This window comes from Schistocerca piceifrons, chromosome 4 (assembly GCF_021461385.2).
Source record: "Schistocerca piceifrons isolate TAMUIC-IGC-003096 chromosome 4, iqSchPice1.1, whole genome shotgun sequence".
Lineage (NCBI taxonomy): Eukaryota > Metazoa > Arthropoda > Insecta > Orthoptera > Acrididae > Schistocerca > Schistocerca piceifrons.
Genome location: NC_060141.1, coordinates 53,468,199 through 54,044,914, shown reverse-complemented (window position 1 = coordinate 54,044,914; position 576,716 = coordinate 53,468,199). Strand labels below are relative to the sequence as shown.

Below are 576,716 nucleotides of genomic sequence, written 5' to 3'. Positions count from 1 at the left end.
GTGCTTCAATCGTATCTAAAGTTGCTCGATTCAAATCATCACGTGATAAATCTCTTCTTGTGCGTCGAAAATGATCTACATGTTGATCTCTGTTGTTCGCTCGACGATTTCGCATTGCCAACCGAGCCGTTTCACGGGCTGCCTCACTTTGCTCTTGTGATTGAGAAACACGAAGTCGAGCCATACTAACGCGCGCTCTTCACGGGCAATTTGTTGTTCTTCTTCAGTCCTTTCACTCCCAATGTTTTGTACCCTTCTTGCATTACGGCTATGTCGAGAAATATTCGATGGTCGCAGCATTGTTAATGATGATTCAAAGAAAATACAAATTATTTCTTTAAATTTGTAATTAATGATATATACTTATACTTAACCATACACGTTTAGCTGTCATTTGCGTTTTGTTATTGCATGTCAGATGCGTTTTTGTTATACCACGTTTTATAGCGGTCGAACGGGATAAAAAGTATCCTATATCCGCCTCCTGGTTCTGAGCTACCTCTCCACCAATTTACAGCAAAATCGGTCCAGCCTTTCTTGAGTTAAAAACAGTGTAACTAACACGACTTTCTTTTGTATATATAGATAACTCATTTTTCAAGTATTCGTCAATTTTTCATTATTTTTAAGATGTATTCTGCTATTCGGGGCGGAGACAAATCCAACAAATCAAAAACCATGAAAATTTTTATTCGTCAATTTTTCATTATTTTTAAGATGTATTCTGCTATTCGGGGCGGAGACAAATCCAACAAATCAAAAACCATGAAAATTGGTCCAGCAGATCTCGAGTTATAAGTGTTGTAACAAACCCGACTTTGTTTTATATATATAGATAAACCAAAACTGCGAGTATGGTTTGTTTATTTGAAATTAGTTCTGAAACAGTCCCGATTGCAAGGCACTCTTATTAAAAGGTGACCGGTTTCGATCGTTAAATAATTATCTTCAGACCTTCATCCATCAGACTTAATCTTATTTGGCTGAAGGTTATCACATAATGATCGAAATCGGTCACCTTTTAATAAACATGCTTTGCGATCTTAGACAGTTTCATAATTAATATCATTGGGGGGGGGGGGGGGGGAAATAACTGATGATGGTCGAAGTAGAGAGGATATAAAATGTATACTGGCAATGGCAAGGAAAGCGTTTCTGAAGAAGAGAAATTTGTTAACATCGAGTATAGATTTAAGTGTCAGGAAGTCGTTTCTGAAAGTATTTTTATGGAGTGTAGCGATGTATGGAAGTGAAACATGGACGATAAATAGTTTGGACAAGAAGAGAATAGAAGCTTTCGAAATGTGGTGCTGCAGAAGAATGCTGAAGATTAGATGGGTAGATCACATAACTAACGAGGAGGTATTGAATAGAATTGGAGAGAAGAGAAATTTGTGGCACAATTTGAATAGAAGAAGGGATAGGTTGGTAGGGCATATTCTGAGGCATCAAGGGATCAGCAATTTGGTATTGGAGGGCAGCGTGGAGGGTAAAAATCGTAGAGGGAGACCAAGAGGTAAATACACTAAACAGATTCAGAAAGATGTAGGTTGTAGTAGGTACTGGCAGATGAAGAAGCTTGCACAGGATAGAGTAGCATGGAGAGCTGCATCAAACCATTCTCTGGACTAAAGACCACAACAACAACAACAACAACAACATTGTGATCGCTGACTTCCTCCAACAACGTTTTCAAAAATAGTGTGTGTTTATTATTATTCGGTGCAGAAACAATAACGCGAGTACGGTACACTGAAGTATCTCACTGCCTCAGTGATGCCATCATCACCCGTGGCAGAAACAGTACAGCGCCATTTTGTAAACATGTACCTCTGTTGCTCTCAAAGCTGAACCTGTTGCTTTATTCTAGCGATATGTGACGACATCCCCACGGCATCAAACAAGACAGAATTACATCGTGTCTTGTAGATGAAATTAGGTTTGATGCAGTTTTAAGCTATGCTTCAGTTCAATTAATGCAGATAATTCAGTGCATACATATAACATTGAGAGTCACTGTTCCCATGCAAATCGTATTTATAACATTTTGACTGAACAGGGCTGAAAGTGGATGTCTGGGCTAAAAATAAACCGAAACAAAAATCACCAGGAAAGTGTAAAATTATAAATCAGTCAGAATGTTGTCGTGCTGAAAATCAAACGATTCCGTTTGATCATAGAATTACGGAACTGAAATTGAATTTACAGGGGAGGTATTGCAATGGTTCAAATGGCTCTGAGCACTATGGGACTCAACTGCTGAGGTCATTAGTCCCCTAGAACTTAGAACTAGTTAAACCTAACTAACCTAAGGACATCACAAACATCCACGCCCGAGGCAGGATTCGAACCTGCGACCGTAGCGGGCCTGCGGTTCCAGACTGTAGCGCCTGTAACCGCACGGCCACTTCGGCCGGCTATTGCAAAAATTATCGATGCATACTTATGGATGCTTAAATTAATCAGTGGTCACTAAAATATCGCCTTTTAAGTAAATCAAGTTAGCAGAAGCGAGATATTTTGTTCTCTTCCTTTCTACCGAAATCCAACTGAATCAGAAAGTTTCTCTAAAACAAAGTGTCAAAAAATCAGGATTACCACTGCTCTCATAGCAAGCTTTACAAGGTTAGTATATTGAAGTCATTTCTACAAAACCTATTGTCTCACTGTGAATGAGACGTGGTGCTGACTTCGAATACACTTCAGTACAACTAATGTTAATTTTTAAAAGACAAACGAAATACGATAACTTGAACGATTTCAAGAAAATTCATAAAGTAAATAAAAGTAAGCAAACCCGATTTGGAGAGGGACGGAAAATTTCGATCAATTTTAAGTAATAGCCGACAGTTTCTGTTATGTTAAATCACAGCCAGCTTTTCTTCTTCCTGAAACGTTTCTGCTTATGCAGGTGGCTCGCAGAGCCTCTTCCAAGCTTCTCTTTTCTCCTACAGTCCCATTGTTTGGTTCACATCATCCTTCACCTGGTCTCCACCTGGCTCGTTGCCTTCTATTTGGTCTTCTTCCAGATTCTGTCCATCATAGAGCTCTTCTTGGAAGTCTTTATTGTCGGATTCTTTTAAAATAGCCAGATCATTTAAGCCTATTCCTCTCCATACTTTCTTTTAGGGGACTACTCTGAAGGGCGTTTCGTACTGTCTCATTCCTTATCCCGCCTATTCTCGTCTTACCGAGGACCCTCCTGAACCAACCGATTCCATATTCTGCTAACAGTCATTGGATCCCGACCAACGCGAGCAGCAATGTCGCGATACGATAAACCGCAGTCGCGATAGGCTACAATCCGACCTTTACCAAAGTTGGAAACGTTATGGTACGCATTTCTCCTCCTTACACGAGGCATCACAACAACGTTTCACCAGGCAACGCCGGTCAACTGCTGTTTGTGTATGAGAAATCGGTTGGAAACTTTTCTCATGTCAGCACGTTGTAGGTGTCACCGGCGGAGCGAACGTCGTGTGAATGCTCTGAAAAGCTAATCATTTGCATATCACAGCATCTTCTTCCTGTCGGTTAAATTTCGCGTCTGTAGCACGTCCTCTTCGTGGTGTAGCAGTTTTAATGGCCAGTAGTGTATTTCTATATCTACTACGTTGGAAAATATAGAGCTCTGAAAACGAATGAAACGCTTATAGTTGCTCTGTATTTTGGAAGGAAATAGAAGACTGGCGCACGGCGCTCTTGCGTGGTTATGCAAGAAATTTGTGAAAGGTAGCCTACGCGTTTCAGCTTGTTACTTTCAGACACTTGTGTTCGTTGAACGGTGTAGACGGTGTTAATGTTGTTCCCAGACCACTGAGAACGTATTTATCTTTCATGAGCATAGCACGATTCCCACAGTTAGTGGTAGCTGCAATCTAGAGGCGATGTCTGGCAGGTTGCGTTTAGCTGCAGGTCCACCATGTATCACGGTTAACCGCAGTACTTGCTGAGTTGCATGCAAAGCTCGCTAGCAGATATCGCAGCGATCGCAGAACTACAGGTTCGCTTGACGGTAACCTTAGTTTCCGAGTCTTTCGCCGCTGTACCTTTGTTAACGTCCGGAAATGCCAGCTTTACAACTCATGAGCGGAGAAGTGGAGACAGCCGTCCTAAGTGAAACACGACTATTTACGGACCGAACTAATAGCACTCTCTAAAGTAAAACGCTACATACTTTACGACCAGAACACCTTCCACTCTTGCTTTTCTTTCTTTTCTGGTAGATATCCGTTTCGTATAATTTACAGCCGGCTCATTGTGTATTCATAGATTTCGTCGCGCCACTGACAAAATATATGGAAGCATATTTCAGTGGTCGGGTTTTGAGCACCGTTCGGAGAGGGGCCGTTTGTCTCGTGGCACCCATAAATCCGCGGGGAAACGTCCAATCAGCGGCCCGTATTCGCGGCTGCCGGCCGTAGGCGTGAGCCGGCGGAGCGGCGGCGCGGGCGGCCTATCTCTCAGGAGCAGCTTCTCACCAGGGCTGTCTAGGCTGGACGGCGCACGTATACAGCAGTAGTAGACGCACACGGACTTTTACCGAAATCGTAATTAGATTTTCTTCCGCTACACATTTTGAGTAATTACATTTCCACTATCTTTCGTGAAATAAAACCATTGTATCCTTGTACCTAGATCAATCATTCCAGTACATCTGCATGACCATTTACTTATGTACGTCCTGAAACTTTTTGGCCTGATGCGGAGATGGCAGGAAAAAAAAGACTAAAAGTTTTGTAAAATAATACCCTTCAGATATCGCCCTATGATGCCAGTGTAAGTTTAGTAGCTTGTCGGTAGCTTCGCGTTTCTCAATAACAGATGAAACTTTCAGGCATTGTTACACAGCAAAGGAGAAGGGCCAGTCGAAATAATGGATGAAAAACATTGTAGCAGTACTAAATAAGGTAAAAAAGTTCCATCGGCGTGAATAAGTAATGACTACCGATTCTTGGCAGTATCTAGGTGGATTAGTGACCGACTAAATACACGACTGCATAACGATTACTGAAAATTACTGTATTTCGCATATCGAAGAATGCCAGTAAAGGTAATCATTCGCATCTTGCTATCTTTTACCATGATAGCACACCCTGACATCTCATCTCTTACGACTGCTAAAAAGATCTGAAAGGCTTGTAGGGATGTTGCAGGGCAGGTCGTACTGAGATAAAAATTTTAAGAAAAAATCCCATACGTTGCACCGATTCCGAGTTATTTAGCACTGAAATTAGCCAATCGGGGAGTCACATTCAAGCGGCCTGCCAGGCTGTTGCCCAACGATTGCTTCATCTGGTTATCTGAAACTTGAATTTGCACGCGCGACGACTTCAATGCTAAATAACTCGGAAACGGCGCAAAGTATCGAACTTCTTTCTGAACATTTATGTCTCAATACAACCTGCCCTGCGACATCCCTACTGGCGTTTCAGACATTTTCCGACGTCCTGTATACGTAATTTATTTATTCGAGCAACCCTTTCAGAGGGTATGATAAATCAACTTTGGGATTGCTCCTTTGCAAGTAACTTTCGTTGCTCGCAGGCTTGGTTCATCAATCAGAAGTATTGTTTTTTTTCTTCCTAGGTTCAGTTTCTTTCTTTTGTACATTATTTCTTTCCTGAAGTCCTGCCCTTTGTGTTGCTTGTCTAGCAAGTAGTCTGTTACGTATTATGTCCGTTCTAAATCCTGTGCTTTTCATATCTGTGTCAATTTCGGTGAACCATGTGGGTTTGTATTTGTAGCTCTTTAGTAATTTGAAAATTTGCTTGTTTACTCTTATTATCCATTCGGTAGATGTTGCTATTAAACTGTAGCCATCTTTTCCTCAATATATCAGTTAGCTTTTCCATTTTCGAATACAGCTCTCCGTTTGATGTTCATTTGTGTCCAACAGTGGTATTCGTTCTAGGACCCAGTATTTTCCTTAGATTCTTCTTTCTGTTTCTTCCAGTTTTTCAAGATCCTCAAATCTTCTTTGTTTCTACTACATACAGTGTTTCAGGCCTTACCACTGTTAGTTTCGTGTTCCAGGAAAATACTTTTTCTTGTATATGTTGTTTGCCATTTGGAATACCCTTTTCGTTTTATGTATTCTATTATCTGTGGCTATCTTTCCTTTTGTGTTGCTTGTTATCCATTCGCCTGGGTATTTAACACAGCTTGTTTTGGATATTATGCTGTTATGAATTTTAAGATTTGGAGGGCCATCATCTATAGTCGTCATGAAATGTGTTTTTCAAATGATATTTTTAGCCCTATTTTGTTTCTGTAGTGGATCATGATAATCCATAATGTTGAATAACTAGAGGCAGACATGAGATACAGCAGAAAGTTTCAGATACAAGGTGGCAAAGAGGATCACGCCCTACTATTAATCGCCGTGATCTTGAACGTGATTCTCAAGGTGATTTTGAGGCTAAAGTAATTTTTTGAAATGGGAACCCTAATATTTAATTTAAGATTGAAAAGAGTGGGAGACTATGTATAAATTGATATGTTATTCAAGAACATGACAAGGTTCAGTGAAGGTCAAAGAAGCAAATATGTTTTTAGTTCTAGTAGGAATAGAGGAGGGATATAGCAAAATACATTGTTAGATACAAACCGGAAGGGGCATTCTGAGGAATGAGAGGTGAGGAGATTAACTCAAAGACTTGTACATTAATGATCTACGTTTCATATGTTTTTGTTCTCGTATCTCTTCTCTATCCCAGTTATTCTCCATTATGCATTAAAATGGCTCACACTATGGTCAGAAACAGCCTGAAAAGCTTGTAAGGGTGTTTCAGGGTACGTTGCGCTAAGAAATAATGGTTTTTAAAAAATTCGATATGCTGCGCCGTTTCCAAGTTAATTACCATTGAAGTTAGGCAATCAGACCACTGAGCGCGCAAATTCAAGGGGCCGGACAGATAAAATTTGAGTCAGTTGCTCTCATAGCGTAGGAGACTGCTACGACACTGCTCAGTCTGTGGCCCGGATTCCATCACATTATCGCCCAATGTCCAATCTTCGTATCACCCTCTTGTTCGGTTTTAGGAAGCCAAACGAGAAACGCGTTTGGTGACACTGTCTGTGGCAGTGAGTCTTGAATTTACACGCACAACGATCTGGCTAGCTAACTTTAACACTTACGTATTTGTTTTGAAGCTTGAAGAAATGAGTGAGTGGGTAAAGATTCGAGTCAGATGTTTAACTTTCATAGTTGGATATTTTGACTTGACTGAAGCTATTAATAAAATGGAAAATTATTGTGTCTAATGTTTGATTTAAAAAGGTAACTACACGGAAAAATAAAAAAGAGATCCTCAGATCCTCTATTTTCTTTTGAGCTCGAACTTTTTGATCATCTCTGTCAGTAATACTTTATGCTAAAATGTAAACTTTCACGGCCGGAAATATCACGTCCATTATAATTATCCGGGCTGTTATGCCGTGGTCGGTTGATGAATTCTGTGGTGATTCCCAACGCTTCGTCTCCGACTGCAGGAGACATCTTCAAGGGGGTCCGTAGCTCGATGGAAGGTCCAACACACCCACTGGCTCGCTACTGGTCAGTAGCGAGCCAGTGGGTGTGTTGGACCTTCCATCGAGCTACGGACCCCCTTGAAGATGTCTCCTGCAGTCGGAGACGAAGCGTTGGGAATCACCACAGAATTCATCAACCGACCACGGCATAACAGCCCGGATAATTATAATGGACAAGTAATACTTTAAAAAACGATGATTCAGGTACTCAGTTAAATCATTGTCATCCCTGCTTTGAAGGAAAGAACGCATAGATCGATAACTATTCAATAATCAGCCTGAGAAATTACGCTTCTAAATTTCTGACTAGATTGTTCTACATGGGACAGAAATAAACTGAAGAGGTTGTGAATGAACGCCAGTTTACTTTCAGCGAGGACAAAAGAGAAATAGGTTCCAGCTTGAGTTTATTGATACACTGTCCAGAACTCAAATTATTGTTTGCCAATAAAAAATCTCATCGGAACTTGTCCTCTTAGAGGCTGGCTTCTGTTACCTACATCGTTTAGGATTTACGATACCAATCCCGTTCACTGGAAACCCGCCAATGCTTCAAATTCAGACATGTGTTCGAATAACCCGGCTGTCATAGCGCTCCATTGGATTTCTTTGATTCCCATGGTTTGGAAGAAAAACACTATTTGATCAAAAGTATCCGGACACCCCCAAAAACATATGTTTTTCATATTAGGTGCATTGAGCTGACACCTACTGCCAGGTACTCCATACCAGCGACCTCAGTAGTCATTAGACGTCGTGGGAGAGCAGAATGGGGCGCTCCGCGTAACTCACGGACTTCGAAAGTGATCAGATGATTGGGTGTCACTTATATCATACGTCTGTACGCAAGATTTCCATACTCCTAAACATCCCTAGATCCACTGTTTCCGATGTGATAGTTAAGCGGAAACGTGAAGGGACACGTACATCACAAAAGCGTACAGGCCGACATCGTCTGTTGACTGACAGAGACCACCGACAGTTGAAGAGGGTCGTAATACGTAACAGGCAGACATCTATACAGACCATCAAACAGGAATTCCATACTGCATCAGGATCCACTGCAAGTACTATGAAAGTTAGGCGGGAGGTGAGAACACTTGGATTTCGTGGTCGAGCGGCTGCTCATAAGCCATACACCACGCCGGTAAATGCCAAACGACGCCTCGCTTGGCGTAAGAGAGCGTAGACATTGGACGATTGAACAGTGGAAAAACGTTGTGTGTAGTGACGAATGACGGTACACAATGTGGCAATTCGATGGCAGGGTGTGGGTATGGCAAATGCCAAAAATGGCTCTGAGCACTATGGGACTCAACTGCTGAGGTCATCAGTCCCCTAGAACTTAGAACTAGTTAAACCTAACTAACCTAAGGACATCACAAACATCCAAGCCCGAGGCAGGATTCGAACCTGCGACCGTAGCGGTCTTGCGGTTCCAGACTGCAGCGCCTTTAACCGCACGGCCACTTCGGCCGGCCTGGCAAATGCCCTGTGAACGTCATCTGCCAGCGTGTGTAGTGCCAACAGTAAAATTCGGAGGCAGTGGTGTTATGGTGCGGTCGTGTTTTTCATGAACGGGACTTGCACCCCTTGTTGTTTTGCGTGGCACTATCACAGCACAGGCCTACATTGATGTTTTAAGGACCTTCTTGCTTCCCACTGTTGAAGAGCAATTCGGGTATGGCGATTGCATCTGTCAACGCGATCGAGCAGTTCATAATGCACTGCCTGTGGTGGTTACACGACAATAACATCCCTGTAATGGACAGGCCTGCACAGAGTCCTGACCTGAATCCTATAGAACACCTTTGGGATGTTTTGGGACGCCGACTTCGTGGCAGGCCTCACTGACCGACATCGATACCTCTCCTCAGTGCAGCACTCCGTGAAAAAAATGGTTCAAGAGGCTCTGAGCACTATGTGACTTAACATCTGAGGTCATCAGAACTGGGAGCTACTTAAACCTAACTAAAGAACACCACACACATCCATGCCCGTGGGAGGATTCGAACCTGCGACCGTAGCAGTCACGTGGTACCGGACTGAAGCGCCTATAACCGCTCGGCACACCGGGGCCGGCTCACTCCGTGAAGAATGGGCTCCATTCCCCAAAGAAACCTTCCAGCACCTGATTGAATGTATGCCTGCGAGAGTGGAAGCTGTCATCAAGGCTAAGGGTAGGCAAACACCGTATTGAATTCCAGCATTACCGATGGAGTGCGCCACGAATTTGTAAGTCATTTCCAACCAGATGTCCGCATTCTTTTGATCACATAGTGTATGTATTTTAACTTGACATACTCCCGATCCTTTAGCAACCACTACGTTTTCAGCAAGAAATCATCCTGAATTTCACTCCTGTCTTCACTGCAAAATGTCATAATTGGCGTGGATCCGTTTTCAGCAAACGTTCCCCGTCGGGTCTCAGCTAATTAGCTTTCCGAAACTCTTCTCCCCGATGCTCACTTTCCGGCGACCAGATCTTGTAGTAATTACTCTGATCGATTTCACCAATGAGGACTGGTGGTTAAAAAGTTTTTGTTGTGCAAATTCTTCTCTGTAGACGTTGTTGTTGGCACGCCGTGCAGGTCGTTCACCACAGTAACAATGTGTAAAGTCTCTGCGCCCACCGTTATAACACATCGTTATGTTCATTATCTCAACGTAATAGCAACGAAAGCTTTCCACGTACCACGATCAGCATCTGTGAATCCAGATCTCAGTTAATTCTCCTGTACTATCAGAATTACCTAAGGATACTTTCTTTTTCTAGAGCTTTTCTGTAAATGCTTTCATCATCCCTCCTTTCGTCAGTAATTAATCGCCGTTAATACTGACGATTTGTCTGACACTTGTTTCTTTCTTGACCAGAGTTATTTAACTGTTCGTAATTAATGCATTCTTTTATCACGCTGCCCCATTCCATGAGCTTCTCATTGCTTGTAAGTATAGAAAAAACTATTCTCTTGCGCCTGTTCCAATTATACGAGTATGTTTCTTTAAATTGTTCTACAAAGTTGATGGTCGTTACGTGACGGTTAAATCTATTCTAATTGCCAAAGTCTGATATAACTATCGTCCGCGGCGCTTTTGGTGGGGATAAACACTTCTTCTAGCTTTCATCACGACATTAGTATCTTACCGTAATGTGATCTTATCACTGTCCCGAATCCGCAAAACCATATTTCACTCTGCGTTCTTCCAACTCATTTAGCCTTTGCTCAAAACCATGAGAATGATTTCGGCAAGACTGCTACCACCTTCATAAAAATGTCTCTGTCGGTTTGTCAGAAACTTTTGGTTTCAGAAAATTCGCAGCCATAACCTTTGGCCTGACTTTCTAATTTCGTAACAACTTTTTCAATATAATCCTCATCTTTTACGATCTTGCCTTGAGTTCTGCTACTTGACATAAATTCTTTTCTGTAAACCGCGGGATTCCTCTCGAATTCTACAATATTCGTTTCAGACGTCTTCGATAGTGAATCTTTAAGCTCGAGAATGATTTGTTTGAGTTACTCCACACTTTGCAGAAGTTGTAGCAAGACATCATTACTACCCTTACTGATTGTCACTTCGCGGTAGCTAACTGATATTGCCGTTTTAATTATTGATTGTGCTAATTGTTTACTTAATGCAGACATATACTTTGTTCCAATATTTCGCAATAAGTTTAGTTTTTTTTTTTTCAGTGACTGCTTGTATCAGTGACCTGTTCCTCTACATTGCTAATTGTTCTCGTCTAACTCATCCATGACACCTAATTACAGTTGAGCATTATCAAAATCATTGATTGTTCCCTGTTCCTGTCCACTTTCCTAATGATATCCGCACGTCTCTCCTACTCACCACTGATTCGATCTTCTTTCTACACGACGCACAGCCATGCTTATGCTGCTATGATCACAGTTTTATTGCGTCTGTTGATGGGTGAAGTGAATCTAACCGCGTCGACCCATGTTGTGAGCTATTCAAAGTTTCGACAGCGGTGAAATTGACTCAGAAGACTGGGAATGACTGGATTTGTTATGTCAGTGATCATCAAACTACGGGATCATGAGAATTAGTAGTTTTTGCATCGTATTTATTGTTCCTCCACATTTTGAGAAATACTGACAGTATCCTGTTCAAGTGCAACATGTACTATAAGACCATTACTGAACTGGTACAACGCGCTTCAGTAAAAATTAAAAGGTTTCTGTCAACAATATTCTGCCCTACTCACGGTTAAATGAGTAGCACTCGTTGTGATCTTTGACAATACTCAGTTTTTTAGCGAAACTGCAGTGTGTTACCTGATAGATTCAACAATTTCGGCTTTAATATACGACAGTTAAGCAAAGAGATGACAGTTTATGCAAAAAGATGACTACCTTATCCTCCCATCCCGTCACGAAGTTGATTGTGCTGCTACCACAGTAGCGTAGCACAAAACTTAAAACCACCAGCGTTTCATCGCAAACAATAAATATTAGAGAACATATACGTACAACCCTCACATCAGGAATCTCAAACTGAAATTTGTTAGTAGATACGTTTTTTGTATCTGCTGTAAATTATTGAAAATATGTGTTCCTGAATAATGGACGCCTTTCTGGACCAAAGTAAGTGCATTTAAATCTTGGTGAAAATTATTCTAATTTCTAGTATTGTTTCCGTGAACTGAACTGAGCTCTTGGTTTGAAAATGAAGTATACTATTGATGACAACCTCTACTGACTAATAAATGTATTGGGAATCAGTAGTTAATATCCTTAGTTCCTTGAACAGGCCTCTGCGGAACATTGCTATGTTCACACCACAAATGATTCGTCCACAAATAACTCGTATTACACGTTTTGGACTCGAAGAACTTTAGCTTAACTTGACGAGTTACCTCAAAAAATATCCCGTGTGGTATTATGGAATGAAAGTAAGTGAAGTGTGTTACCTTTCTTATATTTGTATATTACCTACATCTGACAACATTCAAAATGCAAATAAAGATTTGTGTAGTCGCTTCAGCAACCCTCTGGTGTGCTCTTCCCAGCTAAATTTATCATGAACATGTAATCCCAAGAATTCAATACTGTCACTTCTGCTGTCTGTCAAATATCTTAGTTACAAGAAAGAAATTAGGGTTCCGTATTGGTTGTTTTTTATATCCATTTTTTTTATTTTGTATACTATCACGCTTGGTCTGTTATACATGTCTAAGTAATTGCATATGTAACAGGAAAATGTAATTAGATTTCAAGGTAGAGGCCGACAATTTGTTATACTCACCAGCATAAAACCAAAATAATAAGACCGCTTAAATATTTAACAGGTTAAACACGTAAGTTTTTGGTCACAGTGATGTAATTTAATGGGCGGTGCGTGGTTGGCTTGATATACGGGTAAGAAAGGTAAGTAGGCAGTCGCTGAAGAGTCATACAATGAAATAGTTTGCCACACTCTCAGACGTGAGAGTTGTATGCATGATATCCGGTCCTGAACCAACAGTAGCACATAGACAAGTCATTATAGTAGTGTAAGAGAGCAATAAGCTGCGTGCAGCGACACCTTGTGGCAAACACGTCAGGTACAAGCCTTGCAGACAGGTACGCTCACTGTGGAATCTTGCTTTCTAACAAGGAACCCCTTGACTGCGAGGTCGCAAAAGGCCAATGATGTTTACAGCATTCGACGCCCCACAAATTGTCTAGCATGCAAATCACAATACTGGCTGCTAATGGTAGCAGTGGGCGGGACTGGAGGTATACAATGGTGAGCACAGGTTGAGGTTTCGGAGCGTAGTTGAACTACTTCGTCGATGGTAACTCACAATAGACCTACAGTGCCAGTAGTGTTGATACAAAGCAGAGCAATGGTAACGATAAACAAAGCGAACAGTTTCCGAAGTTGACATTTCGTCGCCCGCATCTCGTGGTCGTGCGGTAGCGTTCTCGCTTCCCACGCCCGGGTTCCCGGGTTCGATTCCCGGCGGGGTCAGGGATTTTCTCTGCCTCGTGATGGCTGGGTGTTGTGTGCTGTCCTTAGGTTAGTTAGGTTTAAGTAGTTCTAAGTTCTAGGGGACTTATGACCACAGCAGTTGAGTCCCATAGTGCTCAGAGCCATTTTTTTTTTTTTTTTTTGACATTTCGTCAGAAAGGAAACCAACGAATTTCGCGTAGTCAGAAAGAAGTTGCAGATGAAGTATTAGTGTTTCTGCAACGCGAGTTAGTCGACTGTGTGGTGTCGTATACGCTCGTTCAAAAATGGCTCTGAGCACTATGGGACTTAACAGCTGTGGTCATCAGTCCCCTAGAACTTAGAACTACTTAAACCTAACTAACCTAAGGACATCACACACATCCATGCCCGAGGCAGCATTCGAACCTGCGACCGTAGCAGTCGCGCGGTTCCGGACTGCGCGCCTAGAACCGCGAGACTACCGCGGCCGGCTATACGCTCGTCTCTGTGGGCAGCGTACATGAGAAGTGCAATGATGACGATACGTGTGTAACAAGTGAAAGTGTAAATGGAACATGTCTGGAGCCATGTAGTTCATCATCCTTGTCGGACAGGGAGCCACAAACCACGTCTCCAGTGAAACGTAGTGAAGGAACGATAGTTGTCCGATGAGCGGGTACTGAAAATAAATTACCTATATGGAAGATCATGCGCAACATAGCAAAAAAAAATTATGAACCTAATTCGAATAAGTACGCAGCAATATGTCCGTGTAGTGCACAAGAGAAACTACGGATATTCAAGGAAGGACAAGGTGCACTTGTTACAAATACTGCAGTTTGCGCCTTTCAAGGATGCCCGATACAACTCACAGGATATGCATGATAATGACCCACTACGTTATGCATATCAAATTACGTGTGGCAGAGATTACAGTGATTGCAAAGAGAACTAGTTCATGGTTGCATAACTTCAAGCAGTGCTACAGAACTAGAAGTGAGATAACGAAATTTCAGATAAAGCCTCAACTTGACGATGTATAGGAAACTGCGGAATCGGTACGAAAATTTGTAGATGAGATAAACAAACTTACCTGATCAGTCAGTAAATAACTTGTTTTGAGTTACGACCAATCGAGATTTGAAGATGAAATGCTTATGAAATGAACGCTGGAATTAGAGGTACCAATGTAGTTGTATCGATCAACTAACATCAGTGCCTTAACGCATTCGTATACAATTATGCCGACTGTAAAGTGGCTGGAAAGTTATTTATTGTGCTGTGAGAAGCTGGAGTTACTCTGTTCCCTATGTTGTGCGTGATATTGTAAGAGCAGTAGGGAATATTTGCGTCACAGCAAGCAATAGTTGGGAAATGAGCGTAAGAGAACTACAGCTATGGTATGACCACTGCTTTTGGCCAATAGTGGGTCAAAATGCGAGTAACTTGCGTTTCCTTATTTCCTGGTCTGCATTTAAAATCATATTGCTTTAGAGCAAACTACCCCTCCTGAAAGTGTGTGACATTGCAGTTCGTACCGTGTTTAACCACTGGACAAATTCAGCCTCTCGATGTTAGCTTTTTCCTGCCTATAAAACATGTTAAGGCACTATCTGTAGCTTCGTGTTAATGGGTAGCCAGTCTTATGATAAGCTCCAGGACAGATTCTTTTACATTCGGTTGTATGCCATCGTATTTCATCAGTTCAAATCACTCCGTTACACTAACGTGATGCATACTTTAAAAGTGGATACCTAACTGAATGTCTTACACGGTTTGTAGCTGCCAAGGCATTCACCTTCGATCTTGAACGTGCGAACCTTTGTGATCACTGTGGCGCGCCATTTTTCATTCGGTGTCCATGGTGCAAATTACTAATTTGTTTTGAACATTTCTTGAGTGTTGACGATATCCATTTTCTGAAGTGTAATACAAACATCGCACAGAACGGTGATCTCTGCACTTCACGGAAACTCATTTACTGTCGCCCTCCTGATGCACTCGGTGAGTCATTAGCCGATGATATATTTCTTGTCATCATTGTTAAGACGACACTTTCAAATGAGCCTTAGTAAAGATGGGATTTTCGACCTCGCACTCAAGGGGTTCCTTGTAAGACATTAGCATGATGATAGGAAGAGACGGAAGAATTATTTTCTCTTCATTTCACGTTCAAGGATCATAAGTGGCGCTATCGAAATATAAACTTTTACAACAATACCAGTTCAACAATTGTGTCTGGACGACAACATGATCCGGCTGCAAACCCGTGAAGAATTGCCATACACTGTTTACAACGACAAAAATGAAGCAAGATCATGTACAGATTCACACCTTCCTTCTTAAAACACAGCCATTAGGAACATTAAGTTAAAATGGTAAATAATGAAATCACGCGTACTCAATTTTCGTGACAGCTTAGTTTGACATATCACGTAGTATAGGTACACGTCTGCGCTCATGTGCAAGCACTCTTTTTTAACACAGCCGTAGAGTGAACCTCAGGATAAAAGTATCAAACTACAAAGTTAAAAATATATAAAACTTAAAAAAATATAAAATACAAAAAGATCAAACATGTAAGACTGACATCATTTGGCTAGAGATATCGCTTTGAATAGCCGTTGCGTAAATTCTGCAGATAAACAAAATTATTTCAAAACGGTTTTTTCTGTTTGGATATATATCTTCATCAGCGTACCTGTTATTCTCATTCATGAGATTCTTCTCATTTTCGCTCACCTTTAAACAATGTCCTTCACAGGTCAGGATCCCTGGAAAGTTTCTGTTATTATCACTGAAAGACAAAGAAAACGTTTTTCTTGTTGCCAAAGTTGTTAACATCTTGCTGGAGAAAATTAGTCCTGGCGTATGATAGCTCAGAAAGTTCTTAATAGTACTCACAAGTCAGTACCTAAGTAAAATGCGGTTCAGCCAGTAAGGAGCCAAGTTAGAGCAGAAACATTTGTTCAGTATCAGACGTGAAATTTCTAAGAGTCATATACCAGATGGAATCTATTGTGAAGAAAAGGTAACTGTAATTATTGGTCAGGGAATTCGCCTGATAATGGACCCCAGTGGCAATCGCTTATATAATGCTTAAACAGTCATAAACTGACTTAATTTGAGGGCAGTTGTCTGCTCTTTGCCGAACACCTACAAACGGGTTTGTTTCCTTGTCGTGATCGATTCCTCATCATGTTCTCGCTTGCTACAACCGTCACTAACTCACGAAGAGATCGCTGCGATTAATTGTGAAATTCAAGCCGTTGCAACAATATGGACTAGGATCTCTAGCGCAAACTGACGCATTTGCTCTTATTCATCATACCTGGAAGCCTGAATTGTAAACACGAAAAGAAAAAGAGTAAGTGTTTCGTTTTGTTATGAGCTGTTTACAGCCGACGAAGGCAAATTGGTGCTAACTTACTTATGAAAACGTTGTAGAAGCCGTGGATGTGTGACGAGGGACGAAATCTCTGCTTTGAATAAACGCTGAATATACAGCATTGATCAGAACAGGAACTGCCAATAAAAGGCCCGCTTCAGCGATAACTCTGTATAATAACAGTGGTGTTGAGATTCACTCCAGTGGATCACTCAGCATAGGAAAATGAGAGATGCTCTTGTTTTTATAGACACATCACCAGCTAATGGAAAGTGGGCAACAGGGTCGAACGTCATAAACGCTTCGGACTTTATGAGGCTTCATTCCCGAGTCGCTTCCATTAGCACTTTCCTTCCGTGCGAGTATACAGCTTTGAAACGAGCTTGCGGCCCACTCACTCACAAAAGACGGCCGAACGTGGGTTGCTTCCAGTGTAAACATATCGGTACGATTACCATTATCCAGCACTTCTAGGTACACTGAAAGTGTACACAGGAGACAATTTCTCAGTCTGTAACATAGATGGCTAAATGTCAACGAAGTTTTGTCTTTGTTTTGTCGACGTATTTCGCGCCATTGACGTAAAACAAGTATCAGCTTAATGTATCTGGCTGGCTCTGAGCACTATGGGACTTAACATCTATGGTCATTAGTCCCCGAGAACTTAGAACTACTTAAATCTAACTAACCTAAGGACATCACACAACACCCAGCCATCACGAGGCAGAGAAAATCCCTGACCCCGCCGGGAATCGAACCCGGGAACCCGGGCAGCTTAATGTATGAATCACACTAGGCACACGGTTTTTATCAATAGTTGCACTGTTTCTGGGAGGGGGGAGGCCTGCTGGAGTCACACGTGGTCGTCCCAAAATAACATTGACAGAAATATCGATAAAGTGCTAAATATTCGACGTTCTGTGAAACGGCGTATCATATGAAAGCGTGCGGTAACTCTTACTGAAATATTCACTGCGATAAAACTTTATGGAAGTTGATCACCGCATTTATTTAACGCTAAATAACTGAAACTACCTCCGCGGTCAGGCTGTGACGATGAAGCGCTTCTGAGAGTGCTCCAGTTATCCTCTGAGTACGGTGTATTTGGACAGGGTACGGAGGTGCATGGGGTCGCAACAACTTCCTCTTAAACGTATTCAGCTTCTACATCTTGGAGACGATACATATCAATCAAGTATCCACTAAATAGGCCTCACCAGGATGAGTGCACTCATGTCAAGCTCTCTCACTGACGAAAAATCCTTGGCAGTACCGGAGATCAAACCCAGGTCCTCACCTGGCAACCACAAACACCCGACCAATCAGCTACGAAGACGGATGAATTTCAGCCAAAATCAACACGAAAATTCAATTTTTCAGCTATTGTAGATAAGAAAAACTGGCTTAGTACGTAGATCAGTTACTGTGATTCAGCCGGCAGAAGTGGCCGCGCGGTTCTAGGCGCTGCAGTCTGGAACCGCGAGACCGCTACGGTCGCAGGTTCGAATCCTGCCTCGGGCATTGATGTCCTTAGGTTAGTTAGGTTTAACTAGTTCCAAGTTCTAGGGGACTAATGACCTCAGAAGTTGAGTCCCATAGTGCTCAGAGCCATTTGAACCATTTTTACTGTGATTCAGAAATAGCTGTGCCACTTCATCCTTGAAATGGTGTGCATTTAGAGCAGATGATGAAATCCGGTAACACTACAACAAAACAGGGTGAAATTGGATTCACCTTTCGGAAAAGTTAAGGCCAGCGTTTTCTGCTATAGCCGGCAGGAGTGGCCGTGCGGTTCTAGGCGCTACGGTCTGGAACCGAGCGACCCCTACGGTCGCAGGTTCGAATCCTGCCCTGGGCATGGATGTGAATGTTGTCCTTAGGTTAGTTAGGTTTAAGTAATTCTAAGTTCTAGGGGACTGATGACCACAGATGTTAAGTCCCATAGTGCTCAGAGCCATTTGAACCATTTCACTAATGGATCACCTGGATGAAACAAAACGCGACAAGAGACATGAATCAGCGAAAGAAAAATGTCTTTGGGGATAAGAAAATTGACGGATGTCAAGTACGAATTGTTATAACATATAAACTATTTATTATGTTTATTGTACTGCGACTTCGAATTATTCCTACGCCTAAAGGAATATGTGGCTCGAAAACGTTTAGATCTCAACGGCAACCGTAAATGGTGATTTTGCAGGCCTTCCAAAATCATACTTCAAGGGTTGTATCTGATAACGCTTTGGAGAGAGTCTTTCGACCACATAGAGACTATACGCTAAATAACAAGTGGATTGTGGACCCTGAAAGGTGTAATCCACTAAATTACACGGCCATATCATTAACGTCGGTATGCAGCAGGACGAACATTATGAATTACCTCGAAGAAAACTGCGTATTGAGGCACAGTGAACACGGATTTAGAAAACATCGTACTTGTGAAACAGAACTAGCGCTTTACTCTCACGAAGATTTGAGGCTATTGATTGATTCCGTATTTCTGGATTTCCAGAAGGCTATTGACACTGTACCACACAAGCGGCTTGTAGTGAAATTGCGCGCTTATGGAATATCGTCTCAGTTATGGGATTGGATTCGTGATTTCCTGTCAGAGAGGTCACAATACGTAATAACTGACGGAAAGTCGTCGGGTAAAACAGAAGTGATTCCTGGCGGTCCCCAAGGTGGTGTTATTGGCCATTTGCTGTTCCTAATCTACATTAACGATGTGGGAGTCAATCCGTGCACCCTTCTTAGGTTGTTTGTAGATGATGCTGTCGTTTATCGACTAGTAAAATCATCAGAAAATCAAAACTAATTGCAAAACGGAAAACATACGTAATGTCGTGGGAAGGTTAACCAAATACTGTATTTCATTGGCAGGGCACTTAGAAAATGTAACAGATCTAGTAAAGAGATTGCCTACACTACTCTTGCCCGTCCTCTTTTAGAATACTGCTGGTCGGTGTGGGATACTTACCAGATAGAATTGACGGAGTACTTCGAAAAAGTTGAAAGAAGGACAGTATGTTTTGTATTGGGCAAAATATGGGAGAGAGTGTCACTGAAATGATAGAGGAATTGGTGTGGACAACATTGAAACAAAGGAGTTTTTCGTTGCGGCGATGTCTTCTCACGAAATTTCAATCACCAACTTTGTCCTGCCCGCATCTCGTGGTCGTGCGGTAGCGTTCTCGCTTCCCACGCCCGGATTCCCGGGTTCGATTCCCGGCGGGGTCAGGGATTTTCTCTGCCTCGTGATGGCTGGGTGTTGTGTGCTGTCCTTAGGTTAGTTAGGTTTAAGTAGTTCTAAGTTCTAGGGGACTTATGACCACAGCAGTTGAGTCCCATAGTGCTCAGAGCCATTTGAGCCATTTTTGAGCCATTTGTCCTCCAGATGCGAAAATATTTTTTTGACGCAGACCTACATAGGGAGGAACGATCATCATACTTAAATAAGGGAAATCAGAGCTCGCACGGTTAAGATATGGGGGTAGGTATTTTCAGCTCGCTATACGAGATTAGAATAATAGAAAATTGTGAGGGTGGTTCGATGAACACTGTGCCAGGCATTGAAATGTGATTTACAGAGTATTCATGTCGATGTAGATGAAGGAAGTTTGATATTACCACTCCGAAAACTTTTCGTCTTTTTCTCGTTGCGTAGAGAAATTATCGTGCATAATGTTAGTGGAAATGCAGACAGTTCGTTCCGTTCTGTACGCTCTATATGAAGTACCATCAGTACACTGGAAGAAAATATGGAGAGCGTCTTTATCACTGAGGATGCAAGTGCGGCGAAATGATTTTGGATACAGTCTATAATACGTCTAGTTTAGGAAGAAATTTTAATCGTCAAAACCTAGCCTGCATAGAGAGCAAAGTCACCACCTTCCTTAGGCGACACATCTCTGTACAGTAATTCAGTTAGTAAGTGGATGGCACACTGTTTGTATGAGCTGGATTTCAGATACAAATTTTAAGCTCTGTGTGTCAACTTTAGTTTCGCGGGGTGGGGAAGAAGAAGGAGGAGGAGGGGGGAGAGAGGGGGGTGTGGAGCTAAATATTAAATTTTTCAGCAGCATAAGAAAGCATTTCACGGTTGAGTATGAGTCGCCAGCTAACGCGCATTCCTTAGTAATGTAAGCAGGTTCGTTACCCTCGCGTCGACAGTTTTACCGACGGATTAACACGAATTCATCTCTAACAATGATAGAGGTACCAGGTAACTGCTTTTGTAGCTGTGGCGAATATGGTGGTGGTGGTTAGTGTTTAACGTCCCGTCGACAACGAGGTCATTAGAGACGGAGCGCAAGCTCGGGTTAGGGAAGGATAGGGAAGGAAATCGGCCGTGCCCTTTCAAAGGAACCATCCCGGCATTTGCCTGAAACGATTTTAGGAAAACCACGGAAAACCTAAATCAGGATGGCCGGAGACGGGATTGAACCGTCGTCCTCCCGAATGCGAGTCCAGTGTGCTAACCACTGCGCCACCTCGCTCGGTGTGGCGAATATGTACAGTTTCCCAACACACTAGGTAGGGTTGTTAGAGGATTCTGAGATTTTCCATTGGCCGTTATGTACTGCTTTTCAGGTGACATCCAGTGGTGAATACGCGCTGTTCGGTCACGTGTACTCAAGTGGCGCAGCCAGACACGGCGTCTATGAATGACAGCGACGACTCCTGTTGCACAGATCTGTTTCCTCGTCCCTTTTGTCTTAACAGGGAACCAGGAAGTTTCCTAGCGGACACGTCTAATTCGAGAGCGCTGAAGTATAATGCTGTTGACGAAGAGGGCAACAACGCGGCAGTGGCTCAGAAAGGCCCCAACACACGCACACACTACGTTTCCCCGGCTTTCGGCGTGCCGCAGAGCCGCGTATGCATAATACCCCAAAGAGGTTTTGTGCCCACTTCACACACAGCTTATCCGTCTCCTCCGGGAAAGCAAGCCACACAAAAAATGGCTCTGAGCACTACGGGACTCAACTGCTGAGGTCATTAGTCCCCTAGAACTTAGAACTAGTTAAACCTAACTAACCTAAGGACATCACAAACATCCATGCCCGAGGCAGGATTCGAACCTGCGACCGTAGCGGTCTTGCGGTTCCAGACTGCAGCGCCTTTAACCGCACGGCCACTTTTTTTTTTTTTTTTTTTTTTTTTTTTTTTTTTTTTTTTTTTTGTGTACCGAGTGCCGGTAAAGCTGGCGCCCTTTTTTTTTTGTTTTTGTATTCTTTATTATTGAACAAACGGAGAGTACATATATATATACACAAAGCAAAAGTTCTTCAAGGTACCAGTTAAACATATACAAATGAGTGTTAGGTAAACAAATTATTAGAATAACATGAAATACAACAAATTAGAACATATCCTGTTTTCTTTTTTTTTTGTTTTTTTTTGTTTTGTTTTTGTTTAAAAATTGTATTGAACAAACTAAAAGTACATATATATTCACTATGCAAAAGTTCTTCAAGGTACCATTTAAAAATATACAAATGACTGTTAGTTAAAAAAAAAAAAATTAAATACAACAAAATATAACATATTCTGTCTTCTTCCTAAAAAAAAAAAAAAAAAAAAAAAAAAAAAAAAAAAAAAAAAAAATTGTGTTTGTTTTTGGTCGATGCATGAGAACGTGGATAAGGGTGTTGCATCATGTGACAGGTAGGCATGGTACACCCCAACTTTGAGGGGGGTCAAGGAAGACGCTGCGGAGATAACCGGCAAAAGTTTGTCGGTAAGATGGTTTTCGGGTGAGGGTGCTATGCGCGGTCACAACTTTGTACCAGAAGTCAAGGACTGTATGCGGACCACTCCGAAAGAGATATTCTAAAGCCTGTCCTCGAAACCAGATTAGGGTATGGTGCTTAGCAAGAGGGTAGTGAAATGTCTGGGGCAACAACAGGAAATCCGGGGTTACCGTCGTTGGCGGGGCACGGAGGTAAAAGCCCACGATTCGTTGGATGAGGAGCCATACGTTTTGTTTCAGGGGGCACGTAAGACGGTGCTCGTCGGTGTTTTCGAGCTGACAGTCAGGGCAGAGTGGGGAGGTGGCCAGTCCTATGCGATAAAGTCGACTATTAGTCGGGAATTTTCCATAGACTAAAACATACCAGAGTGCAGACACAGACGACGGTAAAAAGGGTGCATGCACACACCCCCAAACCGTGCGCCAGTGAATGTCAGGATGCTGTAGCACCATGGGGTCGCAAGGGTTGGACAGCATAAACAAACGATAATAATCTTTTGTACGGGGAGGACGGGTGACTGGAAGATCGGCCCGAACGTAGCTGAGTTCTATGAAACAATTCGCGACGTAGTACAATAATGGAGAAATAGGTGCCACATTGATCGGTGGATCGAGAGAAGCTGGTCGGAGGATATCTAAGAGACTGCGTGTTAAGGACGGGACCGGCCCCTGCCAGTGCCGCAACAGAGTGTGGACAAAGAGTGCAGAAGAGCGTGCCCGCACGTTGACGAGTCCGAGGCCACCTTTTGCAGGAGGCAGTGATAGAGTGTTGTAGCGGACTTTGAAAAGTGCCCCTGCTGACACGAAATATCCAAAGGCTGATTGGATGCGGCGGCCAAGGTGTAACGGCATTGGGAGGATCTGGGCGACGTGTACCAGTTTAGGGGCGACATAGATGTTGACATAGGACACACGTTGGAGTTGGTTTAAGTTACGGTGCACTTGACCGCGAACATGGTGCCGAATCGACTGCAAAAGCCGCCGGTAAGCCAGGGCCACTGTGCGGTGTGTGGAGCTCGTAAATTCGATACCCAAGTAACGAAGGGTGGCACGAACTGGGAGTGGGGTCGGCACCATAGCCGGGAGGCCGCGCCCAATGTGCATCATAGTCGATTTACTGACATTAAGAATGCTACCAGAAAGACGTCCATACTGGTGAATCCATTGGATGGCGTCATTGAGTTCCGTGGAGGAGCAGGTGAGAAAGAGGAGATCGTCCGCATAAGCCCTACAGTGAAAGGTGTGGTCACGCAAAGTGAGGCCCTGCAGTCTAGAGGTAAGTCCAGTGATGAGGGGCTCAAGTGCAATGGCATATAGTAAAGTAGACATAGGGCATCCTTGACGCACAGAGCGGCGTATAGGAATCGGTCCTACAAGCCTGCCATTGACTTGTACCATCGAGACCGCGGGAAGGAGTAACCGGCGAATGGCATCGACAAAAAGCAAAGGGAACCCCATACGTGTCGCCACCATGAGGAGGAATGGGTGTCGAACGCGATCAAAGGCACTCGTGAAATCGACGGATACCAGTGCTGCACGAAGGCGACAAACCGACGCCAGTGCAATGAGGTCACGGCATTCTCCTAGGGCTGTTTGTAAGGTGGCCCCACAACCACGTGCAGTCTGCTCAGGTGAAAGGACCGTAGGTAAGACGGTGCGTAGGCGCGCTGCTAAGAGGCGTGCATAGATTTTATAGTCTGCATTCAGTAGTGTAAGGGGGCGATATGCAGAGACATGAGACCCTCCCTTCGGTTTAGGCACAGGTAGAAGAATGCCAGTGACGAATTCAGGTGGAATTGGGAAGGACGGAGTAAAGAGTTCCTGAATCATTTCCGTCCAGCGAGGAAGCATTAACGTGGTGAACGCCCGGTAAAATTCCACTGGGAGACCATCTGGTCCGGGTGATTTGTTCTTGGCCCCTTTGTTGATCGCATCTACCACCTCTTCTGCGGTGATTGCAGACATCATGGACGTTGACTCCGCTACGGTGAGAGTCCGATCAGGGGAAGGACGGAGATCATCAGGAATGGGCGTCGCCATCGGTTCATCATCATAAAATTGGCGATAATGTTCAGCAAAGGCGGACACGACCGCCGCCTGTGTTGTGTGGTGAACACCATCGGAGGTCGTGATGTTGGGGACGAAAAGCCGACGTCGACGACTATGGTCGGATGCGGCATGGATTGTGGATGGGGTTTCGTCGTGGAGGAGGTCTTGTCGTCGGGAACGCACCACGACACCATGCAGTCGTGCACGTTGAAGAGAGAGGAGACGAGCTTTAGTACGTTGTCGTTCCCTGTGGGTGTCAGGTGATGGAGGGAGCGCATCGAGCTCACGGAGGACGGCGTAGTGAAAATTTGTGGTGTCTCGATGCCATGCTGCTGCTTCCTTGCCACATTGTATGAAGGCCTTTCTGATCGCAGGTTTGGCACATTTGAGCCACCAATGGAACGTGGATGTGTACTGCGCAAGGCGTCTTTCGCAAGACGCCCATGTAGTGGCAATACATTGTCGGCAGTGTGGATCATTAACGAGGGAGGTATTAAGCTTCCAGTAACCTCTGCTGCGCCACACTGACTGAGGTGGCAGAGCCAGGGAGCAAATGACGGCGCAGTGGTCCGAAAATGCAAGTGGCCATCGTTCAGCTTGGGCGACTTCATTGCCGAGGTGAGCAGAGACATAAAACCGGTCCAGTCTGCTCGCAGAATGTGCTGTATAATGGGTAAAACCGGGGGTATTGCCATGAATTTTCTCCCAAACGTCCACTAGATGAAAATCTTCGATTAAGGTGAGCAGCGCCGGGCATGGCGAATAACCAGGTACTTGGTCCTGCGGATGGAGGACACAGTTGAAATCGCCTCCCATGACAAGGCGATCATAGCGTCCAGAAAACAGGGGCGCCACGTCATGTCCGAAGAAAGTGGACCGCTGCCGACGGTTCGTGGAGCCAGACGGAGCGTAGATATTGATGACGCGCGTGTCGAAGATGGTAACAGCCATGCCTCTTCCACAGGGAAGGATTGTCGTGTCCGTGAGTGGGATTCCTTCGCGTATGTAGAAAGCCACTCCACGCCCTGATTGATCACATGTGGACGTGTATGAGTCGTAGCCGTAGACTGGTGGTAGTGTGGCAACGCGTACTTCCTGAAGAAGGGCAACGTCGACGTCAGAGGCCCGAAGCATGTCACATAGGAGTTGCAGCTTGGGTGCAGTGCCGATCATGTTGATGTTCAGTGTGGCAAACCGGTATGTTTGTTTCAGTGGTGGTGGACGCGCATCTACCATCACCAAGGGAAGTAAGAGGAGGGCACCGACAGGAAGTCCCGTCCCATCAGCTGCAATGCCTCGCTTTTGATGTTAACAGGTAGCCTCGTCCGGCGGAGGTAACTCATCCGGAGGAGGGGGCGTACCTTCCTCAATGTCGTCGGCCCATGCTCCTGTGCCGTGGGTCTGTCCAATGTCCATGGGAATTGCGTCGTGGTGAGAGAGATCTGGAGTTGTCGGCGGGGAGACAGGCGTCTCAACCGGCGCACCGATTGTTACATTGTGCGTGGCGACCTCCATAGTGGTCCCGTCCTGCGAAACGTCTTGTTCATCGTGAAAGTTGTCCGCCGACCTCTGCGTGGAAATGTCGGCTGCTTGGGTGTCGTCTTCGTCGTCGCGGGTGGCAACGCTCTGAGAGCCCGTGGGTGAACGGCGACGGCGTTTGCGCCTACGTGGCGAGCGTTGTTTGCGCACGTGTTCCTCAGTGTCGGACGACGGCAAGGAGGAGCGTCGACCTGGTTCGAAGGCGTCGGTGGGTACAATGAAATTGTCAAACAGGTGTTGTGAAGATGTACTGGTCTCCTCAGCATCCGGTGCGGGAGCCTGTTCGGCGGCAAGGTTGTCAGGTGGGACGTCTGTACCGTCCGTTGGTGACTGGGACGGTGGGACGTGCCGATCGGAAGGACCGGGCGACGGACTGGACGAAACTGTAGACGTGGCAAGAGCCGCTGCGTAAGTGACCGGTAGGGCGGTCATCGTGGGTGTGACGGACGCTTCCGACAACGGGAGCTGCGCGACACGTCGTTGAATGCATTCAGACCGTAGGTGACCTTCTTTCCCGCAACCGGAACAGGTCCGAGGTTGGCCGTCGTACATTATAATGGCACGGCAGCCTCCGATACGTAGATAGGAAGGCACGTGTTTCTGCAACTCGATGCGGACCTGTCTAACACCGTTTAAAACTGGATAGGTCTGAAATTGGACCCATCGTTCGGCAACATGTTCCAGAACGTTGCCATAGGGACGGAGCGCCTCGATGACGACGTCTGCAGGTAGTTCGAACGGCAGTTCGAAGATCCTTATCGTCCGTGTGCCGAGACCTGCGTGATCGACGGTAACGGGTCCGACGTTGCCGTCGGAATGACAGAAGCGCAGTCCACGTTTTGCCTCTTGAAGCACCTTGTCGCACGCCGCATCGTTGATCATTTTGACGTAGACGGTACTGCTAACTATGGACAAGTGGATACCAATTAGATCCGTTGGTGGTATTTTAACTTCATCGCGTATAAACCGATCTACCTCCAGGGCCTTGGGTCGGGCGAAGTCGGAACAAAAGTTGAAACGTAATGTCTTCTTCCGATAGTTGTGCGCCATGGTGGTCTAGAAGGAAAACGGCACTTACAGCGGCCGAAGTAAACACAAACACACCGTGCGCGCCTCGCCCGCAGCGCTCTGGCGCGTGACCGCCTCGCAGCACTGCCGGCGGTAGGGTCGGCCGGCCAAGCCACACATATTCTCGTTTGCTGCACCCGTTACACCTGACCAACTGCGTACTGCTGTAGTTATTTAACAAAGATGGAGACACCAACGGGTTGAGTATTATGAGAATTAGTATTCTAACGAAAATTATCGATATACACTGTTAAACGCCTGTTTCGATGGCCAACTTGCAGCACAGCTGTTTTATAAAAGTTATTGTTCAGCTTTCCTTTTGTCTTAAGCGTACTGTAAATTGAAAATTTCTTTCCCTGGGACGCATAGTAACAACATTTTCTCATATTCAGGTTAGATATTTAATCAAAAATTACGGGCATTATTATTCAGTGTGATCTATCCTCACGGGCAATTTAATCAGGGACACATTTCGCTTTCAGCTATGTCGGCGGACCGATTCGATGAGATACCGAAATTCTTGAGGATCTTAACTTTAACTTTTGCGCTAGTCAAAACAATAGTAAATGTTTTTCTTTCCCAGACGTAAATCAGTGGTCTCGAGAGTTTTAATACCTGTAGTATTAACATCGGTTTCTTTTTTCAGCAACATAAATGTTCTGATAAATCTCCATAAATATTTCAGAACTACAGTCAATATTCATTAATAGTATCCGTCTCCAGTAGGTAATGACGGAATCAGTAATCATTTAATGCCTGTCTCTTAACAGACTCACCTAGATTATTGAAATTTCTTGCATGGATTGCTAGCATGGAAATGACTTAGTTCCAAATGACAAGTATAATCTACTTCATTTTCTGTTATTATTTGAATTACAATGGGTACACACTTCTTACTTACATTCCGCATTGCCACTCTTGAGATGCTATCATAAGCTTGTTTAAAGTCGATATAAAGTCGGTCTATGTTAATTTGATGTTCGTAACATCTTTCAAGTATTATGCGCAATATGAATACTTGGTCAGTTGTTGACTTATTTCTTCTAAAGCCACTCTGATAGTTTCCAACTCTCTCTTCCACATAAGGAGTAAGCCTGTTGGTTAGTTGTTAGGAAATGGCTCTGTGCAATGCAAATGAAGACTAGAGTTGCCAAGAAGAAGCCATTTTCAACTTTTGCAGTTAGGGAAACAGAGGCTGGCATGGGCCAGACTGCACGTAAAAAGGGCAAACGAACAGTGGAGAATTGTGATATTTTCAGACGTAAGCCAATTTTCCATGATGAGCGACAGACCACATCTAGTCAGGTGTGAGCTCAATGGAAGGACCCCGACTACATTGCGCGAACCATGAAACATGCTCCATCGCTAATGGTGTGGGGAGTAATGACTTGTCAAAGTGTAGGAATGCTGTACTTCGTTTAGGGACCACTGGACAGTCATCACTACGAAGTAATGGTTCGACGCCCTCTGGTGTTCGCTGCACGTGATGCTTTCCCGGATTTTCACTGGATTTTCCAACAGAATTTGGCTCTATGCCACACATAAAAAAGGTGAGTTTTGGTTATTTTGTTTTTGTAATACAATTTCCAAAGTTCCTGCTGTGACATATCGTCTAAAACCATCATTTCAGATTCGTTCCGACACTACTGAATTAGGTATCACAGAACTTTTGTGGCCAAGCATTTCGGCGGATCTGGTTGCGATTGGGGTTCATAAGAAGAAGCCTGCAACAGAATAGGAGCCGAAACTTCCTGGCAGATTAAAACAGTGTGCTGGACCGAGACTCGAACTCGGGACCTTTGCCTTTTGCGGGTAGTTTCACATCAGCGCTCATCCGCTGCACAGTGAAAATGTCATTCTGGAAACCTCCCCCAGGCTGTGGCTAAGCCATGTCTCCGCAATATCCTTTCTTTCAGGAGTGCTAGTTCTGCAAGGTTCGTAGGAGAGCTTCTGTAAAGTCTGGAAGGAGGACGGGGCGCGAGTCGTGCTTGGGTAGCTCAGCGGTAGAGCACTTGCCCGCGAAAGGCAAAGGTCCCGAGTTCGAGTCTCGGTCCGGCACACAGTTTTAATCTGCCAGGAAGTTTCGTCTCAGCGCACACTCCGCTGCAGAGTGAAAATGTCATTCCAGAATAGGAGCTGTTGGAAGCGAGTGTGAAAGTGTTCCACCGCGAATCTGACATCAAAACTATTAGAAAATTGATCGGCTTCATGCCTGACAGAGTGAAGGCTGTTGTCAGGGCTAAGAGGAGATCAACAAAATATTATAATCATTTAAAGTATGACTACCGAATAATAGACTTATGATACACAATATTTTACACTGTGACCAAATTGAATAGATATTTCATCAAAATATCTTAGATATCATCAGTGCTATGGCATGTCACAGCACAGATATGTACATACTGTTGATATATTTTCTTGAATTGAAATATCAGAAATAGTCTTGTCCTTCATTATAAAGTTCCTTCTCACTTGTAGATTATCCTTCTTCTCAAATAGCGAGCATAATTCGTTCCAGAATCTTACTCGTAGTGCGAAACACTCGATCTGCGTTCCATGCGCAAAAAGTATTAAAAGTTTTATTTTATTCGTGCTGTTCATTCTTATTATTCACGATACATAGCTAATTCTTTTTTACTAGCAACCTATCTATAGTCATTTGTTCCTGCCGGCACTCAACACTTGGCGAAAATTCGACCCAGCTTATCGTCAAGTAAATTTGTAGCTTTATTGGGGTAATGATGTTCTTTGTACGATGGAACCGGTTCCCATGCTTTCAGCATTTCTCGCACTGCGCGAGAAGATTGCTGCTTTGCTGTTACTGCCTCCTCCTCCTCCTTCTCCTCCTCCTCCTCCCCCTCCCCGGAAGAACTCCTCTTCACAACTTCCTGCTGTGAAACACACTGCAGCTCCACAAGCACTTCGGTGGTTATTTCTTGGCTTGATCTTCAACAAGCTCATTAATCTCGTTGTTATCCACTTCTAGTCCCATCCTCTTGACCAAAGACACAATCTCGTTGACTACAGGCTCCACAGGTACTGACTCGAATGCCTCAGAGTTACATCCGACAACGCATTCTGGCCAAACCTTCTTCCAAGCAGAAGTGAGAATTCTCCCGCTAGCCCGTTCCTACACCTTTTCAATCATCTTGATGCAGGCAACGATATTAAAATGATATTTCCAAAGTTCTCTAAGAAGGAGATTGCTAGCTTAGTCAACTCAAAGGAATGCTCGAAGAGTGCTTTAGAGGAGACCTTCTTACAGAAATAATCTGCTGGTCCTAGGTTGGAGGAACGGAGTGGTGTTGGGAGTCAGAAACTGGATCTTGATGAACTGAAATTCTTCAAGGAGATGATCTTGAAAACCTGGAGAATGGGGAGGAGCATTGTTCATAATAAGCAAGACATGGAGTGACAGATTTATCTCAAGTAATTTTTTTTCACAAACACTTCATTGTGAAGTAATAGGCACCAGAAGAGGCACCAATGTTAGCACTGAATAGGGGATAATGGAGGAATTTTATAAGAGGGACTATGCTCCAGACTGAACGCTGAAAGGCATAATCAGTCTTAAATGATGATGATGATGATGATGATGATGATGATGATGATGATGAGCCGGCCGGGGTGGCCGAGCGGTTCTAGGCGCTACAGTCTGGAACCGCACGACCGCTACGGTCGCAGGTTTGAATCCTGCTTCGGGCATGGATGTGTGTGATGTCCTTAGGTTAGTCAGGTTTAAGTAGTTCCAAGTTCTAGGGGACTTATGACCTCAGCAGTTGAGTCCCACAGTGCTCAGAGCCATTTGAACCATTTTTTTGATGATGATGATGATGAACACTTCATTGATCCGACCACATAAAAGATTACGTGTCACCCAAGCCTTGTTATTGGATATGCACATCACATTTAACCTGCTCTTCTGGAATTTACGGTTCTTGGAGGCTCGTTAAACTTCTGAATGGTAAACAAGCAGCGGTTTCATTTTCAAGTCACCGCTTGCATTGCACAGAATATCAGTGTGAGGCAGTCTCATGATTAAACTTATCCATTACGGATATTTTAGAGCCTGTGACTCTTAATTGAATGTAAATACATAGAACCGCAACTAGTCACTTTTTGAGTAGTTATTTATTATTCCATGGACAGCTTTTCGAAGCTTTTCAGGTTCATCTTCAGACTGATTTCTGGAAGTTACATCACTATTTCTAGCACGATGCTGGGTGTTGGCTTACGACAGTATAGGCGGCTTTTTTCGCTAGTGTCCATCTGATTCCATTTTGATGGCCAGTTGTTACATCACTTCACTTTTACACAACCTGTATTCGCTGCCACAGTGTAAATGGATGTTTTATGTACTTACAGGTCTTTCATTGGCATGTGACCGGGAAATGCACTCTCCTCTGCTGTTATAAAGGTGCGCTTGGGCATCTTTTTACAGAACAGACCCGTCTCGTCACACATAAAAACCTGTTGCGGCAGATAACCCTCACAATCTACGAGCACCTTGAAGTTGCTGATGAAGTTCTCTGCTGCCTTTGTGTCGGAGCTGGCTGCTTCACCGTGCCTCACAACGGTGTGGGTGCGGGCTCTTCTCTTAAACTCCTCGAAGCACGCACGGTTTTCCTTGAACACTTCTTCGGCCGCTGTTGTTTCTGGCGTCTTCTTAACGAGGTCGGCTAAAATCATTCTCGCCTTCTCACAAATGATGGTCTCGTCAGTAGTGTCACCCTGCACTTGCCTTTCATTTATCCATATAAGGAGCAACCTTTCGACATCGTCAAGAACATGAAACCGTTGTTTAGATACTCTTGTTACTCCCTTTGAGCCATCTACCTCATTAATCTTGTCCTTGTTCTTGAGGATAGTTCAAATAGGTGATGTAGACCGATTGTATGTGCGTTTGTCAATGATTTTACGTTTCACTGTGTGAACACATGTTTAGAAAAACGTGTGATCACAAGCTGCACTAAGATCGTAGCAGAAAGAGCGCTAAACCCAGACTGCAGTACGTATTAAAGATATTGTTCATATGCCGCTGCCGGCATCGAAACGTGTTCATATTGCTGAACGTTTCTCCCGCCACGCGCGAATGGCTGGTGACGTCACACTAAATGCTCGTCACTCGTTATGCGAAACATCTCTCGTTATGGGAGTAATTTTTTTACAATTTGTTTCGCTCGTTATGAGAAATTTGCGTTATGGGAGGTGCTCGCGGTAAGCAAGTTTCCATTGTATTTAAAATTTCAAACACGAATAAGTTTTTAGAGGTTCTGTTCCAAAATTCTCAAAATTCTGTAGGGAGTTGCAATGCTTAAGAATAGTAACGTACATGTACAGTGATGCATATAGCAACTAGCAGCCGAATCCAAACCGAATCCAATCACATAGAGACGGAAAACTGTGGCTGGGGAGTTTAATTTATAACATATGTAGAAGGAGAATGCACGCATTTTTCCAACTATGGTGCAGGGTAACAGTAGCACAGTCATAGACAATATTTTTATTCATTCTTCATTACTAGATGGGCATTCTGTTAGTAAAGGGTGAATGGCCTTTCAGACCATGATGCACAAATTTTAACACTAAAAGGCTTTTGTACTCAAACTAATGTCATATTTAATTACAAACTATGTAGGAAAGTTAATCCAACAGCAATAGAGAGTTTTTTAAAACTTGTCAAGGAATAAGAGTGGCAAGATGCTTATAGCGCCGATAATATAGATGATAAATACAATGCTTTCCATAACACATTTCTCATGATCTTTGAGAGTTGCTTTCCACTAGAACATCCTAAACGAGGCACTAGCAGTAATGGACAGCCCGGTTGGCTGACTACTGGGATAAGGATACCATGTAGAACAAAGCGGGAATTATATCAATATGTTAGAAGTAGTCACAATCAGGCTACAGTAGCCCATTGAAAACAATATTGTAAGGTGCTTAAAAATGTTATTAGGAAGGCAAAGAGTGCGGGGTATGCAAATAGAATAGCTAATTCACAGGATAAAATTAAAGCCATATGGTCAGTTGTGAAGGAAGTGTCTGGTCAGCAGCACAAGGTCGATGATATAAAGTCAGTTCCAGTAATAATATTTCTTTTACTGATAAATCAGATATATGTACAGTATTTAACAATCATTTTCTGAGCATTGCTGGTGAATTAAATAAAAATTTAGTTTCTACAGGAAATCATATAAATTTCGTAGCAAATGCCTTTCCGAGATTGATGTCTGAAATACTCCTCTGTGATACGACAAGAGGGAGATTGAGTCAATAATTAAATCACTGAAGCCTAAGGACTCTCATGGTTATGATGGAGTGTCTCGCAGAATATTAAAGTACTGTGCTGCAAAAAATAGGCGAACCAACGGATCCCCGATCCGTGACTTTTACAAGGGCCATTGCGCAGCAACAAAACGCAGAACGGTAGCAAGAACAGGGTCGGCAGCTGTGGCTGTAGCTACACGGCGAAAATCAATCGGAAACGATTCGACCACGTCATCCGTTTCCGAATCAACGAACATGCAAGCAAGTTCGGAGGAATCGAATGCTCTTTCCTCAGCAACAGGCAAACGGGACAACGCATCGGCGTTTCCGTGCTTAGCAGTGGACCGATACAAGATATCGTAGCGGTACTGCGAGAGGAAAATAGACCAGCGAATGAATTTCTGCGCTGTGCGTGGAGGTACAGGCTTGTTCGGATGAAAAAGAGATGTCAAAGGTTTGTGGTCTGTGATGATGGTAAAGTGACGACCATACAAGAAATGATGAAACTTTGTAACACCAAATACGAGAGCCAATGCTTCTTTCTCGATCTGTGAATAATTTCTTTGCGCAGACGAGAGCAATTTGGACGCAAAGGCAATAGGGCGATCGTGCGATCCATCTTTGTACACAAGCACAGCACCGATCCCGAAATCCGATGCATCCACCATCAACAAAAGGGGTTTCTGGGGATCGAATGGCGTAAGGCAAGTATTGGAAAGCAACGCCGATTTCAACTGGCGAAAGGCGCGTTCGCATTCCGTCGTCCAGACCAACGGAACACCTTTACGGCGTAAGCGATGAAGCGGAGCTGAAATGGAAGAGGCGTGTGGGATATAACGGTGATAATAATTAATTTTTCCCAGCACACTCTGTAGCTGCTTCAAATTCTGCGGCGAAGGCAAGTCTTGTATGGCACGGAGGTGCTCGGGACTAGGATGTATGCCTTGGGCATTGAGTACATGTCCCAAGTAGGGCACGTCACGAGCAAAAAACACACATTTGTCCTTCCGCAAGCGAAGACCATTGTGTCGCAAGACCTGAAATAACGTTCTGAGATTGGCTAAATGTTCATCTTCCGTCTTTCCGGAGATCACAATATCGTCCACATAGTTTGCTGCAGTAGGGACCGACGCACAAACAGTTTGTAGATACTGCTGAAACAATGCAGGGGCGGATGCACACCCGAATGGCAGTCGTTTGAATCGATACAAACCAAGATGCGTGTTAACCACCAAAACGCGCTGGGATTCTTCGTCCACCGGTATTTGCAAGTACGCATCTGCTAGGTCCAACTTCGAAAAATATTTACTTGTGCACAGTTTGTCAAAAAGATCTTCCGGGCAGCGTAGAGGAAAAGTTTCAATCACTAGTTGTGGATTCACTGTTGCCTTGAAGTCCACACAAAGTCTCAATTGTCCCGAAGGTTTTGGCAAAATTACTAAGGGTGATGCCCAGAGAGAAGCCTGCACACGTTCAATTACACCTTGTGATTCCAAATCGTGTCATGTTTTTGTGACCTCATCACGCAATGCGTGGGGAACATTGCGCGCTCTGAAAAAATTCGGTTGCGCGTTTACTTTCAGTTCCAAATGTGCTTTATGGTTCTTACCTCAACCAAGGCCCAGTGAAAAAAGTCTGCAAATTCTTCACATAGACGAGAAACACTGTCTGAAGGCACAGTCTGGTTCACTGATAGGACCTTATTTACTATAGACAAGTTAAACAACTGAAATAAATCGAAACCAAACAAGTTCACTGCAGAAGAAGAACGAAGGACGTAAAATGACACAAGTTTTGTGTGTCCTTTGTATGTTGCAAGAATGCTGCACTGTCCTAACACAGGGATATCTTGACCTGAATAACTAGATAACTTAACATTTGTGGCACACAACGGAGGTGTGCCCAGTTGTTTGTACGTGTCTTGATTGATCAGTGAAACTGCAGCTCCGGTATCAAGCTGGAATGGTATCGCTTTGCCATTAATGTCCAAGTCTACAAAAAGTTTATTGTCCTGCTGCCGACAAGAGCGACTGTCTCGCGCAACATGAACTGACACTGGTACAGCATCACTTGCGACTTGACAGGATTTCCGGCGATGTCGGCGCACACTATTTGTGGGACGAACACAGTCACTGTTAGAGAGAGTGGCACTGGGTGGAGTGGAATGAACTACATGAATTTCCATGGGCGAAGTTTCACGAGCCTGAGTATCCGTGGTTCGAATTCGACGCAAAGCAAAGGGCCTGGAATGGTTGTGAGTGTCCGATCTGAGCTTTTTCTCTACGGTCACAGGTTCGAATCCTGCCTCGGGCATGGATGTGTGTGGTGTCCTTAGGTTAGTTAGGTTTAAGTAATTCTAAGTTCTAGGGGACTGATGACCACAGAAGTTAAGTCCCATAGTGCTCACAGCCTTTTTTTTTTGAGCTTTTTCTGGCAAACACTCTGAACATGTCCTTTTTTATTACAGAAAAAGCAAATAGCCTGGCGTGACGGGCAATTCTCACGCGAATGTCTAGTAGCACACCGCGGGCATGATTTTAGCACTGCATTTGCTTGCCTGCGCGGCACACGTGGCTGAGAGCCTGGCGGCAGCGGCGCGTCCGGGAGCGAGGGCTGTTTACTGCTCCGTGCAGCTCGCCCGGCGGGCCGGGAAACCTGACACACGGCTGGTGAAGTTTCAAATGATTCCTGAGAAAAGTCAAGAGTGTCCTGCCAATCCAATATGTCCATCACTTGTTGAAGGGAGGGATTGACTAGTTTCAAAATCTGTTCCCATATATGAACATCAGAAAAGTTCTGTGCAATTGCATCACATACCATAGTATCTGAATAAGGGAGTCCACATTGACACTCAAAAGCACAATCCCTAGTAAGGCCTTGCAAGGTTGCAACCCACTCCTGATTAGTCTGACCTGCCGTACGTTTTGTACGAAAGAAGGTATACCTTTTTGCAACTACATTGACTGATACTTTGACATATTCATCTAATGCAGACAAAATTTCGTCGTAGGACAGAGTTGCTACGTCGCGTCAGGGAAATAATTTGACTATCACACGGTACGTTTGGACGGCGACCAACACTAACAAGAAAGGCTGCCACTCGTTACCTTGAATTCTGTAGGCGGCCAGATGGAATCCAAATTGGCATGACCACTCCGTCCAGCTTTCCAGTGCAGCATCAAAAGGTCGAAAAGTTGGTGCAACAGCGTGTTGTGGCTGCATTAGCGGTGGAGCGGCGGCTGCTGCATCGGTTTTCATTGCCCGTTGACCCTGGATGAGCTGTCCAAGGGCATCCAGTAAGGCCTGCGTCTGCTGATTCTGTAAGCGATAAAATTCGGACAGTACATCTGGAGATTGTGGAGAAGCCATTACACAAGTAAATCAGGGCAATATCGATAAGAACGCGGTTGTGCCTCGTCGCCAATGTTTTGGTTGGCAGGAGAGCCAACACCGTGTTACTAGGAGGAGGCCGAAAGGCACGCGTTTTAGCTCACGCAGGCTGGCGTGAGGTCTGGAACAGGACAAGGAAATTAGAATTTAGAAAAACGGATGTAGCTGGTGGAATACTTAACTTTAATCCATTAATGGTGAACGTCGGTCTGACGGTACATGATTCACAAGATCAATAGTAACTGATAATGGCGCCTTGCTAGGTCGTAGAAAATGACGTAGTTGAAGGCTATGTTAAACTATCGTCTCGGCAAATGAGAGCGTATTTTGTCAGTGAACCATCACTAGCAAAGTCGGTTGTACAACTGGGGCGAGTGCTAGGAAGTCTCTCTAGACCTGCCGTGTGGCGGCACTCGGTCTGCAATCACTGATAGTGGCGACGTATACTACCGGACCGCGGCCGATTTAAAGGCTACCACCTAGCAAGTGTGGTGTTTGGCGGTGACACCACATGTTGATCGCACAATATTGCTCCAGAAGTTGGACCATTACGGAATAAGGGGAGTAGCTCACATTTGGTTCACCTCTTACTTTAGCAACAGGCAGCAAGAGGTCATTATTCACAATGTTGATAACGGCTGTGATGTGGGATCTTAGTGGGGTACTGTCAAGTAGGGGGTGCCCCAGGGATCAGTGTTGGGGCCACTCCTGTTCCTTATTTATATAAATGATATGCCCTCTAGTATTATGGGTAACTCTAAAATATTTCTGTTTGCTGATGACACTAACTTGGTAGTAAAGGATGTGTGTTGCAACATTGACTCGGTTTCAGATAGTGCAGTACATGACCTCAGTTCATGGCTTGTAGAAAGTAAACTAACGTTAAATCACAGTAAGACTCAGTTTTGACAGTTTCTAACACACAATTCAACAAAACCTGACGTTTTAATCTCACAGAACGGGCATATGATTTGTGAAACTGAACAGTTCAAACTTCTAGGTGTTCAGATAGATAGTAAGCTGTCGTGGAAAGTCCACATTCAGGATCTTGTTCAAAGACTTAATACTGCCATTTTTACTATTCGAACGGTATCAAAAGTGATTCTTCGACACGTAAATTAGTCTACTTTGCTTATTTTCATTCACTTATGTCGTATGATATTATGTTTTGGGGTAACTCTTCCCATTCTAGAAGAATATTTTTGGCTCAGAAACGAGCGGTTCGGGCAGTAAGTGGTGTGAGTTCACGAAGCTCTTGTCGACCTCTGTTCACGAGTCTGGGTATTTTGACATTGGCCTCTCTCAATATGTATATTCCTTATTGTCGTTTCTTGTTACCAATATTAGTTTATTGCCAAGAATAAGCAGCTTTCACTCGGTTAAGACTCGGCAGAAATCAAACCTCCATTTGGATCGGACTTCCTTAACTCTTGTGCAAAAAGGTGTTCAGATACTGCTGCATCCATTTTCAATAAGCTGCCACTCGAATTCAAAAATCTTAGCTGTAATCCACGCGCTTTCAAATCGAAACTGAAGAGTTTCCTCATGGGTCACTCCTATTCTGTCGAGGAGTTCCTTGAAAAATTAAGCTGATTCTTATTGTATTGCTGATAGCGTTTACTTAAAGTTATGTACTGACTTTTTTTTCAGGTTCATTAACATTTATTTTTATCTGTTATTACTTTTATGTTGTAAGTTCATGTACTGACACGTTCCATGACCTTGAAGGTCTGTTCCTCAATTTGGTCCTACGGAACTTGACGTGTAAACAAATAAATAAATAACAGATTGCGGTACCGGTAAGAATTTCGTGTGCTTCAGTGTCCTGGTGCAAGTCTTCCAATTCGACATCACTCTTGCGGATTGCTTCTCCCTACCCAGATATACAACCAGGACAAGACTATCTACAGTTGGGCGTGAAATTGGAAACACGTTTCGTCTCTAGCGAATCACCACCCTCTTTGAGAGGTGTTTGCTAGGCTGAAAGGAGAGATAGAAGTCCGTGGTCCCACCAGAATTCAATCCCGCGACCTTACGGTTGTCAGGCACGCGTTAGATAACCAAGCTCGGTTTGTGCCCAAGTTTCATTGCTGGGTCAAAATCCTTACAGTAGGTTCTCAGATTAGTTCACACATACAGACCGATTCCTGAATGCGGACTACAGATACGATATTTTACAAATGCAGTACTTATTTGTAGTGAAGGACACTAAAATAATCGAGGCTGTTGTATTACAACGCAGTCAGTAGAAGAAAACGCACATAGATCATTTATCACACCTTTGTGATGGTGTTTCACGTTTAGAAATGCACTTAAATATTACAAATATTATTATTAATCAGAGTCATTCGCACACACTAAAACCGACGCCATTTCACCACGCAACTCAAGAGCCACAAATGGCAGATTGATGACGTGGTAGCAATCCGAAACAGACGGCTGCAAGATGTAAAGCCCCATAAATACATCCCTCAAGATTTTGTGGCGACTATCGACCATAAGGGCATTAACTCCGTTGTTTGACTTACATTCTCTTTGATCGATGTTTTATGCTTCACTTCTGTTCGCTGGTTTTCACATGTTTGCTAACTGTGTTATTGCCTCGAGTGAATAAAAGTGTTCTATGATTAATCGAGTTTTGGTGATTTCTGACTCCCTCATCATATGACTAATGGACGGAATTTGCCTCAATCTAGTTGTCAAACCGGCGCCCTGTGGTTTATAAAATTCTTTTTCATGTATTGCAAGATTTTGACTTCATAAGCATTGCTGATCACTGTCGGCAACTGCACAATAATTTTATTTGACGAAGGAGTCAGGTACAGCCAACAGCTGCGAATGGTAAGTATTTATTCTTTACCGGTTTCGAAAATACATTCTCATTCGCTATTGGTGTTAACGTTTAATATCTTCAGAAAAAGGATAACTTATTTATATCGAAATCCGGTACAGAATTAATACTTACCATCTGCAACTGCTGACAGTATCTGACTCCTTCGTCGAATGAAAAATAAATTGGAAGAATCGGAACAGGCGCCCGAGGAGTTGACCGATCACCTCAGGGGCGAAACTTGGTACAAGAGCTGATAAATTAGTCGTTGTGGGATGAAGGGACATGATAGGGATGATGTTGTCTTGTCTGTCTTCCGATGCTGACAACTCAAAGGCAAGCGTGTCTCGTACCAAACATCTGCTATGGTACAGTTCCAAACGGAAGTAACATAGACTTACAAATGCGCGTAATAGAGACGGTTAGCTTGAAATAGGATACATCTTTGTAGCAAGGATTATGAAATAAAGTTAAGACAGTGGTACTACTGTGCAACTAGTAGAAGCAAAGTCATATCATAAACATTTAGTAAACTTCTTTGATCACGTCTAACGTTGCACAATCCATTTCAAAGTAAGTAAAATTTTCAGACGAATCATGTTTTATGCTCCATCAGCATGAAATGTCTGAGCCGGCCGCAGTGGCCGAACGGTTCTAGGCGCTTCAGTCTGGAACCGCGCGACCGCTACGGTCGCTGGTTCGATTCCTGCCTCGGGTAGGTTAGGTTTAAGTAGTTCTGAGTTCTAGGGGACTGATGACCTCAGATGTTAAATCCAATAGTGCTCAGAGCCATTTGAACCATTTGAAACTTCTGAAAGCAAACACTCTGTAACAATCATCGGAAAGATCGAGGACGGAGGGGGAAAGATTATGGTCTGTAGAATGTTTTCGCAGCTTTCCCTGGACTATCTCATCATTCTTGAAGGCAGAATGGATCGACGCAAGTGTGCATCTATTTTTGGAGAGCATTTCCATCCCTACATGCAGTTTGATTTTCTGCAGCACGATGCCATCTACCAGCAGGATAATGCAACGTGTCACACAGCTTGCAGTCTACGTGCTGGTTCAGAGAGCACCACGATGAGTTTACCGTACTCCTCTGGTCACCAAACACCCCGAATTTAAACCCAACCGAGGATCTGACGGACCATCGCTTTCGCGCTGTTTGTGAAATGGGTCCTCAACCATGAAAGCTGGCCACAGCAGTGCGGTCGCACGGCCCCCACATCCCTGTCGCTGCCTACCAGAGCCTGACTGGGTCTCTTGCTGTTATTCAAACTTTTGACAGATGGTCACTTTAATACGACTGGACAGTGTATATTGACACGAACATTAAAATTAGTAGCATAAAATGCAAGACCTGCAAATCAAGACCAGTTGTTACGACGCTTTTACTTAACTTGCAGATGTTTATAGTACATGGAGTACAAATGTTAACGTCAGCTAGATATACAGGGTTATTACAAATGATTGAAGCGATTTCACAGCTCTACAATAACTTTATTATTTGAGATATTTTCACAATGCTTTGTACACACATACAAAAACTCAAAAAGTTTTTTTAGGCATTCACAAATGTTCGATATGTGCCCCTTTAGTGATTCGGCAGACATCAAGCCGATAATCAAGTTCCTCCCACACTCGGCGCAGCATGTCCCCATCAATGAGTTCGAAAGCATCGTTGATGCGAGCTCGCAGTTCTGGCACGTTTCTTGGTAGAGGAGGTTTAAACACTGAATCTTCCACATAACCCCACAGAAAGAAATCGCATGGGGTTAAGTCGGGAGAGCGTGGAGGCCATGACATGAATTGTTGATCGTGATCTCCACCACGACCGATCCATCGGTTTTCCAATCTCCTGTTTAAGAAATGCTTCTGCTTTAGCCTTTTCCGTAAGATTTTCCAAACCGTCGGCTGTGGTACGTTTAGCTCCCTGCTTGCTTTATTCGTCGAATTCCGCGACTACGCGTGAAACTTGCCCGCACGCGTTCAACCGTTTCTTCGCTCACTGCAGGCCGACCCGTTGATTTCCCCTTACAGAGGCATCCAGAAGATTTAAACTGCGCATACCATCGCCGAATGGAGTTAGCAGTTGGTGGATCTTTGTTGAACTTGGTCCTGAAGTGTCGTTGCACTGTTATGACTGACTGATGTGAGTGCATTTCAAGCACGACATGCGCTTTCTCGACTCCTGTCGCCATTTTGTCTCACTGCGCTCTCGAGCGCTCCGGCGGTAGAAACCTGAAGTGCGACTTCAGCCAAACAAAACTTTATGAGTTTTTCTACGTATCTGTAGTGCGTCGTGACCATATGTCAATGAATGGAGCTACAGTGAATTTATGAAATCGCTTCAATCATTTGTAATAGCCCTGTATAGTTATAGTAAAATATAGTAAATTTAGCATGCATCCCCATGAAGGATCTCTTGAATATACTAGTCTGATTATAAACACAATGTGTGTCAGTTTCGATTCGAATGCACCGGTTATAGTTTGCCCATCATGATCGCCAAATATTAAGTATTTAGGTACTCCTTCCAGTTATTTATGGCTGAACATTCGTAGAAACATAGTTTCTGAAATTACTGGAGAATCGATATGATAGAATTCAGTCTGCACCGTTTATCACAATGTCTGTCTTTCCAGGAAGAATATTTACTAACTTCGGGAAGGAGTCTGTGAATATTTCTCACAACTAATATGAAATATGGCAATCAATTGTACAGTCGTTTCGTGGCACCCTAATGTGAAAAGAACCGAGTGCTGCAGCTCATTCAGAAGCATCCAATCAGATTCATGTTAGGGATTTGGCGCCGTCGCTTTACGATAGAGAATACCTTCATGTCTGAAATGGAAAATTCAACCTCCACATTTATTATACAGCGTAAGTAGCAGAAAAGCGTCTAGTATAACTCGATAAGAACTAATGCCAAAAAATCTGGATGGAAAAAAGTCAGGTCCATTCCATGTCACCAACATCCAGTAGCAGGAATAAGCCAGTAACGCAAACCTCGTTTATGGGTTCATGGTATTAGAACTTTTGACGTGATTCATCAATACGCCCGTCAATTATTGTACGGTCCAATGCGGATTTGTATTGCCCTTCTAAAGTGGTAGCAACTGTACTGTCGCCTGAGGTACCTCATGTACACATCTCGATTTATTGTGTGGGATCAGCCTTTATTCGAGTTGCCGGCATAAAAGCTAGTGAAAGCTAAACTGTGACTACAAATACTTCTTAATCAGACTTTAAAATCTGACGAAGTACTGATACAACCAACAGAACTTGATAACAGAATGTACTGTAGAATAATCATACGTTAGAAAAGAATCTGTTTAATTTCATATGCTTACAAAATTCCTCAACTATTTTAGCACTTCAGTGTCTAGTATTTTGCGGCTGTCGTTTTGAATTACAAGGAAGGACTAATTCCTGTTTGTGCCACCGGTAAATAAAGCCAGAAAATGCTGTTTAAATCGATGTAACGCATGTACGCTTCTCGAATGGCTGTCGGAATATGAATGTGAATATAATAGCCTATTAAAAGTCACTGAAGCAGCTTAATAGCTGTAGATACATTACATATCTTCGACAGCGACTCATCTGTTCAGAATAATCTCTTCGTAATCCACTCAGTTTCGGAGATGGATCCTTGTAAATTTCATCCTTTCCACTGATATTTTGTATATCTTCTGGCCAACCTCTGCGTGAGGATTTCCTCTTTACAATGACCAAATTTATCGGCATCAGTGAAGTAGGTTCACTGTTTGGACAGTTTCTGGTGACTGTAATCTCGAAAAATGATTAGACCCGGAGCGCGTTTCTTCATATATCTTTTCATACAAAAGGAACTATTGTTCTAGACTGTCTATAAACGCATATAGCCTTTTCCACGTTAAACGAAACATCAGATATAATCGTTTTGAAACTTATCTTCGATTTGAGTAGTTATAAGACAAGCTATAAAGGGGCAATATGTGGTTACTGCACTGTACGAACTGGTAAGTATTCGGCTTCAACGTACAACTCCTTGAGGAATGATGAAAATATTGGCTTCTCAAATAGACTGAAGTTAAAATTTTCAAAGAGAAATGTCCGATAAACAGAATGAACTGGTGACATTTACCTTCAACCTGTATGTGTTTCTCAATGAATGTTCGTTTTTCACCTATTACATCCAAAGCCAATATACAATTCCCCAAATGAAATAAATAATGTAATAGCATGAACAGAAAGAGTGGGAAGAGAAAATTTAGAAACCATCCAGTACGCTGATGATATGGCTGTGCTAGCAGAAACGGAGAAAGAGGTCCAGGAAACAATGGAGAATACTGTGAGTGTGGATGAAGAGTTTGGAATGAAAGTGAACATTGACAAGACGAAAGCGATGAGAATCAGAAAAGAAGACGACAGGGTTAATATGTCATTAAGTGGAATAGTATTAGAACAGGTTCAGTCATTCCAGTCTTTGGGAAGCTTGATGACTTCTAGCGCAAGTTGTACAGAGGAAGTGAGACGCTGGTGCTTCGTGGAACAGAGAGCTTTCGAGAGAGTAAAAGGTTTGCTGACAGCCGGAAGCACCCCATTTACACTAAGGAAGAGGCTGGCCAAATGTTTTAGGATGCAGTGTGACGTCTTAAGTTTGTCAACCGTTGACTGTCAGGCACAAAGAACAAAAATATCTAGAAAGTTTTGAAATGTTATTGTGGAGAAAAGTGGAGCAAGTGAAACAGCTCGACAAAATGAGAAATATTGAGGCTCTGAGCAGGGTAGGAGAGGAGAGGACATTCATGAGGATGATACAGAAGATGAAAATATCTTGGATGGGACATATATTACGGAGCATCTATCTACTACAGGGAATCAGGAAGGAAAAATTAGAAGGAAAAAGAACGAGAGGAAGAAGAAGAATTGAAATGCCCACAAATGTGAAAAGAGGAAGAAGTGGCAATGAAACGAAGGAGGATTCTTAGGACAGAGAGACACTGAGAACGTCTAGTTGATTCTTGTCTGAGGACAGATTTACTGAAAGAAGGAATAGGGGCGTAAGTAAAACACTTGTGTTTGGCGCACAGATAGCTAGAAAAATGTTAAAACGTCTGAAGCAGTTCTTAAATTGAATAAGCTCGTACATGTGCTTTCTATAAATGTTCAATCGTGACTTCTGTTCACGTGTTTCTGCTTGACAGAAAATTGTGGGAAACTATAACGGTTTGTCAGCCACAGCGATAAATTACGTCTCACTTCCATGAATTTATGATGACAAGTAGCCTATTAACGGAAGAAACGGATGAGTATCAAAGACATGGAAAGTGGCAAAACTCGAAGAGTCTTGCTGCCCGTATTGATGAATCAGAAAGCGCAGAGTTCTAAATTTCCGAGTATGCTGCAGTCAGCACATACACAGAGCTAATGGACTATGGCGGCGCCTGCTAACGTCGGAATTTAGAACCCGTCCTGGTTGATCTCACTCCTATTATACAAAAGGATTATGTACTTTCATGTCGTCTTAATCTTAAAATGCACATTAAAAGTTACCCAAGGTACCGATATTTTTTCCTACCTGTTAGTGATCTCCTACAAGAGGCAAACAAAATGCATTTACTTTTTTCAGAGAAAAAACCTGCACTACGAATGAATAAGAACGTAAATAGGTAAACGTATTTTAATGAAAATTATTTCAGCTGTGAAAAAAGTCTGAGTTATTGGACGAGAAAAATAATTTTCATTGTTATTTGGCACTTAGCAAGAAAAGATACAAATGATAAAGGAAAATGCCGTTGTTTACTGCGTTCTACATATCGTCTGATGCGTTTGCAAGTACTATCTTCTCGAGCAAATACACGTATGTGTTCTGATATTTTTGGATGACATATTTCCTATTCTTTAAGTTCTCACGAGTGTAGAGAATTTACCACACGACTTTTGTCAAGCTGCTTTGGTCACTGATAAACACTACTGTCACTGTCTGGACAGCAGACAGCTATCACAACACCGGCTATTTTTGCACTGGCGTGTAAAGGAAAATTCCCACTCAAAACAGGCGAGATACTGGAATAAAACGCCAGGGGCGCTGCAATAGACGCTCTTGTCTCGAGCAGCCAACCGACAAGAAAGTCGATAGTGTAAAAGGGGCTTTACGGCAGCGTGGGTTTTCTTGCTGGGGCTGCGCCTCTACTTTTTTTTTTTTTTAAGTCATCGGCCTTCTGACTGGTTTGATGCGGCCCGCCACGAATTCCTCTCCTGTGTCAACCTCTTCATCTCAGAGTAGCACTTGCAACCTACGTCCTCAATTATTTGTTGGTTGTATTCATATCTCTATCTTTCTCCACGGTTTTTGCCCTCTAGTACCATGGAAGTCATTCCCCAATGTCTTAACAGATACCCTATCATCCTCTTCCTTGTCTGTGTCTTCCACAAAGTCCTTTCCTCTCCGATTCTGTGCAGGACGTTCTCAGAATTTTCAGCATCTCTCTATATCACCACACCTCAAATGCTTCGATTCTCTTCTATTCCCGTTTTCCCACAGCCCATGTTTCCCTGCCGTTTAATGCTGTTCTCCAAACGTACATTCTCAGCATTTTCTTTCTCAAATTAAGGTTCAAAATGGTTCAAATGGCTCTGAGCACTATGGGACTTAACCTCTGATGTCATCAGTCCCCTAGAACTCAGAACTACTTAAACCTAACTAACCTAATGACATCACACACATCCATGCCCGAGGCAGGATTCGAACCTGCAACCGTAGCGGTCGCGCAGTTCCAGACTGTAGCGCCTAGAACCGCTCGATCACTCTGGCCGGCTCAAATTAAGGCCTATGTTTGATACCAGTAGACTTCTCTTCGCCACAAACGATCTTTTTGTCAGTACTAGCCTGCTCTTGTGTCTCCTTACTCCGTCCGTCATTGATTATTTTGCTGCTCAGGCAGTAGAACTTCTGAACTTCATCTAATGTTAAGTTTCCCGCTGTTCTCACTTATGCCACATCTCGTTAGTTTCGTCTTTCTTTGATTTACTCTCGATTCATATAATGTACTAATTAGACTGTTCATTCCGTTCAACAGATCATCTATTGCTTTTTCACTTTCTTTCAGGATACCAATGTCATCAGTGAATCGTATCTCTCGTATATCCTTTCACCCTTAATTTTAATCCGACTCCTGAATAATTCTTTTATTTTCACCATTGCTTCTTCGATGTACAAATTGAATAGTAGGGGCGAAAGACTACACCCCTGTCTTACACCATTTTCTCCGAGCACTTCGTTCATGGTCGTATTACTATTCCCTCTTTGGCTCTTGCAAATATTGTATATTAGCCGTCTCTTCCTATAGCGTACCCTCTTTCTCAGAATTTCGAACATCTTGCACCATTTTACAGTGTAAAAACGCTATTTGCGGGTCGACAAATCGTATGAACGTGTCTTGATTTTTCTTTAGTCTTGCTTTCATTATCAACTGTAACGTCAGAATGGCCGCTCTGGTGCCTTTACCTTCCTAAAGCGAAATTGATTGTCACATGACACATTCTCAATAGTCTTTTACTTTCTTCTGTAAATTATTCCTGTCAGTAACTTGGATACATGAGCGGGTAATCTCATTATGGGCTAATTCTCGCGCATATCAGCCTCTTGGAGTCTTCGCAATTGTGTGGATAATATTTTTTCGGAAGTCATACGGTAAGCCGCCATACTCATACATTCTACACATCAACATGAATAGTCGTTTTGTTGCCACTTCCCCCAATGATTTTAGAAATTCTGATGTAGTTTTATCTATTCCTTCTGCCTTATTTTATCGTTAAGTCCTCCAAACCTCTCTTAAATTCTGATTCTAATACTGGATCCCCTATCTCTTCTAAATCGACTCCTGTTTCTTCTTCTATCAGAACAACCTAAACTTCAACGCACTCTTCCCACCTATCCGCTTTCTTCTCTGCATTTAGCAGTGAAATTCCCGTTGGACTCTTAATGTTAACACCCTTGATTTTAATTTCACGGAAGGTTATTTTGACTTTCCGATATGCTGAGTCCGTCCTTCCGACAATCATTTCTTTGTCGATTTCTTCACATTTTTCATGCAGCCATTTAGTCTTAGCTTCCTTGCACTTCCTATTTATTTCATTCTTTAGTGTTTTGCGTTTCTATATTCCTGAATTTCCCTGCACATATTTCTACTTCCTTCTTTCATCGATCAGCTGAAGCATTTATTGTGCTACCCATAGTTTCTTCTCAGTTACCTTCTTTGTACCTGTGCTTTTCTGTCCAACTTCCGGGATTGCCATTTTTAGATATGTCCATCCCTCTTCAACCACCTGCCTATTGAGCTATTCTTTATTGCTGTATCAACAGCTTTAGAGAACTTCAAGCGTATCTTGCCATTCCTAAGTGCTTCCGTATCCCACTTGTTTGCTTATTGATTCTTCCTGACTAATCTTTAACATCAACCTACTCTTCATTACTACTACATTGTGATCTGAGTTCGTATCTGCTCCTGGGTACGCCTTACTATTCAGTATCTCATTTCGGAATCCCTGTCTGACCATGATAAAATCTAACTGAAATCTTCCCGTATCACCCGGCCTTTTTACAAGTGTAACTCCTCCTCTTGTGATTCTTGATTCGCTATTGCGAGTTGAAATTTCTTACAGAACTCAATTAGTCTATCTACTCTCTCATTCCTCGTCCGAAGCCCATATTCTTCTGTAACCTTTTCCTCTGCTCCTTCGGCTACAGCTGCATTTCATTCCCCCGTGACAATTTGATTTTCATCTCCGTTTACGTATTATATCACCCTTTCAATATCCTCATATGCTTCCTCTATCTCTTCATGTTCAGCTTATGACGTCGGCATATAAATCTGAACTATCGTTGTCGGTGTTGGTTTGCTGTCGATTCTGATCAGAACAACCCTGTCACTGAACTGTTCACAGTAACACACTCTCTGACTTACCTTCATATTCATGACGAATCCTACTCCTGTTACACCATTTGCTGCTGCTGTTGATATTACCCTGTACTCATCTGACCAGAAATCCTTGTCTTCTTTGCACTTCACTTCACTGACCCCTACTATATCTTGATTGAGCCTTTTACATTTCCCTTTTCAGATTTTCTAGCTTCCCTACCACGTTCAATTTTGTGTCATTCCACGCCCCGACTCGTAGAACGTTATCCTTCCGTTGATTATTCAATCTTTTTTTTGTGGTCGCCTCTCCTTTGGTAGTCCTCTCCCGGAGAGCCGATTGAGGGACTATTCCGGAACCTTTTGCCAATGGGGAGTTCATAATGACACTTTTTCAAGTACAGGCCACACGTCCTTGGGTACACGTTGTGTGTCTTCAACGCAGTTGTTTCAGCTGCCTTCGGCATCCTCATGTCATTGACCATTGCTGCTTCTTCCGCTTCTAGGGGCAGTTTCCCACCCCAAGGTCATCTTTGACAAAGCCGTTGGCAGAATAAGTATGACTTCTTATGCCGGAAGTCTTCGGCCGCCATTATTAATCAAAATGTAAGGGGTGGCGGTTTTCCAATCCGGGACAGAGTACGTTTTGATTATGAATCAAAGACGCTACCCTTTTTTTAAATCTCATTTTATTCGTTACTGGCCGTTGCACTTGTTCGGGTCGGACGTCCCATGACACCCGTTCAAGATCATCACTCATTCGTTCACATGCCTTTTTTGCATTATAGAGGCCGGCTAACCCTCTCACCGAAAAGGCTGAACTATCGTGCCGGCATCCGGCTCGCTTGGCGAAGCTTGGCGTAATATTGTTTACAGCATTTGCACATCTTTAATGTGCATTTTATCTACGTTGAAGCCAAAAGTTCATTATTCAGTGAAGTGGTTATTTTCGAAGTACTTTGTACAGAATTGGTTTCCATTAGCCTGTCTGAACAACTATACTCTTATTTATTAAATGTTTTCGGCACATTCCAATGCATTCTGAATCCCTGTTGTTTCATTCTTTCTTTTGTGGTAGTCCAATGTGCCATGTGTTTCAGGCATGGACGATTGTAGGTACTCTTGTATCGATAACTATGTCTAAGATTGAACTGAAAATAGCTTATTATTTTATTCACATTCCTGTGACATTGATAAATTCTATTACTTAGGTACTATTGTATGCTTGCTGCAACCTGCATCTAATTACGGCACGTTGTCTATCTTCGGCAACAATAATGTTCAGTGTGAGCCACAGTTCCAATCAACAAACATATTTTAGGAGGTGCCTGCAGCCCCGGTATTGCCGCATTGGGCTTTCACCTGTTCCGTGTATTAAACTCACAGGACATCACTTCTTAACAAACGCTGAGGTGGGGCAAACTGTACGACAATTCCTTGCATCGCAGGCACTGCGTTTTACCAGAGTGTATTCTTCAAACCGATTGCACGCTACGACAAATGTCTCAGTCCAGATGAATAGTTTTTTGATGCCGTAGTGTATTTATTTTTGGCAATAAAGTTTCCGCTTGAGAAACAATGACTAAACTTACTTGCGGAACGTCTTTCATCAACTTATGAGTAAACATGAAATGGAGATAAAAACGGTTCCTGTGTTGGCAGATGCCGGTGCGCTTTCCCTGAAGCGGCGCTATCTTGACGGCAGTGACGCGGCTGGTATTCACACGTCGGCCTGCCCTTCACCTGTCACAGACACAACCATGGTGGCGGTGGCCGATCATTTGTCGGCGGCGTGGCTCGTGAGATTCCACCGCCGAACGGTTCTCATCATGCCGCCGCGTCAAGCAAGATTACTCCCCACTGAATCTGAAAATGATTGCTCACCACAAGAGATTAGCGGATGTGAATGAAACGCAGAGACGGCTTCCCGGAAGGCGCAGGCGTGAGGAATGACTCGCGTGCTCCTGTTGCGCCAGTTTAGATGCGCCAGGCGGCTGTGTCCGCTTCTCCATCTTGGTTCAAATGGCTCTGAGCACTATGGGACTTAACATCTGAGGTCATCAGTCCCCTAGAACTTAGAACTACTTAAACCCAACTAACCTAAGGACATCACACACATCCATGCCCGAGGCAGGATTCGAACCTGCGACCGTAGCGGTCGCGAGGTTCCAGAGTGTAGCGCCTAGAACCGCTCGGCCACACAGGCCGGCTTCTCCATCTTTCTCCCCACTCCTAATTTCATGCTGATCCAGTGAAGAGCACCTCTGGCACCATATGACGCAGACATTTTGTGAGCTCAGTCTGGAGACTGCGACCGTAAGGGTGGTATCGCAATATGCACTTGGTGTGGATCACGAAATATAAAGCAATCTCTCTCAACAACTCGCCGGAAATCAAAGTTCTAAACTGTGCTCAAGTTCTTCATCAGCTCGGTGCTCGAACGTGTTGCAGTACGAAAAGATTTACCGACGCATTACATAACACAATCACTTCAATGGACCCACGTAAACGTGGTTGGACTTACACATTTGGCTACGTTTCGTCTGTGGGACGCCAAGTCACATTCGACGCAATGTACCCAACGTTCCACAAAAGTACCGGGTGATCAAAAATTCAGTATAAATTTGGAAACTTAATAAACCACGGAATAACGTAGATAGAGAGGTAAAAATTGACACACATGCTTGGAATGACATGGGGTTTTATTAGAACAAAAAAAAACAAAGTTCACAAAATGTCCGACAGATGCGCGTCATTTGGTGATGATCGTGTGCTCAGCCGCCACTTTCGTTATGTTTGGCCTCCCAGGTCCCCAAACCTCAGTCCGTGCGATTATTGGCTTTGGGGTTACTTGAAGTCGCAAGTGTATCGTGATCGACCAACATCTCTAGGGATGCTGAAAGACGACATCCGACGCCAATGCCTCACCATAACTCCGGACATGCTTTACAGTGCTGTTCACAACTTTATTCGTCGACTACAGGTATTGTTGAGGAATGATGGTGGATATATTGAGCATTTCCTGTGAAGAACATCATCTTTGCTTTGTCTTACTTTGTTATGCTAATTATCGCTATTCTGATCAGATGAAGCGCTATCTGTCGGACATTTTTTGAACTTTTGTATTTTTTCGGTTCTAATAAAACCCCATGTCATTCCAAGCATGTGTGTCAATTTGTACGTCGCTATCTACATTATTCCGTGATGTATTCAGTTTTCAAATTTATACTGGCTTCTTGATCACCCGGTATTTAATATAAATGCAGGCGGCATTTCCTATGTAAAATTCACGTAAGTTTCAAAAATTCGAGTTTATTTCCAATAAGAACACAAAAAAATCCAAAGTCACAGTTCACAATAGTTTAATTTCAGAGCCTGAGCGAGTTTCTCAAGATCTTGGAGACGAATGAATAAACCACGATTAACTGCGTGAGCTATCTTTAGGAAACCGCTAAACTTCCACAGTATTTCAAATCAAATTCTACAATAGCTACACACTGAAATCTCGTACCACACACAACCCGAAAAATAACAAGTCCATCAGATGCCGGAAAATACCGATGGGCGAAAGTAGGAACTCTGAATAATTCACACACGCCAGCTATCGGCTATTTCATCGCTCATCAGCTAAAACTTTCTCGAAAGACAGACTAACACAGCCTGACCGCCTCCAACGGCATTCAAACATAGTCTCACCACCAAGTTGCCGCTGTTCACGTCAGGAAACCTCGATCGAGCACCACTGACGTCAGTTAAACTACTGAACGTGAAAAATGCTGAAATTCTTAAGTTTAACGCTTTATACACATTTGATACATCATACCACACTGAAATCTTCCGAGAAATATTATGCTGTTATCAGTTTTCTTTTATCTGCCATAGTTTATTTATAAACTGTCATTTCTATGGTTTTCTTCTGTTTTCGGATCTATAAGTGTGATGCTTAACAAAGAGTTTAAATTATACATTAAATAGTTTCATGTATGTCTAAAGTTTACATTACTGCCGCTTCTTTTAAAGTTTCTCTGTTTATTTAGTAAGAAAAGTTGTTTTTAATTGCACGAAATCCACTTTTTGGCCTCTCATTTAAATATGTGAATAATTTTGGTAAATCTACTAGTCCGACACAGTTCTACGAGATGTATGCGTAGGCACCTCGTTTGTTGTAATCGCATAATGCTTTACCGAGATATTCACTTTTACAGTTCAGGAATTATTTATAACATTTAACTCACAATTAAAGCGTAATCATCCGTCTTTCCCGTTACAAATGGGCCTACTGTCTGCTCAGTGACACATACGGTTCAATTTTTATTAATTATGGGGTAAGCTTTGATTTTGCACTGGACATGAAAAGCTGCTTTGAGAAATGAGCAGCCATTGTGCTGCCCAGCGGTCGGGTTTTCCCGGTCACGCGGGCACCTTAGCGGCCGGTGGAGGTCCAGAGACAACCCCATCTGTGGAGCATAGTGTGAAACGCCCTGCACGTGGTCCTGTCAAGCTGATTTCAGCTGTCGCACGAATATGACCCGATCTTAGCTGACACCTCTGCGGCCGCTGTCGAGTATTTGTGACTGAATGAAGTTCGAAAATGGCTCTGAGCACTATGGGACTTAACTTCTGAGGTCATGAGTCCCCTAGAACTTTGAACTAAGTAAACCTAACTAACCGAAGGACATTACACACTGAATGTAGTGTCTCTTCGCTTATGCAGCAGACTGGCCCATTAAAAGATGAATGACGTGTCGTGCGCATTTAAGTGGAGACTTTAAAAAATGCTTGAGTAGTTACAATTACGCCACTATGGACGTCATAGCAAGCAATTCCTGACACCTATTTATGTCAACAATATTTGGCGTTTCAGAACAGTTACCCGTAAAACAGACTCAGACAGTTATGTCTCATAATTATAAATCATCACAATTAGTTTGTGATGGAATTTTGCTGGTTAGTTTATTTATAGTTTATTTATGTTTATTTAATTACTTAGTTAAAAACAGCTTTCCGTACACCGTGATATGCGTGTAAAAACATTTAATTGCGAAAATGATGTTTCGTAAGTACAGCCTGTCGTTAATGGCATATTTGTGTGCCTTTGTTTCAAATGACGTGTATGTCGATTATGAAATCTTTATGGTCTTAAAATTGGAGTGAATCTCTGTGGTGCACAAACATGTTATACTTGAAACACAGACGTAATCTGATATAGACGTATACATTATATGACACTGATGATAGGCTATATGGCCGAATAACGGTGGGGCAGTTCAATATTTTTATGTGCGGCTTATGGTGTACGGCACAGTGGCTTTTAACGAATATCCAGGCTGCTAAAAGCCAAACAGTGGCTGTTTCCCGTGGGGACTCTTTAGTTCAGGGCACACAGCACAGGGGTGCAGGCACTGCCCATGCACTCCAACTGCGGGCCACGTTTACGCTGCAGGCGCGCTGCTGGCTGCGGGCAGCCTACCGCATCTCGCCGCTCGCCGGTTGCCTTGCGTTTATCGTGCAACCTCGCTACGCGCCGGACCGCAATAGCGAAAAGCGGAAAATGCACTTCTCCGATTTTCACGTCGTAAAATCTCTTTGCGGCATATAAGACTACGCCACGTCGTATTATGAGCTTTTTTTTTTTCTTTCTTAAAAGGATTTACTTATCCCGTGAAACAAGAACAACGCTACTTTTCGTGTCGGTTGATTTCTTCCTTAACGTTTTTCGATCGATTTTGAAGAAGGTATACGGTTAAAAAACCTGATTTTTGTACACATGTCAGTATAGCATCTAAGCTTCTTAATATACCTGTTACCTTTTCATAATTCGTAGTAGTCATTGTGAAAAGACGCTATTTGCCAACTACGTGTACTTGATTTACAAACCTTGTAGTGAGAAAGTTAAAACACTCACTATCAGATACGTTTTAGACTATACATTGTTCAGACGTGAAACACCAAAAAGTACAAAAACGTTTTTGAAATGGTAGTGACACTGATATCGGTCTCCGTTCACAAGGAAACGCGAGTTACTGAGCATCGTCAACGCCGCGACTGCAATCCTAAGGCGTTCAGACGCATTTCAGCTGGCTTAGTGTAATGCCAAACAAGGCAGGATGGGGAAAAAATGAATTACAAGTCATCAACGTAGGTCTAGTATCGGTCCCTAGCGTTATTTCAATGATCCATCTCTAGAAAAGTCCGTATATACGTGGATTTCTTATCTCGGAGACGCCCTACTATACTGTACAATCATCTGCTACAGTGTGGAATTGGAAATTTGTGGTAAGGTCTTAGGGGACCAAACTGCTGAGGTTATCGGTCCCTAACCTTACCCACTACTTAATGTAACTTAAACTAACTGACGCTGAGGACAACACACACACCCATGCCCCAGGGAGGACTCGAACCTGCGACGGGGGGAGACGCGAGGGCCGTGAGAAGACGCCTAAGACTGAGGCTAACCAGCGCGGCTGCTACAGTCTGGCAATGGGTCACGCTTTGCATTATAAAAGAAAATCAAATATTTGTTAGAATATGCATTTCTTATTTGGAACTGGAAGATGACACTTAGCTGTGGATGGACTGTAATAAAACCTTACAACATCCTACTCAATTTCTTTTCAGTTGCAGATGAAAAACGCCTGATGCTGAAAAATATCGTTACATTGACAGATGTTTCTATGTCTAAGTTTGCTGGACACTTTCACTCACTCCATGACTGAGTGAAATACACTACTGGCCATTAAAATAGCTACACCAAGAATAATTGCAGATGATAAACGGGTATTCATTGGACAAATATATTATACTAGAACCTGACATTACATTTTCACGCAATTTGGGTGCATAGATCCTGAGTAATCAGTACCCAGAACAACCACCTCTGGCCGTAATAACAGCATTGATACGCCTGGGCATTGAGTCAAACAGAGCTTGGATGGCGTGTACAGGTACAGCTGCCCATGCAGCTTCAACACGTAACCACAGTTCATCACGAGTAGTTTCTGGCGTATTGTGACGAGCCAGTTCAAAAAATGGTTCAAATGGCTCTGAGCACTATGGGACTCAACTGCTGTGGTCATCAGTCCCCTAGAACTGAGAACTACTTAAACCTAACTAACCTAAGGACATCACATACACCCATGCCCGAGGCAGGATTCGAACCTGCGACCGTAGCAACAGCGCAGCTCCGGACTGGAGCGCCTAAAACCGCACGGCCACCGCGGCCGGCGACGAGCCAGTTGCTCGGCCACCATTGACCAGAAGTTTTCAGTTGGTGAGAGATCAGGAGAATGTGCTGGCCAGGACAACAGTCGAACATTTTCTGTATCCAGAAAGGCCCGTACAGGACCTGCAACATGCGGTCGTGCATTATCCTGCTGAAATGTAGGGTTTCGAAGGAATCGAATGAAGGGCAGAGCCACGGGTCGTAACACATCTGAAATGTAACGTCCACTGTTCACAGTGCCGTCATTGTGAACAAAAGGTGACCGAGACGTGTAACCAATGGCACCCCATACCATCACTCCGGGTGATATGCCAGTATGGCGATGACGAATACACGCTTCCAAAGTGCTTTCACCGCGATGTCGCCAAACACGGATGCGACCATCATGATGCTGTAAACATAACCTGGATTCATCCGAGAAAATGACGTTTTGCCAATCGTGCACCCAGGGTCATCGCCAAGTACACCATAACAGGCGCTCCTGTCTGTGATGCAGCGTCAAGGGTAACCGCAGGCATGGTCTCCGAGCTGATAGTCCATGCTGCTGGAAATGTCGTCGAACTGTTCGTGCAGTTGGTTGTTGCCTTGCAAACGTCCCCATCTGTTGACTCAGGGATCGAGACGGGGCTGCACGATCCGTTACAGCTATAGCCATGCGTATAAGATACCTGTCAACTAGACTGCTAGTGATACGAGGCCGTTGGGATCCAGCACGGCATTCCGTATTACCCTCCTGAACCCACCGATTCCATATTCTGCTTACAGTCATTGGATATCGAACAACGCGAGCAGCAGTGTCGCGATACGATAAACCGCAATCGCGATAGGCTACAATCCGACCGTTATCAAAGTCGGAAACGTGATGGTACGCATTTCTCCTCCTTACACGAGGCATCACAACAGCGTTTCACCAGGCAACACCGGTCAACTGCTGTTTGTGTATGAGAAACCGGTTGTAAACTTTCCTCGTGTCAACACGTTGTAGGTGTCGCCACCGGCGCCAGCCTTCTGTGAATGCTCTGAAAACCTAATAATTTGCATATCACAGCATCTTCTTCCTGTCGGTTAAATTTCGCGTCTGTAGCACGTCGTCTTCATGGTTTAGCAATTTTAATGGCCAGCAGTGTACAAAATGAGAGTAGTTCACGACTTTGTTCAGTCGAGTCCGGTTACGCAGGAGCAGTTTACGGACTACACAGACGGAGAGAGGCGCCTCACATCAGAGGAGGCCGCGCGGTTTCTCCTGCTACCGCCGCACCATCTTCCCCTGACTGTCGGCCCGCGGTTGCGTTGCGGGCCCGCCGGCTGCCGTACCGCTGTCACTCGAATCGGCGGACCGTCGCCGCGAGCGGTAAATCACCCGCGGGTCGGGTCAGCGCGCCATCCATCACGCGGCGCACACATGGAGGACACGTGTGTGCAGTGCGGCCACCTTGCGCGGGGGCGGCTAGCGCCATCCGCGGCCGCCGAGCCGGGCGGGTGTATCGCCATATTTCATCCCTGCGCTCGCGCTGTGCTGAGGGGACGGCTCGTTAAAGGCGTTTCGCCCTTTCGGCCGAGTGGAAAGAGCTGAACAGAAGAGGTCCCGAGGTTTCAGCTTTACGGGAGTCGGCAATGCGGCGTGTTTCCGGGGCGCCCCAAAGGTTGCCACGTCGGTCGAATAATTACGAGGGCTATTCGGAAAATAAGGCGCGAAATGGAAACCACAGTGAAAATTCGATGAACCTTTGCACAGCTGTGTTGGGCAGAGTCTCTAGTACGCCAGTCGATAGCGTCAAGTCGTTCTTAGCGCACAGTGAGCGCATAAAGATGCGTAGAACAATAGTGGCTCCCGCCAAGAACGAGGGCCTGGTGTGAGATTTCGCCTGATGTCATGCAGCCCACATAACATAGCTGTCATGCGTTTCCTTCTGGATGACAATTCTTGGCCACACTCGGCAGGGACGATGAAGACGCTCCCTCAGCGTTTTCGATGGGAAGTGTTTGATCACCCACAACAGAGCCCGTAACTGACTCTCCCTGAGTTACATCTCTGCTCGTATGAACTTCTAGCTACGAAGACAGCGCTCTGGCACAGACAGCGAGCTGTAGACCAGAGTAGAGAATATGCAGGAAGCACAAGCGGCTTCCTTTTATGACGAGGGTATTGGAAAGTTGGTACAACGCTACGTTGTTGTTGTTGTTGTTGTGGTCTTCAGTCCTGAGACTGGTTTGATGCAGCTCTCCATGCTACCCTATCCTGTGCAAGCTTCTTCATCTCTCAGTACTTACTGCAACCTTCATCCTTCTGAATCTTGTATTCATCTCTTGGTCTCCCTCTACGATTTTTACCCTCCACACTGCCCTCCAATACTAAATTGGTGATCCCTTGATGCCTCAGAATATGCCCTACCAACAGATTCCTTCTTCTAGTCAAGTTGTGCCACAAATTTCTCTTCTCTCCAATTCTATTCAATACCTCCTCATTAGTTATGTGATCTACCCATCTAATCTTCAGCGTTCTTCCGTAGCACCACATTTGGAAAGCTTCTATTCTCTTCTTGTCCAAACTATTTATCGTCCATGTTTCACTTCCATACATGGCTACACTCCATACAAATACTTTCAGAAACGACTTCCTGACACTTAAATCTATACTCGATGTTAACAAATTTCTCTTCTTCAGAAACGCTTTCCTTACCATTGCCAGTCTACATTTTATATCCTCTCTACTTCGACCATCATCAGTTATTTTGCTCCCCAAATAGCAAAACTCCTTTATTACTTTAAGTGTCTCATTTCCTAATCTAATTCCCGCAGCATCACCCGATTTAATTCGACTACATTCCATTATCCTTGTTTTGCTTTTGTTGATGTTCATCTTATATCCTCCTTTCAAGACACTATCCATTCCGTTCAACTGCTCTTCCAAGTCCTTTGCTGTCTCTGACAGAATTACAATGTCATCGGCGAACCTCAAAGTTTTTATTTCTTCTCCATGGATTTTAATTCCAACTCCAAATTTTTCTTTTGTTTCCTTTACTGCTTGCTCAATATACAGATTGAATAACATCGGGGAGAGGCTACAACCCTGTCTCACTCCCTTCCCAACCACTGCTTCCATTTCATGCCCCTCGACTCTTATAACTGCCATCTGATTTCTGTACAAATTGTAAATAGCCTTTCGCTCCCTGTATTTTACCCCTGCCACCTTTAGAATTTGAAAGAGAGTATTCCTGTCAACATTGTCAAAAGCTTTCTCTAAGTCTACAAATGCTAGAAACGTTGGTTTGCCTTTCCTTAATCTTTCTAAGATAAGTCGTAGGGTCAGTATTGCCTCGCGTGTTCCAATATGCTACAACGCTGCGACAAATGTCTAAATCGGAGCGGCGACTATGCTACAACGCTGCGACAAATGTCTAAATCGGAGCGGCGACTATGCAGGAAAGTAGCTGGAAGGCGTAGCTAACTGTTGCAAATGAAACACTTTTTATTTTCACAGTGGTTTGCATTTTGCGTCCGATCGGACCCTATTTTCTGCATATTCGTCGTAGTTTTGTTCACCGTGGACATCTAAATACACTGTTGCTATTAGCTGGTCAAGGCAGCGACCGAAGACTTTGAAAGGTGATCTTCTTCCTCCGATGGTCTGGATCTGATGAGTATGAACCAGGATGCTTGTATCAATATTTTCGACCAAGTGCTGCCCTTTCTTCTTTATCTTCATGCTCAGTATGCTGTGGACGCTCATACCTACTAAGATGGCAATAGTTGTATCCACAGCACTGTACGCATACGTTTCTGGTTTGAGGAACACTCAGGGACACTCGCGACTCCACTGGCCCGCTAAATCAACCGACGTTAATCCCATAAAAATGTGCGGCACAGTTTGGAACAGTAGCTGAAGTATGACAGTCGACTTTCTGAACCAGTTAGAAGGTCTGTGGGATCTAATGGCTTCAGATATATTGGGCATACATGAATAAAGTTGTGGAACTCTTCTCGTCATCGAGTTGAGGCCATTGTATAATTTCAGGTGATGTTTGAGCCGTTCAGGGGATGATTAATTTTTTCGTCCAACGTGCAAATTTAAACATGACGTTTCTTGAACGAATAGATGAATATCTATGTAAATCGTACCCCGGCTACTTTTCTTAGTGAGTGCGACTTCTGGTGGTTGCTGGGCATGAGTGAAAGTGACCTGAGGGGATACCTGTTGAATCCCTTCAGCATACCACGAAACACGCTTGTCAAGATACAATGTGCGCAGTCCAAGAAACAAGATGGCTCCTTCAAAAGACAGAGCTTTTACAGAGCATATTTCTCACAGTGCACTGTCTCTTGACAAAGTATAATCTAGGCGCCGTGTATACAGCTCGCTGACTAAAAGTGAGAACAACAGTGTGAAATCACGCTCTCCGTAGCTCCCTCATAAATCCTGGGAAATACGTTCCAGGAGGGGGATTCAAATGGTTCAAATGGCTCTAAACACTATGGGTCTTAACATTTGAGGTCATCAGTCTTCTAGACGTGGAACTACTCAAACCTAACTAACCTAAGGACATCACAAACATCCATGCCCGAGGCAGGATTCGAACCTGCGACCGTAGCAGCCACGTGGTTCCGGACCAGGAGGGGGAGATAACCTTTTCGGATCCCCGCTCTTAACAGAACTCACTGGTCTCTTTGTAGCACAGCTGAATGTCAGAATATCAGAAAGGAGCTGTTGTGTTTGGACATGCCTGTTGCCACACAGTGAATGAAGTGGCCCGATTTGTTGACCATCAGCGCGCACTTTACACGTTTCTGTAAGGAGCATGTAACACTGCGGAAGAACAGTGGTCGTAAAAAGGACAAACGACAGGAACCAGGCAAATGTCACGTCGTGTCAGTAACAGTGGGTTTTAAATGCGACAGAAATTTCTGCTGTCAGCAGAGAAAATCCCTGACCCCGCCGGGAATCGAACCCGGGAACCCGGGCGTGGGAAGCGAGAATGCTACCGCACGACCACGAGATGCGGGCAGGCTGGCGGCCTAAATCAACCGATTTTAATCCCCAGTTCATCTGGAAGACAGTTTTAATCTACCCGAAAATTTCATATCAGCGCACACTCCACAGCAGAGCGAAAATTTCATTCTGGGTGTAAAGGACCATTTTGCAACAGAAAGTAAAGTATAGCGGTCAACTTCTTTAAAAATTGATAACTCTGTTGGGTCTCATCATCAATGAGTGGCTTCAAATGGATATGGCATACCTTAAAAAAAACTTGTGAACCCTCTTCGTCGCCGAATTGAGGCCCTCAGCTACGGAGAGTGTCATACGAGTTAGGGCGAGGTCTTCTGGCGGACTGATTAGTTTTTTGGCCAGTGCGAAATCTAAACAGGTTTCTTGAACGAATACATGAATGAGTACGGAAGTCGGATCTTTGAGCCACCATGGAAAAGGCGGCGTTCCCCCGCGACTTCCCTCACTACGTACGACTTCCGGCGGTAGCTGGGTGAACCATCAATTAGGCCGGTTCACAAACAACAACTCAAGTACACATGTTATTCCAAAACGTTAGCGCGGAAGCAGGGGCCAGGAGGTGCTGGTGAAATAACACACACTGCTAGAGATACCTTTTTATTTTAAAAGACTTTCTCAATAATAAATTCTTAAGTATGGCATTTTAAAAAAAAATCAAAAACAATTGCCAACAGCTGACAAATTTTCTTTATGAAAAGGAGATTGCAAGGTATGACGTTAACAACTTCCCAATAGAACAATTCCTTAAAAACCCTTTAAGTAACTAGTTTGTAATGAGGTTAAAATAGTTAATTGGCGACTCCATGGAGTGTCCTGTGCACCACGACCATATAATGGGTATACTTGGAAGGAGAGACAGCATTGGTTGTATTTTTTTTTTTTTTATTAAACGCAAAATCGATTTTCGGTCACTTAGTGACCATCTTCAGTGCTGTAATATATAATTTAAATTGGTAGGCACTGGTGTCAACAAGCTTACAGCGATAACTATTTATGTGATCGCTGTAAGCTTGTTGACACCAGTGCCTACCAATTTAAACTATACAGGGTGATTCAAAAAGAATACCACAAATTTAGGAATTTAAAACTCTGCAACGTCAAAAGGCAGAGCTAAGCACTATCTGTCGGCGAATTAAGGGAGCTATAAAGTTTCATTTAGTTGTACATTTGTTCGCTTGAGGCGCTGTTGACTAGGCGTCAGCGTCAGTTGATGCTAAGATGGCGACCGCTCAACAGAAAGCTTTTTGTGTTATTGAGTACGGCAGAAGTGAGTCGACGACAGTTGTTCAGCGTGCATTTCGAACGAAGTATGGTGTTAAACCTCCTGATAGGTGGTGTATTAAACGTTGGTATAAACAGTTTACAGAGAATGGGTGTTTGTGCAAAGGGAAAAGTTCTGGACGGCCGAGAACGAGTGATGAAAATGTAGCACGCATCCAGCAAGCATTTGTTCGCAGCCCAGGAAAATCGACTCGCAGAGCTAGCAGAGAGCTGCAAATGCCACAATCAACTGTATGGAGAGTCCTACGAAAAAGGTTAGTTATGAAACCTTATCGTCTGAAATTGGTTCAAGCACTGTCTGCAGCTGATAAGATTAAAAGAATCGATTTCTGTGATTTTATCCTTGCTCAAATGGAAACAGATGAATCGTTTCAAAGATTGTGTTTAGTGATGAAGCAACTTTCCACACTAACGGGAAAGTCAACCGTCACAATGTCTGTATATGGGGCACTGAGAATCCGCGGGAAACAACTCAGTATGAACGTGACTCGCCTAAGGTGAGCGTTTTCTGTGCCATTTCAGCCAATAAAGTTTTTGGTCCCTTTTTCTTCGAAGGTGCTACTGTAACTGGACTACAGTATCTGGAGATGTTAGAGAATTGGCTGTTCCCTCAGCTCGAACAAGAAGCACAACAAATCATATTTCAGCAGGATGGAGCGCCACCACATTGGCACTTATCTGTCCGTAACTACCTGAACGTCAACTACCCGAGGCGATGGATCGGTCGCCAGGCAGCCCGTGACAGAGCACTTCATCACTGGCCTCCAAGAAGCCCTGATCTTACCCCCTGCGATTTTTTCTTATGGGGGTATGTTAAGGATATGGTGTTTCGGCCACCTCTCCCAGCCACCATTGATGATTTGAAACGAGAAATAACAGCAGCTATCCAAACTGTTACGCCTGATATGCTACAGAGAGTGTGGAACGAGTTGGAGTATCGGGTTGATATTGCTCGAGTGTCTGGAGGGGGCCATATTGAACATCTCTGAACTTGTTTTTGAGTGAAAAAAACCTTTTTAAATAATCTTTGTAATGATGTACAACAGAAGGTTATATTATGTTTCTTTCATTAAATACACATTTTTAAAGTTGTGGTATTCTTTTTGAATCACCCTGTATATTACAGCACTGAAGATGGTCACTAAGTGACCGAAAATCGATTTTGCATTCAATAAAACAAAAAAATAGGACCAATGCTGTCTCTCCTTCCAAGTTAAAATAGTTGTCTCTTGCCAATTAAATAACTTATATTACACCTGTCAGTTGTTGCAAGATAAATGTGAATAAGCCAGCACACAAACCTTCACATTGAAGGCAGTTCCCAGAAAAAATTTCCTTAGCTCGGTGAGGGAGTGACACGTCTAAAGAGGCCCAGATCACAATAGTCCGAATAGTTATTGGTGGTGCACAGGGCCACAGCAGACCAGCCCCAAAACTTGCATTAAAAACCAGAAGATGTAGCAAGGGCGGCGCCTGTACAGACTCTGAACCACAGAGACACACGACACCGACCCTAAATCACCCAATCACGGTGTGAATCAAACGGCCCGACCAAGAAGCAATTACCACATTCCCGCGGAGAGGTAAACGAAAACTGTGGTGGGAAGACCCCAACAAAACCACTGGTGAAGAAACTCATACACTTCACTATAACTTGAAAAACCCCTTATAGAAACAGTACTCAACTTCTCACACTCCACCACAGCGCCGGGAACGCATTGCACTTCCAAATGCTCGTCAGAGCCAACCGCTGCCACTGGTTTTTAACGGCCGATAAGAAGACATACGGTCCCACGCCCTGATCTCCTGCACCGCAGCCTCTAAGCTTCATAAGCCACGGACATGCGGGTAAGGCAGACTTAGCCCCTGATAGCCAAGAGGTCGCCAAAGCACGTGGCGAGCAGTTGACGACCCCCAACAACAGGGTCCCGCTCGCGCCACCACCTCTCTCTGTCACCTCCCAGTACGTACTGCCTACATCGTCTCGCGACCGTACACATGCTCCGCCTCCCGCCAGAGGGCGGTAGCGATCCAAACAGCGCGCCAAAGCGAAAGCGCCACCGCAAAAACTAGACGCGAAGCGAAAGCACTCCGCCTGGCGCGCTTTTCAAAAAGCCGGACACAACTACCTTTCACGCGCTCTGCAAAAGATCCCTGAGGGTTATATGGGTTAGCGGTTATATGTTTAACACCATTCCCAAAACAAAAGGCCTTAAACTTCACAGAAACAAAGGCGGGTGCATTATCACTGACCAGACTCTTAGGTGGACCGAAACCAGAGAAGATGTTGGTGAGATGCGAGATAGTGACCTCGGTAGTAACGTTCCGACTACGAACTATCCACGTAAACTACACTATTGTATAGATTTGTGTGTGACTACTTGAAATGGGGTTAACAAAAAATATTAAGTACACGTCGCTACTTCTGAAATGTAAGAGATCCACATCAAGTCAGACTTGCAGAGGACATCGATGGTTATACAAAGAATGGTTGCACGAATGAACTGGCGAGAGGGTCTGACAGTAATATTCAAAAATCTCAACTAGCGCGCACTCGAAGAAAGGCGCAGTAAACCTCGAGATAACTTGCTTATAAAACTCCACGAACAGTCTCTCAGATCAGAAACAACAGATATTCTTCAGCCGCGCCCTATTCGTCCCTTAGGTAGCGTAGGGTCCAATCTAGGCCGATAAAATTTCGCGCAGGGGAGTGCAAGCTGTCACTCTTTCAACGCCACATCCACAAGTGGAACAGAAAATAATCTCAATATGAGGCTGTGATAAAATTATACTCAACTCTGCCCTATTTTCAAAAAACAGAGGTCGATTGCGATAATTCGATCTACTGGCAATGGATTGCTTCCAAAGGAACGCCTTTTAGTAACGTAAAGTTAATTTCCAAGTAAGAAAAGCTGGTTCTTGTGTAACGTAACAGACACTTAGGCTGCTACAAAAAATTGCTTCGCGATCATCTGCATTGTATTTACTTCTTATTTCGTGGTGTGATTAAAGTTTCCACATTTGGTTACTATTCTAGAAATTATTTGCAGCATTCCTAACATGTACTGGTCAGAACCAACTCTTATTTGCCGTGACATAAAAGGTTTTGTCCAGGAAGCTACAAATCCCGAAATTGAGGCATTGCTAAATTTACATTATTAAAACAAATGAAAAGTGCTAGTTTGCTTTTTTCCTACAGTATTAATTTATTGTGTTAACCGGTTTTAGGCTTACAAAACCATCTTCACACATTTACTATTGTCGCCAAATAAGTGAAAATGTTTGTAAACGGCATTGGAAAAGAAGTTACACATCTAGGTTGAAGCATAAACGCACAGTAAATAACATCTTTGACAGTGTGGTGGTGATGCAATGTAAAAAGTAAAAAGTTGAACAAAAAATAAATATAAAGGGAGTAAACAAGAAAAAACTTTAACACAAAACTGGAAAAGCATGCTTACATAACAATTTATATTAATATGCAAAACTATTATAATAAAATGAAATAAGTACTTGAGAAGACTACTTCAGGAGGTATAAAAGATGGGCAGTGATACATAAACCAATTAAAAGAAAGAATTATAAATTGTAACTACAAAATATATGAAGAACTTACGCACTACCAGTAAGTAGAAATGAATAAATGCAGGGAAATGGAGGAATGTGAGGGGATATACAGTAAATGCCATCTTTGAGTGTGAGGTGGTACTGCATTTTGAAAAGTAAAAAGTTGAAGAATATTCGAATGTAAAACGAGCAAGTAGGAAAAACATTAACACTATACTTAAAAACTGTGTCTGTATAACAGTTTGCATTAAATAAATGAAGCAAATAAAATAAAACAGTACTTGACTAGTCAGCTTCAAATTCAACTTCTCATTACTTCGGTCTTTCTTCAATTTACTCTCAGTTTTTATTCTGTACTCATCAGATTATTCGTTCCATTCAGCAGATCAGTAATTCTTTTTCACTTTCTCTCAGGATAGTAATGTCATGAAAGAAGAATCGTATATTGATATTCTTTTACCTCAAATTTTAATTCCACTCCTGGTTCTTCCTTATATTTCCATCATTGCTTCTTCAGTGTTCGGGTTGAACGGTAGCGGCGAAAGACTACATCCCTGTCTTACACCCTTCTTAATCCGAGCACTTTGTTCTTGGTCGTCTACTCTTGTTATCCACTCTTGGCTCTTGTACATATTGTGTATAACCCATCTCTCTTTATAGCTTACCCCTATTTACTCAGAATTTCGAATATTTTCCACCATTTTATATTGTCAAACGCTTTTTCCAGGTTGACACATTCTAAGAACGTAACCTAGTTTTTCTTCAGTCCCGCTTCCATTATCAACCACAACGTCAGAATTGCCTCTCTGGTGCCTTTACCTTCCCTAATGCCAAGCAGATAGTCATCTAACACTTTATCAATTTTCTTTTACATTCTTCTGTATATTATTCTCATCAGCAACTTTGGATGCATGAGCTGTTAAGCTGATTGTGCGGCAATTCTCGTACTTGTCAGCTCTTGCTGTCTTCGGAATTGTATTGATGCTATTTTTCCGAAAGTCAGATAATATGTCGCCAGACTCATACATTTCACACACTAACGTGAATAGTCGTTTTGTTGCCACTCACCCCAGTCATTTTCAAATTCTGATGGAATGTTAACTGTCCCTTCTGCCTTATTTGCTCTTAAGTCCTCCAAAGCTCTCTTAATTTCTGATTCTAATACTGGATCCCCTATCTCTTCTAAATCACTCATGCTCCTTCTTCTATCACATGAGACAAATTTCTTCCTCGTAGAAGCCATCAATAACTCTTTCGACCTATTCGATCTCTTCTCTGCATTTAACAGTTGGATTCCAGCGGCACTCTTAATGTTACCATCTTTTCTTTTAATTTCATCGAAGGTTGTTTCGACTTTTCTATATGCTGAGTCATTCCTTTCAACAATCACTTCTTCTTTTTCGATTTCTTCACATTTTTCGTGCAGCCATTTCGTCTTAGCTTCCCTGCACGTCCTATTTATTTCATTCCTCAGCGACTTGTATTTATGTATTCCTGAATTTCCCTGAACGTTCTTGTACTTCCTTTCATCGATCAGGTGAAGCATTTCTTCTGTTACCCACAGTTTCTTCACAGTCACCTTCTTTGTACCTGTATTTTTCTTTCCAACTTCTCTGATTGTCCTTTTCAGAGATGTCCATTCCTCTTGAACTGTACTGCCTACTGCGCTATTCCTTATTGCTGTATCTATCGCTTTAGGCAACTTCAAGCGTATCTCGTCATTCCATAGTACTTTCGTATCCAACGCTGCTTGTTGATTCTTCCTGAGTAATCTCTTAAACTTCAGACTACTCTTCATCAGTATTACATTGTGATCTGAGATTATATCTGCTCCTGGATGCACCTTTTAATTCAGTATCTAATTTCGGAATCTCAGTCTGACCATGATGTAATCTAACTGAAATCTTCCCGTATCACCCGGCCTTATCCATATACACTTTCTCCTCTGGTGATTCTTGAACAGAGTATTCGATATTACTAGCTGCAATTTCTTACAGAACTCAATTGGTCTTCTCCTCTCTCATTCTTTGTCCCAAACCCATATTTTCCTGTAACCGTTTCTTCTGCTGCTTCTCCTACAACTGCATTCCAGTCCCCAATGACAACTAGATTTTCGTCTCCTTTTACGTATTGTATTACCCTTTCAATATCCTCATACACTTTCTTATCTCTTTAGCTTCAGCTTGCGATGTCGTATGTGTTACTGCCTATTCTGATAAGAAGTACCCTACCACTGAACTCTTCATAGTAACACACTCTCTACCCTGTTATACCATTTTCTGCTGCTGTTGACGTTACCCCGTGCTCATCTGACCACAGATTCTTGTCTTCTTTCCATTTTACTTACAGACCCCTCCTATACCTGTGTTGTGCCTTAGCACTTCCCTTTTTAGAGTTTCTAGCTTCCGTACAACGTTCAAGTTTCTGACATTCCACGCCCCGACTCGTAGAACGCTATCCTTTCCTACGTTATTAAATCTTTTCAACTTACGTTGTTCCTGATTGTAATTCCTTGGTATAGTCGAATTGACAGGCTTTAAATTCGTGTGATTTATCGTGTAACCTTTTTTTTTTTTAATTCTTATGGATGACCTCACATTTTTTCTTGCTCCTTCTCCTAGCATTTAAGGCAGTGTTCATATTTCCTGTCCTTTTCCTATCCGTTTTCCTTTGTTTTTATTTTATTAACTTTCCTTAGCAGACGCTTTCTGTCAGTTTGCGTGTTCATATCACTTTCTGATTTGATTGTGTCTTTCTTTTTCCTTCTGGAATTTATGATTTCTCTAATAATTCAAGATACGTTTTTAAAAACGAATTAAAAAACACCATTTTACTTTCTGCACATACCGAGCTTTCAGCTTCATCGGATGAGGAGATCTCTAATCGACAGTTCACTTATGCACACTTACAGCAAATAAAGCGAAAGGCGTGGTGTCACCGCCAGACACCACACTTGCTAGGTGGTAGCCTTTAAATCGGTCGCGGTCCGGTAGTATACGTCGGACCCGCGTGTCGCCACTGTCAGTGATTGCAGACCGAGCGCCGCCACACGGCAGGTCTAGAGAGACTTCCTAGCACTTGCCCCAGTTGTACAGCCGACTTTGCTAGCGATGATTCACTGACAAATTACGTTCTCATTTGCCGAGACGATAGTTAGCATAGCCTTCAGCTACGTCATTTGCTACGACCTAGCAAGGCGCCATTATCATTTGCTATTTATCTTGTGATGCATGTACCGTCAGACCGATGTTCACCAATTATGGATTAAAGTTAAGTATTCCAGAAGCTACGTACTTTTTTTACTAGACTCAACTCCTTTAACTGTTCCAGACCTCACGCCAGCCTGCGTGAGCTTAAACGCGTGCCTTTCGGCTATCTCATAGTGGCTTGGCTGTCTTGCCAAGTCACAACAAAAGGTAATTTTACAGCCAGAAAAATAGCTTTGTGCCTGTCTTCACTAAACAACTGTTTCTGACCATTCTGACGAAGCAGATCGCTTGAAGCCTATGCTTACGTGTTGCAAGCAAAGATTACGAGGAACAGATAAAGGTCATTCATACAGTCCGAAGGGAAAACATCGATTCTTCCTAGCTAGCAAGTATAGGCTCATATATCTACTTTTATTTTTCAAGCTTGTGCTTCACCTATAGTCATAAGGCCAAAACAACACCATTAACTGATTTTACATCCAAACAGTACATTTCTAACATGGGTTCCTCATCAAAATTTCATCTAGGAAGTCCCCTCTACAACCGCTAGAAGCCTGTAAAAGGAATTTTGAATCATCTTGTATATTCCAGAATGAGATTTTCACTTTGCAGCGGAGTGTGTGCTGATATGAAACTTCCTGGCAGGTTAAAACTGTGTGCCGGACCGAGACTCGAACTCGGGACCTTTGCCTTTCGTGTCAAGTGTTCTACCAACCTTTTTTTTTTTTTTTTTTTTTTTTATTGAACAAACGGAGAGTACATATATATATACACAAAGCAAAAGTTCTTCAAGGTACCAGTTAAACATATACAAATGAGTGTTAGGTAAACAAATTATTAGAATAACATGAAATACAACGAATTAGAACATATCCTGTTTTCCTCTTTTTTTTGTTTTTGTTTTTGTTTAAAAATTTGTATTGAACAAACTAAAAGTACATATATATTAACTATGCAAGAGTTCTTCAAGGTACCATTTAAAAATATACAAATGACTGTTAGTTAAACAAAAAAAATATTAAAAAGGAAAAACATTAAATACAACAAAATATAACATATTCTGTCTTCTTCCTTTTTTAAAAAAAAAAAAAAAAAAATTGTGTTTGTTTTTGGTCGATGCATGAGAACGTGGATAAGGGTGTTGCATCATGTGACAGGTAGGCATGGTACACCCCAACTTTGAGAGGGGTCAAGGAAGACGCTTCGGAGATAACAGGCAAAAGTTTGTCGGTAAGATGGTTTTCGGGTGAGGGTGCTATGCGCGGTCACAGCTTTGTACCAGAAGTCAAGAACTGTATGCGGACCACTCCGAAAGAGATATTCTAAAACCTGTCCTCGAAACCAGATTAGGGTATGGTGCTTAGCAAGAGGGTAGTGAAATGTCTGGGGCAACAACAGGAAATCCGGGGTTACCGTCGTTGGCGGGGCACGGAGGTAAAAGCCCACGATTCGTTGGATGAGGAGCCATACGTTTTGTTTCAGGGGGCACGTAAGACGGTGCTCGTCGGTGTCTTCGAACTGACAGTCAGGGCAGAGTGGGGAGGTGGCCAGTCCTATGCGATAAAGTCGACTATTAGTCGGGAATTTTCCATAGACTAAAACATACCAGAGTGCAGACACAGACGACGGTAAAAAGGGTGCATGCACACACCCCCAAACCGTGCGCCAGTTAATGTCAGGATGCTGTAGCACCATGGGGTCGCAAGGGTTGGACAGCATAAACAAACGATAATAATCTTTTGTACGGGGAGGACGGGTGACTGGAAGATCGGCCCGAACGTAGCTGAGTTCTATGAAACAATTGGCGACGTAGTACAATAATGGAGAAATAGGTGCCACATTGATCGGTGGATCGAGAGAAGCTGGTCGGAGGATATCTAAGAGACTGCGTGTTAAAGACGGGACCGGCCCCTGCCAGTGCCGCAACAGAGTGTGGACAAAGAGTGCAGAAGAGCGTGCCCGCACGTTGATGAGTCCGAGGCCACCTTTGGCAGGAGGCAGTGTTAGAGTGTTGTAGCGGACTTTGAAAAGTGCCCCTGCTGACACGAAATATCCAAAGGCTGATTGGATGCGACGGCCAAGGAGTAACGGCATTGGGAGGATCTGGGCGACGTGTACCAGTTTAGGGGCGACATAGATGTTGACATAGGACACACGTTGGAGTTGGTTTAAGTTACGGTGCACTTGACCGCGAACATGGTGCCGAATCGACTGCAAAAGCCGCCGGTAAGCCAGGGCCACCGTGCGGTGTGTGGAGCTCGTAAATTCGATACCCAAGTAACGAAGCGTGGCACTAACCGGGAGTGGGGTCGGCACCATAGCCGGGAGGCCGCGCCCAATGTGCATCATAGTCGATTTACGGACATTAAGAATGCTACCAGAAAGACGTCCATACTGGTGGATCCATTGGATGGCGTCATTGAGTTCCGTGGAGGAGCAGGTGAGAAAGAGGAGATCGTCCGCATAAGCCCTACAGTGAAAGGTGTGGTCACGCAAAGTGAGGCCCTGCAGTCTAGAGGTAAGTCCAGTGATGAGGGGCTCAAGTGCAATGGCATATAGTAAAGTAGACATAGGGCATCCTTGACGCACAGAGCGGCGTATAGGAATCGGTCCTACAAGCCTCCCATTGACTTGTACCATCGAGACCGCGGGAAGGAGTAACCGGCGAATGGCATCGACAAAAAGCAATGGGAACCCCATACGTGTCGCCACCATGAGGAGGAATGGGTGTCGAACGCGATCAAAGGCACTCGTGAAATCGACGGATACCAGTGCTGCACGAAGGCGACAAACCGACGCCAGTGCAATGAGGTCACGGCATTCTCCTAGGGCTGTTTGTAAGGTGGCCCCACAACCACGTGCAGTCTGCTCAGGTGAAAGGACCGTAGGTAAGACGGTGCGTATGCGCGCTGCTAAGAGGCGTGCATAGATTTTATAGTCTGCATTCAGTAGTGTAAGGGGGCGATATGCAGAGACATGAGAACCTCCCTTCGGTTTAGGCACAGGTAGAAGAATACCAGTGACGAATTCAGGTGGAATTGGGAAGGACGGAGTAAAGAGTTCCTGAATCATTTCCGTCCAGCGAGGAAGCATTAACGTGGTGAACGCCCGGTAAAACTCCACTGGGAGACCATCTGGTCCGGGTGATTTGTTCTGGGCCCCTTTGTTGATCGCATCTACCACCTCTTCTGCGGTGATTGCAGACATCATGGACGTTGACTCCGCTACGGTGAGGGTCCGATCAGGGGAAGGACGGAGATCATCAGGAACGGGCGTCGCCATCGGTTCATCATCATAAAATTGGCGATAATGATCAGCAAAGGCGGACACGACCGCCGCCTGTGTTGTGTGGTGAACACCATCGGAGGTCGTGATGTTGGGGACGAAAAGCCGACGTCGACGACTATGGTCGGATGCGGCATGGATTGTGGATGGGGTTTCGTCGGGAACGCACCACGACACCATGCAGTCGTGCACGTTGAAGAGAGAGGAGACGAGCTTTAGTACGTTGTCGTTCCCTGTGGGTGTCAGGTGATGGAGGGAGCGCATCGAGCTCACGGAGGACGGCGTAGTGAAAATTTGTGGTGTCTCGATGCCATGCTGCTGCTTCCTTGCCACATTGTATGAAGGCCTCTCTGATCGCAGGTTTGGCACATTTGAGCCACCAATGGAACGTGGATGTGTACTGCGGAAGGCGTCTTTCGCAAGACGCCCATGTAGTGGCAATACATTGTCGGCAGTGTGGATCATTAAGGAGGGAGGTATTAAGCTTCCAGTAACCTCTGCTGCGCCACACTGACTGAGGTGGCAGAGCCAGGGAGCAAATGACGGCGCAATGGTCCGAAAATGCAAGGGGCCATCGTTCAGCTTGGGCGACTTCATTGCCGAGGTGAGCAGAGACATAAAACCGGTCCAGTCTGCTCGCAGAATGTGCTGTATAATGGGTAAAACCGGGGGTATTGCCATGAATTTTCTCCCAAACGTCCACTAGATGAAAATCTTCGATTAAGGTGAGCAGCGCCGGGCATGGCGAATAACCAGGTACTTGGTCCTGTGGATGGAGGACACAGTTGAAATCGCCTCCCATGATAAGGCGATCATAGCGTCCAGAAAACAGGGGCGCCACGTCATGTCCGAAGAAAGTGGACCGCTGCCGACGGTTCGTGGAGCCAGACGGAGCGTAGATATTGATGACGCGCGTGTCGAAGATGGTAACAGCCATGCCTCTTCCACAGGGAGGGATTGTCGTGTCCGTGAGTGGGATTCCTTCGCGTATGTAGAAAGCCACTCCACGCCCTGATTGATAACATGTGGACGTGTATGAGTCGTAGCCGTAGACTGGTGGTAGTGTGGCAACGCGTACTTCCTGAAGAAGGGCGACGTCGACGTCAGAGGCCCGAAGCATGTCACATAGGAGTTGCAGCTTGGGTGCAGTGCCGATCATGTTGATGTTCAGTGTGGCAAACCGGTATGTTTGTTTCAGTGGTGGTGGACGCGCATCTACCATCACCAAGGGAAGTAAGAGGAGTGCACCGACAGGAAGTCCCGTCCCATCAGCTGCAATGCCTCGCTTTTGATGTTAACAGGTAGCCTCGTCCGGCGGAGGTAACTCATCCGGAGGAGGGGGCGTACCTTCCTCAATGTCGTCCGCCCATGCTCCTGTGCCGTGGGTCTGTCCAATGTCCATGGGAATTGCGTCGTGGTGAGAGAGATCTGGAGTTGTCGGCGGGGAGACAGGCGTCTCAACCGGCGCACCGATCGTTACATTGTGCGTGGCGACCTCCATAGTGGTCCCGTCCTGCGAAACGTCTTGTTCATCGTGAAAGTTGTCCGCCGACCTCTGCGTGGAAATGTCGGCTGCTTGGGTGTCGTCTTCGTCGTCGCGGGTGGCAACGCTCTGAGAGCCCGTGGGTGAACGGCGACGGCGTTTGCGCCTACGTGGCGAGCGTTGTTTGCGCACGTGTTCCTCAGTGTCGGACGACGGCAAGGAGGAGCGTCGACCTGGTTCGAAGGCGTCGGTGGGTACAATGAAATTGTCAAACAGGTGTTGTGAAGATGTACTGGTCTCCTCAGCGTCCGGTGCGGGAGCCTGTTCGGCGGCAATGTTGTCAGGTGGGACGTCTGTACCGTCCGTTGGTGACTGGGACGGTGGGACGTGCCGATCGGAAGGACCGGGCGACGGACTGGACGAAACTGTAGACGTGGCAAGAGCCGCTGCGTAAGTGACCGGTAGGGCGGTCATCGTGGGTGTGACGGACGCTTCCGACAACGGGAGCTGCGCGACACGTCGTTGAATGCATTCAGACCGTAGGTGACCTTCTTTCCCGCAACCGGAACAGGTCCGAGGTTGGCCGTCGTACATTATAATGGCACGGCAGCCTCCGATACGCAGATAGGAAGGCACGTGTTTCTGCAACTCGATGCGGACCTGTCTAACACCGTTTAAAACTGGATAGGTCTGAAATTGGACCCATCGTTCGGCAAAATGTTCCAGAACGTTGCCATAGGGACGGAGCGCCTCGATGACGACGTCTGCAGGTAGTTCGAACGGCAGCTCGAAGATCCTTATCGTCCGTGTGCCGAGACCTGCGTGATCGACGGTAACGGGTCCGACGTTGCCGTCGGAATGACAGAAGCGCAGTCCACGTTTTGCCTCTTGAAGCACCTTGTCGCACGCCGCATCGTTGATCATTTTGACGTAGACGATACTGCTAACTATGGACAAGTGGATACCAATTAGATCCGTTGGTGGTATTTTAACTTCATCGCGTATAAATCGTTCTACCTCCAGGGCCTTGGGTCGGGCGAAGTCGGAACAAAAGTTGAAACGTAATGTCTTCTTCCGATAGTTGTGCGCCATGGTGGTCTAGAAGGAAAACGGCACTTACAGCGGCCGAAGTAAACACAAACACGCCGTGCGCGCCTCGCCCGCAGCGCTCTGGCGCGTGACCGCCTCGCAGCACTGCCGGCGGCAGACTGGTCCAACTGAGCTACCTAAGCACGACTCACGCCCCCTCCTCACAGCTGTACTTCTGTCAGTACCTCGTCTCCTACCTTCCAAACTTTACGGAAGCTCTCCTGCGAACCTTGCAGAACTACTGGCAGAAGTAAAGCTGTGAGGAGGTGGCGTGAGTCGTGGTTGGGTAGCTCAATTGGTAGAGCACTTGCCCGCGAAAGGCAAAGGTCCCGAGTTCGAGTCTCGGTCCGGCACACAGTTTTAATCTGCCAGGTAGTTTCATCTTGTATATTGTTATAGATTCGGTCGCACCATTGCTCTTTCATTTACACAGATTAATTTCAGAAATCTATATTCCTACAAGTTAATTTGTTGTAATTACAAAAGAAATTCTTTGATTATTCAGAACTTCGTTACAATTAGCTGACTGAAAACAGACAGACGATATCTTCAACGATTTCGGAAATACTTGTAGTAAACGGTGGAGGTGATTAAGTGGCCGTTTTCATCGGTTGGGAAGAGTCCTCGCCTCGTGATCTACTTTCATAATCACTGCAGAGAGGAGTGGGGCGAGGGGGCAGCTTTACGGGCGGACAAGTGTGGTGTCGGCAGAGATCCCCCGCGGCAGCCAAACGCTGCCGGTGGCCCGGCAGAGCATAGCTCAGCTCAGCACGGCGCGGCGTGCTGCCTCGTTGCGTTGCGTTCCGTTCCGTTCCGTTCTGTTTGCCGCCGGTAAATATTTGAGCTGCGGCCTGCGGCTGGACCGCAACCCCCGCCCCCGCCCCCGCCCCTGCCGCAGTGCGGCCGTCTAATACGTTTCGTTCGGCCGTGCTCTCTCAACCCTAAGCGCAGCGTCAATATTTATATACGGTCGGCTAATGAGAGAGCGACACACCGCAATTGACAGAGTGCGCCAGCCGGATCACCGATGATTCGCTGCGCAAAATTGTTGTTTGCCGTGTGCGTTACGTTACTGCGCTAAGCCCGCCCGTTCGCTGCCGCCAGTGTTTACCAATGCGCTCGGGCTAAAGAGATACGAGGCGGTAGGGGGATGGGGGTGGCAGGAAAAAATGTTAAAAAAAAAGGAGAGTGAATACGGGACTCAGACCTATATGTGTGCCTCCGTTTCGCGCGATCTGTGAGCTGTACTAATGGATTTTGAGATGTGATATGCGGTCGTGTGTTGAAACCGTTCACGAGGAATGAAAGGCCGCTCTCAAAATGGGGTGAATGCGAGCCCACCCGCTGCACATCTTTTACACGATGAAAGCTCTGCATCAGCCAATTGATGTATGCTGCACTCGGTGAAACCGTACGCGGCCGCTCGGCTTCCTACATTTGCTAGATACAGCCATCCACTCCGTGCGTCGGAATAAACGCGTTTATTTTGCTGCTCTTGCTTTGTTTTCGAATATTTGTTGACCTGAACGCCCGAATTCCTATCGAAAATGCGGATCTTTCACAACACAAAAGACAGATGTGCAGGATATGAGAACTCGACTCAAAGCTGTAAAATAACAAATAGAAGTAAAGATCTAGAGTGATGTTGGTTATAGTAAACTGTGGGTGACCTTTCATTGAGGCGTAACATATTTCACATGACAATATCTTTAGGAACATTCGTATGCAAGCTTACAGTTACAGCGTTCTAACCAAAAATCTCGTTTTCATGAATACCAAATACCAATCAAGCGCAGGTGCGATGGGAAAGTGCGTGGCCTGGAACATACAGTTTTCAACCACACGTCATTTCATGAGACATATTTGAAAGTAATTTCGCATTTTTCCTAGACACAATCCCACATCACGAAATTTCAATGACAACCAAAACGGACCTAAAATTTGATAAATTGCATGGGGGCTTAATTATTTAAAGAATGCAAATAATTTTTATTTTTGTCGCTGTCTGTCCGGTTACGCAGTCTCGTAACCGGTTGGCCCTCCCTGGTATTTGTACGCAATCTGACTGCATAGAACAACAAAGAATGAAACGAAATTTCCGTTAACACAATTAATTAATTAAGTCCCCAGCAACTATAAAACCTACGAAACAACAAAGCACAAGAGTAACTGTTCTGTGTGTGGAAGTGTGATTCAACGCACACATCTGGCACGGTTCTTCCTCAATAAGACAAAATATTTTAAATACCATTTATACTGAAGTAATTTAAAAAAATAAACAAATACTACAATTACATATAGAAACCAGAAATACAGTCTAATACAAGAACACGAGCCAGATGCTTTGTTGACTGGACCTTTGACCAAGAGGCATTATTGTTTAAGACATTGAAATAATAAGAAAAAGGAATATTTTTTTTTTACCTTCATATATATTGACGAAAAGCACACTCTGATCATTACAGCATCCCCAATCCAAGAACATCTGGTGTCTAGCCCATCAAAACAATACTACAAGTTCTGAACAAGCACTCACTACCGCAACTTCTCAACTACGACTCGCTACTGCCACATCTCAACAAGCACTGCCTACTGCTACTTCTCAATAAGCACTCTCCACCACGACTCCTCGACAAGCACTGCCAGTGGAGGCGGCGAAATAAAACTCTTTGGCGCGATCTCTGGCGCTGTGGCTCAGTGTAGCCACCTTTCAAAATTCATATCAAAAGTATATACCACTCATACCAGTAGTAGTACAAACTCACATTTATGTTACAATAGATTTAAATATACTTACTGTCACTGTCAATTATCTCCTCACTATGTACGCTAAAAAAAAATAAAGAATAAAAAAAAGAAAGAAAGAAAGAAACACACCCGTGCGGTCACGTAGCACGATCTACATGCCGAGTGTTGCTTTGCACGCTGTGACGGTTACAATACACTACATTCATAGAAGTACCTATGTGTACCACTAGATGTCTCTGTCTTGCAGTAGCATTGGTGGTTTGATGCGAAAGGCAGTGCTGCTTTACAAAAAGGTTAATGAACTAGTGGTTTCTCCGTCGACCGTAACTGGTAAGCGTCCCACACCACACAGCAATACTCCAAAAGAGGATGGACAAGCGTAGTGCTGACAGTGTCTTTTAATAGATCTGTTCCACCTCCTGTTTACTCCACCAATAAAACGCAGTCTTTGATTCATCTTCCCCATGAAATGATAGTATGGCATTTATGGGCCGGGATATCCCCTTCGGGGTTCGGCCGCCGTATTGCAAGTCTTTTTAGTTGACGCCACTTCAGCGACTTGCGTGTCACTGATGATGAAAATGATGATAGACACACAACACCCAGTCCCCTGGCGGGAATCGAACCCGGGTCCCCTTGCGTGATAGGCGGTAACGCTACCGCTGTGCTACTGAGGCGGACTTCCGCATAATTTTTTTTATGGTTCCATCTTAAGGTGTTTCTATTTGTAGTCCCTAGGAATTCAGTTAACCGATCGCTTCTACGTTAGTGTAACTCATCCTGTAACCGACATTTAATGGAAATTGGAGAATCGTTCAGGATCAATCGTTACTTTTGGCGCTAACATGAACGTTTCTGATTAGTTACGAACAAGAACTGCTCGAGGTGGGAACCAACATGTTCGATGCGCTAATAGCCTCTGTGCACTAAGTACCGTTAAACATATTCAGAAACATTGGGGGACTGCGAACCATTTATGCCATACTTATTATAACGCTTACTACCATGTCTGCCTCCTACTAGACACGAGACTGATGGGTGTACATTGTTCGTGGTACCATGTCTTTCTAGAATTGTACGAGAGTACAGTGAATCATCTCTGACTCCTACGCAGGGTACTCCTGGGTATACATGTTGTCTTCCTACTATAGAAGAGACTCGTGGGTGCACAGTGAACCATTTCCCCTGCGTTCATCACAAGCCGTGCTATCATGACTCCCTCCCACTATACACGGAACTCTTGGACGTACGGTCGTGATGGTACTACATTTCCCTGCTACTACAAAGGGGACTCGTAAAAAAGACTCCCCACGATTGTGTAATACAAAGAGAACGAATGCTTTTAAAATATAGTGTGACAAAAGAAAGCACAAGATTAGATGAATTGATCTGATAACCATTAAAGAGGCATTAAATGTCATGGGAAGAAAACCTGCACAACTCGGTAAAAACAAGGAGTTCTAAGATATGTTCAGTTGGTAAGATGGGGTAAAAATTGTAGATGGAGACCAAGGTTTTAATGCAATGATCACGTACAAATGGATGTACAGGGCGGTTAAAGTTAATCGCTTCTTAAACCAGTGTAGATAGAATTTTTTTTTATCCGATGGGTACCCAGCTTTATAGGAATGATGTTCAGGCTCTGCGCTGCAGGAATTGCGTTATTGGTAGTGCTAGTGTCATTACTTGCCCTTAGACGCCAGTACACACAACGCAGGGTTGAAATACAAGCATCAGTTATATGGTAGTTGCAAACAGTCAGCATGAGTCTGGACAAGGTGAGCAGTCTGTACTCGTAAAGGTGTTTTATCAAAACAATAGCAACAGTGCTGCTGGTATTCGCGAATATCGACGCATTAAAGGAATAACAGAGAGGTCTTCTTTCCGCACTGGGATTGAGGTTTAATAAACTTGCGATTTGGGAATTGCTCCTGAGGCGACCGACAGCCAACTGCGGCACAAATTGTTGAAGAAGTTAGTGTTGCCATGGCTGAGAATGCTGGACGAAAATTAAAACAATTTGGAATATTATTAAAAGAGAAACAGGTCAACCAAGAGCACAGGAAGACAGTATTACCATCAAATTGAATGAAAACTTTACGAACAAAAAGTCAGAAGTTGAAAATATTTTTAATAATCATTTTCTAAATTTTGTGGATATAGTAGGATCCAGGTGTTCATTATAAGATGCTAGGCTGTTAATGGAAGAGGCCATACCTACGCAATTTGATACAATTGAAATCTCACCCACTTCTCCCTCTGAAATTAGGAAAATAATAAACTTGCTTAAAAGCAAAAACTCACATGGAATTGATGGCATTTCCAGCAAAATACTAAAAGCTTGTTCTCAACAGATAAGTAAGATTCTCAGCCACCTGTGTAATAGCTCTCTGGAACAGGGCATTTTCCCTGATAGACTGAAATATGCTATTGTTATACCTTTGCATAAAAAGGGGGATAGATCTGATGTCAACAATTACCGTCCAATCTCCCTTCTAACAGCTTTATCCAAAATTTTTGAGAAAGTAAGGTATTCAAGAGTAGCTTCACGTATCAGTAAAAATGAAGTACTAACATAATGTCAGTTTGGTTTCCAGAAAGGTTTTTCAACAGAAAATGCCATATATGCTTTCACCAATCAAATTTTGAATGATCTGAATAACCGAACACCACCCATTGGGATTTTTTGTGATCTCTCAAAGGCTTTTGATTGTGTAAATCATGAAATTCTGCTAGACAAGCTCAAGTATTGTGGCATGAGTGGGACAGTGCACAAATGGTTTAATTCGTACCTAACTGGAAGAGTGCAGAAAGTTGAAATAAGTAGTTCTCATAATATGCAAAGATCAGCACATTCAACAAACCGGGGAACTATCAAGAATGGGGTTCCACAAGGGTCAGTCTTGGGACCTTTGTTGTTCTTAATATATATTAATGACTTGCCATTCTATATTTATGAAGAGGCAAAGTTAGTTCTCTTTGCTGATGATTCAAGTATAGTAATCACACCTGACAAACAAGAATTAACTGATGAAATTGTCAATACTGTCTTTCAGAAAATTACTAAGTGGTTCCTTGTAAATGGACTCTCACTGAATTTTGATAAGTCACAGTACATACAGTTCCGTACAGTGAATGGTATGACGCCATTAATAAATATAGACCTTAATCAGAAGCATATAGCTAAGGTAGAATATTCCAAATTTTTAGGTGTGTCCATTGATGTGCGATTAAATTGGAAGAAACACATTGATGATCTGCTGAAACGTTTGAGTTCAGCTACTTATGCAATAATTGTCATTGCAAATTTTGGTGATAAACATCTTAGTAAATCCATCTTTCACTCATTGCTTTCATATGGCATCATATTTTGGGGTAATTCATCACTGAGGAATAAAGTATTTATTGCACAAAAGCGTGTAATCAGAATAATAGCTGGAGTCCAGCCAAGATCATCCTGCAGACATTTATTTAAAGATCTAGGGATATTCACAGTAGCTTCTCAGTATATATACTCTCTTATGAAATTTGTTATTAACAACCAAACCCAATTCAAAAGTAATAGCAGTGTGCATAACGACAATACTAGGAGAAAGGATGATCTTCACTATTCAAGATTAAATCTAACTTTGGCACAGAAAGGGGTGAATTATACAGGCACTAAAGTCTTTGGTCACTTACCAAATAGTATCAAAAGTCTGACAGATAACCAACAAGTATTTAAGAATAAATTAAAAGGATTTCTGAATGACAACTCCTACTCCATAGAGGAATTTTTAGATATAAATTAAGAAAAAAAAGAAAAAACGAAAAACATTTAAAAAAATAAAAAATAAAATAAAAACACAAAAAAATTAAAAAATGTTATATTAACTTAAGTATGTTGTTAAATTACCTTAATTATGTCATGTATTGGAAAATTTGACTCGTTCAACATCATTACGAAATATCGTATTCATGATCCATGGAACTAGTATTAATCTAATCTAATCTAATCTGCCATCTTCAAGCAGTGCAAGTGCTCTGTCATGATAGCTGGACATTCCATGATCCACCATTGTTTTGGGCAGCAGTAGAGCAATCTCTAGTGCAGCTCAACGCTGTCGTGGATGCAAATGGTCGTCACACTGAGCAACATTTGTAACTGGAATGTAAACATGGTGCGCTATTAACAAAGGCTATCCTCATGTCGAAATTAAAATGTGTTTCTTTCAATGGTTTACTCCTTACCTCTCTCCAGCATGTACTTACAAATGTTTCTGCAAAGTTTCGTTGTCGTACGATGACTCGTGTGTCATGGACACTCTCTCAAATACTGAAAATTTAATTATAAGTACCCTTTGGATTGCAGCTGCCACACAGAGATGTAAATAAGTACAAGACCTAGACAAGTGTGGAGTGACTCATCATATCACTCTTTAGAGACTACAACACAACGTGATTGAGGGTTACAAAGTCGTGTGCCTATCCAGGATTCGAATATAATTTGACCCCTCAGACGTCTTTGTATGACGTAATACAGGACGCGCTGCCCGGGAAATGAAGGGCTTCGAATCCCGGTTTGGCACACAATTTTGACTTTGCTCGTACAATCATGGCAACAGATACTCATCTGAGACAAAAGGAATTAAGTTGTCAACACCGCTTATGTCACATCACAAGAACAAATCTGAGGAAAACAAATCTTTGGATGACGACTACAAAACATGTAGTCCACTTAGATCTACCCATCTTTCTCCGATTGCTGCGTCGTCATGGTCCCAGATAGCAACTGCAAAAGCTGCTTGCGCACCATTCTATTCAAATCACTTTTATTCTCCAGCGTTCAAAGGCACATATTCCATGAACTACATCACGACTTCTTGCAGGAAAATCAGCTACCTCTGAAACTGAAGGATGGGCGGGGGGACGGGGGGCAGGGGGCGGGGACGAAATAGGTAAGATCTAATCGCAACACCAAATCCTAGGGACGGTTTGGTACGTGTGTTCATATCGTCGTAAATGTGACTGTTCCAACAACAGGAAACAGCTCCCTTCTGAAATGTATGGGTGGATATAATTCGCCTCGAAACTTGGGAACGTGCACACAATAATGGTGGAAAAATTTACAGAAACTGTAATGATCCGTACGATCTGTCAGCAGTAAAGATAGAGTTGCTTCATATACAGACCACCAGACAGTATTAAAGGGCACATTCGTGTTGTGTACAGCAGCTCAAGCTAATGGAGTCTGATTCTCGTCAAACTACATATCCTCCTTATTTCAGAACAATAAATTCTTAGGACCAGAAGATATGTTAGTGGAACTAGAAGAGAAATTAAAGAAGACCAAATGGTAAGTATAATAGGATTATCAGAAGTATATAGAGGAATTCAAAAGCAAATAGATTTAAAATCAGGACAAAAGGTTTCCTACAGATGAACTGAGCACCAAAGATATTCTTATGAGCGATTTATTCAATCAAAAAATTAAAAACGGTGGTATAGATATTACGGCAATCGCAGTCGTAATAAGAAATGAAGCCTATACACCAAAGTGGTGACTTACCGGTGAGCAGGTAAAGGTATATATCAAGAGTTACTGAAACTAGTAAATGGAAGTAAGTCTCTCAGTTAGACAATGAAGAAGAATTTGGAAAATTTCAGGTGTGATACCGGAAATGACAGAAGCCATATACTGTAATGGGTAGTAGAGAGTTGTGACTACTAATCTGCACAGCTACCATAAAACAGCGTCCTCTGACTCGCTTCCTTCGCTCAGGCATTACGTATTAGTGAGTGAGAGGAGCTGACTTGTTTAGTGACCAGTTGGATGCAACAAAAACTGTTGCTCGTGATAAAACAGCGAGTGTTACGGGGAAGTGGAACTGTTTGCGCAAGAGCTTAAGACTGGGAGTATTCCAGCCAAACCTCCAGAGGTTAGTGGCAAAACGGCGCGATACGGGCCCTGTAGCGAGTATAAACCATAACGATCCGAAAAGAGTTCGAAGACCGGAAAATATTGTTCGAATGAAGGAATCACTGCAACGAAGTCCGACGAAATCTCATCACAGTTTATTTGTCCAAGTGGGAATTACGAGGTCGTCGTGTCAAAATATATTCAAGAACGACCTGTATCCGTATCGTTACAAATTTGGTGTTGTGTATGAGAGTTCTACCGGTGGTTTCTGAGTGAAGTGGAGTCGGGACCTTCAGATCATCAGATTTTCATTTCTTCATATAAGACGTGGTTCAGCCTGTCAGGCTATGTTAACTCACAGAACATACGCCATTACGCATCAGTACTTTGAAGATCTGTTGCTTAATCTCAAGTTTGGTGTTTGGTGTGCAATGTCTGTGATCCTTATCGTAACGCGACATTCTTTTCCACTAAACCGATATGTTCAAAACCTCTTTAATCCATATGTGGATCAATTCGAGCAAGTAGAAGGACTTTATGGATGTTTTCGGCAAGACGGAGCGCCAGCACATACCGCCTTGACAACCTCGTAAAAAGTGCATGAAGAAATCGGTGAGCAGAGGACAATTAATAGAGGCAATGCATTCTCCTAGCCATCACCTGATTTCACCTCCTCATATTTTTACTTGTGGGTCAATCTGAAACGTTAGGTGTACTCAAATAACCCTCGCAAACTGGAAGAGCTACAGCAGAACATTGAAATCCCTACTGCTGATACACCTCTGGTAGAGCTGCTACCCGCATCACACACTTTGATAAAGAGAGCACAGATCTGCAAGGACGTCAACGGTGGCCATTTCCAGCAGCTTCGCTAATGCTCATTAACAAAAGTCCATCACGCGTCTATTGTAAATACACTGACGGAAAAAAATCGCAACACCAAGGAGAAGTTCCGCGGCATAAACTAAAGTTGGCAGGCGTGTTTCTACCTCTGAAAGATGAAGTCTGTTAAAATTTCACCCCAGTCCCATAAGAGTAGTGCTAGGAGCGCTGCTATAAGGGTGGAAATCAGGTTTGCTTTGAATACACGCCGTAATAGTCTCGAGCATTAGTTATCTGCGAGACTGGACATGGTGAGTTGATGTTAGCCAAGAATGCGACGAAGGCGTCTTTAACGACACATCACGGAGTTTGAAGGAGGTCGTGTAATGGCGTTACGAGAAGTTGGATGTTCCTTCTGCGATATTGCAGGAAGACTTCGCAGGAATATAGCCGCTGTGTGTGACTGCTGGCAGCGGTTATCACGGGAATTGTAACATCCCCTTAGAAAAATTTGTAAACGACAGTGCTGGTAAACCTCATACGTTATTTGATTTTCAAACGGCTGAGCAAAACTGAACGTACTCTGACATTTCTCTCTTTAGTTATTCTCATCATCACTAAACTGACACACAATACTTTCTTTGGCGCAACGCAATCTGACTTTCAATAATCTCTACAAAAGAATGGCCCTGACTAACAATAACCTATACCTTTCATGAATCACTTACCTCACAAAAAAATCTTCATTGCTCAAACTACTGCAATACAGCGTGCACCAATACTGCCAGCTCAATAAAGATTCTAACTACGCAAGGTACTAACTACTGATAGGCATAGTCAGAAAATGAAAGATTTTGATAGAGAACAGACAATGTATTTACCTTAATAATGTTCAAAAGTCATCAGTTCATGACATCCAGTCTTACAATTTTCCTTTTTCTGACGGACACACGTCCAGATCGTCCGCTCTCAAAATTCTGCCATCTCTCTCCCCACATCCACCACTGCTGTCTCTCCCCCCACATCCACCACTGTTGGTGGTTGGCGGCTCACCTCCAACTGCGCAACGCTACGCGCTGTTCACATCCAACTTCCCAACACTACAATAGCGAATATTCCAACAATGCCAACCAGCCACAGACTGCACACAGCACAGTCAGTGAATTTCATACAGAGCGCTACGTGGCGTTACCAACATAAAAACCTAAACAGCCTAGTTACAGAATGTACGGTCGCATGAAGATCGAGCTCCGAACAGCCACGGGGGTGGAGGGGGGGGGGGGAGATTATCGTGTTCGGGGCATGGTGCATCGTTCTGCATCTGCAATAGCGTTTTGAGCAGAAGACGGGAAGAAGGTGACACAAAGAACAGTTACAAATCGGTTACGTCAAGGACAGCCCCGAGCCAGTTGTCCTGATGCGTGTATTCCACTAACACAAACCACCACCATTTACGACTTCAATGGCGTCAAACGAGAGCTCATTGTACGTCAGGGAGGGAGCTTGTGTTTCTTGATGAAAGCTGGTTCCGCCGCGGTGCCAGTGATGGCAGTACGTTTCTAAGGAGGAGGTCAGCTAAGGGCCTGCAGCGAACGTGTCTGCGTGCTAGACTCACTGGACCTACACCCGCAGTTACTGTCCAGGGTGCGATTTCATATGACAGCAAGAGCACTCTCGTGGTTATTCCGCAGACTCTGAATGCAAATTTCTATGTCTAGTCTGGTGATTCGACTGTTGTGCTGCTATTCATGAACAGATTTCCATGGGGTATTTTCTAAAAGGACGACGCCCGCCCAGGTATCGCTGTTGTAACCCAACATGCTCTACACAGGGTCGATATTTTGCTTTGGCCTGCACGATCACCTGATTTGTCTCCAATCGAGCACATATGGGACCTCATCGGAAGACAAATCCAGCGTCAGCCATAAACAGCATTGACCGTCCCTGTGTTGACTGACCAAGTGCAACAGGCGTAGAACTCTGTCCCACAAACTGACACACAGCACCTCTACAACACAACGCATGCATGTGAACCGTGAAAATTTACTTTCAAAATCTTTTCTTTAAAAAAAAAATTACGTCATTTACTAGCGATTCATCAAGAACATTAACACACTATGTGAGCGTGGAAGTTGTTGTCAAGGAGTAACTGATGGAAACAAATTAAATTTTATTCATAAAAGCCTTTTCAAAAATAGATTTAAAATTTATAAGCAGAAAAGCACCCTCTAAATATCTATTTACAATTTAACAAATGTGAATTTTATTCCTAAAAGCTTTTTCAAAACAGATTTAAAATTATAAGCAGAAAAGCACCCTCGAAATATCAAGTTGTAATTATTCAGAGGAAGATTTTTTTTTTTTTTTTTTTTTTTTTTTTTTTTTTTTTTTTTTTTTTTTTTTTTAAAGTAGGAGCCTTCGTGCTGAGAAGCTTCCGCTCCCTTTCCACACGGCCGTAGTCACGGCCGCTCACAACGACCTCTGAAAACTACACTGGTGCAAATCTGCAACACACCAGATTACTTTAAACTAAAAACTTTAACAACTCACACAAACACATTAACTATGCACCCTGTAAGAGGGATGGAAATTGATCAAACACTCACACTAAGAAATTATTTTCTACCAAAAAAGCAATTTGTTTTTAAAAGGGCTGTTACGGTGGAAGGGTGGCAACTTTATAAAAGTGACTATTTAAATAAAACCCATGAAATTCAGACTTACATAAAATGTACAACATGCTCAGCATTACACATATACCGCCTCGCAAGATGATAGGCAAGGTAAAACATTTCAGGAATTCGGCCTTTACCTTAATTCTAGAAATTCGTTAACACCGAATCCGACAAGCATGACGTATGGCAGACCGACGGACAGACAGACAGACAGACAGACAGACACTAACTGCATAACAAATGCGGACGAGAGGCTGACCAAGAAAGGAATTAGAATTTAACAAGAGTAAATCAAACAATATATCACCAATCACTTAACGTCTAATAAACTGCGATTTCTCGAGAAGACCTGGCGCAGCACCCCCAAATCGCTCTCCCGAACCGTCCGCTGCCAGCCGCTTCAACGGACGCAGGAAGGCGCGCCGATCTCCCGTCTCACGGCGTCGCAGCTCGCCCCGGCCAGACCGATGTCCTGGGTTGACTCCTGTTGCTCTCGTGTTGGACGCGAAGCCACTACGCCTCGCTATACGTCGCGGCCCACTGGACTCACGAGGTGACCTCACATGCGCCGACGAGCGACCGACCAACCGCCAATGACCATTGCCTGAGCAAACTCGAGCAGACTGGCGGCCTAACACATACTAGCGCTCCGGACGACCGACCGACACTAACAGCCTCACCAAAGCGGACGAGAGACAGACCGAGACTAAGTTGGCTGACCAACTGACCAGACTCGCCAAGGCTGACAGACTGCCCTGGCTGACCAACCGCCTCCGACTGACTGACCTTAACGTACGGCAGACCGACAGACAGACAGACACTGACTGCCCGACACTGAGCCGGCTGACCAACTGACTAGACTCAGACTGACAGACCGACCCTTTGGCGAGTTTTTTTTTCTTTATTGATTTTCAATTCCCCCCCGAAGGGGGGCGGGCTGGAAGCAGCTTAGTACGCTGCTCTACAGCCTACAGATTAAAAAAAAAACGGAAGAAGAAAAGAAACAAGAAAAACAGGCGATAAAACGGTGACTAAGTGTAAAATGGCGGAAAATGCGGAAAGTTAAAACATAAGGCAAAGGGGTTGGCAATGTTAATAAAAGACACAGGAAGCAGACAAGTAACATAGTAGACACACAATTAAAAAACATGTCGACAGTCTGATTTCTGTTCGAAAGAAAGAAAAAAATCACACCCAGCGATAGTATGATGGCCGTTCGCAACACTTCCCAAAAGACACAACATGGAACACTCACTGTAGAACACTGCACGAAAATGGCAGCACAAAGATGACAGCCCACATCTCGTGGTCGTGCGGTAGCGTTCTCGCTTCCCACGCCCGGGTTCCCGGGTTCGATTCCTGGCGGGGTCAGGGATTTTCTCTGCCTCGTGATGGCTGGGTGTTGTGTGATGTCCTTAGGTTAGTTAGGTTTAAGTAGTTCTAAGTTCTAGGGGACTGATGACCATAGATGTTGTCCCATAGTGCTCAGAGCCATTTTTGAACAAAGATGACACTCCCGAGCCAAAGGAAAGGGGGGGGGGAACCAAGGAGGGAGAGGACTCATAAGGGGGGAGAAGGGCAGGGCAGATGCGAGAGGGAATGAGAAAAGGCAGAGGAGGGAAATGCAAAAGGACTCAGGGGAGAGAAGGGGGCAGAGAGAGGGAAGGTGGGGAAAAAAGAAGATGGAAGGGGGGGAGAGGGAGCCCAGGAAAAGGACAGATGAAGGAGGGGGAGTGAGGATCAGAGTTGATAGGAGGGATAAATGGAGGGAGAGAGGGCATCATCCAGGAGGGGGAGTTGGTGGAAGCCACCTTGGGAAAGGAGATGAAGGGTGTAGAGAAGGGGGGTAGGGGGGACACAACAGTGAAGAAGTGGCAGGGAGTGGGGATGGGAGAGGAGAGGAGCAACCAGGGGGTGAGGGGGACCAAGGCGGCGGGAGGTGTAGAGGATGCGGATATGTTCGAGGAATAGGAGCAGATGGGGGAAAGGAATGAGGTCATAGAGGATCCGCGTGGGGGACGGGAGGTGTATACGGAAGGCGAGGCGGAGTGCATGACGCTCAAGGATGAAGGGACTTATAGAATTGAGGGGGGACAGATATCCAGGCAGAATTGGCATAACAGAGGATGGGATGGATTCAGGATTTGTAGGTGTGGAGGATGACAGAGGGGTGCAACCACCATGTCCGGCCAGAGAGGAGTTTGAGGAGTTGGAGGCGGTTGTGGGCTTTGGATTGGATGGAGCGGAGATGAGGGATCCAGGTGAGGTGACGGTCAATGGTGAGGCCAAGGTAGGTGAGGGTGGGGGTGAGGCGGACAGGACAGGCGCAGACAGTTAGGAAGAAATCCAGGAGCCGGAAGGAGCGAGTGGTACGACCTATGATGATTGCCTGGGTCTTGGAAGGATTGATTTTCAGGAGCCATTGGTTACACCATGCAGCAAAAAAGTCAAGGTGATTCTGGAGAAGGCGTTGGGACCGTTGGAGGGTAGGAGCGAGGGCGAGGAATGCGGTGTCATCGGCATATTGCAAGAGGTGTACTGGAGGGGGTGTCGGGGCATATCTGCCGTGTACAGGAGGTAGAGGAGAGGGGAGAGGACTGAGCCCTGGGGCACACGTGCAGAGGGGTAGAATTGGCATTGGGAATTGGCATTGTGGATGGTAACATAGGAGGGGCGGCGGGAGAGGAAGGAGGCCATCAGACGGATGTAGCTGATAGGAAGGGCGTAGGTTTGGAGTTTAAACAGGAGACCGGGATGCCAGACACGGTTGTAGGCCTTTTCGAGGTCGAGGGAGACAAAAATGTCTTTGGCGAGGTTATAGCGCCCCTTAAATGCACGTGAACCGGCAACCATTTCCCTTTTCCAACAGAGGGAGACACCAAAGCTGCGATTGCCACAGCGGCGCCACCGCCAGAAACGGAGGGCGACTGCTTCACACTACGCGCTGCGGCGCGCTCTTCAAAACAGCAAATTCTACCACGGTTCAGCATGTTTGCATGCTTTTATTCAACATTCTGGCGGTTATACTGGTTATTACTGCCAGCGTTTTATATTTGCTATGGATTACCCCCCGCTTACATTAACCTGTGATCTTGCAATGCTAATCACTTACATATGTTACATACAGAAATTTACTATCGTAATTTCATTACTCTACGTTAACTATTCTTTGGTGTTGCATCTTTTTTCCATCAGTGCATTTTCCGGGCCAGTTGTATTTTGCCAACCTTATATAATCTGTCCCCTTTTACGTGCTGCGTGGGACGAGCCCAATTAAAAATTAACTCACCAGCAGGATGCTGAGGAGGCAGATGCACCAAAGTAACGTCTCTGTTACGCCTACACTGCCCAGGTTACGTGACAGATCCATTCGAACAGAATGAAATGACAAATCTTAAAGAAAAAAAAGTAGAATCGTATTTAATTAAAGCTTCACGTTAGTTGCCCACCCTCCAGCTGCGCTAAAAGAACGTTAAAACACGAGACAGAGTTTTGATTACTCGTATGAGATATGTCCAGCGATATTTCTGTACGCTGCGGAAGGTTTCTTCCTCTAAATAAATATTTAGGCGAATAGAATGGAGCTGCCAGGCGCGGCATTAAGAGAACAGATTGCAGAGCGCGGCCGCCAAAAGCCGTTACCGCTGAGAGATTGCGCGCTGCGCATCTCGTCTGTGAAAACAATAACTCGGCGACTATGAAACATAACTTAGCGAGCGTACGGCCGGGCCCGTGCAATTAACATCGCGGCCCTGTTAATGGGCGGCCCGCCGCGGGGGCTGACGCGCACCGTCGTCAATATATCTCACTTAGGCCTCAGTATTTCACCACACGCCCACCGCCGTCCGGGGCGCCATAACCTTCCAGCCCCGTGGCCGTCTCGCTGAGGAAACTTTACAGCGCGGCGTTAAGGCACGCGGCGTCAACCTGGGGCGTACAATAAGCTGCGGAGCTGATGTTGCGCAGGTGAGAACTCGACAAAATAAACAGAATTGTGTGGCCTCCATGACAGGACCCTGTGCGACCATCCTTGATGATGTGCGCACCAGGCAACTTTCACGTTGTTGGTTGGCGAAGGGGATTTGGAGCAGGTAGGGTGCAAATGAAATAATCGTGTAGGAGCTTCACTTACAATGTTAAAATAAAAAAAAAAAAACTTCATCTACATCTACATAATTACTCTGTAATGCACATTTAAGTGCTTGGCAGAGGGTTCATCAAACCACAATCATACTATCTCCCTACCATTCCACTCCAGAACAGCGTGCAGCAAAAACGAACTCCTAAACCTTTCTGTTCGAGCTCTAATTTCTCTTACTTTATTTTGATGACCATTTCTGCCTATGTAGGTTAGGCTCAACAAAATATTTTCGCATTCGGAAGAGAAAGTTGGTGACTGAAATTTCGTAAACAGATCTCGCCGCGACGAAAAACGTCTTTGCTTTAAGGAGCTCCGGAATGCCCTATACTTGCAATGTTAAAATAACGCTTATAAATTACATCTTTCCTCACAAAGTATTTGAGGTAGGAAGTTGAACTTTTTACAGATTATTTATTGGAATATGGGATACAACTTAACACAGGGATTTTACAAAATTTTAGTTCAGTTATTAAAGATGATTTTTTTCAATTGTAATGAAAATTCACAACATTTTTTTGCAATTTTTTATTTATATATTCAAAAACATACAGTTTTTTGGAAAAAGGCTGTGTTAAATTATGCAGAAAGTACTGTGTAACATTTACTGAAAGTTTGAAACAAATATGTTTGGAAGATCCTTAGAAAACATGTAATTAGTATGAGAAAATAAAAGTTTTGGGAATCGAGCGACAAAGATTGGATTAACTTTTTAGTGCATTCCAGGTCCATAGGATGGATTATCTTCATCCTCTGCAAACTCCTCCTCCAGCTTCCTCTTGTTCCTCCTCCTGTTTACTCTTGCTTGTATTTCTACACTCTTTACAGCCCTGTCTGCAGCCCGAAGGCGTTCCTTGTCTAAAGCAAGCATCGCTCGTTGTTGTGTTCGTAGATTTTGCTACCATTTTCTTCAGTTGCAGTTACTGCAACACTGTTCTAAAAGGTGGTCATGTATGAACACTTATCACATTTCAGTTGTATTTCACTAGCAAGTCCTACGTGCTTTATTTTGGAGAGTTCCAGACCAACTTCACTACAATGAATACATCTTACACAGTTTGAAAAAATTCCTTTGAGAACCGACATATCAAATATTTCATTCACATCCGATTCGCCCATAAAACATTCATAGTTTTCACTCATTGAACCAAGCTTCTTCTGTGAAGTATTTTCTTTCCCACTTTGTTTGCTATGGGCGGGTGTACTTGAGAGGTTAGGTTCACTCACTTGGTTATCGTCTTTATTGTTTACAGTAATAACACATACCTTTGGCTTTCCAACATTTCTCCTTTTCTTAAAAGCCTTCAGAGGATTTCTAATAACTTTACTTTTCCTCATTATTAACTTCAACAAAACAGAGACTCAAGAAACAGAATTAATTACGAATATTTTCGAGATAACGACAGAGTAAATAAACATGAAACAATCGACAATCACACCAGCGATATATATTGAACCATCACAGGTTAGCCACAACACATACTTTATCTCACATCACTAAAATGTACCTGATGAACACGGACGTTAATAATAACACCATTTGACAGCAGTTTAACAGCGCCACAGTGGGTCACGCCCATGTAGAACACATTTCAAAAAAAATTTAAAAATATTTGTAGTCTTCGGAATTGAATAAATTATATATCTATTAAAAGGTAATAGTCTGCAGGTTCAGAAAACGCAAAAAAGTAAAAATTGAACTTTTCATGATTTTGAGCCTTTCCGGAGCCCCTTAATGACCTCCATCCCAACTCGCGTATCATATCTGCCACATTCTCTCCCCTATTACGTGATAATACAAAACGAGCTGCCTTTTTTTGCATTCTTTCGATGTGCTCCGTCAATCCCACCTGGTAAGGATCCCACACCGCGCAGCAATACTCCATCAGAGGACGAACGAGTGTAGTGTAAGTTGTCTCTTTAGTGGACTTGTTGCATCTTCTAAGTGTCCTGCCAATGAAACGCAACCTTTGGCTCGCCTTCCCCACAATATTACCTATGTGGTCTTTCCAACTGAAGTTGTTCGTAATTTTAACACCCAGGTACTTAGTTGAATTGACAGCCTTGAGAATTGTACTATATATCGAGTAATCGAATTCCAACGGATTTCTTTTGGAACTCATGTGGATCACCTCACACTTTTCGTTATTTAGCGTCAACTGCCACCTGCCACCTGCCACACCATACAGCAATCTTTTCTAAATCGCTTTGCAACTGATACTGGTCTTCGGATGACCTTACTAGACGGTAAATTACACCATCATCTGCGAACAACCTAAGAGAACTGCTCAGGTTGTCACCCAGGTCATTTATATAGATCAGGAACAGAGAGAGGTCCCAGGACGCTTCCCTGGGGAACACCTGATATCACTTCAGTTTTACTCGATGATTTGCCGTCTATTACTACGAACTGCGACATTCCTGACAGGAAATCACGAATCCAGTTGCACAACTGAGACGATACCACATAGGCCCTCAGCTTCATTAGAAGTCGCTTGTGAGGAACGGTGTCAAAAGCTTTCCGGAAATCTAGAAATACGGAATCAACTTGAGATCCCCTGTCGATAGCGGACATTACTTCGTACGAATAAAGAGCTAGCTGCGTTGCTCAAGAACGATGTTTTCTGAAACCATGCTGATTACGTATCAATAGATCGTTCCCTTCGAGGTGATTCATAATGTTTGAATACAGTATATACTCCAAAACCCTACTGTAAACCGACGTCAATGATATAGGTCTGTAGTTCGATGGATTACTCCTACTACCCTTCTTAAACACTGGTGCGACCTGCGCAATTTTCCAATCTGCAGATACAGATCTATCGGTGAGCGAGCGGTTGTATATAATTGCTAAGTAGGGAGCTATTGTATCAGCGTAATCTGAAAGGAAAGTAATCGGTATACAATCTGGACCTGAAGACTTGCCCGTATCAAGCGATTTGAGTTGCTTCGCAACCCCTAAGGTATCTACTTCTAAGAAACTCATGCTAGCAGCTGTTCATGTTTCAAATTCTGGAATATTCCATTCGTCTTCCCTGGTGAAGGAATTTCGGAAAACTGCGTTCAATAACTCCGCTTTAGCGGCACAGTCGTCGGTAACAGTACCATCGGCACTGCGCAGCGAAGGTATTGACTGCGTCTTGCCGCTTGTGTACTTTACATACGACCAGAATTTCTTCTGATTTTCTACCAAATTTCGAGACAATGTTTCGTTGTGGAACCTATTAAAGGCATCTCGCTCAAAAGAGGAAACGCCGCTGGACCTGATGGGATACCAGTTGGATTTTACACAGAGTACGCTAAGGAACTTGCCCCCCTTCTTGCAGCGGTGTACCGTAGGTCTCTAGAAGAGTGTAGCGCTCGAAAGGATTGGAAAAGGGTACAGGTCATCCCCGTTTGCAAGAAGGGAGTCGAACAGATGTGCAAGACTATAGACCTATATTTCTAACGTCGATCAGTTGTAGAAGTTTGGAATACGTATTATGTTCGAGTATAATGACTTTTCTGGATACTAGAAATTTACTCTGTAGGAATCAGCATGTGTTTCGAAAAAGACGATCGTGTGAAACCCAGCTCGCCACGAGACTCAGAGGACCATAGACACGGGTTCCCAGGTAGATGCTGTGTTTCTTGACTTCCGCAAGGCATTTGATACGGTTCCCCAGATTCGTTTAATGAACAAAGTAAGAGCATATGGACTATCAGACTAATTGTGTGATTGGATTGAAGAGTTCCTAGATAACAAAACGCAGCATGTCATTCTCAATGGAGAGAAGTCTTCCGAAGTAAGAGTGATTTCAGGTGCGCCGCAGGAGAGTGTCGTAGGACCGTTGCTATTCACAATATACATAAATGACCTTGTGGATGACATCGGAAGTTCACTGAGGGTTTTGAGGATGATGCTGTAGTATATCGAGAGGTTTTAACAATTGAAAAATGTACTGAAATGCAGGGGGATCTACTGAAATGCAGTATGCAACGAATTGACTGATAGTGCAGGGAATGGCAATTGAATCTCAATGTAGACAAGTGTAATGTGCTACGAATACAAAGAAAGAAAGATCCCTTATCATTTAGCTACAATATAGCAGGTCAGCAACTGGAAGCAGTTAATTCCATACATTATCTGGGAGTACGCATTAGGAGTGATTTAAAATGAAATGACCATACAAAATTAATCGTCGGTAATGCAGATGCCAGACTGAGATTCATTGGAAGAATCCTAAGAAAATCCAGTCCGAAAACAAAGCAAGTAGGTTACAGTACACTTGTTCGCCCACTGCTTGAATACTGCTCACCGGTGTGGGATCCGTACCAGATAGGGTTGATAGAAGAGATAGAGAAGATCCGACGGAGAGCAGCACGCTTCGTTACAGGATCATTTAGTAATCTCGAAAGCGTTACGGAGATGACAGATAAACTCCAGTGGAAGAACCTGCAGGAGAGACGCTCAGTAGCTCGGTACGGGCTTTTGTTGAAGTTCCCATAACATCCCTTCACCGAGGAGTCAAGCAGTATATTGCTCCCTCCTAGGCATATCTCGCGAAGAGACCATGAGGATAAAATCAAAGAGATTAGAGCCCACACAGAGGCATACCGACAATCTTTCTTTCCACGAACAATACGAGACTGGAATAGAAGGGAGAACCGACAGAGGTACTCAAAGTACCCTCCGCCACACACCGTCAGGTGGCTTGCGGAGTATGGATGTAGATGTAGGTACTAGCGTCTCCAGAATTGCGAAGCCACGATGCTAGAGAAGAGTTCTACAGATTCTGTTCCTATTTACCACGTGTATACCCTGGATATAAAGGGAAAGGTTGGAACTGGCGACAGAATGTTGGAAATCTGATAAAGCATATCTTAGGAATATTTTTGGTTGTAGTAAATCGTCTATTGTCGCAGTATTTTGCTACACTGTTAGCTGAGTGCTCAGCATTGCCCAGGTACGTATTTATTCCAAGCTTCTATTAGCCCATCTCCCTCTTCCTCGCCTCTCCGTTCACTTTCTCCTCTCCTTTTATCTCCTCGTAACCCTCTCAAACCCCATCACCTCCTCCCCCACTCTCCATCCACCTCCTCCACACACATCTCCTCCTCTCTCTGTCTACTCCTCTTCCCCATTCTGGCTGTTCATATACTTCTCCTCCTCCTCCTCCTTCTCCTCATTTCTCTGCCCATCTCCTTTTCTTCCTTCTTTCTCTCCCTTTCCTACTCTTCCCTTTACACCTAACTAACCTAAGGACAACACACACATCCATGCCCGAGGCAGGATTCGAACCTGCGACCGTAGCAGCCGCGTGTTTCCGGACTGAAGCGCATAGAGCAGCTTGACCACAGCGGCCGGCTTACCCTTGGTTTTGCCCGTGTACGTGAATTTCAAATATATTTCACATGTTTCGCTCCTGTTTCTACACATAGTTCACCTATACCCTACATAATTTCGCCTTGTAGTTTCGGTTTCATGCTTCTCAATTTTCATGACATCACATCTCCCTAAACTACGTGTCGTACTATGAGATTATTTTGCAGGTACATTCAGTGACATAGGTGAATACGGACCACGAAATATGTTGCGAACAGAGTTAGCAGAAAAGCATAAATAAATTTAGATATCGTGCATATTGCGGCAGTTTTTCGGGCATCTAAGTGTTTATGACACCATATCTCTATTTATCGGACAATAACATATTTTTTCAGTTACATTCAGTGATGTATGCGAATACCGTCTGCAAATGAGTCGTGAGTACAACTAGTACTAAAGAAGTAATAGAGTAGAACATCGCATCTGATGCGGAAGTACTAGTACATGAACATCGAAAATCGAGTAAGGGATAAACGTTTCTCGTTCCGTCATGCTGTAAGGGTTTCCAGCGAGAAGAAATTTCGTAAAGGATTGAAATTATGTACAGAGTTTGTTGCAAGTCACAAAGTGCTCTCATTTTCAGATAATGGATGAATCAAGTCTCGGTATTCGAGCGTCTTGGCCTACACTTCTGTTCCACCCCCGCCCCTACACCTCTGGTAGGTAGGCAGTTCTCACCCTACAGCGGCTCTTTCCAAACAGTAAGTGATATGTGGACCATGTTTGGTTGAAATCGGTCGAGTGGTTTAGGGAAAGATGTGCAACATAAATACATACATATTTGATACGTACAGCCATATTCATACGTAATAAGTATGGATTTTAATCCATCGCCATTGAAACTTCATTTCCAAAGAAGACAGTGACGTTTCTTGGACGTTACGTTACGACCAACATGTAACGTGCAAAAGCTCAATGTAGTCCTTGAAAATGGAACTGTAGCTCTGAAGTACGTTGGACTAGTACAGAAAAATAAAAGACAAGGCATTAATAATAAAAATGTGCCTAACCTTAGAGTCACGGACGCTCCTTGATGAAATGTCTCTTAGTAAAGTTTATGTTGTTACAGTTTATAGTGTGGCAGCCGGGTTGTCCATGAAACTATCAACGTCAAACTTATTAATCCGTAGTAAGACAGATATAAGAATACAGCGTCTGTTACAAACTAGCAGAAAACTGTTATGCCATTAGTAAGATATATTGACTGAGGTAACGCAATTAAGGTATTGCTCTAGTAACCGCAGGAAAGGGATTGGTCTGTCAATGACAGACCGTTCTTCATAGTTACGTAATATAACGTAGGATTCCTCTAACGTTCAATATCAAACAAACAAACCAGAGAGAATAAGGTTTGCTCGTCACAAGTTGTGATTACTGCAAATATGTAAAGGGCAGTCAAATGAAAACTCGACAGACGGAAAAGTAAGTAAATTGTTCATTATTTCAAAAGTAATCACCATAACAGTTAACACGAGGTGTGGCTAGAAAAAAACAGGACTAGTACTGGTGAAACAATAAAACGAATGCAATAAGGCTGAAAGTCGCGTGGCCTGTCACGTGACTCTCGCTCCGCCTACTGCTCGAGTTTCATCTGCCTCCTGCACTCAATCTGCCCGTGGCGTCTGTTTTAAGTAGTTGACGTTTTGTCTGTGCGTCGGAAAATGTTGAGTGTACAGAAAGAGCAGCGTGTTAACATCAAATTTTGTTTCAACCTAGGAAAATCTGCAAGTGAAACGTTTGTAATGTTACAACAAGTGTACGGCGATGATTGTTTATCGCGAACACAAGTGTTTGAGTGGTTTAAACGATTTAAAGATGGCCGCGAAGACACCAGTGATGACACTCGCACTGGCAGACCATTGTCAGCAAAAACTGATGCAAACATTGAAAAAATCGGTAAACTTGTTCGACAAGATCGCCGTTTAACAATCAGAGCAGTGTCTGAGTTAACAGGAGTTGACAAGGAAAGTGTTAGGCAGATTCTTCATGAAAGTTTCAACATGAACAAAGTGTGTTCAAAAATGGTTTCAAAGTGTCTCACAATTGAACAGAAGGAACGCCGAAGAATGATTTGTTCTGACATCCTGGAAAACATTGAAAGTGATCCCACCTTCTTACAAAATGTTATTACTTGCGATGAATCGTGGTTTTTTACTTACGATCCCGAAACTAAACGCCAATCGATGCATTGGAAAACTCCTGCTTCTCCACGACAAAAAAAAGCACGAATGTCAAAATCGAAATTCAAGGCAATGATGATTGTTTTTTTTTTGACATCAAAGGGATTGTGCACATTGATTGGGTACCAGAGGGACAAACAGTGAATCAGCATTACTACATTAGCGTCCTGGCTACCCTACGTGGGCGAGTGCGGAGAAAACGGAACGATTTGTGGAGAAAAAAGTCATGGATCCTTCACCAAGACAATGCCCCAGCTCACAGTGCGTTGTCAGTGAAGACGTTTTTGGCGAAACACAACATTCCCATCTTAGATCATCCACCCTACTCACCTGATTTGGCCCCCTGTGACTTTTTTCTTTTCCCTAAAGTCAAGTCAGCTTTGAAAGGAACTAGATTTGAGACTGTTCAAGCAGTAAAAGAAAAAGCGACGAAAGTAATGTATGGACTTACCGAAAACGATCTGCAGCACTGCTATGAACAGTGGAAAATTCGTATGTAGCGGTGTAGAGACCGAGGAGGAGAGTACATTGAAGGAGATAACATGAAATTGTAAATAATTGTAAGTAAATATTTTTTCCAGCATCAGTCCGGTTTTTTTCTAGCCGCACCTCGTAAATTGATCCCAAGGTGAGACCAGACAGCCAGTGCCATCATGGAAAAATGTTTGCGGTTGCCTACGGAACCATGAATGTACCCAGGCGCGCACTTCTTCATCTGAAGCAAATCGACGGCCACACTTCAGCTCTGCAAAAACGTGGAAATCGCTTGGGGAGAGATCGGGGCTGTACGGCGGATGTGTAAGGACTACCAAGTCAAACTTCGGCAGCTTAGTCAAAACAACAGCCAAGCCGCCTCCGGGAATATCATGATGACCTTTTCCTATGACTGCTGGGGCCGACTGCTCACTTCTGGAACACGGCGCTGCAATCAACGCACATCGGTACGTGGATACTTTGCAAAAATTAAAGCGCCCCATAAAGTCCTAACACCGTAGAATGCTGACGGATGGCATCATTCTGTTGCAGAATACTGTCAGCTTGTGTGTTGCAAAGGCTACAGAAGTTTCGCTGGGAAGCCGTTTCACATCTGCCATACAATTCCATATTTCCGGTGCTCTGTAGAATGACCGGCGTGGTCGTGGATTTGCTTCGGACGGAGAGATTTAATTATTTATTTATTTATTTATTGTTCCGTGGGACCAAATTAAGGAGAAGTCTCCATGGTCATGGAACGAGTCAATACATGAAATTATAACACGATATTAGAAACAGATAAAATGAAATATAAAAAAACATATTCAGGTGACAAGTCGTAAATTTAAATAAAGAAAATCAACAATGTAACACTGGAATTTGCTTAATTTTTTAGCTCTTCCAGGAGCTCCTCGACAGAATAGAAGGAGTGAGCCATGAGGAAACTCTTCAGTTTAGACTTAAAGGTGTTTGGGGTACTGCTAAGATTTTTGAGTTCTTGTCGTAGCTTATTGAAAATGGATGCAGCAGAATACTGCACTCCTTTCTGCACAAGAGTCAAGGAAGTGCATTCCACATGCAGATTGGATTTCTGCCTAGTATTAACTGAGTGAAAGCTGCTAACTCTTGGGAATAGGCTAATATTGCTAACAACAAACGACATTAAAGAAAATATATACTGTGAGGGCAATGTCAGAATTCCCAGACTATTGAATAGGGGTCGACAAGAGGTTCTCGAACTTACACCACATATAGCTCGAACAGCCCTTTTTGAGCCAAAAATACCCTTTTTGAATCAGAAGAATTACCCCAAAAAATAATACCATACGACATAAGCGTATGGAAATATGCGAAGTAGACTACTTTTCGTGTTGAACTGTCACTTATTTCAGATACTGTTCTAATGGTAAATAAAGCAGCATTTAGTTTCTGAACAAGATCCTGAACATGGGCTTTCCACAACAGCTTACTATCTATCCGAACTCCTAGGAACTTGAACTGTTCCGTCTCGCTTATAATATGCCCATTTTGTCTGATCAAAATATCGGTTCTTGTTGAATTGTGAGTTAGAAACTGTAAAAACTGAGTCTTACTGTGATTTAGCATCAAATTATTTTCCACAAGCCACGAACTTATTTCATGAACTACGTTATTTGATACTGTTTCAATATTACACACAAGATCCTTCACTATCAAGCTGGTGTCATCAGCAAACGGAACTATTTTTGAATCACCTGTAATACTAGAAGGCATATCATTTAAATAAATAAGAAACAGCAGTGGTCCCAGCACCGACCCTTGGGGAACGCCCCACTTAACAGTGCCCCATTGGGACTTAACATCACTACCACTCTCAATATTGCGGAGAATTACCTTCTGCTTTCTGTTCTTAAGGTAAGAGGCGAACCAATTGTAAGCTACTCCCCTTACTCCATAATGGTCCATCTTCTGCAGTAATATTTTGTGGTCAACACAGTCAAAAGCCTTTGTTAAATCAAAGAAAACACCTAGCGTTCGCAACCTTTTATTTAATCCGTCCAAAACCTCACAGAGAAAAGAGAATATAGCATTTTCAGTTGTTAAACCATTTCTAAAACCAAACTGTACATTTGACTGCAAATTATGTGAATTTAAATGCTCCAGTAACCTTGTATATACAACCTTCTCGATAACTTTAGCAAACACCGATGGCATAGAAATAGGTCTATAATTGTCAACATTATCCATGTCTCCCTTTTTATAAAGTGGCTTCACTACCGAGTACTTTAATCGGTCAGGAAACCGACCACTCCTAAAGGAAAAGTTACAGATATGGCTAAGTACTGGGCTAACATACATAGAACAATACTTCAGTATTCTGCTAGATACCCCGTCATATCCATGAGAGTTCTTGGTCTTTAGTGATTTAATTATTGACTCAATCTCCCTCTTGTCAGTATCATGGAGGAGCATTTCAGGTAACAGTCTCGGAACACTTTTTTCTACGAGCGCTATATGATTCCCTGTTGGGACTACGTTTCTATTTAGTTCACCGGCTATTTTCAGAAAGTGATTATTAAATACTGTACATATATGCGACTTATCAGTAACACGGACGGTTTTAATTTTATCCTGAGACTTAGCTATTCTATCTGCATACCACATACTTTTTGCCTTCCTAATAACATTCTTAAGCACCTTACAAAACTGTTTGTAATGGGCTGCTGCATTTAGATTTTGACTGTTTCTAACGTTTTGATATAACTGCCACTTTGTTCTACAAGATATTCTTATCCCTCTAGTCAGCCACCCAGGCTGCCTGTTTGTGCTAGTACCCTGTTCTGAACGTTCTAACGGAAGGCAACTTTCAAAGAGCACGAGAAAAGTCTTGAGAAAAGCATTATATTTATCGTCTACTGTATCAGCGCTATAAACATCTTTCCACTCTTGTTCCTTGATAAGGTTTACAAAGGTCTCTACAGCAACTGGATCAGCTTTCCTAAACAGCTGATGACTATATTTAACACGTGTTGCAGCACAAAAATCTTTTAGAGTTAAAATTTGTGCATCATGATCTGATGCACGCCTGCGTACGCTCATCGATTTGTAGGCAACCGGAAGCATTTTACATTAAGGCCCTGACCGTGTTGTCTCACAGTGGGAAAAATGCATTAACAGTTACATCGTTTATTTTTGAAATAATGAACAGTCTACTTACTTCGTTTCTGTCTCATTTTCGTTTGATTGTGATTTATATTTCTTTGCAGCACTTTCCTGCCAGCTGCTGACGAATTTTGAGCTACGAACCGATAGCGGCTACCCGACCGAGGCGTCAAATTGCGTTATTTCCGGAAAGGCAGATTTCATTTTCCTGTGGTGCGCTCTCGGTTTTAGGTTTTTCCATGTTTTCCAAAATCCACAGAGGCTAGTGGCGAGTGCTTCCGTCAATAAGGCAATCAAGCGAGGTATAGTGCCACCTGTAATGACATCGTGTAGAGTGGGTGTTAAATTCAAGCCTTCCTTCGCTTCTTTTCTAAGTGGCCGAGCGGTTCTAGGCGCTACAGTCTGGAACCGCGCGACCGCTACGGTCGCAGGTTCGAATCCTGCCTCGGGCATGGATGTGTGTGATGTCCTTAGGTTAGTTAGGTTTAAGTAGCTCTAAGTTCCAGGGGACTGATGACCTCAGATGTTAAGTCCCATAGTGCTCAGAGCCATTTTTTTTCTTTTCTAATCGTACGATAATAAACGCAACATTCACGACAGCTGGCCATTTCCCTTCATTCAGATGCTTTTACTTAATCATCAGCTTATGTTTTTGTTGAAGAAGTACGGTGCTTTCTAATATAACTTTCAGCAGTCGTAGATAATTATTTACAGTGTTCAACGATTATCTAAAGTCGCTTTTGAAGAATAAAACCTGCATGAGGCGAAAATTAGTATCAGAATGAAATCCATGCGGTCGGCAGTAGATTGTAAAATGTGTTCTTCATAATTTGTGACAAAAAAACCGCCGCTCCACAACACGACAAATTCACGCTGTGCTCGTACACTCGTGCAGAGAAGTCTGCAAAGCACTCTTATTTCAAATGGGTGCAGATCAACCAACGTGGCGGTGGCTTGCAATAGATCCCAGACCGTCATCTCTAGCTCTGTCGTGGAACAATTTGCCGCCATCTGTCTCCAGTTGGGTTCAATGTGTCTGTCCAATACATGCACCTACTGACAATGGGAAACTTATTTTAAGCTCGATCACTTGCGCTTAAAAATGTTTCTTGTTACCTCGGGAGCTTTTTTTTCTCCTTTAATAGAAAATGCAACTATTTATTTGTTCTTTCTCTTTGTTTCTCATTCTCTACAGCGTCATGCTGAAGTTGTACGTTTCTAATATGGCTTTCTACCTCAAAAGCAATCAAGCTAGACCCCTTTACCACCTTTGCTCGAAGAGGTTACGATAAGCCTCTAAATCGTCAATACAATTATTTTTGAGGGTGCAGCAATTCCATATCCAGTCTGCAAAATTTTACGGAAAACGTTACGAGAAAATAAGGCTGAAACTTTTGATCGCGAGTTTGACAGATAATGATTTTAAATTCTTCACGGGAGTAGTACGATTAAACACAGCCTCTTTCTAAATATTCGTCGTCGTCTCCTTCTTCTTCCTGGCCTTAACCGATGTCCGGTCTGGTGGCCGTGCGGTTCTAGGCACTTCAGTCCGGAACCGCGTGACTGCTACGGTCGCAGGTTCGAATCCTGCCTCGGGCATGGATGTGTGTGATGTCCTTAGGTTAGTTAGGTTTAAGTAGTTCTAAGCTCTAGGGGACTGATGACCTCAGATGTTGAGTCCCATAGTGCTCAGAGCCATTTGAACCATTTGAACCTTAACCGATGACTCTAAGGACTCGGTAAGTTTTTTCATATTTAACGTTGTTAGTGGTAGTGGTTGCCGCAAGATGTCTCCACTTCCCGACAGGACGCAATTTGGATGCCCCATCGGTCTGCCTCTGGTGGTATCACATGTGCAAGTGTCAGGAAGTTTTCTCGGGGTTTGCGAGTCGTGTAACTGAGAGAGGATCTAGATATCAGCCCCGTATTCACTTAGTAGGATGTGGGACACTGCCTAAAAGCCACATCCAGGCTGATCGGCACACCAACCGCTTTAATTCGCCGGACGAATTCGCTCCAAAGCCGGTGCCCCTCCCCGTGTCTTGGAAGAGGGCTGTTAAACGTGCTCAGATATTCGGGCAGGTACCCTCTTTTTAAATGCCGCTTTCAGTCCATTAGAACGGTTAGAGGACGTGATTATACAATGTTTCTAACAGTAAAACGTTTTATGCTTCAGGAACAACCAAATCGGTCACGTACTCTCCACTCTTGTGTCTGCTGCCAGACTGAATGTAATAGATACACGAAACGTACGGTATTCATGAATACCTTTGTTCACTGGCTGTCTTTTCTCGATTAACGTTTCACATGTTGGAAAAAAGAAAGAAACAAATAAAGGAAGAAAGAGAAGGAAAAAGATTGGGATTTAGCGTCCCATTGACAACGGGATCGTTAAACAGCGATCAGTCTCGAGTTGGGGGAGGGTAGGAGAGGAAGCCAACCATGTCCTTTCCAAAGGAACCATCCCGGCGATTAAAATCAAAACGACTGTATGCAGATACTAAGGAAGATCAGCACTTTGTTCCAGTCGAGTGTGACGTTAACGGAGCAAAAGCTGGAAAAGAACAAGAATGTGACAAGGAATACTCGTCCTTCCATTCCGGCAACCCCACTCACAAAAACCATAGTATAAGTTTTGTAAATAAAAACCGCCTTTTCTTGCTGCACTGTATTTTATTCCTCCCAGATCCATTTCGTCCTTTTTACTTTAAGGCGTCATCAGTGGGGTCTAGAATGATATAGTTTTGTATGATTCTAGCTCCACTGATGATGCCTTAAAATGAAAAAGGCGAAAGCTATATGTTTGTGTTTGTGTGTGTCTGTTCAAATTGGTCTAAGCACTATGGGACTTAACATCTGATGTCATCAGTCCCCTAGACGTAGAACTACTTAAACCTAACTAACCTAAGGACATCACACACATCCATGCCAGAGGCAGGATTCGAACCTGCGACCGTAGCAGCCGTGTGGTTCCGGACTGAAGCGTCTAGAACCGCTCGACCACAGCGGCTGGCCTGTGTGTCTGTGTGATGTCTGATCTTCTTGACATGTCCGAAAGAACAGACAACATTTTTGATCCAGCAGCCTCTATCTCTTCAGTGCAGATGACACCAGTCGCGCACTCTTATCGGAACCAGCGAAATGCCGCGAGTAATGAGGGTAATGGGCAAGGGGCACTTCGTTAGTAGTGTATAAGGTGACAATTTAGGTCTGACCGGGAGCGTGCGAGGGTAGTCAGTGCAGCTGCGATGACCAACGTGTCCGAGTAAGCCTAGTAAGCCGGCGACCCGGGTTCGAATCCAATTCCGGCACAAATTTCCAACTTTCCCCGTTGATTTAAATAAACACCCCTTCACCGCCAATGTCTATAATTTCTATTTGTACGGTAAATATAAATATTTAAATCTGGGAGATCCAATAGAAATCTAATCCCTCTTCATTCTGAGTGAGAGTACAATGCGCAAACCACTGCACCAGCATGCACAGTCATGTGAATGTTGCCCTACAACAACAGCCTTTGATGTTGCCCATTATGTCCACATTAGTTGGCTGGTTGTAGTGAGTCGTTGGTAACAATGACTTCCAGTCTGAAAGTACTGAGGAAGCGTAGGACGGAAAGCACAGTCTGTTTAACACGCAGTTTAAATTAGGAATAATCATGGTAACTATGAACATAATGAAACGCTAAGAGAATGATCAAAGAAATCAGCTACAGTTGTGATACAAGCACTGACAGAAGTCTGGTAATTATCAAATACAAACTGAAAGGTTCCCCTAGGACTTCGTAAGGACTACGACCCTGGTTCTATGCCCTGAAACGTTACTCCTTTATATCAGATCTGGCCCCTATGTAAGTAAAACTAATCTGACTGTGATAACATAACTTTCGTAATGGCAAGGAATTTCGCAGTGGAATAAAAAAAGGTGTTAAACGGAACAACAAGTTTACTGTTACCAGTCAACGTTTACTGGTAAAAGTAAACTTGTTGTTTCATTTAATGTTAATAACAGTCACGATAAAGCCTAACGTAAAATGTTCGCCTTTAAAATTAATCTGCCCAGTCAGGCAATCAAGGATATTTTCGAATACAAAAACAGTGCATAAAAGGTCGCAATGACGACACAACACATACACTTCAATAGGAATTGTCTCAACAAACGGTGACTGGTAACAGTAAACTTGTTGTTTCATTTAATGCCAATAACAGTCACGGTAAAGCCTAACCTAAAATGTTCGCATTTAAAAAAAAAAGTGTGTTAACCGGTGTTAACAAAGACAAACTGAAAGTAATATTCTGACCGTAGACCTCATGCATCTATTAACTACGAATATCAATAAACTGCACTCTATAGACACAATTTGGGAAGTGTAGATGTTTTTGTCTCTGGACCCTACATGAGTGGAGACCGAGATTAGATGGCATAGGGGGCTAGTTCACATACATCTTCTATTTCCCGCCACCGTCGAGCTAGAGCCCTGTCATCGTACTAGTGGAGAGTGTACCATCCACCGTAATTTCAGTGTGCTTGGAAACGTCATTGAAAAAGGACCCTTGTCTCATCGTTTCTCTGACTGGTGACGAAATTATTATTATTATTTTTTTTCCTTGATGAACCTGTACATTGAACAGAGGTGTTACTAATGGCGGTTTCCGGAAGAGTGACTAACTGTGGTTCCATGCATGCACCATAACCTTTTGAGTCTGATGTCTGAGATTGTGTGGTATCCTTTAGGTTTCTGATACCCCCTGGGGCTATTTGTCATAGTTAGGCACAGCGGCCAGTTGGCATAGCTATGACAAATTGTCCCGCACCAATGCCAACTAACTCATCCATAATAGTTAGTTAAAAAAGAAACAATTGCTATAAAAATGAATAAGTACACATCACCCCAGAAGAAATTCACCATTGACAGCTATCCAACCGTCAATGGTCTACCGCTATTCAGACATACCCATCCAAGTTAAAATCGCATCTGAAAAGACCATTAAGAAGAAAAAGCCATGTACAGTCAAGAATGGCAACGTGGCTAGGATTGACAACGCGAAGACGAAAAAAAAAAATTCCAGAAAACGTCGCTTTGAATTTTCTTCCACGGACTCTGATGGTGCTGTGGCGTACATCAGATCTGCCGAAACTGACGACAGCTCGGCCTTCCTTAACGACGGTTCAGAGGATGAAGAGCCCTTCCACAGTCAAGAGTTTTCACCCGCAGCCTCCTGACAAGACGATAGCGGGGATTCTCGGTCGGCAATTCCCAACAACATTGGTCGGACAAGACCAATAACGAGCCCTCCACAATCTCAAGGGTCCCCTGACCACCCTGAACGCCATGTAATTGACTACTTTTGTGAATTACCATGCTCGCCAATACCCTGGGAAGACCGTAGAAACCTATGACAACGAGACTCAGTGTCGACCATGGTCAGAAGGGAAAAAAACTAGAGATAAACAGACGAGGATGATTCAATTTAACATCTTATATTACTGCATTTCCGTAGCTAGCGATATGACAATAGTAACAAGCATTCATGCACACAGCCTACATTACTTTACACGCACAAAATGACACTGTTATTAATATAAATTTATACCGTGCAGTTATTGAAAGTCTGATACGTGACTATAATGGCCTTAAGAAATATTGTCATAAATATTTCGTCCAGCGAAATAAGATAATTTTACAGCCAAATAGTATTACTTCATCAAACTTGTTTTTTCACTTCGAAGCGACAACTTATATTGTTTTATGGTGACACGTTTTAAAACAAATTATTAAGAAAAAGGTAATTTCGTCGTAATCACATTTTGCATGGTTAAAATCAAACAAGTTCAACAGAAGTCATTTGGACGCTGCACTTTGCAAAAGTGCTACAAGTCAGTTGATCATGACATGTACATTTCGGAACCAACAAAAATAAGGTATTATAGATCTTAAAAATGGTAGACAATTGGTGTCGTCCACCCTCACCGTAAATGATTTCCTTGTCACTTTTGTTGATTTAAAATAAAATAAGAGCCACCTTAATTGAGCTGCCCTGCTGTACTCTTACCGCTGGAACCACGGGAAATAGGTTTACCCACTGAGGATAGCCGATAAATACGAGGCACTGCACTTAAGGAACCTGATCCAAGAACAGAAACACAAGCACCGTAAGGTGACTGTCACGTTGGGCAGGTGTTCATCATAACGTCTACCTCTTAGCAGACGACAAATAAAGCAGCGATCTACGTTACTGCGGATCAATTCAAACCTATTTGTTTAGCCAAGTCTTCCTCTCTCTCTTGTGAAGTGCTTTTGCAAAGAACGGGTCGCTCTTTGGAAAGCTGGACTATCTCTGGCTTACACAAATGACAGTTGAGACCAGTTTGCGATAATGCATCATAATTCTTAAAACTAATACGGCGTGGCGTCATAGGTACTTCTGCACTGGTCTATGCGACGAACGAAAAGAGAACACAATTTGATGGGATACGAACGAGGCAGACTCAGTCTGCAAACGAGTGGGGACGTCAGCGTGCGATCCGCCGTCCGTTAATTACGAGCGGGATTCAATAAGAATGCAATACATTTTTTTCTGCAAGGAGATCGGGTTTGAAACTTTCTGGCAGATTAAAACTGTGTGTCGGACAGAGACTCGAACTCTGGACCTTTGCCTTTCACGGGCAAGTGCTCTACCATGTGAGCTACCCAAGCACGACTCACGCCCCGTCCTCACAGCTTTACTTCTGCCAGTACCTCGTCACCTACCTTCCAAACTTCACAGAAGCTCTCCTGCGAACCTTGCAGAACTAGCACCCCTGAAAGAAAGGATATTGCGGAGACATGGCTTAGCCGCAGCCTCGGGGATGTTTCGAGAATGAGATTTTCACTCTGCAGCGGAGTGTGCGCTGATATGAAACTTCCTGGCAAATTAAAACTGTGTGCCGGACCGAGAGTCGAACTCGGGACCTTTGCCTCTCGCGCGCAAATGTACCACTCTAGAGCACTTGCCCGCGAATGAGATTTTCACTCTGCAGCGGAGTGTGTGCTGATATGAAACTTCCTGGCAGATTAAGACAGAGTGCCGGACCGAGACTCGAACTCGGGACCGTTGCCTTTCGCGGGCAAGTGCTCTACCACTCTACAGCACTCTATCGCACTTCCTCGAGAAAGGAAAAGGTCCCGAGTTCGAGTCTCGGTCCGGCACACAGTTTTAATCTGCCAGGAAGTTTCATATCAGCGCGCACTCCGCTGCAGAGCGAAAATCTCATTCCAGATTGGGTGTGTTCAGGATTCGAACTCATCATATTACTCCCTAATCTTTTGTCTAGAAGACATTTTTCAACGTAATCTCCGTTCAGTGCAACAGTCGACCGCGACCTCACTGGGACGGCATCTATGCCTGCATGGCACCGCTCTACTGGTCGACGTCGGAGCCAGCGTCTTGTTGTGTCAACAATTGCCCTGTCATCACGTACTGCTTCCCGCGGAGTGCATGCTTCAATGGGCCAAACATATGGAAGTCGGAAGGAGCGAGATCCAGGTTGTAGGGTGGATGAGTAAAAACAGGCCAATGAAGTTTTGGGAGCTCTTGGGCGCGCGGATTTGTGCGAAGTCTTGCATCGTCACCGAGAAGGAGAAGTTCGTTTGCGTTTTTGTGGCGAGTGAAGTTGTTTCTTGAATTTCCTGATGGCAACTCAAGACACGTCAGATTTTATCGTTGGACCATGAGGGAGGACATCAAATAGAATAACTCCTTTAGAGACCCAGAAGACCATCGGCATGACGTTCCCGGCTCAGGGTGCGACTTTGAACTTTTTCTTTGGAGGAGAGATGATGTGGCTGCGTTGTATAGATCGCCGTTTTGTTTCCGGTTCGAAGTGATGAGCCCACGTTTCATTACCTATGACGATATTCGGCAAAAGACTGTCGCGATCAGCCTCGTAACGCGCAAGCAGTTCCGCAAAGATGATGTTTCGTTGTTCTTTGTGACCCTCAGTTAGGTAGTGAGGCACCCAACGGGCACACACTTTTGAGTACCTCAACAGGTGGGCCGGCTGGAGTGGCCGAGCGGTTGTAGGCGCTTCAGTCTGGAACCGCGCGATCGCTACGGTCACAGGTTCGAATCCTGCCTCGGGCATGGGTGTGTGTGATGTCTTTAGGTTAGTTAGGTTTAAGTATTTCTAAGTTCTATGGGACTGATGACCTCGGCAGTTAAGTCCCATAGTGCTCCGAGCCATTTGAACCATTTCAACAGGTGGACGAGTGTGTCAGCAGTACCAACAGACAAGTCCAGCTGAACAGCGAGGTGTCTGATTCTGATCCATTGATCACCTCGAATAAGAGTATCTACACATTCCAGCAACGCACGAGTCACAACTGTGTGAGGCTGACCGGCACGCGAGAGATCGAACAGGTTTGGTTCAAAATGGTTCAAATGGCTGTAAGCACTGTGAGACTTACACTATTGGCCATTAAAATTGCTACACCAAGCAGAAATGCAGATGATAAACGGGTATTCATTGGACAAATATATTATACTAGAACTGACATATGATTACATTTTCAGGCAATTTGGGTGTATAGATCCTGAGAAATCAGTACCCAGAAGAACCACCTCTGGCCGTAATAACGGCCTTGATACGCCAGGGCATTGAGTCAAACAGAGCTTGGATGGCGTGTACAGGTACAGCTGCCCATGCAGCTTCAACACGGTACCACAGTTCATCAAGAGTAGTGACTGGCGTATTGTGACGAGCCAGTTGCTCGGCCACCATTGACCAGAAGTTTCCAATTGGTGAGAGATCTGGAGAATGTTCAGCAGTCGAACTTTTTCTGAATCCAGAAAGACCGTACAGGACCTGCAACATTCGGTCGTGCATTATCCTGCTGTAATGTAGGGTTTCGCAGGAATCGAATGAAGGGTAGAGCCACGGGTCGTGACACATCTGAAATGTAACGTCCACTGTTCAAAGTGCCGTCAATGCGAACAAGAGGTGACCGAGATGTGTAACCAATGGCACCCCATACCCTCACGCCCGGTGATACGCCAGTATGGCGATGACGAGTACACGCTTCCAATGTGCGTTCACCGCGATGTCGCCAAACACGGATGCGACCATCATGATGCTGTAAACAGAACCTGAATTAATCCGAAAAAGTGACGTTTTGCCATTCGTCCACCCATATTGGTCGTTGAGTACACCATCGCAGGCGCTGCTGTCTGTGATGCAGCGTCAAGGATAACCGCAGCCATGGTCTCGGAGCTGATAGTCCACGCTGCTGCAAACGTCGTCGAACTGTTCGTGCAGATGGTTGTTGTCTTGCAAACGTCCCTATCTGTTGACTCAGGGATCGAGACGTGGCTGCACGATCCGTCATAGCCATGCGGATAAGATGCTTGTCGACGCGACTGCTAGTGATACGAGGCCGTTGGGATCCAGCACGGCGTTCCGTATTACCTTCCTCAACCCACAGATTCCATATTCTGCTAACAGTCACTGGATCTCGACCAACGCGAGCAGCAATGTCGCGATACGATAAACCGCAGTCGCGATATGCTACAATCCGCCCTTTATCAAAGTCGGAAACGTGATGGTACGCATTTCGCCTCCTTAGACGAGGTACCACAAGAACGTTTCACCAGGCAACGCCGGTCAACCTCTGTTTGTGTATGAGAAATCGGTTGGAAGCTTTCCTCATGTCAGCACGTTGTAGATGTCGCCACCGGTGCCAAACTTGTGTGAATGCTCTGAGAAGCTAATCCTTTGCATATCACAGCATCTTTCTCCTGTCGGTTAAATTTCGCGTCTGTAGCACGTCATCTTCATGGTTTAGCAATATTAATGGTCAGCAGTGTAACATCTGAGGTCATCAGTCCCCTAGACTTAAAACTACTTAAACCTAACGGACATCACACACATCCATGCCCGAAGCAGAATTCGAACCTGCAACCGTAGCATCAGCGCGGTTCCGGACTGACGCGCCTAGAACCGCGCGGCCACAGCGGCCGGGAACAGGTTTGCACGACCTTGTTAAGATGATGACAGACGTCTCGCTCAACGACTCAAAGTGCTTTTGTTCACTGTCAGATGTCCTTCCTAGGAATACCTGCGGTGCTCTAGTTTTCCATCAAAAGAAAATCAATGACAGCTTTCTGCTTGGGACGTACCTCCTTTACAGAAACCGTTTTGAAAGTTACATACAGCGCCACTGCCTGCTGGAACTTGGTAAAACTGTAGAGGCTGAAGTGGGAATATTCCACGATGTTCCACAATAAACTCTGCATTTTTCGACCGAAATTGGCCGAGAAAAATATGTGTTGTATCGCTTATTGAACACCTCAAGTTTTTTCTGTGAGGTCCAGCTAACCATAAATGAAAATAATCTGTTAAATCTGTTTCAGTGTTCAGTTGTATTTGTCGTGATATGATTTAAATTAAATATGGGAGTTCGTAGATTTGTTGGCAAAATCATGTGTGGCAGGCTATGGGAATTTCAGTTGCTTTATTTTTACTGACCCTTTCTTCCAGTTTAGTGTTGTCCCCAATGCCGTCACTCGCTCGCTCGGCGCCTCCTCGCTGCCCAGCCTCGTGGTACCCGAGGTCACAGTGCACCTTTACGAGTAGTTCCTCCTGACGGCGGGCACTTGTTAGCCTGAAATCGGCGATGAATGTAAAAACAAAAGCCTTGCAACTGAAGCGGTGATTTACATGTATATAGGCGCAAGGTTCCTTGATTGCTGCACCACTGCATTTTAACTCGATTCTGGTGTAGCTTAGAGTAGCACTAAAACGCACGTGGCGGTCAGAGTACATTGAAGCTGTCAGCGTGCTTCCCTAGTGAAATTTGTACCAAGCTATTCGAGATAAATATGTTATATGTTCTGGAGATTTGTAAAATAAATGTGTGTGAGCCTCCAGCAGCAGTATCAATTTCGCTTTTTAAGTTGTCTAACAATTGTGGAGAGCAAATTAAAAAAAAGTTTCAAAGTGAAAAATCAGACATTTCTTAGGAGAATGAAAGTAGAATGCATCTCTATTTGTACGCAATTGATTTCTATTCAAAAAATTGATTAGGCATTCTAGACCACAGAATAATAATGCTCATCGCATAACCGCAGAAAACAATGACCCAAATAAGAAAATAAATACGTTATTAACAACGCTCTAATTGGCATACCAGGAAATGACTAGTTTTAAGTGCCAGCAAGAAAGTTTTACAAATTTATTGATGCAAGGAAGAAAACACTAAAAATTTTCTGATAATAATGTTATTGTTTACACAAATGAAACCATTTCTTATTGCGAACAGAACTAGGTTCGTCTTCAGACTACTGTTCAAGTTGGTGTCATATTGTTGTTGTTTACTTATGGCTGTTTCTGTTCCGACAACTAATGTAAATAACAAGAAGGCAAGCTACTCCCATGCTCATCAGACCTGCAAATTTCTTATCCGCATCCGCAAATCTCTCACGCGCATCCGCGGATATTAAGATAACGTATACCAGTTTAACCCGTAAGGTTCACAGGAGATCTGACGGCAGGCTTTCGCCACATCCCAACGTTAGTATGCTGAACACGGACGGAGCGAGATGGGTCACTGTTAACACACTAGTCTCTCATTCGAGAGAACGATGGTTCTAATCCTGGGCAGTTTTTACTTTTTTTTCTGCAGCCGAACTTGGTAATTATTCAATCTCCATAGAGCAATATAGAGGCCGTAGTGAGCACTTCTTAATACAACGTAGCGTGTCATATTGTTGAAACGATCCTTAAGTTACAAATTTTTGTCGTAATCAATGAAGTTGTGTGAAATTCTCTGCGGAAAATTTCCTCGAAATTAGGAAGTAAAATCGAGTCATGTTCCAAATTGCCGTCGCAACATGTGTACCGTTAAATATTATCTAATGCACGTTAATTCGCCGTAATGTTAAATAATGTTAAGATGCTACACCTCTGAACACAATAAGCTCTTCAAAAGAACCACTGATGGTATCTCTTATTTTATACTGAACATTACCTATGTAGTGTGGGATACACGGACAGGAGTCAAGATAATGTTTGCAGTGTATGGTGTGACCTCGAACAGCGGTCAGTTGGCCTTGTGGCATCTCTCGGCAGTTGCGCAGGTCGCCCCCATTCATGCTAAGGAAACAGGAATGACAGAAGAAAGGCAGCTGCCGGTATGTGTAAGAGTTGTGGAAAATCATAAACATCGCCATGTCGCTTCTTTACTCCTTATAGATGTAAACAACGAATCTACCGTCTCTCGAATACACCAGTTATGAGTTAATATAGCAGCATCACGTCCCAAATGGTTAGTAATAAATGAATGAGACAGTAATAATCGTTATTATCGATGGACTGTAATGGAAAAGTGGAGTATCTTGAATTTTTCACTCTCCTTTAACCTTTGAATACACACGCTTGTACCCTCATCGGCGAAGGCTGTTATCCGCAATGACAATATTGCTGCGGATATCCGCTTGCTATCAGACCTCTAATGATCGTCATACACAATGCCTGACGAACAAGTGAAGCCTCCAGAGGTGGAACAGGATGTGAAACGAAACTCCATGGCATGAGAGGGTGCACTGTGATGTTATAGGAATAGAAAAGCAACTGGAATCACTCAACAGAGGAAAGTCCACCGGACCTGACGGGATACCAATTCCATTCTACACAGAGTACGCGAAAGAACTTGCCCCCCTTCTAACAGCCGTGTACCGCAAGTCTCTAGAGGAACGGAAGGCTCCAAATGGTTGGAAAACAGCACAGGTAGTCCCAGTCTTCAAGAAGGGTCGTCGAGCAGATGCGCAAAACTATAGACCTATATCTCTTACGTCGATCTGTTGTAGAATTTTAGAACATGTTTTTTGCTCGAGTATCATGTCGTTTTTGGAAACCCAGAATCTACTCAGTAGCAATCAACATGGATTCCAGAAACAGCGATCGTGTGAGACCCAACTCACTTTATTTGTTCATGAGACCCAGAAAATATTAGATACAGGCTCCCAGGTAGATGCTATTTTTCTTGACTTCCGGAAGGCGTTCGATACAGTTCCGCACTATCGCATGATAAACAAAGTAAGAGCCTACGGAATATCAGACCAGCTGTGTGGCTGGATTGAAGAATTTTTAGCAAACTGACCACAGCATGTTGTTCTCAATGGAGAGACGTATACAGACGTTAAAGTAACCTCTGGCGTGCCACAGGGGAATGTTATGGGACCATTGCTTTTCACAATATATATAAATGACCTAGTAGATAGTATCGGAAGTTCGATGCGGCTTTTCGCGGATGATGCTGTAGTATACAGAGAAGTTGCAGCATTAGAAAATTGGAGCGAAATGCAGGAAGATCTGCAGCGGATAGGCATTTGGTGCAAGGAGTGGCAACTGACCCTTAACATAGACAAATGTAATATATTGCGAATACATAGAAAGAAGGATCCTTTATTGTATGATTATATGATAGCGGAACAAACACTGGTAGCAGTTACTTCTGTAAAATATCTGGGAGTATGCGTGCGGAACGATTTGAAGTGGAATGATCATATAAAATTAATTGTTGGTAAGGCGGGTACCAGGTTGAGATTCATTGGGAGAGTCCTTAGAAAATGTAGTCCATCAACAAAGGAGGTGGCTTACAAAACACTCGTTCGACCTATACTTGAGTATTCCTCATCATTGTGGGATCCGTGCCAGATCGGGTTGACGGAGGAGATAGAGAAGATCCAAAGAAGAGCGGCGCGTTTCGTCACAGGTTTATTTGGTAACCGGGATAGCGTTACGGAGATGTTTAACAAACTCAAGTGGCAGACTCTGCAAGAGAGGCGCTCTGCATCGCGGTGTAGCTTGCTCGCCAGGTTTCGAGAGGGTGCGTTTCTGGCTGAGGTATCGAATATATTGCTTCCCCTACTTATACCTCCCGAGGAGATCACGAATGTAAAATTAGAGAGATTAGAGCGCGCACGGAGGCTTTCAGACAGTCGTTCTTCCCGCGAACCATACGCGACTGGAACAGGAAAGGGAGGTAATGACAGTGGCACGTAAAGTGCCCTCCGCCACACACCGTTGGGTGGCTTGCGGAGTATAAATGTAGATGTAGATGTATTTAAATGATTACAATATCGACTCAAATTTACAAAGAACTGGCACGTATGAGTTCCCTTATCAGTATGAGGCCACATCCCAAAGATGTTCGGGCTCACATGCGGTTCGTCTTCGTCGAAATCTCTCAGCTCAAACTCGTCTAGGGTTTGAACCGTACGTGTTACATTACACGCCCTAAATTAGAGACTTGTTGACCCTTTGGTTAACATGTCTGGCTGATAGCAAGTTTGCGAAGTTGTATGAAACAAAGTTAATGTAACATATAATAACAGTAATAATAACATCGGGAACTAAAATAACGATCCATAAATGATGTAGGCCAAACAGTTGCGATTTGGTTAGAATAATGTTTATTCGTAATGAAAACTAATAGCGAAAGTGGTCGTATTTAGAATTACTATTACACTCGAGCGCATAACCATTTGACACAGTTCGATCATTCACAGTCTCATCGCGAAACAAAAGTCCAATAATCCACCTCGATATTTACACAAAAAAACCTTAGAGTTCACACCAGGCGCGCGGCTGTTCATCGCTCAGAGACTAAGTCCCGCCATACCACACAACGCGAAATTTTCTGAGTCGATTCACTTCCTAGTTGCCTAAAGACCGACCGTCTGCTTTCGCGTCTGCTTTCGCGTCTGCATCCGAACTGTACGCTTTGGTGTCTCCAGCCGAAGTGTCCGCTTTCGCGTCTGCACCAGCACTGTACCCTTTGGTGTCTGGGACAGAACTGTGCACCTCGGTGTCTCCAGCCGAACTGTCCCTCTGGCCTTCCTCGGCCGCGCTTCCCACGCGCCGAAGAAACTCACTGACTGGTGCAGTTCCCTTTCCTGAAGCCGTCCATCTGTTTGGCTACAGCTTATTCTACATTATTTTACATTTTAACATATTTAAATAATCAAAGCCTGACGACTTTCACGTTCTAAATAAAGTAACAATAATATCCATTACATAATAAACGTTAAATTCTTTTACATAAAACCAGTACAATTTCCTTCTTAGCTTTGAATGCCTCGGCCAGTAGACTTGCACCAGTATGGTTTCAGGCAAATAGATAAAGAACAAAAGTAACTATTATGCACTAAACTTTAAAACAAATATTCTATTACCTAATGGTTCAATAAGGTGTCATGCTGTCATCTTTCAATGTGTTTTGTGTGGAGGAAATGATGATCTCATGCTTAACTGTAAATACTGATAAATTTACTATATCTTTTAAACGAATAAAGTTACAGAGTTGATATTTACAACGTTTGTCATTTTAATGATGCGCTTGTACATGCAATGTCGGCCGTTAAGATCGACCACAACGTTCAAATTTTAGCATTCAGACCTTTGCTACAAAACTTGTTAATTTCACTTTAACAGTAAATCCTAAACTATTATAGATATAAACAATATTCAAGTTTTATTGGGATTAACATGAAAATTTATGAAGGATGGTAGATTAAAATTACTGCAGTTTCGTTCCCTGAATTACTACAGAATTAAATAGTTTTCATAAATGTTTCCCTTTATGACCGATCTTAGGTCCGCCATATTTAACACTGCTAAATCTCTCTGGCCACAAACGCCTTCTACCGGGTTTCCCTATGACGACTGTTCTCGTTTGTCTCACTCGCGCACTACAGTGCTTAGGCTCAAGAGACAATAAATGCCTGTAGGTTTCCCAAACTCGTTGTGAATCTGTGCCCTTTGTGGCACACGGTCTTGGACGACAGGGTTCGTTTCACAGTTCCTTTCGGCAATATGAGGGAGCAGTGCTTATTAACTCTCAAACCCCTCTGGCCTGGATTCACGCACTGATTCGGTTGCGAAGGTTGTCATCAAGCCGTTGTATCTCCTCCACTGAGACAAGTTGGCCAGCAGCTGTTGTAGCTGCTCCTTCACGTCCCGGACGCTCGCACTGCTCCCAGACACGTTATGTCGGTGACACATCTGGCGACCCTGCTCACCATGTGGGTACCTCACTAACGCCCACACAATTCATAGAGACACGTTTCACGCATAGACGAGCATTGTGCAGTTGGAAAATGCCACCAATACTGTCCCACGTGAGGTAACACACGAGGACGCAAGATGTCCGCAATGTACCGTCAGAGATCCCTCAGTTGCTACCAGCCGCGACCTGCAATCATACCCGATGCCTCACCATATCATGACACCCAGGACTAATGTCGCTGTGCCTCTCCTAAACATCGGAAGAGTGGGACCTCTCCCTCGGGTTGTGCAGAATCGTGATTCATCGCTGAACGCCATTTATCAGCAGTACATGCTTCCCGGTCACCACACCATTCGAAACGCATTCGTTTGCGTTGCTGTGTTAACTGCAGCCTACATTGTTGTTGTTATGCTCTTCAGTCCTGAGACTGGTTTGATGCAGCTCTCCATGCTACTCTATCCTGTGCAAGCTTCTTCATCTCCCAGTACCTACTGCAGCCTACATCCTTCTGAATCTGCTTAGTGTATTCATCTCTTGGTCTCCCTCTACGATTTTTACCCTCCACACTGCCCTCCAATACTAAACTGGTGATCCCTCGATGCCTCAGAACATGTCCTACCAACCGATCCCTTCTTCTAGTCACGTTCTGCCACAAACTCCTCTTCTCCCCAATTCTATTCAATACCTCCTCATTGGTTATGTGATCTACCCATCTAATCTTCAGCATTCTTCTGTAGCACCACATTTCGAAAGCTTCTATTCTCCTCTTGTCTAAACTATTTCTCGTCCACGTTTCACTTCCATACATGGCTGCACTCCATACAAATACTTTCAGAAACGACTTCCTGACTCTTAAATCTATACTCGATGTTAACAAATTTTTCTTCTTCAGAAACGCTTTCCTTGCCACTGCCAGTCAACATTTTATATCCTCTCTACTTCGACCATCGTCAGTTATTTTGTTCCCCAAATAGCAAAACTCCTTTACTACTTTAAGTGTCTCATTTCCTAATCTAATTCCCTCAGCATCACCCGACTTAATTCGACTACATTTGTAAGTGGGCTGTTTAGGTTTTCTTATTGGTAACGCCACGTAGCGCTCTGTGTGAGAATCACTGGCTGTGCTGTGTGCAGTCTGTGTCTAGTTTGCATTGTTGTCTGCCATTGTAGTGTTGGGCAGCGGCAGCTGGATGTGAACAGCGCGTAGCGTTGCGCAGTTGGAGGTGAGCCGCCAGCAGTGGTGGATGTGGGGAGAGAGATGGCGGAGTTTTGAAATTTGTCATGAACTGCTATATATATTATGACTATTAAGGTAAATACATTGTTTGTTCTCTATTAAAATCTTTCATTTGCTAACTATGCCTATTAGTAGTTAGTGCCTTCCGTAGTTTGAGTCTTTTATTTAGCTGGCAGTAGTGGCGCTCGCTGTACTGCAGTAGTTCGAGTAACGAAGATTTTTGTGAGGTAAGTGATTTGTGAAAGGTATTGGTTAATGTTAGTCAGGGCCATTCTTTTGTAGGGATTTTTGAAAGTCAGATTGCGTTGCGCTAAAAATATTGTGTGTCAGTTTAAGGACAGTCGTGTAGAAATTGTTCAAAGGGGACGTTTCACATTCCATTATCCTCGTTTTGCTTTTGTTGATGTTCATCTTATACCCTCCTTTCAAGACACTGTCCACTCCGTTCAACTGCTCTTCCGAGTCCTTTGCTGTCTCTGACAGAATTACAATGTCATCGGCGAACCTCAAAGTTTTTATTTCTTCTCCATGGACTTTAATACCTACTCCGAACTTTTCTTTTGTTTCCTTTATTGCTTGCTCAATATACAGATTGAATAACATCGGAGATAGGCTACAACCCTGTCTCACTCCCTTCCAAACCGCTGCTTCCCTTCCATGCCCCTCGACTCTTATAACTGCCATCTGGTTTCTGTACAAATTGTAAATAGCCTTTCGCTCCCTGTATTTTACCCCTGCCACCTTCAGAATTTGAAAGAGTGTATTCCAATCAACATTGTCAAAAGCTGTCTCTAAGTCTATAAAAGCTAGAAACGTAGGTTTGCCTTTTCTTAATCTTTCTTCTAAGATAAGTCGTAGGGTCAGTATTGCCTCACGTGTTCCACCATTTCTACGGAATCCAAACTGATCTTCCCCGAGGTCGGCTTCTATCAGTTTATCCATATGGGATGGTAATTCTCTAGTCCGGCTGCTGTCAATCTCTGATGGACGGTGCGTGATGACATAGAATGTTGCAATGAGCCCATTACTAGTTCCCGGATGGCAGGAGCAGATGTGAATAGGTTATGGTGTGCCTGATACACAGTGCGGGAGTTACTCCCTTTTGGTGGGCAGAAGTGGTCAATTGGCACCTAGACGTGTTGTATGTCCGCCCTCACGCTGCCACGCAGTTCAATATCGGGCCCCTATGGCATCCGATGCACGATTCGACCAGCTGACCAAACGGAAGTCCACAATCAGACCCTTTTCCAACCCTGTCAGAAGCTTATAACGCTGTCTCACACGAGTATGCGATATCTCCGTGTCTCCCATGATTATGACTCAACATCTGACCCTGTTCACTCCCTTTGTGTACCGTGCCAAGTCTGGTAAGAACATTACATACGAACAACGTTAATGCATTCTAGTTGCCGTTCTAGCTTTTACAGAGAATTACGACTCATGCCATTTATGTACCCAGTGATGGTGTGTACGTGTATAAATGTCACACTGACATCCGACCATGTCTTTTTGATGCTTCATATTTTGTTTTTCTCAGGCAGTATATTTGCTCTTATCAGACCATTCTGATTTAACTCATTGTTTACCATTAAACATTCATTACAATTTTATCGTTTTCAACATATCTACAATCAGTTATATTCCAATTAACAGAAATACAAGTATTTTCAGCAAGTTATGTTTTACATCGTCTTTAATGTATATTTTTCACAAGGAAAGCAATGGCTCGGAAGGGATTGTTATGTCTCTCTCTCTCTCTCTCTCTCTCTCTCTCTCGCTCTCTCTCTCTCTCTCTCACTCTCTCCCTCTCTTTTTGTGGTATTTAATCTTTAGTCTGTAGTCTGTCAGAGTCCAACAACACATTTCTCGGATATACATTTACTACAACACGGGTATCTCACTGTGCTACACGACGCATACTTCCTTGATGTTGCCTACGTCCGGCCGTTGGGACGAGCGGTTCTAGGCGTTTCAGTCCGGAACTGCGTTACTGCTGCGGTTGCAGGTTCGAATCCTGCATCGGGCATGGATGTGTGTGATGTCCTTAGGTTAGTTAGGTTTAAGTAGTTGTCAGTCCCATAGTGCTCAGAGACATTTGAACCATTTTTTGTTGCCTACGGAGATGTATAGGGTGATTCATCTGCCCCTGCCGATGTCGTTGCATGCAACCCCTCATGACAATAATTTTGTTGAGTCGTTCGTCCCGGAGATGTGAAGCACATTGTCAAAATTTCGCAGAATAACTGGTACAGTATACAAAGAGACCTCAGACCTATTGCACAAATTTTGTTTATGAAACTACTTCAGCGCATTAATGCAGTGAGTCACATATTCATCTTTTCATTGGGTTACTTACCAGAAACTTCCCATTTCGATATATCCTGTCAATTTCTTTGTTTCCGAAGGCGAAATACACTTTGAAAGGCAACGTCTCTGACCCATTTACGAAAGTTCAAAACCTGTGTGACTGCACCGCTAATTATACAAATGAAGATTGAATACACTTGAATAAGTATGGCAGAAGTAACGTATATCTTGGTCCAAAAATACTGTGTCACTGATGGCCAGTCCTCACTTGTATTTTTAACATTATTACTCTGTTTGTTAACAGTCGCTCAAAACCCTGAGAGGTATTACGTGGCTGTAGCCTTTCTGGATATCGTTTCTGATAAAGGCATAGCGCAAGATGCATAAAGCGACGTTGGTAGGGACGACTGAATTACCCTGTATATGCTGCCCCAGCAACCCGTTTAGTCTGTCGAATGTGCGCTTTGTAACAGCTGATGCTTCCTGCTTTATTTGCTCTTGTTGTTGCCAATCAAATTGATATTCCTACAAGCTCGGCAGGGATAGAAACGCTAAAATCATTCTGTCATTTTCTGCCTTCTGCATTAATTTGGTTGAAGATAATGCTGGGAGTCTTTATAACCGTACCAAGAAAATGCTAGATCTACGTAATGTGGTGCTACCATTTCACTTTCGTTGTCACTCTAGGAGGTTACTGACTTCTTATCACCTGGTAATTCATTCAGTACAGTACGTCAGTGGCCAGGCCAGCAGTACGCCGATTTCCATTCGTGAGGGGATGATTCGACTCTTAGTTTCCAATGACTGAAGACTGACATTACACATGATTATCTTGTTTAGTACGAAAGCTGACTCGTAGTAACGACTTTGGGTACGCAAAACGTGATTTTAAAGACGCGTCAATACTTACCATCTACAAAATTCAAACTGATTGAACTCTACAATCACAAACAAGAACCAACTTACAGACAGCGGACTGCTACAGAAGCTCGAGCTGCGCAGTCAGTCTCAACGCAGAAAAGGCGCCAAATGTGTGTTTTTCAACCTCGAATGTAGGAAGTGACGGCTAGTGGTCAGTAGCTAATAGTAAATTATATGGTTCCGCATTCACACCGTGAGTAGGCTGGATAGTCGACGTGTAAATGATGGTGTTGCACAGTACCGCAGGCAAAAAAAGGAGTAAAGGAAAAACTGACATATCCATTTAGAATCTGATGTGCCATGTACTACACAGTGCAAAGTTTATTGGACAGCACCAGATGTGGAGCAGGAGGAAATTGGTGTTTAACGTCCTGTCGGCAACGAGGTCATTAGAGACAGAGCCGAAGCTCGGATCAGGGAAGGATAAGGAAGGAAATAGGCTGTACCTGGGTTTGAACCGTCGTCCTCCCGTATGCGAGTCCAGTGTGCTAACGACTGTACCACCTCGCTCGGTCCACCAGATGGGCACTTTAAATTTTTCCGTGTAAACAGAAGCGAATCTATGATGATTCTAGTATCTTGGGAGGCCCTTCCATTCACCTGCGCCGCTGCGCATTCATTGTATTCAGCAGGACAGTCTGCTTGCTCGCGAAACGTGTGACTCACCAGAGTCCAACATTCATGTGTCGTTAAAAGTACACTGCGGCATTGACTGGGCGGAATGCACACGTCTAACAACACACGATTGATGTCAAGCGTACTGATTGAGTGGCGCTGGTAGAGACAGTGGTCATAAGTTATATCTTGATTGGTTGGTTGATTTTGGGGGAGGGGACCGAACAGCGAGGTCATCGGTCCCATAGGATTAGGGAAGAATGGGGAAGGAAGTCGGCCGTGACTTTACAAAGGAACCATCCCGGCATTTACCTCAAGCGATTTAGGGAAATCACGGAAAACCTCAATCATGATGGCCGGACGCCGATTTGAGCCGTCGCTCTCCCGAGTGGGAGTCCAGCGCGCCACCTTGCTCGGTGATACGTCTTAAATCAACACATTTTATAGTAACTCAAGAGTAAATATTTCAGTATTCACGAAACCTCAATAAAAAATCCTGTTTTATGTGTAAATACCCAGGAAAGTAAGTTCTTTTTGCCGATACCTGGTATACGTCTCTGCACATTTGTTTGCGTAACATTTATGACCTATCTTGGTTTGTAAACGTACGAGGCGTGTTTTTTAAGTAAGTACCGTTTTGAAATTAAAAAAAGACGTGCTAAGATATCGCAATAATTTTTCTTTTTACATGAAAGCCTGTACCTTAATCTACGCACTGACGCCGTTACAGTCTGATTCTTCCTTGTTTCCGTTGTGTACTGAGTGTTTAAAATGCCTCCGATAATCGTGAGTCCCGCCGACTGTGAAGTACGGGCTGTTATAAGATTTCTCAGTGCTAAAGGCCTAAAAGCGATCGATATTCATCGTGAGATCTGTACAGTTTACGGAGAATACATTATGAGTGATGGAATGGTAAGAAAGTGGGAGAGAGCATTTAAAGATGGCCGCACAAACATGCATGACATGCATGATGTACAAATGAGTGGGCGTCCTTCGGTCGTTAATGGAAGTTTGGTGCAGGAAGCGGACAATAAGGTGAGAGAAAACAGACGGTTTACTATTTCCTCCTTGCGGGATGACTTTCCTAATGTTTGTCGTAGTGTTTTGCATGGCATTGTGACCGAGCGCTTGAATTACCGAAAATTGTGCGCACGTTGGGTACCGAAAATGTTGACGGATGTGCACAAAACCAAACGTTTAGACAGTGCATTGACTTCCCTTGAGCGGTACCACAACGACGGTGATGATTTCTTAAGCCAAATTGTTATGGGCCGTGAAACATGGGTGGCCTACGTCACACCACAATCAAAGCAACAGTCCATGGAAGTTGAGCAAGGGCACCGTTTTGCTGCAAGACAATGCCCGTCCGTATGTGGCGAATCAGACCAAAGATCTCATTACATCTTTTCGATGGGAAACTCTAGATCATCCTCCGTACAGCCCCGATCTGGCGCCCAGTGACTACCATCTGCACCTGCACTTGAAGGAACACCTGCGCGGTCAGCGTCTTCAAGACGATGACGAAGTCAAAACAGTGGTGATGCAGTGGTTAACAAGTCAGGCGGCAGACTTCTATGAGGAGGGTATTCAAAAACTGGTACAACGTTATGAGAAGTGCCTCAATATTGACGGAAATTATGTAGAAAAGTAGATTAAGGTACAGGCTTTCATGTAAAAATAAAATTATTGAGATATCTTAGCACGTCTGTTTTTAATTTCAAAACGGTACTTACTTAAAAAAACGCGCCTCGTATTCGGACTCGAGTGCTAAAGCGATCGCCGTATTTCGCAAGTGACACGAAACTTACGAAACTTACTGCACGATACACGCTTCCTTTCATTTCGCTTCGAAAAGGACGAGTACTGTGAGAGGAAGACAGAGACAGAGAGAGGGAGAAAGAGAGAGAGAGAGAGAGAGAGAGAGAGAGAGAGCGCTTTCTGTGGTCCGTAGCGGCTCACGTTTTCTCCGCGGGAGGACTTTTGCACCTCAGGGGAGCAGAAGTAGACACCTGCGTAGGCGCTGCGCTGCCGGCAATAAATCCGGCACAGCGGCAACAAAGAATTTTCGACTGCAATTAATTGAGAGAGTGTTCCGCCAGCGGGGTGGGGGTGCGGCGGGGGTGTTTTATGGCGGTCGTGAGCCGGCGCTTTAATGGATAAGCCGCCGCCGCTTCGTTGCTCTCGGCCGGTCGGCAGCGGCAGCCGCGCACGAAAAACAAAATGCGGCGGGAATTACATATCGCGTGTGCGCCGGGCTCTTACCTCAGCCGCGGCGGCGCTCTCCTCGAATTTGTGTGTGAGTACCTCGGAGGTCCATCCGGCAGAGAGCGTCGGCAACGCCGAGTGCAGGCAATGACGGAATTAGCGATGTCACGGTCCGTCATAGCTCTCTCCACTTCACCACATCGCCGGTGTTGGCGCGTTTCGACTGGTGCGAATTTTTTCAGCACTTTATATTCTGACGCTCTTCTGCAAGCTGTAGGGTCGGTCCACGAAGCAAAAATTTCCCCTGATGATAGTGCTCGCAACGACGGTCAGCGGAGATTTCCTTCTACTAGTCAATTTTCTTCCGGTAACAGCACTGACAGCTTCAATGCCAGAAAAGGAGAACAGCGCATCCAACGTGCACATTCTAGAATCAGAAGTTAATTTATCCTCCCAAGATAGCTACTTTTCGACACACACTCGGCTAGCCGCCTGTGTTAGTACGCCGCTTCTGGGATTCGGTGAGATTCTCCGACAACCAGATCGAATCCACCTAGTGGATTAACGACGAGGTCATGTGTGCCAGCCTGCCTGCATGTAGGCTTTACATCTACATTTATACTCCGCAAGCCACCCAACGGTGTGTGACGGAGGGCACATTACGTGCCACTGTCATAACCTCCCTTTCCTGTTCCACTCGCGTACGGTTCACGGGAAGAACGACTGCCGGAAAGCCTCCGTGCGCGCTCGAATCTCTCTAATTTTACATTCGTGACCTCCTCGGGAGGTATAAGTACGGGGAAGCAATATATTCGATATCTCATCCAGAATCGCACCCTCTCGAAACCTGGACGGCAAGCTACACCGCGATGCAGAGCGCCTATCTTGCAGAATCTGCCACTTGAGGTTGCTAAACATCTCCGTAACGCAATCACGGTTACCAAATAACCCTGTGACGAAACGCGCCGCTCTTCTTTGGATCTTCTCTATCTCCTCAGTCAACCCGACCTGGTACGGATCCCACACTGATGAGCAATACTCAAGTATAGGTCGAACGAGTGTTTTGTAAGCCACCTCCTTTGTTGATGGACTACATTTTCTAAGGACTCTCCCAATGAATCTCAACCTGGTACCCGCCTTACCAACAATTAATTTTATATGATCATTCCACTTCAAATCGTTCCGTACGCATACTCCCAGATATTTTACAGCAGTAACTGCTACCAGTGTTTGTTCCGCTATCATATAATCATACAATAAAGGATCCTTCTTTCTATGTATTCGCAATAGATTACATTTGTCTATGTTAAGGGTCAGTTGTCACTTCCTGCACCAAATGCCTATCCGCTGCAGATCTTCCTGCATTTCACTCCAATTTTCTAATGCTGCAACTTCTCTGTATACTACAGCATCATCCGCGAAAAGCCGCATCGAACTTCCGGCATTATCTACTAGGTCATTTATATATATTGTGAAAAGCAATGGTCCCATAACACTCCCCTGTGGCACGCCAGAGGTTACTTTAACGTCTGTATACGTCTCTCCATTGAGAACAACATGCTGTGGTCAGTTTGCTAAAAATTCTTCAATCCAGCCACACAGCTGGTCTGATATTCCGTAGGCTCTTACTTTGTTTATCAGGCGACAGTGCGGAACTGTATCGAACGCCTTCCGGAAGTCAAGGAAAATGGCATCTACCTGGGAGCCTGTAGCTGATAATATCTGGGTCTCATGAACAAGTAAAGCGAGTTTGGTCTCTCACGATCGGTGTTTCTGGAATCCATGTTGATTCCTACAGAGTACCTTCTGGGTTTCCAGAAATGACATGATACGCGAGCAAAGAACATGTTCTAAAACTCTACAACAGATCGATGTCAGAGATATAGGTCTATAGTTTTGCGCATCTGCTCGACGACCCTTCTTGAAAACTGGAACTACCTGTGTTCTTTTCCAATCATTTGGAACCTTCCGTTCCTCTGGAGACTTGCGGTACACGGCTGTTAGAAGGGGGGCCAGTTCTTTAAGTAGTATCCCACGCGCGGCTGGTCCAGTACCAGGCTAGTACCCACATCTCGCCTCACACGATTAGCAGACTTTTCGAAAACGTTCTCGCAGTTTCACACGGACAACGTTGGTTGGTTGGTTGATTAATTTGGGGGAAGGTCATCGGTCCTATCGAATTAGGGAAGTATGGGGAAGGAAGTCGTCCGTGCCCTTTCAATGGAACCACCCTTCCATATGCCTGAAGCGATTTAGGAAAATCACGGAAAACCGTAATCGGGATGGCCGGACGCGGGTTTCAAAAGTCGTCCACCCGAATGCGAGGGATATCATATGGCGAAACAAGCTCTGTATCATTGTGAGAGATGCAGAGACGAGCCACTGTACCTGGACTTACCTCATTTCACTACGCCAGAGTCACGTCATCGTAACGCGCCTGTGCTTAACTGACAAAGGACTGCCATTAATAAAATATTCCGGGCTATTATGCTGTGGTCGAACGGATTTCACTTTGAAACTCGACGTTTCGTCCCCACCTGCGGAGGATATTTTCAAGGCGGACTGTAGCTTTGTTGAATGCCCGATTCACACCCTGGCTCGCTACTGAATAAGACATTCAACAAAGCTACGATCTCCTTGAAAATATCCTCCGCTGATGGGGACGAAACGTCGAGTTTTAAAGCGATATCCCTTCGACTACGGCACACTAGAAAGGAATATTTTATTAATTGTGACAATTCTGGCCGTAAACGTTTACATTTTACAATTAGACAAGGACTGCACCGTAATCTAAGAGTGAATTAAAAATTAAAATAACTTTCCCAAACTTTGCAAGTGTATGCTTCTGTATATTAGTGCCAACATCGTGAAGTTATAGAATGATAAAATGAACATGTTTCGCTAAATACATTATTTTATGAAAAAAATAAGTGGTGCTAAACAATGGAGCTGGAACGCTGAAAACTGTTCAGAATGTGCAAATGTATGTCATAATTAAAAATTACAAACCTCAACTTCATCAGAGCAATACTTTGGTTAAAATCGGCGCTTTTACGAAAAATATAAGCCGCTAAATGTTAGACTCAAAAGATGAAAATTCTTATGTAACATCAGTTACACGTGAAAACTTTATATATGTGATACAGTAGGTTATCTCTATTAATTTTCAAGTTACCTACCAAAAACTAAATTTGGAACGTAAACGTCTTTATCCGTAATAAGTTATATATCATTTGTATTTGTTATACAAATTTCTAATTACAGCACTCGATTACAATGATGAAATAACAAAGCTGTATAAAGTTTCAAGGCTTAATTGTAAATAACAGTCATTACAAGGAATCTTAAAGGGGCAGTTCAAAGGTCATGTTCTACTGTCAGTTTCCATTCTAAAAATTCTAGCCAGAAAAGTTTAAATGCAGTAGAGTTTAAAATTTTTCAGTAACTACAGCGAACGTAACTTGCATAATTCCCTTCTCTTGCTTTAATTTTGGACACCATTTTTTTCTATTCAAATTGCGTAAGGAAAAGATAAGCCTGAGTAAAGGTTGTCAGTGTATGAATCCTCAATTTTCGGAATATAGTAAATAAAAGTTTTTATTGATTCGTTTCATTTTCTGCACTGCTTAAAGCTCGTTAATCATTTAATCTTCATAAAAATAAAACAAAGGAATAGTTGAATCAGTAGATGTGACCATGCATTGCACTCCACATGGCTCAGAGTATTTTTTTTTTTAAATTATTTTATCACGTTCCTGGATACAATATATTTATGCAGTTGCAATGGCAACGTGATGTAAGTTGTCTGTTGCGTGCAGGAGCATTGGAGTATAATTGTTAGGAGACGTAAGAGAATATTTTTTTAAAAAAAATCACCACCAGATTCTAGAGAATTGATTTTTCATGAGTTACGGGAAGAGTAATTAATTTATGTTTTTGTTCTCTATCAGAATACTGAGACGTCCCATAGTTGGAGGTCCCAGAAAGTGTTTGAATACTGACATGTCCGAGTAAGGGTTTTCATAATCTAAGTTGTACGGCTACGTATCAGATTTTATGATAAAGATGACTCAGTTTCACTACATTGCGTTGCAGATTTTAGAGAAAAAGCACAGGCAACGATAATATTGTCAGAGATAGAACTTTAAACATTTCTGTACGTCTTTCACCACGCGAAAATAAAAATCATTACAATTTTTGATAGAAAAACACTGCCACTCAGAATCTACAGGAAAAGATCTCAGATGGCACATAGGCCGTCAATGAAACGATCACCTGCTCTGAGGCGTTGATTTACACACATTTCGCAATGGGAAACGACAGTTTGCTGTGCAAGTTGCAACAGAACGATGTTCTCGACAATCTTACACATTGCTGACACAACCTCTGACGATTCACTCTGAGGGCATCACGAGGTGCAACCCCATTGACCTTGACCGTGATTGCACCCCTTTGGAGTGGAGGGCGACCACAGCTTTTGTTCTGGTGTACGATGGGGCAGCACTAGCGACGGTTCATAGCGATTCGGCGAAATTTGAACGTGACCCGAAGCAGCAAATGGTGTTCATGCCTTTTCTTCGCTTCAGTTTCGCGTCCTCCCGTGGCCTCATCACAGTGAGTACGATATTGACAGGCGCCTGAATAAAAGACCAAAGAGTCACTCCAATATGCCCAGTTTGGCAACACCCTCAGTGCCAGCCGCACACCTCTGACGTGCTTTTGAAGAAAGTCCCCGTGCAGAGACATGGTTCAAATGTCTCTGAGCAGTATGGAACTGAACATCTGAGGTCATCAGTCCCCTAGAACTTAGAACTACAGGGTGATTCAAAAAGAATACCACAACTATAAAAATGTGTATTTAATGAAAGAAACATAATATAACCTTCTGTTATACATCATTACAAAGAGTATTTAAAAAGGTTTTTTTTTCGCTCAAAAACAAGTTCAGAGATGTTCAGTATGGCCCCCTCCAGACACACGAGCAATATCAACCCGATACTCCAACTCGTTCCACACTCTCTGTAGCATATCAGGCGTAACAGTTTGGATAGCTGCTGTTATTTCTCGTTTGAAATCATCAATGGTGGCTGGGAGAGGTGGCCGAAACACCATATCCTTAACATACCCCCATAAGAAAAAATCACAGGGGGTAAGATCAGGGCTTCTTGGAGGCCAGTGATGACGTGCTCTGTCACGGGCTGCCTGGCGGCCGATCCTTCGCCTCGGGTAGTTGACGTTCAGGTAGTTACGGACAGATAAGTGCCAATGTGGTGGCGCTCCATCCTGCTGAAATATGAATTGTTGTGCTTCTTGTTCGAGCTGAGGGAACAGCCAATTCTCTAACATCTCCAGATACTGTAGTCCAGTTACAAGACCCGGGCCGCCGCCCACAACCAGGTGACGGGCAATATATTACCTATCCTCGATTCAATTCTCTTCCTTCCTTCTTTCTAAATATTTAATTTCGTTTTGTTTATTAATATCTCACTTGATTTTGTATTAGTTATAAGTTTTTCTAATGCTGCACAAAAAAAGATATCAAATGGATGTAAACAAATAGCGCCCGCCTCCACGTGGCGGGACACGGGCAACGGTGTGAGTGGGGACGGGAGCCGGTGTGGTGTTACTTTCAGTCACTGCGGACCCCGGACCCAGTCACAGCGGCTAAGTGGCAACATACGACCCACCATAAGAAATTAGACGGTGGGTCATAAAATATAAGCAGCTAGTGAAAAAAAAAAAAAAGAAAGTGAAGTCCAGTTACAGTAGCACCTTCGAAGAAAAAGGGACCAAAAACTTTATTGGCTGAAATGGCACAGAAAACGTTCACCTTAGGCGAGTCACGTTCATACTGAGTTGTTTCCCGCGGATTCTCAGTGCCCCATATACAGACATTGTGACGGTTGACTTTCCCGTTAGTGTGGAAAGTTGCTTCATCACTAAACACAATCTTTGAAACGAAAGATTCATCTGTTTCCATTTGAGCAAGGATAAAATCACAGAACTCGATTCTTTTAACCTTATCAGCTGCAGATAGTGCTTGAACCAATTTCAGACGATAAGGTTTCATAACTAACCTTTTCCGTAGGACTCTCCATACAGTTGATTGTGGAATTTGCAGCTATCTGCTAGCTCTGCGAGTCGATTTTCCTGGGCTGCGAACAAATGCTTGCTGGATGCGTGCTACATTTTCTCGGCCGTCCAGAACTTTTCCCTTTGCACAAACACCCATTCTCTGTAAACTGTTTATACCAACGTTTAATACACCACCTATCAGGAGGTTTAACACCATACTTCGTTCGAAATACACGCTGAACAACTGTCGTCGATTCACTTCTGCCGTACTCAATAACACAAAAAGCTTTCTGTTTAGCGGTCGCCATCTTAGCATCAACTGACGCTGACGCCTAGTCAACAGCGCCTCAAGCGAACAAATGTACAACTAAATGAAAATTTATAGCTCCCTGAATTCGCCGACAGATAGTGCTTAGCTCTGCCTTTTGTCGTTGCAGAGTTTTAAATTCCTAAAGTTGTGGTATTCTTTTTGAATCACCCTGTACATAAACCTAACTAACCTAAGGACATCACACACATCCATGCCCGAGGCAGGATTCGAACCTGCGACTGTAGCGGTCGCGTGGTTCCAGACTGGAGCAGTTACGTGCATTGACCGATGACTGTGTGCCGGAGAGTTACGCCACGCTGTCGACGTCGTATCAGCTACGTATCTCTGATGTAGCGGCTGCTGGCAGCACGCGAAATCCGAAGGGCGTCGAAAGTGTTGCCTGTCATGGCTCCGTACAAGGAAATTTTTAAAGTGCTCAACAAAGGTGCAGGAGTGTCACCGAGGAAGTTGCCGGAGTGGGGTGGAGTCTTTGGGGGAGTCTTAGGCGGTTTTTTTTTTTCCATGCGCACGTCAATGTCACACTCCCACGTGGTCATGCCATAGGATGGCGCGAAACACGACGGCTGAAGAAGTATAAACAATCTTTCCGCTACGGATCACGTTCGTATTTCATCGTATGGTTTTGTCGGTCCCTAGTGGTTCCGCTCTGTATGCTGGAACAAAAACTGCGGTCGCGCTGCGCTCCAAGGGGCCAGATTACTTTCAGTGGAGCTACAGCCCCATGATGTCAGTGCAGAAGAGTTGGAGATACAGGGGTGTTAGCAATGTCAAATTTTGTCAAGAACGTCGTTCTATTACACCTTGCTCTGTGCTGCCAATAGTGTGTAAATGAACGCGTCATTGACACTCGCTGCATCACACGAGGTCTTTTTGAGTCTGTTTTCAGCACCAGTAAGTCCGAAACGTTTGCTTCGGCTACCCATAAGAAACCCGCGATATTTGTGACCCAACAACCTTCCCGTTGTGTGACACGTGCACGGTGGCGTTCGGCAGAATTGTGGTGAAACTTGGTGCCAATGTGGCATCGTAAGCCCACCTCTCTCCCAACATGAACGTCGGACCGCTGCGCTTCTTACCGCACATGTCGACACCTTACTGTTTGAAGAGTTACAGGGCGCGACAGCGATGTCGCAGGGTGCCACGCTTCCTCACTGTTACAGAGGGCTGTTGTAGGCACGTTCGAGCCAAATTTAGAACTTCTTTAATCATCTTGCAACGTGTAGAACTGGCGTCGAAAATACTTCGTGCGCCTTAAGATGGGCAACAAAACTTGCAAAATCTCCTCCGATGAGGATATTGTAAACTGTGAGGCGGGTCCTAAATCGTGTCTCGATAGCTCAGAAGTGACAAAAGTTGTGGGCTAGCGATATGCACACGCAGAGATGGCGGTAGTATCGCGTACACAAAGTATAAAACAGTAGTGCATTGGCGGAGATGTCATCTGTACTCAGGCGATACACGTGAAAAGGTTTCCGAAGTGGTTAATGGCCGCACGACTGGAACTAACAGACTCTGAAAGCGAAATGGTAGTTCGAGGTAGACGCATGGAACATTCGATTTCGGAAATCGTTAGGGAATTCAGTATTCCGAGATCCACAATGTCAAGCGTGTGTCGAGAATACCAAATTCTAGGCACTACCTCTCACCACGGACAACATAGTGGCCGACGGCCGCCACTGAAGGACCGAGAGAGGCGGTGTTTGGGTAGAGTTGTCAGTGCTAACAAGAAGCACCACAACGCAACGTACGTGCGACGAACGTATAAGAGGAGTGCGGCGAAACGCAGCGTTAATGGGCTATAGCAGCAGATGACAGATGCGAGTGCCTTTATTAACAGACGACTTCGCCTGCATACCGAGCGTGGTGGCGCAGTGGTTAGACACTGGACTCGCATTCGGGAGGACGACGGTTCAATCCCGCGTCCGGCCATCCTGATTTAGGTTTTCCGTGATTTCCCTAAATCGCTCCAGGCAAATGCCGGGATGGTTCCTTTGAAAGGGCACGGCCGACTTCCTTCCCCATCCTTCCCTAACCCGATGAGACCGATGACCTCGTTGTCTGGTCTCCTTCCCCAAAACAACCCAACCCAACTTCGCCTGCAGCGTCTCTTGTGGGTTCATGAACATACCCGCTGCACCCTAGACGACTAGAAAATTGTGTTCTGGTCGCATGAGTCCCTGTTTCAGTTGGTAAGAGCTGATGGAACGTTTGCAGTGTGGCGGGGACCCTTCGAAGCCATAGACCCAAAATGTCAACATGGAACTGTGCAAGCTGATGGTGGCTCCGTAACACTGCGGGCTGCGTTTACAGAGAAGGGACTGGGTCTTCTGGTCCAGCTGAACTGATCATTGATTGTAAATTATTATGTTCGCCTACTTGTGGACCAAGGTACGATGGATTTTTTTGTGTATGACAATGTGCCATGTCACTGGACCACAATTATTCGTGATTGGTTTGTCGAACATTTTGGACAATGATTTGGGCGCCCAGATAGTCCGACATGAATCCCATTGAACATTTATACGACGTATTCGAGAGGTCAGCTCACCCGCCAGGGAAGTCGAGACCGCTAACGCGCACCTCCCTGGACTGGGGTAGGAGCGCCAGCTCTGGATCGAATCCGCCCGCCGGATTAACGACGAGGGCCGGTGTGCTGGCCAGCCTGGATGTGATTCTTAGGCGGTTTTCCACATCCCGCTATGTGAATACCGGGCTGCTCCCCACGTCCCGCCTCAGTTACACGGCTCGCATGCATCTGAACACGTTCGCACTCTTCCATGGATTACACTAGACGCAGACAGTTGGGGTACACTAAAGGGTATGGAGTGGCTACAGGAAGGGCATCTGGCCACCCCTTGAAATTAACAGGTCACTTCCGATTAACCAGTATACCCCGCCAGTCGGGATTAATGCTTGGAAAGAGAGAATCGAGAGGTCAGCTCGTGCACAAAATCCTGCACCGGCAACGCTTTCGCGATTAAGTGCGGCTTTTTGCCAGCATGGCTCAATACTTCTGCACAGGAGTTCCAGCGGCTTGTTGAGTCCACTCCAGGTCGGGTTGCTGCACTAAGCCGGGCACAAGGAGGTCCACCACGACATTACGACGTACGTCACAACTTTCGTCACCTTAGTGTAGGATCACTACCAGCGAATCTCAATATTTCGCACTCCGTACAGTTTTTATCAGCCTGGACGCTTCATCCACAATTCATTATTTCATTGATAAATATTCCATCAAGACTTCAGGCTGAGATTGCAGAATGCAAAATAATGGTTCAAATGGCTCTGAGCACTATGGGACTCAACTGCTGAGGTCATTAGTCCCCTAGAACTTAGAACTACTTAAACCTAACTAACCTAAGGACATCACAAACATCCATGCCCGAGGCAGGATTCGAACCTGTGACCGTAGCGGTCTTGCGGTTCCAGACTGCAGCGCCTTTAACCGCACGGCCACTTCGGCCGGCTGCAGAATGCACCTTGGGTATAATACCTCGCAGTGAAATTGCGTGCTTATGGAATATCGTCTCAGTTATGTGACTGGATTTGTGATTTCCTGTCACAGGTCGTAGTAATTGATGGAAAGTCATCGAGTAAAACAGAAGTGATTTCTGGCGTGTTATAGGCCCTTTCCTGTTCCTTATCTATATAAACGATTTTGGAGACAATCTGAGCAGCTGTCTTAGGTTGTTTGCAGATGACGCTGTCGTTTATCGACTAATAAAGTCATCAGAAGACCAAAACAAACTGCAAAACGATTTAGAAGAGACATCTGAATGGTGCGAAAAGTGGCAGATGACCTAAATAACGAAAAGTGTGAGGTCATCCATATGAGTGCTAAAAGGAACTCGTTAAACTTCGGTTACACAATAAATCAGTCTAATCTAAAATCAGTAAATTCAACTAAATACCTACGTATTACAATAACGAACAACTTAAATCGGAAAGAACACATAGAAAATGTTGTGGGCAAGGCTAACCAGAGACTGCGTTTTATTGGCAGGACCCTTAGAAAATGTAACAGAGCTACTAAAGAGACTGCCTACACTACGCTTGTCCATCCTCTTTTAGAATACTGCTGCGCGGTGTGGGATCTTACCAGATAGGACTGATGGAGTACATCAAAAAAGTTCAAAGAAAGGCAGCACGTTTTGTATTATCGCGAAATATGGGAGAGAGTGCCACAGAAATGATACAGGATTTGGGATGGACATCATTAAAAGAAAGGCGTTTTTCGTTGCGACGGAATCTTCTCACGAAACTCCAATCACCAACTTTCTCCTTAGAATGTGAAAATATTTTGTTGACACCGACCTACATAGGGAGAAACGGTCACAAAGATAAGGGAAATCGGAGCTCATACGGAAAGATACAGCTGTTCATTCTTTCCGGACGCTATACAAGATTGGAATAATAGAAAATTGTGAAGGTGGTTCGATGAATCCTCTGCTAGGCACTTAAATGTGATTTGCAGAGTATCCATGTAGATGTAGATATATAATGTAGATGTATAATGACTCTCTAAGATTGTTAAAACTTGTCACGGATCACCACGTTTATGGCCATTACATTTACACCTACAAGACTGCTCTGGTACTCACAATTAAGTGCCTGACGGAGTTCACCGAACCACCTTCAGACTATTTCTCTACCATTCCACTCTCGAAATACGTGTAGGAAAAACGAACACTTAAATCCTATGGTGCAAGCTCTGATTTCTCTTACTTTATGACGACGATCTTTTCTCCCTATGTAAGTGGGCGCCAACAAAATATTTTCAGATTCGGAGGAGAAAGTTCGTGACTGAAATTTCGTGAAAATATCTCACCATAACGATGCATGCCTTGGTTTAATGATTGCTATCCCAACGCGCGTATCATATCCGTGACACTTTCTCATCACAAAATGAGCTGTCCTTCTCTGACTTTTTATGATGTTCCTCGTCAGTACTATCTGATACGGATCCCATACCGCACAGCAGTTCTCCAGAAGCAAGCGTAGTGGAGACAGTCTGTTTAGTAGACCTGTTGCATCTTCTAAGTGTTCTGCCAATAAAACGCAGTCTACGTTTCGCTTTCCCCACAACATTATCTATGTGATCGTCCCAATTTAAGTCACTCGTAACTGTAATACCTAAGTATTTAGTTATATTCCAGGTGTATATTTGTGTGATTTATAGTGTAACAGCAGTTTAACAGATTCCTTTTAGCACTCATATGATCTCACATTTTTCGTTATTTGTCGTTAACAGTCACCTTTCGCACCACACAGATATCTAAATCATATTGCAATTGGTTTTGATAATCTGAAGACTTTATAAGGCGGTAAATCACAGGATTATCTGCAAACAGTTTAAGAGAACTGCTCAGTTTATCCTCTAAATCGTATACATAGATCGGGAACAGCAGAGGACACTTTGTTGAGGAAGTCCAGACATCTTTTCTATTTTACTCGATGACTTTACGTCAATGACATCGAATTGTGATCTTTCTGACAGGAAATCACGAATCCAGTCACACAAATGAGAAGATACTCCATAGCAAGTAAATGCACTAGAAGTCACTTGTGGAGGAACGGCGTCAAAAACCTTCTAGAAATCTAGAAATATACAATCGGTTTCAGGTCCCTTGTCAATAGCAATCATTACTTTGTGTGACTAACGAGCTAGTTATGTTCCACAAGAAAGGTAATAGATAGTTTGCTTCAAAGTAATTCATAATGTTCGAACATAGTATGGTTTCCAAAACCGCACTGCAAATAGTTGTCACCGATATGTGTGAACTACTCCTGTTACCTTTATTGAATATTAATGTGACATGTGCAACTTTCTTTAAGTACGGATCTTACGTCGAGCGAGTTTCCGTATCTGAATGCTAAGTATGAAACTATTGTATGAACACGCTCTGCAAAGAGCGTAATTGGTATACATTATGTGCTGGAAGACTAGCCATTATTCACTGATTTAACCTGCTTCACTCACAGAGAATATCTACTTCTAATATACTCATGCTGGCAGGTGATTCGAATTCTGGAGTATTTACTCAATCCTCCATGGTTCGAGATGACTGGGTGTTTGTGTTGTCCTCATCATTTCATCATCATTCATGACAGTGGCGAGATTGGGCTCAGCCAAGGTTGGGAATTTGTACGGGCGCTGATAACCGCGCAGTTGAGCGCCCCACAAGCAAAACATCATCATCATCATCATCATCATCCTCCATGGTGAAAGAATTTTTGAAAACTATGTTCAGTAACTCCTCTTTAGTGGCGTTGTCATAGTATTGATTGCGTCTTACCACTGACGAAATATACGAACAACCAGAATCTCTTTGTGTTTTTGTGCCAGATTCCGACACAGTGTTTCATTGTTGAAACTTGAAAGCATCTTCGCATTGAAGTCCGCCCTAAATTTTGAGCTACAGTAAAACATGGCTTATCTTAATAATTTTGCTTTCTATTAATTTGGTATACTTTTTTCATTGCTTCTGCAACAGTCTTCTTGCATGTTTTGTGTACCAATGGGAGATCAGTTCCGTCTCTTATTAATTTATTTGCTATGAATGTCTCCATAGCTGTCAATACCGCTTCTTTGAATTTAAGCCGCATGTTGTTTACATTTATATAGTTAGATCGGTAGGAATGGAGGCTGTCTTTTAGGAAGCCATCAAGCGAATTTTTACCTGCTTTTTCAAATAGAAATATTTTGGATTTACTTCAAGTGGATATGAATATTAAGTTATTCAGTCTCGCTGCAGCGACCTTATGTTCAGTAAACCCCGCATCTGTTCCTAATTTCCTCAGTATTATCTTTTGCTAAGAGGTCAAGTATGTATTCGAAACCATTTAAACTTCGAATGGACCCCTGAACTAAATGATCAAACTAATTTTGAGGAAACGCATTTAGTGTACACCGGATTTAAATATGTATATTCCCATGATACCGAGGGCACATTGAAGTCACCAGCAACTATAACTGTATGAGTAGTGTACCCACTTGAAATGAGACTCAAGCTTTCTTTGACCAGTTCGGCAGTTGTATCATTTTGGTTGGGTGGTCGTTTGTCAAGTACAACTTCTAGCCATACTAACACAGAGGAACTTCAATTTCTCTTCAAGACGGCCGGTTGTCAAGAGCAACTTCTAGCCATACGAACACACAGGAACTTCCTGCTTCAATTTCACTTCAAGACAAATTACTTCTAACAGCAATAAACACTCCACCATCAACTGTATTAAAACTAACCTATCTGAAGACCCTTAAATCCTTACTAAAAATTTCTGTTGAATTTATCTCCAGTTCTATCCAGCTTTCATTACCTATAATGGTGTAAATTCAGTGCTTTCTATTAGCGCTTGGAACTCAGGCACTTTCACAGATGCGGTTTACAACTACAATACCTATTGTTTCTAGGTCTATCCTCGTCCTTTGTTTGCTCCTCACCCTTTGAGATGGAAGCCCCTTCTGCATTTTCCCCAAGACTCTGTAACCTAAAAATACCGCCCAGTCCACTGCACACAGCCCAAGCTACCCGTGTATCTACCTGCTGTGTGTAAATGACCCAAAACCTGCTAAGCCAAACCTCCAACCCCACCGCTCTACGGCGCAAGTTAAGGAACCTTCAGCCCACATAGTTGCAGAATCGTCTGAGCCTCTGATTCGGACCCTCCACTCGGCTCTGTGTGCTGGGGCCACTGCTGTTTCTTATTTATGTAAATGATATGCCTTCTAGTATTACAGGTGATTCAAAAATATTTCTGTTTGCTGATGACACCACCTTGGTAGTGAAGGATCTTGTGTGTAATATTGAAACATTATCAAATAATGCAGTTCATGATATAAGTTCGTGGCTTGTGGAAAATAATTTGATGCTAAATCACAGTAAGACTCAGTTTTTACAGTTTCTAACCCACAATTCAACAAGAACTGACATTTTAATCAGACAGAATGGGCATGTTATAAGCGAGACGGAACAGTTCAAGTTCCTAGGCGTACGGATAGATAGTAAGCTGTTGTGGAAAGCCCATGTTCAGGATCTTGTTCAGAAACTAAATGCCGCTTTATTTACCATTAGAACAGTATCTGAAATAAGTGACATTTCAACACGAAAAGTAGTATACTTCGCATATTTTCATACGCTTATGTCATATGGTATTATTTTTTGGGGTAATTCTTCTGATTCAAAAAGGGTATTTTTGGCTCAAAAACGGGCTGTTCGAGCTATGTATGGTGTAAGTTCGAAAACCTCTTGTCGACCCCTATTCAATAGTCTGGGAATTTTGACATTGACCTCACAGTATGTATTTTCTTTAATGTCGTTTGTTGTTAGCAATATTAGCTTATTCCCAAGAGTTAGCAGCTTTCACTCAGTTAATACTAGGCAGAAATCAAATCTGCATGTGGAATGCACTTCCTTGACTCTTGTGCAGAAAGGAGTGCAGTATTCTGCTGCATCCATTTTCAATAAGCTACCACAAGAACTCAAAAATCTTAGCAGTAGCCCAAACACTTTTAAGTCTAAACTGAAGAGTTTCCTCATGGCTCACTCCTTCTATTCTGTCGAGGAGCTCCTGGAAGAGCTAAAAAATTAAGCAAATTCCAGGGTTACATTCTTGATTTTCTTTATTTAAACTAACGACTTGTCGCCTGAATATGTTTCTTATATTTCATTTTATCTGTTTCTACAATCGTGTTATAATTTCATGTATTGACTCGTTCCATGACCATGGAGACTTCTCCTAAATGTGGTCCCACGGAACAATAAATAAATAAATAAATAAAAGTAAAGATTACGGCTCTGTCCCTGAAAAGCTTACGCCTCGGACGTCGTTATTAAACTACTTACAGCAATGAATATTTAACGAAGAGCAATGTATCTCAATGTACGCCTTCCAAGAGGTAACTAAATTAAATAATGAATTAACTGAAATTGCTGCCTTGATTGCTACTGCTTCCGACTACTCCACAAAAAAACTAGCTAACCTGAAAATTTTCCGTCTCGTTGAGCGTGACAGCGTTGGGGATTGAACATGTCTCAGCCAGATAATGTTGTAAAATAAGGAACACGGGGAAGGCTACAATCACGCAACAGAAAATTTGGAAATTTGTGGTAAGTTCCTAACGGACCAAACTGCTGAGGTCACCGGTTTACACACTACTTAATCTAACTTAAAGCCGCCAGAGACCTCACGGCTACTCCGCGCGGCACCACGCAACAGAAAGTCAGAAACTTAATAGAGTATGTAAAGATATTGATCATTAAACACAATAGAATGTGAGTCAGCCTTTACAGATTAGGATGATGTAAATCTACAAGTCCGGATTGTCCGTTGTATTCCCAACCCTCCAGGGGAGTAAGAGTTTATAATAAGAGTATTATTAAAGATGAATAAAAGGTTCGTCCAGCGCGTAGAGCGTCCTTATTAGTAAAAAAGTAGTGAAACCAACTTAAGCAGATGATGAGAGATTTGTTGAATAAGAGAGAAACGAGATTCGAAAGCTGAGCACGGCGCGCGCGGCGCCTCTTACCCAAGCACTGTGTGATGTGCAGTCAGTTCACACACCACAGACAGCGAAATTTCGACAACCACGATAGTCTAGTGCAGCTCGCTGTACCGCGACCGGATTTTTACCGATGGTTTTATATGCAACTGACTCGAAAATCATGTAGACAGGTACCTGCTAAGCAAGTGTGGCGGCAACTTCTATGCTAATTCTTAAGAGCGATCTCAAAACCAAACTGCGCGAACTAAAAAATGCCTCAGAGTGGGCGCAGAGAGAGTGTCTCTGTCAGCTTTATTGTCTCGGTAAAGACACTCCACAGTGTCTCCGCAGGTAAAAAGCAGTTTACGCAACCAACTTTATAGAGGAGGCTGCGCTGACCCCTATTGCAGCTTTTTAGGCGATATGCCGGGGCAGATTTCCTGGCTCTTGATGATCATACTGCAGATGCGCAACTTGGACACTCCAGAAAAAAATTCCTGTGTCACAGCGCGCTTGTGGAACCATTTCGGCTCGTTTCTTCAACTATTTACTCGCCTTGGAGCTTTCCTGAGCAATATGTTTGGTGGGTATTAAAATTACTTTGACGCTACCCTCTAATGGTTCTATACCTAAACAACTCATCACCAGATACGAAATAACCAATGAAATGGATATTGTAGTGGAAATTTGCATATTAAATTTTCCGACTCATTCAATATTCACGCAAAGTAACCACTATTGCAGTCATCAGATTTGTAATGAGTCTGTGTTTGGTTTCATTCTTAATCGAATACTTAGGTACACTTTTATCATGAGGGCTGGACGAAACAGTCGCTTAGTGATCTCCACTTGTCTGGGAAACACTGAGGAAAAGTCTCAGATTTCCTAGCACAATCACTGTTTTGGCAGCTGGTATCAAATACACTGCAAGACAAAAAGAAAAGAAAACGACCCACCACGAAGGAATTATCCAAATGGGGCGGAAATTGGTAGACGCCATTTACATGAACAGACAAACGCTGATGTACGCTAGCTGCCGTCCATACTCTTTAATTATGCTGCTTACCTTATGGTATATCATTTCACACACTTAATTATATAATTCCGGCACGCCATTGTATGTTGTCTTCGTCTCATCCCATTTTATACAGTCCTGACTGCACTCCACTATCTCTCAGCACACTCTTACAAATCTTTCACTTCCGTCAAGTTGCCTGCTAGGGTAGCTAAAATTTACGTGTGTAGCACTCTGGTGACTTACGCGCTTGTGAGTCTTCCGAGTTGTATGTCGTCGTCCAGGAAACTTTCCCGTTCCTAATGTTTCGTCCAGAGTTGCGTTGGACATCTTCCGAACTACTCCTGGATCCATTCAGCCTTGCCGACTGACGGGTTGAAGGTCTGAGAGCTCTCAGACGTCTGACGTTCCGCGCAGAACTACGCTGGACATCTTCAGAGCTACTCCTGGTTCCGACCAGCCTTGCCGACTGACGGGTCTAAGGTCTGAAAGCTCACAGACATCTGATCTGGCAAGGCTCAGCGGAGCAAGGAGTGCAACCCTGAAGATGGCCAGCGCAGCGCTGGACGAAACATTAAGAACGGAAAAATTTCCTTAACCACGATAACACAACGCGGAAGATTCACCAGCAGCAAAGACATCTGGTCGTGAAAGCATTGTACGAGGTGCACTCAAGTTCTAAGACCTCCGATTCTTTTTCTAATTAACTACTCACCCGAAATCGATGAAACTGGCGCTACTTCTCGACGTAATCGCCCTGCGGACGTACACATTTTTCACAACGCTGACGCCATGATTCCATGGCAGCGGCGAAGGCTTCTTTAGGAGTCTGTTTTGACCACTGGAAAATCGCTGAGGCAATAGAAGCACAGCTGATGAATGTGCGGCCACAGAGAGTGTCTTTCATTGTTGGAAAAAGCCAAAAGTCACTAGGAGCCAGGTCAGGTGAGTAGGGAGCATGAGGAATCACTTCAAAGTTGTTATCACGAAGAAACTGTTGCGTAACGTTAGCACGATGTGCGGGTGCGTTGTCTTGGTGAAACAGCACATGCACAGCACTTCCCAGACGTTTTTGTTGCAGTGCAGGAAGGAATTTGTTCTTCAAAACATTTTCGTAGGATGCACCTGTTACCGCAGTGCCCTTTGGAACGCAATGGGTAAGGATTACGCCCTCGCTGTCCCAGAACATGGACACCACCATTTTTTCAGCACTGGCGGTTACCCGAAATTTTTTTGGTGGCGGTGAATCTGTGTGCTTCCATTGAGCTGACTGGCGCTTTGTTCCTGGATTGAAAAATGGCATCCACGTCTCATCCATTGTCACAACCGACGAAAAGAAAGTCCCATTCATGCTGTCGTTGTGCGTCAACATTGCTTGGCAACATGCCACACGGGCAGCCATGTGGTCGTCCGTCAACATTCGTGGCACCCACCTGGATGACACTTTTCGCATTTTCAGGTCGTCATGCAGGATTGTGTGCACAGAACCCACAGAAATGCCAACTCTGGAGGCGATCTGTTCAACAGTCATTCGGCAATCCCCCAAAACAATTCTCTCCACTTTCTCGATCATGTCGTCAGACCGGCTTGTGCGAGCCCAAGGTTGTTTCGGTTTGTTGTCACACGATGTTCTGCCTTCATTAAACTGTCGCACCCACGAACGCACTTTCGACACATCCATAACTCCATCACCACGTGTCTCCTTCAACTGTTGATGAATTTCAATTGGTTTCACATCACGCAAATTCAGAAAACGAATGATTGCACGCTGTTCAAGTAAGGAAAACGTCGCCATTTTAAGTATTTAAAACAGTTCTCATTCTCGCCGCTGGCGGTAAAATTCCATCTGCCGTGCGGTGTTGCCATCTCTGGGACGTATTGACAATGAACGCGGCCTCATTTTAAAACAATGCACATGTTTCTATCTCTTTCCAGTCAGGAGAAAAAAAATCGGAGGCCTTAGAACTTGGATGCACCTCGTATGACTCTGCTGACTTACTTTCTGACCATCCAATTTACTGTGCAATGCCCACTCCGGTGTTTTGTGACTGATGCGAGGTAATTCGTGTCGTAATTTGCGGTTCTCAACTTCCACTAAGAGATGAGGACTCTTAGGTAAACGAAGACTAAGAGTTGGGCCAGCAGCGAGTAGAGCTGAGCAGACGGATGCTCGGGCACTTTTTCGAAAGAGACGGGCGCATGTGTCCCTTGACGGGCGGCCATACGTCGGCTCCGGGGCATTTCAAATGAAGACAGAGCTTTAACAATGATGACGACGTGGTAGCGGCGGCGTTGATGACGGCGCGGCAAGAAGAGGCGCCTGGTCTGGCACCGGCGCGGCCGCTGCTGGCGGCAGCTGAAGGCGACACGCGTTATTTAGCCGCGGGGCGATACGTCACGCCGCCCCGCCCGGGAGTTTGCCCTCAAGTGAGCCGCGCCAATAATAAACAAGCGCAGCAGGTGGCGCGCTATACGTCTGGCGCGCCGGTGCCCGCGCCTTATTAATTCCCCCTTCACTGCTCTTAGCGCCCGGCTGCGGGCACACGTTGTTGCTTAAGAGCCAAGCAACCTCCCGGGATTTGGCCGTAAGAAAAAGAGGCGGATACGATAGGATAAGCGAGATAATGGGCACAAAAGCCCCAGGGATCAAGGAAATAAAGGCATGCATTGATAGCGGATGGTTGGTTGGTTGGTTGGTTGATTTGGTGGAAGGAACCAAAATCAACAAGCTCATCGATCTCAACGGATTAGGGAAGGATGGGGAAGGAAGGCATGCCTCATGATGACTGGGTGTTGTGTGATGTCCTTAGGTTAGTTAGGTTTAAGTAGTATGAGGTATTAAGCGAAATTAGTGACTTGATTCAAGATTTTTTGGTAGGGAAGACACGGCGTGCAATCTTGAATAGAGAGTCATTGTCAGACGTAGAAGTCAGTTCTAGGGGACTGATGACCATAGATGTTAAGTCCCATAGTGCTCAGAGCCATTTGAACCTTTTTTTTTGAAGGAAGGCACCCGTGCCCTTTCAAACGAACCATCCTGGCATTTGCCTGAAGCGATTTAGGGTTGGATGTTTGGGTTGATTTCGAGGGAAGAGACCAAACTGCGAAGTCATCGGTCTCATCAGATTAGGGAAGGATGGGGAAGGAAGTCGGCCGTGCCCTTTCAAACAAACCATCCTGGCATTTGCCTGAAGCGATTTAGGGTTGGATGTTTGGGTTGATTTCGGGGGAAGAGACCAAACTGCGAGGTCATCAGTCTCATCAGATTAGGGAAGGATGGGGAAGGAAGTCGGCCGTGCCCTTTCAAACGAACCATCCTGGCATTTGCCTGAAGCGATTTAGGGTTGGATGTTTGGGTTGATTTCGGGGGAAGAGACCAAACTGCGAGGTCATCGGTCTCATCAGATTAGGGAATGATGGGGAAGGAAGTCGGCCGTGCCCTTTCAAAGGCACCATCCCGACATTTGCCTGAAGCGATATAGGGAAATCACGGAAAACCTAAATCAGGATGGCCGGACGCGGGATTGAACCGTCGTCCTCCCGAATGCGATTTAGGGAAATCGCGGAAAACCTATAGCAGGATGGCTGGACGTGGGTTCCAACCATGGTCCTCCCTAATGCGAGGCCAGTGTGCTAACCACTGCGCCATCTCGGTCGGTGACAGCGAATGGCAAGAAATCTAGCACTGGGTGGAAAACAGGGGGGAGAATCTACGAGTTCTTCCTGAACATAAAAAGAGGCAAAGGCTGTCATTCTTCCTTCCGACCAAGGGAAGTATGAATTAACTGTCACGACATGATCCACGTCTCAACCATTTACTGAAAATACGACAGCTCACCACAGACACTTGAGAATTTCGAGCAGTGTGCAACCTGGGCCATGTCTTCTGACTATCCTTCGTAAAAAAGCCTTACCCAGTAGTTGAAAGAAAACACGGGTCACGGTGCGTTTACTAGAAGAATAGCAGAAGTGAGTCACAAAACTGCCGTCCAGTGTTCTTGACACTGATTTGTTGTAGAATTTTAGAACGTACCCTGAGCTGAAACTATATGAGATATTTTAGTACTTTCAACATTGCAGCCCAGTCAGCAATCGTGATGATCTAATATATAAGAAACTATCAGCCTCGATAATGAAACCAACCTCTACCTATGTTTCAGCCCAAGTAATTGAGCCTTCTTCAGAAGATATACCTGATTCTATAATATGTCTAAGAGGGCGTGGTCTCATAATAAGACTAAAACAGCGTGAATAGTTTTAGTCATATTTTAAAAATGCGGTAAATAGGTACTAAGTCACCACCAAGGTTAAACTCCGACGAGCGCCTCGTCTCCATGGATGCCTTGAGGTGGGCCTCGGGAGCTCACATCAAACTGATAGTTTCTTATATATTCTGTGAGATACCTCGAACAAAATGACATTCTCCATGACAATCAGCACGGATTCCGAAAACAACGTTCTTGCGAAACTCAACTCACATCCTTCGCACATTACACACTGAAAGCTTTGCTTCAAATGGTTCAAATGGCTCTGAGCACTATGGGACTCAACTTCTGATGTCATCAGTCCCCTAGAACCTAGAACTGCTTAAACCTAACTAGGTAAGGACATCACACACATCCATACCCGAGGCAGGATTCGAACCTGCGACCGTAGCGGTCGCGCCGTTCCAGACTTTAGAAAGCTTTGGATTAATGCAGTCAGGTAAACGCAGCATTACTTCATTTTCTAAAAGCATTTGACGCAGTACCACATCTCTGCTTGTTATCAAAAGTACAGCAGTATGAGGTATTAAGCGAAATTAGTGACTTGATTCGAGATTTTTTGGTAGGGAAAACACGGCATGCGATCTTGAATAGAGAGTCATTGGCAGGCGTAGAAGCCAGTTCAAGTGCGCCCCAGGGAAGTCTGTTTATACCCTTTTTGTTCATACTGAACATTAATGATCTTGTAGACAATATTACAATTAAGCTCAGACTTTCTGTAGACGAAGCAGTTATCTATAATGAAGTACTGTCTGAAAGAAGCTGTATAAATGTCCAGTCAGATCTTAGTAAGATTTCAAAGTGGTGCATAGATGGAAAATTGTTTTAAATGGTCAAAAGTGTAAAATTGTGTACTTCACAAAACGAAAAAAACAGTATGTTAGCAGATCTGAATATGATATAGAGTGACTGAAACACTCATCTAATTAAAAATGCGCAACTCAGACTGAAGAATAAACGAGAATTATTTCAAATATCAATACTGTTGCTGATCCTCTTAGGCCGAATATGTCAGTTGTAGTGAAATCTAGTTTTGTTCCGATATCAAGTATGGTAGTGTGGTGCTGTGTGGTGTATTGTAGTCTAGAATCATCGATTACGGTAGACCAGTAGCATGGGCCTTCTGGCCGGCCGAAGTGGCCGTGCGGTTAAAGGCGCTGCAGTCTGGAACCGCAAGACCGCTACGGTCGCAGGTTCGAATCCTGCCTCGGGCATGGATGTTTGTGATGTCCTTAGGTTAGTTAGGTTTAACTAGTTCTAAGTTCTAGGGGACTAATGACCTCAGCAGTTGAGTCCCATAGTGCTCAGAGCCATTTGAACCATTTGAACCTTCTGGATTCTGAAGAAGCTTATATCAGTGCACCCCGAGTGGACAAAGGTCAGCATGTAAATTTTATAAGCATCCTATTTTTGAGTCAGTACTTTCTGTAGATTTATTTCCCTTCAACACCATAATGTATAGTTATACTAATTCATTGTTATATTTATAAACAGTGTATCCAAATGATGTTGTGACAAACATTGAGGGGTTGTAAAGGGTGTGATGAGGAACAAATGTAGGATAGGAACGCATGTGCAGAGGCGTCATCTGACGACTCTGTAGACCGTCGAAGTTACAGGTGTCAGCACCTGTGACTAGGCCAGCCCTCTCGCAGCAAAACTGACTTCGTACGCTGATGGGCCTCAGGCGTCACGTCTCGGAATGCCGTTTGTTATTCAGTGATTTGACTGACTGCCACGACCGCCTGTGGAGAAAATGGACCTAGCTGCTGCGTGAAAAGGCCTTGTCTCCTACGAATGCGTTCCCGTGTTGCCTCTGCGGATAATGGTTTCGGACATGGGTTTCCATCCACAGTTTATTTATTCCCGGAACGCGCTGAAATCTCCAATGTTTTTCGCTTTACAGAAGTACAATGAGCTGCGGATGGAAACCCATGTCCGAAACCATCGTCCACCAAGGTATCAGAGTATCGCATTCACAGGAAACAGGGCCTGTGTATGTGGCAGCTAGCTCCATTATTTGCTCCACAGGCGATCGTCGTAGTCAGTCGCGATCTCTGAACAACAAACAACACCGCGAGACGTTCCGTCTATTGTCTGTCAGGAAACGAAGTCGCGTACGCTGCCGCAGGGATGGCCGAGTGGCGCAAGCCGGCGCCTGGAACTTCGACGCTCTGTACTTACATACATACACTAATTCTTGTTCCATAGGTCACGAATACGACATTTCTAATGATGTGGAACGTGTCACTTTAACATACATTTTCTTTACACAAAACAATTAATTAATTAATTAATTTTTTTACAGTTACTACTTCATATCTAAGAATTCATCTGCTGAGTAGAAAGAGTTATCATTCAGAAATTCTTTTAATTTGCTTTTAAATGTTGGATGGCTATCTGTTACACTTTTAATACTATTTGGCAAATGGCCAAAGATTTTTGTGGCAGCATAATTTACCCCTTTCTGCGCCAAAGTGAGATTTAATCCAGAATAGTGAATATCATCCTTTCTTCTAGTGTTGTAGCTATGCACTTCGCTGTTATTTTTGAATTGGGATGGGTTATTAATGATAAATTTCAAAAGTGAATACATGTATTGCGAAGGTACTGTGAATATCACGAGTTCCTTAAATAAATGTCTGCAAGGTGATCTTGGGTGGGCTCCGGCTATTATTCTGATTACACGCTTTTGTGCAATGAATACTTTCTCTCTTAATGACGAATTGCCCCAAAATATGATGCCATATGAAAGCAGTGAATGAAAATAGGCGTAGTAGGCTAATTTACTGATATGTTTATCACCAAAATTTTCGATAACTCTAATAGCATAAGTAGCTGAACCTAATCGTTTCAGCAGATCATCAATGTGTTTCTTCCAATTCAATTTCTCATCAACGCACACACCAACAAATTTTGAGTATTTTGCCTTTGCAACAGACTTCCGTTCTATATTTATCAGTGGTGTTATGCCATTTACCGTACAGAATTGTATAAACTGTGTTTTCTCAAAATTTTAATGTCAGTCCATTTGCAGAGAACTACTCAAAAATTTTCTGAAAGACGTTATTTGGAATTTCCTCAGCTGATTCTTGCTTCTTGGGTGTGATTACTATACTCGTAACATCAGCAAAAAGAACTAGCTTTGCATCTTCATGAATATACAGTAGCAACTCGTTAATATATATTTAGACCAATAAGGGACCCAAGACTGAACCCTGTGGGAACCAGTCTTGATACTCCCGAATTGGAGGGCTCTGCTGATTTTTGCAGACTATCTGTACTTTTAATTTCAACCTTCTGCATTCTTCCCGTTAAGTATGGATTAAACCATTTGTGCGCTGTCCCACTCATATCACAATACTTAAGCTTATCTAGAAGATTTTCATGATTCACGCCATCAAAAACTTCGTTGGTCGACGTTTCTCGTCATGGGTTTCCACCCTCAATTTTTCTCCGCAAGTAAGTCTCTATAATCCATCGAAGCTCGTCAGATCTTTTTGGGACACCCTATATATACCAATTATGCGCAATTAATGTCTTTTCTTGCATTTAGATGACAGACAAAAATAAAGTAGCAAAGAAACAAATAATGATCTCCAAAGTCAGAAGTCTGGAGGCTGAACAATGACACGAGTATAAGAGACATCCCGAACGTTGTCTACTTGCCAATGAAAATACAAGACTTAATGGGAAAAATTACATTATGTCTGTGGTGAACCATGATCGCAATGCGCACTGAAGGAAATATGCGTCACATCACAGACATCAAACTGATGTTCCAGTATTTTCATGGGATATGTCGACTAAAGTTTCATCCTAATGAGCCTTTTCTGTGTAGGGAAAGGCTCCTACAAATGAAGAATGGGATGAGTACATCATGACTTGAGTTTGTCTAACATTGCTGGAGCTTTAAAGGTGCAGATGGTAGCACAGCATGTCCAAAAGGCGTGCATGTGTTCTTTATCTCCATCTCTGGTGTTTTGAGAAATGTCTAAGCATTGGCATAAGAGACATGAGAGCGCCATACCGACAGATTGTATACACAGTTGGCTATTGTACAATCACTGCAGTACGAGTACTGACGAAGTGGGCTTGAGACATAAAGAGCAGCAAACAGTGTGGTCATGGGTCCTTCCACGAAGATTAACCTAGGAGAAAATTGAAAAATTTGTCGACTGACTCCGACGAATAGGCAGGTGATAACAGCTGAAAACCAAGCAGAGACTACAGGCAGTTTTTCCACCGCGAACCGTCTAGAACATACTAGTGGAAGATGAATCGTGATCTCGAAATGTCTTGTGACTTTTACGGCTTCCAGCCCATCACATCCACCACACACGGACACACCGTACAAAAGTAGAATAAGTCGGAGCACTGACTGGCATTTTGTGCTGTTGAGCAACAAACGTTACTTCTGTCTGTGGCGGTCGCATCATCCCGAATACGATCGGGTGAAAGGTCGCAGGAAGGAGAAATTAACGAGACCCATACCTCTGGAACTCTTGGAATCACGGTGTGTGACGCTATTCGATATTGCGACGGGACTGATTTCATAAATGTTGAAGGTGGACTGTGAGCCGTGGCTGGCTCATGCTATGCGTTGAATTAAACCTTGGTTGCTATTCTGTGTTTAGTCTCCCGCGGTAATCGCGACTATGCTGTTATCCTCTCTCTCCGCGAGTGGCAGCAGCGGTGCGCATCGATAGTCGCACCTTTACTATCTTTGGCCTGGCGCTTTTAGTTTTCGCCTGTGGTGTGTGCGACCAGTTGAGCGGTTGGCGTGGTGGAGCAGCGAGAATCCATGGCGTGAGTTTTGGATGGGGCCGTTGGCTGCGTCCTCGCGCGGTCTGAGTTTGTGGTGCTGTTCCCATTGCTACGAGGTCCGTAGCCCACCGGTCCTCGACACGAAAGTTGAGTTTTGACTTAATCTACCAGCAAGTCACGACTGTTCACATTGTGTCGCCTGGATTTCGTTGTCGGCTGTTGGATCATTCCCGCGAGCAACAACGTGTGTTTTCAAGGAGGCAAATTTTGGCCTCCCTCCGGTGGAGTTTAACTGTACTTGGTTATTTTGAATTGAAGTGCACCAGCGGAGTCTTCTGCCTTGTGGCCGTTAACGTTCCGGTTACCTGCCCTGGCCGTTGACGTAAATTCAGGCAGTGTATTTTCCTCATCGTGTTGTCGCTGTCCAGCACGGTGTGTAGTTTGACAGCTCAATGTATAATTGGTAGTGGGCGCCAATACTTCGTACGTTTTTCCTCTGAAGTCCCTGTCGTGTGCTGGTCGGGTGGAGCGGAAGTTATCTTCCGTGGATCTGTTGACAGTTTGTCGGTTGGGTTGTCGTCGGATCGAGGACTGTTGGGTCGACTGCCTGTCTCACGTAAGCGAGCGTTAGTGTTCGAGTTCCTGGCCGACCCTCGGAAACTTCTGAGCGCCGTTGGGTGTACTGCCTTTTCCTATTTGTTCTTGTTGTTTGTATTTGTATGGCTTCTAGCCGATTTTTAAATTAAGGTTGTTTTGCCCTTAATGCGTAAGATTGTTTGGGCCTTCAGCCTATACAAAGAACTGTGTTAAGGTAAAGCCTTTGGCCTTTTAAAAATGTATTTTGAGTTTGCGTCTTAAGAGATGGGCCTTCAGCCGATTCTTTTTAATTAACGTTGTTTTGCTCTTAAGGTGTGAGATTGTTTGAGCCTTCAGCCTAATTGAAAGAACTGATTTGCCTTTTAAATTTCTGATTTTGGTTTGAGTTTTAAGTTATTGGCGTTCAGCCGATTTTAAATTAAAGTGGCCTGCCCTTAAGGCATGAGATTGTATGGCGTATTCAGTCGGTTACTAAGTTCCAAAAATTAATTCTGTGTTTTTTTTTAATTTTCCTGGCTCTTGTAATGTTTAGTCAAATAAATAAAATTGTATGTTCGAGTGTAACTGACGTCGGCTTATTTTGGTCCCTTTCCACTACTTGAACTACCTGTCCCGTCGTGCGGGTTTAGCAGCGAGTCTCAGACTGACCGTTCGCCGCTTCGTCACCGGAATGGTAAGCCCTGTTGTCATACCCTTCACAAAGAGCGTAACAAATGTCGTTAAAATTTTAAAAAAAGAAAAACATGGTACTTCTGTCTGCTGCGGCAAGTACAACATCAACAGAATTTATCTCAATGAATAGCGCGAAAAAAAGTCAAATATAACATAGCCTTCTCAGTTTTATCTTTATAATTGTGGACTTCAAGTTTGACCTTCTTATGTCCCTGACTGAAAAGTTAGTAAAAACAGTGCGCAGTGCAAATTTTTGTAACTGTTTATATTGGATGATCTTGATGACATTTGACTACTTTTTTGAACTGAACGTATTTGCACATGTAAGATAAGTGTCGTTCCTGAGCCATGCGAACCATTTAGGTATATACCAATTATTATGAAGCGTCGTAAATCCTGTATCGTAATTCAATTGTTCTTTGGTTACCTTACGATGACTTGAAATAATCTGTGCGATTTAAACCTAAGAAAAATCGATGGTCATATTATTTATCATTCTCTTTCTGATTTCCCTTTAGTTTTGACACCGACTATTCCTCGGACATATCATCTCCTTATTGCACCATACTTCATTTCATTTATTCGAGAATAAACTTGTTCGCAGCACTATATTCACACGTTAAGCCTCTCGTCATTTTCTTACATTGTTTTTCCTCTACCAGTTATCCATTCTTAACGCTCCTAATCTGTCCTACAGCCTCCTCTGACGTCAATCTGCCGCCAAACTTTCCAGTGTGTTCAATACCCGTCTCCGCCGTCCTCCGCCCATCTAGAGTGGCCGGCCGCTGTGGCCGAGCGGTTCTAGGCGCTTCAGTCCAGAACCACGCTGCTGCTACAGTCGCAGGTTCGAATCCTACCTCGGGCATGGATGTGCGTGATGTCCTTAGGTTAGTTAGGTTTAAGTAGTTCTAAGTCTAGGGGACTGATGACCCCAGATGTTAAGTCCCACAGCGCTTAGAGCCATTTAAACCATATGGCGTGGCCTCAGGATGTTCATACGTACGTAGGACGCTTACGTGGCGTATTGACTACACCCAAGCCGCTTGTCACGTAATACACGATGTGTGTCCATTTCATACTAACTGTGCCTTCTGTGTTTATAGTTGTTAGTACTTATCGTTTTTTGATGGTGCCTAATCCAATCTCAACTTCTACATAATTTGGAGTTTTGAGTTCAGGTTTGTTATATCTACTGAGACATCAGAGTTTAATGGAGATACTGGTCTGTTTAAACCGCATTCCTGCAGAATAACGCAAGACACCACATTGTAGTTCACACCACAAACCCTTGACTGACCTTTCTGGCCCCCTGATGTGCGACATGAAATCAATGTTTAATCATTTAAAGCTCGTTATATGGTCATGCCCACAAAGTTTCATTAATATTGGACTGGTGATGGTAAAACTTCCTATTTCTGTCACGTATATTTCTTTTAGACATAGTCACGGAACATGTAATTAAACGTGATAGGTTTTCCCCATGTGTTGGCTATCTTCAGCATCTGTGGTGGGAAAATCAGAACAAAAGAAGACACCAAAATCTTCCAAAATTTTGCCAGTTCTACCTAAAAGCGATATGTATATTTATTTTACGCCACGTTTCGCTTTTTCTGGTGCACTAACGCAATTCTCACGTACTTAGCTTTAACTCGTCTCTGGCGTGAAATGATACACTCATGACCACTGCCCATCTCGAGGGCGGATGTTGCCTGGTGCCTTTGCAGGCAAGTGGCGCAGCAAGGAAAATATGCAGGGCAGGGTATTAAAGGTATAAGTGCAGATTATATGATCATTGCTCTCATAATATGTACCCACGTCAGTGTATTAGTTGTTTTTCCTCTGTGTCGAACATTCTTCTCGCAAACACGTCACATAATTTATTACCTGATTTTTCTGCACATTCCAAACTGCACCACTAAGTAGACTACATCTCTCGGTACAGACTTACCGTTCTGCGTCCACGTTTAAACACCTGACGTTCTGCATATAACTGCATGTATTAACCAACTAAAAAACATGATACAGCTAATGGCTATAATTATTAGTCTGCAAATAAGTAAATACTGATATAATGTTGTTCAGTCCACACTCCTCAATCACCAATAAAAATGTTTCCACTTGTAGCTGTAACACCTTGTATAAGCAGAACAAAAATCAAATGGGGAAATGCAGTGACGTAAGCGACTCTGACAGAGGACAAGTTGTTACGGGCAGGCGGCTCGGAACGAGTGTCTCACAAACGGCGAAGCTGGTCGCCTGTTTGCGTGCTATGGTCGTAAGCTTTTACGAAAAGTGGTACGGCCTTACAACAACGAGTTATGCAGCAAGGGCTTGAACGTCCATGTGGAGGTTGGAGACTTGCCCATTCTGTAAAGTAGGATAGGGCTACGTAAACATGATTGTGGACCACCTGCATCCTTTCAAGCTTGTTGTCTTCCCGACGGCGATGGCATGCTCCGCCAGGACAACTGTGCATGTCACAAGACCAGAATCGTGCTTTAGTTGTTTGAGAAACATGACAGTGAACTCACGTTGATGTCTTGCCCACAAAAGTGGGCAAATCTGCACGGGATGGAACACATCTGAGGCGATACCGAGTGTGCTGTCAAACATCACATTAGATGAATTTAAACAATGTTTTGAAAATCAAATAAAGGATTAGACGCTTGTATTTGTGCAAGTGGAAGCTTTTTCCATTAAATGTGAATAAGTAAGTTAAAAAGTAAGTTCGGTTTCCTTTTCGTACCCCCTCGTATATATTGGTGACTTCATTAACGTTTAAAAACTCCAAAGTGATGTAGATTTGCCAAGTAATTTGGTATGACACATGGGGCCGCAAATGTGGGGAGACACCCCAAAAGTGGATGACAAATATTGAACACGTGATTTCACCAGGTAATGCACCTCGCCGTACATAGAGCGGTTGGGTTTGTCAGTTCTACCCTCGTCGGTACGGGGCAGTGCTACACATAGGTCCACTAGGGTACTTTGTTTTCGTCGTTTCATTATCCGATGTGACAGGGCAGTGCTCGCGATTGTGGTAATACGAGACTACGGTGGATCGGTTTACACTAGAGCGAACACAGAGTGCAGCCTAGCGGAGTGATGTATAGCACTGCCCCCTACCAGCTAGAGCAGGATCGACAAGACGAACCGCTGCAGGTGGGGCTAGGTACGTCAGCTGGTGACGTCACATGTTCAAAATTTGTCATCCACTCTTGGGGTATTTCCTGTCATTTGTAGCCCTGTGTGTCTTACATTAAATTATTTGTCTCAGCGTCATCTACGTTGCTTTCGGGGCTTTTAAACGTTAACAAGAATCACCCTTGGTAGTAAACTGTCGATTATTCGTGGACAAATTATTTGCTTCGCAGGTTATCCACGACTTAACTGCCCCGTCTTTTCTCTTTTTTTCTGAGATTTCGCCTTTAATTCGGAACTGATCGCGGGTGAGCGATAAGCTCACGTCACAGCGCGAGTGTAGTAATCAGTGTGTTTCTCAACACTGCACGCGCTGGACTGTAGTTGCATAAAATCAGCATTGGTTTCCGTTAGTACCGAACAATATCTAAAAAATGAAAACGCATGCAGCAGAGACTGGAAATAAAACACAAAATCGAAGACAGGGCTGCGATACGACATCTGGCATTGATCTGCAATGCGACTGAAACTACAGCCGTGATATTCGAAAAAACAAAGACAAAATAATTCATTCTGCTAGCAATTCTGACTCATCTAAAGGTTTCTGAAAGCGGAAAGCTATGAAAATGCCTACATACGCAGAACTGTTACAAGCCATATTGGAATGGTTTCAACAAAGAAGAGCAAAGGGCACATAATTATCTGGACCAACAGCCGCGAAACAGGCCTAGTTTTTCTGAAAATTCTTGGAGACTGAAGGAGATTTTAATGCATCTTCTGGCTGGTTAACAAGATTCTAACAGCGTCACGGTATCCGGGAGATTACCATCCAAGGAGAAAATGTAAGTGTGGATAATAAAGCTGCTTCTGAATTTTGTATTCATTTCCAGGAGTTTATTGCACAAGAAAGTTTGTAACTGTGGCAAATGTACAATTCGGACGAAACCGCGTTGTTTTGGAATCGTCTACCAACAAGGGCAGTAGTCTTCGAGACAGAGCGTACTATGTTGTTGTTGTTGTGATCTTCAGTCCTGAGACTGGTTTGATGCAGCTCTCCATGCTACTCTATCATGTGCAAGCTTCTTCATCTCCCAGTACCTACTGCAACCTACATCCTTCTGAATCTGCTTAGTGTATTCATCTCTTGGTCTCGCTCTACGATTTTTACCCTCCACGCTGCCCTCCAATACTAAATTGGCGATCCCTTGATGCCTCAGAACATGTCCTACCAACCGATCCCTTCTTCTGGTCAAGTTGTGCTACAAACTTCTCTTCTCCCCAATCCTATTCAATACTTCCTCATTAGTTATGTGATCTACCCATCTAATCTTCAGCATTCTTCTGTAGCACCACATTTCGAAAGCTTCTATTCTCTTCTTGTCCAAAGTATTTACCGTCCATGTTTCACTTCCATACGTGGCTACACTCCATACAAATACTTTCAGAAATGACTTCCTGACACTTAAATCTATACTCGATGTTAACAAATTTCTCTTCTTCAGAAACGCTTTCCTTGCCATTGCCAGTCTACATTTGATATCCTCTCTACTTCGACCATCATCAGTTATTTTGCTCCCCAAATAGCAAAACTCCTTTACTACTTTAAGTGTCTTATTTCCTAATCTATTTCCCTCAGCATCACCCGACTTAATTCGACTACATTCCATTATCCTCGTTTTGCTTTTGTTGATGTTCATCTTATATCCTCCCTTCAAGACACCATCCATTCCGTTCAACTGCTCTTCCAAGTCCTTTGCTGTCTCTGACAGAATTACAATGTCATCGGCGAACATCACTTGTACACTTGGTTATAAATCAAGCAAGGAAGAGATAACTATATTGTATGATGCTAATGGTACGGCATCATATAAAATTAAGCTTCTTGTATTAGGTAAAGCTAAATAACCGCGCTGTTTCAAAGCAAAATAAATCCACAGTTTACTTGTCCATTTTTCATCGGAAAGGAGCCTGGACTGACTGCAGAATATTTAAAACATGGTTCCGTAACTGCTTTGTACCACCTGTTCCAGAACATTTAACGTTGAAGGGTCTACCTGCAAGCCCCGTATTGTTACCGGACAATGTACCATAGGACTCCGAACGAAAATGTTCTGAAATCGTATGCCGATATGATATTCGTAAAATATTCATGCCCTTATGTGACAGCCTTATTCAGGACGGATCAGGGTGTCATTGCTGCCATGAAGAAATGTCACAGAGGAAGTCGGCTACAGAAGCTTACCGGTGAGGGCAGCAAGTTTCAAGCGTTTTGGAAACAACTGTACTAGGCGTAATTTATAAAGCCCCAAGGCGTGGTGTAAGGTAAAAAAGCAACTGCAGCCATGTCACGAAAACATTAATCCTAAACTTGGTGAAATCAGTAATTTCTGATGATGATGAAGAAGACTGCTCATGGGCTGTGTTACCTGCCGTTTTGGAAAGTACTCCAGGCTGTGACAATGAAAATATAATTCTCAGTAGTTTTGACATCGACCGCACAGAACTAGACCATGAGATGTTGAGCGACAAGTGCTATTACTCAGTGATTACAAGAGAAATCGGAGGAGGTGAGAGACAGTGACAAAGATGTCAACACAGCTCTAATTCCAGAAATCGTATTGTCATGTTATGCATCACCCCTTCAATAGACCAAAGGGTTACTGGACTACTTGGAACAGCAAGAAGATGCTCCCCTTTCTTACACGTTGGTGATGTGTAAAATTCTCAGTGTGATATGTAAAAGACAAGCCACCCCAGTGAGATAGAAAACAATTCAAGACTATTTCGTTTCATGAAATTGGATTCTACTGTATCCTTTCTATGTACCATATTTTCTCACATACTATGCTGACTAAATTGGAATTTATTGTAAATATTAATCATTTTCATTGCGTCTTCGTAATTAATTTTTGTTTTCGAGCAACCCGAATACATTACTGTGTACTTTTACCTGTTGATTATCCATGAATTCGATTTTCCGCCATTTTCAAGGCCCAATAACCGCAGATATACGTATTCGTGTCACCTGATTAAATTACTGATACAGTGTTCAACCAAGCGTAAACAATTCTGAGCAATGTTGATTATAAAGAAAATTTTATTACACACAAAATTGTATATTATGTGATGCACACTATCTATCAAGACATGTGCAGTGTTAAAGAAGTGCTTCAATCTGAAATCGCGAGACCGCTACGGTCGCTGGTTCGAATCCTGCATCGGGCATGTATGTGTGTGACGTCCTTAGGTTAGTTAGGTTTAAGCAGTTCTAAATTATAGGGGACTGATAACCTCGGATGTTAAGCCCCATAGTGCTCAGAGCCATTTGAACCATTTTTGTTAACGAAGTCGTCTATCTGTTGAGAATGCATGCAAGAGTTTTACTACAATGTCGTTGGTAGTACAGACTTCAAATGTCCTGAATGAAAATCATCTTCAGTGGATGCTCGACAACGGTTGAATTCAACAATCCACGTTTAACGGTCAAAAAAGTGGAGGATGAATTCTCGTATGTCGAATGTCAAATCTCCTTAGGCTTGTTCTCCTTAAAAGTCGTGTCACAGCATGTAAATCTACACACACACACACACACAAGCGCGCGCGCGAAGTCTTTTTGTTCCGTGGCACGTTTTCATCTGTACTTTGTAGCATCCCCCATTAAGACCAAAACACTAAACATCTATTGTAATACAACTATGTAATCCATGAGTTATTGTTTTCTTATTCTTAATTGTATCTTTTTACGTATTTCGATATGGTGAACTCTAAAAAAAATGGTTCAAATGGCTCTGAGCACTATGGGACTTAACTGCTGAGGTCATCAGTCCCCTAGAACTGACAACTACTTAAACCTAACTAACCTAAGGACATCACACACATCCATGCCCAAGGCAGGATTCGAACCTGCGACCGTAGCGGTCGCGCGTTTCCAGACTGTAGCGCCTAGAACCGCTCAGCCACCCCGGCAATCTTAAAAGCTGTAAGGAAGCTGTCTTTGTATATCTGATGGGTGTTGTTTGTATAGTTTCGTTATTTGTTGACTTTCAACCACAAAGAGAAACAAATTACTTAGCTATGCCGCAACACTCAAACAGTCTTCATCTGCGTAGTACTTCTCGCCGCATTTGATGACGTTGTTCAGCGTCTTTGTCCATGCTGCCTATAGGATGATGGACATTTACAATGATGATCTAGTTCTCGTCGAGTCTGAGAATTTTTTAAGTTGCCTGTGAAGTCTGCCAACGTTTGAAGAGTGTGGAAGTGTGTAATGTGAGTGATGTACTTGACATCATGGACTCATCTAGCGAAATTGCCTGCGAATTGTACTACTTACTACTATTACCAATCACTCCAGTCATGTCACAATTTATTTTAAATTTAACATAATGTTATAAGTTTTAAGGTGTTTTACAATAAGGACGTTTTTCAGTGCATATCATGTTGACTGAGAAGTGATAGTTATCTCCTGTCATCTTGTTAATGTAGGCATTTCACAGAAAAATAACTCTGACATAAATTTTGTATGAAACTTTAACAATAGAACTTTATTGCTTCGCTAAGAAAGATTAGCCACCTCCATTCGAATATCATGATATATTCATTTAACAGTTATTAATAAACTAGATGTGATAAATACTTACGATTATGATCATAGTGGGATGTAGCCTTTTTGCAAGAGAAGAATGTTCGTAGTGTCGTAAAATTATCCACAGCGTTAAGAGGGAAAGGTGATAGGAAATTTCTTGCATAAACCATGTTTCAAAATTTACATTATAATTATTTCCTTTGACAAATTATTTAACAAAAAGATATGAAAAATCCCAAGTGAATAGGCCCTAAATAATAGTAACTGCAATAGTATGCACATATAAAATCAGTGTTAGGTTTGTGAGGTAGACCTATTCCAACTGGCGCCGGTTCTATCATTTTCATATCACTCAAGGAATCTATTATACATGAAGACACGTTCTTCATCCGAATTTACATGGAGTAATGTCATTAAATTAAATAGACAGTTATAAAAATCCGTAAGTTGTTTCTTCCGATATTTACACATGAATGCACGGCGTTCACAATTTCACCAAGTGTCCATAAATTCGTTGCCTTTTTTTCTCGAACATCTGTAATCCAATGGGTCTTCTTTGTTCACTGTTGCACATAAACCATTTTCGTCGGGAGGATCGTGGAAAGAAAACTACACACACTCATTTATGTATCACAATAGACTGAATTTCATAGTAATCCCAAACGAATTGTTTTATAAAGTAATCGAAAACATCACAACAAAGTATAAATTACTCTTGGCGTCAACATGAAATTTCTCTTGTGACTTTTATTATTTAGACGTTCTAAATTGCATTCTTATTTTGGGTAATTTAATGAAGGTGCACTACCGGATACATCTTGGATATCTAGATGTTATCTTCAGTAAATTAACACAAATTTTACAGTAGATTGACATCAATGAAATTTCGTAACTATTCCTTGCACAATATTCTCTCGTTCAGGATTACTATAAAACCAATTTCTCAGTTGATAACAATTAATAAATAAGGTGAACGCACACGTGTGCTACACAATATTATTACGGAAGCCTGTTCGTTCGTGTAACATCAATATTTCGTAGTTAAATGTCTTCAACATCTTTCTTCTTCGTATTAAAGCTTAATGTCTCGGCGCCTGGACTGTCAGTGGGTACTTCAGGATGACAGTTGTTCGTCGCACAGTCTTGGATTCTCCAGTCCGATCATCAAAACGAAGGCTTACAACCGGCCTTCAAACCAGAAAAGAGCTGGAATGATAATGTTGTTAATACGTGTTAAGACTAACTATAGTCTTCTCCCTTCTTCACAGCGTCTGAAAGATTCTGCAGATATTCCGCACAACCGGATTCCACTGATGGGTTTCCGGAACGAACTATTTCTTGTCAACGATATTTTGTTCCGCTAGGTGCAAAGGTGTGGCCACGGATACTGATACCCTCAATGCTTGCTTCACGTAGTATTTGCGCCTCAAACCGCAATTTCATCACCCGGCTGTTGAGGCCGGACATCACTCAATTGTCTGGTATTGCAATACTTCCTGGTACAGCAATGGATGAATCACGATCAGCAAACTTTCCGTTGCTGAGTCAGTGCGGGATGTGTTGAAGATGATTTGGCCTCGAGGCGGATAATGAGGTGATGAATCTGGATTTTATTAATGCGTAAGTTAAATCTTTTTACGCGATCAGTACCAGTCTCTTCATGTAGATACGATGAGCTGCCACTGGTTAGCTGCAGGTCTCTCGAAGAAGTTGGGCCCATTTTTCTTTGGCGGACACCGGACACTGTTACGATTGTCGACAGAATGTGCATCTTGCTTCTTATAGTTCGTTCGAGAGCTATCGACTGTCGGTTAAAACTAGATTAAGACTGATGGACTGCTTAGTTTCACCACCGCATCCTCTGTTTCAGAGCCGAAGAGAGATGCCCCTGTCGGTGACGTGACGTCACTGCGCGGAGTGCTGCCGAGTGTCGCCTGGCAACGCTCGGTCAGTCTTGAAACACGTCCGGTGTGGTCCGGGGGTGGCGCCGGACGGCCTAGGAGCACTCTAGCGGCGAGGGGCTGGTGCCCAGCATGAAGGGCGGGCTGATAGGCCCCTGACGGTGGTAGTCGGCCGCCGCGGCCGCAGCCGCCGCTGCCTGGTAGGCGTCCAGGCCAGAGTCGCCGCCGCCGCACTTGTCACCACCGCCTCCTTTGCCCTCCTGCTTCAGCACCATGCGACGCCACTTTGCTCTCGCGTTCTGGAACCACACCTGCAACAAGTCAACAACCGTGAATCACTCATGTGTCAGGGCCAGCTGCTGCTGCTGCTCATGATGCTGTGTGGGGGCAGGAAGGTTACATTCTATGACCAACACACACACACACGAAAATTTCACTGTAGTTCCTTCTCTAGATTGTCGCACAGATGACAAAATGGTAGATACAGAAATAGATGACAGAGGGATAGAAAAACAATTAAAATCGCTCAAAAGAGGAAAGGCCGCTGGACCTGATGGGATACTAGTTCGATTTTACACAGACTAGAGTACGCCACGGAACTTGCCCCCCCCCCCCCTTCTTGCAGCGGTGTACCGTAGGTCTCTAGAAGAGCGTAGCGTTCCGAAGGATTGGAAAAGGGCACAAGTCATCCCCGTTTTCAAGAAGGGACGTCGAACAGATGTGCAGAACTATAGACCTATATCTCTAACGTCGATCAGTTGTAGAATTTTGGAACACGTATTATGTTCGAGTATAATGACTTTCGTAAAATGAAGAACAAACCGCCTTCAGTCACAAGTTGCGTTGATTTACTGCACTATGCATTTCGAGCCCTGGAGGCTACACAAGGAAAAATATTCCGAAAACTTGTTGAATGAACAAATAGAGTTTAACAGCCACAATTTTTTCTACACCTTTAAAAATTTATTTTTCCTGAGGAATCAAATCTATAATAGTACAAGCAACTGAAAACCTACAACATAGTGCCAAATAATTATTTTAATAATACCTATGTACTACTAACACTATATCATATTATCTTCTGTGAAACAAGAAAATCGATTATATTTAGAAGTAGAACATCTGTATGAACGAGAGTCTTTGGCATGTTTACGTTCTGCTACTACAATGTGGGAAAAATGTGTGACTATGTATATATCCCAGTATGTACTGTAAAATTAAAGATGTGTATTGTGTATACCAACAGAAGCAGATATCTACAATATACCATGTTGTAACACAAAAATGTAATATCAACAGGCAAACAACTAAATAACCTGACGTAAATCACTAAAAAACACCTGAAGATGAGCCTCCAGGGCTCGAAATGCATAGTGCAGTAAATAAACGCTACTTGTGACTGAAGGCGGTTTGTTCTTCATTTTACGAAAGTAAAACAGTCGCGGACGAAACACTGAAAAACAATGGACAAAATTAAGGTATAATGACTTTTCTGGAGACTAGGAATCTACTCTGTAGGAATCAGCATGGGTTTCGAAAAAGACTATCGTGTGAAACCCAGCTCGCGCTATTCGCCCACGAGACTCAGACGGCCATAGACACGGGTTCCCAGCTAGATGCCGTGTTTCTTGACTTCCGCAAGGCGTTCGATACAGTTCTCCACAGTCGTTTAATGAACAAAGTAATAGCATATGGACTGTCAGACCAATTGTGTGATTGGATTGAAGAGTTCCTAGATAACAAAACGCAGCATGTCATTCTCAATGGAGAGAAGTCTTCCGAAGTAAGAGTGATTTCAGGTGTGCCGCAGGGGAGTGCTGTAGGACCGTTGCTATTCACAATATACATAAATGAGCTTGTGGGTAACATCGGAAGTTCACTGAGGCTTTTTGCGGATGATGCTGTAGTATACCGAGAGGCTATAACAACGGAAAATTGTACTGAAATGCAGGAGGATATGCAACGAATTGACGCATGGTGCAGGGAATGGCAATTGAATCTCAATGTAGACAAGTGTAACGTGCTGCGAATACATAGAAAGAAAGATCCTTTATCTTTTAGTTGCAATATAGCAAGTCAACAACTGGAAGCAGTTAATTCCATAAATTATCTGGGAGTAGGCATTAGGAGTGATTTAAAATGGAATGACCATACAAAATTAATCGTCGGTAACGCAGATGCCAAGACTGAGATTCATTGGAAGAATCCTAAGGAAATGCAACCCGAAAACAAAGGAAGTAGGTCACAGTACACTTGTTCGCCCACTGCTTGAATACTGCTCGCCAGTGTGGGATCTGTACCAGATAGGGTTGATAGAAGAGAGGCGTTACGGAAATGACAGATAAACCCCAGTGGAAGACTCTGCAGGAGAGACGCTCAGTAGCTCGGTAGGGGCTTTTGTTGAAGTTTCGAGAACATACCTTCACCGAGGAGTCGAGCAGTATATTGCTCCCTCCTGCGTGTATCTCGCGAAGAGACCATGAGGATAAAATCAGAGAGATTAGACTCCACACAGAGCCATACCGACAATCTTTATTTCCACGAACAATACGAGACTGGAATAGAAGGGAGAAATGATAGAGGAACTCAAGGTACCCTCCGCCACACACCGTCAGGTGGCTTTCGGGGTATGGACGTAGATGTAGAAAGCGCGTGCGCCGAAATATTTGTCTATGACAACGGACAACACTGTTCTGCACTGGAAATACACTGAAGAGCCAAAGAAACTCGTACACCTGCCTAATATCGGGTAGTGCCCCCCGAGATCATGCAGAAGTGCCGCTACACGACGTGGCATGAACTCGACTAATGTCTCAAGTAGTGCTGGAGGGAACTGACACCATGAATCTTGCAGGGCTGTCCGTAAGAGTGCGAGCGATGGAGATCTCTTCTGAACAGTACGTTGCAAGGCATCTCAGATATGCTCAATAATAAAATTACCAAATAAGCAGCAACCAGTCCAAAATCTTGTTTTATTTATTCACTTTTGCTAATCGATTTCAACTGATTAACTGCTTTCAAAGAGTAGTAATACTGTCTTAAGCACAGGTCAAACATTAAGCGATCACTTTATGTTTGACCTGTGCTTAAGACAGTATTACTACTCGTTGAAAGCACCGGTGATGGCTGTTAATCAGTTGAAATCGATTTGCAAAAGTGAATAAATAAAACAAGATTTTGGGACTGGTTGCTGCTTATTTGGTAATTTTATGGTTTACGGTCGCTGCACAATTTGGAACCACATGGAGCCCACCATTTATTTGCTCAATAATGTTCGTCTCTGGGCAGTTCGGTGAACAGCGGAAGTGTTGAAACTCAGAAGAGTGTTCCTGGAGCCACTCTGTTATTCTGGACGTATGAGGTGTCGCCTTGTCCTGCTGGAATTGCGGAAGTCCGTCGGAATACATAATGGACATGAATGGATGCAGGTGATCAGACAGGGTGCCTACGTAAGTGTCACCTGTCAGAATCGTATCTAGACGTATCAGGGGTCCCAAATCACTTCAACTGCACACGTCCGACACAGAGCCGCCAGTGGCTTGAAGAGTGCCCTGCCATCATCCAGGGTCGACGCATTCATGAGCTTGTCTCCATACCCGTACACTCCCATCCGCTCGATACAATCTGATACGAAACTCGTCCGACCAGTCAGCATGTTCCCACCCATCAACAGTCCACACCTTAGTCTGCTCTCTTGTATCTTTTTCCCTCTGGGTCCCACTTTCACAGCTCCTCTAACAAATTCATTTCTAATCCTGTGCTTCCTAGTTACCCCACACATCCACTTCAGCATCCTCATTTCCACCGCTTCCATCTTCCTTTCCTGGGCTACTGTGATTGGTCATGTCTCTGCCCCGTATATCATAGCAGGCCTTACCACCGACTTGTACACTTTCCCTTTCAACCCAATGCTCACCTTCTTGTCACACAACACTCCACTCATTTTCCTCCAGTTGTTCCAACCGCAATTTATCCGGTGTTGTATCACGCTTTCCAGTCCTCCTTCCCTCTGTATGTACGACACCACGTATTTAAATTTGCAAACCGATTTCAGCTCGTCATCCTGGATCTTGCAAGACTTCATCTGCACATCCTTCAGTGCTAAATATTCTGACTCAGCTCTCCCAAGAGACCCCACTCTTTTGTTACTGTTTCTCTACTGAAAATATGCTCCGCCTCCTTCTTTAATGGGAGATCTGCCTCTCGTGGTCATTACATAGAGATATTTACTAAGACGTTATCTGTTCTTGGGCCGGCCGGAGTGGCCGTGCGGTTCTAGGCGCTACAGTCTGGAGCCGAGCGACCGCTACGGTCGCAGGTTCGAATCCTGCCTCGGGCATGGATGTATGTGATGTCCTTAGGTTAGTTGGGTTTAATTAGTTCTAGGCGACTGATGACCTCAGAAGTTAAGTCGCATAGTGCTCAGAGCCATTTGAACCGGTATCTGTTCTTTCGGACATGCCAGAAAGAACAGATACCATCGGTGACCAAGCAGCTCGTTAGAATGAATTTACAGTGAAATGAACACGCTTAGCTGCTTACAGGTGTTGACATACGTCGACGGGGACAGATGAAAATGTGTGCCCCGACCGGGACTCGAACCCGGTATCTCCTGCTTACATGGCAGACGCTCTATCCATCTGAACTACCGAATGCACAAACAAAGCCCGAACTCTTACGGGAATCGGCAACGCGCCGCGAGTAATGAGTATAATGGGCGGGGGCACTACGAATGTAGTGTGGGACAATACGTTGAAAATTTTCTCTGCCTCGTGATGACTGGGTGTTGTGTGCTGTCCTCAGGTTAGTTAGGTTTAAGTAGTTCTAAGTTCTAGGGGACTGATGGCCACAGATGTTAAGTCCCATAGTGCTCAGAGCCAATACGTTGAAAATGTGGGATTCGCGGGAAGCGTGCCAGAGATAAATCCCTGCAGTCGCGCTATCCTCTATGTCCTCGGTAGCTCGCCGGCACGGTAGCTCAGCGTGTTTGGTCAGAGAGCCGGTTGGCCTCTGTAATAAAAAACAAAACTGAGTGGAAGGATCAACCACCGAACTTGAACAGGATGTCTTGCGACGTCCGCAACGACCAAACACAACGATCAATAACGAACAAAATGAAAAAAAAAAAATGGATAGAGCGTCTGCCATGTAAGCAGGAGATCCCGGGTTCGAGTCCCGGTCGGGGCACACATTTTCATCATTCCCCGTCGACATATGTCAACGCCTGTAAGCAGGTAAGGGTGTCCATTTCATTGTAAATTACATAGAGATCTCCGGTCACTTTCGATCAGATAGTGTACGTCTCGTGTCACTGTTTCTGCCTGCTGGCGAACCACGCTGAAAACGCGCCCGCGTTCAGATCGCGTACGGGAACGGCTCTTCTCGTATTCTTACGGTTTCTGGGCGTTTCCAAGCATGCTCCCACTGGTGCGGCGCAGTGTGAGAAGCAGGTGGCGTGTCCATCTGCGGACAGCGCCGTATTTCTGTGGACAAGGTAGTTTGCGGCCGGGGCCCGCGCCGGCCGGAAGTGCTGCGTGCCTGCGCTGCAATTAGCGGAAATAGACGCCCGTGGCGGCGGCGGCGGCGGCGCCCATCCGTCACCGGCCGCCCTCGTTTGTCCGCGCCGCAGCCGCCGCCGCGGGCGTCGTGCCAGGCACGCGCAGGCGACAACAGCCGCCGGCCGCCAGACGGGAATTACACGCGTTCGACAAAGTAGTGTAAACACCCGCCCGATGCCGAGTGAGGCCACCTTCGGCATCCCCAACAGCCTCAACATTCCGAGGGATCGGCGCATACGAGATGTCCTCGAGGCCTGTAGTCTGAAGGGACAAAATTATAGGGACGGCAGAAGGTCCTTAAGTAAGCTCGCCGGCCAAAAAAACTCATCACCCCAGTGCGCGCGTACAGATGATTCGTTACGCCTTATGGCGCAGCGATCCAGTCACGTGCTGAATCGCGCGCGCGCTGCCTCTAAGTAAAGGCCGGTTCCCACTAGGGCTGCCGCGCGTCAAAACCGCGCGTCAGCGGCGTGGTTGCCATGGAAACGGCGTCAGCGGCAAGGCGCGGCGGGCTCTGCGTCGCGGTTTGACCATGTCGAACCGCTTCCGCTGCCGCGTGACGCGCTCCAGGTGCGCGCCGCCAATCACAGAACGCGCTCAGCGTGACGTCAGGTACGGACCCCCGGGCCACACGAACTTACGCCGAAGCGCTGGCGCGGCCGCGGCGGCAGCTATGAAATACTTATCATCCGATTCCAAGGAAACTATTCGGTAGAACAATTTGATTCTTCGACATGTTACAGCCTGGTATCTTCTCTCGATAAAGGACCGAATTTCTTTTCGTTATTCGTCGTGGTTACTTGCTGTATCGCATTTACGTAAACCTTTACACGAAATTTTAATGAGTGTGCAGAGGTAAAAACGCATTGCGTGGACTTTGCGTACAGTTCATTTTAGGTAATACATTATTGCGTATGAAATTTAGTCAACATATCGAAATTGTTTTTAAAGGTGAGATCAGATCGATAGCTATCACCGTTCTCGAGATATTGAATGATATGTCGGCGGACGGGCTGTGCCGTGACCGCGCGCGGGTTGCTCGCGGCGCGACCGGTACTTCGTCCTGCTCGTCGTAAACCGTGTGGTTGTATCAACCGCAAATTTCGTAAACGGTTCAAGAAATCGAAACGTGTTTTTTTTTTTTTTTTTTTTGCAAACGATAACTTGTGAAAAGTCATGTATTTCGTCGCATGATAAATATCCTAAATCTGTTTATCTACTGAGATATGAAAGTAACTACAGTTTTTCAGAAGGGATAGATGAATTGTTTTAAACAGCATTTAATAGCATGTGGAATGAGAAGTTAAACCAAAACTAATTTGCTGGTATGTCATAAAATGTAATTTACTAAATATCTACAGCTATTGATTATTTCCTTTGATAAGTAACAAACTTTTTTTTCTTTATCCAGTGAACTTTACTGATTCAAGCGCGTTTCGCCTTTTACTTTAAGGCATCTTCGGTGGAATCTAGAATGATTCAGTTTTGTTTTGATATGTGATACTTGCAGATTATAAAACAGTTCACATCTTCTTTTACGTGAATGACTGATTACTTACAGTGAATCGAGTTTTTGGCGGACAGATACGTTTCGCCTCACCTGGTCACATGCTGGAGGTTGAACTAAAACTTAGATTATGGAACATAAGCACATTTTCATGTTCGCTCTTTTTTCTTCTGTCACTAGCTGTAGACGTTTTACCGAAAACTCTGATTTGAAGTCGTAACTACAGTGTGTTCACCTCATGTCCCTTCCTGTCTGGTTTGTTTATGTACATGTTGCCAATCTGCAGAATGATATGCTGAAAACTAATGTTTGTTTATTTTTGTTCTCTTTATATCTGTATGTATGTGTGGCTAGCCAGTGATAATTATAGAAAGTTGAAAGTAAATCCAGTAGTTGTCAGACAGTGGTTGAAAGATTTGGTGTTCAGCTGATTTCAGTTTTGGTTTAAATGTTTTGTGGAGGAGTGCATGGAAGAGTAAACTCACTGCTTACAGTAATAGATAAAATAGTACAATAGCATTTCAACAGATGATTATTATCAGAATACTATCACCCAACCCCTTTGTCCTCACTCTTTGACGCCCCATAATACGTCCTGTCAACTAACCCCTATTGTTGTCAAGGTTGTACCGTAATTTCCTCTTCCTCCTCTATTTAATTCCGTACTTCTTCTTTAGTCACACGATCCTCGTATCTAATCTTCAGCATTCTTATTGATCACCACGTTTTGAAAGCGTCCATTGTCTTCTTGACAGAACTGTTCATCGCCCACATTTCACTTACATACAAGGCTGCACACCACACAAATACCTTTGTAAAATAGTATCCAATCATTAGAATTTATATTCGATGTGAACAAATTTTCTTTTTTAGAACGCTTTTCTTGCTATTCACTGACTTCATTTTATATCCTCTCTACTTCTGCCTTCTCAATTACTGCTTCCCTTTCAAGTCATTGAAGTCCTAGAAATGCAGTTTGGTTTCAGTACAAGTTGTAGATAATCTTGTGGCCCTGTGTTTTATCGATGACATCTCCAGAGCTTCAAAGAATGTTTTAATGAAGATTGTCAAAATCTCTCTCTTAACATGCAAATGCTATAAACACAGTTTCGCAGTTCTTCAGTGTGTCTACTTAGCTAAGTGGTAGGATCAGTATTGCCTTGCGTGTTCAGACATCTCACAGGAATCTAACATTGTGCTTATGTTAGTTTGTACAACCCCTCCCCCTCTCCTCTCTGCATATTCCTTCCACTTTCTAGCCTTCTCTTATTTGCTTAGTTCTGACTTGCCAAATGAGTTCTTGACAGTTGCTTCTCCTTTGAGCAAAGTTTTCTTTGTTCTTTCTCAGTTTCATTCCCTTATGTTCTCCAAGTGCAAAATCGCGTTGCAATTTTGGACTTTCTGTCAACGTCATGTTTAGGCATTTCTATTTCCTATGGCCTACTTTATTTGCTGCATTTTTATATTTTTCCCTCGTATCAAGTTTAATATATCACGTTTTATCTAACGATTTCTGCTGTACCTTCTTCCCATTCACATACTCTGCTGCACTGACCACTTTTTCTCTCAAAGATATCCATTCGTATTCTAGCGGATTCCTTCCTCTGTTTCAGTCAGTCGTTGCATTATGGTAACTTAAGATTATCGAATAACTGTGGGTCTTGACTTATTCAAGTTCCGTTTCCTTAATTTGCCACCGTTTACTGTCTCTTTAGTTGTAAACCGCAGCTCGTAACCAATAAATTATTGTATGTTTGCGTCTGCACCAGGAAATGTCTTATAATTTAAAATCTGGTTTCGAAAACTTTGTTCCAAATATGTATTATTCTTTCATGATTCTTAAGCAAGGTGCTGGCAATGATTACATTATGCTCTGTGCGAAATTCTATCTGGTGGCTTCCACTTTCATCCCTTCCCCCCAAGCCTTTGTGTTCTTACTGTTTCCCTGTACCTGCTACCATATCACATTTTAAATTTTTGTCTCGCTTAACTATCTGAATAATCTCTTTTGTTGTACATTGTTTCAATGTGTTAGGAGATAGTGAACAATCATGAACGGTAGTTATCAAATCTGTTTATGCTGAAATGAGAAAACACGAATAATGAAATATGTGAAAGAGTACATTTGTACAGAAAGTGAAAACATGGTATGTCTCCACCCAACTTCGTCTTTCCTTCATGTAAGTGTAAGATACAGTTATTCAAACACACCGGTCGTTTCGGTGGGTCTCGCCCCGTACCTCAGTGGCTGTCCGTCATTGGCTACCGCTAGCGTCTGCCGCTTCCAGATGGGAACGCCAATTCCGCGAGCCGCCGCGTCAACGCGGAAAACACTTGCCGCTGCCGTTGCCGCACGACGCGCTGCCGCGCTCTAGTGGGAACCGGCCTTAAAGCGTAAGACAGCAGCGATGAGTGGCACATTTACGTTTCAAGCGGCCGCTGTACGTAAACGTGGGTAAGTGTAAGGACGTGACAGTGTGGAAAAAAGGGGCAATCGTATGAATTTGCTGGATTTGTTGGGGTTTCACGGCGGGCTGCTTTACGTATCTAAAGTTCAAATGGTTCAAATGGCTCAGAGAACTATGGGACTTAACATCTGAGGTCATCAGTCCCCTAGACTTAGAACTACTTAAACCTAACTAACGTAAGGACATCACACACATCCATGCCCGAGGCAGGATTCGAGCCTGCGACCGTAGCAGTCGCGCAGTTCCGGACTGAAGCGCCTACAACCGCTCGGTCACAGCGGCCGGCCGTATCTAAGGCTGTGGTATAACACACATGACCACAAAATGCGGCGTCAGAATTGTGATCGGGGAAAGCTGCTGACTGAGAAAAACCTGGGAAGCTTCTGAATCAAAACCGCTTCCCAGGCCGACAGGAAGGGCTCTAGGCAGTGAATGAAGACCCATCTCAACCGGTCGGCGAGAGATCAATCGAAGGAAACTGCACGCAGTGAATGCGTCTGGATTCCGTCACCCTGCAAGAGGCCATTGCTCATACGGGCACATACAGACAACAGCGAAGTTCAGTCGGCTGGGTTTCTCAATACTCCCCCACCCTCGACTGGCCTGCAAAATCACCTGACTGGAACCCCGTAGGAAATATGTTGCAACAGCTGGTAAAACGTCGACATCAGCATCCCCGCGACCAGATCCTTAGCGGGTGGTTTAACCTGGATGCGACGTACCTGCAAAACCTTGAGAATTAACTTCCTAACCGAATCCAGGTGGTCATCGAGTCAAGGGGCGGAACTACACAGTATTTACGATGCTTGTAATCATTTCTAGCGGTGACTAATCCTTTATGCGGTGAGCTTATTTTGAGATGTGTGGTCATAAATGTATATGTCAGGTGGTACGAGCTTTTGAACGAGCAATGCGTGTCAGTTACAAATATATTTTGAAAATTCGGCTTGAACAAAACACAATTTCTTGCCATCCTCTCTCCGCTCATGCATCTCTAAATGGTTCAAATGGCTCTGAGCACTATGGGACTTAACATCTGAGGTCATCAGTCCCCTAGACTTAGAACTACTTAATCCTAGCTAACCTAAGGACATCATACACATCCATGCCCGAGGCAGTATTCGAACCTGTGATCGCAGAAGCAGCGCGGTTCCTGACTGAAGCGCCTAGAAGCGCTCGGTCACAGCGGTCGGCTCATGCATCTCTCGGTGGTATAGCATTCTTATTTTACTTTACAGCATCTGGTGTAGTAAAATATCGGTATAACATCGGTGATGCAGACGTGGTGAAGTAAAAAGTAGTCACATACTCAGGGAACAGAACGTAGGCAAGCAGATGTAGGAATCATGCTTCAACTTTCGGCGCAAGGTGGCACGAGAGATGGTTTGCCACTGCCTTCCTCTGACCTGTTATGAATTGTGAACTGTCTATCTGTGTCGTGTGGATGACTGCCATGAGTACTTACACACTGTACCATTAGGTTTGAGTAGTTTGGAGCGAACCAAGAGAGAGTGCGTAATTTGATCCCGGGACATAGGCTACTCGTCTGGAATGGCACCAAGTTGGCCGTCGACCTTAACGACCCCATCCAACACACACATGCCCTCACTTCGTAAGACACCGGGGCGAGGTATGGAATTTAATACAGGACACTAGTGCAAAGACTGGTGACCGGGAACTTTACGCCACCACCTCTCCCCCCATTGTCGGTCAAATCATGAGAGCCAAAAACTTTCCACCGCGAAGATTCGAACCAGCGTACCCCCGAGTCGAGCGCCACAGCACAAGCGTGAGTTAGCGATCAAGACTTTTTAAGTGGGTAATATGTGTGGTGAAGAGAGAAAGAAAAGAAACTATGTTTCACTCAACAGTAAATACTCAAGGGATATTTTTTTATGATAAAAGATGTACATGGTGAGCTAACGTAAAGAAAAGCCACGTCTAGTAGAGTGCGTGTGAAGCCAGTCTCTAATCGCTTGTGATTCATGTACAGATTTACAAGAAACTGCGTCGGTAAAGTAACTGAGAACTGGCCAAGTTTTTCGACACAACAGACTTAGAATATGCGCTGCAGGACCGTACAAGAGAAGAATCATCAATCAGCACCCGACAGATTGCCAGTGAAGGACACACTTAGAAGGCTACTGATGGAGCGTTAGTTATAAACCTACCATAAACAACGTCTCCAAGTACTGGAGTCAAATAATTTTCGAACCCAATGTTAAATTACGTAAATAGTTTATCCAGTGCAGCACTGCAGTCCATAAAATCCTACAGCTTGTATTGTTCATAGAACTCCACAGTAATCGCCATAAATGTTTAGGTAATCCATAAATCTGGATGGATAGACGGATATCTGAACCACACTCCGACGAAATTAGAATTCAGTGTGTTAAAATTCACAAGAGGTGTTTGTAAAGTGTAACGGCTTTTAAATGGTGCTTCCAATACGGACAACGATGATCCGGTACTGTTCAAAACAGGCGATGTTTCACGTCGTGGAAGACGTATTGCTTCATTCTAACGACCATGAGGCTAACCTTTGAGATTTGCAACCTTGTTACCGGCAGTATGTTACGCTGGAAAAAGTAATTAACTCTCTGCAGGCACGACTCCAGCACTACTAAGAAAACTTTGCTACTCATATGTCTTTCCAGTTACAACTGCATGATGTGACAGGACACAGAGTGAACAGAGAGTATTAACGAGATCGCCGTTTGTCGTGTTTCTTCATATTTTTCGCGGTGTAGTAAATGACTAGCTAGAACAGCAAAACACACCATAACCAGTCACTGAGATTTATATTTATCTGTGACAACGGGTGTAAGGTGTCACCCTTCCATTTTAATGCGACATAGTATATCAGATGTTTACAATAATCGTATCCGCCAAAGAGTAAAGTGGAAAAAACGAACAACAGTACATAACTGTTGTAAAATACGGTCACGCAATATGGTTCACAAATATGCTTGGTTGCAGAATAATGCACTAGTCTTGAGATTTGTGGCATGAGATTAATAGCAATTCAGTTTTTATACAAATCACCATGTCTGCATTTTCCAGACGGGTTTGAGCACGCATTTAGATCAATAAATTGCTGGATTCCCGGCCTCAATATAAAATACGCTAAAGCATATGAAGTGCAAAAAAACTAGTAAACTGTCAGTATGATTGATTGGTGTTTATATTAGAAAGAAACCTGTTTTTACTTCTTCTAACAATTTTTTTCAGTATTACGCTCACAGCTTCAGAGTAATGATATCGTCGTTACGGATTTCAGACTACCATGTCCCAATGACAGAGATAGCAGACACTTTATAAAGAATATTCTCTATTACAATATATTTTGCTTTCGAGGTGCCCAGAACTCATAAATCCTTGAAAAATGTCAGGACCTGCTGACAAATAATTCTTTATTTACTTGCGGGTTCACTCTGAATATTATCTTGAGACATCTTAACGTTATTTATAAAGTCTTTCACTGCAATAATAATACCATGGTGTCACACATAAAATAAGCCCTAAATCGACTCGTTAACTTGGTCTACTGTAGTAATCCGGTTCCATCCTCTCGTCTGGTACGGAAGCATTCTACATACTGGCGATTACAAATGATTTCCGTTTACAAGTGGAACGTGATTATAGCGATGGACGAAGATGACAGTTGAAGCAGTATGGCTTTTATGTTATTTGGCGCCACAGTATTAATTTTGCGATGTGGAATGTTGTAATAGCTATATATCGAAGATAATCTGAAAACCGAAACCGATTGGGGACAAAGAATAATTCGTCAAGCGCACTTGGTAGTTGATATAAGATGCTTTCGCCACACCAGGGAAAGAGGTCAGTCTCGAAAGCGACATTCGACAACAAATATTGTCACAGTTTTGTTTAAAGGTATACGTACGTACACAATCGCGTCCTAGACTGAGAAACAGCATTAAAGGATACTCGTATATCAAACTCCGGTAGGCTCCACATTGTTAGTTTATCAAAGTGTGGGGGTTGATAAAAATACGGAAAGACCGAAAATACACATTGCCAAGCCTAAAACGGTGTAGGGAAACCATTGGGATTCAAAACAGATTCCAGTCGACTTAGAATGAATAAATAGGGATCCTGTATGGTTTTCAAGGGAATGTTACACCATTCTTCGTGAAAAACAGTGTTAATCTCAGGCAACGGTAATGTTGAAGGACAGCAATGACGCACCCTCTCCAACGTAGACCACAAAGCCTTAATATCAGTGATATCTAGTGACTATGATGCCCAGGGGAGAAGCGACAGTTTATCTTCGTACTCACAAACCAGTCAGGATGAGAGCTGTATGAACAGGGGACGTGATGTCTTGGAACACAGCATCGCCACTGGGGAATAAACACTGTACTATGGGAGAGGAGGGGTGCCTGATCAACCAAAATGGCCACATAACACTCGGCAGTAACGCCCACCAAGTACCGCGACATGGCTGTCCAAATCGTCACCGAACCTGCGCCATGTTTCGCTCTTGAGACGTAAACTCGGCCAGAAGCTGCTGGCTGTGGTACAAAACTTATCTGAACAAACGACATTCTACCATTCCCTCCATACTCTATTTTTTACGGCTTCGGCACCGCTTTTTCCAGTTGTCGACATTTGCATGACTGAAAGGTTCTGGAATTTCAGAACGGCCTGCAGGTTCCTCTCGTGTTGTTTTGGTGCTGACAGGGTTCGCGAGAGCGACATTCAGAGTTTTGCTATTGAAAGGTATGTGCTAAGGTCTGATCAGGGTAGATCCAGAAAATAAAGTCGATAGTTGCCAACCGCAAGGTGGAATGAGTATAATATCTTTGAGTAGGAGGATCTTAATGATGGTTAAGAGAGCCGGGCGGGCGCAGTAAAAAACAAGATTGGTCGCAGCTAGGTGCCCGGAGGAAGCAGACGTGTGGTGACAGCTTTAAGGTAGGATTCGCGCTGCGCAGTTTACACTGAGAAAACGTTAGCACGTTAATGGGAGAAGCTATATAATGATTTCAAAATGGTTTTTGTTACATAATGTTCAGAGTTAGGATTTGTATGTCCAAGGTTTGACGCAGTAAGCGTTTTGTAAAATTTTTTGTAAGAGTGATTCGTGCTACAAAAATATTGGAAATGGTAGTATCTGTGTAGGACTTACATTTTTAACTATATATATATATATATATATATATATATATATATATATATATATATATATATATATATATATATGTACTGAGATTAACATTGTGTTTAAATCTAACAGCCTGAATCATAATCCACATCCTTTGCTTGTACTGAATATGAAAATGAGTAGTAAAGTTACCCACCAATGAAAGAACTAAAGAAAATCAGGCCTCTGTGCAATATATATGTGCACTTCATGGTTTGAAATCGATTTTTGTATAACTAAAGTTATCAGAGCAAAGTTATTTCAAATAACAAATTTTATGCCATTTCACAGCTGGCATTATTCAAGGCAAGATATAATTTCATTATGTAAACATCAGGGCCAAAAGCTAATTTTTCAGTACCATCTTAATGCCATTGCACAAACGGCATTGCCGGCCGGGTTGGCCGAGCGGTTCTGGGCGCTACAGTCTGAAACCGCGCTACCGCTACGGTCGCAGGTTCGAATCCTGCCTCGGGCATGGATGTGTGTGATGTCCTTAGGTTAGTTAGGTTTAAGTAGTTCTAAGTTCTAGGGGACTGATGACTATAAACGTTAAGTCCCACAGTGCTCAGAGCCATTTGAACGATTTTGAGCAAACGGCATTATTCTCTTAAACTTGATTGCTGAGTCAAATATATGTTTCATTACTGGCAAAACGGAGGAGTTGCAGAGACAAGTTCGCGGACGCAGTCAGATGCAGGTTTGTTGAATAATTAATTTGGAACAATTTTATCTTTGATACTTTCACTAATTAAAAAGGAAACAATTTTGGTTAGATACTGTCACTATTAAAGATTATTTTATCTACGATACTTTCACTATGACTTTCGTAGTTGTTCTTGTATTTTACGTCACGAAGTTCTTCAATGACCTTCCGTCACGACTACTACACAGACCGTTTTACCCCCGTTCTGACTTTAGCGGGTGCTGTTTTTCCGCTTTGCTGTATGAAGCATGAATCTTCGATACATAAAATTAAAATTTAAAACAGTCTTGATCGCAATATTGTTAACATATTTTTTATTGGAGTCAGTGACCGGTTTCGACTGTATGGAAGAGTCATCTTCAGACAGCAGATTCACGAACGTCGAGGGTCGACGGAACTCATTTAGCATTGTCCATCCACCGCTCCGGAGTCTGAAGATGACTCTTTCATAGAGTTGAAACCGGTCACTGACTCCAATAAAAAAAAATATTTTAACAATATTGCGCTCAAGACTGTTTTAAATTTTAATTTTAACTACTTTCAAGATTGCTGAATATGTTTTCAAAAATTTCAAAAAAAAAATCTTCGATGCGATGCCTGTTGAAAGACCGTACACTACAACTACCTGGTTCACGAAAGCATCCACCCTACGAATACGAACAATCTGCCCACGTTCGACTTCACTTACACGCGACATAATGCACTTACACAGAGTCCTGTTGTGACCACAACTGACAGTTGCAAGGTACTGAGAGTATTGCACAAGTGCCGTTCATGGTTCAAAAATGGTTCAAATGGCTCTGAGCACTATGGGACTTAACTTCTGAGGTCATCAGTCCCCAAGAACTTAGAACTACTTAAACCTAACTAACCTAAGGACATCACACACATCCATGCCCGAGGCAGGATTCGAACCAGCGACCGTAGCAGCAGCGCGGTTCCGGACTGAAGCGCCTAGAACCGCACAGCCACCGCGGCCGGCCGTTCATGGTCGAACACAACAATAGAACTTGCAAGCTTGTATAGCATCCGCGTCTACGTTCAAGCGCGCATTTATCGTGGTACTGCCATCTTTTTGTCCAAGCGACAGCGAGCTCCTACCAGTAGTAAAACAGAACTCTGCACCACGTCTTTTCGGACTGATCGTCCACGACTACCGTTATGGAACGTATTAGCAGTGAAGTTTCGGAACAGCGGCCACAGAAAACTACGATATACGGGGGGAAGACGTATGATAAACTGCTGTTTAGCCTTCACCGATTACTTGCTGTCTCGGGATATTTCATTGCGGCAGCTCCCGAACGTCGCGCTGTTATTTACCGGCGACGGCGCCGTTTCTCTTCGTCTCCTTGCCTCTTTTTCCTTCGTCCCTTCCAGCTCCGCGCCCTCTGCGAGGCGAGTGCGGGTCGGAACCGGCCGAGGAGCGGAAAGAAGGAGCCAGGGCGCGCCTCAAAGGCGGGTGAAATATGCGCGCCGGCGGCTGTTTTTGTGCGTGCGCCGCCTGCGGCGTGTCACTGATTATCCGCAGGCCGCGCGCGCGAGCGTGTGAGTGTGGGTGTGAGTGAGTGTGTGTGACACACGCGACGGCGAGATCAGACGGCGGGCGCGAGGCGCGGGCCGCCGCCCGTATAAACGGCGCTGCGCCCCATTGCGCCGCGGCGCTGCCCGCCTGCGGGCGTCGCGCCAGACGCCGACGCCGACGGCGACGTCCCAGGAGCTGCGGCCGTGGCCGGGGCTGAGGGCCCAATTACGCGACGCCCACGCGCCGACGCCTGACGCCGACCGGCTGCGGCTGCAGGGCCGAAGCGGGCTCTGCCGGCAAACTTGCCGTGCCTGTTTGGGGCTGCTGGCAGACTGTTTGGGTACAGCTTGACTCGCTGCAGGGCCGATGCCGTGTTTCCCTGAGCCGTGTCAGATGTTCAGGTAGACTAAAAGAAACAGAGAATCTTCCGACGTTTCTGACTGACATACCTTTGGATCACCGACCACGAACCACAGACCTATTTATCTGTTCCGCGAACAGATAGGGTAGTAGCATAGCTATCAGAGCGTTATCTTTGTCAAGCATTTAATAAGGAATGCTCACAGCCTGAAGGCTCACTTCGTACACGCCAGAGTAGCCGAGAGCGCTAATACGCTGCTCCCTGGACTCGGGTAGGCGCGCCGGCCCCGGATCGAATCCGCCAGGCGGATTAACGACGAGGGCCGGTATGCCGGCCAGCCTGGATGAGGTTTTTAGGCGGTTTTCCACATCCCGCTATGTGAATACCGGGCTGGTCCACAAGTTCCGCCTCAGTTCAAAAATGGTTCAATTGGCTCTGAGCACTATGGGACTCAACTGCTGAGGTCATTAGTCCCCTAGAATTTAGAACTAGTTAAACCTAACTAACCTAAGGACATCACAAACATCCATGCCCGAGGCAGGATTCGAACCTGCGACCGTAGCGGTCTTGCGGTTCCAGACTGCAGCGCCTTTAACCGCACGGCCACTTCGGCCTGCTCCGCCTCAGTTAGACGACTCACAGACATCTGAAAATGTTCGCACTCTTTCATGACTTACACTAGACGCACACAGCTGGGGTTCACTACTTCCGTTCCGGGGGTTTGGGGTGGCGGCAGGAAGGGCATCCGGCCACCCTCTGCCATTAACACTGCCAAATCCGTAATAACAAAGCCGTTCCCGCGTTGGAGCGGGACAAATGCCCGAGAAAGAAAGAAACAGCCAGAAGGTTCACTTTGGCGCAAACGCGTGAAGCAAGCAGGCAACCAAGCCACGGTTACGCGCTCGTGCTCCGTACAGCCAACTCAGGTTGAAAGAGGTAAAAAATTGTCGCCTTCCGAGAACCGTGTTGGTCCTTTCGGAGAACTGCCATAAAACTTGACCGAGCTGCGTCAGCAACGATGCTGGTATAAGTGATCACATGAACATTCTCACAGCCGCAAATGATGTTGTGGTCATCCAAACAGCACAGTCCATGCAGCACTTGTCAACAAGAACTGTTGCAAACCGGTTGTTAGCAATGGGACTAGTGGCACGCACACGTCCACCCCATCTCCCACTCACGCCGCAGCATCAATGTGCTCGCCAGGTCTTCAGTGACGAAAGCAGGTTCTGCCTGCAAGTGACGGTCGTTTGCTCGTACGACCTAGACCTGGTGAGCGTTATCCCATAGCGTGCATTCGTCCAAGACACTCCGTTGTAACTTTTCGCACCCCAGCCCATTAGCCTTGCGGTGCGGAAAGTTACACATATTCCCCACCTTTGGTTTTCCTGGAGGAGACGCAAACCACCACTCGGAACATACAGAATGTTGTTAGACCCGTTCTTTTGCCGTCCTTGCGACAGGAGGATGATGCCTTGTTCCAACAAGATAATACTCGACCACACAGTTTCCATGGGACCAAACGGGACTCTACAACACGTGTAGCAATTTCCCTAGCCATCACAATCTCCGGAGTTGTCTCCAATCGATAAGATCAAACGAAAAGTCACTCGTACGACTTGTCGGCCATCAACTGCGTGGACAGGTCGAGTAGATGTGGAATAACGTACCCCAGGCCAGGTTTCGCCATCTGTACGAACGACTGGATTCCAGAGTCTGAGCCTGCACTGCCGCCCTTGGAGGCTACACCAAGTACCACTATGGGAGTTTCAGGATGGGTCGATACCTGATATTTCGGAACTTCTTGTGCTGTTGATCTGTAAATGTAATCATTTCATGTACTCCATATGCACTGTTGCAACAATAAATCTTGAGTGAATAGGAAACCTCTAACAAGGTGTGCTAACTTTTTGTCCGGCGGTGTATGACACTGGCGAAAAATCATTAGACTGCACGTGATCATTCCTACTCCAAAGAAGGCATTTGAAGGCAGGTGTGTTACCGAACCATTAGGCTTCAGAAAGAGACATTAGTTTAACAATAATCTATTTATAATACGACAGATTGTAACAACAACAACGTTATACTATTGTACGTATAATAATTTTTGCTTCTGTTTTTCGATAAATTAGTATAATCTATGTTCTGATTTCATTTCTTTTTTGTTTCATGCCATTATGTTAAAGGAACTGTAAACAATTTTCGATGTGAGTATTAATGTTTATGTCAAATTGCAAGCAATATTATAACAAAATGGAAATTTAAGAAATGTTGAAACTGTTGTAAGATGTTAAAGTTGTAATTGTGCGCCTGGTCCATACATAGGCAATGTATTAGGATATGTAGAATGCAAAACCTTTGGTGAATACCCTGTCTGTAGGGGAGCGGTAAAAGGTGGATGGCAGGCGAGCGCGGGAAAATGCACACAGGGCGGCACGGCATAACGGGCTCAGCAGTCGTAGTCGGAGTTGGGCATCGGTCTGAGAAACACGCTCTGGATCGAGGAGGCTCTCCTGGAAAACGTGATTTCATTGAGCCTCGGATGTGCCGTTTCCGACGAATATACAGCATGGCTATATTCCATAGGCACTAAATGGAAAAGTATTGCGACGCTATGAAGAAGTAAAGTGCCGATACATCAAGAGCCATAACTGTGATTGTATGTGTGCTCTGCGCCTCGCCATCTCGCCGCCCGCCAACCGCCGCATCGATACGAACAGGTTGAAACTTTTAGTACTGTATTCGTGCGGGCCAGTGTTACTTTTGTTCCTGACTGTTCAATAACAACTTAACTTTTACCAGAACTGTCCTATCATTTAATTATCCTCATCACTAACCTAGACAGGGTCCTTTCCACATGTTGTGCAATCCGAGTGTCCCGAGATGAAGATTTAAAGTTTATGTTAATAATAATTACCTGCAGACCTATCTATGTTACAATGATGTTTAAAGAACTTTGTTGTTAATGAATATATAGGCAAATAATATAGGTCTGATGAAGTTGGAAGATAATGTTGAAATTGGTTTAGTAATTAAGTTTAGTCAATTTGAGACAAAAATAATGGTAGTTAAATAAGCAAGAAATAAGACAAAAAGAGTAGTAACTCATATATTGGAAATCTTGAGTGCTTAATGCTTTCAATAGTTAATAGTTTCAATACAGTGATCATAACAGTTTCAGGGTCCCCCCCCCCCCCTTTTTCTTTTCTATACATTTGAATTCTGAAGTGTACTGAACTGATTTGACCAGCAAAGTTAAAGTCAATATAAAACCAAAATTTATCAGTGTTTTACCTTTTTCAAAATTGACATTGTATGGGTGTTTCGAAAGTGCTATTTCTAGGGTAGCTTATGCCCGATTTTAATCAGATCAATAGACTGTACGAAGTTTGTAGTAAACATTATAGTGTATTGTTGTGTATTTATGGCTTGTTCATATTAGTACAGAAAGTGAAATTATTAGTTCAGTAGATTTTCTGGTTCTAAAATTTACCATATTATGCAGTGTTATTACGTGGTGTTTTGCATACACGTACTTCAACTTGTACTGGGAAGAAACTCAATTAATGCCTAATTAGGCTGGCGACCGTTTTATTAACAAATTGGTAGCATCTGCTGTGTTGTTTCTTGTCCGTCCTAACGTGTAGTTGCACTTCAGACTTGCTTGACGTATCATTGTTGTTACTGAGTGGGTGAAAGTCTGATTTTGCCTCCATTCTGGTGCACGCGGTCAACATATATATCAAAATCCTTTCTTATGAGGTGATGCCCGTCAACTTACCATAGTACAGGCTTTAATAAGTACAGGCTTTAATAAGTATCGTGCGCAGTAGCGTAGTGTTACAAGATCACTGAAAAACGTCGGAAATTTGACTTAGAATCGCCTTTAGTCTATTTTTTATTGAATGGAAGAAAGCCTTGATAAGGTAAAAGGAACCCTTTTGTGAAAAATACTGGCAATGAAAAGGTTTTCCTGTATACCTTTTTAATACGATAAAAGTCTTAATGTACATACTAAAATAATTGTAAGTTCAAATGTTTAAAAGTCGGATCTAATTTTAAGTAACCAAGGTGTTCGACAAGCATATAGTCCGTCACCCACTTTATTTAATGTATTATACTGACGACCTGGTTATGAATTCCGAAGATGAAGTATAGAAATTAAAATAGGGTCTAGCGTACCTTTAAATACTCTCTTACATGCAGATGACCAGATCTTATCCACAACGCAATCCACTACAGCTCAACTACAACTGCAAATAAGACGAAGAACTTTCAAAGGGAAGAATGCAGCCAGATCTAAAATAATGATAGTGAGAAAATTTTAGAACAAGTATCCTACTTCGGCCATGTAGGATGTGAAATTAGTTTTAAGTGTGACAAGGACATTGCGAATAAGATTACTAAATATCAAGATGTCTGCGAAGCAACTGAAAGAACTTTAAGAAGAAATATAATGAAGGCAACATTAATGAAATTTTATCAAGTTATGGCTGTACCTACTCTCGTATATGTACCCGAATCATGGACGGCAACAAAATAAGAAAAATCATGTGTACTGGCAGCAGAGGCGAAGTTGACGAGGTATGTAAGGAACTGTGATAAAATGGATGGAGTAAGGAATGAAACGATAAGATCAGATTTAGAAATATTTTCAGCTAATGACAAGAGAGCATAGAAGAGAATGAAATGGAAGGATCGTATTGGTAGAAGATAGACTGCAAAAAAGGTAATGAATTATCGGCCAACTGGAAAGAGAGAACTAAGTAGACCTCGTAAGAGATGGCTGGATGACACCGACCGGAACACGTGACAATACCTAGTCCATGGAAGGAGATGATGACGATCAGTTTAATCTTTTCATCAACAGTCTTCTTTTTCAGTGAAAACCACTAATGCACCGCTTTTTTAATAAAGGTTGTAGTCAGAAGAAACAATATTATAATATTACCCGACTTTCTGTTTTCAAATGTTGGGATGGAGGGCACATACACAATAATCCATTGTTACCTCAGAGGATTTCGGAAGAATACTGCTCAAAATCTACAAGACTTACAGCAAACATACACCCATCAGTGGTCAGAGTATCTAACCAAGTTCTCAGCTAACACTAGGGTGTTCAATACGGGCACCTTTTGTGACACGACAAACGTTAATACATGCCTAAAAGAACAGACACCATCCAGATTCTGCACGTGTTGTACATTGTATGTAAACTGAAGATGGAGAGGGCAACAAAGGAAAGGAAATGGAGGGGATCACTGCTGGCGGCCGGGTCGCGACATTACGCGGAATCAGCGGCGGCGAGTGAAACTGAGTACTGGACTGGGATTCGAACCCGGGATCTACTGCTTACCAGCCACGTGCGTTAACCACTGCGTCATCCGGGACAACTGCACGGACTATCTCGACTCGCCTCGCGGTCGATCCATATTTCCATCGATCGCCACCTACCTGCAGCCCCTGTCCATTTCGTCCATGTTCGCTCTCTTATTCCCACAGATGGTCGGACGCATTTGTGTATTCACACTGAAGAAAGTGGGTCCATTGCCCAGCTAGGCCAATCAAATAATATGAATGCATACTGTCTGTTCTTTGCGACCTCCTGAGGGAATCTCAGAGAGCGAACATGGAGGAAATGGGAAGGGGCTGCGGATAGATAGATATTCTGCTCACACATAATGCACACCAGTGGCAAGACGCAATCAATACCTTCACTGAGCGATAATAACGATGAAGTCACTGATGACAGTGCCACTAAAGCCCAGCTATTAAACACGGTTTTCCGAAACTCCTTCACCAAAGAAGACGAAGTAAATATTCCTGAAATCCAATCAAGAACAACTGCCAAGATGAGAAACATAGAAGTAGATATCCTCGGTGTAACGAAGCAGCTTAAATCACTTAATAAAGGCAAGGCCTCCGGTCCAGATTGTATACCAGTCAGGTTCTTCTCAGAGTATGCTGATAAAATAGATCCATATTTAGCAATTACATACAACCACTCGCTCACAGAAAAATACGTACCTAAAGACCGGAAAATTGCTCAAGTCACACCAATACTCAAAAAGGGAAGTAGGAGTAATCCGCTGAATTACAGGCCCATATCACTAACGTCGATTTGCAGTAGGGTTTTGGAACATATACCCTATTCGAACATTATGAAATACCTCGAAAAAAAAGATTTATTGACACATAGTCAGCACGGTTTCAGAAAATATCGTTCTTTTGAAACACAACTAGCTCTTTATACTCATGAAGTAATAAGTGCTATCGACAGGGGATGTCAAATTGATTTCATATTTTTTGATTTCCAGAAGGCTTTCGGCACCGTTCCTCACTGGCATCTTCTAACCAAACTGCGTGCCTACGGAATAACGTCTCAGTTGTGCGACTGGATTAGTGAAAGGTCACAGTTCGTAGTAACAGACGTAAAGTCGTCGAGTAAAACAGAAGTAATATCCGGCGTTCCCCAAGGAAGTGTTATATGCCCTCTATTGTTCGTGATCTATATTAACGACATAGGAGACAATGTGAGTAGCCGTCTTAGTTGTTTGCAGATGATCAAAAGAACTTGCAAAATGATTTAGTTAAGATATCTGTATGGTGCGAAAAGTGGCAATTGACCATGAATAAGGAAAAGTGTGAAGTTATTCACATGAGTACTAAATTTCGATTAAACGATAAGTCACACCAATCTGTAGGCTGTAAATTCAACTAAATAGTTACGGATTACAATTACAAATAACCTAAATTGGAACGATCATATAGATAATATTGTGGGTAGAGCAAACCAAACACTGTGATTCATTGGCAGAACACTTAGAAGGTGCAACAGGTCTACTAAAGAGACTGCTTACACCACGCTTGTCCGCCCTATTCTGGAGTATTGCTGTGCGGTGTGGGATCCACATCAGGTGGGACTGACGGATGAGATCGAAAAAGTACAAAGAAGGGCAGGTCGCTTTGTATTATCGCGAAATAGGGGAGATAGTGCCACAGACATGGTACGTGAATTGGAGTTGCAATCATTAAAACAAAGGCGTTTTTCGTTGCGACGCGATCTTCTCATGAAATTTCAGTGAGCAGTTTTCTCCTCCGATTGCGAAAACATTCTGTTGGCACCCACCTATATCAGGAGAAATGATCATCACGACAGAAGAGAAATCAGGGCTCGCACAGAAATATTTAAGTGCTTGTTTTTCCCGCGTGCCGTTCGAGAGTGGAACGGTAGAGAGACAGCAATAAAGTGGTTCATTGAACCCTCTGCCAGGCACTTTATTGTGAATAACAGAGTAATCACGTAGATGTAGATGTAGACAGGTGCCGCTCGATGGGCGTGTGGATCGGACATGTCCGATAGGACTTGTGGATCTGACTCGTCAAACATTTATATAGCGTATCAGTTCTTCATTATCAGACGGCATCTAAATGCAAACTGACTCACTGTACGTACCGAAGTATTAGATGAGGAAGAAGACTGGATGGCAGTACTATACAGGATTAATGAAAATATTTTTATGTTCTGAAATACAGAAGTACTGCTAGAATATGCTGATACAATGCGATTTTTAAATGACAAATAAAATTAAAAAAGTGGATTCCAGTATCAGATTCTGAGTCCATTACAAAAATGCTCGCAACATCTCACAAAGTATTTACGGTTTTGCTGCCATACAAACATAACTAACATCGCCACCCTGTTCCCACACTGTTGTTGATTTCATCCAGCAACAGCTTACGACTGTTAGCTATACGTTTCTCAAACCACTGCTGACAGCGTAGAGAAGGACAGTAGAAATAAACGAAAGAAAAAGAAGGATCAGTTCCAAAAAGCTGATCCTTGTTTTGCTTCAGAGAAGGGTTCTCTGGCCACTTTCATACAGTATCTACCTTCCTCTCACGTCGTTCCACATTACTGCAGGACGAAGTACGCTTGCTCCTCCACTCCTGCCAGTAACACAGCGGCGGAAGCTTTTCAAGGCACCATCACGCCGGGCCAAATGTACAGTGAAGAGAAACTTTATACGAAGAGGTCTCGTCCCCGGTCGGCCCAAACGACAGCTGTTATTTGTATACGTGTGCATTAGCAACCTCTAGCGGCTGAGGTCCTCTCCACACTCGTTTTTCTGTCAAAAAAAAAAAGAGCGAGGAAAACATTCGTACAAGAGGCAGGAAGAAATAAAAATGAAGGAGCGAAGCGGCGAGCGGCGGCGTATTATTTGTGGGGGCCGGAGCACTTAGCACAGTTTTACGGCGCCTCTTGCCGGCCGCCGGGCCGGCTCCTTATCATTAAGGAAGGCCGTGCCGTCCGGTGCCCCTCCGCCTTCACTTATCGGGCGCATGCCCACCCAACCGCGAGACTTTAATGGCGACATTATCCCTCGCGACGGCGGACCAGCCGGTGACGAAACCCCGGTCGCCCCGCGGCGCGCGCTTTATACCCCCTTTTACTGTCGGCGCTTTCTCCAGAAATCAAACGAGCTGAAATGAAAAGAAAGGGGAGCCGGCCGCGAACGAGCCGAGCCCCAGCGCTTTGTCCGAACCGTGTCTCGTTTCGCCGACTGAGACACTTTTTTTATTCCTCTCTTCGTCTCTTTTGCAGTTACGTATACTGCATCAGTTACTACAAACAAACGATTCGCGCTACCATCATAGCCTCGTCGTATGTCGGCAGCGTGTTGTCCGTAAGGTGAGGCACTCGTCACCGGGCGATATGCAGGCGGCCAGCCGCGTACGCTATTCTTGTCTCTGCCAACGCGACGACGATTTACGCACTGACGAACTTGAATAAAATCGCTCCACATTCTCAGACGGCATATTCCCAACCTTCACTGTTGTTTTCAGATACGGTACCAGAGCAGCAGTTAAATGACTAAGCCAAAGTCATAACATCGATTCTACGGCACAAAGTTCGTCGCAAAGACGATAGGATTCCAGATTTAACACTTCCATCTTCAGGTAAAAGGCTCTGCGCGCTTATTTTCATAAACCTACCCCACACTTACAATGGAGCACTTAATGGAGGACAAACTACCTGGCATTTCTACATTTACATCTACATGGATGCTCTGCAAATCACACTTAACTGCCTGGCACAGGGTTTATCAAACCACCTCCACAGTATTCTCTACTATTCCAATCTCGTACAGAGCGAGGAAAAAACGAACACCTACGTCTTTCCGTGCAAGCTCTGGATAATCTTACTTTATGATAATGATAGTTTCTCCCTATGAAAGCCGTCAACAAACTGAGGAGAAAGTTGGTGACTGAAATTTCGTGAGAAGATCCGCCGCAACGGGAAATGCCTTTCTTTTGATGACGTTCACACCAAATTCTGTAACATGTCAGTGACACTCTCTCACCTATTTCTCGATAATACAAAACGTGCAGCTCCACTTTGAACTTTCTCGATGAACCCTGTTAATGTTAGACCGAGCGAGGTGGCGCAGTGGTTAGCACACTGTACTCGCATTCGGGAGGAAGACGGTTTAATCCCGCGTCCGGCCATCCTGATTTAGGTTTTCCGTGATTTCCCTAAATCGCTCCAGGCAAATGCCGGGGTGGTTCCTTTGAAAGGGCACGGCCGACTTCCTTCCCCGTTCTTCCCTAATCCGACGAGACAGATGACCTCGCTGTTTGGCCTCTTCCCCCAAAACAATCCAATCCAATCTAGGGGACTGATGACCTCAGATGTTAAGTCCCATAGTGCTCAGAGCCATTTGAGCCTGTTAATTCCTAGGCACTTAGCTGAATTTTCGGTCTTTAGATTTGACTGATTAGCCCTGTTACCGAATTGAACGTCCTATGTGCTCCTCGTCGGCATTGCAACTGACATTGCAAGTTATTTAATTTCAACTGTTCATACCAGCAGGAGCCAGAAATGGCAAAGAAGCCGGATCGCGAATACGCAAAATGGAGAGCGAAAAGAGAGGTTTATACGGGAGGAAGGAAGACTTAAAAAACAAAAACAGTGAGCAAGCGCCAAATTGCGGATCCAGCGGGCTGAGGTTCGAGCCACATGTGTTCGTAGATTTCTTTATAGTTTTCTTTTGTCACTTCTCTCACCTCTGGTAATGTTAATGTGAAATGCACCGTTCGTCGGAGTCCGCGATAAACTGTAGGCCCCCTATGGCTGGGTAAGTCAGATCGAAAACCGAAGTAAATTACAGGCATACCATGTCCAATAAAAGGAGCAGCATTGATGTGTACAAAATAACCTTCGGGATGATGGCAGTTTTACTTTCAAGTGTGCATTAAATCAGTTATATTTACAGTAGCTATAAAGACTACGTTTCATTAAGTGACTTGTTGCAACTGTTTGTCGATATAAATTAACCATCTGTTATAGTTGTTATTCACAATATGTACTAGGCTGAGTCATGAACATGACTATGAGTATGTAGCACAATACTATGAGAACAGGTGGACTGCTTAGAGAGGATTACCTACTTGTTAATGGCGCGCTTACGGCAGTTTGGCGCTTATGCAGGGAAGGAAACAACAAAGATCAGGTTTAACGCCCCGACGACGAGCACTTATGGAGCACCACCTCCCTACTAAAGGAGACCTTACAGAGGGCCACTGGATTTACAGAGCGGAGCATTACAATGGGAAGACACTGTATTCGCTTTCGTGAGGGTGTCGGTCCAAATCCCCGTCCGGCCATCTACGTTTAGGTTTTCCGTGGTTTCCCTGAATTACTTAAGGCCACTACAGGAATGGTTCCTTTGGTAGGGCGCCGGCCGAAGTGGCCGTGCGGTTAAAGGCGCTGCAGTCTGGAACCGCAAGACCGCTACGGTCGCAGATTCGAATCCTGCCTCGGGCATGGATGTTTGTGACGTCCTTAGGTTAGTTAGGTTTAACTAGTTCTAAGTTCTAGGGGACTAATGACCTCAGCAGTTGAGTCCCATAGTGCTCAGAGCCATTTAAACCATTTTCGTAGGGCACCGTCGGTTGTCTTCCCCGTACCTCCATAATCCGAGTTAATGGCCGGCGTCTAATGACACTGAAGTTGACAAGACGTTATACCATTATCTCCTTTCCCTAACTGCCGATGGAACGACTGAAGAGAGAGACGTCTTTTGCGAATCAGCGTTTGCAGAGGGTCTTGCCGATAGAATGCGTGCAGTTGACCACCTACTTGCAGGTGGAGCTGTTACAGAGGATCTCGTATTTACCGAAAGAGCGATTACACAGGATCCTCTGTTGGCCAAATTCATGACTTCTATAATGAGGCACAGACAATGTCTGTGATTGTTAGTTTCGGTTGTTTGCTGACTTAATATTCCTAAGAGAGACTTATTTGAAAACGGAGCACGCACAACTAGATGTCTGTGATGTGCCAGCTCAAACAGAGGCAACAGCGTCTTCCCACACGTACTTGTTAATTTCTTTGCGAGGTCATTTACGAATGTCTAAGTACTGCAGGTAATGTAAATGTAAACATTAAGTCAGCAAACAACCGAAACTAACAATCATAGGCATTTTGTGTGCCTCATTATAGAAGCCATGAATGCTAAACTCAAGAGGAACTAACGCTGTAGCTATATTCATTCAATACTTATCCGACATGAATTACGTAAAGACTAATTATTAATTTAGTTTATTTCCTCCCCCCGCCACCTACGGCTGGAGTATTTACCGCCTCAATATCTTGTGGAATGAGCCACTCCGCCCGCCAGTGCTATATTAATAATATGTTATTTTTTCCACTATGATATGGTGTACCCATCACGGATAAACATTTTCGTGCAATTAAGCTAACGATTGCATCAATCCTCCAGGATAGCAAAAACATTAATGGACCGCTTCCGGGATTCGGGAGGCGAGCTTGCTCAGGATCGAATTCGCCTCACGGATTAACTATGAGGACCAGTGAGCCGACCATCTTGGATGTCGTTTTTAGGCGCTTTCCCGCATCCAACTTTTAAATACATGGCTGGTCTCCACGTCTTGTTAAAGCTAATAGGAAACGTTCTCACAACTGAACATGCGATCTGCACCAGACGCAGGCAGATGGGCTACACAGATCCCATCCCAGAAGTGGGGGGGGCGGGGGGGGGGGGGGGAGTGGTGACGGCAGGAAGGTCACCAGCCCATCAGCTGTCACTTAACACTGCCACAACCCCTATGACAATGCCGACCCCTTAGAGAAAATGGGGCAAAGTACAGAAGAAGAAGAAGAAGAAGAGAAGGAAGGAAGCTTAGAGGTTGAAGTCCTGTCGACAACGAGGTAGGTCATTAGAGACGGAGCACAAGCTCGGTTTGTTTCAAACATGGGAAGGAAATCGGCCGCGCCCTTTCAAAGAAACCATCCCGGCATTTGCCTGGAGTACAATTACTCTCTACCAAAACTAGAAGTCGGTCTTTTTGGTACAGTACATAAGTGACGTAATAAATGGCAGGATTACCGGTATTATTGGTAGCAGAGAGAAACAGGGAGCAGACGACTTCTGTTTGTTTTACACATAATCAGAACCGCACACCGTTCAGTGTTGGTCCACAGTGTGTTTTATATCCTTACAAAAAATAAACTGAATTTTATAACTAATAAAAATTAGTACATGTAACTTCTGCGCTTTTATGTAACCAAAGCAATTATGTTTGATGAAAGTATAGTTTACATTAACAAATATAAAAAAGTCTTCATCAAGATTAAAGGCAAGAGTTTTGTATTATTTCTGATAAGTGCAAAACTTTATTCTTACAACACAGACATGTTTTATTTAAGCTCGACGAAGTACCGAAACCATCTTTGATATATTTTTGTGTTTATTTTTATTTTTATCTTTCTTCGAGAAAACTGCGTTTTCTAGTTTATATGATAAATCTCTCTTTTTTTCTCTGCAACGTCCCCGCATTTCACGTTACAAATCAACGCTTTTCGAATAAAATCTGAATTAATTATTGACAATTTCAATTTTGCTATAATTACGGTTTATATGTAACTATGTAGAACAAAAATTTTTCGTAGCTTATGTGGCTCTTTATTTATCCTCACACCGTTTCTAGATGGTTTACCACTTCCCGTTTCTTGGGGAATCTAGTAAGACAGTGATCGCACAGGCAAACAAAGCGTTCGAAATGAGGTAACCCCCGATAGATATGCAACACATCTAACATACAGATAGTGCGGCTACGATCTTAACGGACCGAAGCTACTACTCTAACTTGGAGCGATTTAGGTAAGCCACAAAAAATCTAAATCTAGATGCTCAGATTTGGATTTGAACTGTCGTCCTCCTGAATGCCAGCACTACCTGCTCAGGAAGAAAGGGAAGAGGAGGAAGAAGAAGAAGAAGAAGAAGAAGAAGAAGAAGAAGAAGAAGGAGAAGAGGAAGAGGAAAAGAATAAGACTAAGGATTGCACTGAACCTTCGATGACTACAGTAATTTAAGAAATTGAGTCTGCCTTGATGCAAAACACCTTGTTATTCGTTATTTCTATATTCTCACAAACTACCACGCGAACAGCAAGATGTCGTAATATTCTGGATCAGAAACAAAGTGCGAAAGTTCTGTTTTTCTGTGTATAAAAGCAGCTACATATCATCCAACGAGCACCACATGATGTTCGACAAGTAAAAAACGGCAACAGAAAGAGAAAAAAAGCGCACAGAAAATTGTAGCAAACGGTGACAATAATTGCTTAAAACATGCTGTAACATACAATAAATAAGATTTTAAAAAAACACACACTGATGATGGTGATACTTGTCGCCGTAACTAGTTTAGGAGAATAAAGAAATAAACGAATAACAAGGTGTTTTGCATCAAGGCGGACTCAATTTATGATATTACTGTTTTTCTATGCAAACACGGACCAAATGGAAGAGTTCCAAGATAAAATTATTGTCTTCGATGACTAATATGCTTATGTCACTCACCATACTAAGTACTTTTGAATGTGTAGTATCTGCATGAACATGGAAAATGAAACACGAGAGACGTGGCGAATTCAGAGAACACAGAATTACGCTTATCTAGATCACTAGAAAATTTTCGGCAAATTCAGGTGCAGGAGCGAGAAAATTAAGAGAAAAAATATTTCATGCCTAGAAGGAGCTAATTATGATAGGCATTGCTAAATAAAAAAAAAAAAGATAGGAAGATTACGGTATGACATCCAGTACATGATGTCATTAGAGACGTAGTACTTGCTAGGCTCAGAAGAATAGGGAAGTAAATAGGCCATCTTCTGTGTCAAAAGACCTATTCCGGCATTTCCCTCAAGCAACGTAAGGAAACCAGAGGAGAACTACATCTGAAGGATCGAATAGCCGTCTATAGGCAAGTATTCAAGCATGCACGTGCTCCGTTAACTCACTCCCATTGTGTCGGTCCGTTCGGGAAGCAGATACTGGGGAGCAGGACCTGGGGGAGGGGATGTCAAGGGTCACGGAGGGCGAGAGGGCTTGCGCAGCGTCCTTAGCCGCAATTTCTTGTGTGCCACACATTTAACACAGTGTTCCTAGTTCGTTAATCGTTATCTGTTACATGACAGTTGTTAAACCGGACTGCCTATTTTTTCACTGCCCGCGCTGTTTTCGGCGCGTCTTACGATTCGGCTTTCTCGTTAGGACCGGCAGGCCTTTCTTCCATCGCTACTGTGCGTCTTGTTTTTGGCGCAGCGCGGCGCTTGTTTCGTAGGCAGCTCTGCTACGCGGGCGGCCCATTCGGGTCCTAACAAAGTAGCAGCTTTTTCGGAGACATTTTTCGGAAGGCTGATAACGGTTGTTTATGGTCCAAGCTGGCGATACAAAGACGCCTGTTATTCATAAGGCTACTTGACGTCAGAAACTGAAACACACTACCTCGAAAAGAGGAAAAGAAACGGAAAACACACTAGTAAGGATTACGAGCTTCTTGTGTTATTCTATAGGTATTCGACTGCTGTAGTCGCGCCATTTCTGACACTGGTGTGTCGAGACAAAATTCATGACGACGTACTCAAATCTCTGTGGGATTACGCAGTGCGAAACATATCGAGTAAAACTGGAAAGGTGTTCGTGGAAAAGTCTACCTGGTAATAACCTAAAGCTTCCAAACTACTTTTGATAAATTCTTTTTGCACATACTAAGTTCGTCAACAGTACTAATCAGTGCTCGTGGTTATTTAAAACCTATCCAGTCAGCAAGATATTAACTTTTGGAGATTAATAGCACACATGTTAAAAGAATTACTAACATTAAGATATGTGAGCACAAAATAAGCAATCTCGCATATGCGAATGACCAGATGTACTGCGGCGTGTACGACATTCATTACGCCAAAGATTGCAATTGTGTGCAGATGTAATGCGGCGTGTACGACATTCATTACGCCAGAGATTGCAATTGTGTGCAGCAAATGATTGCCACCACATTGAACATCTATTGGCGTGACGTGTCGGGACACACACTATTCCACTCCGTAATTGGAAACGGAAACCACGTGTGTACGTGTACCTCACCCCTCATGGTAATGTACATGTGCGTCAGTGAAAAAGACCAATAGAAAGGTGTTATCATGTGGACGTAATGTGCTGTTCCAGTCTCTTCTGTACCTAAGCTCCATCACCGTTCTCTTTGGATCCCTACGTAATTCTGTGCTCTCCGATACACACGATCGAACAGCGGAGGAGTGGTACTCAAGCGTCAACTTTATGTTACAGTATCTCCGGATGTAATTAACATTTTACAGTGCAACAAACGGCACTGGTTACGTATTTGTTTATATGTTCAGATCTGCTAACAAAACTAACGGGGTTCCATTTTTAAAAAAACGTAGATTTGTGTTAAAAAACATACTTCCGTGCATTTTTTTATGGTTTGTATTAACCAATTACACTAGCCCCTCTCCTCACGTTCGGTCTGTGGAATCGATTCGTCAGTATTTGATTTGGCTTACGAAATATATCCAGCGGTAATGTTAGGTGACTCACCCTGTATACCGTGGGAAGAGGATGAAGCAGACGACAAAATCGTCATGTTTTAGCAGATGATGTGACTTTTGTGTGAATCGTATAGCCCTTGCTCGCAAGGCGAATGTCAGGAGCACAGACATAGTCAACTCACCTGCAGCACCCTCTTGGGCAGCCCCGTCTTCTGCGACAGCTGCTTCAGGTCCTTGGCGTCGGGATTGTGGTTGATGGCGAAGTAGGACTTCATGGTTCGCAGCTGGTGGTGCTTGAAGGAAGTGCGCATGCGCTTGGTGCGCTGCTGGCCGTTCACCACCCCGGGCGTGCCCGGCCCGCGGCCGAACGGCGTGTCCAGGTAGTCCGCGTTCAGGTCTGCAACCGCGGGAACACAACAAGGTCAGCGCGCGGATACCGTGCGCAAAGAACGGCACGTTTTTGACATAAGTGGCGCTTGCCCACGAAATACACTAAGGCAAACTACATTTAACAAACACTAAGAGCTGCTGGTGAAGTAAATCCCTACTCATTACTACACTACTGGCCATTAAAATTGCTACACCAAGAAGAAATGCAGATGATAAACGGGTATTCATCGGACAAATGTATTATACCAGAACTGACATGTGATTACATTTTCACGCAATTTGGGTGCATAGATTCTGAGAAATCAGTACCCAGAACAGCCACCTCTGGCCGTAATAACGGCCTTGATACGCCTGGGCATTGAGTCAAACAGAGCTTGGATGGCGTGTACAGGTATAGCTCCCCATGCAGCTTCAACACGATACCACAGTTCATCAAGAGTAGTGACTGGCGTATTTTGACGAGCCAGTTGCTCGGCCACCATTGACCAGATATTTTCAATTGGTGAGAGGTCTGGAGAATGTGCTGGCCAGGGCAGCAGTCGAATATTTTCTGTATCCAGAAAGGCCCGTACAGGACCTGCAACATACGGTTGTGCATTATCCTGCTGAAATGTAGGGTTTCGCAGGGATCGAATGAAGGGTGGAGCCATGGGTCGTAACACATGTCAAATGTAACGTCCACTGTTCAAAGTGCCGTCAATGCGAACAAGAGGTGACCGAGACGTGTAACCAATGGCACCCCATACTATCACGCCAGGTGATATGCCAGTATGGCGATGACGAATACACACTTCCAATGTGTGTTCACCGCGATGTCGCCAAACACGGATGCGACCATCATGATGCTGTAAACAGGACCTGGATTCATCCGAAAAAATGATGTTTTGCCATTCGTGCACCCAGGTTCGTCGTCGAGTACACCACCGCAGGCGCTCCAGTCTGTGATGCAGCGTCAAGGGTAACCTCAGCCATGGTCTTCGAGCTGATAGTCCATGCTGCTGCAAACTTCGTCGAACTGTTCGTGCAGATGGTTGTTGTCTTGCAAACGTCCCCATCTGTTGACTCAGGGATCGAGACGTGGCTGCACGATCCGTTACAGCCATGCGGATAAGATGCCTGTCATCTCGACTGCTAGTGATACGAGGCCGTTGGGATCCAGCACGGCGTTCCGTATTACCCTCCTGAACCCACCGATTCCATATTCTGCTAACAGTGATTGGATCTCGACCAACGCGAGCAGCAATGTCGTGATACGATAAACCGCAATCGCCATAGGCTACAATCCGACTTTTATCAAAGTCGGAAACGTGATGGTACGCATTTCTCCTCCTTACACGAGGGATCACAACAACGTTTCACCAGGCAACGCCGGTCAACTGCTGTTTGTGTATGAGAAAGCAGTTCGAAACTTTCCTCATGTCAGCACGTTGTAGGTGTCGCCACCGGCACCAACCTTGTGTGAATGCTCTGAAAAGCTAATCATTTGCATATCGCAGCATCTTCTTCCTGTCGGTTAAATTTCGCGTCTGTAGCACGCCATCTTCGTAGTATAGCAATTTTAATGGCCAGTAGCGTAGTTTCGATCAACAAAGCATCATCAAGTAACACCTAATCATCTATATCAGGTTGTATGGTAGCCATCCTTAAACAGCGCAAAATAAATACATAAAATAAAAGGTCATAGTGCGTCATTAAATATACCATCAACAGCAAAATTCACTTATAGAATTAAACAATGGAAAATCTAGGATGGAATAATGACAATATTATGAAAAGGACAGACTGCTATTGATCGTATAGTGGAGATGAGTCGCAGACAGGCAGAACAAAAAGACTACTAAACATGTAAATTTTCTGTCAGAAGGCTTTCTTACGAAATAAACAACATACACACATACATTCACATAAATGCAGCTCACACACAGTCTTTTTGTTATGCCTGTCCGCGAATCAACATCTCCTTTTCATAATATTGTCACTAATAACATTAACCACTTTAAGAACACTTTATTCAGGTTCCTTTATCTGTGTGGAGTCCTCTCTTGTTCAAACGACTCGCTTCAAATACAGGATGGGCCAAACTAAAACTGGCCCAGAAAATATTTCATGCATTTCAACCCAGCTTACGGCATCTGCCTTGGGATAATATACTGTTAGCTGGTTTGCCAATCTAAAAGTGCTTTCCGGGCCAGTTTAGTTTTGCCGATTCTGTATATGCTACAAAGCAACACGTGCACAAAATATAGAGAAAACGACCTTCGCTTATTTTTGTTATAAATGTATTTCTGTTCACCTGGTTTATTCAACCAATAAGCATTTAGAGCCCTGGGACTGTATTTCATGCAGCAAAAGTATAATAATTTTAAATAAATCTTAACCTACGCAGTAATACCCTTCTCATTAGGAGTACTGTTTGATACTGTCCTTGTAAATATTCCTGTCCACTTGACTTGAGAATTCTTGCCACCAATACGAGAAAAAGAAATCAAATGGCTCTGAGCACTATGCGACTTAACTTCTGAGGTCATCAGTCGCCTAGAACTTAGAACTAATTAAACCTAACTAACGGAAGGACATCACACACATCCATGCCCGAGGCAGGATTCGAACCTGCGACCGGAGCGGTCACTCGGCTCCAGACTGTAGCGCCCAGAACCGCACGGCCACTCCGGCCGGCTAAAAAGAAATCACCCATGGTATTCTGCCCCTAGGAACTTCCGTTTGTATTGTCGCAATAGTGCTACAGCTGTGAATCGCTGTTTATATGGGTGCTAATCATTCATCCAGTGCATCCATGGACCAAGTAGTATTGTTCCCTACATGATGTAGCTGCTGGTGCAACGATTTTCTAAATATTTTTCCCTGATTCCATTCCTCTTACTTTTGTCATTCCAGGTAAACACTGCTACAGTTATTAGCATCTTTAGGCATAGACAAACGATCGAGCCTGCTACATTAAGCATGTAATTACCCGTGCTATGCCACCAAACTGAAACGCAACAAATCGATGAGCAATAATCTAGTTCGTGAGCAGAGGAGTTCTTAATCAATGTAATTGCCTGTCTCTGTCTTTACTTTACTTTTAGTAGAATTCTCTTCAAAAACTTCCTGTTTAAAAATTTTCAACCGGACTTGCGGAGTCCGCAGAGTGAAGTATTTCAACCCAATGCAAGCCAGTGGGTCATATGAAGGCGATAATGCCTTCCTGACATGCTGCTGCTTCCCCTCAGCCTATGAGCTCTGTGTTCTGGTCGCTGAGAAAATTATCATGGCTTCACACTGTAACTACAATCCTGACAACGAGCACGAAGCTTTACGGTGAAGGTACAGGTGCAAATGGCTACTGAACTTCATGCTGCTACTCAAATACGTGAGCCTAAATGTCTGCTAATAAAGACATGTCTGTTGCGTAACAGTAAAAATAGGAGAAACGTCGCTAAAGGATGTCAAATTTGAGGATGAAATAGAATTAAATGAAAGAATGATTTGACATAAGAACATCTAAAAATATGGTATTTGCATGTATACGCGAACAGATTTGAAGTTGCAGAGTTACGAGTATCTTTCGTATGAATTCTACGGTGTTTCCTTGAATAATGTAATGCATGGTTTATGCTCCTCTTCCTCTCACACCTGAACAAGTGTTTCATCTTTAGAGACCTCACAACAGACGAGATATAGAAGCATGGAACAGCTATCATAGAGACTTTAGTTCAGAAAAGCGGTAGGTATTTCTTCCATTCGTTATTAGCAAACGCATATGTCTTCATAAGTACCTGAAATTGAATTACTTTTCGATTTTTTACATGATATTTAATGTGATTTACCATATGGAGAACATTTTTGACAAAACTGTATGCGGAATCGGGCACGAGCACTCACGCATGTGTTATTAGGAGGTGCTCCTGTAAAGCCACAGTTTGTTACTGACTCTTTACGGGCTAGATCCCGGGTTCAAAATCCATTTCATAGTAAAGTTTTTATCTGGTCACCAAGGATGGAACAACATCTGCCTCATTTCTAGCCTTGATGGTTTGGTGAATACGCTCTACGCCTTTACTGGTCCCCTGGGAATTTTATTCATGCAGCATAGTGGAAGAGACTCTACTTAAATCACAAGGCGTCGAGACGAGACAGCATTACGCAGCAATTTTAGTTTCGGTCCATGAGGATGATCAGGCACGTCACTCCAGAAATGGGTGGCTATTCTATACGGCTCACAGTTCTACTGGCCACAATCCGTCAGAAGCATTATGGAAACGCGTCTTTCAGAAAATTAAATAAACTACGAGGTGCATTCAAGTTCTAAGGCCTCCGATTTTTTTTCTAATTAACTACTGACCCGAAATCGATGAAACTGGCGTTACTTCTCAACGTAATCGCCCTGCAGACGTACACATTTTTCACAACGCTGACGCCATGATTCCATGGCAGCGGCGAAGGCTTCTTTAGGAGTCTGTTTTGACCACTGGAAAATCGCTGAGGCAATAGCAGCACGGCTGGTGAATGTGCGGCCACGGAGAGTGTCTTTCATTGTTGGAAAAAGCCAAAAGACACTAGGAGCCAGGTCAGGTGAATAGGGAGCATGAGGAATCACTTCAAAGTTGTTATCACGAAGAAACTGTTGCGTAACGTTAGCTCGATGTGCGGGTGCCTTGTGTTGGTGAAACAGCAAACGCGCGGCCCTTCCCGGACGTTTTTGTTGCAGTGCAGGAAGGAATTTGTTCTTCAAAACATTTTCGTAGGATGCACCTGTTACCGTAGTGCCCTTTGGAACGCAATGGGTAAGGATTACGCCCTCGCTGTCCCAGAACATGGACACCATCATTTTTTCAGCACTGGCGGTTACCGGAAATTTTTTTGGTGGCGGTGAATCTGTGTGCTTCCATTGAGCTGATTGGCGCTTTGTTTCTGGATTGAAAAATGGCATCCACGTCTCAACCATTGTCACAACCGACGAAAAGAAAGTCCCATTCGTGCTGTCGTTGCGCGTCAACATTGCTTGGCAACACGCCACACAGGCAGCCGTGTGGTCGTCCGTCAACATTTGTGGCACCCATCTGGATGACACTTTTCGCATTTTCAGGTCGTCATGCAGGATTGTGTGCACAGAACCCACAGAAATGCCAACTCTGGAGGCGATCTGTTCAACAGTCATTCGGCGATCCCCCAAAACAATTCTCTCCACTTTCTCGATCATGTCGTCAGATTGGCTTGTGCGAGCCCGAGGTTGTTTCGGTTTGTTGTCACACAATGTTCTGCCTTCATTAAACTGTCGCACCCACGAACGCACTTTCGACACATCCATAACTCCATCACCACGGTCTCCTTCAACTGTTGATGAATTTCAATTGGTTTCACACCACGCAAATTCAGAAAACGAATGATTGCACGCTGTTCAAGTAAGGACAACGTCGCCAATTTAAGTATTTGAAACAGTTCTCATTCTCGCCGCTGGCGGTAAAATTCCATCTGCCGTACGGTGCTGCCATCTCTGGGACGTATTGACAATGAACGCGGCCTCATTTTAAAACAATGCGCATGTTTCTATCTCTTTCCAGTCCGGAGAAAAAAAATCGGAGGCCTTAGAACTTGAATGCACCTCGTAAATCACACTAAACCAAAGTGCGTGTGACCTGCTTCCTACAAGACACCGACCTGCAAACTGACCGATACATGGTCCTGTGCTCAAGGAGTTACTGAACGGCAGAGTTGAAGGTGTCTGTGATCTGCACACCGCTTCCCCAACCACTAATGTGTGCTTTCAGAAGAGGCCCACTATAATTTTTTTTTAACAGCTAAAAAGTTACTCTTGGAAGACTGAATGGACTCCTTTCCACTCCTCCAATCGAGGAAAAATTGGTTAGTGGTATTAAGAGCACAATACAAGTATCCATGGTGTTGTCAGATATGCTGACCTTCCAGTCACGTATACCAGATAAAGAAAATTAGCAAGGGTGGGAATCGACCCAAACCGTCACCCTCACTGGCTTCCTTCTACCAGAGTGACCTGCGAGGCACGAAGGCAGCGGACATAGCTCAGATCTGGCACACGGGGTGGCTCGACATCAGCGAACACTTCGCTAATTAGCGACGGTTTAGGTCCGGACTGCAGATGTATTTCATTACAGAAGTTTCACGACACATTTATTTCGCATACGAAACTTAGAAATGCTCTCAGTTAGCTACTGAAATGTGAGGAGGAAGCGGAGTTATTTAGATCCCTCGGGGCGCCACTGTAAGTTGTGCAGCAGATGTTGAGCAACAAGAGTTGTGACTACACGCCTATTAAATTAAGTTGAGCGTTGTTCAGCTACGGGGCGCCTTGGGCAACTCCGAGGCGTCGGGCCCACGGGAACCAGCGGAGTCCTTTGATCCGTGATGTGTGTGAAACAAGTGTCGCAGCTGTATCCGCATGGGACCCGCTTCCATCTCAGCTGACTTGTTTTCGGCGCGCGCCCTCGCGACAGCGCGAATGAAGACGGAGCATGCGCCGGTCTGGAAATGTGCCATCAAATCGATGTTTACTCACTTCTCTCCCTTCGCGGCTTCACGATTTAACTGCTCTCTCCGGCAGAGCTGCGCCCAAGCTTCGCGCCACTGCTCCTGAGGAATACTGAGGTCGCAACTTTTGAAATGACAGCATTTTCGCCATGAACTGGAGTTAACAATACATACTACACTTTGTAACACCACGCCATGTTTATCTGTCTGTATGTTAAGGCTGATTTCAGTTGGTACTGTAGGGATTTTGATTCGGTTTTCATTAATAGATAAGACTCATTCACAAGGAAGATTTTGTGTGGCCGAGCGATTCTAGGCGCTTCAGTCCGGAACCGCACTGCTGCTACGGTCGCACGTTCGAATTCTGCATCGGGCATAGATGTGTGTGATGTCCTTGGGTTAGTTAGGTTTAAGTAGTTCTGAGTCTAGGGGACTGATGACTTCAGATGTTAAGTCCCGTAGTGCTTGGAGCCATTTTGAACCACTTCAAATGAGTACTGATCAGCGGATACAAAATTTCTACACACGGTCGTTGCGTGGCGATGTTACAAATTTTCAGACATGATTGAGGAAGGGTAAATTTAAGTTAAGTGGGCGCTGGTTTGGGAACAGCCGAGCCGGAAGTTACAAGCAAAATCATTCTGATCCCTCTGACACTGGCACATATGTGCCGGTACTGTTGTTCTTAATATTGTAGGCTAGGATACTATCAGAGGTGATTTAGTATGCACCAAAACCAGAAAAAAATCTCTAGTATACAAGGGCTCTAAAATGTATACTTTGATATGAGCTAAAATGGTTCAAATGGCTCTAAGCACTATGGGACTTAACGTCTGAGTTCATCAGTCTCCTAGACTTAGAACTACGTAAACCTATCCAACCTAAGGACATCACACACATCCATGCCCGAGGCAGGATTCGAACTTGCGACCGTAGCAACAGCGCGGTTCCGGACTGAAGCGCCTAGAAGAGCTCGGCCACAGCGGCCGCCTTTGTTATGAACACTTGTTCATGTTCGATACTGTATAAAAAATCTCTCGTACTGCATGCTCTTTGCTTTCTGTATTCTGGAAGAAGGTAGCACGTAGGAAAAAATGTCTACTAAACATGAGCTCATAAACGCATACTTTAAAAGCTATAAGCACTCGTTCATTCCCATTGTTGCAACAACGTAGAGTACATAGAACTTGATCAGTAGTGGTGATGTGAAGAATAGTAGCCAAGATGTGTACGTGCACAGCCCTCAAGGTGTGTGGTTTAGAGCCGATGTTGACTAGACATTTTCATTCTTGAAACTTCCTGGCAGATTAAAAATATGTGCCGAACCGCCACTCGAACTCGGGACCATTGCCTTTCGCGGGCAAGTGCTCTACCATCTGAGCTAGCCAAGCACGACCGACGACAGCTTAAATTCCTCCAGTACCTCGTTTCCTACCTTCCAAACTTCACAGAAGCTCTCCTACATACCTTGCAGAACTAGCACTCCTGGAATAAAGTATACTGCGGAGACATGGCTAAGCCACAGCCTGGGGGATGTTTTCAGAATGAGAATATTTTTGTGCACTGCAGGAGTTGACGCTGTGTTACTGACGAGTTGATTGCCGAAAGTGCAAACGTTATCTGACTGAAGGTGGCCACGATTGCCCGAAACTAGTAATGACATAAAATATTTTCTTAAAAGTATATGTGGCTCCTTGTAAATTAATTGATATTTGGCCGAAAGAATAAATAAAGCCGGAAATATGGCGTAAATTTAGTGAAAAAACTGGATGTCACCCGTTGGGATTTTTTGTGATCTCTCAAAAGGCTTTTGATTGTGTAAATCATGGAATATTTCTAAATAAGCTCAAGTACTGTGGTGCGAATGGGACAGTGCTCAAATGGTTTAAATCATACCTAACTGGAAGAGTGCAGAAAGTTGAAGTAAGCAGTTCACATAATATGCAAAAAACTGGTGATTTCTCAAACTGGGGAACAATCAACAATGGGGTGCCGCAAGGTTCGGTCTTGGTTCAAATGGCTCTGAGCACTATGGGACTTAACATCTATGGTCATCAGTCCCCTAGAACTTAGTACTACTTAAACCTAACTAACCTAATGACATCACACAACACCCAGTCATCATGAGGCAGAGAAAATCCCTGACCCCGCCGGGAATCGAACCTGGGAACCCAGGAGCGGGAGGTCTTGGGTCATCTTCTGTTCTTTATATATATTAATGACTTGCCATTCTATATTCACGAAGAAGCAAAGCTGGTACTTTTTGCCGATGATAGAAGTATAGCTATCACACCAAACAGATAAGAATTAACTGGTGAAATTGTAAACAATGTTTTTCAGAAAATCATTAAGTGGTTCTCTGCAAATGGGCTCTCATGAAACTTTGACAAAACACAGTACATACAGTGCGACACAATAAATGAAATGACACCATTAATAAATATAGACTTCGATCGGAAATCGGTAGCTAAGGTAGAATATTCAAAATTTCTAGGTGTATGCATTGAAGAGGGGTTGAACTGGAAAAAACACACTAAAGATCTGCTGAAACATTTGCAATTACAATGAAATGAACACCCTTGGCTGCTTACAGGCGTTGACATACGTCAACGGGGACAGATGAAAATGTGTGCCCCGACCGGGACTCGAACCCGGGATCTTACATGGCAGACGCTCCATCCGACAGAGGCCAACCTGCAATAAAAAACTGAGTGGAAGGATCAACAAAAACGAATTTGAACGGATGTCATGTGACGTCCGCAACGACCAAACACATCGATCAACAACGAACAAATTGAAAAAAAAAAGAAAAAAAAGATGGATAGAGCGTCTGTCATGTAAGCAGGAGATTCCGGGTTCGAGTCCCGGTCGGGGCACACATTTTCATCTGTCCCCGTTGACGTATGCCAACGCTTGTAAGGAGCTAAGGGTGTTCATTCCATTGTAATTTCATTCTAATGAGCTGCACGGTCACCGATGGTATCTGTTCTTTCGGACATGTCCGAAAGAACAGATACCACCTTAGTACATAAAACATTTGAGTTCAGCTACTTGTGCTATTAGGGTCATTGCAAATTTTGGCGACATACATCTGAGTAAATTAGCTTACCACTCCTATTTTCATTCTCTGCTTTCCTATGGCATCATATTCTGGGGTAACTCATTGCACAAAAGCGTGTAATCAGAATAATTGCTGGAGCTCATCCAAGATCATCCTGCAGACACTTATTTAAAGAGCTAGGGATCTTCACTGTAGCTTCACAATACATATATTCACTTAGGAAATTTGTTATTAACAATCCGAACGAATTCAAAATTAATAGCAGTTTACATGGCCACAACACTAGGGGAAAGGATGATCTTCACTACTCGAGGTTAAATCTAACTTTGGGCCGACCGGTGTGGCCGTGCCGTTCTAGGCTCTTGAGTCTGGAACCGCGTGACCGCTACGGTGGCAGGTTCGAATGCTGCCTCGGGCATGGATGTGTGTGATGTCCTTAGGTTAGTTAGGGCTCAGAAAGGGGTAAATTCTGCTGCCACAAAAGTCTTTGGTCACTTACCTAATAGCATCAAAAGCCTGACAGATAGCCATATAGCATGTAAAAGGAAATTAAAAGAATTTCTTAATGGCAACTCCTTCTACTCATTAGATGAATTTTTGGATATAGTAAGTGGGTAATTTCCCCGACCCCCACAAAAAAATTAAAATGTTAAGTATCATGTAATATTTTGCATTTGTAGCGAAATGCAGGAAGATCTGCAGCGGATAGGCACTTGGTGCAGGGAGTGGCAACTGACCCTTAACATAGACAAATGTAATGTATTGCGAATACAGAGAAAGAAAGATCCTTTATCGTATGATTATATGATAGCGGAACAAACACTGGTAGCAGTTACTTCTGTAAAATATCTGGGAGTATGTGTGCGGAACGATTTGAAGTGGAACGATCATATGAAATTAATTGTTGGTAAGGCGGGTACCAGGTTGAGATTCATTGGGAGAGTCCTTAGAAAATGTAGTCCATCAACAAAGGAGGTGGCTTACAAAACACTCGTTCGACCTACACTTGAGTATTGCTCATCAGTGTGGGATCCGTACCAGATCGGGTTGACGGAGGAGATAGAGAAGATCCAAAGAAGAGCGGCGCGTTTCGTCACGGGGTTATTTGGTAACCGTGATAGCGCTACGGAGATGTTTAACAAACTCAAGTGGCAGACTCTGCAAGAGAGGCGCTCTGCATCGCGGTGTAGCTTGCTCGCCAGGTTTCGAGAGGGTGCGTTTCTGGATGAGGTATCGAATATATTGCTTCCCCCTACTTATACCTCCCGAGGAGATCACGAATGTAAAATTAGAGAGATTAGAGCGCGCACGGAGGCTTTCAGACAGTCGTTCTTCCCGCGAACCATACGCGACTGGAACAGGAAAGGGAGGTAATGACAGTGGGAGGTAAAGTGCCCTCCGCCACACACCGTTGGGTGGCTTGCGGAGTATAAATGTAGATGTAGATGTAGACACCTTTTATTAACCTGACACATTCCACATCATTACGAAGAGTCGTATTCATGATCTATGGAACAAGTACTAATCTAATCTAAAATTCAGGAAGATCAATGCTATTTCAGCACCTGAACTCTCTCTCTCTCTTTCTGCCTCTTTCTAACAAAGGCACGAGAAGGGCGATATGAAGTCCCAGCTGCCAATTTCATGCCGCTCTGCAGGGAACGGCTATCGACCGTGGCTATGGAAGCCCGAGGGGAGCTGCGGGTCAGGTCTCGTGCCGGCTTCTGGAAGCGGCGACGTCGCCCGCCGGGACACAAGTCGGCCGCACCGCGCGGCAGGGATTACCGGGCGCGCTGTCAGCGGCAGGGGCAGCGGCTGGGCGGGGGCTGGCGACGCCGCGCCGCGCCGGATACCGGCTAATTGGGCGCCGCGGCGGCCGGCGGATCAGCGCGACGCAAGCCGCTTTGCCGGCGCCGCGCGCTGATTGGTTCCGCTGTCAGGCGGATTAGGCGGGCGTCGCCAGGGGCGGCTGCAGGCTGCGGGCTGCAGGCTACATGCGCGCCGCCGGAAGCTCCACTCTCTTCCGGCCCCTGACCTGCCGGCGGGCTGCAGCGCGCAGAGCAGCTTCCGCGCCCTTCTGGGCCGCCAATGCGAACGAAGTACGTGACGAGACTCCAAAAAAGTACTCTAATCTTTCGCAGAAAAGACATTCTGCCAAAGTGGACCACAGTGGCCACTTTGTAAACAAAATTCTGTTATTGTATTTTCGACTTAGTGTCTCGCAAATGGCTTCATTAATAGTGCCGACTTCTTAACAAGTCAATTGTGTACTTGCGGGCGTTTATGCGCAATATTTAAACGGTCAACCCAGACCACTTCTTCACGGGCTGCGACTTAAGCCTCCCTCTGTGCCCGCAGCCTGGGCTTCTAACAAACTGTGAGGTTTTTTTAGTTTTAGGGCGCACAACTACAATGGTCATTAGCGGCCAGACTAAGTTATGAATGCACTGCGAGGTACAAGGTTGAAACAGCAACTAAAAAGGACAACACTATAAAAGGCACATTAACAGGCAAGGGATTAAAAGAAAACAGCATAATCAAATGTCCTTAGACAGGTTTGTCAAGTGAATAAAACGAAGAACGCGAGCAGCTGCTCCTAGGTCATCCGCTAAAATGTCATCCAGAGTACTTGACAGGCCAAGATCAATGCGCAGTGTATTAAAATTCTGACAGGACGTTAAAATGTGGCGTACCGTCAGCAATCGCCCACACGGGTACAACGGCGCCGGCTCAGCCGTCAGCAGATGGCCATGGCTGAACCGGCAGTGTCCAATCCGTAACCGGGCCAAAACGACCCCCTCCCGCCGAGAAGGGCGTGAAGAGGTCGTCCAAGCCGTAGGAAGAGGTTTCAAAGCCCGAAGCTTGTTTTCAGTAAGTGTAGACCAATCGGCATGCCACAAAGATAAAATGCGCTGACAAATGACCCTGCTAAAATCAGATGAAGGCACACAACAAGAAGCTGTCCGAGGCTGGACGGCCGCAGCCTTGGCCACGGCATCTGCAGCTTCGTTCCCAGGGATACCGACATGACCAGGAACCCACATAAAGGTAACCGCAGAACCGTCGTTCGCCAGCTGCTGAAGAGAGCGTTGGATCCGATGCACGAATGGGTGAACCGGATACGGATCACGGAGGCTCTGCATGGCGCTCAGGGAATCAGAGCAGATGACATAAGCAGAATGTCGGCGGCGGCGGATGTAAAGAACAGCCAGATAGAGGGCAAATAGCTGTGAAGACCGCACAATGGCCGTGGAGCCGGTATTTGAAACTGTGTGCCCCAACAATAAAAGAACACCCGACACCGTCATTGGTCTTAGATCCATCTGTATAAATGAAGAACGTATTAATGAACTTCGAACGAAGTTCGACAAACCGCGAGCGGTATACCGAAGTTGGGGTAACCTCCTTTGGGAGCGACCTGAGGTCAAGGTGAACGCGAACCTGAGCCTGGAACCAAGGTGGCGTTTGGCTCTCGCTCACTCTATAGGTTGACCTCTTGCCCCCTGTTCTCGGCTGAGTTTCACTGCCGATGCTCATTACGCCCTTTGACGGTCTCGTTTTCCAAAGACTAGGACTACTTGATGTGACTTTTCAGGCTTTCCCGACGGATCTGTTGTCAACACGCTTCTCGAGTTTTCTGTCGGATCGTGCTGTGTAAATACAGTACCACCATATTTCATCGATGTAACCGTTCCATCTTCAGGTGGTAGTGGTGGGCGCGCCTTGCAGCGGTGACACCAGCAGCTGCAGCTACCACCAACTGAAGCTGTTGCATCGATTAAATATTGTGAGATTTACACAATACGATCGCCGGACGCTGTGGCCGAGCGGTTCTAGGAGCTTCAGTTTGGAACCGCGCGACCGCTACGGTCGCAGGTTCGAATCCTGCCTCGGGCATGGATGTGTGTGATGTCCTTAGGTTAGTTAGGTTTAAGTAGTTCTAAGTTCTAGGGGACTGATAACATCAGAAGTTAAGTCCCATAGTGCTCAGAGCCATTTGAACCTTTTCAACGATCCGGCGAAAAACCCGAGAAGTGCATTTGCTAGGACTACCTCGTAGTGTTAAAAGACGATCCAAATCTCCGCAAGCCGGTTGTGTACCGCATTTCGTGCGGTAGTGGCATGTCTTACGTGGGGCGGATGATCAGGACAGACGAGAAGAGGCAAGGAATAACAGCGTCACACCCGACTAAACCAGCCAAGGAAATCAGCAGTCTCCGAGCCCTGTCTCGAATACACTATCAGTCCAAAATGTCTGAGACTGGTGTTATTCTCTGCTTGTACCCAACGCCAGCACAGCAACCACGGTGGCAGCTTGAAGTAACAATTGTAAGCAGTATATTTGCATTCCACCAGTCACATGTGTGCAGGCGGTGTTCAAAATGGCTCTGAGCACTATGGGACTCAACATCTATGGTCATCAGTCCCCTAGAACTTAGAACTACTTAAACCTAACTAACCTAAGGACATCACACAACACCCAGTCATCACGAGGCAGAGAAAATCCCTGACCCCGCCGGGAATCGAACCCGGGACCCCGGGCGCGGGAAGCGAGAACGCTACCTCACGACCACGAGCTGCGGACGAAGGCGGTGTTAAGTAGTGGACGTGCGACCGCAGTATGTCAACGTTATGGTGTCACAAACCGCAGTATACCGACATTTCTAAACCAAGTGTTCAAGACATTCTCGACACCCAATACCTACCATCGGATCGCCACATTGTGTACCGTGATTCATCACTCCACACAACGTTTTTTCATTGTGCAATCGTCCAATGTTTACACTCCTTACGCCAATCGAAGCATCGTTTGGCATTTACCGGCGTGATGTGTGCAGCCCCTCGACCATCCAAGTTTTCTCACCTCCCGCCTAATTTTCATAGTACTTGCAGTGAATTCTAATGCAGTTTGGAAATACTGTGTGATGGTGTGGATAGATGTCTGCCTATTACACATTACGACCCTCTTCAACTATTGGCGATCTCTGTCAGTCAACAGACGAGGTCAACCTGTACGCTTTTGTGCTGTACACGTCCCTTTACGTTTCCACTTCACTATCACATCGGAAACAGTAGACCTAGGGATGTTTAGGAATGTGGAAATCTCGCGTACAGACGTATGACACAAGTGACACCCAATCACCTGACCACGTTCGAAGTCCGTGAGTTCCGCGGAGCGCCCCATTCTGCTCTCTCACCATGTCTAATGACTACTGAGGTCGCTGATATAGAGTACCTGGCAGTAGTTGGCAGCACAATGCACGTAATATGAAAAATGTATGTTTTTGGGGTTGTCCGGATACTTTTGATCATATAGTGTAGCTTCTCAGCGTTGACGTTTGAGATGTAGAACGAAGACTTAAAACCCTTCTTTAGCAGTTTTGCACGTGGCATCAGTGTAATAATATGATGAGTAAGAAAGTGTTTCATTCGTAATATTTGACAGTAGATATACGAGCCATATATACCTGTTGCTAGATTCTGTCGAAATGAATGTGCGGTATGCATTGCATCCAATTATTTATTTTAATAAACTTTCATTGCTATATTGTGAACCTACATAGTTAATTCAACACTGAAAATTGGAATGATTTGATGCTTGATACAGTTCAATGCGGCTGGGTGTTATACAAGGCCAATCCGAATAGAAGGATTCCTCGTTCATCCAGCTGCTGTAGACTCCTTCCTTCCCAGATTTTTCAGGTATACACACACACACACACACACACACAAATATATATATATATATATATATATATATATATATATATATATTACTGGGGCGGGGGCAGTTAGGGGCCAACGACGAGGTTATCAGCGAAATTAGTAGAAACGAAATGTTTAAAACGTAGAAAATGAGAGAAAAGAGATAAAAGTTATCTGAGAATAAATCACTCTCACTTTCCCCAAATCTCACCCATGATCAGCCGCGCAATCACACTAACTCACATCATGAAAGATACGGCGTTGGGTCGCTGCGTCTTGATGTTGATGACAGCCCGTTGGTATGTTATTGTTGTTGTTAATTTAGTGATCGGCCTGGTCGCCAACATTCACTATGGTTTTCTTTTCTTTTTTATTAAGGCTGTGTTCGATTTTATGTTGCCGATTGATGAGAGTTGACAGAAAGCAGAACAATCGCATCCCGAACGCTTTCCACGCCGATACCGTCTGTCCCACTTTCACTGATAATGTCTCATCGTTTCGGATGACGAGACACGTGTCATCTGCCTCTACAGTTACGCCGTAAAATGTATTCTCCGTAGTAGTGGCTCACGTTTCATCGAGCGTGCAGATGCAATTGTAGTCCATGGACCTGCACGACATTATGTATTCTTTTATGTCGAGTTATGTTCCATTTTTTACACAATTTCACAAGAAAAAAAGGCTCCGCATGCATCGCTCGAAACAGTAGTGCCAAGTTAACAGTCCTACAGAAAACAATTCTATACTTTTGCACTCATTAGAAAAAAATTAGCAATGCACATATTAGTAAATTTGTGAAATAAACAACATGCTTTACTATAGTCTGAGAATACGGTACATCGGCATGGTACCTACGCTAGCAGACATGTAAATAAACTGTAAGATATCGCTTTGCCTGTTCCGTTGTCACGTACTTAGGCAAGGTCACAACACTAGGTAACATGCAACGGGGAAACTTCAGGATCTTCAATAAACATTTATTTTCCACGACATTCGTTTATCTGGGTGATATAGCTTATATAACATCGACTTCCACGCAGTTACATCCCTAAGACCACAGACATTTCATAGCCTGAGTTTTTCGAGTTACTAAGACGCAGGATGCAGTCTTCACATATGATCAGCTGAAAACTGGGTAGAATCTTGTTACTGTGTTTAGACTCTGCCGTGTTTGTACCCTAATACAAATATTCTCATCACGATCACTTATTTCAGTATTTTCATGATATCTCTGTTAGCTCACCAATACCACCACATAAACAGAAATTTGGTGTTTCTTACACGTCGATAGCAATAGAATCGCCAAAGAACTGGATCTAAATCGATTTCAAAAATGCCCGTGGAAAGCAGTTTATAACTTCAATACTTATCTCTACATTCTACAACAATACAAAGTTGTAGTGTTAAGTCTGCGTGAATTAAGTAGCACGTTTCTAGGACCACAAGTAGAAAACACTGTCAGCTGATTAACGTTTTAATACAAGAGTACACGAAACTCAGGACAGAAATGTTGCTGATCAGATTCCTCCCTCTCTATTCCCTGTTTCATACTGTGAATTCCAGAGCGATGTAATTTCATAGATTATTCAGAAAGTGTTGGCTACAGCTACATTGTTTCTTTAATGCTACTAGGAACTTTTACAAGAATTTAGAAAGCGTAGATGATGAGTTGTCTGGAAGACGGACGTCTAGCGTGAAGAACACATCGCAGAGCAGATCTCACGTGCACGTCCGACCGAACCCGTCCGTTGCACTGCGCTTTAAAGCGCTGGGCCGTAAGGAACGGAGTATCTTCCGCCTCCTTTCGCTTGTGTTCTCATCTTTCAAATAGTTGATACGTGATTATGTAACATTAATGTATAAGCCATTCAAGCTGCTGGTCGGATAAGTCGTCAATTTTGCATAAATTGTCTTTGATAACGCATCGTGTTTGCGTACGTCATAATAAAATTCCAGAGATAACGCCAACGATATTCGAATAAGTGATAGTTTTGCACGTGTATTAAAACAGGGACAAACAGGCGTGTTGGCACACTCGGAGTGAAGGTACTAACATTACAGTCTTTGCTGTGTTTAACGACCCATGGACGGCGTCACTGGAGACGAAGCACAGGTGTCGGATTGGTAGAGGATGGACAAGGAAAGAGTTCCTGTCGTTTTCAAAGGGCTTGAACTATGTAGAGACGCCACACGAAACCTATATCTGGATGGACGGAGCGGGTTTGAAACGTAGTCCCCCCGAATTCGAGTCTGCTGCCTTACCACGGTGCCAGCTCGCTCAGTAAGGTCTTGTACAAGGTATCTTACTCGGATTCGATTACTGGCTAATTCAGCGATTTGTGTGGAAACGTACATTGTAACATGGAATAGTAACCGAAGCGAACTTTTATTCACATACCCAAATCGCAGTACCACACGCAAAACGTTTTTGAGTGCCAATAAAAGCCACAGTAGAGATCGCAAACAAACTTGTTTTTGACTCGCAATATGACTTCCCGGGAGTCACAGAACCACTACGTTGTAATTTCCCTTGTTTCATCTGTCCACCGACCTCACAGAGAATACTTGTTATTCTATCAGGTTCTTGACGTCGGATATCACCGAAAATCCATATATAATGCAAAGCCAAGAAAACAGTTGCCATTGAAATGTTGAAGATTAAGTTTTATTCGAAGCATGGTATTTTCCTGATTGCCAAGCGAAAGTTGCCACTTTAATGTTTACATTCTTAGAATTGGAGATTGAGCTACGCGTTATAAATACATATACATTTCTTGGGGTTTGAGTACACCATCGCATAATAGTGCGCATCTGAAATCGATATTCGCTAAAGGACCACAAAGGGTAAATCTGATATGTTGCAATTCAAATGGACACATACATACCGATAGCTTCCCGCCCACTATTCGCGAACAGTAGTAGGAAGGTAGGAGAAGCATCGTCCTCCACTTGCGGAATCTTAGTGCAGATTAAGGTACGGAATCCTCACTCCATTCTAATATATCAGAAAAATATTGTATATGTGTAAAAATTCGGTTATTACTTTATTTCCTTTCGAGCAGAAGGACGTTGTTTGGAATTTAACGTCTATTTAAGACAAAACTCGATCGAAGAAAATGACGAAGAAGTGTCTTGTCTGTTTTTAACATTATGTACTGTGGAACACTTTAAATGATAGCGCAAATTCACGGAAAAGAAACGAAATCAGGATGACGAGATTCGGACTTGAAGTTACCTCCAGTGGCGTATGAGTCCACTGCTTAGCCACTGTACCAGGACGCGCAGTGCAAGGTGCTGCCATTATAGTTCCTGGGTTTAGAAGGTCGAAACGTTTAGCTGAAATAAGCTTTCCTATTGAAAGTTTACTCCCAGCAGTCGCTGTTTATTTATTTCTACAACGCGTTGCGGAGGTTTAAACCCCCCACCCACCTGGAGGATTTATGATGTGTTATTATGGCATGTATGGGTTGTATTACAACGTCGAGGTAACGTGTACCTGTCAGATCTCTTGGTATGGTGTGGTACGAGTTGCCTTCCTCTGAGATGACGAATGGCTAATTCAGCGAATTGTATGGAAACGTAAACTAAACGTAAATTGTAACGTGCAACAATAACCGAGTTGAACTTTTATGCACATATCCAAAACACAATATCGCATGTAAAACTTAGCTGAGTGCAATAAAAACCACAGCAGAGAACGCAAACAAAATTGTTTTTGTTTGGTAATACGGCTTCCCGGAATCACAGAACCACGAATCTGTAAATTCAGTTGCTCCCATTGCTCCCCAACATAGAGGTGACATTTATCATTCAACGAGTCTCCTGACGCCAGCTATAAGGAAGAATTCTTGTACAACGCAATGCCGAAAAAATTCGCCACTGAATTGATGATTTCAGCTTTAGTCTAAACATAGTTTTTTTCCCTGGCTGCCAAGTGAAAGTTGCCAATTTAATGTTAACGTACTTCGTCGTGGAGATGGAGTTATTTAATGTTAATACAGATATGTCTCGTGGTTTGAGTATCCCATCGCAAAGTAGTGACCACCTGATATCGATGTTGGCTAAAAGACCACGAATTGCAGCTGGTATAGAACTTTTAAGTGTTACAGGGTTTAGGTTAGCATCTCACTATTGTAGATCAGAAATGGAGAAAGGAGGAGTTGCCACATTCATCAGGAACTGTCATAAATTTAAGAACATAGACATTCATAAATTTTGCCTAGAACAGCATATGGAAGCATGTGCAACAGAATTAGATTTTCACAAAAAATCTTTCATAATATTAAGTGTATATCGAGCACCTGCAGGTAACTTTAATCTGTTTGTAAACCACCTTGAAGCTGTACTGGCCCATTTAACAACCAAAAACAAAGAAATAGTGGTTGCTGGTGATTTCAATGTAGATTTCCTTAAAGACTCTCCCAATAAGAACCTATTTGAGTTAGTAACACTATCATTCAACTTAATTCCCACAGTAAAGTTCCCCACTAGGATAACCACTTGCTCACAAACAGCCATTGATAATATCTTTATAGAAAAGTCAAATGAACAAAATTATATTACAAAACCAATAGTCAATGGCCTCTCAGACCATGACATGCAGTTCCTTCTGTTAAATGTTAATACTGAACAGGATATAAAATCTGTTAAATCTGAGCTCAAGAGGGTAATCAGTAAGCCAAAAATTGATTATTTTAGGACACTCCTCAGAGACATTCACTGGACTGATGTTTACAGTGCTCATGGCATGAATGAAAAATATAACATTTTTGCTAATAAAGTGCTTACCTTATTTGAACACTGCTTTCCCCCAAAACTTACCAAGGTTAGAGCAAAGTCTACAAAGAAGCCATGGATTACTCGAGGAATAGGGGTATCTTGTAAAACAAAAAGAAAACTGTATCTGTCAATCCGAAACATTTCCAATGTTGATGCTATAGCACATTATAAGAAATACTGCAAAATATTAAAGACTGTAATACGGATGTCAAAGCAAATATATTACAAGGAAAAGATAGTCATATCAGATAACAAAATAAAGACAATATGGGATATAGTGAAGGAGGAGACCGGTAGAACCAGACATGAAGAGGAACAAATAGCATTAAGAGTAAATGATGCATTGGTGACAGATGTGTATAGTGTTGCAGAACTTTTTAACAAACATTTTATAACTGTTACTGAAAAGATGGGGTTGTCAGGTTCGGTAGATGCTGCTATGGATTACCTTAGACCAGACATTTCAAGTAACTTCCATAATATGAATTTGACCCTCACTACCCCAACAGAAATAATGTCCATCATAAAATCTTTAAAATCAAAAACATCTAGTGGGTATGATGAAATATCAACAAAGTTAATTAAAGAATGTGACTCTGAGCTAAGTAACATATTAAGCTATCTGTGTAACCAGTCGTTTATCAGTGGAATATTTCCCGAATGGCTGAAATATGCTGAAGTTAAGCCACTGTTTAAGAAGGGAGATAAAGAAATAGCATCAAATTTCCGTCCAATTTCACTGTTGCCAGCATTCTCAAAAATTTTCGAAAAAGTAATGTACAGTCGTCTTTATAACCATCTTATCTCAAATAACATACTGTCAAAGTCACAGTTTGGATTTCTAAAAGGTTCTGATATTGAGAAGGCTATCTACACTTACAGTGAAAATGTACTTAATTCATTAGACAAAAAATTGCAGGCAACTGGTATATTTTGTGATCTGTCAAAGGCATTTGACTGTGTAAATCACAATATCCTTTTAAGTAAACTAGAATATTATAGTGTAACAGGAAATGCTGCAAAATGGTTCAAATCTTATATCTCTGGCAGGAAACAAAGGGTGTTATTAGGAAAGAGACATGTATCAAGCTATCAGGCATCATCCAACTGGGAACTAATTACATGTGGGGTCCCACAAGGTTCCATTTTGGGGCCCTTACTTTTTCTTGTGTATATCAATGACCTTTCATCAGTAACATTACCAGATGCCAAGTTTGTTTTGTTTGCTGATGATACAAACATTGCAATAAATAGCAAATCAAGTGTAGTCTTAGAAAGATCAGCCAATAAAATATTTGTAGACATTAATCACTGGTTCCTAGCCAATTCTTTGTCACTAAACTTTGAAAAAACACACTACATGCAGTTCAGAACTTGTAAGGGGTGTCCCAAGAGTATATGTCTAACATATGATGACAAGAAGATAGAAGAAGTGGACGGTGTTAAATTCTTGGGATTACAGCTTGATAATAAATTCAACTGGGAGGAGCACACCACAGAACTGCTGAAGCGTCTTAACAAATCTCTGTTTGCAATGCGAATTTTGTCAGACATAGGGGATATAAAAATGAAAAAGCTGGCATACTATGCTTACTTTCATTCCATAATGTCATATGGGATTATTTTCTGGGGTAATTCATCAAGCCAAGCTAAAGTTTTCCGGGCACAAAAACGTGCAGTAAGAATTATATGTGGTGTGAACTCAAGAACATCCTGCAGAAGCCTGTTTAGGGAACTAGGGATACTAACTACAGCTTCCCAATATATTTATTCCTTAATGAAATTTGTCATTAAAAACATATCACTTTTTCAAACCAACAGCTCAATTCATGGAATCAATACTAGAAATAAGAATAATCTTCACAAGGATTTAAAGTCACTTAGTATTGTACAAAAAGGTGTGCATTATTCAGGAACACACATTTTCAATAACTTGCCAGCAGCCATAAAAAGCTTAACAACCAATGAAATTCAGTTTAAGAGAAGCCTAAAGGATTTATTGGTGGCCAACTCCTTCTACTCCATTGATGAATTTCTGAGTAAAACCAACTGATTTGTATATAAGTACAACATAACTTCTGCACAATTTCAGTGCAGTAATGTGTTCACTGAAAATTTGTGTGTGTGTGTGTGTGTGTGTGTGTGTGTGTGTGTGTGTGTGTGTGTAAGTATAATCTAACTTCTGCACCATTTCAGTGCAGTAATGTGTTCATTGTAAATAAGTATTACAGTAGTTGTATTACATGTTTCTTACCTTATAAATAAATATAAAACTTTTTTATTTTAAATTCAGTGCAATAGTATTTGTAAAATGACTCTTAGTGTCCATTAAAAAATGACGATCATTCCACTTGGGACCTGTGGAATGGTACATTAGCTTATTTGTTTTAGTTTAAATATTTGTCATGTATTGTTGTTTTTCTGACATGTTCCACATCCTGGAGGACCTCCTCACTACGGATCAATTGGAATGAAAGTAAATCTAATCTAATCTAATCATGCGGAGATTTGCCGGTAGTTTACCACGCACCAGTCGTGAATGGAACAAGAACCGTGGGGATCATAATTGGTACCGGATGTGTCATTTGTCACTTGCATAATGTAAGTGTCGATATAGATACATTTCTCCCTTTTAAAATATCGGTGAAATATTTCATTTGCGAGAGTAAAACGTCGATATACATAAATCTTTCCATTCTAAAATATAGGTGAAATATTTTATTCGTGAGAAAATTCGATTTTTACTTCCTGCCCTTTCACCGTCTTATGGTTCGAATGGAAGGAGGCTGTCTGGGATTTAACGTCGCATATATTGCAGACAGAAAGCCAACTCGGTTGAAGGAAAATGACAGTAAGTGCCCTGGCCTTTTTTAAGAGTCCATCCTGTTCAAAAAAAAAAAAATGGTTGAAATGGCTCTGAGCACTATGGGACTAAACTTCTAAGGTCATCAGTCCCCTAGAACTTAGAACTACTTAAACCTAACTAACCTAAGGACATCACACACATCCATGCCCGAGGCAGGATTCGAACCTGCGACCGTAGCGCTCACGCGGTTCCAGACTGTGGCGCCTTTAACCGCTTGGCCACACCGGCCGGCAGTCCATCCTGTCATAGACATCTGATAATGTGAAACCATGCAAAAGAAAGTTAAACTGCACGACGAGAGCGAGATTTCAATGTACCTCACGTAGAAAGTGAGTTCAGTGCCTTAGCCACTGTACCACATTGTTCAGTATTCAGTGAAAGTTACTGTCATCATCATAGTCTCTGGGTTCATGTAAGTGAGGCTCTCCATTCGAATAAAACATCAAGTTTACTGTTACAAGTCACTATTTATTTATTTCCAGAACGCGTTTCGGACGTTTAAAACTCCATCATGAGGTGGATTTATCTAGATTAGGATGTATGTATTGTGCTACGTCTTCGGGCTAACCTGTGGCACAGTCTACTAGAGAGAAAAAAAAGAACACTGTTATTTCTCTCTAGACAGTGTCACAGGCTACCACAAAGTCGTAAAACAGCGTGAACGTACCATATTAATCCATCTAAACCCACCTGATGATTGAGAATTAAACATCCGAAACGGGTTCTGGAAGCAAATAAATAGTGGCTGGTAGCAAAAAACTTACTGATTTGATCCATATCGATAACAATCATAGAAAAAGCGTAAACCAAAAGTTTTCGAGTTAAACGCTTTCCTAGAATTTGCTTCGACAGTATGGCACACAACGGAATGCTCAGCTCGAAGAGAACAGAAAAATGAAAGTCGAATGGTTCAAATGGCTCCGAGCATTATGGCACTTAACATCTGAGGTCGTCAGTCCCCTAGAATTTACAACTACTTAAACCCAACTAACCTAAGGACATCACACACATCCATGCCCGAGACAGGATTCGAACCTGGGACTGTAGCGGTCGCGCGGTTCCAGACTGAAGCACCTAGAACCGCTCGGCCACTGCGGCCGGCTAATGAAAGTCAACATCTCTGCATAGTCTGGAATGGTATCAGGGTTTCTACTGTAGAGGCAAGCTGTCCTTGATTACTTTTTTCAACGAGAGGTGCTTTCGATGCCTTCGCGTTATAAACCACATGGAAAGCTCTGCCGACCCCAAAAGGGTCAGCGCACCTTCTACCGCCTGCCGAAAGCCCCCGCGATGATCATTACACACACGTCGAGAACTGCGGGAAGAGCAGGAAGGCTCGGCCGCACACGCTGCCGGCGAGTGATGGGTTCTATGACCAACTGCTGCAGTGGAATCTGACCGAGAGGCCGATATAAATAAACAGGGTCGGGCCCCGGGTTATCGGGGCGACGGCCAGCGCCTTGCACCGCGGCGGCGCCGGGCGAGCAGTTCCTGCCTGGAGATGCCGGCGGCGTTCTGAACCCGCCGCATCCCGAGTCTGGCGATGCCCATCCGTCCCACTCCGGACACGATCAGAACTGTTCACCCGTTCATCCCTGGGATCCGGGTGAAAAGCTCTCGCGTTTCCAGCAGGGTGGCAACGATGAGACGCCTCGACATATTCGCAAGTGTCACAGCCATCATCTTCTCGCGAGGAATAGATGATGAACAAGACACTTGTTGGAACGTCGCGGTGTCTCAACACTACCACCCAAGCAAATACCGTATTCTGTAATGGTCACGACAGTATCTACATCTCCACAGGTACTCCGCGAGTCACCGTACGGTGCGTGGCAGAGGGTACTGTGTACCATTACTAGTCATTTCACTTCCTGTTCCACTCGCAAACACAATGAGGGAAAACGACTGTCTCCATATGGGCCCTAATTTCTCGTATCTTGTCTTAGTGATCCTTACACGCAGTCTATGTTGGCGGCAGTAGAATCGTTCAACAGTCAGGTTCAAACGCCGGTTCTCTAAATGTTTTGAATATTGTTTCTCGAAATGAACGTCGCCTTCCCTCCAGGATTTCGAATTTGAGTTCCCGTAGCATCTCCGTAACACGAGTTGTTCGAACTACCCGTAAGAAATCTGGCAGCCCTCCTGTGAATTGCTTCGATGTTTTCCTTCAATTCGACCTGATACGGATCACAAACACAATTCAAGAATAGGTCGCAACAACGTCCTATATGCGGTCTCCTTTGCAGATGAACCGCTCTTTCCTAAAATTCTCCCAATAAATCGAAGTCGACCATTCGCCTTCACTGCCACAATCTGAATCTGAAATGCCAGTCCTCCTTCCAACACTGTACCGAACTATGCGTGTTCCGCGTCTGTGACCGACAATGCATCCATGTCTTAATGTAGACATGAAATTAAAAGCTAAGGAGAAAAGTAGTGCTGTCATGAAACCTAACTTAAACCTAACTAACCTAAGGACATCACACAAATCCATGTCCAAGGCAGGATTCGAACCTGCGACGCAGCGGTCGCGCGGTTCCAAACTGTAGCGCCTAGAACCGCTCGGCCACGCCGGCCGGCAGTAATGTGACAAGCCCGAATCGATTTCCTCAATTAAACATTGCATTAAGGATCAATAACTTAATCCAGAGCTCTCGTGAAACTTCCGATGATTATGGGTTGACCTCAGAGCTGCCTCCAGCCTTTCTGATAGCAGCGACACGATGCTGATATTGTCCAAGAAGCTCTACCTCCTTATTAATGGCATATCTGCCCCGAAGGCGCACGTGGCTTGTGAGCAACCAGTGTATGCCACAGTGGCCGAGAGGCTCTAGGCGCTTCAGTCTGGAACCGCGCGACCGCTACTGTCGCAGGTTCGAATCCTGCCTCGGGCATAATGTGTATAGTGTCCTTAGGTTAGTTAGGTTTAATTAGTTAGGTTTAAGTAGTTCTACGTTCTAGGGGACTGATGACCTCAGATGTTAAGTCCCATAGTGCTTAGAGCCATTTGAACCATTTTTTGTAACATAACGTAAGGAACACATCTTCCACATCTGATTATGATTTACATAATTGCTAACTTTGTCTTATTTTACCTTACGACTCGGTAGTTTTATTATATTAAAAATGGGTATCTCATTATCAACAGGAAATCTTCAACCTTTCGTCACGTTAAAGCTCTGGCGGTGTGAAAACTTGGTTATTTATTCAAGTGCAGGAAAGAAAAACACTGCAGTGGAACGTATTACATTCTCTCTACTGCATATTAAAGTGTTCACTCATTTCATTGTGAGGTTAATTTTCAGATCTCCGAGGGTTTCGCAGGACTTACAGAAGTCTTACAAATAGGGAAGGTTTAGTATGAAGAAAGCTGCTTTTGATTAACCTACAACTGTGCGTAGTGGCCTGGTCAGAAGGAATTCCCAGAAATTCTATGTATAAATCCACATTATCAGAATCATTGCAAAGTGTGTAACAGTGGGTAATTTTTACTGTCCCATTCCTTCTGTCTGTGCATGTTCCATTCGCGAACACAACGGAGCAGCGTGCCAGCTCTGACCTTCTTTATTTTATCTGCTCTGTACGGGGTCGATTAGTATTGAGGTCGAAAAATTCGTTGTTTCTGTCCTGAAAGCTGGTTCTTGGTGTTTTCTAAGCAAATTCTGGCGAGATGTGAGTGTGCTATCGAAGTGCATAAAGTGAGCATCAAGGCCGAAAACCGCTGCACGTTTCTCTTACGTTATAGTAAAATAAACAATTACTGTTTCTACACAGCATTTCATCTACTTCTTTGTTATAATACTTCGAATAGTAATCAGTCTTCTCACTGGTTTGATGCGACCCGCCAAGAATTTATCTCCTGTGCCAACCTCTTCATCCCCGAGTAGTACTTGCATTCTGCGTCCTCAATTATTTTGCTGCATGTATTCCAATGACTGTCTTCCTCTACTCATTTTGCCCTCTACAGCTGCCTGTATTACCACGGAAGATGTTCCCTGATGTCTTAACAGATGTCCTATCATCCTTTCCCTTCTCCTCATCAGTGTTTTCCACAGATTCCTCTCCGATTCTGCGCAGAACCTTGAACTGCTATCGTGATATTTGAGAAAGGGCGCTCTTTTATGGGCTCTGACGTCCCTTCACCATCGCATTATGTATTACCCAGGAGCAAAATGGACACCTGCTGTCAATCTCAGGAGGTCAAGACTAAAGTATGTGACACGAAATTATAACTGACACGTGTAGGTATGCTCTTGTAAGACAGTAATAATATAACAGGTGCAGGTCGCAGGTTCGAATCCTGCCTCGGGCATGGATGTGTGTGATGTCCTTAGGGTAGTTAGGTTTAAGTAGTACTAAGTTTTAGGAGACTGATGACCTCAGATGTTAAGTCCCATAGTGCTCAGAGCCATTTTAGGCCATTTTTTGTATTCCAGCTGCCGTTGTTATAACAACAATAACTCAAATAAGATGAAAATTATCCGAAGAAAGGTACTGTACAATCCTTTTTTTCTGAATACCTAGACGTATGTTGACTACGTCTCTAGTTACTAATCGTATTGAAAATTTTTGAAACTGTAGAAGACATAATTTGAAGTATTAAGGGAATGAAAATCGAACTTATCTTATCTGACGCCTAGAGCACGGTTTTTGCGGAATTTGTAAACTACGAAAAAAGGTTGACGGTGCGAGGAATAAATACTGGATTATGGATACGTCAGGTTCTGCTGATATTGAAGTGAAGAGAGACTTTGGCGGGCAGCGTCACTGCCTGCTACTGGCACAGAAGCGATTAAGTCGGACGTATCGAGCAGACTGGCAACACAACGAAATTATCCGGCACACGCTTTAGCCTGAATCGTCCCTCAAATCCGCAACACACAACACAAACACACGCTCGACGCACGGGAGCGGCGAAATCCCCGGTGGCAACAAACTCTATTCACTCGATCGCAATTTGTTCGGAGCTTACGGCCGACCGACAAACCGTCCGCGCCAGACCGACGGCAGACCAGATCGGATTTCGGGAATTAATCACAGATTACAGGGACGGGCGGCCCGCCAGATCGCTCCACTGCCGTGTGTATGAAAGCGGGCGCAAGGGCCGCGGCGTTGCAGCGGGACAGGTTGGCAGCATTGTGCCACGCTGCGGCGGCGCGCGGCCGAAAGTCGGGGGGCGTCCACTGTACATATTTGCACGTTTTTGCTGCCGTTCGCTTTGTTACGCCAGCGCACGGCGCACTACTCGTGTGGCTGGCGGAGGGGTTGTGACACGGGGTGGGTTGGGGGCGGCGGGGGTGCTCAGGAAAGCGCAATTGTATTCATCGGCAGTTGGCTTAGCAGCTCTAATTGATGGGGCAGCCGTCAAGAGGCCGCTAATCCAGGGCGCAGGGCGGCGCGGCCGAGCCGACACACCGCACAAAGCGACGCCGGCGGGCGGGCGTGCGTGCGTGCGCGAGCGCGTGCGAGAGCGCTGTTCCCTTGTTTGCGTACACGTCACGGGCTCGTGATTCGGTCAGCGAAACCGGAGCTCCCGACAGCCCATCAGCTGTACTAGTGGGGCACCGGCGCCACACCACTGTTGTCATGAAACTGGAGGACGTCCACACGAGCAGTCTGTCAACTGTACTGAACATGGGACAAGCGGTTGGTTATTTGGCACATTCGGCTAAGCAAAAGCTGGCCCACCCTCCTTAAATCAACCACTCACAGAGGAACTGCTTCAAAACATCACAGCACTGAAACTTCCTGGCAGGTTAAAACTGTGTGCCGGACCGAGTCTCGAACTCGGGACCTTTGCCTTTCGCGGGCAAGTGCTCTACCATCTGAGCTACCCTAGCACGACTCACGTTCCGTCCTCACAGCTTTACTTCCGCCAGTATCTCGTCTCCTACCTTCCAAACTTCACAGAAGCTCTCCTGCGAAACTTGCAGAACTAACACTCCTGGAAAAAAGGATACTGGCGGAAGTAAAGCTGTGAGGACGGGGCGTGAGTCGTGCTTGACTAGCTCAGGTGGTAGAGCACTTGCCCACGAAAGGCAAAAGTCCCGAGTTCGAGTCTCGGTCCGGCACACAGTTTTAATCTGCCAGGGAGTTTCATATCAGCGCACACTCTGCTGCAGAGTGATAATCTCATTCTGCATCACAGCACTGTTTCTTATACCGAAGATTCGAATCTCACTCAATGGGACAGATCCTAACAGTTTCATTAGCCCCCCCCCCCACCCCCTCCTTTCGCCGGTCGGAGTGGCCGAGCGGTTCTAGGCGCTACAGTATGGAACCGCGCAACCGAGGTTCGAATCCTGCCTCGGGGATGGATGTGTCTGATGTCCTTAGGTTAGTTAGCTTTAAGTAGTTCTAAGTTCTAGGGGACTGATGACCTCAGAAGTTAAGTCCCATAGTGCTCAGAGCCATTTGAACCCCCTCCTTTCCCCAATCAGTACTTCTACTACGGTGTGCCGCAAAACAGGGCAGGTGAGGGTAAAGCCCCGCGTGAAGTAAGAACACCCACCGAGTTTTTCAGCTGACTGCCATCAATTCAACAGTTGACCTCCAGGTGTTAGGTCTATTTTATCGCACCTCATTGTTCCATGAAAGTTCGTCTCGGCAGGTCGCTCCAGAGGTAAAATGAGGTAAGTCTGCTTTTTGCTACTCACTTCTAACTTTTCTCAAAAATGGTTCAAATGGCTCTGAGCGCTATAGGACTTAACATCTGAGTTCATCAGTCCGCTAGAACTTAGAACTACTTAAACCTAACTAACCTAAGGACATCACACACATCCATGCCCGAGGCAGGATTCGAACCTGCGACCGTAGCGGTCTCGCGGTTCCAGACTGTAGCGCCTAGAACCATTCGGCCACCACGGCCGGCTGTGGTATCACATTGTCACGCTGAAAGAGAAGGTCCTCCATCTGTGGACGAACTCTTCGAATTCGAAACTCGATTACAACACATTGTTTCTCACACGCCTACATAGCTATCAGTCCAGTGGTAGGATTTGCTTATTTTATTTTATTTGCCGCCATTTACAGACGACCTACCGTTTACTTACAAAGACGGGTCGTATTTTCACTGTACTAAATTGTACATATACAAGATATGAAGCGCATTTAATCTGATCTCATTTTAACGAAGTTTTACGATCTTGCAGCTTTCAGTAGTTGTAAACTCGAAACTTATTAGGAAACGGGAAAACTTAGAATTAATCATTTGTGTAGGAAAAAAATTAGGAAGATAGGAAAGAGTTTCATTTTATAGAAGGGCACCAACGATGTTCTGTGTGTGTGTGGGGGGGGGGGGGGGGGGGGGGGGGGGGCGGGGGGAGAGTTCCTCAGAAAGACACTGATCTTCTACCTCCTGGGCAGAGTTCGCCCGATCAACTTCTACTCGCTATCCAAAAAGTGTTCATCATACAGATTGTAAGAGGAATGTAGAAACAGAGCACAGTAGTCGCTGCTATCGCTGGTATGTACAACAATCTGACGTAGATGTAGGATCGCGCCATCTGAGGGCGAGAGGCTCCCTCAACAATTCTCTGTGTGTATCGCCATGAGACGGCGTGATCCTGCATGTAAGACAGGTTACTGTACTTAACAGCAACTGTTGTGCTCCATTTCATTTCTCTTGCAATCTATATTATGATTAAATGGTTCAAATGGCTCTAAGCACTATGGGACTAAACATCTGAGGTCATCAGTCCTCTAGACTTAGAACTACTTAAACCTAGCTAACCTAAGGACAGCACACACAGCCATGCCCGAGGCAGGATTCGAACCTACGACCGTAGCAGCAGTTCCGGACTGAACCGCCTAGAACCGCTCGGCCACAGCAGCCGGCCATCTACATTCTGAACATGTGTTTTCATGGCACTTGGGTGACCATACTTTTAGTCTTTTAGTCCATATTCTGTGTTTGTCTGTCTTCGCATGTGCCTCTGTTGCCCGATCTGCCACCGCTACTACTGTCATCTGCCTCGCTAGTATTTTCTGTAGAACCGTTTATAGCTTTAGTTCATTGCCGCCTCTACTCCCGCCGAAGCAAGTACTCTTTATTCAGCGCTGTACATATTCCGTCTGCACATTCCTTGAGACTGGTACACAAGATCTGATTTCTAAGTGTGTTTCTTGTGTGATCTCGCTAGACGCCTTTTCTCTGTCTGACGAACGCCCAGCACAAACGTACGTGTGTGCCCCTCCCCCCCCCCCCCCCCTCTCTCTCTCTCTCTCTCTCTCTCTCTCTCTCTCTCTCTCTCTCTCTCTCTCTCTCCCCACACAAGTACCGTCAGCCCCTCAACCAAGATTTATATGCAGCAAGCAAATGAGTGGGGGTATATCGCAGGTGAAGGTGGTAGGATATCAGAACGTTTCTATTGGTAGTTGTGCTGTTCTGTGCCTTCAGTCATTCACTTTGCAGTTGTGAGGTTTGACCCTGTCTCGCGGGTCAAAGTGAGGCTGGCGAGCCTTAGTTAGAGTGATTGATAGTGTAGTAAAGAAGACAACTAATCCAGCTCCACCAATAAACATTTCCAGTTAAATCCCTGGACAAGGTCGCGAGTGTGACGCAACGCAGTCGCCGAGGCACGGACGAAAGGAACGTGTCAACACTTTCTTGAAATAGCAAAATAGTTTTGAAAGTTACTATGCGAAAGAGAGAGAAATGACCGCTTTCACTGATAAAATAATTAACAAACGCTATTGCGACGGCTCTCGGCCGCAACGCGGTGGAAATTTCTCCAGCGTGGGACGAAGCGCGTAGCGGCATGTAGCAGGCAACACGCAAACGCCCTGTGCCAATTCTCTAGCCTCTCGGCTGTTGGGCGGTGCACAATCACTAAAACTACAGCGAGCCGGCGAGCGCCGAGCGGCCGCCGAAAGAAAGACCGATGAACGGTCAGTTGTCACAGCCGACTGCCACCGACGGTGACAGCGGCCGAGGTCAGAAAAAGCGCCGTCCGGTACCCGCGGTAGTTCGGCAGCGCCGCCTGGAGTCCCAAAAGGCGCCAGCAGTTCGAGAAGAGCCACGTGTACATTCTAACGTGTGATTTTTTCGATATCGAGAACATAATTTCACAGCGACTGCTCCAAAAATTAATGTCTGATTACGTGTAAAACTGTGTCGATGATGACGTAATGCAGATGAAAATGACGGTGGTAATTTTAACACTATTTTTGTTGCAAATGGGTCAAATTCGAAGTATATTTTATGACAATAATCTGCTGCAGTGGCTGTCACAACGGTAGTTTGTCCCTTTTTTATAGCGCACAGTCACAAGTTTATAGTATAAGCCGTCAGACGCACAACTCTGGGTTATTGTATGACAAAAGTAAATTTTAAGTGTAAGCCAAAGATGTCCGTTTAACGGATCGGATTGTAGTTCCTTCGACATCTGCCTCAGCATTTCTACATCTGTCTCTGTCCTCCACTAGCCACTGCACGGTGTGTGGCGGTTGGTACTTGCATTACCTTTCCCCTTCTCATGTTCCTGGCGTGAACGAGCTGGAAGAACGGCTGGTAACCCTGCCTAGGAGTCCGAATTTCTCTAACTTTACTTTCATGGCCATATCGCAAGATACACGTAGAACGAAGCAATATATTGGTGGACTCTTCCAGAAACGCGCACCCTCGGAACTTTCTCATCGAAGCGCGCCGTGATGCAGAATGCCTCTACTGCATTGTCTACCACCGAAGTTGGCTCAGCATTTCCTTAATGCTTCCGGGCATAGTAAATAAACCTGGAAGGAAAAGAGCTGTTCTCATATGTATCTTCTCTGTTTCCTCTACCAATAGTATCCGGTATGAAGCCCAGGCTGACAAGCAATATTCAGGTTTACAGATCTCATGTCATCAATTGTCCGCCCCGATGGATGAGTGGTCAGCGTGACGGATTGCCGTCCTAGGGGACCGGGTTCGATCCCCGGTTGGGTCGAGAATTTTCCCCGCTCAGGGACAGGGTGTTGTGTTGTCTTCACGATCATTTCATCCCCATCCGGCGCGCAGGTCGTCAAATGTGGCGTCGAATGTAATAAGACCTGCGCCAAGGCGGCCGGACCTGCCCCGAAAGGGGCCTCCCGGCCAATGACGCCAAACGCTCATTTCCATCTCATCAATTGACAATATTCAGTTACTGGGTGAACGAGGATATTTTTTAAGCTACCTCATTTGCAGGACTACATTTCCTCGGGATTCTTCCAGTAAATCGGAGTTTGGCATCTGCCCTACCTGCATTTAGTTTTATATGATGCTTCTGCTTTGTCGCTCCGTAGACATACTCCAGGACTTATATGAATGTGAGTCCTTCCAGTGATCGTTCTGCAATCGCATAACCACACAGTAATGAGATTTTCTGGCTGTTATCCGGAATACGGTAAATTCAATGTTGAGGATCAGCTGCTACTCCTGCACGAAGCGTCTGTGTTGCTGCTCTTCTTGCACTTCCTTAAAATTGCCTACCGTTCCGACTTCACTGTGTACAACGGCTTTACCCACGAAAAGCCTCATGCAAATTCCGACGCCATCCACTAAGTTTTTTAATATATATATTTATTTATTGTTATGTGCGATTAGACCCTGTTGGGTCACGCAAAGCTTCTTGATTCTTTTTCCTTTTTTTCCACGCTGCTCTCATTTTTTATGCATGGGCTCCCTTCCTTTCCTGTTCATTTTGTTCCTGCTTCCTTCGGAGCTTCGTTCTCTGAATTAACTTCCCGTATGTCAACTTTCTGCTTAAATAGCTTTCTCTCCAAAATACCTGAGTAATGTATTTAAGAATTTTGTGCATAGGTCTTGTTTTGGGAAGCCTAGTGGATATATAAATATATACTGTCGAAACTAACGGTCCAGTAACATTCTCTTGCCTTGGGGTACCAAGTTCTACTCAGCAGAAACGGGAAGTAGTGAAAGACAAGATACGAGAAAATGAATATTCTAATTCAACCAATGGCAGTCGGTGCACCTGATTATTCATCATCCAAAGAGATCATTTTAGCAATGATAACGACAAAAGAAGTTAGTAACTAGGTGGCGCGAGAAGAAGAATGTAAGATGACGGTTCTTTCTCCGAACTGCTATCAGATTCTAATTCACCTATCCTTACAAGAGAGTTGTTGCTCTAGAATAGTAACTGAAACAGTTTTGGGGTGGTAGAAACATTTTGCTCGAAATTTGTTTAATGTTATGTTTCAGAAACTTGCGTTTCAGTCCGAATACAAAGAAGAGAGAAACAAAGAATAGCCGGCCGCTGTGGCCGAGAGGTTCTAGGCGCTTCAGTCCAGAACCGCGCTGGTGCTACGGTCGCTGGTTCGAATCCTGCCTCGGGCATGGATGTGTGTGATGTCCTTAGGTTATTTACGTTTAAGTAGTTCTAAGTTCTAGGGGACTGACGACCTCAGATGTTAAGTCCCATAGTGCTTAGAGCCATTTGAACCATTTGAAGAGAGAGGATAGCGTACAGAAATATGAGGAAATGGACACTGAGTAGAACAAGAATTATGCTCCATTAACGTTAATCTCCGATGTAAAGAGTGATTTGAGGTGTTTTACAGACGTAAAGCCCTGTGAATCCATTTGCAATCGCCTTGTTTCCTTATTTCGGATTCCTACCAGTTTCAGCAATACTTTCCTGTGCTAACTTAGAAGCTGTTACAGATAAAGGGTACAGTCGGTACCAAGCAGATAAACAGATGAAACTTCCTGGCAGATTAAAACTGTGTGCCGGACCGAGACTCGAACTCGGGACCTTTGCCTTTCGCGGGCAAGTGCTCTACCGACTGAGCTACCCAAGCACGACTCACGCCCCGTCCTCACAGCTTTACTTCTGCCAGTACCTCGTCTCATACTTTCCAAACTTTACAGAAGCTCTCCTGCGAACCTTGCAGAACTAGCACTCCTGAAAGAAAGGATATTGCGGAGACATGGCTTAGCCACAGCCTGGGGGATGTTCCTTTCTTTCAGGAGTGCTAGTTCTGCAAGGAAGGTAGGAGACGAGATACTGGCAGAAGTAAAGCTGTGAGTACCGGGCGTGAGTCGTGCTTCGGTAGCTCAGATGGTAGACCACTTGCCCGCGAAAGGCAAAGATCCCGAGTTCGAGTCTCGGTCGGGCACACAGTTTTAATCTGCCAGGAAGTTTCATATCAGCGCACACTCCGCTGCAGAGTGAACATCTCATTCTGGAGTTTCGAATTCTTACAGTTGGTCCACACGCGGAGCACTCTCCCCTTCATTATGACAACGCCGGGCCACACACGGGCGCGGTGTCATCTGCCTTGGGTTCGCTGTCATCGATCATCCTCTTTGAAGTCCCGGCTATGCCCAATCCGATTTTCATCTGTTTCCAAAACTTAAAGAACGGCTTCGAGTACTACACTATGACAGTGATGAAGCGGTGCATGTGGAGGAGAGTTTGTAGCACCGTCAACAAAGTTACTCTACAGTGACGCTATCAGGTCTCTCGCTGGGAGGAATGTGATCGTCGTCAGAGTAGAATTTTAACTAAGTTTGTTTTCTTCAAAATCTTTTAAAGATTTTAACCTAAAGAAGCATTATCTTTTAGCACGCCGTCGTAAGAACACTGTGCCTTGAAGTTTAGCAGTGATAGCTTCAGTCTGGAACCGCGTGACCACTACGGTCGCAGGTTCAAATCCTGCCTCGGGCATGGATGTGTGTGATGTTCTTAGGATAGTTATGTTTAAGTAGTTCTAACTTCTATTTTTTTTTCTTTTTTGGCTGTGATATGCAGATGACTCTGCAATAAAAGCGGGTTGTTGTGCCTTAAATGTACTTTATGTTGATGAAGGAGAGAGTAAAACCCTATACCCACACACATCCTGCTCCTCTCGAATAGCCCCAAGACGGCCCGCGGGTTTAATTTCCGGATGGATCACAAATACTGCCTTATGCACTCACTCACCAGGCAAGCGTTTGCAACTGTTATTTCATTCTACAAGAGTTCTGCACTTATGAGGTATACGAATAGTATCTGAATAATGCCTCAAATATTTATTGTATATTATTTCTCTGCACATTATTCCCAACCCAGGTCAAGTTCGAACCTGGACACGATGGTTTTCTCGTGTCATGACAACAAACTGTTTTAGTCCGTTACCTTGTTTTCTGTTGAAGAGAGTATATTTCAACTAGTTTCGAATGCGAAGTTCTTTCCTCCAAATAGCGGCAAATGCGAGATCCACGACGCAGTCATTCGTCCGAAAAAAGAAAGCGAAAGCGTTTCGAAGAGCAGGCTAGTTTCTGCATTTCAAAACTCAGTTTGCAGATAGAGAAATTCGTACTTTACAGGCGAAACTTGGACGCCGTCGTCATGGAAGGTGCGAAACACCAACAGTCACTCGAATTAATGCTCGTGATTTGTCACACTCCTGTCAGATCCGGAATGTTTGCGACCTATTGACAAGAACTGAAATTATTTTTTCGTACAAATGAAAGAAAACAAACGTTTTCAAACCTGAAAAACTAGGTATGAGTGCGTGAGAAGATAAAATGCAGTTATTTTATGGCTAGCAAATTACTTAAAACCGGTTTAAGATGATGTGCTCTTCTTTTTGAGCCATATGATTGACTGTTGTTCAATTGACAACTAATCTACCTTATGAAGAGCCAGTAATGGTAACTGGCCACTGTACGTTTTCGTTATTATTCCAGCTAAATATTCTGAGTTTACATTATCAGTTACTGACCTTGTGTAACTAGAAATAGTTTCGGTATGATTGCCGTAGCTCTGCGACGTCTATGCGTAAGACAAGTAATTTAATTTAGCTAGTTCATTTGAGGAGAGATTCTATATAGTTTTGTATCGTCAAATATTTCCTTCTATCGCATAGAATATGCGCATAAAAAGAAAAACAGATATTTTACAACTGGATTTTGATATAAGGGAGAACGAATACCCGATGATCGAGAATCGTATCTGGAAACAAATGGAGGGAGTAAAATGAAATATTTAGAAAGACATAACGAGTTTTCTCCAGAATATTTTACTTCGTATGAATGACTGAATTAGTCACTGCTAGAAGTTGGAAATCGCTGCACTGTGTTTATGTCGATGCCAGACAAATCTTAGGACTAAAACGCGATGTAGAGAAGAAAGTAATGTATCCCATCCCACATTTTGATACGACTCAGCTTCGTCCATAAAACTTAATATTGTAAACGCATAAAAAATAATTTCTTAGATTTTAGTTACAAGACATCACTTCGTTCAGCGTACTTTTAGTAAACCTACTTCTCTGTTTTCACTAAACGTCAGATTTCCTCGGTCGCCTCATACCACTCAATACCTCAGCGTGCCGTTTAGTTGTTACAAAATAAACGATGAACGGATGAACGTCGGTTCGGTTTCGTCAACAAGGCCACGAGATAAGCCTTCGATTACGCTCATCTAACAATCTCCAGAGTGGTATACAAGTAAAATGGCAGTTGGGTGATGCAGAAATGAATAATACCACTAGTGTTGTCTGCCTCCATACACTCCTGCCATGGCTTACTCCGGTAACGGGTAATGCTGAGTCCCATATTGGCCCCCAGTTTCTGCTTCCGACTCTCCAAAGAGAAATTCTATGCTATGAAGTACGTAGCCGCCCCTTTCTAAAGCTACACTTGATCTGTTTGCCTCGTGCTACTCACAACGAAGACTACAATTGCTAAATACCTTATGTCTAAGCTAACGTGAAAATCAATGTTACATGTTACACGCACACCCGAAGCGCACGATACAGACGGACGAGCCTGAATGATGCCATTGCATAGTGTGTGTCTCCTTGGTACGTCGCATAGCCCGCAACCTACCTTCTTAGGTGCACCTCAGTATAGTGCTTCGTCCCCAAAAACATCTGTGTCAAGGGTAACTTACACTTCGCATTTCCGTTTCTTTGTATCTCACCACAGGGTAAATGTGAAATATCATGAATTTCTGAATCAGACTGTGGCAGGGATCCAGAATACACACTGTGCAAGGCAAGAGTGACTGATTCATGGAATGCTGTTTGTAAATAGCACTTGAAAACGAGTGTAGCGGTCATGGATTGGTGGCATAACGCTGTTAACACATCCTCGAAAACGCATCGGTGACACCTTGTCGCTGGCTGTATTAGTGTTTGGTCCTGATCGGCCACAGAGGGCCACAAATAAATCCATATCGCCCAGAACTCATTCAGTCTGCTGGATAAACTCATATCTCAGGACGACTTAGCAATGCGAAGGCAGTTCTACACTAAAGCGTAAAGAAACTGGTATAGGAATGCCTATTGAAATACAGATATATGTAAACAGGCATAATATGGCTCTGCCGGCCGCTGTGGACGAGCGGGTCTAGGCGGTTCAGTCCGGAACCAGGCGGCTGCTACGGTCGCAGGTTCGAATCCTGCCTCGGGCCTGGATATGTGTAATGTCCTTAGGTTAGTTAGGTTTACGTAGTTCTAAGTCTAGGGGACTGATGACTTCAGATGTTAAGTCCCACAGTGGTTAGAGCCATTTGAACCAAGAATACGGCTCTGCCGTCGGCACGTCTGTATAAGACAAGTGTCTGGCACAGTTGTTAGATACATTACTGAAACTACAGTGACAGGTTATCATGATTTAAGTGAGTCTGAACGTTGTGTTACAGTCGGCGCTAGAGCGATGGGACGCAGCATCTCCGAGGTACCAATGAAGTGGTGATTTTCCCGTACTACCATTTCGCGAGTGTACCGTGAATATCATTAATCTGGTAGAACATCAAACCTCCGACATGGTTGCCGCCGGAAAAAGATCCTGCAAGAACGGGTCCAACGGCTACTGAAGAGAATCGGTCAACGTGACAGATTTGCTACCCTTCCGCAGATTGCTGCAGGTTTCAATGCGTTAGCGTGCGAATCATTCAACGAAACATCATCGGTATGGGCTTTCGGAGCCGAAGGGCCACTCGTGTACCCTTGATGACTGCACAACTCAAAGCTTTACGCCTCGCCTGAGGCCTTCAACACCGAAATTGCACTATTGACGATTGGAAACATGTTGCCTGGTCGAACGAGTCTCGTTTCAAATTGTATCGAGTGGTTGACGAGTGCGGCTATGATGACAACCTCTTGAAACCATGGACCCTGCATGTCAGCAGGGGACTGTCCAAGCTGCTAGAGGCTTTGTAATGGTGTGGGGCGTGTGTAGTTGGAGTGATAGGGGGCCCCTGATACGTCTAGATACGACTCTGACAGGTGACACGTACGTAAGCGTCTCGTCTGATCACCTGCATCCATTCATGTCAATTGTGCATTCCGACGGACTTGGGCAATTCCAGCAGGACAATGCGACACCCCACAAGTCCAGAGTTGGTACAGAGTGGTTCCAGGAACACTCTTCTGAGATTAAACACTTCCTCTGACCAGAAAACTCCCAAGACACGAACGTTATTGAGCTTATCTGGGATGCATTGCAACGTGCTGTTCAGAAGAGATCCCCACCCCCTCGTACTCTTACGGATTTATGGACAGTAACGCAGGATTCATGGCGTCAGTTCCCTCCAGCACTACTTCAGACAACAATCGAGTCCACGCCACATCATGTTGCGGCAGTTCTGTGGGCTCGCGGGTGACCTTACACGTTATCAGCCAAATGTATCAGTTTCTTTCGCTCTTCAGTGTATATAAACTCTAAGGTACCTCTGTCAACTACCCAGAGTGCGCCAGAGTGCTTCACTAGGCCAGTCGCGAATTCAAGAGCGTTGGGAGAGAGGGGAAGGGGTTCATTTACTTTTACGTGCAACGATTTCCAAATTTCTCAGCTAACTTTCGGCGAATAAAATGGTGGGAAATCTAAGTGTCTCGAGAATGGCAAGTATTTCCAGAAATTACAACTCTTTGATCCGGGACACTTGGCCAATTGCTTGCTTGCGTTCATGTAGATAGGTTTGTGGCGCACAGACAATTTTCCGGCCAGGAAAATTTTGCCGTTAACAGGTTTTCTGTATCTGCTCTCTACAACGATTCCGAGCTGAGTCCACAGATAGAACTACACGAAGCTGACTACAATTACATAGTAAGGAAGTAACTCCCAGATTAAAAAAAGAAAACAAAAACGTAGAAAGACAAACTTCCCGAAGGAAGGTGGAAACTACTGGAAGGAACAGTACTTCCCCCTTAGCCATTAGTCTGCTGAGGTGTGTTCACAGTAATTATGATAAGTCTAATAGTGAGAACGAAAAACACCCAACGAAAGTGCTTTAATAACAAAATTCGAAAAATTCTGAGGAAGTACAGAGTGTGGCGCTCTCGGTTCAAAAAAGGATGCGGATGCGTAAATGTCGACAGGCAAAAGTTAGTCGAAATTCATGCGTCTGCAAATCGATGCGACAGTCACACAGCTTCCGTCGTCATTTAGCGAAAGATATCGCGAGAATCTAAGAAAATTCTCATTATACATAAAATCGCTAAGCGGTTTGAAGGCTTCTATCCAGTCATTTGTTGACCAGTCTGCTGTGGCAATACTAGACAGTCCTACAGGATTCATGGCGTCAGTTTGAAAGGTCTCTGTTCGATTTCTTTCATGTTAATTTTTTAAAACTGTTGTCATTTACGACATACATTCCACTTGTAAATTTACTGTGGTGTTTCTGACTATCTGGAAGGAGACTGAGCAGTGGAACGTGTTACTTTTACACATAATCAAGAACGATCTGTCACACTACTACACTTTAAAACACAGTTTATATGTTATTCATGTCACACAGTCTCATACAAAACCTACATCCGCTTTCTTTTATGTACTGTATATGATAAGATACTGTCATAGCCCTTCCCTTCTGTGTGAAAGGATGAATGAGGAAATGTATTTCTACTTGCATGCTCGATGGTAGCAGACAAGCCTGTCTGCTAGAGAACAGTAGGACCAACGTCGGAACAGGTAGCTACGCTTTCTAGAAGCAAAGAGGTTTCTATTCTTAGTATGGTCCTGTCTGTTCCTTGTCATGTTGGTATAGGAAGCTGCCTCTCTGGTCACTTCCGTTATGTATCTGGAAGCACCCTTGGTAGGGGCCCACGGCAGTCTGTCCGCGGCGAGCGTCTGAAGTGGTAAGATCTCCGGCTAAGCGCGTCTCTGCTAAGTCCGTAGGACAATGGATTTCTTAAGTTCAGCCTAACTGAAAATTAATCACCTTTATTTCAGGTTTAGATCTAAAATATCTAATGTTATCTTAAATTGCAACGCAGTGTAATTCGAGTGTGAAGTTCAGAATATCTTCCAGTAGTTGCTTTGTCACTACTTTGTGAGTAAAGTGGAACCACGTGTTGAGGATCCGTAACTCTAACTAAGATCATCAGTCTTAAATGCGAATGTGCGTGAGATTATAACGTCTCGTCTTGACAATATTTTTCAATATAGCAACTTTTCTTTATGTTCAACCCACGTGGGGTGTACTCTGAGAGACCAGTACCACGTGCTTATACATTTGTTTGACCCATCAGGTTAATAGTAAGACGATAGTAACCAGTTCGAGGTTTTTCTTTTGTAATTTGTGTTTCGATGTAATTTATTTTAATTATCAAAATTATTGTGGAGTTACACTCTTTGTGTAAACCAAGTTGACCACGTGAAGCATGTGGTGTAATCATCAAAGTAGCCCTCAGCTATTCTTTTCAGGAAGATTTCACAGAGAGTTAGTATGAATTTAGTATACCAGTGTGTGGTAATTTCATGACGGACAGGATTGCGCTACCAACGTAACTTCTTTGGGTGAAAATTGAATCGGTTGGTTGTGGTTAATTTCCTCTTGCATATGTTTCAACGTTATTCGTGTGTTATTTTATGAATGCAGTGTTGTATGCAGTCTGCCAATCTTGGCTCCATATTTGATGTGTTCCGTAAGACTACAAACTCACATTTTCACAATCCTAAATGAGGCACCAGTTTATTTATGAATCAAGTTTAATACGCCGAAATTTTAACGGAACAATGATCAATGTTAAAATAAATGTACAAATATAAACTGATTTATTTCTTTTCATTTAAATTGTCTTTATATATATATATATTACCGGTTATCGTAAGATGAGTACTAAAAGATTATAATTAATGTTAGTCTGGTTGGGAATTTGGTAAGGTAGACATACCTGGTGAAACAGTTGCTAACTAATGCAAGGTAACTTCCCCAGATAGCTCACAGCTTTTAACCCGCTTTTATTGTCTTCAATATCAGCACCGCTTTCAGAACAAATTAATGCATCAACATTACAATTTCCATCCAGCACTACTTCAGACATTAGACTAGCCTATGCCACGTCGTGTTGCGGCACTTCTGCGTGCTCGAAGGGCCCTACACGGTATTGGGCAGGTGAACCAGTTTCTATGGCTCTTCAGTGAAGATGTGTTATGACCACAACGGCCACGAGCCGTTACCCGCCATCTTGTGTCGTATCCGTCGCAATCGACTGTGGACACGGGCTCGGCAGCGGATCGGCGGACGTGTCCCGAGGTGGGAGCTCGCTCGGCTACGCCGCCTACGCCGTTGACGGGGGAGGCTGCCCGCCACAGATAGCATCTGCGGCCGCGAGTGAGAACGCCGCCCGTGGATATCGGGAGGGTCAAGAGCGGGGCCCGGCCCCTGGTAATATACCTTTATAAAGCTCCATTCCGGGACAGGCAGTATAACGTTTATTGCGCGGGCAGTAAACTCGGGATAGCATCGGGTCGGCCGCGGAGCAAAGTGGACGCGAGGCCGTACAGCCGGCGCCCGGCCATCCCCCGCACCCATACCCGATTTTTTTTTTACGACCAAACGTCCGAGCACTCTCGTTCCTCCCTCGCGTCCTCCTTTCTCTCATTGTCTTTTAGTTTCTCCCGTTTCTACAGACTGCGGTATTCGCCGGTGTAAAAGCCCTTGTAAAGATAAGAAGAGTTCTCTACGTACTGACACCTATAGTACAACCTTGCCTTCGAGTAGCGACGAGATAAGAGATGTTTGTCCAGACGCATTTGCTACCTAATAATTAAACCAGCAGCACTGGCAGCAAGAACATTTCGTTATTGTGTATCTCTAAGACTAGGATGTCGCAAGTTGGAGTACAAAAACTTAGAAATTCCAATGCTTTTAGGAAAATGTTCCTGACGGTATCAGACTGCTATCATTCAACATATAAACGATACGTTACCTCTAGTGTGAAAGGTAAGTCTGATACGTTAATTTTGGGTATCAATTTTGTGAACGAATAATAACATAAATAAAAAAAAGTCGGACGACGTAATCAGTCATTAAAGTTCCTTTCTTATGAAGCGTTTCGGAGGATTCGTTGAATCGTCTTGTGCTAGTTCCAACCTTTAGTTCAGGTGTTTTACTCCTGAGAAACGAACGACTTCGAAAAATCTAGAACTCTTTAAGTTTATCACATTCTACATATTTTCCATCGTCAGTTTCCCAGGAACAGTGCACCTGAACTAAACACCGTAACTATCACATGATGACAAAGCTTAAGAAAAAAAATGGTTCAAATGGCTCTGAGCACTATGGGACTTAACTTCTGAGGTCATCAGTCCCCTAGAATTTAGAACTACTTAAACCTAAGGACATCACACACATCCATGCCCGAGGCAGGATTCGAACCTGCGACCGTAGCGGTCTCGCGGTTCCAGACTGTAGCGCCTAGAACCGCACGGCCACCCCGGCCGACAAGCTTAATAAAAGAGCTACAAACAACAAATTAAAAATTAATGACTAGTAAGTTGTATTGTTATTTATAGTTTACGCTGACAGTCACAGACAGCTTGCGGAAGTAGTGTATCTGCAAATAATAACAACTTCTTCCTCAAGTTATAGAAAAACTTACACTGGAGTCCATTTATCTATGGTTAGCACTTTGTACGACTTAGGTAAATACTCTGGCGCAATGTCCTGTCATACCTTCACACCCTTCGAAAGAAAAGAGAAACGGATGTCGCAGTACAATCTCTTCTACTACAGCTGTAAAACACCGTCTGCTCTCTCAATCCTCCGTCAAATTCTACCGAATCAGGAAACAGCAGTAATACATCACTACTAACCTGCATTTCGAGAAATTATATGAATTATGTCCAGCTATATTAAACCTCTAAATTATTAAATTTTATGAATCAGAATTTCTTAACATATCCACACGGGATCGCTAGCAAAGGGAGCGGTCTGTGCCGCATTCGTCAAGCGATTGTAGTGACTTTGGTCCACTATTTTCTTTCCCCAGCACTTTGATCTTGTGGAGGATACTTGAGACTGTAAAACATTTATTGGTGAGTTTCTGTTGTTATCTATGGGCTAAGAATGAAATGAACGGGTACGGTGAAACGAGAGAAAACTATGAGCATCTTGGGGTTTTAGCGGTGCAATAACTCCTCTATAAAATTGCAGGTGTGCAGACGCATAAATTCCGCTTCTTCTTCTAATATTTCGGCTGTATATCGTTCAGCGATCTTTCGATTCACTCTGAAGATGGCAGAACAGCCGAAATATTAGAAGAAGAAGCGGATTTTTTTGCGGCTGCATACCCAAAATTTAATGGAGAGAGAAAATGAGTTTGAAGTTCAAACCCTTGCAAAGAGTATTGTATTTCATGCCCTCCACCCCAAATGGCACTGTGCTTGACCATGGAAAGGAAGCGAAGAAGTTCATATGCCTTCCTCATCAATGTCGTTAGAGATTAACAACCAGTTTAGTTAGGAAATGTATCGCAGATTTGTAGAAAGCCCAAAAAAATGAGATGCCTAGAAACGTACACAGAGCAGCTTGCAAGTGAGCATGCGACCAAGCGGAACGTTGCTACTTCATCACCAATTCAACAAAGACGCAGTAAAAGGCAGTCACTTGGTAAAAGATTCATTGCACTATTTGCGTATAATGTTTCATTACGAGTTCGCTGTTCACCAGATTTCGTACTGTCTGCACAGTAGTGGTCTTTTGCACCAAATGCGTCATGTTCTCCCTGCTGTCAGTCTTTTGTTCATTATCCGTCATCTTATGAAGGATTTATGAGAACTCTGTATCGATTCTTGACAGAAGTTGGGTGTCTGTAAACTTGGGCAAAGAGATAGTTATTTTAATCAAACATTACACTGAGACTTTATGGACTATAACTGAAGATACCAATCAACGTCTACACTGGCTTAAGGTGAGACTTAACTCTGTATTACAGTGTCGGCGGAGTTATTCTTAGATTGGAAGGTTACCTGACCTTTTTTTTTTTCACAATTAAAATTTTGTAGCGTGGTTGGTATTGGCACTTAATGGTGAGGTAATACTGACAGCCTACATTCTGTGAGGCGCTCAGTCCTATTATTCCTACTAGCTATAACGAAATTTTCATGTACGCCAACCATCACCTGCACAATCGGTCGCGCATTGCCCCATGCTCCGGTTTATACCAACCACTCAGAGGATAGTTCATTTAACTTAAAGAATACAGGATTTCTTTATAATTGGACGGTATGGCATGCCGGCAATCGTAACTTTTTATGAATAATTTACAAATGTATCAAAATGAATGTTGCAATACAATATATTTCATCACCATCCGACTTTGGCGAGGTAGTCTTGCGATGGCAAGGAGAAAGTTCCACGGCTTTGATATGAAAGACTAAGTTTGAAGGGAAAAAATTGCAATTAACATGCGTCATAATGGAGTTATCGCAAATGAAATCCGTTCAACATGTTACTAGTGAACAGACACCATGATGTAATGCAATTCCCGAAATTTCACCACTCACGCACGTATATCTCCTTCAGACTCAAAGTGTGAGAACAGCTGGAGGACAAAGGGTTCCAAAGCTTGTGAACAGGCCGTATGTTTCAACAATTTCTACTTAAAATTCCGCTGCCAAAGCACCTCCAGTAACATTACTATTGTCGTGATGAAAGATTTTCTTTTCCTTTTTTTTTAAATCTAAGCTGCTTCTCGCTTATTTTTACAGCACTTTGGTCCAGAACACTAGACTAGTGTTCATTAGCTGTCTTGTTATCTTTTTGTAGCTCATGAACTAAAAGAACTTCTTTTACATCCCAAAAAGCAATAGCCATAACCATCGTTCTAGATGTGTCTTGCGTTTTTGTGCTCGGCCATCCGATTCCAGGCTCCATTCAAATTTTTCGTTGCTCTTTCGTTTCTGCGAGAAGTGGATGAACCACGTATTATGAACAGTAGCAAATTAATACAAAAAATCTATTGCATTCGTCACGAACTACGCTTTTATCGCTCAGAAATTTGTTTTCACATATGCGTTTAGTTCCTCATTCACCAAGCGCAATACCCATGTTGCAGACACACTTGTAGTCGATTATTCATTTAAAATGCACCTACCTATTCTGACACGATTACAGACTCAGCTGTTTCATATGCCTTTAACCAAAACCAGCCTAATAACACACTGGCAAGTTTCTAGATGATTTCCATTTACAGTTGCCATTTTTAGGTACGTTCCCGAGTATAATGATTAAGAGATGCGCAACAACTTTTCATTTCAACCGCTCGTTCCTTAGTCAATGACAATGAGGTGATTTGACATTAGGAACTCTCAGCAAAGGTAGATGAATGTGCGTTGATGATAAACCGTTCAAAACAATAACGTTTTGATTGTTCAGTATTTCTGTTTATTAATTTAAAAAAAAGCACACACAAAACGACTACCTTAAAAATCCGTTTGGCAAAATTATTTCATAGATAATGTTGACACTTTAGTTAAGTTACTTCACGACTTGCAATCTCTGTACCAGAGGATTTATCGTTGACAAATAGTGGCAATAAATAAGCACAGCAAATCTTATCGGCTCCCACCCTTCACATTCGCGGGGAAGAATGAGCGATGCAATTGACACTGCTACAAGATGTTAACACGACGGGAGCGGGCGTTTCGAGCCGAATTGTGAGGGTGACAAGCAAGTAGGGCAGTCGATCCGGCGGAAAGTTGTCGCCAGTGTCGCCTCCAGCTCCAGCTGCGGAACACGGCGACTGGAAAAAGCCCGCTCGGGGCGCTTCTTGCAGGGAGGTCGGGGGCCTTCCCACGAGACACGAGGCTCTTCTTGCCCCTCCCTCCCCACAGTGACTCTGCTTGCGACTCTGGCCAACCACGTCTCCCTTTTGCCTTTTTCTTCAGTCCTTTACTGCAGCACACAATTTACAGTGGACGCACTGAGCTAAGACACCGTGTGCCGGCTCTTACACCAGTGACCGTACGGTGATCCCGGGACATTTTAGAGCCTGAAAATCCGTGGCTTCCTCGTTGACAGGCACTAGCTAGTCAGCGAGCGTGACTGCAAAGTGAAAATAATGTCCGACCCGTGTCTAGGCGTGTTCACATGCATCGTTCTGAAATATTCTACACTGGCCTCGAATCTTCTTCACCTGTGTGTAAATGAAGAATTACAAATATCTATTTCTTCTACAGAATAAACCCGACATCACTAATTGGGGGTTTCCGGAGTAGTATAACGCTCTTGCCAATACTGACAGATAAACAAGACTCCTTCTTTTGACAATTTCTACAAAAACCTCTCACGTTCACTTGAATCACATCATTATTTTAAATGTTTTCTTTCGACTTTCACGAGCAATGCTCTTACACAGTGAGCTGTCGGAGGAGTCCTTACGATTCACTTCCCGTTGTCGCTTTCATGTTAACGGGGGCGATGGTGACGCGACATCCACGACCGATATCACCTGCTGGAGAGCGCTAGTAAACAGGTCTGAATAAGAAAATACTGAATTAATACGCTGATACTCTCAGAGATATCCAACCATCATCGAATACACTACAACCTGATCGCCATAACAAAACTCAAAATGTGCAAAAAAAAAGGAGAAGGAGCTAAACTCCTGTAGACAACAAGACCACTAGAGACGGTAAAAATTTACAGGTGTTGCACCAAGTCAACCTCACCTGCGCTCTAAACCACGCGCACGCCGCAAAGGAACGAAAAATCAGGAAGACTAAACTGTCTCTCATAATCGTCAGCGAGCACAGTGCAGACTGAGTCAGGAGAAAAGGTATACTTTGAGAGGTGATACTATTAGCGATTATGAACAAAGAACTTCTTATGAACATATACCCTATTGCGAATGGTTTCCGAGATAAAACACATTTAATGCACATTGTTATTTATTTCCTTCACTATTCAAACATTGTAACCGTTTACAGCGTACCACAGGAAGTTGAGACGACCAATTTGATACAGAACACTTGTGATCTAACAAGTCGCGAAACTACCTCTAATTTTGCTACAGAAACTACCTAAGCCACAGCGTATGCACGTTGCGTGAGATTTTCAACGTTCTCGCGCTCTCTTCGCGCAGACTAATAGTAAGTACTAGAGAAAACATGACTAGGACCTTTTCACTAAAAAATTTTGTAATGCGACACGATTTGGCTGGAGGGTGCGGTTCTCTAGTTATTCAAGGAAAACGAAGAAAAGTGATATTAAATGTGTTCCACCTCGCAGGCCATTAGCAGAAGGCCGTATGTCCGATCAGGTCTCTTGGTAAGAATCACTAACACTATCGGCCCTCAACCCTTGTGCCTTTTCTCCTGAATCACCCTGTATACAGCACAGGGACGACTTCAAGTTGCGAGCAAATCCTTAAACCTTTGTTTAGAAGTTGTGCAGCCTTCTGAAGTATACGCGCACAATAACCTCGTTCAACAGTTCATGGTTCTTGTCAGAAAATATGTACTCTCGAATGTAAACTGCAGACATTTCTGGCGAGCTCCTTCAATTCCCTATGGTAATATTTCAGGTTTACTTAACGAACGGATGGAATACACGGTACTGCTCCACATACATTAGTATTTAATTTCCTTTTAAATCTGTTACTATAATTATATCTAACACAAGGGTTGTGAATGTAAGCACAGAATGCATACTTGTTTACTCGATCCAGCCATACTGATTTGGGTGTCGCATTCCTTTTGCAAACCAATACTGGAAAATACTGGAGCTGTTCCAATTCGCCATGACTGACACATTCGCCTCCCTCATCAATTACTACATGATATTCTGTGCAGCCCAGGATGTCCTATCATTTACATTTGCGTACATATTTCAATACTTCCACGTTTCCACAACTGTGTTTTTAGAATGGTGTATCCACAGTGTGTGTTTACTGTCAGCAGCAGTGCCGACTACCGTGATTCTTCCGTCTTGGATGACTGGATAGATACCTAGGCATTCTTCTAAAATACCTTTCTCCACTTAGAGACACATTCTTTACCTTTACTTGTTGAAAACCACTATCAGTTTACTGGGGAAGGTAGTATGCATCACACCTGGTTAGTAGGTCCTGGTAGTTTTGTCTCGTGATGGATAACGGTGATAATGTCGGGTGGGTAGAATAAAACTGGGGCAGAAAATATTTCAGGCACCTTGAGGTAGGTAATCCAACTTAACATCATCTGCCCTCACCCGTCGTCAAAGGGCTACCGAATACTAAACCATGCCCAGCATCGGCGGGAAGCGTCAGCGAATATTTTGTCTCTAACAAAATGTGTTCCCCATGACATTGTCTATCAACCCGCCAGGTTAGCCGAGAGCGCTAATTCGCTGCTTCCTGAACTCGGGTAGGTGCGCCAGCTCCGGTTCGAATCCGCCCAGCGGATTACCGACCTCGGTCGGTGTGCCGGGCAGCCTGGATGTGGTTTTTAGGCGGTTTTCCACATCCCACTAGGTGAATGCCGGGCTGGTCCCCACGTTCAGCCTCAGTTACACGACTCGCAGACATCTGCACACGTTCGCACTATTCCGTGAATTACACTAGACGCAGACAGCAGGGGTACACTAATTCCGTCCCGGGGGGTACGGGGTGGCGGCATCCGGAAGGGCATCCGGCCACCCCTTTCCACTAACCTAACAATGCCGACCCTGCGCCAGCGCGGGACATGGCACCAGTGATAGAAAGAAAGAAAGATGACATTCTCTATCACCCCCAGACGTTTGATACCAATGCTTCCAAAAGCCCTTTATATTCAGTACACTGTGTGGCTGGTACAGTTGGAAGTACTGGTATGAAACACGCTTATCGTGACCAGGAAGCACCAAAGTGGTTCCTCAGGCTTCCAGCGGGCCTCTGAGGCGGCAGAGGCTCTCTGGAAATCGGGGTCCAGGCGGATTCCTTTCCGCAGAGGCGACAGTGCAGAACTGAAAGCCGCGCCGCGGTGCGCGTGTGGGCGGCGGGCCCGGTAGGAGCCACGGAGCGCGTCGCTCACCACCCCCTGTTGCCTCTCGGCGGCCGCTGCCGCTGCCGGCCGGAGAAAACCTCGGCGAAACCGCGACGCTCCGGCGGTGCCCGAGCACCGTGCGCCGCCGCCATACGCCCGCTCTCTCGGGAGCGCTCCGCGCGCATGTAAGACTCTGGCATACATGCACTACACACACACGTATACACACAAAAGATACTCTGAAGCGCCAAAGAAACTGGTACTGGCATGCGTATTCAAATATGGAGATATGTAAACAGGCAGAATACGACACTGCGGTCGGCAACGCCTGTATAAGACAAGTGTCTGGCGCAGTTGTTACATCAGATCTGCTAGAGTGGCAGGTTATCAAGATGTAACCGCGTTTCAACATAGTGTAATAGTCGGCGCACGAGAGATGGGACACAAAAATGGCTCAAATCGCTCTGAGCACTATGGGACTTAACATCTGAGGTCATCAGTCCCCTAGAACTTAGAACTACTTAAATCTAACTAACCTAAGGACGTCACACACATCCATGCCCGAGGCAGGATTCGAACCTGCGACCGTATCGGTGGCGCGGTTCCAGACTGAAGCACCTAGAACCGCTCGGCCACACCGAGATGGGACAGAGCACCTCCGAGGCAGCGATAAAGTGGGGATTTTCCCGTAGGACCATTTTACGAGTGTACCGCGATTATCAGTAACAAACATCAGATCACCGACATCGCTGCGGCCGGAAAAAGATCCTGCAAGAACGAGACCAACGACCAATTAAGAGAATCGTGACAGCTAAAGAGAATCGTGACAGAAGTGCCACCCTTCCGCAGACTGTTGCAGCTTTCAGTGCTGGGCCATCACCAAGTGTCAGCGGGCGAACCATTCATCGAAGCGTCATCGATATGGGCTTTCGCAGCCGAAAGCCGACTCGTGTATCCTTGACGACTGCACGTCACAAAGCCTTAAGTCTCGTCTGGGCCCGTCAAGACAGTTGATGACTGGAAACACGATGCCTAGTCGGACAAGTCCCATTTCAAATTGTATCGAGCGGTTGGACGCGTTCGGGTATGGAGACATGCTCATGAATCCTTGTACTGTTAAAGCTGGTGGACGCTCCGTATTGGTGTGAAGCGTGTGCGGTTGGAGTGATTTGGGACCGCTCATATGTCTAGATATCACACTGACATGTGACACGTACGTAACGATCCTTTCTGATCACTTGAATCCGTTAATGTCCATTGTGCATTCTGATGGTCTTGGGCAATTCCAGCAGGACAATGCGACACCCCAGACGTCAAGAATTGCTACAGAGTGGCTCCAGGAACGCTCTTCTAATTTTAAACACTTCCGCTGGCCACCAAACTCCCCAGACATGAACATTATTCATATCTGGCATGCCTTGCAACGTGCTGTTCAGAAGAGCTCCACCCCCCCGTACTCTTACGGATTTACGGACAGCCCTGCAGGATTCATGGCATCAATTCCCTCCAGAACTACTTCAGACGTTAGTCGAGTCCATGCCACGTAACGGCACTTATGCGTGCTCGCAAGGCTCCTATACGAAATTAGGCAGGTGTAACAGTTTCTTTTGCTCTTCCGTGTAAGAAAATGTTCAAATGTGTGTGCTCCTGCTGAGGTCATCCGTCCCTAGACTTACACATTACTTAAACTAACTTATGCTAAGAACAACACACACAGCTATGGCCGAGGGAGGGCTCGACCCTCCGGCGGGATCAGTGTAAGAGAATAAATTGAAGAAAATGTGAAACATTTTATCAGATTCAGTCTGGCAATAATCAGTTTCTCTTCATAAACATCGAAGTGTTTTTTCACAATTAATTTTTTCCTTTCTTCTTTTTCTCCTTCCTTAGCCTATCATCTGAGCTGTAACACTTATTTTTGACTGCTCATACTCACAAACAGCCACTCTGTTCTAGCACAGCCGAAGTGGACGCAGCTCGACAGTACAGACTGTCAAAGATAAGCGTTCCGGGTTAATGCCGCCAGAACTGCCAATGCAGTTCGTCGCCCCGGAGGCAACAGATGACGCCAAATTTTTTAATCTTATTTTTCCAAGGCCTCCAGCAGGCCAGCAATGTGGCCAAAAGATGACGCCAAGGTCTCGACGGTCGACAGCGCCGAGGGAGTCTCCACAACACGCCGCCTATCTCACAATGACCCGAAGCTGCTGGTACTCAACTAACTGTCCGATAATCACCTCGCTGCGCGCCGCACACTGCGTCGAAGGACACGCATTTCTTAAAGATATACTGTAATACGTCTATCGTATCTAAATGTATGGTGTTACCGGTATTAGAAATAATGTAGGATTTTGTTACAGGAACTACTGGTACTTACGATATTGGGGCTTAAAAGATACCGCAGGTTTGAGTTTTACGCAAAAGAGTTTTACGCAAGAGATCCCGAAGAGCTGCTTCCGTCGCCTTAGATACTACGCTCAATAATCTCGCGAATTAGCGACATGTTCAACACTGTTCACACTCGAAAGCCTTCGAGTTGATGAAAGGTTTACTTTTACTAATTATCATATTTATTTTCATTTATTTCACTCCAACTGTTTCTCTGTTGTGCAACCTATTGCTTTCTTAATCTCTAGTGCGGGCACAAATAAGACTTCCTGGCTTCTTAGAAGCCATGTGCCACAAGCTCTTGCAGATACTACTCGTTATAAAGCGTTTCTGTTTGAAATCATGTTCTGCCGAGAACTTAAATTCTTGATGTGAAGTTGCTTTCCTTGGTAACATTCAAAGCATTGGAAGAGGAAAGTGGCGTAACAATTGGAAAAGAAAGGATAATGATATTAAATATGCAGTTGATCAAACAGTACTGGCTGGGCAGGAGGGAAGGACTACAATTGATGACGAAGAGTATCGTGAAAATGGGAAAAGCGTATGCAATGAGGATAAATGTAAGAAAGACCAAACTAGTGAGATTTACAGAAATTAAGTTCTGTCTGTCATTTATCACTGGAAGGCGCCACTTCGGCACAAGAAAAACTTTTTAGACACTTGGGAAGCTTGATGGTAGAAAAAAGGGAGCCGTTCGAAGTAGAATATCTGTGGGCAAAAGCGCTTTCGAAAAAGTGGAAGGAAGGTTTATTGACAGCAAAAAAAATCCGAATGAATCAAAAAAGTATTTCGCCAAGCCCGTTTGAGTGTAGTACTGTATGTCAGCGAGTAGTGAACAGTCAAAAACAATAAATACTTGGAGAGTTTTGAAGTATGGTTATGTTGACAATAGTGTTGACAGTGAAACCGACCGATAGAACGATGAACGAAGGAGGACTTCTAGGAACTAGAGAAAAAAGAAAACTAATGAGAATCATAAACATGAGGAAGACATCTCTGATGGGACGTATAATATTCTGCGAGGTAATTTCCTGAAATGGAGAGTCACTGAAGCAAAAATCACAGGGAGACACGAGAGTTGAAGCAAAAAGTTTGAAATGCTGGATGACGTGAAAAATGGACAAAGTTATTAGGAGAGTAAGGAAGTTGCAGAGGAAAGAGGAAGGAGGCGAGCGCCCACTCGGTACCTGTCGTAAAAGGTTAAAGTCGTATGGCATGATTGCCTGCGAGATCCCGAAGGGCTGCTTCCGTCGCCTTACTTGAGATGTTTTTCCTATATTTTCCGCACGCCGACTCCTTTCTTTCTTGAAGCGTGAAAGTTGTGTGTTGAAGTCCAGCTGACTGGAAAGGGTGTATGTGGTATGGTGTCACGTTTGCGTTGGATGAGGACGATGAGGCAAGAGAGAGGGTGTAACACGGTGCTGGCACGTAACTTTCTCCTCTCGAACAGCACGAAGCTTTTCGTTACCATCCAACGGTTGAATCACCATCCACAGTGCCACGTGCCCAAACTTCAGGAACACCGCGGTGAGGTCTGGAATTCAATCCAGGACTATGGCGCAGCCCGGTGGTCTGGAACTTTGCGTCACCACCTCCCATCCCCCTCTGATGAGTTACCTGTCGTATGATGGATATAACAAAGAAGAAGAAGAACAAGAAATAGTCACTTATCGTTGCCGCCGCAGAAACTTTGAAGTACAGCTGTCTTCCAACGGTTTGGACCCAGTTATTTCAGTTTTGATTGACATAACGCAAAACAATTTAGGTTATTGATATTAACGCTCTAGCGCAATGTTAAAAACTTTTCACACGAAAAATGTTGGTAACCGCGTAACAAAAAGTGTCTGTGCTGCGAAATCCCGGCTCGTTGAGCAAAACCGGTAGCTCGTCTGTAATTTTAAAAAACAAACACAAGTGAGTTGCGCAAAGCTCTCATCGTGAGACATTTCTTGTGTACGTATTCTTCCGTGGGTGAACATTTCGAAGCTGTCACTCAGTGGAGTGGGGCAAGGTAGAGACGCGAGTGCAGCGACTGCTTTGTGGGACGAATGAGTATCTACTGGCAACGTCGAGAAACCAGGGTTCAGCAAGGACTGACCGTTCTTAGTTTTTCTTCTTCGCTGGTCTCTATATTAACCAAGTATGACTTGAGCATGAAACTAACGTACCAATTTCGCGGTCTTTCAGCCCCTGACGATGATGATAGCCACCGAAAGCTTGGAATTTTATTCGAAACTGACCGGCAAGTTAAATGAGAACTTTTTATCCAATAAATCCATCGCGAAATATTTCACAGCCATGTTAATAGCCAAACATAAAACCTGCAAGTATTGCCATTTTGTGGTGGCTGTTAGCTGTGATGTAAAATAAAACGCAATCAGTCGAGAATGCACTGAAAAGCTGTGAGAAATACTGTGATGAAGTATCTTCATTGTAGAAGAATGTTAAAATTTTAGATGAAGTTCAGCTGTAATTAAATCTGTTTCCACTTCAGAATGAATTCTAACCTCTGTTCTTACGACACATTGAAATAAAGACACTGCAGTAAATATGGCTCCTTACAGGTACCACAGATTGACAACTACTGACAGATCCTTAATCATTCCAGAACACAGTGACACGTGTAGTTCCACGAAATAGCGGAAAACACACACACACACACACACACACACACACACACACACACACATCCCCACTAGTTCAAAGAATAGAGCAGTAGTTCATATACCTCGCGAAATGCCCATGAGTGTAACATTAGGGAAACCTTAGATGGTACAGAAATGCTAACCTACAGTTGTTTCTTCCTCATACTATACGCAAATGAAAGAGGGAAAGGAGGCGTACTAAAGTGGCATGGAGAGTACAGACGCAGATGTAGAAGTAGTCGCCGGCTGCTGTGGCCGAGCGGTTCTAGGCGCTTCAGTCCGGTACCGCGCTGCTGCTACGGTCGCAGGTTCGAATCCCGCCTCAGGCATGGATATGTGTGATGTCCTTAGGTTAGTTAGGTTTAAGTAGTTCTAAGTCTAGGGGACTGATGACCTCAGATGTTGAGTCCCAAATGCTCAGACCCATTTGAACCATTTTAGAAGTAGTCAGCGATAAATGATGGCATTTACTAATTCCGTTGTTGACTTTTAGACACAAAACGACTATAAGATTTTTCTACGATGAAGCTTACAGGTTAACTCAATATATATTATACAAACTGGATGTACATATATTTTATACATGTATCTATATATGTATACAAGTGTATATGTATGTATGTTCCATATCTGCAGCTTAACCACTTAACCGATTTCAATCGAACTTCATATCACTTATTGTCTGAAACCATACAATGAGAGCAACTGTGGCGTCATGTAATTTATGACTTCCTTATGACTCAAATGGCTCTGAGTACTATGGGACTTGACTTCTGAGGTCATCAGTCCCCTAGAACTTAGAACTACTTAAACCTAACTAACCTAAGGACATCACACACATCCATGCCCGAGGCAGGATTCGAACCTGCGACCGTAGCGGTCGCGTGGTTCCAGACTGAAGCGCCTAGAACCGCTCGGCTACCCCGGCCGGCTATGAATTCCTTACTATTAACTCTATTCGCATCACTTTTCTCTGTGAGTCTCCACATATACCGCTGAATACACCTAGAAAAAAATATATCATTGCACGATATATAGATTAGGAAATATAGCGTCAGATACTGAGATGCATAAAAAACTGCAGCATCGTGTATGATGTTTTAATTCATTACTTGTTTACTACTAATTCTATTCACAACACATTTCGCAAACGTTATCTACATACACCGCTGGATGCATCTGCAAAATTATGTCACTGTACAGGACATAGTTCAGGAGATATATCATAATTAATATAAAGTAGTGTGAAAATGAAACTTCACAGCAAAATTCGGTAGAGATGCAGGTGAGCTTTATGTACATATATGTGTATAATATGTTAAATATGTATGAAATAAGTCTGACTTGTGCATATGTGAGCAAAACCATGGATAAAAAGCTCATTCTACACACCTAGAGGCGTTTGACCAAAACTGGTACACATACTCGAATAAGTTACAATCTAGAAATAAAATACTGTGGTGGTAAGAACCACCAGACTCCTATAGGGGGAGGGGGAGGGAGAAAGAAAAACGAGAAGATGGACAGATAGAAAGGGGGTTGGAGGAGATGAGCACAGACGTAGATGATGCACAGAGAGGGTGGAGATGAGGAGATGGGCAGAGAAAGAATAGAGGAGGAGGTCACACAGACAGAGGAGAAGATGGACAGAGATATGAGGGACGAAGAGATTGATAGAGGGGAGGGGGAAATTAATAGACAGAGGGGAAGGAGGAAGTGGACAGACAAAGGAAAGCGGAGGAGATGAACAGGGGGAGGAGGTGATTAGATGGTTCAAATGGCTCTGAGCACTTTGGGACTTAACTGCTGTGGTCATCAGTCCCCTAGAACTTAGAACTACTTAAACCTAACTAACCTAAGGACATCACACACATCCATGCCCGAGGCAGGATTCGAACCTGCGACCGATGCGGTCACGCGGTTCCAGACTGAAGCGCCTAGAACCGCACGGCCACATCGGCCGGCAGGTAATTAGAGTGGAGGAGGAGATGGGAGAGGAGAAGATGGACAAAAAGAGGTGAATGTGGAGATGGAATTAGAGGGGGGAGAGAAGGAGATGGACGGAGGGGAAGGAGCAGACGGACAGAGGAGGGAGGAGCAGACTGACTGATGGGGAGGGAGAAGAACATTGCTGGAGAAGATGGAGAGTGGGGTTGGAGGATCTCTACATACAGAGAGGGGCGAAGAGATGGACAGGGATAGCGTAAAGGAGCAGACGGGACTAATTAAAGATTAGAATAAATACGTACCCGGGCAACATGGGGTACTTCGCTAATGCTAGACTAAAGCGCGCAGTGTGTGTTGGAGCAAACAGAGCGTAAGCAGCCGTGGACAGTGTGAGGCGCCGTTAAACCACCATTTGCCTGCCGGCGTCGCGTCTGACACGGCAGGCGGAAGCAGTGTTTTAGCGTCCTGCGTCACAGTGGCCTGGTGATGCTGCACGTTCCACACAAAGGCGCGCAGCGGGTGGCATTATGCCGTAACAAAGACGCGGTCTCACTGCGCGGCGACACACAGGCGCTGGTTTTGTTACACGGCCGGAAAACGGGCGGACATTTGAAAATCACTGCGCGCTTCTTCTTGTCGCAGATTCCCTCCTGCTCTCGTGCCCCGGTCTACGGGCTCTTCTTTACAATGCTACCGCCCGCCCACCAACATGACTCGGGACGGTTTGAGTGTACTTTTGAGTCCTTTTTAACACTAAGAGCGATAGCTGTTCAGCTGCTTTGTGAGCAACGTATCTAACGGATTTGCTGCGGTCGGTTCCAAGTTGCTAACCAATAACATTTTACTCCAAGCACACATTTTGACTCTATTTCTCTATTACCATACGCCCGATTGGTTTTTTTTTAATTTCTCGTCTAATCGGGTTACACTATATGATCAAAAATATCCGGACACATATTAGTGGACATTAGCAATGGTTTGTCCACTCTTCGCCCTCGTGACGCCTTGAACTCAGCTGCGGACATTTTAAGTAAAGCGTCTGAATGTCTACGGAGGAACGACAGCCAAGTCTTCCCCAACAACCGAAACCAGAGAATGTAATACTGTTGGATGCCGGGACTGGAGCAAAATCGACGCCCTCACTCATCCCTAAGCTGCACGACTGAGTTCAGGTCGCAACTCTGGGCAGGCCAGTACATTTCAGGAATGTTATTGTGCACACATTACCTAACACACGCTGCTTTATGAATGGGTGCATTATCATGCCGAGTCCGAACTGTTCCTCTACTGTACACTGTACATAATGCTGCACGATGGGTTCATATCCTTTCGCATTTAGCGGCTTCTCAAGTGCAAGAAGAGTAACTCACCCTAACCACGAAAATCACCCTCAAACTGTAACACTAACTCCTCCCTAGTTCACCGTTGGCACTACACATGACAGCAGGTAACGATCTCCAAGTGTTCTCCAAACCGAAAGCCCTCTGTAGGACTTCCACTGGGTATAACGTGATTCATCACTCCAAATCACTCTTATCGAGTAATCCATTGCCCAGTGGCGCCGCTATTTGCACTAACTCAAGCGTAGCTCAGCACTGCTAGCAGAAATACACTCCTGGAAATGGAAAAAAGAACACATTGACACCGGTGTGTCAGACCCACCATACTTGCTCCGGACACTGCGAGAGGGCTGTACAAGCAATGATCACACGCACGGCACAGCGGACACACCAGGAACCGCGGTGTTGGCCGTCGAATGGCGCTAGCTGCGCAGCATTTGTGCACCGCCGCCGTCAGTGTCAGCCAGTTTGCCGTGGCATACGGAGCTCCATCGCAGTCTTTAACACTGGTAGCATGCCGCGACAGCGTGGACGTGAACCGTATGTGCAGTTGACGGACTTTGAGCGAGGGCGTATAGTGGGCATGCGGGAGGCCGGGTGGACGTACCGCCGAATTGCTCAACACGTGGGGCGTGAGGTCTCCACAGTACATCGATGTTGTCGCCAGTGGTCGGCGGAAGGTGCACGTGCCCGTCGACCTGGGACCGGACCGCAGCGACGCACGGATGCACGCCAAGACCGTAGGATCCTACGCAGTGCCGTAGGGGACCGCACCGCCACTTCCCAGCAAATTAGGGACACTGTTGCTCCTGGGGTATCGGCGAGGACCATTCGCAACCGTCTCCATGAAGCTGGGCTACGGTCCCGCACACCGTTAGGCCGTCTTCCGCTCACGCCCCAACATCGTGCAGCCCGCCTCCAGTGGTGTCGCGACAGGCGTGAATGGAGGGACGAATGGAGACGTGTCGTCTTCAGCGATGAGAGTCGCTTCTGCCTTGGTGCCAATGATGGTCGTATGCGTGTTTGGCGCCGTGCAGGTGAGCGCCACAATCAGGACTGCATACGACCGAGGCACACAGGGCCAACACCCGGCATCATGGTGTGGGGAGCGATCTCCTACACTGGCCGTACACCACTGGTGATCGTCGAGGGGACACTGAATAGTGCACGGTACATCCAAACCGTCATCGAACCCATCGTTCTACCATTCCTAGACCGGCAAGGGAACTTGCTGTTCTAACAGGACAATGCACGTCCGCATGTATCCCATGCCACCCATCGTGCTCTAGAAGGTGTAAGTCAACTACCCTGGCCAGCAAGATCTCCGGATCTGTCCCCCATTGAGCATGTTTGGGACTGGATGAAGCGTCGTCTCACGCGGTCTGCACGTCCAGCACGAACGCTGGTCCAACTGAGGCGCCAGGTGGAAATGGCGTGGCAAGCCGTTCCACAGGACTACATCCAGCATCTCTACGATCGTCTCCATGGGAGAATAGCAGCCTGCATTGCTGCGAAAGGTGGATATACACTGTACTAGTGCCGACATTGTGCATGCTCTGTTGCCTGTGTCTATGTGCCTGTGGTTCTGTCAGTGTGATCATGTGATGTATCTGACCCCAGGAATGTGTCAATAAAGTTTCCCCTTCCTGGGACAATGAATTCACGGTGTTCTTATTTCAGTTTCCAGGAGTGTATATGGCCTGTAAGGACCCACTCGACAACTGTACGCCATTCCTTATAACTCGCTAACCCCAGTCATTGTGCTACCTGGAATGCTGGAAACACACTGGAAGTCCTTCCGCTGATTTCACATAAATGTCTTATTTCCACCCTCCACAATGCTCCGCAGTCCTTGTCCAGCTTCACATAAGAGTTCTACCTGGTCCTGATTCATCACCAACAGTCGACTTGAGCAGCTTTACAAGGGCTGAAATGTACCTGATGGATTCGTTACTGTGATGGCATTCGATGACTAGACCTCGTTCGAAGTCACTTCCCTTTCCTGATCGATCCATTCTGCCGTTAGCAATTCTCTACTGACAATACAATAGGCCTACTCCACGTCTCCTCCTATACTGGCGGGTCTGCCTCTCATTGCATCTCGTGGTAAACTTCGCATTATACAGGGGTGTTCGCATAGTTTTGGTCAGATAGTGCACGTCTTCTACGCTGTCGCAACAGGAGTAACCTGTGAAACTTCCTGGCAGATTATAACTGTGTGCCGGACCGAGACTCGAACTCGGGACCTTTGCCTTTCGCGGGCAAGTGCTCTGCCAACTGAGCTACCCAAGCACGACTCACGGCCCGTCCTCACAGCTTTACTTCTGCCAGTACCTCGTCTCCTACCTTCCAAACTTTACAGAAGCTCTCCTGCGAACCTTGCAGAACTGGCACTCCTTTCTTTCAGGTACTGGCAGAAGTAAAGCTGTGAGGACGGGGCATGAGTCGTGCTTGGGTAGCTCAGTTGGTAAAGCACTTGCCCGCGAAAGGCAAAGGTCCCGATTTCGAGTCTCGGTCTTGCATACAGTTTTAATCTGCCAGGAAGTTTCATGTCGGCGAACACTCCGCTGCAGAGTGAAAATCTCATTCTGGAAACTTCACTGTTGTTGTCGGGCAGTGTAGCTGTGGAGCGTCCGCTAGGCGAGGACCGAGGCAAAGGAGCGAGCCCTGAGCCCCGAGTCCTTAGGGCAGACGGGGTTCCTGGCCAGGGCTCTGCGGGGAGCCGGCGAGATAGCGCGCGCCGTGAAGCATTGGCTGCGATAGTGGCGGCACCCGGCAGCGAGCGGCGAGGAAGAAGCCGCCAGCCAGCTAGCAAGGAGCAGGGCAGCACCCCGCGGCCGGCCGCTATCTTATCCCGCGCCGTCGAGGACTATTCCTTACGCCGCCCGCGCCCTATCTCGACAACGGCGATAATATTTTGACTGAGGAGGCGCCTTTGTTTTTTAGCCTCGCGCAGTGGCCGCTTTTGTGCCCAACCTTCTCCACTCTGATAAATTTGTAAGCGCCTTATCTCCCAGTAAATAATGTTGATTTGTATCACGATACAGCTACTGAAACCCTATATCACGGAGCGTTTTTTGTTACGCCCGTATGTCTGAGTGTTAAGAAGGAAGACAAGCCTAGCACAAGGTGACTGCTGCATTAGCTCCTGTCTCGCTTCCCGCCTCATGCATTCTGTTCATCTGGTGTGCTTTACACTGCATAACAGGGCTTACACAAGACGTAGGAGGCCTTTTGATGTAATAATTTCTCGTGATTACTATCTTCTGTATGTTTTTTTCTGTGTCTCTGCGTGTCGACTGCGACAGAAAACTAGGTTCCCCACAGGATCACAGAGGAAAAGACTTGCTCATATATGCTAATCGAATTATAACGGGACAAGACCAGCAGGCGTGATGGACCGTTGTCCAAATCGAACGGCTGAGAGCCCCGTCATTGTGAAACCATGTGGGCATACAAATCGTGTAAGGTCCACGTTACAGTAACTATGGGAAGTCGTGGCCACAGAACGCTTTGTAGAATTCCCCGCTCAGTCTCTGCAAACATACAACTACCACAATTGTATTTCTCATATCAAACAACGTACTGGACGAAACTGAACAGCTGACGCTGTGCAGTTAACACAATCCCCACATTTCACATAATAAAACCACTGTACCAACGTATTCCGACGGTCCCATTCCAGTTTTCACAGACATACAACTGCCGCAACTGCATTTCTCATATCAAACTACGTACCGGACGACAATGAATAGCTGTCAGATCACCGATGTTCAGCGCTGTCTGACTTAGCTAGCACCTCGATGGGTGACGGTTCGGGTCCGCAGAACGCTGTCGGCCCCTCCACATCCGCATCTAGTGACGCGTATCGTGAGGATGACGCGGTGGTCGGTCGGTACCCCTAGGTATTCCGAGTGAAGCAAAGCAAGCGCTGTATCATGTGTGAGATATAGAAGTGAACGAGTGCGCCGGAACTTACCCCAGTTCACTGCGTGCAGTGCTACGACACCTTACCGCGTCTGCGCGTAGAGCACAAGTATTGCATCACAATTAAGTATAATATTAAAAGTCAAAATTTACGTTTAAGACTTTGTTATCATATATTTTATTGTAATAACGTTTCAAATATCAAGTCTTTATGTATCTACACTTGATAGTTTCCGTAAAAATGCCGTTTTAAGAAAAAAACAATTGGCGCTAAATAATAAAGCTAGAAACCCAGAATTTGGTCAGAATGTGCCTACGGAGCTCATAAATAAGTGGTGCAAGTTTCAAAGCTAAAGAACGAAAATTACGGTCGGAATTCACGTTAATACGAAAAATGAAGGGCGCTAAAAACTGGACTTCGAAACGTAATTATTTGTTTTATGCTTCAGTTCACCCTAAAAATCGTAACTAAGAGACCACGTTAAGCTACCTCTTATAGTTTTTGAGTAATCAAGTGAAAACCAAATTTGTATCTAAAATATACCGAATTGTAGTAGATTAAGTACCTGGTATTTTAATGATAGAAAATTTTGGTTAAAGCAGATGATAAAACCTACTAAATAATAGAGCTATAACAAATTTTAGAGTTGTAGTATTAATAACATTCAATACAAGTTCTAGTGAAGGTATGGTTCAGAGATCTACCGTTAGTTCCACTATAAAAATTCTAGAAGGCAATGTTCTTATTCAAGCGAGCTGAAACTTTTTCTGTGCTTTCAAAACATCTTACCTAAATACATGTAAAAATTAAGAAGGTTCTAAATTAATTCACAGCCATGTTATTAAAGATCGTGTGTCCCAGAAAGTGGTCGTTCTGAGGATGCTGCCGTGTGCTAAGGCAGTAGACAACAGATGTTCCCTCGGCCATCCGCTGCGGACCCTATGTAAATACAGCCCGAGAGGCAGAAAGAAGGTTCACTTCGCACTCAACCATTGTAAGAATCATGTCTGTTAAACGTAGGATAGCGCTCTGCCTCTGATGACGTCAGAGACGGACTGTGACAAATCGCGTATTTCCAGTCATAACGGATAGTGAACTAGCGAGGACTGTACACCGTCCTGGGTCGCTTAGAATTCGCTGAAGTAACTGTTTGTGTGCCGTGCGTGATAATTACAAATCCGCGTGGAAAGTGCTGAATGTTACTTCCACTTTTGTGGCGGGCATTTATGCTGAACGTTTGTGTGACTATTAGTAGTCAGGGCGAAAAACAAGTTGGTAAGAACGTACCGTAGAGGTCGCCTCTGAACTGCTAGTTGTGCTGTTAGAATAGAAAGATTTACTGTCAATTAAACATAGTGAATTTCAAAGTGTTGTACGTGAGAGACTTTACTTATGTGTGAACAAGAACTTTATACTTTCATTCAAAATAATAGTCCTGATCCCGCTAACTACAAGGAGAATAGAAACATTTCTTTCAGTGGACTGGACGAAACTGTGGCCGTACAGACAGGAAACTAAGGTTGTATGTTCTCCATAGCATTCTGGCTGCCACAAAATTAGTTGTCAGGCTTCGCCTGAGAAAGACGTACTGCATGCAACCAACCAACGTATTATTTAACCCCGCCGCCCCACACGAGTCCTGTTTAGATGGAGTTTAATACGGTGGTTGGTTGGTACTGTGGGGTCTTCCGAGGCCTGTTCAGACAGAGTTTACTTGTCGCTCGTTTCTCGCTTTGCTGTCATATTTTTGTCCAGCCCTCGTATATCGTATCAGGAAAGTAATCGAGTTCTGGATCTGTTTGTCAGCGGGGCAGTGACTACGTTTAAAACGACTGTGCAAAATTGGCTGCTTTCTCAGCAACTTCCTAACATGTTGGTTGTAGAAAGGTGGATCCTTTCCCTCCCCTATACTTTTGCTAGGCACATACTTCTCTAGCACGTGGTGGGTGGTGGACGATACCTTTAAATTCTGACCGAAGATGCTCGATATCTTTGTGTCCCGCGGTGACTGCTTGAAGCTGACTGTGAAGATAGTCACTAATGTCACTTTTATTTGCTTTTCCAAACAAGAAAACTCTAAGCTGTTTTTTTTTTTTTTTTTTTTCCAAACAAGAAAACTCTACGCTGTTTTTTTTTTTTTTTAACTTGCACTGACATAGAAGTCCCATAATGCTCAGAGCCTTTTGAACCATTTTTGAAGCGCCTAGAACTGCTCGTCCACTGCGGCCGGCAATATGTTCCCATCTCGAGTTGGTTCAAATGGTTCAAACGGCTCTGAGCACTATGCGACTTAGCTTCTGAGGTCGTCAGTCGCCTAGAACTTAGAACTAATTAAACCTAACTAACCCAAGGACATCACACACATCCATGCCCGAGGCAGGATTCGATCCTGCGACCGTAGCGGTCGATCGGTTCCAGACTGTAGCGCCTAGAACCGCACGGCCACTCCGGCCGGCTTCTCTAGTTGGTTTTCTAACAAATTGCTCAAGGTTGTTTGCTAAGAGCGCTCCTAGAATAACTTCACACGAGGCTTTGTTTCTGCCGCCTACGATAAACGTGTGATTTTCCCAGTCAGTGGATGCCACATTAAAGTCTCCACCTATAACTAATGGTCAAATTGGATATTTATTTCGTATGTACTCAAGACTTTCCCTGAAACGTTCTGCAACGTTTGCTGCGGATGCTGGTGGTCTATAACAACATGGTCATGGTCTATAACGACATACAATGGTCAATCCTTGTCTGATTGACAGCTTTATCCAGACTATTTCACAGTCCGACACAGTATCCATCTCAACTGCGTTTAAACAGCTTTTAACTGCAATGAACACACCACCTCCCATAGCATCAGTACTATCCTTCCTAAACATTGTACCATCCGAGTTCCAAATTTCACTGCTTTTTATGTCTGGTTTCAACCAGCTTTCGGTACCTAATACAATATTGGCAGTGCTACTGGTTCAAATGGCTCTGAGCACTATGGAACTTAACATCTGAGGTCATCAGTCCCCTAGAACTTAGAACTACTTAAGGGGCTCCGGAACGCCCTATACTTGCAATGATAAAATAACGCTTATAAATTACATCTTTCCTCACAAAGTATTTGAGGTAGGAAGTTGAACTTTTTACAGATTATTTATTGGAATATGGGCTACAACTTAACACAGGGATTTTACAAAATTTTAGTTCAGTTATTAAAGATGATTTTTTTTCAATTGTAATGAAAATTCACAACATTTTTTTGCAATTTTTTATTTATATATTCAAAAATATACAGCTTTTTGGAAAAAGGCTGTGTTAAATTATGCAGAAGGTACTGTGTAACATTTACTGAAAGTTTGAAACAAATATGTTTGGAAGATCCTTAGAAAACATGTAATTAGTATGAGAAAATAAAAGTTTTGGGAATCGAGCGACAAAGATTGGATTAACTTTTTAGTGCATTCCAGGTCCATAGGATGGATTATCTTCATCCTCTGCAAACTCCTCCTCCAGCTTCCTCTTGTTCCTCCTCCTGTTTACTCTTGCTTGTATTTCTAGACTCTTTACAGCCCTGTCTGCAGCCCGAAGGCGTTCCTTGTCTAAAGCAAGCATCGCTTGTTGTTGTGTTCGTAGATTTTGCTACCATTTTCTTCAGTTGCAGTTACTGCAACACTGTTCCAAAAGGTGGTCATGTATGAACACTTATCACATTTCAGTTGTATTTCACTAGCAAGTCCTACGTGCTTTATTATGGAGAGTTCCAGACCAACTTCACTACAATGAATACATCTTACACAGTTTGAAAAAATTCCTTTGAGAACCGACATATCAAATATTTCATTCACATCCGATTCGCCCATAAAACATTCATAGTTTTCACTCATTGAACCAAGCTTCTTCTGTGAAGTATTTTCTTTCCCACTCTGACTGCTATGGGCAGGTGTACTTGAGAGGTTAGGTTCACTCACTTGGTTATCGTCTTTATTGTTTACAGTAATAACACATACTTTTGGCTTCCCAACATTTCTCCTTTTCTTAAAAGTCTTCAGAGGATTTCTAATAACTTTACTTTTACTCATTATTATACTTCAACAAAACAGAGACTCAAGAAACAGAATTAATTACGAATATTTTCGAGATATCGACAGAGTAAATAAACATGAAACAATCGACAATCACACCAGCGATATATATTGAACCACCACAGGTTAGCCACAACACATACTTTATCTCACATCACTAAAATGTACCTGATGAACACGGACGTTAATAATAACACCATTTGACAGCAGTTTAACAGCGCCACAGTGGGTCACGCCCATGTAGAACACATTTCAAAAAAAATTTAAAAATAGTTGTAGTCTTCGGAATTGAATAAATTATATATCTACTAAAAGGTAATAGTCTGCAGATTCAGAAAACGCAAAAAAGTAAAAATTGAACTTTTCATGATTTTGAGCCTTTCCGGAGCCCCTTAAACCTAACTAACCTAAGGACATCACACACATCCATACCCGAGGCAGGATTCGAACCTGCGACCGTAGCGGTCGCGCGGTTCCGGACTGAAGCGCCTAGAACCGCTCGGCCACAGCGGCCGGCGGCAGTGTTACTGTTTAATTCGGAGATTAAATCGGGGATCTTGCTACAGGTTAGCAGTGTGATGTTTTCCGTGCCTGAGGATGATCGCTTAAGATCGAAACTGGGAGCTGAAAGAAAGTGATTCGTGTTTCCTGCAGACGGTGTTGTTGACAATACTTCGCTGAAGTCTCTCGGTGTCTATGCGCAGCACCGGGGACGTACAGAACACGGCTGAGGGGCTGTGGTCGGCAAGTCGCGCGTGTGCTGGCCGCTTTTTCCCGCCACGCTACGCCACCTGGGGGCAGACACGTCCTGCGCTGCGGTGGCGGTGCCCGCCCCACGTGTTGACAAAACACGCCACCCTGATTGCCCCGGCAGCGCCACACGCACCGCTTCTGCGGCCGCGTCGCGGTTTCCGTCTTTCCTTTTTTCTTTCCTCCCCGCCCGCCGAAAGTAGTTTACCGGGATGATAGTCTCACTCACCGGCATGTTTTGCTGCAGCTGGAAGGATCTGTTTCCACCGCAGTGCTTGCGGATAGCCCAATTGAAGACGTCAAAACGGATGTAAAACAAAAAGAAACCGGCGAGTAGAAGCCAAAGAGTACTAAACAAACACGCGCTGCGACTCGTGGAGACAAGCAGCGCAGACTCCCGCGCTACGATTGGATGACGCCCTGCACTTCACATCAAGCTGTGTCGCGGAGTTAGCTTACTCTCTTTATCACTCGGAGAACTTAAGTTTCTTTGCTTCAGAGAACATAACCGTAAATTCTGACGAGCTCGCGTTTGGCGTGATTGAACTACACCACATTGTACTTTGCAATCAAAAACGAGTAGTAAGAATTATCACAAAGACCAGTTTCTTTCGTCATTCACTCGAACCAACTTCATTCTCAGTTTCATTAAACGATATACTGGGTGTTTCAGAAGTGGTGGTCAATACTCAGAGATATGACAGGAATGATCATTCGAAACAAACAAGTCAATCAAACAAGGGCTCTAAAATTCATACCGTAAGAGCTATGAGGAATTCTTGATCTTCGGTGCTGTGAAACAAACCTTTTCTACTACAAGCTCTTTGCTTTCCATATCTACATCTACCTCTACATCATACTCCGCAAGCCACCGAATGGTGTGTGGCAGAGGGTGCTTTCGGTACCACTATCTAATCCCTCGAACTCCGTTCCAATCGCGAATAGTGCGTGGGAAGAATGATTGTCGGTAAGCCTCTGTATTGGCTCTAATTTCTCGAATGTTTTCCTCATGTTCAATATGCGAGATGTATGTGAGAGGAAATAATACCGACTACTCCTGAAAAGTACTGTCCCGAAATTTCAATAGTAAATCTCTCGGTGATGCACAATGCCTCTCTTGTAACGTCTGTCAGCGGAGTTTGTTTAGCATCTCCGTAACGCTCCCTCGCCAGCTAAACGATCTTCGTTGGATATTCTCCATCTCCTCTATCAGTCCTACCTGATAGGGATTCCAGATAGATGAACAATACTTACAATATGCTCTAAAATGCATACCTTAAGAGCTATGAGCACTTGATCATTTTCGCTACTTTGAAAAACAAGTCTTCTAATGAACAAGCGCTCATAACTTTTAAGGTATGCATTTTGGGCCCCATGTTCACTGGACACTTCCTTCTTGTTTTGGTCCATACCAACACTTCCCAAAATACGAAAATCGAAGACCTTGCAGCAGAATAGATTTATTTCACAGTATCGAAAATCAAGAACTGCTCATAGCTCGTAAGATATGCCTTTTAGATCCCATGTTAAATTGACTTTTTTGTTCTGAATTATCATTTCTGTCAAATCCCTGGATACTGACCATCACTTCTGAAACACCGTGTATAGAAAAAACTACTGTTGTACCTGCGTGAGTTGCGAACTACCACGACACGTTTCAAAGACCATTTATACATTACAGGTAGATGTAATCAGACACTTAATGAAATACTGATCAAGTTTTTCACTAATACTTTCGAGTATTTCAGGCTCAACTTAAGGGGTACAGATATTCTTAATACATCTTACTAGGCACTAACCGTCCCTTAATGAAGAAAGATGGAAAAAAACATTTAATGTAGCGTATTGTGTCGTAGTTATTATACAGTTAAGTCTAAACTTACGTCTACTTACTTAGTGAAATAGATGGAGCCTGAAATGGCTTCAAACTAATATTTTAACCTTTAACGGCATTTTTGTAAGTGGCTGATACTATTTGTTTACAAATATCGATAATAGGTAAGCTTAAATTATTTCTGCCTTCTACGACGGGAGTAAAACCGACTACTGTTGCTGCTTTTCGGGTTTTATTGGGCGATGTTATCGATATATTCTCATGGAGCGTGTGTGAATGTCCTGCCCAAAATGGAGCAAGTGACATTAAGTAGGCACATCACACCATCGAACTCTTCTGGAGCGTCGGCCGCTGTGGCCGAGCGGTTCATCTACATCTACATCTTCATTTACACTCCGCAAGCCACCCAACGGTGTGTGGCGGAGGGCATTTTACGTGCCACTGTCATTACCTCCCTTTTTTGTTCCAGTTGCGTATGGTTCGCGGGAAGAACGACTGCCGGAAAGCCTCCGTGCGCGCTCTAATCTCTCTAATTTTACATTCGTGATCTCCTTGGGAGGTATAAGTAGGGGGAAGCAATAAATTCGACGCATCATCCAGAAACCCACCCTCTCGAAACCTGGACAGCAAGCTACACCGTGATGTAGAGCGCCTCTCTTGCAGAGTCTGCCACTTGAGGTTGCTAAACATCTCCGTAACGCTATCACGCTTACCAAATAACCCTGTGAAGAAACGCACCGCTCTTCTTTGGATCTTCTCTATCTCCTCCGTCAATCCGATCTGGTACGGATCCCACACTGATGAGCAATACTCAAGTATAGTTCGAACGAGTCTAGGCGCTTCACTCTGGAACCGCGCGACCGCGACGGTCGCAGGTTCGAATCATCCCTCGGGCATGGATGTGTGTGATGTACTTAGGTTAGTTACGTTTAAGTAGTTCTAAGTTCTAGGGGACTGATGACCTCAGATGTTAGTTCCCATAGTGCTCAGAGCCATTTGAATCATTTGAACCTTCTGGGGCAGAATTATCGTGGGACGAGCGAACGAGAACCGTCTCGGACTACGAACAAGAGTAACTCTACAAAAAATTTTCCGCATACAACGGTACACAGACGTTGAGCAAGATTCCATGAAAAAATCTTGATAGCGACTGAATTTCCACAGAAAAATGCAAGGATTTCAGCAAAAAGATATTTTCTTGAAAATGAAATACCTTCACATTTACCGAGTGCGTCACCACATCGCCCTTGACGTCTATTATCATTCTTTCATTGCCGATCTTAACTAATGCAGTCTAGTTATGCTGCTGTTTCCGTGATAATTGATGTGCTGAATTAATAAGAATTTTCACTCTACAGCAGAGAAAAGAATCTCCGACGAGTCGAAGTGTAGCAAGGACAGCGAGTTAATGTCTGCTATACCTGGCACTGGGACATTAATGCTTCTGATCGTTTTGCGAGGAGTACTTCCCGCTCTAGACTCATTTCACCTGTTGTGGAGGTTCAGTCGGTTTACAAGTTTTGCTGTTATTTCACTGCGTCCACATGCAGCTAGGACATTACAGACGCAGCGTGAAATTTATAGGAGACAGATTAGGATGCAATGAGCGACGACCTTCTTTAAAGGGGAGTCCAGGCATTCGCTACTATTATTTGGCAAACTTCCGCAGTGCAACACTACGATTGGGATTCTCTAACCACTCTTCCATAATTGCAATTCTGTGTCTCCACTGTGTACAATTTCATCCCGAGATCCGTCATTTGCACCACAGCAGCACACCTGCACTACTGGCCATTAAAATTGATACACCAAGAAGATGACGTGCTACAGACACAAAATTTAACCGACAGGAAGAGGATGCTGTGATATGCAAATGATTAGCTTTTCAGAGCATTCACACAAGATTGGCGCCGGTGGCGACACCTACAACGTGCTGACATGAGGAAAGTTTCCAACCAATTTCTCATACATAAACAGCAGTTGACCAGCGTTGCCTGGTGAAACGTTGTTGTGATGCCTCGTGTAAGGAGGAGAAATACGTACCATCACTTTCCGACTTTGATAAAGGTCGGATTGCAGCGTATCGCGATTGCGGTTTATCGTATCGCGACACTGCTGCTCGTGTTGGTCGAGATCCAATGACTTTTAGCGGAATATGGAATCGGTGGGTTCAGGAGGGTAATACGCAACGCCGTGCTGGATCCCAACGGCCCCGTATCACTAGCAGTCGAGATGACAGGCATCTTATCCGCATGGCTGTAACGGATCGTGCAGCCACGTCTCGATCCCTGAGTCAACAGATGGGGACGTTTGCAGGACAATAACCATCTGCACGAACAGTTCGACGACATTTGCAGCAGCATGGACTATCAGCTCGGAGACCATGGCTGCGGTTACCCTTGACGCTGCATCACAGACAGGAGCGCCTGCGATGGTGTACTCAACGACGAACCTGGGTGCACGAATAGCAAAACGTCATTTTTTCGGATGAATCCAGGTTCTGTTTACAGCATCATGATGGTCGCATCCCTGTTTGGCGGCATCATCGCGGTGAACGCACATTGGAATCGTGTATTCGTCATCGCCATACTGGCGTATCACCCGACGTGATGGTATGGGGTGCCATTGATTACACGTCTCGGTCACCTCTTGTTCGCATTGACGGCACTTTGAACAGTGGACGTTACATTTCAGATGTGTTACGACCCGTGGCTCTACCCTTCATTCGATCCCTGCGAAACCCTACATTTCAGCAGGATAATGCACAACCGCATGTTGCAGGTCCTGTACGGGCCTTTCTGAATACAGAAAATGTTCGACTGCTGCCCCGGCCAGCACATTCTGCAGATCTCTCACCAACTGAAAACGTCTGGTCAATGGTGGCCGAGCAACCGGCTCGTCACAATACGCCAGGCACTACTCTTGAACTGTGGTATCGTGTTGAAGCTGTATGGGCAGCTGTACCTGTACACGCCATCCAAGCTCTGTTTGACTCAATTCCCAGGCGTATCAAGGCCGTTATTACGGCCAGAGGTGGTTGTTCTGGGTACTGATTTCTCAGGATCTATGCACCCAAATTGCGTGAAAATGTAATCACAAGTCAGTTCTAGTATAATATATTTGTCCAATGAATACCTGTTTATCATCTGAATTTCTACTTGGTGTAGCAATTTTAGTGGCCAGTAGTGTATGCTTCACTGCAGCAAAAGCTACGTTCTGCGTGTGAGCTGCAGAAGGAACTCAGTCAAAGTCATTGAAGACCACTTCTAGCGACCCACGCGTCTCTACTAACAGCTTCCATCAACGACAAAAACAGCGACAAACCACGAAGTCCAAAGCTGCCGATTGACACTTAACCAGTACTCCATGGGCTCCGCGTTTGGAAGCGAGTTCAAAACTGCGATCGAACCTCGATCTAGAGCGTTTCGCAACTCTCAGCGCAGCGCTGCGTTGGCCCAGAAGTTTTATCTGTGAATAGCCGCGACCTTGCGCGTGACCACTCACCACGAATGGGACTCACAAGTCACAAAACGTCAAGCTGCACATCCCTCGTTCTTCCTATAGTCTGTCTCCGGAGACGCTTCGAGATTTGAATGCTCCTGCCCCAGTGTCAGGGAGGACACACAAAATACCTCACACCTCTGTATTTGTCAGAAAGAGGAACAAAGGGGAGGAAGGTTTATCTGTTTAGCAAGAGTAATAGAAGGCAGATTTCAGACTACCGAACAGATCAAAACGAAAATTTCTGTTCCGACACTGACAATGTTGAGTGTTTATGGAAAAAGTTCAAGGCAATCGTAAAATGCGTTTTAGACAGGTACGTGCCGAGTAAAACTGTGAGGGACGGGAAAAACCCAGCGTGGTACAACAACAAAGTTAGGAAACTACTGCGAAAGCAAAGAGAGCTTCACTGCAAGTTTAAACGCAGCCAAAACCTCTCAGACAAACAGAAGCTAAGCGATGTCAAAGTTAGCGTAAGGAGGGCTATGCGTGAAGCGTTCATTGAATTCGAAAGTGAAATTCTATGTACCGACTAGACAGAAAATCCTAGGAAGTTCTGGTCTTACGTTAAATCAGTAAGTGGCTCGAAACAGCATATCCAGACACTACGGGATGATGATGGCATTGAAACAGAGGATGACACGCGTAAAGCTGAAATACTAAACACCTTTTTCCAAAGCTGTTTCACAGAGGAAGACCGCACTGCAGTTCCATCTCTAAATCCTCGTACAAACGAAAAAATGGCTGACATCGAAATAAGTGTCCAAGGAATAGAAAAGCATCTGGAATCACTCAATAGAGGAAAGTCCACTGGACCTGACGGGATACCAATTCGATTCTACACAGAGTACGCGAAAGAACTTGCCCCCCTTCTAACAGCCGTGTACCGCAAGTCTCTAGAGGAACGGAAGGTTCCAAATGATTGGAAAAGAGCACAGATAGTCCCAGTCTTCAAGAAGGGTCGTCGAGCAGATGCGCAAAACTATAGACCTATATCTCTTACGTCGATCTCTTGTAGAATTTTAGAACATGTTTTTTGCTCGCGTATCATGTCATTTCTGGAAACCCAGAATCTACTATGTAGGAATCAACATGGATTCCGGAAACAGCGATCGTGTGAGACCCAACTCGCCTTATTTGTTCATGAGACCCAGAAAATATTAGATACAGGCTCCCAGGTAGATGCTATTTTTCTTGACTTCCGGAAGGCGTTCGATACAGTTCCGCACTGTCGCCTGATAAACAAAGTAAGAGCCTACGGAATATCAGACCGGCTGTGTGGCTGGATTGAAGAGTTTTTAGCAAACAGAACACAGCATGTTGTTATCAATGGAGAGACGTCTATAGACGTTAAAGTAACCTCTGGCGTGCCACAGGGGAGTGTTATGGGACCATTGCTTTTCACAATATATATAAATGACTTAGTAGATAGTGTCGGAAGTTCCATGCGGCTTTTCGCTGATGATGCTGTAGTATACAGAGAAGTTGCAGCATTAGAAAATTGTAGCGAAATGCAGGAAGATCTGCAGCGGATAGGCACTTGGTGCAGGGAGTGGCAACTGACCCTTAACATAGACAAATGTAATGTATTGCGAATACATAGAAAGAAGGATCTTTTATTGTATGATTATATGATAACGGAACAAACACTGGTAGCAGTTACTTCTGTAAAATATCTGGGAGTATGTGTGCGGAACGATTTTAAGTGGAGAGTGCTTAGAAAATGTAGTCCATCAACAAAGGAGGTGGCTTACAAAACACTCGTTCGACCTATACTTGAGTATTGCTCATCAGTGTGGGATCCGTACCAGATCGGTCTGACGGAGGAGATAGAGAAGATCCAAAGAAGAGCGGCGCGTTTCGTCACAGGGTTATTTGGTAACCTTGATAGCGTTACGGAGATGTTTAATAAACTCAAGCGGCAGACTCTGCAAGAGAGGCGCTCTGCATCACGGTGTAGCTTGCTCGCCAGGTTTCGAGAGGGTGCGTTTCTGGATGAAGTATCGAATATATTGCTTCCCCCTACTTATACCTCCCGAGGAGATCACGAATGTAAAATTAGAGAGATTAGAGCGCGCACGGAGGCTTTCAGACAGTCGTTCTTCCCGCGAACCATACGCGACTGGAACAGGAAAGGGAGGTAATGACAGTGGCACGTAAAGTGCCCTCCGCCACACACCGTTGGGTGGCTTGCGGAGTATCAATGTAGATGTAGATGTAGAACTACATTTTACACTTTTACCAGGCACAACTGTCAATGAGACTTGTAGAGGTAAGAAAGGCAAACCTATCTTTATAGCATTTGTAGACTTAGAGAAGGTTTCGACAATGTTGACTGGAGTGCTCTCTTTCAAATTCTGAAGATAGCATGGGTAAAATACAGGAAGCGAAAGGCTAAATAACTGGTACAGGAACCAGACGGCAGTTATAAGAGGTGAGGGGGATGAAAAGGAAGTAGTGATTGAGAAGGGAGTGGAACAGGGCTGTAGCATATCCCCGATGTCATTTAATGTGTACACTGAGCAAGCAGTAAAAGGAAACCAAAGAAAAATTTGGAGTAGGAATTAAAGTTCAGGGAGAAGAAATGAAAACTTTCAGAGACAGCAAATGGCTTGGAAGGGCAAATAAACGGAATGAGCAGCATCTTGAATGGGGCACGTAAGGTGAACATCAACGAAAACAACGAAAGGATAATGGAGTGTAGTCGAATTAAACAAGGCGATGCTGAGGGAATTAGTTTAGAAAACGAGGTACTTGAAGTAGTGGATAGGTTTTGCTATTCGGCCAGCAAAATAATCAATAATGCTCGAAGTAGAAAGAATATAAAATGTAGACTTGTAATGGCAAGAAAAGCGTTTTAGAAGAAGAGAAATTTATTAACATCGAATATAGATTTAAGTGTTAGGAAGTCTTTTCTGAAGGTTTTTGTCCAGAGTGTAGCCACACATGGAAGTGAAATATAGACGATAAACAGTTTAGAGAAGGAGGGAACAGAGCCTTCTGAAACGTGGTGCTGCAGAACTGATGAGAAGGTACTGAATGAAATAAGGGAGACAAGAAATTTGTGGCACACCTTGACTAGAAGAACGGATCGTGTAGTGGACCACATTCCGAGACACTGAGGGATCACTAATTTAGTACTGGAGGAAAGTGTTGGGGAGACCAAGAGACGAATACAGTCAGCAGATTCAGAAGGATGTAGGTCGCTATTCGGAGATGAAGAGGGTTGTACAGGATAGAGTAGCATGGAGGACTACATCAGACCAGTAACGCCAACAGTCAATCTTCCCGCTCAAGATAACCAAACAAAAAGCCTGCTATCATCACATTATGAGTGATTATTGGGAAGAGCTTCGTGAGTGTGCGTGACTGATAATATAAGCCGAATTAAGGAGATCCCATTTCAGCTGTAACTGTTCCTGATGTCCTGGAGATGTGTGGGCATTTGAACTAAATTTGCTGTACGTTTCAACTGACCTGCTCGTAGAGCGTAAAGCGCAGCGCCATAGCTTGCTGGTCAGGGAGGTGGGACGGACCTGGATCGAATCCGGGGGGAAGCAGGGGGGGGGGGGAGGGAGATTAATGATGGCGGTATCGTGTACGGGTCTACATGAGTATGGTTTTTTGGCGGTTTCCCAAGCTCGTTTGGACAGGCACTAGGCTGCTGCTCAACTTTCTCAGAGAACACAACACGCAAACAGTTGCAATACGATAACTCAGACGTCAAGATTTTACACGATTCACTGAGAGAGGGAGCACAGGGCATCCCTCCCTTTGGTTACCTCGACATCTGTGGCGTCAGATAAAACGAAGACCCGTACTAGACGGCATAAACGCTAAGGAAAAGAACGAAGATAGATTTGCTTCAGATTTCAGACTGGCCTTTGCGATGTGCAATCCTTTCTACAATATACGCGCCAGTAGTTACAGCATCTTGGAACTCGTATTGCACAGGGCGGTTCCCTGTTACCGTGCCTCCTCGAGATGTCTTTGACCTGTAGAAATCACTGCAGTCAAACGAGGAACAATACGTATTTTGAAGAAATCCACTGGCAGAAAATGGGGATCAAACACTACTGTTCTCAGAACGATTGACATGGCCCCTGTACTTTTCCACTGCAGAGTACGCCTTCCCAGAGTGGACTGGATTTGTCCATACGTGAAAAGTGAATGTCATCCTGAATGGAATATAATGTTTGATTTCGAGTTACGGATGCTCCAGCTGGCCGAGACAAAAAGACTGGTGCCTTTCAATATGCCATGAAGGTCGGTACTTGGCTGCGGTCCAAACAGTAATCCGGTTTCAAAAATTTCATGCGAGAAGGAAGCTGATAACTCCATTGGAATGAATGCGTAGCAGCCACTCCCTCCAACTCACATCGCACTGGTTTCAAGGACTGTCGTTTCAGAGAAAGGAATCAAGGACACGTCAATCACTTGCTGTTTTGCTGCAGTTTCTCCGAAGCTCAGCGCAACAGCTTACTGCAAAAACTGAGCCGTGGGGGCTCGATTTGCTGGCCTACCCACCTCTGGAACCGCTGTCGATAGTCAACTTCTGGGTTGTGAACGGCACGTGACGGAAGGAGGAGGCTGGAGCAGCAGTGCCTGGCTGCGGGGTTGGGTTGGGCCGATTTGGGTTTAACAACGCATGTACCCAGCCGGATCGCCGAGCCACTTGTCGAATGTTGGATAGCCGCTAAGGAAGGCGACGAAGGTCGTGCTCTGGTGATGGGGACCTCCTTCTATTATTTGAAAAGGAGTTAAAAGGATATTTGACGGCGGGGAGAGTGTACTGCTTAAGCTCACCTTAACTAGTGTTTCTTAAGGCGTATGTATTTGTTGTGTACGCCATATCCATTCAATTATCTCTGTCAATCTCAGCAAGTTTCCGCTGATCTGACTGAAAGCCTTGTGAAGGCGTACGGCTTTAACTATTTATTTTATCTAAGGTTCCGAGTTGTACGTATCTTGCTGAAGCGAGTCCCATCATCTGCGAGTGTATATTCTGTTTTTGTTTGAGGATGCTGCCTCGCGTGTGATTTATGTTCACAGCTGATTGCAAAACAAGCGAGTCTACCTTGGTGTTTGCAACCGTGACTTCTGGGGCGTTACTTTGGCGACATCCTGCCCAGCGCCCGAGGGGTAAGTTATTGCTGCGTGAACGCTTTGCCGCGTCGTCTGTCATACTAAGCAAAAGTTGAGAGGTTGTCTTATTCCTTGGAGCTATACCTGGGTTGCGCGACTGCCACCCGGGTAGTAGGCCGTGGAGTTTAGCGGGATTAACTCATGAGCTTTTGTAAATTACTGAACGATTCAAATTTCATTCTTACTGTCCATAAACTCAGAGACTTTGTGTTTATTGAACAATGTTTCCTTTTGCTTATATTGGTAAATTTCAGTAGTTTGTCACTTTATGTCACTATAGTTCTGATGGTTTTCATGTTGTTATTAATCTGGAATTTTAGTTGATGAGTATGTTATTCTTAAATAAATATTAATTTGGTGAAAACGACGAACTATCTGATGGGTCTCCCTTCGACGTGTTGATGTCTGATCCTTACCTATCCTGAACCTGTTACCTGGGTTTGAAAAACGCTGTGAAACTGACGATGATCCTTCCAACAAATGCTCCTGATTCGTTAAGGGGTGACACAGTCACCTTGAAGACAACAGCACAGCTAACTATTGCTTTACAATATGTGGAAATTAAAACGGCCTATGATCGCAAATTTTTGCCATCACTGACTATTTTGACATGCACATATTGCTCCAGAGTTATGTAAAGACTGACTGAGGTGGCGAAGTGGTTAGCACACTGGAGTCGCATTCGGGAGGACGATGATTCAGGCCCGCGTCTGGCCATCCACATTTAGGTTTTCCGTGATTTCCCTAAATCGCTTCAGGAAAATGCCGGGGTGGATCCTTTGAATGGGCACGGCCGACTTCTTTCTCTATCCTTCCCTAACCCCAGCTTGTGCTCTGTCTCTAATGACCGCGTTGCCGACGGGACGTTAAACACTAATCTCGTCCATTTATGTCAAGAAGATCCTCAAACGTACAAAGCTCCTTTTGTTATAACGTGTGTGTATGAAATTTGGTATTATACTTGTTGTTGCACAATCACTATAATCTCCAGTTGTATCCTTCCCAATCTATCTTGAGGTCTCTCTTTTATATTCTGTTTTATTTGTGTTCATCAACAGTCGCCGCCCCCATAATGCCGTCCCTTACAGACGAAATTTTCATATATCTTTAGCTGATATGTAAGATTTATTAGTTGTAACTATTGAACCTGCGTGTAAATTTTCAAATAATATTAATGCATTGTACAAAGTATTATAATTATTATTTATCTGTATATATAATTTTATATTTGTACCAAGCTGTTGGCAGTACAGTTCAATAAACCAAAGCAAAAAATTTATAAAATGGCTTTATGAAGGCTGCATCCATGAATAAACTGTATAGAGTAGCTAGTTTCTCTCTTCCATGTATTCGACTATCAGGAATGGATGATATGGGAGACTTGAAATACAGCTTCCATGAAAACGACGTAACACACCGTGCTGAGACCAAATTTCCAGTAAGATTAAAATCGAGAACAAGCTTCTTGAAAAGTCTGGATAAAGAACTTTCGGAATGGTACTCACTATAAGAAGTTGAGCCAAGAGATAGCCAGTTAGAGTGTGATGAAACTTTCAGCACTCTCAACAGGCTACGAACAGGTGCTGCAGCAGTAAAGAGAAACTCATAAAAAACGGTGTCTACGACTGTGACGAAGTGCAGGACATTAGGCAGACATCACGTTGCCCTGCCAGTCCTTACAAGCGCAGCCCCGAAGAACTAAGGCTGGGAACGAACGCAGCTACTGACATCGCCCAATGTCGGACCGAAAATTTTTAAAAATGACTAGGACTCGAGGCTGACCTGAAAGACATACGGGCACGAAAACGTAAAGAAAAGAAAAGAAGGTAAGTGTTAATATAATAGGAGGGCTGAATTAAAAGTATTGCCTACACCTTTGTTAATTGGGTTTGGATGGGAATATTTTAATAAATCAAACTCAGAAATAATCCTAAGAATATGATGTTTAATTACCAATAGTCACTTTTGCACATAATCACCAGCCACTCGGATACATTTCTGCCAAAGATGAACAAGTTTTCTGAAGCCGTCACGGAAGAAGTCGACACTCGGATTCGTCAACCACAGTCTCACAGTTCTCTCAACGTCTTCATCAGAAACATAATTATGTCCCCGCAGCATCGTCTTTCATTTTCGGGAACAGATGGAAGTCAAGCGGTGCTAAATCTGGACTGTATGGAGGACGCCATACGGTGGTGAGATTCAATCTCTGAAGTTCTGCTGTGGTGGCCGATAGCCAAGCAAAGCAATAATGTGACCCACATGTCCTTGTCAAATGCCGATTGTGCTTGCAATTTCCCTCTGAGTGACACGACGATAGTCCTGAAACAATCTGTCAACATTCTGCTTGTGAAACTCGGTGGTTGTTGTCACAGGACGTCCAACTCCTTGTTTATCACGCAGGTCAGATGTTCCAGCCTCAACACCATTAAACTTACTCGCCCAACGACGCACAGTGCTCACATCAACACAATCACCATAGGCTGCTTTCATTCTCGGATGAATCTCCTTTGGAGTGACATCTTCTGCTGTCAAGAATTCAATGACTGCACGTTGCTTAAATCGCATTGGCCGACCGATTGCGGAGGGTCCCATACTTTACACTGCAACAACACAACCGTTCAATACTAAGGTTTCCCGCCAACTGGAGCTGTCAAGAAAAGGCTACGGAACAAGCCAGTACCTGCCGCCTACCTATGCTGCCAAATGTTGAAGTATTACGAAGGTGAAGGCATTACTTTTCAGTCAACCCTTGTACAATGAACAGACAAAGAAACTGGTACACCTGCCTAATATTGTGTAGGGCTCCGCAAGCACGCAGAAGGGCCGCAACACGACGTGGCGCGGACTCGACTAATGTCTGAAGTAGTGCTGTGAAGAAAGCATGAATACTGCAGGGCTGTTCATAAATCCGTGAGAGTACGATGAGGTGGGGATCTCTTCTGAACAGCACTTTGCGAGGCATCCTAGATATTGCTGAATAATGTTCACACCTGTAGAGTTTGATGTCCAGCTGAAGTGTTTAAGCACAGAAGAGTGTTCCTGGAGCCACTCTGTACTATTTCTGGACGTGTGGGGTGTCGCATTGTCCTGCGGGAATTGCACAAGTCCGTCGGAATGCACAATGGACGTGAATGGATGCAGGTGATCAGACAGGATGCTCACGCACGTGTTACCTATCAGAGTACTATCTGGACGCATCAAGGGTCCGATATCACTCCAACTGCAAACGCCCCACTCCATTACTGTGGTGTCACCGCCAGACACCGCACTTGCTAGGTGCTAGCCTTTAAATCGGCCGCGGTCCGTTAGTATACGTCGGACCCGCGTGTCGCCACTATCAGTGATTGCAGACCGAGCGCCGCCACACGGCAGGTCTAGAGAGACTTCCTAGCACTCGCCCCAGTTGTACAGCCGACTTTGCTAGCGATGGTTCACTGCTTACGAACGTTCTCATTTGCCGCGACGACAGTTTAGCATAGCCTTCAGCTAGGTCATTTGCTACGACCTAGCAAGGCGCCATTATCACTATTGATATTGAATCATGTACCGTCAAGACCGACGTTCATCACTAGTGGAATAAAGTTAAGTATTCCACCAGCTACGTCCGTTTTTCTAAATTCTAATTTCCTTGTCCTGGTCCAGACCTCACGCCAGCCTGCGTGAGCTAAAACGCGTGCATTTCGGCCTCCTCTAGTAACACGGTGTTGGCTCTCCTGCCAACCACAACAATTACAGAGCCTTCACCAGCTTCAACAGTCCCCTGCTGACGTGCAGAGTCCATGAATTGATGAAGTTGTCTCCATACCCGTATACATCCATCCGCTCAATACAGTCTGAAACGAGACTCATCCGATCAGGCAATAAGTTTCGAGTCATCAACAGTCCAATGAGGGATCGATGGACGTAGGCGAGGCATAAAGCTTTGTGTCGTGCAGTCATCAAGGGTACAGGAGTGAGCCTTCGGCTACAAAAGCCCATTTCGATGATGTTTCGCTGAATGGTTCACACGCTCACACTTGTTGATGGCACTTCTGTCACGTTGAACGATTATCTTCAGTCGTCGTTGGTCCCGTTGTAGCAGGATCATTTTCCGGCCACATCGATGTTGGAGATTTGGCGTCTTAAGGGATTCCTGATATTCACGGTACACTCGTGAAATGGTCGTATTGGAAAATCCCCAGTTCATCGCTACCTCGGGGATGCTGTGTCCCATCGTTCGTCCGCCGACTATAATACCACCTTCAAACTCACTTAAATCCTGACAACCTGTCACTGTAGCAGCAGCAACCGATCTAACACCTGCGCCAGACACTTGTCTTGCAAAGACGTTGCTGACCGCAGCGCAGTATTCTGTCTGTTTACATACCTCTGTATTTGAATACGCTTGCCTATACGAGTTGATCTGGCGCTTCAGTGTAGTTACGTTAAATGTCGCCCATCCCCGAATGAAGCCACGGGAGAAGTGTTTTTGTCAGAGGCAGCCATGTTGGCTGTTTTGTTTGTTATAGTAGCTTCAACTAGCTGATACCACATAAGCTTCCTTTACCACCCATATATTTTTTATTTGCTGTTGCTGGTATACAAGCTGTGTGAAATTCTCAGAAGTAAAGATGGATGAAAAAATACAAATGTAATGTATTGCGAATACATAGAAAGAAGGATCCTTTATTGTATGATTATATGATAGCGGAACAAACAGTGGTAGCAGTTACTTCTGTAAAATATCTGGGAGTATGCGTGCGGAACGATTTGAAGTGGAATGATCATATAAAATTAATTGTTGGTAAGGCGGGTACCAGGTTGAGATTCATTGGGAGAGTGCTTAGAAAATGTAGTCCATCAACAAAGGAGGTGGCTTACAAAACACTCGTTCGACCTATGCTTGAGTATTGCTCATCAGTGTGGGATCCGTACCAGGTCGGGTTGACGGAGGAGATAGAGAAGATCCAAAGAAGAGCGGCGCGTTTCGTCACTGGGTTATTTGGTAACCGTGATAGCGTTACGGAGATGTTTAATAAACTCAAGTGGCAGACTCTGCAAGAGAGGCGCTCTGCATCGCGGTGTAGCTTGCTGTCCAGGTTTCGAGAGGGTGCGTTTCTGGATGAGGTATCGAATATATTGCTTCCCCCTACTTATACCTCCCGAGGAGATCACGAATGTAAAATTAGAGAGATTAGAGCGCGCACGGAGGCTTTCAGACAGTCGTTCTTCCCGCGAACCATACGCGACTGGAACAGGAAAGGGAGGTAATGACAGTGGCACGTAAAGTGCCCTCCGCCACACACCGTTGGGTGGCTTGCGGAGTATCAATGTAGATGTAGATGTAGATGAAGCGCCCGTGGCCGGCACAGTCGCCTCGGCGGTATGAAGAGTCAAGCGCCACTCCAGGCTGTGGGTCGCCGCGTTCCGTGCCAGCGGCTTCCTTCCTTTCCGGCCTGCCGAGCACGGCGGGACTTCTTGCCGGCCGCTGGACAAACACTGCGGACGGAGGGCGCCTGCCGTGTTTGTCTGCCGCCCCGCCACCACACGCGTCACGCTGGACGCGTGTGCGGCCGACAGCGCCCCCCCCCCCCCCCCCCCCCCCCCCGCTCGCTTTTTCGGGCTGCGTCACCCTCGGGCGCGCACAACGCGGGCAGCCCTCACCGCTGCCGGTGTATCCACTTCCGGTAAGAAGCCCGCGCAAGAACTCCCCCGACCGAGAAGTGTATGGCGGTATGACGAGGCATGCCGTGTGAAACTGACATCTCTCAACAGGGTGCACCTTTCGAGCCTAATATGTGAAGCGCTCCCTCTCTCCGAGCCTCGGAGTCTCTGTGGCATCACGACCGCTGTATGAACCCACCACCCCCATCGGGATGTAGGTACGTGAGACAAATTACGTGACATGCTGCTCCGTGGATTCAGCTGGTAACGTTCATTGGCGGCGCCCCACTATTTATCTACACTGCTACATCACCAAATCAGTCTCTTGGCCCTTTCAGAGCCGGCCGATTTGGCCGAGCGGTTCTAGGCGCTTCAGTCTGGAACCGCGCGACCGCTACGGTCGCAGGTTCAAATCTTGCCTCGGCCATGGATGTGTGTGATGTCCTCAGGTTAGTTCTAGGGGACTGACGACCTCAGATGTCAAGTCCCATAGTGCTCCGAGCCATTTGAACCATTTTGAACCCTTTCAGACGCTCTGGCTACACCAACTTCCCTTATGTACTTTTCCCCAATGGAAACCCGAATTTTCAACCTTTTCATCACGTTGAAGTGCTGCCAACTGTTGGGCACCACAATGAAAAGTCAAGATAGCAGTGCGCAGCAGCTCCGACCACCAGAATACATGGATGTGGTTGGTCCGCTACATTCCACTGTATAACTGAATACTGTGGCAGAACTAAAGCTGTGAGGACGGGGCGTGAGTCGTGCTTGGGTAGCTCAGTTGGTAGAGCACTTGCCTGCGAAAGGCAAACGTCCCGAGTTCGAGTCTCGGTCCGGCACACCCTTTTAATCTGCCATGAAGTTTCGTACCAGCGCACACTCCGCTGCAGAGTGAAAATCTCATTCTGGAAACATCCCCCAGGCTGTGGTTAAGCCATGTCTCCGCAACATCCTTTATCCTTTCTTTCAGGAGTGCTAATTCTGCAAGGTTCGCAGGAGAGCTTCTGTAAAATTTGGAAGGTTGGAAACGAGGTACTAGCAGAACTAAAGCTGTGAGAACTGGGCGTGAGTCGTGCTTGGGTAGCTCAGATGGTAGAGCTCTTGCCCACGAAAGGCAAAGGTCCGGAGTTCCAGTCTCGGTCCAAAACACAGTTTTAATCTGCCAGGAAATTTCACTGTTATTGTTATTTAACATGGTAATTATTGAATGATCATTTTACTATTTATTACAATGAATATTTCGTAATTAGTTATTTTAGACCATAAAGTTATTTTACACCATAAAATGTACAAAGTATGTTTTGAAAACGAGTTCATATTTTCGTATAAATCTTGCATCTAGAATCATTTTATAAAATCACCTACGAGCGTTACAACATTAAGAAAAAATTTCCTTCCTCCAGAAAAGATTCAGGCCCGAAAGCGTTAAAAAAGGATCGCCAGCCTCGCTTTAACCGCTCGGACAGGTTTATACTCTACAAACCGAAAGCGCTGAAGCTATCTGAACACTTACAGGAAAAATTGGTTGATACGACGAGTGGAAATATCCCCTGCTTAACGGTTCACCACACTGCCTTCAATTGGCGACTAGGAATTGCCGTTGACAATTAACGTACCAAGAAACAGGAATGCAATTCAAAGTCAACACAGAAAGTTTCACTCAAAAACACTCTGCCGTCACAACACGTCCTCAGTTGCGGCAGTTTTAAAAGTCGCGCCAACAGAGTTGGGGCTGCTACAGTGCGACTCCCTGCCAGCGCGGCGTGCGAGAACGCCTGGACACGTCCGGGAGAAGAGGGTGTACGACCGAGCGAGTAACATCGGAGGGAACTAAGGAGTACCGCTGAGCATCTGCACAGGCCGGATTTGAAGCAGGCCAGGGTAGCCGTGGTCTCAACGGTGGCCAATAAGAAGAGTGTGCTGTTCGGTCAGTGGAAGTACAGCACACGCGGGGCTCATTCCTATACAGTCTGTTGGTGCCAGGTACTGGAAAGCGCGTAGCAGGACAGCGTCTTGAGCCGCGCGTGTGTGTGTGTGTGTGTGTGTGTGTGTGTGTGTGTGTGTGTGTGTGCTTGTGTTAGTTGTCACACAGTGCTTCCCTCACTTTTGGTGCAACTTGTAGTTAACTCTCTCCCGTACATGGTCAGTATTGTGTGTATAGAGAAGACCAGACAGTATCACAGGTGTGTACACAAGTTCTTAGTCTATGTTCAAATGGTTCAAATGGCTCTGAGCACTATGGGACTTAACTTCTGAGGTCATCAGTCCCCTATAACTTAGAACCACTTAAACCTAACTAACCTAAGGATATCACACACATCCATGCCCGAGGCAGGATTCGTATCTGCGACGTAACGGTCGCGCGGTTCCAAACTGTAGCGCCCAGAACCGCTCGGCGACTCCGGCCGGCTCTTAGTCTATGCAAGGGTGACTACTACCTTTTATTGCATGACTGAGTACTTGTATTTTAATCATTTCAGCTAGTTGCGCAATAGTCCTCAGTGAACGACCTGGTAATGTTACTATGCCCTTTTACCAAATGACATAAAAAACTTAAGTAAAGCATATTTGCCTGCATATTTTGGCGCTTTTCTACTAATGTTAGTATCATTACTGCAATGCTTTCCTTTGAAAATCAGTGAACTCGCGAGGGACTCCAGTCCGCACCAACAATGGAGGGTAAAGTATTGAGAATGCTAGCCACTCGTGCTGTTGTCAAAAAAGCGTACGCATGAGAATCCATGGCAGAAGCCAACAGGAAATTTGTCAAAGTCTTAACAATTAAAGCTTTATGGTTAGTTATGTATGGAGTGTAGCCATGTATGGAAGTGAAACATGGACAATAAATAGTTTGGAGAAGAAGAGAATAGACTAATGACCTCAACAGTTGAGTGCCATAGTGCTCAGAGCCAGAGCCAAGAAGAGAATAGAAGCTTTCGAAATGTGGTGCTACAGAGGAATGTTGACGATTAGATGGGTAGATCACACAGCTAATATGCCCGCATCTCGTGGTCGTGCGGTAGCGTTCTCGCTTCCCACGCCCGGGTTCCCGGGTTCGATTCCCGGCGGGGTCAGGGATTTTCTCTGCCTCGTGATGGCTGGGTGTTGTGTGATGTCCTTAGGTTAGTTAGGTTTAAGTAGTTCTAAGTTCTAGGGGACTGATGACCATGGATGTTAAGTTCCATAGTGCTCAGAGCCATTTGGACCATTTGAACATAGCTAATGAGAAGGTATTGAACAGAATTGGGGAGGAGTTTGTGGTACAACTTGACAATAAGAAGGGACTGGTTGGAAGGGCATGTTCTGAGGCATCAAGGGATCACAAATTTAGCATTGGAGGGTAGCGTGGAGGGTAAAAATCGTAGAGGGAGACCAAGAGATGAATACACTAAGCAGATTCAGAAGGGTGTACGTTGCAGTAAGTACTGGGAGGTGAAGAAGCTTGCACAGGATAGGGTAGCACGGAGAGCTGCATCAAACCAGTCTCTGGACTGAAGACCACAACAACAACAACATCGTAGGTTCACGGGCCTCGTGTTAACTGGCTCTCTGGTTCAGTGCAGGACTACATGGGTCGAGTGAGCGTTCACAAAGTGTTGCAGCAGGAGCAGCAATAGCAGCACATAGCAGGTAGCGGGTATACTCACCGAGACTGGCGGTCATGTGCTCGAGCTCTTTGGTCTTGCGCTTCCGCGGCCGGCCCTTCTGGCGCGCCGTCGTCGCGCCGCCGCCCCCGCCGCCGTTGAAGAAGCCGAGCTTGCTGGGGTCGTGGACGGGGGGCGGCGCCGCCGCGGGCGGCGTCGGGACGGACAGGGGCGGCGGCCCGGCCAGGCCGTGCGGGTGGTGCGCGTGCGGGTGGGGGTGGACGTGCGGGTGCGTGTGCGTGTGCGTGTGCGGGTGAGCGTGGCCGTGGTGGTGCGGGTGGGGGTGGGGGTGCGCGTGCGGGAGGAACTCGGGCGACGGGAAGGGCGGCTGCTGCGTCGGCGGCGGGGGCGGGGGCGGCGGTGGCGGCGGCGGCGGAGGGGCCGGGCAGGCGGGCGGCGCGAAGTGCGGGGGCGGCGCCGGCAGCGGGCCGGGGGCGGGCGCGGGGGCGGGCGGCGCCTCGCAGCGCAGCTCGTAGTGCAGCCGGCAGAAGACGGCCGCGTCGCGCATCCCGTAGTGGTCGCCCTTGGTGAGCAGCGCGTCGCAAGCGGCGCACTTGAAGCAGTGCACGTGAAAGACCAGGTCCCGGGCGCGCAGCACCAGCTCCGTGGGCAGGATGGCCGCGTGGCAGCGCGCGCACCGCCGCACGCCGAACAGCCTGCCGGCAGAGAGGGGCGCACACTCAGCGCGGCCTCGTACCAATAGTAAACTAGACAGCTACGACAGCAAAACAGTCACAGATTTAAAAACAATGTCAGGAACAAATCGGAAAAAAGACAGGGAACGTACACAAGGCAGTAGCATGACCGAAACATACTGTGAACGAACCCACAACACTGTGCAGTGGCGCACTGCTTGTGTACATTGTAGAGACTATACAATAACAAATGTTCAAGTGTGAGTAGGACTCGGGCTCCGAGGGTTATGTATAAATTTTATTATGTACATAGGCTGTTCGGAATTCCATTAACAGACTTCTCGGACCTGTAGTGTAGAGGACAAGGGGCTATTTTTAGGGAATACGGTGCGAAATTGTGATTTAGTGTGTTTCGGTGCGCCAGCCTCACGGCAAACGGCGGACGAAGGCTGGCCGGTGCGTTATGCAGGTGGCACAGCTTTGCAATAGTGTCGGTATGTGTGTACGTGCGCGGCAGCCATCAGGACGCAGCATTAGCAGAGTTACGCAGGCGCAGGCCGCGTGTGGCGCGGTTGCGTTAGCCAACTCATCGAGAACCTTCTAATAAACACGCCACCGCGTAACTGGCGGATTCAGGAGCTGTCTGCACTATTTAAGGGCATCAGAGGTGGGCGTCGACATTCGGTTCGACCGGCGTCATCCTCATCAGTGACGCTGTCTCCGAGGACCGGTCGGCGGGGGGTGTTGCCCACTGCTGCACCGGCGACTCCCGGCGTCGTCACGAGCCGCCGCGTCTGCGAGCTGGGCCGCACCTTGTGCCGCTAGCCTCCGACCACCTGCACAGCCGCTGACCGAGCTCGGCGTCGCGTTCCCCGGGCTGCGTGCATCAGCACGTCTCCAAGACGACAAGAGTGGTGGGGCTGAGCTACCGAAAATGTATTGGGAGAACCAACAATAAAGAGGAATATTGCCAAAAACAGCCACCTTCTTCTACCCAGCCACGCCCTACAACCCCGACCACGTCACCCGCTCCGGTCATCCCATTACAGTAGAGATGAGTGAGTATGTAATATGTTCAATAGGAACCTATGTCTGGAAACGTACCGTGGAAAAGGAAATTCTAGGATCGTTAGGGCATCCACTTCTGCTGAAGGAAAGAGAAAAGTCTCAACAGTTGCTTGTCCTGGTTTGCAGTAGGATAGACAGGATCATGTGCCACTGAATGTCCGTCAGTAAATGTGGTTCCAGCGTGACGATGCACCATCTCACTTCTCACGTGCGGTTTGGATGCATCTCAACAGACCATACGGTGAAAGATGGACAGGCAGAAGTGGTCCAACCGCGTGGCCGCCGTAGTCGCCGGGTTTACCTGCTGTGGACTACTACTTGTGTGTACGCTAAGTTTACAAGCTCCTGTAGAGATAGAGGAACATCTGCTGGCACGATTTTTGGCCGCTACACTAGAAAATGAAGAGACACCACGTGCGATGAAGAGTACCAGAACGCGCTTCATAGGTACAATGTCTGTGACAGCATTGGTAATCACCATATTGAGCCGCTGTTGTAATGCATAAGTACTGTTCCGTACGTACAGTATGCTGGGTTCTTTTGTGATTTTCAATAATGTAAACACGTGATGTTCAAGTGTTAATAAAAACAAATGTGATTACTTCATAAAGGGATGTTGCGTAATCTTTCCTTTCGAACTGTTACCAAATAATTGTGCTGCGTCTCGCCGTTCTTCAAGCAGAAGTGGAGTAGTTAAACATCTGGACGGAAGCCGTCGTAGGACGGAAATGGTACCTTTCCGGAGATGGATTCCTACTAAAAATATTATATACTCACTCCCCTCTACAAGTGCTAGAAGCTGGTAACGGGAATTTCCGAACACTGTGTATAGACAGTTAATCCATCCCGGGAATGAAGAGCCTATGCTTGTTATCGACTTTGATACTGGCAAGACATCGGTCCAGGAAATTCTAAGACTTTCGAGGACTAAAGTCGGATAACGAATGACAAAAGAATTATTTGTTTCGTGTGATATAATTACAAATCAACAATTTACTGATTATTTCCTTTACTTGTACTGTAAAACCTTGCTTCTTGCAAAATTCCATGATTCTAGGTCATCTGGAAGTACCCTATAGGTTTTGATGACTTGAGTTTGCTAGTATCAAAATACATGTCATAAATGGCCTAACTTTTTATTACATTGACTTAGAATCTTCAGTTGTTTACTCCGCCAAGGAACGCAGACCTTAATGTGTGGCACTCGGACGAACAGCCCTCTCCCGCCTTACATACAAGAGAGAGAGAGAGAGAGAGAGAGAGAGAGAGCAGTGATTGTCCACTTCGCAGTACTGTATAAGAAAATTTAACACGCCCGTTTATTGTAAAAATACACACACAAATGTGGAACTGATTTTTAACAACCACTCTAACCGAGGTACACAACTTATAACCACACAAAAAAGATGTTTATGTAGCCGTTGTGTGTTCGTCCCTGTATTACTTGACCACAGTATTATTGGACTTGGGATTAGGGCGTTTCGTTCGGCTTGTCGTCGGTCAGAGGGTAATCGGGGTTGACAGTATACACACAACTGATCTGCAAGCACTAACCGGGTGATACCTTTTCCTTATTCACATTTCTTTACTGCAACGTTACAGCGTGTTTCCAGTAATGGCCAAGTGCAGTTATAACGTAACTGAGTTATACATGTGCATCTGTTTTGTTTTCATGTTCGACCTGGCGTCTCATGTGAACTTTGTTTAGGGACTGGATTGTGAATCAATTCCGTTAGTTGCGACAAAGGGCTTTTCTTCATTTACTTGTAATCCGATGAACCTCCTGCCAAACACTTAATTGTGAATTGCAACTTGCGTGTCGGAATCGATTACGTTTCCCGCTATTCCTCTAGCCCATTTCGTGAATAATACGCTACATGTTTAAGTAGATGAATATATATTACGCTCCTAAAAGCTGATGCTGACGTAGTGTGATTGTTTTACCTAACACTGATCATGCCAGTCCAATAATAAAAAATAATAAAGTCAGAAAGTTATCCTATATCCATATGGTGCGATTTGCTCCATTTAAGTACCTAAGGTTATATTTTAAAAATGACTCAAGTTAGTTTACGCATCCTTCAGCGGCAACGCGATTCTTTTCGTAATGTTAATAAAATATATTCAACGGAAACATAGGTAAACATAATGAAAATAACACACAAAAGTTACATATATAAATTAATAATTGTAATCTTCGACTATTGCTACTCTGTAAAGTGATTTAAGCCCACTATTTTCAGTTTTACCCCAGCTACGTACTTTCTTAAACTTGCTATACTTCAAATGTATGCAGTTACAAAATAGCGGCACGACTGACAGACACGCTGAACTTCAACATCATAAACAGAATCTCGTGCCCCCATTATAAAGCTACATATACACTCCCCAAGCCACAGTAGGGAGTACGAGCGCTATCTAAATGTTTGGTATTTAACACGTAAGACGTGCACAACGAACGTTAAAGATTTCGTCTACCAAGATTCGAAAGATCTATCTCCGAGTCGAACTCTATCACACAAGGGTAACTCCTTGGGCAGTGGATACCACGAAACATAATTTCGGCCGCAGAAGTCATATGTGAGAGATGATCTTGACAGCGTCACTAGAGTACGTCAACATGTTTGAGTACAAATGGGCGGGGGGAGGGTGTGGGAGCGGGTTGTCGGGTAACACAAGGAGCACACATTGAAGGACTGTAGACTGACAAGAAAAATATGTACGAGATTCACGTATTAAGTGAGAGAAAAATGACTGATTATATGACTCTGCACTCCCCCGAAACTCTCTTATACGCATGACGTATACGCCAAGTGTACGAAGGTGACATCGTTCATCGAATACAGGTTCTGTAAATTCGTCCAACAGGATTTCATGATACCTACATTGTGTTTCTTCCAAGGATTTCCATTTAAATTCCACGAGTATTTGTGTTACTCCGAACTGTAACTACCCTGGCAGCGCGTTTTTAGATTCGTTCGATTTTTGTTGTGTCATGACTGCTTGATAATTTCTCCAAATATATACTAAGATGGTATCTGTTCTCTCGGACATGTCCGAGAGAACAGATACCATCTATATATATATAAGGCTCACCGGCCACTTTACCATATTCTTCTTCTGTGCGAATGCACAGTGCCCGAACTCTTACGGGAATCGGCAACGCACCGCGAGTAAGGAGTATAATGGGCGGGGGCACTACGAATGTAGTGCGGGACAATACGTTGAAAATGTGGGTTTCGCGGGAGGCGTGCCAGAGATAAATCCCTGCAGTCACGCTATCCTCTGTGTCCTCGGTGGGTCAGATGGATCGAGCGTCTGCCATGTAAGCAGGAGATCCCGGGTTCGAGTCCCGGTTGGGGCACACATTTTCATCTGTCCCCGTTGACGTATGTCAACGCCTGCAAAGCAGTTAAGGGTGTTCATTTCATTTTAATTACTCCAAAAACTGAAACAATACAGCTGACCGCACTAGAGTCTTATTTGCGATTTCCTTTACAAAGCATTTCAGTTTCCCAGAAGGTTTGCCACAAATACGTTAACCATTCTCCTTCCCTAATACTGCTTTTAGGTGACTGTGCCAATTCAAATCCTGTCTTACTGTTAATATCACCCCGAAATAGTCTGATTCCAAGTGGTTCTTCTTCTTCGAACTCAAATGGCTCTGAGCACTATAGGACTTTACATCTGAGGTCATCAGTTCCCTAGAACTTAGAACTACTTAAACCTAACTAACCTAAGGACATCACACACATCCATGCCAGAAGAAGGATTCGAACCTGCGACCGTAGCGGTCGCGCGGTTCCAGACTGCAGCGCCTAGAACCGCTCGGCCACACCGGCCGGCTCTTTTCCTTCGCTGCAGACATTTTTATTAAGCTTCGAAACTGCTGCAAAAGTCATGTGGTCTAATTTCCAATCTCCATCGTTACTTTTTTATGAAGGTGGTCACTGATATTGTATCCCTTCATTAGGAAATATTACGTTCGCACGTCAGTCGTAAACGCGCTGTCAACAGCTGGTTACACGGCAAAGAGAAAGCATGAAAGAGCTGCTCCGACGCGGAGTGGCTCGGCGTCGGGCTGTCAGATTAGAATGAGAAGTGAAAAGGGAGGCGGGGGAAACGGCCAGCCGCAACCGCCAGCCTGTGTTTCGTCAGGCGGGTAGCAAGTAGCCGGCACCCTGCAGAGCGGCCGGCGGCCAGCAGGTAGGCTGCGATCGCAGCACGCCGCCGCCACTGCCACCGCCGCGATTTAGAGCAGCTGTCTGCCGGCTCGAGACTGCATTTGCATACGTCCGTCCTATCGGCCGCCATCTGCCTCGTAAACCTGCGGCTGCTGTCCACTGGCCGATCTAGGAGCCAGGACCCCCGCGTACCGCAGTTTCCGCACACCTGTCGCCTTGCTGTCGGACACTGCTCACTTTCGGCCTGCTCAAAGTCCGATTTAAAGTAGTCGCAATCTGACAGGCAGCGAGCTGGCCTGCTGCCGCCAGGAATACACCAATGGCAGCCCGGTATTGTCTGTACCGACTTTACTGCCACTGGCTGGCTGGCTGGTTGGGGGAAGAGACCAAACAGCGAGGTTATCGGTCTCATAGGGTTAGGGAAGGATGAGGAAGGAAGTCGGCCGTGCCCTTTCAAAGGAACCATCCCGGCATTTGCCTGGAGCGATTTAGGGAAATCACGGAAAACCTAAATCAGGATGGCCGGACGTTCACAGAAATTCTGTGTTGATGACGTGATTGCACAATTGCGTGCAAATTCTCGTCAGCCTACACATGTTGATTGTGAATCGAGGAAGTACAGTACATACTGACGAAACTAAAATGAGCTCCAACATGGAAATTAAGCGTTTCCGGACACTTGTCCACATAACATCTTTTCTTTATTTGTGTGTGAGGAATGTTTCCTGTTATTATGACTTTTGAACACTACTAAGGTAAATACATTGTTTGTTCTTTATCAAAATCTTCCATTTGCTAACTATGCCTATCAGTAGTTAGTGCCTTCAGTAGTTAGAGTCTTCTACTTAGCTGGCAGTATTGGCGCTCGCTGTACTGCAGTAGTTCGAGCAACGAAGATTTTTGTGAGGTAAGTGATTCATGAAAAGCATAGGTTATTGTTAGTCAGAGCCATTCTTTTGTAGGGATTGTTGAAAGTCAGATTGCGTTGCGCTAAAAATATTGTGTGTCAGTTTAGTGATGATCAGAATAAGTAAAGAGAGAGTAATGTCTGAGTACGTTCAGTTTTGCTCAGCTGTTTAAAAATCAAATAACGTAACGGGTTTATCAGCACAGTAGTTCACTGATTTTTCTAAGTGGACGTTTCAGAATGATTACAGGCATTACAAACGGCTGTAACTTCAAGGCGATACATCGATTATAATTTTAAAAAATTTAAAACAAAGTTCATTTTTTCCCATACCTTTTATAAGTGGTCTATACCGTCCATATGACTTCTCTTGATTACACGGACAACATCAAAACGATAATGCCTTCCACACCATACAGTCTGAAGTATGTAAGGAGCGATAGAGGGCGAGCGCCTTAGAAATGCGTATTTTAATGTCTAGAACTGTTTTCAACAAAGAAGGCAAATACTCAAGGTCCTTCTGATAACCCCACAGAAAGTAAACAATGGGTTTCAGGACCGAGGATCTCGGTGACCAAGAGCAGAATACAGAGCTTTCGTGTCCACTACAACCGATTTCACATTTCTGGAGATGTTGGTTTAAAATTGTGCCAGCTTCCATACTCGATCTTGTTGAAATATTTAACCCGTGGAATCGGTATCAAGCTGTGGCTTGTACATGTCCACTCACTGTCTTGCTATTCAGTACGCTAGCGCAATGGTCAAAATTTTTATGAAGTATCGCTATGTATTAAATAGTTATAACCGTTTGTAATCGCTATCTTAATTTAGAACTGCTCTGTGTTTCAAATGAAGGCACAGCACAACATTCACAAATGCTCTGAAAGAATGTTTTGCATGCCTAGTTTAGGGTACTTCATAATCCTGTCAAAATAATATACAGAAATGTTCCTGACATCCTAACTTATGAAGTGAATTTTGTGTTTTTTATGCGTCGCATTGTTGGTCCTGGTAAGATTTCGTGATTAATTGCATTGGGAATCTCTCTATTTTCGTATGAGAATCTCCCCAGGAAACAAACACAATGTCTGAAAATGAAATATCGGTCTTGATTTACAAATAATAAGCAAAGACAAAGCCTTGGCTGACAGTTAAAAGAACACAAACAGACGTCCTGATAAGCGTATTATGGGCATTTTTCGACGTCGTAACAGTCGCCTCACCGTTAGACGGTTCACGTCAACACTGTTTCACATCTGAAAGACAACAAAACGCGAAAGATAAAGAACAGTGTGTACTGCTTTCGAGACATTTATGTTTTCTACTCTATATTTGTAATCCAAATAAATGTTTGTTCTAAGCTTTTCCTTTGCTTTTAACTCACTGCAATAGGTGAAATTTCTCGTGTGATATTCGTCAAGGGCATGGAGTGTGAATTTTGCTCTGGGTCCTATATGCAGCTTCGACCGCGGGTACTTTAATGTTGAAACTAGATTTGGATTTTTTACAAGACGAATTATCTTCCAAAACTTCTCATTCTTCTCTTTTAATTACCTTTGTCAGCTTGAAGGGACATTCATTCTTTAGGCTGCGTTTTCATGCTGAAACAAACATCGCCTCAGGGCCTCATTCAGACGTCTGCGCTTACAATATTCGAAAACGTAGCTTTAGTGATTGTGATGGCAGGGTCCATACAGCCACAGTAACTCACAGAGACTGATGTTCCCAGCTGGCCAAACGTGGCATACGCTAGAACGTTTTATTTCAGTTTTGACTTCAACATAGCTGCTCTAAATTCTGACCATTGCTATTTAGCAACGTAACTTTCCGATTTATCATAATTTCATTCCGATGAAGACACCCTTAGTAGGCATCGAAACCTAGGACAATGTACCTACCAGTTATGTGCAACCGGTTGGCTGTGTAATCCTATGTTGGACCTCACAGAGTACTTATCTCAGGCGGTACGATACAACGTAATGTAGAGTAAGGGAGCTCATCTTTTTTACGATCCATACATTATTAAATACAATGTCAAAAATAGTTCTTTTGTTTGTACTCATAGAAGCGCATGTCTACGCTGTTTGCAGCAAAGATAAAGATGCAAAACGGGGAGAAATTCTCAGGGACGACCCTGTTGGGTGAGCATATGCTTATGTTATCAATGAAGTGATCATCCGTTGTCTAACCTTAGTGTCTTTCCACACATGTTTACAAGTGTTGCACTACGTAGGATCGCTTTCCACGTAGAAACTCAGGCTTCCGTAGAAACTACGTGGGACGTACAGATAGGAAAGGAATATCTCCGTATTACACACGGCGCTCGTCAGAAGTTGAAAAGTGGCGTGTCTGCTTGCAAACGCATAACATTCTGTGAACTAAGCACCCGCTTGTAGAAGTGAAGGATCAATAACCGAAGCTCTACTTGAGGGCGGAGGAACGAAGACTGGAGTTTACCCTGCTATCGTCGGCAGCCTTATGCGAAACGGAGCACAAACTCCGATACGATGAGGATGGTGGAGGACTTCCATCGGTACCTTTCCAAAGATAGCACCCTGGCTTAAGCCTCGAAAGAGCGGATAAACTTGTACTGCATGGTCGGATGGAAATTTGAAGCTCGCTGCCTACGAATGTGAGCCCATGGCGTTACCAGAGCGCAGTCAGACTCGGTTCCGTGAATACCATCACACTTACAAGGCTCTTGCAGCGCGTGTGTTATGGTTTCTTACGTCTGCCTCCTCCCAGAAGCGTGGCGCGACAACCAACAGAAAGCGTCGACAGGCAATGGACGACAACTCACTGATAACTAATGAAGCTGTTAGCCACGAGTGAATAAACAAGCTCCGGAATGACGGCTGGTTGATGCGGCACTCTTTTCTGGAAAGAGGGTCCGTTATCAACGTCACCACAGGGATAATGAATCACGCTAACCAGTGATAAATTCATAATTTTTTTTCTGCAGCCATCTTGACCTCAGCCGTGGGGCGCAATATTTCCGGCCTCCTAAGGAAGGGCTAGTAGGTGAGCTATGCGTCATTTTAATGTGTTGCCGCTATCTGAACGCACAAATGTAAGAGTGCGGCGCTTCGCAATCAAACGTATAGTCGTTGCCATTTTCGAAATGAGAAACCTAGCTACAGTTCATTAATAAGAGCATCCAAACTCTGCGTTTGAACAATTTGAAGCTTTCCTTGTCTCCGTAAGATATATTTCATGTAAACTCCATTTACTGAAAGAAATGTAATTTACCCACATTATAAAATTACGTCCCTCTACGTAACCTTTTGGCTGCGTTCACGTTACGTGCCAGAACGGCTCTGTACTGTATTTTCAACGGAAGAAACAAATTAAAGTATTTCGTTCGGGCCGTTGAGTTTTCCCCGTGTTAAGTCGGGTGAAGCCTGAGCCCTATTCCCGACAAATGCCAATTTGAGAATTAAACATCCTTAATTCGACTCAGTTTTACGTTTCTACGCTCGCACGCAAACGTCGGTGTGCCCATTCAGGAAATTTTCAAGAGGTAAAGAGCGTTAAGAACCTAGGTCGCATAAATTGAATGATTTAGAGGTCCCCATGTGATTTATTTGCAGAGTTCAGGAGGAGGATTTCTTTTACCATTGTCTCCGCTAAGTAGTACTATATAGCACGACGGTACAAAAACTGCCAACAGTAGTTTCCACCTTACGATACATATCTTCACATCCTTGGGCTGCAGCCACTCAGAATCACGTCAACTGACGGCTCTAACACGCGTATAAAATGCATTTCGTGAGGGTGAATTTTTAGCAGTTCTACTATTGTTTTCTTATTTACAATCTCTCAAAACTATTCGCATTCGTTTTAGACTAATAAAAAGTCAATATAATGAGTAAAATTAAGATAATAACACGTACGCACAGAACAGAAAAGATAATTTCTGTTCTTTTTTCCTTAATTGTAGGTCATATCTGATAGCATGCTCCCACGTGCTTCTACCAGCATCCTGTCGACGTTAAAGAACTTCGCAAGGAAGCAGGAAACGGAAATTGAGGATTCGACATTCCGCTAAGGTATTAAAAAATGTGGAGGCTGAAGTGCTCTTTGTGCACCCAAACCGTAAGAACTCTTTGGAAGCAGAGTTTGCGGAGAAAATAAAATGTCTGAGGTAGTTCTGCTTCACGGAAGAGGAGGAAAGTTTGAAAGTTAAACAGGGTGGAGGGGAACTTGCAGCGATAGCTTCCTCAAGTAAAATGCGCAAGAGAGAACATCGGGTAAAAACAGACATTTTTTTTCTAACTCGTTACTTCTGCGTCGGTTAGAAGACGGCATTTTCCGTGAAATATTTTCTTTTTTTAATTTTTTTTTTCGCAATCGATTTCATACTTCGATTAAACTTGGTAATCAGCCTGAATAAAGCGAAAAACAACGCAATGTCTGGTGACATAGTTTCCCAGTTACGTAGTTCTGTGCGTATCATGGAGTCCAGGCTACTGCTGGCTGAATTAATCGAAAGCTCTTTAAGCAGGAGTGATTTTAACAAACAAATACTCGACAGTGAAAGCAACCGTTTAACCAGAAGTGAGCCAGAAGAAGTATCATAAATATTTAAGGGTTGGTCGTAAGTTAATATGGAAGTTAAGAGTTGCGAAGAAGTATACGTCTCCATCGATTTCATTATTGGATTTTATGTAGTGGGGAAATGGCGTACGTACGTTTCAGGTGCTGACTAAGAAATTCACTGACTGATATGAAGAGCTGTGGTATTGTTCTGATGCCACTGATCTCGCAGGAGATGGAAAAATGATCATTTACGTTGACAAACCTCTGATTCCATACCTAAGAATAAATACAGAAAGAGGACATCACGAACTATCTTTCTTCTTCTTCTTCTTCTTCTTCTTCTTCTTCTCCGTCTTTCGTTCTGGCGAGTTGTGGGCCACGTTATTTCGACCGTGTCTTTCTTTTACCTTTAATACGCATCCACAACACACTCATTCGTTTTCTGCGGGCCTGCTTTCTTTCTGTCTTGTCAGTTTTCTACTTTGCGTTTTCTCTGAAATGCTAGTTTATTCCAAGTTCCTTCTCGAATAGGTCATGGTGTTGGATGACTTCATTCGTGTTCCCTACTACTTGGAGACTCCGCTCAACCTCTGTGAAACAGGTGCTATTGATATTTTTGTGTAGATAATAGGTAAGAATAAACTTGCTCACTACATTCTGGCTCATTCGCGCTGTGTGTCCATAGAAGTTAATCCTATTAGCTTGGCGTCGACCACCTTTCCACTTGCCAGTACAATTCGCCGTTGTGCCGTCTTATAAACTCAGTTTTCTCTTTTACTGGGACTAAGATCTTCCTTAAAGTATTTCTTTCCTTGGCTTCTAACTTCTCGTTCCGACCTTTCCTATTCAACGTGAGGCATTGTGCAGCGCTTTTCTTTATTTGTGTGTGAGGAATGTTTCCTGAGCGTTTGGCCGTAACTTTCTGTAACACCCTGTATAGTCTGCGGCTGCGAGGTCGGCTTCAGTTCACCACCAGTAATGGAGGGTGAAGCTTCGACAATGCCAGCCACTCGTGCTGGCGAAACGTGAGAAAAATCATCAGACGAACATCGGCCGAAGAACACGAGGCAGAAGCCAACAGACAGTTTGTCAACAAGTGGCCACGAAAGCCATAACAATTTTGCAGTGTCTGAGTTATCGACATTTCTTTCGTTGTTTTTCCGTGATTTACGGAAACAGTGAGACTTTTGTTAGTAAAAAGCACATTTTATTACGTTTCTCTCACTTCTGACAAGTTGTAAACAAACTCTTTCGGCTTCCTGTATTTCCTGGCTGTGTTCTAGAGAAGGGTGTGGCACTGTGGACGATTTACGGTCACCGTGTCTTCCTGCCGTAAAGCACGTCGGGGAACTGGCCTCGGGGAAGCGCGTCAGTTGACAATAAAAAGTAACGTTACATATGGCGACAGCCGAGTCGTCGCCGACAGCGGCGAGTTACGTCTGACGCACGCCGTCTGCTTATGACGAGTGACAGCCGCGACAATTAATTTAGTCAACAACGCGGAAAATACCGTCCCCGGGGCCAGCGCCGGGCCCGGCCGCGGGCACTTGTTGAAGTCTGAATTAGGCGAGAATCCCGGCGCCGTAAAGCCGGGCAGTTGATGGGCCGTCAGGGGCCGCGCACGCGCAGATAGCCATCAGCGGCGCCCGTAATGGCCGCTCTAAATTACGCCGCGCCAGTCGTCGTCACCGCGGATCAAATTACTCGCGCGGTGGCGGGGGGGAGAGCAACCGCCGCAAAAACACCACCGGCGGAAAATTAAATCGCAATTGTCTCTGTACGCGAGAGCAATTAGACGAGTACTTTACTTCCTTTTTTTGCGTCTAACGAACGCGGGAGCAGGTTGTTCTTATCCCGTTGGGTAAGCTCGTCAGAAGTCGTGGGTCGCGACGTCACAGCGACGCCGCACGATAGCGTCTGGTGAGTGCTACTGCCGGGGGCGGAGTACAGGAACACGGCAGAGCAGCGGGCGTTCAATTAAGATCGTCCACACGTGCATTTTATCTGCACAAGGGACCGCGCAGCTGGAGATGCAGATAAGTCGCCGCGTAAGGTCTGCGAAACTACTATATTACAACTGAGTGAAGAGGGAACATGCAGTTGCGGCGCTGAAGAAAATGACTTTACTGTACTGTGCAACGACGCAAAGAGGTTAAATGAGATTGTACTTTGTCTCTCCTGCAGATTACACAATTCAAATACTGATCTGTGATTAGGCTTTTTTTTTCAGTTTCTAAGTTCTTTCGGCTGTGGCTATACAGGGTGCTCCATTGATAGTGCCCGGGCCAAATATCTCACGAAATATGCTCCAAACGAAATAACTACAAAGAATGAAACTCGTCTAGCTTGAAGGGGAAACCAGATGGCGCTATGGTTGGCCCGCTAGATGGCGCTGCCATAGGTCAAACGGATATCACCTGCGTTTTCTTAAATAGGAACCCCCATTTTTTATTACATATTCTTGTAGTACGTAAAGAAATATGAATGTTTTAGTTGGACAACTTTTTTCGCTTTGTGATAGATGGCGGTAATAGTCACAAACGTATAAGTACGAGGTATCAGGTAACATTCCGCCAGTGCGGACGGTATTTGCTTCGTGATACATTACTCGTGTTAAAATGGACCGTCTACCAATTGCAGAAAAGGCCGATATCGTGTTGATGTACGGCTATTGTGATCAAAATGCCCAAGGGGCGTGTGCTATATATGCTGCTCGGTATTCTGGACGACATCAGCCAAGTGTCCGGACCGTTCGTCGGATAGTTACGTTATTTAACGAAACAGGAAGTGTTCAGCCACATGTGAAACGTCAACCACGACCTGCAACAAATGATGATGCCAAAGCAGGTGTCTTAGCTGCTGTCGCAGCTAATCCGCACATCAGTAGCAGACAAATTGCGCGAGAATCGGGAATCTCAAAAACGTCGGTGTTGAGAATGCTACATCAACATCGATTGCATCCGTACCATGTTTCTATGCACCAGGAATTGCATGGCGACGACATTGAACGTCGTGTACAGTTCTGCCACTGGGCACAAGAGAAATTACGGGACGATGACAGATTTTTTGCACGCCTTCTATTTAGCGACGAAGCGTCATTCACCAACAGCGGTAACGTAAACCGGCATAATATGCACTATTGGGCAACTGAAAATCCACGATGGCTGCGACAAGTGGAACATCAGCGACCTTGGCGGGTTAATGTATGGTGCGGCATTATGGGAGGAAGGATAATTGGGCCCCATGTTATCGATGGCAATCTAAATGGTGCAATGTATGCTGATTTCCTACGTAATGTTCTACCGATGTTACTACAAGATGTTCCACTGCATGACAGAATGGCGATGTACTTCCAGCGTGATGAGATTTCTCGTCTGTACAGATTCTTTGAGCGCCCTTTACTCTCTCCAGCGTTTGCACCCATCAGATAAAGTAACCCAGACTATCCAGGACGGCCTCCTCCAACTACAGCGGCTGGGGAAGGAGGTGTCTTTCTGCCGGGTATTGGGCACATGGGAATTCTGGGGAATGAAAAGGCTGATCGAGCAGCTAAGGAGGCGTGTCGTGACCGTCTGGTCTTTCAGTGTCCTATCCCCCTGCATGCCCTCACCTCACTGTTGCGGTATAAAGTCCTGTGTCGCTGGGGACATGAGTGGCTAGAGGTGACCGACAACAAGCTCCGTGCCGGCAAGCCCACAACTCGGCCGTGGCGTACTTCCATCCAGCCACGTCGACGTGGTTTATTCATACGACAGTGTAACAGAAATGCTTGTAGAACGTGAATCAGCGTTACAGGAGAAAAGGCGACGTTGTTCTCGCAGTTCATTGGATAAATTTAGGGAATATTTATCAGACAAAGACTGTGCGATCATCCTGCTGCCGTCATCGGTTATCATGAGAATAAGGTTATGGCGCACACAGACCGCCATGTTTTCCTCGCACAATATACAAAAACGAGGGAGCGCAAAAATGTAATGCCTCCGAGTTATTTATTTGAAAACTCCAGACGCATTTTAAATAAAACCAATGTTATTAACATTCTACATCTTCCTTTTTCATGCCTTCTGCCGCGAGAGGGATTCGTATTGTAGAATTTAACATGGCGGTTTGTTGGTTGGTTGGTTGGGGGGGGGGGGGGGGGTTAACCAAACAACGACGTCATCGGTCGTAATGGATTAGGGAAGAATAGGGAAGGAAGTCGCCCGTGCCCTTTCAAAGGAACCATGCCGGCATTTGCCTGAAATGAATTACGGAAATCGCGAAAAATCTAAATTGGGATGCCAGAATGAAATTTTCACTCTGCAGCGGAGCGTGCGCTGATATGAAACTTCCTAGCAGATTAAAACTGTGTGCCTGACGGAGACTCGAACTCTGCACCTTTACCTTTCGTGGGCAAGTGCTCTACCAACCGAGCTACCCAAGCACGACTCACGACCCGTCCTCGCAGCTTTAGTTCCACCCGTACCTCGTCTCCTACCTTCCAGACTTCACAGAAGCTCTCCCACGAAACTTGCCGAACTAACACTCCTGGAAGAAAGGATATTGCGGAGAATGGCCGGACGCGTCCTCCCGAATGCGAGGCCAGCGGTTTGTAGCATAACTAAGTCGGTGATTGAGAAACAGCGTACTGCAATCGAGTTAAGAGTTCGAACAGTTCGTACACGCATCGAGTGCTCTCTTCCTAAACATGGTAATGCCAGACCACACACGCTTTGGACACATAGTCCCGACTTGGCCATATCCGATATTTCTGTGCCTCCAAGACTTAGAACACCTTCGACGTCTTCACTTTGAAAGCGATGAATCGGTGCACGCAGATGTGAAGTTCTGGCTCTGTGAACAGACTCAAACATTCTACAGTGACGGTATCAACAAAATAGGGTGTCAGGGAAAAATGAGTTCTTCAGTAGGATAATTTTGTTGAAAAACAAGTATGCAGGCATGAAGAATAGAGACGTAGGATGTTAATGACTTTTGTCTTATTGAAAAAAAATTTACGAGTTTTCACATAAAGAAATTCGGAGGCTTTACTTCTCAGCATGTCTTGGTAGACTGAGGCCTAGCACGACAGTCCAGAAAGTGTTGACACTGTACTGTGTTAATGAAAAAAGAAACACGTTAACACAGTAGTTTTAATGCTTCAGGTGTTACACAGTATGCCTCCCCTCACATAAGTACAAAGCTCAGAATGTCCACACGAATGTGAAATTTTTTCAAAAGTATTTATTTTGGATGTCGTTTAACTCACGCTTCATATCGGCTTGAATGTCGGCTATGTCGTCACAGCGTTGACGCTTCATATAAATTTCCGCACTTCGTCGTTTTACGATAGATTCATATTGAAAATACGAAGTCTCGTCACGGAATATATTTTTTCCCCAGGCTTTTCCACGTTGTCCATTGCACTAAAGTCGCGCGAGGCATCTAGGCGTCATTGTTTTTCTTCGGGATTCAAGGCTGCTGAATAAATGTTTAAGGAGAGCAAACATCTAAGGTAACCAGTCTCCTACTCACACCAAGGGATGGAATAAGTGTACTCTGTCTATGTATAGGCTAAATTCTGTGTGCTATGTTGAGAAAGTATACTAATTGTGTAGCGTGTATTTGAAGCGAGTCGTCGAACATGGGAGCTATCGCAGTATTCACCTAGCGGTACGAGCAAAACGGTCTAAAACCACTTCCAGGCTGCCCGGCACGCCAATACCTCGCCGTTAATTCGCCGGAAGGATTCGATCCGGAGCTGGCATACCTCCCCGTCCCAAAAGCGGTGGCGTTAACACGCGCGGCTACCCAGGCGGGTGGGAGACTGTGCGGGGAAAACTTTGCACGCATTTTTCTCTTCTTCAAAACATTCTTGAACAATTAATTTAGAGACTTTGCTGCACTGTGAATTGCGACAGAACAACTTTGACATGTCACGGTCGCACGTGTACTACTTAACACTGGCTGATCAGAAGTGACTGGTGCAAGGGACCCCTGTTGTTTACAGGTGTTAATTCTCAAAAATGTTCAAATGTGTGTGAAATCTTATGGGACTTAACTGCTAGGGTCATCAGTCCCTAAGCTTACACACTACTTAATCTAAATTATCCTAAGGACAAACACACACACCCATGCCCAAGGGAGGACTCGAACCTCCGCCGGGACCAGCCGCACAGTCCAGGACTGCAGCGCCTCAGACCGTGTTAATTCTAGCTGCCGTTGTAGTTACTGCGCTGAAGTCAGTTATACGCCAGGAATAAAATCAGTCTGGGAAAGTTTTGGACAGACGCTGTTAAATCGCTAGTTTTGGTGCGAATTACCCTCCGCCAGGCACTGTGCATTCGCTTGCGTAATGAATTGAAATCGTCTTATTAGCGCTGTTGAACAACAGACTACCGTATATCGTCCAATTAGAAAGCTAAATTCACTGTAGTAGGTTTCAGTCAGCAGAAAAAGTTATGATGGTGTGAATGCTGGTAGCTACTTCCAACATTTGTTGCCCAGTCTACAAGCAGAAGTACATTGTTCTGACAACGATTAGACTTTCTCCGATAAAATTGCGCGCGGCGATCTGCAATGTATCGCGCCGATGACCTTACAAGGCGAACGGCGCTCCACTTTCCCTGAGTTACGGGTCACGAAGTCCGTTATAACATCTACCGGCGATGTAAAAGACGGTGTCAGCCGCTCTCGCATTTCAGAAACACGCGTACAGCGCCGTGAAAGGCCGCAAGCGGGAAGGAGAGGGAAATGTAAAGCAAAATAAAACGTATTAACGTCAGAGGAGAGAGAAAATAAGGCCGGATAATGGTTTTACGGCGGCAGTAACTTATCGGGCGGGCTGACAGCAGATGGCCCGGTCGGCTGCGGCGCCGGCAGTAGGGCGAGATAACATCGGCACACACGCGGCGGCGCGCCGAGGCGCGGACTCGTACTTCACAGGCGCGCGACCGCCGCCGTGCGTGTCGGTCACGTGCTCACACGAGCCCGCCGCACACACACCACATACGCGTCAATAAACCCTCAGGTGAGAGCGACTCAGGTGTCACCCAGCCCCAATGAACTGGTCGCCAGGCAGCTCGAAACGAGACAGGTACCGCACTCTTTCCTCCAGCAGTTGGAAAGCTCACCGCACTCGGTTTGCAGGTCAGAGGCTACGAACATGGTCGGAAACCGCACATCACGTTATTTCCACGTCTTTTTACACTAAAGCGCCATGCGTATTCGAATACAGAGAAATCTAAAGAGGCAGAATACGGCACTGCCACGGCACCCCTATATAAGACAACAAGTTTCTGGCGCAGTTTCGGCATACTCTACACCTCCCGCCGCCTTGATCCCCCTCATCCCCTGGTTGCGCCTCTCCAACCCCCGCCCTCTGCCACACCTTCACTGTTGTGTCCCCCCTACCCTCCATCTCTCCACCCTTCATATCCTTTCCCAAGGTGGTTTCCGTCAACTCCCCCTCCCGGATGATGCCCTCCCTCCCTCCATTTATCGTCCTATCAACTCTGATCCTCACATCCCCCTCCCTTCCCCCGTCCTTTTCCTGGGCTCCCTCCCCCCCTTCCATCCTGTTTTTTCCCTGTCTACCCTCTCTCTCTGCCTCCCTTCTCTCCCCCGAGTCCTTTTGCATTTCCCTCCTCTGACTTTCCCCATTCCCTCTCGCGTCTGCCCTGCCCCCTCCCCCCCCCCCTTATGAGTCTTCACCCTCCGTCGGTCCCCCCCCCCCTCCCATTTTGTCTTTCCTCTCTTCCCCCCTTTCTTCCTCTCATCTGTCCAGGTCCCCCCCCCCCCCCCAATCTGCCCTTGGCTGTGGTGTGTTATCTTCGTGCCGACTTTATAGTGCAGTGTTTCCAATGATTATTAAGTGTTATGCGTCTTTTCCGAAATGTTGCGAACGGACATCATACTGTCGCTGGGTGTGATTTTTATATCTCTTGCGAACAGAAACCAGACTGTCGCCATGTTTTTTAATTGTCTGTCTACTATTTTACCTGTCTGCTTCCTGTTTCTTTTATTAGCACCCTTTGTTTTGTTTTATGTTTTTTTTATTTTCCACATTTTTCCGCCGATTTACAAGTCACCGTTTTATCGTCTGCTTTTATTGTTTCTTACCTTCTTATGTTTTAAAAATTCTGTAGGCTGAAGAGCAGCGTATTAGGCTGCTGAAAGCCCGCCACCTTGGGGGGGGGATCGAAATTCAATAAAGGAAAAGAAATGGCGCTGTTGTTATATCGGTTACTGCTGCTAAAATGGCAGGGTTATCAAGATTTAAGTGAGTTTGAACGGGGTGTTACAGTCGGTGCACGAGCGATGGGAGCCATCTCCGAGGTAGCGATGAAGTGAGGATTTTCCCGTACGACCATTTCACGAGTGCACCTTGAATATCAGGAATCCGTTGAAAAATCAAATCTCCTATATCGCTGCGGCCGGAAAAACATCCTGCAAGAACGGGACCAACGACGGCAGAAGAGAATCATGCAACATTACACAAGTGCAATCCTTCCGCAGACTGCTGCAGATTTCAATGCTTTGCCATCAACAAGAGTCAGCGTGTGAACCATTCAACGAAACATCATCGATATGGGCTTTCGGAACCTTGGCGACTGCACGACACAAAGCTTTACGCCTCGCCTGGTCCCTTCAACATCGATACTGCATTGTTGATGACTGGAAACATGTCGTCTGGTCGGACAAGTTTCGTTTCAAATTGTATCGAGCGGATGGAATTGTACGGGTATGGAGACAACCTCATGAATCAACAGACCCTGCATGTCACGAGGGAACTGTTCAAGCTGATGGAGCCTCTGTAATCGTGGGGCGTGTGCAGTCAGAGTGATATGGGACCCCTAATAGGTCTAGACACGACGCTGACAGGTGACACGTAAGCATCCCGACTGATCACCTGCATCCATTCTTGTCCATTGTGCATTTCGACGGACTTGGGCAATTCCAGCAGGACAATGCCACACCCCACACGGCCAGAATTGCTACAGAGTGGCTCCAGGAACACTCTTCTGATTTTAAACACCTCCGCTGGCCACCAAACTCTACAAACATGAACATTATTGAGAACATCTGGGATGCCTTGCAACGTGCTGTGCAGAAAAGATGTCCACCCTCTTACGGATTTATGGCCAGTCCTGCACGATTCATGGTATCACTTAGCTCCATGACTACTTCAGACATTAATCGAGTCCATGCCACGTCGTGTTGTGGCACTTCTGCGCGCTCGCGGATGTCATACACGATATTAGGCAGGTGTACCAGTTCCTTTGGCTCTTCAGTATATATTTTATTGTAAATGAAGAATTTACAATAACTACAATAAACCATTTCCTATTTTATTATTATTATCGTCCCTGGCATGTATGGCATGCAGTGGCAAGTGATATTAAGAGCATAGAAGAGACAGCAACAAAATTGTCACAGAACAGTGCTCCAGACTGGCGTCTAGAGGTATGTACGCTCCCAATGAGGTGGTATACTCTGTCCTTCCACCGATGTTCAGCTGCTTTATCCCGCCAGTAAGAGGGGCATGTACAGCTCAATGCCGACTACAAACTACGGTGCAACTTGTCATTTTCCAGAATAACAAAAAACGTTGTGTGGCGCGATGGAAAAGATGTCCTAGGACTGACCAATAGTTGAACGCTGGATTGCTGGATTTCTATTGGGACTCATATCCACTGAATCAACGAGCCACATGACTATCCGGCACACTCTCTGTCATCTCAAAAGTAACTCAACAATACACTGCTCTCAACACAAACCATTTTATTCATATTTTCTAGCCTCAGACCACACGGGACATAAAGGGTTATTTGCAAGTACCTCTGGGGTTTCAGAAGACAGCTGTGCGAAAACTACAAGGCGTACAGAAAATGAGCACATTTCAGTGTATATCGCTACTCTCCGAATTTTTAACTGAAGGTGCTAAGTATTGGCACTGTTAGTGGCGCGTGAGACGTCTATACGTGGGAATGCAATGGTTTTAAATCGTTAACCAGGGGAAAGGGCGCGACAGTAGTCCGCTTTTCACTTGGTTGCCTACCTGCAGACGGGAACAAGTTCAATGCGCAAATAAGGGCCACGTGATTTACTACTTGTTTTGATACGCCGGCTCGCTAGTGCAATTACATCAGAAATTTATCCTGTGGCATAACACTTTACGATGACTACAGATGTTACGACGGTCGCAGAAACCAAAACCAGTCACTTTGTAATTGGCCTGAGAACGGGATGGCCAAGAACTATTATACCGGAAACGCCACTGATGTATCTATGTTTCCCCTAAAAAATTACTTGTGTTTCGTATACGTTCCATCTAAGGATCTGACCCTTATACATGTCTGTCCTTAGCGTCGGGTGACAGTCATGTTTCTGTGTGCTCTATATTACTGTAATGGATGCTTGCGTAGAGTAATTTTGCATTTGTGATTTGGAAGATTACAGAAGTGAAGACAGATTGTGAAAGCTGATGCCGTTTCATAGTGAACTCTTAGAAAAAACCACCAAGAAGAGTGGCGAGCTTATTGCCTAGAAACCGACGTTTTTATTTTGTAATATGTTGCAAGGATGTCTGTTGCTGAATAACGGACGTGGGTACACGCGGAGGCGGCTCAGGTTAATCAACCTGTCATCAAACACGATTCTTTGTCTTACGTTTATTAGAATACTCTCGCATACGATGATTGCTGATTTAGTTAATTTAACATTGAGACCTGGTGGCCGAGCGGTTCTAGGCGCTTCTGTCTGGAACCGCGCGACCGCTACGGTCGCAGGTTCGAATCCTGCCTCGGGCATGGATGTGTGTGATGTCCTTAGGTTAGTAAGGTTTAAGTAGTTATAAGTTCTAGGGGACTGATGACCTGAGATGTTAAGTCCTATAGTGCTCAGAGCCATTTGAACCATTTAACATTGAGACGTAAGTCAAGCAGCGAAACATGTAATACAGCCGCTTCAGGATTAAACTTTTCAGTGAACAACAATAATTAACAGAACTGGTAAGTTACAATAACACTATCACTGTCGCAAAATAAGGTATCCAAAGTGAATACTCTAGTAAATACTTCTGTCTAAAGTAACATAATTGTAATAAAGAATATTAAACGAACAGCAGCAAATCGTCAGATGAACCTAAGAAGAAATAAGGCAACCTACGATTGTTTCTATTACGCTGCTGCATTAAAGCGTTACACCTTCTCACACCAATCATAATAATTTTCCCCAACACCGATTACAAAAAAATGGTTCAAATGGCTCTGAGCACTATGGGACTCAACTGCTGAGGTCATTAGTCCCCTAGAACTTAGAACTAGTTAAACCTAACTAACCTAAGGACATCACAAACATCCATGCCCGAGGCAGGATTCGAACCTGCGACCGTAGCGGTCTTGCGGTTCCAGACTGCAGCACCTTTAACCGCACGGCCACCTCGGCCGGCACACCGATTACAATTCGGATGAATTTAGAAACTGACGCAATTAAAAGGCAATCGTCCTCGATATCCAGAAAGTGGAACTGAAACGAAAATTATAGTTACATTTTGAAGATTTTTGTCGTTGTGTTCTTGGCGAGAAATAAAATATACCAAACTTATGTGTCCAACGAAGTTTACAGTCCAACTTATTTTGTTCAAAAGAACCAAAGATCGACTTAAGTTCGGAGTGAAACACTCGAAGCAAACTGCGCTGCTACCAAAGTTCATAAACTTTATAATCTATAGTCGGGCAGAAAGTTAAACTGATATTTCTATGTGAAATATGAGTTGAAAAGATGATATCACTGGTTGGACGAGACAGCCGTTACATGTAGCGACTATAAAGTTGTCCGATGTAATGGCCAGCGCCAACTGAATTCGTACTCCGGTGGAAAACGGAGACGCGTTGAGTGTCTGCCAAATGTGTCCGCTATTTTCTGTGTTGAAGTATATACAACAGCAGAAGAAAAATAAAAGAGAGTGAAAGAGAGGGCGAGAGTGAGGGGAAGGGGAGGGGAGAGGGAAAGGGGGGAGGGTGAGAAAACGACTGGTGCTGTTGAAAAGTGTAGCAGCAAGGAAGACCAATATGCGCCGTCAGACGTCATGCTTGGCTCACGCTATGGAATGGTGTTGGGAATTTATGGGTGCGCCGCTATAATTTCACTTCACCGTTTTCAGATATTTGTTGTTCGGTGCCTCTCGTGGCCCGTCCGCTATGTTTTTATTTTTCGTCGGTGAGACCGGTCGCTAACTGAATGACTGGCGGGACGGTCTGCCTTCCAAGGGGCAGCAGGCACTGTGCCTTCCACACACACAGCCAGCCCAAAGAGCTAACTGAGGATCGTGGTTACCACTGTAACAACCGGTTTCCGGTTACAATAGTTTTTTCAGCGCTAGTTTAACCGGACCATTAAAACCGCTCAAAACAAACGGTTTCTAAAATAACTCATTTTCGGTTCTTTATTCCTATTCTTTCCCGTATTAAACGTAGAAATCGAACAAAGATTGAAAATTTTTGACTCCATCAGTTTTAAGATATACAGATCCAAAATATTAAAATAAATAGGCACATAAAAGGAAACTTAGTCCGTCCATCGTCCGCTGCTTTTCTCGAAAATTGGTAAGTGGTTGACTACTAAAAAAAAAAATCATCAGTATTCTCCTATTGATCCTACTCTTTTGAGACTCTGCTCAAAATTCATGTTGTAATCTAAGATCATGCCACTATTTGGACGATACAAATAGTCAGTCTTAAAGAGTCAAAACTGAGGATGAAGAACTTTATATTTCGTATAAATTTATCTGTTTTCAATGACTACAAGCAGTTAAACATATATTACAGAAACATAGGCAGCAGAACAGCTGCTTTCTCTTTTTATTGTAAACTTAGAATCAAATGTTGGTTTTTAAGTTTTCTCGTAAAATTATGAACAAGTTAGCTGTGGCTCCTCCCGTTTGTAATCTTTTACAGTAAGTGGAGCATTGTAATTGGGTTGGGGTTGGGTTGTTTGGGGAAGGAGACCAGACAGCGAGGTCATCGGTCCCATCGGATTAGGGAGGGATGGGGAAGGAAGTCGGCCGTGCCCTTTCAAAGGAACCATCCCGGCATTTACCTGGAGCGATTTAGGGAAATCACGGAAACCCTAAATCAGGATGGCCGGACGCGGGATTGAACCTTCGTCCTCCCGAATGCGAGTCCAGTGTCTAACCACTACGCCACATCGCTCGGTGCATTGTAATTCATTGATAAAACTTCCAGACTACAGATGGTGCCATTCTGTAATACAACTGATGTCCGACGATGACAGTGAGAAGCTATAATATGGACCAGATGGGGCAAGTCTTACACACTGAGTGTACACATGTACCGTCTAATGTGACACACCACATGGTAACAGGTACATTAATGTCTCAGCAGTGCTGTATCAATTCTTATGTCATGTGTTTGTTGCTCGTTTCTGTCAGCAATGTTATTGAAATAGAACTGATCGACTTTCCCATTTTCTATGACAGTGCAATAATTGAAACAACTCAAATTTTAAGAATATAAATTACTCGTTTTTTTAAAAAAAGTTTATTTAAAAGCGAAACATTCTAGCACTGCTGCTATGGCTAATTGATAATTCGGTTTTCTTGCCCAGTTATCACCAAAAAATAAAAATTCCTGTTATATCCGAGCGCAAACCACTACCGAAAAATACCGGTTATTTAGAGCGAAAACACCGGTATCGTTTTTAACCGATTGATTTTTCTTATCCCTAGGGCTAAGTCCGACTGCTGCCTTGTTAATTCAGTGAAGGCGAGGATAGCAGCGCAAGTGGTTGTAGGGAAACAAACCGCCACGTCGAATTATCCCTCCAAACTGTTCGAAATGACCGACTCACGTCTGTGTTCAGCAGAACTATGAAGTGGACAATGAAAATGATCCACTACAGTTAGCCCTCAATATAAAGAAGTCAACGTATCGCCCATGAATAGGCGGAAATATGTGTGATGGCAACACTGCCGAATAGTCACTGTAAACAATCAGACGCATTAAGAATGTAAGGATGCAAACGGAACGATTTAAAATCGAATGAGTGTACAATAGAATCATAAGGATGACAGATACTAAACTGCGACTGATTACAAAGCGTCCTCAGAAAGTATCTCATCCAAATACAGTGCCAGCCAGACGTTAGAAAACACCCGTTAAGCATCACAGTATGATTTACTGAAAAAATTCTGAGAGCATCCGTCCCTACAAGACTGAACTAGAATGTTGCTGCAAACCTTAGTTTCCATCGCAGTTGTCGCAATCGTATGAATTGAATAATCTCGCTTTTAGGTAGAGAGATTTGGACATTATACAATTTAAAATCATGAGCGATTCGTAGAGGCCTAGTGAAATTACTGCCTAGTTTCACTTGCCAGAGTAAAACTGCGCCCTTGTCACAGCCCCATGTTAGTATCGTTCTGTTAGCAGTGTTGATTTTCTTCCATTTCGTAAAATTAATTGCTCTCTGTGAAATGGTCGTTATACTCAAGGACTCTCTAACTTATTTTCTGTTAACTCAAGTTCTGTGCAATTTTTACATTATCCTGGTACAAAAATGACTGAGTATCTTAATTTTTAAGCATTATCTTTTCCTTGCATCACTGTAGGGCTTGAGAGAACACTTAAGTCGCACGGAAGTCGAGACAGCTCGGCAGGAAATGAAGTATGAGAAGTTAGATGTTAGTGGCCCTTCGAGATCTAGGTCAGCAGATACGGTCGGCAGGAAATAATCAATTGAGCGATAAGGCTTCTACTACATTGTTAGACGGACGTTGTTGAATTCTTTCGTTCACTATCGATATATTCTGCTTTGCTTCCCATTCATGCTACTCATAAGCACCTAATCTGTTAGCACTGTTTAACGTTAACTGGACGATGTTGCAACTTTTTTAAGTTTTTGACATCATTTCTAGCAACATGAAGTCGTAAGTACAATTAGTTTTATTGGATATAGTGCGTGTTCGACTCATGTGCGAGATTTTGTGTTACATTGTGAGAGCGGTGCAGAACTGATCAGAAATATGTCAGATAAGTGCGATGCTTCATAGAAAGCAAAGTATCGTATGTTAGCCGAAATTAATACTTACAAGAAATGGTTACATATTCACGACTTATCTTTCTCAAGTTTTTATTTTACTGTCTTACCTCGCTATACCGGAGAACTGAGCCTTGAACGCTGTAGTTTGGAATTCTGTTCTGGGAAATCGAATTGCTAAAACACACCATTCATTCATTCTAATATCCATATATTTTGTGGACATTTGTGGAATAGGTGGCATTTAATACTGGGATTCAAATTCCCGTCCTGACATCCGGATTGACCGTTTCCCCAAATGGCTTAACTCGAATGCCAGGATGGTTCGTTTGAACAGAACACGGTAGCTCACTGACCGTATCCAGTCCGATGTTGCGTTCTGTCTCTAAAGACTTAGTCGACTAGACGACAAACGCTCATGTCCCACTTTCTTCTTATCTGCTGCCGTTCTTGCGAGCTTTAGTCCGAATATTGGTTTGATGCAGCTCTCTACGGTTGTCTGTCCTATGCAAACCTCTCAACCTCTACTTAACTACTGCAATCTACATACATTTAAATCTGCATGTTGTACTGAACCCTTAGCCCCCTCTAATATTTTTAACCCTCACATTTCCTTCAGCTACCAAACCAACTATTGCTTGATACTTCAGGATGTGTTCTATCAATCATCTTCTGCCCGAAATTAATTTTTTTCATAACATCTCCAGTGCTACTTCAGTGATTTTTCGATCTACTTATCTAATCTTCAGAATTCTTCGGCAGCAAAGCATTTCAAAAGCTTTAGTTCTATTCTTGTCTAAACTGTATTGTCCACGTTTCAGTTCCGTACAAGGCTACACTCTAGACAAAATACTCCCAGAAAACACTTCCTGACACTGAAATTTATATTCGATGTTAAGAAATTTCTTTCCTTTTCAGAAACGCTTTTCTTGCTGTTGAAAACCTGCGTTTTCTATCCTCTGTGCTTCGGTCATCGTTAGTTACCTTGCTGCCCAGACACCAACAGCTGGTCTCCTACTTTTAGTGTCACGTTCCCTAATCCAGTTCGCTCAGCATCAAGATTTAATTCGATTCCATTCTATTACCCTTGTTTTCCTTTGGTTTGTGTTCATCTTATAATCTCCTTTCCCAGACGCTATCCATTCCGTTTACCCGATCTTCCAATTCCTTTGCCGTCTCAGAGGCACTTCCAATGTTACAGGTGACGTATCAACGTTCGATATCACACTTGTTGGGGTTGCAGATATCGACCGCGGTCCGTAATAGATATCGCTGGACCCGCGAGTCGCGACTAGCGCCGCTCCGCGGCTCGTGACAAGTATCTAGCCAGCTCTCGTCCACTCTTGCTCGGGACGTCAACTAGCAATGTAGCATAGCCTTCAGCTAATAGGAAGCAACCTCTAACAAGGCGCTTAGTCAAGTATGGCGCAAGTGATGCCTCTCTAGATATCAGTTTGTATTTATATGGATGCAGCATATGAAGAAGCCTGCAACACAAGTTAAATACAATATATATTATTTTTTACCAACGACTACTAATTATTTCAGTCGTTGCAGATACAGACTGTGCAGCCAGCTCCTTACCGACTTCACTGCCAAACATGTTTCTATTAAGCATTGGCCACCTGTCCTCATAACAACTGACGACGAGAATAATAACAACAGGAAAACTTCAAAGCTTTCATTTCTTCTCCCCACTACGTAATTCCCACCCCAAATTTCTCCTTGATTTCCTTTAGTGCTTGCTCTATGTACGGATCGAATAACACAGGCAGAGGCCACAACTCTGTTCCACTCCCTTCTCAACAGCTGTATTCCTTTCATGTCCTTCAGCTCTTACCGTTATCCCATTACATGCGTGTGCTGTGTGTGTGTGTGTGTGTGTGTGTGTGTGTGTGTGTGTGTGTGTGTTTTTGAATTGTTTCACAAGCTGCGACATTGTCGCGAAGAAACAGTGACCCGTATATGTAATAAGTTTCCTTTAATTTACCTCTATGGTCACAAACTTTTTGTTAACAGATTACCGGTTTCGGTCTATAGTGACTATCATCAGATCTGCAGCAAAAATGTGAAAAACATAAATACACTCGCAAACTGTCTAAAACTTGTCTATGTATTCAAATGGTTAAAATGGCTCTGAGCACTATGGGACTTAACTTCTGAGGTCATCAGTCCCCTACAACTTAGAACTACTTAAACCTAACTAACCTAGTAACGACACATACATCCATGCCCGAGGCAGGATTCGAACCTGCGACCGTAGCGGTCGCTCTGTTCCAGACTGTAGCGCCTAGAACCGCTCGGCCACTCCGGCCGGATGTCTATGTATTATTCTTAAGTTGTAGACAGTTGGCGAGTGTATTTATGTTTTTCCCATTTTTGCTGCAGATCTGATGATGGTCATTAAAGACCGAAACCGGTAATCTGCTAACAAAACGTTTGTGACCATAGACATAAATTAAAGGAAACTTTTTTGAATTATGTTGTCTCGTAGGAAGGAAGGAAAGTTGTAATTTAATGTCCTGCAGGTGACAAAGATGGCCGGTTGGAGCTTCTCCCAAATGTGAGTCTAACGTTACCTCATATGCAGTTACATGTAGCAAGCTTGTAGTACAATACTCTTGGCTGCATTGGGTCTCGATAGAGGAGAACTTGACTGCCCACTGCGTGCAGACGAAGCACCGTTCCGTCTGTTGTGGACTGGAGGTGACTGTCAGTCCTTCGCGGTTGTGTGCCGCTCTATAACGCTCTACAAAGTTGGGAACCGATCTGCACGACTGGAAACAGAACGGCCGGAAAGCGCGCCCCGCTGGAGTAGAGTGACTGGAGAAGGCGCGCGGGGCGTTATCTCGTGCATCATGCGCGGGCTGCGGTTCCCAGACCGTGTCTCCGTCAGCGCTGGCATGGGACCGCTCCCTCCCCGTGCGACCTCTCCAGAGCCGAACCCACGAGCGTGCTCGCAGGCCCAGTGACGGCTCTCACCAGCACATCAAACACACAGAGGTAGTAATGTGGAAAATGTTAAGCCGGCCGCGGTGGCCGTGCGGTTCTAGGCGCTCCAGTCCGGAGCCGCGCTGCTGCTACGGTCGCAGGTTCGAATCCTGCCTCGGGCGTGGATGTGTGTGATATCCTTAGGTTAGCTAGGTTTAAGTAGTTCTAAGTTCTAGGGGACTGATGACCACAGCAGTTGAGTCCCATAGTGCTCAGAGCCATTTGGAAAATGTTAAGCGGAGCGGAGCACGGCGCGACAGCAGGTATCTACGCTGCTGGAGCGACACTAACATGTCAAGTAGGAGAGGAACATACTTGGTCCTGTGTCACAGTACATTCCCGCACTTCTCACAACTACAACAATGCGTGACTCAGAAGCAGGGTAGGTTCCCTTTCACTTAATGGTATTAAGTAGTTGAGTGTCATTGAGTTAAAAGAGATTATTTTGCACCTTCACAGAGAGTGTGATTGCGAACCACTCACCCGAACATTTTCGTTTTAGGATGCCGCCGCGCGGGATTAGCCGAGCGGTCTATGGCGCTGCAGTCATGGACTGTGCGGCTGGTCCCGGCGGAGGTTCGAGTCCTCCCTCGGACATGGATGTGTGTGTGTTTGTCCTTAGGATAATTTAGGTTAAGTAGTGTGTAAGCTTAGGGACTGATGACCTTAGAAGTTAAATCCCATAAGATTTCACACACATTTGAACATTTTTTTAGGATTACTATCTCTCAGTGGCCACAGTATTAAACCGGTTAAATAAAGAGAAAACAATTTCATTTGAAGGTGACTGCAGGTGTGGACGCCCTGCCACCCAGAAATGTCGAATATGCACACAGCGTGTACCCTTCGCAAATACGTTATAGTGAGCTGCATGTGAATCCTGCGTAAGACATGATGAACCGACGAATGTTGAACGAGCGCAGTAACTCACAGGATGTCCCTCTCACTTGAATGACTCTACTGTGCACTTTTCTCTAATGCTACGGTGTGTGGCGAAAACTAATATGAGGAAAAGAGGAGAAGAAGGAAAGAATTGGAAGCCGCGCGGGATTAGACGAGCGGTCTGAGGTGCTGCAGCCATGGACTGAGCGTATGGTCCCGGCGGAGTCCTCCCTAGGGCATGGGTGTGTGTGTTTGTCCTTAGGATAATTTAGGTTAAGTAATGTGTAAGCTTAGGGACTGATGACCTTAGCAGTTAAGTCCCATAAGATTTCACACACATTTGAACAAAGAATTGGAAAAGATTGGAGGGGAGGTTAAGCGCAAATCTCCGTCTAGACACTTCGATTTACATTTTCCATCATTTTCCTAAATTACATAAACAAAATTTTGAATATACTTTCTGAAAAGGGTCAACGACTTACACCCTGCCTCATCCATGTACAACTGATCTAGTTCTCGTCACTGATAAGAACGACGTCGACGTGATGTTAAAACCTAAACCTCTCTAATTCATTCCTACTCTTCTCTGTCCAAAAGCGTTAGCTGCAAACAGTTGAGAGAATTCTTTTCACTTGCAAGCTCATGAAAAGAGTTATATTATCACTATATACAATAAATCTTTTATGAGATCTGTGACCTTCTGCCCATGAATGGAAGACACACTGGTCTTACTCATCATCTCATCTCACCATTACGCGTTTCGGCACAACCCCATCATCAGCTCTGTCAAATTCGTATACAGTACCCTGTCGCATCTTACTACATTCCAGAAGATCATCAGTGCCAAAACTAATGGACACTGATGGTCTTTCGGAATGTAGTAGGGGGCGAAAGGGTACTATATATGGTTTTGACAGATCTGATGATGAGGTTGTACCGAAAAGCATTATAATAAGATGATAAACAAAAACAATGCGACACGCGGCCACAGTGGGAAAAAGCACATGTAACATGGACACCAGAGATGTATAAGACAAATAGTCAAACATTCAGCAGGACAGAAGCTCAGGGTATGCATTTCTACCCACGGAATAGGACGTCTGGACTTCCATAAATGGCATAGTCAGTGTAAATGTATACATCAGCAATCTTGAAAGGAAGCTTATCACCACATTAAGAAATGTTTCCAGTTGCATTCACCAAGTCGATTCTGCTCCTTGCCAGAAAGCACTGAAAGGGAAGTCCTGTGATTAACTTCTGTATGAAACATTAGGCAGGTGATGTTTCAACTTAATAGTTACGCGTTTTTACATTTCTGTTAAAACCTTTCCTAAGACAAAATGGAGTTCAAACGGTAGCATTCCGTCTTCAGGCCACAAGTGGCTCATCGGGACCATCCGAACGCCGTGTCATCCTCAGAGGAGGATGCGGATAGGAGGGGCATGTGGTCAGCACACCGCTCTCCCGGTCGTTATGATGGTTTTCTTTGACCGCAGCCGCTACTATTCGGTCGAGTAGCTCCTCAGTTGCTATCACGAGGCTGAGTGCACCCCGAAAAATGGCAACAGTTCATAGCGGCCCGGATGGTCACCCATCCAAGCGCCGGCCACGTCCGAGAGCGCTTAACTTCGGTGATCTGACGGGAACCGGTGTATCCGTTGCCAGTTCAAACGGTAGAATGACCTGGAAAGAGCCTCAATTTGAATCGTATTGAGAACTGTTGAAAGGTTACAGGAAAGTGTGTCACGAAAAATAAGTCACCGAATAAACGTGAACTGTTGGAGACACTTGTGCATGTGTGGTTTCATGAACTGAGTGAGGAATAGTTAACTTATTAAAGTGTCTCAATGCCTACAGGATGCTAAGCGGTCATTAAGGCACATGGAGGACCGATTGACCGACTGAATGGCAACAACTGATAGGGATGACGTAACTATTTGTATACAAACACTAAAAATTGTCATTGTTATGTCGTAAAATTAAAATTCAGTGTTTCTTACGAGATTAACACTTACAGTTAAAAAAAAAAAAATTCAGATCACACGATACATGCACTTCCACCCGTTCCTTAAGAAAGTGTTACAATGTAAATGACAACTCATTTTAGATAAACAAATCAAGAGAATAAAAAAGAAATGATACAAATTGCCGGCCGGTGTTGCCGAGCGGTTCTAGGTGCTTCTGTCTGGAACCGCGCGACCGCTACGGTCGCAGGTTCGAATCCTGCCTCGGCCATGGATGTGTGTGATGTCCTTAGGTTGGTTAAGTTTAAGTAGTTCTAAGTTCTAGGGGACTGATGACATCAGATGTTAAGTCCCATAGTGCTCAGAGCCATTTTTTTGATACAAATTATTGTGCATAACATTTCGTTCCTGCAGGAAGAGAGCGAAATCAAGCCATTTTACCTAAAATATTCCACGATTATAACGAAAGTATTATGGAAGGTGATGCAATAAATAATTCAACCACTGTACGATTACAGCTAATAACCGAAAGACACTGCTACAAGACCACAGGATACATGCATCTCTCTCCTCGCAGCTGTCGAAACCGGAAGCCACGGTCACGGTGAGACTGGTTACAGCGGCTAGAGTTTCACCGTTTGCAGGCAAGCCCTCCGCAGCAACTGATACAACAGTACGTCGAAACCATTAACTGCCGCTATTATGCCATCTCTTTGTGTGTTTCCAGACCACAAGCGAGTGCTCCCATTTTTTTGCGGTTTCACTGCCGGGGCAAACCCCTTCACCTCCCACCTCCGGACGGGCACCACTCCGGTAGCAAGTGCTCCTCGACGGACGCTAAATGAACCGAACTCGATACACTTCTGTATCGGATCTCCCCTCGCTCCGAGCGGGTCGCGGAAGAAACGAGGGGGCGTGTCGGCGGGGAAAGGAGCGAGATTACGCCGAGTAGGCGAAGTGATGTAAAAACGGCGGGCCGCCGCGACTGGTTCGCAAGGGCGTGTTTTTGTTGGCGGCGGCGGCGCTACAGACAGGAAAAGCTGCCCCCGGGGCGAGGAAACAGAGGCTCGCGGCGGCCGGGGGGCGGTCTGCCCCCTGCGGGCAGGGGTGGCCTCTCAAAGCTGGCAGGCCGAGGGTGAGGGAGGGGGTGCGGCCGGACGGCGCTCCCCCGCGGCGCTTTTGTAGCTGCCGAATTGTTGCCACAAAGCGCATACCTCTCTTTGCATTTTAACGTACATTTTTATTGAGGTCTGCTACACAGCGGCGACGACGCACTCGGCACACGTGTGTTCTGTAGCTGAAGCGATCCGGCCTCGCGCGCACTGTGCAGCCGGAGAATAGGCGGAGAAGTCTGTATGGGAGAGCGCAGCGACCGCGCCAGGGAATTCATACGTTTCCAATTCCTGCAACAGTCGCCACTGTTAGCTTTTTTTAAAGTTCTCCTCTATAGTATTTACTTGTGTCCTGTGAATATCACTGTACGATGACTAGGTTTTTACTGTACCGGTGCCATACAGTACAGCTTACTTGTTTCCACTCACGGACGGCGACTTATTTAGTGCCATAAATTTTATGGTTCTTTACCTTCTAACAACCCTACCACAACAAAGGTCAAAAATTAATTATGATTGTAGTGTTGCTCACGCTGCTAAATATTGCATTTTCGGGCAACAACAAAGTTATATTATGTGGCAGATACCATTTGAGCACAATTAATGAAGTCATTTCCTGAAATAATGGATAAACTAGGCACTCACCTTTTCGTGTTTCCCACGCTGGTCTCGTTGTAAGCTCATGGCTCAATCGTCGAAAATCTAGGTAGTGATAATTCCAAGCTCGGATGCAAAGTGGTTCAAAAATGGTTCAAATGGCTCTGAGCACTATGGGACTTAACATCTGAGGTCATCAGTCCCCTAGAACTTAGAACTACTTAAACCTAACTAATCTAAGGACATCACACACATCCATGCCCGAGGCAGGATTCGAACCTGCGACCGTAGCGGTCACGCGGTTCCAAACTGTAGCGCCTAGAACCGCACGGCCACTCCGGCCGGCGATGCATAGTGGCCTAGGTGTTATTCTGCGATATTCAAAAGTTTTATAGATGTGTTTCATAAACGATTCTTGAAGATTAAACTCTTGCAAGTGAGGACAATGGTGATGTAAACAAAAATAATCAGCACTCCGAATTTAAGTTACACTTCTTTTTTATTACTTTTGTTGCAACATCACTTCACAACGTAAAACATACTTGAAAATATCTTCCTCACTGTTAAAGTTCACATTTCATAAACTGACTACAACTTGCGTCTTTTCAACATGACGACCAAGACGTGACACTCTAATAACCGCTTACGCGCCAAAAATTCAGAGTTACAAGTACGTCAAAGATCATAGTGACAAAAGAAAGAATACACATAAGAATAATATCATTGCAATATAAACATATCGATGTATGAAAGTACCTCTACATTAATGAAATCAAATCTGAATGTTGTCACAGAAATATGCTAATTATTTTACAGAAACACAGTAGAATATTGCTGGTATCGAGAGGTTGAGGTGATGTGCCGTAATGGTTACGTAGTTCAAGTACCATTACAACCTATACTAAAGAGCAGGACACCTATTTTAAAACAATCATGGCGCAAGGTACATACTGATTCGTGGTTCATTTTACAATTATGTCTTCTTTTCGGTTTTTTATAAGAATTCTTTAACTTTTACTAAACGACAAGTAAGGGAAGAACTCGGCTAACACTGGGGTAAAGAGCAAATCATGAGGGGTTGCCAAAACAAAACCAGAATCTTCTAACTGCGAATATTAGCTGTAAGATTTGTAACATAAGTAGATACGTACAGTGCAAGCCGCTTTCGTCAATCCACTAAGAGGTCATTTCACGATCACTGACTGCGAACTGGAGGTAAAAAGCGACGCAGTCACGTACTGTCTGTAAGCAAACAGCCCCAAACGGCACGCAAGGCAGAATTCTAGAGTTCTACTGAAATACAGTAGCCTCGGATGAACGAACCAGCCAGCCGCTGTGGCCGAGCGGTTCTAGGCGCTACTGTCTGGAGCCGCGCGACCTCTATGGTCGTGGCATGGATGTGTGTGATGTCCTTAGGTTAGTTAGGTTTAAGTAGTTCTAAGTTCTAGGGGACTGATGTCCTCAGAAGTTAAGTCCCATAGTGCTCAGAGCCATTTGAACCATTTTTTGAACGAACCATAGCAGTTGCCTTTACAAGTGTCAACCAGACACATTTAACTGTGCACTAAGGAGGACTTGCAAAGCTCGCCATCGCATATCCCTGGGCTATGGTTATTGGTTTCCACCGTACATATGTCTACCTTTTACGTACGTCTCTGTGTCACTTACACTGTGACGACTACTTGAACCTAAAGTTTCGGTTAAAGCAGTAGAAACCGGCACTTCCGTGGTTCGTGATCAGAAGTTCCATATGTCACTGCGCCGTTCCAAAGTTACAGCCTGGGATGGCCATTTGCTCTGTTAAGCCTCATTTGTGATTTTATAAAGCAGTTCCTGTGCTCTTCTGCATGTTCATTGCTAACACGGGGAGAAGCAATAAAAAGCAGACCAATAAACCTAACCACTCATTTTCCCTTTCATCACCATATCTACCCACTTTACCCTGACATCCAAGTCATTCTGTACTGTCTCCGCCCACAGAGATCTAAAAATCTCGGCTTGGCCCCATCACCGTTCCTCTCCTGTCTCTCGTGTAGCAAGAAACGGATGACCAAAAATCTCGAGTCAATTCTGATCAGAGAGTGAGCTAATAAAGCTAAGTAGATCGCGGCCAACGTCGGGTTACGAGAATGGCGGTTCATTTTAAGAATAAAGAAGTCAAGAAAGGAAGAAGCTGTATTTTCCAGTATTCGTAGAGCGGCCTTGCAGAAACTTCTTCCCCTGTGTTTCAGTGGACTACACTACTTTGTCCAATGTCGAATTTACATAAGGTTATTTCCTAAATGCCTGAGGGACAAACTTATTTTCTGAAGAAAGAGGCAAAGGACCCTCCGCACAAAGTAAAAATATGAACTTGAGAATGGTGGAACCTGAGAGTGTGGGAGAATGCGTCAACAGCCAGAGTAGTTCGTCTCTGCTCCCTCAGCTTCTTCTGTTTGTGTGCATCTCAGACAAAGTAAAGGCGAATGATGTTGAGTATGTCCGTATACACAGAGCTCAGACCGGTATAACGAACAGCCATTCCGTCCGCAACAGCGAATCACTGTGACACGCCATTGTTAGGCAAATGACCTCCACAACTTCAAACCGGCAGTACCAGCATGCGGTCACACATGCAAAGATGCGGGTTCCTCGGCGTCTATTCAAAGGCTTTAGAATATTCCAGTGTAATAATGTGTCATTCTATGTACGCTACACGGAGAACAAGGAAAAAAAAAACCAGAAACACACGCTCCACATGCGGGCAGACAAGGAGATGTTCATTCACCCCCACTTGTGCCAACTATAGATGCGGCTAGAAATTATGTATTTCCTTCCTTTCATGTTTAAGTTCTGGTTACATGAGATTGAGTTAGGTGCATTTTGCAGTAATAGATACATCTTTTTGCGATGCGTCAACAGCATTTCTGAAAGTGACACAGAAGATCTGGTGTTGAACTGTTTCCTGCTCAGAAAAAAAATGGTCATTCTTCATCACCGACACAGCATGATAAAACTGTGCGACAGCTTCATCGCTTCTGAGAGAAAATACGTCGTCCGCCTCTTGGATACAATGCTTCGGTAAGGCTTCACATATGAAGACTTAAGATTACTCTACCAACTACCTTCCTTAAGGGGCAGCCAAATATAAACAAAACCGATGGAAAAAGTAAGAAACTGTTTATTATTACAAAAGTAATTCCACAGTGACACAAGACGATCAATGCTTTAATGGAGCCGACCGCTGTGGCCGAGCGTTTCTAGGTGCTTCAGTCCGGAACCACGCAGCTGCTACGGTCGCAGGTTCGAATCCTGTCTCGGGCATGGAGATGTGTGTGATGTCCTTAGGTTAGTTAGGTTTAAGTAGTTCTAAGTCTAGGGGACTGATGACCTCTGATGTTAAGTCCCATAGTGCTTAGAGCCATTTGCACCATCTGAACCTTAATGGAAAATTGTTTACAATTACCTGCGGAACCATGATTGTGCCCATGCGTGGACCTCTTCATCCAAAACAAATCGACGGCCATTTACCTTCATGGCTCCAAAAACATGGAAATCGCACGAGGAGAGATCAGAACTGTACGGAGGACGTGTAAAGGCTTTCCACTGAAACATCTGTAGTGTAGTCGAAGCGATCTTGGCAATACACAGGAGGGCATCCCTAGGGATTTGAATCTGATGGCGCGCTTCAATTGTGGTGCCGTGTTCCAGACAGTCAATCAGTGGCGTGCACTTTGAGTCAAAGAAAATGGCCATGGCTTTCCCGGAGATGGTTTGCACAACTCTGAATTTTTTTTTGGGGTGGTAGGGGGGAGAGGGGGTGAACCTGATTGCTCTTCTATTCATAATGATGGCACCATGCTTCATCTCCATCAACAATGTGGCACAAGAAACGATATTCTTCACTGTGATACCGTGCCAGGTTCTGCTAGGTGTGTATTCAACTTCTGCTCTTCCGTCAGCCTGTGGGGAACTCTACTGTGCTCGGATTTATTTTCCAGAACTTCGGTTGCTCTGTCAAGATGGCGTGAGCGGTACCATGAATAACGACTGCCCCTTACACATCCACGTATAGAACATTATGAACGCTCATCCGATTGGCAAACTTGTAGGTGGCGCAACAACAGCTATGATTATTCACCTTGGGTATTATTAACCGCTTCAGCTGTATTTGGTCCTCAACAACAGCTATGATTATTCACCTTGGGTATTATTAACCGCTTCAGCTGTATTTGGTCCTCTATTACCAGTACTGACGCAATAATAAAGGACCAAATACAGCTGAAGCGGTTATTAATACCCAAGATGCCCAATTAACAGCAGAACTAGAACAGCAGCATTTCGCCTATTCGCTGGTTCTACGATCATTTTTCGCACGATCATGGGAGTAGGTTTCACCACTGACCAGTCTCACAGCCCAACACTATTTTTATAGGTTACGAGCATTTGGTGCGTACGTCCACACCTGAGCCTAATTACAATCAAGGTTTGTCAGATATGGTTAATATAAGGTCGTTTTAAAGACCAGGATATCAACTGAATATGTTATTACATTTGACAGCCTACTGCATCGTGTTTCTGATTTTCTGGCATGAAAAAATCATTGAAAACACTGTAGAAGTGATCAGCAGTACGAGTGGTGTGTTTGCAACGTTCGTAGTGCCACATGAGCAACCGTAGGTCTTAGGATGGCGCAGTGAATATCTCCCATAGCACAATCACTGTCTGTCAGAGTGCACCCCATGGTTTATGGGCTGAGCAACAGTATTCTGGCGATACCGAAGGTGTTATGTAACCGATGGCATGACCGACATGGCCGGGGAACATTTTTGCATTATACTTCTGTCTAGTGAGAGACTTCTCGCAAAATATGTGAGCACAGTTCCTACTTGTCTGCTGGAATGACTGATTTACTACTCTGGCGGTGGTTAGTGTGTTATAAACAACTGTGTCTTCGAAACAGTACCCCGTTTCAGTATCGTTACAGACAGCAAGCAAATGAAATGCTAGTTAAGAGTTTAACGTCACGTCTATGTTGAAGGCTTCAGAAACCGTGAATTTAAATTTGGCAGGCACTACGACGACGTGGGCTATGAATTTTGTAAGAAACCATTTCAGAATTTATCTCAAGCGGTTCACAGAAACTACAGAAAATCCAAACGTAGTTGGTATGGCTGGTATTTAAACCACACTGTTATTGAACATCGGTATCGTAACTACTGCGTCACCTCGTCTGAGAAAGAGAAGGTAGAATTTGACGTCTTGTCGCCGTCGTGGCAACACGGAGCACCAAATCAGATCACGCAGTGCTGAGATGGAAGCGGCAGGATCTGTTGAAAGAAGTATTTCGGTTGGCATTCGCCTGGGTACTTCTAAGACAAGACTGACACCAGTCCAGATTCAGCATACAGCTTTAAACACAATTAAATTTAAATGAAGGACGGTGATTTAAACTCTACACCTCCAGAATACGAACTTATGTCTTGTGTTACCTGTTTCACTGCATCGACTGCTGTGTCATTAGAGATGGCATGCTGCGAAAGCTTTACAGACAGATCACGAGATTTGATTTGATTTATTGCAAATTTCGAGAAGTGTTGTCTTATATTTTATAACAGGCCATTCATTTTACAGCTTTTCACGTTGATTAAAAAACATATTCCATATTACAAACAGCAGTTACTGTTTTCAGCAATTACAATGGCAGTAATAATAAATTAAAAATACATTAGGAATTGAAAGATATAAAGATAGATGATACGAAAGTCTTGGATAGTAAGAGAGAGAGAGAGAGAGAGAGAGAGAGAGAGAAATGTTTATCTATCTGAACCAGCCTGGTCTGAAAGTCTCGGAACTATTTCGAGCGTTGCAGACCCGTTTCGCACGAAACTGCTGCTGCTGATTAAGGGTTTGAAAAGACTAAACGTCTGCCGTCATTAGTGTATTGTTTCACTTACAACGCCCCCCCCCCCCCCTCCCCCCGCGTTCTCTCTACCAGGAACTCAATTGTCTACGTCTAGTTTTGCCCAATGTGAAAGTGTGAGAACGTTTTGTAAATATTTCCGTTGCGTGTATCGGAAGCTGGAAGTGGGTACCAGCCCGGTATTCCCTTAGTCGAATATGGGACAGCGCTTAAGCCGGCCGGAGTGGCCGAGCGGTTCTAGCCGCTACAGTCTGGAACCGCGCGGCCGCTACGGTCACAGGTTCGAATCTTGCCTCGAGCATGGATGTGTGTGCTGTCCTTAGGTTACTTAGGTTTAAGTAGTTCTAAGTTCTAAGGGATTGATGACCTCAGAAGTAAGTCCCATAGTGCTCAGAGCCATTTTTTTTGACAGCGCTTAAAAACCACATCCAGCTGGTCGGCTCACCAGGAGCGGAATGGATTCGGGTCAGGCTCGCCCCCCCCCCCCCCCTATCCCAGTAGCTGCGCGTTTATGCGCTCGGCTATCCCGACGGGTTCTAAAATACTCTTATAGCCATTATATACAGTTATTTAGAACAATAATGTGGACACAAAATTATGATGGATGCAACCTAATCCGACTCGTCGCACGACCAGTCACAAGATCAAATCACCCCGTCGCGCAATGGGAGAGCGGAGGGCGAAACGACACAGTAGCCCGAAAGCCAGTTCTAGTGGTGAATGCAAAACGATTACTAAGGATGCAATTGGTAAGATGGCTCCATAGAAAAATAAACCAAAGACGAAAACAAACTGCAAGAGGTGTACCAGGAGATTAAGAAAGATACTGTCCCGTTTATGACTGGATTATTCAGCAGTGACCCCCTGTGGCTTGAATTACTGCTCGAAAGACCTCAGCGCTAGGAACACACACACACACACACACACACACACACACACACACACACACACACACAGAAAGGCGATGTGGTGGCATCCGTGTCAGTCTCCACGACTCCCCCAACGCGGGCCGCAATTTTACGTCGAGGAAAAAAAAGAAAGAGACAAAAATTGTCCGGCCGGCACTTGTCATATCTGGACATCAGGTAAATTGTGTCGCGAGCAGTTATCGTATGACAGCTGAAACAAGAGCCCGGCGAGCGGCCGGAGATGCTTGTCTGTCCGGCGGCGCGGAGTGGCGACCCTGCCAGGATAGCGCGCGAGCGGCCGGCGCATCGCGGAACCGCCGCGGCCGTGCATATTCATACCCGTCGGCAGGATTTGTGAGAGGCGCGCGGCGCTGTATCGCGTTACCTGGCTCGAGACCCGCCCGCGCCCGCGCCTGCGCCCGCCCTAGCTGCGCCAGCGCCACCTACGTGCGGGCACGCTGCGCCGCGATGAGCGACGGCCTGCGGGCCCCGCGGGGAGTCCCCGTGGCCCGCGGCAGCTCCCACACAGATAAGCCGGCGGGCTGGGCAGTCCGTGACACTGCGATAAGGGTGATCCGACCGCAAGCACGCAAAGCTCGGAGCTGGTGTTCCGTCACAGGGCACGCAGCATTCCACTGTCGGGCCGTGATTCGTTCCGTCACCCAATCCAGCCGATCGTCAATGAACGGAGAAGCAAACATCAAACAGCGATGTATACATTTGTATGATGAGTAATCAAGATTACTTCGCAAACTCAAGATGTTTTCATGAAACATGGTGACAGTGTACACGGCTACCCTATATGTTCAACCGTCAATGTGATACAATTGTCCCAACGACGAATAATTAGAGATCTCACAAGGAATCTGAGTTCGCAAGAGGTCAAAGATGTTTATGGCATTCGATTTCCCATATATTGTCTATCACCCAACGACAATATTGGCTGAGGGGGAGTGGAGATATGCAATTGTCATTTTTAAAAAAACGTTCAAATGTGTGTGAAATCTTATGGGACTTAACTGCTAAGGTCATCAGTCCCTAAGCTTACATGCTAATTAACCTAAATTATCCTAAGGACAAACACACACACCCATGCCCGAGGGAGGACTCGAACCTCCGCCGGGACCAGCCGCACAGTCCATGACTGCAGCGCCTCAGACCGCTCGGCTAATCCCGCGCGGCGCAATTGTTATAACCAGGAATAACGCAATAAACACATTGCATCGCCAAAGAAACTGGTATAGGCATGCGTATTTAAATACAGATTTGTAAAATAAAAATGGCTCTGAGTACTATGGGACTCAGTCCCCTAGAACTTAGAGCTACTTAAACCTAACTAACCTAAGGACAACAGGATTCGAACCTGCGACCGGACTGAAGCGCCTAGAACCGCTCGTCCACCGCGGCCGGCACAGATTTGTAGACAGGTACGGCGCTTCGGTCGTAAACGCCTACAGAAGACAACAAGAGTCTGGCACAGTTGTCAGAACGGTTACTGCTGCTAAAATGGCAGGTTATCAAGATTAAAGTCAGTTTGGACGTTGTGTTATCGTGGGCGCACGAGCGATGGGACACCGCATCTCCGAGGTAGCGATGAACTGGGGATTTTCCATTACGACCATTTCACGAGTGTACTGTGAATATGAGGAATCCGGTAAGACGCCAAATCTCCGACATCAATGCGGCCGGAAAATGATCCTGTTACAACGGGACCAACGACGACTGAAGAGAATCGTTCAACGTGACAGAAATGCAGCCCTTCTGCAGATTGCTGCAGATTTCAGTCCAGGCCCACCAACAAGTGTCAGCGTGCGAACCATTCAACGAAATATCATCGATTTGGGCTTTAGGAGCCGAAGGCCCACTCGTGTACCCCTGATGACAGCACGACACAAAGGTTTACGCCTCGCCTGCGCCCGTCGACACCGACTTGAGACATGTTGCCTGGTCGGACGAGTCTCGTTTCAAATTGTATCGAGCGGATGGACGTGTAAAGGTATGGCTATGGTTCAAATGGCTCTGAGCATTATGGGACTCAACTGCTGTGGTCATCAGTCCCTTAGAACTTAGAACTACTTAAACCTAACTAACCTAAGGACATCACACACATCCATGCCCGAGGCAGGATTCGAACCTGCGACCGTAGCAGTCGCACGGTTCCGGACAGCGCGGCTAGAACCGCGAGACCACCGCGGTCGGCGTAAAGGTATGGAGACAACCTCAAGAATTCATAGAGCCCTCATGTCAGCAGGGAACTGTTCAGGCTGGTGGAGGCTCTGCAGTTGTGTGGGGCGTGTGCAGTTGGAGTCATATGGGACCCTTGATACGACTGTGACAGGTGACACGTACATAAGCACCCTGCCCGATCACCTGCATCCATTCATATCCATTGTGCATTCCATCGGACTAGCGCAATTCCAGCAGGACAATGCGACACCTAACAAGTCCAGAACTGCTACACAGTGGCTCCAGAAACACTCTTCTGACCTTTTTTTCCAATAGTGAAGTCACAGTCACAGTATATAACATTTTTCTTATCAAAATTTCAATTATATTATATTCACACTCCTTACTACAATTATGTCTTAATATAGAAACACTCTTCTGAGTTAAAATACTTTCGCTGGCCACCAAATACCCCAGGTATGAACATATTGAGCATATCTGGGATGCCTTGCAACGTGCTGTTCAGAAGAGATCTCCACCCGCTTGTACTCTTACTGATTTATCGACAGCCGCGAAGGATTCGTGTTGCCAATTCCCTCCAGCATTACTTCATACATTAGTCGAGTCCATTCCACGTTGTCTTGTGGCACTTTTGCGTGCTATCTGGGGCCCTACATGATATTAGGCTGGTGTACCAGTTTCTTTCGCTCTTCAGTGTATACCACCGTTCTACTGTTGATTGTCACAGCACTCGTACAAAATATTTTTAATATCAAACGACAAGCTGTTTAAGAATTTATTGACATTATATAAGCAGAATTCCGGCGAAAATCACAAGTCGGTGACGTACTAAGAGTAGGGAACGTCGAAGTCCAAGTTCCAGTACAGCATTCGGATTCTAAGTCCAGAGCGCAGTCAGATCAACATCGATCAGCAAGTCCACGCAGCGTGCACTCCCTAGTTGTGGAGTAAGAACACAGCAGGATGAGAACTGGATTGTAGACGTCTGGAACAGCAGTACGTAAGGCTCCGTAGTTAACGGAGCCGACGGCTGGACTCGCTGCATATTCTGGGCGGCCAGTCGCTGAGTGTTATGGGTGGGCAAGGGCTGTCAATTGAACCACGCGTGCGCAGCTCACGGAGAAGTGCGGCCAACGATCCGTTTCATGGCCGCGCATAATGGAGCGCGACGCTGCTCTGAGCGGAGACATAGTAGTGCTGGACACTACACCAATATTGAGCACAGCACGAGGTTACGGAGCGTAGTTGAACTACTTAGTCGACGAGTAACGCAGCAATGCTGCAGTGCTGCAGTGCTAGTGGTGTTGATACAAAAAAATGGTTCAAATGGCTCTGAGCACTATGGGACTTAACATCTATGGTAATCAGTCCCCTAGAACTTAGAACTACGTAAACCTAACTAACCTAAGGGCATCACACAACACCCAGTCATCACGAGGCAGAGAAAATCCCTGACCCCGGTGTTGATACAAAGCAGAGCAATGACGATAGACAAAGCAAACATCGCGTCATATCTATGACAACGGCTGCCGAATTTGACAGTACGTCAGAAAGGAACAAAAAGGAATTTCGCAGAGTGAGAAAGAAGTGGCGGATAAAATGTTAGAGTTTCTGCAAGATGCGTATACAGTCGACTAAGCGGACAGTATACATGAGGAGTACAATGATGCTTAACATGTGAAAGTGGTAACGAAACAGGTGTCGAATATTGTAGTTCATCCTCCTTGCCGGACAGGGAGCCACAAATCACGTCTCCTGTGAAAAGTAGTTAAGAACGGTCGTTGTCCAAGGCGCGACTACTAAAAATAGTTACATACATGGAACGTCATTATCAGTATAGTAAAAAAGAAGTTATGAACAGATTTCAAAGAAGTCCACCGCAATATGACCGTGTGGTGCATTAGGAAAACTACAAATATTCAACGGAGGAAAAGGCGCACTTGTTACAAAAAATTATGACTGCTCTTTTCAAGGATGTCCGATAGAATTTACAGGATGTGCATCATAGTGAGCTATTATGTTACGCACATCATTCTACAGCGATTTCAAGAGAAGAAGTGGAAGAATCTCTAACCGTAAACGATGCTGCAGTATTGGACGACGTAAGAAAACGAAATTTCAAACAAAGCGTCGACTTAATGATCCACAGCAAGCTGCGAAATCGGCCAGAAAATTTGGAGATGAGATAAACAAACTTATCCCATCGTTCAGTAAGGAAACTGTTTTCAATTCAGATCAATCGGAATTTGAAGAGCGAATGCATATGGAATTTCAGATAGCAAGAGAGTTGTATCAAAATCAACTAACATCAATGCCTTACCGCATTTCTATACAATTTCGCCGATTAGTTAGCTGGATGATAAACTGGCTGGAATGTTATTTATTGTGCTGCGAAAATGTTGGAGGCGCTGTGCAGCCGACGATTCTTTCTCGCGTGCCTTATCTTGCAGGGGCAATGGGGACATTTACGTCACAGCATGCAAGAGTGAGAGAGTGGGCGTAAGAGAACTACAACTATGGTATGAGTGCTGCCTTTGGTTAATACCTGGTCAGAACAACTTTTGGTCAGCTTATAAAAACCATACTCCTTTAGAGCAAACGATCTCTCCTGAAAAGTGTGTGACATTACACTTCATGCCACCGGGAACGACTGGACAAATTCAGCCTCTGGATATTTGTTTCTTCCGTGCCGTGCCAGTATCACGATAAGCACCACGACAGACTGTTTAAAATTCAGTTGCATGCCGTCACATTCCGTCTGTTTTCATCATCCAGTTACACCAACGTGATCTGTATGCCGTCTTTAAGAATGGATACATAGCTGAACATTCTGCACGGTTTGTAACTCCGAATGAGTTCGCCTTCGATCTTGAAGGTGCAAACTTTTGTGATCACTGTGACGCGCTGTATCTCATTCAATGTTCATGATGCAAGTTAACGGTTTGTTTTGAAAATTTTTTGAAGGTTTATGATGTCCATTTTGTGAAGTGTAATACGTACATTCTGTAGAAGATTAATCTCTGTACCTCCCCGACACTCGCTTCCAGCCGCCCTCATGATGCACATGGTCAGTCATTAGCAGCTAATATCTTTCCTGTCATAACTGTTAACACAACACTTTGAAATGGGCCTTACTAAAGATTCAACTTTCGACCTCGCACTCATGGGTTCCTTGTCAGTTGCAGATGTATGCAGTTTCGATGTTCAGGAAACGTCCTATCTTGAAAACTAACTAATCATCATTCTTGAAAAGCCTGCCACGAATTGGCGTTATGCGCGCAAATCGAAGCTACCCACCATAAACGGTGTCACCAAACGTGTTGGTCGTCTGATTTCATAACACCGAACACGAGAGTTATAAAAAAAATTGGACATGGGACGGTAGCAAGGATCGAACCCGAGCCAATGGTTGAGCAGCCTCGTGAGCTACCGTCTACGGTGTGAGAATAACTACATTAATTGTACTGGCAGGTTGCTTAAATCCGCGCATGTATCGACCTGACTGGCTAACTTCAGGCTAAATCGGAAGCGGGGCAACTTATCGAATTTTTTCTTAACAATTATTTCTCAGCGAAACATACGCTGCCACACCCTTCGAAGCTTTTCAGACTGTCTGTGACCAATCGACTGTCTGTGACCAACCTCTGCAAAGTGATCAGTCCTTCCACGCCTATCTGAGTTCAAAAATGGTTCAAATGGCTCTGAGCAATATGGGACTTAACATCTGAAGTCATCATTCCCCCTAGAACTTAGAACTACTTAAACCTAACTAACCTAAGGACATCACACACATCCATGTCCGAGGCAGGATTCGAACCTGCGACCGTAGCGGCCGCGCGGTTCCAGACTGAAGCGCCTTGAACCGCTCGGCCACACCGGCCGGCCTTATCTGAGTTAGCGCGGACGCTTCATGGCTGTACTAACGATACCTCCCCGTTATAAACGACATTCTGTCTTCTGTTTGCTGGGACATTTGCAGGACCATACGACATTCGTTCCGTAGGCGCGTACTTTGCTTGATATTCATTTCTGATTAAACTTAGATCAAGAAACGATTGATTAAATAGCAATGCTCAGCGTTCCGTGATAGGAAAAAAATTCAGAAATTTCACTCTGTAATTTTGACTTCGCCTTGCTAGTATTTGTAATGTCCTCATATCAGTGAGACGTGTGTGTGTGTGTGTGTGTGTGTGTGTGTGTGTGTGTGTGTGTGTTTTAGAGCAAAGGGGAAGGGGTGATTTACGTTAATTATTTGAACAACTAGTACACTATACGAGCTAATTACTGACGCCATTACTCGCCTATGTATCGCGACAGTAAGCGTCATGCTTAGGCGCTGTAGAAAAACAACACTGAATTTTATGGGCAGTAAACATGCAGATTGAGATGCCTAGTTACGTCTACGGTGCAACTGTTAACACGCCATTGTTTTATTACCACCTACTAAGCTTATCGAGCACACATGACACGTCCGACAGCCTCATGACGTCACAGATACAAACTTATTGTCGCAAGGATATGGACATAACGGGCTGTTGCTAGTATTGCGACTTTGCGACTGGTACCTCCTTTCACGACTATAACACGTATGTTATGACATTGATGATACTGAAGTGCCATACTCCTTGACAGGGCGTAGGGGAACGGTGCGGGAGACCCTCACCGCCGTACTAGACAAGGTCCTAGTGGAGGTGGTTTGCCATTGCCTTCCTCCGACCATAATGAGAATGAATGATGATGATGAAGACAACACAAACAACATCCAGTCGTCTCGAGTCAGGTGAAAATCCCTGACTCCGCTGGGAAGCGAACTCGGGACCCCGTGCTCGGGAAGCGAGAATGCTACCGCGAGACGACGAGTGGTTATTCTGCCATATTTCGGTGTATGGTTACCACTGAATGAAAGGGCTACTTTTTTTTCTTTTTTTCTCAAAATCTCACTGGGATGATCGCACGAAACTGGAAAGTAAGCAGATATGTAGCTTAAGATGAAACAGTCACATTATTAAATACTTTACGACGAACTGTGTTCTCTAAGCTGCAACTCCAACTGACGAGAACGTTCTAGCAAAGCTACCTGCGTAACGAAGTGTGAATGTCTTTAGCCTTTGGAATTAACCCTGCGGACAGTTTTTAATGGTCACTTCTTTGTGATTTTCAATCAGTCATGAGGCTGGAGGCTGGGAATGCTTGCACGGCACAGCACCAGTAGTAAGTACCCACTGCAGTGGACTGTGCCCATTTGTAGCCTCAGACAGCCGGCCGAGGTGGCCGAGCGGTTCTAGGCTCTACCGTCTGGAACCGCGCGACCGCTACGGTCGCAGGTTCGAATCCTGCCTCGGGCATGGATGTGTGTGATGTCCTTAGGTTAGTTAGGTTTAAGTAGTTGTAAGTTCTAGGGGACTGATGACCTTAGCAGTTAAGTTCCATAGTGCTCAGAGCCATTATAACCATTTTTTTGCAGCCTCATGTCCGAGTGGAAACGACAAAGAAGTGACTATTAACAGCTGTTCACTGTAGTGGACGGTATGCACCACAGGAGTCATCTAAGAAGTATACTGTCACGTCATAACTCCGGTAAGTGTGTACGTTACACACTGAACGATATTAGTCTTTGCTGCAAATGCATTCCTCATGCTAAATTCCGACCGCCGGGAGGATTCCTACTATCCTTATTTATACTCCGCAAACCACTTTATCGAGTATACCGCTAGATACTTCTGGTGCCATTATCAATTCAACCTTTAGGCCTATCTGTTCCGTTTACGAACGATGTCTGGAGATGAACGATTGGCGGCAAGCCTTCGTGTGAGCTCAAATTCCTCTTATTTTACCGTTGTGATCATTTCGCGAGATGTTTGCGGGAGGTAGTATTACCTAGCTCAGTGCCTCTTGGAAAGCAAGTTCGTGCAATTTTAGCAGTAAAAGCCGTGACGCGTAATGCCTCCGCAGTAGTCTCTGCCACTGGACGTTTAATGACCATTTCTGCAACGCTCTCGTGCCTGCTAAATGAAACCATGACTACATTAGCCTCTCTTCTTTACATTTTCTCTATTAAGATTAGCGTCTTCAGGTCGTGTTCTACTACATGAGCTATCAAGATACTTCTCACAGTGCTTCAACACACAACCAAACATATAATGTGTGTACTAATCGCTTTTGTCTTGAACTATAATTTGAAGCATTTATGAATAGCTGCCTGTTAGGAGAAACAGAGCTGCCAACTCAGTATTCTGAGTAAATGTACCTTGCCGGGGACAACGCAATAGGAGGATGAAGGGTCAATTAAGAATGAATGCAGCTGTGGTGAGAATGACGGTCTTGAACCTTCAGAATTACGCAGGATGTTGTTTCATCAATCAGGCTAACGAAATCTCACTTCGTTTCCAGGAATTTTAACTCCAAGGAATCCAAATATATCTTACTAGCTGTTAGCCATGCCTGTGCTCTCGTACCAGTGGTTTTACTATGATGAATGATGAAGAGTGAGCTAGCAAAAAAATGGCTCTGAGCACTATGGGACTTAACTTCTGAGGTCATCAGTCCCCTAGAACTTAGAACTACTTAAACCTAACTAACCTAAGGGCATCACACACATCCATGCCCGAGGCAGGATTCGAACCTGCGACCGTAGCGGTCGCGCGGTTCCAGACTGTAGCGCCTAGAACCGCACGGCCACTCCGGCCGGCAGTGAGCTAACAGTTTCTAAATATATGGGTAGTCTGGGTATGTAGACCTATGTGTGTATGTCTAAATGTATAACTGCCGGTTTATATGTACACAGTGATTGTGTTTCTATTATTCTGCCATATGCTGAATGTTCCTAAAATGACTAATCGATGATTAACATAATCAACTAGTAGATCATAATCAAATGCAGCCTCACTAAAAGTCTACAGTGTTCGTGTAGATACACGTCCCTTTGTTGTAATGAGCCTGCAAGCGGCTTAGAAGCTGGAAGAGGCGCGTGACCTCAGAGTTTAAAACTGCGACGGGCTTCTGACTTCTCCAATGTATGTCTAGCTCTTATAGCCGCATAACGTTCTGCACCTAATATCATATTGCTCCGAGATCTGTTGGGTTCTAGGAGCTTTTGCAGCTCGAGCCGTCTTACAACTATGCCCTAAATCAGACATGTTTGCGAGGCATACAGTAAAATAAATAACATTAATAATATGTTTCTTAAGTCTTTCCAGACACAGTAGTCTTAAATATGGCTTAACGGCGAATTTTATTATTGTTTCTCCACAATATTTCACCGTAAAAGTGTCTAGCTTCTCAAGGCGGTTTAGTGTAGCAATTCTTTTTAAAATTTCGGAAACCGTACGCACGAGTAAACATTGGATTCGCAATGTCACCGAATACTGTAATCGATAAACAGCAATGTATATCAAATTTAAAAGTATCGATAATACTTATTACTTTCTTGCTTTCTAAAGTAGCCTATGTTCTTCGTCAGTGTTCAAGCTACAACCTTAATAACTTTCATAAAAATCGATTCAGCGGTTTGGTCGCGTAAATGTAACAGATTTACTTTGCCATTGATAATATTAGTATGAAAATAAGCATTAGTCAAGAATATTTTTACAATTTTCCTTCTTCGTGTCACAAATAATTCAAAATGCCAGAGCATATAACTGGCAGTAAAGACAAGCGAAAATAACGCATCGTCTTTCCGGAAAGCAGCTGCCAGAGTTCATTATTTCATATATATACAAAATTTATGATAATCAAGTGCAAATGTGTTGACCTGTAGTCAATTTTTTGTCAGTTTATTCTTATTCGCTTTTGTTCTTTATTTTCGTCAGTTCCCGGATTAGCTGTTTGAGAAGAGATGAAAACAACGATTTGCAATTCATTTCAAAAGAATATAGAGTTTTAATATTGACTTTGATTTACTTCGTCGAGAAAATAAACTACCTCTTGCAAGCAAAGCTAGCTGCATAGTTTCTGCAATTCTGACATACTCGTAAATATCGCCGTGCCTTTCAGCAAAAACCTTTTTCTAAAAAAACTTAATAAAAAAAGGTTACATTAAGCGAACTGCGTTCTTGACTCTTGAAGTTATTTACGATTGTTCTTTCACCTACGAAGTCGAAAGACAGGTGCACTTAACTTTACAACGAGTGCTTCATTTCAGTCCAGGAACCGTATCTGAAGCGAAGCCGTGTTTCTTCAGGACGGAATCGCGGGTACTTCGCTCCGTGCACAAAGTGTGTTTAACGACTCAAGAACAGCCCTGGCCCACAGCACACGAATTGCGTTCCGCAATTAGCGGGTATTTAAATCAGAGTCTGCAGATTTACTGCTTCGCAACCGGTTCTTAAAGTCAGCCCTACTTCTTTGTATCACTTCTTCGCTTTATCAGATCGAAAATCCAGTAAACTGCTATAAAATGTCTGACTTTAAAGATTTCTCACCAGCAAGAAATCATTAGGGACACGTGAAATCTCTACCGCACAGGGCTAATACGTGCCGCTTGAATGTATCATAGAGGTTTCAAAACAAATGGCACACACATTACAGTTAAGCAGAAAAAGGCAGGTATGAGGTAGATAGATTTCACGTTCCGCCTATCAGAACTATTGCTTTCGGAAAATGACAAGTGATAGAAGCTGTTGGCTACTGATGTTGAGATCCTTCGTTTCCCAGTAATCTATGATTTTTCCGCGGTAGGAAGTTCTGGCATTGTTATACTGACTGAGAAACTACGACATTAACCATGCAACCTGCGGCAACTCGAAAGGCTTCCAACTGGCTGTAAGTTATACCACCTTCCTTTTCATTTCTTTTTTTTTTTTTCGCGGCAATCAATGGCACGTAATATCAGATTGAACCTGAAATTACTTGAACTGCCATAATAATGAGTAACTTACTTTTTGAAGTCCTCTCGTAGTTTGGAGAGAAAGATTACACATGTCAAGCAACGTGCCATGGAAGTCGTATATTTTAGATGAAAAAAGTAAAGCTGTCATGAAACCGGAGATTGGCTTGAACAACACAGTGTCTCTCTGTGCATGGTCCTGTTTGAGGTGGTTTGACGTTTCGTTTCTCCGACCTTTGGACGAATTTATCCAGCCATTTATAGGGGTACCTGCACTCCGAAACAGAGTGCAACTCGGCGTTTTTCAAACCAATAATTCTTGCCAGAGGTGAAAAATATCCTAAGTGAGAGATAAAAATCTTAGTGCTGACCAGAGAACGAATTCGAGACTTTTGGATTCCGACTGCGACACACCGAGCCACACATACACATTCACATATTGCATACATCCCCATAAAATTACTGCAAATGAACGTACTTAGCCCCACAAGTCTTCTCGAGATAGATTCCTGAGAGTACGAACAAGTGGCAGCAGCTGAGACTGGTACTGACATTTTGTCTGTGCTCCGACAATCGAACGGTCAGTGTGTCTTGACAGCAGCAGGGAGGATCCGGGTTCTAACTCCGACATCACAAAAAAAATTCCTCTCGAGGGAAATTTGGAACTGAAGGCAGCTGAAGAGCTAGCTTGAAAACGAAGCAGTAGCTATGATCACGCGAAGTCCCAATCCTTCTGTAAACAAGTGATTAAGTAGCAACTGTTTTTCCAATATATTTACTTCTTTACGAATCTTATCGTAAACATGCACTAAGGACGGCAAAAAATACTGCTTTTGTAAATGTAAAGCTATGAATAATTCCACAATTTTAAACATGGCTGAGCAGTAACCGTAAAACAAATTTTCAATTATGAAGTATACAGCCAACCTGTTTCATACGTTTAATGTGAAAACTCTGATCAGGTTTCGATAACACGAAGAGTATCTTCTTCAGAAAAAAGTCACATAAATTACTTGACGTTTACGTTAAACTTATGCAATCAGTAGTCTGTATACTTCATATACTGTAAAGCTATGAATAATAATAATGATCTTCAATACTTACGACTAGACTTTAGTATAGAAAGGAGCAAGATATCCACCCATAAAAGTGTCCGATTGTCTCCTAGTAAGACACGACAGAAAGTCCTTCAAAATCAAATAGAAACAATTTTTATTTGACAGTTATCCCTATTTTATACAGGATATGTGGATATTCATTGCTCTTGTAGAGCAGCCGATACTTTCCACATAAGTGACAATTTATGAATAATATCCTCAGCTTCTGGCAACATATGACACGCTAAGGGAAACAACAGCGAACGCTGTAATGACAGATTTTCTCCTAGGTACAGATTATGACGGTAATGAAAATGAAGGTGAGATTTGCAAGACATTTGGCCCGGGGAAAGCATGCAGATTGATCCAGGAAGTTCTTTGACGCATTCCAGGAGTAAAAAAAAAACCCTACAAGACGACACTAGAGAACATGCAGAACCAGCATGGATGTGTATCGCTAATGCACGCACGAGTCTAGACGAGACATCCTCATCGTTAATTCTCGAGGGTACATGAGGCAAAGGAGGTCGGGCTTGAGATGTGGAACTTTAATGCACGGCAGTAATCAAACACACAAGAACGGCAGTGTGTTGCTGAAATTTGCCATACTAAATCCGTAAACAGTAACTGAAACAAAACAAAAAAAGTCTTTAATTCATCTTAAATCACCTCATAGTGTGTCTTTTTATTTATTAAGGATGCCTCACAGTCTAAGATTTTTCTACAGGCTCAGCGTATAAGTTTGACGAATACTGGCATGCGTGAACATATTTTTTGTTCTATAAGGTTGTTTTAATATGACTTATTATCTATTTTTGGCAAGTTTGCTTTGCATCGCACTACTGGTGGAAGATTGCTTTACTCTGTTTGAGACAATATCTACCATAATACGGTTTTTTTTCTGCAGAGTTGCTGCTAAAGTCGTATCTGATGAAATGTGTCAGGCAAAGGCTAAAATAAAACGAAATAAAATGCTTCTCGTATTCTCTCCTACAGGTAGGGAAGACTGGGACACGTTCGCACACGGGGAACGTTCACGCAGAACGCTTTCCTCGGTAACCACTCTTGCTAGAGCGCTGCCGACAGTGGAAGATTGGTACTGACATCAATACAGAGGACTCTCACAAACTTCACAGCACCAGTTGAGTGAACGGCTCTGCGCAAAAATTATAGCTGTGTTTTTGTGATAAGTGAGTAAATTTATTACTCAAATATCGAAGTTCCTAGGCAGCATACCTTTTAGAAGTGAACATACATAAATACATGTTCGGTTACAAGGGATTATTGTGCTTTATAAGGTACATTCGTATAGTTCGACTGACTGACAGTTATTGCCATAGGTTAGAAACCAGTTCAAACATGGCGATGGACCACTTTTACGAAGTTCCGTTGTGGCAAGTCTAAGCACTATGTTACGTTGCCATCCTAACTGATACACCACTGAGTTCGAAACGCCATCTAAAAAATTAGGGCACTGGAGAATAAAAGGTAGAAAGGCTGTTTGCACCAAGGGAATCTCATGTAGAAAGAATAGAGTCTGTGAGAGCAAAGACCGGTAAGTGCAAGAAATTGGTAAAAGCGGGAACAAGGAAAAAAGCGGATAGGTCTACTTCTGACGTCATAATTAGTGTTTTTCCCAAAGGCAGGTTTTCATATGGTAACTCTCAATGCTCTGCTGTCTCCCGCCATCCTCCTTAGGTCCACGTAATTTCCGCTTCCCTTTATGACGTCTATTATTTTGTATCTCCTCCTTCCCCTCAAAATCCTCTCACAATCTAGCCCTTTCAAAAGGCCTGTTTTTAGCAACCACTCCCGTCTCGACGAGTGTTCCACACAGTCCTTCTTCATTTCTCTTATAACCTGCAGCAATCAGACGAAAAGGACGAAAATTGTGTTTACTGCTTGACGTGATACAACCAATCAAAAAGAAAAAACGTGAGTTTCCGACGATTGTGCCACAGAAAACACATTATTCTCTGTGTGTATAAATTGCACCTCGGACAATGATAGTGAATAGGCCTTTAATTAACATGCAGTCATCTGCAAATATGAACACCATTCAAACATCGATTTCAGCCATATCATGCTGGCACGTTGAAGTTGCCAAAAAATGTGTTTAATGCCAGTAAAATTATTATTTTTAACATGTTAATTGGTGTAAGAAAGACTGTAATTTTGCTTATCCCCAAGAAAATCAGCAGTGCGTTTTTTACACTTTATTGGGTTATGTGATACGAGTAAACGTGCTCCGGAAAGGTGCGTAAATGCCCCACACCCCGGGCACGTTTAAGCGCTCGACTTGATCCTGAACAAAATTATTTTGCACTCTACACTATGTGACAAATGTCACGCCGTAGCGATATGCACATATACGGATGGCGACAGTATCGCATACACAAGGTGTATGCATTGGCGAAACTGTCATTTGTTCTCAGGTAATTCACGTGAAAAGGTTTCCGACGTCATTAAGGCGCAACGGGAAGAGCCTTTGAACGCGAAATGGTAGTTGGAGCTAGGCGCATGGGAAATCCCATTTCGGAAATCGTTAGGTAATTCGATATTCAGAGATTTACAGTGTCAAGAGTGTGCTGAGAATACCGAATTTCAGGGATTACCTCTCACCACGGACAACGCAGTGGCCGATGGCCTTCACTTAACGACCGAGAGCAGCGGCGTTTGCGTGAGAGTTGCATTGCTAACAGACAAGCAACACTGCGTGAAATATCCGCAGAAGTCAATGTGGGACGTACGACTGACGTATCCGTTAGGTCAGTGCGACGAAATTCGGCGTTAATGCGCTATGACAGCAAACGACAGACGCTGGTGCCCTTACCAACAGCGTGACTTTGCCTGCAGCGCCTCTCCTTGGCTCGCGACCGACTCTACGACGATTGGAAAACCGTGGCCTGGTTAGATGACTCTCGGTATCACCTGATGGTAGGGCTCCAGTGTGGCACAGACCCCACGAAGCTACGGACCCGAGTTGTCAACAAGACACTGTGTAAGCTACTGGTGGCTCCATAATGGTGTAGGCTGCGTTTACAGGGAATGGACTAGGTTCTCTTGTCCCACTGAACTGATCATTGACTGGAAACGGCTATGTTCAGCTACCTGGAGACCATTTGAAGCCTTTCTTGAACTTCATTTTCCCAAACAACGATGTAACATTTATGGATGACAATGAACCATGTCACCTGGCCACAACTGTTCGCGACTGGTTTGAAGAATATTCTGGATAATTCGAGCGAATGAGTTGGCCGTCCAGACCGTCCCACGTGAATCCTACCGCACGTTAACGAGACATAACCAAGAGGTCGGCTCGTGCACAAAATCCTGCACCGGCAAATCCTGCACTTGTGGTCTGCTCAATATTTCTGCAGGGGACGCAACGACTTGTTGAGTCCATGTCGAGTTGTCGCACTACAACGGGCAAAAGGAAGTCCGACACTGTGTTAGGAGGTGTCCCATGACTTTTGGCACCTCAGTGTAAAAGTCAGTTTTGAGTTAGAAGCATATGTACCAAATTACGCTTTCATAACAATGTTATTAGACCAAACAACCTTAAAAACGGTAAATATAGCCAAGCAGTTTAAAAAATTCAGAAAATAAATCCACTTAATGTGCTCCAGTCTTCCTTACTTACCTCTCGGGGATGGGGGCGGGGTAGGGCTTTTGAGAGGAGAGAAGGCGTACTCAGAAGCCGAGACAGTGAAATAATATTGTCCGAGAAAAAGCTGAGTATCACAGTCACCGTGGTGTAGTGGTTATGATACTAGACTGTTGCATGAAGGGTCGTGAGTTCAGAACTCGCCTGTGTCTAGGATACAAGCATTACTTAGTGGAAAGTGCCAACTACTTATAATTTTTTTAAATGATTTCCTGTACTATGTGCCCTATAAAATTTATACTGTTTACTCACACTTTCCTCTCTGCTTTTCTTATATAATATGACGTAATTTTTCTCTCTTCTTCAATTTATGTATAATCTGTAGTATATGTAAAAAAGTTTTCATCCACTTCTGCTCCATCTATCATGCTGGTGTTTCCCTCATACTGACCCACCTAACAGTGCAAACTAGACGAAGAGATCAAACCAGAATGCACAATGTGCCTGTGGCAGCACAAGTGCATGACATACACAAATTTGAACTCAAAATCAATGTGTCGATGCTACATATAAATTATTATGCCTGTCCTGCAATGTTTTACCCAAAAAAGACGCCGGCCGAACTGGCCGTGCGGTTCTAGGCGTTGCAGTCTGGAACCGCGAGACCGCTACGGTCGCAGGTTCGAATCCTGCCTCGGGCATGGATGTGTGTGATGTCCTTAGGTTAGTTAGGTTTAACTGGTTCTAAGTTCTAGGGGAATAATGACCTCAGCAGTTGAGTCCCATAGTGCTCAGAGCCATTTGAACCAGCCCAAAAAAGACGACAATTGGCCATGTAAAAGGGTTTAAGGGACAACAATAAGAGAAAAACGAAGAAGAAAAGAATACACAAACGAAAACCTATAAAATGACAGTAATGTTAACCAACACTAGGAATATAATAGGTTAATAGAATGAAATGGTTTTTAAATGTATCGTTGTTAATATATTTAAATAAATATGCACGGTTACAAAAAAACTGTAAAATTTTAATTTCTATATTCGGTTCGAGTACATTCTAGAAGAATCTACAAATCTGAAGCATCATTGTACTGGAATGTTGTGTAACTGTACATATACTGTATGTGTTTTGGCCGGAGGCAGTTCGCTCCGCGCTCTTGTATGTGCAAGTGCTCAATAAACCTTCAGTAAGTAAGGTTAGTGTTCGTCACTCATCTAATTACACCTTCTTCTACGTAACAATATCAGTAGAATAGGATCCCTTCATCAAATTGGACGGATTGTCCCTCTCGTCATTTCTTTCGTATTAATGACAGTTCTCGACTACCGTGAAATATCATCGACTGTAATGACACTGTAAAAAAACGATTCCAGGACACTGTGAAGTCCAAATTAGAAAGAACGCCTCCACTTGCAATTACCTTATCCTCCAAGAAGTCATGATAGCTTTATGCGAAAGCGCTACACGCTTTTTTCCAGGACGCAAGGACTGCCTCGCTCCGCACTATGATGAATGCTTACACTCCACTAAACGCGGCCGTAAATGTTTTAACGCACCACTGAGCAGGTGAAATTCCAGAGTTCAGGTTTAAGATTTAGAGCACTTCCGCAGCATCCGCCCTGTTGCTTTTTTCCCGTTCCCCCCCCCCCCCCCCCCGTCTCGCTACTCATCTTCTATTACTCCTCTTCCTTTCTTCCTCTCTCCCCATTTTCTTCCGCTCTGCCCTCAAGCGCCTGCTCGCCTCTGGAGGTGGGCGCCCAGCCAATACGTCCCACTGACAGTCTAAATGGCTGCGCGCGGCGGCAACTGGGCCGTGTGTGCTACAAAACGCGCGACGTAGCAAGCTCGTGTTTCCCGTCATTTCTGCCTGCTCCGCATATGTTACGCCCTAGGAATCGGGCACTGCAGCGCTGTGTGACAGACGCTAGGCTCCTGCTGCCACCGCAATAACGGTGCACATTAATCTGGAGGCCCGTTTAGGTGTTGTCGATTTGTTCCACGTTACAGAGACCGATGTTGCCGGAGTAGCTTACAGGCTTACTACATTTCATGTAAATGAAGACGTTTTTGACGCGTATTTCGCCAAGTAGACATTACTCGACTCATATGTGAGAGAAATCTGACACAAATCGAACTACAGTGCTGGCATTCCAGGAGCTGTTTTCCAACAGGATAACGCTCGTCCACATACTGCTGTTGTAACTCAACATGCTCTACCGTTTAAAGCAGCAGATATTTTCTACAACGTTTCGGAAGACCTTATACAACAACGGAAGAAAATCACTGCAGCAAAAAATAATGCAGAGTAATGAAATTTAGGGAATACATCTGTCTAGGTAACATATTTAAGTGATTAACTTCGGAAGGTCACAGTACAATGTAAGCGCGAGATAACCCATTGCAAATGAGAAATGCTGGATCATTAATAACCGGTGTAACCGTCAGAAATATGGAAACAAGCATGCAAACGTGCATGCATTGCATTGTACAGGTGCTTGATGTCAGTTTGTGAGATGCAGATCCATACCTGATGCACTTTGTCGGTCAACACAGGGACGTTAATGCTGTTTCTGGATGATGCTGGGTGTCTCATACGTGCTCGATTGGAGGCAGATCTGGTGATCGCTCAGGCCGAGCCAACATTTCGACGCTCTGTAGAACATGTTGAGTTACAACTGCAGTATGTGGGCGAGCGTTATCCTGTTGGAAAACAGCTCCTGGAATGTCAGCACAACAGGTGGAATTGCCAGATCGACGTACAAATTTGCAGTCAGAGTGCGTGGGATAACCACAAAAGTGCTCCTGCTGTTATACGAAATCGCACCCCAGACTACAACTCCAGGTGTAGATACAGTGTGTCTCATATGCACACAGGGTGGCAGCAGACTCTCACCTGGCCTACTCCTAACGAACACACGGACATCACTGCCACCGAGGCAGAACCAGCTTTCATTCGAAAACTCAAGAGACCTACACCCTGTCCTCCAATGAGCTCTCGCTTGACACCACGGGAGTCGGTGTGGGGTCGGTCAGTGGAATGCACGCCAAACGGCGTCTGGGTCCGAGCTGCCTTGAAGTATCCGATTTATAACAGTTCTTTGTCCCATTGTGGTGTCAACTGCTGCTGAGATTGCTGCTGATGATGCAGTACGATGCGCCAGAGTCATTCGCCGAACAGGATGGACTTCCTTCTCGGAAGTGCCACATGAGCGTCCGGAGCACGATCTCCTTGGGACCGTAGATTTCCGTGACCACCGCAGCCATCAATCATGTACATTGGCTAAATTCCTGCCATGTCTTTCTGAATTATCACACAAGTAACAACCAGACTCTTGTAGCCCAATTTCACGAGTTGTTGGTAATGGCGTCTTTGTCTCCTCTTAAATATATTCTCGACTAACATCAACTCGCCACGTCAGACCTCAAAGGTAACTAACGCTCACGAACGTGGCAGCGCGTATTTGAAGCAAATCTGATTTGTATCCACACAGTGGCGCTACTAGCGTCCCTATCACTCAAAATACCCGTTTCGGCAATAACCGGTTTTCAGGTTTTTATTCCTATTATTTTCTTTAAATAGCGATGAAATCGAGCAAATATTGAAAAAGTTTTACTCTGTCAGCTTCAAGAGTCACATAATCAAAATATCAAATGGATAAATAAAAGTATCTACACAGTGGCGCTACTAGCGTCCCTATCACTCAAAATAACCCGTTTCGGCAATAACCGATTTTCAGGTTTTTATTCCTATTATTTCCTGTAATTAGCGTAGAAATCGAGCAAATATTGAAAAAGTTTTACTCTGTCAGCTTCAAGAATCACATAATCAAAATATCAAATGGATAAATAAAAGAAAACTTAGTCGACCGTTCACTGCTTTTCTCTAAAGTCATTAGTGATTGAATACTACAAAAATCACCAATATTCACCCACTGATTCTGACTTTAAGGAACTCAGTTCAAAAACCGTATTGTAATCGGGGATCATACAATTATTTGGACATTACGAATAGTCAGTGCTAAAGGGTGAAAAGTGAGGTTGAAAAACTCTGTTTATCGACTTAATCTGTCCGCTTCCGAGAGCTACAAGCAAATAAAGGCATAATGTGTAGACATAGGCAGAATATCAGCTACTTACTGTTTTTATTGTATTCTAAGGATGAATTGCTGTTACGTTTCCAGTTTGTTACTGTTACCATAATTTACTCCCACTTTTGTAATTTCATAGAAATGGTAGACAAATCTTTTAAGCTTTGTTAACAAATGAAGCATTGCCCATCATTGCTACGCCACTTCGTATAAAAACTTCCGGTCTAGCGTTGGTGCCCTTCTGCAATACAATGGATCTTTGGCGACAACAGCGAGAGACTACCCGAGGTCCTCGAGAAATACAGGCCGCGGCGCGTACGTCACGCAGGTAGTCCTGAACTCGCTCGCTCGCTCGCTCGCTCGCTGGCTCAGCTCAGCAGACAAAATGCGTTTCTTGACCTGTTAACTCACAGCTGGGCGTGTAAGAACTAACGAGAATTGCTTCTTCCACTGGAATCTGCTATTATGAATTCTTACTGATTAACAGTACTACAACAGAATTTAATTTAAGATAAATACTCGATATATAGGGCATAACGGCTTCTTTATAGCATTTAGTCTCTTCTGCTTAACAGTACTCATTACATACAAGAAGTGATGCCTTATGCAACTGATAATCATTCTAGCATGATTTTATTTTATTGTACGCCAGTACAGCTGTAACAAATTATAAGTAGGCCTATAGACATCCGATCATTGTAGGACTAATAACACAGTAAATTCCATAATAGCGGATTCCAGTAGAAGATTCAGTTTTAGTTCGTACGGACGAGCGCAGTTGCGACGATACACGTATAGCTATCACACCCGACAGACAAGAATTAACTGTTTTTCAGAAAATCATTAAGTGGTTCTCTGCAAATGGGCTCTCATTAAACTTTGACAAAACACAGTATATACGGTTTCACACAGTAAATGGAATGACCCCATTAATAAATATAGACTTCGATCAGAAATCGGTAGCTAAGGTAGAATATTCAAAATTTCTAGGTGTATACATTGATGAGGAGTTGAACTGGAAAAAACACAATGAAGATCTGCTGAAACATTTGAAATTACAATGAAATGAACACCCTTAGCTGCTTACAGGCGTTGACATACATCAACGGGGACCGATGAAAATGTGTGCCCCGACCGGGACTCGAACCCGGGATCTCCTGCTTACATGGCAGACGCTCTATCCATCTGAGTCACCGAGGACACAGAGCATTGCGCGACTGCAGGGATTTATCTCTGGCACGCCTCCCGTGAAACCCACATTCTCAACGTATTGTCCCGTACTACATTCGTAGTGCCCCCGCCCATTATACTCATTACTAGCGGCGCGTACTGTGTCCTCGGTGGCTCGGGTGGATTAGCCGGTACGGTAGCTCAGCGTGTTCGGTCAGAGGGTTAGCTGCCCTCTGTAACGAAAAAAAACAGAGTTAACCGATCAACGACGAACTTTACCAGGTGTCTTACGACGTCCGCCCCGAGCAGATCAACGAACGGAAGCGAACAAAACAAATGAGATTAAAAATAGATGGATAGAGCGTCTGCCATGTAAGCAGGAGATCCCGGGTTCGAGTCCCGGTCGGGGCACACATTTTCATCTGTCCCCGTTGACGTACGTCAACGCCTGTAAGGAGCTAAGGGTGTTCATTTCATTCTAACGAGCTTCATGGTCACCAATGGTGGAAACATTTGAGTTCAGCTAATTATGCTATTAGGGTCATTGCAAATTTTGGCGATATACATCTGAGTAAATTAGCTTACCACGCCTATTTTCATTCTCTGCTTTCGTATGGCATTATATTCTGGGGTAACTCATCATTGAGTAAAAGAGTGTTCATTGCACAAAAGCGTGTAATCAGAATAATTGCAGGAGCTCATCCAAGATCATCCTGCAGACACTTATTTAAAGAGCTAGAAATCTTCACTGTAGCCTCACAATATATATATATATATATATATATATATATATATATATATTCACTTATGAAATTTGTTATTAATAATCCGAACGAATTCAAAAGTAATAGCAGTGTACGTGGCTATAACACTAGGAGAAAGGATGATCTTCACTACTCGAGGTTAAATCTATCTTTGGCTCAGAAGGGGGTAAATTATGTTGCCACAAAAGTCTTTGGCCACTTACCTAATAGCATCAAAACTCTGACAGATAGCCACGTAGCATTTAAAAGGAAATTAAAAGAATTTCTTAATGGCAACTCCTTCTACTCATTAGATGAAGTTTTGGATATAGTAAGTGGGTGATTTCCCAACCTCCACAAAAAAAAAAAAAAAAAAAAAAAAAAAAAAAAAAAAAATTGAGTGTCATTTAATATTTTGTCTAATGTAATATCTTGAATAGACACCTTTTACTAACCTGACACGTTCCACATCATTACGAAGTGTCGTATTCATGATCTATGGAACAAGTACTAATCTAATCTAATCTAGTTAACAGGAGTAGAAACGTAGTTTGTCTGCTGACGTGCGCGAGTAAGCGAGCATAGGTCTACCTTCATGACGTACAAGCTGCGACCTGTCTTTCTCGTAGGCCTCGGAAACTACCGTACAGACCAGGTGCGGGAGAGTCTTGCACACTGCACGTACACACGTGCCTGGAGCCACGACACGCGGCAGCAGGGACATGCTGTACCAATTCTTACCATACGCCATGTGTTTGTTGATCATTTCTCTCGGCATTGTTATTAAAATAGCACCGATCACTTTTCCTATTTTCTATAAAAAATATATTTCAGAGAAATGCAAATTTTGCGAATGAAAGTTACCTCTTTTTTTTAAAAAGAGATTCATTTAAAAGCAAAAATTTTATTGCTGCTGCTATGGCTAACTGGTATTTCGGTTTTTTACTCCATTGTTAATAAAAAAAATAAAAAAGCATCTGTTATAACCGAGACCATACAAATACCGAATAATAATACCGGTTACTCGAAAATGAAATACTGTTATCGGTTTTAACGGGTCGGTTTTTCCCATCCGTACTACCGCTAAGGATGAAGAAGTCTAGAGAGCACACGGTTATACATCGTTTGCTCATGATGCTGTGGTGTACGGGAAGCTGTCGTCGTTGAGTGACTGTAGGAGAATACAAGATGACAGGGACAGGATTTGTGGTTGGTGTAAAGAATGGCAGCTAACTCTAGATATAGATAAATGTAAATTAATGCAGATGAATAGGAAAAAGAATCCTGTAATGTTTGAATACACCATTAGTAGTGCAGCACTTGACACAGTCACGTCAATTAAATATTTGGGCGTAACATTTGCATGAAGTGGGACAAGCATGTAATGGCAGTTGTGGGGAAGGCGGATGGACGTCTTCGGTTCATTGGTAGAATTTTGGGAAGATGTGGTTCATCTGTAAAGGAGACCGCTTATAAAACACCAATACGACCTATTCTTGAGTACTGCTCGAGCGTTTGCGATCCCTATCAGGTCGGATTGAGGGAGGACATAGAAGCAATTCAGAGGCGGGCTGCTAGATTTGTTACTGGTAGGTTTGATCATCACGCGAGTGTTACGGAAATGCTTCAGGAACTCGGGTGGGAGTCTCTAGAGGAAAGGAGGCGTTCTTTTCGTGAATCGCTACTGAGAAAATTTAGAGAACCAGCATTTGACGCTGACTGCAGTACAATTTTACTGCCGCCAACTTACATTTCTTGGAAAGACCACAAAGATAAGAGAGATTAGGGCTCGTACAGAGGCATATAGGCCGTCATTTTTCCCTCGTTCTGTTTTTGAGTGGAACAGGGAGAGAAGATGCTAGTTGTGGTACGAGGTACCCTCCGCCACGCACCGTGTGGTGGATTGCGGAGTATGTATGTAGATGTAGATGACAGTCACTCGTACTAAGGCGGATGCTTTTTGGCGAAGTTCCTTGGAAGTTAGAGGAACAACTTCAGGTCGCTTGCTGATGACGGGCGGCCACAGCTGACCGCTAGTGGGTGCAGGAGCGGGCCAGAAGACCAAAACCGGCCCGGGCTGTCGGCGGCTATGACAAGTATCGGAGGAAAGCAGGCGTCGGGCGGCAGGTGGGGCCGCATCTGCCGCGACACGTGCGCTTCCGCAGGTGGCCGGCGGCTTAGCGCTGCTGACACCGCAAAGCACTCTCCAACCAGACCGGCAGCCGGAGCTGGACTGCAATGGGCTGCTACCTTTGTGCGCAGAGAGCTGTTGTCCACTATTAACGACGCTCTTAAGAACCTACACTACACAACGCTAAACGCTGCCTCACCAACTCTCCTTCGTAGCACTGCATAATAGAAATAAGCGACAACGTCTGTATTTGTTAACCCAGTAAAGCTTCACATCTGCTAAACACAATCAAAATAAGAGCTGATGGAGGATTCGAGTGTGGTGCAGACTCCACCAAGCTATGGACCCAGGTAGACAACAAGGCACTGTGCAAGCTGGTGGCTCCATTATGACTTGGGCTGTGTTTACATGGAATTATCTGGATCCTCTGCACCAACTGAACCGATCATTGACTGGAAATGGCAAAATTCGGCTACCTGGAGAACATCTGCAGCCAAACGACGATGAAATTTTCATGGATAACAAAGGGCCATGTCACCAGGCCACAGTTGCTCCTGACTAGTTTAAAGAACATTCTGACCATTCTGTGGAATGATTTGGTTAACCAGATCGCCCAAAATGAACCGGATCAAACATTTATGGGACATAATGGACAGGTCAGTTCGTGCATGAAATCCTGTACCGGGAATACATTCGCAATTATGCACGGCTATAGAGGCAGCATGGGTCAGCGTTTCTACAAGGGACTTCCAGCGATTTATTGAGTCCATGCCGAGTTGCTGCCGGGCAGGAGGAGGTCCGACGCGATATTATGAGGTATCCCATAACTTTCGTCTCCTCACCGTAAGGCAGCCATAGTTGAGTACAATAGCCGCAAAAATAAACCAGAAAGACATTATCTGACCTTAGCCTTCACCCTCAACTTACAGAGATCGGTGGGAGCCTGGTTCAGGCCGATCACATAACATTGCTTGATAGAGTCGCTCTCCTTTGTAGCACTGCATTAATGCTCATAATAGAAATAAGCGACAACTTCTATATTTATTAACCCAGTAAAGCTTCTCAGCTGCTAAACACAATCAAAAAATGGTTCAAATGGCTCTGAGCACTACGGGATTTAACATCTGAGGGCATCAGTCCCCTAGAACTACTTAAACCTAACTAACCTAAGCGCAACACACATCCATGCCCGAGGCTGGATTCGAACCTGCGACCGTAGCAGCAGCGCGGTTCCGGACTGAAGCGCCTAGAACCGCTCGGTCACAACGGCCGGCTAAACACAATCGTCAATCCCTTTTTTTGCAGCATTCTGATATACTCTACTCTTCTTTTTTAACCTTCAATGATTTCATTTCTGATCTCTAAACTGCGTTTTATCATTTTCATTCCGTGCCAATCCTCCCAGCAGTATCTGCAATACACGCACCAGTCCACAATATTGCCAGTTAGGATGAACATCATTCTGAAGAATACTGACCTTCGCAAGGAAATATAGCATTAAGAATGGTTTGCATTTAATAAACTAGTTAAGATTCCAACAAATGCAACATTAGTATCTCTTGATCTACAGGGTTGTTTTGGGGGAGGGGACCAGACAGTGAGGTCATCGGTGTCTTCGGATGAGGGAAGGAAGTCGGTCGTGCCCTTTGAAAGGAACCATCACGGCATTTGCCTGGAGCGATTTAGGGAAATCACGGAAAACCTAAATCAGGATGGCCGGACGTGGGGTTGAACCGTCGTCCTCCCGAATGCGAGTCCAGTGTGCTAACCATTGCGCCACCTCGCTCGGCTTTTTATGTACAAAGCTTGTTCTGTAGCATTCCTGTGAAAGACCGTCTAAATACTGTGTCACGATCATTGTATTTACACAACATTAATGCAGAGGAACAACCGAGCAAAATTAGTTCTGTGGGATGTTGTTTAAATCCAAATATTTCTGCTTTCAAGCGAGCCATTATAAGCAAGCAGATGGAATGGCACTGAACTCACCATTATCCCCCTTGCTAGTGGGCACATAATTTTTTTAAGAGTGACTCACTGGCAAAACATGTTGCGTACACATGTTGATGACATTCTCTGTATGGGGAAAGGTTCCACTAGGCAACTCCGTAAGATCGTGGATAACGAATCAGTGGCATAATGTACACAGCAAACAGCAACGGCAAATTTAATATTTAGCGGAGAGGCTTGTTTATCCTCACATTCATCAACATCCTACAAACATGCGGCATTTCACATAGACCACCATCTCCTTTCTATCCCCATTTCTGTCCAAAAGTCAAGCCGTCGTTCTGCCTTTGCTCAACGGAGAAACCGTTAAAGTTGTTGGTCAGTCATTTGTACTTTTATCGAGAGATGTCTTACTGATTCACTTCCATGTTCTTGAGGTCCTTCCTTACTTCCTTGAACCATTTACCACAAACTTTAGGTCCGTTGCCCAATACTTAAAAAAACTGCTTCGTTAATCGGGTTGCAGCCATTCTGAACGGATGTACATACAACTTAAGTCGTACAGACACACCGAATGATACAACTTAGTCAGTGATATAGACACTCTTCTTGAAAGGAGTATCTGCTAGTAGCGACAATATTTCTTGTTTAGCAAGAGTAAGATAATTAGGACGTAAGACTGGTTTTGTAAACTAAATCTTAATTTTAAAAGCTCTTTGTTTACTGTATATATTTCCGGTAAAAACATTCTAGGTTTCTAGAAGATTCAATCAACATACTGCTTCCTCCTACGTATCTCGCTGAAAGACCGTAAAGGTAAAGAAGCAAAGGTTCGAGATTAATCGGTGGCTTCTCAACGGTCGTTCATTCATTGTAGCCATTCATTCGTGATTGGGACGGAAAAGGGATGAAGTGGCAATGGTACGTGAAGTAGCCTCCACCACACACTTTAAGACGGGTTGAGGAATGTAGACATGGATACAGATAGAAAAATCGTCGGTACTACCAGAAATCGAAGTACACAGCTCGCTATTAATTCTGCAACACCAGGAAGGAAGCAAATAACGAACTTTTACTTGAAGATCGAGTATACTACAAAAAGAGCACTGCATGTATATGATTTAGGGGTACACAGGGGCTGAATTTAGTACATGCAGCTGGCAGCAACAATTGCTCAAATCCGTCTTGGATGACAGATACCGATACGTCACTCCAAGCTGCTTCAGTTCTATGTTCACTTCATTAATTATAGTAGCTAATTAGGGTAAATTTCCGGATATGAGATCCTTATCAAGACTTTATCTGCTAAGCATAAGTGTGTAATAAGAATTTTGAATCAGCCTGTATAAAGCAAGATTCCGTGGCGGTGTTAGAAACTTTCAGGGATGATCGAGATCCGTAAATGTATCAGTTGAGGTAGGAGCCGACTCGAAGATTTTAAGCGAAAATCCTTCTGATATCTACAACAATGGATCTCTTACAGTGCAAGATTTGTTCCTTTCCGCATTATGATAGGTGGTAGTAGGGACCAAAATCAGAAAGCGATGTCCAGTAAACATGGACTCCAAAGTGCATATCATAAAAGCTACGAGCGCTTGATCATCTTCGCTACTGTGAAAAGTCCTCACAGCTCTTAAGATATGCATTATAGAGCTTATGTTTAGATAATTGTTTCTTATTTTTGGTCTATACAGCCTCCTCCCAATATATGGAAAGCAAAGAGCTTGCAATAGATGTGATTTAACGTCAGAACCATCAGAACGAATTTCACTTATAATTTTTGAGTCGGTCGTTTCCGGACCAGGGTCACTTACCTCTTACTCTCTGCATCATCCCTCAAAAGTTTGTAACATCATCACGGAATCACCTAGTAGGCAACTTAATTGCCGGCCGCTGTGGCCGACCGATTCTAGGCGCTTCAGTCTGCAAACGTGAGACCGCTACGGTCGCAGGTTCGAATCCTGCCTTGGGCATGGATGTGTGTGATGTCCTTAGGTTAGTTAGGTTTAAGTAGTTCTAACAAGGGAACCTCCCCATCGCACCCCCGTCAGATTTAGTTATAAGTTGGCACAGCGGATAGGCCTTGAAAAACTGAACGCAAATCAATCGAGAAAACAGGAAGAAGTTGTGTGAAACTATGAAAAAATAAGTAAAATATACAAACTGAGTAGCCTATGCGCAAGATAGGCAACATCAAGGATAATTTGAGCTTAGGAGCGCCGTGGTCCCGTGGTTACCGTGAGGTCTTTGGTTCAAGTCTTCCCTCCAGTGAAATGTTTATTTTTTTTATTTTCAGTTTATCTGACGAACTCTTATGTTTTCATCACTTTTTTGGGAGTGATTATCACATGCACAAGAAAACCTAAAACGGGAAAGGTAGAAGAATCTTTTTACCATTCGCCAAGTGTACAAGTTAGGTGGATCGACAACATATTCCTGTCATGTGACGCACATGTCGTCACCAGTGTCGTATAGAATATATCAGACGTGTTTTCCTGTGGAGGAATCGGTTGACCTATGACGTTGCGATCAAATGTTTTCGGTTCCCATGGGAGAGACAGGTCCTTTCGTCTACTAATCGCACGGTTTTGCGGTGCGGTCGCAAAACACAGACACTAAACTTATTACAGTTAACAGAGACATCAATGAACGAACGGACAGATCACAACTTTTCGAAAATAAAGAGAGTAAACTTCTCACTCGGGAAAACTTGAAACAAGGACCTCCCGTTCCGCAGTTGCTCACGCTAACCACGGGACCACGGCACTCATGCGCTCACACTATCCTTGATGTTGCCTATCTTGCGCATAGACTAATCAGTTTGTATATTTTGCTTATTTTTTCATAGTTCCACACAACTTCTACCTGTTTTCTCGATTGAACTGTGTTCAGTTTTTCAAGGCCTATCCACTGTGACAACTTATAACTAAATCTGAGAGGGGTGCGATGGGAAGGTTCCCTTGTAAGTTCTAGGGGGCTGATGACCTCAGATGTTGAGACCCACAGTGCTCAGAGCCATTTGAACCATTTTTTTTTAGCAACTGAATTGACAAACTATGTTGGGGAAGGGATCTTTGAAATTAATTTACAATATTTGCACCCAGGGAGGGAAGGATGGGGGGCCGGGGGAGGACGAGCACGCCCCGACTCGTACTAGTTCACGCCATTAACCGACCTCGCAAAGTGACAAATTTACATGCCTTTTCAGGAGGCATCAAAAGCTCACCGCAGTCCCTGGGAGACGGGACATCGCCATACCACCTGTGGTCATGGATCCAGCAGCGATGGGTACGAGTAAGATACTATACATCGTAGTGGTATCGATATATGTACCCTTAAAAAATGGTTCAAATGGCTCTGAGCACTATGGGACTTAACTTCTGAGGTCATCAGTCCCCTAGAACTTAGAACTACTTAAACCTAACCAACCTAAGGACAGCCGGCCGGCGTGGCCGAAAGGTTCTAGGCGCTACAATCTGGAGCCGCGCGACCGCTACGGTCGCAGATTCAAATCCTGCCTCGGGCATGGATGTATGTGATGTCCTTAGGTTAGTTAGGTTCAAGTAGTTCTAAGTTCTAGGGGACTGATGACCTCAGCAGTTAAGTCCCATAGTGCTCAGAGCCATTTGAAACAACCTGAGGACATCCCACACATCCATGCCCGAGGCAGGATACGAATCTGCGACCGTAGCGGTCGCCCGGTTCCAGACTGTACGCCTAGAACCGCTCTCTGTACCCTTACGCGGCACCAGTTTCTCCTTGTTGCACACAGGGTAAGACGATATACTTACTAACATCCAACATTCAAGTACAATACCTGAATCAGAAACTAGATGCAAATAAATCCTTACATACAGACTGTACAAGGCGTTACTTCCAAGTACAAATGATTATCGATTCATTATGCACATTTCATGCAGATTTGACGTTCCTTGCAATTTTAATGACGAACACTTCAGTTCGCCATGGGTTCTAGTAAGTCTTATTTGTTGTGCGTCTGTAGGGTCATAAGATGGACCAGACCGTGCAGCATCCGAACACGGAAGGCAGCGAGCGAGCGACCGTGCCGAGCGGAGCTGGCGGCCGTTGCGTGCGCACAGTAGATGAGGGAGGGGAGGGGGAATGGCTGCGCCAGTTCCGGTGAGCGGCCGGCGCGCCCCCTGTTGCGCGCGGCCGCCGCGATAAATAGCGCAAAGTCGCGGCGCAGCGATTATTATTAAATTAGATGTCCGCCGCGGCGGGGAAACACCTTGTAGTTATTAGGCGGCTCCGCAGGCGGCCCACTGGGCCGGCACCTGTCCTTGCGTGTCTCTACGGCGGCGCCGCGGCTGCCGACTTTGTCGATCGCCAGCGTCCTATATCACTTTCACCCGCCGAGCAGCGCCGCTGAACACTGTACATGTTGGTGGTGAATTTTCCGGAATGTATGTGTAGTATCACGTATCGATACCACCTCCTCCCCCCAGGCGTAATAGCAATGGAGTTGCAAGTTTCCTTTAGACGTAGGCAGATGTCGTGTGGGATCCGGCGAACCCAATGGAGCACGCCCGCTGAGCCACACCTCCGTTGGGTCCGTACCGCGAGCACCACCTGCCGTCTCAGTAAAGGACGGCTGCCGACAGCCTCTCAGCACCCTCGCGCTTGGAGCCTCATCCTTGTTGCTACTGTACGAGCTGGACTTTTTAATGATGCTATCTATATTTGGAGAAATACAAGTTGGATAACTCTTCTGTTTTCTGTGTTACTTATTCAGTAATCATTTCTGCTCCTGTCCAGCTTTCCTACGAGACAGTTGCCACATCACTCTGTAGTCCACATCTCCCTACCGTTGTGTACCAGGTCGTACACGACGGTATGTTCAGGGTCCGTCGAACTTCCATCACGTTATGTCCAGACCAATACCAGAGTCGGCGAGACTCAGAGGAACCAGCAAAACCTCTGACATCGTCCTAGGCAGTTCTCGGTGGAACGTCAGGTACAAAAGTGTTTCATGGACCGTGACCACAAAATCCAGAAAACTCACCATCGACTGAGACAACCAGTTGTGTAAGGCTTCACTGTATAACCTGCATACATTTCAAACCTGCAATCTATTTCATGAGACCATGGTGACATGTGGAGGTAGCTTGTGGGGAACTGGCATTGGAGTAGTGCTGCAGTGATAGAAAGTGTGGATGGAGATTCCTGGTCCTGATTCAGACAAGCAAATCCTGATCTGATCGTCTCACAGTCCCATGCTACAATACACCCACATGCGCTGGTTACAGGCATTAGGGACGGGGCATTGTGCCGAGCCCAGGGGTTGAAACGGAGTGCTGCATGTAGAAATATCGATGTACTTAGAATGAGATTTTCACTCTGCAGCGGAGTGTGTGCTGATAGCAAACTTCCTGGAAGATTAAAACTGTGTGCCGGACCGAGACTCGAACTCGGACCTTTACCTTTCGCGGGCAAGTGCTCTGCCAACTGAGCTACCCAAGGACGACTCACGCCCCGTCCTCACAGTTTTACTTCTGCCAGTACCTCGTCTCCTACCTTCCAGATTTCACAGAAGGTCTTCTGCGAACGTTGCGGAGCTAGCACTCCTGGAAGAAAGGATATTGCGGACACATGGCTTAGCCTCAGCCCGGCGGATGTTTCCAGAATGAGATTTTCACTCTGCAGAGGAGTGTGCGCTGATATGAAACACCCTGGTAGAGCAATTGCCCGCAAAAGGCAAAGGTCTCGAGTTCGAGTCTCGGTTTGGCACACAGTTTTCACCTGTCATATCAGCACACACTCCGCTGCAGAGTGGAAATCACATTCTGAAAACATCCCGCAGGCTGTGGCTTAATAGTTTCATCTATTGCTTAGCCAGTATTCATCTTATGTACTTGATCATAGGTTTGTTCCTTGTTGAGCTTGTTACTTGTGCAAATTCCCTCACAATGACCAATGCGCTATAAAAATATCTGAATTATCATTCATTCTACCGTGCCTATATAAGAAATAGGGTTAAGTGTTAGTTTGTGTATGTATGTTTACTATAGGACGTATAAATAAATCTAAAATATTCCTCTCAACTTCTCCAGTGGGTAAAATATCAAAGGAGTCGAAAAATTTTGAGACGAACTGCTTCAGTACAATTTAATCTTATCCGTATTTTGCAGCTTCAAACGTGACTGCATTGAATACAATGGAACTATGAATTAAAAAACGCCTTCAGTCACCACTTTTCGTGTTTTATTAAGTACACGATTCATTTCAGACCGCGTGAGCCCGTCATCAGGTGTAATTTGTCTTAATTCATGCTTAAAACAAATTACACCTCACGATGGACCCACAGGGTCCGAAATGTATCGTGTACCTAATAAAACACGAAAAGTTATAACTGAAAGCGTTTTTTAATTCATACTTCCAGAGCTTCAGTACGGTTCTCGACTTGGAAGAAAAGCAATTGCACAAAACTGGTTCAAAAATGGTTCAAATGGCTCTGAGCACTATGCGACTTAACTTCTGAGGTCATCAGTCGCCTAGAATTTAGAACTAACTAAACCTAACTAACCTAAGGACATCACACACATCCATGCCCGAGGCAGGATTCGAATCTGCGACCGCAGTGGTCGCTCGGTTCCAGACTGTAGCGCACAAAACTGGTTTCATGTTTATAACTACTTTCATTAAAGTACGTTTAAAGTACACAACCGAGCGCCGGCTGATTCCTAATTGTTTCTGCCGCAGTCTACGACCCATCTTTTTCTTCGTTTGGGGTCATTAGGAAATCTAAACATGCGAAAATCATTTCTGCAGCAGTTAGTGCAGTTCACCCATATTTACGACGAATTCTTCAATAGATTTGATTGGACTCGCATCGTGACTCGTATACGAACAAGTATGAATATGCTGTACTTTAGAGGACAACATGGCGGACAGTTCAGCTCAAGTTACGGAAGTCTCAGCCGTGGCGCGTACGTCACAGCAGGCCACACTGCATATCCTACGAGTGCCAGCAGCCGTCTCCGTCGTAGAGGGAGTAACGATTTCAGACGAATTTAGCAATTCTTGACCGCGTGTGTAGATCCTTGGATGCTCTCGATAGCACGCGACAAACTTAACAACTTTATTGGCACTTTTTCAATTGAATATTGATTTCCCGTGGTCCCTGCGCACAGCCGAGCGTTCACGAAGTGTGGCGGAGGTTGGTTGGTTGGTTTGGGGAAGGAGACCAGACAGCGTGGTCATCGGTCTCATCGGATTAGGGAAGGATGGGGAAGGAAGTCGGCCGTGCCCTTTCAGAGGAACCGTCCCGGCATTTGCCTGGAGTGATTTAGGGAAATCACGGAAAACCTAAATCAGGATGGCCGGACGCGGGATTGAACCGTCGTCCTCCCGAATGCGAGTCCAGTGTCTAACCACTGCGCCACCTCGCTCGGTAAGTGTGGTGGAGAAGCCGCCTAGTGTGACGTCACACGTTCGTTGCAGGATCCGTATATCTCTTTGGCCCCGAGCTCGGTGTGGAACCTGCATCACTATCGGATACAATAACTTCGATCTGGCCAACCTGATTTAGGTTTCTTTGTGACTTCCCTATACTGCTTAGGGAGAGTGACTGGATAGTTCCGCCGAAAGGGCACGGCCGATTTCTTTCCTCAATCCGAACGCGCCGTCTGTCTTTAATGGTCCTATTGTCGGCGCCCCCCCCCCCCCCTTATCCTTGCACCTACATGGATCCCGACTCCCCTGGCGCAGATCCGCCAATTATCTCAGCGTAACCTTGGACTCGAGACTGACGTGGAAGCCCCATATAAACGAGATCCACAGGAAGGTCTGTGCCAGAATGTTCATCCTATACCCAATCCTCAGCACAACCAGCTCCCTTCGCTGTTCTATAGGAGTAACGTCTACCAGGCCCTGGAGTATGCGTGCCCTGTCTGGGCTCTGAGCGCTATGGGACTTAACTTCTGAGGTCATCAGTCCCCTAGAACTTAGAACTACTTAAACCTAACTAACCTAAGGACATCACACACATCCATGCCCGAGGCAGGATTCGAACCTACGACCGTAGCGGTCGCGCGGTTCCGGACTGAAGCACCTAGAACCGCTTGGCTACCGCGGCCGGCGCCCTGTCTGGGGATACGCGGCAAAGCAGCACCTGGACAAACTCCAGAGGCTGCAGAACCGCGCCCTCAGGAGGGCACTGCACCTACCCATGGGTTTCCCCACGGACGATCTGCACGCCGCTGCTGAAATCCCACTTCTCAAAGAAAGATTCCAGGATCTGGCAAGGGCTTTCTATGAGAGCTCTTCCAGATCTGGAAACAACCTTTTCCAATCCCTAGGTCGGTATGACATGTCCCGCGACAAGCACAAACACCCCATGACCATCTTAAACGACTGAGTCGAAGAGAAAATCCAAAAAAACCCAAATCCTAACCCGAATCCTTAATCGTTAAAACACCAAACATCTCGCCAACCTCAGGCAAGTACTAGACACCACCAGAACACCAACACAACATAGAGACAGATAAAGCAGTCAACGACAAACACACAGTCAAATCGCTCACAGTGGAGTAAAAGCCAACAGGCTACACACTCGTCAAAACACTTCCCCAAGGAGGGGAACGCTAAAAGGTGAGAGAGATTGTCCACGGGACCGGTCGACGTGGTCAGCGCGGCTCGGCGTAGAGCTGCGGGAAGCCTACCCTTCGCTTCCACCTGCGGTCGCCGGGACAGGCGGGTGACGGCAACACCGACTCAAAGGAAGACCTCGGCGCTTGTTGGTGACGTCACGTCAGCTAGGCACGGGGAACGCCACGTCTGTTGCAGGCAGAAACGCCTGGGCGTGCTTATCACTATAAATCTCTTATTTTTGGACAAGCTGTTTAGTATTGTTTTGGATTCTGCAGTTTTATTTAGATGAAAGATTTTCTTACTATCGTAAAGGTACAAATGAAGATCACAGTTCTGTATTACTGAATCCTGTCGAAACAAACGTAGATCAATATGAGAATACGCTTTGCCCCATTGCAAGCTTCGGAAATTTTACATTCAAGAAATTATGTTTAACTGCTCCATTTTGTTATCGAAACTTACTCCAACCTCCTTACAATGAACTCGTTTCTTTTATTTATTTTCGTTTGACATCGTCACTGGAAATGTGAACTAATTTACATGTGTAAATGTCCAACTGTTGCCTGTCATTAGATTACAGTCATTTTCAACGAAAGGAATTCTAAACAGGAAACAAAATAGTTTCATACATCGAAAATACCGCTGAGCTTAAACTTTTTTTAAACATCCACATTAGAAAAGATAAATATTCCCCTCTTGCAACTGAAAGGAGAAACTTTATAAGATAAAAAAATTCTATTTGATAAAACAAGTATCTCTCTTTTGCCTCTTCTTCTGTCCCCCACCCCCTCCCTAAACGTGTACAATCGCAAGATATTCAATTAACATTCAGTGCTCCTCACCCCATAGTCAACCACGATACCTAAAGAAGAGCACCAATATGTTCACAGTCTCTTGTAAAAGCAACCCAGTACAAACGTAACTTCCTCAGATTTACAAATAAGGTAAAGAAGCACGAATCCTGTTGCTGCTAGACCATGAAGTTGTTTTTGTATGTCAACCCTTAAAACAGGTGGAAATTTAAGTTCAGGTGTACACTATTTGTTAAGAAGTGTAATGAATTGCACAATTAACTGATTGCAGAAATCTCTCAGAACAATGTGTGCTGGTCAACTACCGCCAATAGTTTCACATTTTCCTGTGTCAGGGAGGGAGACACCACCATTATGAGTATGCCTACAACAGACCTGGCGTTCGCCGTGCCAAGCTGACGTGACGTCACGAAGAAGCGCCGAGGCCTTCCTTTGAGTCGGTGTTGGTGACGGGCGCCCAGCGCGGAGCAGCTCGCGTGCGCCGGCGTGCCGGAAACGGAGTGCGGCGGGCGGGCAGGCGCGCCGCGGCGCGGGCCACATTCCGCGCATGGGCGGCCGCGCACGGAGGCCGTGTTGCTGTAGCCCGGCCAACCCCGCGGCCGGCGCTGCTGCCCGCGAGACAAGTTTACGGCGCCGCCGGCCACCGGCCGTGTCCGCCGACAAGGCACGTGCGCCGCCCGCAGGCTCTGCCCTCGGCCGCGCCGCGCCGGCCGCACCGTCGCAGCCATCGGCGTTTTCATACGTTGTCTGCTCAAATGTGTCCGGACATTAATACCACGTGTGTCCACATTTCGCCTTTGTGACGAAAACAACTCTGCTGGGGACGCGTTTAACAAGGTGTCTGGAGGTCTGTGGAGGATTAGTCGTCCATTCTCCTCAAGAGCAGAAACCAGAGGCAGTAGTGGTGTAGGACGTTCCATTCCATTCCCTCTGGGGAGGCCAGATTTTGCATTCTCTTAAGCACGGTAAGGAGACCACACTCCAACCACGAAAACCATTCCCAAACCATAACACTACCCCTCACTATACGCCGCGGCCCCCTGTACTGACGTGGCGGACCTCACATGCGCCGACGCTCTTGTGTCTCAGTGCGCGACCTACCAACCGATCGATCCAATCGCCAACGACCACTCGCTGAGTTCTCTTACTGGCAGAGTGGAAAGCCTCACATTTTGCCGGCTTTATGAGGTGCATTCAAGTTCTAAGGCCTCCGATTTTTTTTCTAATTAACTACTCACCCGAAGTCGATGAAACTGGCGTTACTTCTCGACGTAATCGCCCTGCGGACGTACACATTTTTCACAACGCTGACGCCATGATTCCATGGCAGCGGCGAAGGCTTCTTTAGGAGTCTGTTTTGACCACTGGTAAAGCGCTGAGGCAATGGCAGCACGGCTGGTGAATGTGCGGCCACGGACAGTGTCTTTCATTGTTGGAAAAAGCCAAAAGTCACTACGAGCCAGGTCAGGTGAGTAGGGAGCATGAAGAATCACTTCAAAGTTGTTATCACGAAGAAACTGTTGCGTAACGTTAGCTCGATGTGCGGGTGCCTTGTCTTGGTGAAACCGCAAACGCGTTGCCATTCCAGGACGTTTTTGTTGCAGTGCAGGAAGGAATTTGTTCTTCAAAACATTTTAGTAGGATGCACCTGTTACCGTAGTGCCCTTTGGAACGCAATGGGTAAGGATTACGCCCTCTCTGTCCCAGAACATGGACACCATCATTTTTTCAGCACTGGCGGTTACCCGAAAAATTTTTGGTGTCGGTGAATCTGTGTGCTTCCATTGAGCTAACTAGCGCTTTGTTTCTGGATTAAAAAATGGCATCCACGTCTCATCCATTGTCAAAACCGACGAAAAGAAAGTCCCATTCATGCTGTCGTTGCGCGTCAACATCGCTTGGCAACATGCCACACGGGCAGCCACGTGATCCTCTGTCAGTATTCGTGGCACCCACCTGGATGACACTTTTCGCATTTTCAGGTCGTCATGCAGGATTGTGTGCACAGAACCCACAGAAATGCCAACTCTGGAGGCGATCTGTACAACAGTCATTCGGCGATCCCCCAAAACAATTCTCTCCACTTTCTCGATCATGTCGTCAAACCGGCTTGTGCGAGCCCGAGGTTGTTTTGGTTTGTTGTCACACGATGTTCTGCCTTCATTAAACTGTCGCACCCACGAACCCACTTTCGACACATCCACATGTCTCCTTCAACTGTCGATGAATTTCAATTGGTTTCACACCACGCAAATTCAGAAAACGAATGATTGCACGCTGTTCAAGTAAGGAAAACGTCGCCATTGTAAGTATTTAAAACAGTTCTCATTCTCGCCGCTGGCGGTAAAATTCCATCTGCCGTACGGTGCTGCCATCTCTGGGACGTATTGACAATGAACGCGGCCTCATTTTAAAACAATGCGCATGTTTCTATCTCTTTCCAGTCCGGAGAAAAAAAATCGGAGGCCTTAGAACTTGAATGCACCTCGTAAAGGTTGAACCAAACGACAGACATACTAGCACTCCGAACGACAGACAGACACTAACTGCCTAACAAATGTGGACGAGAGACAGACTAGCAAGCTGGGGACGAGAGACTGAGCCAGACTGACCCTGGCGAGTTTTTTTTTTTCCTTTATTGAATTTCGATTCCCCGCGAAGGGGGCGGGATGGCACCAGCTTAGTACGCTGCTCTACAGCCTACAGACTTTTTAAAAACGTAAGAAGAAAAGAAACAATAAAAACAGGCGATAAAACGGTGATTTAAATTGTAAAACGGCGGAAAACTGTGGAAAGTTAAAACATAAAGCAAAGGGGTTGGCAGTTTCCTTTATTATACACGTGTTACCTTCATAGTAGCCGCTTGCCTTACTGAATAGGGTCGTTTACATTTCCATATCTAACCTATAAAAAGACAAATATCCGCCCAAGGTAGCTGAGGGGTCAGCGCCACGGAATATCACATCTAACGGCCCGGGTTCGTTTCACGGCTGGGTTGGATATTTTCTCCGATCAGGGATTGGGTGTTGTGTTGTCCTTATCATCATCATTTCATCCACATCGACAAGCAAGTCGCCGAAGTGGCATCAACTCGAAAGACTTGCACCAGGCGAACGGTCTACCCGACGGGAGGCCCTAGCCACACGGCATTTCCATTTACCAGACAAATCCAGAAGGCGCACGAATTGAACACCACGAAAATTAGAGTCTTACTAAGGGCAAATTTTTATGCGGAAGATGCACCGGGGTTGACGACGTCACGAGAAATTTGGGAGTGCAGATGGACCATGACCCACAGCGAGTGCTTGCGGTGGATGAGGGATGAGGTATGAGGTCTCCCGTGCTGCAGGTAGGCCGTGACTTCACGAACAGCTAGCTTCCAGGAATACTCATGCGGCTTGAACAGGTACACTCTCGCGACAGGGATATTAGGGCCACCGACAGACGTTTCCGTTGTAAATTCATTAGGAATATTTCGTTCTTTCTCTCGGCATAGTAACTCCAGTAATGAATGGAAAAACTTGTGTTACTTATGTAGGGGGCAAATCAGTCGCGGGAAAGAGAAGCGGCATATAGTGAGCAGGCACTGAGAATGGATCGGCCGCCAGGCAGCCCGTGACGGAGCACTTCATCACTGGCCTCCAAGAAGCCCTGATCTTACCCCCTGCGATTTTTTCTTATGGGGGTATGTTAAGGATGTGGTGTTTCGGCCACCTCTCCCAGCCACCATTGATGATTTGAAAAGAGAAATAACAGCAGCTATCCAAACTGTTACGCCTGATATGCTACAGAGAGTGTGGAACGAGTTGGAGTATCGGGTTGATATTGCTCGAGTGTCTAGAAGGGGCCATATTGAACATCTCTGAACTTGTTTTTGAGTGAAAAAAAAACCTTTTTAAATACTCTTTGTAATGATGTATAACAGAAGGTTATATTATGTTTCTTTCATTAAATACACATTTTTAAAGTTGTGGTATTCTTTTTGAATCGCCCTGTATATACTACACACCGCCGGAAAAAAAAAGAAAGAAAGAAAAGTAGTGTACCTGGATAGACGACGTCGATTTTAAATCGATGCCGGCTGGGGAACAGTAGATGTACTGATAATAGTTTCAACATCGTCCGCCAAGAAGTAGCATAGTGGCGTATCTACCGCAATTCAGTCTGTCTCTACCCTTTAATACGGAATGGTCACAGTCAAAAGGATCAGTGTGGTGCAGACGTGTGAGACATGCAGACAACCATGTTACGGAGACGCACTCGTCCTTCCTACAGCCAAATTAGTGAGTTTGAAAGGGGTCAAATTGTGGCCTTCCGAATAACGGGCTGGTCGTTTAGGAGAACTGCCACCCAAGTTGGATGTGCTGCGTCAGTTCTGCAACAATGCTCGTATCCGTGGCCACGTCGACATTCTCACGCGCCTAGACGTGGTTCTGGATGTCCACGTAGGACAGACACCCGCCAGGTTCGTCGTCTTGTAAGGGCAGCAGTGACAGGTCGTACAGCTACCACAGCACACATGAAGCGGGCTTGCTGCCCTTCTCAGGTATAGGATTATAGTGACCTGTTAGGACCCTGGAAGCACTTCTCGAAATTGATTTAGACTTTTTTCGGCAGGCCTACTTAATAAAGATTCAAAACGCTAGACAGTTCTAAGCTTCCAACAAATCTATGACTCCATTTCTGCTTTGCCAGTACAAAATTGAAAGAACAACTTCACACTGCTGCGTGATATTACTCCGAAATATATCAACAATGAGACAGACTCGAGAAGTCTGAGCTGTTTCACTTCATTATGGAATTATTTGCAAGGAAGGTGGGCGAAGGGGGGGGGGGAGTGGGGGTAGGAATTGTAGAAGAAGACGAAGAGGCGAATAATGTAAACAGGTCCAAATGTAGATGTGCAGTAGGCGAAGAGGCTTGCACAAGTTAAGAGTACCGTGGAGAGCTGCAGCACACTGTTCTTCGAACTGAATACCACAAGATGTATTTGAACATTGGGTAACAAACATACCACACGGGAATCGGTTTTTTTTTGTAGATTTTGATACTTACAGTACGTGGAGTTCTGAACTTAAATTGCAATCAGCCAAAGCAGTTAAACGCAACTTTCAAAAATTTTCGAGGAAACAGAGTTTGAAATTTTGCGAGCGACTTTAATAACACGAAGTGCGGATGATCTTTTGACAGGCGGCGTGGCCCTGTGGTAGAACGCTCGCGTCCAGTGTGGGTGGCACTGGTTCTGTTCTCAGCTATAGTAATTTTTAAACAAAGGTGCACGTTCCATAAGCATTTCTGTGAAGCGTAAAATGCAGAAAGATGAAGAAATTTAAATTGCATTCTTTACAAATCTGTATTAACAACCTTTTATAAAATCTCGGTAATTAAGAATTTATATTTACAGGAAAACAGTTTTCTGTGCAACATGTACTCTACATATATGTAATAAAACTGTAACCGGCCGATGTCTGTACACTGGACTGGATATATAGATAGCACCACATCTATGTATACAAATGTGCTCTATAGGTTCACTACTTTCAACTAATGAAGCGAAAGCAAACTTACAAAAGAACAGTGCTATAAACTTCGATACGTCCTTTTAGATGTCAGAAAAATGTTCTCCCTTATAACAATTGACGCGTAAACTGTTAAAAAATACCCATTCAATGGGTATTGAACTCGGGACCGTCAATCCGACAATCTGACACACTGCCAACTAACCTATCAGAGACCTCCATGCTGTAGGTTGAGAGATACGCTTCACCTATACTCCGTATTTCTGGGGTTACTTTTAAATTCCGTTAACGCGCCGGCCGCTGTGGCCGAGCGGTTCAAGGTGCTTCAGTCCGGAACTGCGCTGCTGCTACGGTCTCAGGTTCGACTCCTGCCTCGGGTGTCTCTGTGTAATGTCTTTAGGTTAGTTAGGTTTCAGTAGTTCTAAGTCTAGGGGACTGATGACCTCAGATGTTAAGTCCCATAGTGCTTAGATCCATTTGAACCATTTGACTGAGGACCTGAGATGTTAAGTCCCATAGCGATTAGAGCCATCTGAACCATCCGTTTACGCATGTTCTATTGGACGACAGCACACAGCAGTAACTAAATGGGCGTTTTTCTTGATACTCGATCGACATGCAACGTTTGGTACCGATCTGAGTGTCTGACATATGGAGGCTTGGGTATGAGCGCCGTAGCAAAAGCGAGCATTACACGTTATCGTAGTGAGCTGTTTAGTGAATTTTTGTTACATTTGTTGCGAGCTGTCATCGCTGATGTTGGTAGTAAGTGATACATCCACAATCGAGGGACTTAATTTGCAGGACACCTGCTTTTTTCAAGCGCAACGCCTGCGCGTACCGCAAGTGTCGCTTGGAATGGTGCCTCGGCGTGCGCCAACCGCCGTCGTTTGTGGTTCGCACTATACCACCGTAGCAGAAAACACCACCTAATACACTACTGGCCCTCAAAATTGCTACACCGCGAAGATGACGTGCTACAGACGTGAAATTTGACCGACAGCAAGAACATGCTGTGATATGAAAATGATTAGCTTTTCAGAGCATTCGCACAAGGTTGGCGCCGGTGGCGACACCTACAACGTGCTGACATGAGGAAAGTTTCCAACCGATTTCTCATACACAAACAGCAGTTGACCGGCGTTGCCTGGTGAAACGTTGTTGTGATGCCTCGTGTAAGGAGGAGAAATGCGTACCATCACGTTTCCGACTTTGATAAAGGTCGCATTGTAGCCTATCGCGATTGCGATTTTATCGAATCGCGACATTGCTGCTCGCGTTGGTCGAGATCCGATGACTGTTAGCAGAATATGGAATCGGTGGGTTCAGGAGGGTAATACGGAACGCCGTGCTAGATCCCAACGGCCTCGTATCACTAGCAGTCGAGATGACAGGCATCTTATCCGCATGGCTGTAACGGATCGTGCAGCCACGTCTAGATGCCTGAGTCAACAGATGGGAACGTTTGCAAGACAACAACCAACTGCACGAACAGTTCGACGAAGTTTGCAGCAGCATGGACTATCAGCTCGGAGACCATGTCTGCGGTTACCCTTGACGCTGCATCACAGACAGGAGCGCCTGCGATGGTGTACTCAACGATGAACCTGGGTGCACGAATGGCAAAACATCATTTTCTCGGACGAATCCTTCGATCCTTGCGAAACCCTGCATTTCAGCAAGATAACGCACGACCGTATGTTGCAGGTCGTGTACTGGCCTTTCTGGATACAGAAAATGTTCGACTGCTGCCCTAGCCAGCACATTCTCCAGATCTCTCACCAATTGGAAACGTCTGGTCAATTGTGGCCAAGCAACTAGCTCGTCACAATACGCCAGCCACTACTCTTGATGAACTGTAGTATTGTGTTGAAGCTGCATGAGCAGCTGTACCTGTGCACGCCATCCAAGCTCTGTTTGACTCAATGCCGTGGCGTATCAAGGCCGTTATTACGGCCAGAGGTGGTTGTTCTGGGTACTGATTTCTCAGGATCTATGCACCCTAATTGCGTGAAAATGTAATCAGATGTCAGTTCTAGTATAATATATTTGTCCAATGAATACCCGTTTATCATCTGCATTTCTTCTTGGTGTAGCAATTTTAATGGCCAGTAGTGTAGCTTCAGAATAGGAATAGCGAAGCCACAGAGACACGCTTCGCACTGAGCGCGCGTGTCGCTGACGACTCCATTGCAGCTGGACATGGGCTCCAGGCAGAGTTGCTCGCCGGACGCGGAAGTCCGCAACAGCTGCCAGACGGAGTGTGGAAGGCGGCCGTTCGCGGGCGCTCATCTCCGCGGAGATGTCCCTGAGCTCGTAAATCACGGCGCCCCGTAATGCGGAAGGCGCCGGTGCGGTGCGGTGGCGTGCAGCGGCGCGTAGGCGGAGGCGGCGCTCGGCCGCAGATGTCGGCCAGGTGCGGGCGTGACGCGGCGGCCCGCTGCAGCCCACAGCCTCTGTCCGGCCCCGTCCGGCCTCATCAAACAGCGCTTAGCCGCCCGCACCGCCGCCGCCACTGCCCTAACACTCTCCCACGCTCTCAATCCGACACACCGCTGGCAGCCTAAACACGGCGACTCGCAGTGAAGACGCAGAAACGGTGTTCTGCATTCGATGGCCATTTAATGGCGCACAAAACAGTGCAGCGCTACCTTCCTACATTATGAACTAACTCATTTGCTGTGAGGCGTATTCGGGAAGTAAGGTCCGATTAAGTCCAAAACGGAAACCACTGTAAAACTCCGATGGAACATCGCAGTGGAGCAGTGTCTTTACTCTGCCTGTCGATCGCTTCACATCACTCTTTTCATTTCAGAGCGCAAAGTGATCACATATAAATGCCTAAAACTACAGAATCTCCCGCCAAGTAAGTGGACCTGGTGAGAGATTTTGCCAGAAGAAGAAGAAGATGATGATGATGATGAGTTTTGGGGCACTCAACTGTGCGGTCATCAGCGCCCATATCAACTCCCAAAACTCCCAATTTTTTACACAGTCCATTTTTTACACAGTCCATTTTTTTTACACAGTCCATTTTTTTACACAGTCCAGTTTTTTTCCCACACAGTCCAGTTTTTTTCCCACACAGTCCAGTTTTTTTCCCACACAGTCCAGTTTTTTTTCCCACACAGTCCAGTTTTTTCCCACACAGTCCAGTTTTTTCCCACACAGTCCAGTTTTTTCCCACACAGTCCAGTTTTTTCCCACACAGTCCAGTTTTTTCCCACACAGTCCAGTTTTTTCCCACACAGTCCAGTTTTTTCCTACACAGTCCAGTTTTTTCCTACACAGTCCAGTTTTTTCCTACACAGTCCAGTTGTTTTCTACACAGTCCACTTTTTTTACACAGTCCAATCTTTTTACACAGTCCAATCTTTTTACTCAGTCCAATTTTTTACACAGTCCAATTTTTTACACAGTCCAATCTTGCTACTGTCACGACTGATGATGATGAAATGTCGACATCACAAACACCAAGTCCCCGGGCAGAGAAAATCTCCAATCCAGCCGGGAATCGAACCCGGGACTGATGTCGACTGAAGTTAAGCAGCCAGCTTAACATGAGTGTCCTGCTTTTCTTCCGAGACAATTTTCAGCTGCATTCTGCTGGGTTTTCGATGGGAAGTGTTTGATCACTCACAATACAGCCCTAATTGGCTCCCTCATCTCCGCTCACATGAACAGCTGGCTATTTTGGCACGAACAACGAAAGGCAGACCAGCATAGAGAATTGGCGGAAAGCACAGGCGGCTGCTTTCTGTGACGGGGGTACTGGAAAGTTTGTACAATGCCACGACAAACGTGTAGGTCGGAGCGGCGACTATTTAGAGACGTAGCTTGAAGGTGTGGCTAACTGTTGGGAATAAAATAATTTTGATTTTCACTGGGTTTCCACTTCGCGACCGATCGGACCTTACTGTCCGAACAGCCCTCGTACAACGTACTCGGATGGTGCATAAGTTCGTAGCGTTTACCCGTAAGTTTAATAAACACAACAGAAAAAAAATTGTTCAGGCTTTCGCGTCCAGTTGTTGACAAACCGCCTATTTGCTTCTGTCTCGGGTTCTTCGGTCGACGTTCGTCTGATGATTTTACTGACGTTTCGCCAGCACGAGTGGCTGGCATTGTCAGAGCTTCACCCTCAGTTGCCGGTGGTGAACTGGAGCTCCAGTTCCTCGTTTGCTAACCCTCTGAATACTTTCATAGGGGAAGTGTGACCGCCTCATGATGTACTATTTCTTTTCGTTTCGGCTACTGATGCAAGTGTCATCTTGAAGAAGGCCGCACGTAATTACGGTCGAACTGTTGGAACATCATACACGATGAAGTCCGACAGCAAACAAAGAATCTACGACCTTATTAAAAGCAACCACAGCTAGCACGCTATTAGTGCTTAGACATACTTTTCACTTCATTAAAACACGCCGAGGATGGCCATCGGTAATGAGACCTTCCGAGGGCCATCACGGCAGCAAATAAAAAATGGCTCAAAGCACTATGGGACTTAACATCTGAGGTCATCAGTCCCCTAGACTTAGAACTACTTAAACCTAACTAACCTAAGGACATCACACAGATCCATGCCCGAGGCAGGATTCGAACCTGCGACCGTAGCAGCAGCGCGGTTCCGGACTGAAGCGCCTAGAACCGCTCGGTCACAAGGGGTCGGGGTTGGTTTAGGGAAGGAGACCAGACAGCGAGGTCATCGGTCTCATCGGTTTAGGCAAGAACGGGGAAGGAAGTCGGCCGTGCCCTTTGAAAGGAACCATCCCGGCATTTGCCTGGAGAGATTTAGAGAAGTCACGGAAAACCTAAATCAGGATGGCCGGACGCGGGATTGAACCGTCGTCCTCCCGAATGCGAGTCCAGTGTCTAATCGGTCACAAGGGCCGGCGGCAGCAAATAAGAAGAGAATAAACTATACGGCTGAAAATAACAGTTCTGTAATAATTCTTTTGACGGAAACGGGAGGGCTTAAAAATTCCCGCGTGCATACAAGCATTGCATCGCTCCAGAATACGGACGCCATAACGTTAGGTCTCTTATGTATCGAAGCACTGTGTATTCACGGGCGCTGCGGCAAACACTCGACCTCATTCCGTGCAAACAATTGAGGATCCGGCTGACGCGAGACGCCGCCATACTGTTCCGAAAGACAATGGTGCGGATTCCACGGCGCAAGCGGCGCGATTCTTCCAGCCAACGGGCCCATTTCGCATCCTGGAGGGCGCAGCGAAAGAACAAGGAAGCAGAGCACTACGCCTGCGGCATTCACTGCGCACTACAAAAGGCCCGTGGCCGCCTGCTGTTTCTGTTCTCGCCAGTCTTCAGCGCGGGACCGTAGCGCAGCGCCGGGCGTCAGCTGATGATGGCGGCTATGGCGGCGGAGGAGGAGGAGGCGTCGACCGCCCCGGGCCTTCTGGACAGCCGGCCGCGCTCGTTTGTCCGTGTTTACCAGACCGGACAGGTGCTGTACCGCCGCTCCGTCTAATGCGCCTCGTCGCGACGGACAAATTGAGGAGGATGACGGCGGTGAGATGCTGTTAGGTTTGTGTCGTCGCGATTCAGCTGCGGGGCCAACCTATTCCGCTACAGTCTTTTCTTATACAAACAGAATAAGATGACAAGCGTCTGGTGCCCATCTGCTTCGTTCACGAACAGCTGTTGAAAGTCTGCAAGTCCGGGATCTGCGCAAAGTCACTGAAGTGAGGGAGCTTCTCGGTGTTAGACCTTTCACGCTGCGGAATTACTTCAGACGGATGCATCCGCAAGTTGGATAGAGAGTTCAAATGGTTCAAATGGCTCTGAGCACTATGCGACTTCTGAGCTCATCAGTCGCCTAGAACTTAGAACTAATTATACCTAACTAACCTAATGACATCACACACATCCATGCCCGAGGCAGGATTCGAACCTGCGACGTAGCGGTCGCTCGGTTCCAGACTGTAGCCCCTAGAACCGCACAGCCACTACGGCCGGCGGACTCGAACCTCCGCCGGGATCAGCCGCACAGTCCATGACTGCAGCGCCTTAGATCGCTCGGCTAATGCTGCGCGGCTCGGCATTTCGAGTCCTCATCCATGTACACAGACTTAAGTTTTCCATAATTTCTCCAAATCAGCTAAGGTAAATCCAGAGATGCTTTAATTAAAGAGGACACACCCATTTTCGTTCCCCGTTCTTTCTCGATTCGACCGTATGCTTCCTCTCTAATGAACTCTTAGTCCAACTTACGTTAGACCGTAACAGTCCTCCTTATAATGTTGGTGACTGAGAGAACGCCTCTTTATACAATTTCCTTAGTTGTGTGCTTCCTTTGGATCATAGGTGTGCTTAATATGAGCAGACGAATACATTCTCCAAGGCGGACGGAAGAACGAGCTCTTTCTCTGGAAGGCTCTGCGGACGCCACCTTCCTTTCGGAAGTAACTGCGCTTATCGTGATCGGCGGCCCCACTTTGCACCGATGCACCAGTTTTGATAGCGCCGGCGCGCGCAAAGAAGGATCGGGCAGTGGCCCAGTAAATAACGGGGAAAAACTGGTGGGCCCTGACAGCGACATGCGCCTCGGCGCTAGTGACGTTACGTGCCGAGCGTCGGAAGTCTGTTTCTCCGCCGTTAAGGACAATGAAAGGCCGCAGCGGCATCGGGAAGCGGGCGGCGTGCGAGCCGGCCGCATCGCGCGCATAGTGAGCCCTCATCAACGACACTGCACCAGGGACGTTCACTAAGTTATGCAGCAATTTTTTCCGAAGCCAGCTGCGGTTGAAAAAATGCGGAGTTTGTTGTGGTACACAGTGGAATATTCCCGCCTAAACCCCTCTTCCATGAAGTCCCGGTAAGTGGTGGCTATGTAGCCTCCGCGTGGCTTCTGTAAGAGACGGGTGTTTCAAGCAAACAGCTGCCTTCGAGTTTCTTTTGGTGGAAAGCCAGACAACGCGAATATTCATAGGCGTTTGCAGAATGTCTACGGAGACCTGGCAGTGAAGAAAAGCACGGCGAGCAGTTGGGCGAGGCCGACCGGCCGCACACACGTGTGATTTCTGCACTGTTGGAACGTGTGGACATTCTCACTCGGGGTGATCTACGGATCACAGTCAAACACCTGCACAACTGGACGTCCCTGTTGGTGTATCTGACACACTCATCTAGCAGTTGGGGTACTCAAACCTGTATGCCCGCTGGGTTCCTCGCCGCCCAATAGAAGACCATGAAGAGCGACGAAGGAACTCCTTGCGCGTTAGGAGGCTGATAGTGACAATTTTTGTCGAATATCGTCACAAGCGATGAAACATGGGTTTATCACTTGGAACCGGAAAAAACGGTAATCCATGTAGTTTCGCCACACCACCTGTCCTCGGAAGAAAAAGTTCAGAGCCGCACCTTCAGCCAGTAAAGTCATGCTGACGTTGTTCCCTGAAGCGATTATTTTGCTCGATGTCCTCCCTTGCAATGCAACGATCAACTCTCAAGTGTACTGTGATGTGAAGAACCGACTTCAGCATGTTTGTAGCCACAAAAATGTAAACGAACTTTTTCGCCTCCATATCGTAAGGCCTCACAGAAGTCTACGCACCAGAGAGAAGCTCACAAAACTCATTTGACTGTTCTACCTTATCCACCCTACAGCTACGATCTCTCACCTGCCGACTTTCATCTGTTTAAAAAAATATGGCATTTCAGTCTTTGATCACTATTTTTTATTTTCAATGACCGGTTTCAGGCTAGCTGCCCATCTTCAGATCATATATTGCAGTTACAGAGTAACTTGTCGGTACAGAACTATCGGTTCACTGACATCCCGGGTTGGTAGCCATTTTCACTCTCGGATACACACCACACAAGCATCTGGGAAAAGTTCTCGCATTTGAATATGAGACTTGCTCTTCATACAAGCACATGGGGTACAGAAGGAGGGCATTTGGTCACAGCCACTGACAAAACCCGTATAAATTGAAAATTTGTGGTAAGATCTAATGGGACCAAACTGCTGAGGTCACCAGTCCCTAAGCTTACACACTATTTAACCTAAATTGTCCTAAGGACGACACACACACCCATACCCGAGGGAGGACTCGAATCTCCGACGGGGGGAGCCGCGCGGACCGTGACCACGCGGCTACCCCGCGCAAAAAGAACCGTATAAAAAACGATACCGACCCTTTAGACGCTCTGCAGTCTTACATGGGAATATTTGGAAGAAAAGATCGCGGTTTCGTCCTTATTGTTTGTTGCCTTAGCGGTGAACCCGTTACCTTGTAGATGTCAGCGCAGCCCACAGAGGCGAGGAGAAAAAAGAAAAACAAAAATAAAAAAATAAAATAAAACAAAGATATCGCAGAGGAAGATGTCGCCCCTGAAGGAGCCATGACCTATGGGTCATTAGTACATGAAGTGAAGCTGTCAAAGCGCACGGATGTGGGCTTAACTTCGCATGCTTACTGTTGAACTCCGTTTTTAAACGAAAAGTTAGAAAATGTGGGATTGGTTTGATAATAATATCGAAAAAACGTGGCCAGGGAAAAATGTCTCGTCCGCATTTTCTGCAGTTTTCCTTTCCTTTGGTATACCTCGTTCACCACGGAACCAAACGCGGAGAAGCTGCTATCTAAATGGCTCACGAAGGTCTCCACTAAGGAAGTAAACACGAAAGCCACGCCGCGTAGCACAGGTGGAGCAACGCCGTCACGTCTGCGTCATCAAACCCGCTCCTGAAAAAACCGACCGCGACGGATCGCACAATTGCCTGCGGCGCGGTGCCATTGTTCAGTCACGCACCCGGCTGTCCATACAGAGGCGAATGCGGCGCCTTTGATGGTTCGGCGGAGGCCGGAGATGGGTTTTGCAGCCGCGGCGTGCCGCTCTGCACACCGTTAGCGGCTTTTTGCTCTTTATATTTGCTTTGCTGCTACGATATCATCGCAGAAATAAATATTTTAAGCATCTTTGCTGATTGAAAAGTATAAAACATCCAGCCACCGAGAGAGAAGATCTCGAGGAACGAGTAGTAGGTTCACTACTTGTTAATCGCAGTGGTAGCCGGCCGGTGTGGCCGTGCGGTTCTAGGCGCGTCAGTCTGGAACCGTGTGACCGCTCCGGTCGCAGGTTCGAATCCTGCCTCGGGCATGGATGTGTGTGATGTCCTTAGGTTAGTTAGGTTTAAGTAGTTCTGAGTTCTAGGGGACTGATGACCACAGATGTTAAGTCCCATACCATAGTGCTCAGAGCCATTTGAACCATCGCAGTAGTAGCTTTCAGTAACATTACGTGGTCATAAACTTACAACCATTTTCTTTGAACGTCAGCATTTCTATGTCAGTGTAGATCAAATATAAATTTCACTATTTTTATACTGCTCCTTCTGTGATACTTGATACGTCAATGGCTAGTTGTTAACTAGCTTACTAATAATAATGTCGTGTGACTAGGGCCTCCCGTCAGGTAGACCGTTCGCTGGGTGCAAGTCTTTCGATTTGACGCCACTTCGGCGACTTGCGCGTCGACGGGGATGAAATGATGATGATTAGGCAACACAACACCTTGTCCCTGAGAGGAGAAAATCTCCGACCCAGCCGGGAATCGAACCCGGGCCCTTAGGATTGATAGTCTGTCGCGCTGACCACTTTTCTCTTTCTTTTTCATTCTGTTCGTTGTTCATCGTTGTGTTTGGTCGTTGCGGACCTCACATGACATCCGCTTAAGTTCGTTGATGATCTTTTAACTCAATTTTTCTATTACAGAGACGAACCAGCTCTCTGACCGAACACTTACTGATAATCTGTGAGATTGTTTGTATATTATCATTTACTGCATAATGAAAATCCTGATTTAAATTTTCGAGCAAGAGGCTACAATTGCGAATCACGTCCTAATTGCTAAGGTTTCGTTGCAGACCTATTACGTGAAAGTGAGGGTGTTCTAACGACATAGAGCACAACCGCCGTGCGCATACTATGAGGAATGTTGTGAATTCAGACTAACTTCGCTACGTCGCAACAGAGACTGGAGTGTGACTGTTACAACACTGTGCATCAACAAGAGCGGCATCAAAGAACACAGAGTAAAATTCGTTACTTTCCTGAGTGTCTAAGCAATATATTTACAATACGAATAAATCATTAAGCAAGCTATGAAATACATCTTATCAAATACTTTCTACGGTCGCAGGTTCGAATCCTGCCTCGGGCATGGGTGAGTGTGATGTCCTTAGGTTGGTTAGGTTTAAGTAGTTCTAAGTTCTAGGGGACTGATGACCACAGATGTTAAGTCCCATAGTGCTCAGAGCCATTTGAACCATTAAATACTTCGCTTGGGCATGTAATAGAATGCCGGGTATGTTTAAGGCAAAGTATGAAAGAAAGACAATTTAAATATTTCGACAGTTACAGGGACCTCAGACTTCACTGAAATAACTGTTTGAGTCCACGTCAGGTTGAGTTCGTTGTGTAACAGTGACACTGTAAAATGAAGGTTGCATGTGACGAGCGTGAAAATGTTATGGTTGAATGGCTGATGATCGTGCAAATGCAATAAAATAAAAATTTTATAGAGAGTTACAAGTAATGAGGAGTAATTGTCCAAGAAACACTTGTTCACTAACACACGATCGCTATAAGGAAATAATGAGACGAATACGGCTCAAGACGTGGAAAAGAAGCAACCTCGTCATAATTGCTTAATGAAAAAGTACAGTGTGATAAACGTCCAGCGAACAAATAAATTGACAAAACCGCTGAATCAAATATGTGATGCAATCAAATTTTATGCGCTGAACGAAATATGAGATGCAATAAAAATTTTACATACCGGATGGCGAACTGTTTAACACACTTTACGAGATCAGTTTTTCTATTGGCCATGGGGGGGGGGGGGGGGGGCGACAATATCACAAAGGAGTTTTTCTACTAGGTTTGCTAATTAAAACTTTATTAGATTGTTAATCCTTACTATAATAAGTAATAAAACACATCTGCTTCAGGATAAACCAATTTTCAGACACACATAATTGTGACAATTCCGTGAAATACATAAATCTTTAGTCTAAAATTGCTATTTCATTGTAATATTGTAATTTGCCTGTGTCCATTTCCCATTTAAAAAAATACTTGGGCGTTTTATGAATTTCTTAGGAAATATTGAATTGAACAGCTTGCCAAAAAGGTCTTGCATTCTACACTGAGAGTCAAAGAAACTGATACACCTGCCTAACATCGCGTAGGACCCCGCGGGTACGCAAAAGTGCCGCAACATGACGCGGCATGTACACGACTAATGTCTGAAGTAGTGCTGGAGGGAACTGACACCATGAATCCTACAGGGCTGTCCATAAATCCTCGAAAGTACGAGAGGGTGGAGATCTCTTCTGAACACCACGTTGAAAGGCGTCTCAGATATGCTCAATGAAGTTAACGTCTGGGGAGGTTGGTGGCCGGCTGAAGTGTTTAAACTCGGAAGAGTGTTCATGGAGCCTCTCTGTAGCAATTCTGGACATGTGAGATATCGCATTGTCCTTCTGGAATTGCCTCGCCGGAATGCACAATGAACATGAATGAATAGGTGCAAGTGATTGGACAGGATGCTTATGTACGTGTCACCTCTCAGAGTCGTATGTAGACGTATCAGGGGTCCCATATCACTCCAACTGCACACGCCCCATGCCATTACAGAGACTCCACCAGCTTAAACAGTCCCTTGCTGACATACAGGATCTATGGATTCATGATCCCCTTGATACAATTTGAAACGGGACGCGTACGACCTCGCAACATGTTTCGAGTCATCAACAGTCCAATGTCGGTGTTGACGGGCACCGGCGAGGCGTAAAGTTTTGTGTCGTGCAGCCATCAAGGGTACATGAGTGGGCCTTCGGTTCCGAAAACCCATATCGATGATGTTTCGTTGATGGTTTGCACGCTGACATCGATGGCCCAGCACTGATATCTGCAGCTATTTGCGGATGGGTTGAAATTCTGTCACGCTGGACGATTATCCTGAAGTCGTCGTTGGTCTTGTTCTTGCAGGATCTTTTTACGGCCGCAGCGTTGTCGGAGATTTGATACTCACGGTACACTCTTGAAATGGTCGTACGGGAGAATCCTCACTTCATCGCTACTTCGGAGATGCTGTTGTCCCATCGCTCGTGCGCCGACTATAACGCCACGTGCAAACTTGGTTAGATCTTGAAACTTCCTGGCAGTTTAAAACTGTGTGCCAGACCGAGACTCAAACTCGGGACCTTTGTCTTTCGCGGACAAGCGCTCTCCCAACAGCTATCCAAGTGCTGATGTGTGACCCTAGATTCCAGCTGCAAAACCATAGTCGAGGATTAGTTGTCAGATGCTGCTTGCACAGTACCTGAACTGCGAACTGGTGATGGTATAAGAAAATCAGCGGGTCAAGGACCAAACAGTGAGGTTAAGGACCAAACAGTGAGGATACAAAAAGATTATATTTTTTATACTATTTTATGAACAAAATTGGTATACTGGTACTACTGTACTCGAAAGTAATGTCCTGCTCATCAAAATAAATAACTTTTGGGAGGTGATAATAATAAATATGTTGCATAAAATAAAATTTGGTCTCTCATTAGCTTCCATCAGCTCTATGACTCATAGGATTGTCCACGAAAACAATTTTAACACAAATAAATCGCGCATTAAGGGATTAAATATGAAGAAATACAAGCATAAAAAAGAACGGTATGCTTTGTGATTTTTTAAAAAAGCTAATGAAACTTTAAAACGTAAGATGGGGCAATGTTTAGGCTCTTTAGTATAATTACTTAACATAGCTAACTAGCATTAAGTTCGGTTCAGACTGTTTGTATTTACTGTCTTTCGAAATACGTGCATATCCTGTATATTACTTACCAGTCGTATTTTTTTGATTGAGTGAACTGCGAAAGCCGACACGCACAGTGCACACATCTAAAAGCGACTTGCCTTCTACATTCCGTTTTTCACTACAAACGTAACCACCACTCATGTCCGCAGCTCGTGGTCGTGCGGTAGCGTTCTCGCTTCCCGCGCCCGGGTTCCCGGGTTCGATTCCCGGCGGGGTCAGTTCTAGGGGACTGATGACCATAGGTGTTAAGTCCCATAGTGCTCAGAACCATTTTGAACCACCACTCATGGATTGTGCCTTACGTTAGTTCGGACTGGCTGAGAGCTGCCTACAAGCTAGTACAAGGAGCGGTCCATGATGGTGTGACATGTGACCAGCATGTCGCCAATCCCTCCAGCCGCTATTGCCAGTAGGTGAATATTGCTGGTGCCGCTGATTCTTCATTCATGCAACTTCTCAGTTGGCCTGATGAGGGCGAGTGGACCCCTTACCACACCACCCAACCACAGAAAATCTAAGGTGGTATCAGCTACCGGAAATCGAAATCAGGTCCTTCAGTATCGAAGGCCGCGAAGCTAACCATTCAGCTATGGAGGCGATTCTCACTACATACGACAGCATGAAACGAACAAGTGGGCAGGTGTGTGGGGTGATACTACCCTGGAATAGAAGTACTGATTGTTGCGTCAAGAGAGGTCGCTGCCAGCCAGTACTTGAGAGAGGGGTAGAAGTTTAGAAACTGTTAAGAAAACAGTGGCGTGGCAGTAATAATACTACAATTTAATTCATGCAGCCTTGTGTTTTCGAAATGTACAGCTGCAGCATGTACTGAGATTATCTGTATTTCATTGGCTGAACGACTTTCTATCGTTCTGTATTCTGTCTTGGTTACTGCCATTGACATGTTCAGAGACCTAAGTTGGAGCTTTCATCTACTCGTCCATTTTGTAATCGAATATGCTTTACATTTCGAATTGTCTGGACATTTGATATCCCATATCTGTCAAAGTCGAGATATTCCGCCAAAATCGGGCCGTCTGGTAACACTAGATAGGATTGAAATCCCCATCCAGTTAACCAGATTCATGTTTCAAGCAGTTTCTAAGACAATCTTCTGAGTGAATGCCTAGATACTCATTGTTGCTTCAATAAGGCTGATTTTCTTCTGCATTCTTTTTGATCTTGGCTAGTGTTCACATGTAATTTCCCCAGATCATTTGTTTTACACACACACACACACACACACAGAGTGTAGGTGTGTATGTCCAGAATCTCCTCCAAAATCTGTGAACCAATTTCAACCACATTTGGCTCAGAAACAGCAGGCCTCACGAGCATCAGTGCTGTAATGTTTGTAATCTCCTAGTGCAAACAGGAGCAGAGATACGGGCAAATATGTGTAGTTTCCAGCCCCTGGTGTATAGGCTCCCTTCCACAACAGGTGTGTTGTGTATGAGAACAGTACGAGCATGTCAAATCAACCTGCTTTGCAGGACAGCCTAAATGCCAGGGACAAAAAGCTGTTTTCCAGGTCCTGACATATAGGCAGCCCTTCATGCCAGGTATGTCATGTTGGAGTTAAATTGGTGCACTTTATCGACCAGTTTTACAGGGCAGCCTGTATGTGGATGGTGAATAAATGATTCTCAAGCCACTGATGTGTAGCCTGCCCTTTGTGATGGGTGTTTAGTGGGAATAGTATTGGCTTGCTTTGTCAACTGCACCGCAAGGGCTCCATATGCTGATGAGTATGACTGGAGCCAGGTTGAAATGTATAGAGGACAAGATGGACAGAGGAGGAGGAGGAGGAGGAGGAGGAGGAGGAGGAGGAGGAGTAGGAGAGGGAGAGAGAGAGGGGATGAGGGAGGGGTATATGAGTCAGATGGAAGGTGTAGAGGGGTAGTGAGCAGGTAAAAAAGGAGGCGAAACAGAAATATAAGGAAGGGGGGGGGGGAGAATGGGAGGGGGTGGAAGATATGGTCAGAGAGAGGGGATGGAGGAAAAAGGAAAACAGAGGGGGAGGAAGATATGCAGAGAGAGAGTGAGTGGGGAGGAGAGGACAGATAGAGGTGAGGAAATGAGTGGACAGACAGACAGGGAGGAAGAGGTGGACACAGATGTAGGGAGTAGGAGGTGTGTTCAGTAAATATGTCGAATGCATATGCGCGCGAAGCCGTGTGGTAAAAGGCTAGTTAAGGCATAAATCCTTTTTTCTATGTAACAGTTTCTGCGGCAATGTATTACGTCTTCCTTTTAACGTCTTTCTGCTCGAATGTTAAGACTCTGGCACACAATATTGCCGAGTAACAGCACAACCTATCCCTCCCTCAGTATCACTGCGTGTTTTACGACGAACTGAAGGGACAGCCTTCCACAGGCACTTCCAATGCGGACACGGTTCACGACTGCGGTGCGTATTCGACGGGAAAAATTTTAGGTGCAGTAAACACTTATCTTTGCTACAAAAACACTGGCGAGCGGACATTCTGTCCGACAGATCTCAGTAACGGCTCGAAACAAGGCGCGCGAGGAAGACATTAAGACGCTGAAATAGCTATATATAACGCGCGGATTAACGGCCCGCGTTATCTGGAGATTAAAATAACCAGTAATTAAAAGTCGATTTATACGCGGGGAGGCGAGTACAATGTAACATCAAGACGCTGTAACAGTAAATCTGAGCGGACATTTACGCGTGGCTCTTCGGGCGAGATAAGAGCGCTAACGCCCGCAGTTCGCCGTCAGCACGGTAGGGCAGCCACTGCTAAAGTGGCTCGCAGAAGTTACTGGCCACAGCCGCGCAGATGTATTTCTTTTTCTTTCTCGGCGTTCATTCACTCCACTGCTCCTTCCGTTCGCTAGCTCGTACAGCTGGGAGATCATCCAGATTTCCCCCGCACTCGGTAAGGTCCGACTTTATTTTCCGTCTCAGCGGGTGATAACCGCGATGTCAATTTGAGACCATCATAAGAGGAATCGCCACGAACGAGGAGATGATAGTTCGTGGAACGCAATTTCCATCAACTGCGCTCTCCAACGCTGTTCAGGATTACATTCCTTACGTCTCAATACTGTGCCCTCAGAGCGTGTCCCACCCTGAGGAGGAGCTGTATGCCGTTGCGTGTTTGGCATGTTTCACACTATATTAGAAGCCTGGTTAACCTAGTGGATAAAGAGAGATCAGGATTCAACGTCCCGTCGGCTACGTGATCACTCTCATCGCACAGCTGTGGTTGACCGTGTCCTACGCCCCGTTTTGTTGTAAGCCATCCTGGGCAAGATAATGCCCCACCGCACAAGGCTAGATTTTCTACTGCTTGTCTTCGGGATTTCCAAAATCTGACTTGGCTAGCAAGGTCGCCGGATCACGTTCGCAGCATTGTGAGCAGGGCCCTCCAACCAGCTCGTGACTATCTAACGCGCCATTTGGACAGAATTTGGCACTATATCCCTCAGGAGGACATCCAAACCAATGAATGCCAAGCCGAATAACTGCTTGCGTAAGGACCAGAGGTGAACCAACGCGTTAGTGACTTACTCAATTTATGAATCTCTTTCCCTTGAATAAATTATCCAGTTTTTCTGAAACTGCAATAATTTGTTTGTCTGCACATGTACGTGACATCCACCGATTCCCGTGCGAGAAATTGCTCCGTGGTGCGTCTCCTTTTTATGTTGCCTGTAGGACGGCCACTCTAGACTCGTACTGGGCTATCCTAACTCTTTCCCGCCTGCCCACCTGATTGGTGAGTTAAATCCTCCAATCACTCGCAACATTGAATTATTTCCCTTATTAATCTTTGCAGGTCCATTCTGAATAACTGAAATTTGTATGGATTGGAAAAAGTCTGAACAGTTTCCTAATATTTAAATATTAACCAAATCCAACAGAATTACCTGCTATTTGTTGACGGTCCGCGGACAAAGCGGAGTACCCGCATAGCTTTCCAACGCTCCCTATCCATAGGGCATGACCACTAGTTACTTGTGAAGTGGGTAACCTCTTGTTCCTACCGACTCGCACAGTTACAACAGCTATAGCAGTTACATATGATATGATAAGTCATGGCCCACAACTTACTTGGTCACAATGGTCTCAGACGCTCTTGACATGACACTGAGCATTTCTCTGCGTGTGTTTCGCTGATGCTGTACTCTGCCTCCTTTGACTTTCCGGCGGATGTGAAAAATGTTGTATGAGCTCCACACGGCACGGAGAGATAACACCTTTGCGTCTAGGGGATGTCAAATTGATTCCATACCTTTAGATTTCCAGAAGGCTTTCGACACCGTTCCTCACAAGCGTCTTCTAACCGAACTGCATGCCTACGGAGTATCGCCTCAGCTGTGCGACTGGATTCGGGATTTCCTGTCAGAAAGGTCACAGTTCGTAGTAATAGACGGAAAGTAATCGAGTAAAACAGAAGTAATATGCGGCGTTCGCCAAGGAAGTATTATAGGACATGTATTGTTGCTGATCTATATTAACGACATAGGAGACAATCTCAGTAGCCGTCTTAGATTGTTTGCAGATGATGCTGTCTTTTACCGTCTTGTAAAGTCATCAGATGATCATAACGACTTGCAAAATCATGTAGATAATATATCTGCATGGTGCGAAAAGTGGCAATCGACCCTGAATAAGGAAAAGTGTGAAGTTATTCACATGAGTACTAAAAGAAATCAGCTAAATTTCGATTGCGCAATAACTTACACTGTAAATTGAACTAAATACTTAGGGATTACAATTACTAATAACCTAAATTGGAACGATCACATAGATAATATTGTGGGTAGAGCAAACCAAAGACTGCGATTCATTGGCAGAACACTTAGAAGGTGCAACATTTCTACTAAAGAGACTGCTTACAGCACGCTTGTCCACCCTATTCTGGAGTATTGATGTGCGGTGTGGGATCCGCATAAGGTGGGACTAACGGATGACATCGAAAAAGTACAAAGAAGGGCAGCTCGTTTTGCATTACCGCGAAATAGGGGAGATAGTGCCACAGACATGATACGTGAATTGGAGTCGCAATCATTAAAACAAAGGCATTTATCGTTGCGACGGGATCTTCTCATGAAATTTCAATCACCAGTTTTCTTTTCCGATTGCGATAACATTCTATTGGCACACACCTACATAGGGAGAAATGATCATCACGATAAAATAAGAGAAATGGTGTACGCTCCACCTCACACCGGCCTATGTTCGATGGGCCATGACCCGCCATAAACTGCAGCTACAAATGGTACACCATTAAGTAGTGGTTTTGACTTTGTACATATGTACTGTTTGTGTTTTCCTTTTTTTCGTTTATAAATGTATAGCTATGGTGTTCTTTTAATCACTGACAAAGGTCTTCTTGGGCACTTGTGGGTTTTATTTTTCTCAAGAAGGTGTAGTTATCTACGCCGAAACCTAGGTTAACACTAGGTGCTTTTTTCGCAGTCGATGCGGGTTTCTAGTTTTTTAATATATTTAAAACATTTTATGTGTTAATCTCCACTAAGAACGTTTTCAGCGCTTGGGGATTGAGATAGTTTGAACCGTGAGATAGCGTCAATATCAAACAGCAGTCCCACGGAAGAAAAGCTCTTTCGGAGGAAACGACATTTTAGTTTTTGAATTGTTCGCGGCTCTTCTGCCGGGTGGTGTCGTTCAAACACTGCAGCATTTACACATTATCATGCAACTGAATACTCAATAAAAACTGAAAAACGTCGTGAAAGTTTAAAATCTCACGACATTTAACTCGCCTGGGATGCGAATGACGTAAAGTAGTGTCAGGAAGATCCTGCGACACGTGGTTACGGTTGGCTGCAGGGTAGTCCCCTGGAAGAGCAGGAGTGACGTAGTGTAATGTCCGCCGGTGGCTGCGACTCGGCCGGCAGGCATGCCACCCGTCACGGAGGACGCGTCGTAAGCAAGTTGAGGAACGCGCCGTGGGCGCCGGTGGAGACGCGGGGCGCTTCTACCACCGGCCACCCGGGGTGGACGGCCGCTGTTAAATACGGTAGGCGCCCAGCACGCGGGCTGCCGTGGACACCCACCACAGCACGAGGCGTGTTCGGAAAGGACAAGCTTACTACAAACCACTGAAGAGATTTCACAGATATGCTGCTGATCTGCTGCTATATTATTTCACATATTGTCTCATATTATGTACAAACCCAGAAAAACAAAACAAAAATTTTTGGTATACGAGGAGTGTTTTTTACGTAACTACTGTTTTGAAATTTAAAAAAAGACGTGCTAAGATATCTCAATAATTTTATTTTTACATGAAAGCCTGTACCTTAATCTACGCACTGACGCCATTACAGTCTCATTCTTCCAATTCGGTTTTACAGAGAGTACTCTACTGCATTGGATCCTTACTTAGCTTGCATTTATCGCGAATCTCTTGCCCAACGTAAAGTCCCGAGCGACTGGAAAAAACCGCAGGTGACGCCTGCATATAAGAAGGGCAGAAGGACGGATCCTCAAAATTACAGACCAATATCCTTAACATCGGTTTGTTGCAGGATTCTCGAACACATTATCGGTTCCAATATAATGAATTTCCTTGAGACAGAGAAGCTGCTGTCCATGCATCAGCACGGCTTTAGAAAGCATCGCTCCTGAGAAACGCAACTCGCCCTTTTTTCACATGATATCTTGCGAACCATGGATGAAGGATGTCAGACGGATGCCATATTCCGGAAAGCGTTTGCCTCGGTGCCCCACTGCAGACTCCTAACTAAGGTACGAGCATATGGGATTGGTTCCCAAATATGTGAGTGGCTCGAAGACTTCTTAAGTAATAGAACCCAGTACGTTGTCCTCGATGTTGAGTGTTCATCGGAGGTGACGGTATCATCTGGAGTGCCACAGGGAAGTCTGGTAGGTCCGCTGCTGTTTTCTATCTACATAAATGATCTTTTGGATAGGGTGGATAGCAATGTGTGGCTGTTTGTTGATGATGCTGTGGTGTAAGGGAGGGTGTCGTCGTTGAGTGACTGTAGGAGAATACAAGATGACATGGGCAGGATTTGTGATTGGTGTAAAGAATGGCAACTAACTCTAAAAATAGATAAATGTAATTTAATGCAGATGAATAGCAAAAAGAATGCTGTAATATTTGAATACTCCATTATTAGCGTAGCGCTTGACACAGTCACGTCGATTAAATATTTGGGCGTAACATTGCAGAGCGATATGAAGTGGGACAAGCATGTAATGGCAGTTGTGGGGAAGGCGGATAGTCGTCTTCGGTTCATTGGTAGAATTTTGGGAAGATGTGGTTCATCTGCAAAAGGAGACCGCTTATAAAACACTAATACGACCTATTCTTGAGTACTGCTCGAGCGTTTGGAATCCCTATCAGGTCGGATTGACGGAGGACATAGAAGCAATTCAGAGGCGGGCTGCTAGATTCGTTACTGGTAGGTTTGATCATCACGCGAGTGTTACGGAAATGCTTCAGGAACTCGGGTGGCAGTCTCTAGAGGAAAGGAGGCGTTCTTTTCGTGAATAGCTACTGAGGAAATTTAGAGAACCAGCATTTGAGGCTGACTGCAGTACAATTTTACTGCCGCCAACTTACATTTAGCGGAAAGAACACAAAGATAAGATAAGAGAGATTAGGGCTCGTACAGAGGCATATAGGCAGTCAGTTTTCCCTCGTTCGGTTTTGGGAGTGGAACAGGGAGAGAAGATGCTAGTTGTGGTATGAGGTACCCTCCGCCACGCACCGCATGGTGGATTGCGGAGTATGTATGTAGATGTAGATGTTTACGTTGTGTACTGAGTGTTTAAAATGCCTCCGATAATCGTGAGTCCCGCCGACTGTGAAGTACGAGCTGTTATAAGATTTCTTAGTGCTAAAGGCCTAAAAGCGATCGATATTCGCCGCCCGGAGTGGCCGAGCGGTTCTAGGGTCTACAGTCTGGAGCCGTGCGACCGCTACGGTCGCTGGTTCGAATCCTGCCTCGGGCATGGATGTGTGTGACGTCCTTCTAAATTCTGGGAGACTGATGACCTTCAGAAGTTAAGTCCCATAGTGCTCAGGGCCATTTGAACCATTTGATCGATATTCATCGTGAGATCTGTGCAGTTTACGGAGAAAACATTATGAGTGATGTAATGGTAAGAAAGGGGGTGAGAGCATTTAAAGATGGCCGCACAAATGTGCATTATGAACAACGGAGTGGGCGTCCTTCGGTCGTTAATGAAAATTTGGGGCAGGAAGTGGACAATAAGGTGAGAGAAAACAGACGCTTTACGATTTCCACCTTGCGAGATGACTTTCCTAATGTTCCTCGTAGTGTTTTGTATGGCACTGTGACCGACCACTTGAATTGCCGAAGATTGTGCACAAATTGGATACCGAAAATGTTGACGGATGTGCACAAAACCAGACGTTTAGACAGTGTAGTGACTTTCCTTGAGTGGTACCACAACGACGGTGATGATTTCTTAAGCCAAATTGTTACGGGCGATTAAACATGGGTGGCCTACGTCACACCAGAATCAAAGCAACAGTCCATGGAAGTTGAGCAAGGGCATCATTCTGCTGCAAGACAATGCCCGTCCGCATGTGGCTAATCAGACCAAAGATCACATCACATATTTTCGATGGTAAACTCCAGATTATCCTCCGTAGAGCCCCGATCTTACGCCCAGTGACTACCAACTGTTCTTGCACTTGAAGAAACAAACAGTGGTGATGCAGTGTTTAACAAGTCAAGTTGTATACTTCTATGAGGAAGGTATTCAAAAACTGGTACAACGTTATGACAAGTGCCTCAATATTGACGGAAATTATGTAGAAAAGTAGATTAAGGTACAGGCTTTCATGTAAAAATAAAATTATTGAGATATCTTAGCACGTCTTTTTTTAATTTCAAAACGGTACTTACTTAAAAAACACGCCTCGTATTACAAGGGTGGATGTCAACGGGGGGATAAACAGTGTGTGACAGAGTGTCAGGCAAAGACCGGTTGTGGTGTTCAAGCTGAGTTAATAAATCCTAGCACATTGCAAGGTTACATGTTAGGAGAATACGTTTCTTCTCTTTTTAATGAAAATGGTATTGAAAATTGGTTTGCTACTACCGCGGCGTTTTGGGAATTAGTTTTGCTGATGAAGCGGCATTTTTAACTGTTGTAAGACAACAATGTAAGCTAGTTTCAAATTTATTCTGTCCCACTTGACCCGTAGCTGCAAATTTCACACATTGTGTGTGATTTTTGCTACGAAATACTTCTTCCTCCGTTTCGCTTTCGTAGTATAAGCTGCAATGAGAACCATCAGGATTTTCCCAATTTTGCAAAATGGTTGTATTGTAAAAACATCTTTCACTATTACTGAAGCCGCACAACACAGCAAAATGTTGACAGGGTCCCGACAGACGTGCTTTACAATTGCATTCACCTGCGATCACCTTCTTGTCACAGCCTATCCGAAAAAATTAGATACTGCACATGCGACTTATTAATGTTATATATAAAATCATCATATTACGCAATTACCATAAACATATTTACGCAACTGACTTTGTTTTTAACCGCATAACTCTGCTGATTAATCCTAGCTTCTCTTAAACATTTGACAGACACTTCCTCTTCAATATTTCAAAAAACGGCTCTGAGCATGATGGGACTCAACTGCCGTGGTCATTAGTCCCCTAGAACTTAGAACTACTTAAACCTAACTAACCTAAGGACATCACACACACCCATGCCCTAGGCAGGATTCGAACCTGCGACCGTAGCAGCAGTGCGGCTCCGGACTGGAGCGCCTAGGACCGCACGGCCACCGCGGCCGGCCCTCCTCAATATTTCCTTAACTTCAAAAACACGGTTACTGATTTGAAGGTCTATGGTTCAAATGGCTCTGAGCACTATGGGTCTTAACATCTGAGGTCATCAGTCCCCTAGAACGTAGAACTACTTAAACCTAACTAACCTAAGGGCATCACACACATCCATGCCCGAGGCAGGATTCGAACCTGCGACCGTAGCGGTCGGGTGGTTCCAGATTGAAGCGCCTTGAACCGCTCGGCCACACCGGCCGGCGAAGGTCGACGCCTTTCTTTATAATGGCAGACCTGGAATACGACGAGTTACATACTGGAAGCCATAATAAACTATGCTTGTACTGTAACACACCATACCCAAATCATGGTCTGCAACGCAACTGACCTTGTCTCTCATTCATAAAGTTTTCTGTTCCTGTCGCTAGAGGTACTCGAAGTCACGAATACTGCATTCTCACAAACCCTATTCAGCGGTCCTGGAAAAATACTAATTAAAGTCATTCGTTTTTCTTTTAACACGACCAAAAATCGTGTAAAACGAGAAGATTTCGCTCCTCAGACGAACAAATTTGCCTGCTGTGTGCAGTCGCCAGAACACTGATTATTTTTAACTTTATATGAAACGAACATTAGCTCTTACTGTTACTATGTTACCGCTTCGAATTAGGTGCCGCCACTGGCAAAACATTTGAATTCGATGATAAGCATGTCGACGTCGATGAAGTGCGCCAAAATCAGTGAGTTGAGCCGCGCACGCTTGCTTACACGCCGCTTCCGGGATTCCGGAGGTGCCCCGGTTCCCGATCGAGTCTGCCCGGCGGATTAACGACGAGGACCGGCCAGCCCGTATGTGGGTTTTAGGCGGTTTCCCACATAGGATTAAATGAATACCGCCTTAGTTACACGATTCGCAAAGATCTGAAAACGTTGTCACACTTTCACATTAAGTGACACTCGACGTAGTACACAAATTACGTCTAGGGGTGGAACGGGGGTGGGGGGAGGGGGGTGGGGGGGGGGGGGGTGTGACAAGAACATCTGGCTACCTCAGCTAACACTGCCCAATCCGAACATCACACCCTGTCAAGATACGGGATGAGACCAGAGAAAAGAGCGGCAGAGAAATCGGAGAAGTTTCTACAACATTAGAGTGTTCTACAGTACAACAGGTTAATTAGGTGCAGTCAATGATGATGATGCGTGTACTGCACCGACTATTATATGCCATGACGTTCTGGAGGGCCCAGAAGGTAGCATCAGCATGGATAAAGACAAATAATTTTACAATTAAATCAACGATGCAATTCATGTTCTCCCTGCAACAGAAATGCGGAGAATCGTGAAAAGTGTGTCCAGATATTTAAATGCACATTAGAAAGAGGAAAAGGATTAAACGATGGTCGATATCAAACGGTTAAGCCTGTTTTATGCTTAAAGTGAAGCAGGGGAAAAAACAGATATTTTCCAAGAAACAATAAATACTGAATAGCGACTTTCAATCTACAGTACGTACCTACAACAATAAATTTTAGAAGAACATCGAACTACTGTATGGTACTATAATGAAATTCAATGACATGTAAAGCAGTTCTTTTTTTCCATGTGCATCACTTAAACGCAATTCCCGTAGCACTAATAAATGCATCTGTATCCAGAGTTACATGTTAAACTTTTTCACTGTACATACACTGTACAGGGGCAGGGCAAAAAGAAGAAGCAGGAGGCAACATTCTAAGCTATAACGGTGGCAGAACGAGAAATGCGCTGTCATGGTGCGGGGGTGGGAGGGAGGCGGGAGGAAGAGGCGAGGTGCAGAGACCTAGCGACAAACATCGCCTATCGCATTGTATGTGTGGTGATGATGATGATGATGATGATGATGATGATGACGATGATTATGATGTTTGGTTTGTGGGGCGCTCAACTGCGCGGTCGTAAGCGCCCGTACAAAATCCCAGTCTTTACACAGCCAAATGGTTCAAATGGCTCTGAGCACTATGGGACTTAACTGCTCTGGTCATCAGTCCCCTAGAACTTAAAACTACTTAAACCTAACTAACCTAAGGGCATCACACACATCCATGTCCGAGGCAGGGTTCAAACCTGCGACCGTAGCGGTCGCGCGGTTCCAGACTGTAACGCCTAGAACAGCTCGGCCACTCCGGCCAGCACACAGTCCAAGCTAGCCACTTTCACGAATTATGGTGAAATGATGTGTACAACACAAGCACTCTGTTCGCGGGCAGAGAAAATCCTCACCCGACCGGGAATCGAACCCCGGACGCCATGATCCAGAAGCAAAGTGTGGTAAGTGGAGCAATGTTAGAGCTAGCTGAGACCGTAGCGCCATTGTCAGACATCACGACTGCAAGCCATCAGGACTGCAAGCTGCAGCGACTTCCGGCGCACGTGTAGCGTAAACTTGAGACGGGAAAGAAGATCCACGAGAAGCTAACACAAGTGTGTAAGGGTGCAGTTCATGCGCAATTGGGAATAGAGAAAACAAACTATTAGAAGCCTTTGCAGTGGAGTTACACGACACTGGTAGAAAGCAGAGGGACCGGTCGAATACGGAATGATATTCTGCAACGAGTCAGCGAGAAAAAGTGTCTTAAGAGAAACACAACGTATCGGAGATATCAAGAGTTCTTGAGAACTGTAGCGGCAAGATAGTGGAAAACTCAGGGGCTATATGTGGGTGTGTACTGGGAAATGTCTATTATGTGGAATGCAGCGCTTAAACTGGAATCAAGACGATACCAACAAAGGTGTAAGACTGCACCAAACCAACCCTGGCTTTGATGGGCGAGACAGCGAATGCACACTTAGTCATTAAAATTAAATGGCATTACTCTGTTACACCAATATCTTCATCGTCTTTATGTTCCAAACATCTGCTGAGGTGGGGTACGCATACTCGCGTATCTGCAGCTAACGTCCTTCCTCTTTCATACATGACATCCGTCAATTCATGGTCGTTTGAAAAATTCTTTCCGTACAGATGCCCCTTAAAAAGGTGAATAGGTAACCATCACTAAAAAGTAATTGTCATCAACTGGGAGGTTGGTTTAATCACCACCAGTCCACTAGGCGTGGTCCTACTGGAGACGGTATGACATGGCCTTTCTGCGATTTTTCATAATGACCCAGCCAGTTACAGGGGCACCTGGAGCTGGGCTGCGACTCCGAACCATAGCGGAACTTGGCATTCTTCACACTGACTAACTCTGCCAGAGGTGGAAGGAGTGGTAAGTCAAAGATAAAAATCCGAGGACTTGCCGGGGATCCAGCCCGAGATCCCTGAATCCGTTGTCTGATTCTTTACCACTGAGCACCGAGCCACAAGAAGACATGTGAAAATCGAGTCAGATGGCCGTTGCGATCTATAAACTACGGATCTGTACGACGGTGCAGGCGTGGGACGGGACGGCAAAGGCGTTCACACCGCCTTGCCACTTTCTCGCGGGTGCAGCTCCGGTCGACGCAACGCGATGCTCAGCTGCAAAAGCAGCCGATAACATCGCCACGGCGCTCCTTGACTTCACGTCAGCAGCTTCCGCTCGCCGCCCGCTGTCGCACTCGTCAAGATAGACGTGCCTCATTCTATTCGTTCATGGGTTCCACTGCGCAGCGGATGGCGAGGTCCAGCAGCTCGATTCCTGTTCAAAGAGACTTCTCTTCCAGGCTGTTATTGAGTGGCTCGAAGACTTCTTAAATAACATAACGCAGTATGTTGTCCTCGACAGCGAGTGTTCAACACACACAAGGGTACCGTCAGGTGTGCCGCTGTTCTCTATATGCACTACTGGCCATTAAAATTGCTACACCACGAAGATGACGTGCTACAGACGCGAAATTTAACAGACAGGAAGAAGATGCTGTGATATGCAAATGATTAGCTTTTCAGAGAATTCACACAAGGTTGGCGCCTGCAACGTGCTGACATGAGGAACGTTTCAAACCGATTTCTCATACACAAACAGCAGTTGACCGGCGTTGCCTGGTGAAACGTTGTTGTGATGCCTCGTGTAAGGAGGAGAAATGCGTACCATCACGTTTCCGACTTTGATAAAGGTCGGATTGTAGCCTATCGCCGTTGCGGTTTATCGTATCGCGACATTGCTGCTCGCGGTGGTTGAGATCCAATGACTGTTAGCAGAATACGGAATCGGTGGGTTTACGAGGGTAACACGGAACGCCGTGCTGGATCCCAACGGCCTCGTATCATTAGCAGTCGAGATGACAGGCTTCTTATCCGCATGGCTGTAGCGGATCGTGCAGCCACGTCTCTATCCCTGAGTCAACAGATGGGGACGTTCGCAAGACAACAACCATCTGCACGAGCAGTTAGACGACGTTTGCAGCAGCATGGACTATCAGCTCGGAGACCGTGGCTCCGGTTACCCTTGACGCTGCATCACAGGCAGTAGCGCCTGCGATGGTGTACTCAACGACGAACCTGGATGCACGAATGGCAAAACGTAATTTTTTTCTGATGAATCCAGGTTCTGTTTACAGTATCATGATGGTCGTATCCGTGTTTGGCGACAGCGCGTTGAACGCACATTGGAAGCTTGTATTCGTCATCGCCATACTGTCGTATCACCCAGCGTGATGGCATGGGGTGCCATTGGTTACACGTTTCGGTCACCTCTTGTTCGCACTGACGGCACTTTGAACAGTGGACGTTACATTTCAGATATGTTACGACCCGTGGCTCTACCCTTCATTCGATCCCTGCGAAACCCTACATTTCAGCAGGATAATGCACGACCGCAAGTTGCAGGTCCTGTACGGGCCTTTCTGGATACAGAAAATGTTCGACTGCTGCCCTCGCCAGCACATTTTGCAGGTCTCTCACCAATTGAAAACGTCTGGTGGTCGAGCAACTGGCTCGTCACAATACGCCAGTCACTACTCTTGATGAACTGTGGTATCGTGTTGAAGCTGCATGGGCAGCTATACCTGTACACGCCATCCAAGCTCTGTTTGACTCAATGCCCAGGCGTATCAAGGCCGTTATTACGGCCATAGGTGGTTGTTCTGGGTACTGATTTCTCAGGATCTGTGCACCCAAATTGCGTGAAAATGTAATCACATGTCAGTTCTAGTATAATATATTTGTCCAATGAATACCCGTCTATCATCTGCATTTCTTCTTTGTGGAGCAATTTTAATGGCCAGTAGTGTACATACTCAGGCAACCTCGGATACTCGGCTAGTAATTAATAAAATACCTAACGAGCCCCACACAGAAATATATCGCACACCATGGGCCATACACAAAACCAAGGAGCAACATTTCTGATACGTAAATGCGAATGCTGTCATTTCATGTCATCCGTTATTCAATCGACGCTCATTCTGTCTGATGAATGTGTCAGTTTCATTTAAGTTTTCCTTGGTTTCCCGGAACTGCTTCAAGCGAGAGTCACGGTGCTGCCGTCTAAAAACATAAACATTGTAAGAAGTCTGCCTGCAATTAGATAACGATCAAAATCTTTGGCGAGGAGCTAAATCACGAAGAAAAGAAAAAGAATCTCGATCAAGTTACGAGATTGCAATCGTACGAAGGTACCAAACAACTCAATGTTATGTGTGGAGGAATATGAGCGACCCGGTATAGTAGCGAAACGCTTAGTCCCTAGTTCGAATTCTAACTTTCCATCCATTAAGTAATGTGTGATTTTTACGAGTACTTACATGGAGAATCCTTTTGACATTTCATAGTCTGCACTTATTAAATAACAGTAATGAGACCGTCGAACTTGACGTCCCAATCTGATAAATGAATCACCATCAACAGCGTCACTCGTGAATATGAATCGGAACGCCATCACACTTGAGCATTCCAGCAAATTCAACTGCGGCAGCAAGAGTACTGACAAACCGTTACTTTCGTTTTAACGTATCTTCCAGATAAATGACATTTCAGTTCAGAAAAAGTCCCACAAACAAAGGTGCCTTAGCATTTGCACAACTAGAACTATTGTCTTCAGCGACCATCAAGAAAATGAAACGGAAAAAAATTAGCTTCCGTAAATAAGAAAATGTTTCTACGTATACTATATCAGTGACCGGAGAGCTGGGTAGCGAAGCGAGAGCAACGGAATGCCGACAGGAAGCGGCGCAGTTGGTGCTCCCCAACGCGTAGCGGCAGGCACTTCATTCCCTGTCTACCCCTTAACTCTGGCCGATCTCGTACAATTCTTTACAGCCGGCGCATTAAATCGCTTAATTGTTCGTTACTAAAGTGCTGGTGTAGACCAAAGACATAGTTCAGGCGCAGGGCGTTTCATTGTAACGTAGCTTAAAACTAGCTCATTCAAATATGAAATTTTCGTCAAATGAGAAAAATAAATTCAGTGCACTAAGTGGCAGCTTCTCCGATACGAGAAACAACACTGACAGCGTCAAAAATTCGTTTACTGTTTCAAACGAGGGAAAGTCAAAAATGACTGCGAAATGGAATATTTATTCTAAAGACATAAAACTGAAACATACATTGTTTTTCTACATAACCTCCCTGCACTTCAACACACTTTGTCCAACGTTTTACAAGTTTGTTGATTCCGTCGGAAAAAAGTTTTTTAGTTGCAACTGTAACCGACTTAGCACCGCATCAGTGACGTCTGCATCGGTTGCAAATCTTCTTTCACTGAGCGCTCCCTTCAATGGTCCAAACGTATAGAAATCGCTTGGAGCCTGGTCTGTACTGTACACTCCCCTATGGCTGGTGTTGCAGCCATTCGAATCCCAACTCCTTTACTGTTTCGACTGCCTGTTGGACAGGATGTGGCCGAGCGTTATCTTGCTGCAGGATGACACTATTTTGCAGTTTTCCGTGACTTTCGGATCTGATTGCAGATTTCAGTTTAGTTCGCAACACATCGCAATAATTCTCAGAGCTGTTCTGAGTTTCGTCTGTTGGGGTGAAATGAACGGGTCTTACACGTCCCAGAATAGTGTTAGCATTACCTTACCAGCTGATGGCTGAAGTTTAAGTTTCTTAACTTCTGGTAGTGATGGATGTTTTCAAATCATGCTCGCAGCCTTACTTCCCGGTTCGTGATGATGCATCCACGTTTCATATGCAAAAATCCATCTCCCCTGCTATGATAACGGCCCAAATGTTTACTAGAGGTGTCCATTCTTTTGCGTCTTACGCTGCGCTGAAAATTCTTTCTGAACCCAACTTGCACACACTTTCCGAAAATTTAGGCTGTCGTTTAAGATGGAATACGCCGAACCGTGACTGGTATGTGAAGTACTGGCGATTTCGTCCAATGTGATTAGTCTGTTTCCCCTCAATAACTTCCAAATTGTGCTCAGTTGATGATGTCGATGGCCTGCCCGATCGTTACTCGTCACGTGGAGAAGTTTTTCCCTGTTTGAAGCGCTCTATCCATTGGAAGATCTCGCTTCGCGATCAACAGCTGTCACCGTACTGCGCTTGCATTCGACGAAAAATTCCGCAGGTTTAACACCTTCCACAAACAAAAAGCGAATCAGTGCCCTCAGTTCCTCCTTGGTGCAGCGCGACAATGGAGCTGACACATTTCACGGTCTGCTACAATACAACGACTAAGGCAGAAATAAAAGTAACACATTGTATAGGACTGTTGTTATGGCCATACGTCAGCTCTGGATACTGGCAGTGTTACCAAGCCCTACGGTGAGAAATTGCAAAAGTCCCATTACTTTTTGACTTTCTCTCTTATGATTTTGTGATTATCTTACTTTTTTACTGACATTTCTTTACTATTCTCCCATTTATGCTAATATGGCCTGAGACCACTTCATTATTTTAAACTGTTCCCACCAAGATCACTGTTTACTCCCACTCAGGCGAGAGATAGCGCTTAATGTCCTCCAGTGATGTAAAATTCTTTTTTATCGTTTCCTAGTGAATAAGATCCGTCTCTGACATGTACGTTTCGCTTCTTTTACTTCTGAAGCATCCTCAGTGGCCTGTAACACATACAGGGGGTGGACAAAAATACAGAAAAAAAACACATTATCATACCCAGTACAGTATAAGAAAAAAAATTGGCATTCAAAACAGCTTCCAGTCTTATCGCTATGAATAGTTACATCTAATGCCCGTCTTTTAAGCGAGTGTTATAGTATTCTTCCTGCAAAATAGTCGTAAAGGTCAGGTAACGATTATGTAGGTGGACAGCGACCGCGCACCCTTCTTTCCAAATCAGACCACAAAGTCTCAATAATGCTGGGATATGCTGTGGTGGAGAAAAGAGCTGCGACAATTCATCCTCGTCATCACAAAACCAGTCCCTGGACTGTGTGAACACTGGTCGCGACGCGTCGCAATACAGCGTCTCCATTTGGGAACTAACGTGAACCATGGTATAGGGCTGATCAGCTAAAATGGTCACATAATCCGTGGCAATAATGCGACATCGCAGAGTAAACATGGGGCCCGTGAAATATCACGATGTGTCTGCCCAGATCGTCACCGGAACGCCGCCACGTTTTACTACTCGTACGTAAACTGTGCCGGAAACTGCAAACACTGTGAAACAAAATTTATGCGACCAAATAACATTCTTCCATTGCACCACAGTCCAGGTTTTATACCGAGCGAGATGGCGCAGTGGTTAGCACACTGGACTCGCATTCGGGAGGACGACGGTTCAAACTCCTCCCCGACCATCCTGATTTCGGTATTCCGTGACTTCCCTAAATCGTTTCAGGCAAATGCCGGGGTGGTTCCATTGAAAGGGCGCGGCCGATTTCCTTCCCAATCGTTCGCTAATCAGAGCTTGTGCTCCGTCTCTAATGACCTCGTTGTCGACAGGACGTTAAACACCAATCTCCTCCTCCTCCAGGTTTTATGGCCTCGACACCACGTTTGCCTGTTTCGGGTATGCATCGTTACTGATGAGTGGTTTTGGTATTCCAGCTCGTGCTGCAGTGCCCTACATTGGAGTTGCCTTCGTGTTGTTTTGGCGCTGACAGGGTTCGCGAGTGCGACATTCAGTTCTGCAGTGACCTTTGCAGCTGTCTTCCTCTCATTTTCCGTCACAATCGTCTTCAATGACCGTCCGTCACAATCATTCAACACAGAATTTCGTCAACGTTGTGTTTTATCGGATGAAGTTTCTCCGCTTCCCCTGTATACAGTACGAATCTTCGACATCGAGCCTCTTGAAACACCAAACACTTCGTCTACCTTGGTTACGGAAGCATCCACCGTAAGAGCACAAACTGTTCGCCCACGTTCGAATTCACTTAGCTCCTACAAAATGCACTCAAAACCACACAGAACGCTATTCTGGCCACGACTGACAAATGCAAACGCGGTGAGTACACTGCACAGACACCGTTCGAGGTTCAATTACAACTGCGCACCTGCAGACTTGGCTAGCGTCGGCCTCATTACGTTCAAGTAAGCATTCCTTGCGGTGTTTACATATTTCTGTACAACCCTGTATTTTGCGTTCTGCTAAATGTAAACGTCCAATACGTCATGGAATGCCTCTGAACGTGTATCTATATTACTACCGTTTGAAAGGAGTATAATGGGGCACATTTATATAAGACCGCAGACCCAGAGACACTGCTTCTAGTCTGAGATTATTATAGTGTTGGAGTAAGAGAGCGCTTGGCACACAGTTGTAGCCGTCTATGAACGAACGACGATTAAATAGTCATCACTATACAGGGTGGTCCATTAATAGTGACCGGGCCAAATATCTCACGAAATAAGCCTCAAACGAAAAAACTACAAAAGAACGAAACTCGTCTAGCTTGAAGGGGGAAACCAGATGGCGCTATGGTTGGCCCACTAGTGGCGCTGCCATAGTTCAAACGGATATCAACTGCGTTTTTTTAAATAGGAACACCCATTTTTTATTACATATTCGTGTAGTATGTAAAGAAATATGAATGTTTTAGTTGGACCACTTCTTTTGCCATGTGAATTGCATGGCGCTGTAGTAGTCACAAACGTGTAAGTACGTGGTATCACGTAACATTCCGCCAGTGCGGACGGTAGTTGCTTCGTGATACATTACCCGTGTTAAAATGGACCGTTTACCAATTGCGGAAAAAGGTCGATATCGTGTGGATGTATGGCTATTCAAAATGCCCAACGGGCGTGTGCTATGTATGCTGCTCGGTACCCTGGACGACATCATCCAAGTGTCCGGACGGTTCGCCGGATAGTTACGTTATTTAAGGAAACAGGAAGAGTTCAACCACGACCTCCAACAAATGATGATGCCCAATCAGATGTTTTCGCTGCTGTCGCGGCTAATCCGCACATCAGTAGCAGACAAAATGCGCGAGAATCGCGTATCTCAAAAGCGTCGGTGTTGAGAATGCTACGTCAACATCGATTGCATCCGTATCATATTTCTATGCACCAGGAATTGCATGGCAACAACTTTGAACGTCGTGTACAGTTCTGCCACTGGGTACAAGAGAAATTACGGGACGATGACAGATGTTTTGCACGCGTTCTATTTAGCGACGAAGCGTCATTCACCAACAGCGGTAACGTAAATCGGCATAATATGGACTATTGGGCAACGGAAAATCCACGATGGCTGCGACAAGTGGAAAATCAGCGACCTTGGCGGGTTAATGTATGGTGCGGCATTATGGGAGGAAGGATAATTGGCCCCCATTTTATCGATGACAATCTAAATGGTGCAATGTATGCTGATTTCCTACGTAATGTTCTACCGATTTTACTAGTAGATGTTTCACTGCATGACAGAATGGCGATGTACTTCCAACATGATGGATGTCCGGCACATAGCTCGCGTGCGGTTGAAGCGGTATTGAATAGCATATTTCATGACAGGTGGATTGGTCGTCGAAGCACCATACCATGACCCGCACATTCACCGGATCTGACGTCCCCGGATTTCCTTCTGTGGGGAAAGTTGAAGGATATTTGCTATCGTGATCCACCGACAACGCCTGACAACATCCGTCAGCGCATTGTCAATGCATGTACGAACATTACGGAAGGCGAACTACTCGCTGTTGAGAGGAATGTCGTTGTACAAATTGCCAAATGAATTGAGGTTGACGGACATCATTTTGAGCATTTATTGCATTAATGTGATATTTACAGGTAATCACGCTGTAACAGCATGAGTTCTCAAGAATGGTAAGTTCACAAAGGTACATGTATCACATTGGAACAATCGAAATAAAATGTTCAAACGTACCTACGTTCTGTATTTTAATTAAAAAAACCTATCTCTTACCAACTGTTCGTCTAAAATTGTGAGCCATATGTTTGTGACTATTACAGCACCATCAACCACAAAGCGAAAAAGGTGGTCCAACTAAAATATTCATATTTCTTTATGAACTACACGAACTTGTAATAAAAAATGGGGGTTCCCATTTTAAAAAAACGCAGTTGATATCCGTTTGACCTACGGCAGCGCCATCTAGCGGGCCAACCATAGCGCCATCTGGTTTCCCCCTTCAAGCTAGATAAGTTTCGTTCTTTGTAGGTCTTTCGCTTGACGCTTATTTCGTGAGATATTTGGCCCTGTCACGATCAATGGACCACCCTGTATAGTAGTAGCGTTCGTTTTTTCCGCGCGCTGTTCAAGGCCGGAATAACAGAGAATGATTGTGAAGATGGTTCGATGAACCCTCTGCCAGGGACTTCAGTGTGATTTGCACCATGTAGATACAGTCAGTGTCACCAAAATTGTGTGCATGTTTTCTGAGCTGGCATCCAATGTTCTCTGTGATATGACAAGAATTGCAAGCACGAGATACTGATAGGAACACTGTCCTGGTAGGCGAATATTCAGCTCCATGTTCAGTTTGGCTGTATTTGAGAGGAGTGAGTACTCGGGAAGGAGTACACGGCATCATCTAAATGTAAGCTGCAAACGCGCACGTGTGGTGTTGTCGACAGAAAAACGAAGTTAAGTACATAATACCAGTAAATTTTACTTCCGTTTATCACGACATATTGCAGTTACTTTAATAGGGCAAACGTCATACGAAAGGGCGAATCTTACGTCATTTATGGTTTGAAGGGTGTCGTAATTCTGTGAATTCTCGGAAAAGTGGAGCCTAGATTGGTCTAATTAATAAAATAACAGTCATTATTTACAGCCTGAAATTGCTTTTAATAATCTCCAAGTAGGGGGAGGATTTAGAGGTACGCACTTGCGTAGACGCTCCGCAGCACATGACGAAGGCTAATTACACATTTCGTTCTGCTATGCACGGCGCACGGGAAACCGTAGCAGCAGCGTGAGATACTCCGCGTGTCACGACAGCCTGGTCACGAGCGTCTGCTCTACGTCTTGTTTATACTCCGGAGCAAACACGGACGCAACGCCGTTGCGCTAATGCTTCAGAGTAGGATAAGCTATAGCGCCTGCACTCACAAGTGAAGAGCAGAATTTCTGACGCCAACTTAAAACGCCCCCAAATTCACGTATTATATGGCCAAAGGTTTGCCACTAAGCGTCCTGTATATTTTCAATGTCATTAGACCACTAGCACGGACAGACCGCCTTCAACAGGTACCGTGGATTTTGTACACATGTCCCATAAACATCTTAATTATTTGCTTTATTTTGTTAACTCACTGCGACCACGCCTATAGGACGGCTGCACGCGCTTTCTGCTTGTAGTTTCATGGGATGTGATTGTTGGTTGACAAGATATTGTTGACCTATCTGCAAGCGTGAGGCAATAATGACCCTATGACTTATCTTAGAAGACAGATTGAGGAAAGGCAATCCTACGTTTCTAGCATTTGTAGTCTCAGAGAAAGCTTTTGGCAATTTGACTGGAATATTCTCTTTCAGGCCGCGCGAGATTAGCCGAGCGGTCTATGGCACTGCAGTCATGGACTGTGCGGCTGATCCCGGCGGAGGTTCGAGTCCTCCCTCTGGCATGGGTGTGTGTGTTTGTCTTTAGGATAATTCAGGTTAAGTAGTGTGTAAGCTTAGGGACTGATGACCTTAGCAGTTAAGTCCCATAAGGTTTCACACACATTTGAACATTTTTGAACTCTCTTTCAAATTCTGAAGGTGGCAGGGGTAAAATACAGGGAGCGAAAGGCTATTTACAATTTGTACAGGAACCACGTTCAAATGGCTCTGAGCACTATGCGACTTAACTTCTGAGGTCATCAGTCCCCTAGAACTTAGAACTAATTAAACCTAACTAACCTAAGGACATCACACACAACCATGCCCGAGGCAGGATTCGAACCTGCAACCGTAGCGGTCACGCGGTTCCAGACTGAAGCGCCTAGAACCGCAAGGCCACACCGGCCGGCCCAGGAACCAGGTAGCAGTTATAAGAGTCGAGGGACATGAAAGGGAAGCAGTGGTTGGGAAGGGAGTGAGACAGGGTTGTAGCCTCTCCCCGATGTTATTCATTCTGTATATTGAGCAAGCAGTGTAGGAAACAAAAGAAAAATTTGGTGTAGTTATTAAAATCCATGGAGAAGAAATAAAAACTTCGAGTTTCGCCGATGACATTGTAATTCTGTCAGAGACAGCAAAGGACTTGGAAGAGCAGTTGAACGGAATGGACAGCGCCTTGAAAGGAGGATATAAGATGTACATCGACAAAAGCAAAACTAGGATAATAGAATGTAGTCGAATTAAGTCGGGTGATGCTGAGGGAATTAGATTAGGAAATGGGGCACTTAAAGTAGTAAATAAGTTTCACTATTTGTGGAGCAAAATAACTGATGATGGTCGAAGTAGAGAGGATATAAACTGTAGACAGGAAATGGCAAGGAAAGCGTTTCTGAAGAGGAGAAATTTGTTAACATCGAGTATTGATTTAAGTGTCAGGAAGTCGTTTCTGAAAGTATTTCTATGGAGTGTAGCCATGTATAGAAGTGAAACATGGACGATAAATAGTTTGGACAAGAAGAAAATAGAAGCTTTCGAAATGTGGTGCTACAGAAGAATACTGAAGATTAGATGGGTAGATCACATAACTAATGAGGAGGTATTGAATAGAATTGGGGAGAAGAGAAGTTTGTGGCACAACTTGACGAGAAGAAGGGATCGGTTGGTAGGACATGTTCTGAGGCATCACGGAATTGGACGGTAGTGTGGAGGGCAAAAATCGTAGAGAGAGACCAAGAGATGAATACACTAAGCAGATTCAGAAGGATGTAGGTTGCAGTAGGTACTGGGAGATGAGGAAGCTTGCACAGGATAGAGTAGCATGGAGATCTGCATCAAACCAGTCTCAGGAATGAAAACCACAACATCTGCAAGCGCTCAGCCGTGTGTCGTTAAGATCCCATTGTTGTTTGCAGCAGTGTGTGCAATATTTGTGAAAATTTGGCATACATCTATCAAGTTAGGAGCAAAAAGTACATATCACTTTTTAAGCAAGTAATGTTGCCGATTCGTTATGTATCCCACTTAGTTTTGTAACTTACGTAACAAAAGCTACAGCTTAAGTTTTCCAAGGAAATTCTTAGCACCTTTGCGTTTGTAAAGGTGAAGCTACGCGAAGTCCACCGTTTTGCGCTATAGCTAGTGTGTCCAGACGTCCTACAATTCCCGGTATAATTTTAAATGTCTCGCAGGGACAGGCTCTGTCCCGTATTTCAGTCTTGCTCGATTATTATTGCGAGATCTTTTGTGCTATACCTATAACCTACGCACGCTTGAAGACTGACTAGCTCGGTTATCAGTCTGTGATTGTGCCGGGGCGGGGCTCATATTCGCCGATTCTCACTTTTCTGCGTGGGTCGCGCGTCTTTTGTTTTCCTCTGTCTGTTTTACATTCTTTTATTTTTTCATTATGCATCTTACTTTCTGTCTATAATTCTGTGTTTAACATTCTCGTTCGTTCCCTAACTCGTTTAAATGCTTTGCCAGTACGTGTTAACAATACTGGGAGGACTTTTTAATATCATTCTGGATTGTTATTCTACTTTAAAATTTCGTTCATTGTTTTGCGAGAACTGCTGAGTGGCGAACGTTTTACGCTTGTGAATTGTTTATAATACTATAGCCGAATGAGTGATTTAAGTGACAGTTACACAGGTAAGTTGTGGAATACCTTCAATCAAAAGGTTTTCCTGGTTAAGACACGTAAAAGAAAACTCGTACAAGGCGTACTATGCAATATAAATTTCTCGTGTTCCCATGGAGTCCGTGCTGATGTTAGATACAGCCGTCTACTAAATCTTACACGACTGTTGTTACCAATAGCGCATCAAATACCTTATTCAAATATTCCTCGAAGCCTGAACATCTGCCTCAGAGACGGACAAAATTACTCCTGGAGAATTTGCATCTGTTTATCACTCAGTAAACATTAGTTACGATAGTGTGTATTGTTCATAGAAATATTATCACATATCTGCAGTGACGCGAAATTCGCGCCAAGCTTTACCTGCGGAATAACAAAGGCGGAAGCTATTGTATGCGAAGTATTGGCCAAAGAATCTTTTAAAATATTTTAAGACCATCCTAGAAAAAATCTATACGTTTCTATAGCGACAGATGCAAGTAATAAAAAAATAGAGAAATGTGTCCAATTTGCTTACGATTCACTCTCTGAATTCCTCAATCAATGTCCTCGTCTATTAGAAAACATAATCACATGTGGAGAAGGAGTGGAAAAAACTTTGATATGTTTCTCATTTCTGCGTAATGTAATGTTTTCGGCAGAAACGACAATGAGGAAGATCGATTCAGATTCTCGTCAGTTGTTGAGATGCATGCTGAAATGCACGGGATTAACGAAAAGGCTGAGCAAAGTGTAAAAGACAACTTATTCTGAAGTAAGGTGCGAGAAGTAATGGGTGAATTAAGCAATAACGAAAAATAATCTATTCGGAACGGTTTTCTTCAAAAAAATGTTCAAGCGACGTAACTGCGGAGGTCATCGGTCCTCACACACTACTTAAACTAACTTATTAACTTATGTTATGAACACACACACACACACACACACACACACACACACACACACACACACACACACACACACACACACGCTCCAGGGAGGACTCGAACCTCCGGCGGGAGCAGCCCCGCAGTCCGTGACATGGCACCTCTAACCACGTGGCGGTTTTCTATAGCTCTGCACTATAACCTTAAAATCACGAATAAATTACGACTATTTACCTACCTTAAAATACTTTCTTCGTTTTTCAGGTAAGAATATGCCAAAAGAAAAGACAATTTTTTTTAAACCATCAGGGAAATATTGACTGGTGTGCCATGTTTAATTTTTTGACAGCGAGCATGAGGTAAGGTAAAGGGAGAGATTTTCGTGACAGAGGTAATTTCGTGAAATTTTTTTGTTAATTTATTATCACCTGTTGGAGAGGCAACGCACCACCACTTCGGCTTGTAGTCTCTTAGGACATCACTGTTGGCGGATACAGTTAGCCAGGCATTCACAAATTAACACAACAGTAGTAACTCATTATTGCAGTGTGTTTCCCTATTTTTAACACGTTAATAGCTGTTACTATTATAAATGTAATCAGATCTTTCCGGTACTTACCTATGTAAGTAAGTTTCCCCACTTTGATGTATTTCTATTTGCATCCATAGAAGTAACAGTTTTCACCATTTCTGTTAGCAATAAATAAATTTATAAACAACGGGAAAAGGTCGGTTTTGCGTTTGCGCAAAATGTGGACAGAGGTATAAGAAACCCAGGTGCCTAACCAAGTTTGATAGCAGTACGATCTGCTCACTCCATGTATGTTCGTTCCTAAGCCTCGGATCAGTGAAATGTTTTATCTTACGGAACTACAAATTTTCTATCAGAAAAAATATCTGTTAAAAGTCTTCTCTCTGAGAACAGAGCACGCACCATCTAAAGCAATGCAGAGAAAGATTTTAACACATAAAACTATTTTAATACATTATTGACCCTGCTTTTGTGAGGATGTGGAGGTCACAATTGGTATATCACATCAGCAGTAAAGAATGTGGTTTTATGTATTTTTATATAAAAAAATAATAATGGCGACTAAACTATCAATTCGCACAAGCAAAGGAAAAAAAAAGTTAACCAAACCGTGGAGTGCGGCAGAAACTCGTTGAAGTGGAAGGTTTAGCGACGTTTAAAGAGAAATGAACAGACGGAGTTATCTACAAAAGAAGGAGAATAATAAGTTGCAATTCACAGTCGCTGGTCATTTCAATGATGACCTTGTCCACTAAAGTAGTAATTCACAACTTTGGCGTATTAAATGTCAAAATATGAAATGGGTTTTGGAAATGCTGATTTGCCAGTATTCCTAACTGTGCACCTCCAGTTTGTCTTAAGTGACTTACAAATTCAAAACATCAAGTGTTACTTTAGGAAGATTTTGTTCGGAGGTAAGTGTATGACGTGTCGAATTCGGCATTTACATAGTGGAAACACGGAAGCCAATATGTAGTGCATTGTTTCAAATAACATCTTTTTCAAGAAAAGAGCGTAGATGCAGTTCTTAAGATTCCATATATAACTGAATTCCAATTCCTTAAATAGATAACGTGATACGGGCTTCGTGGGTTTTCATGATTTTTCCTTATCGGCTGCAGATTTTTCTTTGTTGCTTATGAACGGGTCGTATTTACACTGCTAATTGACGACAGTGGTAAGGGATTATTTGCATCTTAGTAACATTTCACCAAACAACCCCCCCCCCCCCCCTCCAACAAAAAAGGAACAAAGAGAAACACATTGGAAAACGATACGTACAAGTGTCTTAAAAACATACGAAATTTCATTGCTGGACTTCCGAGGACTCTGCTGTACAGCTTGACACAACAGCTAAAAATGAAATGAGTGCGAGTCAACACTGTTGAAATACGTTACAGTGAAGAGTATTTTACGATAAATATTAAAATGCTACATACCTACGAAAAATTTACATTATTGATGCCACAAATGATGGCAACAGACGACAGATCATGCGAAATCATGACAGTTACAAAAGAATAATTACACACGAACGAAAAGTCCATTTATGCTAGCTCTCACTTCATATGTACTTTCGATTTTGCATTCTAGTATATACAAAATTTTATACCTCGATGATAAAATTCAGGTCGTTTCGAAGACGTTACTATCGACTGTCGTAATCGACACTCCGTTGTTTCTCAATCTCGCAACCGGTTTTTACCGTTGGACGGAATGTCTTTGCCACTGAAGCTATTTTATACTAAGCAATTGAATACTACGTGTGCCATTTTATTTGGAAATGTTTTACGATGAATGACTGTTCGTATATGAGTAACTTTCGTTCATATGAAACCGCTTTAGTTACTCCTTTAGCGTAAACAACAGAAGCACATAAATTTCATCAGCAAAGAGCGTGTTTCAAGAGAAAAGTAAGCCTCGAAAATTCGGACCTATGCTTCATTTGTCTGTGTGTACTGTAGATATTATCACTAAGAAGAACCTATTATGCGGAATTAATCAGGTATCATCAATATAAAGAAGCAGTTCTCAGAAATTAATAAAGCTGTCTGTGTTAATCATTAACTACAGATAATCTGGTATACTCTGTGCTTACAGTGGCGATAAAACAACATAATAAAATTATCAGAAATACACTATTAAAAACTGCTGCCGATTTTCAATTAATACTAAGCAAATGTTTTTCTTTTACATTTACTTTCATATACCCATGTGCATGAAATATTAAGGAGAAACAGCATAGGGAATGTGAAAGACGCTATTTCTAAATTGAGTGCAGAATAGTAATACTGCGGCATGCTGTAGACAATTCAAAAATCCTGTGGCCACTGTTTTAATTTAAACGGGAAGTAGAAAGAGGAAATTAAACAGAAAAAGTTTTAATATCTGTTGTGAGAACACTACTGTCTGCGACGCGATCGAAATACAATTACATCGGAGATGATAACTTCAGCTGCCGCTATTACTTTGAATCCACTGCCGCTTCATCTTAAGATCAGAGTAAAAACGATTCAGATAAATCTATATAATCCTCTATATAATCCGTGGTAATCTATTTGGCTATGGTCAGGTAATCTAAATTATACGAGGTAAATAACATTATAGACTATTTACAAAACAATGTTGGATATTAAAAAGCATACACATTTCCTTTTCTTTCAAGTTAAATTTTAAAATAAAATTTTTTGTCAGTCTTCCTCGGAAACTACCTTTGTCAGCGATAGTGTAGAACCAGTACATATGTTTTGCAGAGCCGAAGCATCGGGTCTTCTTGGCAGAGTAGTGAATCAAGTCCTCGAATTCAATGAGGCTAAGATGTGGAGAGGACCGTACTTTTCGCAAAGCAGACTGTATTTGTTCCCCGCGGACTACATCACTTGTAGCCAGGTAAGATAACATAGATTTACTTTGTAACTATCCTAATGATTCACAGTTCACAGCAATATTTACGGGATATCTGTTTGTCACTAATTTTGTTTATACTTTTCTGCTTGAAAAACAGTGCTCGCTATTCAGCGGAGCTATTTTCTATAGTAATGAGGTCACTATTTTGGAACAGATTGAATCACTGTGTTGAAAGAATGTAGAACCTGTAATTATTGTTTCTTTTCTGTAACGCTGAATTACATTTAACATTATTAGGAATTATACTGCTACACCAATGTATGAATCTGTGTTGTGTTTAAATTAAAATAGAATTCTATTACTGCTCGAAAAGCAAAATTTTATTACTGCGATACTTTCGATCTGAATCGATGGAAACGTAATTAGAGGGCACACTGAGCATTTGTTACTGAAAATTTTTATAGAATTGATAAATTCGCTCTCAGATGTTAAGAGTGTCTTGTCTCCGCGCATAGTAGCACCTTGTTTCCTCTATGTATCTAATTTTTAAATGAACACACCTCCAATTGACTGTATTGCTGTTTATTTAATGACGACCCCGGTTTCGGCCTTTTATGCCATTTTCAAGTGACTGAGTTTTTGTCATTAACATACATTGCAGGTCATCAAGTTCACAATTGCACATAAAATTGGGAAAAATTGTCGCTGCCCCTGAAATGCCAGATGTAAAACCATTATCTCGTAAAAAGATCAGTAAAAAATAATGGGAGCACGTCATTACTGATCTTTTTTACAAGCTGATGATGTTACGTCTGGGGTTTCGTGCAGATCGAAAATGTTTCCTAATTTTATGGCCAATTTTGAACTTTATGCTCTGCAATATATGTTAATGATATAATGGGTCGTAATTAAATAAACTGCAATACCGTCAAATGCTGGTGTGTTCATTTAAAATTTATTGTATGACTGTGGGTCAGCAACATCATAATCTGCTTAAGTATAGTGACGTTTCCGGTGAAATAAAATTCTTCTTTCGTGGTACTTCCTCATGGTTTACGAGGCTTCATCAAAGTCGAAAGAAGAGGGATGAGAATTAGCATTATTGCTTTTGTATTTAGATATTCATGATTTCTGAAATCACTCCCGGTAGATGATGTACCTCTGTTTCTTCAACAAGACCACCACCCCTAACTTGCCGTATCTTTCTCCATGTGAACTAAGGTTCCATTTATGGCCTCCTTATTGACAAAGGATTAAAATCTAACGATCTTGCTTTTCTTCTTCGAGTAGGACTGCTGTCCATAATGCTTATCGTTGCATGATAATGATTATTTTGCATTTGTTTGTTGATACAAATTTTTTAATATTTCTCTCAGTGGCGCCATTACTGAAAATTGTATGTCAGGTTTTTGACGAATACGTTTTTAGAATTTTTAAATCTGAAAGTGTTCCTCAAAGTTGGTTTACAAGTGGCAACATGGGACAGACACAAAAAACTCTGAATATAAATGCACCAAATCGTATACTGCAGGCCACTGTAGAAGAAAATACATAATGTAGACTTATGAAACCATGAATTTAATCGTACAGACTACTCCTATTCAAAAGGAAAAATCACCATTTATTTCGTTGTTAAAATGACATTATTGAGTCATGTATCACAAGCATGCAATGACAGTTGGAAGCCCGTTTTCCAGCGACATCACATGACCTCCATAGCGACGTCACAAAGAACATACCTAATTGCCCAAAACAAATTGTTGTCGCGTATTCTAAATAATAATGCGTCTTTTGTAGGCAGGCAGGCAATAAGGAAACAATGTGCCCGTTGAGCCTAAAACAAACTTTCATATTTGCGTGGAATTATTTCGAAATGACTGAAGGTTAAAAGCAAGACAGAGAGCCTGAGACTTGAGATATAAGGGACGTCTCTTCAGATCCCGCGACGCGGGTAAGATCTAGCGGACAAGACAGAACCTGCAAGTACGAGCTATTGTCTAGACTTAAGTGAATGAAAAAGAGGCAGAATTATGAAATTTCCTATTTCATCGTCGGATGACAGCTAAACTCTATTAACGCTCTATCCATTCGTCTGACTATACAGCAAAAGGCGACGTTCCCCGACACATAAGCCAGTTGCAGCACGCAATTAACGTTATTTGCTGCCCACCACAACATGTGCAGTGCGTAAACTGCGCAGTAATTGCAAGGCGTAATCAGGCAATGTGTTTGCCGACGCGTCGTTAAGAGCATCAGCACGTGCTTTACGCCGAGACTCTGCCAGCGCTTAATGAGACAAATTATTTTTTAATTGTCGTACATAGCGCGCTTGTTGAACACACCGGACCGACAGTTTAGAGTGTGCCCCTCCGCCAGGGCCAGTTTTTCGAATGAATGTGTTCGCATTTACATTTTGTGGCCGTAAAGATAACACTACGTGTTCTGAGTAACAGGCGGAAACGTAATTGTTTGTGTGGTTGTGAACAGGTCTTAGATGTGTTTTACGGGCGGCAGTGGCAATATTTTCGTACCGCAGCGCGCTGGGAGGAATTTTTCTGAAAACTCTTTCGTGGAAGTGAAAAAAATATTATCAAATCTCTAATCCAGTGGGGAGCGCGTTCGAGGTTATGGTAATCAGTGAATACATTTCAATTTCAGATCCATTCACGTGTAGCTTTAAGAACTGTTCAGTGATTACTTTTAATGGATGTTTACAGGGAAAGTCTACAGAAAGAAAACTTTTACTGACAGGTCACTAACTTAAATATATTGATTTACTGACCGGAGTTCGAAGTCGACAGTGTCCAGAATAATACCATGATTGGTAAAACCTGATTCCAATTTTATTTCTCGTTTAAGAGGATATTTTGCGCCACATTTACTCATGTCCTATGATATTTAATATCATTTGGATAAAAAAGAGTTGGTTAGCAAAAAGTTTTGGATGGAGAGCAGTCTTACATGGACACTATGAAGACATGAAAAACATTTAGTAGATGCTTTCAAAATGCAGATCTGGTAGAAAATCAAAGGGGGTGATCTGGAAGTTAGGACTGAGTAGCTTTTAAAAATTGCAGGGAAGGCAGTGACGAAGGACAATAAAAAAATGATGGGCGAGGTATTTGGTAAGAGTAACCTGTATAGTGAACGATAGTTTAGACGGCAATATCAAAAATAGAGAATATATGAACTAATAGGCAACATTGCGATAAATTCGCGTTATTGCTAAACGAAAAGGACTACGGAGAAAAGGATAGAATGGAGAAAGCTAAGTTGGCTGTGATAGACATTCTCCTAGGAGAGTAGTCATGGTGATGGTTATGATGGCAGTGTTTTTTACTCGTAAGGTCATCCTGGTTAGGGAGCTCTGAAAAAGCCAGAAAGTGCAGGCAGTTTCCCACTATGATAGAATAAATAATTACTAATTTTAAAGGAAACGAGTAGCTGACAAAGATGCTTTCATTATTCAGATGGCGGGTGACCAAATCGAGAAACGAAGGGTGAAAATCAATAATTCGATACGTGCTGCCAGTAGTGTAGTTTTACAGAAACACACCGAAAAATTAGAACTGGGACATGTTTAAATAATGACAGAAGCTTTCTAATAATTTTGTATTATTCCATATATTTAAAACTCAAAACCTTTACAGAAGTTGTGGAAGAGAATACTTGTTTACATAAACACTGCAGTTCAGTTATTTCCTATTCAAACTGACTGGTTCTCTTTCAGCGTACATATCCTGTGTGATTTAACAGGGACAAATGCGCTTAATGATATGCAGCCTATTGCCCTGATACAAATGTCAATCCCACAAATAAACGGCATTAAGAATCGGCATCCAACAATGGCGCTACGGTATTTAATGCGTGAATATGCTGTTCATAAAGCGGTCCCACTTTTGCCCACAGAACTGTGGGCCGAAGGCAAATAATGTTCCCGGATAATGTTTTTCTCACTAATATGATAGAATAACATTATAAAAGGATAATGTTCAGAAAAACAGGTATCTGAGATTTTGATGGCATCGATCGATACCGTTATAAACATTCACTCTTTTGAATTCTATGTAGTCCCGCGAACGGCCAGATCGTTACAGCATAGACGCTCGATGTTTCGACAGCAAATTATCGTCAGCGCCGCCTCTGTCTGCCGTCGAACTACTGTGCATGCATGCAATCAGGTTCCGGCAGTTCATCCAGTTCCGGAAAAACTGAAGAAGTACATTCACTGAGAGTAGGGGTGAAGTGAGCACACACAAGAAATTTCATACTGAAGCTCACTATTAATAAAACAGCAGAATTACTTATTTTGGTCATTCATGAGAGACGACACTGATGTTCGCGGGGTTTATCGGTAATAACAGCACGAATGGGTGCTAACAGAAAGAATGAAACTGAAGGAGTTTGTAGTTGGAAGACGCTTACATTGACACTTGAGGCGTAGCGCCTTCGCATCGCTCCTGTCACTTGTTAGGACGATATCGTTATAGGCATGAGTCATCGACAGATGTCACTAGCTGACATGGACCTGAGTTACAGAGCTGCACGTAGTTGTACTAGTAGGCGGCAGAGGTCAGCAGTAGACGGACAGTGCTAGCAGTCGTAGTCAAAACAATGTTGTAAAGTCATGTTTGATTAATATTTAATGTATTTGCATAATGATAATTGTTTTATATGTGTAGTAATTAGCAGTGTGAGTGTTGCATGAGTGAAGAAGAACAGAAGTAAATGAAAATTGTTTTGTTCATTCCCGAAGTACCAGTTAAACTATACAGGGGATTTACTATAATTAAATGTGCAGTCAGTTTATGGTACTAATAAATCGTTAGTAGAACACAAATTAATCGGTAATTTCAGAAGGAGTAATATTATATTTGATACTTTTCTAAATTTATTTATTTAGCAATTGCCATAGAAAGAAATGTTTTACTATGATTGGTCATTGAAGTAAAGCGCGGGTTAGCGCGGGATAGTACTGCAACCTGATTTGCTGTTTGTGATATTAGCCAATCAGAAAAATGCAGACTCGCGCCAATCTATGCTGGGAACAAAGCCTTTGGTGTGATCAAAGGGAGTTTGGGGCTGAGGGTTCGAAGTAGTAACATCTCATTGAAAGCAGCTCCGACGAAAGTAATTTAAAATCGCGGAAAAATGCTAATTACGAGATCGCGAAGTAGTACAAAGTGTTCCAAATGGTTCTAATGGCTCTTAGCACTATGGGACTTATCATCTATGATCATCAGTCCCCTAGAACTTAGAACTACTTAAACCTAACTAACCTAAGGACAGCACACAACACCCAGTCATCACGAGGCAGAGAAATCCCTGACCCCGTCGGGAATCGAACCCGGGAACCCGGGCGCGGGAAGCGAGAACGCTACCGCATGACCACGAGCTGCGGACTGTACAAAGTGTATAAAGGGTATTTAAGTGAACGGTATTGTGGAAGTCGTGTGTAATTTCGGACGGAGTACCAAAATTATTGCTTTTGACCGTTAGTTAAAACCGCGTGGCGTGTTGTGCGATCTAAGACTGGAATAGGTATTACGTGTAGAGCAGAGTGCACAACATTTGAGCGAGCATTTTCATAACTAAACGATCCAGTGAACTCTATTAACTTCAGTAATGGGTGTAAATACCATAAACTGGCTACGTGTGTGATTGTGGTGTGGGTGTGAAATTTACACTGTGTTGCCACTTAGTACGGACTTGGCAGTATTAACTGTGATCTTTATCGTAAAAATACACCTGAGAATTTACATTGCCAAGTTAAAACTTTTATTTCAGTAGCTAGCCACATCCCGTTTTCCGGACAATTATATGTATGTTGCGACCTGCAATAGACAGTAGTGGTCTAGTATCTTCTACTACAGCTTTTAGCTAGACAAATGAACATTGTTGGACACTGGCTGGGTGGTAAAAAAGTAACGTGCCGCGCCGCACACTCTTTAGAGTGTTCTGGACACCTCATTACCTCGAGGATTAAAGAACAAATTATATGTATTTAATGATCATGTGTCAGTATATTTTGCAATTTTTGTCGGAGATTGTAGCTTTCATTACAGTTTCCCTTGTAACCATTCGAATTTGAAGGTTTTTCCCTGCAACTTTTCCAATGTTAACAAGATCACTAAAGTTCCATTGTTTGTATCATATGTCTCGTCCTGCCGAAGTTGGGTGCATCGGGACTACCACACACGGTTCTGCCAATTTTGTGCTGGCACAGTTACAACAGCACACCTCAATTCTATTTTGAGCTATAAAATTACTCCGTCTCAATTTGTTCATATTCCTTCATCTTTCGCATCACGCTCTACTGGTCTATCCATCAGCCGGCCGGAGTGGCCGTGCGGTTCTGGGCGCTACAGTCTGGAACCGAGCGACCGCTACGGTCGCAGGTTCGAATCCTGCCTCGGGCATGGATGTGTGTGATGTCCTTAGGTTAGTTAGGTTTAATTAGTTCTAAGTTCTAGGCGACTGATGACCTCAGAAGTTAAGTCGCATAGTGCTCAGAGCCATTTTGTCTATCCATCAAGCACAATGCATCAGTTTAAATGGGAAGGCCGCGCGGGATTAGCCAAGCGGTTTCAGGCGCTGCAGTCATGGACTATGCGGCTGGCCCCGGCGGAGGTTCGAGTCCTCCCTCGGGCATGGGTGTGTGTGTTTGTCCTTGGATAATTTAGGTTAAAGTAGTGTGTAAGCTTAGGGACTGATGACCTTAGCAGTTAAGTCCCATAAGATTTCACACACATTTGAACATTTTTTAAATGGCAGGTATGTGTCTCCATGTTATCACAATGTGCTGGGAAGAGATTTTTCGCAGGCACTGACTGGACTCTGCTGGGCCTAATCTACAGACTGCCCACAATGCTTCCTCTGCGGTGAGACTATGTATGTGATACAGCAAATTATGTGAGACGATGTGTCACGCGAGATACAATATCCTGCCAAGGTCTCATAGATGAAAAGTTACCAACAGACAGCCTCTGGGTACTAGTTTGGTAATGAAAGCAGACGACACATGTCCTCGTTAGTGATACTTGCAAGCTCTGCGGTATAGTAAACAGTTTCTGTATGACTTATTTAAAAATTCACATCAAAAGGTCCTTATTTAAGAGAACTTTAACAATTTATTTGTGTTCTTCCCCTGTCGTTAAACAAAACATCTCTCGCAAAACATCAATGGTAATACACATGCTGAACTGTTATAGAATTCGCTCATTTCATCCATATGTGGGAGCTATAAACGTGACAAAACTGAATTTTTGTAATGAAATAAATGCTCGTGCGATTGTAATGGGAGGAACTACTCTCTGAGGTGGCGTTTTATTACTATAGCGGCTACTTCTTTCAAAGTAATATGGTAGCCGTTGTTTCCCGGTTTTCATTTATCAAAAATATTTTTTTTTTTTTTTAGCATAGAAAGGGTTTATAAGAAACAAGAGGTCATACTAAAGGCTGCGGCAACAAGCTCGTTCAAATAATGTGAGCGTAAATTTTCTTCGGGCGCATGTCTGAATCATACAACAAAGGATATAATCGCTCTGCAACCGGTACTGCGCCCTAGTTGTTCCGCGGGGAAGAGACAGGAGCGCGCAGTTTTTTCTGACATTCAAAGGATGACAACACGAGACACATACGGCGAGAGGAATGTACGGACGAGGAAAAAATTTACAGCTCCGTGTACACCGTCGTGCGCCAGACTTCACCGCATACAGCAGCAACGCAAAGGAAGCAGCCTATTTTGCGTTTTTTTTTCCCCTAAAAAAAAAAAAGGCTGTCTCGTCCTCAGTTACCGTTTCGTGTGTGTTTGTATTTTGTGTAGAAGTGACCGAGCGAAAACGGGAGACGGCCATGGTAGGAAGGGACCACCCCTTGCTGCCATTTTCGTGTGTAAAATTGTCGGCTGTCGACTTACGCAAGAGCGACAGGGGGCCGACCGGCCGCGAAGCGTGTTCAGGCAGCAAACATCTGACAGGCGCGGCAAATCGTAGAATAGAGGGCGCTGTCGGCTCGCTTCATGCATTCCTCTCCCGCCGGGTCGTATATATGTGCAGATCGCGTGCGTGTGCGTAATGTGCAGACGGCTTTTTCTTTCACGTAAATGACAGAGTATGTTCGGTTTCGTATCGAGTACGCCTCTTTCTTCCACGCCGATAGCCGGTTTGCCATTCGTGAGCGCGATTAGGAACACATCGGCAAGCTTCAGAAGGCATTTTGAAAGCTGCGGCGTACAATTTATCACGTGACTTCTTCTCTATAAGGCTGGGGAATCGCATTTCCTTGGCTCTCTCTCATTAGCCATTCGAAAATATGGCTACTCGTTTAACTGACTTGGGCTCGCCTTGACGTTGTACAGAAATGAAACACGCCAATGTACAGAATGTATCGTGTTACGTGGTAACCCATATATTTAATACATTACTCAAACTATAAATTATTGTCTTTGGACAAATGGTATTTCTTCTTTATTTACTGAAGCGACTATGATTTCCTTTGTAATACAACAATGTTCTCTTCTCAGACAATCATTAAGTCGTAAAACTATTCCCACACGTACGGACCACGCCAGTCTTCACATTGGAAATTTTCTCACAAAACAGGTGGGAAACGTGTTGGACGTGCAGCGTAAGTCTGTCACCACCACAACGCAACTACATTTTCATTTTGGCTCTGAGCACTATGGGACTCAACTGCTGAGGTCATTAGTCCCCTAGAACCTAGAACTAGTTAAACCTAACTAAACTAAGGACATCACAAACATCCATGCCCGAGGCAGGATTCGAACCTGCGACCGTAGCGGTCTTGCGGTTCCAGACTGCAGCGCCTTTAACCGCACGGCCACTTCGGCCGGCCATTTTCATTTTCTTGGAGACTTTGCCTAAGGGGGGCTTGAAGATTTCAGCCAAACACTCAGCACGTTGGAAAAAATGTCAGTCAATACTGTGTGTTTTTCGTCACTGCACTCCTCGCGAACTATCGAATGCCGTTAGAAAGGGAGATCGTTCCGTCAAGAATAAGAAAATTAGAGTATCAACTAAGGAGCATAGTATTTCTGAGATTCCGTACGATGATCAGTTGTTGGACGTACTACGGAAAAAAACTTACGTCGTTCATTTTACTTCTGTGCTAAAAATGGCGATTTAAATAGACAACATTGACTCGCCGATGTATGTTTATGTTCTCCTGGAAATAAATTTCATACTATTATGGAGAATTGAAAAATCTTCCGCAGGAATGATTTCTGACTCCTACAGTCTTTGAATAAAGGTAACTCCACTAATCAATTATGTTGTGAGTACTCAGCATACAACGGGAAACTAGTCACTTAAAAATAAAGAGTTCGCTATTTCCTCTGCGGTGAGGGCATTTTATGAAGACATAACCACCATTGGAAAAATTGTAGGAAGAATCCCGCCTCGCCTCATAGAATACATCAACCCATCAACTTACTAGCGATTGATTCTTGCAAACGATAAAAAAAGAGTTATGTAATACTCCTGCTATTTAACGCACTGGTAAGGACAAGAATGTGGTGACTAGAAATTTCCGCCCTACCTAGGTGGTAGGTTAGGCGTTACTCTGGCTACCATTTTATCTACTTTTGCCACGTAAAATGTACATGAAGCCATGCTTCGATAATTGGGGTGGCCATGAAGTGCCACATTACCGTCTTCTCCATCTTCGTCTTTCTTCGAGTTTTGTAAAACATAAAACGTCTCTTGCACTCAAGTTTCCATCTCCTCCTATCTTGCCAGTTGGATTCTTATATGGCTCCGGTCTGCATCGGACACCTCAGTCCATCGTTCCAATATAGCCAGAGTTTTCCTCTTATTCTGTGTCGTGGACGCCTCCAGTGGCATATTTTTAAAGGCCATCTTTGCTCTTGCACTCTTCTGAGACGTCCAAACCATGTTATGAATTTGTTTTAAACTGTGTCTACAATATCCTTTGTAACTCCCATCTGTTCTCGTAGCAATTCATTTCTTATTTAGTCTCTTTTGGTTACTTCACAACTTAGTCTCCTAAAATCCAGTTTCATTGCTTTTAATTTCTTCTCACTGACCCTAGAGCTTAGCACCATACAGAGTAATGATCTCAACCATAGTTTTGCGTAGCCTCCTTTTCAAATTTTTTGACGTGTTTCATTCCAAATAATGGAGTGCATCTGCTTAACTGTCACCTTTGCCTTTCCTATTCTGTGTTTTATTTCCTAGCTGCTTCCACCTTTGTATGACATGATTGTCCCTAAATATTTATGACCCACTACACTTTACTATAGTCCCATCATACACAACAGGGTCCCTTCCCATACCTCCGACGGCAAAATATACTGTCTTTGTGAAGTTAATATTTACAGCCCACTGCTCATATTCTCCTTTAAGCTCTCTTAATATATAATATACATCCTCCTCTTCCGCAGAAAAAGAAAGAAAGAAAGAAAGAAATTGACTGTAGCTGTAGGTGAAATATAGGAAGAACATGTTGTCTTCATCAATTTTAATTTCCATGTTTTAGCATTTCCTTTTCCAGTACTTCGTTCAAAAATATTTTAAACAGGGTACGCGGTAAGAAGCATCGTTGTCTCACTCCTTTGGTAACCTTAAGCTTCTGTGACAAATGTCCAAAATTTAACACAAAAATTATTATCTGAACACAGCTTTTTAACGATTTGTACGTAACATTTACGGAGTTCTGATTGTTCATCGCTTCCCACATCCTAGAAAGTAGTTTTTACACGTTATTTGCCATTCTCTTGTCGGTCACCTGTCTACTTTCCCAAATACACACTAATAAGGAACAAAAAGACGCATCATGAAGCAATTACCCGCATGGGACGTAAATCGGAAGGTGTGATGTACATGTACAGACAAACAGATGATTACAATTTCAGAAAAATTTGTTGATTTATTCGCGAGAAAGAGCTTAAAAAATTGAGGAAATCAGTAACGCACTGATCCACATGTAACCCTTATGCATGCAGTTTCTCGGCTTGACATTAATTGATAAAGTTATTGACTGACCTGGGGGATATCGTGCCTAATTCTGTACAAATGGCTCGTTAGATCGTCAAAAGCCCGAGCTGCTTGGAGGCTCCTGCCGATAACGTTACCAACGTTCTCCATTGGGGAGAGATCCGGCAACTTTGGTGTCCATCGTAGGTCTTGGCAAGCACGAAGACAAGAAGTAAAAACCGTCGCCGTATGCGGCCAGGCGTTATCTTGCTGAAATGTAAACCTACGATGGGTTGTCATGAGGGGCAACAAAACGGCGCACAGAATATCGTCGACGTACCGCTATGCTGTAAGGGTGTCTCGAATGACAACCAAAGAAATCCTGCAAGGAAAGGAAGTGGCATCCCAGACCAGCAGTCCTGGCTGTCGAGCCGAATGATGGGCGACAGTAAGACTGGTATCCCACAGCTGCCTTGACACGTCATAGGACTGGCTGGAAGCGAAGACCTTTCTGGAGAAGCCCTATACAGCGGTGGGGTACCAACCCGACTGTCGCCCGCCTATGGTCCAACGACCAGGGGTGATGGTCTGGGGTGGCACTTTCTTTTCATAACAGGACCACTTTGGTTGTCATCCGCGGCACGTTACAGCACAGCGACGATATTTCTGCCCCGTTCTGTTGCTCTTCATGACAAGCCATCTTGGACATACATTCCAGCAACATAACGCCTGCTCGTCAACGGCGAGATTCTTATGTTGTTATTGGTTTTTTTTTCCAAGCTTGCCAAACTCCACCTTGTCCAGAAAGTATACCGAATCTGTCCCCAACTGAGAACGTTCGGAACATTATGTTCGAGTATAATGACTTTTCTGGAGACTAGAAATCTATTCTGTAGGAATCAGCATGGGTTTCGAAAAAGACGATCGTGTGAAACCCAGCTCGCGCTAATACGTCCACGAGACTCAGAGGGCCATAGACACGGGTTACCAGGTAGATGCCGTGTTTCTTGACTTCCGCAAGGCGTTTGATACAGTTTCTCACAGTCGTTTAATCAACAAAGTAAGAGCATATGGACTGTCAGACCAATTCTATGATTGGATTGAAGAGTTCCTAGATAACAGAACGTAGCATGTCATTCTCAATGGAGAGAAGTCTTCCGAAGTAAAAGTGATTTCAGGTGTGCCGGAGGGGAGTGTCGTAAGACCGTTTCACAGTATATATAAATGACCTTGTGGATAACATCGGAAGTTCACTGAGGCTCTTTGCGGATGATGCTGTAGTATATCGAGAGGTTGTCACAATGGAAAATTGTACTGAAATGCAGGAGGATCTGTAACGAACTGACGCATGATGCAAGAAATGGCAATTGAATCTCAATGTAGACAAGTGTAATGTGCTGCGAATACTTAGAAAGATAGATCCCTTATCATTTAGCTACAAAATAGCAGGTCAGCAACTGGAAGCAGTTAATTCCATAAATTATCTGGGAGTACGCATTAGGAGTGATTTAAAATGGAATGACCATATAAAATTAATCGTCGGTAAAGCAGATGCCAGATTGAGATTCAGTGGTAGAATCCTAAGGACACGCAATCCGAAAACAAAGGAAGTAGGTTACAGTAAACTTGTTCGCCCACTGCTTGAATACTGCTCACCGGTGTGGGATCCGTACCAGATAGTGTTGATAGAAAAGAGAGAGAAGATCCAACGGAGAGCAGCGCGCTTCGTTACAGGATCATTTAGTAATCACGAAAGCGTTACGGAGATGATATATAGAACTCCAGTGGAAGACTCTGCAAGAGAGACGCTCAGTAGCTCGGTACGGGCTTTTGTTGAAGTTTCGAGAACATACCTTCCCTGAGGAATCAAGCAGTATATTGCTCCGTCCTACGTATATCTCGCGAAGAGACCATGAGGATAAAGCCAGAGAGATTAGAGCTCACACAGAGGCATACCGGCAATCTTTCTTTCCACATAAATACGAGACTGGAATAGAAGGGAGAACCGATAGAGGTACACAGGGTACCCTCCGCCATACACCGTCAGGTGGCTTGCGGAGTATGAAAGTAGATGTAGATGTAGACTCTCCAACCAGCTCCGGATTTTTACGATCTAACGAGGTCAGAAGTTGGCACGATATCCCTTAGATGCACATGCAAAAACTCTGTCAATGCCAAATCCAATAACTGCTTGCATAAGAGCCAGAGGTCGACCAACACGTTAGTGAGTTGTTCATGTTTTGAAAGTCTTTCTCTTGAATAAATCCTGCAGTTTTTCTGAATTGTAATCATTTGTTTGCCTGTACGTGTACATCGTATCCCCAGTTTTGCATCCTATTTGTAATGCGTCGTTTCCTTTTGTCTTACAGTGTATTATCAATACAAGACCTGCCTGCCCAGAAGCGACTCTGTTCTTCTGCTTCCTCAGAAGCACAATTCTAGTTGCATGTTACCATATAATTTCTATACATTACTGAGAAATGTGATGCCACTAATCTGAAAACATACCGTACTTTTCCGGTAACTCATATAATCAGTGATATTAAAATTCTCCATCGTTTTAGTTGACATTATCAAAGCACCATTTCAGCAGGTGTGAGGTCTCGCATCAAAACGAAACGGACGTAAACGGACGATACGTATTCCACATTCCTCGGTGAGACCTCCAGCGGACCTAGCGCAAGTAGCCGACCGCGCGCTGAGAGCTGCGAGCCACAGACGGCTCGGGCTTCACACGGAGCAGCGTTTCTCCGGCGCGCTGAGAAGCCCTCGGCCGCCGGGGTCACACACTCACGGTCCACATATCACCACCATCTGTGCCACATTCCCCGCACCGCTGTGTCGCGTCTCCCAGGTGGGCCAGCTTTCCTAACGCCAGCCACAGTACGGTTTGCTGGTCTGCGCCTCTCACTGACAACGCACAGGCGAGCTCCACACGGTCTCTCGGCTGACCGACGAGAGTTCCTCCAACATTCTGCTGGCTCCACTGTGAATAACAACATCGAAACTAGTGAGACGTTCGACGCTGCGCCACATCGTCGATTGTTAACCCAGTTTGTGGCGGGGGACGATATGGGGAAAAAAAATACCCTGGGCCCCCCAACCAGTGTAGCACAAGAACTCCCCAAACCCTACTTGTGGCTTTCATCGATGCGATGATGGCTGCAATCGACTAGAGGTCTCTGGTCCTGAGGGTCACTTGTGCTGTCAGGTTGTGTAACTATGTGTTGTTGCCTTCAGTCCAGAGACTGGTTGGATGCAGCTCTCCATGCTACTCTATCCTATGCAAGCTTCTTCATCTCCGAGTAATTACTGTAACCTACATCCTTCTGAATCTGCTTAGTGTTCATCTCTTGGCCTCCCTCTGCGATTTTTAACCTCCACGCTTAAAAAAAATGGTTCAAATGGCTCTGAGCACTATGGGACTCAACATCTTAGGTCGTAAGTCCCCTAGAACTTAGAACTACTTAAACCTAACTAACCTAAGGACATCACACACATCCATGCCTGAAGCAGGATTCGAACCTGCGACCGTAGCGGTCGCGCGGTTCCAGACTGTAGCGCCTAGAAACGCTCGGCCACCCCGGCCAGCTTTCACCCCACTTCTATTCAGTACTTCCTCATTAATGAAGCATTCTTCTGTAGCGCCACATTTCGAAATCTTCTATTGTATTCTTGTCTAAACCATTTATCTTCCATATTTCACTTCCATACACGGCAACACGCAATACAAGTACTTTCAGAAAGGACTTTGTGACACTTAAATCTACACTCGATGTTAGCAAATTTCTCCTCTCCAGAAACGCTGTTCTTGCCATAAGCAGTCAACATTTTATATCCTCTCTACTTCGACCATCATCAGTTATTTTGCTCCCCAAATAGCAAAACTCATCTACTACTTTAACTGTCTCATTTCCTAATCTAATTCCCTCAGCATCACCTGATTTAATTGGACTACATTCCATTATCCAGCTTTACTCTTGTTGATGTTTTTGACTCTTGTTGATGTTCATGTGTAACCATGTAAATACCAATAAATCCAAACATTCTTTACAGTTCCGTATTTCTGCTGTAAACAACTTTTAGAAGTCGTTCATGACTGGCGTTGGACTTATTTTTACACTGTTCCATCCTTAATTTCATTGGGATTCACAAAAATTAAGAGCATTGTAGATTACGTGATCTACCACAGCATCAACTCGTAAGTTACGTGCGGAGTCCACTCAAAATGTATTCATTACTGTGGACATCGTGTCCTTCAATCTATCTGCGACCATGGTCGGCTCAAATAATATTTACGCTTGTCTTAGCCACCAAAACTGTTTCGCTTTCACTCCCTACTCGTTTCACTATACAAAATCTTAAGATCTTGATAAGATACGCAGTACCTAGTCAACAATTAACATCGGTGGCCAAACACTGACTAATTACTGTGAACCCATCGAGAGCTGAAAATGATATATAGCGAAATGCGTCAAGGGGTAAAAATAAATCAATTTTAGGGACTAAGAGAAGAGTAAATTACCTGAGAAAAATTTGTTTGAAGACATCCGTCTCCCCACCAGTTTAAAGCATTTTATATCACTTAATGACATATAAAATTGTACTTAATAATAGAATCAAGCTCTCTGAAGGCTAACTCTATTTTCATTTATATTAGTTTTAACTCAGAAGAGTTTTCTGCTGCATGTTAAATTTGTTTGAATGTATATTAATGTTGCAGCAAATATACTTCTGTCCACTATGATATCCTAAAACCTATCTGCCATTCTGGCAAAAAAGCCACTGAGAATTTTCGTGCTGAGCCCCGTAGTATTTCCGAAGTAAGGAATATTTAATATTTTGATTTATATTATAGTAATATTAATTCATCTTATTCGTTTAGATTACAGTTGTATATATAAAACATCATCCTTGTCCTTCGGTGACAGAAATGCTAGGGGAAATTAAACGCGAATCAATGGAAGAAAGATTAAGTTGGTGTCCGAAACCCTTGTGAAACATTTAGAGCGTGCATTCGAAGAGGGCTATGAAACTATTATGCTGCCACCGTCGCATACCTCGCGTATGGTTCGTGAGAAAAACATAAGAGAATTAGGATGCGTAGAGAAGAATATAGACAGTCACTTTAATTGGCTCAATACTCAAATGAAATAGAAAGAAAATGATAATGTTGGTGCGATTTACCCTCCGCCATATCCTACAACGGCTTAGTCGTGCCAGCTATTAATATTTATTGCTGTTTGGTATTACGATCACTGATTACAGTATCCTCCGATTCTAATCCCTTTCAGTGCCTTGAATTGCAATTACATCTGCTCGCAGTAATATAATTAGTTATCACGTTACTCGATGGTTAGTGAACTATACATGGAAGATGCAGGATGTTACCATATGAGCAAATTGTGTAAGTAACACAAGGGTGAATGTGAGAATAAATTATTGACTAGCGTGGCAACACAGGAGCCGTTGATAAGAGCTTCTCTAGTTAAATGATTTGCTCAATCATGCAATGGTCTTTCCATTTCAACTACGTTAATAAGAACAGATATTAACGTTAACGATGCATAAAGCATCATATTGAGTAAGAAACGGGCACGTTTCGCGACGCGCGTTTGAAACCATTAGCTGGTGTTAAGTTCCTATAGGACCAAACTGTTGAGGTCATCTGTCCCTCGGCTTACACACTACTTAATCTAACTTAAACTAACTTACGCTAAGGACAACACACACACCCATGTCCGTGGGAGGACTCGAACCTCCGACGGAACAAGACGCCTCAGACCGCGCGTCTACCTCTCGCGGCGACAAGCACTAGTAGTTCAGTTTACAGGAAATACAGAAGAAGGAATGTGAGAAAGAAAAATGTCACTTAACATAATATGAAACCGTTGGAGCTTTTCGTTGATTTCAGTCGAAGTAAACATTGGCTCTACGTTGAAGCCTTGCCCTCCTGCACAAAACCCGTTCGTGTAACAAAATAATGTTGTTATTGTCTTGTTTGTATCGTAGGATGTACGGTCTCTCTTTTTTTCTGCTTGAAGTAGTTGGTGAAATAATTTAAGCTACGTCTGGAGCTAATTTGTAGGTTAGTTATCGATTCACCTGAATGAGTCAGAAAAAACACTAACCTTAATTTTTAACTGGTTTACGTTGTTTCCTTTACTTTGTATTTAAGTCCATGGAATTTAGACAGGTTTGATCCCTCCTGCAATCTCCATACTTGGCTAATCTTCTCACTCATAACGTGAACGATAACACGCCTTTGGTTTCATGGGTTTATGAGCTCTGAGTCTGGTAACGTTCCAAACGTAGTATTTTGTCATAAGAGAATTACCTCATGACTCTTATGGACGCCCGGATTTCTCCAGCGAGTTCTACTGCTGGAAAATGACCTCTGGAGCGGAAGTCACGTGAGTTACAAATTAAAAATGCTTTATTTTAATCCGCTATTAAAAACGATTTCAGAGTTTTAGCAGCGCTTCGGAGAAGGTATTTTCATCCCGCAGCGGGTAAAGCGAGGCACAACCTCGGTGCTACACATATTCGAAAATGATAGCTGCTCCATCCGGTGTTACGGCTGAAAACACGCGGCCACGCCGCGAGCGTACGCGGGCAGCGCTTAATCCCCGTGGCGGCCGGCCGCTGCGCCAGGCCGTATCGCGCCGTTGACATTTGCGTCCAAATGGCCTCCGCCGCGCCGTCTATCTGAATTTGATTGCGCAAAGTGGAATACGATTGCGGCCTTCCCGGCGCAGTCGCGGCCGCCGTACATCTCCATTTGATGAGCGCGCCGCTGCGAAACTTCCTTCCCAAAGTGCCCGGGCGGGCAAACGGTTTGCCAGAGGAAGCAGAGCTGGTTCCCAGCGGCCGGCGCGCGTCCGCAAACTGCTGCCAGCTCCCGCGAACAAACTGCCGCCCAAAGTCGCCTCACGCAGATGCAATAAAGCTATTTACCAGACCAGCTGCGGCTGGAAGCAGCCATCAGCAAGCGCTACTGTACGTCTGCAACCTTTCTGCAGCGCAGCTTCGAGGACGTTCAGTAAACGTTACTGGAGTCATGCCGCTGCACGAATGTAACCGACAGTAAATTACAGGATAAGCGGAAATCTACGAGCGATGCGTCACGCAAACAGTCGACAGGACAGAAAGCATGACTTGTTACATCTTACCAGCTTTTGTTGGCGCACTACTGTACACATATCTGCGCAACCAGTTCAGTGAAGTTTCTCGCGCTGTTCTTGCGTTCTCTTTGTTTGACAAAATGACCTGGCGGATACGATAATCGCCATTCAGAAAATGTCGATGAAGGGTCATTTAATATGCCTATCCCAGTTGTGCAACTTGCCCTACAGTTAGAAGGGCGAGTATATGAAATGAAATGATCGTGTTGTAGGGAAGCAGCCTACTCACACTGTAGTAAATTCACATCAGTTTCCGTTGTGTGCCAGCCAGTCTGCTGTAACTAGCTCTGACGTCATAAATGTTGCGCAATACCTTAAAAATCAAGCAAATGACCTAAAACTTTTCTAGCATGTCAGGAATAATACTAAATTAATGTGTGTTAAATATCAGTTCGATAACTTCAGCCATTTTCGAAATTTGGACGTTTTTCTGGAAAAATCATTGGCGCAACAGAAAAGAGCTAGAGACTTCAAAATTTATATTTAGATTCATCTTTCATAATGATTTAATAAAAACAGTACTTTGGATTTCACATATTAAGATTTTAGTGGAAATTCATGATTTTGTGGTTTTCGTCTCAAAACTGAAGGAAGCAAGATAGATTAAGTAGGCTAATAAATAAGGCTAGGATGTTTAGATTTAAATAGGTTGGAGGTCCGCTATGATTATGAAGATGTGTAAAGTTTCTTTTTAATACCTATAAAATTATAGCGATAGCGGATCTCAAAAGGGGCAGTTCAGAGCTCATCTACTACGTGCAGTATAATTTAATTAATTCTCTCGCCCAAAGTATTTAACTTAGCCACGTCAAAATTTTATTATCAATACTTACCTGCGTGCTGAATGCACGTTTAAATTAAAAGCTTCATCGGCCATAAGCAAAAGAAGCTATAAATTATTATGTAACTTGAAGTGGTGCGTTACTAGCCCAGCGGCTAGTCGAGAGAGCCGAAAAGATCAGGCGTTCCCTTCGCCGTCCGCACCGCGGCTTTATATATAAGGACGCTACGCGAGGAAGCAAGGCCCCACTTCTCTCCAGACGCTGAATGACACGCCACCTGTGTCGGTAGTCGCGTCGCATCAGTGTATCTGCTACAAACAGCCTCGGGTGCCGTATTAAGTTACTAGAGATACGCGGAACCATGAAAACATTTCATGTGAAGTGTTAATTCTGGAATGATTTTCATTATCTAGTTTCAGTTTGCGTATTGTCGTATTTTCACGTGCCGTCGCGGGACAGACATTCTACCAAATATTTAGCGTGGCGTTTGATGAAGTATTTTCATCAAATTATGGCGAGCATTCTTTTTAACATTTAATTCGGACATTTATAATTGCATCAGCGCATTAGACTCTGAACTGCACTGTTAGATAGGTTGTAGGGATACTTGTGTTTTTATCAGTGAATTTCAGAATATACTCAACTATTTTGGAAAACCGTTTTTGATTAGAAATCCCGGACAATCTCCTAATTCCTCAGAGCTATAAGCTGCAGCTATAATGGTATCTCAATTGAAGTGGGCACTAGGAACTCTAATTACTGGCTCCATGTTTTATTAAATCACTTTCTGGGTGCCAAGAAGTAAATAGAGAGCCAGTGTTGAGAACGGCGAAAGACAGCATTAACAACATTCTAAAAGCTAGAAACTGATCTACATGCAAGCAATTATACAGCAATTCATTTATTTTTCTACACAAACCTACTCCGCCGCCCCACAGTGTGCCATTGATGGCCTGGAGGTCCCGTCCGGGGTAGTTCGGCTGTTGGATTGCAAGTCTTGTTTCAGGTGACGCCACATTGTGCGATTTAGGTTCAAATCGCTCTAAGCACCATGGGACTTAACATCTGAGGTCATCAGTCCCCTAGACTTAGAACTACTTAAAGCTAACTAACCTAAGGACATCACACACATCGACGCCCGAGGCAGGATTCGAACCTGCGACCGTAGCAGCAGCGCGGTTCCGGACTGAAGCGCCTAGAACCGCTCAGCCACAGCGGCTGGCTGCGATGTAGGTGTCCGTGATGATGAGATGTCGGCCGCGGTGGCCGAGCGGTTCTAGGCGCTCCAGTCCGGAACCACGCAACTGCTACGGTGGCAGGTTCGAATCCTGCCTCGGGCATGGATGTGTGTGATGTCCTTAGGTTAGTTAGGTTTAAGTAGTTCTAAGTTCTAGGGCACTGGTGACCTCAGATGTTAAGTCCCATAGTGCTCAGAGCCATTTGAACCATTTTTCTTAATATTTAATACTGAGTAACAGTTAAAACTTCCCACAGACATTGTGTTATAATAAACTACTGAATATGGACAGTCTACATTATGATGCGAGGGAATTTCTCGCTTAATTAAACCGCCTTAGATAATCTATAACATCACGTACAAATTCCGGAATAGCCACAAATTACTGTTTCATTTACGCCGTTTCTGTGGATTTCTCCGTAGATTGAACTGGGTAATCAATGTTATCAACATCGCAGAGATACCGATATTTCACATTTGTACTTTTAACAAACGTTTCGTACGAATCATGATGTGTCTTACGTATCAATGTCAAACGCTGCAGATACTGTGCATATAATTTTCTCCCGCTCATAACGTTCAGATTTCAGTATTTTCAAATGCTTGTCTTCAGACCTGACTTCTTTTGACGAGGCAATTTGTAGTTACATTACCTTCGCTTGTTGTTTTTAGAGTAACTGCAGTGTGAATCCGAACTCCACTGACAACAATGCGATGGTTGTCCAGGAATATTTACTGAGTAATTTTTAATAAGAGGCCTTTCTTCCCCGATGTCTCGTTACATAGTGATATCTTACCCCCATTTATCTCTATATCTGAAGAGATATTAAAACATACGCACATCAGCCGGCCGAAGTGGCCGAGCGGTTAAAGGCGCTACAGTCTGGAACCGCACGACCACGACGGTCGCAGGTTCGAATCCTGCCTCGGGCATGGATGTGTGTGATGTCCTTAGGTTAGTTAGGTTTAAGTACTTCTAAGTTCTAGGGGACTTATGACCACAGCAGTTGAGTCCCATACGCACATCCCATTTGAACCATACGCACATCATTGCAAATGTCGACGGGATGCGCTGTGTATCCTACACGAAAACAAACTCATTCCATTCACGGTGTAGCGCAGTGTGTAGGCGTACTGTCAAAATGGTTCAAATGGCTCTGAGCACTATGGGACTCAACTGCTGAGGTCATTAGTCCCCTAGAACTTAGAACTAGTTAAACCTAACTAACCTAAGGACATCACAAACATCCATGCCCGAGGCAGGATTCGAACCTGCGACCGTAGCGGTCTTGCGGTTCCAGACTGCAGCGCCTTTAACCGCACGGCCACTTCGGCCGGCGCGTACTGTCATATCGCTGGCTTAGTTGCGGAGTATCTTTGGGGGCAGCGCGTTTGCAGGGTCGAACACGGGAGTGTTATGTTGTGTTGTGGGTAGCTCTGACTGTGAGAGGCATTGTTATTATGGAAGTTCAAGTGTTACTACAAGTGCTGTTACAGTACGGTGATGAAATAAGGAATTGATTCAGAGGAAAGTGCATAATGGCTCTGAGCACTATGGGACTTAACTACTGAGGTCATCAGTCCCCTAGAACTTAGAACTACTTAAACCTAACTAACCTAAGGACATCACACACATCCATGCCCGAGGCAGGATTCGAACCTGCGACCGTAGCGGTCACGCGGTTCCAAACTGACGCGCTTAGAACCGCACGGCCACACCGGCCGGCCGGAAGTGCATAATGATGTAATTAAAGATGCGCAGTGCGTGTCGCACAGCATCAATCATCCGCGCCGTGTTCGGTCTCCCAGAATGAACTGATGTGAATCAGTAAAAATTTGTTACCATAAAAGAGTGCGATCAAGTGCCAGTGTCTTGAAGCGAGCGTGAGAAAGTGTGTTCGGTCATCGCGTTTCCGCATCATCAACAATAAGCCGCGCCGCGACGGTTACGCGCAAGCTCGTACAAATGAGAACTGAGAATTGGAAAATTAACTCTATGAACAATGTTATATCATTATTAATGTTAAGGAGGACTGGTACCAAATATCTGTGTATGCGTGACGGGCGTAAGAACTTTCGTTCGATCATTCGGCTTTCGCATCATTAACAATTACCCGCGTCGCGTCGGCTACGCGTACGCTCGTCCAAGTGATATTGTGGATAGATAATCGTCAAGAATGTTAATTGGTATAAGCAGTTATGACTTAGAATGTATACATTGTGACCTGTGATTTCTTATCGTCTCAGAATATAGATGTTCATACCAGACGTGGGACAGTATTGTGCTTAACGTTGAGTGGCTCCTCTAAACCCGCTTGCATATTTCGATAGATAATTTCAGGCAAGTCAGCAGCAGTGTGGAGCAGAACAGTACGACACCCGCGGAATTATCAGGTACGTGGTGTGGACAGGGCGCGGTCAAGAAACTGGAAGCAGCAAGCACTCATACGAATTACGGGACCCCCCAACATTTCTACCCCCGCTAGTGTTACAAGTGGATAACACACTGGACTCGCATTCGGGAGGGCGACGGTTCTCCTCCAGCCATCCAGAGTTAGGTTTCCCGTGATTTCCCTGAATCGCTTAAGACAAATGCCGTAATGATTCCTCAGAAAGGACACGGCGGCTTTCCTTCTCCATCATGCCCTAATCCGCTTGTGCTCCGTCTCAAATGACCTCGTTGTCGACGGGATGCTAAACTCTGATCTCCTCCTCCTCTTTCCATTCACTCGAGGTACTTGCCGTTGCCAACAGTGACGCCCACTGTATTCTTCGCTCTGAAATTTGCGTTCACTCCTCATCGCGTGCCTCTCGGGTTTGTTTCTGCGGCGGTGTTGTACGTTAAGAGAGACATAAGCAGTTGACAGCTAAATACTTGGTGCGTAGGTTCACTGAATGCATTGGAATATAGGCTATTCAGAGCAGTTCCCCAGCGGCGGGAATCACGTCACAATTTTGATTCTGTGTTTGTGCTGTGCGTTTTGTTAGTTGCGTGTCACACGCTATTTCGCTGTCGCTATTTGGACAGAAACATAAGGTAACTTGGGCAACAAATCGCATAAATCATATTTCTGTTTTAGCTCTGTAACGTGACAACACCAGAGACGACGAGTACCTGGTAGGAGGAAAAAAAATATCCCATTTGAAATATCTATCCCTATATTAGAAACTGTGTCGGTGGTGTTCGGGTTCACCTTAAATAAAATACATGAAACTTAGATATGGCTAACGAATGCCGGACATTTGCCACACTTGCCCCTTCGTCAGGTAGCGATCCCTCAGGTAAGGGACGCCCTTCCTCGTACTACATCTGTCCGCTTTCAAACCGCTGTCTCCACATCTTACTCGATACAACCAGTACGTAAGGGACCTCCTTCTTCGATATCTTGACCAATTACAGAGCTTCTTTCCGAAATCGAAATATTTATATAACTTGTGGGAAACGAAAGCAATACCGAGGATTATGTCAGTATGTAGTTAGTTCTTCCAAGTATAAATATAGATCCCTCTGTCTGTACCGTAGCTTCCCTTCACGCTTACTGATTGCAGTAGAAACAGTCCATCGCCATGAGAGCAACAAGAAAGGAACGATGTAAAGAGAATGCGAATGTACGCTAATCATTTCTTTTTGATCATTGCATTTGTGCCTACTTTAATTGCTTCAGCTGCATGTCCAAAAGACAATAAGGAAAGAAGAAATCGGTATGTGAATGTTCGAAAATAAGAACGACATACTCCATATTAATTTACTCTCTAAAATGCGATATCCCTTGCGGCGAAACATTAGTTAATAAGGTGTAGCGGGACAATGTTCAAAACATGACTGAAAATACGTTCACTAAATAGAGATAAGAACATCTATGATTGACATGTCATCTAAAGTCGACGTACAATTTTAAAATGTTAGAAATAGGAAATGAAGTAATACAGAATGCTATGCTTATAACGTACGCTGTTGTTCTACATTGTTTAGCTCTGGTATTTACAGGGTCACAAAGAAAGCATCCTAGGTTTTGGAGGGAAAAGCCGTAATTCCAATGATCTGCACTACAACAGAAACAAGAAGCACAACTTACGGAAAAGTAATGTAATGAGTGTTCCAGCTCACAAGCGACATTGAAGCAGATAGTTCCTGTGACTTAGTATGGGCAGAGGTTATATTCGACAACCGGGATAAATTAATAACTGGCTCCTTTTAATGACCCCCGGTCTCAAATGAAATAGTTGCTGAACAGTTCAAAGAAAACTAGAGTCTCATTACAAATAGGTACCCCACTAATACAATTATAGTTGGCAGTGACTTCAGTCTACCTTCCGTGCGTTGACAAAAATACATTTTCAGACCCAATTGTAGACAGAAAACAACTTCCGTAATTGTTCTAAATACCTTTTTAAAATTATTTTGAACATTTGTTCACGAGCACATTGAAATTGTAAATGGTTACGAAAACACACTTGAACTCTTAGTCACAAATTATCCTGAGCATCACGACAGATACAGGGATTAGTAAACACACAGTCGTGGCGAGACTCAATTCCGTAACAAAGAAATTCACCAAAACTAAACACGAAATAAATTGTAATTCTTCATGCTTTTCCGGCGATCTGTTGACATCTTGGATATTCGGGAATCCAACCGGACGCGAACATCCGGCTGGATTCCCGAATATCAAAGATGTCCACGAAATATATTTATTTATAAAAGCAACTAAAAATTCGGATGACGTCTTACTAAGAAACAGTCTCCAATCCTTCCAAACTATGTAAGTTAAGACCATGTGTGGCTTAACTTCAAAGAAATAGTATCAACAGCAGTCGAGAGATTCATACCAAATAAATTAATAAGAGACGGAACTGATCACCCATGGTACACAAAACACGACATAAAGCTGCTGAGGGAGCACCGAAAAAGGCAAGTATAATTTAGACGAACGCAAAATCTCCAAGATTGGCGAAGTTTTACTGAGGCTCGAAATTTGGTGCGGATTTCAATGCAAGATGCATTTAATAGTTTCCACAACGAAACTCTCTCTAGAAATGTGGCGGGAAATACAAAGAGATTCTGGTTCCATGTTAAGTAAACCAGCGGAAATGCTCAGTAAGCGATGAGGAGGAGGAGGAGGAGGAGGAGACAAAGGACCCAACCCTTCGGAGCAGGTAAAATCGTGGCAAATGTCCGGCGTGGCAAGTGTCCGCACACCATGGCTAACTTATTTGACTTCAGGGATACGGCACGAACCAATTTTTTCACGTATATTGACTGAGTGGGGGAGATGGGGGGGGGGGGGGGGGGGGGGTTGGGCAGGATTGAAGCAACGTCGCGCACGCGACGCCGTACCAAGCCCCGAGACACACACGCGGCAGCGACGGCGGCGATTGTCTTCCAGGAAGGCTTGCATTTGCGTGGCGCGCTCAATTACACACCTCGCTGCTGGCCGCGAGGCAACAGCGGCGCCGCTGGAAAAACGGAGGAAAGCTGAGGGAGGGGGCGGGCGGCCACAGTTCCCACGCGACCCCGCTACCTGGCTACCTGTGTCCTACCGACGACCGCTCCTCTCACCGAAACACTGGTGGCGGCGCCAAGCGCACAGAGATTCAAAACGGCCTCATCCCTGGCCAAAAGTCGAAAAGTGAGAATAATAATTCCAAAATCTCCAGTTTTGGGTTTTTGGGGTCGCTGATTACGAATTTGGTATCAGCCTTATGAAACCCAAAATGGCGGACAAAAAAATGGCGGGACATTTTGGAATAATAATCACTTTATCGGTCCGAAAATTTGCACCAATATGTAGCAACTTCCTACGAATTTCTCGTCCAAATTTAAAATTTCTGCTGTCGAGGCAGCGCTCTCAAAAAAACGTCGGGCTGTATTGCCGTCGTTTGCGTGCTACAGAAGAATGCTGAAGATTAGATGGGTAGGTCACATAACTAATGAGGACGTATTGGCTCTGAGCACTATGGGACTTAACATCTGTGGTCATCAGTCCTCTAGAACTTAGAACTACTTAAACCTAACTAACCTAAGGACATCACACACATCCATGCCCGAGGCAGGATTCGAACCTGCGACCATAGTAGTCGCGCGGTTCCGGACTGAGCGCCTGAACCACTAGACCACCGCAGGCATCAAGGGATCACCAATTTAGTATTGCAGGGCAGCGTGGAGGGTAAAAATCGTAGAGGGAGACCAAGAGATGAATACACTAAGCAGATTCAGAAGGATGTAGGTTGCAGTAGGTACTGGGAGATGAAGAAGCTTGCACAGGATAGAGTAGCATGGAGAGCTGCCTCAAACCAGTCTCAGACCTGAGACCACAACAACAACATGTTTTCGAGGTCGCTGATTACGAATTTGGTATCAAAATTATGAAATTCAAAATGGCGGACAGTTTGGAAAAATTATCACTTCATCGGTCGGAAAATTTGCACCATTGGGTTTTCGGAGTCGCTGATTACGAATTTGATATTAGATGCATGACATTTAAAATTCCAAAAAGAAAACCAATTTTGTAGAATATGTAAATTTCTATTTTATTTTACGTACATGATTCCATACAATACATCGGATTAATTAAAAATCATAATCTGGGTCAGATGGAGCCTTCGAACATGTTTCGATTTCCGCTGGGAGAAAGCAACTATTTTTGATATACTCTTCTGGTGTTTCAGCAGAAGTTCTAGTACATCAGAAGGTAATGTTGCACTATTTTTCATTTTCAATTTTTGAAAAATCAGTGGGTCCGAGGATGCAAGAAGCCGATGAAAAACGACACACATTGTCTTCTCCCGCGTACATTTTCGAGAAAAATTTTACGCGGTACCGACGAATGCCCATGTTCTACGCTTCCTGAGCGTCCTCGGAAAGTTGTCCGATTGGCAAGACACTGATTTCAATTATTGCGAAGCCATGAATTAAAACGGTATGTAGCAATGTTGGCATCGGGTACCAGGAATATAGCTCAACATATCGTTTCGCGACGTCTAAGCAATAAACCCTGAAGTTTTCGATATGTACACCGAATCCGCTCGTCATTGTCTGCAAAACTACTTTCCAACTTGCTACCAATTTCTCGTCCAAATTCAAAATTTCTGCTGAGGCAGCGTTCTCAAAAAAACGTCGGGCTGTATTGCCGTCGTTTGTACTGCCAAATCCTTGCTTAGGCATATCGATATTTAAACTTAAAGCAGCTTCAAATTTCTTTTGTATTTGTTCCTTACGATCTTCAACTACTTTCTTTTCATCCACTGATCGCGCCTGCCATTTACTCGTTACTTCATTCAGTTTATATGCAACGTGAAGCATCCATTTCATAAACCTTATGCATGCGTATAAGGAAGAAATTCCTAAATTTAGTTTCGAGCTATCACATTCTGTTTGTTCCACCAATTGTAAATTGTTGAAATTTTTCGACGTCAAATTACATAAATAACATCTTTGCACAGATTTAATGTCAGTAATAGTCATTTCTCACCTTTCCATCTATCACTGTAAACAACAAGTCATATTTTACTTCAACGTTAATACCCTCCGTTACTGTAGCGAATGTGACGAGAGATGCTATCTGCTTATCAACGATATTTTTTCATCAACAATTGACTGCACGATTTATTTCAAAAATTACAATTTCAACGGTCTGCAGTAACGGGGTGAAAAAGTCATTGGGTTCTTCCAAACGACAAGTTGCTGCTCAGATTTGTCGTCTGAAGCTAGCTTTTGTAACGGAACCACGGAAGTAAAAAAATGAGCGTCAGTGTGTGTGTGTGTGTGTGTGTGTGTGTGTGTGTGTGTGTGTGTGTGTGTAATCTTATGGGACTTAACTGCTAAAGTCATCAGTCCCTAAGCTTACACACTTCTTAACCTAAATTATCCTAAGGACAAACACACACACACACACCCATGCCCGAAGGAGGACTCGATCCTCCGCCGGGACCGGCCGCACTTTCCTCATGTCAGCACGTTGTTAAGTGTCGCCACCGGCGCCAACCTTGTGTGAATGCTCTGAAAAGCTAATCATTTGCATGTCACGGCATCTTCTTCCTTTCGGTTAAATTTCGTCTGTAGCACGTCATCTTCGTGGTGTAGCAATTTTAATGGCCAGTAGTGTATACTCATCCAGTATTTTTGATTACTACTTACAACAAACTTGATACATAATTTGAAACCTTTATGAAACTTTTTCGCGCTTACACCCCTCTGTTGTATAACCTCCCCAAAGTAATCACGAGACTTTGTTCTGTGTGACTTCTTCTCCAAGATAAAAATCAAGTTGAAGAGGCAAATAATTGGTACAGTGGACGAGATTTATGCAGGATCGCACAACTTACTAAGGCGAACTCCAAGAATGTATTCCAAAAGTGGCAGAAATGTTCGAATAGTTAATTTGCTCACAAATGCACTACCACGGCGGTGATGGCGCAGAATAACATCTTTGTAGCACGAAAGAATTTTCATTAATATTTTCAGGTAATATTTTGTATCACGTTGTATTATCTGAATCATTTTCACATCCAGGAAAATGTGTATACCTGAGTAAATGAGCTGTGTCAATGAACGGTCGGCTGCAGGGCTCGCTTCGAATCGGTTGCCTCCCGCCTTTCTAGGGGAGTGAAATCCGGTGACTCCTCATCGTTTTTTCTTCATTTGCTCACACGCAGCTGAAACGTGGCACGATATTACTTTTCCTTCTAGCCCCGCCTTTCGTGTTCTACGTGCGTGGTCACTGAGCTGTGACCTCAACAAACAATGCTCTGGCGCTCACCCAACCTCGTAATATTTCGGCCAATTACGGGGGGGGGGGGGGGGGGGCACCCGGCGCGTTTTCAATAGAAGCGTCAGCTGAGCGGTCGCTGTCACGGAAGCTCAGGGAGGCGTCACGCGAACTTCCGTAAGGCGTGCCAGCTGCCGCCGATAAGGGGCGCGTTTTTGTCGCCGGGGTTGGCGTGCTGTCCGCCGCCGGGGCCTACCTGCCGACAGCGTTCGGCGCGCCATTAACCCACTCCACGAGTGAGACCTCAAGCCGACACTGCTCTGCGGGGTGCGTGATCTGGCGGCAGCGGCGTCACACGGGTTCTGGCCTCATTACGTAGTTGACAATTTTTTGATGTTTCTCATAGGGTACGCAATCTGTTTTTTTGGGACGCACCGGGATCGCAGGTGCATAATTTGCGGTTTCCGGAACCGAAAGAATCTACTAATGCGGTGTTGGTCGCTAGCTGATTCGGTTGCCTGTCTGTCACGTGGTAGAACACACACGAACAGCACTGTGGTGGTCGTAAACGGCAGCAATTAGCTAGAGGTATCTGAATAAGGAAAACAGAAACAACATGTCCCACCTAAAAAAATCACCCACCTTTCCCGTCTGTAGTATGAGCACCAATACCAATGTATCCGTTCCGGAATGGTTCCAGACCTGCCAAACACTTTTTTTTTTTTTTTTGTCTACTGACTGGTTTGATGCGGCCCGCCACGAATTCCTTTCCTGTACTAACCTCTTCATCTCAGAGTAGCACTTACGACCTACGTCCTCAATTATTTGCTTGACGGATTCCAATCTCTGTCTTCCTCTACAGTTTTTGCCCTCTACAGCTCCCTCTAGTAACATGGAAGTCATTCCCTCATGTCTTAGAAGATGTCCTATCATCCTGTTCCTTCTCTTTATCAGTGTTTTCCACATATTCCTTTCCTCTCCGATTCTGCGTAGAACCTCCTCATTCCTTACCTTATCAGTCCACCTAATTTTCAACATTCGTCTATAGCACCACATCTCTAATGCTTCGATTCTCTTCTGTTCCGGTTTTCCTACAGTCCATGTTTCACTACCATACAATGCTGTACTCCAGACGTACATCCTCAGAAATTTCTTCCTCAAATTAAGGCCGGTATTTGATATTAGTAGACTTATCTTGGCCAGAAATGCCTTTTTTGCCATAGCGAGTCTGCTTTTGATGTCCTCCTTGCTGCGTCCGTCATTGGTTATTTTACTGCCTAGGTAGCAGAATTCCTTAACTTCATTGACTTCGTGACCATCAATCCTGATGTTAGGTTTCTCGCTGTTCTCATTTCTACTACTTCTCATTACCTTCGTCTTCCTCCGATTTACTCTCAAACCATACTGTGTACTCATTAGACTGTTCATTCCGTTCAGCAGATCATTTAATTCTTCTTCACTTTCACTCAGGATAGCAATGTCATCAGCGAATCGTATCATTGATATCCTTTCACCTTGTATTTTAATTCCACTCCTGAACCTTTCTTTTATTTCCATCACTGCTTCCTCGATGTACAGATTGAAGAGTAGGGGCGAGAGGCTACAGCCTTGTCTTACACCCTTCTTAATACGAGCACTTCGTTCTTGATCGTCCACTCTTATTATTCCCTCTTGGTTGTTGTACATATTGTATATGACCCGTCTCTCCCTATAGCTTACCCCTACTTTTTTCAGAATCTCGAACAGCTTGCACCATTTTATATTGTCGAACGCTTTTTCCAGGTCGACAAATCCTATGAAAGTGTCTTGATGTTTCTTTAGCCTTGCTTCCATTATTAGCCGTAACGTCAGAATTGCCTCTCTCGTCCCTTTACTTTTCCTAAAGCCAAACTGATCGTCACCTAGCGCATTCTCAATTTTCTTTTCCATTCTTCTGTATATTATTCTTGTAAGCAGCTTCGATGCATGAGCTGTTAAGCTGATTGTGCGATAATTCTCGCACTTGTCAGCTCTTGCCGTCTTCGGAATTGTGTGGATGATGCTTTTCCGAAAGTCAGATGGTATATCGCCAGACTCATATATTCTACACACCAACGTGAATAGTCGTTTTGTTGCCACTTCCCCCATTGATTTTAGAAATTCTGATGGAATGTTATCTATCCCTTCTGCCTTATTTGACCGTAAGTCCTCCAAAGCTCTTTTAAACACTAAATACGCAACGTTTATTAGCGAAATTTGACTTCTTTCTAGAACTACACATAATATATCCCATTTCTCATGACCTCTCATTTAGCTGACGAATAAGCTTTATTTTAGATTATGATAAAATATTAAAAGCTAGCTGACTAGACGAACTCTGTTCCGCCTTAAAGCCAATAAATAATCAGATTTTGGATGTTAAGTTCAATTTTTTATCAGGAAATACAAATAAAAAATTAAGTATTTTAATCATTCTTTATTCTTTATGTTTTTTGGTGCATAGCTTCCACTCTTCAAATAAGTACCTTGTGATACACGACATTTTTTGTTTTATTATCAGGCGCAAGAACAAACAACGCAGATGGTCTTCCGACCCGTGAACATGCCACATATAATTGACCATGTGAAAAACATGGAAATTCCAGATTTAAACCACAAACTTTCAAGGACTGGCCTTGTGATTTGTTAATGGTCAAGGCGAATGCAAGACGGATCGGAAATTGAAGTCTTTTAAACTCAAACGGCGTATCGGTTGGGATCATCGGGATCCTCGGAATGAGAACTTCCTCACCTTCGAATTTTCCTTTGAGTATCATCGCGTAAATAACATTGTTCATCAGTCTACTTACCACCAAACGCGTACCGTTGCACAGTTTTGGTTGGTTTATGTTTCGAAGGATGATTACTACGGAGCCAACTTTTAGGCGTAAATTGTGCGGTGGTAAGCCAGGCACATCCAAGAAGTTTAAAAATTCAATTGGATAGTTGGTGGCTTCGTCTTCATTTGTAACACAATCAATAGATTTGAATGAATGCATTTTACTAATGATCTCATTCAGAATTATGTAGTTTAGGTCATATACATCTTTATTCTCAGCCGCTAAAATTGCTCGATCACTCAACCATTCATTACGTTTGTAGTTAGTAATGATGTTTCTTATTCCGTGTCAGATGCGTTTTTGTTATACCACGTTTTATAGTGACGTTTAGCTGACATTTGCGTTTTGTTATTCCATGCCAGATGCGTTTTTGTTATACCACGTTTTATAGCGGTCGAACGGGATAAAAAGGATCCTATGTCCGTCTCCTGGTTCTAATCTACCTCTCCACCAATTTTCAGCCAAATCGGTCCAGCCATTCTTGAGTTATAAATAGTGTAACCAACACGACTTTCTTTTACATGTATAGATGTAAATGACGAATGGCATTGTTGTCTGGGATATTCCATAAGGTTTCAATAGTCTACATGAGAAATACTTCCTAAATTTGATCCAGTGGGAGCGTATTTTTGCAACTTTGACAGCTAAGGGTAGCTGACTGATGAATCCATGTGTCTCTCCGCTCTCAAGGGAGAAGATGCAGCTATCTGACGATGCATAGCGACAAGGAAGCTACCGAGCTTAACGCCCGTACCTGAGGAACTGAGAAATTCTAGTGGCGAAAATTTCTTCCGCCCTCGGAAATCGAATACGCTGTGTGCATGTCGAGCTCGGTTTTACAAGTTACATTAGCGTCAGGACTTAAGGAGGAAAGTGGACTAAACACAGCTCTTTTTGTTGTTGCGGTCTTCAGTCCGAAGACAAGTTTAATTTAATTCTCCAAGCCTTACTATCTTCGACAAATCTCTGCATTTTTGAATAAGTACGGCAACCTACATTCACATAAATATGTTTACCGCAGTAACATCTTGGTTTCGCTACACAATTTTTAATCCTAGCTTCCTCCTTCACATAAATTAAAGATAACGATTTCTGACCGCCTCAAAACGTGACCGGTTACCCTACCTCTTATTTCAATCAAGTTGTGCCATAAATTTCTTTTCTCTCCGATTCGATTCAGTACCTCTCCGTTAGTCATGCGATCTACCCATCTACTCTCTGTGCTCTTCTCTAACTCCGCGTTTCAGAAGTAACTACTTTCTTCTCGTCTGGACTGCTTATCGTCCAAGGATAGCTTCCACAGAAGACTTTCCTACAGACAAAAAAGTTCAAAAAATACTTCTTACCAGTAAAATTTGTGTTCGATGTTAACAGGTTTCTCTTCTTCAAAGAATGCTGTTCTTGATACTGCAGCCTGCATTCCATATCCTCTTCAGTCGTCTCACTTATTTGCATGGCCAAATTGATCTCACATACTACTTTTAGTGTCTCATGGCGTAATTCAGTAACTTCACCATCATCCGATCTAATTCGACTACATTCCATTATCCTTGTATTAATTTAATTGTTGTCTAATTTATTTTCGAAACCTAACAATTCCTTTCAACTGATCTTCCAAATCTTTTGCCGTCTGAGACCAAATTATAATTTCATTTGCAGACCTCAATCCCTTTATTTCTTCCTCTTGACTTTCAACTCCTTTTTTTGAATGTCTCCTCGGCTTCCTCTACGCGGAGGCTGAATAACATGGGTGAGAGGGTACAACACCATTTCACTCTCCTCTCAATACTATCTACCATTCATATTCTTCGACTCTTATAATTGCGGTCTCATTATAGTGTAGCCTACGACTTGAAGTATTCGATACGATCAAGAGATGCACAAGGTCATGATTCTGCAGCCGTACGGCATAAACAGACGTCTGTCGAGACTTGTTTGTTAAAGAAAGTGAAAGGTTCCTCAAACAAGCATAAAATACGAAAAGCTACATTTACCTCATAAGAGTACACAGCCGCCTTAAACAGTCGTATTGTGAAGGTAAATCATCACGACCTTTGATGACATTAATTAACGAAGTTTAGATCCTTTTCTGTATTACTTTCTAAATCCCTCTTCAATGTTACCAGCTACAAAAGTTATTAGCAGTGAAAGTTTAATGACTTTACATATCTCCTGTACTGATTCTGTATTCTAAATTAAATTGTTCGTACCAGTCTTGGGCAAGTGTCGTTGACAAAGACTTGTACTATAAAGTTCTTTGCTCTTTTACAGCCTCTTTGTAGGTCTCTGCTGTTACGCAGTATAAAAGAGACATGTCGCTCCTATTCGTGCAGGGCCACACAGTTTCCTGACACTCCTAAAACCAATGGCCTAAAGTCAGCATAGCAGGAACAACCGCGTAATCAATGCTCATGTGCAGGTGAGCGTGGCAGCCGCCAGCTGTGGAGCCGGCGGACATCAGCCACATTGCGAGAACTGTTGGCGTACTGTGCCATTACAGTAAGTAGCGAGCAGCCGAGGCTGTCATTTGGCCCGCTTCGCGGAAGGATCTGTTAACCCGACTGTCGTGGTCACGTCGACGTGAACTAAAGGAGAAAGTAGAAATAACTACACTGAAGGAAGTGCTCGATGACGACAACCCCTCATATAGTTTCAAAGAGTCAGTACAAAGAGTCTAGCATGGTTGCCAGGTTAACTGCTGCTTACCGATACTAACACGGTGACTCCTCGACGTACCACAAAATTATGATCGTTACTTGTGTAATTAATGGCATATAGGATCCGTCACAATATTTAGACGGCTGGTCGCGAAGCTCCTTTAAATAAAATCTTAAGGCTTTGTTGTTATCGGGACCGGATACTTGGTCGTCAGTTTATCGACCTAAACTATTCGTGGGCGTCAACGAAAGCTGTTTGTTTTTGTATTCCTTGTCTGGAATCAGCGAACGACTTGTCATCTCCTACAATAATCGATGAGCTGAGTGAATACTTTTTTGGGGATCATTTATAGCCGCGGGGGCATTTCAGTTGGGAGAGAAACAGTAAAAATGGATGAGACATAATTCTGCTGAGCTCCTGAAATTAAACTAGAAATGACGAAACATTGTTATCATAGGACAGGAAGTGAACATGCTTGGACCATACTTGGGGGCTCAACAACGCAGTTTTTGGTATCCGGAAGACATGTGCAGTGGCATAAAACCAGTTAGTTAGTTAGTTAGATGTTCCATAGACCATTTGAACGATTCTTTTATCGAAATGATGTGGAACGAGTCAGTTGTTCAGGAGATATTATTTTAAATTAGATTTAAAACTTGACTCGCTGCCTGTCAGACACTTTATGTTATTATGCAAATGATCAAAAATTTTTATTGCTGTATGTTGAACTTCTCTCTGTGCCACTGACGGCTTTAACAATGGGTAATAAAGGCCATTTTCCCTCTAGTGTTGTAGGTATGTGTATCACTGTTCTAAAATTGTGGTAGATTATTTATGACGAATTTCATTAGCGAAAATGTGTATCGTGACGGCACTTTTAGAATTACCAGCTCTGTGAAGAGGTACCTACATGACGCCCAAGGGTGAACATCACATGTTATTCTTCCTGCTCGCTTTCTTTCTAGTGATGAGTTACCCCAGAAAAGTATTCCGTACGACATTATTTAATGGAAGTATGCAAAATTTGCTTCCAAGATTAGCAATTATACGAAGAGCGAAAGTAGATGAATATAATTGTTTGAGAAGCTCAACAATATGCTTCAATCATTTCAAGTTTTCATCAGTATGTACACCCAAAAATTATGAGCATTCCACCCATTTATTGACTCCAGCTCATATGCTGCATCAGTTACTGGTATGACTCTATTTGTTGTAAGAAACTGAATGTTGTGATTTTACAAAATTTAAGGAAAGTCCATTTTCCGAATACCACGCAGTAATTTCTTTCTTTGAATAGCCATCATCCGCGGAAGCTGTTAAAAACGGTTATTATTGGTTGCCCCTGATTAAGCTTACTGCAATTTCATTAGAGAGAGCTTTACACCAGATGCGTTTCGCTTTTATTTATAAAGCGTCTTCTGTGGTTATTCTGTAAATTGGATACATATATTTGTACATTTTTGGTTGTTTTAGAGTAATTTGTATGCCAACGTTATACACAAAATGCTGTTTTTAATCTAAAACAACCAAAAATTTAAAAACATATGTATCCAATTTGCAGAATGACCACAGGGGATGCTCTGTAAATAAAGGCGAAACGCCCCTGCCCTAAAATTCTCTTTAATTAAATTACTGCAAGCTTAAAACCGTGAAACCAATAATAACTGACACTAAATAATTCTTTGGAAAATATCATTTACTAGATCTTCTACTGCTTTCTGTATAACGGCACGAATTACAATAATAATATTGCCTGCAAAAGTGCCAGTTTTGCTTGATGATTATTAACTGGAAGGTCGTTCACATATTTAAGGAATCCCATTCACTAAAATTTTCTACCTTTCCGACGCTTACTGAATTATTCAACACATCCTTTTGCATTCTGTTTGTCAAGTACGGTCCAAACCAGCTTTGTGTAAAGCCATCAATTCCATAAAACTTCAGTTTTTCTGAGAGAGTATCGCGATCTAGACAATCGACGCCCTTGGGGAGATCACAAGAAATGCCAAATGAAATGCCAACTGTATTATTATTTAAGGCTTTTAATATTTGATGAGTGAATGTATAAATACCATTCTCAGTCGGGCAAACTTTCTGGAATCCAAACTATGATGTGCTAAGTAAATTGTGGGACGTAGACGTACTTTGGAATACATTACTTTTTCGGAGCAAAAATCGATTACACAGAGTTCATTAAAAGGGAGAAAATAATAATCAAAACATGTCACTGCTACTAACATTAGCAACAGGCTCCTGCTACCGTGCGAGCAGACCTGAAGTTCGTTTCAGGGCACTCGCGCAAACCAGACGACTGATGGTCGGAGTCTGTAGGTAACTTCTTTTACTTCTTATCTTGGTTTTATTCATATGGCAGTTCATTTCCTACCGTCAAGGTTGATTATTAGTTTTGCCTGAAAGTTTTGTCAATCCTTACTTAAGATCTACCAAGGAAGTCATACCCCGACGTCTTAACAAATGCCCTATCATCCTGTCCCTTCTCCTTGTCAGTGTTTCCCACATACACCTTTCCTCTCCGATTATACGCAGAACCTGGAAGAGCAGTTGAACGGAATGGACAGTGTCTTGAAAGGAGGATATAAGATGAACATCAACAAAAGCAAAACGAGGATAATGGAATGTAGTCGAATTAAGTCGGGTGATGCTGAGGGAATTAGATTAGGAAATGAGACACTTAAAGTAGTAAAGGAGTTTTGCTATTTGGGGAGCAAAGTAACTGATGATGGTCGAAGTAGAGAGGATATAAAATGAAGACTGGCAATGGCAAGGAAAGTGTTTCTGAAGAAGAGAAATTTATTAACATCGAGTATTGATGTAAGTGTCAGGAAGTCGTTTCTGAAAGTATTTGTATGGAGTGTAGCCATGTATGGAAGTGAAACATGGACATTAAATAGTTTGGACAAGAAGAGAAAAGAAGCTTTCGAAATGTGGTGCTACAGAAGAATGCTGAAGATTAGATGGGTAGATCACATAACTAATGAGGACGTATTGAATAGAATTATGGAGAAGAGGAGTTTGTGGCACATCTTGACAAGAAGAAGGGACCGGTTGGTAGGACATGTTCTGAGGCATCAAGGGATCACAAATTTAGCATTTGAGGACAGCGTGGAAGGTGAAAATCGTAGAGGGAGACCAAGAGATGAATACACTAAGCAGATTCAGAAGGATGTAGGTTGCAGTAAGTACTGGGAGATGAAGAAGCTTGCACAGGATAGAGTAGCATGGAGAGCTGCATCAAACCAGTCTCAGGACTGAAGACAACAACAACAACAACAACAACAACTCCTCATTCGTCACCTTACCATTATACCTAATTTTCAACACTTGTCTATAGCACCACATCTCAAATGCTATGATTCTCTTCTGTTCCGGTTTTCCGACAGTTCATGTTTCGGTATCATACAATGCTGTGCTCCAAACGCACTTTCTCAGAAATTTCTTCCTCAAATAAAGGGCTATGTTTGATACCAGTAAACCCTTCTTGGCCAGGAAATGTCCTTTTTGCCAGTCCGAGTCTGCTTTTGATGTCCTCCTTGCTCCGTCCGTCATTGGTCATTTTTCTGAGTACGTAGTAGAATTCCTTAACTTCATCAACTTCGTGCCCATCAGTCCCGATGTTAAGTTTCTCGCTGTTCTCGTCTCTGCTACTTCTCGTTACTTTCGTCTTTCTTCAAATTGTTCAAATGGCTCTGAGCACTATGGGACTTAACTTCTGAGGTCACCAGTCCCTTAGAACTTAGAACTACTGAAACGTAACTAACCTAAGGCCATCACACACATCCATGCCCGAGGCAGGATTCGAACTTGCGACGTAGCGGTCGCGCGGTTCCAGATTGTAGCGGCTAGAACCGCTCGGCCACACCGGCCGGCCGTCTTTCTTCGATTTACTCTCAATTCATATTCTGTACTCATTAGACTGTTCATTCAATTCAGCAGATCATGTAATTCTTCTTTCTACACCTGTTTTGTGTTGTTACTTCGTTTCACATACTGCTGTGTTGCACCTCTAAAAGGACAAGTGTATTCGAATTCGCTCTGGATGCGCTGAACAGTCCGTTGTGGGTCTGAAGCCACGCGTTCCGTGCCGATGTTCTGATGATAGTTACACGAGTACCTCTTGTAATTGCAATCTCGCGCTCTAATTACACACGACTACACACAACCGGACGCGTACACCAGGAGTTGCGTGTGCTCCGAGGCCGTCGCAGTAACGTAACCCCCACCCCTGCCGCCCCCCTCTAAACCTGCTCCCTCACGCTCCACTACCAACCTTCCACAATAAATAATCGACTGATTTATTCATCCTGTACGCACAGAATACTGTCTACAGCGCGGCAGATGTGTGTATCGGCATGTGCGAATGTGTTCACACACGTATGTGGAGCGCAAACGGCCTGAGACGTGTGTTCGCAGTAGCCGCTGAGGAGCACGCCTTGGAAGCTGCTCGCGTTCGGAAGCTGAATAACCGGTCTGGGGACTCGAACCCACGCCTACTACCGCGTCCAAGAGAAAAAGAACAGGAGACGAAAGCCGTACAGGATTGGACAGCTGTCGCGCCGGCCTCGGCCGGGCGACACGGTGTAACAGACGACGGGCGGCCACCGGCGCACGCCCCGCGAAACTCCCGCGGTCTCTGCTGACGGCTGGGCGCTCGGCTAGTTCATCACGCGCCTTGGCTCAGCTGAATTACGACGGAAGGCCGAGCAACGGTTATGGCATCGACCGGCAAATTCCCCTCTCGCACGCGATCCTCTACAATTTTTTTTCTATCTTCTTCATTTCAAGGTCAACTTACTCCCTACAAGTGAAATTCAGTAAAACTTTACGCGATCACGCGCGGTCAATAAACAGTCCGTCGCTCTTAACTTTTTCCCCTTAGTCATTTATCTCAACAGTTAACTTTGCTAGACATTTATGTTTATGACCACAGCGCACGGTTCGGTCATAAGTCTACAGACTGGTTGAAGGCCTCTGCGGAGACTTAAATGGCGCTGCAAGAATATTGAAAGCACGTGAAAGCGCAGGTACATAAAACTGCTTCGTTTTTAGGTTTTTTGGCTCCTGTAAAACAATTTTTCTCATTTTCTTTCAAGGTTCACTACGCTGTTCCCAAAGAAACCAGTTTCCATGGTGGTCCCAAGCAGACGCTGCAGCAGACTTTTATATGAATATTATGGCCAAAGCAGGCTAGTAATAACTTCTTCTTAACACGACGTTATCTTTATCTTTTGTTTTATGATATGGTAATCAAGAAAAATTCTCGTTTAGTGTTTTCACCTATTCAAATTAGCTTCAGGTTTTATGACAGCGCCGGTCGTTGTGGCCGAGCGGTTCTAGGCGCTTTAGTCTGGAATCGCGTTGCTGCTACGGTCGCAGGTTCGAATCCTGCCTCGGGCATGGATGAGTATGATGTCCTTAGGTGAGTTAGGTTTAAGTAGTTCAAAGTCTAGATGACTGATGACCTCAGATGTTAAGTCCCATAGTGCTTAGAGCCATTTGAACCGTTTTTTTTTATGACAGAAATAGAAAAAGGAAAATCTCAATCTTAATTTAGACAAATAAGAACATCTCTATTTTGAGAAGACGAATATTTTCAGCACTATTCATAAAGAAGAGAAATTCATCTTATAGTTTTTCGTAAGACTGTGTTAAAATATAGTATGAAATACCGTTTCTTAGGCTAGTTCTTGGATTACATTTGTCCTTTTTCATGTTTCATCCCATAACAGGAGGAATTCTGGCAGTTTTCCACCTCATATAATACAGCTAAAGCAGATATCAGTTCCTTAGGGGATATATATATTTCCATAAAGAAAAGCTTGATACAAATTATAAAGCGAAATTAAACACTGCTAATGATATTACGAACGAATACGAAAAAAAGGTGGATACTTCTGTAGATGTTCCAACTACTAGTGGTCACGGGTTTATTTATCATGTCGATTGCATTAAGAACGAAAGTGAAAAAATTAAAGTGAGAAATGGTCACAATAAAAAAGCAAGTGTGGATTACGAAAGTAGGTCTAAGTACTGTATCAAACTCAGATACTAATATTATGAAACACGGAAGTGATAGTCTAAATCATGCTTCTAATTTTCAAAATTTTCCGCGAAAGGGCCGGACCCCCGCCTTCCCCCTCCCTCCATTTTTACCGTGTGGTTTCGAAAGTCTCTTCTCAAGGTTTGTATCTATAGTGGTATACCATTATCTTTTTTGTGTGATTCATCTTCTCGGATGGAACGCTAGAGACAGTCGTCAGTATTTTATTACTGTACTGTACCTGGTCAATCCACTCAGCTACTTCATCGGTGATATTTAATTCACACGATTGATTTAGAAACTATACAATTTAATCTTCACACGTCCTTGTGGCAGTTCACTTCAGTCAGAACAACGAAGTAAATAAAATTAATCAAAACGTAATGACATCAAAAATAGGTAGTTCTACTACAAGCCTACGATACATCAGTTGTGTGCACCCATTATGAAGGACGAACACACGTTTCATGCCCGTCCAACGAAAGCTTAAGTCGGGAAAAATCTAATTTATGCATACAGTAGTACTTTTCGATGTGGTAATGTTCTGGATCGCTTACTTCACGTCCATAGTCAGTTGGATTTGTCTGGCACAAGTACGTCTGAAGATTAAACTTTGTAATTTCGAAGTCGATCATTTGATTCAATTACCATTAATGCAACGGATTATCAATTAATAGTGTATTAACCACGATCCTTCTATACCTTAAGCGATTTGGCGGAGAAGCATCCTGTATACATTTACAAGAATTTGTAATGCACGCTCACAAAAAAAGGTCGGCAAGAGAACTGGCCGAAATTCTATCACAGTTAGAGAGATTTTGTTGCAACTTTCAACGGAAAACAAGGTGTTCAACAACAGAAGGAACAAAAGCCGTAGACGTTGCAATGTAAAGCAGGGATAGCACTGACATTGCATTAACAAGGGTAGCGACGCTTTTCTTCTAACAGAAAACACGGCTGGGAACCTTTACGTGTGTGAAGAAAGCGGTAAATGGTGAGCAAGTAGCGCCCGCTGAGGCCGTCCTGATGAAGTTATTAGGCGCCCGGGGCAGAGCCTGGCGCTATTGTTCGGCTGGCCACAATGCCTCGATGCGCGGATAAAGCAGGACGCGAGGAGCTGCGTTCTGAGACTGTCCATCCGCCAGCGCTCTGCGAATGCCGTGGCGCCTGCCGAACGGCAGAGTCGCCCGCCGGAATCCAACCAGCGCTACTCCGAAGCTCGCCAAGCAAAAATATCTCACTCATTTCGAATTTTATACACCTAATAATACGACCGTTTTACATTACGTAATTTACGCGTTCCATCCATCTCACGGAGAGTGGCCCCTGAAATGTGGAAAGAAGTAAAAAATCTACGTTTTATTTATTTCAGGTACGATACAGTGAAACAGGTAATCTATTTAGCGTAGAAGCGAAGTTCAAACCTCTGCTCAGCGCAAAGATGATTCGTTCGTCAAGATTCTTGTTTGACAAGTTGGTGATCGCGTGCTGACCTCGCTAGGTAACACTCGTACTTGTTCCTGCTGAAGGTGCTCAGATATGTTTTTTCTTCGTAATTTTGCTAACAAGGAGAACACGGCAAGTGCCATATCTCGATTTCCCACAAACTTCGCTAAGTGGAAGAGGAGTCAAAATAAGCGAACACGGGTGTCGGCTTATCCGTAGATACTTGTCCGTTTCTGAGAAAAAGACGGTCAAAGTTTTCGAAGTACTCTGTGCACCTATTAGTACACGGTAAGTTCGACGGAAGGGGTGGCACAGTGGCCAGCTTTGAGGCTTCACAGTTTTGCAGCACGTGTTCGAAACCCGAATATTGTTTTAATTTTTGTCTTTCATTTATCCACCGACGTCCGTAAAAAATTACTTTACGAATATTTTCCAGTGTATGTTGAACTAACATTGTCCTTACTTTTCTGCTAATTGTGTGTCTGTTGAGCCGGCCGGTGTGGCCGTGCGGTTAAAGGCGCTTCAGTCTGGAACCGCGTGACCGCTACGGTCGCAGGTTCGAATCCTGCCTCGGGCATGGATGTGTGTGATGTCGTTAGGTTAGTTAGGTTTAATTAGTTCTAAGTTCTAGGCGACTGATGACCTCAGAAGTTAAGTCGCATAGTGCTCAGAGCCATTTGAACCATTTTTTTCTGTCTGTTGAGTGAATTATAAAATAAATAAATAAATAAAAGAATAAGAATTGTTTTCGGTAAAATTCTTGTAGTGTATCTTGATTCATAATCAATTGTAAACACCAGTTTTGGGGAATATGATCCGTTATGCGTGGTTTACCGCGAAATATTTATCAACGTATGAAATTTGCAGCAATGTGAACGACATTTATTTCCAGCGATTCATCGGAGAAATGACGCTGCGGTAAACCTGCCTTCGCGCAATGCTCGTAGTGTTCGTAATTTGTATGTTCCCAACGTTCCTACGACCGCTGTCACTCAGGGGAAAATGCACCACATTTTCCTGAAGAATAAATATAAGAATGAAATGAAAGAAGTAATATAAGAATATATATACGAACGAAATTTAAAAGTACGACAATTTAAAACCAGAAAATAGCATACACCCGTATTTTATATAATGTGTGAAACTTATTGTAAAACACAACTTTTTAGTTATGTAACGCCCTTGTATTCCCTCATTTGATATAAAAAATTTCTGTAAAAACTTTCCACGAACATGGGTAAATAAAATAAAATTAAAAAGTGCGTCTCGCACAAAGCATACACCCGTATTTTATATAATGTGTCAAACTTATTGTAAAACACAACTTTTTAGTTATGTAACGCCCTTGTATTCCCTCATTTGATATAAAAAATTTCTGTAAAAACTTTCCACGAACATGGGTAAATAAAATAAAATTAAAAACTGCGTCTCGCACAAAGGGCACAAAAGGGTGAAACTGCGGCGCTAGTCCCTACGCCATCAATTTGGCTAAATTACTCATGTGCGAAAAGCCGTGTAATTTCGGCGTAAGATCTGACCGTCATTTTCTCAGGAACGGCTGAATATCTACGGATAAGCCGAGATACATGTTCGCATATTTTGACGCCTCTTCCAATGAAAGAAGTTAGAGGGAAATTGGGTGATGGCAGTTGTTGTGTACCCGTAACATAAGCCGCGGTCATACCAACCATTCCCAGTCGATATGGCTGTCTTAAACTAGCCGGTACGCGGAGCTGAAATTGTTTCTGATAGGGGCAGCTTAACTGCGAGATCAGATACGTGGAAACTGTATTGCGACAGATCGGCAACAGTGAAGGAGATACTGAGTAAGTCATCTTCATAAACGAAAACACGGAGATAGCACTCTTTTCTTTCTCCGGTGCTACAGGAAATAAAATAGTCAGAATCCTGGGTAGACACGGAATTCAACTATCCAAGAAAGCTGAAAAGAGAGCCTTGGTCTCCTTTTCTTTTGAATGCGGCAGCAGTTACATTGGTCAATCGATACGAACGATATTACAACGCTGCAAAGAGCACCAAAGGTCATAAATATCACTATTTCCTTAAATCTGCTGTTGCCTAACATTATCTCATGAACAACTATACCATTATGTTTGACGAAACGGAAATCATATCCCGTGCATCTTCCTTCCGAAATTGTGTCCTCAAAGAAGACGTTGAGATCAAAAGATACAAAACCAACTTTCACCGGGACAGCGGCTATATCTTTAGTGATAGATGAAAACGCGCGCTTGATGCTGAAAGGCTACAGAGAAATCAGCTGAGTAGTTCACCATCAATTACATCAGCATCACCGCCCGATACAGGCTGGCCGGAACACTGACCCCTGTGGTCGCGTTAAAACGAGTGGCTACCTGAGCGAATGACACACTATCGTAACATGTATCGTAACATGCGGAAGATCCGTGACCTCGTGACTACTCCATAACATAATTCGGCCAACTAAAGAACGACATGGCCTACCGATGGAGACAGAAGAGGTCGTCGAAAGTTTGAGATTACATATGACTCTGACGCAGCAAGAAATCCGAGAAGCATTTATCCAAGCCCTGGTTCCGTTTAACCAGTCTCTGGAATCGCTCATAGCTTTCTAAAATTTGTGGATGTCCATAGTGAATAATGTAAGATGGACAAAGATGTCAATATAGTTGTAATTATAGCAGATATCACATACATTCATTTGAAAAATGAAAGGAGATGGCAGTAAAGAATGCTGAAGACATCACTTGCAGAACTCTAGTTTTCTCTACTGTTACGTAATTTTCGTTGGTCCAAGACGATACCAACCTGGACTACCAGAAGCGATGGTGAAAGTGGAAAAGAACAGTTGTCTCCGGTATGTTCAGCCATCGAGAGAGCATGGCAGAAACATTCAATAATCTCCACAGCGAGACTCTCCGGAAATCTACGTGCGTCACGTAAATTGAATTTTGGAGAGCTTAGAAAATTAAATGGACGAGAGCTTGTACGGGTGTATATTGATAATCGCTCTTCGCACGCATCATTCGCGAATCGATTAGGAGGGCGTAAAATGATAACCTAGACAGCAACTCCATCATGTGTGTGTTTTTCCTTGCCTACCACACAGGATAACGAAACAGGAACAAAATTTGCAGAATAGTTCGTCCCTATATTTCCAAAGTTGCCATTCTTCTGCCAGGCAGATGAAACGAAGTCCGTAGAGTGCTATTATTTCCAATTTGCGACGAACACAGACTGACGTTTTTGCACTGAAGAAGTCTCACTTTGGTAATAATATAGTGTACTCATTCTCCTCACGGTAACTTTATCTTCATACCACATAACAAGCATCCTAGACTGATCAGGGTTTCATCACACTATGTACCGAAGCGGCTGAAGAGCTATCTGTGTAGCGATAGAGCTCGAACACGGTTCGTAAAGTCTTAAAGTAACTGCGTGTCTGCCCGTGCCAACACTCCACGATATAAAAGACATAAAATTATCACATAATATTAACTGGATACTCGAACCATCGAAACATGGCTGTATACTCTCATTGCGATCATAAAACATATCAGAATGTTCTGATGTAATTTGAAAGTTATTTTCTATATACTACTACTACTGGTAGTGCTGTTACGCCAAGAAATACTAGAGTAGTAACAACATGTTTTAGAATATTTCTCGTACTAATTTTTATGTAAGTAGATGTACCATTCGCGACGGTAATGATTCGTTCTGTCCAGCAACATACGTACAAAAAGGTAAGTGTTAACGGTTGCATTAAAATACCTGATTTGTGCTTTTGCGATTGTCGCTTCGAACTAGAGCAGAAAAACGCAGTATATGTTTTATCAGCAATGTAAAGCAACTTTGTATCTAGGAGTAAACATCTAAGCGAGCTAAGTAACTGTCAAAATTTTAAAATTCAGCGACGTCTTGTTGTTGTTGTTGTGGTCTTCAGTCCTGAGACTGGTTTGATGCAGCTCTCCATGCCACTCTATCTTGTGCAAGCTTCTTTATCTCCCAGTCCTACTGCAACCTACATCCTTCTGAATCTGTATTCATCTCTTGGTCTCCCTCTACGATTTTTACCCTCCACGCTGTCCTCCAGTACTAAATTGGTGATCCCTTGATGCCTCAGAACATGTCCTACCAATCGACCCCTTCTTCTAATCAAGTTTTGCCACAAACTCCTCTTCTCCCAATTCTATTCAATACCTCATCATTAGTTATGTGATCTACCCATCTAATCTTCAGCATTCTTCTGTAGCACCACATTTCGAAAGCTTCTATCCTCTTCTTGTCTAAACTATTTATCGTCCATTTTTCGCTTCCATACATGGCTACACTCCATACAAATACTTTCAGAAACGACTTCCTGATACTTACATCAATACTCGATGTTAACAAATTTTTCTTCTTCAGAAACGCTTTCCTTGCCATTGCCAGTCTACATTTTATATCCTCTCTACTTCGACCATCATCAGTTATTTTGCTCCCCAAATAGCAAAACTCCTTTACTACTTTAAGTGCCTCATTTCCTAATCTAATTCCCTCAGCATCACCCGACTTAATTCGACTACATTCCATTATCCTCGTTTTGCTTTTGTTGATGTTCATCTTATTCCCTCCTTTCAAGACACTGTCCATTCCGTTCAACTGCTCCTCCAAGTCCTTTGCTGTCTCTGACAGAATTACAATGTCATCAGCAAACCTCAAAGTTTTTATTTCTTCTCCATGGATTTTAATACCTACTCCGAACTTTTCTTTTGTTTCCTTTACTGCTTCCTCAATATACAGATTGAATAGCATCGGGGAGAGGCTACAACCCTGTCTCACTCCCTTCCCAACCACTGCTTCCCTTTCATGCCCCTCGACTCTTATAACTGCCATCTGGTTTCTGTACAAATTGTAAATAGACTTTCACTCCCTGTATTTTACCCCTGCCACCTTCAGAATTTGAAAGAGAGTGTTCCAGTCAACATTGTCAAAAGCTTTCTCTAAGTCTACAAATGCTAGAAATGTAGGTTTGCCTTTTCTTAATCTAGCTTCTAAAACAAGTCGTAGGGTTAGTAATGCCTCACGTGTTCCAATATTTCTATGGAATGCAAACTGATCTTCCCCGAGGTCGACTTCTACCAGTTTTTCCATTCGTCTGTAAAGAATTCGCGTTAGTATTTTGCAGCTGTGACATATTAAACTGATAGTTCGGTAATTTTCACATCTGTCAACACCTGCTTTCTTTGGGATTGGAATTATTATATTCTTCTTGAAGTCGGAGGGAATTTCGCCTGTCTCATACATCTTGCTCACCAGATGGTAGAGTTTTGTCAGGACTGGCTGTCCCAAGACCGTCAGTAGTTCCAATGGAATGTTGTCTCCTCCCGGGGCCTTGTTTCGACTTAGGTCTTTCAGTGCTCTGTCAAACTCTTCGCGCAGTATCATATCTCCCATTTCATCTTCATCTACCTCCTCTTCCATTTCCATAATATTGTTCTCAAGAACATCGCCCTTGTATAGACCCTCTATATACTCCTTCCACCTTTCTGCTTTCCCTTCTTTGCTTAAAACTGGGTTTCCATCAAAGCTCTTGACATTCATGCAAGTGGTTCTCTTTCTCCAAAGGTCACTTTCATTTTCCTGTAGGCAGTATCTATCTTAACCCTCGTAAGATAAGCCTCTATATCCTTACATTTGTCCTCTAGCCATCCCTGCTTAGCCATTTTGCACTTCCTGTCGACTTATTAGAAAGATGTTATTCGAAAAGCGACGGTTTATGAATTATTATTGCAAATACGTTGCAAGAAAGATAATATTACTTTTTCTAATATTTAAGTAGTATATCAAGACTTGATTTAACATGTCACTGAAAGAGATGATTTGATGTCTTTATGTTCATGTTGTAAAATATGTGTTTAAATTCCTTCATGTGTAAAATGTTGTCTCGTAGAGCACTGTAGGGAAAGATATGTTTCTTGTGAGCATTTCCGCAGAACAGCCGAGGTTGTCTGCTTCAATCAAATGTCAGGATATGTTCCCATCTCACGCACATCACAGCTAATTACTGAACCATGTTTTTTTATAGAGCAAAAAATGTTTCTCAAATCAATAGCAGCAGTTATTGATTTTCTTTACTACGTAAGTCAAACATGAATTCTAGCACAATCAAGAGTCGTATAAGTAACAAAAATCGTTACAATGATAGAAATGTCGGGTATCTAACCCGAGATTGTCAGGCGCCCATTCGGCAGAGCGGTCCTAAGTTATTCTAGTGCAATATTCGTTTTATCGGTACGTACAGAGTGTTTGTTTATAATTAACGCTTTATAATATTTATTACATTAAACTTACAGTTATATTCCGCAGCAATCCGCTAGATTGGTTGAACTTCACTGTACCGAAGCGGTGGATAGGCCGCAAGGGGCCGAATGACAGGGCTTGCTTTGCATGCCCTCCACGTTCGCCCGACCTAACGCCATGCGACTTTTTTCCTTTGGGGCTTCATCAAGGATCGTGTGTACATGCCTCTGCTACCAGCAAACCTCCCTGAATTAAGAAACCGAATTGAAGCAGCTGTTGCTACAATCACTGATGATACACTTATCAGCGTTTGGGAAGAACTCGGCTATAGACTTGATGTGTGTCGTGTGACAAATGGTGCTCACATTGAACATTTATAAGGTTCTTGGTAAAACTGTTTGAGTTGCTCTTTCATTTGACATATCATTTGTAACTGTAAGTTTAATACAATAAATATTACAAAACGTTAAAACCCCGATATTCATTTATAAACACCCTGTACTAACAGCGACAGTAAAACACGAGAAACCATCAATAGTCCAACAGCGACTGAGCATCGCTGCATTATGACGGTAGCAGTCAGCCCACAGAAGTCGCTGCTGGAGTATTCATTATCCTAAGAGTTTTTCTAGTGCCTTTGATACATACCTATAAAAGGAACATCGTGCGAGACTAATATGGGACCGCTTTATCGAATGGGCACGTAAAACTACGCTGTAAAAGTAATTTTACTCGTAACACGAAACGAACCGATGTTTTTCATCGACACTGGGCGACATAAGAAAGTCATGATGAGCGCTGTTTGTTTGGGCAGATTACGAGTATACACTGCAACAACAAAATTGCACATATCTGCCGAAACACCAGAGAAAATGTGACGATGACTCTTAGGAGAAACACCCTGTATTAACTACAAAATTTGTGCGGTGCTTACTGCAATTTTTTGAATTTGTTAACTTAGCGAAGTGGTGCTGACATACAAATTACTACTTTTTCTGCTCTCAACAATAAGCGCAATCAAGGTTTAAGTTACGTCCTCCGTCCTGCGGCTACTGCACACTTTCGGTAGTGAGCCAGCTAACGGTAACTGTTCTCTGTGGTGCATGATATTCAGTTTGTGCTATGTCCTTCTGACTGGACTGTTTCCAGAAACATTCTCGCTAATGGTGTAACAGGTGTCATCTTCGCATGAAGGCTCCAGAATTTGTGGTCGTAGTGGTTGGATCCTCGTTGTGCATTTTGAACGTGACTGGAGAACATTCGAGAACACGATTACCGTTGAGCAGGGTCTGGTCCCGTGCGCCTCGCAGATGGCAGTCTTTCTTTACCAGGAGGCGGGTACGCGGCTGTCATCTCGCGAGCAGGTGCTTCGCAATGGACGAGGGCGCTTGCAGTGCAGCACACCCACCGACCACCTGCCGCGCTTGATGCTAGCATCGTCAACGGGTAGACGCATCACTGAAATTCTTTGTTACCGCTCAAGAGCCGTTTCCACCGAAACGAGGCGCGGAATAAGATTCAACGAGTCTTTACACCAAGATTTCATGAAGTAAATATGACATTTTGTTAAGGGTGGAGAAAAAGAACGTGATGATACTGTCACAGTGGGATAGGATACGGTGAATCGAGCAATATTATCCAGACGGAACCTTGTCCCACAAGAGAAACAGAGAAAACACCGAAGCAAAGCTAAGAGATCGCGCAATAACATAGTACAGAACCAATAACATAGTGCAGAACATTAGGGTGTTCTTCCTTAGGACTTGTCTGCTCAACTGCTGAATACAATGCTGCGTAGGGCTTAATAGTTCACATGTCAGAAAAATCAATGTTCAGTTAAATACAGCAATGAGGCCTATAACAGGACGTATCAAGCCTACTTCTCTTCACTGGTAACCAACTCTAAGCCTCATTGCTACAGCAAATCTGCGAAGTCAGAATGACATTCTGAAGGAATTTGAATAACTATTAAAAATTCCCCAGTTTCCAGTTCACTCTGAAGCCCCTGCCCTGAGCCGACCAAAAATCCGGACAGTACGTTGTCCTCGACGACGAGTGTTCATCAGAACAAGGGTATTGTAAGGAGTGTCCCAAAGGAGTGTGATAGAACCGCTCTTCTTCTCTCTATATACCTATAAATGGTGTGAGGCTCGGGGTGAGCACGATTCTGCGGCTGTTTGCTGATGACGCTGGGGTGTACCGGAAGCTATCGTCCTTGTGTGACCGTAGGAGGATACAGGAATACGTACACTGGCGGCGTGCTCTAAACGTAGAAAAAGTGTAAGTTAATGAAAATGTGTACGAACAACAAACCTGTAAAATTTGAATACAGTATTACTGGTGTGCTGCTGGACAGAGTCACATCGATTAAATATTCAGGCGTAATGTTGCAGAGCGATAGCGGAGAGTCCCAGGGCTAACGGAGTCCTTTAGGGCCATACGAAAGGTCCAGAAGAATCTGCAGCCTAGGTGTACACCACGGAGGTGTACGTGAATGGACCTCGAGGAAATGTGGTACGGGGAAGGACTCTTAGTTCGGACTGAAGGCTCGAACCGCAATTGTAAGCCCTAACGGGCCGCCAATACGGGAGATGAACTGCCGTGGTTGGGACAAGGAGACAGTAACTCGGATGCGCAGGAGAACTACGAACGTGTGCAATGTAAGTGGCGAGCAGTTGTGCTTGGCTAAACTTCATTGGACGGACTCCGGCCTCTACCAGGACACAGGTCACCGGACTCGTTGTAAAAGCTCCCATCGCAGGCGAACGCCACAGTGGTGCACTGGATAGAGTAAACTTAACGCTGAGGGCGCCGCCGAACCGTAAACAAGACTCCCATAGTCAAGGCGGGATTGAACAAGGGCTCTGTAGAGCTGCAGCAGCATAGAGCGATCTGCACCCCAGTTGGTGCTGCTCAGGCAGCGGAGGGTGCGAGGTGCCGGGGCAAGCAGTGTATTTAACACTAAATTCTTCTAGGATCTACATATGTAAATGATGCTCTAAGCCCCCCCTATTCTAACTCCAACTTTTGCTGTTGCACATGGATTAAAAAATATACACGAACTGACTGTAATCAACCCTGCAAGTGGAGTAGAAAAGAGTTTGGCACCTGCAATAATTTAATTTGATAAATAAGTTAAATAAAGGAAGGTTTCATTAACGTAGTGAGAAATGATGGGTTGCTCTACCGATTAACAGAATGAAAGTTCTGTCCAAAATAACAATATGATTTATTAAGACTAAACACAAAATAATAAACAAAAACACATGAAACATTTATAATACATCAAATTGGCTCAAATTGGATACTCAAACAAACGCTGTGAAGGTGATGTTGTCCCTAAACTAGACTGTGAGGTTTATGACGAAGTGGTATGTGGAGCCAATTCCTTGCCACTCACATCTTAAGAGAGACACACAGCTAACCCAACATTAATTGCTGCTACTCAAGACAGAACAAAGTTAGAAAAAGACGAATAGGCGCGCTCTGCTGAGCTCTGATTATCACCTGGGAAAATCCCGATCTGCCGGTGCTGCGGACATACATTACCAAACTGTCTTCTTAACTGCCAGAACACGATCTGGCGTACCGGAGGCGATGGCTGGATTGCTTCGACGTCCTCGACCGAAAGGCGAGAGCCGACTACCTAGAGCACCCGTACAGGCCGAACACACAACATTCCCACACCCACGACAGTGGCCGTGGTTAAACGTTCCAATCAGCAACTCGAAAACCGGCGGAAAATTCCACTCCATTGCCGGAGCACTACCATTCCACCAATGGAGATTCTTGGCGCCAATTTCTGCGCTGATTTTGCTACGTCACGGAGCTATGCCCTGAGCAAGCCAATCACAGTTACTATTTTGCAGAAAGCGCGGGAATTTTCCCGCAACAACTGCCTGGGTACACAAGTCATTCCCACGCCTCGCTGGTAGCCCACCAGAAAGTGTTTTCGCTAAGATTCTGCGAAGTAACGGAACCTCTAGCCCAGCCGCTACTTCAGACCCCTCCGGGCGTGTCTTTTGACAATGTCGGCGTCTGCAAAGCATTCACTCGACTTCCTCACACCCGTCGGCTTAACCCTTTCCAGATCAGCGGAGCCCGCCTGTCACCGGACCACCCGGGTGACGAGAGACGCTGCGTGGGAAGTCCGCGTGTGAAGGAATAGCGACTTTTCACTGCATGCAATTAGAGAGGAAAATCGTAAGATAGAAATATGAGAGGGGGCTCATGCCACCTCTCAAGGGCATTGAGGTGCTGCCAGCACTTCCGCTTAAGCTGACGAAGGTGAGGTAGCCAAGTCAATCGGGTGTCGAAAATCAGGCCTAAGAATCGATATGTGCCCACAACAGTGAGTGGATCGTCATCAAGGTAAAGTTCTGGTTCTGGATGAACGGTGCGACGCCAACAGAAATGCATGACACACGACTTCGCGGCTGAAAACTGGAAGCCGCGGGTTATAGCCCATGACTGCGCCTTGTAAATGTCTCCCTGAAGCGCCGCTCAGCAACACCAGTACTGAAGGAGCAGTAAGAAATGCAGAAGTCATCCGCATACAGAGAAAGTGAGACCTACAGCCCTAGAGCTGCTGCTAGACAGTTAATAGCCACTAAAAATAGAGACACTCAATACGGAGACATTCTCCTGAATTGTGGGAAGCACCGACTTGGACATGGTAAGTACAGAGCAAGCTTTGTATAAAAATCGGGAGCGTCCCCGGAACCAGATGTTGGCGTCTGGAAAAGGCTGTTTGGATGGCAGACTCGAGAGACACACTATAGTCAGTGGTAGAGCGACCCTGGCGGAAGCCGCCCTGACAAGGAGCCAGCAGGCCACGTGACTCCAGGACCCAACTCAACCGCTAACACACCACACCTTCCAGCAGCTTGCAAAGAAAGTTGGTGAGGCTGATGGGCCGGTTGCTGTCCACAGCAAGCGGGTCTTGACTGGGTTTGAGCACCGCAATGATGATGCTCTTCCGCCATTGCGATGGAAAGACGCCATCGCACCAGATCCGGTTGAATATGACGAGGAGCTGTCGCTTGTAGTCAGACGAGAGGTGTTTAATCATCTGACTATGCCTCCGATCCGGCCCAGGACCTGTGTTGGAGCCATGTGGAAAGGCGCTGAGGAGCTCCCGCTCTGTAAATGGGTCGTTATAGGGTTCACTGTGGCGTGTAATGAAGGAGAGGACTTACCATCCGTCGTTTGAGGGTGCGGAACGCTTGGGGTTAGTTCCCCAAAGCAGAGGCTCGAGCATAGTGCTCAGCGTGATTTTTTGGTTCAAATGGCTCTGAGCACTATGGGAGTTAACATCTGAGGTCATCAGTCTCCTAGAACTTATAACTACTTAAACGTAACTAACCTAAGGACATCACACACATCCATGCCCGAGGCAGGATTCGAACGTGCGGCCGTAGCGGTCGCGCGGTTCCAGACTGCAGCGCCTAGAACCGCTCGGCCACTCTGGCCGGCGTGATTTTTTGTCCGTCAATGTACGTACATACAGTCATTCAAGTGCACATAGTTTTACTTCCGTATACAAAGAAGGGCAGCAGGTGTGGTGATAAGCTGTTTGTCACATGGAAGTGCGTCACGAATAAAAATTGAACTAGCCTCCATTTGAAGATGGGGACAAACTATCCCGTTACAGTCTACTTACAAAGTTTCGAGGGGCTCCTTTGAGTGAGCAGTTCGCTACCATTAACCCCTGAGTATCGTGCTAGAATTGCAAGAAACCCTAACATGTGCCGCAATGAGAAGTACCCTCTGCCATACACTTCACGGTCATTTGCTGAGTATAGGTGTAGATGAAGATGTAGGAACATAGCCAGGTCCATTTGCCTCTCCTCTACTGAGTGGGCTCCTGCGCAGACCTTATAAAATGCGACGCATCGAATGCAAAAAACATAGGAAAGGATGCACAGATAAGCAGCAGACAGGCGTGGGCGGCGCCGCATGTCGGACGCAACTCTGCGGCGGCTGCCGCCTCGCGTCTCGGTGTCCGCGGCTTCGGTGCCCGACTGCGACGCAAAAAACGCCCGCAGACGGCGTGGGACGGAGGATTCGCATCTCGTACGGGCCGCCGCTGCGCGCGCGCATTAAGGGCGCTAATCACGTGTATCTGCTATGTAAATGGATGGCGGGCTCGTGTAATTGGGACTGCCCCTCTCTCTGATTAATGCGGCGACCGAGCAAGACGTATTGGGCGGGCGGTCCGCCTCGTGGGAGGTACGGTGGCTGCGCGGCGCGACCCGGCGGTGCTGTACTGCGGAGGGCCGGCGAGCCGGCTCCAGGGGGCGCCACCGTATTAATCATGCGCCTCCAGATACCGCGGCCCGTAACGGGGCGCAGCCGCTCACTTCCCAGTTAGAGGGCGGGCTTCGAACCTAGGTTCGCAAAGTGTTGCATCCATCACGGGTGCAATATTTCGGTTCTGTACCTGGTATTACTTTTACAAAACACGACGTTTGCGTGTGTCAGCCATGACATCTATCCTTACTAACACATTTTTCATCGCACGTGAAGACTCGTCACTGCCGGGAGAAAATGCAACAACTTCAAGGGCAAGGTCATCTTACTGATAAGTGAGTTGACATTTAGTGCCTCATTGCAAGAGTGTACAATAACAAATTCAGGCGAAGTGGAACAGAAACATCACAGTAAAGGGTGCCCAAACAGTGGCATCAATAGGTAATGTACCGCCCTATAGCGACAAATTACCGTTTCTAGCACAGGAAAGATCATAAAGCTGCCGAATGTCATCCTGCGATAGATCGTCCCAAGCGCCTTTCGTTTTTTCTTCAGTTCGGCTATGGTTCTTGCAGGCTCTGGAGAGCGAGTACGTTCACGGTTCATCGTGTGCTATACATGTTCCACTGGAGAGAAATCTGGCCACGTTGCCGGCCAAGTCAGTTGTTGTACACCACGGAAAGGAAGTTGCGTAGCAACAGTAAGCGTGCGTGCTTGTGCTGCAGAAACAGCACGTCGATTTCCTGCACGGGGATAAAATTATGTCTGTTCCTTCGGATATGTCTGGAAGAATAGACAACACGCATCCATATAACTAATTACCCTAGGTGGGCAACGAATCCACCTTTTTTCTGTGCGGATGCGCACATACGTCCGACCTGCTGTGGGAATCTCAGAGTACCGATCTTGGAGGATATGGACAGGGACTGCAAATAGGTGGCGCTCGTTGGGAATGCGGATAGGCCGTGAAGCGTGTCGAGATAATCCGCGTAGTTGCGATAATGCTGTGTCCCGCCGGCCGAGCGGTTCTAGGCGTTTCAGTCCGGAACCACGCGGCTGCTACGGTCGCAGGTTCGAATCCTGCCTCGGGCATGGTTGTTTGTGATGTCCTTAGGTTACACTCCTGGAAATTGAAATAAGAACACCGTGAATTCATTGTCCCAGGAAGGGGAAACTTTATTGACACATTCCTGGGGTCAGATACATCACATGATCACACTGACAGACCCACAGGCACATAGACACAGGCAACAGAGCATGCACAATGTCGGCACTAGTACAGTGTATATCCACCTTTCGCAGCAATGCAGGCTGCTATTCTCCCATGGAGACGACCGTAGAGATGCTGGATGTAGTCCTGTGGAACGGCTTGCCATGCCATTTCCACCTGGCGCCTCAGTTGGACCAGCGTTCGTGCTGGACGTGCTGACCGCGTGAGACGACGCTTCATCCAGTCCCAAACATGCTCAATGGGGGACAGATCCGGAGATCTTGCTGGCCAGGGTAGTTGACTTACACCTTCTAGAGCACGTTGGGTGGCACGGGATACATGCGGACGTGCATTGTCCTGTTGGAACAGCAAGTTCCCTTGCCGGTCTAGGAATAGTAGAACGATGGGTTCGAAGACGGTTTGGATGTACCGTGCACTACTCAGTGTCCCCTCGACGATCACCTGTGGTGTACGGCCAGTGTAGGAGATCGCTCCCCACACCATGATGCCGGGTGTTGGCCCTGTGTGCCTCGGTCGTATGCAGTCCTGATTGTGGCGTTCACCTGCACGGCGCCAAACACGCATACGACCATCATTGGCACCAAGGCAGAAGCGACTCTCATCGCTGAAGACGACACGTCTCCATTCGTCCCTCCATTCACGCCTGTCGCGACACCACTGGAGGCGGGCTGCACGATGTTGGGGCGTGAGCGGAAGACGGCCTAACGGTGTGCGGGACCGTAGCCCAGCTTCATGGAGACGGTTGCGAATGGTCCTCGCCGATACCCCAGGAGCAACAGTGTCCTTAATTTGCTGGGAAGTGGCGGTGCGGTCCCCTACGGCACTGCGTAGGATCCTACGGTCTTGGCGTGCATTCGTGCGTCGCTGCGGTGCGGTCCCAGGTCGACGGGCACGTGCACCTTCCGCCGACCACTGGCGACAACATCGATGTACTGTGGAGACCTCACGCCCCACGTGTTGAGCAATTCGGCGGTACGTCCACCCGGCCTCCCGCATGCCCACTATACGCCCTCGCTCAAAGTCCGTCAACTGCACATACGGTTCACGTCCACGCTGTCGCGGCATGCTACCAGTGTTAAAGACTGCGATGGAGCTCCGTATGCCACGGCAAACTGGCTGACACTGACGGCGGCGGTGCACAAATGCTGCGCAGCTAGCGCCATTCGACGGTCAACACCGTGGTTCCTGGTATGTCCGCTGTGCCGTGCGTGTGATCATTGCTTGTACAGCCCTCTCGCAGTGTCCGGAGCAAGTATGGTGGGTCTGACACACCGGTGTCAGTGTGTTCTTTTTTCCATTTCCAGGAGTGTAGTTAGGTTTACGTAGTTGTAAGTCTAGGGAACTGATGACCTCAGATCTTAAGTCCCCATAGTGCTCAGAGCCATTTGAACCATGTTTGCTGTGTCCCGGATGGTGCAGTGATTAACGCACCTTCCTAGTGAGCAGAAGGTCCCGGGTTCGAATCCCAGTCCGGCACACATTCTCACTCGTCGACGCCGAAACCGCGTAATATCTGCAGCTGACAGCTGTTGTCCTCTCCCTTTCCTTTCTTTCTTCCCCCATCCACCTTCAATTTACATTCGGGGATAAAAGCCTGTGCAATGTAGAGGACACTGGTTAGTTTACCAGTAAATGCGACCAAGAGCTGTAGGTGATGGTCCCCTATTCCAAGAAGCCTCGGGTGGAACCTGTGTGTCGTGGGCGAATGCACTCTGGAATCAGCGGCTCACTAGGTCTACGCCATTCACGTGGACGTCCATCACTCGGATGCAGACAGAGCCTGCTCTTATCACGGATGTCATTCCACTCTCCAGACATCTGTTCCGCGACGCCAGATGAGCGTGCATGGGGGTGTCGTTGGGTCAGTGGTAGCCTGACCAGAACCACACGTGATCACAGTTCTGCTGTAAGCAGACGGCTGCGATGGTCCTCGGTGATACAGCAGGTGTAACATGTGCGCAGATTTATTTCCTGAATGATTTTGGCGACCACTGCGCACACAATGCAGCGATCCTGACGCTCATTTGTACTATACAGACGTCCAGAACCTGGTCTACAGGTATGGGAATGTTTCACAGACCGCCGCTGAAATCAGTGATACACCGCCGGTACATTGTTACCAACGTGTGCAGCTAATCCGCCGATACCCCCGTCCAGCTTTTCGCAGGTCCACAAAGCGAACCTGTTCAAATGTCTGACACTGTTCAACAGTACTCGTCAGTTGAGCACGGTTGTGTCTTAGAACGAATGTTGCAAATATTGTTCACTTCTAAACTCAGCACAGCCACTTCCTGCAGAGTTAAAGCAGGACAAAGAGATCAGTGGTGAACGTCCCGTCGACAACTAGTTCATCAGAGACGGAGCACAAGCTCGGATTAGGGAAAGATCAGGGGGGAAATCAGCCATGCCGTTTCGAAGGAACCATCCCTGAAGTGATTTAAGAAAATCCGGGAAAACCTGTATCAGGATGGCCGGACGCTGGTTTGAACCGTCGTTCTCCCGAATGCGAGTCCAGTGTGCTAACCACTGCTCCACCTCGCTTGGTCCTGTAGAGTTAAAACACACAGGTATTCTGAGTGCCACCTGATGGCCGATGACCGTGGCAAATGTACTGCTAACGCTACAGCGCCTTAGTTCCACATACTAGCACATTGGACTCGCATTCGGGAGGACGACGGTTCAATCCCACGTCCGGGCATCCTGATTTAGGTTTTCCGTGATTTCCCTAAATCGCTTCAGGCAAATGCCGGGATGGTTCCTTTGAAAGGCCACGGCCGACTTCCTTCCCCATCCTTCCCTAATCTGATGAGACCGATGACCTCGCAGTTTGGTCTCTTCCCCCGAAATCAACCCAACCCACATACTACGTCCTAGTGCCACTCAAAGGAATCCTTGCAGGTGCTGCTTTTTTTTTCGGCAGCATACATATATACAAAGTGCAAAATAATAGCAGTAGGTAAAAAAAATTTTCCCCGAGGCCCGTGGTTTGGAAATTTGGCAGTGCATGATGAGACACTGGCAGGTTTCACTAGTTATATACCGGTAAGATGATATCAGACGCGTCATTATCATCCGAGACTGATAGGTCGTGCACGGCCTTACCTTGGCCTCCAACACCATCTGATCTGAACCCTCTGGACTTTTCTGTCTCGCGTTATCTCGAAAGTGAAGCGCACAACAGTCCTGCTGATGCTGTCGAAGAACTGGGGCAGCGAACTGTAAATGGGTGAATCAGAGCCCGGTTAGATTAAGACTTAATCGAAAAGCGTTTGCACAAACTAGGGCAACATTTCGTATTTATTTCGGAAGTACGTTGCGAATGACACGTCTGCGGGCGGACTAGTGGTGACTGGAACGTTTTTGCTTTACTTCTCGCATGCTTTCACCAGTGTGAGCTTTCACTGTCAACACTCTTTAGAGCACTACGTGTACTGCCTCACAGAAAAGACGCGGCTGCATGTCATTGTAGCTCCGAATACGTACCATCGACAGGGATCTAAGTGACGAGACATGCAATTCTCTGTGGCACGCGTAACGGCCACCACACTGCGTTAGTGTTGTTCCTGTTTAGTGTTGCTACCAGACATGGTAGCGTACATATGGTAGCGTCATATGCTGAATGATAACTGAAGTACCGCGTACTCATGTGAGACAGCGTTATCAGCACCCGACATTTTTTTGAAAGGGCCGTCATTGTGGGTCCCCATGTGGCCGGCTGACCGAGTCGTGCAATATCCACATTATGGGCATACAGGTGTGACAACTGCCCAGTCTTGAACCGCATAGGAACGTGAAAGCAGGCATAAGCACCGTCAAGCTTCCAGTAGACAACTTCTCATCATTGCAAACGACTATTGCCGTGTTGTGCGCCAGACACATGGAAACCCTTTGACTTCTGCATCTGGCGTCCGTGAGCATATAATGAACTACTGCAGCATTCTGTCTCATGCCGCACCACTGGTCGCAGACAGGTAGCGGCCGGACCATGGTACAGATTTAAGAGAGCTGTCTGAATCGGCGAATCAAAATACGGTAGATAGCAGTTCAAATGGTTCAAATGGCTCTGAGCACCATGGGACTTAACTGCTGCGGTCATCAGTCCCCTAGAACTTAGAACTATTTAAAGCTAACTAAACTAAGGGCATCACACACATCTATGCCCGAGGCAGGATTCGAATCTGCGAACGTAGCGGTCGCGCGGTTCCAGACTGTAGCGCCTAGAACCGCTTGGCGACTCCGGCCGGCAGATAGCAGTTGACTTCCTTTTCATCACTGAGGTGCATTCCGGGACAAATCTGAACTGTGTGTTAAAATACTGCATTACGTGGATAAGAAACGAAGCCAAACTTTCACAGTAACATTTTCTCCATCACGCTTTAACCATGCTAACGCCCCTTCTTATAGTCTCTGAAGTATGAAGAGCTATGGATTACTGTTTGACATTCACATATAAATTCGTTTTCTCTATGTCCTTAATTAAGTTGGCCGAATGTCACGCACATAAAGTGATAATCGTATCTCCCTTCTCAGTCCTAAGCATCAAGTGTTATTCAGCCGAGTACATGACTGTTGTACCGCTTGAGACGCAAATGATGATTGTAGTTGCTGGGGTCCTCAATGTCTTAATTACTCATTAAGAAAAACTGTACTTATAAACATTTTTTCAATTGTAAAAAAAGCGAGTATCTTAGAATTATTCTTGTAAGTTATATAACATAGAAATCAAAATTTGTGAGTGAACACACTACATAATATTGATGTGGACAGCGAAACAACTAACAAAAGCGGAAGTGTGTATTAGATAAAGCGTTTGCAGTCACAGCTGAGCAGGAAGATGAAAAGACAATACCAAAAGGAGCAATGAGAAGACATGGTGGCGTGAATCGGTTCCACACTCAGTAGTTTCCTTCTATTATTGTGTTAACCACGTCTAAGAAATACGGATGGATCTACTGTCGTCACACTCCTTTGTCCTATGATGTGCGCTTATTCTTTTGCTGTCAATGTTTTGCCGGTCAGTGTAAGTACAGCTGCTATAGCCGTTTATGGTGTTACTCTTCTTTCTTAGACATCCTCGTCTTTTTATGATCACTTTTATTGTTTCTTACAATACTCCTTTGAGATGGAAGAAAATAGTTTTTGTAAATAAATTCTGTTAGTACATTCCTGACAGTTTACTTATGCATGTAGTGCACTATACATTATTTGATTATTGTATGATACACAAAGGTTCGACAGGTTATCAATGGACGTGAACCTTTATTGTATTTTTAAAATAGTATGTTTGAAGAGGGAGAAATAACGTGAATGTGAGCACTGAGTCGAAGAAATCTCGACGGAATGCACACGATGTCCAAGTCACGCTCACGCTTGCGCGCGCGCGCGCGCACACACGCACACACACACACACACACACACACACACACACACACATAGATAGATAGAGAGAGAGAGAGAGAGAAGGGCCGTACTCTCCAACAAGTCACGCTACACGCAGACTACCGCCAGAAAGGTGCCATTACGGCACTGTCAACTAACTGCCTGTAACTGAACGCAATGTGAATGCACCACTTTTCGCCAGCGACTTGAAATTTAAGACACGGTGAGCAAAGGCACTGCCCACTCACTAGAGAGGAGAGGAATGACAGCCATCTTTGATGTCAGAAGATGAATAAGACGCTATTACAAACTTTATCTATCGGGAAGAGCATCGCCATACGGACAAGTGGAAATAAACGGCGTTCGGACAGATCTCCGAAGTAGAAAGGCGAGCCAGGATGACAAGTGAATTGCAACGTAAATAACCTGTTCATTGGAAGGCCACCACACGGGAAGGTAACTGCTTAAAGGCGTGCACACACACACACACACACACACACACACACACACAGGCGCGTGCAAGCAACTTCGTGCAGAAAAAGAGAAAGTCTGTAAAATAAATAGACCCAGAGAAAAAATAAGCAGCCTATCGCAGAGGAGGGACCGAGTTCGCCCCACAAAGAAAAAGTTGCCTTCAAAGACGAGCTGAGTTAAAGAAAAATAGAAACAGAAACAAAATAGCAGGGCATGGAAGAAAAATAAATGCCGGTCTTGGCGCGTTCAAAGAAAAGTGCGCGCGGCGGCCTCACACGCCCAAAATCCCCCCCTCCCCCCCCCCCCCACCTTTTACGTCTTCCACAAGACAAAAGACCGGACGCGCAGAGAGGAAGAGCGTGCGAGCAAGTTTATGGAGAGAGAGATGGGAGAGGGAGAGAAAGAAAGAAAGAGAGAGAGAGAGAGCATAAAGCTCTGCTGCGTGACGTAGCCGTGGAGGCCCGAATTTGAGACCCGCCGGGCGGCAAAACTAACTCGCATTCGGTTCGCCGCTCCGCCTTTCGCGGCTGTGTAGGCAACGTGCATGTCCCGAGTTTCAACTGTTCCGGTCCGCTGCCGTCGTTTATGGAGGCCCGGGTCTCGTTCAGCCGTCACTGTGGTAACCGGGCCTCCGCCGTGTGCTCACGTCGGGACACGCATGTCTTCAGGTCAGCCGAGCTCCGAGCAGCTGTCACGTGGATTTCCTGCTTAGCGTCTACTCAGTGCGGTGTGCCCAGCAGAGGTAGCTTAAGAAACTAAACAGTATGCAGTGTGCAGAACAGTAGGTCACTCTTAATTTACCCACGATATCGGTGGTTGATTCCCTGGCCGTCGGCCATACAGCATATGTTGCGCTGCATCAGTGAAGCTAGACATGTCTTTGCCACGCATGTGAATGTGGAAACAGGAGCTACTTGTTAAGAATGAAACGCAGCTGCAGTCGACAAAAGCTTTGTGTTGGTGAATATATAAATCTACTATGACAACGCGTTATGTCTGAAACTCGTCTAGGTGTAAATAAAGCCTTATGAATAGTGAGTGGTTGTGTATTTCAAGTAGCATAGCTCACTATCGATATTCCCGGGAAAGTCCATGGTTATCGCTACACACTACTCTGATGGTAAGGAGGTTCATTACGTTTATTATGCGGTGCAAATGCACACCGAATTGTTCAGGTTTTTCATCACGAAACAACATAGTAAATTTTTTGTCCGCATACAGTAGACAAAGGGGCATATAGACTGTAAGTTTCACTGTGGACTTTATCAGTGTGACGTCATGTCTGTGTGATTAACTGTACTATTATCGGATAACAGAGCAAATCAGACAGGTCGTCCGCCGTCTGGAAAAGACACTCGCCTTTTGCGACGACAACTGCGCAGTTCCCTCCGGTAACCGCACAGTTTGCACAGACTTGTCGTTACGTCACTTGAACCTCCACCTGTTGTCAACATAACCTCCCTGAAAGAGAGAGAGAGAGAGAGAGAGAGAGAGAGAGAGAGAGAGAGAGAGAGAGAGAGACAGAGAGAGACGGTGTTTTACCTTCTATTGAAGGCTGCTGGAATCTTCGGAAACTTTCGGGTATAACTTCTGCTACTCATACTGCGTGAAAAGAAGGAAAAGCAGCCACGTATGAAGTTTTAATAGAAGAAAGTGATATTTCTGAAGCCTGACTTGACTGGTGGTAGTGAAATGAACGAAACAAACGATCTTCGATCCGCTCTTCGAAAAGAATTATGAAGACGCAGCGTAGCTGCAAACACGCAACGAACTTCAGCTCTTCATTTTCTATCACCACTCGTCTCTTTATTCCGAGGGACAGTGCACAGTATGACAAATGGTTCAAATGGCTCTGAGCACTATGGGACTTAGCTTCTGAGGTCATCAGTCCCATAGAACTTAGTACTACTTAAACCTAACTAACCTAAGGACATCACATACATCCATGACCGAGGCAGGGTTCGCACCTGCGACCGTAGCGGTAGCGCTGTTCCAGACTGAAGCGCCTAGAACCGCTCGGCCACGCCGGCCAGCTACAGAATGACATAACTGAGAGAAAAATGACTATAGCTTGTCAGATTTCAGTTCTGCAACTACAAATTTTGACTTGGAAGGATAACTGGGCAGCTGGACTTCAGATAGTTAGGCTCCTTATTGCGAAGCTGTTAAGTCGGAGAAAGCAACAAGCATCATCCCCATTTTTTCTTTGATCGTTTCAGTTTAGCAAGAAGTTAAATCGTCCCATGTATAGATATGGTGTGAATGTGGGAAAAACCGAAGACAGATTTTTAAAATGTGGGTTTTTACCAATTTCATCTACTAATTTAGTTAAGTATATCGATCTCAGGGACCGCAGTTGGCTCTAAGCACTATGGGTCTTAACATCTGAGGTCATCAGTCCCACAGACTTATAACTACACTCCTGGAAATTGAAATAAGAACACCGTGAATTCATTGTCCCAGGAAGGGGAAACTTTATTGACACATTCCTGGGGTCAGATACATCACATGATCACACTGGCAGAACCACAGGCACATAGACACAGGCAACAGAGCATGCACAATGTCGGCACTAGTACAGTGTATATCCACCTTTCGCAGCAATGCAGGCTGCTATTCTCCCATGGAGACGATCGTAGAGATGCTGGATGTAGTCATGTGGAACGGCTTGCCATGTCATTTCCACCTGGCGCCTCAGTTGGACCAGCGTTCGTGCTGGACGTGCAGACCGCGTGAGACGACGCTTCATCCAGTCCCAAACATGCTCAATGGGGGACAGATCCGGAGATCTTGCTGGCCAGGGTAGTTGACTTACACCTTCTAGAGCACGTTGGGTGGCACGGGATACATGCGAACGTGCATTGTCCTGTTGGAACAGCAAGTTCCCTTGCCGGTCTAGGAATGGTAGAACGATGGGTTCGATGACGGTTTGGATGTACCGTGCACTATTCAGTGTCCCCTCGACGATCACCAGTGGTGTACGGCCAGTGTAGGAGATCGCTCCCCACACCATGATGCCGGGTGTTGGCCCTGTGTGCCTCGGTCGTATGCAGTCCTGATTGTGGCGCTCACCTGCACGGCGTCAAACACGCATACGACCATCATTGGCACCAAGGCAGAAGCGACTCTCATCGCTGAAGACGACACGTCTCCATTCGTCCCTCCATTCACGCCTGTCGCGACACCACTGGAGGCGGGCTGCACGATGTTGGGGCGTGAGCGGAAGACGGCCTAACGGTGTGCGGGACCGTAGCCCAGCTTCATGGAGACGGTTGCGAATGGTCCTCGCCGATACCCCGGGAGCAACAGTGTCCCTAATTTGCTGGGAAGTAGCGGTGCGGTCCCCTACGGCACTGCGTAGGATCCTACGGTCTTGGCGTGCATCCGTGCGTCGCTGCGGTCCGGTCCCAGGTCGACGGGCACGTGCACCTTCCGCCGACCACTGGCGACAACATCGATGTACTGTGGAGACCTCACGCCCCACGTGTTGAGCAATTCGGCGGTACGTCCACCCGGCCTCCCGCATGCCCACTATACGCCCTCGCTCAAAGTCCGTCAACTGCACATACGGTTCACGTCCACGCTGTCGCGGCATGCTACCAGTGTTAAAGACTGCGATGGAGCTCCGTATGCCACGGCAAACTGGCTGACACTGACGGCGGCGGTGCACAAATGCTGCGCAGCTAGCGCCATTCGACGGCCAACACCGCGGTTCCTGGTGTGTCCGCTGTGCCGTGCGTGTGATCATTGCTTGTACAGCCCTCTCGCAGTGTCCGGAGCAAGTATGGTGGGTCTGACACACCGGTGTCAATGTGTTCTTTTTTCCATTTCCAGGAGTGTACTTAAACCTAACTAACCTAAGGACATCACACACATCCATGCCCGAGGCAGGATTCGAACCTGCGACCGTAGCAGCCGCGTGGTTCCGGACTGAAGCACCTAGAACAGCTCGAGCACTGTGGCCGGTGGACCGCAGTTGGTTAGATTTGTAGCACATTGTAACTGAAACGTCTAAATACACCCAGTCAGCAAAAAAACACTTTAGGGTTGTCCCAAGTGAAGATAAGCCGCTTATGGTGACCGAATTTTGTGGCTAGAAGCGAAGACTATTAAGCAGTCTTTTGTAGTCAGTCACCACCTTCCTCTCCTTATGCGAAAATATTTTTCTGACGCCGACCTATATAGAGAAAAATGATAATCGTAATAAAATAAGAAAAATAGTAGCTAGCACTGAAACATTTAAATGCTCGTTTTTCCCATGCTGTTCTTGAGTGGAATGGTAGACAAGGTTCTGAAAGTGATTCGATGAACCCTTCGCCAAGCACGTAAGTGTGAATGGCAGAAAGGTTATGTAGACGCAATTGCACAGAAACGTACGTAGTAAAAAGGTAGCACGTTGCGGGTTAACAGACTTTCAAAGTACGATAATAGTCGGTGTAAGGCGGTTAAGAACTACCTGTACCGGGACTGAACTGCGCAGCCTCAGCTGTCCATGACCGAGTATCACTTGGGCTTCCAGGATTTTCAGCCACTCTCAGAGTAAAATTAACATCAGATATGTCCACTCTACTTGATTACTTGCATTTGCACCTGTGAGGAGTTAAACAAAAGTCAAGGGATTGACAAATCCTTAAATGTTGAATAATAAATAAATTGAAATAACAGAGTGTTACATAGTTCTCTGTAAAGAGCAAATTCAGATCAAAATATGAAATAAAACCCTTTCTTTTAGTTTATATATGAACTTAAAATAATGTTTAGTCATATCTGGACATTCAACAGTGCGGCATACTTAATTTTCCGTAAACGGTCATCAGTATAAATTTTCGTGTCTGCTAGTACGACATACTGTAGTACTGTACAACTGCATACTAAATGATTTTTGCAATCTGCTAGCCAAAAAAGTCGTGTTCAGGAAATGGTATTAAAGTCATAGAAAATATTAGTCTGTAATCGTACAAAGCAAACCTAAAATTCAGTTTAAAGTAATTGTAGAGAATACCATGGTTAATCGGCTACGCTGTTCAACAGAGTATAAATGATACCCGCTGGTAGTAGAATACCCCGGCAAAATGACGTCAGTCAGTCCCATCGTTGTGGTCCATTACTACATCAGCAAATGATTCATACAGGTCCTTATCATAGACAGAATTACTGATTTAGACAGCAGTCGTTTCAAGATTTACATTTTCTTGTACTTTTGTCACCGAATTTTACTGGAAAACAATATTATCCAAATCATAGAAATTTTCCTGAAATCATATGCTTTTTTATTGTTTTTTGATAAAAACATGACGTTAGGCATGGAACTGTAGAGCAGGCGGTACGGTGTAAAAGATCACGAAATCTTTTTGGGGGAGAAAAGCCTGTTAAGGATCTCCATAAATGAAAAACAACTCCTTACCCCCGATATCTAATCATATCAAACCTCTTACAATACTTTTCAGCTATCATCTTAAGGTCGACTCTATTAATGACTCTTTTGGGAGTGGTATTTGATTCATGCGCCACTTCCAGAAACTAATCCGCGGAAAGACAATCAACGAGAAAGACTTTAAAACGAACAAACCTGCTCTTTGATGACCGCAAGTGATTCAAGAGGATTCTCAAATTACGGAACAGGAAGAGAAATACGACTCTCATGAATCTCGTTACTGCTGGTGCAGCGAGCGATTTTATGTATTCTGCCCGCTTACTCTCAAACGTGTAATACTTACAGAAATCAGGTACTCTCGGATACGGTTACCATAATAAACAGCGGCGGGCATGTTTACTTTAATAGCGACCTAATAATCACAATTTATTTTACATTGTAGATTAATCAATTTAATTTTGAAATTCCCATCAGATGCGGCGGGCCGCAGCCGCCGCGCCGTAGCGCACTCCGTGCGTAACGCGGGGCATTTCCCGATCGCCTCCGAATCGATAGGAGAAACTGGTTCTTCCCTATCCCATTAACGACCACTCTGAATTTAGATTAATCTAACAGCTACTCGACCGGCGTATTAACATACGATTATTATAATTGTGATTATTACTGACGCGGCGATTATGGTAATTTTGACAGACGACGTGGCATGAGGAGGAAGTCATCCCGTCCGTGTTCTCTGTGACGTAACGGGAATCTCTGGCTGCACGACCTTGAAGAGGCTGACCCGCCTTCCCGACGAGCGGGCCGCTACTTGATTTCCGCTGGGAAGTGATTACACGTAAAGGCCTTCAGTTCTTCCCGAAGCTAGGTCGCTGTATTCTTAATTTCTTCTTGTTACGTCGTGTCCTCTTGCCTAGTGTACATAAATGGTGACGTTCCTGGTCGTGCCTAAGTAAAAATAAGTCAGTATAACATTCCGGAAACAATTATGCAGAGAAAGTGAATGTGTTTTACAATACCTTTGAGCTAAAACTTGATTCGTATTGTCACCTCTTCAGATTCAAAGAAAAATGCTGTATCTTGGGTACATTTTGTGCCTTTTAAGCCGGCCGGTGAGACCGTGCGGTTCTAGGCGCGTCAGTTTGGAACCGCGTGACCGCTGCGGTCGCGGGTTCGAATCCTGCCTCGGGCATGGGTGTGTGTGATGTCCTTAGATTAGTTAGGTTTAAGTAGTTCTAAGTTCTAGGGGACTGATGACCTCAGTAATTAAGTCCCATAGTGCTCAGAGCCATTTGAACCATTTGTGCCTTTTATTTTAGGATGCATATTAGGGCATATACGTCTGCAGCATTTCTTTCGCACACAGTTTGGAAAGTTTGAGTTCACGCTCCATGAAACGCCCTGTATTTTAGACACAAGACTCGCATTCGCGAAAACGGGGCATCAGATCCCCAAACAGACGTCCAGATTTACGTTTCACGTTGCTTCCCTAAATGACAAAAGGCAAATTCCGGCATGATTCTTTCGAAAAAGAGACAGCCGATTTCCTTTCTAATTCTAGTTCAGTTCTGCCCTCAAAGGGACGTTAAATCCCAATTTGCCTTCGTTCTTCCGTGAGAAGAATATCTGTTGATTAAGGTCGGGTGATCCACACACGCAGAAAGCTTTAGAAGGCTTCGAATAACGCGCGCGCGCACACACACACACACACGCGCACACACACACGCACGCACACACACACACACACACACACACACACACACACACACACACACACACACACATCTGTAAAAGAAGTAACTCGGCGGATAGATATTAGACAGGATCTCCCACTTCCTGACTGTTTGAGACGTGTCGTCGATAACACAAGAGACAAAGTACCAAATCTGATTTGATACAGATACCACAAGAATCGATAGCGGCCACGGACCACGAAAAAAAGAATTTCAGCTTTACATGAGAAGACGTGCCTATGAATATTTTAATCAACATATTGAAAAGTAGCATAGGATTGCAAGGACGGGATGAAGAGCTGTGGTTGTCGGTCGGTGGCTTGATGGGAAACTCCAAGACACTCACCATCATGCACACTTCATGAAGGAAGATTCTTCCACTATCGCCTTTCCTATCTTCTGTTTTCGTTCTTTCTAAAAATATAGTTACGGTTTATAATTATATTTTCCAATATTTCATCAAATGGCTCTGAGCACTATGGGATTTAACATCTGAGGTCATCAGTCCCCTAGAACTTAGAACTACTTAAACTTAACTAACCTAAGGACATCACACACATCCAAGCCCGAGGCAGGATTCGAACCTGCGACCATAGCAGCAGCACGGTTCCGGACTGAAGCGCCTAAAACCGCTCTGCCACAACGGGCGGCTGATATTTTGTTCATTTCAAAAATATTTATTATCTTTTGTCTATTCATCTTAAACGAAAGAATATTGATTACTTAAGAAAAAATTTTTCGAATTTATAATATGTCTTCAAGTTAGGATATGTCATAATCTCTTCTCTGTCTTCATAAATTCCTGTCTTCCATTCATAAATCACTAATTTTACGATTTTCGTTTCCTAATTTTTTGTTTAAGTTTACAAGTATTTAAAGCTGCAATATTATTAATCCTTACTAAAAGTTAGAAATACCAAATAAGTATCACATTCTGTACGTGTACAACTTCGTATTGTGAAAATGCGACCCTTCTTAGTAACAAGGTGGCAAGTCCTTTGTGAATGCTAGCAAATAAATAAATAAATATACGACGCCTTCCATCTGTACTGGGGAAGGTGATCAAGGAGCGGAGCGATTGCACTGAAGGCATGTAATACGGTGAACTTCTGACAGAAAAGTCTGGTATGAACTGTAGCAGTGTTGTCACTACTTTTTACCCAACCCAAGAACAAAACATTTCCTCGGATTTGGTTTTGCCTTGAAGAGAGTCAATCCTCTGACTTGCCAGTTGTACGAGGGTGACTCCAAAAGAACTGCACACTATTTTTTTAAGTCTATCTTTTATTCCACATGTTTGAAAGTTTGAGAGTGTTTAGATACATCCTTTAGGAACAATATTTTCATTTCTCCACATAATTTACATCCCTCTCAACTGCCTTACGCCATCTTGGTACCAGCGCCTGTATAACCCCACAGTAAAATTCTGGACCAACCTGTTGGAGCCACTGTTTGGCAGCGTGCACAAGGGAGTCATCATCTTCAAACCTTGTTCCACGAAGAGAGTCTTTCAGTTTCCGAAAGAGATGATAGTCACATGGAGCCAGGTCAGGGCTGTAAGGCGGATCGCTTCCATGGTTTTTTGAGTGACATGTGGCCGTGCGTTGTCGTACAACAGCAAAACATCCTGCTTTTGCCCATGTGGTCGAACACGACTCAGTCGAGCTTTAAGTTTCTTCAGTGTCGTCACATATGCATCAGAATTTAGGGTGGTTCCACTTGGCACGATGTCCACAAGCAAGAGTCCTTCGGAATCGAGAAACACCGTAGCCAATACTTTTCCAGCAGAAGCTGTGGCTTTGAATTATTTTTTTCTTGGGTGAATTTGCATGATGCCACTCCATCGATTACCTCTTAATCTCTGGTGAAAAATGATGGAGCCATGTTTCATCACCTGTCACAATTCTTCCAAGAAATTCATCTCCACTATTCTCGTACTGTTCAAAAATTTCGCTGCATTCCGTTTTTCTTGTTTCTTTGTGAGCCACTGTCAACATGCTGGGAACCGACGTGGCACAAACCTTTTATAACGCCAACACTTCGTATTCTGTAAACACTTCCTTCCCCTATCCGAACGTAGCGTGACAATTCGTTCATTGTGATGCGTCTGTCAGCAGTCACCAAATTCGTTAAATCTCTGCACATTGTCTGGAGTGTGTGCAGTACGAGGACAATCCTCAATATTGCCGTGCCCGCTTTCATCACGTAACCTGCTTGCCCACCGACTGACTGTACTGCGATCGACAGCAGCATCTCCATACACCTTTTTCAACCTCTTGTGGATGTTTCCCACTGTCTCGTTTTCACAGCACAGGAATTCTATGACAGCACGTTGCTTCTGACGAACGTCAAGTGTCGCAGCCACCTTGAAGACATTCTGTGACGGCGCCACTCACGGGAACAGGTTGAACTAAGTTTGAAAACAAGGGGAAGGATGTCTCTATACACATGCAGAATGAAAACTGTATTTTTACGAAAATAGTGTGCATTTCTTTTGGAGTGGACCTCGTACGTCCCAACTTTTCCTCTGCGCAATCACGCCCATATAGTTTCCGTCTTGCGCAGTGAAGCTGCAAATGTGAAACATTTGGACACTGAGATGCGGCAGCTGAATGAGCCTTGGCTGTGTGCGCTTCCACGAATTCCGTCACGGCGGCACGGGACAGTCATGTTAACGGCCGCGGCGGAATCCCCTCGAGAGCGACCTGCAGCGTGCAGGTGATAAAGGAGCGTCGGTCCGTAATAACCGTAACTCGCGACCGCAGCCACAGTGAAGAGAGAGAGAGAGGGAGAGAGAGAGAGAGAGAGAGAGAGAGAGAGAGAGGCGCCTCGAGACAATGCCGATCAGAGGGCGCTGGCGGACCGGCCCGGTCTGCGCTGCGCTAGCCGAGTCGCTTCTTGCGGGGTCCGCCGCAGCCACGGCGGCCGTGGATCCGGCTCGGCCGTCGGTAATAACAAGGCGGGCGTTTGTCGGCTCGGCGCATTATGGAAAAACAAACACGATGGCGATAGCATCGCGCGGACAATGGGCCCCCCGGGGGCCGCCACGCGGGCTGCAGAAGGATCGGGATAGCGGGGGAGGGGGGTGATGGACATAGCGACGGCGCGCGTGCCCTCCCCCCCCACACACGGCGCGCCCGGCGCCGTTTCCCTCCATTTAACACGCTATCTCCGCGGACGGAGGAGGAAGAGCGAGTGCGGCCCGCGCATGCGAGATCTCCGTCCGGCGGGCCGCTGCCTGGAAACGGCGGCCTGGCGGGTCCGCGATCCTGCTCCCCTGATACCGCAACATCGCGATTGCTAAAAATGTACTGCGCGCCCGCGGACGGCTCGGCGCGGCGAGTCTATCTCTCTGTTTGTTGTTACAGCCTCGAGTTGTCTGCCCCGTGCCGTGTCGGGTCTCGTCCGTCATTAAATTCGGCGACTGTCGGCTGATACCTATCGTGCATAAGGTTCCACTCCATTTCCAGTTAAAACACTTAATCTGCTACTTACCTCTCAATCCCACAGAAATTAATCCGTCCCTCGAAATAATGGAACGCTGTAGTGCACGCTCCTGACTAAGCAAAATCATTTAATATTTTTATTCAGTCATGGTTGTTAGTCAATACGAAAATGTTCACGACACTAGCTTCAGCAAGTGTTTGTCATAAGCAAAAAAAAAAAAAAAAAATGATTCAAATGGCTCCGACCACTATGGGACTTAACTACTGTGGCCATCAGTCCCCTAGAACTTAGAACTACTTAAACCTAACTAACCTAAGGACATCACACACATCCATGCCCGAGGCAGGATTCGAACCTGCGACCGTAGCAGTCGCGCGGTTCCGGACTGCGCGCCTAGAACCGCTAGACCACCGCGGCCGGCTGTCATCAGCAAATGCGATATGAATATCCACGGAAACATTCGACCAAAACTAAAAAATAAGTTGAACGAAACTTTTTGAAACTACTAAATCGACATTTTTCGATGAAAATGACTTCCTGCAAACAGTAGTGTCAAGTTTTTTGTAAGAATTAGTGACACAGACAAAGTGGCCGCCAGGATAGCCGAGAGCGCTAACACGCTGCTTCCTGGACTCGGGTAGGTTCCCTAGAACAAACATCGCCAAATCCGTTGTAACCAGGCCGACCCTACCATCGCTGCGGGAGTATGGTGTAAGCCAGGGGTCTCCAAACTACGGCCCGCGGGCCGAAACCGGCCCGCGAAGGCCGGCAAACCGGCAGGCGTTAGCTGACCGGACATCCCCGGTATCCGGCCCGCCAAATATTTGAGGTGGTACCTATACTGTCAACAATTGAGTTTCGAGGCCTATCGCGACCAATACACCGCGACATTGGCTCTGGTACTCGCTACAAGGCTACATAACTAAACTTACTGTTGCGCCGCTTGAAATAACAATGCGTTGACATACTCTACCTCTGTTACTTCTTGCAGTGGTAGTGTTGCTAACAATCATTTTGAGATTTCGTTAACTTTGCAGGACGCTTTCGTGATGAATGTGCAGTGACACACTTTTTTTGTCGGTGAAATTCACCAGAATAAAATATGCCAGAATTTCGGTCAGGTACGTCCACCAATCGAAATTAAGTAATTAAATAAACATCGTAGTTCGTTTCAGTGCTAGCTATTCTCACAACCTTAGATTTTTGCGATTTAATCTTTCCTTTAGCCTTATATTACGGTTATCGTGGAGTGCTAGGGTGCTTTAATGCCACTAGGTAGATCTTGGCCCTAATGACTTCGTGGAGGAGTTAATCTGGGCCGCGGACTAATAAATTTGGAGACCCCTGGTGTATGCGAAAGAAAGAAAGAAAGAGACACGGACAAAATAATAAAAATAAATTTGGAACGCTGATATGCGGATAACACTATACCAGTCTTTAGAATTTGCAGAATCAGTTTGTCTGCTACTGATGTGCGGATTAGCCGCGACAGCAGCTAAAACACCTACTTTGGCATCATCATTTGTTGCAGGTCGTGGTGGACGTTTCACATGTGGCTGAACACTTCCTGTTTCCTTAAATAACGTAAACTATTCGGTGAACGGTCCGGACACTTAGCTGATGTCGTCCAGAATACCGAGCAGCATATATAGCACACGCTTGTAGGGCATTTTGATCTCAATAGCCATACATCAACAAAATATTTACCTTTTCCGCAATTGGTAAACGGTCCATTTTAACACGGATAATGTATCACGAAGCAAATACCGTCCGGACTGACGGAATGCTACGTGATACCATGTACTTATACGTTTGTGTCTATCACAAAGCGAAAAAAGTGGCCCAACTAAAACATTCCTATTTCTTTACGTACTACACGAATATGTAATAAAAAATGGGGGTTCCTATTTAAAAAAAAAAACGCAGTTGATATCCGTTTTACCTATGGCAGCGCCATCTAGCGGGCCAACCATAGCGCCATCTGGTTTCCCCCTTCAAGCTAGACGAGTTTCGTTCTTTGTAGTTTTTTCGTTTGATGCTTATTTTGTGAGATATTTGGTCCGGTCACTATCAATGGACCACCCTGTATACTCGCGACTTCAGCATTTAAGAACACGGAGGCGACGCTAGCGTAAAAAAGTCCTTAATCTCGCTATCGAGCGTAAGGAAAAATTTTTTCTGCGGAGCCTTTTAGATTTAAATTGTAACGGTCGAATTTCTGAAGACGTAGATGCATTCATAATGGAATTTAGTGACGAAGTACTGATCGAACCGTCTGTTATTAGTTTGGCAAGTTTCGTATCATTGTCGATACTTTTGTACTCGAGCAGGTAGTAAGTAGATCTTACAACACTGGCGGTAACCTGTTCAAGAGCATCCCACTGCGGAAATGCAGGGTGCGTCAAAAAAATGTATACACACTTTGAACTGTCACAGACAATTTATTTCCCGTTCTACAAGGTTAAATATCTGTGAGAAAGTAATGTTATGTTTCCTCAACAGGTGGCAACAGCGGCAAGGAAGTAACTGCAACATGGCGGACTTGCGTTTGAGCTTTGAAGCGCGGAAGCAGATAACTAAGTGATACTGGAAGTTTGAGAATGTAGCTGCTGTTCGAAGACAGTGGAGAAGTGAGTATGGTACAGAACCACCTTCAATGTTAGCAATTACACGTCTGCGAGACAAATTCGAAATTTATGGAACAGTGTGTGATGTGCATAAAGGTCGATCTGGGCGACCTCGTACAGCTGTAAGTGATGATTCTACAACTGCGCTCTTGGAACTGTTTCAGCGTTCTCCTCAAAAATCTTCAAGGCAAGCGGCGCGTGAGAGTAATGTAAGTGCTAGTAGTGTGCTACGCATTCTCAAGAAAGGCAAGTTTCGTGTGTACATTCCAAGGCTGGTGCAACAGCTAAGTGACGACGATCCAGATCGAAGGTTAGAATTTTGTGAATGGGTTCAGGAGATGGTGAGACATGAACCGGGATTAACGGGTAGCATAATTTGGTCGGATGCAGACCAATTCAAACTCAATGGAACTGTCAATAGGCACAATTGTGTGTACTGGGCTGAAGATAATCCTCACATTACAGTTGAAAAGGCTGTGAATTTGCCTGGTGTAAATGTGTGGTGTGGTTTGTCTGCAAGGGGACTCCCTCATTGGGCCTTTCCGCTTTGAAGGTACTGTTACTAGAGAAACGTACCTAACAATGCTTGCTGACTTCATATTCCCTGCCATTCGTGCATTATACGGTAATGATGAGTTTTATTTTTAACGAGATGGCGCCCCGCCGCACTATCGTAGGGACGTACGAACATACAGGAATCAGTGTGCCAGGCCAGTGGATAGGACGCAAGGGACCAATCGAGTTTCCTGCACGCTCTCCAGACCTCACACCGCTGGATTTCTTCTTATGGGGCACAGTAAAAGATGAGGTGTACAAACGTAAACCACGTAACCTGGACACACTTTGGAATGAGATTCAGGCGGTGTGCGCAGAAATCTCATTGGACACTTTGGTACGATGTACGGAATCAGTTGTGACTCGTACTCAGAAATTTATTGATGCTGAAGGCCACCAGTTTGAACATTAATTACATTTGCAAAGAACATTTATGTCCATTATAATTATCCGGGCTGTTATGCCGTGGTCGGTTGATGAATTCTGTGGTGATTCCCAACGTTTCGTCTCCGACTGCGGGAGACATCTTCAAGGGGGTCCGTAGCTTGATGGATGGTCCAACACACACACTGGCTCGCTACTGTGTGTGTGTTGGACCATCCATCAAGCTACGGACCCCCTTGAAGATGTCTCCCGCAGTCGGAGACGGAACGTTGGGAATCACCACAGAATTCATCAACCGACCACGGCATAACAGCCCGGATAATTATAATGGACATGATATTTCCGGCCGTGAAAGTTTACATTTTAGTAAAGAACATTTATTTTTCCAGTTGGGCTTTCAGCTTTCAATTGCCAGAAATTTAACACTGTAGAACGGGAAACAAATTTTCTATGACGCTTCAAAGTATGTATACATTTTTTTTGACGCACCCTGTATTTAAGAGGATGTGAGAAACGGGAATGGCGACCCTCTCTTCCCTCGATGGCGCCGCTTATACGTAGGCAGAGGCGGCGTCCTACCTGTGGTAGTCCTTCTTGCAGTAGATGGAGCCGTCCTTGGCGAAGCAGGTGCCCTCGCCGTCGAGCGGCCTGCGGCAGGCGTAGCATATGAGGCAGTTGGCGTGCCACCGGCGGTCCACGGCCAGCAGGTAGTAGCGGTCGCAGATGCGCCTGCCGCAGCCGGCGCACACCACCGCGTCCGCCTGCGGCGTCGCCGGCGGCGGCTGCGGCGCCTGCGACGGCGGCTGCGGGGGCGGCGTCGACGACGCGTCGTCGAGGCCGCGCCGGCCGGCGCTCAGCTGCGACGCCGCCGACGACGAGGAGGGCGTGCTGCAGCCGCTGCTGCTCGCCTCGGCGTCGCCCATCGAGGACGAGTCGCACGAGGTGAGGGGCAGGTTGGGCGACAGATCGCGCGACGGGTCGTACGCTGCGCCGGCCGCCTGCTGCTGGTGCTGCTGCTGCTGGAACACAAAGCGCGGCACGTCACGTCACAGCTTGGCCTCATTACGACGACGATACTCGTTGAAGCCTTAAATGTGCAAGCTACTAACAGATTGAGCCGTGCGTGGCTCGTTTTCCCGCCATCATGTACAGGGCGATTCAAAAAGAATACCACAACTTTAGGAATTTAAAACTCTGCAACGACAAAAGGCAGAGCTAAGCACTATCTGTCGGCGAATTAAGGGAGCTATAAAGTTTCATTTAGTTGTATATTTGTTCGCTTGAGGCGCTGTTGACTAGGCGTCAGTGTCAGTTGATGCTAAGATGGCGACCGCTCAACAGAAAGCTTTTTGTGTTATTGAGTACGGCAGAAGTGAATCGACGACAGTTGTTCAGCGTGCATTTCGAACGAAGTATGGTGTTAAACCTCCTGATAGGTGGTGTATTAAACGTTGGTATAAACAGTTTACAGAGAATGGGTGTTTGAGCAAAGGGAAAAGTTCTGCCTGGCCGAGAACGAGTGATGAAAATGTAGCACGCATCCAGCAAGCATTTGTTCGCAGCCCAGGAAAATCGACTCGCAGAGCTAGCAGAGAGCTGCAAATTCCACAATCAACTGTATGGAGAGTCCTACGAAAAAGGTTAGTTATGAAACCTTATCGTCTGAAATTGGTTCAAGCACTGTCTGCAGCTGATAAGATTAAAAGAATCGATTTCTGTGATTTTATCCTTGCTCAAATGGAAACAGATGAATCTTTCGTTTCAAAGATTGTGTTTAGTGATGAAGCAACTTTCCACACTAACGGGAAAGTCAACCGTCACAATGGAACGTCAACTACCCGAGGCGATGGATCGGCCGGCAGGCAGGCCGTGACAGAGCACTTCATCACTGGCCTCCAAGAAGCCCTGATCTTACCCCCTGCGATTTTTGCTTATGGGGGTATGTTAAGGATATAGTGTTTCGGCCACCTCTCCCAGCCACCATTGATGATTTGAAACGAGAAATAACAGCAGCTATCCAAACTGTTACGCCTGATATGCTACAGAGAGTGTGGAACGAGTTGGAGTATCGGGTTGATTTTGCTCGAGTGTCTGGAGGGGGCCATATTGAACATCTCTGAACTTGTTTTTGAGTGAAAAAAAACCTTTTTAAATACTCTTTGTAATGATGTATAACAGAAGGTTATATTATGTTTCTTTCATTAAATACACATTTTTAAAGTTGTGGTATTCTTTTTGAATCACCCTGTATTTTACACCCTGTTTTTAACGTACTTCCGCCGGCCGGAGTGGCCGTGAGCTTCTAGGCGCTGCAGTCTGGAACAGAGCGACCGCTACGGTCGCAGGTTTGAATCCTGCCTCGGGCATCGATGTGTGTGATGTCCTTGGGTTAGTTAGGTTTAATGAGTTCTAAGTTCTAGGCAACTGATGACCACTGAAGCTAAGTCGCATAGTGCTCAGAGCCATTTGAACCATTTTTTATTTAACGTTCATCCACCTCACTAAATTAATTTAAATTACTACTGTCACTGACTTGCTCCTTTGCCTGACCGTGAGCGGCACTAGCGCGTATCGATATATCCCTTCTCGTAGTACCTTTGCCAGACTGCTATTACTTCCCGGTCGTTGTCTGTCGTGAGTTCGGGTTGCGAGTTCGCGTCTGCCAGTCAGTTGGAATCGGCTGGAGCGCAGTCGGGACCTGCCAGTCGGGGAGTTGCAATGCGGCACTAGTGCAGTCGGGTTGGAGCAGCAGTGAGCTCTGCGTCGACATGTCTCGCCCGACCATTGCCGCCACGCATCGCTTGAGCCAGGCCACGGTCTTGGTGGATCGTCGGTCAGTCGTCCTACCGGACGACGCGTTTTAGCTCCCTGATCGTTCACGAGTCGGCTGTGTCTGTGTCCATCGACTCCCGATTTGTCTTCTTGCGTGCTTAGTTACTGTTGGCTACCGTTTAGGTCTTCGTGCAAGTGTCAGGTTGTGTGTGTAGTTCGCGTTATTTCCACTGACGACCTTTTTAGATGTTGTCGGCATTCTGCGGGAGTCGGTCGGTTGCTGCGGACCAGGGAAGTTATCTCCACGCGGTGCAGTCGGCTGGGTCCGCTGGCGGTTCCTGCGCAGTGTCGGAGCGTGTGGGGAGCTGTCCGATTGCTACGAGCTTCGTGGTTCACAGACCCAGGACAGAGTACTTGTTGCAACTACCCACTTTGCGGAAACGCACAATGCAGGTATTTCGCATTCGTATGCAACAATCGACAGCACCCTTGCCTGTCTGAATGCCATCACGAATAAGAGACCAAGAAGTCGTCGGAAATGCTCGCGGCCGAGCCCTCAGTAGCATCAGCTACTCTTTCTTTACGAGGTACCGTAAATTCGCGCAGTCGCTATTGCAAATGATGTCACCAAAAGCAATCACTTCGTTCGTGGCAAGGAGCCTCGGCTCGGTTTTGTGGTTCGTTTTGGTGGTTCGCTGTTGGGGAGGCTTTCCTGCGAGCAACACTGAGTATTTCTACTGCTGAAATTTATCCGCCATGCGGTGCAGTCAACTATACTGGTTGACTACAATTCAAGTACACCAGCGGAATTTTCTGCCTTGTGGCTAGAGATGGGTCGAACTCGTTCATTCCCGTGAACTACCTCATTCATTTCACTCTTTGCCGTGAAGCGTTCAAATGAAGTAGTTCATTCATGAAGTACGGAAGCCTGGCGAAGTTGCCCAGTTCGCCGCTCAGCCGCGGCTATGCTCGCTTCGCCTCGCTCGTACAATAAAGCTTCGTAATACTTCATAATTTTACCAACAGATGGCCGAACTATGCAGTAACGTGCACGCAACGTTTTGCGTCTTACAGTGTCTGACGTGAGTTAACTCAAGTAGAGCCTGGTCGAAGGGGACAAAGGAAAGATAAACAGAGAAGCAAAATGGTTCAAATGGCTCTGAGCACTATGGGACTTAACATCTATGGTCATCAGTCCCCTAGAACTTAGAACTTCTTAAACCTAACTAACCTAAGGACATCACACAACACCCAGACATCACGAGGCAGAGAAAATCCCTGACCCCGCCGGGAATCGAACCCGGGAACCCGGGCGTGGGAAGCGAGAACGCTACCGCACGACCACGAGACGCGGGCTAACAGAGAAGCATGTCACATATAAAGAAGCTATTACGTTTAATCTTGCTCGACATTTTCTCATGAAGCGCCAAAAAAAGTCTTCATCTGCCAAGTGAAACCTTATTTGTTTTATTCATGGACTGAAAACTAGGGCTACCAACGAAATGCAGTCCAACTTTATGTTCCTTTTAAAATTTAATCCAAAATGGAATGAGTATGTTTACCACTGTCACAAAGTCTATATACCTACGTTACGTAATTATTCAGAAGTTTTCCTGTATATTTTATTTTTGTTGAGAATAATAACCCTCTAAATTGAAAGCGTAAACTGTCACCTGTAGTCATTGGTACGATTTCAGGTAAACTCCCTCATTATTTTATTCGGAAAGCAGTTTTTGTTTCTGTTCACGCTTATACAATGGCTAGCAACTCACGATCGCCTAAAGGTAGTGAAATTTGGGGTTTCTTCGCCGGTTTAGGTGATGGGAAAGCAAAGTGCAACTGTTGCTCTAAGTGTATTTCACCGCGCGATTCGTCGACAGGCAGTAGAGGGAAGACTGAAGTGAAGGGAGAATGAGTGACGTAGCGCCGATGTAGTGGAAAAGGGAGAGTGGAAGAGAGTGAGTGAACTAGACAAAAGTGTGGAGTGTGCTATCTGTGAAGAGTTTGAAGTGCCAGTTCATTGAAATTGAGTGGTTAGTTCGCACTTCACTGGACTGAAGCGTTCATTTGAACGACTCATTCACGAGCTCCCCATCACTACTTGTGGCCGTTAGTGTTTGGGTTACCTGCCCTGGCCACCGACGTAAATTCAGGCAGTGTTCCTTTGGTTGAAGTTATCTATATTACGTATTTCATATTCAAGTGTACCAGCGGAATTTTCTGCCTCGTGGCCGTGGCCGTTAGTGTTCAGGTTACCTGCCCTGACCACTTACCTAATTTCATGTAGCGTCCTTTCCTCACCTGTTGTCGCTGTCCAACATGGCGTGTACTTTTGACAGCTAATACATATTTCATTGTGGATGACCACGTTCGTAACCATTTGTGTTTGAGTTCTCATGTACCGATTGGTGGTAAGCAAGTCATTTTGTCCGTCGGTCCGTGGCTGTCCCCTGGGTTGGGTTCCGACGCATCAAGTGTAGTTGGGCTCACCACCTGTCTCACCTAAGTGAACGAGGGCAGACCGAGGTGTTTAATTGTCTGTTTATAATCTATCATAGCCAACGATTTCAAAAAATTCTTGTTTTACTGGCTTTTATGTACTTTTGAATTTTAGAATCTTGTTTATGTTTGTCTGTTCAACCTTGCCTTGAGGCTCTCAGCCTCGCTATATATATATACAATTTTAACTGCATGTGTTTACCACTTGAGATTTATCTTGTTACTTTAAGATTTATTATTTGGAGATGTTACTAATTACAATAAATTACAATTTTGAGTGAACCTGACCGACACCTTATTTGGCCCTTTCCACAATCCTAATCACCTGTTCAGCCCAGCGGGTTTAACGTGCGGTTCACAGATTACGAGCTTTTTTTTTTTCTTTCTTCTTCCTTGAAGTAAGAATAGAAACCTAGAAAAAAATAGGGTCGCGAATACTCACGGCTGAGAAACGCTGCTGCACCGAATTACAAACGGGAGTAGAGCTTCACGCACAAGTCAGTACTTCGATGACATGAACGCTTCTGCACAAGGGTGACCACTGACAAAAAGAAAAAAAAGGTAAGTGTAAGAAAAAAAGCTGTTACTTCAGATATGTTAAGACTCATCTCTGCTTTTTTTCCTTGTCCACATTAATCTTGATCGCTTTCCTCAGGATTCATGCTCTCTAAAGGAAAGGCGAACAGGTGATCGTCCGCCCCCGTTTATCTTAATATTCCTCTCCACTCTCGCACAATAAAAGAGCATCACAGAGGATCAAAAATACTATGCTCTTCGTAACAGACTAAGAAATTCGTATTTCATGGCAGACTTGTCATATCAGCCGAAGTGGATCTAATTTCACATATATGTGGTATCAAAACTAGAGTCTCCAGATGAGATGATTTTCAAAGTGATAAATACGTGAGGAATTATGATAATTGTTAGACGTTCCTCTTGGATTATGGAAAGATTAGAGAAAATGGAAACCTACTTTCGAGAGAATCATTCTGGGATTTGCGTTAATCCTTTCGGGAAATTACTGGAAACGTAATACTGAATGCCTAGATAGGAAATGAATTTCTATCCATCCGAATACGATTACACACTAGCGATATACAAGGATGTTCTGATATACTCTTACCATTCGTTAGCTGTTATGGTGAAAATTAAACCAGGACTATTAGGAGAAAGAGCAATTGTCTGTTTTGGACACCTCTGCTTGGTTTCATAGGAACTGATGGAGATATCCAACATTACTTCATTTTAAATTATCTTGTGAACGATGGAAACAAGTAATATTTTGTTTATTACTTAACTTCCTAAACCTAAATGTTATCACGTCGACGGAAAGCGTGTAGAAGTTTTTTAAGACCATAGAGTAAAAGTTTTATGAAATTATTGCGTGAATCGCAAGGAAAGCCAAAGCTCATAATTTCTTGAATTGCCAGGCTGCTTTAAAAATTATATGGATGTTATCTCCCTTCATATTTATTCTTTTAATACAGGGAAGTAGTCAAAGGTAAAAACAGAGTTACAATATCGTAGTGTTAAACATTCGATTTCATTGTTATATAATGAAACGCAGGTGATTTACCAAATGCTTGATAGACTCACGTAAGTTCATGTTCGTCACAAGATGGCAAGCGTTGAAGTGTGTTAGTATAGAAAATCATTAACCGTATTACGCCTCAGTGAATCCTAGAAAATGTAAGGTTATCGCTGTACCGTGAAACTGCTTGGAAATACGAATACACGCTCCATTTGTTGGATCAAACACTCGGCCCTGTTTCCATGAATTATGAGCTGTTTTCCAGCTCGAATAGAAGTAGCGCACTATTTCATTCTCTGGATGTTAAATTTTTGTTTGATGTTTTTCCTTCGTCTCATTAACTCCGGCTACATTTTCGCCACAAGCAACGAGTGCGATGTTCTCCACTGGCATGGCGGGGACCGGTATGCCGAATACGGGCTCGCTTGCAGCCGTACAGGAGCAGCTCGTGTTCACGTGGCTCCACGTTTTCCCGCCGTGTCTTTCCTGTGCCCTTCAGGCGGATTACACCACACTCACTGCCCTCTCTCGTCAGCGTTTGCTTCTGTAAATCTCTCTCTGCAAATTCACTGGGAATTTCCACGAGGCTTAAAAAATGCACTTAATTAATATAATGTGCTGTCCAGAGTTCCGTGTACGCGCTGTATGTGTAAGTAGATATCTGAAATTGAGATCCAAATAACTAGCGATTAAGGATAGAGAGATTCTGGGTCGCTCATAGTCCAGTTTCATTTAAGCATACATTATTTTCTGTACCACTATACTGAATTACGTATTTTTGTACTCTGTGCCTGATCGATTGATTTACAGAAAAGATGAAGAGAACAACAGGATGTCAAGAGGTTGCAGATTCCGAGTGGTTGCCTCGTCGACACAGAGGTCATTCACGTTACAACAATTCTGTTTCTGAGGGATGTTTCTCACAAGACAATGCTGAAATTTAGAATTGAATGAATAATGAAAATGTAATTGTCTGCAGCTGAATAGAAAAGTGGAAGAGGCGTGGAGCTTCAAAATAATTTTCTTTCCTATTTAAGACGCACGACTTATCCGTATTTCTGGGATTCATCCAACAGTTATCTGTACGTTTAGATTGATACTATTTAGCAAGTGTTGTAGCTAGGGACGTTATAAGAGTGTGCAGGTATTTGCGATGTTTGAAAGTAATAACAAGCCACCGAGCGAGAGATCGTTCGGAAACGCAGAAGGAAACGCAAATTCCACCATAGGAGTGCTATTTTAAGGAAAGATGTTTAACTGCTTCATCTTCATCATCCTTGCCTTTTACCGTTACCATACGGGGTCGGCACTGATATATATGGGCTGAAGCAATGTTAGCGTGACAATGATTGGCCGGATGCTGTCCCTAACGTGACCACTCACCACGCCCCCCCCCCCTCCCCCCCCCCCCCCCACCGCTCGGGCATTTCGGACTGATCTAGTGTACCCCACCTGTCTGCGTATGGAGGAAATCTCATCTTCTAGAGTTAGATAATTTTACAAATGTCTGCCTATCGTATTACGGAGGCAGGACGTGGACAACCGGTCAGTGTTTACCTAGCTGGCTGTTGGAAACCGCCGGCCGGTGTGGTCGAACGGTTCTAGGCGCTTCAGTCTCGAAACGCGCGACCGCTACGGTCGCAGATTCGAATCCTGCCTCGGGCATGGATGTGTGTGATGTCCTTAGGTTAGTTAGGTTTAATTAGTTCTAAGTTCTAGGGGATTGATGACTTCAGATGTTAAGTCCCATAGTGCTCAGAGCCATTTGAATCATTTTTGTTGGAAACTACCTAAACACCACAAACCACATCCAAGATGACCGGCACGCCGTCTTTTGTCGTTGATTTTCCGTACGGATGCGATCCGGTGTCGGCGTAACTCCCCGAATCCCGTTAGCGGAGCGTTAACGCAGTCTGGGCGGGTGCCTAACTACCCTCTCTCGTGAAACCCTGCATTACATCAAAATCTATTCACAACAATATATTGAAGGTACGGCCTGCACAACTACTTCTGAAAATAAGTAAACCTAGATTAGGTTCTCCACAAACTACCATATGCTATTATTGTGTTCTTATAAGAAACGTATGGGGACGAGGGATGGGGGAAGGTCGGAACCTGCCAAGCAATGTACGTTTTATTAACTTGTTGGCATCGCCGAGGGCGTGCTGAAAAGTAATGCCTCCGAAGTTTTTATCTCAAAATTCTTAAAGCTTTTTAAATAAAACGAACGTCATTAAAAGTGTACGTCTTTATTCTTCATGTCTACCTATTTGCAGCCCTCTGTCATTAGAGTGCTCAGAATTGTAGCGTGTAACATGGCAGTGTAACGGAACTATGTACGTGCGTGAGAACCGGCGTGCTGTAATCGAGTTTCGAATACCAAAAGTTTGTCCACATATGGAGCAACCTCTCCTTCAGAATGACAACATCAAACTACACACAAGCGCTGGGACAGTCTCAGCAGCTCGATGCCTTGGGTTCACTGCCATCGATCATCCTCCATACAGTCCCGACATGGCCCCATCCGATTTTCATCTGTTTCCAGAACTTAAAGAACACATTTCGAAGACTTGACTTTGATAGTTATGAAGCGGTGCAACCAGGGTCGAGGTTGTGGCCCCCTCAATGAAGTCAGATATTCTACAGTGGAGGCATCGTCTCTCGGTGGGACGAAGGTGTTCGTCGCCATGGAGAATATGTTGAGAAATAAATACACTCACTTGACGAATAAAGATGAAAGTAAATTTTTTATTCAGAAACTTTTAAGAATTTTCGTATTAAAAATTCGGAGACATTACTTTTCAGCACGCACTCGTACGTCCAGAACCTTGAAATGCAGAAGAATAGGTAATGAAATGTAACTGAATTGTCCGATAAAGTACTGTCGCATTTTCACAAGACGCGGAAGTTGCTAAGACCATCAAGATGGTATCACAAGACGGATTAGAAAATAAGCACGGCCTAACATTTTCATTGTACAGCCTCACCCTTAGTTCAAATGGTTCAAATGGCTCTGAGCACTATGGGACTTAACATCTATGGTCATCAGTCCCCTAGACTTAGAACTACTTAAACCTAACTAACCTAAGGACAGCACACAACACCCAGCCATCACGAGGCAGAGAAAATCCCTGACCCCGCCGGGAATCGAACCCGGGAACCCGGGCGTGGGAAGTGAGAACGCTACCGCACGACCACGAGATGCGGGCTCACCCTTAGTGTTCTCTGCCCTAACGCAGTGTGTAATATCGCCGGACAACTATATGGTGCCTGCAGTAGTATTCAGCTGTGCCCTAATATTACGATTTTTCTGCGATTTGCTTTAAATAGTTTCTGTCAAATATTAAAATGATGCCTTCACGAAATACGCAGCCACGTTCCTGCTCCATTTCTGTCAACAAAAAAAAAACAAAAACAAAAAAAAAAGTTTAAATGTGTGTGAAATCTTATGGGACTTAACTGCTAAGGTCATCAGTCCCTAAGCTTACACACTACCTAACCTAAATTATCCTAAGGACAAACACACACCCCCATGCCCGACGGAGGACTCGAACCTCCGCCGGCATCAGCCGCACAGTCTATGACTGCATTTCTGTGAAATTCGAGGTAATGCTATTTCACGAACGAAATCGTCGTCGACGGGACGTTATACTCCACAGCCCATCCACATTCAACCCAGGCAGCCTGATAACTGAGGACCCCCGTTGGCGCCGCTCATGTGGACAGCCGAGGACAAATTACACGACCCAAATGCCACCTGTTGCTGGGAGGCGTTCAGCCCGTGATTGATGGCAGCTGGTTGCACGCACGCCCCGTGTGGCTTCACCCCAGTGGCAATCACCGTACAAGTCAATTACTTGGCGTTCGGTTTCCTTAACAACAGATGGCAGTACGTGTAAGTTAATGAAAGTACTTCTCATGTTCTCTCTGGTGTGCCTAAGATTCTGACTGGTACACTGGCGCGCTGTTCGATGTTATCTTTTCTAATTTACTCCGAAGATGGCTGAAATTTTCCATCTCGTTATACGAGGGTCACAAAATTCTTCTGCGTTTTACACCGCGTCATATTACGAAATGTTGAAGCAAAGTGTCGACAATTATTGCAAGTGGCATTACTACGTTACATATAGTGACAAAGACTACGTAGAGTAGTGACTGAGAAGTTTGTTGATCGTATAAGAATAAGACGCGCTCTGCAACCCAGAAGAGTTTTCTGGAAACTGACACGGGCTGCGAAAGCTTACGAACGGACACAGTATACGACTGCTCACAATCAACGTATACAAACTGAGTGAATATGCAACATGTTGCATGAAAAGTAATATCCCATTCTTTGTAGATGTTGTTCCACAATTAGACACAACAAAGTCAAATTCCACCTTTCGAATAGCAATGGCCATAACACCAACCACCGACTAAAAGCCTGACGAATATTATGAGTGTTCTCTAAGAGCAGTGTACATCATTTGAGACAGAGATTACTCAGAACCACACGAAAACCGACGGGGAAAATATTAGTAATCTTTAGATTTAGTGGTCATCAGGGAAAAATTTTCTGCCCGCTAGCTTTATCCGGATCATTCATATTTTCATAAGAGCACCAAATTTGGGCAACAGTAGCAAAGATGCTGAAAAAGTATAACTTTTCCGTTCATTTGTCGCTCCTCTGCTCTGCAGCTAATAAACTGAAAAGCTAACTACGGGTTTCACAGAATTTATGTTCATGTGTGTTTTCAGTAGGCAATAAAGGTGAATATTGACCACGCTGCCACAGTACACTTTCAGTACACAATAAGTGTTCTCAATATTGAGAGCGATGTATTTTGCCGTCGGAGGAATTCTGTCCACTTTTGGTAGACTTCCCCAAACTACAAATCTCGCCCAAACGACACCCTCTTCATCACTAACGATTTCCTATAAAGACGGCAATTTACTATGGCTAATTTTGCTTGTTTCGTAAATCAATTTTACTCTTCACCCAAATTCCAGTGTTCCTGACAGGTGCTGTTTGCAGGTTTCTGATAAATTTTCTTCGTAAATATTAACTGAAGCGGTGGATTAAGAATTAATACGACTGTAAAGCTTGAATAGGAGATAAAAGACTTCTCTAAGCAACCGCCGTTTGGTTTTAAAGCTGTTTCTGTGGTTCGTGAAGTGACTTTCAGTTTTCGAAGTATTTCGCGTAAGAGAGAAACGACAGCGTAGAATGCAAAGTAAACTGTTGGTTTCTTGGTCTTCCTATGCACACTGCACATACGATCGATTTAACTCTGCACACACAAACAAAAAAAAATGGCTCTGAGCACTATGGGACTTAACTTCTGAGGTCATCAGTTCCCTGGAACTTACAACTACTTAAACCTAAGTAACCTAAGGACATCACACACATCCATGCCCGAGGCAGGATTCGAACCTGCGATCGTAGCGGTCGCGCGGTTCCAGACTGTAGCGCCTAGAACCGCTCGGCCACTCCGGCCGGCGCACACACAAGCAAATACACTTTCACATACACTAGGCTTTCATGTTTTTTGACTCAGTCGTTAGGAAAAATAAAAAATAGCTCACATCCCCCGATTTTGACCTGTTTTCGGGAGGTCGCCTTTCAAATATTCGCGTTTGGGACTCCGTCTGCCCCTATAGTAGTTCGCCGAGTATTCGGCTGAGAAGTCTGGTTCTGCCATGGCCGCTGTACGTACAGAATATACAGTACGTGTTTAATGGCTGAGTTAGGTGATTCTCATGTCACAGAAACACAAGGCGACTATCACCTTCAATGTAATCAACGTTGGAAAAGCATTGCTGGTTTCAAACCAACCTTCGCATTGCTAACTAATCTTCTTCACTTCATAATTTGTCTTCCTATATGGGGAACCGTGTTGGCAGACGTCGTAATGTGTTCGTCAGTCAGTCTTTTGAACGGTGCCGCAGAACGTCAAAAGTTCACCGTGTCACGGTTTGTGGTCAGGGCTCCCCAGCGCCCGCCTCACATCGTCACGGTGTTTCTGCTTGACGAGAGGCTTATGCACTCCCGCGTCCGGAGTGATTTTCGTTGCAGTTGCGCGCCCCTTGGGGGAGACCGCGCTCCCCTGCGTGTTTTGGACTACATTATATACGTTCTGACAAATGATCACCCGCGGCCGCACGGGTCAGTGGGCACAGTGGGTTGGTGCTTGGGGGGGGGGGGGGGGGTTCCCGTTGTGTGCTGTGTGCGGCGGCCCGGCCCGGGCGCGCCAGGTACGTGGCGCAGGGCAGAGGGTGCTCACAACGACGAAACCGGCATTCACGAGCCGTCACCGCACTTCATCAGTCACAACACGATTACCGCTACGCGATGCACGACGCCCTCTGTCGCACGCCGCCGTTCTTTTCCCCTAAGCCTGACATTTCACTTATGCGTTGAACTTCACAACTCACCAACGACAGCTGGACTGAAAGTTACTTTTTTTCCAGCGTTTACAAGAGGCCTAGGTAACAGTTCAGGTCCTGCCGGTAAAAAGCTGTAGCTTTCAGCCGAAAAATGCACAATCTTTTTTACATTATTCCGTTTCAGGCACTTTGGCCAGTGTTTTTCCTTTCAATAAATAAATGCCAATCCTCCAGAGCGATTCTCCAACGTCCAAAAGTTGTTAGTTACAATTTCCGTAACCCATCTGAACAGCTTTTTTATCGAAATGACGTGGAACGAGTGACTTTATGGGTATGTTTACATGATTAGTATCAACAGTAACGAACATATATTTCAGTCATATTCAGTCATAATTTTTTTTCTTGCTTTTCTTATTCTTTACAGCCTACTAGTTTTTAAATAAAAATTCGTCTGTTGAATAGGAATTGTCCAACGAAATAGTTTTAGATTAGATTTAAATCTTGCTTTGCTACCCGTCGAACTCTGTGTTGCTGGGCATCAGATCAAAAATATTTGTTGATACATATTGAACTCACAATTAATAAAAAGTCCCGGTCTATTATGCTGCGGTCGAACGGATTTCACTTTGAAACATACTGAACGCCTTTCTGAGCGACTGACAGTTTCCGTGGGTAAAAAGTAATTCTTCTCCTCTAGTGTTGTAGTTATAGATATCACCATTCTTCTAAAAATTGTGATTGGTTACAACACATTTCATTAGCGAATACCTATATTGTGAAGGCACAGTTAAAATGCCTGCTTGAAGACATACCTGCTAGATGGCTGCAGGAGAACACCATATACGGATTACTATTCTTGCCGTTAGTTTCATGCAAGGAGTATTTTCTTTCTAAGTTATGGGTTACCCGAGAAAATTATTCTGTAAGACGTTATTGACTGGAAATGTTCAAAATAAGTTAGAAAACTGTTTCAAGACTAGCAACTATACAAAGAGCAAATCACATAAAGTTGCTAATTTGTCGAAACTTGACGTGGTGCAACTGTGGCTATATACAAATACAAGTATATTTTTAGAAAATGCAGTAATCATTTTAATAATGCCATTTCTTAAGAACAATTAGAGCCGTTATCATTATCGAAACGACAGGTTTACAAACAGAAGACTGTTCACGTTTAAAATTACACATAGTTTGTCCTGTACATCTGGTGTTGGCTGATTTTCACTGTGGCGAAAGTTTTTTGGACTGTTACCACAACCTTTTCACTTGACGTGTTCTAGCCCTCCATTTGTTACTAGTAGGTGGAAGCAAGAGGCTGCCGAGTCTGGTCAATATCGTAGAAGCTCCCACAGTTCGTACACCAAATCTTCAAGTTTTCCCCTTGCCAGGGCACCTTTTGATATTCTGGCGAATGAAGATTAGTTTTTGTTGTTAAAGAATCAACGTCCCATCTCATGTACTTATTGATATATTTTATGTAAGAGATCTGCATAGCATCCGCCATTTATTTTTTGATGCTTTACAGCGTATCAAAACAGACGAATCGAAATTTCAGCCGACAAATTACTGTGCATAATCTTTCCGATAGTTGAGGTCGAGTTTGCCTTGTTTATTTTATGGAGTGCGGATCCTGCCCACCCATTTGATCGCTGCCACGTGATGAACGCTTGTGTCCTCCTCACAGTAGCAAATTGGCTGTGAATGGTCGTTGACATCAAACATAGGCGGTGGTCATGCTACTGTGAGTGGAGCTTACGGACTATCGGTGCAGATTTGTGACAGGATTCGCGACAGAACCAAACTGATAGATGTAAAAAGTTCCAGCGTATCTCAAGGGAATGTTATAGGATCATTACTGTTTACAAAATACAGAGTGACTTGAAATTCCTATTACAAATGTCTAACGGTTGTAGTGTTAACACAGAACGCATGAACGGAAATGTACCGTTTGGATATAGAATAAATTTGAAGATCGGTTCGCTATCAGATCTCCCATTTCAACGTACACACACAAGATAAGAGAACACTGTCATCTGCCCCTTTTCTAATTGTGACATCACGTGACACCTTCGTCCGACAACCACTACTGAGAGAAACTGTTATGTTCGAAACTAGATAGGTTCAATGTGGCCCTTCACAGCCGCGCTACAGTCCGGTAGAAGAGAACCCGAGGAGAGATACTGGAAACATTGCCATGCCATGTACTCCTACAGCACACAGATCAGAATCCAGTATCTCCGGGGTGTGCATACCGTGAAGCGGGAGATTCTGAAGTGATCCGATCCACAGACTGATTTTACGTCCAAACGGTACATTTTCGGACATGGGCTTCTGGTAAAAACCTCATCTACTAAGTACCCTCTACAACTTCTATAAGCCACAGAAGAAATGGCTTACAAAACGATCCGCCGGTTCTGGAGGTCTTTTCAGGACAGATAGGAAAGATTTTAGAAGAGTTGCACGTTTCGTATCGGAGTTATTGGTAGGTTGCTTGATTTGGGAGAGGGACCAAACAGCGAGGTCATCGGTCCCATCGGATTAGGGAAGGAAGTCGGCCGTGCCCTTTCAAGAAAACCAGCCCGGCATTTGCCTAAAGAGATTTAGGGAAATCACAGAAAACCTCAATCAGGATGACCGGACGTGGGTTTGAACCTTCGTCCTCCCGAATGCGAGTCCAGTGTGCTAACCTTTGCACCACCTCTCTCGATCGGGATTATTTGTCGATGCGAGAGCGTTATGGGGAGCTATGCAAAGTGCATTTGGTAGTCGCTGTAAGAAATCAAATCAAATGGCTCTAAGCACTATGGGACTTAACATCTGACTTAACATCTGAGGTCATCAGTCCCCTAGACTTAGAACTACTTAAACCTAACTAACCTAAGGACATCACACACAGCCATGCCCAAGGCAGGATTCGAACCTGCGATCGCAGGAGAAGCGCGGTTCCGGACTGAAGCGCCTACAACCGCTCGGCCACAACGGCCGGCTGTCGCTGTAAGGGAGTTTGAGTGACAGCAGTTGTGATGAAAGACCAAGAGTCGGGTAACATATTACTTCCTCCCACATATGTCTCGCGAAATGTAAGGACCAGAAAATCAAAGAAATTACAGTTCATAAGAAAGTGTGGGTGGGGGAGGGGGGTTTGATTTGAGAGGAAGAGACCAAACAGCGAGGTCATCGGTCTCATCGGATTAGGGAAGGATGGGGAAGGAAGTCCGTCGTGCCCTGTCAACGGAACCATCCCGGCATTTGCCTGAGGCGATTTAGGGGAATCATGGAAAACCTAAATGAGGATGGTCGGACGCGGGATTGAACCAGAGTCCTCCTGAATGACCCCAGTGTGCTGACAGCTGCGCCACCTCGCTCGGTTTATATGAAAGTTTACAGGCAATCGAGTTCTTCCTACGCACCATTCGCGAACGGACCAGAGAAGGGGGAAAATGGTGGTTGTGTAAGAGGTATCTTCCGGCACACACCATACGGTAATATGTGTAGTATGGATGTAGATGCAGGTGACGTGATGAAGAAGAACAAGAGTGGCTTGTTCAGTCTAGATCTACATCTACGTCCATACTCCGCAAGCCACCTGACGGTGTGTGGCGGAGGGTACCTTGAGTACCTCTACCGTTTCCCCCTTCTATTGCAGTCTGGTATCGTTTGCGGAAAGAAGGATTGTCGGTATGCCTCTGCGTGGGTTCTTATCTCTCTGATTTTATCCTCATAGTCTCTTCGCGAGATATACTTAGGAGGGAGCAACATACTGCTTGACTCCTCAGTGAAGGGATGTTCTCGAAACTTTAACAAAAGCCTGTACCGAGCTACTGAGCGTCTCTCCTGCAGTCTTCCAATGGAGTTTATCTATCATCTCCGTAACGCTTTCGCGATTACTAAATGAACCTGTAACGTTGTGTATATTGTCTTAAGAAACCAGGCGTCGGAAAGGCACACCGAGTTAGCACTAACCATGCTTAAGTACGCCGGTTGAGAACGAGATAGCCGGCCCAGGTGACCGAGCGGTTCTAGGCGCTTCAGTCTGGAACTGCGCTACCACTACGGTCGCAGGTTCGAATCCTACCTCGGGCATGGATGTATGTGATTTACGGATCCCACACTGCTGAGTAGTGTTCAAGCAGTGGGCGAACAAGCGTACTGAACCTGCTTACTTTGTTTTCGGATTGCATTTGCTTAGGATTCTTCCAATGAATCTCAGTCTGGCATCTGCTTTACCGACGATCAACTTTATATGATTATTCCATTTTAAATCACTTCTAATGCCTACTCCCAGGTAATTTATGGAATTAACTGCTTCCAGTTGCTGACCTGCTATATTGTAGCTAAATGATAAGGGATCTTTCTTTCTGTGTATTCGTAGCACATTACACTTGTGTACACTGAGATTCAATTGCCATTCCCTGCACCATGCGTCAATTCGTTGCAGATCTCCCTGCATTTTAGTACAATTTTCCATTGTTACAACCTCTCGATATACCACAGCATCATCCGCAAAAAGCCTCAGTGAACTTCCGATGTCATCCTCAAGGTCACTTATGTATATTGTGAACAGCAACGGTCCTACGACACTCCCCTGCGGTACACCTGAAATCACTCTGACTTCAATTGTAGAATGGGCAGATGTGAAGCCAGCAAGTTGTACGCACGAGTACCCCGTGCCAGCCTCGACGCGAGTTGTTTTCCAGTACCGCGGGCGAGTGGTCTGTGGAGAGGTAACAAGAGGTTTCCGCCAGATACACACTGGGACAGCATTCGCTAACAGCCGCAAACCCGGCGATCGCCTTTCACGCCGGAACAGAACCCTGGGTGTGCGCCGGAGCGGAGAGCTATCGCCCACACGCACCAAGTCGAGCACAGAGCAGTGAGGCTCGGCCGCGTTTCGCATTTCGCGTATCGCTTCAGAAACGCCGGCCGGCCGGGCCGCGGCTTCCGCCCGCCGAGTCAATGACGGTGTTTGGAGCCTCAAGTGGCGCGAGCTGAATGAGCCGGCTGGCGCAGGGCCCATTGTGGCGGCTGAATGCGCGGCGCCCCGCGGCCGCTGATACCCCCGCAAGTTATTCTATAAACGCGCCGCGCACCGCCTCAAAGCCCGCATTGTGGACACTGTCGTCGGAGGCCCGCCCGCGGACGACTCACTCACTCCCCACCCCAGCCCGCCACGCCGTGCGCTGGGAACCGGCGCAAACACGCCACCTCCGTATTATAATCCGCGGGGAGCACATGTCGAACGTGGGAAAAGCCTCGCACTTGACGCGTAGGGCCCTCCGCATTGACGCGACATCAATATCGCACCCCTGTACGCTGCGCAGAAACAGTGAACATAAAAGTCAAATTGTGTTACTCCTAAGCGTCGTGTAAGTCACGAATCCACTTAATGCAGGGTGCTGACTTTGTTCCGACAGCAGATATCCCTGAGATTTCCAGGCGTTTCCAAGACCAAATTCCAAATTAACACGCACCAACTTTTTTGTATGTCAGAGCGAGTTTTAATTTAGTAATTTTCACGGCAACAAAAGAGTTTTCAGTTGCAATATCACTTTTCTTAACGGAGAGATATTTTCTTCAGTCAAAGTAACTTCTAGCGTGCGCCATGAGAGCGTTATAGGACTATTACTTATCGTTATAGGCACAATGTGTTCACAAATCGTGCCCAAACTAACGGATATGATGAAACTTCCTGGCAGATTAAAACTGTGTGCCAGACCGAGACTCGAACTCGGGACCTTTGCCTTTCGCGGGCAAGTGCTCTACCAACTGAGCTACCCGAGCACGACTCACGCCCCGTCCTCACAGCTTTACTTCTGCCAGTACCTCGTCTCCTACCTTCCAAACTTTACAGAAGCTCTCCTGCGAACCTTGCAGAACAAGGAAACATCTCCCAGGCTGTGGCTAAGTCATGTCTCCGCAATATCCTTCCTTTCAGGAGTGCTTGTTCTGAAAGGTTCGCAGGAGAGCTTCTGTAAAGTTTGGAAGGTAGGAGACGAGGTACTGGCAAAAGTAAAGCTGTGAGGACGGGACGTGAGTCGTGCTCGGGTAGCTCCGTTGGTAGAGCACTTGTCCGCGAAAGGCAAAGGTTCCGAGTTCGAGTCTCGGTCCCGCACACAGTTTTAATCTGCCAGGAAGTTTCATATCAGCGCACACTCCGCTGCAGAGTGAAAATCTCATTCTGGTAACGGATATGATACCGGACACACCAACACAGCCGGCCGGTGTGGCCGAGCGGTTCTAGTCGCATCAGTGTGGAACCGCGCGACCGCTACGGTCGCAGGTTCGAATCCTGCCTCGGGCGTGGATGTGTGTGATGTACTTAGGTTAGTTAGCTTTAAGTAGTTCTGTTCTAGGGGGCTGACGACCTCAGATAAGTCCCATAGTGCTCAGAGCCATTTGAACAGCAACACACTCCGTTAAACAACCAGGTGTCGGATATTGACGGGAAAATAGCTTTTCTATCCTTGGTTAAAGCTGCCATTGGCTCAGAAAGGAGTTCAATATGCAGCCACCAAATTTTCGATTATATACCCAGTAACATACGTGCGTCAGGTAGCGAAGCTAGTTTTAAATTTAATTTGCAACCATTTATCCCGGATAACACCTATTTCACTGACGAATTTTTTTTTTCAAAAGCTGGTCGCCAGTAAAAATGCATACATATCCTGTGAACTGACTCGTTCCTCATCATTTCGATAGTAAAATTGTTCAAATGATATACGGGAGATGTAACTAAGTACGGAGTATCCGGCAGGTTGCTGGGTGTGATTGAGAATAATACAACGTTAAATGTACGTTCAATATTAAGGACTTCTTACATATTTAAAGCAAGCGATCATTCATATTTGGCAGAAAATACAATTTTGGAAATTTCTTGGTCGCAAATTAATTTAGTCGGCATTACGCATTTCGATACATCAGCATCGGTGCCCAGAAAAAAATAGAAAGCAAAGCTTGCGAAAATGAGCACATAAATCGTTGAAAATAAGGCTCTAACACCTAAGGAGTCAAGTGCCATGATGACGTATCCAAATGTGCAATGGTAAGTAAATTTGAGATTAAGGCATTTACAAAATTGTAAGCTGTGCCAAATGTTACATGTGTTTAAGCCCTTTATTGTTCTGTTCAGTGCCACAATAAATGCTCTAAGTGATTATCATTACGTTCAGTGCAGAGCCGACATCAACACAGCAGGGCGTCCGGTCTTACAGAGAAAATTTGTAGCCTGTGCTGTATGTGTGTGGCCACAGCAAGAATTCTTTAAACTAATTTCTTCTCTGAGTCAACAAGGGTAGCAATATACTTCGCGTTTCATGTAACACCAGAGAAAGAAGTCTGACGCCATGAGTTGTGGCAATCTTTCAGGTTAAATATACAAGTATTCCACGTAAGATCCATCGATTGGTGAAAGCACAGATTAATGATGGTACAAGTGCCGGTTCTTCTCCGCAGCGTAAACAAAGTGCACGTCTCGCAATTATATCCGCACGTAGGGCTCCGTAGTATGAAAATCACACAACGAGCAGCCACTGCAATGGTACATCAGTATACCACGACGCTGCGTACCCCAAATCAACCTTGGTGTAACAATGTTTGAAGAAGATATTTTTTGTTTATCTCGTTCTCAACGGGCGTACTTACGCATGGTTAGTGCCAACTCGGTGTGCCTTTCCGACGCCTGGTTTTTTAACACAATATACACATTGTTGCCTCCGTCGTAATCTCGGTCGGTTTTGTCACTGAATTTTTGAGCACCCTGTATTAATGACCTAGTGGACAACGTGGGAAGATCCATGACCGTTTTCAAAGATGCTGCTGTTGCATACAGAGCTAAAAATGGCTCTGAGCACTATGGGACTTAACATCTATGGTCATCAGTCCCCTAGAACTTGATCTACTTAAACCTAACCAACCTAAGGACAGCACAGAACACCCAGTCATCACGAGACAGAGAAAATCCCTGACCCCGCCGGGAATCGAACCCGGGAACCCGGGCGTGGGAAGCGAGAACGCTACAGCACGACCACGAGCTGCGGACATACAGAGCTATCGCAACACCACGAAATGGTAGCGAAATGCAGGTAGGCGTGCAGAGCAACGACGCTTTGTAATGCGACTGTCAGCAGACCTTCAATATCAACAAATGTAACACACAAATAAGCAATAAGACCCAGCATTGTATGATTAAACGACTGCAGAACAATTACTCGAGACAGGCACATTTATAAACTATCTAGGAGTATGCCTACGGAGCGATTTAAAGTGCAACACTACATAAACATAAACGTGGGAGATGCCAGACCGAGGTTCACTGGGAGAATGCTTAGGGAATTGGGAGAATGCTTATCTACCAGATAGGGTTGATAGAAGAGAGAGAGAAGATCCAACGGAGAGCAGTGCGCTTCGTTACAGGATCATTTAGTAATCGCGAAAGCGTTACAGAGATGATAGATAAACTCCAGTGGAAGACTCTGCAAGAGAGACGCTCAGTAGCTCGGTATGGGCTTCTGTTGAAGTTTCGAGAACATACATTCACCGTGGAGTCAAGCAGTATATTGCTCCCTCCTACGTATATCTCGGGAAGAGACCATGAGGATAAACTCAGAGACATTAGAGCCCACACAGAGCCATACCGACAATCTTTCCTTCCACGAACAATACGAGACTGGAATAGAAGGGAGAAACTATAGAGGTACTCAAAGTACCCTGCGCCACACACCGTCAGGTGGCTTGCGGAGTATGGATGTAGATGTAGAAACGTAGCCCATTGAAGGTGGCTTGCACAACCGTCGTTCGACCAACACTTGGATACTGCTCGTCATCCTCGGATCGATACCAGATATGACTGATAGATGAAATAGAAAAGAACCGAAGAAGAGAAGCACGTTTGTCACAAACTTACTTAGTAAGTTTGAAAGACTCACGGAGGTGCTCATCCAGCTCCAGCGGCAGACGCTACAAGAGCGGCGTTCTGCATCTGGGAGTGTTTTACTATCGAAATTCCGAGAGGGTACGTTACTAAATGAGTCAAGCACATACTGCTTCTTGCTACGTGTACCTTATGGAAAGACCGTGAACGGATAAAGAGATTTCGGCTGACGCAGAGGCCTGCCAGCAACTGTTCTTCCAGCAGATCATACTCGACTGGAATAGCAAAGGAGAGAAGTGAGATGGTGCACAATTAACCCGGTGGTCCGCGGAATATGTAGATTATTCTGTTCTGCTAGGTTTGAAATCATGCCACATACGTAGCTGACAATTTTGTTTACTCAGCAAGTAATGTTCTACCGTAATACTTTGCAACGCAGATACTCTAGAGAAATTTAAAACTTTTTTTTTTCTTACAGGTATTGTCACGCAAAAGAGTGTAGCCACACAGAGAGTTCGATAAAGAAGTCACTAGTCAGCTGCTGAATGGGAAACCGCTCCCTTCGCGACGTTATGCTGTTGTCTCTCCAACTACTACGTGGGGCACTTACTGTCAAAGCAGAAAAATTATTGAAATTTTGATTACTGTTGTGGCACAGGTGCTTTTATCGCTGTAATTTTTATTGTCATCGTTGTGGCATTGAAATGACAATTTCACATTAAGAATGGCTGGCATCTGCCCTCTCACCACATGTATTGTAAACTGTGTGCTTCACAATACTACTTGAACAGTCGATCATTCAAAATTTCTACACAACGATCTTGTCAAAAGTGTCTTGTATTGGTCACAGAATCTTACTAACAACCGAACGCTACATGCATATTTGGTTGGTTGGTTGATTTGGGGGGAAGGGACCAAACAGCGAGGTCATCGGTCCCGTAGGATTAGGGAAGGATGTGGAAGGAAGTCGGCCGTGCCCTTTCAACGGGACCATCCCGGCATCTGTCTGACGCGATATAGGGAAATCACGAAAAACCTAAATCAGGATGGCCGGACGCGGCTTTGAACCGTCGTCCACCCGAATGGGAGTCCAGTGTGCTGACCACTGCGCCAACTCGCTCGGTCATGCATATTGAAGAATGTCTTAAGCTCACTAGAGAAACTGCCTTTCGACAAATACGATAGTGTGACGTATATTAAAGTTATAAATTACGCCTTCCGTGAGCGACAGTCGGCAAACTCTACACTTCATTAGTACAGAGTCGACTGCTGAATTCGATTTTATTATTGTGTCGTAATACTGAGATAATCTAACATGCCAGTAACGTTCAAACGATGCTTTCATTGACCGTTGCGTAATTAGTTAATTCTACTCTTAATACTTGTCATAGAGATTTTTTTAAAATAAACTTTAGGTTGCAGTACGTACTGGGAGATGAAGAAGCTTGCACAGGATAGAGTAGCATGGAGAGCTGCATCAAACCAGTCTCAGGACTGAAGACCACAACAACAACAAACTTTATCTGAGGTACATGTTGAATTTTAATTTTTGTTGCATCGAAAGGAAGATGAATGTTATCAACTGCAAAGGAAAGCCCTGATAAATGAACTGGCAACTGGCAACCACTATAACAAGTACCTTTTAAGTTTGGGTTTAGGGTTCACGTTCGAAACTACCTGCCTCTTGTCGTAGCTCTCTAAAGATAAACAGAGTGGCATCACTCAATATGAGGGTAGAGTGTGCAAATCTTGGTCATCGATTAAATTTGAAACGTTTCTAGGAAATACTTTTAGGCGAAAGCATACGAGCCGCGCGGGATTAGCGGAGCGGTCTCAGGCGCTGCAGTCATGGACTGTGCGGCTGGTCCCGGCGGAGGTTCGAGTCCTCCCTCTGGCATGGGTGTGTGTGTGTGTGTGTGTGTGTGTGTGTGTGTGTGTGTGTGTGTGTGTGTAGGATAATTTAGGTTGAATAGTGTGTAAGCTTAGGGACTGATGACCTTAGCAGTCAAGTCCCATAGGATTTCATACACATTTGAACATTTTTGAAAGCATACGACGCTCTGGCTCGATGGCCCCCACAGTGCTTTTCGAGAGAAGAAGGCTATGTGCCATGACCCGCAACCGCTCTATTCCAGATTTCTTCAACGACAGGAACTATGTATTGTACGCTGCATGCACTCGTGGCAGCCAGTGACAGAGAAGAGATTCGTTCATCATACAGTACGTACGTGACGCCACAGTGCGCGAAGTGAGACACTTTCCAGTTTGGCGGGCGAACGATACCCCAGCCAGCAATACCACACAACTCTATTTTATTTCCGGAAGCCCTACTTCCTACACCAGCACAACATTCTATTCTGAAGCCAATGGAATTCATGGAAACCTAAGACAGTGGTTACTTCTATGTATTCACCTAGGTTTTTCGGCCAAGAAGACACAGATTTCTATTTACAAGACAACGAACAATAAATGATGGGTGTATTTCACTGTCGTGATGTAGTTGATAATGGCTCACCTCAACTACAAATCGATCACTTTTTTCATCATTTTTCTCAATTCATTACGTAAACAGCTGAAATAAATACATTTTAATTTGGTTATTTGATAGCAGTTTTGTCAGTAAAGCACTTCGATTGCTAATGACATAAAAGTTTTTATCGGAAACAGAATTACAAGCGGTATCTCTTTGCTAAGCCTATGAAAGCTACACAGCGCGGAAAAAAATCGCCGTATATACCTATACAACCAGCCGTTTAGGCGAACAAACAGAAACATCAGCCCCTTTTACACCACCACACAGCAAACAAAATCGGGCTATTAATAGTGGCGATAATTAGGTGCAGACTAATTCTGTTTGGCGAACGCGGGTGGGAGCTTTATCAAAAAGAGTCGATAGGGGCGGGGTGGGGGAAGAGGAGGCGCCAATCAGTAATGTAAACAACAGTGGACCGTCCGGCTGTTTATCTGATGCCTCGCTTATGTGGCGGGCACGCATTCTGCGTTCTGTGCGCGCGTGCGTAAGCGTTATGGCTACGATCTTCCACAAATACTCGAGCAGCGCCGGCAGTTTTTGTACATAACCCCCTTATTTATTACCGAATCGTGAGCGCTCTTAAGAAATAAATCTCGCCGGCGATATGTACAATTTATTTATGAACACCGGCCGGACGAGGTGTCGGGGTCTTCGTTTTTCGCCCGCCGCTCCCCTCCCGAGACAGTTTCTTTCCATTACGTAATCGTTCCCGGTCTGAGATTCGGCCGGCGAGCACAGCGGGGCTATCTCCCGCGCCGGCCGCAGCGCGGATAGGGAAATCGTTTACGAAATTGTTAGCGTCCGTCCGGAGAGCCAACGGGCGGAGCGGCTAAAGAGGGCATCGCCAGCCCACAAGAATTCCCGGCCGGCATTGCACAATCGGAATATTCGATCGCGGCGCGGCGCGCCGTTCCGTTGCGCGTCTCTGGCCGGGCGCTGGCAGCTGGCGGGGCGCGGGTGGTCCCGGAGCCTTGCTTGCGGAGTACGGCTGTCCCCCTTAAGCACTTAGGTGGTGGGTCGTAAAATCAGGGCGGCAAGTGAAAAAAAGTGTCCCCCTCCGCCGTGAGTCGCCCCCCGTGTATAGTTACAGCCAAAAGCTACGCGTTAGATTATAACTGAGCTGTTTTTAAGCTGCAGTGATACACTCATGGTGTCATGTGAAAGCCGACGATTAAAAGAAAATTAACCTCCATCTACATACAAACTGTATGCAAATGAAAAGGAGACTACAATAACATGAAAATAATTTTTAATAACAATATTACAAACAACAATATTACAACAACAAAGAAGGGTGGTAGGAGTAATCCATCGAACTACAGACCTATATCATTGACGTCGGTTTGCAGTAGGTGGTGGTGGTGGTTAGTGTTTAACGTCCCGTCGACAACGAGGACATGAGAGACGGAGCGCAAGCTCGGGTTAGGGAAGGGGTGGGAAGGAAATCGGCCGTGCCCTTTCAAAGGAACCATCCCGGCATTTGCCTGAAACGATTTAGGGAAATCACGGAAAACCTAAATCTGGATGGCCGGAGACGGGATTGAACCGTCGTCCTCCCGAATGCGAGTCCAGTGTGCTAACCGGTTTGCAGTAGGGTTTTGGAGCATATACTGTATTCAAACATTATGAATCACCTCGGAGGGAACGATCTATTGATACGTAATCAGCACGGTTTCAGAAAACATCGTTCTTGTGCAACGCAGCTAGCTCTTTATTCGCACGAACTAATGGCCGCTATCGACAGGTGATCTCCAGTTGATTCCGTGTTTCTAGATATCCGTAAAGCTTTTCACATCGTTCCTCACAAGCGACTTCTAATCAAGCTGCGGGCCTATGGGGTATCGTCTCAGTTGTGCGACTGGATTCGTGATTTCCTGTCAGGAAGGTCGTAGTTCGCAGTAACAGACGGCAAATCATCGAGTAAAACTGAAGTGATATTAGGTGTTCCCCAGGGACCTCTGCTGTTCCTGATCTATATAAATGACCTGGGTGACAATCTGAGCAGTTCTCTTAGGTTGTTCGCAGATGATGCTGTAATTTACCGTCTAGTAAGGTCATCCGAAGACCAGTATCAGTTGCAAAGCGATTTAGAAAAGATTGCTGTATGGTGTGGCACGCGGCACTTGACGCTAAATAACGAAAAGTGTGAGTTGATCCACATGAGTTCCAAAAGAAATCCGTTGGAATTCGATTACTCGGTAAATAGTACAATTCTCAAGGATGTTAATTCAACTAAGTACCTGGGTGTTAAAATTACTAACAAATTCAGTTGGAAAGACCACATAGATAATATTGTGGGGAAGGCGAGCCAAAGGTTGCGTTTCATTGGCAGGACATTTAGAAGATGCAACTAGTCCACTAAAGAGACATTTTGCACTACACTCGTTCGTCCTCTGTTAGAATATTGCTGCGCGGTGTGGGATCCTTACCAGGTGGGATTTTTGGAGGACATCGAAAAGCTGCAAAAAAGGGCAGCTCGTTTTGTATTATCACGTAATAGGGGAGAGAGTGTGGCAGATACGATACGCGAATTGGGATGGAAGTCATTAAAACAAAGACGTTTTTCGTCGCGGCGAGATCTATTTGCGAAATTTCAGTCACCAACTTTCTCTTCCGAATGCGAAAATATTTTGTCGAGCCCAACCTACATAGGTAAGAATGATCATCAAAATAAATAAGAGAAATCAGAGCTCGAACAGAAAGGTTTAGGTGTTCGTTTTTCCCGCGCGCTGTTCGGGAGTGGAATGGTAGAGAGGTAGTATGATTGTGGTTCGATGAACCCTCTACCAAGCACTTAAATGTGAATTGCAGAGTAATCATGTAGATGTAGATTTACGTGTAACAATATTACAATCGACAATATTACAGTCAACAAAACCAAACGAGGATAATGGAATGTAGACGAATTAAATCAGGTGATGCTGAGGGAATTAGATTAGGAAATGAGACACTTAAGGTAGTAAATGAGTTCTGCTATTTGGGGAGCAAAATAACTGATGATGGTCGAAGTAGAGAGGATATAAAATGCAGATTGGCTGTGGCAAGGGAAGCGTTTCTGAAGAAGAGAAATTTGTTAACATCGAGTAAGGTTTAAGCGTCAGGAAGTCGTTTCTGAAAATATCTGTATGGAGTGTAACCATGTATGGAAGTGAAACATGGACGATAAACAGTTTAGACAAGAAGAGAATAGAAGTTTTCGAAACGTGGTGCTGCAGAACAATGCAGAAGATTAGATGGGTAGATGACGTAACTAATGAGGAGGTACTGAATAGAATTGGGGAGAAGAGGAATTTATGGCACAACTTGACTAGAAGAAGGGATCGGTTGGTAGGAAACGTTCTGAGACATCAAGAGATCACCAATTTGGTATTGGAGGGATGTGTGGAGGATAAAATCGTCGAGGGAGACCAAGAAATGAATACACAAAGCAGATTCTGAAGGGGGTAAGCTGCAGTAGTTATTCGGAGATGAAGAAGCTTGCACATGATAGAGTAGCATGGAGAGCTGCATCAGACAAGGCTCTGGACTGAAGACCACAACAACAACATTACAATTACAGTTCATGTGGGACAATACAACTATACGTAATTGCTATTTTTATTAATACATGGATCCAAGCGCCAAGGAAGAAGGACTGTTGATATTTTTAAAATATCAGGGTTCTGATATATCGATAGTTAAGTAAATGCCTCTGTCTGCTCTTGATATAATGAAAAATGTATCGATACATCGGCGGACACAATGTCGACGTACCTGCCTATACAAGTATCGGCTGCACATCGTAAGTATACTTCCGGTTTTACAGCCGTATATTTAAGTATTGATTTATTACATGCTGTAAATCAATAAGCTATGATCCTGCCTATCCCCCTTAGACTAACAATTGAAAGGATAACGACGCACGCTGAACTTCTTGATAAGCACTTTGCTAACAATGGTAACTGCATGTACGGGGCACAATAAAAGGTGTTCCATGGGTCCATAGTCCGGTTTCGTCACATATCGAATTTGTCCGGAACACTTCATGTCGACTTCCCCTTTTTTTCATTTCTGCAAATGCCAGCGACCTAGCAGTTGTAGGGTCAAAACTGCGTAGTGAAGCTAAACGTTGCAGTTTCTATTGGCAGCGCTGAGCGCCGATCACCTGAGCATTTCCCCTCTCACGTCTCCGCCCTGCGCAACGACCAATCTTGTCATTTAGATTTTTGTTCATGATTTTTCGGCAACTGTTTTAGAAAAATATCGATGAGAAGAAATAGCACACTAAGTGCGTAAAAAATTGTTTTTTAACGCAACTTGTAGAATGGCCGCGATGGTCTAGTGGTTCAGGCGCTCAGTCCGGAACCGCGCGACTGCTACGGTCGCAGGTTCGAATCCTGCCTCGGGCATGGATGTGTGTGATGTCCTTAGGTTAGTTAGGATTAAGTAGTTCTAAGTTCTAGGGGACTGATGACCACAGATGTTAAGTCCCATAGTGCTCAGAGCCATTTGAACCATTTTTTTGTAGGATGTTTCTCCATATCGGAAATCTTGTTATTCAATTCACACCGCCACCCCTTCAGTGCCACCGGTGTTGTTCTTTTGTGTCGCGTATAATTGCTTCACACAGTCAAAGAGAAAGATTGGACGCGATGAAAGCTCAGAAAGTAGTAGGAATCCTTCACACATTGAAAGTAAAATCATGTCCTATCACAATTTCAAAAGAACAACTTCAAATTTTTCCGAAAATTGTGAAAAAATATGATATAAAATAAAAACACCGGCGCTCGATATTGCCGTTTTGATATAGATCTATCGATATTTCGGTGGAAATATATCGCCCTTAAAAATCTATTTAGGAAAATATATCGGTGTATCAATGTCTTATCAACAGCCTTGATAGTAAGGCTTCAGTGTAGAAACTTCTGGGTTGCTGACCGAATCAGTTTTCCACGATGTCCTGTAGTTCCTTGCAACAAGTGAACCTCTGACCGTTCGGAGATCGTTCTAAGGGGCCGAGGATGTGCGAATCATAGGGGAGATACCGGGATTGTGAGGGGTGTGTTCCAGGACCTCTCATCGAAATTTCTGAAGGTGTTCGAGGGTCTTCTTGCACACTCATCCTGCCTCATAATGCTGACACCAACGAACTGCTCTCCGTACACCTCTTTCCTGTTACCATAAATCTGTGAAGCATGCTTCCTTTCTGCGCAAAGAAACTGGGTAACTGCTCTTTGTGCTGACAAGAATAAAACCATCATGCAAAGAACGGCGGAAGCAACCCTCCAGAAAAGAGGAAATTGTAATGAGGTCATTGACTCCGCTAGTGCAAGTGGAAATACTGTAAAACCCCCGCCACACACACACACACACACACACACACACACACACACACACACACACACACTCACACCACCTCTCGGTAAAAACATTCACCTACTGAGATTCCATATACCTACGGTGCTGCAAGGTGTTTTCAAAATGGCTCTGAGCACTATGGGACTTAACATCTATGGTCATCAGTCCCCTAGGACTTAGAACTACTTAAGCCTAACTAACCTAAGGACAGCACACAACACCCAGCCATCACGAGGCAGAGAAAATCCCTGACCCCGCCGGGAATCGAACCCGGGAACCCGGGCGTGGGAAGCGCGAACGCTACCGCACGACCTCGAGATGCGGGCAAGGTGTTTTCAATTGGGCATACCTTACACGAACAATTGCATTGTCAGACGTTCCAAGTGCTATTTTTTCAAAAATCTGTTTTGATGCTATTGTCTTATTGGTACTCTGTTACATGTCCCTTGACTTATTTCAGTGCTAAATCATGGAAAAAATGTTTCAGACAACCGTTACTAAATGTCGCATTGTCTTTGTATCAAGCAGTACTTCATCTGGAGTTCCAAGCATGCGCCCGGATCTACTCCATTTATTTTATGCCCAAGCTGAGATGGTTTCAAGAGATGAGACACAAATCTTGGTAGGTGGTCACAGCTTTTTGAACTGTGACAAAGATTTTGCAATTATAGAGAAACGAAGAAAGGTAAGCAAGACCTTTGTTTCGAAAGGTTTACACAAGATTGTTAAGTCAACCAAGGCTACGAACCCATTCCAATGTAATTCCAGCGCACACAACAGACTTGTTTCCAGAATAAATTTTCTCTCTTCAGACTGTGGCTAAGCCGTGACTCGACAATATAGCTTCTGCCTAGAGTGCTAGTCCCACAAGGTACGCAACAGAAATTCCGTGAAATTTGGAATGTGTGACATGTATTGGCGGAAGGAAAGCTTGATTGAGTATCCTAGAGGGCCCTCAGGTAGCTCTGTGTCAGCTTTTGGTACTTGTATAAGTAACCTCAGTAACAGCAAACGAAACAGGAATAACTCAGAAGCAAAGGAACTGCTGGTACGACGGCAGTAGGATGTGCATGTAATTATGTGCAAGGCCACGATGGAGCACGTGTCACCAGCTTTAGCCCTTGCAGATTTCAACAAAGCAACTACCGTATACTGCATAGACACATCGATGCCAATATTCTGGCACTTTGCCTGAAGTGGGAAGTATTAATGACTTAGAACAAATGTTATTATTACTAGATGAGTAACTCAGAATTTCCCTCGTATTTATTTTGCTGCCGGCCGCGGTGGTCTCGCGGTTCTGGGCGCGCAGTCCGGAACCGTGCGACTGCTACGGTCGTAGGTTCGAATCCTGCCTCGGGTATGGATGTGTGTGATGTCCTTAGGTTAGTTAGGTTTAAGTAGTTCTAAGTTCTAGGGGACTTACGACCACAGCAGTTGAGTCCCATAGTGCTCAGAGCCATTTGAACCATTTATTTTGCTAATTTCCTATATTAGGAACGAAAACAAAAAATGGACTGTTCGTAGTGAAGCATCGAAAAACTTTCCGACGTATTCCTGAAAACACCTTTGAAATTATGAGTCGTAAAAACAAATACGCATAGCGCGCAAATGTATAAGCACAGTATGCAGATTAAGAAACATGACCCCGGACGCAGCTGCTTCGCTTGTCTTCAAAGCCATTTTGTAAACGTCTTTACGGCAACGCCTCTTCATAGCTCTACAGACGGCTATTGTTTTCGCGTACAACCGTTTGCGCTTCGCAGTTGAAAGGTGTCAAACGCGCTGCCAGGTGTCAGATTTCCTTAATGTTACTGGACTGTACGAATGTCTTACTAGTAAAGAAAGTTGACAAACAGCTAGGAGAGTATCAGGCTGGATTTAGGAAGGGAAGGTCATGTGCAGAACAAATACTAAATTTAAAGAACGTAATAGAAATGAGGAAAATCAGGAACTTAAAATATGTAATTACTTTTGTGGATTTTAAAAAAGCCTATGATTCAATTGACAGAAATACACTGCTTGATATCTTAAAAGAATTGGGACTCGATGCTAAAACAACTGCAATAATTAAAGGTACTTTGACAAATACAAAATCGAAAGCAAAATTTAGGGGAGAGCTCTCAAAATCGTTTGAAATAAAGTCAGGTGTTCGACAGGGAGATGGTCTGTCACCTCTGCTTTTCAATTGTGTCTTGGAGAAGGTAGTTCGAGAATGGAGGAAGGCCATCAATACTAAAGGGATTCAACTAGGGAGAAATCCAAACAAGATCACTGTCGACTGTTTAGCCTTCGCAGATGACATGGCATTGATAACAGATTCACTAGACAATGCCCAAGAACAAATAAGAGAACTACAAAAACAAGCAGCCAGAGTAGGACTACAAATATCCTATGAAAAAACAAAGTTTATGACAAACATCTGTGATGCTCCTCAAAATATTGCAGTTGACAACAACACAATACACAAAACAGATTCCTTTAAATACCTAGGAGAGTGGATTACATACAATGCCAAAGAAAAGATAGCTATAGAAACTAGAGTGCACAAAATGGAAAGAGTGTTTCATATGACCAAAAACGTTTATAATAAAAAATCCTTGTCCTGGAACACGAAATTAAGACACTACCAAACAGTGGCCAGACCTGAAGCTCTCTATGCGGCAGAAACACTTAAACTAACAAGAAATGGAGATCTTGAGAAACTAGAGAAGGTCGAAAGAAGAATTTTAAGGAAAATACTGGGAGCTAAAAGAAACGATAATGCTGAATACAGGTTAAGACCAAAAAGAGAGCTATATCTGAAAACGGAGAAACTAAGTGATGTAATGAGGAAGAGGAGACTACAGTTTTTTGGACATATATTCAGAATGGATAACAACAGACTAACCAAGCGGATATTCACATTACTCAATAGCTACAAATCCAAGCCAGCATGGTTCATAAATACTGAAAAGGACATTGAAAATGCTGGAGTTACAATAGACACAATAGAAAACAGAACACATTTCAGAAAGGCAGTTCAAAAGGCAGAATTTCAGGAGAGAAAGAAAATAACTAGACGAAAGTGGACTCAAGAAGAAAGGGAACAACACTCTAAAAGGATGAAGGAAATTTGGAAACTGAAGAAATCTAATACAATGAAGAGTAGCCATCGTACCCTCCAAAAGGGTTATTCGAAAGAAAAAAAAATGTATTAAAACTTCGTGCACGATGCGGCAATTTTTCACACATTGCACAATTTATACGTCAATATCTCAAACTATGTCTCATAGAACGGTGTATTTGCTTAGGTACATTTAGCAGCATACGTGGATACAGTCAGCGAAATACGTTGCGGACCTTCAACTTTTAACTAGAAAGTACAGGATGTATGGAAAAGAGTCATCCAATTAAAAAAATCGCTACTATTATATTATTTGAGATATGTGCGTGAACAACATACTGTTGGAAGGAGTAAACGCTTGAGCTTTACATGGTTTCCGCTAGGTAGCAGCAATGTGCGTGCACTTCCGTTCTGCTAAAAATGGTATCGGGACAACAGAAAACGTTGTGTGTTCTAGTTTTGCGCATTGCGGGTAAGTATTAACTGTTCAGTGTGACTTTCGTACTAAGTATGGTGTGGATCTTCCTACAGCACAGAGCATTAGACGATGGCATGAACAATTCCGAGGAACAGGTTGTCTCTGTAGAGGCAAATCGCCGGGCCGTCCCCGAGCGTCTGACGCAGACGTCCAGCGCCATAGTTTCACAAGCAGTCCGCAGAAATCCGTTCGCTGTGTGGCTCGACAGCTCAAAGTGCCCAACCCCCCCCCCCCCCCCCATACAAAACTCACCTGCTGCTCGCTCTTCGTGAATGTGACAAACTACAATGTCTAGAGTTCTGTAATTTCGTACTTGGCAAGATGGAGGATGACAGTTTTCTTCCACGCTTAGTGTTTAGTGACGAGGCAACATTCCATTTAAATGGGAAGGTGAACCGTCATACGAGGTGTGGCTAGAAAAAAACCGGACTAGTACTAGTGAAACAATAAAACGAATGCAATAAGGCTGAAAGTCGCGTGGCCTGTCACGTGACTCTCGCTCCGCCTACTGCTCGAGTTTCATCTGCTTCCTGCAATCAGTCTGCCCGTGTCGTCTGTTTTAAGTAGTTGACGTTTTGTCTGTGCGTCGGAAAATGTTGAGTGTACAGAAAGAACAGCGTGTTAACATCAAATTTTGTTTCAAACTAGGAAAATCTGCAAGTGAAACGTTTGTAATGTTACAACAAGTGTACGGCGATGATTGTTTATCGCGAACACAAGTGTTTGAGTGGTTTAAACGATTTAAAGATGGCCGCGAAGACACCAGTGATGACACTCGCACTGGCAGACCATTGTCAGCAAAAACTGATGCAAACATTGAAAAAATCGGTAAACTTGTTCCTTGTCAACTCCTGTTAACTCAGACACTGCTCTGATTGTTAAACGGCGATCTTGTCGAACAAGTTTACCGATTTTTTCAATGTTTGCATCAGTTTTTGCTGACAATGGTCTGCCAGTGCGAGTGTCATCACTGGTGTCTTCGCGGCCATCTTTAAATCGTTTAAACCACTCAAACACTTGTGTTCGCGATAAACAATCATCGCCGTACACTTGTTGTAACATTACAAACGTTTCACTTGCAGATTTTCCTAGTTTGAAACAAAATTTGATGTTAACACGCTGTTCTTTCTGTACACTCAACATTTTCCGATGCACAGACAAAACGTCAACTACTTAAAACAGACGACACGGGCAGACTGATTGCAGGAGGCAGATGAAACTCGAGCAGTAGGCGGAGCGAGAGTCACGTGACAGGCCACGCGACTTCCAGCCTTATTGCATTCGTTTTATTGTTTCACCAGTACTAGTCCGGTTTTTTTCTAGCCACACCTCGTAATGTGAAAATATGGGATACGGAGCAACCACATGAAGTTGTACAACATGAAAGGGACTGTCCAAAATTGAATGTGTTTTGTGCAGTTTCACGGGAAAAGGTGGATGGTCCATTTTTCTTTACCGAGAGCACTGTTACAGGAAGCACATATCTCGTTAGGCTTGAGAACTTTCTTTTCCCGCAGTTGGAGGCTAATTCCAACAACTTCATTTACCAACAGGATGGGGCACCCCCACGCTGGGTCTGGAAGCGCGGAAATTTTTAAATCAAAGGATTACTGAACGATGGATCGGTCGTACTGGACCAAATGATTCAGCCTCCGTTACTGGCTCTGAGCACTATGGGACTTAACATCTGAGGTCATCAGTCCCATAGAACTTAGAACTACTTAAACCTAGCTAACCTAAGGACATCACACACATCCATGCCCGAGGCAGGATTCGAACCTGCTACCGTAGCAGTCGCGCGGTTCCGGACTGAAGCGCCTAGAAGCGTTCGGTCAGAGCGGCCGGCCAGTTCGTTGCTGGCCTCCAAAGTCGGCGGACCTGACTATATGTGATTATTTCTTGTGGGGGTTTGTAGAAGACTCTGTTTATGAGTCTGCGTTGCCAACAACAATGAATGAACTGAGACATCGCGTAACAGCAGCTGTGGGAGCTGTAATTCAAGACATGCTCGCTGCAGTGTGAGACAATTTGAATACCGCATTGACATATGCCATGCATCTCAGGGGGCATATTTAACACCCATGAAAAATTACGAAAAAAAAAACTTTTTGAGCGCCCCGTTTATCAAAAAGCAAAATAAATTGTATATGTTCATCAGTCACAGAAATATAGACGTGCCAAATAGGATGATTCTTTTTGATACACCCTGTATTATTGCAGATATCTACTTTCAGCAAGATCTATGATTACAGTTATTCCAGTTGCCACGATGCGCAGAGAGGACAATTCTGAGTCGTCTCTCAGAAACGGGGAGGTGGTGGGTCGTTACGCGCGCCAAGGTCCCGGGCGCTTGAGGAGCGCGTGTGGTCCGTGTCGGCTTCCGGGCTCCCTGACGAACAGCTGACAGACAGCCGCGAGCATTAACCGCCAGGAATGTCGACGCGGCCCGTTCCGTAGGCCTCGCCGTTTTAATTAGACACGTTGCCAACCTAAGTACAAGTTCTCCGTAGAACGTACGAAAAAAGAGTCAAATGAGGACAGGAACGGGCCGGTTTATTTTTGTTCTTCTGACCGCCCCGAGCACGCTTGAATGTAAAAAACTGGAGCAGCGAGTTTTCATTAAAGGGACGAGCCCGCATTCTGAATGGGACGAAACTGTGCTTGGAGTACGCGTGATGCTACCGTTAGACCTGTCAGACCAGCAGAAACAACCGCCTGCGCCGTCTGTGGCGCTGACATCGCCGCCACAAACGATGACGCGCCGCGTACTGAGATATCCACAGCACGCGAGGCTGCGAGGGTGTAGCAGCAACTTGGGCGACGTTAATATCGCTGCTGACATTCTTGCTAACAGCGAAGGCAGAGTGACTGAAGTTTAACGTCCTGTCGGTGACGGAATCATTATAGATGACACGCTAAATTGCTTTGAAAACGAGTAATTTCGAACCAAGTAGGCTACGTCGAGAACGGGGTCATTAGAATTGGATTTCGAAAAATTACAATCTGGTATTTGACTCGGAAAATATTGGGGATATGAACCCTGTTCTTCCTTAATACGAGAACGGGACAGACCAGAAGCACTCAGTTTAGTACAGTGAGATACGTCACATAACATTGTTACGGGCAGCAGAAATAGTTTTATCATCACCTCGAGGAATAGTCCTGCGTAATTAAACCTTTGTTAAAAAGCTGGAAGCTTTAGTTGGTCTATCGGTTTACGTGAAAAGTCATGGCATATGCTGAGATCCCCACGCCATTACAGGAGCCTACTTATTAAGTCGAGATAATCGGCTCCAGTTTCGGCTCTCCTAGCGCCTTAGTAAGGTATTGTGGCGCAGGGATCTCGATGTCTGTCGTGACTGCAACTGCTGTGTTCGGATGCAGGCTGAGTTGGCATCCCTTCGCTCCCAGCTTCAGGCAGTGTTGGCTTCGGTCACACAGCTTGAGGCTGTTGCCAATGGGCATCACTGTGGGGGTCCGGATGGGCGTTTGTCGGGGACGGCCAGCTCGTCCCACGCATCCCCTGATCGGACAACGACTGTGGTTGCCCGGGATACTGACCCCATTGAGGCTGATCCCTCACCTGTGGTAGAGTGGGAGATCGTCTCAAGGTGTGGCAGGGGGCGAAAGACATTCCGGAGGGCTGAACGGAAGGCCTCTCCAGTTTGTCTGACGACCGGTTTCAGGCTCTGTCTCAGGCTGATACTGATCTTCGGCCTGACATGGCTGCTTGTCCTGTTCCAGAGGTTGCCCCTCAGTCTGCAAGATCCGGGCGGTCGCAGAGGGTGGGCTTACTGGTAGTTGGGAGCTCCAACGTCAGGCGCGTAATGGGGCCGCTTAGGGATATGGCAGCAAGAGAGGGGAAGAAAACCAATGTGCACTCCGTGTGCATACCGGGGGGAGTCATTCCAGATGTGGAAAGGATCCTTCCGGATGCCATGAAGGGTACAGGGTGCACCCATCTGCAGGTGGTCGCTCATGTAGACACCAATGATGTGTGTCGCTACGGATCGGAGGAAATCCTCTCTGGCTTCCGGCGGCTATCTGATTTGGTGAAGACTGCCAGTCTCGCTAGCGGGATGAAAGCAGAGCTCACCATCTGCAGCATCGTCGACAGGACTGACTGCGGACCTTTGGTACAGAGCCGAGTGGAGGGTCTGAATCAGAGGCTGAGACGGTTCTGCGACCGTGTGGGCTGCAGATTCCTCGACTTGCGCCATAGGGTGGTGGGGTTTCGGGTTCCGCTGGATAGGTCAGGAGTCCACTACACGCAGCAAGCGGCTACACGGGTAGCAGGGGTTGTGTGGCGTGGACTGGGCGGTTTTTTAGGTTAGATGGCCTTGGGCAAGTACAGAAAGGGCAACAGCCTCAAAGGGTGCGGGGCAAAGTCAGGACATGCGGGGACCAAGCAGCAGTCGGTATTGTAATTGTAAACTGTCGAAGCTGCGTTGGTAAAATACCGGAACTTCAAGCGCTGATAGAAAGCACCGAAGCTGAAATCGTTATAGGTACAGAAAGCTGGCTGAAGCCAGAGATAAATTCTGCCGAAATTTTTACAAAGGTACAGACGGTGTTTAGAAAGGATAGATTGCATGCAACCGGTGGTGGAGTGTTCGTCGCTGTTAGTAGTAGTTTATCCTGTAGTGAAGTAGAAGTGGATAGTTCCTGTGAATTATTATGGGTGGAGGTTAATAATTGGCTCCTTTTACCGACCTCCCGACTCAGCAGCATTAGTGGCAAAACAACTGAGACAAAATTTGGAATACATTTCACATAAATTTTCTCAGCATGTTATAGTCTTAGGTGGAGATTTCAATTTACCAGATATAGACTGGGACACTCAGATGTTTAGGACGGGTGGTAGGGACAGAGCATCGAGTGACATTATACTGAGTGCACTATCCGAAAATTACCTCGAGCAATTAAACAGAGAACCGACTCGTGGAGATAACATCTTGGACCTACTGATAACAAACAGACCCGAACTTTTCGACTCTGTATGTACAGAACAGGGAATCAGTGATCATAAGGCCGTTGCAGCATCCCTGAATATGGAAGTTAATAGGAATATAAAAAAAGGGAGGAAGGTTTATCTGTTTAGCAAGAGTAATAGAAGGCAGATTTCAGACTACCTAACAGATCAAAACGATAATTTCTGTTCCGACACTGACAATGTTGAGTGTTTATGGAAAAAGTTCAAGGCAATCGTAAAATGCGTTTTAGACAGCTACGTGCCGAGTAAAACTGTGAGGGACGGGAAAAACCCACCGTGGTACAACAACAAAGTTAGGAAACTACTGCGAAAGCAAAGAGAGCTCCACTCCAAGTTTAAACACAGCCAAAACCTCTCAGACAAACAGAAGCTAAACGATGTCAAAGTTAGCGTAAGGAGGGCTATGCGTGAAGCGTTCATTGAATTCGAAAGTAAAATTCTATGTACCGACTTGACAGAAAATCCTAGGAAGTTCTGGTCTTACGTTAAATCAGTAAGTGGCTCGAAACAGCATATCCACACACTCCGGGATGATGATGCCATTGAAACAGAGGATGACACGCGTAAAACTGAAATACTAAACACCTTTTTCCAAAGCTGTTTCACAGAGGAAAATCGCACTGCAGTTCCTTCTCTAAATCCTCGCTCAAACGAAAAAATGGCTGACATCGAAATAAGTATCCAAGGAATAGAAAAGTAACTGGAATCACTCAACAGAGGAAAGTCCACTGGACCTGACGGGATACCAATTCGATTCTACACAGAGTACGCGAAAGAACTTGCCCCTCTTCTAACAGCCGTGTACCGCAAGTCTCTAGAGGAACGGAAGGTTCAAAATGATTGGAAAAGAGCACAGGTAGTCCCAGTCTTCAAGAAGGGTCGTCGAGCAGATGCGCAAAACTATAGACCTATATCTCTGACGTCGATCTGTTGTAGAATTTTAGAACATGTTTTTTGCTCGAGTATCATGTCGTTTTTGGAAACCCAGAATCTACTATGTAGGAATCAACATGGATTCCGGAAACAGCGATCGTGTGAGACCCAACTCGCTTTATTTGTTCATGAGACCCAGAAAATATTAGATACAGGCTCCCAGGTAGATGCTATTTTTCTTGACTTCCGGAAGGCGTTCGATACAGTTCCGCACTGTCGCCTGATAAACAAAGTAAGAGCCTACGGAATATCAGACCAGCTGTGTGGCTGGATTGAAGAGTTTTTAGCAAACAGAACACAGCATGTTGTTATCAATGGAGAGACGTCTACAGACGTTAAAGTAACCTCTGGCGTGCCACAGGGGAGTGTTATGCGACCATTGCTTTTCACAATATATATAAATGACCTAGTAGATAGTGTCGGAAGTTCCATGCGGCTTTTCGCGGATGATGCTATAGTATACAGAGAAGATGCAGCATTATAAAATTGTAGCGAATGCAGGAAGATCTACAGCGGATAGGCACTTGGTGCAGGGAGTGGCAACTGACCCTTAACATAGACAAATGTAATGTATTGCGAATACATAGAAAGAAGGATCCTTTATTGTATGACTATATGATAGCGGAACAAACACTGGTAGCAGTTACTTCTGTAAAATATCTGGGAGTGTGCGTACGGAACGATTTGAAGTGGAATGATCATATAAAATTAATTGTTGGTAAGCCGGGTGCCAGGTTGAGATTCATTGGGAGAGTCCTTAGAAAATGTAGTCCATCAACAAAGGAGGTGGCTTACAAAACACTCGTTCGACCTATACTTGAGTACTGCTCATCAGTGTGGGATCCGTACCAGATCGGGTTGACGGAGGAGATAGAGAAGATCCAAAGAAGAGCGGCGCGTTTCGTCACAGGATTATTTGGTAACCGTGATAGCGTTACGGAGATGTTTAACAAACTCAAGTGGCAGACTCTGGAAGAGAGACGCTCTGCATCGCGGTGTAGCTTGCTCGCCGGGTTTCGAGAGGGTGCGTTTCTGGATGAGGTATCGAATATATTGCTTCCCCCTACTTATACTTCCCGAGGAGATCACGAATGTAAAATTAGAGAGATTAGAGCGCGCACGGAGGCTTTCAGACAGTCGTTCTTCCCGCGAACCATACGCGACTGGAACAGGAAAGGGAGGTAATGACAGTGGCACGTAAAGTGCCCTCCGCCACACACCGTTGGGTGGCTTGCGGAGTATAAATGTAGATGTAGATGTAGACTGCTCACGTGTACCTCTGACTGCTCACGTGTCTCTATTAACTAACACAAATTATATACGCAACTTTGCTTTTGCAAGGTGACACTTCAAAACTTTACGATTATCTCTCGTCAACATAAGGGAATTATGCGACGTCATGCATCGCTGTTATCAGCAATTTTAACCGACTTAGTTTGACAGTTTAAGAAGATGTTTGCTTCTTTCTGTGACACGGCTGTGAAAGGAAGGGGAAACGCATTTTCTCCTACCCTACTATTTTTGCAAAGTGTCGGCTACAGGTGAAACATTATAGAGCAATAGTTCGTCGATTACTGCACGGTTCCGTTTAACATTCACTATGCTCTGAAAAGTTATAGTACAACAGTCTCGTAAATTAAAAACTTGATCAGCCAGCAGCTGTTTTACTCAATGACACAGTACAGCTAAAGTAATCTCGAAACTGGTCAAATACGCAGTGCTGTATAACGAATACTCATGTTTCATTAGCTACACATCTCAGCCCCTCTACACGCAAAACATCTTCTCTGTTCATTATGCGCAGAATGAGCACAATAAATATAAACCAAACTACTGTTTAACTTTATTATATGTGACAGAATCAGCGCCTCCTTCAAGGTGACAAGAAAAGTTTTATGTCTACCATTAAGCTGAAATTGAACGTATGAAGTCTTTACACGTAATTTTGACAGATCCTTTATCTTAAGCCTTATCCTGTAAGAACAGCATACGCAGAAACAAAATTAAACAATAAAGTTTTTAACGACGATAGAAGAGTAACACGAAGCACTAGGGGGCGAGACTTCTAGGCGTTAAAAGACGAAGATCTAAGTGAAATAAATATGGATAAAGAAATGGTGCTTTAAAACGTAGTATTCTGACAGTTGTATGGTATTGCCTGAGAATCTACAGGAAATCCAAATCTCCATTATATGCTGATGAGTTGAATCATGCTTCGCCTATAAAGAGTCCAGAAGCGAACATCTGCGTCAGTCAAGAGCACCCACCTTGACAGAAAAATTTCACGTTCGTTGTGTATTGGAGCACGCTCCTACGAAAGTGATATGTGATTTTATCTATTGAGGTATATTACAGACAGAAAATCCTTTCAGTAACTCCATGATTTCTGCTTCAGCTGGAATGATGTCAACACTCAGAGCAATGACACCGAAGTGCTGCGCTTTTGAATGACATTTCGAGAATTGGGGCCAATAGTCCAGCCGCGACGCAAATGCTGGATAGTGTTGTCCTTTCCAAGCCATTTAAAATGGTATTATGGTGAAGGGGATTCTGCAACAGTCTAGCTGATCGCGATGGAGCAGTAGTACAAGGTCGGCACGGCAATTACAGATCGTGATGAAAGCTCCGTCTGTCGATCACGCAGGCGGCTGCGGTCGAATTCCTCCTGCAGGGATCCATATTCCCAGCTGGCCAACAAGTCTCAGCGTTATCCTTTAGCGAAACGCGAATATGCAGCAAGATCTCGTCCACTGTGCCTGCACGTTTATGTGACAGCGGTAGGCTTACAACTTCAGCAATTAAGTAACAGCATATTCTCGCTTTACGGCTTACGGTCCCTGTTGTGAGACGATGGTTCAACCTTTTTCCGAGATTCTCAGACGCAATGATATTCAAAATACATTAAATCATTTAGTTTCAGCACTTCACTTCAAGGCGTGTGTTGACGATGGTTTTGTCTGCTGTTGCTGTATATCATGAGTAAGTAAGTCATGATCGGAGTCTGAAGACAGTGAGAATAGTTCAGTGTCGACAGCAACGATGATGTCTAATGAAGTGCTTGAAGTAGAACAGACCCTTCGGCAAAACTAAAAAGATCTGCTGTGTTGATTTGAAGATAGTTTAATTCTCGGACAGACTGAAGTATAACTGACTTTCATTCCAGAGTAACATTTCGTAAGTCGGATGAAATATAAACTACAGAACAAATACATACCAGTTTTAAACCTCACTCAAATGACCAACTGAATCATCCGTCAACGATAACTGCCTCAACTGTCAAGACGAAATAAGGAGATGCTACGATCATGGTGCAGGCACTGACGTAGTGTAATATGAGGGTGATAGAGATTAGAAAGTCAAGTAATTTAATCAACAGGAGGCTCTGATTTTGAGTAAAGCGAGACCCGGAGCTTGCTTTGATTTGATCTCTTCGGTAAATCATAGCATCAGTCCAATACAGAGGACACTGAGACATAACTGCAATGAAACTTCATTCGTAGTTATTGTGCAGCTTGTCCAGTTTGTACAGAAAAAAAAAAAACAGAATTCTACAACAGTGGGCGCTGTTTCGTGAACAAGGAGTGAAAGATGAAGATAAGAAAGCTTGGTCGGACTCCAGAAAGCGAGCACCGAGATCACATCTGACACACCTGAAGACTACATATATGGAAACTGTCGACATTTAGTGAAAAACGACGACATTATTTTGGATATAACCTTGTAGATCTGGAGATGAAAATTTACTTTGCGACATGCTCAACATCACGTTACTGCTACGTCACTGAGTGGATTACGGTTTCTTAAATGATTTCATACTGCCTGCATCTTAATTTCTAGTTTGTTTTCGCATTCTTGTAGAATTTCGGCCTCAGACTGTTTTCAAGCACCCTGTGAAAAGTTTTTATAAAACAAAATCAGATTTTCACATCATCATTTTTAGTTAAAAACAACGAGTAAATAGGACGTCAGTTGTGGTAGACGGAATAACGTGTTAGGTACATTAGTTAGCTGTCTGAAAACAAAAAAAAAATTGCAGTGGCGGATGTTGGCAATTCAGCGGAAGGCGCTGTTACAAAGAACGTATTCCAGTGATATAACGCATAGTTGCTAAGATGATAGACATGCGCCTCATAGATATTCCAAACCCATCTCTTAGTCCGTCTACAGTAATGATCTTGTAAGTAGAGCGGTGTACGATCTACCGGTGACAATAAAGTGATAAAACGTATGGTAGTATTTTACGTCCATGGATTAAAACAACAAAATATTAAGGCAACTTCATAACCTTATGTAGAGCGTCTGCCTTCCGTAATTATGATAACGGTGCTGCAAAATTTGGTAGTATAACGTAAACAGTTATGGAGAGGTTTTTTTATTTCGTAATATTTTCGGACTGATCTCTAAGGTGGTTGTAAATTTCCATTTCTCCCATTAATACGGCTTTGTCTACTTCCTGTAGAACCTACATCGAGTCAGTGATGTCAGTGCTTTGTGTTTTGACACCTTCAGTTGTGCTGCAAATCTTGTCCTGAGGTTGTTCCGGCACGGTCGCAGATTTTATCCGTTGGGGGATTTGGCGTTGTGTTGTCCCTACGTTTGTATCGCCGTAACTGGCAAGGCAATCGAATCCAATACACTGCCGAATCGTCTGGTTACTGAGATGGCTGAATGGGTGGATACCGAGAGCCAATAAATTTAAATTTAAAAAATCTACCTAATTTCTTTCTGTCTCATATATCAGGTTATGTATTCCTGCATCCTTCAGATTTTCTGCTATTGTGACCATCAATTTTATTACTTCAAGTTTAGCTTCATTACGACATTAGTAGAGTTCCCACAGCCTAAATAGTTCACAAATGGCTCTGAGCACTATGGGACTTAAGATCTGAGGTCATCAGTCCCCTAGAACTTAGAACTACTTAAACCTAACTAACCTAAGGACATCACACACATCCATGCCCGAGGCAGGATTAGAACCTGCGACCGTAGTAGTCGCGCGGTTCCGGATTGAAGCGCCCAGAACCGCTTGGCCACCGTGGCCGGCCCTAAATAGTTAATCTGTTCTTTTAACAGCGAACAGAATTTTATCTCGTGTGCTCTCACTTTTGAATAAACGTAGGTCTTTTATAGAATAATTTTTAACAGGGCACTTAAAAATGGTCTTCGTCCGAAAGTGTAAAGTGCTACAAAAATAAACAAAAAAGTAAATTTCCAATCTGTATAGAATTATTCAAAACATTCTTAGCGACTGTGTGCCGAGGGTCAGAGAAAATCATGGATTCTGACTTACGTGTAGGAAGGAACTTTTCGTACTATCCTAGTGGCGCTGCTTACCTTTCATAATGTCACAAGGCATTGTTATTCTTCCACCGCTGTTTTGTGGATGGTAATGAATCTTGAGTGGTCGGAAACAGAAGCTGATTTATGAATGTTGTAGGAATATTCACTAAGCGCATGTTGTGGTTAGATGTAAATGAGCTGCATGGGACCCTACTTAATGTCTAGAGAGAGAGAGAGATGTTAGGCAGCAGACCGTCGAAACAGAAAAATAATATAGCAGGAGGCACACAAAGCAAGTACCTGCCTCGGCGCTGGCCATGTAATGACGTGGCGAGGGGTAGGTGTGACAATGGCTTGTGTTTACGCTGGCCGGCCGCCAATGGACGCAGGAGGCGGGCACTCGACGCCGCCGCGCTGCTGGAGCAGGTCCTCAGGAGCTCTCGACAAAGGACGCTCCAGGTAGCGCCGCTAGGATTAGGGGCTCCGCGGACACTTCCACCCGGCGGGTTTCCCCAGGGACGGGCGCCTCCTGTCCTGTTGATGTCCACAGTTCAGGGAATTTCGTGTGTAACAAATACCACGAGCGATTCCCCCACTCTGGTCTTCCCGCAGCTCCCTGCGATGCGACCACCGGTCCAGCACCGGACACAGTCAAAACGGCCACACTCGCATACGACTGGAAGCGCGCAAATATAAAACGCTGTTTCTTGAGTTTGTGATTCCTAGCGAAACAAGGAATGGCTTCTTTGTCATTCTCTTCCAGTCCTCGTAGGAGTCAGTTTTCGGTGTCGTGAGGGCACATCTGCCTCGACGAACGACATGGTCTATGCTTTTCTGCGACTATACTCGCGCAGTATGCCGGCGCAACATTAACACTCGAAGCAGGCAGCTGCGGCTGTTGTGTAAGAGCACAAGAGCACGTGAACACCCTAACTTTTTACACCTTCCTGATTTACTGGTTATTTTTCTTTGATGTGGTTAGCCGAGCGGTCTCAGGCGCTGCAGTCATGGACTGTGCGGCTGGTCCCGGCGGACGTTCGAGCCCTCCCTCGGGCATGGGTGTGTGTGGTTGTCCTTAGGATAATTTAGGTTAAGTAGTGTGTAAGCTTAGGGACTGATGACCCTAGCAGTTAAGTGCCATAAGATTTCACACGATGTGGTTAAGCGTAACGTAGGTGCGGTAATTTGGGAAACACGGCACTAGACCTTCCGCGCTGTGCTATATTTCTTCGCTGAAATTTGGCATGAGGCTCGTAAGCACATCTTTAGTTGTGCACGCTTTAAGGAGCTTCTGCGCATGCGCAACTGGCGTGACGTAATTGCCTTACCAGCCAAACACGTATGGATTTGACATACAATGTGCACGGTTCACGGCGTGCACTACTGGGCCTTACCACGCAACTACAAGTCAATCCACCAGGTGGCAGCACACTGCAGCAGACTTTCATCCGCGTTCATTTACCCTAAATCTAGCTAGGTGGTAGCGTACTCCACAGATATGTCACTTCACTCACAATATACTAAAATAATTCGGTCAACAGTATATGTCATAGTTACATTGGTAGAAAAACCTATTTTGTGGGATTCTGATTGAGATATAGTACATTAATTTTTGGATTTTATCATACAGCAATCCATTTGAGGCGCCGAGAACGATAAAGCACATCACTGTCGATTGTGAGACTGTAACATTTATTCACGCTTCTGACGTCGATCTTATGGCGAGCCAGGTTTATCTGTACTGTAGGCCCACTTTGTAACTCATCTGAACATTCACGAAAAACTGTCTCACTGGTTTCTCTGATATTCACTTAATATGAGGGAGTCGAAGACGGTGTGCTTTTGGCCCTTATGATTCTCAGTGCCTCATTTCCATTCTAATCAAGTCTCTTTGCTGGTAGATAGTACTATTTGAATTTAATAATTTCCGCAAACGGCTTAAGTTGTTTGTTTACTGTGCAGATATCGGCTTTCCTGTGCAGTGCCAACGTGGACTCTGTTTAATCTGTATTAAGCGCTAACAGAAAAGAGAACGGCCAGGAAAAGTTAGCCGCAAAGTAAAAAGGGCATCCCAGACCAGAACCGTTGTCTGAGAAAGTGATGAGATCAATTAAGCGAGACTACAAGCGAACATTTAAAAAAGAATTATATAACAACCCTAAGTTGTGTGGGTGCAACGTAAGAATGCCTGATTTTCAGCCCGGAGATTAATTCGTTAACTAATACACGAATTTGGGATCTTGTACATTTGTCCAAAAAATTAAAAAAGCACGAAACCTCCCACTTACACAAAAATGCAAACCGGGTGTAGCTACAGTGTAAACGTTATTTCGTTCTTACCATAAACTGCACTTAATCTCGTACAAAACAAAAAAATTCCACAAAAACATTTCTTCCTTTCTTCACATAATTATGCATATTATTATTATTATTATTATTATTATTGACAGCGGGTGAAGTACATATATATGTTGATAAGCATAACTGTTATACAACGGATGCTATTAATTTCCCACTCTGATATTTATCTGAAATTCAAAATTTGTGAACTCCCAGAACCTATACCTACGAGCCGCCACTGGAAGCAGGACACCTGGTGTAGGCATATTGAGATTCCTGGGAGAACAAAACTATGCCATCTGTCACGCAATATACTGATATGGTCAGAATGGTACTGATGTTAAACGCATTATTAAGATTCTACATCTTTATTCTTCATGTCTACATACTCATTCATCACATTTCTCAATGTGGCTACCCTGACGACGAACATATTTATCCCAATGAGTGACCAGTTTGTTGATACCATCACTGCTGTATGTTTGCCTTCGTTGGCGGCGTCACAGCCTCACCTCTGCTTGCACCGCTTCGTCACTATTGCAGTGAGGTCCTCGAAGATGTTTTTTTTAAGATTTGGAAACCGGTGATAATCGGATGGGGTCACGTCGGGATTGTATGGGAGGATGATAGACGACAGTGGACCCAAGGCATAGTTGTAGCAGTCGGACCGCTCGTGTTATGGTCTGGCATTGTCGTGCTGAAGAAGGGGGTACTCCATGTGTGGACGGACTCTTCGAATTCGAAAGTCGATTACAGCACAAGTTTCTCTTGCACCAGCACGATTACGTTACACACCGTCGTGTTACACATTACAATTCGGGGCCCTGTAGTGGCAGAGGGCTGCAAACATGTAGACATGAAGAGTAAAGATGCAGAATGTTAGTAACGTTTGTTGTACTTAAAAAGCTGTAAGATATATCACATAAGAAATTGGAGGTATTCTTCAGCACGCCCTCGTATTTTTGCCTTGCGTAAGGAATCAAGGAATCAAATCACTTAATAAAAGCAAGTCTTCTGGTCCTGACTGTATACCAATTAGGTTCCTTTCGGAGTATGGTGATGCATTAGCTCCATACTTAATCGTATACAACCGTTCGCTCGATGAAAGATCCGTACCCAAAGACTGGAAAGTAGTACAGGTTACACCAATATTCAAGAAATGTAGTAGGAGTAATCCACTAAATTACAGGCCCATATCGTTAACGTCGATATGCAGCAGGATTTTAGAACATGTGTTCGAACATTATGAATTACCTCGAAGGAAACGGTCTATTAACACATAGTCAACATGGGTTTAGAAAACATCGTTCCTGTGAAACACAACTAACTCTTTATTCACATGAAGTGATGAGTGCTACTGACATGGGATTTCAGATGGATTCCGTATTCCTGGATTTCCGGAAGGCTTTTGACACTGTACCACATAAGCGGCTCGTAGTAAAATTGCGTGCTTATGGAATATCGTCTCAGTTATGTGACTGGATTTGCGATTTCCTGTCAGAGAGATCACAGTTCGTTATAATGAACGGAAAGTCATCGAGTGAAACAGAAGTGATTTCTGGCGTTCCCCAAGGTAGTGCTATAGGCCCTTTGCTTTGTTCCATATCTGAGAGACAATCTCTCTGAGCAGCCGTCTTCGGTTGTTTGTAGATGACGCTGTCGTTTATCGACTAAAAGTCATCAAAAGATCAAAACAAACTGCAAAACGATTTAGAAAAATTATCTGAATGGTGCGAAAAGTGGCAGTTGACCCTAAATAACGAAATGTGTTAGATCATCCACATGGGTACTAAAAGGAACTCGTTAAACTTCGGTTACACGATATATCAGTCAAATATGAAGGCCGTAAATTCAACTAAATACCTAGGTATTACAATTACGATCAACTTAAATTGGAAAGAACACACAGAAAATGTTGTGGGGAAGGCTAACGAAAGGCTGCGTTTTGTTGACAGGACACTTAGAAAATGTAACAGAGCTACTAAGGAGACTGCCTACACTACGCTTATCCGTCCTCTTTTAGAATACTGCTGCGTGATGTGGGAGTCTTACCAGGTAGGACTGACGGAGTACATCGAAAAAGTTCACAGAAAGGCAGCACGTTTTGTATTATCGCGAAATATGGGAGAGAGTGTCACAGAAATGATACAGGATTTGGGCTGGAAATCATTAAAAGAAAGGCGTTTTTCGTTGCGATGGAATCTTCTCACGAAATTCCAATCACCAACTTTCTCCTCCTAATGCGAAAATATTTTGTTGACACCGAACTACATAGAGCGGAACGATCACCACCATAAAATAAGGGAAATCAGAGCTCGTACGGAAAGATATAGGCGTTCATTCTTTCCGCGCGCTATACGAGATTGGAACAATAGAGAATTGTGAAGGTGGTTCGATGAACCCTCTGCCAGGCACTTAAATGTGATTTGCAGAGTTTCCATGTAGACGTAGATGTAGATGAATCAAGATACGATGGCGTGATGGTTTCACAGTAGAAATAATGGGTCGTCGATCTAAAAATTTACGACAGTGGTTCACAAATACTTCCACAATGTTAGTAACTGCCATTTGCTAAGGAATATTCCTCGTCATGACTGATGGTATTTGAACTAATTAATGCCAAGATGAAGAGGAGAATGGAGAGCGTGTTAAAAGTTATGATAATGGATAGGACGAGGACGAGGAGGAAGATGAAGGAAAATTGGAAAATTAGGGAGAAACATGAAGAGGATGACCAGCAGACATTCTGGACGTTCTTCTTTGTGGCTGCCCTGCGGGTAACGGACAGAAAGAGGTCGGATGGCGGACGATGTCTCCTGCATTGGCATTCATTCGAATGCAGATGCAGCAGCTCCCGGAATCTGTTCTGTTAGTTCAGCGACTTCGGTATGTCTGTTGGGACCACGAAGGACAGACCAGGTATCGAGTCTGAATATTCAAGGCCTCGTTACCGCCGCTGACTTCCACGGAAAACTCGACGTGCCAGCAGCTGCGTGCATAGCGAGCGGCGACGTTCGCAGGGGAGGAGGGATTTGTGGGGCGTCCTGTACTGACGGCGCACAGCGCAACCCACAGGGTGACACACAAGTCACGCAGTAAAATGCAGAAGGCAATCTGCGAAGTTGAATGAAGAGACAAACTGCTTCAGGAATGAAAACAAGTGTTCCTATGTCACTGCGGTTGCATTAATATCGTAAAATATGCTTGATTGGCGAATCCATAGAGTGCTGTGTGCAGAACGACCATATACGTGAAATTAGAAGGAAGGTTAGCGTTGGCCGTAATATTGATGGTTTATTGACAGCAAAATGGATTTTCAGTCACATAGTGATATCTTCAGTGCTGTGGTGTACAAATTCTTATCTTTAGTTACTGATAACAACTTGACACCAGTGCCTATGAGTTTAATTTGTACACTGAAAATGATCACTATGTGATTGAAAATCGATTTTGCTGTCAATAAATCATCAATATTACGGCCAACGCTGACCTTCCTTCTAATAAAGTAAAATATGCTTTTAGCTGCTGCTTATAGTCCCACGGTAATTTTCATATCCGTCGTTGTTAACGTTTCTGAGAAACGCATCAGATGAATTCGCAATTGCGAGTAATGACGTTGTGCTTGAAAGTCGCATGCCCGACACCGTCTGATCAGTACAGGAATACACATAATAGATTTGGGAGTATAGCTCGTAGACGTATGGTTGACGACATATGGAAGTCTGGGTCTAGCTGTGGGTCGTGCACGGATAGCCAAATGGTGCCGGCACGGTAGCTCAGCGTGTTCGATCAGAAAGCTGGTTGGCCTCTGTAATAAAAAACTGAGCGGAAGGATCATAAAAAAAACGAACTTTAACGGGTATCGTGTGACGTCCACAACGACAAAAACAAAAAAAAGTAAGACGACAAGACGAGCGCTCGCGAGAAGCAGGAAATCCGGGTTCGTGTCCCGGTCCGACACAAATTTTCACTGTCTTCATTCCACTGTACAGCTGATGGTACTCATTCTTTCGTGTGTGTAGATCTTATTATGTTCAATAAAGAACTGTTGAAGAAAAAAAGCGGTGTATTACTTTAGAGCGAATTACAAGCGTATGTTCAGCGTGATATTAAAAGAAACTAAACTTTGAAATGATAAACATCTCGCGATGTTAGACGTAAAGATTTATTTTAGCTGAACGAGAAGCGTAAAAATAGATATTGTGTAACATCAATCACTGTGAAATTCCCGGATGTGTTTCACATGCCAGAATCTGAGCACAGTGTGGTAGAAGTCGTTGACTTGCCTGGTTCTTACCTCCAAACATCCACCGTCGAGAAGTACGTTTCGTATATTATTCTGAATTGGTCCCAGGGACAAGTTTCATTATCGCTACGTAAGACCAAACGATTTTTAAACTATGCAGTGACAATAAAATCTCATTTTCGATCAAAGGTGAACATATCTGGGTATTGCACCAATGCCTTTAATAATTGGATGGAAAGAGGCAAAGGCAATCATTCGATATCTACTGAAGCTCGAGCCAAGTCACACAACTGAACTGAAGTTAGAAGTCTGAGGTGTACGTAAGCGACGTAGTAAGAACATATGAAAATACAGGGTGATCCGTTTGAGATGTCAGAAAAGTATAGCGTTAAATTTGTTGTTCCCGGGATGATTCTGCAAGAGGATGTCGGAACTGGGAATATCCCATCCCATCCCACACCCTCCTGTAAACATTCCCACTTGAGAACCCATTTTTCACGCTCCAGTCTCGCTGGAATAAGATGCAAAGAATCGTGTTCTGCAACTGCTTGGTAAGAACTGGGGAAAGGAAAGAGAGTGATTTATGCTTGACAGAAATATCCCAATTAACCTGGATGCGTAATACATAGGCGCGGGTAACGAACTGTATTTACTTGCTTAGTTCACTTGTTTCCTTGTTCCTCGAGCGTAAATGTGGTTTGGAAAACGTTGCCAATCCAACGAATGAATCGTGTAGATCAGGATAGTAGACCGCGTATGAAGACCAAGTTCACAAGCTATTTTGTACCATCTCAGTATTTGTCTCGTTAGCATTTTATCAGCTGTATTACAGCGCGCTCAGCTTAACCCAGAATAATTCAGAGTATTATAAGCGTCGAAGTTCCTTTCGCAAGTTAACCATTGTAAATATTTTGTAGTTATCCAAATTGTTAGTATTTACGATTGTCCTCTGGGAATGTCCATAAAGTAACAGAAGTTACTGATTTTAGCAGCATTAGTATTGACAGTAAGGTATGCAAACTGTTAGCTGTTGCAATACAAGCAAATTGACATGGGCAACAAGTCATAATGATTTGTTAACAACGTACTGCCCGTTTAGAGATTCTCATTAGCAGGTGCTCCCAATGTATATTTGACCAACAGTGTCTACAATAGCGTCCATCTGAATGACGTCACTGTTGTTTATGAATGCACATACTTTTTTTCAGTGTTAGGTGTGATGTGACTCGCAGTAACTACATTTTAGACTTCATATTGTATGACATAAAAACGTAATACAGTGTTAATAAGCGTTATGATTGAATACCAAAGTCAGAATGTTTTTCATGTTCCAGTTTCACAGGTTCATAGTTCGTCGATCTTAAATGTCTGCCTCCATACGTAATTCGTTGCTGATAATTTTCCTGGCCTTGTCGCGCAGCTTCTACACAGCAAGCATTAGTATGTTCCATACAGCTGAGATATTTATTGCGGTATAAAGGAGTCATATTAGCCTCAAGTGCAACATATCAACTGTCTGTGAAGACAAACTGAACCAGACTCGCTTTCTCATTCGTGCTGTCATGACCAATGCGTAGTTTGTACGATTTATCTTGCGACGACTTAATGACCGAGATTAAAGTTTAGGATGAGAATCATGGATTGCTGATGCAACAAAAAACATATCGAAAAGCATCCTCCCACTGCTTGATTGTTATTACGTTGCAAAGAATGCAATCCTTTATGTGAGGCAGCTGACCTTTCAAGGATCAGTAGAACTAATATTCTGTACGTAGACACTTCTCCTTTTCGACTTGAAGTACACATTAAATGTACACTTGGCCAGTTTTTATTTTATCCACATTGTATCTCACAATTTCTCATCTCTTTCTCTCTTTCGAGTGATCAGCTTTGTTCCGATATCAGGAATCGTTATAGAAGTATTGAATTTTGTTACAACATGAGATATAAAATCAGAACAGAGCAATTTTTGCACACGAAGTCTAAGTAGAAGACACAAACCTTTGCCTTTCTGCCAGGTTGACAATGTTACCACAGACATAGTGTCTCATTTTCACATTTACTAACAAGGCGAACGCGTCTAATAATCATCGATGTCGTCCAAATTTATGGACTGTGTAGGGCCCGGCCAGAAATGAAAGTGGCGGAACTGAGAGCGCCAGATGACCAGGCGTTTAGGAGAAAATAGGATTTTCGGCGCTGGTCGGCGGAGGCATGAACCATTTACATTAGCCGGGTTTGCACGCAGCAATTGGCACAGTGGAAAGATTACAGAACGGTAATCCGAGGGTCCTAAGATCGAGTCCCTATGCGGAGACTATATTTACCAACTTTTACATTAATTACACTGCAAATTAAATGAAGGAATGCGCGATATATTGTATTTCTTAACATCCTAAGATCGAGTCCCTATGCGGAGACTATTTTTACCAATTTTCACATTAATTACACTGCAACTTAAATGAAGGAATGCGCGATATGTTGTATTTCTTAACATTTTCGTAAAAAGCATGAAAAAAAGGCAAAGAAAAATTTTGAATAGCAAATAAATTTCCAGCAATTGATTGTAAAGTGTACACGAGAAGACCGTACATCAAATGACATCCTTTTATTATTCTGCAGTTGATAAATTACAAGTCCTGAGGCTACACTCTTCGTAAAGCAAGGGAAGCGGTAATATTCTCGGCATGTCGCACACAATATAAGTACTGCATTGTTACAATTGTATTGTTGTGTTAAAGTTTCTATAGAAAAAAACTGGGTTTACATTCATCAAAGGTTCTCTCTCATCGCACCGTTTGCAGCAAACCAGCGCTGCTCGAAGGTAAAAATGAAACTAACGGTATCTTGTACGTTTTAAATAAATCCCTTATTGGAAAGTTATTTGCAGAGTCCTCGTGGACGCTGTAAGTACAGTCCTTTCTCGGAAATTTATTTGGTCTTTCAAATTTTCCTTTGCCTTTCCTTTTCATGCCTTATATGAAAATATTAAGAAATAAAATACGTTGGGCATTTCGGTTTACTTGCTGTGTAAGTAAGTAAAAACTGAAAATAAAGTTTCCAGATAAAGATTCTATCCCATGAGCCTCGAATTACTGTTCTGTAACCTTTCCATTCCGCCAACGGCAGAGACCAGGAGATGGATACAGTAAGCAGATTCAGAGAGATGTAGGTTGCAATAGTTACTCGCAGATGAAGAGGCTTGCCCAGGATAGAGTAGCTTGGAGAGCTGCATCAAACCAGTCTTCGGACTGAAGACCACAACAACAATAGTGTTGACGATTTGATTTACGTGATAATAAATATGCGAAGTCTTTTTTTTAGTTTTTTGATAAGATTTATTCAACCATAAACAAGTTTGCAAGCCACTGCACGCTCGTAATGAGACGGAGTTGTTAAAAGAAAATAATGTTGTGTACCAAGCGTAGCTAGATGCAGTGCTGATTTAAAATACAGTCGCAGTTCGTCATCCACAACTGATATACTGAAATTATAGTGCCGAGTAAATTGAGCTGTTGTCTGCTTTCAATACAGTACGAGACTGAAGTAGGTGATCGATCCTCCGTTCGACTAGGTCGCGCCTCGTACAGACCGGAGGCGGCTTCTCGCCGCACAGCGCGATCTGTTGTGAGGCGAGGAGCTGGGGCAGGCAGCAGGCGGAGGAAGGACGGCCTGAATACCTGTCAAAGTCGGCGGCCGGCCGCTCCGAACCCTTTTGAGGAGGATCCGCTTTTTGACAGTGTCACAACGGCCCGGCAGTGGTCCGGCCGGTCGGGCCATCGGTCGACTTGTTGCGAGTGATCGATCCCGGCGCCCGCCGCCCGCCCTCTCCATCAACGTCGGGCAGCCGCAGCTGCCGCGGCAACACCTGCAGCTGCAGCGCGCCGTGCTCCTAGGAGCCTCCGCTGTCGCTTTCCCCTTCTACAGCCCGCCTCTCACCGCGCAACAGCCGTTTCGCACAGCCCAGCGACCACTACGTAGAATACCTGTTCTGTAAGCTGAGGCGGCGTCATCGTGGCGTATATTATTTACGCCTCTTTTTTACCCGAACGTGCTGCGCCAAAGCGATAAGCGTCTCAACTCGGTGGTAACGTATTCACCTGCTTTAGACTCCCTGTGGTGAAGTAGTCTAGTTGTGGCAGAACCATATTCCGACTCCAGTTTTTCCTCGTTCGCTCAGCCGGAGGAATATTGTGATGACTGAATAAAAGAAAGCGTTTCCGCCCAGCTCCTCGCGACAAAACTGGAAATACCGCACTATTAGCCCACAAATGTAGTAAAAACGCTGGCTTGCAGGATACTACAGCTGTCTGTGATAAGTTTTAACAGCATGCTGATCTACTTTTGAACTCTTCCGTAAACCCCTTACAAACATTTAAATGGCGACTTAAAATTTATTTCCACAAATGCTTCGAATTTCAAAACATTTAAAAAAAATCATAAACGTTTTAATTTCAATTTCCATAAGTCCAGTCAGTGATTACAAACGAACTGTTGCCCGACTGCCGATTCTAGTCGTTTTTAATGATCATCTTCAGATCTGATTAAAACAGAAGAAGCCAAAATGACGTATTAGGCTAATATAAGACTCCTATTTTAATCAGCTTTGAAAGTGGTCATTATGTACCGAAATCGATAATCCGACGACAATTTGTTTGTGATACTTGTTTTAACTACAGAATTTCTGTACTTCCTGGATCACTGTGCTTGTTCATGACTATGTCACAGTTTCTTTCTTTCTTTTTTAGAATACTTAAATCATTCTCTTCCTTTGCTGATATTTCTAACGTCTAGCGTAGACGCTTTTGTTCCAAAGTAAGTAATTTCAAGACCTGTGATTGACTAGTCAGAAGGTATTGTAGGTGGCTTCCATTGACATGAGAACCAGTTTCTACATCGACAGTACGACAAAATAAAAATCCAGACCTCCAGGGAAAAGAGATCCTATTACCGACATAAAACTGATCCTTAATCTTGAAATGGTAAAGAAATCAAACAACCACCAATCTGTAAGCAAATGCTAAATTTCTGATCCATGGGAATACTTCTCTGCTCATTGCAACTTGCTGAAGCAGTGAAAAGTGAACATATGATAAAAATATACGAAGAGCACCTTTTAACAAGAAATTCTATAAACTTACTAGCGAACATGCTTAAGATTTGAAGAAGGCTTCTTCTGAACAGTAAATATAAATTATGAAAACAGTTCCGTAGGACTGCGACGTTATGTTCGCCTAGATGTGATGTTGTTGTGAACGCTGTCCAACGATTCCGTTGTATACTGGCCGTTATAACACAGTAACATAGCGAAAGGTCTTTGCCTAAACATTTAGACCTGTTCCAGGCAACAACAAAAAAAAGACTCTTTGCCTGGGCATGCATTAAGATCATTCTGGCTTCTCAGCGCTAATGGTTCTTCCTGTTATGAGAACTAGAACTGTGCCCAGACTCGCGAGAATAGCTGAGTAGCTAAATGGAGGGCCAGAGATACTACCGGTTTAAAAAGCCTTCATTTATAGCTTGAAAACAAGCGTGAGAGTTACATGTCCGTCAAATATTGCCTTCTAAGGGCGCCAAAAGAATATGATGAAGCAGTGGTCGATTAGCTGCCTCAGAGGCTGTAATTATACCGATAACATGAAGAAGTTTCTTTTTCAGTTCATGCTGTACCTTATGAAACAGTAGTTGGCCTTTGAAGTTTAATTAAAGTATAATGACTAAATGGAGACAAACTGTCTCCGGCAAATGTCTTCTGAACTTGAGCATGTAACTGACGCTACTTTCACTATACACGTTAACCTCATGGTTGCTCCATTGGTCTCTCAAGTGCACGGCCATGTTTTCTTTGCTTGCAGTCCCATTGCCTTCCCATCTATATTCAATACAGCGATGAGCTTTTCGAGCACCACCCACAGGCCCATTGTCAACACCGAATGGGCTGGACCCCATTCGTTCCGCCACGTTTCCGTTGCAACAACGTAAGAAAAACGAAATCCAACTCGTCTCTCGGCTACTCAAGGCTGTAAGCTGCACGTCTTTCTGACTTAAAGGCCGCTGAGGTACTGGTCACTCAGTTGTCAGCCCGCCATGGCGTAACCTCCGCGGTCGCGTGCAACACGACTTCCTACAATTGAAACAATGTTCTAAGGTAAAGTTCACCCATCGGCGATCGTATTATGCATTACGGCTTTTCAAGCATGCTAGCGAAAAGAAATATCTAGTTATAAAGGAAAAAGGAGACAGTGCATAATTAGAAAGCGTTACCTAGTATCCTGTTCAATTTGTGTATCCATTCAGAGATCTCTAACTGGAAAGGGTTTTCGCCTATTCGTCCCCCCTCCCCCCGCCCCTCATACCCCCACAATAGCCCCTTTGCACATGGCATGTGAGATCTATATTTCAAGTGTAGGGGGCCGTAATGGGTGTGTGTATACCGCGGTGTCATTTTTAAAAGTAATTGTTGTGTGGATATTGCGGTGTCATGTTTATCATTTTATCATGATGAGGACCCCCGAGATCAACGTCCATATTCAACGCACAGAACACCATCATCAGTGTCTTCCAAATACTTGACAGGTCCACTGGAAGACTCCTAAGAAACGTAATTTATGCGCAAAAGAGATGTCTTATGAAACTATCATCCGCCCGAGTCTTAATACGGCTTTGTGCGTTCTTACTGTGTATGTTTAACAGAGGAAATGGACTCATTTCAACACTGATCTGTTTAGTAAACTCCAGGCCATCACGGAGATGTTCGTCCAGTTATACACTGAAGCGCCAAAGAAACTGGTATAGATATGCGTATTCAAATACAGAAATATGTAATGAGGCGGAATATGGCGCTGCGGCCAGCAACGCCTATATAAGGCAACAAGTGTCTGGCTGATCATTAGATCTGTTACTGCTGCTACAATGGAAGGGTATCAAGATTTAAGGGAGTCTGAACGTGGTGTTATAGTCGGCGCACGAGCGATGGGACCCAGCATCTCCGAGGTAACGAGGAAGTGGAGATTTTCCCGTTCGACCACATACTTCAATGCTGGACCATCAACAAGTTTCAGCGTGCCAGCCATTCAGCGAAATACCATCGATAAGGGTTTTCGGAGCCGAAGGTCCACTCGAGTACTCTTGATGACTAGATGACACACCGACATTGGACTGTTGATGACTGGAAAGATGTTGCCTGGTCGGACGACGTCTAGATACGACTCTGGCAGGTGACACATATGTAAGCATCCTGTCTGATGACATGCATCCATCATGTCCATTGTGCATTCCGACGGACTTGGGCAATTCCGGAAGGACAATGCGACGCCCTACACGTCCAGAATTGGTACAGAGTGGCTCCAGGAACACTCTTCTGAGTTTAAACAATTCTGCTGGCCACCAAACTCCCCAGACATGAACATTACTGAGGATATTTGGGATGCCTTGCAACGTGTTGTTCCACCCCCTCTTACTCTTTGGATTTAAGGAGAGCCCTGCAGGATTCAAGGTGTCAGTTCCCTCCGGCACTACTTCAGACATTGGCTCTGAGGTCATCAGTCCCCTAGAACTTAGAACTACTTAAACCTAACTAACCTAAGGACATCACACACATCCATGCGCGAGGCAGGATTCGAACCTGCGACCGTAGCAGTCGCGCGGTTCCGGACTGCGCGCCTAGAACCGCTAGACCACCGCGGCCGGCAGTTATGAATCGTCGAAGAATGGTTAAAGATCCCTCAGTACGCTTTTCTCGCCGCTTAACATACTTCACCATATACAGTAACGTGGCTGAATGTCGGCTGTTACATTCGACTGTAATCGTCGATCGTCCAGTACTCGGTGTTTCCGTCTGTGGTTGCAGTTTTGGAACGTCCTTCGTTCATGTCGATAACTTTCGACGTTGGAATGAGCCTAAGACAAAGATTTTCTGTTAGTTACATTATGAAAATTTGCTCAAATGAATATCGACTTTTAAGAGGAGGCTTACCGAAGTTATTCAGCATGTCAAGCTATCGCTTTCTTATTGCGCAGCACGTGCTAAAAACAAGTTGTCGTTGTGGTCTTCAGTCCCGAGACTGGTTTGATGCAGCTCTCCATGCCACTCTATTCTGTGGAAGCTTCCTCATCTCCCAGTACTTAATGCAGCCTACCTCCTTTTGAATCTGCTTAGTGTACTCATCTCTTGGTCTCCCTCTACGATTTTTACCCTCCACGCTGCCCTCCAATGCTAAATTGGTGATCCCTTAATGCCGCAGAACATGTCCTACCAACCGGTCCCTTCTTATAGTCACGTTGTGCCACAAACTCCTCTTCCCCCCAATTCTATTCAATACCTCCTCATTAGTTATGTAATCTTCAGCATTATTCTGTAGCACCACATTTCGAAAGCTTCTATTCTCTTCTTGTCCAAACTATTTATCGTCCATGTTTCACTTCCATACATGGCTACACTCCATACAAATACTTTCAGAAACGACTTCCTGACACTTACAGCAATAGTCGATGTTAACAAATTTCTCTTCTTCAGAAACGCTTTCCTTGCCATTGCCAGTCTACATTTTATATCCTCTCTACTTCGACCATCATCAGCTATTTTGCTCCCCAAATAGCAAAACTCCTTTACTGCTTTAAGTGTCTCATTTCCTAATCTAATACCCTCAACATCACCCGACTTAATTCGACTACATTCCATTACCCTCGTTTTGCTTTTGTTGATGTTCATTATACCCTCCTTTCAAGACACTGTCCATTCCGTTCAACTGCTCTTCCAAGTCCTTTGCTGTCTCTGACAGAATCACAATGTCATCGGCGAACCTTAAAGTTTTTATTTCTTCTCCGTGGATTTTAATACCTACTCCGAACTTTTCTTTTGTTTCCTTTACTGCTTGCTCAATATACAGATTGAATAGCATCGGGGAGAGGCTACAGCCCTGTCTCACTCCCTTCATCTGTGAGGAATAATATTTTCATTTTGCTCTCGGAGTTTGGTGAGACGCAGGGAAGGAAGGAACCGCTGGAGAAGGCTCGCTCCAGCACTGGACGCGGTCGATCGGAGTGTGCGGAGCGGCGCTGTGAGCGGGGCGCGGGTGTTGCGACCTGGCGAGCAAAGGTCGGCCTGCCCGAGTCTCGGCCACTGCGAGCTCAAGGCCGCCCCACCGCCAGGGGACCCGCCTCGCCGGCGGGGTCATCCATCACGACGCCTCTGACATTTTCAGATTCGATTTTCTCCGTATCACCGGAGACAACAACTTAACGCTGAGAAAGTGAAACAAAGCGTAATTCCGAGCACGGCCGGCGCGCGGCTAGTTCCGAGCTCGCTCCGCTTACTCGCTGTTTAGCCGCCTCTCTTCTTTTGTAGTTATACGCAGCAAGCTCTTGTCGCCGTATCTGTCATCGGAGACACTCGACAGGATGCATTAGCGATGGACTTATCCGAATACCCCTAAACGTGTACGAGAGCTAAATTGTACTCTTAAGTTAGTAACGTAATCCACTCACGCTCGTCGGTCGTAATTATTCCGCTACTTGTTAAACATGTGAGACGTAGACTGCACGCCTCTGGTTGCATGTACGAAGAGCTCCTGAAGACGTTAGACGAATGAGGAGGAGAATATTTATGGCTTATAAACTAACGATCAATTGAACTACCACGATTAATATCTAATTTTTCCGTTAACATCATTCAGCCGTCTAGATTAGATCAACGCATCAGGTAGGTAGACAGCGACACATGTACGTACTGGTACATGTTGGAACCCAGATTAGGGTGTAGCGTCGCATCTACAGATATTACAGAATAGCAGGCCGAACTAAATTTGGGCAGGAAATCGACTATTCAGGGGAATCATTCAGGTATAAATCGGTTTGCTGAAACCTACGAAGAACCTAGACCTGGATGACCCGACACATATTTGAACTCCGCTGTCCTCGAATGCCTCTACATTGTCTTGGGAAAGTGCCCCACCCTATAGCCTGAAAAACATAGATATTGTTATAGTTTTCGCCAACTGACAGTCATCTTCAGATCGATAATCCTCTACATTACATACGTAATGCGTAATTACTATTTATGCAATGCTTGCTTATACGGTCAGTGATATATAACTTACAGTATTAAAGATCTAAAGATGCGTATGTAGCGGAAACCAATAGTATTATATCATAGTGTTGCAATTTGAATGGCTAATGCAGTTGCTGTGACTAGTACAGAATGACACAGGAGACCAGTAACAGTGAAGGCTGAGGCAATATTTTAGAATTCATTTTTAAACTTCATTTCTTCGTGTGTGTGGCTGGAAGAAGACTATAAATTACGAGATATACTTATACAGCTTTGCCGGCCGGAGTGGCCGAGCGGTTCTATGCGCTTCAGTCTGGAACCGCGAGACCGCTACGGTCGCAGGTTCGAAATCTGCCTCGGGCATGGATGTGTGTGATACCCTTAGAATAGTTAGGTTTACGTAGTTGTAAATTCTAGGGGACTGATGACCTCAAATTTTACGTCCCATAATGCTCAGAGCCATTTTTATATGGCTTTCAGAATTGCGTCCCTTAAACCAATGGAAGGGCTGAAGAATAATTTACAAACCATTAAAAAATCTGAGCACGAAAACTGTTGCAAATGGGATAAAAAAGGGGGCTAAAATATGAAAATGTCCGGCACTTGGTTGTCCTTTGCCCCCATATCGGTTTATTATACAGGGCGAAAACGAATAAAACCGACAAACTGCAGGGACGGATTGCTTAGTGGAAATGGAAGAAAAAAGGTCCTATGAACATTTGTAGGGAAATTCATCGTTGCAACGGTAGATGGCACTGACGAATGAAAGTTCCTCTGTCCACTTACCGTGTGTTCCTTGTGTGACACGTAGCGTACTGTGTGCAGCAGAATGATCCGCTATTGATGTCGGAGCCGGCCGCTGTTGTCGAGCGGTTCTAGGCGCTTCAGTCCGGAACCACGCGGCTGCTACCGTTGCAGGTTCGAATCCTGCCTCGGGCATGGATGTGTGTGATGTCCTTAGGTTAGTTAGGTTTAAGTAGTTCTAAGTTCTAGGGGACTGATGACCTCAGATGTTAGGTCCCATAGCGCCTGGAGTCATTGGGACCATTTTTATTCATGTCGGGGACAGGGAGAGATGTTGTTTATGTACGCCTAAGCAGATGGAAGGTCGTGAGCCTGCACGGCCACACCAAAAGAAGCACCCTCAAAGACACCAACCACATCACACAACATCTCAAGCCCTTCTTTGGCGTTTGTGTGATCATGGCGCCTTTCACACACAGAATCGCACAGCGAGGCCGGAGTGCCTGCGGATGAGATCTGGAGGACCGGGATCTGCCTTTCGACCGTTTCCATTTGCTTGGCCTACATGAACACCATCTCCGCTTGTTCCCGACATGGATATGAGGTAGTTTGTCGGTTTTATTCATGTTCACCCCGGATATAGTGAAGAGGCCATACAAACCATGAAATTTAGTTCAGCAGTAAAAAAGATACATTGTATCAAATTTACTGGCGAATACTGGTAGCTGCGAATTCAGAAAATTGTAATGCCGTGCTATCTGATGCACAGAAAAATAGAAAGATAAAGATTGATAGCACTAAAGTAAATCAAATGAAGCAGCTATGCTGTCTCGGCAGTATAATTACAAGGTATCATATTATTATTAAAACTGAAGAGAGGAACAGCATTACAAAAACTATAACCTATGGCTAACAAAAATGATTATGTAAGTGAGAACCACACAAATGTAGGATTTCGAAAATCCTTTGCAAAATCATTTGTCTTGAAGCACACAACCATTACATACGTCAGACGGTCACTTGATGTCCCTTAGCATCGTGTGCAAAGTTTAATTTACGAGACTCCTGTAGAGACAGGAAGATCTGCTGGCGCCAAGTTCTGGACGCAGCACTAGAAACTGAAGAGACACCGGGTGGGATGGAGTGTGTGTACCAGAACATGCTACGTAGGTGCAATGTCTGTAACAACGTTGGTGGTCGTCACATCGAGCCGCTGTTGTAATGCATCGGTGCTATTCTCGACGTACAGTATACTGGGTTCTTTTCTGTTTTGAAATAACGCAAACAAGTAATGTTTAAGAGTCAATGCCGGCCGCGGTGGTCTCGCGGTTCTAGGCGCCCAGTCCGGAACCGTGTGACTGCTACGGTCGCAGGTTCGAATCCTGCCTCGGGCATGGATGTGTGTGATGTCCTTAGGTTAGTTAGGTTTAAGTAGTTCTAAGTTCTAGGGGACTGATGACCACAGCTGTTAAGTCCCATAGTGCTCAGAGCCATTTTTTAAGAGTCAATGCAAACTAATGTGCGTAAGTGGTGGTGGTGGTGGTGGTGGTGGTGGTGGTGGTGGTGGTTAGTGTTTAACGTCCCGTCGACAACGAGGTCATTAGAGACGGAGCGCAACCTCGGGTTAGGGAAGGATTGGGAAGGAAATCGGCCGTGCCGTTTCAAAGGAACCATCCCGGCATTTGCCTGAAACGATTTAGGGAAATCACGGAAAACCTAAATCAGGATGGCTGGAAACGAGATTGAACCGTCGTCCTCCCGAATGCGAGTCCAGTGTGCTAACCACTGCGCCACCTCGCTCGGTCGTGACAAATGGATGTTCCATTGTGTTTCCCTTCGAATTGTTACCTAATAATTTTACTGAGTCATGCCTGATTCAATTTCTCAATCAGAAGTGGACGAGTTACACACCTGAATTGAAATCTTCGTAGAATGGAAACGGTATACACTCCTGGAAATGGAAAAAAGAACACATTGACACCGGTGTGTCAGACCCACCATACTTGCTCCGGACACTGCAAGAGGGCTGTACAAGCAATGATCACACGCACGGCACAGCGGACACACCAGGAACCGCGGTGTTGGCCGTCGAATGGCGCTAGCTGCGCAGCATTTGTGCACCGCCGCCGTCAGTGTCAGCCAGTTTGCCGTGGCATACGGAGCTCCATCGCAGTCTTTAACACTGGTAGCATGCCGCGACAGCGTGGACGTGAACTGTATGTGCAGTTGACGGACTTTGAGCGAGGGCGTACAGTGGGCATGCGGGAGGCCGGGTGGACGTACCGCCGAATTGCTCAACACGTGGGGCGTGAGGTCTCCACAGTACATCGATGTTGTCGCCAGTGGTCGGCGGAAGGTGCACGTGCCCGTCGACCTGGGATCGGACCGCAGCGACGCACGGATGCACGCCAAGACCGTAGGATCCTACGCAGTGCCGTAGGGGACCGCACCGCCACTTCCCAGCAAATTAGGGACACTGTTGCTCCTGGGGTATCGGCGAGGACCATTCGCAACCGTCTCCATGAAGCTGGGCTACGGTCCCGCACACCGTTAGGCCGTCTTCCGCTCACGCCCCAACATCGTGCAGCCCGCCTCCAGTGGTGTCGCGACAGGCGTGAATGGAGGGACGAATGGAGACGTGTCGTCTTCAGCGATGAGAGTCGCTTCTGCCTTGGTGCCAATGATGGTCGTATGCGTGTTTGGCGCCGTGCAGGTGAGCGCCACAATCAGGACTGCATACGACCGAGGCACACAGGGCCCACACCCGGCATCATGGTGTGGGGAGCGATCTCCTACACTGGCCGCACACCACTGGTGATCGTCGAGGGGACACTGCATAGTGCACGGTACATCCAAACCGTCATCGAACCCATCGTTCTACCATTGCTAGACCGGCAAGGGAACTTGCTGTTCCAACAGGACAATGCACGTCCGCATGTATCCCGTGCCACCCAACGTGCTCTAGAAGGTGTAAGTCAACTACCCTGGCCAGCAAGATCTCCGGATCTGTCCCCCATTGAGCATGTTTGGGACTGGATGAAGCGTCGTCTCACGCGGTCTGCGCGTCCAGCACGAACGCTGGTCCAACTGAGGCGCCAGGTGGAAATGGCATGGCAAGCCGTTCCACAGGACTACATCCAACATCTCTACGATCGTCTCCATGGGAGAATAGCAGCCTGCATTGCTGTGATAGGTGGATATACACTGTACTAGTGCCGACATTGTGCATGCTCTGTTGCCTGTGTCTATGTGCCTGTGGTTCTGTCAGTGTGATCATGTGATGTATCTGACCCCAGGAATGTGTCAATAAAGTTTCCCCTTCCTGGGACAATGAATTCACGGTGTTCTTATTTCAATTTCCAGGAGTGTATTTCCGGACATGGGTTCCTATTCAAAATAGTATGTACTCGCTCCCCGCTACAAGTTCTAGAAGTTTGTAACGGGAATTTGCGAATATCCTGTAAGGCTGTAAACGTAAACTCCATCCGCTGCCCCTGAGGGGCTCCATCGGTACCGACTGACCGCCATGTCGTCCTCCGCCAATGGATGTGGTATGGAAGGGCGTGGGCTCAGCAAACAGCTCTCCTGGCCGTTATCAGTTTTCGTGTCCTCGGAACTGCTACTTGTCAAACATGAAGCTCCTCAAGATGCTGAAGCCACCCCGTTTCCAACCCTCCGACCATGGGAAATTGGTGGTAATACCAGGAATCGAACCCGAGTCCTCCACATGATAGCCAGCCACGCTGACCATTCAGCTACGGAGGCGGAAATATGAAAGCTGCACACTGGGGAGGCAAACTAAGACCTGACCAGAGGCCACAGAAATGCGCGTATGACGGAAAATTACGAAAAATAGAACCGAAACAAGTCTGATAAGAGAAGTAAATAAAGAACAGTATTATAGTGAATGTCTCATAGACGACCCTTCTCATAAATACATTTGAAAAATAAAAAAAAGTAAAAAAAGGGAGAGAAACCAACCCACGAAAAAAGCTTACTTCGAGCTCATCAAGGGGTTGTCTCCATCTTGCAAGGGGAGGCCGTCAATTGTGAAATTCAGATTCGATTCATACTGCGTATAATAAAAGCTCATGTCCAGAGGTGTAATGTGGCAAAGCACCAAGATGCACTTCTCAGCCGTTGTAGAGAAAATCGACAGTTAAAAGAAACCGTTGCTGTGAAATACTCTCTACGATTTATAATTTCTTAAGGCGTCGTGGCACAGCGGTAAGCGCTCGGGTTCGTAATCCGAAGGTCGGCGGATCGAATCTCGCGCCATGCAATTTTTATTATTATTATTAGTTTTTTGTAATTCAAATATATATATATATATATATATATATATATATATATATATATATATAAAGTATTAATAAATTGCTTATGCACGTTGGTGAAGGCGGATCGCTCTCCAATTGTACCGCCTCAATTTTTCCGTTGTTTTTTTTTAACAGGATGTACCAAAGCTCTCCCGTCCGCACTGATTTTCAACAATGTTGTAAGTTGCGCTAAGGACCGCATCTACCTTCTTTCGAAGTTAGCAGGCAACTACGCTGTTATGCGGCGGCTTGTTTCGGCCCATTCAAAATATGTCATTCAAGTGTAGCGAGCGAGTAACGGAGTTTATATTTCATACCTGCCACAGCAAATTTGTGTTCGTGGGGTCTCTATTCTAATTCGAACGTTTGACTTACGCTATACGTATTCGTTTCGGAATATCGTTTCTACGTCTTCCGTTAACTATACGTGGTTAACATTATGAAGACAATTAATAACATTTGTGAAATACAACTTCGTTTGCGGAAAACATAATGATGTTCGAAGTCGCCAGTTTTTCCACGACAAACGACTTTCAACAACTTATTATATGCATAATTGTTGCAACTGATTGCTGGGAATTATATATACATATATTTGAATTGTAAAAAACAAATACTAAAAAAAAGGTTGCATAGCGCGAGATTCGATCCGGCGACCTTCGGATTACGAACCCGAGCGCTTACCGCTGCGCCACGACGCTGTAGAGAATTATTAATCGTAGAGAGTATTTCACCGCAACGGTTTCTTTTAACTGTCGATTTTCTCGACAACGGCTGAGAAGTGCATCTTGGTGCTTTGCCACATTACACCTCTGGCCATGAGCTTTTATTATGCGCAGTATGAATCGAATCTGAATTTCACAATTGGCGGCCTCCCCATGTTAGAGTAGAACGTTTGTTTCAGAAAAAGTAGTGTTCAGGAAATAAACAGATGATTGTGACTCTAAAGTTTCTCGGACTTTCACATACTGATTTCTTTAATTATTCTGTTATTTGGCTCGTCTGACAGTGTACAGAATTAAATGTTATATTTACGCATTAGTTATTTCGTGTAGCAGTTAATGGTGTCTTCTGCTTTAAGCCATATCTACTTTTTCAGAACGACAAATGAAAAACACGAATTAGTATCATAACACCTGTCTCGTCATGGTCCTGATGTCAACCAAATATGGTTATCCGTAGTGTGTAATGCATGTGGTGCGTGTTCAGTAATTATCGATTAAATGTTCGCCTGATTAGCCGAGTGGTAACGTGCTCGCCTCCCATGCAGCGGGCCCGGATTTGACTCCCGGCCGGGTTGGAGATTTTCTCCACTCGTGGACTGGGTGTTGTGTCGTCCTCGTCATCATTACATCCTCATCATGGGCGCGCGGGTCGTCCAATGTGGCGTCGACTGAAATAATACTTGCACTCGGCAGCCGAACTTACCCGGATGGGGCCTCCGTGCCAACAATGCCACACGCTCATTTCATTTTATGGATGAAATATAAATGAATAGTACATCATTAGTTTAGGCATTATCATTCAACCTGTTAAGGAGGAAAGCATTCTACTACACAACGTAAAAATCCTTCTTGAATTACTAGGCATATGTTTGTGTGCATGAATTGGTTAACATGTACAGGGTTATTACAAATGATTGAAGCGATTTCACAGCTCTACAATAACTTTATTATTTGAGATATTTTCACAATGCTTTGCACACACATACAAAAACTCAAAAAGTTTTTTTAGGCATTCACAAATGTTCGATATGTGCCCCTTTAGTGATTCGGCAGACATCAAGCCGATAATCAAGTTCCCCCCACACTCGGCGCGGCATGTCCCCATCAATGAGTTCGAAAGCATCGTTGATGCGAGCTCGCAGTTGTGGCACGTTTCTTGGTAGAGGAGGTTTAAACACTGAATCTTTCACATAACCCCACAGAAAGAAATGGCATGCGGTTAAGTCGGGAGAGCGTGGAGGCCATGACATGAATTGCTGATCATGATCTCCACCACGACCGATCCATCGGTTTTCCAATCTCCTGTGTAAGAAATGCCGAACATCATGATGCAAGTGCGGTGGAGCACCATCCTGTTGAAAGATGAAGTCGGCGCTGTCGGTCTCCAGTTGTGGCATGAGCCAATTTTACAGCATGTCCAGATACACGTGTCCTGTGACGTTTTTCTCGCAAAAGAAAAAGGGGCCGTAAACTTTAAACCGTGAGATTGCACAAAACACGTTAACTTTTGGTGAACTGCGAACTTGCTGCACGAATGAGTGAGGATTCTCTACCGCCCAGATTCGCACATTGTGTCTGTTCACTTCACCATTAAGAAAAAATGTTGCTTCATCACTGAAAACAAGTTTCGCACTGAACGCATCCTCTTCCATGAGCTGTTGCAACCGCGCCGAAAATTCAAAGCGTTTGACTTTGTCATCGGGTGTCAGGGCTTGTAGCAATTGTAAACGGTAAGGCTTCTGCTTTAGCCTTTTCCGTAAGATTTTCCAAACCGTTGGCTGTGGTACGTTTAGCTCCCTGCTTGCTTTATTCGTCGACTTCCGCGGGCTACGCGTGAAACTTGCCCGCACGCGTTCAACCGTTTCTTCGCTCACTGCAGGCCGACCCGTTGATTTCCCCTTACAGAGGCATCCAGAAGCTTTAAACTGCGCATACCATCGCCGAATGGAGTTAGCAGTTGGTGGATCTTTGTTGAACTTCGTCCTGAAGTGTCGTTGCACTGTTATGACTGACTGATGTGAGTCATTTCAAGCACGACGTACGCTTTCTCGGCTCCTGTCGCCATTTTGTCTCACTGCGCTCTCGAGCGCTCTGGCGGCAGAAACCTGAAGTGCGGCTTCAGCCGAACAAAACTTTATGAGTTTTTCTACGTATCTGTAGTGTGTCGTGACCATATGTCAATGAATGGAGCTACAGTGAATTTATGAAATCGCTTCAATCATTTGTAATAGCCCTGTAATTGGGTTTATCTTTGAATCATTTTTTATGTAAAGAATGGTAGAGTAACATATTTGACACACTGCTATGTATTTACACAATAGATAAACGAACAGTTACGGCGAAAGAAAAGCAGTTAGCTGCCGTATTTCTTCAACTGATTAGCCTGTGTAATCATGATGTATACAGTAAATCAAGTGCTGAAGATAACGTTGCGTACAGTCGACGGAAGCATCTCGATAAATACAATTTTATTACAAGCATTCTGTTTATTCGGTGTCTGCTCTACGATGACGCACTTGTTTGCCGTTTATTTTGCGCGTCACGTAGCAAATTTATTATCTGGAGCTGTTATGCTGCCAGTAAGACATAGATCCAATTTTCGTCACTGGTACTGTTACTTCTTCTCCAGCTTTTCCACTAAGCATCCGCAAAATTTTACCTTATAATTCTTTCACGTGTCACCGGTCTCTAAATGAAATCGCTTAAGTGAAGACATATCGACCAAGCATACGACCTCAATTAGCGGGTAATCTGTTCGCTGGAGAGTCCCCAAGATAGCGGAGTCCACTCAGATAGTGAAGTACCGAGAATCTGCAGCGACTCACACGATTCATTCTAAGAATTATTATCGAATTGTATGACTCATAAGCGATTTACGTTCCTTTTGAGATCTTCTGTAATTCTTGTTAGTCCAGCTGTTGAACGGCAAACAGGATATTACGGTCGTCTTGAAGACTGTTTATCTGGTTAGACTAAAAAAGTGGTTTGCCATTCTCGGGTTTACCTATTCTGTGTGTTCTGTTGACATATATTAACTTACTACACGAAACGTATTCGCAGTTGCGAATATGGACAACCATCAGCCGTATAATGGACTGACGACAATGATAATTTGTGCCCGATTTCCCGCTTACCGCGAACGGTCCCCTTACCATTAGGCTATTCGATCACGACTCACGGCCGGACTCAAAACTTCCGCATTTCCTCAAAGATGTGTCTACAACCTGCATTCCTACACCCAATGTATATTCTGGTAAAGGGGAAGCATTTTAATTGAAAGTCGCTTGACCGCTGTCGGCGGATAAATACTATATTGCGGTCTCTGTGCTGTTCAGAAGAGCATTGAAGTCGTTCCTTCAGACATGCATGCATGTCCGAAGGTACAATGCATAATACTTACGAACAGCACAGGCACGATAAAAAAGGCGGAGCTAACGAGCACAACACACGGGAATCAGATTTCAGGGATTCTTTTTTTCTCGTACCGGAAGTTCAGAATTCCATCACTCCTTTCTGTGCAATACTCAAAATTTTCGACCGTCTTATTCTCCTACATCAACTTCACTTTTTTTCCATCAGCAGTCTGGCTCTGTGGTAGATTGCTTGCCTGCCATGTGGACGGCTGGGTTCGATTACTGGTTGTGATTAATTTTTAAATAAAAGTGTATGTTACACGAGCATTTATTTTGACAGTAAAATACATACAGTTTGAAAAAAAAATTATTTGTATTTTTTATTTAAAAGATCTTCAGTAACAATCTTCCATAAAATATGGGTAATTAAGAATTTATATTTGGAAACTGGATTTTTGTGGGTGTTATGTAATTATAATTACGAAGACGCGCAGCTTTCATAAAAATTACAATTAGACACGTGTTAGTGAGCATATGTTTGATGAATTATATGCGTAAATGATGTAGGTGTTCGAGCAGAATGGAACAAAACGATAAAAATAGCTACCGATACGAAACTCGAACCAGCAGCTATCCGTCTCGAGGGCTGCAGATCTTTTTTCCATCTTTACATATTGTAAGCGTTACGTAAATGTGCTTGTGTTTAAAAATTTGCATTGGTCAGCATGCGAACCCAGGCCGCCTACATGGCAGGTACGTGCTCTACACAGAGCCATACTGCCTGCAAAAATGCGGCCTTACCTTAGGGTATTAAAGCTCTCGGAGAACGAGAATACCTAGTTGCATCGAAATGCTTTCGGTATTTGGGATCTGAGGTCATCGAGCGCCCCCACAACACGGAGACATCATCGTGATCATCAACGAAAGAGGCAGAAAGTTGGTAAATAAATACCTTAGCCTGGGCTAGCATACCTATTCTTCATTTCTGATTAATAATGTTTTTTACTGAAGTTGGGTACCACGTTTTAAAAATACAGACGCCATGTTCGTAATAACATAACAAGGTTAAATTTTTGGCTATTATGAAGCATAATTTTACCAGTCAAATTCTACAGTCAGCAGAGATCGCACTAAACATCGACGCTCAGACAGAGAACATAACATAGTTAGGGCTCTCATCTGCGTTACATAACGTGACCATTACTTTAAAATTTGATTTGTTGCAATTCACGCAGTGACTTTCCTTCAATACCTTGAAACATAGTTTAGAAACTAAGCTGCTTCTTTTACCAACAGCTTTGTGCCACAAATTTGCTGGTGAAATTAAATATCATGATTGAAATAGGGGACTCATGAAAGACGAATGATTTTGCCGATATAAAGTGTCGAGTCATTTCTAATGCCGGAGAGCCGAGAAATATGACACGAAAAGGTAGCGTATGGAGAAATAAGAGAAGAGATTAATAGATAAGAAAACTGTAAAACATTGCGCGGCTAACTGTAAATGGAAATGAGCGTACGGCATTGTGGGCCGGGAGTCCCCCATTCAGGAAAGTTCGGCCGCCAAGGGCAAGTACTTATTGCATTCGACGCCACATTGTGCGACTTGCTCGCCGGAGATGGGGATGAAATGATGATGAGGACAACACGACACGCAGTCTCTGAGCGGAGAAAATCTCCTGCCCCAGGCGGGAACCGAACCCGGGCCCCTTGGCGTGGCATTCCGCTGCGCTGACCACTCAGTTAATGGGGGCGGACAATGTATTGTAATTTTACCTGTATGGAGACGACAAAAATATACAGAGTATCCCACGAGAAAAGGCTGATATTCAGGGATATGACAGGAACGATCTTTCGTAGCAAAAATGACCATTCAACATATGCTCTAAAGTCTATACCTTATGAGCTACGAGAACTCGTTCATCTTTGCTATGTGAAATACATCTCTTTACGGAACAAGTGCTCACAGCTCTTAAAGGTATGCATTTTAGAGCCTGTGTTTGTTAGACTTTTCTGCTTCGAATAATCGTTCCTGTAATATCTCTAAATATTGGGGGAAGTGGCAACAAAACGACTATTCACGTTGGTGTGTAGAATATATGAGTCTGGCGATATACCATCTGACTTTCGGAAAAGCATCATCCACACAATTCCGAAGACGGCAAGAGCTGACAAGTGCGAGAATTATCGCACAATCAGCTTAACAGCTCATGCATCGAAGCTGCTTACAAGAATAATATACAGAAGAATGGAAAAGAAAATTGAGAATGCGCTAAGTGACGATCAGTTTGGCTTTAGGAAAAGTAAAGGGACGAGAGAGGCAATTCTGACGTTACGGCTAATAATGGAAGCAAGGCTAAAGAAAAATCAAGACACTTTCATAGGATTTGTCGACCTGGAAAAAGCGTTCGACAATATAAAATGGTGCAAGCTGTTCGAGATTCTGAAAAAAGTAGGGGTAAGCTATAGGGAGAGACGGGTCATATACAATATGTACAACAACCAAGAGGAAATAATAAGAGTGGACGATCAAGAACGAAGTGCTCGTATTAAGAAGGGTGTAAGACAAGGCTGTAGCCTTTCGCCCCTACTCTTCAATCTGTACATCGAGGAAGCAATGATGGAAATAAAAGAAAGGTTCAGGAGTGGAATTAAAATACAAGGTGAAAGGATATCAATGATACGATTCGCTGATGACATTGCTATCCTGAGTGAAAGTGAAGGAGAATTAAATGATCTGCTGAACGGAATGAACAGTCTAATGAGTACACAGTATGGTTTGAGAGTAAATCGGAGAAAGACGAAGGTAATGAGAAGTAGTAGAAATGAGAACAGCGAGAAACTTAACATCAGGATTGATGGTCACGAAGTCAATGAAGTTAAGGAATTCTTCTACCTAGGCAGTAAAATAACCAATGACGGACGGAGCAAAAAGGACATCAAAAGCAGACTCGCTATGGCAAAAAAGGTATTTCTGGCCAGGAGAAGTCTACTAATATCAAATAGCGGCCTTAATTTGAAGAAGAAATTTCTGAGGATGTACGTCTGGAGTACAGCATTGTATGGTAGTGAAACATGGACTGTGGGAAAACCGGAACAGAAGAGAATCGAAGCATTTGAGATGTGGTGCTATAGAAGAATGTTGAAAATTAGGTGGACTGATAAGGTAAGGAATGAGGAGGTTCTACGCAGAATCGGAGAGGAAAGGAAAGGAATATATGGAAAACACTGATAAGGAGAAGGGACAGGATGATAGGACATCTGCTAAGACATGAGGGAATGACTTTCATGGTACTAGAGGGAGCTGTAGAGGGCAGAAACTGTAGAGGAAGACAGAGATTGGAATACGTCAAGCAAATAATTGAGGACGTAGGTTGCAAGTGCTACTCTGAGATGAAGAGGTTAGCACAGGAAAGGAATTCGTGTCGGGCCGCATCAAACCAGTCAGTAGACTGATGACAAAAAAAAAAAAAAAATTCTTCTGAGACACTCTGTACGTGATGTTGCTCTGATTCGTGAACTTTTATGCTGGTGAGTCAGCAATATGCGCCCTTCAGCCGAGATAACGTCTGCTGGGGATACCCGTGCCTAGCTCGCTCTGGCTCCTCGGGCGCCCAGGACCGCCTCTCGATGAGCAAAACAGGCTGCTGCTATGCTCGGGTGACATCGGTTTTCGCTTTTCGTCCGAGAGGCACCCGGGCGAGAAGAATGCATGCCCTGGCGGGGGACTGTGTATTAAGACTTAGCTCAACCGAGCGTCGCAGCCACGTCTTATTTGGGCTTTTTTCGTCCATTGTTACTGGCTGAGACAACAGCACCCACAAAACATAGATTGAGGCAACGTACACTCGCGCCAGCGTCCAAAATTGACCAGAGCATCGAAGCTATGAATATTCGTTCGCTAAGTACGTTGATCCTATTCAGTACATTTCACAATACATTCGTTTAAGAATGCAACCATAATTGAATGTTGCTGGATAATTACATGAACGATTAAGAACCTACATCTTACTTATATTTTCTCGAACAGGATTCACAGTCATGTAGAACATTTTGAAGAACAATATTTTGGTGACTGACTTAAATTTTAACCACTGCGACTGTCTTTTCGGTATTATGGTCATTTGCAATTGTAAGACTACGTACCTGTACACCTGTAAAAAGAAAAATCTTCTTGGCTACACAGACATTTCATGCCGTAGTACACGCAGTAGGAGCAGTGGAATCCCAACATTTCCGCGCAATCTGTGAGTACGCAGAACTGCTGGATAACTACTGGAGAGGGACACTTGATAAATTGAGGGAAAAAAAGTAAAATATCGCGATATTCTCGTTTATGGTGGAAGATCTAACAGGCCTTTGACATCTAAGTCACCAGCGTCTACAAATGATTCCAGTAATGTAGAGTGGATCGGTCGTGACATACCTGAAATCAGCAACTTTCAAGGAAAGCCGTAGAGCGATTGATGTTCGAAAAGATTTTGGTGTAACGAAACAAAATGCATGGTCAAGTAATATATTTTTTAAATGCATGGTCAAGTAATATATTTTTTATATTTCTTTTTATTTTGTAAATCAGAAATTTTTTAAGTACTTCGCTATCTTATTATTAGAAGTAAACTAAGGTGTATCCAACTGTACAAAAAAAAGAGTCTATTTCACTTTCAATGCCTTCAAATGAGGCGATTCTTTGTAGAAAAAAGAACAATCCCTGACACCCAAATCCCCAGCGGTTCAAATGAACGCACTTCAAATTGGCCTTGTTTAGCGCTGGAAGAAGGCCATAGAACGGGATGGAGATTACGTGGAAAATGGGATGCATAGGTAAAACACCATTCTTTCAAGTGTGTAATTCTCATTATGTTCAATACAGAATTGTTGGGAAAAAAAAGGAAATACGGTGCATTTTTTTCTGGGCAACCCTCGTATGTTGTTATGAGGAGGGAGTTGGGCGATAAAAATTGTGTTGGAAATTGGTGCGCCAATACGGTAAGTTTGAGAAACGCTGCTATCTATGCAAACTCGAAGACGATAAGTCTAACAATGTTCGCCATTGAGTGTAGGCATGCGAATGACATCTTTCGTGTGTGTGGGGGGGGGGGGGGGGCGGGATGGGGGGAAGGGGGGGGGGTTCATTCTCTGCTCGAAGAGTGGAGCGTCTTGTGCAGCTCTTCTCAGCCAATATCGCAGGCTTTGAGTGTGGTCAGAGTGGGTCACAGTTGGGATTTTTGTAGATCACGACTTGTAGTTCCAGCATTTGGCGACTAACGAGGAAACCTAAAAAAAAAAAAACTACTATCGGAGCTGTGTCATGAGAACTACACGAATCTGTTTCTGGGTTGGTTTTATCCACGATCACACATAAAAATCAAAATTTTATGTTCACAAGAGCGTGTTTATCTTGAGTGACTGACAGGTGGTCTTGCAGCTCGCTAAGTACGAGTGTAGCGAAGCTGTGACTGGAAAGAATATGGGATGGAGTGGTGGCGGGCGAGACTGGTGAATCAGCAACTCCGGACTGGCGTTGAATCGGCTGGCGCCGCGGCCGAACAATGTCGCGGGGAAACAGGTAGCTTAATCGATGCCCCTCCGGCACTCGGCCCTCCTCTCGCTGCCGAGTGTGAGAAACCTCACAGGGACGGTGACGTGGGGTTTCTGCTTTTTCTTTTTGCCTCTCTTCCGAGGGATCCGTCCTGGTCACTCAAGAGCTGTGCATCGTGCCTCCAAGACAATGCTGTATTTTTTTCCCTTCTTCATCGCTTTGTGTGTCCTCAAGTAGAGATCTCTTCACAACCGGTCAGCATGTTGCTTTACTTCCTTCTGACAACCGTCCTATAGTGTATGGTTGCACAGGTAAAATGTCGCTAGAAATTTGTCACATTTCGTGTAAAGAACAGTTGTGATATGCCAATTCAAGAACAGTTGTGATATGCCAATTCGATAAAAAAAAAGAGTGACTTCTCAGACACTACATTTCATAACAACTAGAAGATAGGCCGGCCGCTGTGGCCGAGCGATTCTAGGCGCTACAGTCTGGAACCGCGCGATCGCTACGGTCGAAGGTTCGAATCCTGCCTCGGGCATGGATGTGTGTGATGTCCTTAGGTTAGTTAGGTTTAAGTAGTTCTAAGTTCTAGGGGACTGATGACCTCAGATGTTAAGCCCATAGTGCTCAGAGCCATTTGAACCATTTCAACTAGAAGATATCGGACTGGGACTGTCTCGAGGAACACGTTTGCAACGGTAGCAATTTCGAACTTCCATGACAAATTAATATTCCGTTACGATGAGCACTTGAATCTGTATGTAACCACACTGCAATACTAAACGTCTGGTTCGAAAGACCGAAAATTTTGTTCGTCTTTTCCATCACGACTTCGGTTAGTAAATGCGAGAGCGTCACACGAGGAAGCTGACCAGGCGCCAGTGGCTGACGGTATATGATCGGAGTAACGCACCAGAAGATGGCGTACGTTGTAAGAAGAGTCAGGCTACATATCAAGTGCTTCCACTTACATCTCGTGAAATAATTACAGAAGCTCGAGCTTAATGCAAGTGCTACCGTGAGATAAAGACGTCGGCACAGGAGTCCAAGTTTTCACGAGTATGTAGACCCAGCCATTTGCTGCAATCCACGGTGTTGAGGTGACTCCTGTTCATGTGCTATATCAATTGCTAATGTGACATATTTTGTTGTACAGAACTCGATATTGTGTGTTTTACAAAATTTAGGGAGAGTTCATTTTCAGAGAACCGCTGAAGGATTATTTGAATCGCTGTGCTCATGAGCAGGCTAAATGTCTAGTACCTTGCCATTGGCCGGCCGAGGTGGCCAAGCGGTTCTAGGCGCTACAGTCTGGAACCGCGCGACCGCTACCTTAAGTCCCATAGCGCTGAGAGCCATTTTTGAACCTTGCCACTGACAGAAATAGTACCTGGAGGAGGCGACTTAGCCGCAGCGTCAACTGCCTATCGTATATGTTAACACGAAAAGCACGGGGGACGGTGCGAAATACAGGGAACTTACGCTAAACATAAGAAAACTTTACAATGCAAGGTGGCAGAAAAATAAGAGAGCAGTAGAATAACCATTTGTGTTACTTCAGCATTTATCAATGGCTGCAATAGAAACACTTCCATGGTCTATTGCTGAAAATGGTTCAAATGGCTCTGAGCACTATGGGACTTAACATCTGTGGTCATCAGTCCCCTAGATCTTAGAACTACTTAAATTTAACTAACCTCAGTACATGCCCAAGGCATGATTCGAACCTGCGACCGTAGCGGTCGCGCGGTTCCAGACTGTAGCGCCTAGAACCCCTCGGCCACTCCGGCCGGCTGCTGAAAATAATATTGATTGGAAACCTCTGAAAAAGAAAACATATTTGGAAAAATTTCTGATATTCGTACAGTTTTCCAGTATTCCGATAACATCTTCTTAGTCATCATCATCAGCCATTTGCCTTCCACTGTTGGGTAAAGGCTTCTTCTAGACTTTTCTATGCGTTGCAGTTTTCAACCGCACACACCCACGGTCGCACCTTAATGTTTTCTCGGATTGTCTGCCTTCTGTCAGCGAGTCATCGCGGTCGTTTCTTATCCCTTGAAATCCAGTACAGAATTTCTTCTACTATCCGTTCACCGAAGCTCAGTCCCCCCACCCCGTTCCTTTACTATTCAATTGCTACATAAGTATCTCCACTGCCCTTTCAGCAGCTGTCACTTTTTGAATAGTTTGTGCGTGAAAAGTTCCTTTGTCATTGTCATAATCAAAATTTGTAATACGTACTGATTACACACCTTTCACTCACTTAGGAATATGCACTGATCAAACATAACATCATGACCACCCACCTAATAGCCGGTATTTCCACATCTGGCCCGGATAACAGCGGAAATGAGGCAAAGTGTTCCATCGAATTCAGATCTGGCGAGTTGTTCCTCGAACCACTCCGTCACACTCCTAGCCTTGTCACAAGACGGATTATCTTGTTGAAAAATGGCACTGTCACTGGGAAAAATGATCCTCATGAGGGGTGTACAAGGTCTGCAACCACTGTACGATGCTTCTTGACCGTTGTGGTACCTTGCACGAGCTCCACTGGAAGGATGGATGCCCACGCGAATATTCCCCAGAGCGTAAATGGAGCCGTCGCCGCCTTATCTTCGTCCCCCAGTACAGGTGTCCAAGAGCTGTTACACTGGAAGAAGACGAACTCGGGCCCTCCTATCGCCGTGATGAACGAGATATCGGGACTCATCCGGTCACGCAGCGCCCATTTCAGTTGTAGTTGCCGATGTCGTGGTGCTAACATCTACATCTACATCTACATCTATACTCCGCGAGCCACCTTACGGTGTGTGGCGGAGGGTACTTATTGTACCACTATCTGATCCCCCCTTCCCTGTTCCATTCACGAATTGTGCGTGGGAAGAACGACATTGGCAAATGAGGCATCGTCGGCTGGACAGGCCCATTGTTTCGAGTGTTCTGAGTACTATGCCCAGCATTAAGGTCTGATGTTAGTTCCACCACAGTTCGCTGCCTGTCCTCTATCACCAGTCTTCCCAGCCTACGAAGTGGACATCTGTGATGAGAGGTGGCCGCCAAACATCACGACCTCTGGACGTAGTTTCAGCTTGTTTTCGCCACGTGTTGAGGACACTAACCGCAGCACTTCTTGAACACCCGAAAAGTCGTGCAGTCTGCTCTCTGACAAACTCAGATACATCACACGCCTTCCCCATTCTACACACGGACAGCACAACCAGTGTACGATGCTCCTTGACCGTCATGGTATCTTCCACGAGCTCCACTGGACGGATGGATGCCCACGCGAATATTCCCCAGAGCATAAATGGAGCCGTCGCCGGCTTATCTTCGTCTCCCAGTACAGGTGTCCAAGAGCTGTTACACTGGAAGAAGACGAATTCGGGCCCTCCTATCGCCGTGATGAACGAGATAGCGGGACTGATCCGGTCACGCAGCTCCCATTTCAGTCGTAGTTGCCGATGTCGTGGTGCTAACATTGGCACATGAGGCGTCGTCGGCTGGACAGACCCATTGTTTCGAGTGTTCTGTTTTCAGCCCAACCCGACGGATACCTATGGTAGATCGGGGAAAACCACCGTTCAGGTCGTGTTGTCGGCGGGGCCGGGAGGTGCTTGCGCCTGATGTACTCTACTAGGAGCCTTGTAGGCTCAACACAAACCGTTAGCGTCATTACCTTATTGCTTTTACCACGAGTACCCTTTCATTAGCAACTTTGAGCCAAGCACAAAATCAGTTACCTCTCTATTGTACATCGTAAATAGTTTAGCAGGCTGGACATGGAGGTCTTAGTCTTAGTTTCTAGCTTTAACTTACCCTAATCTCTTCTAGTTAAGTTAGTTTTTAGGATGGTAGATGTTAAAGGCATGGTGAGCAACGGCCAGCGTCTTGAGGGTCATTCCAAGACCCGGGCCGCCGCCCACAACCAGGTGACGGGCAATATTATACCTATCTCTTCTCTATTCGATTCTCTTCCTTCCTTCTTTCTAAATATTTAATTTCGTTTTGTTTATTAATATCTTACTTGATTTTGTATTAGTTATAAGTTTTTCTAATGCTGCACAAAAAAAAGATAACAAATGGATCTAAACAGAGCCCGCCTCCACGTGGCGGGACACGGGCAACGGTGTGAGTGGGGACGGGAGCCGGGGTGGTGTTACTTTCAGTCACTCCGGACCCCGGACCCAGTCACAGCGGCTAAGTGGCAATATACGACCCACCATAAGAAATTAGACGGTGGGTCATAAAATATAAGCAGCTAGTGAAAAATAAAGTGTTCTGAGCACTCTGCCCAGAATTAAAGTTTGATGTTAGTTCCGCCACAGTTCGCTGCCTGTCCTCTATCACCAGTCTTCCCAGCCTACGAAGTGGACATCTATGATGAGAGGTGGCCGCCAAACATCACGACCTCTGGACGTAGTTTCAGCTTGTTTTCGCCACGTGTTGAGGACACTGACCGCAGCACTTCTCGAACACCCGAAAAGTCGTGCAGTTTCCGAAACGCTCGTGCCGAGCCTCCGAGACATCACAATCTGCTCTCTGACAAACTCAGATCGATCACACGCCTTCCCCATTTTACACACGGACAGCACGTTCGCTGATGCTACGCGCACCGTGCGTATGTCTGACTAGCAGTCATTCTTCGCCAGGTGACACTGCTGCCGCCTGGACGGGTTTATATCGATAGTAGGTCGGTGGTGATAATATTCGGGGTCATCAGCGTAAGTTCTGAAAAACCTATTTAAATACCAAAAGCGCCCCCAGACTGCTCTTTACAATCCTGCGTATGACTTTTTCTGTCCGTCCTAACACTCGAATTGAACACAAGAAACTGTTGGGCAAAGGGAGATTTGCGCATCAGTCACTATACCTGTCTGGACAGAAAATGTTTGATTTTATATTCTTAATGTAACACTTTCGCACGGGATCCCGAGTAGGAATCGTGCAGCGGTAGTTTGCCAGGGCGACGGTGCACGAGTGCTGCTCGTGCAACTCCGTAGCTGCCATTGCGCTCTCTTCAATTTATCGGTAACTACGTAGACAGGACAAGACAGGGTCTCAGCATTGTGCTACCACGTAGTGTTCGAATTCTGACCTATCTGTACTCGAATACAGTGCCTTGTATGTTGCTGCTCTGTTGTTACTACTTTTGTCTGTCAATAAGGAGCAGAAAATAAAAACGTGCGGAAAGGAATTGTCCTAGTGGTGTATAAATTGTGATGTAGCTCTTTGTATGCTCGCACGTTTCAAAACATACCACAATTGGGCAAATTATGTGTAAGAGCGGCATGTATATTTTTTTCGTAATAAAAACATGGTCCGGTAAAAATGTTTCTAAGTCTGCTAATTGTAGTACCTCTTACTAATCTTTTACAAATAGTTCAAATACATTCCATCGTTTCGAATGATATCACAGGAATTTATTGCATATATACAGGGCTATTACAAATGATTGAAGCGATTTCATAAATTCACTGTAGCGCCATTCATTGACATATGATCACGACACACTACAGATACGTAGAAAAACTCATAAAGTTTTGTTCGGCTGAAGCCGCACTTCAGGTTTCTGCCGCCAGAGCGCTCGAGAGCGCAGTGAGACAAAATGGCGACAGGAGCCGAGAAAGCGTATGTCGTGCTTGAAATGCACTCACATCAGTCAGTCATAACAGTGCAACGACACTTCAGGACCAAGTTCAACAAAGATCCACCAACTGTTAACTCCATTCGGCGATGGCATGCACAGTTTACAGCTTCTGGATGCCTCTGTAAGGGGAAATGAACGGGTCGGCCTGCAGTGAGCGAAGAAACGGTTGAACGCGTGCGGGCAAGTTTCACGCGTAGCCCGCGGAAGTCGACGAATAAAGCAAGCAGAGAGCTAAACGTACCACAGCCAACGGTTTGGAAAATCTTACGGAAAAGGCCAAAGCAGAAGCCTTACCGTTTACAATTGCTACAAGCCCTGACACCCGATGACAAAGTCAAACGCTTTGAATTTTCGGCGCGGTTGCAACAGCTCATGGAAGAGGATGCGTTCAGTGCGAAACTTGTTTTCAGTGCTGAAGCAACATTTTTTCTTAATGGTGAAGTGAACAGACACAATGTGCGAATCTGGGCGGCAGAGAATCCTCACGCATTCGTGCAGCAAATTCGCAGTTCACCAAAAGTTAACGTGTTTTGTGCAATCTCACGGTTTAAAGTTTACGGCCCCTTTTTCTTCTGCGAGAAAAACGTCACAGGACACGTGTATCGGGACATGCTGTAAAATTGGCTCATGCCACAACTGGAGACCGACAGCGCCGACTTCATCTTTCAACAGAATGATGCTCCACCGCACTTGCATCATGATGTTCGGCATTTCTTAAACAGGAGATTGGAAAACCGATGGATCGGTCGTGGTGGAGATCATGATCAGCAATTCATGTCATGGCCTCCACGCTCTCCCGACTTAACCCCATGCCATTTCTTTCTGTGGGGTTATGTGAAGGATTCAGTGTTTAAACCTCCTCTACCAAGAAACGTGCCAGAACTGCGAGCTCGCATCAACGATGCTTTCGAACTCATTGATGGGGACATGCTGCGCCGAGTGTGGGAGGAACTTGATTATCGGCTTGATGTCTGCCGAATCACTAACGGGGCACATATCGAACATTTGTGAATGCCTAAAAAAACTTTTTGAGTTTTTATATGTGTGTGCAAAGCATTGTGAAAATATCTCAAATAATAAAGTTATTGTAGAGCTGTGAAATCGCTTCAATCATTTGTAATAACCCTGTACTTACAGTGCTATGGTCGTCGGAATATGTGCATTAAAGCAGCCGTCTAGTTGGCCTAACCGCGTTGACTGAGGCCCATCTGGAAAGTGTTAAAAGTTCTGTCACTAGGCGACACATTTTGTATCGCCAGCGTTCATGTAACCTTTGATTCTCAGCCGGGTGATGTCCTCTACGGCGAAGCCGAAGAGTTTCGGATTGTTGTCCGAACGCGAAGGAACTCATCTCGACAAGTAACTTTCGCGTGGGAACGCCGACTGTGCCACTGTAATGTAAGGGAAGAGAGGCGGCATAATGCAGCGTCCCTTGCAACCCACCGTACCAGTTGCGACGGTTCCTGCAACGGGACATTTATGATCAGTTGTCCTGTAACTAGAGTGAAGCGCTGTGTGCTACGGATGTACTAGACTAAGCAGTATAAAAGAAATCTTGGGGCATTTGTTCGATAGTAAATGATGTGGTGGCACCGCCAGACACCACACTTGCTAGGTGGTAGCCTTTAAATCGGCCGCGGTCCGGTATTATACGTCGGACCCGCGTGTCGCCACTATCAGTGATTGCAGACCGAACGCCGCCACACGGCAGGTCTAGAGAGACTTCCTAGCACTCGCCCAGTTAAACAGCCGACTTTGCTAGCAATGGTTCACTGACAAATTACGTTCTCATTTGCCGAGACGATAGTTAGCATAGCCTTCAGCTACGTTATTTGCTACGACCTAGCATGGCGCCATTATCACTAGCTATTAATCTTGTGATGCATGTATCGTCAGACCGATGTTCACCAATTATGGAATGAAGTTAAGTATTCCAGAAGCTACGTACTATTTTTGCTACTATAAAGACCTTGTCATTTTCCAGACCTCACGCCATCCTGCGTGAGCTTAAACGCGTGCCTTTCGGCTACCTCATAGTGGCTTGGCTGTCTTGCCAAGTCACAAAAAAAAGATTTATCGGGAGGTGTCATGTATGAAGAAAGAATGCAGTTCACTCACCTTACTAAATGGAAGTGATGAGCGAAAGTACCCACTTTTGTATTGTATTTAAGTTGGTGATGTAAAACCACCAAGTGTAACTGGTAAGTCTGTAAGCTGCGGATGAGCTTATATCACCAAGGAATGAAGGAAGCTACCCATTGTATTAATGAAAACGGTCGAGCCAGGCTGTTTAAATTATGTGTGAATATTTTTCTGTAGCGCGAAACTGTCAACAGTTTTCAGAAACTGTAACATTAAGGCAATGAATGTTAACAAGTCATTTTGCACATTAATCATTAAGTTTATCGCTCCTTTTAGCTACCCGCTGAACAAAGTACTGCCTAATTTACCATTCACTCATTTCATTTGTGGGGATTTAGCAAGCTTACTTCAGGAGTTTTTCCAGGAGACAGAGCAGTTGGTTGGCACAATGGGACTTAACGCTACAGAGGTAACAGTAACTGGCTTTCACCGATTCGGGCGATAAGTGAAGCCACCCTCTTAACGAGCTAGCTGTTGTGCCCGTTGGGGAGGGGTTAACGGAATGCTGCCTCGGCTGGCTACCTGGTGTGGAGCGACAAATGGCACAGGGCGACAGCATGCCGTTCACGTGAACAAAGCCGTTCGACATCCACTTCACAGACTGTGTGGCCCAAACTCAGTTTTGATATTATCTGTGCCATCGTAGCGTTTCCAGAAGCGATCAACTCTCCAAGGAAAACGCTTGTAGACGAAAGGGAGTTTCTTCCATCTAAATTTGTCCCCGCACTTTAATCTGTGATTGTCTTAGATGAGAAATAAACCAGGAGTTTCATGGAAAAACAAATATTCTCGGGTGTCAGTTATAGTAGAATCAGACGAGGTGGTTTGGGAAGATTGGAAAGAAATATCAAGTAAGAAGTAATTAGCTTTCGTAGACACTGCGGACGCATTACTGTCGTTAGTAAATCGCAAACAACATCCCTGTGTGCAAAGTGGCTAGCGAACTGAGTTACAATTTAATGTGATTCCATGAGGGCGCAGTGCTGAGTAGCGGAATTGCCTCAAGGTGCCTTCCCGGGAACTTATCATTAATTAGAGACGGATTGCTGGCCGTGTTCAGTCTTTCCTAAACGTTTAATGAAATGAATCTGACGCCTCCTATGTACGAGTAACCTCAGCCTGAGTGAACAGTAAGGTGTACGAAATAAATCTTACGGCTTTATTACCTGGAAGCTCTCGAGCCACCAAAGTAGCAGTTTCTTGTTCTTGTCACACATGGATATCTTACCTTCATTCCTATTGTACTGTAAATGACAGTGGTGACAGTGATAAGACTAGTGTGGCGTTTGTGATGCTGACGATACGAAATCAGTCACAGAGTCTCCTCGTTGCGTTTGGTAAGAGATTTCCATTATTGAAACTTCCTGGCAGATTAAAACTGTGTGCCCGACCGAGACTCGAACTCGGAACCTTTGCCTTTCGCGGGCAAGTACTCTACCATCTGAGCTACCGAAGCACGACTCACGCCCGGTACTCACAGCTTTACTTCTGCCAGTATCTCGTCTCCTACCTTCCAAACTTTACAGAAGCTCTCCTGCGAACCTTGCAGAACTGGCGGAAGTAAAGCTGTGAGAGCGGGCGTGAGTCGTGCTTCGGTGGCTCAGATGGTAGAGCATTTGCCCGCGAAAGGCAAAGGTCCCGAGTTCGAGTCTCGGTCGGGCACACAGTTTTAATCTGCCAGGAAGTTTCATATCAGCGCACACTCCGCTGCAGAGTGAAAATCTCATTCTGGATTTCCATTATTGTTTTCTCGGATGTTGGCGTCATTAAATATTAGAATGTACAGACTGTGACATGGGGCATCACAGAGTTTTATCACACAAAAAAGACTGTATTTGAGCCCATGACCCATTTTGGACTGTCAATTATTCCAGTCATTACATCTGAAGGGCAATCGAGTAAATCAGTTCAGCATTTTCAGTAGGCTATCCACTGTTAAAGGAATTAGCTCATTGTACTGCGTAAAGTAATGAAGTAATTCACAAAATTGGGTTTCGTGTCGTCTTCAGGCCTGCAGAAAATTTTGGATCTAAGCTTAAAGAACAAAATTTAAGAAATGGAGAAAGGAAGTACAATGTTCAGTATGCCTAGAGAATATGGGGAGGCGGAGAACTAGCTTGGTTTCCGAGAATGGGAAAACAAAATTCCGAGGATTTTTAAAGGAAACGTCCCGGGGATTGTCTGTCCTAATTATGGCATCTCACGGAAAACATCTATCAGCACGTACAGAACGAAGGAAGATCCACTGTCACCCTGAATACCCGTTCATCGTCCTAAACTCGCAACACATTGTTCGGTTTTACTATTAGGAACAGCATCGAAATTCATTTACTACCCTTTGACGAGCTAGGTGAACCTAAATCGCCAATGATTCGCGCAGCAAACAAGTCAGGGGGCGAAGTAACTGCTGTTGCCCTATTGTGCACCGTTATACAAACAGTCCGGATACTAGGAAAACGACAAGCTTTACAATAAATAGCATCGACGTAATTATTAGAGTACGAAGTGTCGCGATACCTTTATCTCTGTCAGAATGCGGAACAGCCAGACCTTATAAATTTTCCAGAACTGTGCAGTGGAAGTAGCGCTGTTTTTGCAAGTGTACACGGGACATCTTTGAGGAAAGTCAATCCAGCAAACACGTAGGACAGCACATACGAAATAAGAACACTGGTAGGAACGTACTGACGGAAGTAAAGCGTGAAAGCGGGTCGCGGTTTCGTGCCTTGATAACTCAGTCAATAAGGGCATTGTCCTCCAAAGACAAGGTCCCTGGATCGAGTCCCATGCTGACAGTGACTACTCTGAGTATTAGCCGAAACACTGGATTTTATTTTACGTTGCAACCCTCTTGAAATATATTATTTTTACGTCGGCAAAGTCTGTAGTGACGCTGTTTCAAAAAATGGCTGTGAGTCTATGGGACTTAACATCTATGGTCATCACTCCCCAAGAACTTAGATCTACTTAAACCTAACTAACCTAAGGACATCACACAACACCCAGTCATCACGAGGCAGAGAAAATCCCTGACCCCGCCGGGAATCGAACCCGGGAACCCGGGCGACGCTGTTTCCCTGGCGTGTTTATTTATATGTTTCTTTCTTTCCGTTTTCTTAAATAATATTGTCTATGGTACATAAAATATGTGAAGTCGTATATAAGTGTTGCGCGTGGTTTTGTACGAGTGTTATGACGAGAGTAGGGCCGATTCCAGTACGTCTTTCCACACAAGCGACTTATAATTTAGCGGCCCTTCCTTCCCAGTTTTCGTTCACACACTTTCACTCGTGTCAGTTCAAATGGCTCTAAGCACTATGGGACTTAACCTCGGAGGTCATCAGTCCCCTAGACTTAGAACTACTGAAACCTAACTAACCTAAGGACATCACACACATCCATGCCCGAGGCAGGATTCGAACCTGCGACCGTAGTAGCAGCAGCACGGTTTCGGACTGAGGCGCCGAGAACCGCTCGGCCACAGCGGCCGGCCGGCACAGTCAAGTACCATTACGGAGCCTCCACCAGCTTGCACAGCGCCTTGTTGACATCACGTGTCCATTGCTGTGTGCCTGCGCTACACTCGAACCGCGTCAGCAGCTCATACCAACGGAAACACGGATTTTTCTGAGTATGCCACGGTATTCCAGTCGTCTGGGGCCCAACCGATAAGGTCACGGCCCGGGAGAGGCACTGCAGGCGATATCGTGCTGTTAGCAAAGGCACTCCCTTTAACGGCCGATTTCGACACGCTGTCCTAACGGATACGTCCGTCGTACGCCCCACACTGGTTTCTGCGGTTGTGGTACCGATAGCTACGATGCCACAACATAGGTGCGCTCTGCTAGGTTGGCACTACGACAGACACCGACGACAGCGCCCTCTAGCAGGCTCGGTAGAGCTCTACGAGCGTCTATCCAGATTCTGCCCATTTCATGAAGAGCAGACGGCCTGGAAACATCGCTTCAATCTCAGCTTGCTATTAAGACTATGCACTACTTACGACGGGAATACGGTTTTTCACCTATGGACTCTTCAGTTGTAAAGTTACGTATGTCGTTGACCAATAATTAAATGTACTTTCACGTAAAAAGCTGTACCGAGAATCTTACCTCGCCTGCTCCTGCTCACTTCCTACATTCGGCCTACCCATTCCGTTTACAGGAGCAGACCCACGCGCCGCCCTCCAGGCGGGATACAAAAGCGGTTATTTCACATACTCTGCTTGTCTGTTAACACTGACCAAGCTACGCAAACGCCGCTGCTCTCTGTCGGTAAGTGAAAGGCATCGTCCACTGCGTTGTCCGCGGTGAGAAGTCATCCCTGAAATTTGATATTTTCGGCACACTCTTGACACTGTGTATCTCGAGATATTGAATTCCCCCATGGCCTCCGAAACCGAATGTCTCATGCGTCTAGCTCCATCTAGAAATCCGCGTTCGACGTCTGATAATTGCCGTCTTACGGTCATAATCACGTGAGAAACCTTTTAATCATCTGAGTAAACATGACAGCTCCACCAATACACTGGCTTTTTATACTTTGTGAACGTGATATTAAGGACTTCTGCGTATGTGAATGTCGCTGTCCCACGAGTTTTGCCACCTCAGGGTAGTGTATTTCTCTTCGTTCTGCACCCTGGTAGCCCAAGTGTGTCCAGACCCGAGTGAAGTTCGTCGACCTTGTCACGGGGTGCCCGCTATGTGGGTCGCCGCGAGACGGACAGGCGGCTATTACGGCCGGTCGACTTTATGCGGCTGTCCGCCCATTGAGTACGCTGTCCGCGCCGGGCCGGTATCTTGAATGAAGCGGAGCACTCTGGGGAGGTGTCTCCCGGCCGCCGCTAATGCGCAGCCCCCCCGCCTACCCCCCCTCCCACCACCCACGCTGGCCATGTGGCGGCCACTCTCGGCCCGTATCGCCTAATTTGTGGCGCAAGCGCCCCGGAGCGCCGTAACGCCGTCGGCGGCCGGGATGGACTGCGAGCGCCCCTATCGGCCGGTCACGGCTCCAGCTAATGTCGGCGCTGGCGTAATTGTCCGTGATAAACGGAAACAGCCGCAACAGCTTCTCGATGCCACCAAATGCCAGAACTTTTCGCGCAGAAGGCGCCTTTCTATCGCGAGAAAGTGCTAGCCTTTCCCCCGTGTTATTCAACCTGAACATTGAACAACATGTGAAGGAAATCACTTAACTATAAGGAAAGGCAATTCAAGATCAGGGAGAAGAAATAAGAACATAAAGGTCTGACGATATTGTGATTCTGTCAGCTATTCTTTAACCCTGCTCCTTGCCTTTATAAAATTATATGTTTCACCGGATTTCTTCTTCTTCTTGCATTACGGCCTCTGTAGGACCACGGGTAGCCCCTTCGTGGACTGCATTTTTCTTTTCTTCTCCCAGAACCTCTTCATTCTTTCACTTCTCCTCTCCCGCACTTCTTCCGAGATCTTCAGTTTCCGTTTCTCCTGGCGGCTCCACTGGTGACACTCTAATCTTGTCCTGTATTCTACTCTGTCATTGATCTCCGGCATATTTGTCGGTGTATATTTGTTCCTCCAATTTCCCTTTCCTTCGACCTTGATCCCCAATTCCAACCAGTCCTTCTGAAGTTCAACAATCCACTTGGTTCCTGTCTTTCCCCTTGTCCTCTCTGTTGTTTCCCACTCTCTCTTCGTCATTCTGTCCATACTCATCCTAACTATATTCCCAGCAAACCTTGCCCTTTTGAGTCTGATTTCCCTGGATATTGTTCTCTTGTTCCGGTACAATTCTTCCCTAGGTCTTCGCATCCACCTCTTTTGGGACCTAGTATTTTTCACAGTATTTTTCTTTCTCTAGTTGTTCTGCCCCATTTCTTCCTAGTGTCATCGTTCTCAGCAGCATATAATACTCCGTCCCTCACTGTTGCCTTGTAGTGGCTTATCTTTTCCTCTGTGGACATATTCTTTTTATTGTATATCTCTCTCATCATGCAGAAGGCTGACCTCATCTTCTTTATCCTCTCTGTTATTCCCTCCTTGCTCCTGTTCCTTGGTGTTATAAATTCTCACAGGTATTTAATTTGTCCACCATTTGCACAGTGCCTTCCGGTGTTTCCCAGTTTGCAGTGGTGTTTAATGTCTTTGTCTTGTAGTGGCTTTGTATTTAAGGCCAAAATTCTGAAACTATTTAAAGTTACAATAACGATAAATTTAGGTTCTATTTGCTCATCTACGGTTATATTTGTGCAGCATACGTTCCAAAATTTTTTTCGAAAAAAATAGTACTGTAACCTAAAAATCGCTAGTTGAAGAGTAAAACAGCGAATCTTTGTTTACAAAACAACGTCATATAATAACAGTAGTACAACAGAAAAAGGAAAAAAAATAAAACTAAAAATCGACAATATTATATTAGCCCAAAAAATGAGAAATTACTTTAATTGCAGATGACATAATGGAGGGCAAAAATTGTAGCTGTGCTGCAAATATCAAACTTGTGAACATGAATGTGTAATAATAAGGTGTATATTTATTCTTCGTGTTAATATTTCTTTCAATACTTAATGTAAATATCGTTACCTCAGAAATTGATAAATACCTTCATGCATAAATTTTTTGTATAGTGTTCAACAGATAGTAAACAAAACGCACTGGAGGCGGAGAAACTTCTCCGAAACATGTATGGGTAGTAAAACAGGAACAGCTACGCTTGCTCAAGGCAGAATCACATTTCCTTACCACAGGGTTATATATGGTTCAAATGGCTCTGAGCACTATGGGACTTAAGTTGTGTGATCTGAGACAATAACAGGTAACTGTCGATCAGATGTATACTAAGGTGCAAATGAGAATGTGGCGTGAGGTCTCGAAATCGATCATGCAACGAAACTCGTAATGCCACGAGTACAGATGGAGGGTATTTTTGTTATTGTTATGGGTCTGAATACTTTCGAAGCTATAGAAGCCTGCCGCCTGGTGTGGCCGAGCGATTCTAGGCGCTTCAGTCTGGAATTGCGCGACCCCTACGGTCGCAGGTTCGAATCCTGCCTCGGGCATGGATGTGTGTGATGTCCTTGGGTTAGTTAGGTTGAAGTAGTTCTAAGTTGTAGGGGACTGATGACCACAGATGTTAAGTCCCATAGTGCTCAGAGCCATTGAACCATTTTCTTTCTTTTAAGTCTCACTTTGTCCGCAATTGCTCATTGCATTTGTTCAGAGCGGACATCCCATGACACCCGCTCAAGTTCATATTTGATCCACTCACTCAGTTTTTTTTCTTCTTTTTTTTATTACATAGGGTAGCTAAACCTATGACCGAACACGCTGAGCTACCATGCCGCCACCTTTATCACTACCCCCTTTATCTTTCCAGCTGCTCTCTATTGCATTTCTTACTCTTCGACCGTTCACTGTTTCTATTTTGCCTTTCTTTTTCACAGTCCAGAACAGGTTCCTCCTGTTTTTACGGTTGATTTGTGTTCAGTGCCGGCCGAAGTGGCCGAGCGGTTCTAGGCGCTTCAGTCCGGAGCCGCGCGACTGCTACGCTCGCAGGTTCGAATCCTGCCTCGGGCATGGATGTTTGTGATGTCCTTAGGTTAGTTAGGTTCAACTAGTTCTAAGTTCTAGGGGACTAATGACCTCAGCAGTTGAGTCCCATAGTGCTCAGAGCCATTTGAACCATTTTTTGTGTTCAGTTTTTGACGGGCCGTCCGCTAGGCCCTCTTATCACTAAATCTGAGAGGGGTGCGACGGGGAGTTTCCCTTGCAAGTGGAGTGTATTCGCGGCGTCAGTTTGCGCCAATTATTGGCCGCTGGCCGGCTGGCGCAACAAGTTAAGGGGCGGGCGAGCAGACGCGCGCACGGTCAGCTGTTGCCGCGCGGCGCGGCCGTGTTCGACAAGACACCGTGATAGCGCGCACGCTCGCGCCCCAGCACGCACTGCTGCGCCGGTGCTTTGTTTGGAATGCCCTTAGCTCGACTGCGGGCAGTGTTAGCACGTCGACTGCACACGCCCCAGAGCTCAGGTTTTAACGGTCCACCTATGTATGTGGGGGTCAGTGAAGACGTAACACGAGCTCGGATTGGACGAGGTTCGGACGAAAATCGTCTTTAGTCTCATTTAAGGAACCATCCCAGCATTCTTAAAAGTGCATCTGGTTGGCGAAATTCTAAATTGAGGTCACCTACATCGTAACACGCGTCCAAAAACTTCAATTACCTATCCCATGGAGATCAACAGCTGTCAACAGTATAAGGCGCATTGCAAGGAAGAAACAAACAAAACTACACTCCTGGAAATTGAAATAAGAACACCGTGAATTCATTGTCCCAGGAAGGGGAAACTTTATTGACACATTCCTGGGGTCAGATACATCACATGATCACACTGACAGAACCACAGGCACATAGACACAGGCAACAGAGCATGCACAATGTCGGCACTAGTACAGTGTATATCCACCTTCCGCGGCAATGCAGGCTGCTATTCTCCCATGGAGACGATCGTAGAGATGCTGGATGTAGTCCTGTGGAACGGCTTGCCATACCATTTCCACCTGGCGCCTCAGTTGGACCAGCGTTCGTGCTGGACGTGCAGACCGCGTGAGACGACGCTTCATCCAGTCCCAAACATGCTCAATGGGGGACTGATCCGGAGATCTTGCTGGCCAGGGTAGTTGACTTACACCTTCTAGAGCACGTTGGGTGGCACGGTATACATGAGGACGTGCATTGTCCTGTTGGAACAGCAAGTTCCCTTGCCGGTCTAGGAATGGTAGAACGATGGGTTCGATGACGGTTTGGATGTACCGTGCACTATTCAGTGTCCCCTCGACGATCACCAGTGGTGTACGGCCAGTGTAGGAGATCGCTCCCCACACCATGATGCCGGGTGTTGGCCCTGTGTGCCTCGGTCGTATGCAGTCCTGATTGTGGCGCTCACCTGCACGGCGCCAAACACGCATACGACCATCATTGGCACCAAGGCAGAAGCGACTCTCATCGCTGAAGACGACACGTCTCCATTCGTCCCTCCATTCACGCCTGTCGCGACACCACTGGAGGCGGGCTGCACGATGTTGGGGCGTGAGCGGAAGACGGCCTAACGGTGTACGGGACCGTAGTCCAGCTTCATGGAGACGGTTGCGAATGGTCCTCGCTCAAAGTCCGTCAACTGCACATACGGTTCACGTCCACGCTGTCGCGGCATGCTACCAGTGTTAAAGACTGCGATGGAGCTCCGTATGCCACGGCAAACTGGCTGACACTGACGGCGGCGGTGCACAAATGCTGCGCAGCTAGCGCCATTCGACGGCCAACACCGCGGTTCCTGGTGTGTCCGCTGTGCCGTGCGTGTGATCATTGCTTGTACAGCCCTCTCGCAGTGTCCGGAGCAAGTATGGTGGGTCTCACACACCGGTGTCAATGTGTTCTTTTTTCCATTTCCAGGAGTGTATCTCAGAGGTTCAACAAAGAAGAGAGTCACATGAAATGTGACAGACACAGGGATATCGTCGAGCCAGACAACACCCAAGAGAGCACACGGCTCCTATCACTTAAATAACAAATTTGCGCCCTCAAGGCTACGAGAGCTGTCATACACACATTAAAAAAAGTTTTGCATCACCTCTGTTCCGAGAGTTATGGAACCTGTACAGAATATTGGAATAGAGAGCAACATAAACATCATTTCCGCCCTTTTTACGGCTCATGAAAACCACACATTGCATGTTGTACCACCATACAACGAGACCTTCACAGGTGGTGGTCCAGAATGGTGTACACACCGGTGCCTCTAACACCCAGTAGCACGCCCTCTTGCATTAATGCATGCCTGTATTCGTCGTGGCATTCTATCCACAAGTTCATCAAGGCAATGTTGGCCCAGATTGTCCCACTCGTCAACGGCGATTCGGCGTAGATCCCCCAGAATGGTTGGTGGGTCACGTCGTCCATAAACAGCCCTTTTCAATCTACCCCAGTCATGTTCATTAGGGTTCATGACTGGAGAACATGCTGACCTCTCTAGTCGAGCTATGTCGTTATCCTGAAGGAAGTCATTCACAAGATGTGCACGATGGGGACGCGAATTGTCGTCCATGAAGACGAATTCCTCGCCAATATTCTGCTGCCGATATGGGTGCATTATTGGTCGGAGTATGGTATTCACGTATCATACAGCCGTTACAGCGCCTTCCGTGACGACCAGCGACGTACGTCAGCCCCACATAATGCTACCCCAAAACATCAGGGAACCTCCACGTTGCTGCACTCGCTGGACAGTGTGTCTAAGGCGTTCAGCCTGACCGGGTTACCTCCAAACACGTCTCCGACGATTGTCTGGTACAAGGCATATGCGACACTCATCGGTGAAGAGATCGTGATGCCAATCCTGAGCGGTCCATTCGCGATGTTGTTGGGCCCCTCTGTACCGCGCTGCATGGTGTCGAGGTTGTAAAGATGGACCTCGCCATGGACATCGGGAGTGAAGTTGCGCATCATGCAGCCTATTGCGCACAGTTTGAGTCCTACCGCGACGTCTTGTGGCTGCACGAAAAGCATTATTCAACATGGTGGCGTTGCTGGCAAGGTTCCTCCGACCCATAATCCGGCCGGCCGCGGTGGTCTCGCGGTTCTAGGCGCGCAGTCCGGAACCGCGCGACTGCTACGGTCGCAGGTTCGAATCCTGCTTCGGGCATGGATGTGTGTGATGTCCTTAGGTTAGTTAGGTTTAAGTAGTTCTAAGTTCTAGGGGACTGATGACCACAGCAGTTGAGTCCCATAGTGCTCAGAGCCATTTGAACCCATAATCCGTAGGTAGCGGTCATCCACTGCAGTAGTAGTAGCCCTTGGGTGGCCTGAACGAGGCATGTCATCGACAGTTCGTGTCTCTCTGTATCTTCTACATGTCCGAACAACATCGCTTTGGTTCACTCCGAGACGCCTGGACACTTCCCTTGTTGAGAGCCCTTCCTGGCAGAAAGTAACAATGCGGACGCGATCGAACCGCGGTATTGACCTTCTAGGCATGGTTGAACACAGACAACACGAGC

The 576,716-nt window shown here is 44.5% G+C and overlaps 1 protein-coding gene across 1 annotated transcript; it reads right to left on the bottom strand.

Moving 5' to 3' along the window:
• Positions 1-160,498: 160,498 nt before the first annotated feature.
• Positions 160,499-482,792, bottom strand: LOC124795588 (protein apterous-like). The gene is made up of 7 exons (XM_047259659.1): positions 482,778-482,792; positions 482,449-482,651; positions 283,275-283,512; positions 283,136-283,184; positions 282,860-283,003; positions 195,759-195,973; positions 160,499-162,719 (listed from the first exon to the last, which is right to left on the bottom strand). Exons 1-7 carry the CDS (start codon positions 482,790-482,792, stop codon positions 162,504-162,506), a joined length of 1,080 nt encoding a protein of 359 aa, XP_047115615.1. The 3' UTR covers positions 160,499-162,503.
• Between the last annotated feature and the right edge of the window lie 93,924 nt (positions 482,793-576,716).

Excerpts from the sequence above, each read along its gene's own strand:
- LOC124795588 (XM_047259659.1), bottom strand. Across the intron at positions 283,185-283,274 it reads CCGCCCCCGGCCCGCTGCCG|CCGCCCTTCCCGTCGCCCGA; the intron begins GCGCCGCCCCCG and ends CCGACGCAGCAG. Across the intron at positions 195,974-282,859 it reads GCACATGACCGCCAGTCTCG|ACCTGAACGCGGACTACCTG; the intron begins GTGAGTATACCC and ends CCGCGGTTGCAG.